The sequence below is a fragment of the Bacillus rossius genome, chromosome 1, assembly GCF_032445375.1.
Source record: "Bacillus rossius redtenbacheri isolate Brsri chromosome 1, Brsri_v3, whole genome shotgun sequence".
Lineage (NCBI taxonomy): Eukaryota > Metazoa > Arthropoda > Insecta > Phasmatodea > Bacillidae > Bacillus > Bacillus rossius.
In genome coordinates, this window is record NC_086330.1 from 243666661 (window position 1) to 244132144 (window position 465484).

Sequence of the window (465484 nt, forward strand, 5' to 3'; positions counted from 1 at the left end):
TTTGTCATTGAATGGATATGGTTTGCCATATACACAGTTCATCCACAAGTGATATTTTAAAGATATATTTACGTTGCTACTACATCTGTAAGCTGATTATCTTCTGCTTGATATCGTCCAGAAAAGTTCAAGTATCTTTTGACTTTTAAATGAATTTGTATTATAGTATTCTTTCAATGTTCCACGAAATGCATATTTTGCCAAATGGAAGCCATTATTATTTACCTGTAATGCACCAAGCACAGTCTTGAGTTTAGATTCATGACCAGGCTTCAAGACAATCGGCTGATGAACAACTGTTTGTGTGATTGTAAGCATTCGAGTCTCCAACCTAAATAGACGACTCGAAATGTCCGCAGGAAGTTCAACAGTAGACACACGGACATCAGCTTTACAGTTTTTCTCATGTCGTCTCAAATTATTATAACGGGTAAACTGAACATGACACTCATCGCAGTGAAATTTTACACGAGATGGATTATTATTACCTTTACTACTCACGTGTCTTCGTGCATCTGCGAAAATGCGAACACATATCACAGTAGCTGCAAAGATGTCTAGTCGATGAAGACAAACATTTCAGGCTCGAACCAGATGTTGATGTTACTGCTGTTGTATCAGTTACCGGTGTACTCTTAAGCGCATCAATTAATCTGTGTTTTAGCGAAACCTTTACTTTCTGTCAAACAGCAGTACCTTTGCACATTTTCAAGTGTCTTTCTAACTTATAATTTCTTGGTAAATGCTCGCAAATTTTTTTTGCAACTAAACATTTTGCAGCAAGTATTCTTAGGACACACTCTCGTCTTGTGTCGTCGAGCATTATTGTTGTTCCAGAAAATCTTGTCACAGTAACAACATCGAAACGATGAAACATCAACTATTAAAGTCTCCTTCAATGACAAAACGTCATTAATTGAGGTTTCCTCTGCAGTCAGCGATGCAGACATTAAAGTCTCTTCTAGTAGTGAAACTATGCCTGTTGAAGTCTCCTCTAGTGTTGACAGTGGCGATGACACACATTCCATTGGTATATGCTTCGCCGTCGTAGCTGTCATTTGGGTCCCCATAGACGATGGTACAAATTCCAAATTTGGCATTAAATATGGTAAAGATGCCACCAAGTTTTCAAGAATAGCCAGTTACTGAACTTATGTGCCAGTCGAGTCAAAACTAGATTAATCTTACAGCATCGTAGCATGTAACAAACTGAGAGTTACGTCGTCCAGTCCCACATATACTCACGGTCGCTGGATAAATATGTGAGTAAAAAAAGAACCATTTAAATTAAGAAACGGATCAAAACAACAGTCACTTTTCAATTGTGTGTTTGCATGCAATACTTCCATTGTATATAAATTTAAGTCACATGGCCTTGTAGACATGTGGCCTTGTAATTTTTAACCTTCTATGTATGTTTGAATATGAATGGTTAATGTTTAATTACAATGATGTTGGGATTTATTTGATAATCTTGTTTGGAAACGACCAACACCATCGACTGTAGAATCAAGGTATTGACGAGCGGAAATATTCCACAAACATCTCTGCTTTTTGTCTCATACTTCACGATCGACTTGCATCGTACAACTGCCGAGACAAGCTTGTGAAAATTCTCTCGTAAATATTGGTGCAAATTGTGAGATTAATTTAGGGACTGACGAGTATTCCTAGTGTCAAGATATACTGCAACCTGCATGGTTTCCAAAGACAAAACGGATTCGTCCTCAAGGAAATTTACGTCACTTATGAGGACGATGGCAGGACCCCAACCCACACCTTCCAATCCCCGTACCCTTGGAAATTACAGGACAAAAAAGTAAACTCTAAAATGAATGGCTATGCAAGTATTACCATGGCTTGGGGTGCGAAGGAAGGCAAAACTCCGTACCACCAAGTGAAAAAAAAAAACTATAGAAGATTTGCTACCGAAGAATCTGGGTGGCATCATTTATGTCACTCGAAATTGAATGGCTGAGCAAGTTATGCGAAGGACTTACCGAAATTGTAGACCTGCAGACCGACTACGTCTGTCCTTCCCTGCGCAATGTATGGCGAGCAGCCACACGACATGTTTGAACGAGTTATTGCCTGTACAAATCGAAGCTAATCGGAAATGGCACTCACAATAAAATTAGAGCATATATATATATCTTTATATATATATTTCTTGTGTGCGTGTGTATGTCACTGAACTCCTCCTAGACGGCTGGACCGATTTTGATGAAATTTTTTGTGTGAGTTCACGGGGATTCGAGGATGGTTTAGATTCACAATTTGGTCCACTGGAAAATTTTTATTTAATTAATTTTTTATTTATAAATTTTTGTTGATCTTTGAATGGTTTAGGTTTACAGTATATATATGTGTGTGCGTGTTGTGTATTTATTTATGTGTTGTTGTTAATCTTTGGATGGATTTTATGAATTGTTGTTATTACATTAAAATTAAAATAGAATTCGTTATTGAGATTATTATATTATTATTTATTGAAATAACATTTTAAAGTGTAATTAAAAATATAGGTGCAAATTTGTGAGGTGCAGTATTGAAGTGAGTATTTTACATGATTTTTCGTGATTTTAATTATGTATACACGTGAATTCAATACCAATCAACTTAACCTCCAAATTTAAATTGTCAGTTCTCATTTTATTCTACATATTAAAATGTAATAAAAAATATACATTGTGCAAAATATTTAAGGTGCAGTATCAAAGTGAGTATTTAACACGATTTTTCATTACTTTTAATTATGTATAGACGTGCATTCAATAACAATCAACTTAACCTACAATTTTAAATTGTTAGTTCTCTTTTTATTCTATGCAACTTATGACGTATTGAAATCTCTTTGAAAATAAAAATATAAGTTTGTAAAATAAATTATAACATAACATTTATAGTATCTTATAGTAATTATAGTAATTTCAGTTCGACCCGGCACATGACGCTGCGATTAGATTCAGGGAAATTTCCTGTATATTTTCGAATTTAAAACGTTTGAACAGAACAATGTCGGTAGGGTCCGCTTATATATATATATATATATATATATATATATATATATATATATATATATACATATATATAAATTACGTGTAATTTGTTTGTGTCTTCAGTTGTCGTCTAACATGCAAGAATATGTTTTAGTTTCATCATGCCCAACGTGGGGTTATTCAGTTTGGAGAAGCTGAGGACCACACCCTGATCTTGCCGGAGCACCCACTTCCAGGAGTGAAGACAAAACATCGTGGTGCCCACACCAACTTACCCGATGGCCTCAGGAACCTGCGCGGCACCACACTGCAGCATCATTGAGGGACCAAGCATCCGCTGTGCATGTTGCCATGCCCAGTTTCACTTACAATGCCTGGGGCTGGTAGAACAAATAATTGAACGAGAGGCATTTATCTACATCTGCCATCCCTGCCGACAGCAGCTGGTGGAGAAGAAGCCAACCAGATCAGAACCTCGGTGCTGCTTCGCCCCAGACTGCCCACAGACTGCCATAGTTCTCACTACCTGCCAGAGCTGCCATCGGGAGTATCACCTGTCCTGGCTTGGCTGGAAGGACACCCCACTGAAACTCGCTGAACTCTCTTTTAAGTGTGGGTTGTGTAGGCACCCACAGGAGCCACCCCGAACGACCGAAAGCAAAATATCCCCAAGACCCTTCCGAGGACAGGTCCATGTGGGCCCCATCCAGCAGCTGCGACACTGGGAACAGGCCCTGCGATCACAGGGTACTCCCCAGGCCGAATGGGTCAACCACATTGGTGGGCTACTACTGGGGGAGGCTGCTAGATGGTGGAAGAACTACGAGGGCTTATATGATACCTGCGAAGACTTCGCCTCTAGTTTTGCGAACTACTTCGGTAGTCCACAACGCTAAGTTGCGCTCACTGCCCAATTGTTCGGCCAGAAGCAAAAGGAGGGCGAAGAAATAGAAAGCTTCCTCGTCGGCAACAAGAAGCTGTTCGAGCACCTTCACACTGATTGGAATGCCAAGGAATACCTTTCTACAGTATTATAACTGGTAAGGCACACCTGCGACCATTCCTGAGACACCCACCTCCCCAAGATTGGTCCGAGCTATGCCTCCGAGCAACAGCAGTCCAGCGTGACTGCCAGGAGACCCGAAACACCTCCACAAGCAGATAAGTGCCCCTCCTATCCAGGAGAAGGAGAAGCCTTCCAGCCTCCAGGAGATCCCTAAATGCTGGTACTGTCCTGAGAGGCATTTTAATGCCCAGTCCGATGCCAGGAGCGGGGTATTCAGGACAAGAAGACATCTCCGGGAAATGCCTAAGGGGAAGGAAACTTACCTCCAGAACCTTCCCCAAGGAAGTGGAGGAACCTCAGGACCTGATTTCTACCACAGCAGCAGCAGAGGGCAGCAAGAAAGTGACGAGTATACAACACGACCACCCTCGGATTCTACCCCGCCTCTCCATACAGCTAAAGGGTCATCAGATGTACGCACTACTGGATTCCACAGTCACCATCAGCTACATAAAAGCCAGTTGGGTGCAACACACTCGAACTGCCATGACACCACAAGTACAGTATGCAAAACTGGTGCAACAAGACCTCCGTATTACACTCCAAGGCAGGACCTCCATAAAGTGCCATATCGGAGACCGAGAAGTAGTAATATCCTGCTGGGTAGCAGAGGACCTCCATGAAGACCTAATACTGGGACAAGATTGGCTGATTGAACAGAAGGCTGTTATGGATTTCGAAGCGCAGAGGATCTGTTTTGGGAAAACTCCACGCCAAACACTGTACTGGGTAACCCGGCAGGTAGCTGAAACCCCCACACCAGTACTGACCCTGGCAGATATACAACAAGGGTTTCCTGAAAACCTTAAAATACGGCTGCTGGACACTCTCCAACCATTTGAATCCGTTTTTATGCCCCATGGGAACCTGCCACGCACCAAAAGTGCATGCCATCAGATCATGCTGAAAGATGACCGCCCCATCTACTGCCGACCAGGGGCGGCATCACACCACAAACAAAAGTTGATTGCAGATCAGGTGGCAGAAATGCGAGCAGCAGATATCATAGAACCCAGCCGGTCTCCATATAACTCTCAAATTGTGATTGTGACCAAAAAGGATATGACACCACGCTTCTGCATTAACTTTCAACCATTGAATCATGCTACTGTCAGTGCAGCACCACCGGCAGTTAACATCCATGAAACCCTAAAAGACATTGGGACGGCACATGTATTCTCCACCCAGGACTTGAAATCTGGCTATTGGCAGATCCCCATGCATCCCGATTCCAAACATCTGACCAAATTCACCACACCGACAGGCGAGCGATATCAGTTTAAGGGTCATGCCCTTTGGCCTGAAGAATGCCCCTAGCACTTTTCAACAAATGATGGTGCAGGGTGTTCTGCCGGACCTCATTGGGAAGTGCTGCTTAGCCTAAATCGATGACATAATCATATTGTCCAACTCATGGCAAGAACACCTCACCCACATAGCACAAGTACTGGAGCGATGTCAACTGCATCATCTTACATGCCATTTAAACAAGTGCCACTTCGGGAAGAGACAGCTGGAGTATTTGGGCCACCTAGTGTCATCAGAAGGTAACGAAGCCAATCCAGAGAAGATACAGGCCATCATGGAAGCCGAAACCCCCAGATCTGTACGCCAAGTCCGAAAACTGCTGGGCCTCTGCAATTGGGTAAGGGAGTTTGTACCCCACTTCTCCAGTATCTGCCAACCAATCACCGACCTACTAAGCCCCCAAGTGTGCTTCCACTGGGGAGTGGAACAGAAGCAAGCCCTAGCATCTCTCCAGGAGCAATTATCACATATCACGAATCTCGGCCGACCCGATCCCACTCAACCTTTCACCCTACAAACTGATGCCAGCCAACAGGGGTTAGGTGCAGTACTATACCAGGAACCATCTCCAGGAAACCGCAAGGTTATATCATACGCCAGTGCCCAGCTATCACATGCGGAACAAAAGTACCACAGCAACCAGCTGGAGTGCTTGACCATCATGTGGGCCATCAAGCGATTTCGACCATACCTAGAAGACCAACACTTCACCCTGCGCACAGACAACAGGGCACTAACCTGGCTGGGCTCGATGAAGTATTGCAAGGCCAAACTCGCCTGCTGGGCACTAATGCTGCAGGAGTACAATTTTACCATCGAACATTGTCCCGGGAATGACAACAAGTTGGCAGTTGCCTTGTCCCGGGCCCCCTCAGGGCCACAGCTGGAAGAACATTTCAAAGATTGTGATAGGATGGTTGCGGGCACGGAACAACCCCCGACTTCAGAAAAGGAAGAGACGAGCCTTCAACAAACTGCAATTGCGGGGGAAAGTCTCTGTCAGACTATGACACAAGGCCAACAAGCAGACCCAGGAATCTGTAAGCTGGTACACCATCTGCAAGACCTATACAACATCCCACCGGCCGAGAGATCACCTGCCGATCATCAGTTCGTCAGAACCCATCACCTCCACCCAAGCGGCTTAGTAAGGTGGCCGGAGAACGGGGCCAATCCACAGCTACTCGTCCCCCAGGCCTTAAGGCGAAAAGTGTTAAGGGAATACCATGATGCAGATCTCGCGGGCCACCTAGGCATGGCCGAAACCCGGAGAGCTATACAATGGGATATACCTGGGAGGGGATTTAAAAAAATGTAGAAGAATATGTGGGGCAGTGCCACCTGTGCAACACCACCAAGGCCCACCGCCCAGCAGGGCCCAGCCGCCTACAACCACGCCAACCTAGATGGATCTGGGAAACAGTCGCAGCCGACCTTATGGGACCATACCCTAAAAGTGCTTGAGGGAACCGGTTCCTGATGGTAATTACTGACCTGTTCTCTCGATGGGTGGAAGCTTTTCCATTAAGAACTTCCAAGGCGCCAAAACTAATTACAACCCTGGAAAATAAAGTCTTCGCCCGCTGGGGGTACCCCAGATAAATCCTTATGGATAATGGAAAACAATTCTCTGGAAAACAGTGGGACGAAGCCTGTAAGCGATGGCAAGCCCAAAAATGGACCACTGTTCTGTACCACCCCCAAGGAAACCCCACAGAGCGAAGGAACCAGGAAATCAAGAAAGGACTGCGCCTAAGGCTCTGTGAGGACCACCGGCAATGGGACTCTCACCTCCCAGCCATATTGTTCTCGCTGCGGAACAGCTATAATGAACCACTGGGCTGTAGTCCCAGTCAGTTACTACTGGGACACAACATCCCACGACCCGGAGACTGGGAAATACCTGCGACCCAAATCCAACACCAGAAAGAAATCCCAGTAACCAATCCAGAACTCCAGGCAGAGGTCAGGCACCAACCAGGCCAAATACCACCAAAGAACCCAACCCACAACTCCTACGAAGGCTCTAACCTCCGAAATCGAAGTCGGGGACCACGTCAACTTGCAAACCCACCCGCTGTCATCCCGAGAGGATAACTTCTGTGCTAGCCTCGCACCTACTTGGCAGGGGCCATACCCAATAGTAGGAAAACAGGGCCAAGTTTACCACCTGAGGCTGAATGGCCAGAAAACTGTCAAGGTACACCAAAAAAAAAACTATGAAGGGCCTCCCAAGGGGGTTCCACCGGAAATGCAGAGCAGGATCTAGAACCAACCACCACCATCCCCCACCCGGAACCATCAACAGCAGGGCCTCAGGGCACCCAGCATACAACCAGTCTCACTCCAGGGAGGAAAACCAGCCCAGACCGTAGGCTACGACCCCGAGACCACCTGATGAGACCTGCACGTTATCGACTGTCCTAAGTGTAGTGCAGTGGCCAGTGTAGAGGAGTCAGGCCTGGGACTGAAGCCCAGTGTGCTGACTCCAGGCAAGTGCAATGATACCAAAAGTACTGGCTGAGGCCACAGAGGGAAGGGGGCGAATTGTCTTATCCCTTATTCTGACCTCGGCCAGTAAACCCGCCCCTTTTAGGAACAGACCCCCATCTGAAAGACATTATACATATCTCCTACCTGGCACCTCTATGGGATGTTATTGCAGCATGCGCCCATAGGTGGCGACAACCGATTTTTGAATAAACAGACTAAATAATTATTGTGCCTTTGCCGCAATGGAACTCTGGCACTAATTATTCATCATATGTATTATATAAGGGTTGTAAATATTTAGTTAATAATATGCAGTGTGCTGTGATATGATGTATAACAGTATATTATAAAGGTTTCTCACTGACCAATTTGTAAGGCTGGGAGACATAACCATCCAGCAATGTTTGACCAGACAGAGAGTTCTTACCCTTGAGCAATCTGGGTATTAAATAGTACAAGTGGTATCTGAACTCTACATTTTTTTTCCTTTAGTGTTCTTCCTGTCTCCCTCTTTCCCTCGTCGCTGGAGCGGCCTTTCGAGGATATCTCTAGCTTCCCTCCTCTCCCTGGAGCGGCCCCTTGGGGATTCTACTCTAGACTCCCTCCTCTCCAAGGAGCAGCCCCTCGGGGATTACGCTCAAGACTCCCTCCTCTCCCTGAAGCGGCCCCTCGGGGATTACGCTCTAGGCTCCTCCTTGCTCGCCTGCCCCTCCCCCTTTTTGCCATTCCCCCCCACTTCCTCATCCCCATCGACATTCCTCCCCTCCCCGACTGCCGGCCCCCCCGGAGCTTTTCATCGAGGGAGGTCTGCCCCAAGACCCTCGGCCGCAGCCCACCTCGGCCCGACTCGCCGCTCGACTACAGGAGCTCTTCGGCCGCACCTGAGCCCACCACATCTCGGGTGTTTTCACCCCCACCTGCAACACTCCCTCACCATCAGTCTCTGCCAGGGATATGTCAGTTTATTTAATTAAGCGGACTGGTTCGCCCCACGGAGAAACTTGATGCGGTGAGACCTCGTGGACATAGAGAAATGACACACACTCACTATTTATGTGTCTATGAGACATGATTTTTTTCTGCAATTTTAATTGTAATATACAAAAAGGGTATTGAAAATTGAAACAAATATGGCGACACTACAAACTGTCAGTATCTTTATTTTTTCTTACTCTCAACTTAGTTCCTTACAATAGCAAACCATAATGGCTTCTTATAATGATTATATTTTATGTCATAAAATTAAGATTTCTTTTCTTTCCTTGAGCCGATTTTGATGAAATGAAGTTTATATTTATTTCTCTACTACACTCAAGTTAACTTGAAAATCCCATTAAAATTCGTATAGTAGTTTTGTAGAACACTGCGTACAAACAGACAGTGCTTTCATGCCCCCTCTATGGTAGCGTTAAACGTTTAACGCAACCTTGTTGGAAGTCGTATTAGAAGTATAACTTCAAAAATCAATTCGATATATTGATTGTGACAAATGAAAAAAAATGCTGTACACTATTGTTACATCAAAAAAAAATTTTTAACTTGTGATACCTCAAAAGTTACAAAACATCAGGATAAGATTTATGTATGTATGATGTGCTTTAAGTATTTCGCTGATCGACCTCGAAAATAGGGCCTTACAGCTATACAGTGTATTGTACTGCACAAAATGAAATGCGGAAATAAATGTTCGACACAATTTTTCTCTTTGTTGTTTTTTTTTGTACTTTAGTAGAGTAAATATTAGGTTACGTAATAAATTTTTATTTGTAAAAATTGAGGTGTTTTATTTCTGGAACCTGTCACTTGAAAGTTATTTTTAATTAATTTATCTTATGTTGTATAAAGCATTGGTTGAACCAATAAATTACCAATTAATAAGTGATTTTTATGATTTTTGGAAATTTTTTCCGAATTTCTAGGTCAAATATTATATCTTTCCAAAATGGTAGTTAATATTTCATCATCGACTTACTGGAGGCGGATAATATATTAATTTAGAGCTGTAGCAAACCTTATGTATTCGTTACTGAGTAACGGGTGCGCCATCTAGTAACGAGTAAAGAAACGTTACACATGGCTGGATTTCGTTACTCGCATTTTTCGTATGTTTTACGCATGCGCGCGCATATTCGATGAATTTACATTACAAAGAACGATGTTTGTTTATTAAATAAAGTATAATTTGTAAATTCGTCGTCCAAGTTCTTTTACTGTTTATAAGTAAGTATTTTTACAAATTAGAAATATGTATGTTTTTGTTTTTTATTATCGCGTACTTTCACATTTTTTTGTTTTTATCTTAAAAGAGATAATATAATAAAACCGCTCTAATGATATTTTATTTTTTCTTGGTTAACAAAAAGTGTTAATTATCAAATATTGTTAATTGTTTATATTCTATTTATTATTATTTATGCGATGTCATACTGTACGTGTACGCAATACGACTCGATACGTTGCTGCAACATAACATAGCATGTTATGAGGTATCAGAAGTAACGAGTAACATAATGATACGATAGTAACGAGTACTAATTGTTATAGTATCGAATACATACGGGTACACTTTTTTTCGTTGCTTTTACACCTCTATATTAATTTAAGCCTCTTGTAGGACTTCCTACCATATTTATTGAAATTAATATTTCTTACATAAGATAATTTTTTGCATCAATCAATTATCGAACTGAGGCAAAAGAATCAATCATTATTTGAACAAAGTTTTTCTTATAAATTTAGGATTTGTTTTCGTAATTTCTAGCTTAATAACTACACAAATTCAACATGGCGGCCAAGACGACCAACAAGTTGGTGGGCACCCTGGCAATAATTTATCCCTGCACTCTAGCGAACACAAATGAAACTAATATGGTGGCATGCCCTCTAGCATATGATGCATGTATTTAAGAAATACTAGCTCTCCTGGTATCGATTACTGAGAATAATATGGTGGTATCATTCTCTAATAGATAATGTGTGTAAACTAGCCCTCCTGGTAGCAGGTATTGAAAATAATAAATATGTAAGCTTGGTCTCGAACAGGTGATGATATTTATTATTTCTTCAAATTAAATAAACCAACATAAGTGTGTTATTTTTATATACCTTTTTTAATTCTCAGTCTGGTAATTTTCTCATGTCAATGCGATTAAAGGCATATGTTTTCCAACCCAGATGTCAGAGCTGTGATGGTTCGAATCAAAGTGCGTCCAATGCATTTTGTATAAAAATTAAATTTAATATGTTGATAAGGACCACAACAATATTGTAGGTAACGGAACATCGACCTTGTGTGCAAGAGTCATAGCGATGCTGGCGCTCTCCATAAAACAAACACCATAAATAAAGATGATGGAACCCAAGATGGCCGCCTCCGGCAGAACATATAAAAACAAAATGGCTGCTGTGACAATCAAAGATGGTGGTTTCCAGTATACGAAAACAAGATGGAGAATAAGATTTCAGAATCGAAATAAGTGGCTGTGACATCAAATCCAATATGGCGGACATGTTATTAGAATTTAAGATGGCAGCCATAACAAAAATTACAACAGTATAAGATTCAAGTTGGTGTTCATATCGTAAAGTGCAGCGATTATATCATGTACTTCCAATATGGCATGCATAACGATAAGTGCAACATTAGTAAGTGGGGAGCTTGATGTTAAGATGACAGATTCATGTTGGCCGCCAGGGTCAAGGTCAAAGGTCAAATTCTTCCAAGATGGGAACTGTGATGTCACGATCCAAGATGGCTGACATCTGCTCTGCCTTCACTTTCCAACTCCATTAGCAGTAGCCCCCAAAATATACTACTCATATTTTCTCCTGGTTCCACGCAATTCTCTGTAATGGTAAGTAACTCTGATAATCATCGTTTGTATTTAAGACCGTCGTTTAGGGGAGTTGAGGTGTTTGGGATCGCACTTAGTTCGAAAGTTTTGTAATTGTTTTATGTGTGCGCAACTCCTGACAGAGAGCGATGTGGTTGCACTTCACTAAGGGTTGAATAGTTATTTGACCAGCACAGGTGGCCACAAAGTGTGGGTTGTATTGGTGTGTGTTGATTTCAAGGTATCATCCATGTGTCTAACCGCATGGCGGGAATGTCAGTATGTATGTGAGTTATGGAGGGGAGAAAAAGATAACCCTTATTTTCACGTGCAATTGGAACTGAGCGAAATTTATATACAACTGGACTTATTTAAAGTCCATTTCAATCTTGTAATAGGTGTACTTTTTTAATAATAAGTGTGCATCGTTTATTTATAAGCCTGAAACAATGAACAAAAAGACGTACCTATTTGCTATTGTTAGCATGAAAAACGAATTCGATCGTACGGAAAAGACGGAGTATTTATCATCACAAAACACAATCTACTAATATGTGTTAAATTATACTCAGCGAAAATTTATGCATTTTCATGTAAAATGTTAAGTGTAACGATACAAAAACTAAAATTTACCAATTTTTACTTTAAACTCTTTCATTATTATTTAGGAATCTTTTGACATTGCTACTCACAGAAACGTATTTAATATCCTTGAACTTTATCTTGGTAGTATTAGTTTATTTATATGCTATTTTTCACGTACACGCGAATTTTGGTGGTTGGTTTGACACTCTTGTTGCAAATTTTAAATGCAGTAAATTACACAGATTATTAAACCCATCTAATATGAGCTTATATAAATAAAATTTATTTTTCTTTAGGATAAAATTAAATTTCTAACAATTAAACAATAACCTACGCCTCGGTGATAGGTCTACCTATATTATTTCATATCACATAATTTTTATCTGTATATCAAATAGTATTACCCAAAAATGCACATACAATTGGTCCAAGCCAGTAGAGTATTTTAAATACACTCAAAAACATCCAAAAAAGTTCGGAAATGGGTAAGCTGTAACAATATTTCATCACAGTTGATAACTCAAGACGACAGCTCTGACTGGCTGAAATTTAAACCTTGTAGGAAGCTTTCCACATAAATTCGAAAACGACCGATTAAAAAACTTCAATGAAAACAGCCAGCGCTCTGCAAAATCTTATACAGATACATCCATACCTGCAGGCAAGGAAGATTTTACAAAACCTTCCAAGGAAACCTCCATGGTTGCACAGGAACTCTAGAGAGCCGGAGATCACTCACCTTGCGAGGCTTGCAGGGACCATCCAGCCAGGACCTGCAACAGTGCAACATCAGCAGGTGAAACCAGACTGCAGTCACTTCATAATCGTATCCAGTTGACATCATATTGCCCTGTTACAGGTTGTCTTGGATGATATGTTGTGCCCAGACACCACCTAGCAGGTGTTTCACCTGTGTGCTAGGCCTCAGAACATGAGACTCTCTTACTTTAGTCGTGACGCCATGTGATGAGCAGGCAGCAGGTGCAGGCGCAGACAATGTAGCCCAGGGTGTATTAGCCCCTCAGGGTGCTATTCTACTGATGAAGCCCAGAGGTGTCATAGGCAAGAGGTGTTTATTATTACTTAGAACATATTGGGTTTCCTGTCACAACCGTGTCTTATCCCTATCCGAACTGGGGCTCGTCGTTACATGTCACAGAGGCAACACACTTCTTCTGGCGAAATTCGTTGTTTCACTGGTGAGCGGGGTAAACGATAGCCAGAATAATGGGTTTCTGTACTATGCTACGTGATCAGAGACACTACAGATGTGTTTTGGTTGACATGAAATAACATGTAGCTATAGCTATGTACACACGTATACATTCGCGGAAATAATAACCCTACAAGTTATACAGAAAACACGAGCCAGGAGGCTGAGTTCATATCTAATAGCGTGTGGGCTGAGATGCTGCGGGCGGATTTTGGCCAATCCGGCATTTAAAATAATGTTTGTTTATTGGTTGCCCATGGACAACATCCCTCTCAAAGGTATAACTGCAAAATACCATGGTGGTCATCAATGGTAAAGTGAAGCCCAGGACATGACACATGCACGGGCAGTTCTTACGTAAATCTGAATCCAGATAAATATCATTAAGACAATATATAATGAAACAATAAGAGTACACGAAACTAGTCGGGCAACTAGCCACAGGCCGAAAGTGAGGTTTAACGAATTAATTATTGACGTGACATTTGATTGATAAAGAAAGGATGATGGGTCCCGCAACTCACATCTAGACTTGAAACTGGGGGTGGCATAACTGAACGAGCCACTATTGGGACGCGTTCGCTAGGGGCAGTCTTCCGCACAAACACATATCGAACTGGAGATTGTTTTAGGCTACGATGCGAAAGAAAATCATGCGCTGAATGGATTCTCTGTATTAAGGCATGAATATTTCACACTTTGACTTATGTGTAAAAAAACCTGAAAACACAGAACAGACTGGGCCGACCATAACATGGATGACAGTTGATAGTTGCTGCTTCGAGTCGCACAGAGCACGTTCTCGCACACTGTCGTCGCACATGCCCCACTGGGATGGTAACCATGTATAACGGACTGTGTAAGCAGTTGGTGACTGTCGTCAAAGTTAATGTAGATATTTTTACAAATACATAATGGAAAAACGTTAGAAAAACCTGGCCCTGCATATTGCAACTTTTTTTCTTCTTTCAGAAAACAGTTGAACTTTATAGTTAGTGTTCATATGTTGTGATTAGTGGGTATAATTCATGAACTCTCTGAATTATTATCAGAACTAAACTGTTGTCAGAAATAATTATAATATTTTAAATAATAAATATTTCTCTCTGGATATTTATTACTTGGTTGAGTATAGACTCTTTGGTTAAATTTAAATATGTCTCTGGGCGCCACCCTTATGTAGAGCCGTCAACCGACCTCTGTGAAAGATCCGGGGGGTACCTGACGGGCGCTACGGGCGTCGCGATGCTCTGGTTGTCCGGAGGGGCGCCAGGCTAGCGGACTGCTAGGCCGTTGATGTGGGGTCGTGGGTACTCTGCCCCCGCGTGCCCCGCCAGGTACACGGCTTGAATGTAACTTGAATGGTTCTACCTTGACTGTGAAGGCCGCTCGGCCGTGTGGAGGACGGGAGACTCCGGAAAATTAGTGTACACGAGTTGGTGAGAATTACCTTTAATCTAGTCCCGCTACAAAACACTCTCACCAACACTTGGCGACGTCTAGCCGTTACACTATTAACACAGAAAAAACATAACACTACGCGACACTAATGGTTACCGCGGCAGTCTCGCGGGACGCGGGTCGATGCTCGCTGGAGACGGCCAGCGCCGAAAGTTAACGGGTGCGGGGGGGGGGGGGGGGGTCGATGAGCGGGCTCCTGAGTTCGGCGAAACTCTTACGTGATTGATACGATCCGCAGCGCGGTATCACGATGAAGACGGTCGGGATAGGCCCGGTTCCGTAAAATACGCGCCGAGTCGACGTGGGCAGCGATGAATTAATTAGAGGTTTTAAATTTAAAGATTTAGTACATAGTAAAAATAATCAATGAAAGAAAACTTGGATGCTGCCCACGGACACACGTCTGTTCCCGGTGCGGAGTGGTTGGAGACTGCCGGACATGGCCGCCTCGCAAGGAAGAGAAACTTTCTCTTCTTTGTGAGTCGGCGTCAAAAAACTTATATTAATTTAATTTACTTTATTACCAGTTAAAACATGTTCCAGGTGCCCAATTAAAATGTAGCACCTGGTAATTGGGTGCTTCAGGCTTAAAAATAGTTTTTATGTATTTAATTATTTAAATTGTGACATCAAGTTGGCGACTGTAAATTTACTAACATGTTGTCCCACTGTGAATTGTTTTAGAGGGACTTCTCCTATTCCAACTTGATCATAGTCACGGGTATTTTAATTAAGGCCAGTGGCCGTGGTGACTGTTAATGAGGTTTGTTGTCTATTGGGGTCACGCCCGAGGCGTTCGCCTGACTCAATCCGGCTGGGCAAGGGGCGCACTCCGAAAACGGGATACGGTACTGGCGGTGCGGAGCACGGGCTTAAATGCCATGGTCGGTACGACGTCAGTAGTGTGGTACATAAGAGAAAAAAAGAAAGTTAAAATAATTTACACTCCTAATCCAGGGTTAGCATGAGATGGGCAACATGTAAATTAAGGTCATTAAGGAAAAACAAACATATACACTGTAAAATAATAGCAATGTAACATAGGATTAAAACAAATATTCTTTAATCAAATAAAATATATATGCTTATTGGTTGGACCAGTGGTATACCATCATGTTTTATTAGATAAATGGAGGTAGGTTGCACACATGATAAAACACAACAAACGTTCATACAATTCAAATTAATTATGTCTGTTGCTCTCAATCTAGAATCGTATATTAGTGTGAAATAAAATAATAATGTTTATTTATTATGTTCGTAATTTAAGTTAATTTTAATGTACCGCGGCTGAATTCAATGTGTAAATTGCGGTAGAGCATCGTGAGAGCTCCGTCTCATTTCACCTCTGGGTGTAGAACTAATTAAAGTGTAGATCAGGATACGTAATTGGCTTTAACAAATGTTTATCTCAATAAGTCTTTAACGTGTTCGGCGTAAAATTCAGTGTTTATATGTTCGTCGGCAATGTTACAATATGTGTATGCAGAAAACGGTTCCTTCAGGATAGCATCATGAGTCGGTATTTTACTCACGGTAATTCACTCCTAATTACACGTCATACAGGACTTGCCCTAATTAAACAATATGTAATTTATATTTAGACGACGATTTAAAACATCCTAGTAATAGGATGATCTACTTAGCTCGTAGATATTTCTGATTTTTTAGGGGATTGAAACCCGGGCCATCTAGCCAACGCCGTCATTATTCCAAGACTTTTTTTCGTTAATTCAGTAATGACGCTTATCTTAAGTAACATGGCCTCTCATTGGCCGAGACACACCGATTGTTGACTTAATTATCACATCAAAACAAAATACAGACACTTAACAATACAACTTAATATGCTAAAATGTCTTAAATTTAAAACTGGATTTTTCAACAATGAAAGTTTTGTTATGCAAATTATGTATAAAAAGTTCAATTTGCCGTTTAAGACAATTGCTCCCTAGAGGGGTCTTGCTAATTGAACTTCAAAGTCACTTGGGCTACGCCATAGAGCATGGTAGTCGTAGATATGTCCAAATACACAACAATAGAACAAAACATAAAAATGTCAACAAATAATAATAATAATTAAAAAATGTTATTTATAATAAAAACAAAACACTTTCTGTGTGTGGGACAGTTATGTAACAGCACATAATTGCCGCCCTTGATAAGTATAGTGTGTTGCAGTTTTTAAAACTTAAAACAAGACACGGTTTGCTTTTCAGTTGGAAACTCGCTGCTCGAGTTAAATAAAAAAGTTCGTTGCAAGGCAACGACTCGCGCGACACCACAAAAAACGACGAAAAGAAGGAGGGATAAAAAAACTTTGGCGCGAGAAAATACACCTGTCCCGCACCCCTCCTCCTGACTCGTGGACGATTCCCTCATTGCGCGACTCTCCGTTACATAGTTCAGACCTGCACTAGCCGTCGGTGCATTTTCGCGGGAAAACTTGCAATCTTGATGAAGTTCTCGTAGTCGTCAGCCCTGGAACTAAGTTGGATGTGTGGCACTCGGAGGACAATACTCAGTAAGTATTCGTCGCAATCACAAGGGAAATGTGAGGGAATGTACATGTCGCATAACAATGGGACTTTATCCAGGTCATCACTGTAGCAGTGGATCAGCCTCCATCCGTGGTGCTAACAGCATCCTGTGGAAGGCGGACCTGGGACCATATATCACCGGGTGGTGATTCTCCTGCCCTTTGACAGCCCTGCCGACCAAATCGGCGCGGGACGTCGGCTGACGTCACAGGCGCGCGGTGGCGACGGAACAGCAGACGGGATCACCGTCACCTGCTCCCGATGGGATAGTCGTCTCGGAGCGATGAATCCTGCCGCCCTGGTTCGGGACCAGTGCGTGACGCGGCGGAGCTCTGCGGCACCAGCACATCATTTGCAGCACACGTCATTGTTAGGTACACTTCCGAAGGAATTCGCGTCTCTGTTCACTCCTATTACCGAGTGTAATCACTGCACTCTCTTAACTAAAATCTCTCGTTCGTAAATCAAAGTTTATTAATTATAACATGTGTGATCGTGCACTTGCAAGCACGAGTGTCTGCAGGCCTATCAACTTCAGTTCTTAACGTAAATATACCACTAGCCAACCAAATATATTTAGAATATATATAAATATAGTATCAATAAAAACTATATTATTCAAATAACTCTCAGTTTGTAACTTATTAACAAGAATAGTAAATTAGCTTGTCGCGTACCCGCCTCCGTAGAATGCGTGGAGACGTGGCGGACGTCGCTCGGCCGTTTTCTAGTGTTGCCCGGCGCCAGCTCTCTCGCGTAGAGCAGCCTCCTGCGGGGAGGCAGGGGTGGACCGTCCGGCCCGTGTAGCTGCCGAGGGACGTCGCGCGCTGGAGAAATGTGCGGTGCAGGCTAGTTGTGTTAGTCCAAGTGTTTTGGCCCGCGGACACGCCAGATACAAAACAACACTCACGCTCACGGTAAAGACAACGATAAAAGAGATTATACACACTATAGAACAGAATCCAAAAGCGATAATAGCGGCGAGTTTATGGAGTGTCTCGCGGCCGCGTCTAGCCTCGAAGGTGGCTCGCACGGGACTGGAGACAAGGACGCCGGCGCACTGCTCTCGCGTCATTCCCAAAGCCGCGGCGTGCTGCGGACAGGGCTGTGATCCGGGCTTTAACCCAGAGGCACGGAGGTACGACGTCAGATGCCCCCCCCCCCCTGGATAAGCCCGGGTCAATGCCGTCCGTGCTTCCACCCGAGGCAGCAGGATCGGGACGCCCTCTCCCACGGCGGTCGTTGGATTTAGGGCCACCTTTCTCGCCCCGTACTCGCCGGGTTGTCGTACGCAAACGTGTCCAGCTCCGAGCCTGTGACATAGTCTGCCAAGTAACGTGGGGCTCGCCGACATCGCCGGTTGCATCTCGGGGTCGTCTCAGCCGGCTCCTCGACTGTGACTCTGAACTCTGCATCGGCGAGGGAGGCACTATGTCCCCATCCACCTCGGGTGGGGGAGAGTGGCTCATCTGCCTCCTCCTTGTCCGGCTCGGTCACCAGAGGTTGTTTGCCCGCCGCATCGGCGCCCGCCTCGGGCATCCCGGTGACGTCATCGATCTGTGTCCGCGTCGTGCGTCTCCGACGACGTCGCCTCGGACTTGTGGCCGAGCTTCCTGCTGTTTCCAGGGTCGCTGTTTCGGGGCTGGGGGTGGCATGGAACAGGCCCCGCATGCCTCGGGGTGTGATCGAGTCGTCGGAAGTAGGCGTTTCGTCCACTTCTACTAGGGTGACATCTTCAGAGACCAAATTTTCTCCTGGGACTGATGTTCTCCGTATGGTGTCTCGGTGCACTTTTCGCGCCCGCCGTCCATCAAGGCGGACTAGGTAGGTGCTCCTACTTAGCCGTTTAAGGATCGGGTGTGGTCCCGACCATCTGGGGCTCAACCCGGCACTGTATTTCTTCGGCGCGCTGGACAGAGGCTGCGTGCGCACGTATACCAGTTCTCCAGGTTGGAGTTCCGGTGGCATTCGGGTCGTCTGCGGTGTTATCTGGCGAGTATAGGCCCTCTGGTGTTCGAGCGCTGTTGTCATTTCTGCCTCTCGCCGTTGACGGCGCTCCTCTGGATCTTCTTCTTCATCGGCAACCCCATGGGCTGTCCATTCTCCTGGCAAGGGCAAATTGTGGCCTTGGACCATTTCCGCCGGTGTCATTCCTGTGGCTGCATTGGTTCTGCGATGGATACAAAACAGAGCCTCTGCAAGATGGTTGTTCCACTTAGTATGGTCGCTACCCAGCCTTATGCGCATCTGGACTTTCAACTCTTGGTTTCGCCTTTCCGTCGGGTTGGCTCGGGGGTGGTAGGCAGGTGTGGTCCGGCGTTCGACGTGCCACGAGTTGCACATCTCCCGCCACTGCCTCCCGACGAATTGGCTGGCATTGTCCGTCAGCAGGTCTCTCGGGTAGCCCCAACGTGGGAAGAATTCCGTTTGCAATATTGTCCCAATGGTGTTGGCCCGTACATTGCTGGTGGGGTAAGCTTCTACCCAACGGGTAAAGAGATCGGTCACTACCACCAGGAATCTCTTGCCCCGGGCTGTGCGGGGATATGGTCCCATGACATCCAGCGCGATGGACTGGAAAGGGGTAGTGGGAATGCGAGGCTGTTGTTGCTCCATCCCGTCGCTCCGCCGCGCTTTCCGCTCTTGACACCTCTCACAAGTCCTCACGTACTCCCGCACGTCCCGGGCCATGCCGGGCCAGTGGTAGTGCTGACCGACCGCCCGCCGTGTTTGGTCTGCCCCAGGGTGTCCGGCCAGGTCGTGATCATGCATAAAGCGCAACACCGCTTCACGTGCCTCCGGTGGGACATAGGTGCGCCACTCCTGATCGGGTCCCAGTCCTCGTATGTAGAGCACACCGTCCCTCGTAGTCCAGGTCTCACATGGTTCCGCTATTTGCTTCGCGCGTCTGCACTCAGCATCCTGAGAGGTGCGTTGGGCATCGTGCACCCGACGTTTCAGCTCGACCATGTCCGCAGGAAGCGGGTCGTCGTCTACACCTAGAGCAAGCAGGCGGCAGGTTGGGTCCCTTGGGTGGTGGTGATCCGTCTCACGGCCAGGTGGCAGTATCTCGTCCCAAGATACCTCGTCCTTCAGGCACGATCCCTCATCAGGGTCCCGTGACAGGGCATCCGGCAGCTCGTTTTCTACTCCTGGAACATGCTCCATAACGAAGTCGAACGACTGTAGAAACAGCGCCCACCTCACGAGTTTGCTTTTCCGCCCCTGGAGGGTCCGCAATCATGTGAGGCATTGGTTGTCCGTGCGCAATACAAATTGCCTACCCTCGAGGTGGGGACAGTATTTCTTCAGTGCCCATACCACAGCCAGGCACTTCTGTTCATTGCTGTGGTAATTCCGTTCCGCGCGGCCGAACTTGGCACTGGCGTAGTCGATTATGCACCTGTCCCCATTTTCGTCTCGTTGATATAGCACCGCGCCCACCCCCTCGGCGCTCGCATCCGTCTGCACGTACAGCATCCTCTCGGGGTTTATCCGTGACAGAGTGTGGCATCGGAGAAAAGCCGCCTTCAAGCTGTCCAGCGCCTGCTGTGCAGCCGGTGTCCCTTGGTAGCGCTGTCGTGGTGACAACAGATCTGTCAGAGGGGCAGTGAGCGTGGAGAACTGCGGGATATAGTTCCGCAGCCAGTTGGCGAGGCCCAAGAGCTTCTGCAACTGCTTGCGGGTTCTAGGGGGTTCAGCTTCTGCAATTTTCGCCAGGTGCATCGGGTGCGGACGATTACCCTCAGCATCCACCACATGTCCCAAAAACTCCACCTCTCTCCGTCCAATGTGACACTTCTGTGTGGCACAGGTCAAGTGGTGCATCTGGAGCCGCTCCAGGACCAGGGACAGGTGCTGCACATGGTCCTCCCAGGTCTTGGAGTACACAATCACGTCGTCGAGGTAGGCTGTCACGAACTGGCCAATGTACCCTTCCAGTACGCGGGCCATCATAGCTTGAAATGTGGCCGGCGCGCACTTGAGCCCGAAGGGCATGGCACAGAACTGAAATCGTCTACCATCGGGCACCGTGAACGCAGTCTTTTCTCTGTCACCTGGGTGTATTGGCACTTGCCAATACCCCGAACGTAAGTCAAGGGTCGTGAACACTCGTGCATTGCCCAGGCCTGCCAAGGCCTCGTCCACACTGATCTGCGGTGGTGGAGAACTAATTGTGACACTATTCAGGGGACGGAAGTCCACACAGAAGCGCATGGTCCCATCTTTCTTGGCAGCTAGGACGATGCGTGAGTTGTATGCGCTGTTGGAGGGTTCAATGACACCATCTCGCAACATTTCGTGCACTTGCTCACGTATCACCCGTTGCTCGCGGAAACCATATCCCCTGGGGGCCTCATACACTGGTTGGTCGTGCATAGTGGGGATTCGGTGTTCTGTCACCGTTGTGCGCCTGAGTGGGTCGGCAGTGGCGAAGATGCTCTGCCTTTCCCTTATGAGCCGCCTGAATGCATCCTGATACTCTGGGGGTACATCATTGTCCACATCTTCTAACTTCGTGGGCTCTCTCGGGGGAAGTGGTGCTCTACCTAGTGCATACACTGCCAGGCGCTCATGTTTGCCAACATTCACTAGCCCAGAGGCCGGCGCTATCACTGTGTCATGCTCTACCAACCAAGGCTGTCCCAGCACTAGGTCCTCCCTGAGTCCCTCTACTACAACTGCTGCCATCTGGGTAACCAGCTCCCTCACACTCACCGTTATGATGGCGTCCCCGATGGCTGTCCCGACTCCTGTGCTCGTGGCCAGACGCAGTGCACAGCATCTCGGTGTGACGTCCGCTGGCGGCACCAAGTGTTGGGCCACGAACACGTGGCTCGCACCTGTATCTACGAGAGCAGCCGTCGGTCTCCCGTTCAGAGCGACGGGTACCCGCATCAGCCGGTCGTCTGGGGTGGTGAGCTGTCCCAGTGTTATGCGTGTCTCGGCCGTGGCTTCGGGAAGGAGGTTAGGTGGTGTGGGGGGCAGAACTGTTGGTCCTACACCCCCTGCTGCCCGTTTCCCGCCAGTTGTTGTTGTTGTTGCTGTTGTTGTTGTTGTCTTGGGCATTCCTGGTGCCAATGGAACGTGTCCTGCAGGCATCCAAGGCGACACTGGGGTGGTCGGCCTCCATCCCGCCGATTCCCCGCGTTCCGCCACTCTGGTGCGGTGGTCTGTCGTCTGCCACTCGGTGGGCCTTCGATTGCCCGTGCTACCATCTGCCGTGGACGTTCGAGCTGCATGTCTCCCTCTGGGAGAGCGGGCGCTCTTTACTCGTGTCTGGGCTCTCGTCCGGGAGTGGTCATAGTTGTCCGTCGCACCAGAAGGCGCTGCAGGTTGCCCTCCGTGGCTACGGCCTGTCGCACATATTCTTCAACAGACCCGTTGCAATACGGCCTGAGGAAGGGTTGTAATTCTTCCCGCACTAACGCGGTCACGTCCGGCAACGCTTGCTCCGGCGCTTCCTCTGGGGCTATACGACGATATAGCTGCAACTTGCCCGCCAGGAATCTCTCCACAGATTCCGTGTCCCTCTGCGCCTCGCCGTAGAAACGGGCCTTGCAGCTCAAGACTGCCTGGCGGTCATCAAATCGCTGCAAGAGACGCGTGGCGAACTCCCGCCACTGCATATCGTATCGCCCCCATAGAGTCCACCACTCACGAGCTCGACCACGCAACTGTTCGCTTGTGCGCTGGGTCCACTCCTCTACCGGCACACTGCACTGTAACATGCACCTCTCACACCACCGCACAAACTCCTGTGGGTCTTCGTGCACGAGCCCGCTAAACTCTGGCAGCACTATACGCCCAGCCCCTGTGGCAACCCGCACAGCGTACGTGACTGGCGGCGCTGCCGAGTTCGTAGGTGTGTCCCAGTCAATTAGGTTCGGCGACGGTGGATTCTGGTTCGGTAACATCGACCCGACGCGGTTGCCCGAGCAGCCTCTACACTCGTCACATCCCCCTTTTTCCCGGTACACGGCACTCGCTGTGTTCGGGGCTACCCTATGCATCTGCTCTGATGATGTATCCCTGTCCCATAACAACACACCCTCAGCAGTTTCTGTCTTCACCTCACTGCGCCTCAGTGGCGCGCACGTACACGTGTTCCGACACTGCCACTCTCCTGTCACAAGGTCCATGCCTTTCGGTAGCTGACACGTCGCGCACGTAACTGTCAACCCGCACGGCAGCATTGTTTACAAACACGGGGCCCACGTGGCCGCTCCGTCTGCGCAGCCTGCCCGCGCAGGCTATCACCGCGCCCGCCCGAACACCGCCGGCGCGCCCCGAAGATCACCGATGGCAGAACGGCGAAAGGGTGAAAAAGGAGGGGGTACCACGGTGCGTTATCCCGTTGGAGGGGGGTGGTGGTGAATCGACGGGAAATATAATCTGGTTGCGGGACGGGAGACGGCGATGCGTTATCAGCTGAACCGTGAAACTGATAGGTGTTGGAAACGTGGGAAAGGAATGGTTGCGTCCTCGCGTTGATGAGATCAGAAGTACTGTCTAGGTGAATAAGTGAATCCATCCATTGTCCCAGGTGGATTTTCACGCTGTCTGATCACTCACTGTACACTCTTTTCCCGCACTGCACGCGCTCTCCTGTGGACTTGCAGTTCACCACACATACGGGCGCCAAATGTCGCGTACCCGCCTCCGTAGAATGCGTGGAGACGTGGCGGACGTCGCTCGGCCGTTTTCTAGTGTTGCCCGGCGCCAGCTCTCTCGCGTAGAGCAGCCTCCTGCGGGAAGGCAGGGGTGGACCGTCCGGCCCGTGTAGCTGCCGAGGGACGTCGCGCGCTGGAGAAATGTGCGGTGCAGGCTAGTTGTGTTAGTCCACGTGTTTCGGCCCGCGGACACGCCAGATACAAAACAACACTCACGCTCACGGTAAAGACAACGATAAAAGAGATTATACACACTATAGAACATAATCCAAAAGCGATAATAGCGGCGAGTTTATGGAGCGTCTCGCGGCCGCGTCTAGCCTCGAAGGTGGCTCGCACGGGACTGGAGACAAGGACGCCGGCGCACTGCTCTCACGCGCACGGAGCGGAAGTGACGTCATTCCCAAAGCCGCGGCGCGCTGCGGACAGGGCTGTGATCCGGGCTTTAACCCAGAGGCACGGAGGTACGACGTCAAGCTTAATCAACAATAAGCTCATAAAACATGAATAACATATTTCATAAAATGTTTAAATTCAAATTAGTACAACTTTGCATAAATTAACTAGTAGATAACACATTTCTCATATTGTTAGGATGTGATTTTCCAATGTTCATTTGCATGCAGCCTAAGCATAGTGCTGCCTATATGTTTCACATTTCATTTAACATATCAACTTCCTGCATCTCGTACATATACATTTCATTAACAATTCACAAAATTTTACAATTCACAATATTATCTCATAACATTTACATTACATCTATATACAGTGGAATAGGCTATTAAGATTGCCTAAATTTTAATAACATTTTAAATGCATTGTTTAAACAAAAATGTTTTTAGCTAAACAAAGTGCTTTTAGCTATGTGACAAGGCTGTGTGAAAATAATCACACTACATGTCTCTTTCCTTGTCTAGTTTTATCCGCCTCTTTTATTAAATCTTTTTCTCAGTCGTCTCGACGAGTGAGTAATTTGAACCTTTTTTACTATCCTGGCGGTATCCGATTTCACGCTGGCGATTATCGGAGCAGATCAGCTGTTCAGTGCTGTTTCATTTCATTCTCAACTTCAACGTGTTTTATCAGCCTGCAGCGGGCTTCGCTGGGTTGGAAATTCACGACCATCTCTGGTGAATATATTCCCTGCAGGAATAGAGCCTTGTAATGTGTCTGAGGCTCCTGGCCTCGATGCAGATAGCAACATGCTATCATATCAATTGTAAACAAAACAACATATGTTTTTCAGGATAGCTTGCAACAGCTCCTGCTGAGTAGTAAATTTCAGTTTACTCTTTTCTCAGGATGGAATTAATATATATATATATTAATAATTATATTTTCTTGAATTTTTCTCTTTTGCTGGGAGAATTGCATTAGCTTGAAGTTTGTTTATATTAGACCTGTGGACACTCACTGCAAGAGCGTGTCATCTCGCAACATAGGATTCTACACAGTGTTTTTCAGGTCAGCCTACATCAAGATTCTTCATCGAAACATACATAGTAAACAAACTTCGCATATCGTGTGCTTCGTAAAGCGAAATTTATAAATTTTCTGTATAGGGTCCTTTTCACAATAAAACTTCATACAGATGTCTTCTGCAAATTTCTTGTTATCATTTCATAGCAGATTAGCATACCCCTTTCTTTTTTCTTTAACAACAAATATAGGAATAAAACCTAATTAAATTCAACACCACTAATAGATTGGACTTGTATGCGAAATGGATGCATACTTTTCTAATCAGTATCCCCAAGAGATACCAACCTAAAACATCAGAAAAAGGATAACTCCTTCAAATTTCACTGGTTTTCTCATATTCAACCAAAATAATATATCTCTTTCATTTTAAATTGTGGTGATCTCTGCAAGAAAAAGTGTTACAGTGCAACGATATATCAACTGGAATAACCCATAACAAGGTAACCAAGAATAATTTTGCTTGTAGTTGCAAAGTGTTTTGTGCTTGTAGAACTGCTTTGCATACCAGTGTTTACACATGTGTACACAGCTAGGTGAAATAACATCACACATGTATCTTGTCGAACACAGTTACACTCATGTCTCCTTGCTAGGTAATTACATAGCTCTTCACAGTAAATAGGGCGAGTCTAGTGCTTCCCAACATGTGTTAGTGTTAGTGGGTCAGTACCCAAATCGAAGAATACATCAGCCGTAAAATACTCAAATACATAATAAATAATTTATACACATAATAGCTTCACTGGCTACTCAAATCCCAGTGCGGGTGGCATGTCACTTCACCTCGTCACAGGACACTGGCGGGAATTACACTTCCGCTCTTACACAAGGGTATACTCGACGGCTATATTACGCCTCTCCTGGCGTACCATAAACATAACAACATAACACATTATAAACACGGGGATTACATGGCTCTTGTGCCAGCCATCACATACAGACTGCTCTCAGCTGTTACTCCAGCATACTCGCTCACATGACAATGAGGTAAACATTAACTTGTGCATCAACCAACATTTAATTTGCAGTGGTAGGGTTCCTATATTCCCTCAGCTGTGTAATGTTGTAACGGCCTATTGACTGACCTGTTGATGGCTCGGATAAAGCATAGCTATTTTCATGAATGGTTCCAGTTATAACATATGGACCATCAAACAATAAAAACAATTTCTTGGTAACATTTTTCCAAGCTCTGCTCACTGGATTAGTTTTCTTGAGCACTAGGTCACCAATTTTGAAGGTTGATCATTTTGATGCGGGGTGCCTCCTCTTGCGGACTGCAGCTTCAGCTGTAAGCTTCTTGCTTATAAAATCCTCCACTTCTTCACCGGTGGGTAAATCTTTCTCGTCTTGGTCTTGACCTAGTCGGGGCAAGTAGATAGGGTTCATCGCCTCGGACCTATCCAGACTCATGGCTTCATGTGGGGTGACTCCTATTGAACTGTGTACCGTATGATTTATTACACATTCTACGTATGGTAGTTTATCCCTCCAGGATTGCTGTGACTTGTGACACAATATACGTAGTAGGCCTCCAATAGTTTTCATCAATCTCTCAACGGGATTGCTTTGAGGGTGGCGTACAGAAATGGTAGTGGGGATAACGCCTAGCTTGCGTACGTCCTGTTGCCACACTTCACTGGTAAACTGTGTACCCTTATCAGAGAGTACCATCTTTGGCATACCAATTTCATCAGTAAATAATTTTAATTTACCCATGACTGCTTTTGCAGTGGGATTTACAATAGCATACAGCCTTGTGAACTTTGTGAATATGTCTTGAATCACAAATATATATTTCACCCCTCCTTTAGACTGGGGTAGTGGGCCAAATAGATCCACTGACAGTAACTCTAGTGGTGCCTTGGGGAGAATAGGCTGTATCTCTCCATGCAGGTTTTCTTTAGGTGACTTTGACTTCTGGCAAAGATCACATGCTCTTGTGAGCTGGATGATGAATCGAGGCATATTGGGCCAATATACTTGCCTCCTTAAAGCTTCAGTCAGTTTCTTGCTTCCAGCATGTCCAAGTGCAACATGCACCTCCGAGGTGACTTGCTGTCTCATGCTGACTGGAATCACTGGCTTCCATGCATCTTCATACAGATACTTCTTCCTTGAGTGGGCAAATAATATTCCTTCAGGTGACTTACAAAAATGTTGGTGGATCTTGTGTTCCACCGGGTGACTTGTCAGCTGCTTGACAGTGTCTTGGCAGAATCTGTCCTCTTGCTGCTTGGCTTGCAGGTCCTGCAGTAGTTCTTGGAGCTTCGGGTTAGTTTGCAAAACATTGGCTGCCGCCAGTGCTACTAGGAATTCCCTCTAGTGGGCTGGACTAGTGTTGTCTTGAATGTCTTCAAGGCGGCTCAGATAATCAGCTGTTGTGTTAGATGACCCTTTTATATGCTGGATCTGTACATCGTACTCTTGCAGCAGTAGAAACCATCTTGTAAGTCGGCTTCCAAACAACTTCCCAGCCTTCAGACAAGTTAAGGCCTGGTGATCAGTTAGCAATTTAATGGTTTCACCTAGTAGTATGTCACGGTACTTTTGTAGGGCCCACACTATAGCTAACGCTTCACGTTCAGTCACAGTGTAGTTACTCTCAGCGGGACTTAATGTTCTGCTGGCCATTGCCACTGTTTTCTCCACTCCTTGGTGTTCATGTGCAAGTTTGCATCCTAATGCAGTATTAGATGCATCCGTATACAGCAAAAATTCTTTTCCTTGAACAGGATGGTATATCACGTGCTCTTCCAGGAATATGCTTTTCAAATTTTTGAAGGCTTGATCAGGCTCTTCAGTCCACCTTCATATATGATCCTTCTTAAGGAGCTGGAACAAAGGTACTGCACACTGGGCTACCTTATTAGAATAATTTCGGTAGAAACCAACTATGCCTAAGAAGGCTCTTAGTTGTCTCACATTCCTGGGTGTAGGGAAATCTTGAATAATCTAGAGTTTCTCTGGAGCTGTTTTAATTCCTTCGGGAGTAAGGATGTGCCCTAAGAATGGCAGTTCTTCTCTACAAAATTTTATTTGTGTATTTTCACTGTCATACCTGCCTCTTGTAATTTATGTAACACAGTAACAATGTTTTGCAGGTGTTCCTCAAATGTGACAGATGTTATCAAAATATCTTCTACATATGCTCTGGCAAATCCTTTGCACTCAGCCCCTAGAGTAGTGTCAAGGCACCTGGTGAAGTCCGCTACAGCACTGCAGAGTCCAAATGGCATAACAGTAAAAACGTACTGTTGATTGTGAAATAGGAAAGCTGTGTATTTACATGACTCAGGCTCAAGTGGAATCTGCCAGTAACCAGATGACAGATCCATGGTGGTTAAATATTTGACACCTTGGTACAGTCTCAGAATTTCAGTTGTCTGTACCGGGCTCTCCCTGTCCTTGATGGTAATCTTGTTTAGCTCTCTGGCGTCAAGACAGAGCCTCACTGTCCCATCCTTCTTTCCAACACAGACAATAGGGTTGGCATAAGGGCTAGCCTCCCTTCTCACAACATTCCAGTCTATCATGAGCTGTAAATATGCAGTGGCCTCTTGTACATATTTAGCTGGAACAGGGTAGGCCTTCTGATGAAAAGGTGCATTCTCCTGTGTCTTGATTTGAGCCTGATAGAATTTGTTTCTCCCCGGTTTATCCGAAAATACATGCTGGAAATTTCTCAGCACATTGAAAAGATGTTGCAGCTGTATGTGTGTGACAGTTTTAGAATCTTGGACTGACTATCTGATGTCCTCGATGGTAGCTTGCAGCTGTTCACTGGCTTGGTGGTTACACACTTGTTTACACATGGGGGTGTTAGCCAAAATACCTATGAAATTTTTTTCGGACATGCCATTTGTCCGTTAGTGACACTGGTGTAGGGCTGACACTAGGTTGTATGGTGCTCATTCTGAAATCTATTACTATGCCGAACTTTGACAGAAAATCAGTTCCAATGATTAGTGGTTTTGCCAATCCCTTTACCACTAGTGCTGTCAGCTCCTTGGGTTTTCCAAGTCAATAGACTGTTATGAGCACTTGCCTGTGTACAATAGGACTGGCTCTTGAAGTAACCCCAATAATTTTAATGGCAGGTACTGGAATCTTTGGTATCTTCATGCCAATGCGTTCCAGGAAACATACCAGCTCCTCACTTATACATGTCACCTCTGCTCCACTGTCAATCAGTGCAGCCACTTCTTGCCCATATATGTTTAGGTTGATTTGTGGGCATACTGTGTGGAATTGCGGTACTATGCCCTCATCGGTCTCTTTGTACAAAAAATCCCTTTCATTATCTCTCAACATTACGGTACACATAAACTTACGGTAGCTGATACAGCTATAAGTACATGTCACATTATTCACCCCTGAGTCTGGAGGTCGGGTTTCGGTGCGGGGCGATCCTACAGAAACCCTTTCTAGTTTAACGTGCCCGTTGACACTCGCGCATCCTGCGAGTCTGGCACCGTCCTGTTGTTATTGTACCATGTACTGGTACCTGCTGCTTCCTGTACTGCGGACTTGAACTCTGCCGCAACAGGGTTGTCTAGCTGATAGCGTGGATGTGCTCCATGCTGATTCGTTGCTCTTGGTTGTTGGCTCTGGCGAAACGTCCTGTTGGGCGACGCCGGTTGCTCAGACAGGTGGCTGAAGTGGGCTTTGCCTTCACCGCTGTCTGTCGTCTTGGGGCTTCGGTAGTATGGCAGGCGGGAATCTTCGCGTTGGTCGTGGTACTGCCTCTCCTTCATCCTGCGATGCTGGTTGAAGTGGTATTCCCTCTCGTCATCAGACGAGGCACGACGACTGAAATTGCGGGATTCCCTGGGTGGCCGTTGCTCCAGCGAATGGGACCGCCTCCTCTCTTCATAACGGGCACTCTTCCTGGCTCGCTCTGCCCCCTCTTCACCACTGTGGTATCCCCTGTTGCTGGGCCACCAGGTGCGTTTCCTGTTGTAGGGTGCCCCTCTGTATCGGTTGTGGTAGGACCCGCCGTTACCACGGGGTGCTTCACCCCTTGCCTGCCAGCTCATGTAGTTGACTGCTGCCTGGTGCTCCGGTTTCTGTTTTCCCTCACAGCCTTGCCAGTAAGGGTTGACCTGGTGCTGCTTCTGGTGAGGTGGTGCTCGGTCTGCCTCCTCAGTTTGTCTGGGTGCAACTCGATTCAGTTTTTTGAGTTTGTCATAGTTGAGCAGCCGGTCACGGAACTCGGTGACGTCATGGTAGTGTAGTCCAGACAACTGCTTCTAGTATTTCAGAGGCAGCTGGGTTAGCATGGCAGCCACAAACTCTTCATCTGTCATTGGTAGGTCTAAATACCTAGTCTTGTCGTACATGGCTGACAAGTGTGCCTCTAGAGATGTACCCTTCCTTGGGTCATTTTTCTCTGTGTGGAGTTGTGCCCTCAGATTACTCTGGATTCTGATGTTCCAGTATTGTAGTCTGAATAGTTCCCTGAACTGGTCGAAGCTGTGGGTGTTTGTGCTGGTCAGCTCCCACCAATAGAATGCTTGACTCTTTAATGCGTTGTTCAGGCATTTCAAAATTTCTCCATCGGTTAGGTTAAACATAGCCGCATATTCCTCGAACTTTCTGAGGAATCTCATTGGACTCTCATTGGCTCTGCCAGCGAAAGTAGGCATGGCCTCTGCCCACAGCTTTGCTGGATGGTGCATGAGAGCAACCGGGTCCAGATGGCGCTCTGTTGTTATTGCAGGTGCTCTAGGCTCAGATGGTGTCCTAGTCTCTGCAGACTGTCTGGGTAGTGACTCTACAGTGTGTGTGTCATAACTGCACCCAGGTGTGGGGTACAGCTGTCTACCCGTACCTGTAGGTGGCACTTCAGGTGCCTCTCGCTGTGTACTACCAGCTGTGTCAGGTGTACGACTCTGACTTACAGCTAGATTCTGCAGGCAATCCCGCAGGTTAGAGGTCGCCACCTCTATGTCATCCAGCCTGACCTCAAGTCGTCGAGTCTGCCCATGCAGCTCGTCCCTCATGCTTGCCCGACTGCGTTGACAGAACTCCCTCAGACCATGTTGTTCTAGGGTCACATTCTCGCGAATGGATAGCAGTTAAGTTTCCAACTCCCCTACTCGTTCAACTGTCTGAGTCACCTTCTCCACTACCTGATTAATCTCCCTTTGTTGTTGTACTAGTTTCTCCTCTATACTGTGTTCCAGACTTTGTAAACTGGAGCAGGTGGTATCTAACTTTGCCTCCATTTGCTCTGCCTGCCTGGAGAGCTGAGACATGATTCGGTCCTCAGATTAATCTGCCTGCCTGGTCAGCTGAGACCTAATCCTGCTCTCAGATTGCTCGGTGTGTTCTGCCTGCCTGGCCAGTTGTTCTATTATCCTAGCTTCGGTTCGCTCGGTGTATTCTGCTTGTCTGGACAGTTGTTGAAACATCTGTTGGAGCATCTGCATTAGGTCAGGACTTGATGTGGATGTTCCTGGTGTAGTGGTTGGCATGTCATGTTCTTGTGTTATCTCTCCTGTGGGAAGATGTGACACTGGCCGCCCTAACCCCTCACTATGCTGTGTGTGTGAGTGTGTCGGTACATTCATTTCCCTGGTTTCGGGTGAATTACAGTCCTCCATGGATGTGAAGGTGTCACTATCAGAGCTGTGTGTAGTGGGACACTCTTCACATACACTGTTGGCCCTACTTCTCAGATAGTAGGTCTGCTGAGCCATTGTGCAATACCTCTAACAAGACTACAATTACCAATTACAACCAATATCCTGTCCACTCTAACGTTCAATTCAAAGCTTGCATGTAAACAAACCTATCAGATTTGAAACAAGCAAATCGGGCCCCACTAGTTGGGTTGCCACTCTGAACTTTATAGTTAGTGTTCATACGTTGTGATTAGTGGATATAATTCATGAACTCTCTGAATTATTATCTGAACTAAACTGTTGTCAGTAATAATTATAATATTTTAAATAATAAATATTTCTCTCTGGATATTTATTACTTGGTTGAGTATAGACTCTTTGGTTAAATTTAAATATGTCTCTGGGCGCCACCCTTATGTAGTGTGGTACATAAGAGAAAAAAAGAAAGTTAAAATAATTTCACACTTCAAATCTAGGGTTAGCATGAGATGGGTAACATGTAAATTAAGGTCATTAAGGAAAAACAAACATATACACTGTAAAATAATAGCAATATAACATAGGATTAAAACAAATATTCTTTAATCAAATAAAATATATATGCTTATTGGTTGGACCAGTGGTATACCATCATGTTTTATTAGATAACTGGAGGTAGGTTGCACACATGATAAAACACAACAAAAGTTCATACAATTCAAATTAATTATGTCTGTTGCTCTCAATCTAGAATCGTATATTAGTGTGAAATAAAATAATAATGTTTATTTATTATGTTCGTAATTTAAGTTAATTTTAATGTACCGCGGCTGAATTCAATGTGTAAATTGCGGTAGAGCATCGTGAGAGCTCCGTCTCATTTCACCTCTGGGTGTAGAACTAATTAAAGTGTAGATCAGGATACGTAATTGGCTTTAACAAATGTTTATCTCAATAAGTCTTTAACGTGTCCGGCGTAAAATTCAATGTTTATATGTTCGTCGGCAATGTTACAATATGTGTATGCAGAAAACAGTTCCTTCAGGATAGCATCATGAGTCGGTATTTTACTCACGGTAATTCACTCCTAATTACACGTCATATAGGACGTGCCCTAATTAAACAATATGTAATTTATATTTAGACGACGATTTAAAACATCCTAGTAATAGGATGATCTACTTAGCTCGTAGATATTTCTGATTTTTTAGGGGATTGAAACCCGGGCCATCTAGCCAACGTCGTCGTTATTCCAAGACTTTTTTTCGTTAATTCAGTAATGACGCTTATCTTAAGTAACATGGCCTCTCATTGGCCGAGACACACCGATTGTTGACTTAATTATCACATCAAAACAAAATACAGACACTTAACAATACAACTTAATATGTTAAAATGTCTTAAATTTAAAACTGGATTTTTCAACAATGAAAGTTTTGTTATGCAAATTATGTATAAAAAGTTCAATTTGCCGTTTAAGTCAATTGCTCCCTAGAGGGGTCTTGCTAATTGAACTTCAAAGTCACTTGGGCTACGCCATAGAGCATGGTAGTCGTAGATATGTCCAAATACACAACAATAGAACAAAACATAAAAATGTCAACAAATAATAATAATTAGAAAATGTTATTTATAATAAAACAAAACACTTTCTATGTGTGGGACAGTCATGTAACAGCACACAGTCTTCAGTAAATTATCATTAGTTGTTTAATGTTTTCAGGAAATTTAAGTCAACTTCAAATGACTCAAGACATTTGACTACATTTAGGTATCATTCTCAAAGTTAGGAGTTAGTAATGGCAAAACAGTAATATGTTGGACTCGTCTTCTGTAGGACCTGGGTTCAAATCACTGTTTATCTATCTGGCTAACACTAGGATGGTTCCTGGCTATAGGCGATGGCTGATTACTTTTACAAATTTCCTGCCTTATATATTGATTGTTCATCACAATTAGCTTGCTTTAAATTAGACATGAAAAAAAATAAAAAATTCAGTTATTAATAATTAATTGTAGCACAACGAGATAATGTTTGAACATTTAAGACTTATTTCAATTTAAAGGAGCACTTGTGGTTGTACTGTTTTAGGAAATGTGGGCAAGCAGTCCTAAGACATGCATGTGTTGTCTCAGCATGTTTTGTGCTGCATCATGCACAGAGCCGTGGCACGGGAATACTCACGCTGGTCCCGGTGGCAGGGAAGGGTTGAATATATCCTGGCAGGAGACCTCGCAGAACAAGAGGCCTTCAGTGTCCCAGCAGCCCAGGTACATCGCTCGGTGGATAAGCTGTAGGAGGGAGTCCACGTCCGATTCCAGGCGCTTCACCAGGGCTTGAAGTGATGCAACCATGCGAGCCTGCCCATGGACACAAGTGCTGCTGAGCCCTTGATGTTACATGTGCCAGTCTTTCTTTTCTTCCTTTTCTGGACTATGTGGTGACAATACCAAGAATTACAGGATATGAAATAAAAATACTGATTGATAAGAAAAGATGGCGAGTTTTGGAAAACGTTCTGTGATATGGTACTATATTAGAAATGCAACCAGGACCAACTGGGTGGATTTGATCACTTAAACACCATGCCCCAATAATTTATTTGGTTATTATGGCATGTATGGACCATTATGTAATATAAATTAATCCTAAAGAGGTTGTCCATTTAATAAATCAATGCAGTTATAAAAATCGCTAATGAAAATAAGTATGTAGGTACTGTGCACACATCGGTAGTGTGACAAAGAGTTTGTATGATAATAAGATGGAAGGAGAAGATAACAGACATCATCAAATGAGGAAAGACTTGCATGAGAGGCATTAGAGGCACTCGGAAATAGAGCACGGCTCTACAAATTTTCTGTTGCTAAAAATTACAAAACTTTGTGATTGCCCTTAATTTTCCTTGTATTCCCTGATCATTTTCAACTTCCTTGACATGCTCTGTGGCTATCAGGTTTTATGCAATTTTTTCCACCAATATTTAATATTTAATAAGGATTTTTGATGGTAAACTAAACTGCAATGATGACCACCAGTGAAAATATATTTTACGTACCATAAAAAGGTTACTTTAAAGTGAATGCAGGAATGTAAGGTTAAAAAGTAGTAAAGTCTGGCACACCTAGTTAAATATATACAGTGTTACATTGCAAGGTTACTCAGGCTTGAGAGGTGACTCAACTCTGCACAACTTGTTAATTAACTCGCTTTATATAATAGAGGTTCGTTAATGCATCACTCACACTTAGTGGGACTGGTGAGGGTTATAGGTTCCATCCCAGCATTTCAAAACGACTCATATTTATTAACATCGTGTCGGTGTCCACTATAATCTTAAAAGTTCCCTTTCTTAACGTCTGTGTAATAAATGTGAGACATAAACCCTTTAAAAATGTCAAAAATGAACACAGAAGGGTTGTGGAAAGGCCTCACCTCCTTGCTCTGTGTGCGATGCCTTAGCAAGCACGAGGACAGAGAACCCCAAACGCAGACGTCCGGCAGAACCACGAGTATACATGCTCCAGTAGTTTATGAAATCCTGGCGCAACCTCAAAGTTATACATGCTTAAACTAATGCTTTTTGCAAACAATTGATTGGATCCACCTTGAACAATGTACATTAAAAATCATTAATTTAATTTAAAATAAAACTAATATTTAGATAAAGTATGTCACAAACAATTTAGGTTACAAATGAACTCAAAACCAAAACACACTGCTTTATTTAATATCAGTGCAATCACTTGTTAATCTAGGTAGCTTCACGACATAATGACATGTGTCCAAATGAGAAGGGAGGAAGACTGTATTGTGATATGCAAATCATACATGAATATAGACAGAACTGTGTGCTATGTGCACAATAAACATCAGCTTGTATTGTCATGTGCAGTATGATGAACTATGGGCGCACCAGATGAGCACAAAACACCCCTTGCTGAAGGTGTGACCTGATCCTAAGTTGCCCGCGAGAGCTCCGATCAGCCCCATGATTCGCCGCCAGCACAGCTGGTCTCTTACATGTGAGCTGTTATCCCGGGTGATAAGCACCCCTGGCTGACAGGTGGCCTGGTGCTAAGTTGCTCGCAAGAGCTCTTATCAGTCCCATGGTTAGCTGCCAGCATGGCTGTACTCTCACGTGCGAGCTGTGATCGCCGGCGAGCAGCACCTGCATCACGGCCTCCTCTTCCAACTCCTCCAAGGCGTTTGCGAGGAACTTGTTCTGCTCCTGCAGGCCTGCCACCCATTGGCCCATCAGCATAGCCTTTGCCTACACAACACAGGCCTCAACATCACCTCTATCAACCATCACATCTATTATGTTAAAGATGGCTTCCTAAGGACTTATCTTTTCTAATGAATTTTAAATACATCGTTTATTTATTTATTTAGATCTCTATTAATATATTATCCTAGTCAGAAAAATCTCTGATATTAAACCTAGAGATCACGGTTTGTGCCTCAGCCAAAGCACTTAGAACGAAAGGAGAATGTTTGTTGCGTGAGTCGCTAGGGGGCAGGATGAGTTTGGTCAAGACTCGAAGTAGTTTATAACTCCACCACTAGAAGTCAGAGGCGGTACATTCGAACATCAGTGTCCAGACCTTGAGAAAGGCCATCGCTGGCTGGGGTTAACCCTCTGGTCAATGCTTTGGGCTGTGATAAGTGTAAATGAGGGAAGGGGGGTGCTGGCTCATGAGAAATTTCTTACCCAGTGCACCTATACGTGCTCGACAGCCCTGGAACATTAGAATGGGGCATGACTGTAAGAGCTCACCTCAGGCGAGATCTGAGAAACAGGCTGCCCTGAGAAGCTGCAGCCACAAGCAGTCCAAGTCACAGAGGCTGGGTGAATTTCAATCGCCGGTCGTGCACTAAGGTGGGGGAAATACAAGGCCCGAAGCTAGCCTCGCAAAGATCGGCAAAGTCTCAGATACTGCGTTGGGAACGATTCGAGAAACTAGCCGGAAAATAATTAAGTGGGATGTAACAGTAGGCTAAACAAGTTTAAATTCAAAGCTATAAAATTTATTTTGAGATAATAATTTAAAATTCAAATATAAAAAATTGTACCAAAACTCACTATTGGCGGCACAGTGGTATGATCGAAGTATCGAATGCACAAAGGTATGATGATTTTAGAACTTTATAAAGTAGTCTGACTGTATCACTTACTCACTAGGCAACACAATCTCATCTTCCCAAACACAAGAAAAATGTTTCTGCAGACGAATATAAAGTATAAAAGGAAGTCTTGCAAAATTTTTTTCAGCCATTACATTGTCGGACTTGGCCAGTGACCTTCATCAAGCTATACAGTCTGTTCGTGAAAAATATCTACTTGCTAGAAGAACCAGACTTGCATGTGAGATGGAAAATGAAGAGATATTTAAACCAATCACTAGTCATCTCGATGAACCTAAAAATAAGGAAGAACCAACCAACACTATGAAGACAGAAGTTTATGATGAAATGCCAGCTGTAAAGAAAAGAAAATATGAACCAGATACAGAAGAAGAGGACTTTGTGATTACAGAGTCTATGCACAAGAAACAATTACAGAAAAGAGGACACCAAGTTAATGTAATGATCCGGCCATACCTGATATCTTTCACGAGTCTGAATAATGACACGACCTATGAAGTGTACAGAAATCATAATAAGTGGTTCATTGGTGCAAAATAGAGTTTTTATCTGGAAAGATTGTGCGCATAGAAGAGTTTAAAATGCACGGGACTCGGGTGTCTGTACGAATTGCTGTTTCGCAGGGAGCCTAAAGGATATTCTCAGGAATTTTCCAAGGGTAAAATAAAACAACTAGAGTTAACAAATGCACATTTTGGCGATAACGATCTGGAAAGTGGCATATATAAAAACAAAGATCATGAAAAAATCGACATTATCGCAAATCTCTTCAGTGAACTAGCAGTACATGGTGCAGGTTTAAAAAAGCTAGAAAGTGGTCGAAACTTTAACTGTGTGTTTTTGGATGACCCCAATGAATTAGTTGACCATCTTAGACTTCTACATGCTTCACTTAGTGCAGGAAACTATTCGCACATCAACGAAATAGTCTCCATACTCGAAGAACTGAGGGAAGCCAGCTACACGCAATGAGTCAAACCGGAAGTATGGTAGTGCGACTGCTACGTCCGAATTTCGAAATGCAATGACTTATGTTTGACGATAAACTGATCAAAACCTTGTCTGTACCTGCCCATATAAAGAGGCAGTCCTTGACTATAACTAGGAATCCATGCTCGTTTATCCAAAACTAGGATCACATATCCTGGATATTCATGTCGGTTTTTATGTGATCGTCATAAGCGTAAAGTAAATTATGTTCATCCATGCGAAAACGTACTATGAAGTTCGTGTTATCTCATAGAAGATATTTTGGAATACAACTGTACGTCTGACGCAGGTAAATGCAGTCTACTTTGGTGTGTCTGCCTATGGAAAAGTACTCTTGTATTATGCCTTGCTTCTCGCACATGACTTCGTCGAAAACCAAAACTCAATTGGTTTTTGCTTCGCTCTGAGACACAAAATCTTCATTAACATTCTATGGGAAATACTCCAGGCCATCAGCCGATCGTAGAGCCGTAACTAGATGCATATAATTTAGCTGTTGCAGAGTCTTGAAATAGAGGTACTCATTTTCAAAACTTAGACCATTTGGTTCTTCCAGAAAAATCAGTAGAACGCACATTTTCCCACTGTTGGACGGGGTCACCATTATGCATCGTTCGGTAGATGACAATAACGAGCCGTGCCAAGATTCAAGTGCGCAGGCTTCTTAATCTTGCATAATGTGCACGCGCAAACACACTTCTTGCATGACTACTTGCATTATACTGGTAAAATTGTATAAAACCACTTATATTTATACTTTCTGGTCAGTTGTGTGTAATGAATCTAACAGGTCGGTGCAGGACTTGTGATCTCAATGATAAACGATCTGCCTTTCGAGCTACACATTCCCGGCTACAGGTTCTGTGGTCCAGGAACAAAACTAGCCAAACGACTAGCTTCGGTGTGTGGGCATTGATTCTCTTGACAAAAAGTGCAAGCAGCACGTTATTGCCTATTCTCTCAGCAATGATCTAGAATCAAGGTATCAAGCTGACGAGATATTGCCACAGGATGCCGAAGATATAAGTAAATCGTCGAACGCGGGAATAGGAAAAAAAATCGCGGCGTGGGAAATATCTAAAATCATGAAAGCCACAAGATATTAGGAATGGGTGTTCGTCAAGCCAGCTCCAAAAAGTCAAAGGCAAAATAAGTTTTTGGAAATCTAAGACCTCAGCCAAAACTTAGATGGTACCTGGGCCGGTATACTACATTATTATACAATACAAATCCGAACAGTCGCCTAACCCAATAAACTGTGGTCACTTGTGTCTTCGCATTTTAAATAAAAATTTCCACTTAACAAAAAAAAAATTCTTGTAAAATAACTGTAAATAAATAAAAATAAATCAGTCGTGTCGATAACACTTACATTGACAGGTCACGAATCACAGCTACGGACAGTCCCATTTCAGCCCCCGGATTTGATGGTGATTAGTGTATAGGACTCGTAGATTTTCAAACGTATTATGCCAGATCGAATATCGATGAGAATATTGCAATATCTGCCTCCTGAAAAGTGATGGGACCACACAAGAAATACAGTTACTTGTTGGTTCTTACGAAATTGACGACATTGCAAATTACATCAGGGAAATGTTACCACAGAATGTAGAATCGCAACTGCGTGTAAATCCAAACACTCAAAATAGCATTTTAACAGCAGTGAAAATTTCGACTTTACGAAATCTGGGATCATAGTTACGATGCTCAGGTTCGAACCAAAGGGTGTATGATTCAGGAAAAGCCTACGAATTTACGCCTACAGTAAACATACTTCCTGTGAATGTCATAAGAATAAGCTCTAATTTGGTAAGTGGAACATATATCAACGGAAGAATAAACAACATGCTGCAAGAGTTTTCGCCAATTATCCTGCCAGGATATAAACTGGTCAAAGTACCGCAAAGTATAATTTATGTTCCAGTCATCGTGAAGTGTGCAACGAAGTCGTCGTGAAAATCGTTGACCAGCGACAATGCTTGGTGAATTTTTGAGACGAAAAAATTACATTATGTCTGCACTTGAAGAGATGGCATAAAATTTATGACATCAAACGGTTATAAAAGAAACCGCATTGTCGGGAATAAGATCAGTTCTCTACCAGACATCGGTGCAACAACACCTGACAACATAAAGTTTCTTTTTAGTATTGGACAAGTGCCGAATAAATATGGAAGTAGAAATCTTCAACATGGAAGATCAAATAATTTTTTATTGACAGAATTACGAAAATGGAACTGCACCAGTACCAGGCTTTCCTGCTCGGGCCGTACACACTACCTTCAGAAGTACTCATTGCTGTACAGCACCAATATATCTGTACTTTACCTTAGAAACTTTTCTGTGTATAAGAGGCGCGCTGACAAAAGCTGATCGCACACATTCGACAATGTCAACAATATCCTGCAGTGGTATTCTTCACATAATCGAGCGCATTACATATGTACTCAATGGCATCAGACGAGACGGGAGATGTAGGTATAACATCTGCTATGAAAAATTACCTTTCACTCAAACCAAACAAACTGCCTGATGCAAAAACAACCGGTTGGGCTCTCAAGGATGGATAAACTTCCTGTTTACATCGAAGAAAAATTCGAAGTTTGTGTTCGTCTATCTGTGCTTCTTGGATTCGCTGAAGACTAAAAGAAAATAATCATTAATTCGAAACAAGAGCTCGTTCTGCATATAGCTAACACGCACATTAATGCAATTGTTGCATGCTGAATAAAACCCACAGGATATCTCGCTACACTATAGTTTATCGAGTGGATGCTGCCTCACATCCAAGTGAGCATGGTTGAACGTATCAAGATGCTGAAGAAAGTAGAAAACAGCAAGACCATTGATGTACCATTTCGATTCTGAAGCCTGGAAATTTATCCTGGCTTGTCTCATAGTCAGCATATCAACTGGATAGTAAATGCCAACTTCGTTAAGGAAAACCCAAGATGCATTATTATCGTGCTTTCGATCTGAAGGCAGCTCAATGCAGGATTGTGCTGCTCTGTATTCGATAACTGTCAAATATGTAATGTAAAAATATATTTAAACAGCGAAAGCTACGCGTATGTGGATATGAAAATGGATTTTGAAAAAGAAAAAATTCTTCTAGCATATCAAATGTATGCCAAGTATCAGCAAGCATACTATGGTCGCAGACAGTCACCGATACTGAGTCCGGACAGTTTCAAGAACAAGGCTCCGTAAATGGTGTTTGACAGTTCCAAACAGGATGATCGAAAAAATTCAAACATCATCGACTGTAGGATCGAGATATTGACGAGTGGAAATATTCCACTAAACACCTATGCTTTGCGTCTGTTACTTCACGATCGGCTTGCATCGTACAATTGCCAAGACAAGCTTGTGAAAATTCTGTCAGAAATACTGTTTCGTTTAAGACATTAATTAGTTACGGTCGAACATTGCTAGCGATAAGATGTACTGCAACCAGCAAGGTTTCCAGAGCCAAAATGGATTCGTGCTCTAGGAGATTGGTGTTACCTACGAGTATGACGGTAGAACTCGAACACGCACCTTCCAGCCTCCCTGGAAATTATTGGACGAAAAACAAATGCTCTAGCGAATGGCTATGCGAATACTACCATGGCCGGGAGTGGGACAAAGATAAAATTCCATACCACCAAGAGAAAAACACACTAGACTATTTGCTACTGCAAAATCGGCATGGTATCATTTATGTCGTCGACCTAAGCATAAGAAATGGCTGAGCAAGTTGTGTGAAGCACCAGTTGAGATTGTAGACCTGCAGACCGATTACGGCTGTCCTTACCTTTGCAAGCTTAGTGCAATGTATGGTGTGCAACTACAGGTCAAGCTTGAACGAGTATGTGCCTGTGTAAACTCGCTGCAAATGCGGAAATGGCACTTGCAGTGTGAGTAGGAGCTTGCATATATAAAAGGCGTGCAGCCGTTCGTGCCTTCAGTTGACGTCCGACCTGAAAGAAGATGTTTCCATTTCACCCTGATAGCGTGTGCGCGAGCGTAAGGCCTATCTTCAACAGTGTCGAGTACAGCTACTGGGATGCCGGATATATGAGTACATATACAAAAACCTGTGATGGAGGTGCTCAGCACTGGTAGTTTTATTACATTCCTGTGTCCTAGGAACCGACTGAGCTGCTATTAGATTGCTGCGAACCTGGAAACTGTGCCGTCTATCACACAAGACCGCACACAATCCATACAGCTAGCATCGACGAGGTAGTCGCTTCGTCTGCACGTGCAACACCAAACACGGGCGTGTTGCAACAGGTTGGGTCCTGCGATGCATCTACGCAGATGCCCAAACGACTTGTGTTTCTTTGTAATTCAGTCAATGAACCTGTCCCAACTATCACTGAGGCAAAGCCAATTTGCAGCCGTGGTCACAGACGCCGTTAACCATGTCTCACTGAAGCAGTCGTTGCCAAAGATGTCCAGTCGGAAACCTTAGTTCCTGAGCCCGTGATCTGCGAACCAGTTGGAACCGGAGTTGACGAAACAATACTCGGAGTCGAGATAGTTCGTGCAACGTTAAAAACTTTACTTACGAAAAAGCTTAATACCTTAACCTAATATGCATTAGTGAAATTTTTCTAAATAAATGTGTAAAACATGAACTTGTGTGTTTTTATTTCTAGAATTTTAAGGTACCCAAATTTTAATCTAATAAATTATTTTTTTAAATAAAGTCAATATTTTGACTCATGTAGTATACAAGTAGGCCGTGGGTATATAAGTAAGGTCCAGACGACAGGACCCTCAATTCACCTCTGGCCGTGGTTCACTATGGATCGGCTTCCTTCAGTAAGATTCGTGAGATTCAGTTGCTGTTCCAATGCCGATCTTGATGAGGATCTATCATCGATATCAGGGACCCAGATGGCACAGGTGACGAATACAGCGACGCCGACGACAGCTGAGTGCTCAATGGCAGCGGTGCCATCAATTGAAGTTTCGCCAGCAACATTTCACACATCAACAAATGACGAACGTTCATCTCACCAGTTCAAATACTGTAGTACGTCACTCACTACCACTTCAAGTGCGCGCAGACATGGAAGGAGCAGATGTTCGAATAATGAACAAAAAACACTGTTTCAGTGCAACAAGAGGAATAAACAATCTGTATGCCATGATAACTTTAAAAGTCATCTTATAACCTGCAGTAGGTCTCTGACATTCTCTCGGAAGACATATAAGAGCGACAAATGCAATAAGGGTTTTTCACATTGTAGTAGTCTGGATAGTCACCAGAAGATATGCACAGGAAAACAAACATGTGTTAGTATGCTTCAATACCGTCAGGCATTATCATTTATTTCGTTGCCTGAGTTGATAGTCAACAAAAGTCAAAACTTGAACGATTAGTTTTGTTTTAAATTGAGTATTTTGGCAAGATTTGTCGAAGGAAGCCATCAAAATCGTGTTAATACGAGATATTACGATTTTTGGGAATAAGTACGACTTTGATGGTCTGTACTATCCACCACCATTAAATCAAATAAAACATTTTGAGAAAAATAACCCTGTTGTTTCATTTAATGTGTATGTGCTAATTGAGGATAATAAGGTGAGTCCGGTTCCAATAACTGAACAAGATAGAATGATCAAATCGATTTGTCGCTTGTAACAAATGAAAGCAATATTGCACACTACTGGAACATCAAAAACTTTTCGAGACTTGTGAGACCTCAAGTTACAAAACATCAGTGCGAAATTTATTTGTGTAAGTTGTGCTTTAAGTATTTCTCTAATCATTCTCGGAAATCGGGGCTAACAGCTAAACAGTGTCTTGAATGGCACATATTTAAATGTGGAAATAAATCTTGAACAGAATTTGTTTAGGTAATCTACTTTTAAATAAAATGTTTGTGTTTTTTGTATTAGTGTATAATTTATGAAATAAAATTTATGTTTGTAAAATAACTTGTGTTTTATTTCTCATACCTGTCACTTTTGTGGTCATTTTAATTAAAATACATTTCTTGCATTGACCAAGGATTGAAGCAAGGACAGGAATCCATCGATTCTATCAGTAAATTTATGAGTGATTTGTTTGATGATTTTGAAATGTTTCACGATTTTCAACATTAACTAATTAGAATTTTTAAGATGGCGGTCAATTGGTCATATGCTTACTGGAGGCTGGTAGATAAGTAATGTAAGCTTATTTTATAACTTTCCACAATATTTATTAAAATTGTTCTTTTTTTTTTTTACAAAAAAATTTTTTATTATTATTATTGAAATCAAGTATGAAACCAAGGACAGGAATCGATCGAATCAATCATTATATTAATGAGTTATTTTTTTTAATGAGTTTTGGATTTTTCTACAAAGTTCTAGTTAAGTAATTATTAATTTCTAAGATGGCATCTAAATTTCAATTAAACTAACATTGTGGTAGTGCACTCTTGCAGACGAAAACAAGATGGTGGCCTCCAGTAGACGAAGAAAACAAGATGGCGGACATGACATTATACTACCTGGCTATATATGTACCTTGGCATTAGTTGTGGGTCAGTCTGTCGGTGGCTTCCGTGGAGGAAGAATCCGTTGCCATTTTGTTATGTTTGCCCTCACCGGGTTCGAACCGAGGATGTAAGTGCGGTTTTTAAATAACACTTTATTAATTTTTGATTGATTAATTTTTTTAATTTTAACATTTTTCCCGATTTTCTAGCATAAAAATTACAGATTTTCATAATGGTGGCTATAATGATAATTACAGAAGTTGTATCAAATTTCAAGATGGCGGGTGTGACGTAAATTTGTTTTATTTTTTTTAATTTAATTTTAAAAAAATTAATATTTTTTTTACTCTCACCGGGAATCAATCCTAGGATCAATATCGATCATAAACAATTGAAGAAAATATTTTTTTTTAATTTTTCAAATTTATTTTCGGAATTTAAAGAATTTTAATGTTATGGTCAATGTCAAGGTTCTGGTATTAACGGCTTATGGTGGCTTGTCGTTGGGGAATTAAAACAATTTTTTTTTTTAGGAATTTGGGTACTTTCTAAGGCAAAAGTCTTTTGATGTTTTTCGAATTCCGATTTTTTCAATATTCAAGGAATAAAACTGGAAATTTTCCCTAAAATCGGGAATTTTCCCTCGAAATAGGGAAATTTCTAGAAATTTTGAGTCATTTTGAGGAATTTTGAGTCCATGATCGACGTGACGTCACAATCCAAGATGGCGGATTCCAACACCGACACCTCAAGTCTAAAACCTGTCCTATTATGCCCATTTATTTACTACTACTCATAAATCATTTAAAGAACATACCCTAATTTAGATTTGTGGAACTAAAATAATCTTAGTAAAAATGAAATCTCAAGTTATAAAACACCTTAAGAAAACTGGTATTTTAATAATCTATACTAATATTATAAAGCTGAAGAGTTTGTTTGTTTGTTTGAACGCGCTAATCTCAGGAACCACTGGTCCGATTTAAAAAATTCTTTCAGTGTTGGATAGTACATTTATAGAGGAAGGCTATAGGCTATATTATATTATCAATAACATTAGGGATCCTTACTAAAAGTCCAATTTAGAATCAAATGCGTTGGAGGGGGTTAGATACAACATGCAGTACACGTACGAAGTGTGTGTTGACAATGCCGCAGGCGCTAGAAGTTTATTTCCTATTGCCTATTAACATTGTTGCCACGCACGAGATGCCTTATCATTCTTAATTTTTCCATACAAGTAAAAAACACCCGTGTGATATTAACAACGAAGCAATCAGTACCCTCATAAGAGTTCAATTAGTATTTAAATACTTTTTATAACTTTAAATCGCAAACCTAAACTATTGTTTTTTTTCCCTCTCTCTGTGTTTAATTTGATTTTTTTTCTTTTACTAGAATTATTTTTAATTAATTTTCATTTTTCGGACCATCAATAATTTTCCTCTCCCGTTACAATTCTGACAAGGACTTGTGTGTGTGTGTGTGTGTGTGTGTGTGTGTATGTATATATATATATATATATATATATATATATAAAGCGAAATACCACTCACTGACTCACTCATCACGAGATCTCTAAAACTATACACCCGATTGACTTGAAATTTAGCATAGTTACTCATTTTGGGATGTAGACGCTCACTAAGAACGGATTCTGTGAAAATCCGATCCCAAGGGGAGTTTCGGGGGCGTAATATATCAAAATTTCCAGTTTTTGGTAGGAAATCACCATGGCAACGGCTGTTGCTTTGTTGATGCTTCATTCGTCTCTATGGCAACGACTATTTAATTGTTAGTGCAGTCCTCATCACCGTTGAAATTTTGCGGGTACTTTAAATATCAAAAATTGCCCTTTTTTTTCAAGTATATATATTTTACAGATTTGTAACTTCACAGTAATGTTCCTTATGTTACGCAGGATGACATTTTCCGAAATTAGATCTCATGGGTGGTTAAAACAAGGCAAAGTGGGTACTTTGTGTGCATGAGAACAGGATTTTGCATTGTTCATGCCTTCTGCATCTCCATGGCAACGGGCATCGCGCGGCAGTGGCGTACCCACAAGGAGGGGCATGTAGAATGAGCGGCGCAAGAGTGATCTGCCTGTAGACTGCCGTAGCGAAGTACGGGTACATCAGTTGTACCTTGCGTGCACGAGTCGGGAAACCATCGGTGCTATTCATTTTCTCTCCGGTACATTATACAGCATTGTAATACATTTTCACTGAATTTTTTTTATTTACCATTACCGTAAATGGGAGGTGTAGATTAATTTTTTTCCATTGGTATAACCGTGCGAAGCCGGGTCGGGCAGCTAGTTTAAAATATATAAGGAGAGTGGGGTAATGGTGAACACTTAAGGGAAATCTTAATTTGAATAGCTTCATATTACATATAATATTTCTTTCTTTGTTTGAATTGTTAAGTATTTAATGCCGAACACTTCTTTATACAGCAGAATACATTTTATAGAAATTCTGCACAAGTATAATACATTTTGTAAAGTTATGCAATGTTTGCCATTACCCCACACCGTGGGGTAATCGTGAACACATGTTCGCCATTACCCCATTCCAAAAGGTAATGATGGATACCCATTACTTGTTATGCCAGAGACATTTTTACTTTAGAAAAGTTATACATTTTATGAAACTGGTACTTTATATGATCTTACTAATGAAAAATTTAATGAAACAAATAGGCCATCATTTATAACATCCTAGTGTTTTGGTGAATATTGTGTTAAAGATCATATGGGCAAATGTAAGAAACATGCAAAAAAATTAACAGCAACTAATAATTAAAACAACTAATACAACCATTCGCATAAGAAATTCAAAAAGTTGCAGTTAAATTGACAGTTTTTTAGCACAATATTTAAATGTAAAATTTTATCTTTTCAAACAAACATCACAGCAGAAACCCTCTGATCTCTCACAGACTGCACAATCTTTATGTGCCCAATTTTCACATGAAACACACTTGAACCAAATCTCATTATTATGACCAAATTCCTCACATATACAGCAAATATCTGTACTATTTGCAATCAAGTCAACGTCATCTAAATAACCATCATCACAGAGCTGCGAATCATCCACATCTTCCTCAGACGATGATTCAAATTTAGATATGTGACCATTTTTCTCCATTTCTTCACAGGAACTGATGATTTCATCTTCTTAATTGCCTGGAATGTCTGCTACTGTGACGGCACAAACCACCTTTCCATTTCGGTTTTTTTCTCCGCAAAGTTCAGTGTTAGGAATTCTCTCTTCTTCACTTGGTTCAGCTCTATCATTCAGGACATGGGTGGTCACTTTTTCTACAACACTTGGTGCTGAAATGTCATTTGGTGAATTCTCTTCATTCTCCACTATTGGCATCAGTCGTGATGCTGCGAAGAAATCGTCATCAGAAAATATGCTTTCGTTTAAGGGAACAATTCCCGCCTTCTTGAAACCAGAAAAACTGCTTTTTCCACGTTTGCAACAGCAACATAAGCTGCGTTGAAAATTGATGCTACGTCAGTAGTAAGGATCTTCTCTGCAGAATGGTGTTTCAGAAACTGGTCACATTCCTTGTTGAATACAGTCTTCAAGGGTCCAAAGAACGAAATATCTAAGGGTTGAAGCCTGTGTGATAAATGTGGTGTAATTGACAGTAGTGTGATTCCCTTCTTTTTTCAGTACTCATATGTTGCTAAAGAAGTGTGGCTGGTGTGGCTGTCTAGAATGATAAGAACTGTATCATTCGCAGATGGTTTTGTAAAGCTACAAAAATGTTCAAGCCATGTACGAAAAAGCTCTTCCGTCATCCACCCTGATTTCGAACACTGATACGAGCCCCAGTTGGTCCACCCCAACTAAGTGCAGTATTCATTCTTTCCCTAGGGAATATAAACATGGGAGGAACATACGTTACTACAGCATTCATAGCACAGCAAACCATTATGTTTCCACCCCTTTCCCAACTAATTGCTGAGCCTACTTGCTTTTGCCCTTTTGGGCCAATTATTCTGCAGGGTTTCTGAACTGTAGATATCCCTGTTTCATCAACGTTGAATATACGCTGTGGGGGAAAATTTAATTTATCCGTGACTAAGGCCATATTCGAAAAAAAAATGCTCCACTTCAACTCTATTGAATACAAGTATTCGATTAATACTTGTGGGTTCTGGTTTCCTCAAACTCAGCTGTGGATTTCTCTTCAAAACACCATACATCCAGTCCTTGTCTGCCATACCACTAGCTTCATTAAAGTTGCAGTTAATACCCTTGTTCTTAGCAAATTTGAATGTCAAACGCCTTAGTTCATCAGCTGACATGCCGTAAATATTTTTTTGCCAAATTCAGTGCATGTCCGGCAATCTCCTTTTCTTCATCCAGTGTTAAAATGTTTCTCAACAAATGAACCTTTTCATATGTTTGAAAATTATAAAATATTCTGGACTTTGGTAAAATTTCTGTCTTGGTCCTGCCTGTATTATTAACAATTCCTGAAAATATTTTATTTGTGCTCTTTTGTTTCGTTCCATTTAAACACAGATATTATCCATGAGATATTCAGAGAGGCTCTGCCCGTGTCGTTCAGTAGTTTTCCCAGGTAAGGTTTCGATATTGACCATCCTTTATGCACATTTAAAAAGTTTAAGGTAGGTAACTTACTTAAATCTTAAGTATTTTCATTAATTTTGTGTACGTGAATATTACAATAAATTATTTCAGGAATATTCATAATAATTATACGGTATGGTATAACTATTGTTTATTATAAATTAAATTATCTTAAGTTATTTGCGGACATGCCTCATACCTATTTAAAACATATTCCAAGCAAGGTTAATACATAGGCCTACTGCTTGTAATTTTTAAATACATTTACCAGTGTTTTTTCACTGTAGGCCTATCATTGGTTCATTGTAATAAAAAAACATTATAAATAGATTTTCCATAAAATTGTTCGAATAAACAAAACAATAGCATATAACCTAATATACTTATGTTGGCATTTTAAATTAAAAACTTGAGAAGGAATTTTATTCAACACCGTGGGGTAATGGCGAACACTGGGGTAATGGTGAACACAAAAATATTATTGTTCACCATTACCCCAAAACGCGCCATTTTATTTGTGAAGCATTGCTAAAGTTACAAGTTCTTATTTTCAATAGAAACATGGCACAAACACTGGCTGATATACCTCAGTGTAATTAATATTCATATAAAGGTTGTAAATTTAAGATGTTCCGACTTTACTTCAAAATCCGCCTTTTACATTGCAACAAACACACAAAAGTCTTCTTCACTGCCAAACAACAACTCCACATTGAATGGTGGCGCAACGGAAATGTTTCTAAAGATAACCGACAGGTGGCAGCACTAATCGCATTTCCTTAGAGCTTGTAGATACCCTGGTTTTGGAGTTTGTAGATACCCTGGTTTTGGAGTGTTCACGATTACCCCATGTCCACCATTACCCCACTCTCCATTCTTTTTCTAAATTTCCAACTGGTTAATAGCATAGCGGTAGAGCACGCACATGTTGTTATCAAGGGACATGGTTCAAACCTCGTCACTTTAATTTTTTTTAATCTTCTCAAAACATTAATATATAATAATATTAAATAATATATTGACGTCCCTCAGCCTATGGTCCCTAATTCCCTGTGGTGAACTGTCATGATTTGCCCGCGTAGCTCTCGTCGGAGAGAAAGTTCAGGCCAACGTGGCCGGGACCGGAAAGAAAGGGACCAGGAGGGAACTTTGTGTATGTGGAAGGAACGGTAGATGGTAACAAGGATAATACGATGCTGACCGTTTTCACGAGCTCCTTTATTCCGTGAAGACTCCTGTCGCAGCCTGGCCAGCACGTCGTGAAACGAGCGTCCTCCTCTGCCGCGACCCGGACTCCCGGAAACAAACACTTGGAGACAAAATGAGAACCGGCGTAACAGCGAATGCGGTCCCGTAGCGAATCGTACCGGTTACGAAAAGTTCAGCGGTGCTTCGTAGCACGTACGCGACTCGTGACGTATGCGTAGACGACTCTATAACGATATATACAGGTTAAGAAAGTAGGAAGGTCCAGACGTGCACTGCGTGCGTCTCGAGCGGAATGAGTTGCGGAGTTACGAAGACGCGATCTTGTTAACGAGGCTTATCGCGAGGAATCCTGTCACAGCCTGGACGACCACGTCGGTAGACGAACGTTTCATCCACGCTGCGACCCGGACCCCGTACTACCTCTCGCGGAGCGGAACGAAGTAGTGCGACTCCCAGTAGGCAACTGACACACTCTCCGCGCTTCGACGCCCGCCCGCGCGGGCTGCGGAGGGGAGGAAGGGGAAACGGGCCGGCGGGGTAGACGCGACTCGCACGGCGGGCCAGGTTTGCCGATCTACATGACTAACATAGCATTGGCACTTTAAATATATACAAAATATCTAAATGCAAATTATTTAAGAACATTACAAAGTATTATAAAATGTATTTGACAACAGGAAATACACTGACACGATAATTACAGGATAGAAGGAATTATTTACAAAAGACCTGATGGTCTGCGGACGCTCCAGGGCGCACGCGGGTGCGTCCCTGCTCATGACACTTCACTTAGGTTGTACTAGTATTGCAAGGGAGGACGTTGATGAGGCATAACGGCCTGAAGGAGCCGAGGAGACACTTGGGTCGACGTCAATATAATATAATAGGTAACATTAAATGATAGTAATAAGGTTTGAATCAACTCAGTAAAATTAAGGTTTGTTTGTAGGAAGTATTTACAGGCTGATTTGTACCGTATATCAGTGGCGTAGCAAGGTTTGAAGCGCCCTGGAGCAGAAATGGCTCAAGGCGCCCCCCCCCCCCTAAAAGAGCAACGAACAACATCAGTCTAGGCTAGGGCAAGGAACATTCACTCCTATAGTCCCACTCATTTTTTTACAATATTGTAGTCACTATATGGTTTTTATATCGTTGATCGTTAGTAAATAGCATACAACGTATCATATAGTATCCGGCACGTATTCTAAGGCTTGGCACTTTCGTAACTGCACTTAATGCTTATTTATCTTTATTAACTTCTTTTAAAGAAAATATGAAAATGATTGAGATTGAATGTTCATGGACAGACTTGACATTCATTTAGGAAAATGTTTGTAAAATGATTAATACCACATTAGCTGCTCAGGACCAAGCTTCAGAATTCGTGCCGCCTACTATATTTGATTACGTGTTTGTTTAACTGTCGTAAATTTCAATAAATAATACTGTGTAACAAAAGGGAATCTGCTTTTATATGAAGGCATAATATTATAAATTAAGCTATTCTTCTTTTTAAATCGTAGTTTCATAAGTAAACAAGGAAGTTCACATTGCATTTAATTGCGAAATCAAAGTAAGATAATTAAAATTTCTCAAGTAATGATTTAAAAAGCAAAGCATTTTACATTGTAAAAGAGCTAATCCAAAAGTCAATCATAATATTTTTTACACTAGGAACAAAATAAAACATACTTTATATGAGGCTTGCTTAACTAGTCACAATTTTAAAGGGGTTTTAGTGAAGTTTCTTTCGTGACTTGGCACTTGTAAACTGTGTTATGGCGTCATCTAAGTCAATGGTTCTGGCTCCAGCATGTTCAATAGAGATTGTTCATAAGGAGCTTTACCGCTCTTGCGACATTGTGCTTCTTAGATAGTTATTGATGATTTTAAATTTTGAAAATGACCTCACGGCACGTGCAGTTATAACAGGTATTGTCAAAGAAATTAAGCACGCATTGACCATATCAGGAAAGCTGGAACTAACTTGTGCACGAACTATTATACTATCCGCTAAGTCCCTAACATTTTTCATTTCTTCTATGAGACTTAAATAAAAAGCACGTTATAAATCTAACCGCCTATGGACCTAGGTTGTAAGAGAGATCATCTGGGTAGTTTAGTACTAAAACTTTGCAAGATTCTAATATTTGTTCCTCATTTGTGTCCTTTAAAAACAAGGGCCTCAAGCACTTAAAAGTTCAACAAATTTTACTGACCGCGATAAAAAGCTCTGTAACCTGGGTACTTATAATGTCCAAGCTTCTGTTGAATACTTTCAACTTGAAAACGCTTCTCTTCATCTATAATTGGGTCATCATCCTGAACTTCATCAAACATTCTTTTCTTCCTTCTTATTCTTGAGGCGGGAAAGTGGGGTGGAACATTCAATTTTAAGCAAAGCTTAGTTGCATCATTTCATTACGGTTTGCCACCCTTTTCTGAGTTTAATGATTTTTGGTTTGAGATTTGATAGGATCTTGCTTGCATAATGTAGGTGACCCAATGGTGGCCCGGGTTCTCAAGGTGGCCCGCAGTTTGTTTTTCATTATGGCACTGCCACTAGCCACAGTATGAGAATATCTTGTTGGACGGAGTCGCGACCTAGGTAGAGAAACGAGGAACTAAGCCTCTCGGTTGAACGGCCGCCATGTTGTGAGCCATTTTTAGAGTTGCGCTGTTCACGCAGGCCCCACTTGTTATTTTCAAGGTGAGTTTGAAACTTAAATAAAACTAGTAAATATTGAGACATTTCATTGTTGTTATATAGTTTTGGAAATATATTTTAATGGGTGTTATGAATATGTAAGCATTTATAACATGTAGGTTTTATTTTTTCTCTACGAAACCAAAATACTGTTGAAAACATTGTCGTTGGATAGGTTCCTAAGGTGGCCATCGTGGGCCTCCTTGGGAACCTTGTTTGAAATTTGTTTATAATTAGAATAATATAAATATAGATAGCTGTATAGAGCAAATATGAATTAAATTTAATTTTTAACGTGGTACTTTATTCTTCATTCCTCTAAATCCATAAATATTTAGAGGTTAAAAGTTATATCATTGTAATAAACATTAATTTCAAACTTATAGCTTTTACCAGTTGACAAAATTGTTATTTTTTTATGTTAGAATCCCGTGCTTGTAGCCATTGTTGTAATATTTTGGGCCATCATGAAAAGAAAGATGGAAATATCATGGAGGATCTCACGAAGGCTATGGAGAGTGTCTGTAAGAAGCGCTACCATCACAAATGCCATCCCCAGGAGGACTCTGCGAAATCATTTGTTGTCAGGTAGTCGTCAGAAAATACAAGTAGGGAAACCTGTTCTTTCTATTGACTAGGAGTTAGCGCTGTGCAAGCGGATCCTCAGATTAGCTGATGTAGGAATGCCACTCACTACAAAAGTCTTGAAAAGAACTGTGTTCAATGGGACAATGAAGTTACACTTTTTTGGACACAAAGAGGGCATGGAAAAACTTACTGACACAGAAGAAGTTGATACTGCTGGTCGAGTTATCAATATATATCAATTCGTAAATGTTTTTTCCAGGGCCTGGGCTAAGTGTGTCACCCCATAGAATATCTGCAGTGGTTTTAGAGCAACTGGAATACATCACTTTGATCCCAGTGCCATCCCTGATGAGGAATTTGCACCAAGTGAACCCACTTTCCAACCACTCACAGACTCGTAGAAGACACAATTTCCATTCAACCACCAGAATATGATGCTTTCTTCACACATGAAAATAGTACCGAAGAAGAATTGGCTTTATCAGGGGACCCATCTTGCAGTTGGAGTACAACATACTTTAAGACAAAACAAAAGTCATGTCAAAACACCCAAGAATGCAAATGTGGAAGCTCTTTCTCAGATTGAGATTATTCTGAGCATGATTCAAGCTCTGAATATCTTGATGTTACCGACCATTCAGAGTCTGAACAATGTCAGTTATCACCTACGATAACAGAAACATTGAGAAAACCCAATATTTCAAGAAAAAAGGTATCCCCAAAATTAAAGAAAGACGCAAATCAATAAACTACAGAGGTCAAAAAGGTTATAGCTAGTCTTTTCCAAAATGCCACGACTGCATCCTAAAAGAACAGCAATCAAATTACGGACAAGGAGAATGTGGCTAAAAGAAAAACAATTTTGAAGAGAAATAAGAACAAATCAGAAAACAAAGAGATGCATAATAAGACCACTTATGAATAATGCATATTTCTGTGTTACACCTGTAGACAATTAATGTAATAACTGTTGTTATTGATAAATAATGTTTTTAGTGATGGTTAATACATTTTTATGCCTGTCGATCATATGTGATAAGATTAAATATCCATTTGTTAGGTATATTGTTGTCAAATCACTTTAGTTTTAGGATTAAATGTCTAAAACCAGTATGGGCTACCTTAGGTAACTCATGGTGGGCCACCTTTGGTACCCGTGTTACAAAGGTGGCCCATTTGCTGGTTCTTATATTTTGATTTTTTACTCGGTTGTGGTGAATGATACATGGCTGTAATTTTTGTATACTAGTAGTGTGTAAATGGGGCTCCTGAAACAGGCTTCAGGCTGTGGTGACTGTGGTGACACCCGCCATCTTGGATTGTGACGTCACGGCGGCCATTTTTGACCCAAAATTCCTCAAAATTCCTCAAAATTGACTCAAAATGACTCAAAAATTCCCGTTTAAAGAAAAAATTTCCCGTTTTCGAGGGAAAAATTCCCGTTTCGAGGGAAAATTTCCCGTTTTATTCCGTAAAAATTCCCAGCGGCTAGAAATGTCCTAGAAGAGGCTTAAGCATCCTTAACTCAAGCCTCAGTTAAGCCTCTATCAGGACTTGACCTTGACCTTTGTCCTTGACCTTGACCCCGGCGGCCATTTTGAATCCGCCATCTTGGATGACGTAATTTTGTTTTCTCGAACATTCCGACAATGTTTTTTCCGTCATATAGGATGATGACGTCACCGTTGCAATTTTCGTTACGTCCGCCATCTTGAAAATCCGCAATTTTTATGTTAGAAAATCGGGAAAATTTTTAAAAATCATTAAAAAAATTATTTAATCGAATAAATAATAAAAATCTTAAAAACCACTGTTGCAGTTATCGTTACGGTCGCCATCTTGGATTATATAAATGTTGCATATTTTGTTACACCCGCCATCTTGGTTGAGTACTATACCATCGTTACACTTTATGTTACGACCACCATATTGATCCTATTAATGTTGCAATTATCGTTATGGTCGCCATCTTAAAATTTAGACGCCATCTTGAAAATCCGTAATTTTAATGCTGGAGATTCGGGAAAAAATTTAAAAATCATTAAAAAAATTAATCAACCTAATTAAATAATAAAAAAATCCTTAAAACCACCGTTGCACTTTTCGTGACGACCGCCATCTTGAAATCACCCGCTGGAGATCATCATCTTGTTTTCGTCCGCTATAGTGTGCTGATACCATGTTAGTATAAGTATATAGTCACCACACCTTTGTCCTTGACCTTGACCTTGAACTTTGACCTTGACCTTGAACTTTGACCTTGACCTTGAAATTTAACCTTGACCTTGAACTTTGACCTTGAAATCTGACCTCGACCTTGAACTTTGACCTTGACCTTGAACTTTGACCTTGACCTTGAAATTTGACCTTGGCATTGAAATTTGACTTTGTCCTTGAAATTTGACTTTGTCCTTGTCGACCATCATGGATCCGACATTTTATGTTCAGTACATGCTACCAGGAGCTACCACCTGCCGGAGCACTCCATCTTGTGTGTGTACTTGTATTATGGAGTACATTTCCATCTGGTTAATTTTATTCTAACCCGCTACAGTGCAGTAATCATTTATTACCGAGGTGCCCCCGCCATCTTGAAATTCGACTGCCATCTTGAAATCATGTAATAATGTAGCTAGAAAAGCGGGAAAAAAAATCCAAATTACATTAAATAAATCACTCATTAACTTACATATTGATTCGATCCGCTCCAGTCCTTGGTTCGATCCCTGAATGATGCAAAACATTTAATTTTATATAAAAAAATAATAATTTCAATAAACCATGTTAAAAATTCTTAAAGAGACTTTAAATCCTCTACTACCATTATCCTATCAGAAATCAAGACCACCATATTGGAAATTCGTAATTGTAATGCTAGAGATTCGGGAAAAAGTTCAAAACACATTAAATAAACTTGTAATCTATATACTGATTGATTAGATCGACTAAGGTCCTTGGTTCGATCCCTGGCCGATACAAATCAACTTTAATTTGAAAAAGGACCAGAAAAGTGTAAGGTTCGAGAAATAAAACACCTCAAAGTCTTTTACAAACATAATATTTATTACACAATTTCTATCCTACTACAGAATCACTTGCCAAAGCCAGCAATCTTATAAACATTTAGCCCTGCATAGACGTGCAACGACTACTTCTTAGCTCCAAATGGCTCCAAATGCTCCAAACGGTTTATTCAAATGGCTCCAACAGCTCCAACAACCTCCAAATGCTTGACAGCTCCAAATGGCTCCAAATGCTTCAAAAGGCTCCAAATTCTCCAACAGCTCCAAAAAAAGGCTCCAAATGCTCCAATAGCCTCCAAATGCTTAACACAGCTCCAAATGGCTCCAAATGCTCCAAACGGCCTCCAAATGCTTGACAGTCTCCAAATGCTTGACAGCTCCAAATGGCTCCAAATGCTCCAAACCTCTCCAAATGTTCCAAATGTCTCCAAATGGCACAAATGCTCCAAACGGCTCCAAATGCTCCAAATCTCTCCAAAAGGCTCCAAATGCTTGACAGCTCCAAATGCTCCAAACGGCTCCAAATGCTCCAAATGTCTCCAAAAGGCTCCAAATGGCCTCCAAATGGCTCCAACAGCCTCCAAATGCTTAACACAGCTCCAAATGGCTCCCAATGCTCCAAACGACCTCCAAATGCTTGACAGCTCCAAATGCTCCAAATGGCTTCAATTGCTCCAAATGGCTCCAACAGCTCCAAAAGGCTCCAAATGCTTCAAAAGGCTCCAATTGTTCCAAGAGCTCCATCTTCAATTGGTTACAACTGATTCCAATTACTTTTCTTGTCGAACTTGGCATGATTACTAACATGTCTTTATTAGTATACATTTTGACTGGCAGTGGTAACGTATTTTGCACCTTTAATTTATAAGTTTTATTTAGAAATCAGATTTCGATAAATGGTAGATACCATTTGGAAAGAAAATATATTAATTTATCTTCAAGTTTATACACATACATTTAATTTAAGCCATTATTGTATGTAGCCAGCTTCCCTCAGTTCTTTGAGTATGAAGGATATTTCTTTAATGTTTGAATAGTTTCCTGCACAAAGCGATCCATGTAGTAGTCGTAGACTGTCAACCAATATGTTAGGATCTTCCCATGAGGTATAATCAATCTCTTCTGCTGCGTTCATCCTTGCATGTTTATAATAAATATTATTATCTCTGGTGTCTTTCGTTTTAACACCATCCTCAAGGTCACTTTCGTCATCGTGCCAGTGATTATCACAAGCTTGATCAGGATAATTTATTTTATTACGACGTTTCCATCGTTTTGGTCTCAAACCACCATCACAGTCTTCGATCTTGTCTGCTTTTGGTGCTTCAGCACAGTACTCAATCATGTCAACCTTAGATGTGTCAGCACAGTCTTCGTTCATGCCAGCTTCTGATGTGTCACCACAGTCTTCAATCATGTCAGCACCACAAACTTGATCAGGATAATTTATTTTATTACGTCGTTTCCATCGTTTTGGTATCAGACCGCCATCACAGTCTTCGATCTTGCCTGCTTTAGGTGCTTCAGTACAGTACTCAATCATGTCAGCCTCAGATGTGTCACCACAATCTTCAATCATGCCCGCTTCAGATGATTCATCAAAGTCTTCGACCTTGTAAGCTTCAGATGGTTCTCCATCTTTCGCATTTTCATGGAGACGACTATATATTGGAGTAAATATATTTTCATTTCTAATGTGGTTACAACTTCCTTCGTTTGTTTTAAATTTTAAATATTTATCTTGATCTAGATCAGTAATTTTAGCATTAGCTTTTTCGCCTTCGTTCCTCTTCCGCGATGTTGTAGCCCAGTCTTCGTTATCTTTATTCATCTTAATTGTACAGGTCTTGTAATGTCTATCCAAGTAATATCTTCTACCAAAGGATTTCTGACACTGACTGCAATGAAATGGTTTTTGACAAGGACCCAAATTACACTCGCTTCTCTCATGTCGTTTAGCATTCTTTCTCAAGGTAAACGCCTTGCTACAGTATCTACAGTGATGACGTTTCGATACAGCAACAAATTCCGAATCAGGATTCATATTAGTTACTGAGACTAATGCCAGATGCAAACTAAGAGTTTTAAATTAGATATATTACTTAAATAGATTTTTTTTATTATTTCATCAGCGAGAATTAATTTATCTCATTCAAAGGTACTTGTTGCAAGTAGTTCTGCTATTCAACAACAGATGTCGCTACATGTTACATGCCGGTAAATAATATTTAGTTCTTTTATGCGGGATGCGGGATGCTCACTAACGATCGCAATCGAACGATGGCTTCGCTAGACTCCAAGGAGAAGGAAGTTCGTCCATCCTGTTAGTGCTTCTTAGATTTCTCAGAGATAATTTGACTGAGTAATGATATATATATATTTTTTTTAAATTTCCACCTGATAAAAATATTACAAGTGATGATTAAGTAGCAGAAGTTCACTAATTATATGCAACCTTGAATAAAAAATGACATGCTTCAATAAGTAAAAAAATCCTTCATGCAGAGATAAATTTCTCATCAGTAACCAGAAGCACTCGGAGAAAACCATCAGATGTCTAGTCAGGAATAATCAGAAGCACCCAGAGAAAACCATCAAAATATTGTCAAGAATAATCAGGAGCACACGGAGAAATCCTCCATAATACTGTCAAGAATAAACTGGAGCACACGGAGAAAACCGCCATAATATTGACAAGAATAATCGGAAGCACACGGAGAAAACCACCACAAGTTTTCTTTGATATCATAAAATTTCAGGAAAAAATAATAATAATAAATAAAAATAAATTAATAAAAAATTTTAAAAAATAAAATTAAAAAAATACATAAACAGATTCTGCTAGCTTGTGAACTTCTCATTGTTGAACAAAGATATAGTTCTAGTACAAGCCAGAATTTTATGTATTTTTTTATATTATTTTTTAAAATTTTTTATTAATTTATTTTTATTTATTATTATTTTTTCCTGAAATTTTATGATATCAAAGAAAACTTGTGGTGGTTTTCTCCGTGTGCTTCCGATTATTCTTGTCAATATTATGGCGGTTTTCTCCGTGTGCTCCAGTTTATTCTTGACAGTATTATGGAGGATTTCTCCGTGTGCTCCTGATTATTCTTGACAATATTTTGATGGTTTTCTCTGGGTGCTTCTGATTATTCCTGACTAGACATCTGATGGTTTTCTCCGAGTGCTTCTGGTTACTGATGAGAAATTTATCTCTGCATGAAGGATTTTTTTACTTATTGAAGCATGTCATTTTTTATTCAAGGTTGCATATAATTAGTGAACTTCTGCTACTTAATCATCACTTGTAATATTTTTATCAGGTGGAAATTTAAAAAAATATATATATATCATTACTCAGTCAAATTATCTCTGAGAAATCTAAGAAGCACTAATAGGATTGACGAACTTCCTTCTCCTTGGAGTCTAGCGAAGCCATCGTTCGATTGCGATCGTTAGTGAGCATCCCGCATCCCGCATAAAAGAACTAAATATTATTTACCGGCAAGTAACATGTAGCGACATCTGTTGTTGAATAGCAGAACTACTTGCAACAAGTACCTTTGAATGAGATAAATTAATTCTCGCTGATGAAATAATAAAAAAAATCTATTTAAGTAATATATCTAATTTAAAACTCTTAGTTTGCATCTGGCATTAGTCTCAGTAACTAATATGAATCCTGATTCGGGATTTGTTGCTGTATCGAAACGTCATCACTGTAGATACTGTAGCAAGGCGTTTACCTTGAGAAAGAATGCTAAACGACATGAGAGAAGCGAGTGTAATTTGGGTCCTTGTCAAAAACCATTTCATTGCAGTCAGTGTCAGAAATCCTTTGGTAGAAGATATTACTTGGATAGACATTACAAGACCTGTACAATTAAGATGAATAAAGATAACGAAGACTGGGCTACAACATCGCGGAAGAGGAACGAAGGCGAAAAAGCTAATGCTAAAATTACTGATCTATATCAAGATAATAATTTAAAATTTAAAACAAACGAAGGAAGATGTAACCACATTAGAAATGAAAATATATTTACTTAAATATATAGTCGTCTCCATGAAAATGCGAAAGATGGAGAACCATCTGAAGCTTACAAGGTCGAAGACTTTGATGAATCATCTGAAGCGGGCATGATTGAAGATTGTGGTGACACATCTGAGGCTGACATGATTGAGTACTGTACTGAAGCACCTAAAGCAGGCAAGATCGAAGACTGTGATGGCGGTCTGATACCAAAACGATGGAAACGACGTAATAAAATAAATTATCCTGATCAAGTTTGTGGTGCTGACATGGTTGAAGACTGTGGTGACACATCAGAAGCTGGCATGAACGAAGACTGTGCTGACACATCTAAGGTTGACATGATTGAGTACTGTGCTGAAGCACCAAAAGCAGACAAGATCGAAGACTGTGATGGTGGTTTGAGACCAAAACGATGGAAACGTCGTAATAAAATAAATTATCCTGATCAAGCTTGTGATAATCACTGGCACGATGACGAAAGTGACCTTGAGGATGGTGTTAAAACGAAAGACACCAGAGATAATAATACTTATTATAAACAAGAAAGGATGAACGCAGCAGAAGAGATTAATTATACCTCATGGGAAGATCCTAACATATTGGTTGACAGTCTACGACTACTACATGGATCGCTTTGTGCAGGAAACTATTCGAACATTAAAGAAATATCCTTCATACTCAAAGAACTGAGGGAAGCTGGCTACATACAATAATGGCTTAAATTAAATGTATGTGTATAAACTTGAAGATAAATTAATATATTTTCTTTCCAAATGGTATCTACCATTTATCGAAATCTGATTTCTAAATAAAACTTATAAATTAAAGGTGCAAAATATGTTACCACTGCCAGTCAAAATGTATACTAATAAAGACATGTTAGTAATCATGCCAAGTTCGACAAGAAAAGTAATTGGAATCAGTTGTAACCAATTGAAGATGGAGCTCTTGGAACAATTGGAGCCTTTTGAAGCATTTGGAGCCTTTTGGAGCTGTTGGAGCCATTTGGAGCAATTGAAGCCATTTGGAGCACTTGGAGCTGTCAAGCATTTGGAGGTCGTTTGGAGCATTTGGAGCCATTTGGAGCTGTGTTAAGCATTTGGAGGCTGTTTGAGCCATTTGGAGGCCATTTTGAGCCTTTTGGAGACATTTGGAGCATTTGGAGCCGTTTGGAGCATTTGGAGCTGTCAAGCATTTGGAGCCTTTTGGAGACATTTGGAGCATTTGGAGCCGTTTGGAGCATTTGTGCCATTTGGAGACATTTGGAACATTTGGAGCCGTTTGGAGCATTTGGAGCCATTTGGAGCTGTCAAGCATTTGGAGACTGTCAAGCATTTGGAGGCCGTTTGGAGCATTTGCAGCATTTGGAGCCTTTTTTTGGAGCTGTTGGAGCATTTGGAGCCTTTTGAAGCATTTGGAGCCATTTGGAGCTGTCAAGCATTTGGAGGTTGTTGGAGCTGTTGGAGCCATTTGAATAAACCGTTTGGAGCATTTGGAGCCATTTGGAGCTAAGAAGTAGTCGTTGCACGTCTATGCAGGGCTAAATGTTTATAAGATTGCTGGCTTTAGCAAGTGATTCTGTAGTAGGATAGAAATTGTGTAATAAATATTATGTTTGTAAAAGACTTTGAGGTGTTTTATTTCTCGAACCTTACACTTTTCTGGTCCTTTTTCAAATTAAAGTTGATTTGTATCGGCCAGGGATCGAACCAAGGACCTTAGTCGATCTAATCAATCAGTATATAGATTACAAGTTTATTTAATGTGTTTTGAACTTTTTCCCGAATCTCTAGCATTACAATTACGAATTTCCAATATGGTGGTCTTGATTTCTGATAGGATAATGGTAGTAGAGGATTTAAAGTCTCTTTAAGAATTTTTAACATGGTTTATTGAAATTATTATTTTTTTTTTATAAAATTAAATGTTTTGCATCATTCAGGGATCGAACCAAGGACTGGAGCGGATCGAATCAATATGTAAGTTAATGAGTGATTTATTTAATGTAATTTGGATTTTTTTCCCGCTTTTCTAGCTACATTATTACATGATTTCAAGATGGCAGTCGAATTTCAAGATGGCGGGGGCACCTCGGTAATAAATGATTACTGCACTGTAGCGGGTTAGAATAAAATTAACCAGATGGAAATGTACTCCATAATACAAGTACACACACAAGATGGAGTGCTCCGGCAGGTGGTAGCTCCTGGTAGCATGTACTGAACATAAAATGTCGGATCCATGATGGTCGACAAGGACAAAGTCAAATTTCAAGGACAAAGTCAAATTTCAATGCCAAGGTCAAATTTCAAGGTCAAGGTCAAAGTTCAAGGTCAAGGTCAAAGTTCAAGGTCAAGGTCAGATTTCAAGGTCAAAGTTCAAGGTCAAGGTTAAATTTCAAGGTCAAGGTCAAAGTTCAAGGTCAAGGTCAAAGTTCAAGGTCAAGGTCAAGGACAAAGGTGTGGTGACTATATACTTATACTAACATGGTATCAGCACACTCTAGCGGACGAAAACAAGATGATGATCTCCAGCGGGTGATTTCAAGATGGCGGTCGTCACGAAAAGTGCAACGGTGGTTTTAAGGATTTTTTTATTATTTAATTAGGTTGATTAATTTTTTTAATGATTTTTAAATTTTTTCCCGAATCTCCAGCATTAAAATTACGGATTTTCAAGATGGCGTCTAAATTTTAAGATGGCGACCATAACGATAATTGCAACATTAATAGGATCAATATGGTGGTCGTAACATAAAGTGTAACGATGGTATAGTACTCAACCAAGATGGCGGGTGTAACGAAATATGCAACATTTATATAATCCAAGATGGCGACCGTAACGATAACTGCAACAGTGGTTTTTAAGATTTTTATTATTTATTCGATTAAATAATTTTTTTAATGATTTTTAAAAATTTTCCCGATTTTCTAACATAAAAATTGCGGATTTTCAAGATGGCGGACGTAACGAAAATTGCAACGGTGACGTCATCATCCTATATGACGGAAAAAACATTGTCGGAATGTTCGAGAAAACAAAATTACGTCATCCAAGATGGCGGATTCAAAATGGCCGCCGGGGTCAAGGTCAAGGACAAAGGTCAAGGTCAAGTCCTGATAGAGGCTTAACTGAGGCTTGAGTTAAGGATGCTTAAGCCTCTTCTAGGACATTTCTAGCCGCTGGGATTTTTACGGAATAAAACGGGAAATTTTTTCTTAAAACGGGAATTTTTGAGTCATTTTGAGTCAATTTTGAGGAATTTTGAGGAATTTTGAGTCAAAAATGGCCGCCGTGACGTCACAATCCAAGATGGCGGGTGTCACCACAGTCACCACAGCCTGAAGCCTGTTTCAGGAGCCCCATTTACACACTACTTATACTGTAAAGAATGAATCACAATCATACATAAAAATATTTAAAAGTTTTTAATCACTAAAGAAAAATTAATAAAAGTACTGAAAGCTTAGGTATGGCCACCATTGGGTCACCTACCTTATTATATATCTTCTTCAACACTTTGTAGTTTTTTGGAGATAATGTCAATTTATTCTAGTAAAACACTTTCTATCAAAATCAACATTACTGTAGGAAATTGTTCAAAATATTTTAAAAGTGACTTCGCTTGGTCCATTTCTTCTTAGCCTTTACCATCCAAGCTCAATAGAGTTAGTATTTTCATAATATCAAAATAACCACTACAAAGAGCGTCGATGGCTTGATTTCTCGAAGACCATCTACTTGAGCACACCTTTTTCAGATTTTTTTTCTAACATCGCTGATTTTCTCAAATATGTCCATCTTGATACGGCTTTGAAAAATACATAGAGATTCTGAACATTGCCGAAAAAGTTTCTGATCTCAAGAATACTTGTTACACAATCATTAAATACCAGCTTAAGTGCATGAGCACAACAGTGCACATATATTGCTGACAAATATTTTTTCTTTGATTCACGTTTGAAGGCCTGAATAAACATCGCTCATATTTGCGACTCCATCATATCCTTGACCTCGAACTTTATAAACTTCCGAGAATTCTTCAATTATACTTAGTACCTTTTTCTTCTTCAAATATTCTGATTTTTGGCTTTCTACCTCAGTAAATCCACAAAAAGCTTCTTCTACCTATTACCACCTTTACTGGCTTTTCTTCATCGTCAGTTTTCATTGTCACATAGCGAAACACTATGCTTAACTGGTCCATTTTTGCAATGTCTTGAGTTGTGTCAAAAAATAAAGTTACAAAGGGGCTTTCCTGAATTTCGTCCTTAGTTGGTTTTCTTATTTCGTTGGCAATGAGACTAATCAATTAATTTTGAATTTGAGGACTGAGGTAGTTGACACTTCGTTTGGGTTGTTTTATAAAGTCTGCTAGGACTTGGTCATATCTTGCCAACAAGTGAATTGTTTCAAGGAAATTTCAGCTGGATACAGTATCGTCAACTGACACCCTAAGCTCTCTCAGTGGAAAGTCATTAGTAGCTAAAGTTATAATTACGTATACAACGCGTTTTAGTACTTTCCTCCAATAATCAGTAGCTTTTTTAATATCTTCTAGATTTGCACAGTCAACAGTCAGACACATTTGCTAGCGAAAGTATATTTCACTTGAAATTGCGTGACCGTGTGATTGATTGTTCATGGTTTGTTATGTTTCGTCCTAAATGTTTCCAGGCGGACGTACCTTTGGTAAATCCTACTTAACTACAAGACATATCAAAAAGCCAACAAGGTTGACAGTAGAAAATATTTAGGAAGTTTGGATAGCTTACCAGCTACCGTAGGTTTTACTTATAATTGGTTTTTATTTTTCTGAAAATACTATTTCTCATCAAACCCCCTATTTTTATTTTTACCATCTTGGTCTTTCGGGAATGGACCTTTCGGCTGGTGAGGACCTAACTTTATTATTAACCTATTTTGTTTAAATGTGAGAGTTTCTTCAAAGTTTCCTCTATCACATTAAATAATCTCTTTGACATCCCTTTTTTCACCAATCTGTTCACACTCTACCTTTTCATTTGCAATTTCAACTGTGCCACTGGGCCCTTGAACAACCACAAGCTCGCACTCTGAGCTGGTGCTGGGAAAAGTGGGAACAGGTGAAGTAGCTGATGGTTCAGTCTGTGTTACTTCTTCATTATTTATAGAAATAAAACTGTTGTTTATTTAACACCTCACTTGTTTTCGAAAAATAACACCATAACTTTCTTGTTTTTTTTTTTTTTTTTTAGTATTTTAGTTCTGCACTTTCTTTCTCTTTCCTTTGTTTGTGGTATTCTACACCACTAGACTTCTTTGACATTGCAACATAGAAATATAACGAATTATTACCCACTATCACAATATATAGGTATCTTACCCATGTAACCACGGTTTAAAACTAAATTGCACGTACTGTAAACATTAAACCAAATAAAAGAACAGCAAAGCAGTCGCAAAGATCACAAAATTGCGCGACACAATTGACTCACTAACTACTCACTACACAAGACAGCACTAAGGTGTAGTTCGTTGAACGAGTGAAAACCCAACAGATGAGATGCGCAGTAGCAAAATTCTAGTGCGCATGCGCCGATACGCCGCCAGACGGCAGCGCGGCGACGTGACTGTCTACATCCAACTTTTGACAAACCTTTTGGTGGGGATCCAGCTACAAATATTATACTTTATCATGATTATTTTATTTAATAATATTTAGTTTATAAAAGAGAAACCTGATTGAAGAAGAGCAACTTTAATTTATATATATCCGATATTTGTAATAATTACAATTTTTTCTCCAAGAAATTCCGCCCCCCAGAGCCTTCCGCCCTGGAGCGACTGCTCCACTCTCTCCACTGTCGCTACGCCACTGCCGTTAATGTAAAATCAAATATACACACATATACTTAGTGATACCAAATGGGTTTTAAAATATTTCAGATTAAATTCGTTTTTAATATGTTATGGACTACAATTTATAGATTTAAAAATATTTAAATAATTTGGCCACGTTCGTAATCCTTACTAATATTATAAATGCGAAAGTAACTCTGTCTGTCTGTCTGTTTGTTACCTTTTCCCGGCTGAACGGCTGAACGGATCGTAATGAAATTTGGCAAGGAGATAGATTATATCCTGGGGATGGACATAGGCTATCTTTTGTCTAAAAAAATAAATAAATAAATTTTAAACGGGTTAAAAAAATATATCATAATTTTATGTAGCGTGTGTCATAGATATACAAACTGTTAGTGTCATTCCTCTATGTCTGCCGAGCAATAGCTTTCAAGCCATTACGTTACGTTTTGCTATTGTAAGGAACTAAGTAGAGAGTAGGAAAAAAATAAATATCTTGACAGTTTGTAGTGTCGCCATATTTGTTTCAGTTTTCAATACCGTTTTTGTATATTACAATTTAAATTATTTTTTTTACAGTACCTACTTATAACTTATTTGCAAGGAGTTTGGTTTAGTGTTTATAATTTATCTGCTGAGCGTCAAGAGTCTTAGGGCTACTGAGACTGAAGACCAGAAATATTTATCAATTATGTAATATATTGTTGAAATGAATTTTACTATTTCAAGTAGGTAGATTTTTTTTATTAATTATAATAGTAACGTGTAATTTCCATCTTCCTTTATTTCACATTAAACATTATGTTTGGTTGAGTGTGAGATAATTTTATTTATGTATGTTTTAATTTCATTTATTTTCTTATATATATATATTCTTACCTACCTACTTCTATTCAATTTCAGGTGGATGTTAACATTGTCATTCCAGTTGAATAAATTTTTTTGACAAATTAGTTGTTATTTATACGTTTTGTTTTATTTTGGACTATGTTTTTTTTTACTTAATTATAAGATTTGTGGTGTGTACAGGGAGTGATATCTCTATTAATTTCTATACTCCTTTGGATAAGCGGAATATGGCCACCACAGTTTTACATATCAACAAATCCTACAAATGTTTTAAACATTATGACAAATAAAAAAAAATTTCACAAACATCCTTAGTTTTATTTGGTGTGTATAGTTTGAAGTTTAATATTATGTATGTACGTAAATTCTTTAACATAGAGTTATTTATTAATTTATTTAGAAAATTATTCATAGGTACCTAGGTAATAAGTTTTCCTTTATATCTCTTTCGATTTGGAGTGTTTCCGAGCCATTCGTAGTCCTCAACATCACCCGCTCCTCCCCTCCCCCCCCCCCCCCCCCCCCCCAAGGTGGTTAAAGCCCCAAAATTTCGAAAGTTTAAAATTTTTAAAAAATCTTTCTCTTTCGATTTTAAGCGTTTTCGAGCTATTCAGGGTCCTAGAACCCCCCGCCCCCCTCTGGGAAAAAGCCCCAAAATTTCGATAATTTTAGGAATTTCAAATATCTATTCTTTCGAGATGGAGTGTTCCGAAACATTCGAGGTCCTGAACCTCCACCCCCCCTCACTTTTCTCAAAAGTGAAAGCCACAAAATTTCGAAAAATTGGAGAAAATTGTATTAAAATTAAGTCATTACGAACTAAAGTGTCCGGGGCATGGTGGAACTTTTACCCAAAGTCGACTTCGCACCCAATTTGGGGGGGGGGGGGGAGAGAGTGCAAAGCTCCAAAATTACGACAAATTTCAAAAAATTCTTAAATTTAAGAATACTTTTTTACTATTTGGAGTGTTTCCGAGCCATTCGGGGTCCTCAAACTACCCTCCCCCCACAAGGAGTCAAAGACCCAATAATAAAAAAATTTCCCAAACTTTCGAAAACCTATTCTCTTTCGGTTTGGAGTGTGTACGAGCCATTCGGGGTCTTAACATCACCCCCCCCCCCCCCTTCTCTGGGGTCAAAGCCCCAAAATTTAGAAAATTTCAAAAATCATTCTCTTTCGATTTTTAGTGTTTCCCTGCCATTCAGGGTCCTCAAAATAACCCCTCCCCCTCTGGGGACATGCCCCAAAATCTCGAAAATTTCAAGATTTTTAAATATCATTTCTTTCGAGATGGAGTGTTCCGAACCATTCGAGGTCCTGAACCTCCACCCCCCCCCCCCCCTCCCTTTTCGCAAAAGTGAAAGCCACAAAATTTCGAAAAATTGGAGGAAATTGTATTAAAATTAAGTCATTACTAACTAAAGTGTCCGGGGGATGGCGGAACGTTTACCCAAAGACGTGTTCTCCAACAAAATTGTGGTAAGGGGATTGGGGGAATGCAAAACCCCAAAATTTCGAAAAATTTCTTAAATTTAAGAATACTTTTTTTTACTATTTGGAGTGTTTCCGAGCCATTCGGGGTCCTCAAACTACCCTCCCCCCACAAGTAGTCAAAGACCCAATAATTAAAAAAATTCCCAAAATTTCCAAAAAACCTATTCTTTTTCGATTTGGAGTGTTTACGAGCCATTCGGGGTCCTCAACATCACCCCCCCCCCCCCCCCTCAGGGGTCAAAACCCCAAAATTTAAAAAATTTCAAATATCATTCTTTTGATTTTTATTGTCTCCCAGCCATTCAGGGTCCTTAAAATCACTCCTCCCCCTCTGGGGACAAAGCCCCAAAATTTCGACAATTTCAGGAATTTCAAATATCATTTCTTTCGAGATGGAGTGTTCCAAACCATTCGAGGTCCTGAACATCCACTTTTCGCAAAAGTGAAAGCCCCAAAATTTCGTAATATAAGTTTATATATAATTGGATTTTGGTATGTATGACGTCGATAAACTCTTACACCGTTTGACCGATCGCCATGAAAGTTGGCACATTGAAGTGTTTTTATCATCTATTTTTTTTGTAACTCGCCGCTAGATGGCGCTGTAGCGCATCAACTTCTAAACCTTTCAACCGATCGCCCTGGGTAAACAGAAAATCATAGGTCACAGATACACAAACAGTAATTATGTGTCATTTCTTAATGTCCAACACACTGGACATATCGCTATCCATTTTGCTGTAACTCGCGGACAATATTTCACCCGGTGTTCAGCCCAGGCAAAGCCGGGAACTGCAGCTAGTGCATTATAAAACCAAAAAATAGTTTATGTAAATGTGGCTGCGGGCACAGGCTTCAGGCTGTGGTGCTGGTGCCGTGGAGCCGGCCGATTGCTCTTACGTCACGACGGCCATCGTGGACTCAAAAATTCCTCAAAATTCCTCAAAAAGGACTCAAAATGAGTCGAAAATTCCCGTTTTGAGGAAAAATTTCTCGTTTTTTCCACAAAAATTCAAAAATTAGGATTTCGATAAACCTTAAAATACTTTTGCCTTAGAAAGAACACAAATTCCTAAAAGAGGCTTAAGGATCCATGTCTACAGCATCCGATAAGCCTCTGACATAATCTAGGATTATGACATCACCATTGAAATTTCCATTACGGCCGCCATCTTGAAAATCCGTAATTTTAATGCTATAAACTCGGGAAAAATTCCAAAATTCATTAAATAAATTTCTATTTAATATTATGATTGATTTTATCGATTCCCGTCCTTGGTTCGAAACCGGTAAGAGTAAAATATAAAAAAGTACAGATCCTTCCTCCACAGAAGCCACCTACGGACTGACCTACCACCACCAATACCAAGGTATATATCGTCAGCTGGTGTGACGTCATGTCCGCCACATTTTCTTCGTCCGCTGGAGGCCACCATATTTTTTTCATCTGATAGAGTGTGCTGGCGACATGTTAGTATAATATTCTGTTCACCATAGCTTTGACCTCAAATGTTGACATTATACTTTGACCTTGGTCTGAAATTCGGCCTTGTGGCGAATACAGCCCCACGTTGTGGTAGCCAATTCTTCTGTGAGCGTGTACGTGCCTTTCTGTGACTAGCTATTACAACTGCGTTTGACACAGCTAACAAGTCACAGTTACTTATTTTTTTATTTTTTATTTATTTATTTATATTTGTGACATGCCCACCGACAGCTGAAACACTTTTATTTGAGTAATTACAGATGATAATGCAGTGTAGTGTAGATTAAGGATAAAGTATATTATCTGGCTGGCAAAGTATGGTGGTTGGCTATATTCATGTATGGTTAGTACCAAAACTAATAACATTTAATAATTAAAGCAATATCAAATTATTAATATATACTATTGATATTAAAATTTCAACACATAGGTAGGTACAACACTTGAACTGAAAAATCATGATCTGAATAAGTTTGCATAGAAAGATTATGTTCAGATTACCCTAACATTGTACCAGCTTATAAATAGCCTACCAAATACAGATAGCCAAATATGAATGAATTCGGGTCCAGTTTTGATACTACACCCTCATTACTCAATTCTCAACGGTTAAAACTACCGTTACTAGCTCAATTTGTGGTAGAGCAGGTCACTCAAGACTTCTGGGTATATCGGTGGATGGTCGCAGGAACTTGTAGAAAGGGACGCTGCAATAGAGTTCTGAGTTCTAATCCACTACGACTGCCGTAGGCTACGACTCAGTGACTGGATCGGCGACACCAAAATAGTCCTGAAAACGTGGTACAAGGAAAGTTCTCACCACGAGATGACAGGAATCAGATGTAGAAATCGCGATGCTGGAAGCACTCGCGAAACGCCTCGTATGTCGTGGTAAGGCGTATACCCTGTATTCTGAGGTAGATGAACTCAGAATTCTCCTATCTGAATACTCTGTTTACACAGTAGTATCTATCGTAGCTGACACGATCTTCTTGTTTCCATTGCGGGCACCAGGTTTTTAGCGACACATCGCAAGGGAAACGTCTTCTCTCGACCATGGCGTCTTAGAATCCCCCCTATGCCTTCCTTTTCCACTTCAACTTCCCAGGATTGTTGTAGCAACCAGCGAGCTCGCAACTAGCAGGAAGAATACAAATAGTCGTAGTAAAATCCAATGTACTGTAATTAAACCTGTGTTTAACTCATGTAAAGCTTGCAGAAAAAGGAATAGGCGTCCAAAAAATAATAAATGAAGACAATAAATTAATAAACTGCTGCAATTTTCAAAGGCTAAACATACTGGCTTGCCTTTAGAAATCCCTATTAGTGTGATTGCTTGTACAACTTATAATACAAATGCATACTTAAATATAATAATTAATTTACAATAAATATGAGATAATGAAACCAACATGTAAACGAGTGACTGTTTACAGCCTTGACCTTGAACTTTGACCTTAACCTTGAAATTTTACCTTGACATTGAACAATGACATTTTCCTTGAACTTTGACCTTAAAACTTGAAAATTGACCTTGAAATTTATCATTGAACTGGAAGTTTGACCTTGAACTTGAAATTTGATCTTCAGCTGGAAATTTGACTTTGACCTTGACTACCATCATGGATCCGACAGTTTGTGTTCAGTACATGCTACCAGGAGCTACCACCTGCTAAAGGACATTGCCACCATCTTTTTTTTACGTCTGCTGGAGGACACCATCTTGTGTGTGTACTCGTCTTATCGAGTGCATTACCATAATGCTAGTTTTATTATAACCCACTAGAGTGCAGTAATCATTTATTATCATGATGTTCCCGACATCAGGAAATTTTTACGCCATCTTGGAATCGTGTAATAATTTAGCTAGAGAATCGGGAAAAAAAAAACCCAAAATTCATCAAAACATTAACTCATTAAAGTATTGATTGATACGATACTTGGTCCGATCCCTGGACGATATAATATTAATATAACTTCAAATTAGCATAATATTGAGAGGTACGAAAATAAAACAGCACAAGTTCTATTTTAAAATAAATTTTATTACATTGTAGCCACGACAGGGGGTCCCAACTGAAAACGGAGAAAACAGGGAGAGGTCTTTACATTAAGACCCACGGCAGTGGCGGGCTGGTGCTGAAAAAACGAATGATATACAACAAAATATATTTATTTGTAGATATGCATATATAAGTCAATTACAACCAAAGTAGCAACAATTTTACATTCCTCATGCATTCCCGCGGGAAATACAATAATGCATACAACAATGTTAAAACAATGAAGTGATAAAGTGGGCCAGGTGGCGAAGCATTAGAAGTAGAACAATAATATGTGCCGCTAGGCTGAAAGCAAAAGCAAGAAAGAAATTATGATTACGACGCGGCTTGACAAGAAGTGTCCAATGCCATCGTGGCGTGCCCATATACAACCGCAGAACATTTACATTTACGCAAGGCTACAGGCAGTTCTCGGCGTGAGCAAAAGAAACTAAAGCAAATAACGAAATTCAAGCAAATGACCTGAAGGGTCCAAGATAGCTTACAAACATTACAAATCATGGCAAAAATACAAGGGAGAAAGCGCGGCCACAATGTGCAGGCAAGAATAATAGAACATACTAAATACAGAAGCTAAGTTTCACAGCCGAGTACATACCGCAACGCGACGCCAGCCCACAGTGACAGCCTTCGAGTCAGACGACCGAGAGACTGCAACAAATGGGCTGGGTGCCGGGTTTATATAGGCCGGGAACAACACACATTAGAGCGCGCTGGTGGCACGGCGGGGAAGGGATGAAGAGAAGGGGTGGTAGGGGAGGTTGGAGAGGAAGGGTAAAGGAGGAGTGGGGAGGGGAAAGAAGGGGAAGGAATGCTGTGCAGTGCCCACACTGCTTAAACCCCTTCCCTAAAGTGTCCCTGCCCTGAGAGCCAGACGATCCACACGATGAAGAAAGTCCATAATGTTGAAATCGGAGACTGGTAACAGCATCAAACAGCAAGCTTCAAGGTAGCCGCGGCGACCAACGAGATGGCTTCGGACGTAGTCACATGCTACGCAGGTCTTCAGAACAGCGGTAGACGACATCCAGCGGCTGATACGGAGTACGGAGTAAAAAGTCCAGATATGAAGTTAGTGTTCAGCCCAGAACAAGGGCTTGAAGCAGGGCGGTCCCGCGAGTCGCAACCACCCAGGCATGGGAGGGGACTCCAGCAGGGAGCACCAAGTCGCAGTGCCTTAGCAGGCTGACGAAGGGGTCAGCTACGATGTCCAGGGCCCGTCAAGCAAGGGCTAGGGGCAGCCATGGACTCACAGTAGTGCTGGAAGCACTCAGCTGGAATCAACACAGTCGCACTCCAAGACCCAGAAGCGGCGAGACAGCATTGAGCCTCCACACGACGAGGAAGCCGCCAGGAAAGCTCATGGTAGCACGATGGGCACTAGCATGATGGGCTCTCATAGGCAGGTACCACCAGTAGGGAGGAGGAGACGAACGGAAGGTCCCACGGAGACGTCTCTCGGTGAGGTGAAGCTGAAGATCGCTGGCAGAAGTCGGGCACAGCAAGCAAGGGTACAGGGAAAAAGGATGGCGCGCCAAACTAAAAAAAAAGGAGCCGCAATACCACGCACAAATCAAAAAAAAAAAAAACACTAATTGCAAACACAAGTTTCAAACACAAGATCCTAGGAACACAAACACTTAACAACAGGCCAAAAGGCTAATCTCATAATAATACAATACTCCAATAAGACTTACAACAAACCCATAAAAAACTATTTAACGAAAGGTTTCACCTTGGTTACATGAGACTTTCGAAATTTAAACTTATGCCTACAGCACCTTAACAAAAGGGTATTGGCATCAAAAAACTTGTCGACACAATAAGGTCCCTCATTAGGAGGAAGTAACTTCACATTTAATTGATCAGCTAACTAAGGCAATTTAAATGCTCTGCAAAGGATTAAATTCCATATTTTATAACCATGAGGTACTCTAGCCTTATTATAATTGTCAGAAACGGCCTTGCGGGCCTTATGAATGTTACAGGAAACCATGTCGAGTACACGTTCCAATGCGTGGGCGTCCAGGTATGTGTCGAGGGACGGTAAACCCAACTGGTTCAGTAAAGGAATAGTAAGCCTTAGAACGGGATCGAGGGTGGAAAACCAGTAGCTAAATGAAGAGCATTAAGTTCGACATAAATATATTCCATATCTGAATCCCAAAGAGTCTGATCAGACCAGTAGAAGGAAATCAGGATGCTTTTGAGAACCTTCTTTTGCCGCTCTACCATGTTGCCCTGCGGAAAATAAGCTGAACTATAAATAGGTTTAACGGCCCATTCAAAAAGAAAATTCTTATAGATAGGAGACTGAAAATACGGGGAATTGTAAGAAACAATCATACATGGAGGACCAAACAACTTGAAAACCTGTTCCTTAAGCACCTTAACAATAGTGGCAGCCTTCATGTTTCTAAGAGGTAATAAAATAACAAATTTTGTAAAAATATCCAAAACAACAAGCAAACATACATAACCCTTCTTAGAACATGTCAGAGGACCAAAAATATCAACATTTAAGACATGCCAGGGCGCTCCAGGAGGATCAGCAGCATACAAACCCACCTTAGAATTATGTGGCAGCTTAGAAATCTGAAGTCGAGACAAGATCGAACAAAGCTCCGAACATCAGCATGAAGCTCGGGCCAAAACAGGTGTGCTGTAATTCTGCGAAAAATATTATTTATACCTAGATGACCACCTAGGAGAGATGCATGAAAATAGGTTAACACCATAGGCCTCAAGACAACTGGAACAACAGCCTTTCGGGCTCTGCCAGAAGTTCCTGTAAAATACAGCATACCTCTCTCCTTAACATAGGGAACAGTCTTCTTATCATGAAGATCTCTAAGTACCTGCTGGCAGAGAGGATCCTGAGTCTGACATTCCTTGATATTAAAGTAGGATTCAGGAAAAAAATTTAAAAGTAGTGATAAATTTAGTAGCATCAGATGAGTGGGGTTCCAAAGGCTCGAATTCATCGGTGCAATACATGCGAGAGAGAGAGTCAGCTATAACATTATCTTTACCTGGAATATGATGGATGACAAACTAAAATCGTGATAACTTCAAAATCCAACGACCCAGCTTACCTAGCTGATGAGGATGATTAAAGAGCCAACTAAGGTCTCGGTTATCGGTAAATAAATCAAACTCCCAAGCATCAAGATAACTTTCGAATTTTTCTAAGCCGAACAGGCAAGCCAAGGCCCCCTTCTCATAGACAATTAATCGCTGATCAGACTCCGATAGCGAGCGACTAGCATAGGCAATGGGCCTAATCTGGCCTTCCTCAAAGTGTCCTAGGATGGCTCCAAGCGCATTGTGCGAGGCATCAACCTGAGCGGCAAACCATTTACTAAAATCAGGTAGAATGAGCACTGGGGGTGAAGCCATACAAGACTTCAGCGCCCCACTCAAAAACTGAATCCTTCTTACGTAAGATATTTAAAGGAGCAGATAAGGAATCAAAATTATTAATGAACCTGGAATAATAACCTAACATACCCAAGAAGCGCTGAACTCCCTTTAAATTTACAGGCCTAGGAAACTGGATGATAGAGGCGATCTTGTCAGGATCCATAAGGAGGGAATCTTGTGAAATAACACAACCCAAGAATTTAACAGTTGTTTTTCCTAATGTAACATTCTTCGGGTTAACTGTGAGATTGGCCCCTCGTAAACGAGAAAGGACTTCAGTCAGGTGAGTAATGTGATCCTCAAAGGTGTTACTATAAACAATGATGTCATCGACATAATTAAACACATAATCATACTTAAGATCAGATAGAACATGATCCAGGATCCGGCTCATAGCCTGACTGCCAAAACTAACACCCATAGGCAAATGATTAAATTCAAAATGGCCAAAAGGAGTTGAAAATGCGGTATATTTGCGGCAACTAGGATCTAAAAGACACTGGTGAAAACTTTGATTCAAGTCAATAACCGAAAAATATCTAGCTTAACCTAGATGCTGAAGGGCAGACTCAACAGGGGGAAGAAGATAAACTTCGTCTTTAGCAATTTTATGGTTCAAAGGAATGTAATTATGTACCATACGCCAGCTCGCACCATCTTTTTTACGCACTAAAAAAGTAGGAGTGCAAAAATCAGATGTAGAAGGAGAAATTACATCAGCGGCTAAGAGCTTATCCACGATGTCACACATGGCCTGAAGTTTAGGGGGAGAGACCGTGAGTTATTTAGCATGGACAGGAACTTCATCCTTTAAATAGAATTTATAGGGCTAAATGTCACAATGTCCTAATTTAGAGGTGATAACATCAGAAAAGGCGTGAACTAGGTCGGCGATAGCCTGCCTGTGAGCAATGCTATCAGCATCGCGACACTCAAAGATAACAGAATTACTAGGCTGCGCTCGTAAGGGAACTTTTACAGAAGGGGCAAAGTCAAACCGGAGCTCACGCTGGCCCACATCCAGGACGCAGCGAGTCTTGCACAAAAAATCTAAACCCAAAATAAAATTAGGTGAAAGACTAGGAACAACAATAAACTTCCAATTCCAGAAAAAATGCTTAATCTTAAAGTGAATAACCAAGAACGTATTTGCGCGAAGGCACTCGCCATTCGCCACACAAATATTAATCAGGTTTTAAGAAATTACACGAAAAGAAAATTTAGGAAATGTTTCAATTAAGGTCTGGAGAAATGTCTCACTAATAGCCGAGCATGTAGCACTGGTATCAACAAGAGCCGAAAAGAAACGCTCGTGAATACACACGGGCAAAAAATTCAGAGAAACAGAGCTAGAGGCTTTCCTATAGAAGCGACAGAAACGACTTATTTTCCGTCCTGTCAATGGCCGTTTCCCGGACAATTACTCCGGTAATGACCCAATCCCTTACAAGAAAAACATCTACGAGCGTTAACATCAACGCGTGCCTGATCACAGTCCTCAGTCACATGTCCAAACACACAACAGTTTGCGCAACGAGCGCGAGTGTATGTTGGAACAGCCTGTACTTGCTGCGCAGAAGTGGCAACAGTGCCACCAGTCAAACGCCGACGCGGGTTGGGTATTGTCAAGAGGCGGGGCAGACGGCCGGCCACCGGGAGGAATTACACAAGCTGCGCCGCTGGCGGGGAAGCGCGCATGCGACCTGCTGTCAAATCCAAGTGGTGGCGAACGCCGCGCACGTGAGCTGTCATGAAGGCGAGGCGAAAAGGAGGAATGCTGACGACTATTATCTTCACATGTGCGTAAAACACGAACGTCAGCATCGTGAGCATCACTGCCACAAGAGTCTGAGGTAACCTGTAAGCTGTGAAATCCCCTGTCACGATACGTGACACGGACGTAGCCCTAGGGGGAGGCGAGAACTCAGCATCGTATTTAGACACCGCTAATAACAGTGCCTCTACCTCACTACCCCAAGCACTCAAATAATCAAAGGTGGTAGGTGGAGCTAACATAACACAGTGGGTGATCACATGGGGCGCAAAGTTGCCTAAAATAAGCTGTACTAATTCAGGCTCACCGATGTCAATTTCCAAAACATCGGCATAGGAAACAACTTCATCAATGTAATGTGTAACTGACTCATTAGGACACTGAAACCTGAAAATCAAATCGCGCTTACACGCGTTCATGACGCGCGGAGGACACACAGCACTAAGTACCGACATCTTAAAAGTATGAAATTCTACCTTCTGTACGATAGCTTTTGTTAACCTAGATACATACACGCCAGTAAACTTGCTAAGCAGAGGTTTCATAAAGGCACCAGCTGAAACCAAATTCAATTTAGCGAGGTGCTCAGCCTGTAAAAAAAATCTAGAATAGGCCTAGGCTTACTACCACTCAACACAGGAAGGGATTTGCGAACAGAGAAAAACAATTTTTGAGAAAAGGAATTATCGGGAGCCGGACTTACTTCCAGTGTGGGCTGCGCCGTCGGAACACCAGACGAGACATCACTGACCTCGCGTATAAATTGAACGATCCGGGCCTGCATGTCAGCGACAGTGTCGCTCGCTGCGGCAGGCAGCTGGTTCTCCTCGAGATACCGTATCAGCTCGTCGCGGTTAAGCCGGTAGATCCAACTGAATCCCAAGCCGCTCATGGTATGAAAGAAAACAAGCAAAACACACAGCAAAACCACTGCCAAAGCAGAGTAGCGCAGAAGTTGTAGCCGCGACAGGGGTCACAACTGAAAATGGAGAAAACAGGGAGGGGTCTTTACATTTAGACCCACGGCAATGGCGGGCTGGTGCTGAAAAAACGAATGTTATACAACAAAATACATTTATTTGTAGACATGCATATATAAGTCGATTACAACCAAAGTAGCAACAATTTTATGTTCCTCGTGCATTCCCTCTGTATATACAATCATGCATACAACAATGTTAAAACACTGTAGAGATAAAGTGAGCCAGGTGGCGAAGCATTAGAAGTAGAACAATAATATGTGCCACTAGGCTGAAAGCAAAAGCAAGAAAGAAATTATGATTACGACGCGGCTTGACAAGAAGTGTCCAATGCCATCGTGGCGTGCCCATATACAACCGCAGAACATTTACATTTACGCAAGGCTACAGGCAGTTCTCGGCGTGAGCAAAAGAAACTAAAGCAAATAACTAAATTCAAGCAAATGACCTGAAGGGTCCAAGATGGCTTACAAACATTACAAATCATGGCAAAAATACAAGGGTGAAAGCGCGGCCACATCGCGCAGGCCAGAATAATAGAACATACTAAATACAGAAGCTAAGTTTTACAGCCGAGTACTTACTGCAACGCGACGCCAGCCCACAGTGACAGCCTTTGAGTCAGACGACCGAGAAACTGCAACGAATGGGCTGGGTGCCGGGTTTATATAGGCCGGGAACAACACACGTTAGAGCGCGCTGGTGGCGTGGCAGAGAAGGTTTGGAAGAGGGGGTAGGAAGGGGAGGTTGTGAGGAAGGGTAAAGGAGGTGCGGGAAGGGTAAAGGAGGGGAAGGAATGCTGTGCAGTGCCCACACTGCTTCAACATATATTTTTTTATACTACAGAAACATTTGCGAAAGTTAGCAATTTCATTAATATTTAGTTCAGATTCGGTGTTAAATGACTAATTCTAAGCTCCAGACGGTTTATACTAGACAGAGACCACCCAGAACCTTTAATGAAGTAGTGTTCCTTTTCTTGACAGAGTTTATGGATACCATGTTTAACAGATTGCTTCACATAATTATAAATGTAAATTGTAACAGCCGATGTCTTGAAAGGACATCTTCTCTAGGTCCTCGAAAGGATACGATTTACCATATAAACAGTCCAGCCACAAGTCATAATTTTAAGTTCCATACATTGTTACTTCATCAGTAAGCTGATTTAATATGTTCTGCCTGATATCCTAAAGAAAAATAAAAATGTCTTTAGCTCCAAATGTTCAATCGGCTCCAAATGCTGAATCAGCCCCAAATGCTCATTCGGCTCCAAATGCTCAATCTGCTCCAAATGCTCCATCATCTTTAAATGCTGAATCAGCTCCAAAACTCAAACAGCTCCAAATTCGCCCATAGCTCCGACAGCCCCAAAGCTCCAACCACTCCAACAGCTCCATATGCGCCCAAAGCTACAACAGCTCCAAAGCTCCAACAGACCCAAATCTCAAACAGCTCGAAATGTTCCAAATCCTCCAACAGCTCCAAAGCTCCAACAGCTCCAAATCTCCAACAACTCCAAATGCTCCAAAGCCCCTAAAGCTATAAAGCTCCAAATTCTAAATCAGCTCCAAATGCTCCAACAGCTACAACAGCTCCAAAGCTTCAAAAGCTCCAAAGCTCCAAATGCTTCAAAGCTCCAATACTCCAAAGTTTCTTAGTCATTGGCTCAATCAGTCTATGACTCCAACGATGTTTTGCCTCCAAAGCTTCAATTGCTAAAAGAGCTCCTAAGTTCCAATAGTTCCAAGTGCTCCATCTGATCCATCTTCCTTTGAGCCAACTGATTTCAATTACTTTGTTTTATCGAACTTGATATGATTACTTGCATGACTTTATTAGTATACATTTTGGCTGTCAGTGGTGACGTTTTTTTCACCTTTAAGTTATAAGTTTTATTTAGAAATCAGATTTCGAGAAATTATAGAGTTCGTCTTGAAAAAAATATTAATTTTTCTTCACGTTTATACACTTGCATTTAATTTAAGCCATTATTGTATGTAGCCAGCTTCCTTCAGTTCTTTGAGTATGAAGGATATTTCTTTGATGCTCGAATAGTTTCCTGCACAAAGCAAACCATGTAGAAGTCTTAGCATATCAACCAATATTTTGGATCTTCACATGATGTATAATCAATCTCTTCTACTACGTTCATCTTCCTTGCATGTTTATAATAAATATTATTATCTCTGGTGTCTTCTGTTTTAACCCCAATTACAAGGTCACTTTCGTCATCAAGCCAGTGATTATGACAAGCTTGATCAGGATAATATAATTTGACATCGTCCCAACAATGGCCTCTAGGCCCGTGCTCCACACTGCTAGTACCCGATCCCATTTTCGGAGCGCACCCCCAGCCCAGCGGGAATGAGTCAAGCGAGCACCTCAGGCGCAAATCAACATAACCGGTGTCGCTTAAGTTTATTTTGCGTCACCCCGTCCTCCACACGGCCGAGCAGCCTCAGGGAAGTTCAGGTTAGATTTCAAGCCACGTACCTGGCGGGGCACGTGCGGGCAGAGTACCCATGACCCATCACCAACGGCCTAGAGTACCACTAGCCTGGCATCCCAGGATAACAGCAGCACCACGACACACGTAACGCCTGTCAGGTACTTCCCGAGCCTTCTACAGTGACCGGGTGATGGCAAATGGCGCCCTTGCATTGAGCATAATAATAGAGCCAGAAACCGAGAAAATCGGATCAAGATCAACCAAAGGGGATGGAGACGGCCATTTTGGACGCGCGCAGTGGAATTTGGCGCGCGGAGGAGCGGCGACTAAGGAATTACCTGGAAGAGCGCGTCACCGCCTGCGCCACCCCTCTGCCAACTTATTTTCTCTGCCACCCCCTCCTTTTATCCAGTGAGCACCCCTGTCTGCGCACCATCCCCACCTCCCCACAAACCACTGTTCCCCTCCCATTCATGCACATCTGGTGGCAAGCCAGCTCCCCCCTCTCCGCATACCCTCACCCAGGAGCGGGTTGTCAACAGAGCCAAATGCGCATGCGGAGGTAGTCAACGGAGCCACGTGCGCACGCTATGTAAACATTGACACCGAATCCCCACGCAACGCGATGGCGGACAGGCTCAAAACGAACACCTGTGGAGTCTGCTACTAGCCACGGGGCAGAGACCTGCTGATGGGAAAGGCTAATCCGCTGCAGACATGCAAATGTGCGCCGAACAGCAACTCACCGGGAATCAAGACCGAAGCGCTCCTGGGACCGTGGCACAACAGCACAGAAATGCATACACAGGCGATTACACCACCAGTGAACAACATCCCCTTGCTGGTCCCCACCACACCGGCGATCACGGACCCTCCGACCACCCACACCAGCGACTGGAGCTCGCGCACCGACCACGTTGTGCACGCGCCTGGGACGACCGAGGCCAAATGCGAGTAGCCCGCCCTGGAGTACCTGGCACGAGACCTGTCACCCAGCAGAGTGACTCTGCCGGAGTTCGCCGTAGCCCCGCATAGGGACCCGAGGAAATTCCTGAGGCTGTGTGAAGCGTGCCTAATCGAGTGCTAGTCCAAATGTACAGAGCGGGTCAGCGAACAGCTGCGAGGGACTTCCCAGAGCTGGTGGAGCATGTAGGGCAAATTCGCGATGCCCTGGAGCGAATTCGATACATTGTTCAACCTGCGATTCCACATTGTCGAGTGTTCCGCCCACTTCTATGGGACCCGGCAGAAGGACGCCGAAGCAGTCAAGGCGTTCATAGCCACGAAACTTCAACTGTTCCGCCGCGTCTCACCCGGCACCGACCTGTCCGGGGCGCTGCCCGTCAACACGGGCTTGGTGAGAGACGAGCTGCAGCCCTTCCTGCACTGCTGCCACACTGGTTGTGTAAAAGATTACTTGTAGGAAGTGCGTGATACAGAGCGAAACTTTCAGCGGGCCTGCAAGCGCGGCCCAGCCGTAAACACCCGAGGGAGTGACAGCCCACTGGAAGCCCGGCAGAATACAGCACCACGGGACACCCCACCATACCAACCAAGAGGACCACGAGCCATTGAGGCATCGACATCTTGGCGAGCGGAGCGACCGCTGCAGGATGCTGTGGCACGGGAACAAGTCTCTCTGTGTCGCTTGTGGTGCCCGCATGGCGAACGCCACTGGCACAGCGAGTGCCCACGGGGATTCTGGGCCACGCAACCAACCACACCGCTGCACCAGGAAGCGCATGCGAGACCACCTCCGCCGCAATACGCCAGCCTGCCGGCACTGGAAAACGGCTTCCAGGGGGACCAGGATTAGGGCGCCCTCCCCCAAACAGGCCCACAGCCACGCACTAGGAGAGGGAAACGCCCTCCCGACCTTGGGACAGCTGGGCCGCCTGCTGGACAACTTGTTCCTCATTCCCATGGAGGTCAATGGACGGCCAGCCGCCATGCTGATAAGACACCGGAGCAAGCTACGTATTCGTACTCCCCTTGTTCGTGCCTGCTGGCGCGTTGCGCCCAGGCGGCGGCGAGCTATGCCTGGCCACCACTACACATGCCAGGCAGATGCTGGGACACGCCGAGATCGTGGTGAGTACCCAGGAATTAAACAGTTGTGTATCCGCAAAAGTAGTGCTGTATTTGTGCGAGTAGGTGGTGCTGGGACTCTGCTGGCTAGCCCAGCAAGATGCGGTCTTGGAGTTGGGACCTCCCCGCTTCAACCTGGGATGGGCGGAGAGATATATGGTGTATGCCCTAGGACAGATGTCCCTCCAACAGGACACGATACTGACCCTAGTGGACATGCGGCACGACGTCTCCCGCGCATACCAGGCTGAGGTAAACAAGGTCCTCGTCGCCCAACCCGAAGTGTTTGCTGTAAATGGCCCCTTAAGGCGGACCACCATCGCCGAACACTGCATCCACACTCTGACCAATGACCCAGTGTTTGACCCACCTCACAGCTACGGGTACCGCGAGCAGCGGACCATCCGGGAGCAGGTGGACGAGATGCTGCACAGCAGGGTCATCGAGCCGTCACACAGCCTGTACAATACTTGCATTGAACTGGCCACCAAAAAAGATGGGACCAATCGGTTCTGCATAGACTTCCGTTCGTTAAACCCCGTGACCGTCAGCGCCCCGCCCCCCAGATTAGAGTCAAGGCAGCCGTAGTTGGCTTAGAAAGGGCCCAGATCTTCAGCACTCTGGACCTGAAGTCCGGCTACTGGCAGGTGCCCATACGACGTGGGGACCGGGCGAAGACGTCATTCACGGTGCCAGACGGGTGGTTGTTCCAGTTCAGAGCCATGATGTTCGGCCTGAAGTGCGCCCCTTCCACCATCCAGTGCATGATGACCCAAGTTCTAGAGGCCTACATCGGGCATTTCACCCTAGCATACCTAGACAACGTTATCGTTTACTCAGAGAGCTGGGAGAACCACTGCCGCCATCAGGCCTTGGTAATGGAGCGGTTAGCCAAAAACAACCTGACAGCCAACCCAGCCAAATGCCACCTCGGAGCCACCAAGTCGACTTCCTGGACCACGTGGTCAACTCGGAGGGGAACCAACCCCAACTAGGTCACCTCCAACAGATCGCGATGGCAGAAATCCCATGCACCCAGAAGCAGCTGCAGCACTTCATCGGGTTGCAAAACTGGCTCCGAAATTACATTCAAAACTTTTCCCAGGTCATCGCGCCCCTAACAGACCTGCTGTCACCCCAAGTCCGCTACCAATGGGGCATGGCCGCTCAGGCGGCATTTGAGGCCGTCAAAGACGCATTCACGCGGTGCAACTCTGTGACCCGCATTGACCCCGAAAACCCACTCGTCCTCCAGATGGACGCAAGTGCCCTGGGCACCAGAGCCGAGCTGTATCAGGTGGACGACAGTGGGGAGCAGCAGGTGGTAAACTACGCCAACACAATGTTCGGCTCGGCGGAGATGCAGTACCACAGTAACGAGCAGGAGTGCTTAGCGGAGGTGGGGGCCACGAGGAAATACCGTCCACACCTTAAGGGCAGGCATTTCACCCTCCGCACCGACCACCGCTGCCTCACTTGGCTCCACACCATGCAGTGGAGGAAGGGGAAGCTGATCCATTGGGTGCTGCTCCTGCAGTCATTTGATTTTGCAGTAGAGCACGTGCCAGGTGCGGAAATACAGCTCCCTGACCTTCTCTCGCGCAAGCCAGATGGCAGTCAGGAGGTACTGGGTTGTGATACAGCGCCCCATCCATGCCAGCACAACTGCCGACGGGCTCCCTACCTGTACCCGCCTCACGATCGACATGAAGGGGGCCGAACAACCGCCCAGCACCGAGGCCGACCTAGAGCGGCATGTTCTCGCGGCCCAGCGCCGATCGCCAGACGCCGACCGTCGCTGCGAGCTAGCGTGCGGAGTAGACCACTCCTCCTGGCATCTCCGGGACGACCGGGTCCTGAATAGGTCGCCGGAGGAGACAATGGGTGGAAGATGTACATCATGCCAGAGGCGTGCAAGGCAGGGCTGCGATTCTACCATGACCTCGCTCTACACCCGGGCTCGGACCAGACCCGTAGAGCCGTCTGCCAGTACTACCACTGGCCGGGGGTTAACCAGGAAGTCCGGGTCTACGTCGAGGAGTGCGAGACCTGCTAGTGCCGCAAGGCCCGTCGAGGCAATGGCACCCAGAAGCAGCAGCCTCGCCTACCATCTGCACCATTCCAGACACTCCCACTGGACATGTGGGGTGGTACCCCCGCTCGCCGCGGGGCAAGCGCTTCCTGGTGGTGGTGACTGACATGTTCACCCGCTGGACTGCAGCCTACCCCTGCGGCAATGCATGAGCAGCCACCATCATCGCTGTCCTGACGCGCGACTTCCTAACTCGGTTTGGCTACCTGGAGTTCGACCTGATGGACGGCAGCCAGTTCCTGGGGGCCCGGTGGAGAGGGTGGTGCCAAGAGGCACACATCATCCACCACACCACACCCTCCTACCACCTTAGGGCCAACCCGACCGAGCGCAGGAATGAAGACCTGAAGGTCCAAATGTGGCTGCGCCTGGGGGAGGACCACGCCCAAAGGGACTGCCACGTCGACGACGCACACTTCTGCATCCGAAGGCGCATGAATGCGGCCACTTGGATGACTCCCGCGGAAATGACCCAGGGGTGCAACCTGCCGCTACTCGGCGAGTTGGCAACCCACGGCATTCCGCACCTGGGAGAGCACCAGGAGGAGAGCGACCAACGGCGCTCCCACGAATACGATGCGACCCCAGCGCGACAACTGCACTACAGCCAGGAAATAAAACCACAGACTGCACGACCACTAGCACAACTGTGACCTGGCCATCCATGAGTACTCCCGGGCGTACCTCATGTCGGCAGTGCCGCACAACTACTGCGCCGAACTCGTCCCCCGTTAGGAGAGCCACTACACCGTGACACAGCATCTAGGGACAATGTCCTACATAGTGGACCTAGGTGTCTGCCACATACAGAAGATCCACCGAGACCACTTGCGAGTGGCGGCGATCCCCGTGGAACCACTCCCGACTGAACCCGACTAATGGAGCCCGGCCAACAGGCCAGACACTCCTCCCGACACGCGCCCTCCTGGAAGATTCGAGTGACCACAAGAGACAGCCGAGATCGCCACTCCGGAAGAGCAGTAACACCTCGCCGACGGAGGACTGGAAATGGACACACCACATGACCCCTGCGATGCCCCCTTTTCCGCAGAAGCCCCGACATGGGGGAGGCCCCCGAGAGTGAGCCCGCCCACCTGAGGCAAAAGGAGCCCCCGGGGACATACAACAAGCCACACCGGTGGAGAAGGGGCGGGCTCCGCCATGCCCGGTGCTCGGAAATGAAGGTCACAGGGGAAAATTCCGAGAACCCTGCCGGAGCGCCCCCTAACCCGGAGCGCATCATCTCCGACTCGAATGAGGACGAGGCGGAGCCACCCCCGAGCCCGACGAGAGGCAGTTGGGGACAAGCAGCCTCCCTTCCCGAGGCCACTTTCCGCATCACCGTCACGCACCCGCGCGAGGAAAGGACCGGCCGTCCGCGATGGATGAGGCGCAGACCAGCAAGGTTGTGCGAGTTCATCCTAGATACCACCCAGGGGCGGAGCTCACATAGCCCGATGCTGATACCCGAGCGAGAACGCCAGCCCTACGGGCGGCCACTTTCAATGAGCCCCGAGGGGAGAAGCCAGTGAGAGAGCCCCCGAAAAGAGCGTAAACTTGGCCCACCTAGCCGAGTACATTCTGGGCAGTCTCGTCGCACCACACCACACATTATGTGCCGTGGTGGCGCCTCACAGCTCCAGCTGCCCCTGCAGCAACCGAAGCGGTGTCCGCCAGCGCCAACACTTTTAGTGCCCCGGTGCCGCCTCTCGGCCCAGCTGCCCCCGCAGCGACCGAAGCGGCTTCTGCCCGCGTTCAGACTTTGCAGGCCATGGAATCGCGTCACAAAGGGTGCCGGCTGTTCTAAGGGGTCATCGAGCCGCAGGATCGGGAACACGCAGGGGAGACGGGCTTCCATGGGGGGGGGGGGGCGGCGGGGGGCATTTTACGTCGCCCCGACCATGGCCTCTAAGACCGTGCTCCGCACCACTAGTAACCGATCCCATTTTCGGAGCGCACCCCCAGCCCAGTGGGAATGAGTCAGGCGAGCACCTCGGGCGTGAACCCAATAGACTCAAAGAAATTTAAGGGCACTGAACCCCGGAAAAGACATTAGGACAAAATTATTAATTACCAGACATTAAACAAGTGTGTCGTAGCCACTCCGTGCGAGCATCGCACGCACGGAGCAGACAACAAACTTCATTAACATTCACCGTGGCCACTGGCCTTAATTAAAGTGCCCGTGACAATGATCAAGTTCGGATTAGGAGAAATCCCACTAATACAGTTCACAAGCAGACAATATGTTAATAAATTTACAGTCGCCAACTTGATGCCACAATTCAAATAATTAAATACTCTAAAACAATTGTTAAGCCTTAAGCACCCAATTACCAGGTGCTACCTTTTAATTGGGCACCTGTAACCTGTTTTAAGCTTATAATAGAGCAAATTAAGTTAATGTAAGTTTTTGGCACCGACTCTCAAAGGAGGCGAAAGTTTTCCTTCCTTGCGAGGTGGCCATGTTCGGCAGTCTCCAACCACTCCGTGCTGTGCCAAGACGTGTGTCTGTGAGCAGACCTCCACTTTGTTTCACCGATCGTTCATTCTGTAGTCACTTTAATATCCAAACCTTTTCTTTTACTTCATAGCTGCTCACGTCGACTCGGCGTGTATTTTGCGGACCCGGGCTTATCCCGTCCGTTTCCGTTAGTGGTTCCACACCACGTCGCGGACCACGCCACTTACGGCACTGGCCGACTCCAGCCAACACGCTTTCGGTAGATCACCGCGCATACGCCTGCCAGCTGCAACCACAAGTGAAGTAAGGTGTAATTTAAGGTCACACTCACTGAGTTACCCTAAGACAGTTAACTTTCGGTACTGGCCGTCTCCTGAACACTCATAACCGCACCCTGCGAGACTGCCGCGGCAAATTCATTGTGTTATATTTGTGTCATGTTTGTTCTGTAATCAGCGTGTGTTAATGTAACTGTACAACGGCTCAGATGCCGCATATGCACTTTTCGTGTTTATTTGTTCCCAGAATTCGAGGTTATTTTTCTGAAAAATTGGTGTTGTTTTTCTCTGAACGGGAGGTTATTTTGACTACCAAAAAGGATAACAGTAATACTAATTTGATATCTCAAGTGTCGTGAAAATTGTTTTAACACTTAATTCACACCAAATACTAGCTACTTAATATTAAAAAAGATGACATTAAAAAGGTATACTTGAAATTGAATGTCCAGTATTTGGAGAAGTATGAAGTCATTTCTCAATTCTTATTTAAATACTTACTGTACTCACTGAATTGTTCACTTCAAACCATTGGCAAACTGGGACCTTACTGATTCAAAATTATTACAACACTTAATCAACACAGCAAACACTATTTAAAATGAAGGTAACTTAAAATACATGAGTATAAATTAAAAACAACACAGTAAGTAGGCTACGCTCACTAAGTTATTCACAGCTGAAATCTTCAAAAGAAAATATGGCCATTGTTGCACGTTTGACTCTGTGAGTGTTGTTCTATCCGTCAACACTGTATTGTACGAAGACAAGAACTGTTCACAGTCAACATTGGCACAAGGGAACCAAATCGCTTCGAAACACTTGGTCGCAAAATCTGGCATCGTTAATTTCACAAATCCCAAAGCTGTGAGAATGTCTGGGCGATTACTTTCTGAAACCTGCTGGTTCAGTGCCGCTTGCAACTGACAGAAACCTGAAATTATTTCTTCAGTATCCAGTGATCCAAAAATATTTCTTATATTTTCAACCAGGCTTGGGTTTACTGTTGCTAGGGTGATATATTTTGGATCCAATACTTTAATGTGTTCAAACATTTTTTTTTTTTTTGGGATCCTGTGCCATTAAAGAAGTCAACTATGCTTGGGCTTGTGAAACTATTCTTTGTAGTGACAGTTTTGCTTCTGTTGCCTTAGTTGGGGCAAGAGACTCTAGTGCACTTTGGGTGCTATCAAAGTAAACATCATTTGAAACAGCTGTGTAGCATTCTTTGAGATGCTCCAGTTCACCATGTAGCAAATGTGAAGTTGGATATGATGAACCCTCCAACTTTAGCATCAAATCCACCAATTCCTTGGCATGCTCCTTTACGAAAATTGCTTGTATATGAACAGCTGCCAGATGCTGTTTGCTGATTGCACTGAAGTATTTTACACCAGCATTCTGAAGCGCTTTGATCTCGTCTTTTTGGCAGAAGGCAGCAATATCAAGCAAATAATCTGCAAGGTAAAACACAGATGTGAACAAATAGTTACACCTAGTAATTACAGGAATGGGGAACAAAGGTCGTTTCTCTCCTTACTTCTCTTCTAGGAAACTTGCGTACAGGTGTCGCCTCTTCCTAGTATTCAAAAAAATGTTCTTAACAACTGTAAGATTCAGCTCGGACAGTTCTTTGATCCACACCCCACCAACAAGATTGAGTTTATGTGGCCAGCACTGCACATACTGTAAATGATCGCCAGCAATGATTTCCAAAGCTTTGCTGCACTTGACCATGTACCTCGCAGAGTCTGTAACTAAGGATCTCACATTGTTATATTTGATGTCGTACTTATGCAAGGAATCAACAATTGCTCTATGCATGTAGTTGCATTAGCTGCAGCTAAAAAATGTAAACCACCCACAACAATTTGTGGCTTATCAAAATCGTCAACAAAAAAAAACGAAATAAAACAACAAACACACATCTTCCCATACGATCTGTCGTTTCATCACAAAACACAACCACTCATTTCTCTTTCAGGACTATCTTTAGGTCTTCTACTCGCTGGTGTGCCAAGTCTTCCACGCATTTTTCTCTCAAATTAAGTGCATTCGGCAAATCACCAGCTCCTTCTATGTACTTATCGAGCCATTTATAATGTTGGGATTATCAAGTTTTTGTAAAAATATATATTCTTTAATGAAAGCCTCTGTGGTGTCCTTGATGAAGTTAGTCTTGAAATCTGTCTTCTTTGCGATGTTACTGAAAGATGCTGATATCGAACACTGCTGTTTTACACTTTGCTCAGCAACACTTTCTGTTGCCCGTTTCTTATGTTTTTCACTGCCGATATGCTTCGCACACGAGTCTTTGCGGTCCCATGTCACAGACACATTACAAAAACGACAGAAAATGGTTTTTTCATCGCTTACATACAAACCGTGTTGTGAAAACTCTCCGGCCTGTTGTTTGGCAGTAACTACAGGTTTCGGCATTTCTGTCAACAAAAGTAACTACGGTAAATTAACGCATTTTCGTTAAAAATATTTATTACTTCGGATAAGTATGTAGGCCTACACCATGTAAGTATTAGAGCACAACTACCATGCCACGCAAGTTCAATTCAAACCGTTTACAAGTTTGTCCTATTCAACCACGTGCGGGCACGGCCGTAAACAGCTTTGTTTTGTTGTGACTTTGTGTGAGTGTGCGTGAGCGTGACTGCGCGCGCAGACTACCGGCTGCCAGCTGCACTGCTGCTGCTGATTGCATCATTGTGTGAGCTCAGCGAGTAACGTCGTGTTGTATAGCTACTGTGTATTTTTTTGATGTTTTGTGTACAAGTGTATCAAACTATACTCACGTCTTTGCTTACATCGTTCAAGTTATTCAAAACATTCAATTTCACCTCTATACATATTTACACCGTTTTTCTTACCATAAATACTAAAAACATCGTCACATGTTCGCGTGTGAGAGGAAGCAGCGCATCGTACTCTAGTTTAATTATGGCGGCCGTGTTGTGTTTACTAATTCTGCACCAGGTTAGGCCTACGTTACGGACTTCGTCAGAAGTTCGTATTTTTAGCATAGTTTAATAAAATAGTTATGAATATCGGGTTTATTTGTTTTCAAATGTTAATATTCGCGTAAAAAAAGTATCCTATAATGTGGATATCGGGTTTATTCGTTTTAAAATGTTAAAATTCGCGTAAAAATGATTTTATTGCAAATTCGTGATTATTCGCTTTAATTAAAATGTCAAAATTCGCGTAAAAAATCGTTTTATCGCAAATGCGAATTTTGCATACCCCTACACAAAGCGCATTCGCATAGTGTTTGTAGCGATTCTGCCACCGCGTAGAGTATGCATAGGGAGTACCTAGTACCCATGTGTACCACCGGAGATGTCCGTTAATTAAACGCAAATCAACATAACCGGTGTCGCTTATGATTATTTCGCGCCACCCCGTCCTCCACACGGCCGAGCGGCCTTATTGAAGTTCAGGTTAGATTTCATGCCGCGTACCTGGCGGGGCACGCGGGGGCAGAGTACCCACGGCCTTCTACAGAGGCCGGGAGACAGCAATTTTATTACGTCGTTTCCATCGTTTTGGTCTCAAGCCACCATCACAGTATTCGCTTTTGCATGCTTTAGGTGCTTCAGCACAGTACTCAATCATGTCAGCCTTAGATGTGTCAGCACAGTCATCGATCATGTCAGCTTCAGAATTGTCACCACAGTCTTCAATCATGTCAGCATCACAAGCTTGATCAGCATAATTTATTTTATTACGACGTTTCCATCAGTTTGGTCTCAGGCCGCCATCACAGTCTTCTATCTTGCCTGCTGTAGGTACTTCAGCACAGTACTCAATCATGTCAGCCTTAGATGTGTCAGCACAGTCATCGATCATGTCAGCCTCAGATGTGTAACCACAATCTTCAATCATGTCAGCTTCAGATGATTCATCACAGTCTTCAGCCTTGTCAGCTTCAGGTGGTTCTCCATCTTTCACATTTTCATGGAGATGACTAGATATTTGTGTAAATATCTTTTCATTTCTAATAAGGTTGCAACTTTCTTCGTTTGTTTTAAATTTTAAATTATTATCATGATCTAGATCAGTATTTTTAGCATTAGCTTTTTTACATTCTTCGTAATAATTATTGTCGTCTAATAATTCGCCTATGTTCCTCTTCCGCGATGTTGTAGCCCAGTATTCGTTATCTTTATTCATCTTAGTTGTACAGGTCTTGCAATGTCTTTCCAAGTAATATCTTCTACCAAAGGATTTCTGACACTGACTGCAACGAAATATTTAAAAAATTATATTTAATTGTTTTAATTTAAAACTCTTAGTTTGCATCTGCCATTGGTCCAATGTCTGTAGCTGTATCAAAACGACATCACTGTAGATACTGTAGCAAGGTGTTTACCGTGAGAAAGAATGCTAAACGACATGAGAGAAGCGAGTGTAATTTGGGTCCTTGTCAAAAACCATTTTACAGCCTTGAAGCTTTGGAGCCTGGAGATGGTGCAACTGCGGCAACGTCAGTATCTGGATCGGGTCTGAAAGGTTCGTCTTCATCACCCCGGTATCCTTGCCGCTACTGTGATATGACGTTCGCATTTGCTCATGATGCACGAAGACATGAGAGGAGCTAATGCAAGAAGAATCTATCTCGCATGAAGTTTCGATGTGATGATTGTCATGAATGGTTTTCTCGAATCGATAGTTTGCGCCGACATGCGAAAAACTGTAAAGGTGAAGTCCGTGCGCCTACTGCTGAACTACCTGCAGAAATTTCGACTCCTCGCTTTAGATTGAAGGCTCGTGAGCGTACAAGCAAAAAAACAGATGTGCAGCAACCGATTGCTATGACGTCTGAACATGAAAATAAACCTAAGACTGTGTTCGGAGCATTACAAGTGAACGATAATGGCTTCTACTTGGCGCAGACTGCGTTTCGTGGAACATTGAAGGACTACTATTATCTAAATACGTTCGGTGAGTCGAAGGACATTTGTACTTTTCTTGATGATATCAGACAGGACATAATCAATCAGCTTACTGATGACGTAACAACAAACGGTCCATTAAAATATAACATGTATTTGGACTGTCTATATGGAAAGCCATATCCTTTCGATGACAAAGTGAAAAAGTGTGCATTCAAAACATCGGCTGCAGTAATTTACAGTTCTAACGATGTGAAGCAAACTGTTAAACACGGTGTCCGGAAACTCTGTCAAGAAGAGGAGAACTATGTCAGTAAAGGTTCTGGTTGGACTCGGTCTAGTATAAACCTATTGGAGCTAAGAATTAGTCATTTCACCCGATGCGGAACTAAATGATTGTAAGATTGCTGGCTTTCGTAAGTGATCCTGTAGTAGAATAGCGATTATGTAATAAATATTATGTTTGTAAAAGAACTTGCGGTGTTTAATTCCTCGAACCTGTTACTATTATGTTAAATTGATGTTATATTTAATTTTTTTTGTATCGGCCAGGGATCGAACCAAGTAACTATTCAATAGGTAAATTATTGTTTGATTTTATATGAATTTAATACTTTTATAAATTTATGGTTCGATAAATACAAATTTTCATTATGGTGGCCTTGTTGTCTGATAGGATGATGGTGGTAGAGGATTTAAAGTATCTTACGAATGTTGAACGTGGTTTATTGAAATTATTATTTTTTCATAAAATTAAACATTATTGCATCGATCGGGTATCGAACCGAGGACAGGAATCGATCGAATAAATATGTAAATTAATGAGTGATTTATTTAATGAATTTTGGAACTTTTCCCGAATTTCTAGCTAAATAATTACGGATTTTCAAGATGGCGGCCAAATTTCAAGATGGCGGGTGTCACAGTAATAAATGATTACTGCACTCTGGCGGGTAATAATTAAACTAACATGGCGTCAGCGCACTCTCGCCGACGATACAATGATGATGGCTTCCAGCATCGAAGACAAGATGGCGGACATGACGTCATACTAGGTGACGTTATATATACTTTGAAAAAAAAAGTGGTGGGAGTCAGTCTGCCTGCAGCCACCACGAGGGAAGGATCGGTCGCCATTTTTTAATTTTTTTGCCCTCACCAGGTTCGAACCGAGGACTCCGAGTTCCGTGTCGTAAATGTTTGTTTTTTTATAAATAATTTATTAAAATTTTATTAATTTAATTTTTTATAAATTTTAATTTTTTTTTCATTAAACTCGGATTATAAATTTAAAGATGGCGGCCGTAACGGAAATTGCAACGGTGACGTCATCATCCAATATGGCGGATAACACATCGCCGGAATGTTCGAGAACACAATGACGTCATCCAAGATGGCGGATCCAATATGGCGGTCGGTTTCAAGGTCAAGTCCTGATAGCGGCTTAACAGTGGCTTGAGTTAAGGATGCTTAAGCCACTTTTAGGACTTTTCTAGCTGCTGGGATTTTTACGGACTGAAACGGGAAATTTTCTCTCGAAACGGGAATTTTTCCCTCGAAAACGGGAAATTTTTTCTTAAAATGGGAATTTTTGAGTCATTTTGTGTCTTTTTTGAGGAATTTTGAGGAATTTTTGCCACCCGTGACGTCACAAATCCAAGATGGCTGACCGGCTCTCGGCTCCAGCGCCTGACGCCTGGCGCCGGACGCCCATTTACACACTACTGTTACTGGTGCATACTTAAAGTTCACCTTCAATGTGCCTAAAGAAGTATAACCTCAAAATTGCAGACAATGATAACCTAAGTGTAACTTCAGTCTGGAGAGAAATGTCACATGTTCAGCGTTTTGGCATTTTCATGCAACGCGTTCGGTACTCCTGTTCGGCTAGCTCTGAGACATAAATAGAACCATCTTGTTAACCAGAATTGCAATTAGGTTTTAAAAAGGTAAGAAATTTTTGTCGTTTATCTCTAAAACGAATACTCTTCATATATTTATTATGGTAATAATTATGCTAAATAATCTACGTTCAATTTCGTGTCCGAGTTTTGTATTATACGTTTATTTTCAACATGAGACAAATGAATTTGCTCGTTACAGAGGTAAGTTATTTACTCATATTTTTATGTTTACATTTATCGTTTTACCTCACTTATTTTTAAAACCGACCCCGTTCCACCCAATTCACCTACAGAGTGATTCATCTTCCATTCGATTACTTTTTTCGCAGAAATATGACCAATCTGTGAAGTTTTGAAAGCTTACATAACAATGATTGTGAATGTAAAGGGTGCGAGGAAGATTAACGGTTAATAACAATTACATGACCTTAAGATAAGCACGTTACAATTCTGAAATATTTTTTTAAAATTCAATTTAACCCTTTTAATTGTTTTACCGACACGTGTACTAGTCGCCCGTTGACAACTCTACCACTCGCTGTCCTCGGTCAACTCAATAACCGCCCCACATTTTTCACCCTTCACCGCACAACCCCGTGATCTAGTAAAAATTCAAACAATAAATTCCACGAATCCACTAAATGTGCAAATGTTAGTACGTCCAGGGAACACCCGTCACACAAACTGTTCACAACCTCAGACGCACTACCTGAAACACCAGCCATGCTTAGGTACTGCAGAAAATACAACAGTAAGAATCCTAAAATCTTGTAAGAACGACCACCAATTTTCAGGTCACAGCTTAAGAATGCTTACACACTCGGCAAATGAAATGCGCCATGAATTCATTTTGACAAAATATTTGTTTCAACGATTTTGATCTCCATTCAAATATTTATCACTACGTGACTCAATATACCGGCAGCGCTTAAAATGCAAATATCACAAATCCAATCTAATAAAAAGCAATAAAATATGTAAAGCTACATGAAACGAATAATACCTCAATTAAATAGTCTTTAAGTGTAATAAAAACCCATGTTATTTATTTACATTATATATAAAGTACCACTAACACAAGAAGTACCAAAACAGATACCTACCTACAGTTAACATTGCCGTAATTACATACTGACGGTAATGCCTTACTTAATGCTTAAACGTTTTCCAAATAATGAAATTCTTAATTAAAATCTTAAATAAAGAGAAACTAATTTGGTTTCCTGTCTCAAAATAATTACCACAAAGATAGAACTACAAAAAAATTATTTTACCAGTATAAAACATAACATACATATGTAGTTAACATGGCTGTAATAATATATTGATGTGTAAACATAACTTCAATAGTTATAAACATTAACTCAGAATCCATTAGGAATTTTCAAACAATATTTTAGGGTAAATAGAGGAATGTCTTTAGTGTTTAAAAACATCATTTTCGGAATTTTATTATTTTTATGGAAAAACATTTAATCTAAAATTTACCCGTTAACCAATCTAATCGTATTTTTTTTTAATCCCTAACACTGAAGGAAGGTACGAATACTTGTGTTGTGAAAGTTTTTTCACTATGAAAAATGGACTTCATAAGATATATAACTAAATTATTTAAATCAATACATTTTCCACATAGGCAACTTACCTCTGTTGAGTCTTCTAACGTGTCAAGTTTTTGTAAGTTCTTTGCATATAATTCGTGTATTTCTTCCATTAAATTCCTTAGAGTTGTTGTTTCACAACTCTCTAATCCTCTTTGCAACATTTTATTGCGATCAATAATTTTAATTTCTTTAAAATATGTATCCTTTTCTAGTATTGATTTGATAAAATATTAAATATAATAATATACCTAACTAATTTAACATACAACTGGTTGATGTGAAGATATTTTTACTCCAAGGACTTTGTACTGTTGCTAATTCAAGGATTTGTAGTGGAGATGTGTACAACTAGACAAATATTATTTTTAGTTACATAGACAAAGTATAGGGTCGACTAGTTTTCATTTTGTTAACATTAAAAATAATGGACTTAAAACATTATATAGCATTAAAGTGGCTTTATAGTTACAGAGTTAGGACTATACATGAGCTGACCTGCTATGGAATCACTGAAGTTACTGATTTAGTTGGTTTTGTTAAGAATAACCATTGCAACGAGCTTAAAACGCCAGTGAAAGAAAAAATTGAACATGATATCTATCTAAATGATTTACGCTCGTGGATTTAAACGCCAAAAAGCTATGAACTTGCCGATCAAGAGAAATTTCAGGGTATCTTAAGATTTTCGTGACACAAGAGAGATTATAGATGCTATGTACTATTTTATACTAACTAGTAAGGTGATTCAAAAGTAAATCGACCTGAAGGGTATAGGTCTTAAACTGAATTGCATCCATGCTCCAATCGAACTTGGCTACTAACATGCCTGCCGGAGGCCCGACAGAACTTGTGCAGCGTGAAAAAAAGGGGCTCGCCAGTTTGAAAAACGGGGTTGCAGTATCGCTACACTTTCGTTTGTTTTTTTTTTTGTTTTTTTTTTTTGCTTGATAATGTCTCTATCATACCATCAGATATATTTGAAGAGGAAAGAAATTAAACCCGCCTTTTTTCTGGTTAATATTAAAATGATATTTTACGTTTAACTAGTGTAAATAAAACTTTTTTCCTTACATTTAATTCATTTAATGCGGGTGGGGTAGTGAATAGAGAAATATGACACGTATATTAATAAAATGAATGTCGCGAGCGTAGGTCATTTCCACCCTAATATTGAACACTTGCTAGCACAATTATTTAACGGAATTACGTCACAAACTATCGGAATTATTCCGCCACCTCTTTTGCTTACAGAATTACCATTCCGATAAAGATTTTAAAGTTTTTTTTTTTTTTTTTGAAAATTCAATTTGTTGAAAATGTAGGCTACTCTCCGAAATACTTTAAAATTGTGTGGATGGTTGGTTAGTTTAGAGTAGAACGTAAATGGGGATACTGGGACAGGGTCCAGGGTGAGGTGACAGAGGTGCCGACGGCCATCTTGGATTCTGACGTCACGGCGGCCATCTTGGATGACAGTGACCTTGACCTTGACCCCGGAGACCATATTGGATCCGCCATCTTGGTTCCACCACCTTTAAATAGAGAGCCCCACTCACTCATGATAAAATTTTCGTCATAGCTGCCATATTGATTTTTTTCTGTTCCACTGGAGGCCACCATCTTGGATACCATCGACTTTGTTTCTGCTGTTTGTTCCTAGAGAGCGCCAGCATCGCTCAAGAATTTTTTTCTGTTCCACTGGAGGCAGCCATCTTGGATATCATCGACTTTGTTTCTGCTGTTTGTTCCTAGAGAGCACCAGCGTCGCTCTGTCTCATCACATAAGGTCGATGTTCCATTACATACCATAGCTATTATGGTCCTTATCGACATATTAAATTTAATTTTTTATGCAAAATACATTGGAAGCACTGTGATGCGAACCATCGCAGCTCTGATCTCTAGGTTGGAAAACACATGCCTTTAACCGCACGGCCATCGCGACATTTACCAGACTGCGAATTAACGAAGTTTTATATAAAAATAACATGCATATTCGGACTTGTAATTTTTATTTTATTTCAAGTAATAATAGCACCACCTGTTCGAGACAGAACCACAATCTTGTATAAAGACATAACTGTTGCAATTATCGTTACAGTTGCCATAATGAAAATCTGTAATTTTTATGCTAGAAATTCTGCATAAATTCCAAACAATATTTTTAAAAATTGCCTACTTAAAATGTTTAGTTACTCAATTGTTTCGGTCCTCGGTTCGATTCCCGGCGAGAGTAAACCAGTAATTTATTAATATATTAAAAAAATTCTCAATAAAAAGTAATAAAAACATCTTACACCACACTCGACGTTTTGAATTATGTCAGCACTGTATGAATTATCGTTATGGCCACCATCTTGAAATCTTTATTTATTATCCGATTTTAATGAAAAAAGTTCAAAATTCATTAAATAAATTTGTAATAAATATACTGATAAATCGATCAATTTCTGTCCTTGGTTCGATCCCTGGACGATACAAACAACTTTAATTTTAAGTGACAGGTTTGAGAAAATACAAACACTGCAAGTTCTTTTAAAAAACCAAAAATTTATCAACTCTACACTACTAAAAGTACAAAAAAACACAGACAAATTACTAAAGTCTTGTGGATTTCTCGATTTCTGCATCTGCCACCCACGAATTAAAGCGAGGTGGAAAGCCCCACCACTTGACGTAGGATCGTCCATTTCTTCGTTATATAATCTTCTCCACCAAGTACGTATCGGGGTACAATGTAGGCTGAATCTCTTCGGCATAGAAGCCGCCACGGATAGGTTTGTGGTCCAAATCTTCGAGGTGGTAGGTCCTAGGCTCTGATTCACGTAAATGTGTCACACAGAAAAGTTCAGGACTCCAGTTCGCAGTGAAACCTTTCTCGAAGATACCTTTCCGCTTGGAGATTCGCACAATGTCACCGACGATAGCTTTAAGCTTTCGTGGATCTTTCTTCTCTGTGTTGGAAAACACTGTTCGAAGTAAGCGATTGTCCTTTACGTCCTTTGGCCTCATTTTCGTGGTAGAATGTACCGTGGAATTATACTCGCTTATTAGTTTTGGCAAGATGTCAAGCCACTTGTAATTTCCGTTAGCCGTGAACTGTCGCCACATCTTGGAACGCAAAGATCTGTTAAACCTTTCGACAACAGAGGCTTTGACGTTACTAAATTTAGAGTAGTGTTTGATGCCACACTTCTTCATAAATGCCTTGAAGGTTGCATTTTAGAATTCTTTTCCGAGGTCCGTTTGTAGGTGCGATGATTCACGACCATCCCGCAAAATATTGACCATGGCCTTGGCTACTTCAGTTGCAGTCTTTGATTTTAAAGGTCTAGCCCAACCGAACTTGCTATAAACATCGATGACTGTCAACATGTACCTGAAACCTTTATTCAGTCGGGAATACAGTATCATCTCCTCAAGGTCCGCCTGGAATAAATCATCAATTCCACAAACCATGACTTTGCGACGAAGGTATTTGCGTCTAGCAGGAGCATGAAGTTCAAGATCGATTCCGGTTCGACTCATTGTATGTAGCCGGCTTCCCTCAGATCTTCAAGTATGGAGACTATTTCGTTGATGTGCGAATAGTTTCCTATACTAAGCGAAGCATGTAGAATTCTAAGGCGATCTACTAATTCATTGGGGTCGTCCCAATATACATAGTCAAATATCTGACCAATTTCAAGCTTTTTTAAACCTTCACCATGTTTTGTTAGTTCACTGAAGAGATAGGCGAGAATGTCGATTTTTTCATGATCTTAGTCTTTATATACACCACTATCTGGATCGTTATCGCGAAAATGTGCATTGGTTAGCTTTAGCAGTTTTTTGTACTCTTGTAAGTCTTTGTGAGAATATCCTTTAGGCTCCTGCGAAACAGCAATTCGTACAGACCCGGAGTCCCGCGCATTTTGAACTCTTCTATGCCCACAATTTTCCTGGTAGAAAGTCTATTTCTTTAGCACCGAGGAACCACTTATTATGTTTTCTGTACATGCCATAGGTCGTGTCATTATTCCGACTCGTAAACGATATCAGGTATGGTCGGAACATTGCATTAACTTGGTGTCCCTTTTACTGTATTTTTTCTTGTGCATGGACTCTGTACTCGTTAAGTCCTCTTCTTCTCGATCTGGTTTATACTTTCTCTTCTTTACAGTTGGCATTTCATCTTCAACTTCTGTCTTCACATTCATGGCAGGTTCTTCCTTATTTTTAAGTTCGTCGAGGCGACTGGTGATTGGTTTAAATATATCTTCATTTGCCATCTCACGTGCAAGTCTGGTTCGTCTAGCAAGTAGATATTATTCACGAACAGACTGTATAGCTCGATGAAGGTCACTGGCCAGGTCCGACATTGTACTGGCTGAAAACATATTGAATGACCTCCTTTTATCCTTTTTTATTCGTTCGCAGAAACATCTTTCTTGGTTTTGGCTAAATCTGAATTTGTTGACAAGTGAGTTAGTGATGCTTTCAGACTACTTTGAAAAGTCCTCAAATCGTCACATCTTTGTGCATTCGATACTTCGATCATGTCGCGAATGCGATAATCCGAAGCTTCCATGCGCTGGTCAATGGCAACGAGATACTGTAGTAATTTGTTTTTCACACTTTCTACTTTTAGAGCCAGTAGCGAAATGTATTTGCGGATAACGTCGTCATGAGACTTGAGAGCAGAACATAAGTCTCGACTGCTACGACCGAATTTTGAAATGCAATGACTCATATTTAACGATAAACTGATCGAAACAATGTCTTTACCTGCCCTTATATAGAGGCCAGTCTTTGACTATAACTAGGAATCGGGGTTCGTCTTTCCAAAACAAGGAGCACATGTCTTTAAATTCCTGGAATGTCATGTCGGTGTTTACGTGAAGGTCATAAGCATGATGTAAATTAAGTTCGTCCATGCGAGAAAGCACTATGACATTCGCGTTGTCTTGTAGGAGATGTTTTGGAACATGACTGTAAGTCTGACACAGGTGAACACTGTCTACCTTGGCGTGTCTGCCCATGGAAAAGTCCTCTTTGCCTTGCTTCTCGCACATTACATCGTCGAAAACAAACACGGAGTTGGCTTTGTTTCACTTGGAGCTACCATATCCGCATTATCATTAAAATGTAGCTAGTAGCTGGTATTTTGGCTGTTGCAACGATTTGGAATAGAGGTACATGTTTTCGAACCTAAGACCGTTTGGTTCCTCTAATAAACTCAGTAGAACGCATGTTTACCCGCAGTTGGACGGACTCGCCATTATGCATCGTACGGCAGAAGACAACAGTAAGCAGTGACATGATTCATGCGCACTAAATACATCGTATTGCGTATTGCGCACGTACAAACACACTTCTTGCTTGACGACTTGCATTGTACAGACAAAAAATTGTATAAAATCAAACACATTTATACTTTCTGGTCAATTGTGCGCAATGACTCGAAGAGGTAAGAACAAAAATCACATCAGTGCAGGACTCGTGAACTCGCTGATAAACAATCTGCCATTCAAGCTACACATTCCCGGCTACAGATTCTGCGGCCCCCACACTAAACTAGCGAAAAGGTTAACTCGCGGTGATGTGGGCATTAATTCTCTCGATGAAAAGTGCATGTAGCACGATATTGCATATTCATTAAGCAAGGATCTGGAATCCAGGCACCGGGCCGACGAGATATTGGCACAGGAAGCCGAAGATAATAGTAAATCATCTAACGTGGGACTACGAGAGAAAAACGCGGCCTGAGGCGTTTCCAAAATAATGAAGGCAAAGACCAAATTAGGACTGGGTGCTCGTCGAGCCAGCTCCATCAAGTCAAAGACTAACGCAAGACCAAACACAAGACTGGTGCAGGCTTGCAAAAAGCCAAGCAAAAATTACAGACTCTCGACAAGAAGATTATAGGAGTATTTCTACTTCTGCTTTTGCCTGCATTGGGTGCTCTCGGCGGCCTCATCAGTGCAACGAGCGGTATAGTGCGGGCAGTCAACACTTCGAAGAATGAGCGCAAGCAGTTAAAAGAAGCACAATGACACAATGCCAGCATGGAAGCCATTGCCATGGGTAAAAAACACGGTGCAAGATTCTATTGCAACCTCACAAATCAGGTCGGGGCATGAGAAAAAAATCAATGAAAAAATCCTAAGTTCTTTGCCGAAAGAACGCTCGCTCACCAATATAGATTTGATCAGGTACGCTCGAAAACTTAAAATACCAAATTTCCGAGGCGTGTTTATGTGAGACACTTTTCCCAGCAAGCCAAAGACATGTGAGCATGCCATAATTAATTTAGATATGTCGACAGGTCGTGGCACGCACTGGGTGGCGTACATATTGTCGCGGTTCGAAATTTTGCAGGGTTGTTGAAATCAAATTTAGGGACTTTACTGACGGGACTCTGGGCTGGCTGCTCTGTTCACTCGTCAGCGCAAGTGGCGTGACCATGTAATTGGGGCACGGGGCCGGCGCGGCGCACTGCGGGCTTGCTGATTTTTGTTTGTTGCTCGGCCGCGTGTGGCGAGGCCACAGGCCGCAGTTACTGGGGCGCGCTGTCGTAACAAGCCGCTCGGTGTGGCCTGCAAGTCGGGGTAGAGGGGGGTAGCCTTCCCAGATGTCCTAGTGGGTTGTTTAGTAAATTTGGCTTCAATAACGAGCGTTTGTTATGCTAGGCGCGGCAGGGCGCGCGAATTTAAGCGCAAGTGAGTGGTAGCTCGGGGCTCACTCTGGCGGAAGCTATGGCCATCGCCAGAGGAAACGAGTCGCTTAGATCGTAATGTAATTTAAGTTAGTTCATAATGTAGTCGTCTTCAAGCACTCGGGCGCAGGCTATGGCCGTCATCATGAGTCGTTTAGTTCTAGTTTTGAAAATGTAATGTTCGTTCGGGTTTTCAAGGGCAGGAGAGGCCTCTACGTTAGTTTTTAAAGTAATCAATCAAGAGGTGCTTATTGGAAAATGTGAGTATTGCTTGATCGTTGTCTTAATTTTAATTATAAATTAAGATGTATTCATAAGGATTAGGGAAGAGTTTAAAGAAGTTCTCTCTTTCTCTCTTGTAAGGTCGTTCAATAGTTCAGGAAGTAATTAAGATATTGTTGTTGTAAATTTTAATCCTGCTTTGTAAATGTTCGTCAAGACTGATTTTACTTTATTTGACTTTAAGAATAAAATCATTTTAATTTAGTATTATGTTATTTTGCAAAATCTCCTGAGTTCAACTCTCTCCAGACATCCTGTACGGGATGACGAACCTATGATCCTAGGTACAGTAAAGTATTTTATGAAGTTAAGAGTAGTTGATGCCAAGCGAGTGACTTAAGAGTTACGATTCTCTATCCCCCCCCCCTAACTTTTGATGCTTACGGTTTACGACATATCTTACTTACGATTTACTATTTACTTTTATCTTTCTCTTTTTCCCCCCCGTAACATATGGTGGTGGCACCGGCTAGGTGCGCCGTTACAATATAGACTGGAAAAATAGCCTAGTATTGCGATAGTTTTAGACATTTATAGCCTCCGTCAGAACTTAGGTGGTACCTCGACCGAACCACTACATTGTTCTACATTTACGAAACCGAACAGTCACCTAATCAAACAAACTGCGGACACTTGTGTCTTCGCTTTTTAACTAAAAAATTGAGCTGACCAAAACAATTGCTACTTAAAGGTTGTACAGATATGAAAATTAATAAGTCATGTCGATAACACTTACCTTGACCGGTCACGCATCAGAGCTGCGGGCGATTCATTTCCCCCCTCTGCATTTAGACGGAGAATGGTGTATCACACTCGTAGATTTTCAAACATATAATGCCATACCGAATTTCGACGAGGAAAATTGCAAGATCTGCTTCAAGAAAAGCGATGGGACCGCTCATGAAATACAGTTACCCATTGGCTCTTACGAAATTGACGACATTGCAAATAACATCAGGGATATGTTACCACAGGATGTAGACTTTCAACAGAATGGAAATCCAAACACTCAAAAAAGCATTTTAACATGTAGCGAAAATGTCGACTTAATGAAACCTGGGACCATAGATATGATGCTCGGATTCGAATCAAAGTTGTATGATACAGGAAGAACATACTAATATATGTGTGCAGTAAGCATTTTGCCTGTGAATGTCATAAGAATAAACTTTAATTTAGCAAGTGGAACGTATCTCAACGGAAGACTAAGCAACATGCTGCACGAGTTTTTGCCCATGGTCCCGCCAGGATATAAACTGGTCGCGGTACCGCAAAGTATCATTTACACCCCAGTTGTCGTGAACTGCGCACAAGTAGTCGTCGTCAGAATCGTTGACCAGCGAGGACGATTGGTTAATTTTCAAGACAAAGAAATTACATTACATCAGTAGGTGCAGTAAGGAGGTTCTGTGACAATGTAAACATTGAAAGATGTAAACATTGCGCCAGAAGCACCTGGGGACCGCCATCTTGTTTTTGTCTGCTGGAGGCCACCAACTTAGTTCAACCTTTGGTTACCAGAGCATGCCACTGTAGCCGCCACTGGGGGCCGCCATCTTGTTTTCGTCTGCTGGAGGCCGCCATCTTAGTTCAACCTTTGGTTACCGGAGCGTGCCACTATCGCTTCGAAGGCAGGAGTTGTATACAAAAAAACCTTGGGCGGCGGGGATTCGATCCATGGGACGCAACAGTGTCGATGTTAGAAAGCAGAGACCTTACCAAGCAGACCACAAGACCATTTGAGGAGTAGATAATTAAAAAAGGAATATATGCTTACATTCTCAAAAAGGCACCATACTAGATATGTCTACCCCACCCCCAACACCAGTATGCTTAAATCAAATGCCGCCATGTTTAAATTTCCAAAATAAAGAGTATGCTTAAAACAAATGCTGCCAAGTATAATTTTTCTAAAAAGAAGAATATGCTTATAACAATTGCCGCCATGAATAAATTTCCAAAAGAATAAGTATGCTTAAAACAAATGCTGCCATGTTTAATTTTTCTAAAAAGAAAAAGTAAGCTTGAATCTAATGCCGCCATGTTTAAATTTTCCAAAAAGAATAAGTATGCTTAAAGCAAACACCGCCAACCCCGCACCACAAGTATGCCTAAAACAAATACTGCCATGTTTAAATTTCCAAAAAGAATAAGTATGCTTAAAACAATTGCCGCCATGTTTAAATTTCCAAAAAGAATGAGTATGCTTAAATCAAATACCGCCATGTTTAATTTTTCTAAAAAGAATAAGTATGCTTAAAGCAAACACCGCCAACAACCCACCACAAGTATGCCTGAAACAAATACAGCCATGTTTAATTTTCCAAAAGAATAAGTATGCTTAAAACCAATGCCGCCATACTGCTATGTCTAAATACAAATACCTGTGAGCACCACATACACACGTCGCCATCTTTAATGCCACAGAGAAGAGCGACATCTAGGTGTTGCCTTCTGGGACTCCACTCATGCAATGCGCAGTTATAATCCCCACATAATATTATATATAAGAAAAGCATAACAATTTCTGTAATATATAAAAAAAATTAAATAAGCGTTGTACAAACGCCATGTAGGGAAGAGAGGTGGAAGCCTGCCCATCACACTGCATGACATCAGTGAAAGTGTTTACCGAAGCGCGCGCAAGGCCGAACCATGGCCCGAGGGGAATGATGGAGAAAGCTGTTATTGTCACCAGCCCGCCCGGCTACCAACTCCAATGGTCAAGAGAGATCACAATCCTACCGTTGAATATCACCGGCGTTAATCCACATCTTTACCGACATAGAAAACCCCTTCCACGACACTAGGCAATGTCTGCCACACGTTTTGTGAATTTTATTCACTAAATAAGTGTCAGGGTACGCAGTTACTTGAATCTCAGGACCATAAAAGCCACCTTTAATTTCATTACCATCCAAATCACTCAAATGAAACATGTGGAAAACTATGCGTAAGTTTGACTACTCTGAAAACCACATGTGACCACCTCGGATTGAATCCCTTCTCAAACATAGTCTTGTGTTTTGATATATACGTACGTAGGAACCCACGCGAGCCTTTGACCACCTAGGATCTACTGTCTTAACATATCTGTAAACTGTTTGTAGCAAAGAGTTATCACTCACATCATTTGGAGCCATGCCTATAGTGCGGGGGAATCTATTATTGTAGACATAAAGTAATTTCGGTAAAAGTGTAAGCCACTGATAGTTTCCTTGTGCTGAGAACTCATGGTAAAGCATATCCTTTAATGTTCTATTAAATGTTCTACAACAGATGCCTTGAGTTCGCTGTAACTAGAGTAATGATTAATTGCATATTTTTGCATTAAGGCTTGAAAAGGTCTATTGTAAAATTCTGCTCCAGCGTCGCTTTGAATATTCTTAAAACATCCCGCCTCTTTTAAAATACTTTTCATGGCCACGGTTACTAATATTCCTGTCTTTCATTTAACTGGAACTGCATAACCACGTTTGCTATAAACATCTATAGTAGTAAGGATGTACTTGAAACCACTATTTACCCTGCTGTATGTAATCATCTCCACCAAATCAACCTGTAATAAATCACGAAGCCCATAGTTCAACACAGGTCTACGAGGAAAAATTCTACAAACACTGTGATGCAGTTCATTAGCAATCCCACGTTGTGCGACACTCATTTCGCAATATATCACGTTTTTTTCAACTCTTCAAGAATAGATATCACCTCGTTGCTCTGTCTGGTATGGCCAGAAGCTTGCGAGGCCATTAGTAATCTGAGGCGAGCAACATTCTGGTTCGGATTATTCCAATAAATAATTTGCTTTAGGTGTTGCAAATCCAATGTTTTCTGTAACAAACCACTTCCTCGCTGAGGTGAGTCAATATTCGGAAACAATCTTTTAATGATATCAAATTTTGCATGCATTTCGCTCTTATGACGTTTTATCGTAGGATCATTTCTTTTATAGTAAGCATTTGTAATATCTAATAAAAGCCAGTATTGTTTTAAGGTGGACTCTGAGTAGGTGTGCGGCACTTGGCGGAACAATAATTCGAATAAGCCAGGAGCAGGCTGTATCAATTCATCATTGACACGAATTAAATTATTATCGTGAAAAAATACTTCCGTATCCCTTAAGAACCATCGGTTTTTGAGTTTATGGAGACCATAGGTCCCATCACCCGAACGAAGGTTGTAGCTCTGTAATAAGACTGTACTTCACCCAATGAATAGCTCATAACATCGCGATGTATACTAGAGTCAAATCATAACCATCACTCATTACCGGATCTGGCTTCACCTTTGAAGACACTTGTTTCGGAACAATATGATGTTTCGGGATAGACTGAGCGAGCGACGAGACTTGTCCAAGCTTATCCAAATGCGAATTAACAGACTTGAACATTTCCTTATTAATCGCATCCCTCTCCATTCGCACTCGCTTAGCCAAAATATATTTAGCACGTATGTTCCTTATGACATGATCTAAAGCGTTTGCCTCGGCAGACATGACTGAAGATAACCATACAGCATAAAGCCTTTTTATTTACAGAACTACAAATGTCTAGTGCTAGGTATTTTTCGAAGTCGCAGGAGGCGGTCTCTGAGGTGTGGGTCACTTAGCAACAGTCCTCGCAGTTGATACAGAATTCAACACATCAACACCATTCTTCACAACACCAATAGTACGAGCCAATTGTGAAACCCGTTGCGATATGTTAGCGCTACTAGCGGTTAGTTACTATATCAGTTCCGTCAAGGTATTGTTTTTAACATTCTTTACCTTATCTATAATCGTATTCTCAAATAGGTCGAGTTTATTCTCCAACAAAGTAACATACATATCACCCAACTTTGTTGGCAGTACCGACAGACGAGAATTGATTTGATCCACAGACCGCTGTTCCTTCACCTCCATATTCCGTAAAAACTCGATAATACCAACCTGCACATCCCATACATTGATTTTTACGATGCATTGAGCTCCGTAAACAGACGCGACAGCTCCTCTGTCACCGTGCGAGTGATTACACCCGCGACCGATTCAATATAATGTTTACTCGCGCCATCCCCAGCATCCTTAGACATACCCTCACGCTTTATAAGTTTTCTGCCTAAATCGCAATTCCCATCAATATCACGTGATATACACGAGTCAAGCTGATGTTTCAGAGGACCACCTACAAACTTGGATATGCTGTAGGACATCCTTCAATGACTTGCTACAATAAAATGATCAAAACCACGATACCTGCCATTTAGTAAAGGATAATCCTTTACGATAACAAGAATACCATGTTCATTTTTTCAAAACCAGAAGCACATATCCTTAAACATAAGAAATCCCATATCACTGTTAACATGATCATCGTAGGCATGTCGTAAATTAAGCAAATCCATGCGGAAAAGCACGATAACATTCGCATTATCCCGAAGCAAATGTTTAGGTATTCTGCAATAAGTTTGACCTAGGTAAAAAGAATCAACATGTGCGTGTCTACCCATAGAAAAATACTGCTGTATGATTCCTTGTTTCTCACACATTATATCGTCAAAAAAACATTGAATTGGCCCTGGCCTCGCTAGGAGGTATCACATCAGCATTTTCCGTGTACTGGAAAAATCCCAAACCTTACACAGCTCTAAGAATCGTAGCCAACCGTTGATACTTTGGTTGTTGCAGCGATTTTGAATAAAGATACACATTCTCGAACCGAAGACTGTTCGGTTCCTCGAGTAAACTAAGTAGGACACACGTTTTTCCGCATTCTGACGGACCAACAATCAAACATCGTACCATCGAAGGTAATAAATACCCATGCCGCGACTCGTGAGCACTGGATTAATCAGCCTGTGTAATCCGCACAGGCAGCGACTAGCGCTGTGGCACTACTTCCATCACACAACTAAACCATAAACTATAAATACAGCATACTTATACCAACTCAAATCAGTATAGTGTAATGCATTGTAAACGAAGGAAGGTACAAATAGGTGGAGGAATAATAAACTCTGTTATTAAAAATCTGCTAGTAGAAGTACATCTGCCAGGATATAATTTCTGCGGTCCGGGAACGAAACTCGCCAATAGGTTAGCACGCGGTGATACATGTGTCAACTCCCTTGACGAGGCGTGTCGTCTCCACGATATTAGCTATTCTAAAAGTAATAACCTAAGTGACAGACACATAGCCGACGGTATATTAGCGAACCAAGCCGCACAAATAGCAAAGTATCCCGCAACGAAATTCGGTGAAAAGTTCGCAGCGTGGGGAGTCAATAAGATAATGAGAGTAAAACGTAACATTGGCGGCGTAGTCTCAACAAAGAAAAACCACGCGAAAAAAGGTAGACTATTACCTTTCATCTTCCCAGCGCTGGCAGCGCTAGGCAGTTTGATAGGTGGAGCGGGGGGTATAGCTAAGACCGTGAACACGGCTAAACACCAGGCTAGAATGTTAAGCCAGAACACACAGCACAATAGTAAATTGCGGGCGCTTGCAAAAAAGGTTCGGGTCTATACCTGCGTCCCTACCCAAAGTCAGGGGGAGGGTTCAAGCGGAGAAGAAGGAAGAGGGGCGGGAAAAGGAAATGAGGATACTGAGTAACCTGCCAAAGCGACCCGTTACCACCACAGATCTAAAGTCAGCAATTAGGAAATTAAAAATTCCACATTTTATAAATGTGTTTATGAAGGATAAACTACCCACTAAACCATACCACAATGAGGGCGGTATTATTAATTTAGATACGAGTAAGGGACCCGGAATGCATTGGGTAGCATACGCCAATACCGGTCGTATGGCTCAGTATTATGATAGTTTTGGAGACCTGCCTCCCCATTTAGAAATGCAGCGATACCTGAGTGGCTGCAAAATAACATATAATTACGATAGACAGCAAAAGTTAAACTCATTCAACTGCGGTCACTTATGCATAAAGTTTCTCATCTCGGTATATAAGAAACACCAACCATAGCAAAGTACACAGAGTTGAACCTCTATAGTGCTTCGAAACTATCCTGAACATGTCCATCACGCTAATACTAAGTGGAAACATATCGGAACTGTGTTCAACACACTTCCCTCCGATCGATGTAAGTGATGGGTTATGGCAGCGAGAGTTTATTATTCCTCCACCTCTTTGTACCTTCCTTCATTTACAACGCATTACAGTACACTGATTTGAGTTGGTATAAGTATGCTGTATTTATAGTTTACGGTTTAGTTGTGTGATGGAAGTAGTGCCACAGCGCTAGTCGCTGCCTGTGCGGATTACACAGGCTGATGAATCCAGTGCTCATGAGTCGCGGCATGGGTATTTATTACCTTCGATGGTACGATGTTTGATTGTTGGTCCATCAGAATGCGGAAAAACGTGTGTCCTACTTAGTTTACTCGAGGAACCGAACAGTCTTCGGTTCAATAATGTGTATCTTTATTCAAAATCGCTGCAACAACCAAAGTATCAATGGTTGGCTACGATTCTTAGAGCTGTAGAATGTTTGGGATTTTTCCAGTACACGGAAAATGCTGATGTGATACCTCCTAGCGAGGCCAGGGCCAATTCAATGTTTTTTTGACGTTCTAATGTGCGAGAAACAAGGAATCATACAGCAGTATTTTTCTATGGGTAGACACGCACATGTTGATATATAGAAACTTAACGCTAGTAGCGCTGACATATTGCAATGGGTTTCTCAATTGGTTCGTACTATTGGTGTTGTGAAGAATGGTGTTGATGTGTTTATTTCTGTATCGACTGCGAGAACTGTAACTAAGCGACCCACACCTCAGAGACCGCCTCCTGCGACTTCGAAAAATACCTAGCTCTAGACATTTGTAGTTCTGTATATAAAAAGGCTTTATGGTGTTAAGTTATCTTCAGTCATGTCTACCGAGGCAAACGCTTTATATCATGTCATTCGGAACATACGTGCCAAATACATTTTGGCTAAGCGAGCGCGAATGGAGAGGGATGCGATTAATAAGGAAATGTTCAAGTCTGTTAATTCGCATTTGGATAAGCTTGGACAATTCTCGTCGCTCGCTCAGTCTATCCCGAAACATCATATTGTTCCGAAACAAGTGTCTTCAGAGGTGAAGCCAGATCCGGTAATGAGTGATGATTATGATTCTGACTCTAGTATACGTCGCGATGTTATGAGCGATTCATTGGGTGAAGTACATTCTTACTTACAAAGCTACAACCTTCGTTCGGGTGATGGGACCTATGGTCTCCATAAACTCAACAACCGTTGGTTCTTAAGGGATACGGAAGTATTTTTTCACGATAATAATTTAATTCGTGTCAATGATGAATTGATACAGCCTGCTCCTGGCTTATTCGAATTATTGTTCCGCCAAGTGCCGCACACCTACTCAGAGTCCACCTTAAAACAATACTGGCATTTATTATATATTACAAATGCTTAGGTACTATAAAAGAAATGATCCTACGACAAAATGTTACAAAAGTGAAATGCATGCAAAGTTTTATATCATTAAAAGATTTTTCCAAATATTTTCTCACCTCAGTGAGGAAGTGGTTTGTTACAGAAAACATGGGATTTGCAACGCCTAAAGCAATTTGTTTATTGGAATAATCCGAACCAGATTATTGCTCGCCTCAGATTACTAATGGCCTCGCAAGCTTCTGGCCATACCGGACATTGCAACGAGGTGATATCTATTCTTGAAGAGTTGAAAAAAACGTGATATATTGCGAAATGAGTGTCGCACAACGTGGGATTGCTAATGAACTGCATCACAGTGTTTGTAGAATTTTTCCTCGTAGACCTGTGTTGAACTATGGGCTTCGTGATTTATTACAGGTTGATTTGGTGGAGATGATTACATACAGCAGGGTAAATAGTGGTTTCAAGTACATCCTTACTACTATAGATGTTTATAGCAAACGTGGTTATGCAGTTCCAGTTAAATGAAAGACATGAATATCAGTAACCGTGGCCATGAAAAGTATTTTAAAAGAGGCGGGATGTTTTAAGAATATTCAAAGCGACGCTGGAGCAGAATTTTACAATAGACCTTTTCAAGCCTTAATGCAAAAATATGCAATTAATCATTACTCTAGTTACAGCGAACTCAAGGCATCTGTTGTAGAACATTTAATAGAACATTAAAGGATATGCTTTACCGTGAGTTCTCAGCACAAGGAAACTATCAGTGGCTTACACTTTTACCGAAATTACTTTATGTCTACAATAATAGATTCCCCCGCACTATAGGCATGGCTCCAAATGATGTGAGGGATAACTCTTTGCTACAAACAGTTTACAGATATGTTAAGACAGTAGATCCTAGGTGGTCAAAGGCTCGCGTGGGTTCCTACGTACGTATATATCAAAACACAAGACTATGTTTGAGAAGGGATTCAATCCGAGGTGGTCACATGTGGTTTTCAGAGTAGTCAAACTTACGCATAGTTTTCCACATGTTTCATTTGAGTGATTTGGATGGTAATGAAATTAAAGGTGGCTTTTATGGTCCTGAGATTCAAATAACTGCGTACCCTGACACTTATTTAGTGAATAAAATTCACAAAACGTGTGGCAGACATTGCCTAGTGTCGTGGAAGGGGTTTTCTATGTCGGTAAAGACGTGGATTAATGCCGGTGATATTCAACGGTAGGATTGTGATCTCTCTTGACCATTGGAGTTGGTAGCCGGGCGGGCTGGTGACAATAACAGCTTTCTCCATTATTCCCCTCGGGCCATAGTTCGGCCTTGCGCGTGCTTCGGTAAACACTTTCACTGACGTCATGCAGTGTGATGGGCAGGCTTCTGCCTCTCTTCCCTACATGGCATTTGTACAACGCTTATTTAATTTTTTTTAAATATTACAGACATTGTTATGCTTTTTTTATATATAATATTATATGGGGATTATAACTGTGCATTGCATGCGTGGAGTCCTAGCAGGCAACACCTAGATGTCGCTTTTCTCTGTGGCATTAAAAATGGCGGCGTGAGTAAGTGGTGCTCACAGGTATTTGTATTTAAACATAGCAGTATGGTGGCATTTGTTTTAAGCATACAAATTCTTTTTGGAAATTTAAACATGGCAGTTTTTGTTTTAGGCATACTTGTGGTGGGTTGTTGGCGGTGTTTGCTTTAAGCATACTTATTCTTTTTGGAAAATTTAAACATGGTGGCATTAGATTTAAGCATACTTTTTCTTTTTAGAAAAATTAAACATAACGGCAATTGTTTTAAGCATACTTATTCTTTTTGGAAAATATAAACATCACATTATTTTAAGCATACTTATTCTTTTGGAAATTTAAAAATGGAGGCATTTGATTTAAGCATACTGGTGTTGGTGGTGGGGTGGACATAGCTAGTATGGTGCCTTTTTGAGAATGTAAGCATATATTCCTTATTTAATTATCTACTCCTCAAATGGTCTTGTGGTCTGGTTGGTAAGGTGTCTGCTTTCTAACCTCGACACTGTTGCGTCCCACGGATCGAATCCCTGCCGCCCAAAGTTTTTTGGTATACAACTCCTGCCTTCGATGCGATGGTGGCGCGCTCTGGTAACCAAAGGTTGAACTAAGATGGCGGCCTCCAGCAGACGAAAACAAGATGGCGGCCCCCAGTGGCGGCTACAGTGGCATGCTCTGGTAACCAAAGGTTGAACTAAGTTGGTGGCCTCCAGCAGACGAAAACAAGATGGCGGTCCCCAGGGGGTTCTGGCGCAATGTTTACATATTTCAATTTTTACATTGTCACAGAACCTCCTTACTGCCCCTACTGATGTAAAGTAATTTCTTCTTCTTGAAAATTCACCAATTTTCCTCGCTGGTCAACGATTCTGACGACGACTACTTGTGCGCAGTTCACGACAACTGGGGTGTAAATGATACTTTGTGGTACCTCGACCAGTTTATATCCTGGCGGGACCATGCGCAAAAACTCGTGCAGTCTGTTGCTTAGTCTTCCGTTAAGATACGTTCCACTTGCTAAATTAAAGTTTATTCTTATGACATTCACAGGCAAAATGCTTACTGCACACATAGATTAGTATGTTCTTCCTGTATCATACAACTTTGATTCGAATCCGAGCATCATATCTATGGTCCCAGGTTTCATTAAGTCGACATTTTCGCTACATGTTAAAATGCTTTTTTGAGTGTTTGGATTTCCATTCTGTTGAAAGTCTACATCCTGTGGTAACATATCCCTGATGTTATTTGCAATGTCGTCAATTTCGTAAGAGCCAATGGGTAACTGTATTTCATGAGCGGTCCCATCGCTTTTCTTGAAGCAGATCTTGCAATTTTCCTCTTCGAAATTCGGTATGGCATTATATGTTTGAAAATCTACGAGTGTGATACACCATTCTCCGTCTAAATGCAGAGGGGGGAAATGAATCGCCCGCAGCTCTGATGCGTGACCTGTCAAGGTAAGAGTTATCGACATGACTTATAAATTTTCATATCTGTACAACCTTTAAGTAGCAATTGTTTTGGTCAGCTCATTTTTTTTTAGTTAAAAAGCGATGACACAAGTGTCCGCAGTTTGTTTGATTAGGTGACTGTTCGGTTTCGTAAATGTAGAACAATGTAGTGGTTCGGTCGAGGTACCACCTAAGTTCCGACGGAGGCAGTAAATTTCTAAACCATCGTAATACTAGGCCATTTTTCCAGACTATATGTATGCCACCCAGTGCGTGCCACGACAGTAGGGAGAGCGTGCCGACTCTGGAACATAGGCGAGGGGGGAGCGGGGTAATCCGGGGATTATCCCATTTTTTATGGTTTTTTACGCATTTTTTATGGTTTTTTATGTGCAAATCCAGTTTTTTATGCGCTAATCCAGTGGCTAATCCGCTAATCCAGTGGCTAATCCGCAAATCCGCTAATCCGCAAATTCGCAAATCCACAAATCCGCAAATTCGCAAATCCGCTAATCCGGAGATCCGCAAATCCGCAAATCCGCAAATCGCAAATCCGCCATTTTGTATTTCTAGAAATTTCCACCAACTTCGAATCGTGACGTCATTATTCTGTGTCGTCTGCTGGAGGCCGCCATCTTGATTTCTTCTGGCCGCCAACTTGTTTCGTCTGCTGGAGGCCGCCATCTTGATTTTTCCTGGTCGCCATCTTGTTTCGTCTGCTGGAGGCCGCCATCTTGATTTTTCCTGGTCGCCATCTTGTTTCGGCTGCTGGAGGCCGCCATCTTGTGTGATGTCATATAGTTCTGTTGGTCGCCACCAGGTAGCAGCAGGTATTATTTTATTTTAACTAAAATATTTTCAGTGCCGAGGCTGGGATTCGATCCATGGGACGTGAAAACAATGATGTTGTCGAGGTTAGAAAGCAGAGACGCTAACCACAGGACAACGAGACCAGTTGGGATATAGTGGAATAAATAATCTATATATGCTACGTACTGATGTCAAGTTTATGATAAAAGGGGGAAGGTTTTTTTGCCTTCCTTAATGCATACCTAAGGCGCCACATTTGAAATTAAAATAATTATACAGCCGCCATCTTTAATTCCAGCACAGACTACCAGATGGCGCCAAAATCAAAAATTAGTTGCCAGAGGCGCCGCCATCTTGATTCTCAAGTTGGCTACCAGAGTGTGCCACCATCGCCATCTTTATTTCATATTTCAGCTGCCAGGGCGCAGCACCATTCGATAGGTCGAATGCTAATCGATATATTTACTTTTATTTCATATTTCAGCTGCCAGGGCGCAGCACCATTCGATAGGTCGAATGCTAATCGATATATTTACTTTTATTTCATATTTCAGCTGCCAGGGCGCAGCACCATTCGTTAGGTCGAATGCTAATCGATATATTTAGTAACAAGTGTTGCTACCAGAGGGCGCGATATTTAAATTTAAAAAATATTACAACCTTTAAACAATTCTCCGCCATCTTGGATTCAACAGCCCCACCATCTTGGAAGCACATGATACACCCAAGGACTCGTTCCAATACATGTACAGAGTGCACCGAAAAGATTGTTCCCTTACATGCACAGAGTGCACCATATTGAATGATCATGATATGTGTTCCTTTATATGCATCAGAAGCAGGCATAAGAAATTTTTTCTTATAGGCATACTTTAGTGTTAGCTTTCCTGTAATGCATTTAATAATAGTGTAAGCTCTTTATTATTATTTAGTGATAGTGAATTTATAACTATGATGTGTAGTCTCATTCTCTTCATCTCGACGTGGCGGAAGATTCTCTGGAGTGTAAGCTGAAAAAAAAAATAAATAAATAAAAACTTGTGTTTGAATTTATAGTGGTATGCTGCTTTCCACATCACCTTAGAGACTATGTCTCAGGAGGTACAGCATTAGATGCGTTAACTCCTTTTTTTTATACATGGCGAGTTTCCCCGAGAGGCCTATTTTCCATGTTTAACAAGGGCGCAAGCATTATGCTTCACCGTCACTCTCTCCGAAGCCGCTGTCCACTCCATCATCTGGCTCCACTTGCTCTTGAGCCTCCATTACAGCTTCAAAGCATGCTATAATACCGTTGTAAAGGTATGTTAGAAACTCGTATTCCTCTGGAAATGCAGCGAACAAATTGATCGCGGAGACCTCTAGATGGTGTACTATCGCATCTATATTCATGCCGATGCAAGCATGAAGCGCATATTCAATGCAATCGCGCATTTCCTCAAAAGCAGCCATGTTCATTATGGAATTGTCAGAGACAGAATGAAGACTATAGTTGACCTGGTCTTGACGGAAAGATGACATGCAACAAAGTTTAACCACATTAGCATTTAAAATCAGGATAGACTGAAATTTACTTTAAATTATTAAACAGACTAGCATTTAAAGAAAACTATCAGATTCACTATCTGAACCGTGTAAATAAGATGAGTGCAATCTCTACATGTTAAACATACCGATGGTTTTATCTCCACATGCGCAGTACAGTAGTGCATGAGTTCTATCCAACATTCTTAATGTTTTATGGCTGAAGGGGGAGGCAATGAATCGAAGTTGGTTGCCATCTACCCAGTTGGCCACTCCGAGCGGAGGAGGAGTTTGGAGTGCTGTTGTTTTCCTACAACTCGACTCGGAGCAGCAATGCTTATTGAGCGTACCAAGGTATGAGGATAGTACAAAAAAAACTGGAAAATTATAAAATAAAAAAAAAGTTAGAATCTCTTATTATGTGGGGAACTCAGGTTCAGGGATCTAGACGGTAATGTCCCCATGGAAGCGTGCTAATTCCATCATCGGAAATGCTCCGCTTGTCGTCACCTGATGACAACGCCACCTTAGTCACGCGTTCAGTACAAACAATGTGATTTCGTGAACGAAAATGATATTGAGTCCCCCAAACCCGTGAATTTGTTTGCAAGCAATCCAGATATTGCTCAAAAAGTAGCGAGCTGAGTACACTGGCCTTCACACCCTTGGCTTTAAGCGTAAAAGCACCATCGTCCATCTTGTATGCATAAAGTTTGGGGCGAAGACCAACATACTCAGTAATGATGCGTCCAGCGGCTTCATCCTTCATGACACCAGTCATGCCGTGGTTGACTGATGGAAACCTTTGAGCATTATCTGGAGCATAATTCGAAGTGTCGAATCGAGAAGCCAAATCGGGGAGAATCGAAGAATACACATCGCGACACTCGATGTGGTACAGAAGAGAATCGGTATCTGAGTAAAGCAGGTGCAGAGATGGAAAGGGAAACTTAACCTGCATATAGTTATAGTGTAAATCATAGAGATGCAATTTGGATAAATCTAAGATGGCCACACCAGTGTAAAGGGGTTTGTTGAAGGTTACCGAACCTTTGGCTAACTCAATGAGGACCAGATTCTCATCGATGATCCGCCTTGCCTTAAATGACGGACGACCTATCAACTCTGCCGCACCATATATGGTATCGTACCGCGAAACCACACGTATGTCACGCTCCCTACGCGGCGACTGCAAAGATTTGCCAAAAACGGAATTATTCATTAATTTATAGAAGGATTTCTCAAAGGGGTTCGCTGCCTGAGCACGGCAATTCAGATTATACCGTACGTACGACGCCATCCAGGATTTTTGTTCAAAGCGCAAAACACGATGAACATTGTCAAGAACGGCCCCATACGTAAGGTAGTGCTGCAGTGTTTTTGCATGTAAAACATAGTTCTTTCGCGGTTCAAGTGTCAATAAGAGCTTTGACATATTGCCGTTCACCGGTACACCATTCACGGGTGCAAGCGGCAGGTCTGATAGCCGGTCATGACATTCACGCGGAAAGGATAGATCCACCTCTATAAAACATGAGCAGTCACCATCGGTGTCCATGGTGCTAAAGTTCCAGTTTGCATATTCGAGTTCCTGCACCCACTGGAAGTTGCCCACCGGAAGCTTACCAAGCATCGTATGACCATAGAGAGAATTTACATCGAAATAACAGATGTAGGAAGACGGCAGGCTGGAGTCATAATCGCTCATGTAAACATTGTTAGCCTTCGCATAGCGCCGACTAACGTTGGTGATCCCACCCCGAACAGCATTCTCCAAGAAAAGATAGATATCTGGATCGGTGACTAATTCCAGACACACCTCAGACTTGCTCAACAAACCGTCCCACGCAAGTGATGGGGCCGTAATGTAGTGCGCCGGATCTAAGCCATAGGACTGGCAACAAACTGAACGGAAATTCTCGAACACGTCAGCCAACAAACACGTATCCACCTTCAAATACTGCAACGCGTAATCGTTCAAAGTCTTACAGCGGAAAACATTCCACGCAGATCTAGCATGAGCATAGTCCCCGTCACTCACGTCAGTCCCACTAAGAGCATTATGAAATGCTTCCCTAGGGGGTAGTGAGGTCGTCTGCAGTTCTGCCATACTAGTGACGAAATCGTATGGGAACACCCCTTTCCTATGAGCTAGATCAAACTGTGCGTCTTCTGGAAACTGGACACGAGTGAGGCTCAGCTGAGCAGGCGAGAGATTACCTGCCAGAGTATCCAGAGATGAAGTTAGGAAGTTAAGGAAGTCAATGAATCTTAAACGCACTGTTCGAGTACCTCCTCTCGCATCATTACCGGTAATCGGTATGTACTTTGTTATGCTCTTGTAACTTTCAAGAGACGTGCCTATAACCCTGACCTCCCCGGGGTTCTCCAAAATGGAGGAACCGTCAGGTTGTGCAATATGACGTGAGACTAATGGTCTCATCAAAAAGTGGGCGTCATAATTCTGAAGATTGTGGAAAATAGCCACCAGTTGGTTCTTCTGCAGTCTAAATGCAAGATTACACTTAGAATGCGCATAGCCACGAATCTCACCGGTCAGGTGGTCATGGTCCAACACTGACTTGTCACCTAGTGTCTTATTACATATATGGCAATGTGTCTGACTCGCCAACCGCGCAGCAACAGCAGGAGTCTGGGCTTTCATGGGAACGGTCTTAGCATAAATCGCGCATACCCACTTAGTCATATCAATCAAGGTAGAGACCATGTCGGCAACACAATTCTCCCCTTCAAAGTGCGCATATCTGGTAAGCGAAGCATCGTACGAACAAACTAATAAAATGCTACATGCATAAGTCACGTGCTCGTTCACCGTTGTGGTGCTGGAGGCATCGGTCTCCGGTAAACAGGTGGACATCGGTTTCAAGTAGGTCTCTGTATCGCAATAAGCGACAAAGCCCATACGTTCCTTCTTGGATACATTTGTGAACTCGAGCCATTTGGTCTCCTCAGTCGGGAATACTGACCGAACGGCCGTGTGTTGGCTGCACAAATCAGTGTGGGAGTTCAACTTGTCCGCAGTATGGAAATACTGAAGACAGCGGTCGCAAACCCACTTTGTATGTTGATCACGCGAGAGTTGAGAAGAAAGCAAGCGGGACAAATTCTTAATAGTCACGAAATGGAGATGAGCGGGAGCACCAGACGCACGAATAGCCAAAATATTCACATGGCGATCACATCGCATAGAGGTAATGCAAATCGGCTGGATACTTGCATCAGTGGGTTTGTTAAAATCCTCGTCAATAATCGTTCCCTGATCACTCACGCAAGAATAAATGTTCACGGAAATATTATTGAGACTCTCAAAGATCTTAACCTGATTCAGTGTCATGGGGAACGTCATACCGGTCGTATCAAAAACCTCGAGAGGATTAGGATACGATCCAGTACGAGTAACCATCCCAGCCGCCGGCGTCACACCTGCCATAACGGCATACAGAAAGCACATCTCACGGTCAGTCTCGATGTTTACACAAGCTTTGCGGTTAGACAAAAATGCAGGCAACTTTGTATGCGCGGCCCCCACCGTGAATGGTCGGTATGCAGAGACATGCATGTCGAGATGTTTTACATGACTCAACATCCATCCAGACCCGCGCAAAGCAAACTCACTTACATGCTCCATAAGCACAGAAACTAATGTGAAACTGAAAATTTCTGCTAGGTCCTCACTTAACAAAACAGGGATACTTTTGGAGGCGAAGTGTAAGCTTTCACTGATGGGCCCCTGCACAGGATCCTCCTTAATAAATACCGCGGCCAATGTAAGATAAATTTTGAATGGGCGGAGAACGCCACCCACTACGTCCAGAAAGGGTTCCCTGCACCTGGAGAGAAATCTATTAATGTTGGGGTCGGGCTGGGGAATATCATTCGCGATTCTGGAATCAACAAGTCGACCCTGGAATGCGGAATCTAAAGCGACGGGCTTCAGGCTAGGCGAAGAGGGAGGTGGCGTGTCTTCGATCTCTAGGTTGGATGAATCATCAGCCGACGATAAAATCACTGACTCAAATGATGATGAAGATGAAATCAATGAATCAATAGATGATTCATCGAGCTCAGACATCGAAGGCTCGCTTTCCTCAAATCTAGCACGCTTATTAGAGTATGGAGAAGACATTATTATAAAAGGAATTTAAAAAAAATAAAGAAGGATACGCTCAACAAGTTAGAACCTGAAAAATAAATAAAAGATGCTTGCTCTAATATACTGAAACCAACAGCTGTATCAGCACTTATTATTTTCCATAATATGTGTAAAAATTTGTATTGAAAAAATAAGTTTAAATATGAAATAATTGTATGTCATGAGAAAACTTCTTGTAATATTTATTTGTGAAGTATTTCAAGTTGTAAATAATGTAGAAATATAAAATGTTTAAGACATGTAAACAATGTGCAAGAAATTAATTATATGTCGGTATATTCTGAGAATGTAGAGAATTATTATTTACATGGAACATACTGTATTGAAAACAAATGTATATCAACTTCATATCACGCTTAATATTGTTTAAAGTTTGACAAAATTTATTTAACTGTTTGCAAGCAAAGAACGAGCTCTGAATGGTTGTTGTTTTTATAAATCGCGCATAGCGTTCAGTAACAGAATGAAAGATGTATTAAAGAAATATTAAATACACGCATCCCGTTGTAAAAATAATTATGAAAACAAGTTGATTCTCAATCATTAATAAATAAGCGAAAACAGGAATAATATTCAAAGTAATATAATCGCAACAAAAAAAATAGAGTTTAGTAATTTTTCCGTGATAATACACAATTTAAGTAATATAAATACATGGATTTAGTTATTGCTTAATTCGACCGTTTTAACGTGTTTATTTATTTAAAATAGTGGACATATTGTTAAATAAGAACTGTAAACACAGTGCGCGAACGTGTTTTAACGAAACGAATGTACTCCATCTCGTGTTGTCAGTCAGAACTGACAGAACACATACCTTATCTGGAGAAGAACGTCTCTCTGCGGAGGAGGTATCGAGGGCTGACGAGGGCTGGCTGCGATCAAATGAGGTTTCCGACCTCTGTGGCAGGTGTGTATAAATCTGCGTCGGGCGATGACCTGAATTCTCGCGGAATCGCCTACTCTGTGTGTCGGCTTTAGATGACAGTTATAAACTGAAAATTATTAATTTAAGAAAGTTGAGTAGATTATATTTGGTAAAATCATTTAATAATATGGTGATCATGGAAAACTAGTTAAACTATATGAATTTTGTTTTAGAAAGTAGATTTTCTACCATTCACTTTTTTCAGAATTAAAATTTAATTAATGTTTTTTTATTATAGCTTACTGAAAACATTTTTCTGCAATCGTTGTAATGCATTACAACGATTGCAGAAACTGTCAACCAAGTCTGTGACAGCATATAGACACCTCTTAGGTGCGACGACAGTTGTCTGGAAAAACAAATTCCTTTCTCTGAAAATAGAGAGCTTCATCCACGGGCTCTCGCACGTCAACCCGCTGGTCGGCCCAGGAAGGCAGGACGTTTCAATGCTAGCTTTTATTTTATATCAGAGGAATACTTAAATCATAACAATAAATCAGAGGTTACACATTAGTTTTATTGTAGTCAACATACATTTCGTGAACGTGCGGGCGCAGAGACTGATGGATAATTTGAATACATTTTTTTTAAAATTATACTAAACCAGAAAATTATATAATTGAAAAGAGCATTAATAAAAAATACAGTAACCTACACGTTCTTTACTTAAGTTGCAAACAGTTTCGGTAATAAGATATGCATTATGCTTTTAACAATTTATTTTAAAACTTTATGCAAAACTGAAATATTACAAGAAAATCACACATAATGTTTGCATACAAACCTGAACATTTACATACAAAGAATATTAAAGTGACGATAAAAAAGATTTGAATGCTAACTTGAACATTTCCTTACACACAAAGAATATTATATTTACGTATTCAGCTGAAACATTTACATACACAAAGTGACAAAAATTCAATTATACTTTGCTTAATAATTCTAGAAGTAATGAGCGCACTGCTACCCGGGCCATCTCGTCAGTTCTTTGTATGGAAGCACTAGACTCTGTTTGAACTCCGACATCTTGACTCACCGGTCCTAAATGACTGAGATCTCTGGTTCGACTCATGCGAGAGGCAGCAGGCTTTCGCTGTCGTCTGGTGGACTTCGGTGTCGCCTCGGTGATTGGCTCAGCTACAGGTATGATGGATGTTGGCGAATCAGGGCTGATTTGAATGCATTCAGGGATAACCTGAACCGATTGGGTAGCTGTCTGGTTGAATGCGTGTGCGTAGACGTCTTCACTCGTGGCAGGCAGCACTGTATCGTGTCGAAGCATGTTAACAATACATTGTCCATAACCCGAGCAGTTAATTAATTCAAATGGTATGTCTTGAGGTCCTGGGTCGAGTATTTGTTTCGAGTGAAACATGCCGTCACAGCTTTCCGATATGTGTTTTAAATTGTCTTGACTCCACTCGCTGTAATCAACACTGCCTAGACCAGGATTTACACTCACATATTTCTTGCTTGAATGAAAGTTAGACATCTTGCTTGGCACAGATCCTCACACCGACACAGTTTCAGCTCGACTGTCGACCCAGGAAGCGGCGATCCTATTTAAAAATATATTGCCCATCCGAATGAATAAATTTATTACGAAATTCCATAGAGTAGAGCATCTCGTAGAACAGTCCATTATCTATATCCCCATAGTTGCTTGCTTAGATGCGTCGACACCGAGAATTTGTTTTCTCGTAATAAACGACCTCTCGACAAGGAACACAAATGATTACTGCAAGGCGTGTCGTGAGGTGGGTTCCACATGCATGTAGCGGGATTATGGCGATAGTGTTTAATTCCGGTATACCATTCGGAGAAAGTACTTTCATAGTCTCTGTCACGGGATGTCTTGAGCTCATCAATAGTACAGGGAAACTTTGCCATTGGATGACTAAGATTTATTACACAGTCTTTATGCTGACAGTCGAAAACAGTCAAGAGAGTCACGGACTTGTATGGTCTATCAGCGTGCCACCTCAGTCGGAAATGAGTATTTTCGCGACAAAGTTCGAAATAAACGTATCGAAGACTACTCAATCCAATATCAAATTCATAGAACTCTACATGAAATTCAACACAGTTCAGACTTGCACGTTTGTAAAGATATCTATTTTCGGTATTGTCAAACAAAGTCGAAGGCTTCATTTCTTTAGATCGTGGATCAGGAGGATAATTAAAATATCTTGTCGCTTCATCCCATGTTAAGATGCTCGGTGCCCACAATTCATCTATTACGGCATCTTCTTGGCTTTGAGTTATATCATGGAATCGCGGTGATAACATGACTGACATAGGTATTGTCTTAGCTCTCAAACTTAAGCGAATGGGGTGAATCGATAAAGTTTACACTGAAGGAAACTACATGTCTCGTAGCAAACACTGTTTTCATAAGTTGTGTTGTGAACATAACCATCACACTGCTCCTCCCAATGCACAACTGTCTCTGGGTTCGTGCTGCGTCTCAAATCACACCTTACTGCAGAATAATCTGGTTCTGAGGTTATAGTTTCAGTAGCGGCTGCTGCCTTAAGTTCTTCTAAGGTAGTAGGAAATTTACTGTCGGGTCTCAAGTAGTGCACAACACAATCTACCTGATTGCAGGGCGTCTCAATAAAGTCCGGAGCCTCCAGATCGCAATCGGTGCTCCAGTGATGATTGAAGTTGCAGACTATGAGGTGGAACTCTCCATCTCCGGTAAGGTATGCCACACGACGAAAGCCGGGTGACACGTCTGCGTAGCGTGCCGATGGATCGAACGTCATTTTTCTTGAATATATAGTGAGTCTACGCCCGCACGACCGCGAACTGTATGCTGACTGTCGTACCCCGGGACGATGACCTCAATTTATAGCGCCTCCAGTCCAGACATGTTTACCGTTGCTTCGCTTGTTGTTGATTCCATTTCGAGCGCGTCATCCAACATTCCAGGATCGCTGTGTTCTAGCATCCAAGCCCTAAGCAATGCGACGTTACGGCGAGACGATACAGGTCTTATGCTGTCACGATTTTGAGCATACATTATGTCTAATTTTTTGAAAGCCGGGCAGCCATATTCCTCTTGTGCATCCACTATGTGCATGTGTTTGAGACAGTGTTTACCCAACCATCTTTTCTGTTCGCTTCCAGCAACTATTACAGTTCCACTCAAGTGAGTTGTCAAGATGGTGGAAAGACTGTTGTAGGGAAACAATCCGTGTTCCCATTTTAAACTATGAAAATTTTTAGTGAGCCACGCATTACTTCTCCGGTATTTACGACTAATGTCTCTCCACTCAAACGGCGGTTTGAATGTTCGCGTAATTATGTTCCCCTCAGAGTCAGCAATGCTAAGTTCCTTGGTAATAAAGCCATACTGAGAGAAAAATCCTTGCAGATTAACATACTTCATGGTGGCTGAGACACGACTGAGCCTCTACTATGCTTAACCCAGTATTTTAACAGCTTTGTCTCGTGGATTATAGGAGACAAGTCTGTCGTGCAATATTATTGCAAATGCTTGTGTTAAGATCGGTAGGTTGTCTGAGCTTGTGATCTCCAACTTGCAATCTATGATATTCGAAGGTATTTTCTCAGCTTGACGGCTTACATCAAACATGAATAACGTAGCCAGTTCCTTAAACTGATGAGGGTCAAGCAAAGGTGCATTCTGCTTTCCATAGTAAGACTCTTGAAAATTTGAATACATATCATATGCGATTAAGTAAAATCCATTGTCGAAGTTTATGTCCAAATCCGTGTATGGATAACTTTCTGAATTCAAGAATAGTTTTATATTCTTTATGTTGCAGTGGTCAAACCTCGATTTATCGGCAGCCATTACATTATGTTTAGCCGATTGAAAGCCGACTATTATGTATCGTGGTTTTTCCATCGAGAAGCTTGTCTTTACTGACCAGCTGACATTTTGTGCTTGTGGCATGCTGGGATATGTTTCAACAGACCAAGATCTAAATGCTATATCTATATTTCTGCCTTTCTCCACAAGCTTAAGCAGTCGCGTGCGTTCCGCTGGAGACACTTGGATGTGTGGTACGGCCCAATCGATAGAGTTTATGGTTAAATTAACTGCTTGAGGCTGGGCACTCGCATCTACGATCGAGTTAATGTACGTATTTTCTAAAACTATAATTAACTCTTGTTTGGAGTTTAGAAGTATACGGTGATAATCCTCAGCAAAGCCGAGGAGATGGCTTAGCGGAACACAGATTTCGAAAACACCATCGGCTGTTAGAGGCAAGCTATAGTTTTCCTCGAGACACCATCCCTCCATTTTGCTGATGGCGTATTCATCACGAGTTCGTGAAAGATAATTCTTCACTGTAGATACCACTCCTAGTGATCTGGTCTGATCTATAAGAACGCCGTTCAGTTCAAATCCTATCCGATTGATCATATGTAATACACCATTGTTTATAATCTTTGCATGGTCCGGTTTCCGTCCGTCTGCCTTTACGAGTTTTCCACGTATACGCAAAAAGGATTTTGAGATGTTTGTGTATGCATCATGATTTTGAATCACTATACGGATTTCAGAGTTGGGGGCATAGGGTCCATTTAAGTATGGTTTGTAAATATGCAGTTCAGTTTTTGAAATAGAATCCTCAAATTGTGGTGCTTGCTCGACTTCAAGAACGGTGTTCTCCATGAGGATAAACTCTAAATCCAAGTTTTTTAAGGAATCTCACGTTAACAGATGTTAGCCGCTTGATGTCTCGTCGTCTACTGGATAAGGACACACCTGAACCGCTCCATTTATGCTTAGAAAAATATTTCACTCCCATTGTTTTTTCAAATGCAGTCTTAGAGTTATTTCTTCCTTTCTTAGGTTAACTAAGCGTCCTTCCTGATCGACTATTTGAATGTCGAGCTCCGATATCGATTGAACGGTAACTGGGACATAAATGAGCGTGGTAGGTCGTTCATTTATCTTATATCCCGGAGGTACTATGGGGGAAAATTCATGAATAGTATTGTTTAATTTACCATTCAAGTATGTGTGTCCCACAGCATTGCTTGTAATTCGTATAACATTCATGGGGAGTATATTTACAGGATTTGTCGATTCATGCAGCTCACCTGCTTTGTATACTTGAGAAGAAAATCCAAGCATTTCACCTAATGTATTTTTTCCACTAAAATCCACATGTCTATTGTTGCTGAACATTATGCACTGTAAGGTGTTGGGGTTGCCTCGTAATAGAAATGTTGAATCTGCAGGTAGGTTCTGTTTTATGTAAGCTTCCATGTCACTTATTTCATATGCACCTGTTGGTAATTTCATTTCATGATGTTCATTGTTTGCGATGTATCGAAAAACTTGATTATTTTCATCAATGTTCGGTATCGAGTTATATGTTGTCAGATCGATCAATGCCATTGTCCACTCTCCATCCAATTGCAAGGGAGGGAAGTAGTAGGTTCTCATAATCGAGCTCTTCCCAGTTAAAATTAATGTTATTGACATTTTGTCTAGTTTACACTGCGTCTCGCGTTGTGTGTGGTCTCTCTATAAACACTCTGTCGCATATGTGGCTTATGATAACACTAATGCTTCTTATATATTGATACTAAAAATCTTAAGCATAAGTGACCGCAATTCCATGAATGCAACTTTTGTTGCCTGTCATAATTATAGGTTATGTTGCACTTGTTTAAATATCGTATCAGTTCCACTGGTGGAGGCAAGTCTCCGAAGCTATCGTAATATTCAACGTTAGGACCGGTCTTGACATAAGCAGTCCAATGCGTTCCCGGTCCTTTGGATGAGTCTAGATTCAAAATAGCACTTTCATTACGCAATGGTTTCTTAGGTAGCGAATCGCGCATGTATATTTGTCTAAAGTATGGTATTTTCAATTCTTTTATCGCCTTCATTAACTCGAGGTTTGTAAGAGCTCGCTTTGGTAAGTTTTTGATTATCGCTTCCTGCTCCCGCGATTTTTCTTTCTTCTTCTTCCTCTTCGCTTTCCCCCACCACCCGACTGTGGGTAGGGGCGTAGATAAAGTCCTGAACCGTTTTTTGCTGCACGTGCTATCGCTTGCATACGTGCCTGACTCCGGACATCGGAAACAGTTTTAGCAACACCCGCAGCTCCACCAATTAAGCTGCCTAATGCAGCGAGTGCTGGAAATATAAATGGTAATAGACCACCCTTCTTCCCCAAGGCTTTCCTGACAGATTTACGGTTTCTCTTCTTTGATGATGATGAAAATCTTAAACCTGCACCAAGCTTACGTTTCACTCTCATAATCTTGTTAACGGTCCACGCGGATACTCTCTGTCCAAATTTAGTTTCGGGAGACTTTCTAATCTTCTCGGCCGTGTCAGCTAATATTTTATCCGCTTTATGTCTTTCAGCCAAGTTATTACTATTCGCATACACAATATCGTGAAGACGACACGCCTCGTCTAGTGCATTCACACCACGATCACCTCTTGCTAGTCTCTCGGCTAGTCTCGTGCCAGGTCCACAGAAATTGTAGCCCGGAAGATGTGCCTCGAATGGTAGCTTATTTATAACAGAATTAACTAAGCCTGAACCTCTCTTCCGTCTCATACAAGACATATCAAGACACTGAGTGGTTTCACTATAAGGATGACTGTTTTATAGTGTTTAGGTTTAGTATTAAGAATGGAGGTTGTTCAACAACAGCTCGCTTTACCAATTTCACTAATTGATGATGATGTGTTTAGTAAAACTGAAGAACGTCATGGATCTCTGTTACCAAATACCATACGGTGTATAGTGTCAGGTCCTTCGAATTCTGGCAAAACTTGTCTTATTCTTTCACTTCTAGAACACCCCAATGGGATACGTTTTGAGAATGTGTATTTATATAGCAAGTCCCTAGAACAACCAAAATATCAACGTTTAGCCCATGTGCTGGAACATGTCGGGGGAGTGAAATTTTTTAAATTTCGAGAAAATGCTGATGTTTTAGACCCCAGTCAAGCCCTCCCCAACTCTGTGCTAATCTTCGATGATGTTGCTTGTGATAAACAAAGCATTGTTCAAAAGTATTATTCTATGGGGCGACACCACAAGATCGACTGTTTCTACTTGGTACAAACTTATACCCAAACCCGAAAGCAATTAGTGCGAGATAATTGTAATCTAATAATTTTGTTTAAAATGGACGATCTTAATCTAAAACATGTGTTTTCCGACCATGTCGGTACAGATATGAGCTTTGAGAGATTTAAAACTCTTTGCGGTCACTGTTGGAACAGTCCTAATGAGCATGGTTTCATTGTGATAGCTAAAGATTTTCCTCTACATAAAGGGCGTTACAGATGTGGTTTTGATCAGTTTATTGTGATAGGTTCATGAATCATGATGTCAAAGTTCGGTGGTGGTGGACTTAAACGATCGCACGACTCATGCATGACGTTTACTCGTGAAGGGGACTGCGACTTAAGCTGGAAACATTTGAAGAGAGTTGGTGATCCTAAACAAGATGGTGATGCTGCTAATAAGAAGTATGTTGACGCAGTAAGCGGGGCTTTTACACATGCTTTGCATTCGATGACTGATGGTATGACACGACAAGTTACAGATATCAACAGATCACTTACTGTAACAAGAGATGTGCAAGTGGGGATTATGGAGTTCTTGCGCAATATGGAGGCTAAAGAACAGCATTTAATTGCTCAATTAAATGAAAGTCTTTCAGCTGTGTCGACAAAGTTGGGTGATATGTGCACCTCGTTGGAGAGCAGGTTAGATTTATTCGCACAAACATTTATAGAGGAACTAAATGATGCACTAAATGCTAACATGGTTGAGATGGTATTGAAAATTAATGCTGGAATTGTACAACAGCTTTCACAAATGAATCGCACTGTTGGTGTTTTGACGATTACTCCTGATGAATATTCTCGCGGTGTGTTGTCTAAGAAACCTTCACCTCCAAAACCAGCACCTGCAAAAATAGCATCTTCAAAACCAGCACCTCCAAAACCAACACCTCCAAAACCAGCACCTCCAAAACCAGCACCTCCAAAACCATCAAGCTCTAGACATGCCTAGATCACTCACGTATTGATGCTAGTTGTATATAAAAGGGTGATATGCTATCGCTAACTCTGCAGTCATGTCTCTTGAGGCTAGTAAGTTGGAGCGCGTCATAGAAAATGTTCGTGCAAAGTATCTACTTGCCAAACGAGCTCGTTTGGAGAGGGATGCAATTAATGAAGAAATATTCAAGTCTGTTAATTCGCGTTTGGATAAACTTGGACCTACTACATCGCTCGCACAGTCTATCGATACTGTGAAGCAGGATTCTGCGGAAGAAGCTACTGTGAAACAATATTTAGAATCAAGCGACAGTGATGACTCGAACGCTATTCCTTTAAAACATCACGGTGTTCCATATGATGATTCTTTAGGTGGAGTGCAGTCTTATTTGCAGAGCTACAACCTTCGCTCTGGTGATAGAACCTATGGTGTATCTAAACGACATAACCGCTGGTTTTTAGGGGACACGGAAGTATTTTTTCACGATAACAATATGATTCGCGTTAAAGATGAACTAATACAACCTGCTCCTGGTTTATTTGAACTTTTATTTCGCAGAGAGCCGCATACGTACTCGGAATCGGCCCTTAAACAATATGGTAATCTACTAGAGCTTACAAATGCTTATTTTAAAAAGAATGATCCTGCAACAAATCTCTATAAAAGCACGTCACATGCGAAATTTGATATCATTAAGCAACTGTTTCCACATATTGGTTCGCAGCAACGAGGAAGTGGATTGTTACATAAAACATTGGATTTAGGTCGTAAACGAGAGTTCATTTATTGGAATGATCCGAATGAGATAGTAGATCGACTCAGGTTGTTAATGGCCTCGCAGGCTTCTGGCCACACCGGACACAATAACGAAATCCTTTCGATACTTGAAGAGTTACAAGAATCAGGATACATTGCAAAATGAGCGACGCACAGCGTGGGATTGCATACGAGCTTCACCGAGGCAAACGTATTATATTTCCTCGCAGAAAGGTTTTAACATATGGACTCCATGATTTACTACAGATTGATTTGGTAGAAATGATACCATACAGTAAAGTGAACAGTGGTTACAAGTACATCCTGACTGCCATAGATGTGTACAGCAAACGTGCTTATGCAGTTCCAGTTAAACAAAAGACAGGTGTGATGGTTACTGCTGCCATGAGAAGTATTTTGAAAGAAACAGGAAGTTTTAAAAGTATTCAAAGTGATGCGGGAACAGAATTTTATAACTCAACTTTCAGAGCTCTTATGAAAAGAAAAAATATTAATCATTATTCCACTCACAGTGAGATTAAAGCAAGTGTGGTAGAGCGGTTTAATAGATCTCTAAAATCGCTGCTTTTTCGCGAGTTTTCAGCTCAAGGAAATTATAAGTGGCTTAAAATTTTACCACAAGTTCTACGTGTCTACAATAACAGATTCCACCGCACCATTGGCATGGCTCCGAATCAAGTGAAGGATGACTCTTTGCTACAAAGTGTTTACAAATATGTAAAGACAATTGACCCTAGAAAACCTAAGGCTCCTGTGGGGGATCATGTACGCGTGTCACGAAACAAGAAAGTTTTTGAAAAGGGGTTTACACCGAATTGGTCTCACGAAGTGTTTAAAGTAACAGCTATGAGGTCCAGCTTTCCGCGTGTGTATAACTTGAGTGATATGGATGGAAATGAAATACAAGGTGTTTTTTATGCTTCAGAAATTCAAATTACAAAATACCCCGATACATACTTGGTAAATAAAATTCATCGAAAGCGTGGTGAAAGATTCCAGGTGTCTTGGAAGGGGTTTCCCGATACCGTGAGGACATGGGTAAAGAGAAAGGATATGGGAGTTTAAGATTACATATACACATTTTATTTTACCTTATTGCTTGTTCTCAATCGAAGCATATTCTATGGAATCGTTTGTGTGGGCTGTTGTTGAGATTCTATTCCTGCAATGTATTTATAATGTGTGGACTACTTCCTGAACACGACCCAGCACTCTGCAGCTTGGGATCAACAAGCTGTGACGTCAGCCCGCGCTGGGCGCCTCATTGGAATGTGTAGCGCGACATCGGGGTTGCATGTCATCTTTCCGTCAAGACCAGGTCAACTATAGTCTTCATTCTGTCTCTGACAATTCCATAATGAACATGGCTGCTTTTGAGGAAATGCGCGATTGCATTGAATATGCGCTTCATGCTTGCATCGGCATGAATATAGATGCGATAGTACACCATCTAGAGGTCTCCGCGATCAATTTGTTCGCTGCATTTCCAGAGGAATACGAGTTTCTAACATACCTTTACAACGGTATTATAGCATGCTTTGAAGCTGTAATGGAGGCTCAAGAGCAAGTGGAGCCAGATGATGGAGTGGACAGCGGCTTCGGAGAGAGTGACGGTGAAGCATAATGCTTGCGCCCTTGTTAAACATGGAAAATAGGCCTCTCGGGGAAACTCGCCATGTATAAAAAAAAGGAGTTAACGCATCTAATGCTGTACCTCCTGAGACATAGTCTCTAAGGTGATGTGGAAAGCAGCATACCACTATAAATTCCAACACAAGTTTTTATTTATTTATTTATTTTTTTTCAGCTTACACTCCAGAGAATCTTCCGCCACGTCGAGATGAAGAGAATGAGACTACACATCATAGTTATAAATTCACTATCACTAAATAATAATAATGAGCTTACACTATTATTAAATGCATTACAGGAAAGCTAACACTAAAGTATGCATATAAGAAAATATTTCTTATGCCTGCTTCTGATGCATATAAAGGAACACATATCATGATCATTCAATATGGTGCACTCTGTGCATGTAAGGGAACAATCTTTTCGGTGCACTCTGTGCATGTATTGGAACGAGTCCTTGGGTGTATCATGTGCTTCCAAGATGGTGGGGCTGTTGAATCCAATATGGCGGAGAATTGTTTAAAGGTTGTAATATTTTTTTAAATTTAAATATCGCGCCCTCTGGTAGCAACACTTGTAACTAAATATATCGATTAGCATTCGACCTATCGAATGGTGCTGCGCCCTGGCAGCTGAAATATGAAATATAAGTAAATATATCGATTAGCATTCGATCTATCGAATGGTGCTGTGCCCTGGCAGCTGAAATATGAAATAAAAGTAAATATATCTATTAGCATTCGACCTATCGAATGGTGCTGCGTCCTGGCAGCTGAAATATGAAATAAAAGTAAATATATCGATTAGCATTCGATCTATCGAATGGTGCTGTGCCCTGGCATCTGAAATATGAATTAAGATGGCGACGGTGGCACACTCTGGTAGCCAACTTGAGAATCAAGATGGCGGCGCCTCTGGCAACTCATTTTTGAATTTGCCGCGCGATACTAGCGACATCTACCAGCCAACTTGAGAACCAAGATGGCGGCGCCTCTGACAACTAATTTTTGAATTTGGCGCGCGATACTAGCGACATCTACCAGCCAACTTGAGAACCAAGATGGCGGCGCCTCTGGCAACTAATTTTTGAATTTGGCGCCATCTGGTAGTCTGTGCTGGAATTAAAGATGGCGGCTGTATAATAATTTAATTTCAAATGTGGCGCCTTAGGTATGCATTAAGGAAGGCAAAAACACCCTCCCCCATTTATCATAAACTTGCCGTCAGTACGTAGCATATATAGATTATTTATTCCACCATATTCCAATTGGTCTCGTGGTCTAGTGGTCAAGGCGTCCGCCTCGTAACCACGACATCCTGGACGTTTTCACGTCCCATGGATCGAATCCCAGCCTCGGCACTGAAAATATTTTAGTTAAAATAAAATAATACCTGCTGCTACCTGGTGGCGACCAACAGAACTATATGACGTCACACAAGATGGCGGCCTCCAGCAGCCGAAACAAGATGGCGACCAGGAAAAATCAAGATGGCGGCCTCCAGCAGACGAAACAAGATGGCGGCCAGAAGAAATCAAGATGGCGGCCTCCAGCAGACGAAACAAGATGGCGGCCAGAAGAAATCAAGATGGCGGCCTCCAGCAGACGACACAGAATCATGACGTCACGATTCGAAGTTGGTGGAAATTTCTAGAAATACAAAATGGCGGATTTGCGAATTTGCGATTTGCGGATCTGCGGATTTGCGATTTGCGGATCTGCGGATCTGCGGATTTGCGAATTTGCGGATTTGCGGATCTCCGGATTAGCGGATTTGCGGATTTGCGGATCTCCGGATTAGCCACTGGATTAGCGGATTAGCCACTGGATTAGCGCATAAAAAACTGGATTTGCACATAAAAAACCATAAAAAATGCGTAAAAAACCATAAAAAATGGGATAATCCCCGGATTACCCCGCTCCCCCCTCGCCTATGTTCCAGAGTCGGCACGCTCTCCCTACTCACGACCTGTCGACATATCTAAATTAATTATGGCATGCTCACATGTCTTTGGCTTGCTGGGCAAAGTGTCTCACATAAACACGCCTCGGAAATTTGGTATTTTAAGTTTTCGAGCGTACCTGATCAAATCTATATTGGTGAGCGGACGTTCTTTCGGCAAAGAACTTAGGATTTTTTCATTGATTTTTTTCTCATGCCCCGACCTGATTTGTGAGGTTGCAATAGAATCTTGCACCGTGTATTTTACCCATGGCAATGGCTTCCATGCTGGCATTGTGTCGTTGTGCTTCTTTTAACTGCTTGCGCTCATTCTTCGAAGTGTTGACTGCCCGCACTATACCGCTCGTTGCACTAATGAGGCCGCCGAGAGCACCCAATGCAGGCAAAAGCAGAAGTAGAAATACTCCTATAATCTTCTTGTCGAGAGTCTGTAATTTTTGCTTGGCTTTTTGCAAGCCTGCACCAGTCTTGTGTTTGGTCTTGCGTTAGTCTTTGACTTGATGGAGCTGGCTCGACGGGCACCCAGTCCTAATTTGGTCTTTGCCTTCATTATTTTGGAAACGCCTCAGGCCGCGTTTTTCTCTCGTAGTCCCACATTAGATGATTTACTAATATCTTCGGCTTCCTGTGCCAATATCTCGTCGGCCCGGTGCCTGGATTCCAGATCCTTGCTTAATGAATATGCAATATCGTGCTGCTTGCACTTTTCAACGAGAGAATTAATGCCCGCGTCACCGCGAGCTAACCTTTTCGCTAGTTTAGTGTGGGGGCCGCAGAATCTGTAGCCGGGAATGTGCAGCTCGAATTCAAATGTATTTTCTGCTTACAATTTTGCACCCTCTCTGGTTACGTTCCGCGAGATACAGGGTAACTTTGTGTCTTTGTGCTCGGGGCCAGCAGGCCTATAAAGTAGCAAGCCGCAATAGATGTTCCGTGCCGAGCGACATCTGAATTAACGCAGGTCATGCTTACGCAGTGCCATGTATGAGCGTAGTGTAGTTATAAACATTGATAGGAACCCGCGTGTCTGATTGAAAGCCACCCTGATCACTAGTCCTAATACACGTAATTTCACCCCTGCCGCCTGCTGATGCCACAAGGCGACGTCACACCCTGAGACAGACAATCGTGCTCTACCTGCGAACGGGCCCGCAGGCGCATAAACCCCGGCCCATTGGCACCCTAAGCAACCAAACAGGCATTCACCAAACAGCAGAAGGTGGTAGGGCAGCAATTTCGCAGACTCATGCCCGATGCAGTTCGTACTCTTGCCCTCAATGTCGTCCAAGAGTAAGCAGAGTGTACGATTACATTGAAAAACTTGTACTGACTTTGTAAGCAATTTTGAAACATATTTGTACATATTTTTGTGAAACTTACCGATTACAGTAAATGTATGCCTATTGTGTTTTCTATTTTGAATTAAATTTGTTAAGATATTTTCGTGTTTTATTTCTTTAACTGCGAACTCTTAGCCAACTTTCCCTTACTGTTTTTAGTCACATTGTAACGGACGAGTCTAATGGGGAAAAAATTGATAAAGAATGATGTTAATTTTCTGTGAGGAATACATGCTGTGCAGTCTTTAAAAGGAATTCTTTGATTACAGCCATTGTATATTGTGTTTTGATATGACTGGTGTTTCATGTATCCCAGTTTATCCCTGGATTCGGGAGGCTTGATTGTAATGTATGCTGGGCTTCAGAGAAACACTCAATAAATCAATAAGTAAAAATAAGGCCTTGGAAGCATCAGCCCCAAAAAAACACAAAACATTTATCACAGAGGTGCCCAGACGTCGTACAAAGGAATTTACTTATAACCTACTAGTAACTCTAGGAGGCTATACGGATCGAGGATGAATAATAATGAAATAAAAAATACTGGTTTGATTTAATAAACTGCCTTTTTACTAAAATTATTTACTTAGCTTTTTTTCATTCTTTAAGCACACATGTTTTAAAATACATTAATTACAAACAGAAGGGAGCCCCGGGGTGAAAATACATATAAAAAGAAAAAACAACCATATCTCTTAAACTTGACCCCGTTCTTACAAGAGCTCGCAGGCTCAAAAGAAACACAATTACATTTTTAATTTGCTTTTAAAATGAATTTAACCAACTACTATGTCCTGAAAACTGGCGGTCCTGGCACCGGATGTTTCTGGAGATTAAAGTCCAGAGGAAATCGATTTATGAAGTAACTTGTATGTCGACCGGTGTGGGGAGAAATCTTGTCACTCCACGAGCCCAATCACGGACTGCTAATTTTGGCGGTGAAGTTCCGTCCTAATTCTTGAAATTTTAATTTTGGGATCCATGACTCTTGCATGTAATCTTTGGATCTAATTATTGGATCTAATTCTTGGATCTAATTCTGGATCTAATTCTTGGACCCTGCCTGTAACCAAAGTCCCAAATTGCTTAGACTAGTTAACAGGCGACTAAAGCTGGGCAAGACTACGCCCAGGGAAAGACAAAAAAGAGGGGGGGGAGATATGACGATCACTTACCCAAAACAGCGGGGTGAAGTCACGTTGGTTGGCTCCAGGAGTAGTGTTGGCAACTCCCGGCGTGGAAATCCGCGGTAGCCATGACGAGAAAAAAAATTAAGAAACTAAAAAAAAACTAGTACGGGCAGCCAATTTTAAAAATAAAAATAAGGCACCTATGCCTTGACGTTCGAGACTACATGTTGTAGTGCCGAGTCTTGGAAATAATACAGTGGCAGACTCTCGCGAATCACGACACGTGGTCCGTACTGTACAGATGCTGCCCGCAGAATGTCCAAAAATGGCGTCGGCGCGCCTAATTAAAGAAAGTTATTGCGCCTATCCAAGGAGGGGGGGGTGGTGATGGCGCCTCCCGCTACCTCGCCCTGGCGAGTCGCGAGTAAAGACGAGTGGGGAAAGACCTCTCGAGTTGGAGCCGAGTCGATCCCTTACCGCTGGCTCGGAGGGGCAAGGGCCGTGCTGCCCTCTGGCAGAGAGAAGGGGAAGCTGCCCGCTAGTTCTGGCCGCTCTCGCTAGATGTCGCGGGCATGAAGTACTGTAGACCCGGGTGCGAGTCTTTTCGAACGTCGCGCCCCATACCGGCGACCAATCGCGCTCGGACGGGCAGTCCGGGTCATCGGGGGTCGTTGGCTCACAACACGTTTGGCTAGGGAGGGGCGGGGGTGCTGGAGAGAATCGCGGGCGTGGTGGGAAAGGGCCTCAACTGGAGACACTGACGTGCTTGGGCTTTGTTGAACCTGACCGAAGTTATTCGCGAAAGACGCTGATGTCAGGCTGTCTCTCGGAAGGGGTGGTGGGTGGCAGGTTGCCTTCCGCAAGCGTTTTGCTACACGACGGTGTTGGCTACCAACACCCGGGGCATTGCTACAAGCGGGAAAAATATGAAGCCGGCTGCTTGGCTAAGACTAGCCGGAGAAAACTGCGGTTGACGAGTCAGGAAAAAAAAGGGGGAAGAGTGCACTACACCGAAGAAGCATGGGTCCGGCCGTACACTGGGCCGAGGAAGTTTTAAAAACTGGGCATATAAGTTTAGATAAAAAATTAAATTTAGGTAATAATATAATTTTTATTATTATTAGAAATAATGGTGCCGAAATGGCGCATTATCGGCACATGATCTTGATGGCATGATTCTGTTGGCTTGATATTGTGGAACATGATGCTATTTTAATTTAGTATGTCGAAAGATCCTGCACATCAAAGAAACTGCTAAGTAAAGAATTATGATTGTAGGTTGAACAAATATCCTTTATATTTTCTACTTACAACTTTAGAATTAGCAGTACAGGATCAAAATAAACAACATTACTGACCCACAGGAACTCTGAGATTCTTGGTCAGATGAGACATACTGTATCACGATTTCATTCTGCAGGCTTGTCTGAGAAGGAAGATTTATCCCCATGTGCATATTTTATCAGCTTTCTGCAGTCAGCTTCATCTTAGCGCTAGTAAATATAAAGAAATAATAAAACAGTGTTGTAAGTATATCACATACACAAGTATATATGCTCCCAACGTTTTAGCAAGTAAAATAAGAAAACAAACAAGATAATAAAATATCTGCAACTAGTAAGTCATTGGTCATTTCATTAATTTTAATAATTTAATAATTATTTTGAATTTAAATTATATTATACATCCAGCATTGTTTAAATGAAAATAACTTTGGCAATTGTTTACAAAACAACAAAACCGAAAATGCAGCTAACACCTTTGCGAACGGAAAAATAAAAGGAACTATTAATATTCATGAAACTTATTTACGTAATAACATGAATAGAAGTATATAATAGTTCCTCCGGGGACAGGCGCTCGCAGGAGGAGCCAGAAAAGCCTACCGCCATCTTGGATTTGTGACGTCACGGCGGCCACCTTAGATGACCTTAGCCTTGAAATTTGACCTTGGACTTGTAATTTTACCTTGACCTTGAACTTCGACCATGAACTTTGACCTCGACCTTTAAAATATGAACTTGACCTTGAACTTTGTCCTTGACCCTGGAATTTACCATGACCTTGACATCCATCTACGATGACGTCATTTTTTTTCAGTATTCGCTACCAGGAGCTACCACCTGTTAGAGGACATTACCACCATCATGTTTTCATCTCCTGGAGAACACCATCATGTGTGTACTCGTCTTATAGAGTGCATTACCATCATCCTAGTATTATTTTAACATGCTAGAGTGCAGTAATCGTTTATTATTACTGTGACACCCATAATCTTATCATTTGGGTGACATCTTGGTAATTTATAATTATTTATCTAGAAATTCGGGAAAAATTACAAAATTCATTACATAAATTTATAATCAATGTACTGATTGATTCGATCGATTCCTGTCCTTGGTTCGATCCCTGGTAGATGCAAAACATTTAATTTTATTTAAAAAATAATAAATTCAATAAATCATGTTCAAAATCCTAAAAGAGGATTAAAATCAACTATTACCATAATTCTATAGCCATTACGACTGCCATACTAGATATTTGTATTTATTGACTTATATATTCGGGAAAAATTTCAAAATTCACCGAAAAAATTACTCATTAATACACATTTAAGATAATATTTTTTTTAATAAGTGCCTTTGCCATTCTTTATTTGGGTTATAAATTTTTTTTTACATAAAAAAATAATTTTTTATCATTAAAACTTTTTTTTAATAATTTGGATTTTATATTCCTTGCAGATCGATAACTATACATCCAATAGAAAAATTAATTAGACATTTATGTAGTAAATTTTATGTACTTTCATTTTGTATATAAATGTGTTTTCGCTAGAGGCCACGGTTTTCGATTTATTCAACAAAAACGCGAACAAATGACAGTTAAAAGCTCCCCCCCCCCCCCCCCTTCCCCGGCTCAAAAACACCGGTCAGGATTTTTAGTATGTTGTTCATGGGTCTCCCCCCTACCACTGTACATACATTTGCAACTACACGAATTATTTCCCCAATTTTGTCTTCGTTGACTGGGCTATATTGACAAGAATATCAGGAGCAAACATATTGACAAGAATAATCAGGAGTACACGGAGAAAACCATCACACTTTTCATTAATATCATAAAATAACAGAAAAAAATTATTAATAAATAAAATAAAAAAATTAATAAAAAAATCTAAAATTAAAAAAATTACAAAAAATTCATAAACAGATCCTGCTAGCTTGTGAACTTCTGAATGATGAGCCAACGTATTGACAAGAATAATCAGGAGCACACGTAGAGAAAACCATCACACTTTTCTTTGATATAAAAAAAACAGAAAAAAACATTTAATAAATTAACTAAAAATAAATTAATAAAAAAATTTAAAATTTATAATTACAAAAATAAAATACTGTACATATTATTCTGGCTATTACTAGAACTATATCTAGACTCAAAAAAATCCACAATTCAAAAATTAGGATTTCTAAAATCCTCAAAAGTCGTTTTGCCCTAGAAAGAACCCAAATTCCTAAAAACGGCTTAAGCATCCATGTCTAAAGCCTCCTATAAGCCATTTCTAGGAATAAGGATACCATGACCACCATCTTGGATGATGAAGTCACCGTTGCAATTCCGTTACGACCGCCATCTTTAAAAACTTTATTTATTATCCAATATTATGAAAAAAAATTTAAAATTTATAAAAAAATCCATTTAATAAAATTTTAATAAATTTTTTTATAAAAAAATGTACTTTTACGACACGGAGTTCGGAGTCCTCAGTTCGAACCCGACGAGTGCAAAAAAAAATGGCGACCGATCCTTCCCCCGTAGTGGGTGCAGGCAGACTAACCCTCACCACTTTGTTAATAGCATATATATCGTCAGGTAACATGACGTCATGTCCGCCATCTTGACTTCATAGCTGGAAGCCATCATCATTGTATTGTCGGCTAGAGTGCGCTGATGCCACGATAGTTTAATTCTTACCCGCTAGAGTGCAGTAATCATTTATTATTACTGTGACATTCGCCATATTGTCATATGGCCGCCATCTTGTAATCGTGTAATTATTTAGCTAAAAATTCGGGAAAAATTCCATAATTCATTAAATAAATCACTCATTAATTTACATATTGATTCGATTGATTCCTGTCCTCGGTTCGATACCCGATCAATGCAATAATATTTAATTTTAAGTAAAAATACCTAAAAAAATGACAGGTTCTAAAATAAAACACCACAAGTTCTTTTACAAAATAAATATTATTACTTAATTTCTATTTTACTACAGGATCACCTGCGAAGGTTAGCAATCTTACAAAAATTTAGGTCAACATAGGCGTGAAATGACTAATTCTTAGCTCCAATCGGTTTAAACTAGACAGAGTCCAACCAGAACCTTTACAGACATAGTCCTCCTCTTCTTGACAAAGTTTCTGGATACCGTTTTTAACAGTTTTGCTTGACATCGTTAGAACTGTAAATTACTGCAGCCGATGTCTTGAATGCACACTTCTTCACTTTATCATCGAACGGATACGGCTTTCCATACATACAGTCCAACCACAAGTTATATTTCAAAGGTCCTTTTGTTGCTACGTCATCATTAAACTGATTGATTATGTCCTGTCTGATATCATTAAGAAAATTACAAATGTCCTTCGACTCGCTTAACGTACTTGGATAATAGTAGTCTTTCAACGTTCCACGGAATGCAGACTGTGCCAAATAGAAGCCATTATCGTTTACTTGTAATGCACCGAACACAGTCTCAGGTTTATTTTCATGTTCAGACGTCATAGCAATCGGTTGCTGCACATCCGTTTTTTTGCTTGTACGCTCACGAGTTACCAATCTAAACCGAGGAGTCGAACTTTCTACAGGTAGTTCAGCAGTAGACGCACAGACTTCACCTTTACATTTTTTCGCACAATGTCGCAAACTGTCAATTTGAGTAAACCATTTAAGGCACTCATCACAGCGAAACTTCATGCGAGAAGGATTCTTCTTGCATTTATTCCTCTCATGTCTTCGTGCATCATGGGAAAATGCGAACGATGTATCACAGTAGCTTCAAGGATACCGTGGTGATGAAGTCGAGCCTTTCAGACCTGATCCAGATACTGGCGTTGCAAGAGTAGTACCATTTCCAGGCATACTCTTATGAACTTCAGTACATCTTTGTTGTATAGAAACCTTTACTTTCTGCCGCACAGCAGCACCTTTACATGTCTTCAAGTGCGTTTTCATATTATCTTTTCTGGAAAACCGCTTCTCACAACCAAACATGTTGCGAGGAGGATTCTTAGCACATTCTCTCTTCTCGTGTCGACGAGCATTGCTGCTGTTTGAGAAAATCTTGTCGCAGTAACGACATCGATGTTCGTTAATTGATGTCGATTCGCCATCTATTGAGGTCTCCATCGAGTGAGAAACAGCGTTCGGTGAGGTTTCCTGTACTGCTAGCACTACCGACATTAAATTCTCTTCTGCTGGTGGTATCTCGACTGTTGAAGTCTCCTCCAGTGTTGACGTTGACGTTGCTAACGGGATCTGTTCCACCATCGTCGTCGCTGACGTCATGGTTCCCGTAGTCGATGGTACAACCTCCATCGAGTTCGACGTTAAAGACGGTAAAAATGCCATCGAGGTCTCAAGAACAGCTAATTGACAGACTTATGCACCAGAAGAAACAAACTAGGCGATCCTTACACCACCGACGTCAGTAACAAACTGAGCGACCTGCTGTATAGGACTCGCTTATATACATGCAGCGTATGGAATAATACGCTAGTCAAATCAAGAACCATTTTCAATAATACTAGAATCAAATCTACAATTAAAAAAGAGGATCAAATGATCGAAAAAAAATTCGATGATTTATGGTACGTTCTCGTCTCATTAATTCGATATCTCCAATATACGCTAGGCTCCAAGAGCTACAATTCGCGTCATCAGATCCATCTACATTTTGCTCCTATGCTTCAATTTACCATTAGCTTCAAGTGCTCGAACAGCTCCATCAGCTCCAACACGTAATGTACGCAATGTACGCGCAATACATGCAATTTACGTGCAATAAATGTAATGATCACACAGTACACACAGGAAACGGAACGTACACACAGGAAACGGAATGATCACACATACAGTAGCGGAAACACACAGGCTTATTTGGAAATCAGAATACAAGAAATAAAAACATTAAATTTTTACTTTCAATATTTAATTACTTCTCAACGTTACACAAATACAAGTAAAAGAAGCCATTATTGTATGTAGCCAGCTTTCCTCAGTTCTTTGAGTATGAAGGATATTTCTTTGATGCACGAATAGTTTCCTTACAAAGCAAGCCATGTAGATGTCTTAGCCGGTCAACCAATATGTTTGGATCTTTCCATGATGTGTAATCAATCTCTTCTACCACCATCTTACTTGCTTGTTTATTATAAATACTTTTAATATCACAATCGTCCCAGTGATCGTAATAAGCATTATCAGATTTATTTATTATAACACGACGTTTCCATCGTTTCGGTCTCAGGACATCGCCACATTCTCCGATCTTTTCAGCTCTAGGTGCTTAATCACAGTCTATGCCTTTATCAACAGCCTCAGAGTCACTGTAACAATCACTGTAGAAGACATCCTCTTCACCCAGATTACCGTATGAATTCGCTATCGATGATATCGAAGTGTCTTCATCGTATTCATGCTTCTTTTTTAGGAGTCCATCATTTTTACAAAGAATGGAGGATGTACTGAATATAGACTTGAATGTATTCTCTCTTTTCACGGTGTTGATACTTCCATTAGTTTCAGTCTTCCCGAAGCCATTAGCATCCTTCAATTTATGTTCTTCCTGACGATCGGGTGAGGAAATACCATCACGCTCAGGACAAGGAAAATTATTGTCGTAATGCAGATCACTCTTCTTTAGTCTAGTGGATCCATCGGTGTCCTCTATGCCGTAAGTAGTCTTGACTTTACATGTTCTACCATGTCTTTTTAAGCTGTCAAATCATGTTAACAACCTGCTACAACAATTATAGCTTAACGTGTTGCGTAGTGGGTTTCTAGCACAATCATTCTTCTCATGACAAAATCCTTGCCACAGTATCTACAGCGGCTTCCTTCCGATTCAGCTGCAGTTAACAAACCATGATCCATGGTAGCTTCTGTGACTAATGCTAGATACAAACTGTCAGTTTTATCCAATTGGAACCATTTCTTAAATAGAATTTTTTAAATATTTCATCAGCGAGAGTTAAGTTATCTAATGCAAAGCAAATTGATGCAAGTAGTTCTGACTGTCATCAACAGATGCCGCCACGTGTTGCTTGCAGGTAAATAATATCTATTTTATTAATGTGGGATGCGGAATGCTCACTATAGATCGCAAAGGAAGGTTGGCTTCGCTAGACTCCAAGGAGAAGGAAGTTCGTCCTTCCTGTTAGTGCTTCTTAGATTTCTCAGAGATTATTATTATTCGACTGAGTAATGATTTTTTTTTTAATTTCCACCTGATAAAAATATTACAAGTGATGATTAAGTAGCAGAAGTTCACTAATTAAATGCAACCTTGAATAAAAATGACATGCCTCATTAAGTAAAAGAATCCTTCATGCAGAGATCAATTTCTCATCAGTAACCAGAAGCACTCGGAGAAAACCATCAGATGTCTAGTCAGGAATAATCAGAAGCACCCAGAGAAAACCCCCATAATATTGTCAAGAATAATCGGAAGCACACGGAGTAAACCATCAAAATATTACAATAATAATCAGGAGCACACGAAGAAAACCACCAAAATATTGTCAAGAATAATCGGAAGCACACGGAGAAAACCGCTACAAGTTTACTTTGATATCATAAAATTGCAAAAAAAATTAATAAACAATTAAAAATAAAACGAAAAAAATACAAACATTCTGCTAGCTTATTATTCTTGTCAGTATTATGGTGGGTTTCTTTAGAGCTGAAAAGATCGGAGAATGTGGCGATGTCCTGAGACCGAAACGATGGAAACGTCGTGTTATAATAAATAAATCTGATAATGCTTATTACGATCACTGGGACGATTGTGATATTAAAAGTATTTATAATAAACAAGCAAGTAAGATGGTGGTAGAAGAGATTGATTACACATCATGGAAAGATCCAAACATATTGGTTGACCGGCTAAGACATCTACATGGCTTGCTTTGTAAGGAAACTATTCGTGCATCAAAGAAATATCCTTCATACTCAAAGAACTGAGGAAAGCTGGCTACATACAATAATGGCTTCTTTTACTTGTATTTGTGTAACGTTGAGAAGTAATTAAATATTGAAAGTAAAAATTTAATGTTTTTATTTCTTGTATTCTGATTTCCAAATAAGCCTGTGTGTTTCCGCTACTGTATGTGTGATCATTCCGTTTCCTGTGTGTACGTTCCGTTTCCTGTGTGTACTGTGTGATCATTACATTTATTGCACGTAAATTGCATGTATTGCGCGTACATTGCGTACATTACGTGTTGGAGCTGATGGAGCTGTTCGAGCACTTGAAGCTAATGGTCAACTGAAGCATAGGAGCAAAATGTAGATGGATCTGATGACGCGATTTGTAGCTCTTGGAGCCTAGCGTATATTGGAGAGATCGAATTAATGAGACGAGAACGTACCATAAATCATCAAATTTTTTTTCAATCATTTGATCCTCTTTTTTAATTGTAGATTTGACTCTAGTATTATTGTAAATGGTTCTTGATTTGACTAGCGTATTATTCCATACGGTGCATGTATATAAGCGAGTCCTAGACAGCAGGTCACTCAGTTTGTTACTGACGTCGGTGGTGTAAGGATCGCCTAGTTTGTTTCTTCTGGTGCATTAGTCGTGTCAATTAGCTGTTCTTGAGACCTCGATGGCATCTTTACCGTCTTTAACGTCGAACTCGATGGAGGTTGTACCATCGACTACGGGAACCTTGACGACAGCTACGACGGAGAAGGTGCAGATCCAGTTGGCAACGTCGACGTCAACACTGGAGGAGACTTCAACAGTCGAGATACCACCAGCAGAAGAGACTTTAATGTCGGTAGTGCTGGCTGTACAGGAAACCTCGCCGAATGCTGTTTCGCCCTCGATGGAGACTTCAATGGATGGTGAATCGACAACAATTAACGAACATCGATGTCGTTACTGCGACAAGTTTTTCTCAAACAGCAGCAATGCTCGTCGACACGAGCTAAGAATCCTCCTCGCAACATGTTTGGTTGTGAGAAGCGGTTTTCCAGAAAAGATAATATGAAAACGCACTTGAAGAGATGTAAAGGCGCTGCTGTGCGGCAGAAATTAAAGGTTTCTATACAACAACGATGTATTGAAGTTCATAAGAGTATGCCTGGAAATGGTACTACTGTTGCAACGCCAGTATCTGGATCAGGTCTGAAAGGCTCGACTTCATCACCACGGTATCCTTGAAGCTACTGTGATACGTCGTTCGCATTTTCCCATGATGCACGAAGACATGAGAGGAATAAATGCAAGAAGAATCCTTCTCGCATGAAGTTTCGCTGTGATGAGTGCCTTAAATGGTTTACTCAAATTGACAGTTTGCGACATCGTGCGAAAAAATGTAAAGGTGAAGTCTGTGCGCCTACTGCTGAACTACCTGTAGAAAGTTCGACTCCTCGGTTTAGATTGGTGACTCGTGAGCGTACAAGCAAAAAAACGGATGTGCAGCAACCGATTGCTATGATGTCTGAACGTGAAAATAAACCTGAGACTGTGTTCGGTGCATTACAAGTAAACGATAATGGCTTCTACTTGGCACAGTCTGCATTTCGTGGAACGTTAAAAAACTACTATTATCCAAGTACGTTAAGCGAGTCGAAGGACATTTGTAATTTTCTTGATGATATCAGACAGGACATAATCAATCAGCTTAATGATGACGTAGCAACAAACGGACATTTGAAATATAACTTGTGGTTGGACTGTATATATGGAAAGCTGTATCCGTTCGATGATAAAGTGAAGAAGTGTGCATTCAAGACATCGGCTGCAGTAATTTTACAGTTCTAACGATGTCAAGCAAACTGTTAAAAACGGTATCCAGAATCTCTGTCAAGAAGAGGAGGACTATGTCTGTAAAAGTTCTGGTTGGACTCTATCTAGTATAAATCGATTGGAGCTAAGAATTAGTCATTAGACGCCTATGCGGACCTAAGTTTTTGTAAGATTGCTAACCTTCTCAGGTGATCCTGTAGTAAAATAGAAATTAAGTAATAATATTTATTTTGTAAAATAACTTGTGGTGTTTTATTTTCGAACCTGTCATTTTTTAGGTATTTTTACTTAAATAAAATATTATTGCATCGATCGGGTATCGAACCGAGGACAGGAATCAATCGAATCAATATGTAAATTAATGAGTGATTTATTTAATGAATTATGGAATTTTTCCTGAATTTCTAGCTAAATAATTACACGATTCCAAGTTGGCGGTCATATGACAAGATGGTGGATTTCACAGTAATAATAAATGATTACTGCACTCTAGCGGGTAAGAATTAAACTATCGTGGCATCAGCGCACTCTAGCCGACAATACAATGATGATGGCTTCCAGCGACGAAGACAAGATGGCGGACATGACGTCATGTTACCTGACGATATATATGCTATTAACAAAGTGGTGGGGGCCAGTCTGCCTGCACCCACCACGGGGGAAGGATCGGTCGCCATTTTTATTTTTTTTGCACTTGTCGGGTTAGAACTGAGGACTCCAAACTCCGTGTCGTAAAAGTAGATTTTTTTACAAAAAAAATATTAAAATTTTATTAAATGGATTTTTTATAAATTTTAAAATTTTTTTCATTAAAATCAGATAATAAATAAAGATTTTAAAGATGGCGGTCGTAACATAAATTGCAACGGTGACGTCATCATCCAAGATAGCGGTCATGGTATCCTTATTCCTTGAAATGGCTTATAGGAGGCTTTAGACATGGATGCTTAAGCCGTTTTTAGGAATTTGGTTTCTTTCTAGGGCAAAACTACTTTTGAGGATTTTAGAAATCTTAATTTTTGAATTGTGAAATTTTTTGAGATTTTTTGACGGAATTTTTTTCCACAGAAATGGAAATTTTGGCGAATTTTGAGGAATTTTGGGCAATTTTTGCCCAATTTTGGTAAATTTTGGCATATTTTGAAGGTCAAATGTCAAGTTCAAGGTAAAGGTCAAGGTCACGCTCATCCAAGATGGCCGCCGTGACGTCAGAAATGGACGTGACGTCAGAGATGTGGCTCGGCACTCGGCACCACCGTCTGGAGCCTGTGCCCGGAGGAAACATAACATACTACTTAAATAATATTTACCTATAATCAACATGCGGTGTCAACTTGTGACAATAATCGACACTACTTTAAACAGGTTATTTTGCATGAGATAAATTAACTCTCACCACTGAATGTTGCTATTGAAGTCAGTTAGAGTCATGTAGTCTTGTAGCCACATAGCCTCGTGTCCTGGAAGATTCGTAGACCTGTAGCCTCACAGTCTCGTAACCTTGTGTTCTAGAAGCTTCGTAGCTCTGTAGCCTCGCAGTCTCGTAAACTTGAAGACTCATGGTCACATAGTCTCGTAACCTCATGGCTCGTAGTCTCGTAGTCATGATGACTTGGACCTCGTAGACTTGTAGCTACGTAACCTAGTAGCCTCGTAGACTTGTAGCTACGTAAACAAGTAGTCTTGTAATCTTATAACATAATGCTGTGAAACGGCCCTAAACAACTGAAAAGGAGAAAGCAATTAGGGGTTTTTACTATAAAACCCACGGCAGTGGGGAACTGGTGCTGTAACAAATGATATAAATCCTTTACAAAAATATATTTATTTATTTATAGTAACATGCCAATAGAGCGAAAACATATATGAGTTGATTACAAGCCATTTAGCAAATTTTAATAAGTATGTGCTCCTCATGCATTCCCGCGGGATTAAATACAATTACCAATACAATAATTCATACAATTTTAAAACAATGTGGAGATAAAGCAGGGAAGGCGGCGAAGCGTTAGAAGTAGCACAAGTAATATGGGCCGATAGGCTGAAAACAACAGCAAGAAAGAAATTAAAATTACAATTCGGCTTGACAAGAAGTGTCCAATTCCATCGTGGCGTGCCCATATACAACCACAGAACATTTACACAAGGCCACAGGCAGTACTCGGCGTGAGCAAAATTAACTAAATTCAAAATTGACCTGAAGGGTCCAACAGTGATAGCAAATACGAATCATTACAATACATGGCATACATACAAAGGTGACAGCACGGCCACAACGCGCAGGCAAGAATAATACATCAAACTTGATTACAGACACTAAGTTTCACAGCCGAGTACATACCAGAATGCGACGCCAGGCCCCACAGTGACAGCCTTCGAGTCAGACGACCGAGAGACTGCGACGAATAAGCTGGGAGCATGGTATATATAGGCCGGGTACAACAACCGTCAGAGCGTTCTGGTGGTGCGGCGGGGAAGGGAGGAATAGGGGGGGGTAGGAAGGGTAGGTTGGAGAGGAAGGGGAAATGAAGAGAGAAGAGGGGAAAGAAGGTGAAGGAATGCTGTGCAGTGCCCACACTGCTTCAACCCCCCTCCCTAAAGTGTCCCTGCCCGGAGAGCCAGAAGATCCGCACGACAAAGAAAGTTCATGACGATGAAATCGGAGACTGAAGACAGCATCAAACAGCAAGCTTCAGGATCGCTGCGGCGATCAACAAGATGGCTTTGGGCATTGTCACACGCTACGCAGGTCGAAGGACGCTGAAGAACAGGTCTTCAGAACAGCGGTAGACAACAGCCAGCGGCTGATACGAAGTATGGAGTAAAAAGTCCAGATATGAAGTTAGTGTTCAGCCCAGAACAAGGGCTTGAAGCAGGGTGGTCCCGCGTGTCGCAACCACCCAGGCATGGGAGGGGACTCCAGCAGGGAGCACCAAGTCGCAGTGCCTTAACAGGCTGACAGAGGGGTCAGCTACGATGTCCAAGACCCATCAAGCAAGGGCTAGGGGCAGCCATGGACTCACGGCGGTGCGCGAAGCACTCAGCCAGAATCAACACGGTCGCTCTCCAAGACCCAGAAGCAGCGAAACAGCATCGAGCCTCCACACGACGAGGAAGCCACCAGGCAAGCTCATTGTAGCACGATGGGCAGTAGCATGATGGGCTCTCATAGGCAGGTACCACCAGTAGGGAGGAGGCGACGAACGGAAGGTCCCACGGAGACGTCTCTCGGTGAGGTGAATCTGAAGATCGCTAGCGGAAGTCGGGCACAGTAAGCAAGGGTAACAGGAAAAAAGAATGGCGCGCCAAACTAAAAATAATAAAAGGAGCCGTAACACTAAGCACAAATCCAACAAAAGACAAGCTGTAAACACAAATTTCAAACACAAGTTCCTAGGAACACGAACACTTAACAACAGGTCAAAAGATTAATCTCATATTAATACAATACTGCAAAAAGGCTTATAACAAACCCATAAAAAAACTATTTTACGAAAGGTTTCACCTGGGTTACGTGAGCCTTTCGGAATTTAAACTTATGCCTACAGCACCTTAACAAAAGGGTGTTGGCAACCAAAAACGTATCAACACAATAAGGTCCCTCATAAGGAGGATGTAACTTCACATTTAACTGATCGGTCAACTTAGGCAATTTAAATACTCTGCAAAGGAATAAATCCCCAACCTCATAACCATGAGGTGCTCTAGCCTTATTATAATTGTCTGAAACGGCCTTACAGGCCTTATGAATATTACAGGAATCCGTGTCGAGTACACGTTCCAATGCCTGAGCGTCCAGGCTGGTGTCGAGGGACAGCAAGCCCCACTGGTTCAGTAAAGGAACAGCAAGCCCATGGCCTAGGAACGGGATCTAGAGTGGAAAACCAGTAGCTTAATGAAGATCATTAAGTCCGACATTAATATACTCAATATCTGAATCCCAAAGAGTCTGATCCGACCAGTAGAAGGAAATCAGGATGCTTTTGAGAACCTTATTTTGCCGCTCTACCATGTTGCCCTGCGGAAAATAAGCTGAACTATAAATAGGTTTAACAGCCCATTCAAAAATAAAATTAATTTAGATAGTAGACTGAAAATACGGGGCATTGTCAGAAACAATCATACATGGAGGACCAAACAACTTGAAAACCTGTTCCTTAAGTGCCTTAACGATAGTAGCAGTCTTCATGTTTCTAAGAGGTAATAAAATAACAAATTTTGTGAAAATATCCAAAACAACAAGCAAACATACATTACCCTTATTATAATGTGTAAGAGGACCAAAAATATCTATATGTAAGACATGCCAGGGCACTACAGGAGGATCAGAAGCATACAAACCCACCTTAGAATTATGAGGCGGCTTAGAAATCTGGCAGTCGAGACAAGATCGAACAAACCTCCGAACATCAGCATGAAGCTCGGGCCAAAACAGGTGCGCTGAAATTCTGCGAAGAGTTTTATCTATTCCTAGATGACCACCTAGGAGAGATGCATGAAAATAGGTTAACACCATAGGCTTCAAGACAACTGGAACAACAGCCTTTCGGGCTCTGCCAGAAGTTCCTGTAAAATATAACATGCCACTCTCCTCAACATAGGGAACAAACTTCTTATCATGAAGATCTCCAAGTACCTGCTGGCAGAGGGGGTCCTGAGTCTGACATTCCTTGATATTAAAGTTGGATTCAGGAAAAAATTTAAAAGAAGTGATAAATTTAGTAGCATCAGATGAGCAGGGTTCCAAAGGCTCAAATTCATCGGTGCAAAATATGTGCGAGAGAGAGTCAGGAATAACATTATCTTTACCCGGAATATGATGGATGACAAACTGAAATCGTGATAACCTCAAAATCCAACGACCCAGCTTACCGAGCTGATGAGGATGATTAAAGAGCCAACTAAGGGCTCGGTTATCGGTGAATAAATCAAACTCCCGAGCATCGAGATAACTTTCGAATTTTTCTAGGCTGAACAGGCAAGCCAAAGCCTCCTTCTTATAGACACCTTTTCGCTGCTCAGACTCCGATAGTGAGCGACTAGCATAGGCAATGGGCCTAATCTGGCTTTCCACAAGGTGTCCTAGGACGGCTCCAAGCGCATTGTGCGAGGCATCAACCTGAATGGCAAACCGTATACTAAAATCGGGTAGAATGAGCACTGGGGGTGAAGCCATACAAGACTTCAGCGCCTGAAAAGATATCTCTTTTTCGGTGCCCCACTCAAAAACTGAATCCTTCTTGCGTAAGACATTTAAAGGAGCAGATAAAGAAGCAAAATTATTAATGAACCTAGAAAAGTAACCCAACATACCCAAAAAACGCTGGACTCCCTCGCCTAGGAAACTGGATGATGGGGGCAATCTTGTCAGGATCCATAAGGAGGGAATCTTGTGAAATAACATAACCCAAGAATTTAACAGATGTTTTTCCTTGTGTAACCTTCTTGGGGTTAATGGTGAGATTAGCCCTTCAAAAACGAAAAAGGACTTCAGTCAGATGAGTAATGTGATCCTCAAAGTTGTTACTATAAACAATGATGTCATCGACATAATTAAACACATAATCATACTTAAGATCAGATAGGACATGATCAAGGATTCGGTTCATAGCCTGACTGCCAAAACTAACACCCATAGGCACACAATTAAATTCAAAATGGCCAAAAGGAGTTGAAAATGCGGTATATTTGCGGCAACTAGCATCTAAAAGGAACTGGTGAAAACTTTGATTCAAGTCAATAACCGAAAATATCTGGCCTTGCCTTGATGTTGAAGGGCAGACTCAACAGAGGGGAGCGGATAAACATCGTCTTAAGCAATTTTATGGTTCAAAGGAATGTAATTATGTACCATATGCCAGCTCGCACCGTCTTTTTTAGGCACTAAAAAAGTAGGAGTGCAAAAATCAGATGTACAAGTAGAAATTACACCAGCGGCTAAGAGCTTATCCACAATGTCACGCATGGCCTGAAGCTTAGGGGGAGAAACCTTGAGACATTTAGCATAGACGGGAACTTCATCCTTTAAGTAGAAATTATAGAGCAAAATGTCACAGCATCCTAATTTAGAGGTGATGGATTCAGAAAAGGTATGAACTAGGTCGGCAATAGCCTGTCCTTGAGCAATGCTATCGGCATCGCAACACTCAAAAATAACAGAAATACTAGGCTGCGATTGTAAGGGAAATTTTTACAGAAGGAGCAAAGTCAAACCGGAGCTCACGCTGGCCCACTTCCAGGACGCAGCGAGTCTTGCTCAAAAAATCTAACCCCAAAATAAAATTAGGTGAAAGACCAAAAACAACAATAAATTTCCAATTCCAGGAAAAATGCTTAATCTTAAAATGAATAACAACAAACTTATTTGCGCGAAGTACTCGCCATTCGCCACACAAATATTAATCTGGTTTTCAGAAAATGCACAAAAAGAAAACTTAGGAAATTTTTCAATTAAGGTCTGGAGAAATGTCTCACTAATAGCCGAGCATGTAGCCCCGGTTTCAACAAGGGCCGAAAAGAAACGCTCGTGAATACACACGGGCAAAAAATTCAGAGAAACAGAGCTAGAGGCTTTCCTATAGAAGCGACAGAAACGACTTATTTTCCGTACTGTCAATGGCCGTTTCCCGGACAATTACTCCGGTAATGACCCAATCCCTTACAAGAAAAACATCTACGAGCGTTAACATCAACGCGTGCCTGATCACAGTCCTCAGTCACATGTCCAAACATGCAACAGTTTGCGCAACGAGCGCGAGTGTATGTTGGAACAGCCTGTAATTGCTGCGCGGAAGTGGGAACAGTGCCGCCGGTCAAACGCCGACGTGGCTGCGTAGTCTCAAGAGGCGGGGCGGACTGACAGCCACCGGGAGGAATTACACTAGCCGCGCCGCCCAAGCGCCCATGCGGCTGCGTAGTCTCAAGAGGCAGGGCAGACGGACGGCCACCAGAAGGAATTACACTAGCCGCCCCACCCGGAAGGGGGCGCGGACGCGAGCCGCTGTCAAACCTACGTGGTGGCGAACGCCACACACGTGAGCTGTCATGAAAGCCTGGTGAAAAGGAAGAATGCTGATGACTATTATCTTCATACGTGCGTAAAACGCGAGAGTCAGCATCGTGTGCGTCACTGCCACGAAAGTCTGAGGTAACCTGTAAGCTGTGAAATCCCCTGTCACGAACACGTGACACGGACGTAGACCTAGGGGGAGGCGAGAATTCAGCCTCATATTTAAACACCGCTAATAACCGCGCCTCTACCTCACTACTCCAAGCACGCAAGGCATCAAAGGTGGTAGGTGGAGCTAACGTACCACAGTGGGTGAGCACATGAGGCGCAAAGTTGCCTAAAATAAGCTGTACTAACTCAGACTCAGCGATGTCAATTTCCAAAACATCGGCATAGGAAACAACCTCATCAATGTAATGAGTGACTGACTCATTAGGACACTGAAACCTGAAAATCAAATCACGCTTACACGCGTCCATGACGCGCGGCGGACACACAGCACGAAGTACCGACATCTTAAAAGTATGAAAATCTACCTTCTGTACGATAGCCTCTATTAACCTAGACACATACAAGCCAGTACACTTACTAAGCAGAGCTTTAATAAAGGCGCTAGCTGACACCAGATTCAATTTAGTGAGGCCCTCAGCCCGTAAAAAAAAATCTAGAATAGGCCTGGGCTCACTACCACTCAACACAGGAAGGGATTTGAGAACAGAGAAAAATAATTTTTGAGAAAATGAATTATCAGGAGCCGCACTTACTTCCAGTGTGGCCTGCGCCGACGGAACACCAGACGAGACATCACTTACCTTGCGTATGATTTGAACAAGCAGGGCACGCATGTCAGCCACGGTGTCGCTCGCTGCCGCAGGCAGCTGGTTCTTCTCGAGATAACGAATCAGCTCGTCGCGGTGAAGCCGGTAGATCCAACTGACTCCAGAGCCGCTCATGGTCATGAAAGAAAACAAGCAAAACACACAGCAAAACCACTGCCGAAGCAGTGTAGCGCAGACGTTGAATCGGCCCTAAACAACTGAAAAGGAGTAAGCAATTAGGGGTTTTTACTATAAAACCCACGGCAGTGGGGAACTGGTGCTGTAACAAATGATATAAATCCTTTACAAAAATATATATATATTTAATTATAGTAACATGCCAATAGAGCGAAAACATATATGAGTTGATTACAAGCCATTTAGCAAATTTTAATAATTATCCACTCCTCATGCATTCCAGCGGGATTAAATACAATTGCCAATACAATCATTCATACAATTTTAAAGCAATGAGGAGATAAAGCAGGGAAGGTGGCGAAGCGTTAGAAGTAGCACAAGTAATATGGGCCGATAGGCTGAAAACAACAGCAAGAAAGAAATTACAATTACAATTCGGCTTGACAAGAAGTGTCCAATGCCATCGTGGCGTGCCCATATACAACCGCAGAACATTTACACAAGGCTACAGGCAGTACTCGGCGTGAGCAAAAGAAACTAAATTCAAAAATGACCTGAAGGGTTCAACAGTGATAGCAAATACGAATCATTACAATACATGGCATACATACAAAGGTGAAGGCGCGGCCACAACGCGCAGGCAAGAATAATACATCAAACTTGATTACAGACACTAAGTTTCACAGCCGAGTACATACCAGAAAGCGACGCCAGGCCCCACAGTGACAGCCTTCGAGTCAGACGACCGAGAGACTGCGACGAATAAGCTGGGAGCGGGGAATATATAGGCCGGGTACAACAACCGTCAGAGCGTGCTGGTTGCGCGGCGGGGAAGGGTGAAAGAGGGGGGTAGGAAGGGTAGGTTGGAGTGGAAGGGGAACGGAAGCGAGAGGAGGGTTAAGGAGGAGAAGGAATGCTGTGCAGTGCCCACACTGCATCAGCTGCTTGAGTAGTTGGAGCTTTGTAGACTCGTAGGCAGTTGGAGGAGTCTTGTAGACTCGTAGAATTGAAGCTTTGTAACCAAGTGGCCTTATAGCCATGTACCCTCGCAGTCATTTGGATCCGAGTAGACTTGTATCCATGTAGTTTTATAGCCATGCAGTTTCGTAGCCACACAGCCTTTTAGCCATGCAGTCTTGCAGCCATATATAACTCGTAACCAGCTAGATCCTTGTAGACTCGTAGCCTTGTAGCCTCATAATGGACTCGTAGCATTTTAGCCAAATATCATTGGAGCTAGTGACTGTTGGAGCCAATAACTTATGGAAATAAAAACTTATGGATTCATAGGCTGATGGAGACATTATATCTTAACTTAACATTGAGTATCGCATCCTACCGAGTTGAATGTACGTGAGAATGTGCCTCCTTTTCGTTAAATGAGCCTTCGTTTTGTAGAATGTGCTTCCTTTTGTTTGACGGTGCATCCAAAATGTGCTTCCTTTTTGTTGATTGTGCTTTCGAATGTGCTGCCTTTTAATTGTGCTTCCAAATGTGCTGCCTTTTTGTTGTTGGTGCTTCCAAAATGTGCTGCCTCTTTGTTGATGGTGCTTCCAAATTTTTATGCCTGTTTGATTATGCTTCCGAAATGTGCTGCCTTTTTTATTGTGCTTCCAAATTGTGCTGCCTTTTTGTTAATGGTGCTTCCAAAATGTGCTGTTTTTTTGTTGATGGTGCTTCCAAAATGTGCTTCCTTTTTAATTGAGCTTCGAAATTTGCTATCTTTTGGTTGATGGTGCTTCCTTTTTGTTAATGGTACTTCCAAAATGTGCTGCCTTTTTGATGGGATTCTTTGTCCTCTTGTAAGCGTTAAAACATGTAACGTTGGTTTAATTGAATATAATTAGCTGTCGATGAAGAAGGTCGTGAGGTTCGGAAATAACTGGTCTATACATCTAACATTGTTTATGTCCCAGTCTTGCAGTCTGAAGACGTTTGGTCTATATGTATGTATGGCTTTGTACATGAACAGATTAGAGGTTATTCTAAGTATCGAAAAACAATACTTTCATATTAGGCCTATCGGCAACGTATTTAATACTTTAAACATTGTTGTATATTGTCTTGAGTAGTTTTTCGTAGAGTGAATTAATGATAAACTCCATGAAAGGTAATGGAAACCAAAATATAAAATTTATTTAATATTTAGTTACACTTTTCACTGGTTAAGAAGCAAACTGAAGACAGGAATCCATCGATTCACGGGTAAACAAAGGAACATTCCCGGCGATTCTCAGGGAGCATATTCTCCATAACCAGACTCATTAAATCTTTGTCACTTAGACACTTTCTAAACACCTTGATCATACTAATTATACTCTGCACATATTCGATTGTCGTTTCCTCCTTCTTCTGAAATCTAAAAATGTATTCTCTCTCCAAATCCTCTCTTACCCTTCTAGAGCATAGATTTTTCCACAACATTACCTTAGTCTGGTCCCAACCTAATTTTCCCGCAATACACTCTACCACCACCACCCGGGCTGCACCTTCACATTTTCCCACTAAACAACTTAATAAATCCTCATCATTTAGAAAAACACGTAAATCACGTAACCTTTCAACATCTACCAAAAAACGAACTAAATCCCTTGGCTTTCCTTCCCTTAACCTAGGGATGCTATTTATATTTTCAAAAACCATTTTTTTGGCTACGTGTGATGCTAACTCCCGGCTAGTCCCTACAGTCTCACTGTTCGCCGAAGTTCCCGACGAGTCCCCTCCTCTAATGTGTACCACCATCCTTTTTCTTAGATTGTCAATATCTTCATCTTCACTAACACTTATTCCCGCCGCTCCAAAATTTACCAATAATTCAGATTTTTTTAACTTGTACACCCACATAACAGCCATTATAGACAATAACGCTACACCTGCTGCTCTCCAAACACTGCTCCTAGCAGAGTGGCGCACTTTGTAAAGTTTGGCCCTAAACCCCGGCCAAACCAAACAACTTCCGCAACCCGCGACACAGTAAAACTCCTATATTGCCCCGTACCGCGAGTGCAGGTAAACCCAGAAAAAATATTAAAACCCAAACTAATGGCAGGCTTAAAAAAATACTAATAAGATTACGAACAGTGAGAGGAGGCAGCAAGTTAAAAAAGACGCAAAATGTATATTGCAAAATTTAATAATAATATATATAAATATACCATAAAATCGTTTCATCACAAATCGGCACATCCATCATAAAATACATACCCTATTACTACTTATAAAAAAATTGCTATATAATAAAACTAAAAAAAATACTTTAACAATTGCCCCAAAAAATATAATTTGATCATATACTGCGGAGCTCCGTAAAATTAAAGGTAATTACCAAAAAAGGCATTAAAAATATATATAAGAACATATTAATACAATAACAAATATAGATACGCACTGGGCATAGCACAACTGTAAATACCAATTAACAGAATGAAATCTAGCAAAATATTGACCCACATTAGCATCCAAATCAATATATCAAAAATTTAGCTAATTACAAATTATGGGTTAACAAGCGCTTCTCAGTTAAGTCATTTTCGAACGGTCGACGCCTTTTTTCTACCAGGTCGGGCAAAGATTGGATGAACAGGCTGAACGTAAAATCCCAGTTTCAAAGTTATTGGTCCGGTAATTTAATTCCCAAAAATCCACAAATTATAGTTTCGCACCAGAGGTCAAAGGGGTCAATGGGGTGGTGGCACAGCTGGCACTTAATTGCTTTTTTGACGTCGTGATGTCCGGTCACCAATACACTCGTTTGCGCACGAGTGTTTTTAATGGCAAACCCTTGCCATAAGACGTTACCTTAGCTGCGGGTGATTGTACGGCTATGACGAATCCTTCGCCATTCCGTCTTGGAGTCTTGGCGCACATAATTCATCCTTGGAAAATCTTCGCGACATTCACACACGCCAATCACTCGCTTTTCATTGTACCAACGCGTTCCAAATTATATATATATGAACCCCGTTCATTTTCAAAAAGGAACACTCGTGTTCAGATGTTCGACCGGCAAGTCCCTTCGACGTGGAAGCATCACCATGGCCAACCCGCGTTTTTCTCACGTCCGCGCCCGCCCGGGCCTACCAGCCGACTCACGTTCGCCGTCTCCCCAGACGTCACACACTCAGCTGTTCTGCCTGCGCGCCACCTAGCGCCGCGATTACCAAAATATTCGGTAGTGTCCTAGAACGTTCCAGACCAATTTAATAACTTAAAATCTTAAAATTAAAAATAATAAGACTAAACAAGAATTACAATTCCTTTTTTAAAACAAAATATAACAAACTTAAATCAAAAATAACTCTTATTACCAGGGCATCCGAAAAGGTTTATAAAATAAGTTTAATATTCTGCCAACCTAAACATTATCAAAGGTAGAGGCTGTAGCACACATGCTACAAATCACCCCGCTCCAAAAAAAAAACCTTGTTGAAGAATTAAACAAATAAAAAAAATTTTCAACACCATTTTCGTATCAAGTGGTAATCGTCCTAGTACCCACCAGCCTAACATTAAAAGGTAACAAATAAAGAACAAATAACAGTGTAAACAGTCAACCGTTTACAGGTTGATTTCATTATCTCATGTTTATTGTAAATTAATTATTATATTTAAATATGTATTTGTATTACAAGTTGTACCAGCAATCACACTAATATGGATAGCTAAGGCCAGCCAGTATGTTTAGTCTTTGGAAATTGCAGCAGTTTAATAATTTATTGTCTTCATTTAATTATTCTTTGGACGCCTATTCCTTTTTCTGCAAGCTTTACATGAGTTAAACACAGGTTTAATTACAGTACATTGGATTTTACTACAACTGCTGAGTATTTCTTCCTGCTAGTTGCGAGCTCGCTGGTTGCTACAACAATTCCTGGGAAGTTGAGGTTGAAAAGGAAGGAATAGAGGAGGATTCTAAGACGCCATGTTCGAGAAAAGACATTTCCCTTGCGATGTGTTGCCAAAAACCTGGTGCCCGCAAAGGAAACAAGAAGATCGTGTCCGCTACGATAGTTAGATACTACATTGTAAACGGAGTATTCAGATAGGAGAATTCTGAGTTCATCTACCTCAGAATACAGGGTATACGCCTTAACACGACATACAAGGCGTTTTGCGAGTGCTTCCAGCATCGCGACTTCTACATCTGATTCCTGCCATCTCGTGGTGAGAACTTTCCTTGTACCACGTTTTTCAGGACCAGTTTGGTGTCGCCGATCCAGTCAATGAGTCGTAGCCTACGGCAGTCGTAGTGGATTAGAACTCTATTGCAGCGTCCCTTTCTACAAGTTCCTGCGACCATACACCGATCTACCCAGCAGTCCTGAATGGCCGAAGAACCTGCCCTACCACAAATTGAGCTAGTAGGTACCGGTAGTTGACAACCTTGATAATTCAGTAATGACGGTGTAGTATCGAAACTGGACCCAAATCCATTCATGTCTGGCTATCTGTATTTGGTAGGTTATTTAAAAGCTGGTACAACATTAAGGTAATCTGAACCTAATCTTCCTAGTCAAATTTATTCAGATCAATAATTTTCAGTTTAAGTGTTGTACATATCTATGTGTTGAAATTATATCAATTATAATATTACAATACAATTAATACCATTTGATATTGATTTAATTATTAAATGTTATCAGTTTTGGTATTAATCGTACAAGAGTACAGCCAACCACCATACTTTGCCAGCCATTTAACATACATTACCCTTAACATACACTACACCGTACTATCATCTGTAATTACTCAAATATAAGTAACTGTGACATGTTAACTGTGTCAAAAGCAGTTGTAATAGTCATAGACAGAGACACACGTTCGCGCCACAACAGAGCAAGTAAGAACAAGACTTATGATTAAAACGAGAGAAATTACACAAACCACATAACAAAGGAACAAAGTATTGACAAGATAGAACCAACAATTAACAAATGTACAAAGACGTTAACCGCTAAAACCAACAGTACTTTAAAATAAAATATAATAAAATACCATAACAAAAAAAACTGCATTCCCCCCCTAACATACCCTAGCTGGTTATCCTCCGGGTTGATCCTTGGCCTTATAACATAATTTAGCTATGTGCCCCTTCTTCCCACAAATGTGACAAATCAACGAACGCTTTAGCTCACTCGTGCATTCCCTCTGAAAATGCCCAGGTTGCCCACATTTAAAGCAAACCCCGGTGAATTTTGAAATTTTTCCCGAATATATAAGTCAATAAATACAAATATCCAATATGGCAGTCGTATTGGCTATAGAATTATGGCAGTAGTTGATTTAATCCTCTTTTAGGATTTTGAATATGATTTATTGAATTTATTATTTTTATATAAAATTAAATGTTTTGCATCTACCAGGGATCGAACCAAGGATAGGAATCGATCGAATCAATCAGTATATTGATTATAAATTTATTTAATGAATTTTGTAATTTTTCCCGACTTTCTAGCCAAATAATTATAAATTAACAAAATGGCACCAAAATGATAATATTATGGGTGTCTCAGTAATAATAAATGATTACTGCACTCTAGCATGTTAGAATTAAACTAGCATGATGGTAATGCACTCTATAAGACGAGTACACACATGATGGTGTCCTCCAGCAGATAAAAACATGATGGTGGTAATGTCCTCTAGCAGGTGGTAGCTCCCGGTAGCGAGTACTGAAAAAAAATGACGTCATCCAAGATTGATGTCAAGGTCATGGTTAAATTTTAAGGTCAAAAACAAAGTTCAAGGTCAAGTTCAATTTTCAAGGTCAAGGTCAAAGGTCAAGGTCAAGGTCATAGTTCAAATTCAAAGTTCAATGCCAACAGTTGAGGACAATGGTATAGTGAACAGAATGTTTTTCTAACATGGCACTAGTACACTATAGCAGACGAAATCAAGATGGTGGCCTCCAGCAGACGAAGACAAGGTGGCGGACATGACATCATATCAGTGGACGATATATATCTATACCTTGGTATTGGTGTTGTGAGGTCAGTCTAAGTAGCTTCCGTGGAGGAATGATCTGTTGTTTTTTTATAATTTGCTCTTGCCAGTTTCGAACCAAGAACGGGAATCCATCTAATCAATCAGTATTCTAATAAGTAATTTTTTTGATGAATTTTGAACATTTTACATTAATATCTGATAAAAGTAAAAATTTTCAAATTGGCGTCCATAACGATAATTGATACAGTGGTGACATAATTCAAAACTACAGATGTGGCATAATTCATTTTTATTACTTTTTATTTTTTTTAAATGCATTAATAAATTACTGGTTTCCTTTCGCCGTAAATCGTTTAAATTACTAAACATTTGAAGTAGGCAATTTTTTAAATATTTTTTTGAATTTATAGCATTGAAATTAGGGATTTTCAAGATGGCGGCCGTAACAAAACATGCAACATTAATAGGATCCAATATGGCGATCATAATGTAAAGTGGAACAATGACATCGTACTCAACCAAGATGGCGGGTGTAACGAAACATGCAACATTTATATAATCCAAGATGGCGACCATAATGATGAGTGCAACAGTGGTTTTTAAGTAATATTTTATTAAATTTTTATTATTCAATCCGATTGATTAATTTTTTTAATGATTTTTAAAAAAATCCGATTTTTTAACTTAAAAATTACGGATTTTCAAAATGGCGGACATGATTTCATACTAACGAATGATATATGCTATGAAAAAAAGGGGTGGGGGTCAGTCTGCCAGCAGCCACCATGAAGGAAGGATCAGTCGCCATTTTTTTTTGCCCTCGCCGGGTTCGAACCGAGGACTCCGAGTTCCATGTCGTAAATGTATGTTTTATAAAATTTTTATTAAAATTTTATTAATTGAGTTTTTTTATGATTTTTTTAAATTTTTTTCATTAAAATTGGATAATATATAAAAAATTTCAAGTTGGCAGCCGTAACATAAATTGCAACAGTGACGTCATACTCCTTGATGACGTCTGCGGCTTAGAGCGGCTAGCTCTTAGGACTTTTAATCCTCTTTTAGGAATATGTGATCTTTCTAAGGCAAAAGTATTTTGATGTTTTTCGAAATCCAAATTTTTGAAATTTGAGGAAGAAAACGTGAAAGTTTTCCTCGAATAGAGAAATTTTTAATTTTTCGAGTTTGAGTATTTTCGACGGAATTTTTTTCCCAAAAAACTTGAAACTTTGGAGAAATTTTGAGGATTTTTGGGTAAATTTTCGCTAATATTGGCTAATTTTGTCAAATTCAAGGTCAAGATCAAAGGTCAAGGTCATGGACATCCAAGATGGCCGCCGTGACGTAACAAATCTAAGATGCCGGTCGGCTCCTATGGCTCCTCCTGCGAGCACCTGTCCCTGGAGAAACTATTACATACTACTATGCATAAAAACACTTTTAAAAAGTTGATTTACGTCTTTGTTCATAATTATAATATAATTTTACCTTTTATGCATACAAATATTCCTATAGAAGATTTTTTTCACAATTTTGTTCTGAAGCCCCGGGCCTACAGCTCGACTACTGGGGGTCTACAAAAAAACCTTCCACGCTCCACTGTTACAGGAAAGCCAAAAAGAAAATATCCTAAATGTCGCCCTTCCCTGTTGTGTGGATTTAGGATCCAGTAACAAACAACAAACTAATAAGGTGGCATGGGAGACTATGGGGGCTCGACATCAAACAAAAACTCGTCTTTACTAAGAAAAAAAACCTTTACTAAATAAATACTTGCATAATTAATTTGTATAAATACTTCGCGTACCTTTTTCATTACGAATTATAACTCGGAGCATGAACAACCATATCACCTTCCTCATATCATAGGTAATACTATGCATGCAACTAGTAATATTGTAATACATTAAAAAAAATATTAAGAAATTACAGTCCACTAATAAGTCCAACTGGCCAACGTAAAATTACCGAAGCGCGCTACTTGATTGTAGTTCTGGTACCATTAGTTATCTCTTATTTGTTCCACAAAAAAATTATTCATAGTCTTTAATGCATGGTAACAAAAATACGTAAGTTTCTTCACCGTGACTAAGTGCACACGAGTATCGAAGTACTTGCTCCGATTCAACTCCCGATATGTCTTGGAACTGGAGAAAATCTCATGGTGGAGAATAATTCAGTTTTTTGCCTTACTTTGCGATGCGCCGTGATGTAACACCGCTACCTCGGCGCTCGCCCGGGCCCGGGAACTTGCCGACGCTGCTCGCGTCGCGTGATGCCTCTCGCCATACCCTCGGACTTGCAGTAGCCCGGAAGACGATCAGTGTTCGGCCGCAATCTACAGGCCTCGCCGCCACTTCCCGATGTGCCCACTTCGGCGTCCAAACCAACAATCCTCCGCAGTGGCGCTCGCCGCACACTCCTGGTGGCTCCTCACTCGGGAATCTTCGTCTCCACCGAAAAGCCACGAAGGGGTCAGTCACAATGGTACCAACTTCACAAACTGTCCGTACGTCCATACCGCACAAACACGGGAAAGTTCGGAAGAAAAAAATAAAAAAATTACCATTTACTAGAAATAAACAAATCAAAATTAATTAATCATAGCAAATAAATTCCGTTAACAAAAAAAATAGTAAACTGGTGACGCCATTACCAACCCAGTGGTAACAGTTCCAAGCTTTATTATCAAAAATAGGCCTAAATGATATGAAGTTCCTTATTTAGTGTTATTTTTATTCCTAGATCAGTTCATTAGGCTGCAGGAAGAAAATTGTATTATCATCCCCTGCACACTAACCATCCAATTAAACTCAGCTTTGATAAATCTCAATTCTAAGACTGCCATGGGCTTAAAAATCTCGTGTAATCATGTTTACTTCTTCCTCAAACTAACTCCAATTTCACTCTAGAGATGGGTCGTAAAATCACAACCTGTGATTTAGTCACAGATATCAAAACATTGACGTGTCCCGGCACCGGGGCTGGTGCTGGAGAGGCCAGGGGTGGGAGTGCACACTCCCTGGGCTGGATTACCTCAGTTGCTGCTGCCAAACAGCTCCTGGAGTCGGGCAGCGAGTCCGGCGGAGAGGGGCTGAGGCCGCGGGTCCTTGGGCCGGTGGTCCGCGAGGTTGGGCCTGGGTGGACGCCGAGCTGGATAGGGTGGGATGTCAACGAGGACCAGGGAGCGGTTGCAGGTGTTGTTGGGGGTCGGGGGATGAGGAAACAGGGGCTCGGTAGGCGGGAGGTGTGTGGGAGAGTAGGGGATGGGGGCGAAGTCAAAGGCGTGGAGGGGGCTGTATTCTGGGCTGGATGCCACAGCGTCCACAGGTCCAGAGAAGTATCCCTGTTGATGGGCTCCCTGATGCTCTTTGCCGCTCACCTTGTTCCCCTTAGGGTGTTTCTTACCAGCCCTTTTGCTGGGCATGAGGATGGGGTGGGGGGGAATAAGGGGGGGGGGTTAGTGGAAGCCTTAGAGCGAGCACCCAAAGGCCGCTCCAAGGGGGAGGGGGACAGTGGGACTACTAGAGCGAGCACCCGAGGGCCGCTTCAGAGGGAAGGAGTTCTAGAGCGAGCACCCGAGGCTGCTCCAGAGGGAGGAGGGAAGAGAATCTAGAGCGAGCACCCAAGGGCCGCTCCAGAGGGAGGAGGGAGGAAAATCTAGAGTGAGCACCCAAGGGCCGCTCCAGAGGAAGGAGTAAGAGGAGTGAGATCAAGGAGAATAATAACTTTTCCTCTATTTCCAATTTTCCAAGTTTTATTTGCAATTTACTTGGAGAGGAGATCTAGCTAAGTAAAATATGTACCTAGCTTATATAGATCTCCTTCATACACTGGTCACTGATACGAATGACATATTTTCCCCAATACAGAATACAGGTCATCCTGTGCCCTCCCCAGTAATCCACACACCAGGATACTATTTACTTCTAACATACATAGCACCAACATACATTTTATATTATACAGTCATTAATAAATCCATATGCACTGTTATAAGCGTCCATAAAATGCTTGCTGCCATCTATGATATGTTTGAGGCACCACTCATAGCCTATATCCCACGGCTGATGTAGAGAAGCCTGTTGGGATACGGCTTTCTTTGCGGGGCGGCCATGTTGGTTGCAGAAAGAGGAGGCCGAGGGCAATCGCAGGACACGACAATTCGCCCCCTCCCTCTGTTGCCTCGACCTGGATTGTTGCACCTGCCAGAGGTCAGTACCCTGGGCTTCAGTCCCAGGGCTGACCTCACTACACTGGCCACTGCACTATGCGGAGGGTAGTCGGTAGCGGGCTGGTCTGACCAGCTGGTCCCGTGGTCTGAGGGTTCTGGAGGCACAATCTTGTCCTGGTGAGGAGGGACTAGCAGGTTCCTGGGGTTGCGGGGTTTCGGGGGAGGTGTCGTTTCGTGGTGAGTTGGTAGGCACATCCTTTTGGGGTACACCGGACGATGAGTCTTGATCACCCTGCAGGGATTTATGGAGTTCTTGCTGGTAGACCTTGATGACTTTCCCCGGCTTCTGCTGCAGATAGAAAACCTGGCCTTGTTTTCCCACTACTGGGTATGGGCCTTGCCAGCATGGAGCAAGGCTGGCACAGAAGTTGTCATCCTTGGAGGACAAGTGGTGGGTCTTCCAATACGCGAGATCCCCTACTTGGAGAGCTGAGGCTGGCTTGTCTCCGGAAGTTGGGGCTTGGGTCCGAATGTGATATTGTGATTGGTGCTCTCTGGCCGCTTGTTGTCTCACTTCGGCTTGGGAGCAAGGACATCTTGATGAGACACCCTGATCTACGTTGGTTTGGGCCGCTGGTAAGTCCCAATCTCCGGGTCGTCGGAGGTCTTGTCCTATCAGTAATCGGCTGGGGCTGCAGCCAATTACAGTGTTGCATCTGGTCCGGAGTGTGAAGAGGATGTTAGGAATGTGTCGATCCCATTGACGATGGTCCTCCCTCAGTCGGAGGCGTATGCCCTTCTTTATTTCTTGGTTTCGCCTTTCGGTTGGGTTTCCCTGAGGATGGTATAATGCAGTCGTCCATATTTTGACCCGCCACCGTTGGCAGGCCTGGTCCACTGTTCCCTGGTAAACTGTTTCCCATTGTCACTGAGGATTTGCTTGGGGAATCCCCAGCGGGGGAAAACCTTGGTCTCCAGGACCTGTATCACCTTCGGTGCCTTAGCGGTCTTCATGGGAAAAGCTTCCACCCATCGAGAGCAGAGGTCAGTCACTACTAACAGGAATCGGTTCCCTCGGACGCTCTTCGGGTAGGGTCCCATAAGATCGACTGCCATGGTTTCCCACACTCGTTCAGATTGCCGGGGTTGTAGCTGCCTGTGTCCGGTTGGACGATGTGCTTTGGCAATGTGGCATTGGCGGCACCTTCCCACGTATTCCTCAACGTCCCATTTGATTCCTTCCCAGGTGTAGCCCTTGTGTATGGCTCATCGGGTTTCGGCCATGCCGGGGTGGCCGGCGAGGTCTGCGTCATGGTATTCCCTCAGCACCTTTTGTCGTAAATTCCAGGGAAAAATTAGCTGTGGCGGGTCTCCATTCTCGGGCCACCAGACTAAACTTCCCGAGTGGAGGCGATGAGTCTGGAGGAACCGCTGGTCCTCAGGGGTCTGTTCTGAAGGCAATCGACATTGCAGGTCCTGCAGGCGCTGTACCAAAGCGCATATCCTGGGATCAGACTGTTGATTCATTTGTACTTCTTGACAGAGACTTTCCCCGGGTACCTCGGTCTGTTGAAGGCTTACCTCTGAACTTCCTGGGGCTTGGAGCTCATTAGGGTCCAACAGCATTATATCACAATCCTGAAAACTGTCTTCCAGTAGTGGGCCGGTGGGGTTTCGGGATAGTGAGTCCGCGAGTTCATTTTCTTTCCCAGGGCAATGTTCGATTGTGAAGTTGTATTCCTGAAGCAGCAGTGCCCAGCGTGCGAGCTTGGCTTTACTATCCTTCATGGAGCCCAGCCAGGTGAGTGCCCTGTTATCCGTACGTAGCGTAAAGTGCCTGTCTTCAAGGTAGGGCCTGAATCGTTTGATTGCCCACATGATGGCCAGACACTCTAACTCGTTGCTGTGGTATTTCTGCTCAGTGGGGGAGAGCTTGGCACTGGCGTATGAGATGATTCGTCCATCCCCGGAAGAAGACACCTGGTACAACACGGCTCCCAACCCTCGTTGACTGGCGTCTGTTTGAAGTGTGAAGGGCTGCGTGGGGTCGGGCATACTCAGCTTGATGAGGTTAGAGAATCTTTCTCGAAGATCTGCCAGGGCCTGGGCCTGTTCGATGCCCCAGTGGAAGCGTACTCGTGGGCTGAGTAGCTGTGAGATGGGTCCACAGATACTGGAGAAGTGTGGAATGAACTCCCTCATCCAATTGCATAGACCCAGAAATTTTCGAACTTGCTTCACCGTTCGGGGTGTTTCTGCTTCCATGATGGCTTGGATTTTCTCTGGGTTGGCTTCATTCCCCTCGGCCGACACCAAATGCCCTAGGTATTCCAGCTGCTCCTTTACGAAATGACATTTATTCAGATGGCACGTCAGGTGATGTAGTTGACACCGCTCCAGTACCTGCGCCAAGTGTTGGAGATGTTCTTCCCAAGAGTTGGAGAACACTATTGTATCATCTAGATATGCAAAGCAGCACCGGCCGATGAGATCAGGCAGTACGTCTTGAGTCATCATTTGCTGAAAGGTACTAGGTGCATTCTTGAGCCCAAAGAACATAACCTTAAACTGGTATCGTTCTCCGGTGGGCGTGGTGAATACAGTAAGAGGTTTAGAGTCTGGGTGCATGGGGATTTGCCAATAGCCAGACTTGAGGTCCAAGGTTGAGAAGACACGCCCCGTTCCGATGTCCTTCAGTGTCTCATGAATATTCACGGCGGGTGGTGCAGCGCTGATGGTTGCATGGTTCAGAGGTTGAAAATTTATGCAGAAGCGGGGTGTCTTGTCTTTCTTCTCTACTATTACAATTTGGGAATTGTATGCTGACCGGCTGGGTTCTATTATGTCCGCTGCCCTCATTTCTGCTACTTGATCCATGATCAGTTTTCGCTTGAGATAAGATGGGGCGCGGGGTCGAATGTATATGGGTCGGTCATCCTTCAGGATCACCTGGTGGCATGCACTGGCGGTTCTCGGTAGGTTTCCATTGGGTTTAAACACTGCCCGAAAAGGCTGCAGGGTCTGTACGAGTTGCTGCTGCAGTGGTTCGGGGAATCCGTGTTGGAGGTCTTCCAGTGTCAACGCGGGGACCTCCTCTTCGGTACCCCGCTTGGTCACCCAGTAGAGGGACTGGCTAGGTGCTTTACCAAAGCATATTCTCTGGGCCTCGAAGTCCATGATGGCTTGTTGCTCGACCAGCCAATCTTGTCCCAGGATTAGATCCTCATGTAGATCCTCGGCTACTAGACAGCATATTGTCACCTCCCTGTCCCCGATTTGACATTGTAAGGTGCTCCGCCCTTGTAGTGTCAGTCGAGCGCCTTGTTGTGCACATTGGGCCTGTTGTATATGGGAGGTTATGGATGCACCAGTGTGTCTGACCACGCTGGCTTTTACATAGCTGTTTGTAGCAGCTGAGTCTAACAGGGCATAGATTTGTTCGTGTGCAAGCTGTACTGAGAGTCGGGGAAGAATCTGAGGTTGATCTTGCAGGATGCTGGTTATTTTCCCAGCTTCCTGGTTGCACCTGTGACTGCCCTGCGGCATATTGGGAAAGATTATGGGGGCTGCATTCCTTTCCCTTAAAGGTTTTCCTGGTTGGTCCTCGGGTTCAGGGGTGTGGGTCCTTGGCCTCGGACCGGGCAGTCTGCATTCAGGTGTCTCCCAGGGCAGAACCAGCACTTCGGACTTTACCTTTGAGCAACAGTCTTCTCCTTTTCCCGGGGCGGTGAGACATTGTTCTTGTTGGTGCTTGTGTTTCAAATCTCCTGGTAGTCTCGTTGTACTGCCACGGCTCTACGGCATAGTTCTGACTAGTCTTGTAGTATTGGGTGCCGTAGTAATGGCCGTAGATTGGGCCTCATGAGTTCTAGGACAGTCGGGAGAAACTCCTTGGCATCCCTGTTGGGGTGTAACCTCTTGAAGAGCCTCTTCTTCCACGTGATAAAGCTCTCTACATCTTCACTTTCCCTCTGTTTGTTACCAAACAATTGTGACGTGAGTTCCGCTATCCGGGTCTGACTGCCAAAATTGTCTATGAAGCTGGAGGCGAAGTCTTCCCAGTCCTCATATAATCCTTCGTGGTTCTTCCACCACCGGGCTGCTTCCTCCAGTAGTAAATCTCCGATATGGTCAACCCATTCCGTGTGGGGAATTCCTTGTGCTTGTAGTGCCTTTTCCCATTGCCTGATTTGTTGATGCGGATCCTCGTGGTCTTGCCCCCTAAAAGGTCTGAGGGTAACCTTCGTCTCCGTCCCCTTGGCACTTCAGGACTCTGAGGGTTTCTGCACTCTTCACACTTGAATGATAGTTCTGCCAGGTTTAGTGGGACTCCTTCCCAGCCTAGGCAGGAAAGATGGTACTCCCGAGAGCAACTCTGGCATGTGTTCAAGAGGATTGCGGTCTGTGGACACCACGGGGCGAAGCATCGCCGGGGTACTACTGGTGTGGGCTTCTGATATCGTAATTGCTCTTCACAGGAGCGGCAAATGTAGAAAAAGTCTTAGGAGTTGTTGTTGAGCTCTGCCTCCCTTACTACGGGTTTGTGGAGAACAGTCCGCAGCACACGCAGCTGATGTTGGCTCTTTCTTGGGTGTTGCCCTCGGATGGGGTGACCTGTGTTGATGCCATCATAGTAGTGGGTGGGCGCCACCAGGTTTTTGCTGCACTCCTGGAAGTGGATGTAGGTCCTGCAGTGGTGCGAAGCTCTAGCAGTGGTAGGTCGTCGTCCTCAGCCTATCCAGACTGATGCTGGCCCCACGTTGGGCGCCAAATTTATGTGACCCGGCACCGGGGCTGGTGCTGGAGAGGCAAGGGGTGGGAGTGCACACTCCCTGGGCTGGATTACCTCAGTTGCTGCTGCCAAACAGCTCCTGGGGCCCTATTCTTGACGCTGCCGGAATAATTCCGGTAGCGGAATGATCCGCAAGTTTCAACCCGCTAGACAGCTAAATGTCTATTCTTGAAACTGCTACTGCTGCTACCGGAATCAACATTGTCGGGTTTATGAAATGTCTTTATGGAAGTGTGGCAACGTTCACTATTGTGTTGACGTCACTGGTAGAAGGCCAATCACAACGAGGGAAGGACCATTTATTATTAAAAGTTAAATTTTTTCATTATACTCGTATCTTTTCTCTGGATGATGGACGTGGAGGTTATGTAATATGTATAATAAATACAAAACTAATAATTAAAAATTAATGGTATGGCTTATATGAAAAAAAATCGGGGAAATATATTGTGTTATGAAATGAACAACTTTATTTAATGTTAGAAAAAGTACTACAAACATACAAATATTTGCGAAAATATTTACAAATTCATGTGTTTTTTTAAATTAAAATTTACAATAATTCTTATCCCTTAAAAGTACTCGTTTTTTAGTTTATTGTTTCTGCTTACTTGATAGAATTTAAAATTCTTATCACTTAAAAGTAATCGTTTCTTAGTTTGTTTCTGCTTACTTTGCCGCAACTTTTATGTTAGTGTAAAATTTGAGGTAAAAATAAATTTTATGCGGTGTTTCTTGATTCAGCAAACAATTGTGAATGTGCGCATTAACTGCAAGTCAATACAAAATTATAAAAATTTTTAAACATCATCTGGCAATTATCTCATGGTGCGGGGGGAAATGGGTTAAAGTTCCGTATTGCGTATCCAAGTTAACATGTGATCCTGTTGGCATGATCCTGTACACCTGATCCTGTGGTACATGATGCTTATTTTTTTAGCAGTGGGCAGGCGCGTAGCGCCGACGCATTTCGCGCGACAGCGCGAAATGTGAAGTTATTTATCATATATGTAATTTATTTTTTACATCAGGTTTCGCGCTGTCGCGCGAAACAAGTCGGGGCTACACGCCTTCCCCCTGATAAAAAAGATAAGCATCATATAACACAGGATCAGGTGTACAGGATTATGCCATTATAATCAAAGGTATATCTGGATACACCTGGATAAGCAATACAGAACTTTTACTAAAGTTTGTTATTTTTTGGTGTAGGGGCTTCTTTAAAACAATCTTATGAATTTATCAACAAAATCTTTCAACTAGGCCTATATCTTCTTTCATCATTTATTTAATAATACTTGTGTGGGTTTTCATCGGTGTGTGTTGTTTTCAATCATATTATTTGCGGGGTAGGAATGTTGGCTCTGTTTGCAAGATAGGGAAGGGTAAATAGAATAACCTTTATTTTCACAATCACTTATCACTGTGGGAAATTAATATATAAATGGACTCATTTCGAGTACTTTTCAATTCCGGGATGGATGTACTTTTAACGAATACATGTGCATAATCTAACTACCACTATAGTTTTGTTCCATCAAAACATGACACACGATTGCAATATTTGGTGTCAAAAACGAATTAGGTAATATGGAAACTATGTTACCGGTATTGTATTTATCACAATATACGTCAAATAAACCACAAATTTATACACAGCAAAAATTTCAATGTTTTTAATACTAAGTAGGTACCATATTAAGTACTTAATGGAAGATGGTAAATATAACTTTCGTAACGTAATATTTAAATACCTGCCATTGAAAATCACACAAACAAATGTAATAATACTTAAAACATTAAATATTAGTTAAATTGTTACAAAAGTTTTCTCGCCACGCACACAGGAATTTTAAGGTTGAAAGCATCACATGGCATATTTTTATCTGAATAATCACATAACATAATGAGGCGAATAAGTTATTTCTGGTTTTAAATGAAGTAATCTAATATAAGTATATATAAACACACGCATTATTAAACGAGATATGTAGCTAACCTAAACTAACCAAACATACAAACGATTTAAATATTTTTCAGAACCATAACAGAGACTCCATTTTGGATAAATCATGCTTTCAAAGAATAAAAAACGCTCAAATCTCTACCGGAATTGTGATTCCGCCAGCTCACGAGGTGGCGGAATTAATCCGGTAGATTGTGACGTAATTCCGATACAAAATTCCGCTAGCGAGTGTTCAAGAATAGGGTTTAGCAAATTCCTGGTGGAATCAAGTAATTCCGCTAGCGGAATTCTTCCAGCAGCGTCAAGAATAGGGCCCCAGGTGTACAGGATCATGCCAACAGGATCACATGTTAACTTGGATACGCAATACGGAACTTTAACCCATTTCCCCCCGCACCATGAGATAATTGCCAGATGATGTTCAAAAAATTTTATAATTTTGTATTGACTTGCAGTTAATGCGCACATTCACAATTGTTTGCTGAATCAAGAAACACCGCATAAAATTTATTTTTACCTCAAATTTTACACTAACATAAAAAGTTGCGGCAAAGTAAGCAGAAACAAACTAAGAAACGATTACTTTTAAGTGATAAGAATTTTAAATTCTATCAAGTAAGCAGAAACAATAAACTAAAAAACGAGTACTTTTAAGGGATAAGAATTATTGTAAATTTTAATTTAAAAAAACACATGAATTTGTAAATATTTTCGCAAATATTTGTATGTTTGTAGTACTTTTTCTAACATTAAATAAAGTTGTTCATTTCATAACACAATATATTTCCCCGATTTTTTTTCATATAAGCCATACCATTAATTTTTAATTATTAGTTTTGTATTTATTATACATATTACATAACCTCCACGTCCATCATCCAGAGAAAAGATACGAGTATAATGAAAAAATTTAACTTTTAATAATAAATGGTCCTTCCCTCGTTGTGATTGGCCTTCTACCAGTGACGTCAACTCAATAGTGAACGTTGCCACACTTCCATAAAGACATTTCATAAACCCGACAATGTTGATTCCGGTAGCAGCAGTAGCAGTTTCAAGAATAGACATTTAGCTGTCTAGCGGGTTGAAACTTGCGGATCATTCCGCTACCGGAATTATTCCGGCAGCGTCAAGAATAGGGCCCCTGATCCTGTGGTACATGATGCTTATTTATTTAGCAGTGGGCAGGCGCGTAGCGCCGACGCATTTCGCGCGACAGCGCGAAATGTGAAGTTATTTATCATATATGTAATTTATTTTTTACATCAGGTTTCGCGCTGTCGCGCGAAACAAGTCGGGGCTACACGCCTTCCCCCTGATAAAAAAGATAAGCATCATATAACACAGGATCAGGTGTACAGGATTATGCCATTATAATCAAAGGTATATCTGGATACACCTGGATAAGCAATACAGAACTTTTACTAAAGTTTGTTATTTTTTGGTGTAGGGGCTTCTTTAAAACAATCTTATGAATTTATCAACAAAATCTTTCAACTAGGCCTATATCTTCTTTCATCATTTATTTAATAATACTTGTGTGGGTTTTCATCGGTGTGTGTTGTTTTCAATCATATTATTTGCGGGGTAGGAATGTTGGCTCTGTTTGCAAGATAGGGAAGGGTAAATAGAATAACCTTTATTTTCACAATCACTTATCACTGTGGGAAATTAATATATAAGTGGACTCATTTCGAGTACTTTTCAATTCCGGGATGGATGTACTTTTAACGAATACATGTGCATAATCTAACTACCACTATAGTTTTGTTCCATCAAAACATGACACACGATTGCAATATTTGGTGTCAAAAACGAATTAGGTAATATGGAAACTATGTTACCGGTATTGTATTTATCACAATATACGTCAAATAAACCACAAATTTATACACAGCAAAAATTTCAATGTTTTTAATACTAAGTAGGTACCATATTAAGTACTTAATGGAAGATGGTAAATATAACTTTCGTAACGTAATATTTAAATACCTGCAATTGAAAATCACACAAACAAATGTAATAATACTTAAAACATTAAATATTAGTTAAATTGTTACAAAAGTTTTCTCGCCACGCACACAGGAATTTTAAGGTTGAAAGCATCACATGGCATATTTTTATCTGAATAATCACATAACATAATGAGGCGAATAAGTTATTTCTGGTTTTAAATGAAGTAATCTAATATAAGTATATATAAACACACGCATTATTAAACGAGATATGTAGCTAACCTAAACTAACCAAACATACAAACGATTTAAATATTTTTCAGAACCATAACAGAGACTCCATTTTGGACAAATCATGCTTTCAAAGAATAAAAAACGCTCAAATCTCTACCGGAATTGTGATTCCGCCAGCTCACGAGGTGGCGGAATTAATCCGGTAGATTGTGACGTAATTCCGATACAAAATTCCGCTAGCGAGTGTTCAAGAATAGGGTTTAGCAAATTCCTGGTGGAATCAAGTAATTCCGCTAGCGGAATTCTTCCAGCAGCGTCAAGAATAGGGCCCCTGGAGTCGGGCAGCGAGTCTGGCGGAGAGGGGCTGGGGCCGCGGGTCCTTGGGCCGGTAGTCCGCGAGGTCGGGCCTGGGTGGACGCCGAGCTGGAGAGGGTGGGATGTCAACGAGGACCAGGGAGCGGTTGCAGGTGTTGTTGGGGGAGGGGGATGAGGAAAAAGGGGCTCGGTAGGCGGGAGGTGTGTGGGAGAGTAGGGGATGGGGGCGAAGTCAAAGGCGTGGAGGGGGCTGTATTCTGGGCTGGATGCCACAGCGTCCACAGGTCCAGAGAAGTATCCCTGTTGATGGGCTCCCTGATGCTCTTTGCCGCTCACCTTGTTCCCCTTAGGGTGTTTCTTACCAGCCCTTTTGCTGGGCATGAGGATGGGGTGGGGGTGAATAAGGGGGGGGGGGGTTAGTGGAAGCCTTAAAGCGAGCACCCAAAGGCCACTCCAAGGGGGAGGGGGACAGTGGGACTACTAGAACGAGCACCCGAGGGCCGCTCCAGAGGGAAGGAGTTCTAGAGCGAGCACCCAAGGGCCACTCCAAAGGGAGGAGGGAAGAGAATCTAGAGCGAGCACCCAAGGGCCACTCCAAAGGGAGGAGGGAAGAGAATCTAGAGCGAGCACCCAAGGGCCGCTCCAGAGGGAGGAGGGAGGGAAATCTAGAGCGAGCACCCAAGGGCCGCTCCAGAGTAGAGGTGGGTCGAAAAGTACCAACCTGATAGTTTGTCACTGATACGCGCCTGTATCAGGAACGGTAAACGAGTACACTTGAAAAGTATCAAGTACATTAGTATCAGTTCAGAATTCGCCTGGAACAACACCACGGCCAATGTGCGCAGAACCCGATCGCAGATGATGGTCACTTGGGCGGAGCTTGTGAAAGGGGATGGAGCAGGAACGACGAATAAGGGTTAAAGAAGGGAAATAATGTAGGGGAGGAAGCGAAGGGGAAGGCGTTGGAGAGGCGCAAAGCGAAATTGTTACGAGTCGTTTGGTTATTGTCCCACATCAAAGTACGCTCAGTGCGCAGTGCGTGCACAGTCTCGTTCAATAATAAAACTAATGAAATTTTAATATTAAAAAGTACATTAATACAAGATATAATATTTATATTTGTGCACCTAACAGCTATGAAAATGCAAATAAATTCTCAGTTGACACTAATAACAGATGTAATCAACATTAGGACTTTTTTCCCGAAAACAATTAGTAACTAGTGTTTACATACATTAAAAGATTACGATTTTAACAAAAATTAAAAATATAAAAAAACAGATACGTACATTAGTGAGCATACTATATCAATGTTTACGTTTCAAATGTTTCTTCAGATTAGTCGATGATGATTTATAACTCAGTTTTTGTTTACACAAATTACAATTAGCAAACTCATTATTTTCCGTAAAAAAATTCCACACAAATCCTGCACTTATCCATTCCTTATTTTACTATAAAGATACTTACTACAAAGCATGACAGCCCGCAACAATGTACATGGTAATACACGACCAGGACGAACTGCAGTGAATGTTGAACTGATTGATACTGGCTGTATCAGGCGGGCATGAGAGTAACAGAGGAAGAGAATTACCAGGCGTGATAAATAATGTATCAGAGATACCGATACCTTTTAGAAGAGTCTAGCGACAGCAATGCTACCTTCCTGCAACTGGCAACTGGCAACTGGCTCGTTCCGGGGCCGGCGGCACAATCATATGTCATCTGAAACTTCAGTTGGTCGAATATGGCCTCGTGGCTGAGCGCTCAGCGGCGCTATCATCTAATTGCAAGGTTGACGGTTCGAATCCCGGCAGGTGCGAATTTTTTTTTACTTGTTAAAATAAATACGACCACGTATAATTTCAAAAGTAATAAAAATATTTGAATAATGAATGCAAATAAAAGTAAATTTATTAATTAAATTGTAATTTTCAGGTAAGGCCATGATAACTAATGGTCAATTAGGTTAGGTTAGGTACATTATAAATACTTTAAAACTTTGTGGACGGTTGATTTGGTTAGGATAGCTACATTAAAGATACTGTGAAATCATGTAAACTGTTTCCTAGCGCTGGATAGCTACATATTAAAAAGTTATTTGCTAAGCAACCATAAAATGATTTTACAGTATTTTTAATGTAGCTATACTTACATAATATAACCAACCATCCACGAAACAGTCTATGTGGCATTTTTATACTGGAGAGAAAAAACGCACGCTTAAAAATAAAAAACATCCAGGGGGTAGGCGCTCCCGATCGGCTAACTTCGGAAAAGATCGGCATTTGCGGCCAGTTGCAGGAAGGTAGCATTGCTGCCGCTAGACTCTTGTTACCTTTTTACATGCTTTATATTAGCTTCACCTGTATGTTTGTCTGTCCGTCTGTAACTCTGTCTGTCCGTCTGTAACTCTTTCGACTAAGAGTGAGTGACTCATCACTGTAAAATGTCCCACCAATTTCATTACGTTCGTTAGCCGAGCGGTCTAAGGCGCGCGACTTCTGTGACTTCAGCTTTCGGATTCAGCGATCATGAGTTCTCCTCCCGGCCACGCCGAGAAAAAAAAAAGTCTTTTTTTTTTCCAGTAAATTCTAAGATTATATCCATACATCTAACTGTAAATGATTCGGAGAGACTTTACCATTTCTTTGTGACGTTGCAACTCCAAATAGTTATCTCAGATGGTAATAGGTAGTATCGGTAACTCATTTCCCTATGATAATTATACATAAATATAGTTTAAAAAACTAAAAAAAATGCTTTTAAAAAATATCAAACTAAAAAGTTAAAAATAAATATAGTTTAAAAAACTAAAAAAACATGCTTTTAAAGAATATCAAACTAAAAAGTTAAAAATAAATATAGTTTAAAAAACTAAAGAAACATGCTTTTAAATATTATCAAACTAAAAAGTAAAAAATAATTTTAAAATTTAATTTATGACAATAGTATATAAGCAATACTAGTATAAATGAGAAAAAAGCATGGGGCACTTAATATACAAAAAATATGGCACAAAGCTCCTCAAGCTTTTTTCTCATTTATACTAGTATTGCTTATATACTATTGTCATAAATTAAATTTTAAAATTATTTTTTACTTTTTAGTTTGATAATCTTTAAAAGCATGTTTCTTTAGTTTTTTAAACTATATTTATTTTTAACTTTTTAGTTTGATATTCTTTAAAAGCAGGTTTTTTTTAGTTTTTTGAACTATATTTATTAGCTGGTGATGACGGCACGGAGGATGTGTAACCTGTAACGAGAATGCTGATACCTCGTTTCTTCCTCGGACTGCTACATCTCTATCTGATACAAAAAAAATCAGAAACTTGTACCTAGATACATTACTGTATCAGTATCAGATTGGAACAGTTACCGAAATTTGCTGTAACAACTAGGGATGCAAACGATACATCGATGTTTTCAAAACATCGATGTATCGTTCATGAAACATCGATGTTAGCAACGATGTTTTCAAGAGCGATACATCGCCGATGCATCGACGAAAATGTCCAAAAACATCGACATCGTTCATCATTAAAATTACCCTAGTTTATTATAATATTTTGGCTATCATTTCAGGAATATTTATTGAATATATAAAAATACATTACGATATGACATTTAGTTTTTAAGATACAATTTTTTTAACTGTTTATACTTACTATAAAACCTACATTTATAAGTAGGTATCAAAAATGTTGTAATTATTGAACTATTTGGTTTATTTCAGTTTAAATTTGTTTCCAGTACTTTAAGATGTGTAAAATCTTTTGGAAAAAATATATACCGTTAAAAAAAATTGTTTACATAAGAATTTTCTTATAAATTTTGAAAAATATACTTTATGGACAATTTCATAGCTTGTTGTACATACAAGCTATTGATTGGTACTGATACGGTCTCGCTAGCTCTATCGAGAAAATTAATGTTACCTTTTAACCTGCACATACACTTCATGCTTTTTCCATTTTTTTTTTCAATTAAAAATAAATTGTGCAAAAAAATAGTTATTTTTTAAATGATTTTAGACTTCTTAAAATACTGGAAAAAAATGATAAGGATAGGTATCAACCAAAATGGTTTAGCATTTACAACATTTATTTAAACTTACAAATGTAAGTTTTATAAGTATCGAAAATTAAAAAAAAAGTTTCTTGAAAACTAAATGTTTTTGGATAGATAGATCTCTCATGATCTGTACTATTTACAATATATTCATGAAATGATAACTAATGACATAAAAAACAAAGGTAATTTTATTTTAAGTAATCCTGTGTCTTAAGACTGCAGTCTGCTCGGGCACACATACGGTGTGCAGAGCTTCAGGAAAAAACAACGTGATTTGAAAACTACTCAAGACATCCGAGTGGGGGTCTGCTTACGAAAAGCATTTAAGAGTTTGCTGTTAGATTAGTGATTGTTTTAATATAAATAGGTATTTATTGAAACTATTTTCTCAAAATTCATTTTAAGATATAAATGCTTTGTTTTTATTTATTTTTTTAAGAAAGACGGGCACATTTATATTTTATATTAATGTTGCTAGATAATTTTGACAGCTATTTTTACATAACTGTAACCCTGACCTTGACTGTAACCCTTATATTTTTTTGTGATGCTACTGTGTAATTTTTATCAGAGAATTTTCTTCCATTTTTTTAGTAAATGTAAATATTATATTTCTTTGTATGATTTTTTTGTCATTTTTACCATTTTGTTTTTTCGTTAGGGATTAAAAGTCAAGTGAAAATACTTAAGTATTTAAATTTTGCCATGTTATGCATATTGCTTCTTTCCTTAATGTTTACCTTTATTTCTGCTAATGTTGTGACGTTGTAGTCATTTAAATTTGTCCACAACTCTTTGAAGTTTACTGAGAGCTGGTCAAGTAGTTCATGCGGATTTTTAAGTTTTTGGTAGCAGACTTTGGTTTTAATACATACATGTTTTTGTTCTGCATGAGACACGACTCTAAATGGGTTGTGGATATTGTGGTCAGGAACCTGTAGTAGGTATGGTTTTTGGCTACATACTAGAATTTAAATCATTTTGGCATGTTTTTCCTGATATTTAAAAACATCGGTTGTCAGAACGATGTTTTTTAAACATTGATTGTTTTTCGTTTTGAACATCGATGTTCGTGATAACGTTGTTGCATCCCTAGTTACAACCAACCTCTGATTGATTCCGAAAATTGCTGTAACAACCCACCTCTTCTCCAGAGGAAGGAATGAGATCAAGGAGTATAATAACTTTTCCTCTATTTCCAATTATCCAAGTTTGATTTACCATTTACTTGAAGAGGATATCTAGCTAAGTAAAATATGTATCTAGCTTATATAGATCTCCTTCATACACTGGTCACTGATACGAATGACATATTTTCCCCAATACAGAATACAGGTCATCCTGTGCCCTCCCCAGTAATCCACACACCAGGATACTATTTACTTCTAACATACATAGCACCGACATACATTTTATATTATACAGTCATTAATAAATCCATATGCACTGTTATAAGCGTCCATAAAATGCTTGCTGCCATCTATGATATGTTTGAGGCACCACTCGTAGCCTATATCCCACGGCTAGTGTAGAGAAGCCTGTTGGGATACGGCTTTCTTTACGGGGCGGCCATGTTGGTTGCAGAAAGAGGAGGGCGAGTGCAATCGCAGGACACGACAACATCACAATCACTGTCTGTGAATTATTTCATGAAGTTGTGATCAGAGTAGCAATATTATCGGTCACAGCCTTGTGGCTTTCCAGCCGATGTGCGATTGTTCTCATAGGTACCACAATGGCAGAGCAGCTTTCAAAAAAATGTTAGGTACTAAACTAATTTCAACAATAGTAATTCAGGAAGCTTTAAATCCCTAGAAACTGTGATTGTTCTCAAACAACCAATAACTGCTCATCTTATTTTCTTTTACCGTCTGGTTTTTTTTCCATCGTGAATACATAAAAACATATTACAGAAGAATTAAACTCCAACAATTCTTAACTTGGGGATAGAGAGCAGCTCCTGTTTCTACCGCAATAAATACAAACTTTTGATCTCTAATTAGAAATATTTTGTATTTGTAATTTACGATTGTAATTATCTTATTTTGATATATTCCTTAGCATTATATAGCTATTATAACAGTTGTCGAAAATAAGGAAAAACGGGGCGATATTTCCGACATCTTATATTAACATTTTGTCAAAATAATTCTTTTTCTGGGCACAATAAGAATTTTATTTTTAGAGTTAACATTTCTGGTGACGTCGTCCGGCCGACGACCACCCCAGAGCCCGACCTGCACCCGCCAGTATACGCTCCCGCTAACGGAACGCACCCCTGGCCATGGCCCACCAAAGTCAGGCGAGCCAAACAGCGATTAAAGGCAAACCCGCGAAAACCTGAGTAGACAAGAGAAGAACCATACCCATTTCTCCTGGAACATTAAATTAGGATTTTAGCGACAATAAAGTCTCTTCCAGACACACCCATTTAGAGTCTAGCGTAATGAGGTCAAACCTGGCGCAAGAGAGGCCGAGCCTCCCTCGGACGCCATGCCAGTTCGGCAGTTCAGCACAGCTCACGGACCGGGGCGGACCTACGTCCCACGGAGGGGCAACAACCTTTGTCTTCATCGAAAGTAACGTCCGGTAAATATAGTCACTAATTAACAGAACCCCTTTTTTTTACTTAACCTCTCCGTGAGTACCCGGTCCCCCTTTTCGGTCCAGGACCTAATCCGACCGCATCAGTTTAAAGACACCCCGCACCACACTTGGCCAGCGGGGTTGATCTTCAGTATACGGCACGGGCCGCCTCCCGCAACTCGCAGAACTTTACTTAAGGTCACGCGCACGGCGCTGACCACAAACCCGCAACGGAGCTTGGACAAACTTAATTGCGGTGCGTGTTTCACCACAGTGGGCACAACACCCGCGCAGAAACATTCGTATACGGGATTGGCCGTCTCCAACCGCCCACCCCTTAACTCAGTGTATTTGTGTGTCCCGTATTTTGTATTACTAACTTACGTTACCCGAGTAACGAGTGCCACGTAACTTGTGCGCGCCCCCTTAATTCAGTGTATTTTTGTGTCCTGTATTTTGTATTACTAACTTACGTTACCCGAGTAACGAGTGCCACGTAACTTGTGCGCACCCCCTTAATTCAGTGTACTTTTGTGTCCCGCCTTTGTGTTACGAAATTACGTTACCCGTGTAACCAGTGAGACGTAACAGCGTCCGAGGCCCACGTAACGCAAAACACAAACAATACGGCGCCACGAAATAACGAGTAAACCCCCCCCCCTCCCCGGGGACCTCTGTAGAGTGTTGTATTGTGTACGACTCGCTCCTATGAATAAAAGGTACGACACCACCACCTCAACTCCACGTCTCTTATTTAAACATCATCTCATGCAACACCGCCGCCGGCCCTAGTGGGCCACGCAGGGGCACATACATCCACGACCCCAAACTCACGACTAGAGCCGAGCTAGTCTGGCGCCCACCTGGACAATACGTATCAAGAACCGCCTTTTCCCACTAGGAGCCACACCGGGACTCGAGCCCGAGACCCCGGACGACGGCATTTGGCGCCCGCTGCGTGGGGCAGAAAATAACGTGAACATTTTTTCCCCCCCTTCTGGACATTTTCGAGATAAATTCACCAACAGGCGACAGCGGAGACACGAAACGGCCATTTTGGACACAGGAAGGGTCGAAGGCCAGACAGACCGGCGCGACGAGACGAGCGGACAAAGGACACTCCAACCCCCCACCCCCGCACATCATCACGGCGAGGCGAGCATCGGAGCGACGTCACCACCCCCACCCCGCGCGGACCGTTTTCGCCTCCTCTTTGTGCGTATGTCCGGGCACCTGCCCCCACCTCGTCACCCCTCTTCACGCTCTCCGCTTCGGGCAACCATCCTGATACCCCCACTCGGCACGGACTCTTCGCGCTCCCTTTTGTGCGGCTATCCGGGCACCTGCCCGCCGCCGATCTCAAACCCGCGCGCTACAACACGTGCCCAGACTACAAACAGCCCGTCACAAATGGCGAACTTAAACGTACAACATACAGCTCAACATGCAGGCACCACCTACAGACCTCGTGTGCACGCGTTGCCTATTACCAAGGGAAATAGACCTATTGACGGGATCACTGCCGTGGTATAGGACATGCCAATGCGCGAACGCCCGGGACGACGTCACCGACCACACCTGGGGCAAGCCTTGGAGCGAGACGTTACTCGGCGAGCAGCACACCCAATTACCGTGGTCATGGGCACCGCTTAAGACGGAGGCACCAGCTAACGTCACACTAGGAGGCATACTACCGACTACGGGCCTCACGAGTGCCCGGACCAATCTGGCACCCAAATACATCCAACCACCAAGCGCAATCACCGGACCAAACACGGGGATGCATACACGCAACCCATGCTACACAGGGAAGTTAGCACTACCTGAGTTCAGCGGAATAGGGCACGAAGTACCTAGAGACTTCCTAACACACTGCGAGGTCAGACTGGCGCGGTCCGGAATACCGACCGACGAATGGTCGGGGCGAGCGAGCGAACAGCTGAAGGGGACCGCCCGCCAATGGTGGAGCATCTGGGGACGCTTCGGCATGCCCTGGGAGGAGTTTGCAACGTCATTCAACCGCCGATTTGACACGGACCACACACTGGTCCAATGCACTACGCAGTTCTATGGCGAACGCCTACGCGACGGCGAACCCGTTGAACAGTTTCTGGCCAAGAAAATGCAGCTGTTCAACCGAGTAGCACCCGGCGCCGCACCAACCGCCGCGCTCGCAACCATAACCACCCTCCTACACAATGAACTGCAACCGTTCATGCGGTGTTACCGCGCCGAGGAAGTCGAGGACTACGTCCGACAAGCCATAGACACGGAACGGAACATCCGGGGACTGCGGCACTACGACCCCACGAACACCGATCGGGGCCTGGTCAGACGCCTAATGGGTCCGAGAATAGCCAGTGTCCAGAACCGGGAAGCAGGGGGCTACCCACACGACTACCCGCGACGAGCCATCGAGGACGCACCACCACCCGGTAGGCCCGATGGGACATCGACGCAACAGGAACCCCCACTACCGCGATGCCAGTTGGGCTTCCCCGCAGGTACCCGCCACTGGCATGCCGACTGCCCTTCACGCCGGCAAACACCACCCGTCACCAACACGTCGGGAAACGCCCACCCGGGGGCGCAGCGGTGAAACCCGCGCCTCCGAGCAACCCGAGCCAACCCACACCCGCCGCGGAGGCAGCCACACCGCAGCTAAACCAGCTAGTCCGCCCACGCGACGGCCTACTCCGCATCCCAGTGGAAGTCAACGGATGACCCACGGAAGCCCTAGTAGACACGGGCGCGAGCCACGTGTTCGTGGCCCCCCACCTGGTACCTCCCGGCGCGCTGCAGCCCCAACAGGCCGAATTGCAGTTGGCAACCAGCACACAACCGGGAACGACAGTGGGGCAAGCCGAACTCGATGTACGCATTCGGGACGACGTCACCACAGTAACCGCCCTGGTGGTAGAGGACTTACACGAAGGGATAGTACTAGGCCAACCATGGTTAGCGAGACAAGATGCGGTAATCGAAATGAAACCCAGATGAGTTTACATTAGCACTCACGGTGTACGCCATAGGCACTACCCCCGAGAGTCAGGGGGAGAAGGTAACCTTAGACCAGTTCTGCCACAACGTCCCCCACGAACACCGAACAGCAGTTGAACGCGTGTTGGCAGAAAGACAGGACGTCTTCGCGGTAGCCGACCCACTGAAGCACACCACCATCACCGAACACCACATTCCAACCACCCACGACAACCCAGTACACGAGGCCCCGAGAGGCTACGGGTTCCGGGAGCAGAGGGCCATCCGGGAGCAGGAGGCGGACATGCTTCGCGACGGGGTAGTCGAACCGTCCAACAGTCATTACAATGCTTGCGTCGTGTTAGCCCCAAAGAAAGACGGTTCGCTACGCTTCTGCGTCGATTTTCGGCCGTTAAACGCGATCACGATTAGCTCACCCCCACCTCAAATCAGCGTCGACGCCGCCGTAGCCGGACTCGGCCGCGCGAAAGTCTTCAGTACGCTCGACCTAAAGGCTGGGTATTGGCAAGTGCCCATACGAGCGGAAGACAGGGGAAAAACCGCGTTCACGATACCAGTTGGGCGGAAGTTTCAATTTCGCGCCATGCCTTTTGGGCTAAAGTGCGCACCGGCCACGTTCCAGGGAATGATGACCCGAGTGTTGGAGGGGTACCTGGGCCGGTTCGCGATCGCGTACCTCGACGACGTGATCGTCTTCTCCGAGACATGGGAGGACCACGCCAGACACCTGGCGCTGGTCCTGGAACGCTTAGCCACACACCATCTAACGGCCGCACACCACAAGTGTCATATAGGGACCCAGGAGGTCGAATTCCTGGGCCACCTAGTAAGCGCGGCTGGCAACCGACCCCAACCCGTTCACTTGCGCACAATCACTGAAGCGGCACCACCGCGGACGAGGAAGCAACTCCAACGGTTCATCGGCCTAGTGAACTGGCTCAGGGGGTACATTCCCGACTTCTCCCGTACCATCGCACCGCTGACCGACCTCCTGTCACCACGGGCACTGTACCATTGGGGCGAACCCGCGGTACGCGCCTTTGAAGAAATAAAAGCCGCCTTCACTCGCTGTCACACCCTCACACGAGTAGACCCCGGACGCCGCCTCTACCTCCAGACCGACGCCAGCGCGCTCGGTGTGGGCGGGGTGCTTTTCCACACGGACCCGAACGGGGACCGCGAGGTCGTCGACTACGCTAGCGCAAAGCTCGGACCGGCCGAATGCCGGTATCACAGCAACAAGCAGGAGTGCCTAGCCGTAGTCTGGGCCATGAAAAAGTACCGGCCCCACCTGGAGGGGAAGTGCTTCACACTGAGGACAGACAACCGCTGCCTCACCTGGCTGCGTACAATGCAGGGGCGGAAAGGCAAACTCATACGATGGGCGCTATTCCTCCAATCGTTCGACTTCGACGTCGAGCACGTTCCCGGCACAGAGAACCAGCTCCCCGACTTACTGTCGCGGGAACCCGACGCCCGAACAGAGCTGACGGACGAGGACGACTGGGAGGAGATTCTACCCCCGGACACACCACACGGACACGCATCGCACGACTCGGCATGCGCGCGCATCACGGCCGACGCGGACGGGGACGAAGACCCACCCAACACCGTGGCCGACGGCTAGGACCGGGTACGTCGAGCACAGGAAACATCAATAGACGCGGCAAAACGCCGCCAGCAAGCGACCGCCGGACATGAGGCGTGGCGCGTGCGAGACGGCCTGATTCAGACTCACACGCCCGGATACCAGGAGGACTGGAGGACCTACATCCCGACGGAAGCCCGAGAAGCGGTCCTTCGGTTCTTCCACGACCACCACCTCGCTGGACACCCGGGGACCGATCAGACACGACGAGAAGTCACCCGACACTACCACTGGCCCCGCATCACGTACGACGTACGTATGTACGTGCGCGAATGCGAGATCTGTCAGGCGAGGATAGCGAGGCGGCGTGACGGCGAGGAGCAACAACGACCCAGGGAACCCACCACCGCCTTCCAAACGATAGCCTTGGACGTGATGGGCCCCTACTCCCGCACGCCGCGCTGTAAACGCTTCCTCCTCGTCGTAACGGACCTCTTCACGCGGTGGACACAGGCGTATCCATGTGGGAACGTGCTCACAACTACCATCATCAGCCTGCTGACCAGGGAATTCCTGTCACGTTGGGGATACCCCCAGTCGGTGTTGACGAACAATGCCAGTCAGTTCCTGGGGCGACATTGGAAGGGCTGGTGCGACGAACACCAGATCGAGCACCACACGACGCCCGCCTACCATCCGAGAGCGAACCCGACAGAGCGCCAGAACCAGGAACTGAAGGCACAGCTCCGGATCCAGCTGGGGGCGGACCACACACAGTGGGATCTACACGTGGCTGACGCCCTCTTCTGTGTACGGCGCCGCACCAACGCCGCAACCGGCCGCACACCGGCCGAGATGATACAGGGCCACAACATGCCCTTACCGGGAGAATGGGCCACACACGGCACTCCACACCCCGACGAGACGACAGAGGAATGCGACCAACGACGGGTGACTCTGCACGACGAGGCAAGACGCAGGCAGGAGAGATACGCCAACCAGATCACCCCAACCACAGATCATCCTCCACCCGCCGTGCAGGTCGGCGATCAGGTGTTCGCGCGACTACACCCGCTTTCAGCCGCACCCCGCAACTATTGCGCGGGACTGGCCCCGCGCTGAGGCGGGCCTTACACGGTACGGCGACGACTAGGCAGGACGACGTACTTAGTCCGCACGGAGGGACGGCGCCTGAAGAAAGTACACAGGGACGACATCCGACTCACCGCCCTACCTGGGGAGAGGAACCCAGACGGAGACGCAGGACCCCCCACTCCGGACGAAAACGGACGCCGTACGCCGGAGAGCGACGCCGTCCAGGAAGAAGACGACTTGCCAGAAGCGACCCCCGCTAGAAGCCGACCCGAACCACGCCCATACCGCACCCTGGTGTTCACGAACACCACGTCCAACAGGCCCAGAGACGAACCCGCGGACACGCCCGGGACATCACCCGCATAGACCGCATCAGACGACGAGGCGAGGCCACGACCACGGCGGTGGCGGCGCCCGCCCACGTACCTCGATGATTACGCCCTTACAATGACCACGGGGGACACCGGGGGCGACCCCGCCCACGACGTGCCAGACGAACCGGAAGAGGTCCACGAGGACGCACCGGAGACAGCAGTGGTACCCTGGGAGGGGAGCGGGGTGTACGAGAGCCCCCCACCGCAATACTACCCACGGGGCGATGAAGCAGAGATCGTGGAGATCGCCGAGCTGTCGCACAGCATAGGTCAATCCGACGCGGGCAACGACGACGGGCCAACGCCGATCGTCACGCAACCCGGAGAGACCGACCCGGAGATCGCCGCCTCAGCATCAGCCGCCATACCTGAACGGGAACGGAGTCCGTACCAGTCCACGAACTGTCAACCGCCGCCGAAGGAGGACCTCCGCGGACCGGAACGTCGACCGGGACAAGCGAACCCGCCAGCGAGCCCGCGGAATGATCCCGACGTGCCCACAGACCTCCAGTTCACCTAGCCGACTACGACCTGGGACCAGGGCGCAGAGCCTGTCAGCCGCAAGGCCACCTCGACGAGTCGACCCCCGGATGTTCGGCGTGGGACGACCCGGGACAGGTGCTCGGGCCCTACCAACTGCGGCCACCGCGAGCACCACCCGGGTGGAGCTGTTGCTGGAGCTAGGAGGCGCCAAGACGCCGCTCCCGGCACGCCTGCCACGACGGCAACCGGGGCGGCGCGCACGCTGGCCCAGTCAGCCACGATCACCGGGTCCAGTGCGCTGGCCCTACCAGCCGCTGACCCCACACCAGCACCACGATGCCGCACCCGGCACGCCTGCCACGACGGCAACCGGGGCGGCGCGCACGCTGGCCCAGTCAGCCACGATCACCAGGTCCAGTGCGCTGGCCCTACCAGCCGCTGACCCCACACCGGCACCACGCAGCCGCCCCCGGCACGCCTGTCACGACAGCAACCGGGGCGGCGCGCACGCTATCTCAGTCAGCCACGATCACCAAGTCCAGTGCGCTGGCCCTACCAGCCGCTGACCCCACACCGGCACCACGACGCCGCCCCCGGCATGCCTGCCATGACGGCAACCGGGGCGGCGCGCACGCTGGCCCAGTCAGCCACGATCACCAGATCCAGTGCGCTGGCCCTACCAGCCGCTGACCCCACACCTGCTTCACGACGCCGCCCCCGGCACGCCTGCCACGACGGCAACCGGGGCGGCGCGCACGCTGGCCCAGTCAGCCACGATCACCATGTCCAGTGTGCTGGCCCTACCAGCCGCTGACCACACACCGGCACCACGACGCCGTCCCCGGCACACCTGCAACGACGGCAACTGGGGCGGCGCGCACGCTGGCCCAGTCAGCCACGATCACCGGGTCCGGTACACGGAGCCGACCAGCTGCTGAGCCGCGAACCACACCGGGATGGAGCGGCCGGAGCTAGGGGTGGCCCCATGTTAGCGGGACCATAAGCGGCGCAAGGTCGGGCTTCGCGGGGGGGGGGGGCGTTTGACGTCGTCCGGCCGACGACCACCCCAGAGCCCGACCTGCACCCGCCAGTATACGCTCCTGCTAACGGAACACACCCCTGGCCATGGCCCACCCGAGTCAGGCGAGCCGAACAGCTATTAAAGGCAAACCAGCGAAAACCTGAGTAGACAAGAGAAGAACCGCACCCATTCCTCCTGGAACATTAAATTAGGATTTTAGCGACAATAAAGTCTCTTCCAGACACACCCATTTAGAGTCTAGCGTAATGAGGTCAAACCTGGCGCAAGAGAGGCCGAGCCTCCCTCGGACGCCATGCCAGTTCGGCAGTTCAGCACAGCTCACGGACCGGGGCGGACCTACGTCCCACGGAGGGGCAACAACCTTTGTCTTCATCGAAAGTAACGTCCGGTAAATATAGTCACTAATTAACAGAACCCCTTTTTTTTACTTAACCTCTCTGTGAGTACCCGGTCCCCCTTTTCGGTCCAGGACCTAATCCGACCGCATCAGTTTAAAGACACCCCGCACCACACTTGGCCAGCGGGGTTGATCTTCAGTATACGGCACGGGCCGCCTCCCGCAACTCGCAGAACTTTACTTAAGGTCACGCGCACGGCGCTGACCACAAACCCGCAAGGGAGCTTGCACAAACTTAATTGCGGTGCGTGTTTCACCACAGTGGGCACAACACCCGCGCAGAAACATTCGTATACGGGATTGGCCGTCTCCAACCGCCCACCCCTTAACTCAGTGTATTTGTGTGTCCCGTATTTTGTATTACTAACTTACGTTACCCAAGTAACGAGTGCCATGTAACTTGTCTGCGCCCCCTTAATTCAGTGTATTTTTGTGTCCCGTATTTTGTATTACCAACTTACGTTACCCGAGTAACGAGTGCCACGTAACTTGTGCGCGCCCCCTTAATTCAGTGTATTTTTGTGTCCCGTATTTTGTATTACTAACTTACGTTACCCGAGTAACGAGTGCCACGTAACTTGTGCGCACCCCCTTAATTCAGTGTACTTTTGTGTCCCGCCTTTGTGTTACGAAATTACGTTACACGCGTAACCAGTGAGACGTAACAGCGTCCGAGGCCCACGTAACGCGGAACACAAACAATACGGCTCCACGGAATAACGCATAAACCCACCCCCCCCCCCCCCCCCGGGGACCTCTGTAGAGTGTTGTATTGTGTACGACTCGCTCCTATGAATAAAAGGTACGACACCACCACCTCAACTCCACGTCTCTTATTTAAACATCATCTCACGCAACACCGCCGCCGGCCCTAAAGGGGGCCACGCAGGGGCACATACATCCACGATCCCCAAACTCACGACTAGAGCCGAGCTATTCTGGCTCCCACCCGGACAATACGTATCAAGAACCGCCTTTTCCCACTAGGAGCCACACCGGGACTCGAGCCCGAGACCCCGGACGACGGCACTGGTAAATATAATAAGGCTTTACAATATGATTTTTTAAAACACATGTAGCATATAACTTCAATATTCAACTAACATTTTTTTGTTTACTATTTTTTGTACCAAAACTTCATTTTAGCAGCATATTTTAATTACACTAGTTATTGTCTGTATGTGTACCTACATATTTTGAAAAGACTCACGATTTTAATGTTATATCATTAGCCTATTTGACATTTGCTAAATTATTACTTTCACCATTAGAGTAGACAATAAGTGTGTCGCCAACCACCGGTGCTCCCTTTGGTCCGCAAAGGTCGTTATGCCACAACAACACGGGCTCCGAAGTGCGTCGAACACGCCCGAGCGTGATCTTCACAAAGTGTAAGAAAGTGCACCGCAACGAACGCCGCGACGACGACAGCGCCCGGCCGGGTGTGGCAATGCGCCTAACTAAACACTTGATTATTTTGTTAATTAAAACAACCAAATTAATAACAATTTAAAAGAAGGGTTCATGTAAGGGAAATTATGTCTAATTGTCTCATAAGCATATGTTGTGTAATTTGTTTCTAAGTCCAAAACTGGTCGGGTCGGTTTTCCCGCGTTCCACGCGTTTGGGCGCGAGGCCGCCGGGCGGTCTCGCGCTCAGTGGCCATCAGGGGCTCTCAGGGGTCGGACGCTCCGCGAACGTCGGGCCAGCACTTCTAGTTTCTCTTCAACATTTCAGCAATAGTGTAAGTTTCTACAAATCTTTCAATCAGCTCGGCGCCGACCCCACTTCAGTCGCACGATACTTCGTGCGACTCCTAGCTTATTAATTTATTCTCTACAAGGATCTTTAACTTAATACGTAAGGCCATGTCCAGCTTAAGGACAGCGTAATATTGGCACGCAGTTTTCGGCTTCAGTAGCCAATTAATTGTTATCGTCGAGAATCTTGTGAAATACTGACTAACTTTCGTATTGTAACTTTCTTCATGTTTTAGTGCAATTTGTAACGTGTGTTTTAAGTGACTATCTTGGCATTCATTGAGACTTAACGTGTACGTCGCACGCTGACGTGGTTGCGTAACTTTTCGAGACTTTAGTTTTTCGTCGCAGGCTAGACTGCAAACCACCCTGATCACAGGGTCTCCGCTATTCGTTTACTTTTCTACATAATTTGTTGCAACCCCAATTCCGTGACTGTGTACTGAATCTTACTCAGGGACACGTAGCCACCGCTTCAACCCGTTGATTTCACTTTGCAATCTACCCTGGTCGCGCGTATTGTTCACCTGCATTCATACGTGTGTCTCAGCGGTTCGACAACGGACGCGGCCAGTATCAGGACCAATCAGTGTATCAACGTTGAATAAAGTGCAGTGTTTTGTAATCCGTTTATTAATCATTTACAAGGCGTCCTGGGTGGCCTGAACAGCCCAGGTGAATACGGATCCACGGCGCACCCCTGCCTTTAGCCACGAGGCCGAACCCCCATTAAAATCCCTGAGATCTTTTCAAGCATTCATATTTAATTTTAAAACATAAACAGGCAGCGGGAGTAGCGTCAAGTGATTATACTGTGATCATATGAAGGTAAAAATCGCAGATATTCAGGGGAGCAATCACAGTTTTAACAATGATCGAAAAATATCGGTTTGTATCATTTCTACACCACTCTAAGTCAGGAAAATTGTGTGTAACTGGACTCTGCAGGCGGAGCTGAATGTTTGTTTAAATTTTTCAATTTTTTGGCGTGATTTACAATGTTTGTGGCGCCCCTTACGGCTGGGCGATGAAACAAAGCAAGTTTTTTAGGTCACCTATACGAGTAATACATGTAAGAATATTTTATTTGCTTTAAAATTAGTAATTTTCCTTTCTAAGGGTTTTTAAAGAATTAAAACTTCACAGTCCCCCGGTGGGACAACAGACAGTGACAGTCCCAACGTCTTACCAGGAACAGTTTTATTTATCCGCGGAGGCTCAAACATAGTAAAACTTGTTCATTAAAAAATATTTTCAACTCAACTACGCAAATACCTGGCCAGCTACCCATTTTTAAGATCGTGAGCCTTAAAAACCAGTAGTAGAAAATTTTATGAAGGACCGAAACAATAGCAATAGCTAAAATAACACAAATGAAAAGGTTAAAGTATAATTTATTGGTGCTTTTATGTTTTGTAAGATTCGGCATACAAAAGAAAATACCGCCGAACAAGAGTATTAAAAAATTAATTTTTTTTTACATTCACAAAAAATTATCTGGCCAGAGTTTTCTGATTATTCAAATTACTAATACGACTACAAATTAAATCATGTATACATAACTTCAAAAATGTTTCAACTTAAAGTCAGTCTCGTTGGGACAGCCTACACACAATAAAAAATTTAACGTGAAATAAATAAAAATTGTAACATGCAAAAAAAAATCTACAGTTTGTTCTACGAAAATTTGCGGCATTGACTTTGTGTTTATTAAGGTACTGGTGGACAGTCATCATTAAATAACATGCACCACGCAATATTATTTATTTAAATCGCAGTCACTTAAGTTCTACCAGTTGGTTACTTACATGGCAAATCGCTGGCCGGCGCGCCGGTGATGCATGAGGGCGTAAAATTGCACCACGCAATTTTACTACTGCAGGTTCTGAGCACCCAGTTGCTTGGCTGCTACAAAGACGTTCCTTGTAGAAGTAGAAACACCTCGCTTGCTGTGTAACGAGAACTTGGTGCTCCAATTTATGAATAGTAGCCTGCTGACAAATACGGTGAAATTTTGCAGACCACTGTAATTACCGCGCTGTGCCTTTGCGGATATATAAATTACGTCATTAAATGTTTCTCAGCGAAACTTTTCAATCAGCATCATCCTTACGTTAAACACCCGGTTAAACGTACAGTAGACCAGGACTTAAACACACCATGTCGTTAATATTTTGTATGACATTTTTCTGCGCGAGCTCTGGCTCCACAACCGCCGGAGCCAATTTTTTTTTGTTTATGGTTAATGGCTTTCGCCCACAACCAGCACTAGATACACACGAGGTCAAAGACGCCAGAGCGAACTGCGGGAAAACGAGCATACACAGCCAGGTCGTCATACGAGTAGGCCCCTAATGGCACTCACAGAGGAAAGTCACGACTGAGGCAAGTAATAGGTGGAGCATGCGTTCTTGTGTTTATAAGTTTGTTGTATTTGAAACACACAGAGACAGGAAGTGTAAGGATACCTGACAGGAACTAAGAACTACCTATCTTGGTGGTCGAGACCCGCCGACCAATTGTAGAATGGGCCATGGATTGGGGTCATAGTATGTAGTACTGGCCACCAGGATAGGGGTCTCAAGAAAAAAGGCAACAGTTAAATATGAATATCATGTTCTAAGAAAAAGGTAGCGAGAACCGTACAGACCTCATGTGTGGACCGTAAGAGTACGGAGGGAATTGCAAACCGAGAGCACCCAATTGTGTGTAGAGATGAGACTGAAACGGGACATCAGGACATTTAAACAACAGATGGTTAACATCAACTAGGGTGGTATCAGCCGCAGGCATGCGGGGTCTGAAGGCCAAGTTTAAGCAAGTGCCCAGGGGAGGCATTGTGCGCAGACCTAAGGTGGAAGGATAAAACAGCAATAGTGCAGGTCAGATGATCAAGGAGAACATCACTACTCAAGGCACTATCCTGATACAGTTCTGTATATATTAGGTGTGGTATATTTTCCCGCTGAACATAAATCAAGGCCTGATACACCACATAATCCTCAGCACAATAAATGGTGGCAATAGGAGGCAGCTGATATAACCCAGAAGTCTTACGAGAACTATCATAAAAGGCTGCCCCAACAACATATTCCTTCTAAGACACATCCGTGTATATTGTGGTACAAGAGGGTTGGAGACTCACCGTCCTACAGAGATCTTGAATGGTGAGACTTGGGTGCTGCTCTTTATTACCCACAACCATTATATCCAACAGCTTAAATGTGATGTCATATGCACAACAAAAGCGATTGAAACCAACGGTGGGATGAATAAGACTAGCCTGGCGGTATAATGAGGTCGACAAAGGCAATTCTAACTTATCAATGGCCCGCACGTAGCTGGCAACATGAGAGGTCCGCGATCGTACCCACAGTTTTCCTAAAACCTATTTCCTGTGTAGGGAGAGCAGTGGCAGTCCCAACTCCATCTGCATATGCAGAATCGATGTCGAAGGGATCGCCCCTACGATAATGCGCATGCAACGATTGTGCAAACTTTCAAGCATGGTACTACCCGTAGGTGCCAGTTTATAGAGAATAGAACAACCATAATCTAACACCGACCGTATGGTGATGATATAAAACAATTTTAAGGATTTCACCTCTGCACACCATTTGTGATGTGTAAGAGCCTTTAACAGGTCAATACGTTTATGGCACTTATGTGAAAGATACCGAACCTGTGCACCCCCAGTCATCCTTCGATCCAAAACAACCCCCAAATATTTCATCTTATGGACGATGGGGAGGGTAGTCCCATTGGCATGAAAGGATGGAATATCAGGGATGTTATGTTTGCACGTAAAAAACACAACCTTACTCTTCTCCAGTGACACTTTGAGGCTATTGACAGAGGACCACGTATTAATCCTTTGTATAGTTGTCCGGAGGTACTCCAACGCTTCGGGGAAGGTCTCATGGTAGGAACAAACAACAATATCGTCCACATATGTGATATTATATGCTTTAGGGCCAATATGATACACAATATCTTGTGTATACAGGAGGTATAGTAAGGGGCTGAGGGTGCTCCCCTGCGTTAATCCAGAATAAACGAAACGTACATGGCTGTCATCCGCTACGGAAACAGGGTAATACTGACGAACAGCAAAGAGGCCATGTATACACCACACAACCTGCAGAGGAATTCCAAAACAGCATAATTTTCCATACAGCACAGACAAGTGAACATTATCAAATGCGGAGACTATGTCGAGAAAGAGTGTCGCACATATTGATTTCTGTTGAAAGGCGGTGCAGATTTTAGACAGTAAAGCAGGAATAGCATCCTGTGATCCAGTGCGCAGTCGGGATCCAAATGTTTCCGGTCGAATCAGACGATGCCTCTCCAACTACCAGTGCAGTCTATTCTTCAACAATTTTTCAAAAACCTTAGCGAAACATGATCGAAGCACAATAGGCTGGTAGAAGGAAGGCTCAAGCATGGGTTTATGTGGTTTTGCGGATAGGAACCACAATTTATTTCCTCCAAGAAATAGGGATGACACCAGTAAGCAGTATATCGTTATACATATTTAATAAGTAGGAGAGATAGTCATCAGGCTAATTGCGAATGAAACTGTATGGAATGAGATCAATGCCTGGCATCGTGTCAGGGACGGTGGATAAACAATTACGAAACTCATTCAAGTGAAATTGCGTGACTAAGAGAGTACAGTCATATTAAACAGTTACCGAGGGCCAGCTTGGGAAGTTCAAATGCATCGAGGGGGGGTACATAATCCAGAGCGATATGACACATAAATTGCGGTAATATGCTGCTAGGCATTGGCGACTCATGTGAATGTTCTTTGCTGTTACGAAAACATTTAAAATTGTCTCACAGACAGCGCATAGGAGTGGATCTAGAAAAGGAGGAACCAAAACTTTTCCATTCCTCCCTTTTAACCCACTTCCACATTCTTTTCGCAACTGCCTGAGCCTTCTGGAGAGCAATAAAATTAAGCAGCGTGGAGTCCCGTTTGTAGGCATGCAAGGCAGAAACCTGTGCCTGATTCGTTACCTGACAGTGATCGTCCCACCAGGGAGGTTTACGTTTATGGGGAAGAGGACATTGTGACAAGGGTATGGCCCGGCGGACCGCTTGTAAAACTGTGGCATAAATATATTTATAACTGTCCTCAATTGTCCCAAAATGAATGTCCACATCTGACCCAGTCTCACTAAGAATGCTCAAGTATTTGCCCAAATCAGCTTTGCGGACACAAAATTGTTGTAATGGTGGAGGGTGGGAAGAGGGGATATTATTGTGCCGGGGGAGGTTGTCAGTAAAATGGGAAAGTGATCACTGCCCCAAGTATCGTCCAAGATGGCCCAAGTTAACTCCCCAGCGATATCTGAGGATATAGAGTTAAATCTACTGCTGTAGACCGCTGGGAATAATTACCTAACTGAGTATGTCGTTTATCATTCAGGAGCACATATGGCGAGGAAGTAAGAAAATCCAGGAGGTTTTTCCCAGTGGCATCACAATACGCATTCCCCCAACAAGTGTAGTGGCAGTTAAAATCCCCACAAATAATCACCGGGGTCCCAAAATCGGCAAAACAAACATTCCAAGTATCAGCATGGAGAGTGGTATTGGGATGGACATACAAGGAAACCATGGTCCACACAGAATGTAAATAATGGATTGTGACAGCAACTGAATCAATATTAGTATCCGCCAGTGGATAATGTACATCAATTATCTCGACACTAAACTTTGTATGAACGTAAATAGCCGTACCTCGGTCCACACTATCAGATCTGTACAGTACATAGCCCGGAAGTCTAATCGTATAATGCGGGGGAAGTCGAGTTTCATAAAGCATGGTGATATCTGCAGAATGTTGTCTCAGGTACTGTTCAAGGGGGAAGTGATTAGCTACCAGAAATCTGGAATTCCATTGAATTATTGTTATATTGGCGGGTAGATGCATCGATTGAGCATAGTTACTTTAAAATCTGGAGAAGCACCTCCAGCAGTATTTCTTTGTTGACCAAAAATGAGCGATCAGACTTTGCAGTATTCACTAACTCTTCAATCATGTCAACAATATTGTTGATTTGAGACTGTTTGTTTGCGCTGTCGGACTCAGAGGAGACCCGTTCTGGTAATAAATCATTCGACGGTGCGGTATGATGAGTAAAAACAGGCCACGTAATGTCTGGCACATCAGGACGGAATTGTGCATAATACTCACGTAGACTACCATTGGTGTTATTGTCAAGTGGTATGACGGGAGGAATGGCTTTTGTAACACACCGTATATCCATCCGGACATATGTGCGAAGGAGCACGTGGGACTGGGTGGTGCAGGACCTGCGCATACGTCGTGCATGGGCGCGAGACCACCCCACCCATACTGGTGTGCATATGGGGTTGAGAAAGTGGTTGTATCGTTGGTGCTACACTTGGAGGGGTGTTCATCACCAAGGGGTCCTGACCAGCATGCATGGTGGTCACATTTATCTTGGCATCTGCATAGGTTAAGGTATGATATGCCATCACCCTCTTGTTTTCCCATTCCTGCTCCCAAACAGGACACAACTTCCTGTCCAAAGCAGAGTGGGTTCCATTACAATTTACACACCACGGATCGTGAGCGGTAGGACATGGTTGGTCATGGGCAATCGAACATTTGACACATATTCGGTAACTGGCCTTGCAGGATTTGGCAGTGTGCTGAAATCGGTAGCATGCATAACACATAATAACACTCTGCACTTTAGGTGTGACCTTACAGAGTTCCTTGCATATGACTATTTCTGTAGGCAGGGATTGCCCTTCGAAAGTGAGAGTTACAAGTTTGATGGGGACCCTCTCGTCCTGACCCTCCTGTTGTATGTGTTTGGTCATACGCTCGGCAGCGACCAGTTAATGAGTAGCACATTCAGAACCCTCCATTACATCGTCCATACTGACATTCAGGGGGGATGCCATAAATGATACCCTGCTTTTGGACTAGTCCGACCAGAATGCTGGTGTTGAGGTTAAGTTTACGCAGTACATCAGAATCAAGGAACTGGTTGGCAGACTCAGCAGTACTAAAATGGATTTTAAGTCGTTTAGGTCCTGCCTGTTGTATGTGGGTGATATGTCGGTTTGGGTGTAGCCTCTTACTGATCGCAATAGGATGGAGGTTCATTATATTCTAATCGGTCATCTCTGCTAACACCACATAAGAGTCACTACAGGATACAGGATAACGCATGCTCCCGCCCATGACATACAGTTTACCACTTTGACTCAGTTCACGACGATCGTCTGCTCCATTCAACTTGTTATTCAAGACATGCACTCCATCTTCCCGACAGATTGACTTATTCATTCGCGCATCCAAATCACGATAACCCGAATCGGTCTTCCTCTAATTGTCCATTCTCTGATCAATGTACATATCACTGTTCTGATTACTTTTACCACCTATAACTGCAATTGTAGTACTCTCCATGCGACCGCAGGTGCCCCGATAGACATCCTCACACGCATGCAGTCGTCACAGAACTCCTGCCGGAGCCAAGAGTGACTTATTTTCACCTGTATACAGCTTAGCCACCGGAGCGCGCCACTGTCACGTACCAAAGAAAATAATCCCAGTCTTTTACTTTCTCACATTTCTTTAGGCATGCCCAAGTATGTCTATATATATATATATATATATATATATATATATATATATATATATATATATGCTGCCCAAGGAATTCAATTTAAAAATTACTTAAAACTGGTACAATTAAAAAATAGCTTAAACTGAACAAAATTATACATTAAAATCACCCAGTATATAGAATGTTCTTGTTAGTACGGCGATCATGTTGGCAACCTGGTAGTCTCAAAGAACCATAATACCATTAAATTAAATAGTGGCAAATACATAAAATAAATTTTTATAAAACTTAACTCAAAAATAAAACAAACAGTTGTTTTATTTGCGAGATCAGTGGCCCTCGCCACAAAATTTTGTTTTTCAATTATTTCTTTCTTTACTTTGAACTTTTGGTGCTGGTTTTAGATAATAGGGAATTATTTTGATATTAAGAAATAATTTTCACTGTGTTATGTTTTAACTACTGTTACCAATAAGAAAGAAGTTCATGTCAGTGTTGCCAGGTCACGGGAATTTACCCGTTTTGCGGGAAATATTCAACACAAAATTTAAGCTAGAGGGAAAAGGGAATTTTCGCGATTTTTAGTGTGTTTGGAGGGAATTTTCGGTAGGAGAGTTTCATTTATATTTATTAATATTATACTTGTTATATGTGAATGGTGAATATCTATGATCATGGTGAATCGTGGATATATAGTGTATTAGTGTTTTAATTTACGGATTAAGTTTGTTTTAAAATGGCGAGTTCGGTTGCAACTACTACAGAAAAACGAAGAAATCTAAAAGGGAACAAATGTGTTCTTCAATGCTTGGTTAGAAAATCCAGAGTTCAAGTCTTGGTTGATTTCAGTACCTAACAATTCAAAGCAGTGTAAGTGTAAAGTTTGTAAATCAACTTTGGTGTGTGGCAAAAGCGAACTTCAAAAACATGCAAAAACTAACAAACACAAAAGTAACATGAGACCTATAAAATCAGTATCATCAATTGTTTCACTGGTACAGAAAAAAGAATCAACACTTGAAAACAAGGTAAAGGCTGCTTAAATTAAACTTGCTGCATTTTTTTTGCAGAACACAATGTAGCACCGAGTATAGCTGATCACTTAGTGCCATTGTGTACTGAAATTTTTGAAGATTTTAAAATAGCTCAACATGTAACAATGAAACGAACAAAATGTGCATCAATTGTTAAGAATGTACTTGCAACTGTGGAAAATGCAGAACCATAAACTATATAAAAAATGTTCCTTTTTCTGTAGGTACTTGTAGATGAAAGTACTGACATTTCAGTCGCCAAATTTATGTGCGTATTAGTGCATTATTTTGCCCTGTTCAAAACACTGTAAGAACTGAACTTCTTGAATAAATACCTCTTGATGCATCAAGCTGTTCTGCCGCTTCACTTTACGGAGCTTTTAAAAAATCTTTACAAGACAAAGAAATCCCAGTTGAGAACATTGTTGGTGTAGCATCTGATGGTGCCTCAGTAATTGTGGGAGCGAGAAACTCATTTATCTCACACTTATGTGACGATGCCCAAATTGTTGTTTTGGTTCCATGCATTTGCCACTCAGCAGCTTTGGTTGCAAGCAAAGCTTGCGAGAAGTTGTCTGGATCTGCAGAAGAGCTACTTCGGGCAATATACTACTACATCTCGGCAGTGCCAAAAGATGTAAACATTTGATTGATATCCAAGAATTCTTTCATGCTGAACGGATGAAAGTACTGAAGCCCTCAAACACTCGGTGGCTAGCGATGCATCAGTGTATATGTAGAGTTCTGGAAATATGGCCAGCACTCGAGCATTTCTTCTTGCTGGCAGTAGTTGAAGACAAACTCAAGAGTGCTGAATTCATTATTACCCACTTGTAGAATGGCATGACCAAGGATAATTTATTGTTCCTCAAGTATACATTAAACTTCTTCAATACTTTTAGTCCAGAAATATTATTGTACACAAACTTTCAGAAGAATCAGAAAATATTCTAAACCAAATTTGTCAAAATTTTATGAAGAAGGAGGCAGTTAAAGATGTTGTCAAAACTAACTGCAAAAATTCATCAAATTGTGTGCAATTAAATTCAGTTTATTTGGGTCCTGAATATGAAAATTTACTAAAAACTGACGTCGTCCCAAGTGCTCCTCCGGCTCGCTGAGGCCATTATTGCCCATTGCTGCTTCAGGCTTGCGTGTGCGCCGGCACCTGAGCGCGAAAGTGTAACAAACGTCCTTGGCCGAGAGGGGAACGCCCTGCAGAGGCACCACCATAACAGTGATGTGTCTTTTCATAAGGGTTTTGTTTATGTAATTATGTGAGTGTGTAAATATCTATTTGTGTTGTTGTGTACCTGTAGATGTGTTTCCTGGGTGACTGAGTCGCGTCTCCCCACCTGTGACCATGTGGGCTCCACGCACTCGCACACGAAGGGAAGAGGGAGGATTCATGTGCGCGCGGCAAGAGGGGAGGCCGCTGAGACGTTGCAGAGCATCGGTGGAGCAGTCGCCGGAGTGGGATGAGAGAGTGCGGTCGCAAAGTTGTGAGTGAGAGTCGAACGGACATTGTCAGTCGTGACACCGTTGTCACGTCCCTGTAATTCGCATCTTCGTCGGTCATGTAACCATCATTCGCATTGTCAGTCATATCACCGTCAGTCACGTCACCATCAGTCACATCACCATCAGTCATGTCACCATCAGTCACGTCACCATCATTCGTGTTATCAGTCACATCACCGTCAGTCACGTCACCATCGTTCGCATTGGCAGTCACGTCACAGTCTTTCGTGTCACCATTATTCGCGTCGTCAGTCACATCACAGTCTTTAGTGTCATCGTCATTCACATCACTGCCAGTAACGTCACCGTCATTCACACCACTGTCAGTCGCATCACTGTTGTGTCACCGGCAGTCAGGTTACTGGTAGTGTCGTGACACGCTCAAAGTGCGTGGAGCCGGGCCTCGCCCTGATGGACTGTCACAGATGGGAGCTGTGACGGCCCATGTACAGTGTGTGACGTGTGTAGTAAACACAACTTAACGTCATAAACTCTTTTATTTCACCAGAGTTATGGTAGTTCCCTTGCCACGTGGCACGTACCCTCTCTGCCGGAGCAGCTGGGCAGCGACTCCGAACCACAGGAACAGCCCTAACGTCGACAAAATGGCGCCTAACAAGTGTGGCTGACCATGAGCTATTACATAGAAATGGACACGAAAAGTGCGGATTTTCAAAACTTTCGGGAGCCGCGAGGATGCTGTAGGGAGTCGAGCGGGGACAATAGCGACACGGAAGCGGAAGCCGACAAGCCAAAATGGTGTGAGATTGAGCCGTCAAACGATAAGAGCGTGTCACACAGGTATGGGTTTCATTCGGCCGCGCGAGTGAGTTTGCTCTTCCCCCTTTTCCCCTTCAAGGGATCGCGCCAGATGAGCGCAGGCTAATTGCGCCCTTCGGGTCGAGCGACGACGAGTCCAGCCGAGCGACGACGAGTACAGCCCAGTCGGACCATTCAAGATCACCGCGCCGCCAGGTCAACTTCCTTGGGGCAAAGAGCGTGCGGAAACGGGACCTCCGGCCGTGGAGGGGGGAGGCGGGCCCCCCTACCTGTCTGATCCCCGCCACCTGACGTTCCGGTTCGCCGCTCGGGCCGGTCAGCCGTGGTCAGGACGTGGAATGTTACACACCTGTGCGCGTGAATATGGACGGGGTCTGCCAGATGTGTCATAAGCCACATGGGGCCGGCAGCTTGCGAGGGGAGGGCACTACACTATGGTGCTCATGTACCCATAAGGAAAAGACTGTAAAAAAGGAAATATATAAATAATGACACTGAGCGGGCCGTGATAAGGGAGCGTGTGACGTGCGCGATGGTAGGCTGTCCCGGCACGACCAGGCGAGACGGCGCCGTGCTATGTGTGCGGCACTGTCATACACCGGATTTGCACGACTGCACATGAATTCGGTAATTTCAGGGACGGACTATTCCTCTGCACAGCCTGTAACGACGGTGTGCGGCGCTATGGTGAGGCAACACTGGAACCTGTACTGCGAAATGTAAGCGTGGCGGTGTCACTACCTGTATTCACGGGGCGAGCACATGAAGATCCGCATGCATTTCTGCAAGCATGCTGGGACAGACTATCAATACACGTGAAGCCACAGGACGAGTTCACGGACAGAGTTAGTGAACAGCTCCGGGACAGTGCCCAAGCCTGGTGGGCGATGGCAGGCGAATACCGGATGTCTTGGACCGAATTCGTTACCCGGTTCGAATCCCGTTTAGATGACGCACGTCCCCGTGCCAGCTGTCAGTACCAGCTGTACTGTCAAACACAGCGGGCCGGGAAAAGCATGGAAGGCTTTATTTATCAAAAGCTACGCCTCCACCGATGTCTGACGACAAGCGGCTCAGTCGCTGAGATACTGCCAGTGATCGTGGTGTTACTGTCACCGGAATTACGACCTTTCATAAGAAACACCGCGGGGAGAAGTGTGGACGATTTCCTAGCCATGGCGAGGGAAACAGAGAGAGACATCCAGGCCATACAGAGTGCAACAGAGACCACGATGCAGTGAAGGCCCAACCCCACCCCAGTGGTGCTGTCACCAGAAGATTCTGGAGCAGTGGTGCGGTACACTGGCCCGCCAGCACCGCCGGAAAGATTCGTCTAGTCGCCGGGGTCGCGGGGACGCAACCTTGATCCACAGGGCCAGTCGCGGCTGACCTGGTGGCAGGCCGAACGAGGGGAGCGACGCGGAGGCCCAAATGGCCCAAAAAGAGCGGCCTCCACGCTGCAGGTACTGTCCAACAGAAATGTGCCACTGGCACCTAAAATGCCCCGTCAAGGCTGCCAGAGAAAGGGGAACCGGAGGTGACACAACACCATCGGGAAACGCCTAGGTGAGGGCGATGAGACAGCTGGGCCCCGCTCTCCGAAACTCCAACCAGCCCCGCCGCCCCACCTACCTAATGTCAGCGGGAGCCGGCCCGACGAGCCGTGCACCGAGTCTTCGGCGAGCTCTACTACTCGCCCCACGTCGTCGGCATCCCTGCCAGCAGCTGCGGGCACCAGTGATCTACCGCCCCGCCAACCTGACGTCAGCGGGGGCGGCCCGCGCCGGCCCGACAGGCCGTGCCCCGAGTCATCTGCCAGCTATGCTGCTCGCCCCACATCATCGGCGTCCCCGCCAGTAGCTGCGGGCGCCAGTGATCTACCGCCCCTCCCACCTGACGTCGGCGGGGCGGTCAGCGTCGGCCCGACGGGCCGTGCCCCGAGTCTCCGGCGAGCTCTGCCGCTCGCCCTACGTCGCTGGGGGCCTTGACAGTAGATGCGGGGCTAGAGGATACGCTGTCCCGGCTCGGGCACATAGGTCCTAAGGAAGGCAGTCTGCTGCGCATACCTGTCCGGGTGGACGGCCGGGAACTGGAAGCGCTGGTGGACACAGCCGCCAGCCATAGCTAATTTGCCGCCCAACTCATCGCCGGTGTTGACGTGACGGCTGAAGCAAGGACAGTCCTGGTGGCCACCAGGGGAGCTTGCGCGCCCACGTCTGGGCGCACTCAGGTAAAAATCCACATAAGGGACCATGTAACCCAAACGGACGCCATAGTGCTGCATGAGCTACGAGAGGAGCTGATCCTGGGAGACCCCTGGCTGGCACAGGTCGATGCTACAATCGAAAGTCCGTGCTGGGCGCTTGCACCTTGGTACTGTGCCGTTAAGTAGTAAATTAGACACGATATATTTAAAATTTAATTATGATTTTAAATTTTTGTGTGGAAATTTTATTTGCTCTACTATAGTGTAATTTCAATTTGTTAGTCCGGTGTACTCCTCTGAGTTAAACTTTGTCTCAGTGCTCTGGAGCCCCTTTCCCATCGGCGTATCGGATATTCTGCTGGCCTAATCCCTGACTAGCAGACAGCTTACCATTTCCCCCGCCTTCAGTCACGCCTCAAGCCTGTAATATCATTTTTCTTCGTGCCCCTAACTGCAAAGGCAAGCTTGTAGCTTGCAGGCGACCAGTTCGCAGAGACGAGCTGAGATTCGCCTTTTTCATCACGTCTTAGTGTTATATTCGCCCCTCTGCAGCCACGACGGGGCGTAGTTTCCCATCAGCGTTGCATTTTACCCCACCTCCCCCCCTTCTCAGTTCCAAGTAAGACCAATGACCGGTCGTAACCCCCTGGGCACCGGTGACCGTTCTCAAGGTCTTCTCGCAAAAGCGAGTGCGCCAAAACTGATCACAAGCACCACCTAGCGACCAAGTCGCGAACTTCTCCGCTAGCCTACCCTCCAGGCCGCCAGAGAGCAGCACCTGTTTTCCCTTGAGTTATATGGACGCCGTGCGCGAGTCGATTGTTTTCAACTCAGACCTCGCCAACAGAGTTCTCTACGGTCGCCCAGTGTGGCCAACTTCAAGACTCCTGCTAGAGTTTTTTTCTCCGCCCGCGTTCGGGCAAGTTCGGTATTTTTCGGCGGGCCAGACCCCCCCCCCTTCCACCTGTTAGAGTCGGTGGGCACTTTTAATTACGAGACGTGGTTTCCCGCGACACAGATCAACTCGCGTCCCGTCTGCAGACAGACCTCCATCGAGTATCAGCGAATCTGCAAGACTTCACCCGGCCGCTAACGACGATGTAGTCGCCTTGTATAAGGGATGCTATCCCTCAAGTCATTACTAATAGATTAGTCTGTCTGCATAGTTTAGTTATTTGCCTTCAAAATTTTTTGTTCTTTTAATCGCTATTATGAAGAAATCATACGCGTCCTGCCGCGCAATTCGCGAGCTCCAGATCCTGGCTGACTCCACGACGGCAGCGTGCTGGGCTACTCCCCTGTTTTGGTGAGTGATAATTCGCGACCCCCCATTTTTTTTCCCCTTTAAATTTTTTTTTCCGGGCATTTTCTGCTCTATAGACTGCCTGTATACCAGTTCTAATCAGGTTTGATTTGGACTGTTACAGACAGGGTTCGATGACGGGGAGAGATTGATTGCTCTCATCTCGTGGCCACCCCCCCCCCCCTCTTTTCTGTTCCGTGGGTCACTTCGAAGAAACGCTTCTACTACCCGACGTGATCGTTTGAAGACCCCGGGTGGTAATGTAAATTCAACATTTCCCCCTTACCTAGCTACGAACTATCCTAACCGGATGACCAACCTACCAGCGACCAGTGTTTTTCTCAAGAAAATGTAAAACAAATCGAACTAATTATCAATGTAATCATCGGATCCATCCAACTTTGGGTGTGAAACTCATAATGCAAATGTTTATATTTCAAACTAAGAATGTAAATTGGTTTAAGTAAGTGCAGGCCGGCCTATTTTCGTTTTCCTTTTGTTAATCTTTGAAAATTGTTAAAACCTTTAGTATGTATGTTAAAATAATGGAAATAAGATAATTCTTCAGGGCAAATAAAACAGGGAAACTATAGATCAAGTTAATCGAGTAGTTTTTATTTATTGATTATAACGACCCACCAACTTCCTCCTTGCTTGTTACAGGAAGTTCCTAAATTTTGTTTGTTCCCCAACTCGTGCCGCCTCTGGTAAATCCATTTATTTATTTAACTTATTTTTTTTTGTATCCAGCAAGTTTCCAAGGCTCCTTTTAATTAATTCAACATTATTCAATTTAGTGGCACAAGGGGTGTTACAACTTGGTAGCAGAGCGTGGTTACCTTGGTCTATAGGCATACCTGAATAATATAAGCATGCCTAAATTAAAATTTAAAGTACAAAAAAATTTTTTTTTTAAATTAATTTTTAATAATAGCAATTTTGTAATAATATTGTAAACTGATCGCTGGTACACCCCCTAGTTATAATGAGTTAAATTTTTTAAATTTATATTGAGTTTTAAATTCCCGTGTGGACTTAGGCTAGCGCGTAGCGCGCGAGAGGTCCTTCAGCCAGCCACAGCTGTTGTCCCTGCCGCGGCGCAGCCGCAGACACACACAAGGCCACAGACACCCCTCCCCCGTCCCTACATGCCGGTTATCTCTCACGGAGCACGTCCGTGGCTTCATGTTCAGTTCAGCGCCCTGTGCGCCCTGTGCGACCTTTGTAGGGGTGTCCAACTGTAATCTCACCTGGAACCTTACTTTCCCAGTAGCGCGAGACGAATGCCCGCGACGTATATTTTTTTTGTTTTTGTCCAATTAAGCCTGGACCATAGCAAATTTTTACGTGAGCAACTGTTCCGCTCACATCCTTTTCCCGACAGCCACATGGGAGCTGTCATGTTTGTTTTGCTCCTCCCCCCCCCCTCCTTCTTCGAGCGGCCTCTGCCGCCCGCTTATCTTCGAGGGGTGACCACAGCTGACATCTTTGTCATGACGCCAGGCTCTGTTTATCTCCGCCCGCCGTAGTTACTTTATGACTGAGAGTCAAATAAGTTTATAGTTTTCCACTGTTGTCCCGCAGTAGTCAGCTAAATGTGTTTAAATTTAAATATTAAGTTTACATATGAACAAATAACTATAAGTTAAGAGTACTTTTTTAGGCTACTAACGCCATTACTAATAAACACGCACATAATATTTAAATATAGATTTTAATTTACATATCAAGGGCTCCCCCCCATCTTAATAATGATTTCAAACTATACTGAAAGGCATTTGCTTTATAAGAATTTCACGTCTTACTTTATTAAAGTAATAATACTTGAAAACATAATATAGTGATAAAATAATAATAATATAATCAAGCATATTAAAATACGTATTTCCCTACGAGGTGACTAGTCTCATTGTAATGTTTATAGTAATCACAGAGAGTGGTGAAATCCTTTCAACCTCCAACGAGAGGTCCACTAAATTAATTTGGGTACGTTTAAGCATCCCGTCTCTAGGCTAGCACACTCTATGTAATTTAAGATACTTTAATTTTTAATTTTTCCAGATGTAAGTTCAGTCTTGAACAAGCTGCGTGCCGTAAATTGTTTTATTTTTTTTAACTTAGTAATACTTCTCTGACAGTCTTTTTTAATCTTCATGAATTTTGTTCGACGATTTTATCTATTTAATTTTTGATTAAGTTCAATTTTTTTTTAATAATCATAATTCGTAAATTAAGCAAGAATAATGTTTGTAGTTTGTTTTAAATTGATTTAGCGTTAAAACCTTTATGTGTTTATTTCTTTATTTTTCCTTGTACGTAAATGTGATGTACAGCGACGTACATAGATTCTGAACACAGAAGCTGTCACATCTAGCCATTTTTTTTGTTTCCTTTGCATTCTACCCCCAAAGCTGTATTTCTTTCACATCGCTATCGATGATATGGTTTATTTAAGTAAGAGCTACGTGACTTCCAGACGGCAAACAGGTTTCTTTTATGTGTTTTTTTTTTAAAAATAGGAGCTAGGTCAAGCTAGCCAACGAGCAGCGCAAAAGAAGGGTCCTACGAGCCAACGAGCCGAGACTCGGTCCTCTAGGTGAAAAATCCTATGATCATAGAGTGTTACTGGGTTAGATCCCCAGCACTCACCTTTGGACGGCCTATGTTCAAACCCCCTCTCAGGCAGTGTGAAACCTATCAGCAGTCATGGAAGATCTAACCGCTCCATGATAATTTATAACCCTTTTGATTGATAATTGTTGGTTTATTGCATTTTACCTTTCTTTAAATAATTTAAATTTGAGTGCGAAGAGTTGTTAATTTATTATTTTGTTTGCAGAAAACTTTTAAATAATAAATATTAGTTAGTTATATTGAACATCAGAGTTGTGTGCGCTAAAATTTCTAACTTTGTCGAATATTTAATTTTTTTAAATTCATTCATTCATACGGATTGTTGATCTTTTAGGGTTCCAACCCCGATAATTTAAAAACCCGCCAAGGGAATCTTACCCTTAGGCCCTGTGTCACTCTGGGACTGAGGATCTGTTTTACCTTCGGGGAAGCAGCAAATTTGACCGTCTTCTCCATGGCCTGATTGTGCAGGGCAAAGTCCCAATGCCTTCGGCCTTTTATGGAAAGACAATTGTACAGGGGTTCTATTCCCAAATATATTTTGTAAGTTACGGGTTACCATACCCATTTACAGGGGTTACAATCCCCATCAGTCACTGAGTGCTCAAGGACGCATTTCCCTTGTTTCGGCCTCAGTGCTTTTCGGCCCGCCTCACAGCGCCCAACTTTAGAGTTTTGTCACGTGACACCATTCCCAACATCTGAGATCAACTTTCCTCATTACATCATTCGTCGTTAAGTGTTAATTAATTATAATATACCTTCGATTTGATCAAGATGTTTTTTTTTATATGTAAGTAGTTTACTACAGTAGATCCTGGTACAGGGTAAGTTTCTGGAACCCAGGTTTTTGGTGGCTCAAGTGGGCCACCCTGACTCCGTCTTTCAGGGGGGAAGTATGTGCCGTTAAGTAGTAAATTCGACACGATATATTTTAAATTTTTATTATGATTTTAAATTTTTGTGTGGAAATTTTATTTGCTCTACTATAGTGTAATTTTAATTTGTTAGTCCGGTGTACTCCTCTGAGTTAAACTTTGTCTCAGTGCTCTGGAGCCCCTTTCCCATCGGCGTATCGGATATTCTGCTGGCCTAATCCCTGACTAGCAGACAGCTTACCATTTCCCCCGCCTTCAGTCACGCCTCAAGCCTGTAATATCATTTCTCTTCGTGCCCCTAACTGCAAAGGCAAGCTTGTAGCTTGCAGGCGACCAGTTCGCAGAGACGAGCTGAGATTCGCCTTTTTCATCACGTCTTAGTGTTATATTCGCCCCTCTGCAGCCACGACGGGGCGTAGTTTCCCATCAGCGTTGCATTTTACCCCACCTCCCCCCCTTCTCAGTTCCAAGTAAGACCAATGACCGGTCGTAACCCCCTGGGCACCGGTGACCGTTCTCAAGGTCTTCTCGCAAAGGCGAGTGCGCCAAAACTGATCACAAGCACCACCTAGCGACCAAGTCGCGCACTTCTCCGCTAGCCTACCCTCCAGGCCGCCAGAGAGCAGCACCTGTTTTCCCTTGAGTTATATGGACGCCGTGCGCGAGTCGATTGTTTTCAACTCAGACCTCGCCGACAGAGTTCTCTACGGTCGCCCAGTGTGGCCAACATCAAGACTCCTGCTAGAGTTTTTTTCTCCGCCCGCGTTCGGGCAAGTTCGGTATTTTTCGGCGGGCCAGACCCCCCCCCCCCTTCCACCTGTTAGAGTCGGTGGGCACTTTTAATTACGAGACGTGGTTTCCCGCGACACAGATCAACTCGCGTCCCGTCTGCAGACAGACCTCCATCGAGTATCAGCGAATCTGCAAGACTTCACCCGGCCGCTAACGACGATGTAGTCGCCTTGTATAAGGGATGCTATCCCTCAAGTCATTACTAATAGATTAGTCTGTCTGCATAGTTTAGTTATTTGCCTTCAAAATTTTTTGTTCTTTTAATCGCTATTATGAAGAAATCATACGCGTCCTGCCGCGCAATTCGCGAGCTCCAGATCCTGGCTGACTCCACGACGGCAGCGTGCTGGGCTACTCCCCTGTTTTGGTGAGTGATAATTCGCGACCCCCCATTTTTTTTCCCCTTTAAATTTTTTTCCGGGCATTTTCTGCCCTATAGACTGCCTGTATACCAGTTCTAATCAGTTTTGATTTGGACTGTTACAGACAGGGTTCGATGACGGGGAGAGATTGATTGCTCTCATCTCGTGGCCACCCCCCCCCCTTTCTGTTCCGTGGGTCACATTCGAAGAAACGCTTCTACTACCCGACATGATCGTTTGAAGACCCCGGGTGGTAATGTAAATTCAACATTTCCCCCTTACCTAGCTACGAACTATCTTAACCGGATGACCAACCCACCAGCGACCAGTGTTTTTCTCAAGAAAATGTAAAACAAATCGAACTAATTATCAATGTAATCATCGGATCCATCCAACTTTGGGTGTGAAACTCATAATGCAAATGTTTATATTTCAAACTAAGAATGTAAATTGGTTTAAGTAAGTGCAGGCCGGCCTATTTTCGTTTTCCTTTTGTTAATCTTTGAAAATTGTTAAAACCTTTAGTATGTATGTTAAAATAATGGAAATAAGATAATTCTTCAGGGCAAATAAAACAGGGAAACTATAGATCAAGTTAATCGAGTAGTTTTTATTTATTGATTATAACGACCCACCAACTTCCTCCTTGCTTGTTACAGGAAGTTCCTAAATTTTGTTTGTTCCCATCTCGTGCCACCTCTGGTAAATCCATTTATTTATTTAACTTTTTTTTTTGTATCCAGCAAGTTTCCAAGGCTCCTTTTAATTAATTCAACATTATTCAATTTAGAGGCACGAGGGGTGTTACAGTACCCGTGGCCACTGGACTGTCTACGGTATCCACTGGTCTATTTCATCCCCACCTAGCACAGTTGTAGGTTTGGATGAGCTGTACCATGGAGTTCCAGCCGAGCACCACATCGACATCGTCGAGTTGATAAGGGCTCATTCGTAAGTGTTTGCAGCTGTGGACCAGTTACGGAGGACTACAATCACAGAGCATTGCATACCCCTGGTGCCCTATACCCCTCCGTTCCAGAAAGTGTTCTGGTTCGGACCCCGTGAACAGGATGTTATACAGGCGCAAATCGAGGAGATGCTGGCGAGTGGGGTCATAGAACCTAGTAATTCACCTTATAATAGTCGTATCGTAATGGCCACCAAGAAAGATGGAACACTGACATTTTGCGTAAATTTAAGAGCAATAAATCACCTCACCATTCCGGCACCACCACTACTAATCAACATCATGGATGTCCTTGCTGGCTTGGGGAATGCCACCATATTTTAAAAGCTTGACCTCAAGTCGGGGTACTGGCAAGTGCCGGTATGCCCCGCCGACCTACCCAAAACAGCCTTTACCGCCCCAGATGGCAGGTGCTTCCAGTTCTGCGCGATGCCGTTCCGCCTGATGGATGCTCCTGCGACCTTCCAGACCATTATGGTCCGTATCCTGGATGGCTACATCAGCAAGTTTGCCCAAGACTACCTGGATGATGTGATCATCTGGTCATGTTCGTGGGAGGAAAACGCACACCATCTGGCCTTGGTGTTTGAGCGGCTCGTCAGGCACATTCTGACGTGCGCCCCGAGGAAGTACCACATTGGGGTGGAGGAGATCGAGTTTTGGGCCATATTGTGGACGCAAAGGGTTGCCAATTATTGAGGGCAAGCAGGCACCCAAGACACAGAAGCAGCTCCAGAAACTCATGGGGCTGTTGAATTGGTTGAGGTCATTTGTTCCCCACTTCGCCTCGATAACCGTGCCCATGACTGACCTGCTTTCACCAAAGCACAAATTCTGGTGGACCCAGGCCACCGACCAGGCCTTGGGCCAGGTAAAACAACAGCTCAGAAACTGCCACACCCTGTCGCGGCTGCTGCCGGACGAAACACTATTCGTGCAGACCGATGCCAGCCAGGAAGGCTTGGGGGTGGTGCTGTACCAGCTGGATGGCCTAGGCCAGAGACGTATCATCGAGTACGTGAGTGCCAAGTTTGGCCCAGCGGAAAGACATCAATGAGTAAGAGTGCCTCGCTGTGGTGTGGGCACTAAAAAGATACCGACACTACCTCGAGGGGCGCCCCTTCATTCTCCGCACGGACAGCCAGCCATGGCTGGATTCCGTGCAGGAGGGCAAGTCCAAGTTCACCCGGTGGGCCCTTCCCATCCAGAGCTTCCACTTCACAGTGGAACATGTTCCCGGCCGGGAAAATGAGGTCGCTGACGAGCTTTCCCGGCACCCGGACCCCAGAACCATAGTCTACGAGGACCAGGGGTGGGACAACCTCCTGCCCCCAGTTCCGATTACCAACTATTCGGACCCGGCCCCCGACGATGCCCTACTGTACACGCTGCCTGGGCCCAGCACACCGGAGCTGGCCACCTCATTCGCCACCATGACAGAGCTGGTGGCTCATGTGCATGACGCCCAGCAGGACAACCCACAAACGCGAGCCCGACTGGCCGAGTGTGGCGACCAATCATTTACCCATCAGCGTTGTCTCGATGGCATGCTTCAGACCCGTGGTGCTCGCAGAGGAAGCTGCTGGAGCATTCATGCCCCTCTGCTGCACGACCAGCCAACCTGCTGTTCTTCCATAGTCATGAGCTGGCGGGGCACCCTGGGGCTGAACAGACTCTGCGAGAAATCCGCAGGATGTTCCACTGGCCGGAGGTCACGGCAGATGTCAAGCGGTTCGTGCATGAGTGCCAACGCTGCCAACAGTGTAAGGCGCGTCGACCTGATGGCGTGGAGCAGGAGGTTCCCCGATGCCCTGACCACCCGTTCCACGAGGTGGCCCTTGATATTATGGGCCCCTACCCACGCACCTCCCGGGGAAAGTGGTTCATCATTGTAGTCACTGATGTGTTCACGCCATGGACCGGGGCGTTTGCTGTCGCAAATGTCAAGGCGGGAACAATCGTTGCCCTACTGGACCAAGAGGTGTTCCCACGGTATGGATATTCGCGAGTGCTGCTCACCGATAATGGAGTCCAGTTTGCGGGTCACGGCTGGCAAAGACATGTGGGCGGTGGGGGGTCCATCATCACACCACCCCTACCAATCATCCCAGATCAAATCCCACTAAACGCCGCAACCAAGACATTAAGACCCCGCTCCGTATCCGCCTTGATGAGGACCACACTAAGTGGGACATTCACCTCCTCACCCTCTTGTAGTGTCTCTGCTGGCGCACGAACAAGGTCACGGGCTATTCTCCAGCTGAGCTGCTCCAAGGTCACAACTTGGCATTGCCAGCCGAACTGGGCATCATTCACACAGAATAACCTTTCCTGGTAGAGGATCTACGGGCTGGGGCACGCAGGCATCTGGCTCAGTTTCTGGATCATCGAACGCCCCAGTCCTTAAATCCACCTCTGCAGATCATTCCAGGCCAGTTTGTGCATGTAAGACTCCAGCATCTGTCGGGCAGGGGCCGTGGGTTTTGCGCGGGCCTCGCGCCCAAGTCGTCCGAGTCCAGGTAGGTGGTGGCTCGCTTGGGGACGACCACTTACCTGGTGCGGCAGCCGAATGGCCGCACGGCCAAAATACACCATGATGCATTGCGGCAAGCCACGGTCCCGATGCCGCAGCAGCCGTCAACTGCAGGAGCAGCGGATGGTTTTACAGACCAGGACAGCCCCAGTGACCAACCAGAGACACCACGGGGAGGCCGTTGTGCCAATTCTGACCTGATACCCTTAGACACCGACCCTGGAAGAAACCACTGCAGTAGGGAAGGAAGGAGATCGGACTCACCTCATGTGCCGACGAACTTTGGCGACGAAATGGTCACGGGCAATACTAACCCAGCGGGTTGCGAGGTTTCTTTAAACCCCGAAGCTCCAGTATTTTCCCAAGAAGCTACGCCCACCCAACAAGCATATGGGTATGAGCCCAACGGTTTCACCATGGACCACCTGGATGAGCTTGCTGACAGGCTGGACTCCAGCGATGCCAAAAACTCTGTCATTAACACATCCCTGACCCCAATCCCTGATGGAGAGGACCCTGAGTTACCAGCCATTGACACCATCCATAAAATCGTATTCCCCGAGGAAGTAATGGAAGGGTTAAACGGGGATGGTTGCCACCACCACATAGGTTATCCACCTGAAGGGCCCTGTGGCCCCGAGGAAGGAGTCATCATTGAACTCCTTGATGAGGTGAAGGAAGGGGACAGATCCCCACCTATGTACCCAGACACCGCCTCGAATTCCCAGGTTCCGGAAATAGCCCGCCGTTCCACTCATCACCACAGGCCTCCCTCCTATCTGCTAGACTATTGGCCATGGGTACCCACCCAGCGGGTTACTCTTACTTCTGCCCATGGGACGCCAATATGAACGTCCGAGTGCCCGAGTGTTAATAGTGAAATGTGTGTGATCGTAGCATCAGGGAGCAAAATGGCCTCGGGGAGGAGGGGGGGCATTTGACGTCGTCCCTCCGGCTCGCTGAGGCCATTATTGCCCGTTGATGCTTCAGGCTTGCATGTGCGCCGGCGCCTGTGCGCGATAGTGTAACAAACGTCCTTTGTATAGAGGGGAACGCCCTGCAGAGTCACCACCATAGCAGTGATGTGTCTTTTCATAAGGGTTTTGTTTATGTAATTATGTGAGTGTGTAAATATCTATTTGTGTTGTTGTGTACCTGTAGATGTGTTTACTGGGCGACTGAGTCGCGTCTCCCCACCTGTGACCATGTGGGCTCCACGCACTCGCACACAAAGGGAAGAGGGGGGATTCATTTGCGCGCGGCAAGGGGGAGGTCGCTGAGACATCGCGGAGCGTGGCTGGAGCAGTCGCAAGAGTGGGATGAGAGAGTGCGGTCGCAAAGTTGTAAGTGAGAGTCGAACGGACACTGTCAGTCGTGTCACCGTTGTCACGTCCACGTCATTCGTATCTTCGTCGGTCATGTCACCATAATTCGTGTTGTCAGTCACGTCACCATCATTTGTGTTATCAGTCACATCACCGTCAGTCACGTCACCATCGTTCGCATTGGCAGTCACATCACAGTCTTTCGTGTCACCATCATTCGCGTCGGCAGTCACATCACAGTCTTTTGTGTCATCGTCATTCACATCACTGCCAGCCACATCACCATCATTCACACCACGGTCAGTCGCATCACTGTCGTGTCATCACCAGTCAGGTCACTGGTAGTGTCGTGTCGCGCTCAAAGTGCGTGGAGCCAGGCCTCGCCCTGATGGACTGTCACAGATGGGAGCCGTGACAGCACATGAACAGTATGTGACGTGTGCAGTAAACACAACTTAACGTCATAAACTCTTTTATTTCACCCGAGTTATGGTAGTTCCCTTGCCATGTGGCACATACCCTCTCTGCCAGAGCAGCTGGGCAGCGACTCCAAACCACGGGAACGGCCCTAACGTCGACAAAACATTTCCACCAAATTTAGTTGAAGATTTTAGGAAAGGTGCCTTGATTTCTACTCCGAAGCTTCTCAAGAAATGCAAAAGCGCCTACCTTTGGCTAAACCAATTTTTAAGGAATTGGCATTTATTGATCCCAATGTAGCTTTACATTATAGTGGGAGGGATCTTGTACCAAATATCGTAAATCTTGCAGAATTATACAAAACTTCAGTTGATTTGACTGCTTTAAAAGTAGAATGGCAACAACTACCTCATTCTTTTAGTGACAATGAAAAAACTGAATTGATAAAAATGCTGGTAGATACAATGTAGTACAAAATTGCTGAAACATTAGACTTCAATAATCGGAAAATATTTCTCAAACTTCACAACACAAAATAATTGTATGACAATGACGAGGAGTCTCCTCCAGGAACAACTCACATATAAATATTTCGGAAACAGGAAACATACTGTTAATTGTGACTTTCATGTTTTATTTCTTGTGATCCTCATGTTAATTAACTGAATATTTAATCTTCGTGTTTATTTCTTCAGCTTATTCGTGTAAATTAAGTGAATGTTTATTTTTTAATGTACGAAAAAGGTGAATTTATAACTTGTAAATAATATTAACAGTTATCAATACCAAATATTTGTGTTATACCAGTGTCCGGCGATACCGGTACATAATTTTAGCACTAAAACATAAACGCTCTGTGAGAGGAATTTTAGAGGGGATTTTCACACTCCTATGAGGGAAATAAGGGAATGTTTGTCATCAGATGCGGGAATTTGTAACATAACGACCTGGCATCACTGGTTCATGTTTGAAAAGTTTTTATGCTTTTGGCGGTGAGAGAGTTAAATTGTTTTTGGCAATATATGATTTTTAATTGTGATTTTAGTCACTCACTCTCAAAGTTATTAATTAATTTTTTGGATTACTTTGGTTTCAAAAATGTCTGAAAATCCATGGTAAGATGTTTCGCTTTAATAACCGTTGCCTGTTATTTTGTTTATGCATTTTTTTTTCTTGTATGTTATTTACTTTGTTTTCAAGCATTGCAGACCAAACGTTTAGTGCATATGTTTGAAATTTTAATAGTAATCGTTTAGAACATTGCTATGTGATATTGTAATTTAAATTTTCAGTGTTGAATAAGGCTGAGCTCACACGGAATGACACGGCTCAACACACCATACTTTCCGTTTCGTTTTTTCTTACCAAATTATTATATTGTGAAAATGGCCTATTATGTTGGTTAGCTACATAAAAAATACTTCAAAACAATGTGGACGTTTGGTTGAGTTAGTATAGCTACATAAAAAACACTGAATTCATTTGATTGGTTGGTTAGGTCAAAATAGTTAAATATATAATTGGTAATTCCTAAGCAACCATTAAAAATATTTGACAGTATTTTTGATGAATATCTTTCTGAATGGGTGGTGGTATGTGTTCTTTTCACTTAATTGACATAAGCTAACTGTAAAGCTGGAATCACAATGCCTCGACGGGTCCGACACGACAGGCCCGACAAACTGTCGTGCAGCATCTCAGCACGACAGATTTAAAAGCGTAGGGTCACAATACCAACGACAAAAATAACCCGACGATTTACAATTTGGCCTTCGCAAATCGTGCCAAGCTAAATATTTCAATTAAAATACATTATAGAATGCGCTAAAAACAAAGTGGGCTCTTTTATTTATAATTGACAGTTGAAGTGCAAAAAAACATTTAATCTGCGATACGAAGTAAGGTTAAGTTGATTGGTAAAACAAAGAGTAGTTTATTATAGTTACAAGGAAACAAGATAAAGATATGTCAGTGAGGGACAGAAAAATACTCCTGATGTTAGCTGTGCGAAGAATTAAAAAGAAACGAAATGTTAAAATATGGATTCTAAAATAACGTCTTTAACCATAAACACGATGATATCTGTTTATGTTTATACAAACAGACTAAGGCAAGCTACAAATTTTTCAAGTAAATTCCGTGATTGCTTGCAATACATGGTACAAACTGAAGGAGCCAGTCTTCAGGACAAAGTCAAAGTTTACTTGATCATTTTTTGGGCTAATACAGATGACTGTGATCAAAAAATTCTAGTTGAAAGTTTCTAAACACGAAAAAGGTTTATTATAGACATAGTAGTGCCTGGATCACAGCCATGAAATTCTTTATTTGCTCTCATCAAAATATTATTGAGTTATGCCCAACACACGTCCTCTTGGTACTTACAAACACTGACAAGGCTACACACAATTTTGTGCCTCTCAAAGGAAGGGGCAGGTGTATGGCCTCACTACCCAATCCCAAAAACATAGCAGTATATAAATTTCCTAACCCATATAAAATGGCTTTTCCTGTAAAAATTACAACAAGAAAAAAAAAATCTTTTCTAATTGGTTGTTGCAATAACGTGATAAAATTACAGTCTCTCCTGGGATAGGACATCTGCCGATTTTCCCATCACAAAAATACATGGAAAATATCAGCCAATCATGGCGCATGGCAACGGCAACAGCACTCTGACTAACTTCAGTCTTTTCGGTAAATATTTACTTGGGCGGTATTTCCGAAAAAAAATGTTAAAAATCCGAAAATACCTTTATTTTATGCTCTTCAACTTCCTCTTTTCATTAAAAGTGGCGGAGGTAAGAAATTCCAAATACTTTAGGAGATATCGAATTTTTAAATTTCATCATATGTAGTTGAGCGGTATTTCCGAAAATAAATGTTAAAAATCCCAAAATACCTTTATCATATGCTCTTCAACTTCCTCTTTTCATTAAAAGCGGCGGAGATAAGAAATTCCAAATACTTTAGGAGATATCGAATTTTTTAATTTTGCAATACAAGACCTGTGGAACCATTCGAGCGGCGCCATTTTTGTTATTTTGCCGTGTGTTCGTGAATACGTGAATCGTGAATGCGTAATTAATAAAATGGTTGATTAGGTCAGGTCAGTTACATTATTAATACTTTCAAACTAAGCCGACATTAAAAATTATTTTGTGAATTAATTTTAATGGCTGTTTAGTTTTAAAATATTTATAATGTAACTGACCTGACCAAACAAACCCGTACAAAGGGTGAACAGTAAACTAAAATGGTCGATTAGGTCAGGTCAGTTACATTATAAATACTTTCAAACTATGGTGATATTAAAAATAATGTGAATTAATTTTAAATTATTTATAATGTAACTGACCTTACCTAACAAACCCGTAACAAAGGATGTACAGTAACAACTCACGTAAATTTTTTTGTTACTTATTACTTGCGCAACAATATCAAAATAACAAATAAGACTTTAAAATTAGAAACGTTAAAAACTCACCTAAGTTGGAGGCGGTAATTAAACACCGTTTTAAACAATAATTGAACTAAATAATCACGTATTAGTTCATTTGAATTCTGGCCTATCACAAACAATCACGTGACATCATTATCCAATAAAAAAAAATAGATACTTGTACGTAAACAAGAAACAATGGTCCACGCACGCCACAGGAATGCGCTGGTTTTGTGCTGAAATTTAAAAATTCGATATCTCCTAAAGTATTTGGAATTTCTAATCTCCGCCGCTTTCAATGAAAAGAGGAATTTTAAGAGCATATAATAAAGGTATTTTCGGATTTTTAACATTTTTTTTCGCAAATACCGCTCAACTACATATGAAGAAATTAAAAAATTCGATATCTCCTAAAGTATTTGGAATTTCTAATCTCCACCGATTTTAATGAAAAGAGGAAGTTGAAGAGCATAAAATAAAGGTATTTTCGGATTTTTAACATTTTTTTTCGGAAATACCGCCCAAGTAAATATTTACCGTCTTTTCTCATGGTTACCGAAATCTGTCTCTCTCTAATTATTATACAACTGGCAAACTATTACATCAGCTCAAAGAATCATGGCAAAAAGAAAAAAAAATTACTGTAGAATGCATTTACGAACAAAGCAAAAACAACAAAAAAATACTTAAATACACAATCGGGTAAAAATAATACCTAGCAAGAGAATCATCAAAAACACCTAAAAAGCATGAAACAATTTAAATTATTATCATAAAACATATGGCAAACACATAGATACTTATTGAAAGAGATAAATAGATACTATTTAAATCAAGCCAGGAAACCCAACAATAGTACTGAATATAAGACAGCATAATCGTCAATCAAACAGTTTAACAAGTGGGGACGGCAGTAGCCTGGGTCGTTAAACTTTGTTAATTTCCTCTTGTGCTTGTACATTCGTCACTGGCTGCTCTTTTTGGTTTCCTTACATTCTTCCCCCAAGGAAGTACAAAATAAAAACTTTTTTTTTACAATAGCATAAAATTTACAATATACAATAAGCGCGGATGTGAGTGTCTTATAGTGCCTGGTTGTAATACTACTATAACAACCACGATTTAGTGAATTATTTTGGACATACGCCATTTATGTTTTGAACTGTTAGTCATGTAAAAACCTCCGAAAACCAAATAAATAAATAAAATATTAAAAACAGAAAAAATAATTTCCAAAGAAAAACAAGACAGTCAGATGTATTCGAACACTGTCTGAACCAGCAAGGAAAATTAAAATAAATATGGACAATACGACGAAAACATCACAGACCAAATATTTAACCTCAAAAAAACTAGACAGCACAAGAATTCCGTGAAACGAACTTAGTCAAAAAAAATGTATTAAACACAGACGAACATAGTAGACATACCTATATTGAGACAGATTGGATGCAAGCAGACAAAAAAACTGGACAACGCAGCAAACACACAAACACAACGATGAAAATAAAAAATTCTGTGAACAACGCAACGACAACAGCACTAACGAACACAGAAGTATTTAAATGACATCAGGCACAAACAGTCTGTTTGTGCCTGATGGCGGAAACAGATGTCAGTTCCCGAAACGTCGCAACTACCGTCATTGAAAAACTGCTGTGTTTGTTAGTGCAGTCGTCATTGTGTTGTCCATAGTATTAGTCTGAATGCTCGGTTCGCCCACGCTTTGTTATAATAAGTCCTATAGCATCGATCATACAATTCCGTATTCCTGTAGCTGTCTCGCCAGATGCGCAAAACTGGCATGAGTTTTCAAGAAATGATATAACCACAGAACATTTTTGAAAAGCAGCATAATTATAAATCGGCCCCTTTGCATTACAGTTGTTATATTGAGGAAAATACATTTTGTCGGAACTTTTATTTTTGCGGCAACCAATAAATAGTTCATGACTAAAGGAATGTAGCACTAATAAGTAGTTCAGTGACTGAGTAAATATTATCAATGTTACATATGATTAACAGCGTACCAAGCTGCTAAGTTGGTTGATATTGTACTATTAGCCCCGCCTCGAAGCTTAGCCGTGTCCCGATTAACCATTTTGTGTTATTATGATTGTGTTTTGATGCAGTGTTTACCATTTCCTTGCCTTGAACTTATACTTGCAACATTGCACTTATTCACTGTCACAATAAAATAATTCACCTCCCTTCAATAAGTTGACAAAATTAGATTTAAATACATATGCAGAACTCACAGTCTACTTGACCAATCACTTGCAGCACTGACTGCAAAGGATGCTTTCATAGTTCTGTGTGGCCGTTCATTAATATGATAACGGTAGTGTGCAAATTAAAACAGACCGAGATGTCTGACTGAATTTAAGTCTGCACAGTACTGTATTGTAAATTAAAACTTTTCTGAAACAAGCATTTGAAAGCATCATGGAGAATTATGTAAGGGAAGTTAGACAAAAGTTCTTAAAATGCTTGCTTACCAATGTTATTTCAGTTCAAAAAAGCTAGCTTTCCACTAGTTCTTACATTTTTTAATCTTCGTGACATGATAAAATTATATTATTACAATGCTGTTTATGTAATGTATTGAAGTGACTCAACTTAAAGATTAAAGCATTGTTAATGTTGTTAATCTTGCTACTCTTTCACCAGAAATTGTAATCTCCATCATCAGGGTAACAGCCATGGTACAAAGAGTGGGTAGGTATACCGTGTAGGTCAGTAGTGAGGGCATATAGTTGAATACGTAACAATCTAGAGCCACTACGCTGCCAGGAACATGGCATATTAGATTTTGTCCGTTATCACTCCTAGTTAATATTAATATGCCGCTCTGTGCGTTCTATAATGGACGTAAAGTTTTTATCATTTCTGAAAGACGTTGGGTTTGCGAAGACAATATATAAATGTGTGTAAGAGAAGAGACACTGTTAACGTGATCACAGGTTATCACATATTGTGATCGTTGGAACGTTATCAACAACACTCATAAAAATTAGAGTTGAATTTATTGTTTAATTAACTTGCGTAAGTGGTAGTATATATTTGGTTTATTTATGTTAGTTCTACCTTTGCATTACAATATAAACGGAATGTTTGTAATTATATATATATATATATACACACACACACACACAAACTCATGCCGTTACAAGCTTTTGGCTTCAAATGGTATATAGTCTATCCCATGAATGAGTGTAGGCCTACTTCTTTACATCTCGTAAAAGTAATTTTAAAAACTAAACGTAGTACCTATTTTATATTCGCAAATCTATGATATAACTTGCCACAGGGACGATTAAATGTGAAACGATGTAAACAGCAAAAGTACACAGTTTAGTTCACACAGGCATCTTTCTTGTATAATACCTGCTTGGGCTTGTAGGGAGCGTTTGTTGTGCGAGTGGTCACAGAGCATATTAGTGTCTAACATACAAGGACTTGTTTACTAGCTAGTGCAGGACAGTGACAGTTATATTTTTTCTTATATTTCTTATACAAGTCGAATGTAAACGAACAGTTTATGAATACACGCAAATGTTGTTATACGAAATAACTTTCGGAGAACAAAGTAATTTGAAAATAATAATGTCTAAGTGGATGAATAAATAAAAATTTTATGAGTAGGGTACACGAGTCTTATACCCTGAGGGCAGACTTGTAACTGGGTGCCCGTTGTCATCTGCATGCCCTGAAGGATGCAGAAACGACGGAATGAGAAGGGCGGGGGAAACGGGAGATCCCCGGCAACGTCCAAATGCAAAAAATCTCGGATCGCCTTTCGAAGAAATAGTGCCTGTTTTGCATCATGTCGCTAAAATAATACGTAGTCCTCTTTCCATTTTTGCCTTCATTATTTTCCCTTATGCCTAAACAATTAATATTGAGCGAATAAACTCCAACTGGTTCAAACACAACTTCCTAATATGCATTCAAAATATTGAAGGGTACACATTTTCGTACAAGAAAGTTTGAAGTGTGTACTGACCACTATTTGGTTGGATGCTAGGTTCACCATAGGCTCATTCACGCAATTTAACTACCACATCATTAATTCTACGTTTTGTTACAAATTATTTGTATTATTTGTGTTAATACATTATCATAATTTTACCACATATATTTACAATTGGGAGGTTTTTGCTAGCAGACTGACTATTGAAATAATGATGTTTTGTTTTCGATTTGCACTGCAACTAAAACACTAGAAAAAATCAAATGGAATTGACAACAAAAATGCATTCATTTACACACCAAATTTTGGTATGTTACTTTACTACTTTAATTGAGGATGATAAGCTGAGGTCGCAACGAGACCTTTGCATTTTTTTATCTTTCTTTATCATGTGCTTATTATAACACAGAAATTGAATTACAGTTTATGAAATTTTATGCCCAGAAAATTTGTTTAACGTATTTCGTTTTCAAGACTACAGACTATGTCAAACTATGTCAATATGTTACATTTGATAACTGGCACGATGGTGTACTCTGAAAAATTATGATTTTAAATGAAAACAATGGCTAAACCTAACATGGTAATTTTCCATTTAAAACAATACGACGAGAACACTAAAATATTGTCAGCATACTTGTTATGTTTCTTAACAAATACATCATTTTTAATTTATGTAATTTTGTGTTAAATCCATGCAAAACTAATGATAACAATACATTTGGTTCTACAATATGTGATCCAACAAGTTACATCTTTGCTTAACATGTTTCTTCACCAATTTCAGGCCAACCACACATAAGAAAAATTCAGTTTGGTGTTTACAAACAGATTCAGTTAAAATGTCTTCCTTGCGTATTTACTTTTACAATACAAACTTACAACTATGTACTGAAAATACTTTACTCCCCTTCTTTTTTAAAATGCACATTTGTTGATGTTTTAAGATTTCATGGAAAACGAAACAAACGTAAAATTTTAATAATTTATTTTGAGTAATATTATTATTTAAAATAGGATATAAACAATGCTCCCCCAAAACTGTTTACACATAATTTGCAGAGCTAGACGAATAAACAATTTTACCTTTAGAATGAATTTTTATATTTTATGTAGTACGCATTACTTTTAATCCTAATTCTATACGCAACTTTTCACGAAATTTCTTTCACAGCATATTTATTACTACTGACATGATTGTTATTAGGTAAATTTCAAGTAAATACTTCCTTTTGTAGCCGAACCCACGGTGCGAATTATGGGAAATTTTTATATAGTTTTTCGTTTCATGGTCCATAGACCTCAAATACAATTTGTGGACACGATAACTGCCGCAATTTTTTACCAATCACTTCTAAACTGATAAATAAATTCTGAAAGTGGAAAATCTCGATCAAGTTCGTTAATAGACAATATCTGTCCAAAGTGGTAGAATTGGGGAAGGTTTTTCGAAAACCCGAAAAATCACTATAACTCCAATAATATGAGAAATATCATATTCGTTTGAACGGCTTAAAATTTGTACAAGTAATGCAATGAATTTTGGTCTTAGCTATTTTTTTATATGACCAACCATAACTGCAGAGGGTTGATAAAACAAAGGTTTGAGGACAATAAAAAAATCATAGCTCCCAATGTAGGCACAACTTCGGATCTATGCAATATTTGTATTATTGTTATTATTTTTATCTAAAACGTTTGTCTAAAACATTTTTGGATTAGAGAAATGTTTTCTGAAAGGGGTCAAAAATAAGGGTGAATTATTAAAAATAATTCATAAAACGCCCTTTGTAGAAACACTACCAAATCCGTTCAAATTTTTTGTTAATCTTTTAATTTTGATATAAAAATTTAGTCTAAAACATTTTTTGATTAGATGAACTGTTTTTAAAGGGGTTATATAAATATGGGTTAGTTATAAAAAACCACTACTCCCTTAGAAGAAATACTCTCAAATCAGTTCAAATTTTTTGTAAAACTCATAATTTTTATCTAAACTTTTGACTAAAATTATTTTTTACGAGACGAGCCAATATTGCAAGGGGTTAAAAAAACAAGAGTTGGAGAAGGAAAAAAAATCATAGCAAGGGCACAACTTCGGATCCGTACGATTTTTTTATTAATTTAATAATTCTAATCTTAAACTTATGTGTAGAAAAATTTTTGATTACACAAAAATTGCTGCAAGGGACTGAAAAAAGAGTGGTATAATTAAAAAATTTACAGTTCCCTTCTTAGGCATACCATAAAATTTGTTCAAACTGTGCTTAAATATTATAATATTCATCCAAAACATTTTGTCTAAGAAATTCTTGATAATACAAACCATTGCTGCAAGGGATTTTGAAAACTTTGCTATGGAATATGAGAATAACTAAAAACTCATTATCATGTACTCTATGGAATTAATTTTTGTTTATATTCACATTTTTAGTGTTGCAAATATTTTCCTAAGTAAATTTTATGTTACAAACTATTACTGCATGGGGTGGGAATAAAAAAAATAGAAATCTAAAAATGTTATTAGTTTTTTAACAAAATTTTTTATAAAATTTTAGAAACTTTTCCTAAAACATTAAGCTGAAATAATTGTTGATAAAAAGAACAATTAAAACAGAAGTTGGTATTGTAAAAAAAAAATACCTTATCTTAATAAGAATCAATTTAATCAAATTTTATTTTTGTTACTTTTTTTAATATTACCTTAAACCTTTGTCCAAAGGATATTTTTGTACGACCACGTATTAGTGGCAAGGATGAAAAGTAGTGTTTGAAGGTTGAAAACAATTACATAACTTCTTAGTAGGTATAATATTAAATTCGTTTAGACATTAAATGCTGAATGCATTGAGTTGAGAAAAAAGCATTAAAAATAGTTTCGCTGTCTGGAATGCAAGAAAATGTTTTGTCGGACATTTTTAAATATTGGTAAAATATCTATAATAGGATGTTATGTACATTAAGTTTTTAAAATGATCCAGGAGTTTGTAAAAATCTTCAAATCACTTCCACTTTGAAATCTACGTACGCCTGTAGGCTTTGTTGAAATGGATATTTTATATCTATTTACAGATGCACACGAGATAGTAACATAGATGAATCATCCAGTGTCAACAAGTTACCAATTCCAAATTAATATGTTTCAAAAGGTAATATCAATACAAACTTTTAATATATTATCTTCGAAATATATCTTTTGACTTTTTTTTAAATAGATGTTTCCTAATGCATAATGATAAACACAATAAAAACAAATTTAATTGGAAAATATGTTATTCACTTTGAAAAAGTTAATGCATAAAGTGGCTTACTTACATTCTGCACTTAACGATTCAAATGTTGTTAGGTGTTTTACGTTACCTGGAAGACATATATTAATATTATACAAATTGAAACCAAATTACAAAATTTGCATCTTCGTTTTGGAGATGACGTGCCATATAACATGTATATTTTCTTTGAAATTCTATCCAAATTGGCTGCAACAAAATACCTAACTATAAAATGTGTTCAACAATATTTTTGTTTTAAATTACAGCATTTTGGAACAGATGTTGAAACTTATACAATTTTTATTTCTATAAATTTAGCAATATTATGCATGCAGAAAAAATTCTCTTTTCTTTATTTAAAATACTTCGAAATGAAAAATCAGATACATCAAGTCACGGTTAAGTTTTTTAAGGCCTCTTAGGTTTATTATATATATTTAAATGAAATTATTTACATTAAGAAGATTAACGGATATTATTGTTGGCAAAACAGTTCACAATTATACTGACAAATTTGGACGTTGTTTGACTAAATAGTTTTTTATTTATGGCGAGTTGAGTTTGGCAGATTTTTTGATGCACGTGAGCATGTACTGCACGCGCTAGCAACTGACGATCAGAAATAGCGGACGCGCATACACACTCCTTGCGCCTTACGCATCCCAGTTACGTCACAGGACGAGATCGTCCCCCCCCCTCCCCTCCTTCCTGTTTTGCTCTTCACAACGGCCCAACTCAACCCCAACCGCTCTAGCCAGACACAGTGGCAGCAGCTAATCCTGCTTGATTGACAGCAGCACCCAGCTACGACAGTGCGCTCTATGAGGATATTCTGGAACTGTTTGCAAGGCTAATTGATGACCTCCGTGGCTCCTCCTCGATTTTGTCATTTCCTCCTTCCATCTCCGGATTTGGATTTAGAGGAATAATTCAGAATATTAATATAGATTTGTTTAGCCAATCAATATTAGTAGTGTTAAAGTCACCAAGAATTAATGTTGCTGTAGATTTTAAGAGAAACTATTGTTAGATTTGTTAGATATATTTGTGGTGTTTAAAAGTTTTAAACCATTTTTAATTAGTCTGATCATTACCTATGAGTTTTCAAGATGGTACTATAGCTTGTGGTTCTTCGATTGTGTCACAAATAAGATAATTCGTTACCTGTTGTTACAAGGCTGGAGTGATGTTCTTTCAGGTTGCTGCTCTTTGTCGGAACAGACCTGGTCATGGAGCAAGGTGGTGCAGTGTAAGACACTAGACTCATATTTCAAAGGACCCGGGTTCGAGTCCCTGTGGTTTCCTGAACTCACTTCAGGCAATGATTGGATGGGGCATGGTGCATTCCTTCACGAACATCCCTGTTCTGTATTGTCATGTGTAATGTCTATTGACTTCATTGTCTGCAAGATGTTAAAGCCTTAGTTAACAGGATGCATTTGTTTTAGTGAGGCAGGATGGTAAGAGCGATGCTTGATGGTGCTTCTAGCGCAGTATCGATTTGAGCAGTAACCATATTTGGCAGAGAAGTGAAGAAAAGTGTTTTTGCAAGTCCCTTTAGTGCTTTCAAGATTTTGTACCAGCTGTTTCATGCCTAAAAATCATTGTGAAATCAAGCGTTTTTAGCCATTTTCACTATTGTAACAATACAGTTAAAAATCTAAATACAAAAGCAGACCTAATCATCCACTTTCAGCGTAATCTTAAATTATTTTCGTAAACAGATTGACATCGTCCGGGGCTACGCCCAGCTCGATATGCCATCACACCCCACCACTCCACTCCTTCCCTGGCGTTTGAATCTCCCGCCGACATGTGTGTGTGTGCGTGTGAGAGCGCCGCGAACCACAGGAAGAGGGCGCAGTAGAATCAGTGCTTCGTGCCCCTAAATTATTAGTAATTGGATGTTTGTAATTCACTTTTCTTTTTCACCCCTGTTATTTTTATAATATTTGTCATTTCAATAATTAACGTAAATTTTAAGTGTATTGATGAAATATCCTGCAGGTCGCCAGAGACGTAGACTTGCCGAGGCCATAATGCAAAACCGATCTTCATCTTTTATTTAGAACTGTATAATAAATTTCTAATGTAATTCTTATATTTTATAATTATATGTAAGAAATTAAAGAATAGCTTTTAGGGTTTTCTTGAGTAAGCCTCGGCGCAATACGGCCCGAATAACGGTACCCTCCGTTTGGCGCGCTGCGTCATTGTCTAGCCACCCCGACGGCCATTGCTCGCCCCAGTCGATCTCTAGCGCTCACCGAGGTAGGAAGCACGCCGCACTCCGGGGACTTCAACTTTGATATTCATCTGATCCGGTAATTCTGTCGACTCGTAAGTAATCTAAAACATTTTCGTATATCCCCGGGGCCTACCTTGGGAGCCGACTGTTTGATTAATAGCTGTTAACTCCGGTAACGGGACTTGAAACCTTCGCGAAAATTCTAGCACGGCCACGTGGTGGCCGGCCTCACCTAAGCCTATTGCGCCGTAAGGCTTTTGACTGTTAAACGACGAGACTAGGAGTGTGTAAGGAGTTATCGTGTCTATGTGTATGCAGGGCCAATAAAAACCCGGATCCGTACCTTGTGTTGTGATTGGCCACGTGTGTGTTACCCGAGTACCTAGGGGCGTGTGGGACGCCTTAAGAGCCCACGGTAGGGATTAAAGCGTGCCCGACGCTGAGAGCGGGCTATAGGTCTGGTTATTACATAGGCAGTATTAGGGGGAAACGAGTCACGTCTCCACACGGGCGACGTCACGCCCTGGGATCGGAGTCTTGCCAGGTCCACGTGCCCCTACACGTGGTGGCGCCCATTAAATTACCGCCTAACATCCGAACAACAACCCCCGGCCACGTCAAGATACCACTCTGATATCTTCAAGTTCATAAAATGTGTGGTTGTTTCTGACACCATGTATGGCCCCGGGTAGGCGCTCCCCTTAAAAAATAGTCTTGTTTGTAAGCTTGTTAGATATTCTAGAGTTTGGGTTTGCCAATAAATATATACTAGATTTAATAATTTGTTTTATTGATTCAGGTGGGAACACCAGGATGAAGTAAGTAGGTGTGTTGGTGACTGCTATGAAGAACTGCATCAAATTTGGACGGATTGTGGCTTCGACGAGGGAACATGTAAGCACAGGCGTGGTGTAGTTGTGAATCATGTTAAGGTAAGTTTGTGCACAGCTAAGAATATAGCTACTGATGATGACTCTTGGCTCCCATTGATAAAGCAAAGTAGTCCCTTTATAAATGTTTGTAAAAAAATATGATTTAAAACTTCTGCTGTATTTCATTATCATTAACAAGAAAATATTTCATATATTACATTTGATGCAAGTATATATGATTTTGTATGTTATTTTGGAAATCAGTTCTATGTATGTTTCAAGTAATAATTTGAATATTTAGTGTCATTTCCTAACTTTTCAAAACAGTTTTGTAACCAGTTATAACCAGAAAGAATAAACTAACTAAAATGTTTTGTTAGTATTGAATGCTATTGTTTTAGTGTTATTTGATTTCAGTTTGTAATATTATATTATTAAATTTTTGACAGTTGCTTTTAAAAGAGATGGTGAAAGAAGAAACTGGACTTAAAAACCTTCTGATATCAAAAGTGGAAGAAGCACTTAAGGAAATAACATCTCTGTCTAAGGTAAGTTTTAGTATGACATTCATCATGCTTAATTAACCAATGATTGTAAATTTAGTTTTTTTTGGGGTGATATCTTAAATGCATATGTAGCATGCAAACAATATACGTATTCAGTTTTGTGCACACCTGTTAAAGTGTGCAGAATAGTAAATGTTAATATGTTATGTCGATAGCATTGTATTCAATGAAGAAAGTAGTGAATTGGTGCATGTATTAAGCAAGTTCTTAGAGCCATTTGACAACAGGTCTGTGTGTCTAAATCAAGTTTGTAATTTATTTACATCTTATGGCTGTTTGTCATTTTACCATAATGTAATAAACAACAAAATTAATGCCTCTATTAATTTTTTGATCAACATTTCTTTCTTTAAAAAAATAATTTTAAAACATTTTTATAAGATAAGAAATTAAGGAATTATGGATTATTTTTTATAACTAAAACTATTAAAAGTATGTATTTTTTTTTGTTTTGTTTTAAAATCTAGTGGTTGGGTAAAGGTTAATGTTGCAGCTCCTGTAAAATGTAAATGGACGACTTGAGGTACCCACCCTCTGACATGACGGTGTCACGTGACACACAAGAAGAGGGGACGAACTGTGTGGCACAAAGTAGTTACCCTCGCTGCCTAATGCTGCATATTGTACAAGCATTCAAGCTTTCAATATTTTTTTTTCTTTTCAAGTGTATAAATAACTGAACAATATTGTTCCGCCCCCCTTTGTTAGAGTTCATGTTTTACGCTACAGATTACAGAGAAGTTGATTGTGGCAATTAAGATTTAAAAATCAATACAGATCCCAGTACTTTTACATTACATCGACTAAGAAACTAACATTCCCTCCCCTCTCTTTCTGAAAAACTTTTTTCCCACATTAAAAATCGTAACATTATTGTGAAGTACGGGAAACATGATTCTCTTTGGCTGATATAAAAATTTTTGGCTCCAAAATATCAACAACCTAAAACATAACCCAAAAAAAATTTGCTATGTTAAAATCAAGCATTGTGGCTATAACCAGCAGTTCTCTCTTAAGCTGCCTCTTTATTACCATCAAAAGTTAATAAACACTATATTGTTTGGAACATGATAGCACATTATTTATCGCCTCTATGAATCTGAAAATTTTTCTCCCACAAAAAGAAACCTCAGCAATTGTGCATATAGTTTTAAATTTTTAATTTTATGTATCAAAATATAAAATTAAATTTTTCAAAATTCCAAATTAGGATCAATTTTTTTCTATTCATCATGGCCTGCCGCACGCATGATGCCAAAGGAAGACCACTGCTGACACAGACACAAACTAAAATACCTCGAATGGGTTTCCATAGCATTACGTTCACGCACATTTGTAGCTACTATGAACATAAAAAAAATTATATATTTCTGAGTTTGTAATAAAATATTTGATCATCCTAGCCATGGTTTTGCAATTCTTTTTCTTGTGTATTTTGATAGAAATAATGTTACAAACTTATTTTTAACATATGTAATTATTAGAGGTCTTCGGGTAGTGGATTTTTAAGCCGGGTCGGGTCGGATAATTGCACAAAAAATTCGGGGTCGGGTCGGGTCGGGTATTGTCTTTCTGACATACCTGATGAAACTGGAAATTGTTATTGCAAAATGTTTTCACTGTATCTTAAATACACTTTAAAAAATTAATAAATATAAGTTAAAACATTACATCAAATTACAAAATAAGCATTGCTCAACATGAATTTTTTTTTGCAATTCAAATAAAAAACAACCCTATCAATTTTTTACTTAGCCTAATTTTTGATTTTGATGCAAAAAAAAACCCAGTTCTTCTACATGTTCTGCTAACAGCCGTTCCCGCCTGTGTGTCACAACATTGCTAGCACTTGAGAACACACGCTCACTGCATACTTCTGTGGCAGGTATTCCCAAATAATGATTTGCTGTTTTGGCGATGCTTGGAAAACGGCTTATTGTAGTTAAAATGTTAAAACATTAGTTTAGCATTTAAAAACGTGTTCAAATCAGCATTACAGTAAAACCTCGCTCGTACGGCCCCCCGGTTCGTACGTACACCTCGGTCGTACGTACAGATTTTCGAAAAAAAAAAATTGAATATGAAAAATTGTAAGAACGTTAAAGTTAGGTAATTAAAATACAGTCGCATCCTGCAGCGTTCAGAACAAATACGGGCTACTTTAGACATACGCATTACGCCACACTAAAAATATTAAAAATTTTAAAAAAAAAGGGGCGGAAAATCGATGTAAATTACCGTCAATAGCGCGCCGTGCGCGGAGAAAGGTCATTGTACTGATCAGCTGTTGCTACGGCGCGGCGTGGCCGCCGGCTGGCTCTCTCTGTTCTCTGAGCTGCGCATGCGCAGTACGCTCCGCCCAGACTCGTGACCTTCCATCAGCAGCCAGCCAATAGATGCGAGCTTAGCGGAAAAAAATATAAGCTCCACCTCCCGTGTACCAGTTATGTCCAGTTCTAATACCAGTTTATTGGAATACGCACCAGTTTTCTTGCTGCCGTGACGTGTTCAAGTTTACGTTCATCTTGATATCTTGATACCAATAATTAATTATTTATGATCCCCAGAAATAAATGGTTAGTATAAAAAATATGCGTCAACTGTACAATACTTCCGAAATTATAAAATACGTATAAAACAGTTACCAAGACTCCGCTCATTTTATCTTGTGAAGTTTATGTCTCGTACCAGTATTTTTCGGCTAAGTTGTGACATAAAAAATAAATATAGTTTAAAAAACTAAAGAAACATGCTTTTAAAGATTATCAAACTAAAAAGTAAAAAATAATTTTAAAATTTAATTTATGACAATAGTATATAAGCAATACTAGCATAAATGAGAAAAAAGCTTGAGGCGCTTTGTGCCATATTTTTTGTATATTAAGCGCCCCATGCTTTTTTCTCATTTATACTAGTATTGCTTATATACTATTGTCATAAATTAAATTTTAAAATTATTTTTTACTTTTTAGTTTGATAATCTTTAAAAACATGTTTCTTTAGTTTTTTAAACAATATTTATTTTTAACTTTTTAGTTTGATATTCTTTAAAAGCATGTTTTTTTAGTTTTTTAAACTATATTTATGTATAATTATCATAGGGAAATGAGTTACCGACACTACCTATTACCATCTGAGATAACTATTTGGAGTTGCAACGTCACAAAGAAATGGTAAAGTCTCTCCGAATCATTTACAGTTAGATGTATAGATATAATCATAGAATTTACCGGGAAAAAAAAATTTTTCGGCGTGGCCGGGAGTAGAACCCACAATCGCTGAATCCGAAAGCTGACGTCACAGAAGTCGCGCGCCATAGACCGCTCGGCTAACGAACGTATTGAAATTGGTGGGACATTTTACAGTGATGAGCCACTCACTCTTAGTCGAAAGAGTTACAGACGGACAGACAAACAAACATACAGGTGAAGCTAATATAAAGCATGTAAAAACAGTATCAGACAAGCAGCCACGTAATATTCCCGACATTCCTGTCACGTTTATACATTCGTGAGTTTACGTTTTTCCCTCGTGCATTTTAGATTGTCTGCTGCTATAATTACTAGGACTTTTACACAGCTAGACTTAAATTATTACATGTTTAGAAATAACTTTCCATGTTATAAAATATGTATATTTTGCGATTTAAAATGTTCATTGCCGACTATAAACGTTACGTTTTTCACGATGTTTTTAGGCCTACTAGCTAATTTTATCTAGACTTAAAAGTACCCACGGTATTTTTTTTTTATTTGAGCAAATATATTGTGTGTTCAGCATTATATATAGACACGGCAGGTCATTTCCCGTGGCAGCAGAACACTGCAACGGCAAGTTAACCAAGATTTTTTTTTTCTTTATTAGACGTCCGACCCGAAAATTTTCGGGTATAAAAAGTTACCGACCCGAGCCACGGGTAATTTAACTACCCGAAAAATACCCGGAAAGACGGGTACCCGCCGACCTCTAGTAATTATGGACAATATGTAATTTATTACAGAACTTATTAACCATTTTAATATTAGCTGTATAAACAGTCATAATGTTCAATAGGGCCCTTTTATTGGTTTTTCGCTTATATCTCAGAAGCGGTGAACTGTAGAGACAAATGATCCAAACAAAAATGATAGATAATAAAATTTCCTATAAAATGTTTTCTGTACATACTTGTTGAATTCCCAACGGTTTTCGAGATATACGTTATTTAAAACTGATAATTTTCGATAAAATCATTTTTATCTCACTCTTTTAGTCAAGCATTTGCTTCTAGTGCCTCCACCGATCATTTCTCAGAAAAAATATTAGAAATGAATTTGGAGAGCGTTTAATTACCTTTAATTTGATATACAATTTTGCCAATGAATCATTTTAACTGCTGTAATTTTCTATCTTGATAAATAACACTTCAACAATGGAAATATGGTAACTACAAATGAAACACAATTTTTTTATAATAATAGTTTTTAAATTATTATTATTAATAATAATACAAAGAAAATATTTACATGGACTGATAGTAATTCAAAAAAATAACATGACAGTCGCTGGTACTTCACGCCCGGGAAAGGGTTAACATTGTGGAAGTCCTACGAGAAACGAAGGCTGTGTGGAGGGGGGTGGAGTTTCCTACTCACGTCTCTTTTTTATCTTTAGTTCACTTCAAACGTTCGTCGAGCATTGTACAGAAAGTGTTTGTGTCTGTAATGTGGGTATGTTTTATGTGTGTTTTTTTAATATACGCAAATGTTGACAGTGTAGTGAGCACAATGGCTACTCAGTGTTTTGTGTGTGATGAAACGATGAACGGGGTTATAGTGTTTCCAAAGTGACAAAAAAGGATTATTATCACTCGTTAAAGCAAGTAGAGAAAGGGGAGATGGCAATAGCTCATTTTTAGAAAGTTTGGACACTCTTCTCATTCATACTAAATGTCGAAAAAATTACACAAGACCGCAATCAATCAAGGCTCATTTAAAGAGACAGTTACTTTCAGCATCATCAGAACCACCTGAGCCTGCGACTTTGAGGTCCAAACAATTCAAATTCTATTTCAAAACAAAATGTTTCTTTTGTGCTGAAAGTGCTGAGGGTGAGCAAAATAAGCCCAAGGAGAGACGTAGGAAGATATTTTCAGTTACTAATATCACAAAAGGATGCAACAAAACTGACATACAAGTAACGAGTATGGATGCTGCTCGAGCTAGACGTGATCAATGGGGAGATGAAGTGATGGGTCGTCTTTCCTCTGTGAATGATTTAGTTGCAGAAGAGGCTGTGTATGATGATGAATGTCGGTTGGACTTTGTGAGGCCATTATACCAGAAACCCTCAACATCCACTTATGAAGACTATGTTTCACATGCAATGGAACAGGTTAGTGACTTACTGGAGGGGAATAGTGACTGTCAATTCACTGTAAACGAAATTATGGGTGCTATTACTGGGAGGAAACCTGAGTGAAGAACTATCAAAACAGAACTGTTGAAGAGGTTTAAAGATCGCATAATCGTGACTGCAGGATCCAACAGATTTAAAGTACGAGTAATTTGTTTTAGATACACTGGGTACAGATTGCTTACCAACACTTGGTATGATAACAAGGAAAACAATGAGCAAGCAGAGCGACTCAGATTCGTCCGAAAAGCTGCTAAGATAATAAGGCAAGACATTCAGAGTGAAGTGTTCAATTATAACACTTACCCACCAAAATATAACTTCTTGAAGGATGCAGATTCTCTCCACCAATCCCTCCAAATGTTTCTTGAGGAGGTTATGTTAAAAAAAAACAAAGAAAACTGAGGAATCAAGGAAAACATGTGTTTCTATTGGACATGCCATTACATCAGTTGTCAGACCTCGTACTTTCTTGTCACCAATACTGACAGGAATTTCCCTTCTGCTACACAGGAAATATGCCTCAAAGAACTTAATTGATTCTTCTAGCAAGTCTAGGTTTCAGCTCATCATACTACGAAGCACAAAAATTAGAATTATCTTCGATTGCCCATGCTCAGCTAACCTACAAGCCAGCTGCATTCAACCAACTTGTTTTTGATAATGTGGATTTCAATGTTTGCACAATAGATGGGCTTAATACCTTCCATGCTATGGGTGAGATCAAATGTGTCACTCCATCGAACCATATTGAAAAAGGTTCAGAAATACCAAGATTGAACACGATGCCTTTGTCTGCTGAAACTGGGAAACTCGGAATTATTCCACTAGAAACATACACCGCGATGAAAGGAGGTCTACAAAATGTGACTGTGGCGCCCATTGATACACCAGAAGAGCCACCACATCCTGCACCACATAACATCCTATGGTTGGTTGCCAAAAAGCAAGGTATTGCAGTTCCAGAATGGAAGGGGTACATGCATTGTATTACAAGAGGAAAACCAAGTGAAAAGACTCGAGTGACTAATCTTCCTTTTATAAATGCTCGTCCATCGGAATATGACACAGTTTTTACAGCACTGCACTATGCACACAAGTTGTGTGACGAAACCGATCAAAAACATATATTCGTTACTTTTGATCAACCTCTATATTGGAAAGGCAGGGATATTGTGGCAGCTGCCACGGATACATCACTCTCTGAGCTGTCAAGTTGTGTTGTACGTCTCGGCGGATTTCATCTGCTATTGTCATTTTTAGGGTGTGTAGGATACCTCATGATGGGAGCTGGTTTGAAAGAAGCTTTATCCACTATATATGCTCCATTATCAGTGGAAAAAATACTGAATGGGCACGCATTTGCCAGAGCAGTGCGGGGTCATTTTCTCATTGAAAATACCTTGTCAAACATTATATTAGACCAAGTGGAACTCTCGGAGGAAGAGCAGACATGCATCAGCACCCTTACATCAGATTTTCTCTCCGAGCCTCCCTCACTGAATTTTTTGAACCAAGACAAATTACTCGAATCAGTGGCTATCAAATTTGGAGAAGCGATGGACAGTATCAGAAACAATGGACCCACTGCGATGCTATGGATCCAATACCTCAAAATGGTGAATTTGATAAAGGAGTTTATCCATGCAGAGAGGTCTGGATATTTCCTTGCACACCTGAACTGTTGTAAACGAATGATACCCTATTTTCATGCTTCTGGACACTTTCCATATGCCAAGTCTTGCCACTTATATGTACAGGATATGGAAAGCCTCTCTACCCGATTGACACAAGTTCGTGAACAAAGGCTACTTCACTATGAGAAGGAATGACCAGTTCTGGTCAGGCATGTGGTCAGATATGACCATCGAGTAAACCTTGATGCGATAATTCTCAAGCAGAGGTGGCATGACCCATGGTAGAGGTATGACAGATAGTGCTCTCAGTAAATGGGTAATTGGGATGACTGCAACTCAAGACATATGTGCTTCACTCAAAGAATTTTGTGGTGTTTTGTTTTCATCAAGTGAGCAGCACAAAGATTTTGGAGAGGCTCGCCATAGTCGAGATGCAAGTGACATTGGAAAGCTTACGCAATGGTTTGATAACACCCTCCTTTTCTAAGAACCGAGAAAATCATGTCAATAGCAACAGGAGTCGTGGGAAATGATACAATATTATGTCATGATGCAGTTACAATTGGCAAACGAGCAATGGCAAAAATTGAAAACTTGCCATTCACAAATATTAAACTGTCACGGAAAGATAGTGCACTTCCTCTTTCCTCAATGAATTCGACAATCCAGATTGACAATGAAAAAGTTGTCATGGATCCATTCTTGCTTTTTCAGCCAATTTACATTACCAAGAAATCAGACTAGGATTTTTGCAATATATATGCAATATGAACTGGCTCCCTATCCCTTGGCATTCTTCAATGAAAGTGGAATGAGGATGTGCAGAAAGTCAGCGCTATACACACTGTTTAAGCAAATTGATAATGATGTTGATTTAACTACCTTTGAATTAGTTGTTGATGGGGGATTCGTGGTCCACAAAGTTGTTTGGCAAAAAGATACAACTGTATCAACCATTTGTGATAGTTACATTAGATTTCTGAAGACCTATTATCGTGGGAGAGGTTGTACAGTGGTTTTTGATGGGTACACTGACACATCAGATAGAACGAAATCAGCGGAACAGAGTCGACGATATTGACTCAGGAGATGTGTGGACATCAGTGTCAGTTTGGAAAGTGAAATCAAGGTCAAACAAGAGGATTTTCTTTCCAATTTTCATAATAAGAGTCAGCTGATAAAACCTACTGATAGTGAAGCTGAAGAAAAATGGGATAAATACACTTCAATCTTCAGGTGATGCTGATGATGATATTGTAATGACAGCTATCAATAAATTGCAAAATTCCTCTGTAGCCATTATTGGAGATGACATCGACTTGGCTGTTCTCTTGGTAGCCAAATCTCCAACTGAACATGACATTCTCCTGGTAAAACCTGGAAGAGGTACAGCTACAGCAGGAGTTGAAAATTAAGGACATTACCCATCTGCTATTTTTACATGAATTCACAGGCTGTGATACAACATCTGCAGCGTATCGCAAAAGTAAAGTGGGTTTTGTCAAAATGTACCAGAAGTCCAAGAACATACAACGGGCAGCTGAGGTATTTTCCGGCTGTATTTCTTCCCCTGACTCCATTGAGACAGCTGGGATCATGAGTATTCTCTCATGGTATGGCGCTCCAGCTACAGAAAAATCCAACTAGTTTCGCTACAAATCATTCATCAAAATAGTTGCAAACATGAAGCCTGATCTCTCAACTCTCCCTCCAAGTGAAGGAGCTGTTAAGCAGCATGCATTTTGGACATACCACCAAGTACAGCTGTGGTTAGGGGAGGAACCTAATGGTAGGGCACCGAATTGGGGTTGGGAGAGGAGGAATGACCAACTAGTTCCGAAACTCTCAGAGTTGGATGCCGCCCCTGAAGAAATCTTGAAGATGATAGATATTTTGCCAATTCACCAAAGGATGTGACAGTGGCAGATGTAGTTGTAGATAAGCTTCGTTAAACTGCTCTGTGGCATGCCCAAATTGCATGGGCAATTGCAAAAACGGAGTCGCAATATTAATTCAGGAAGAAGGCGATGATGACAACAATACTTTACCAATATCTTTGGACAATGTCTCCACTGCTGACGAAGATGAATGAGACTCGACCCTTCCGCCTCAAAAACACAAGATTTTGCCTTGAATGCACTTTTGTTTTCATTTTTGAATGACTATATATTTGTAATAATATAGTAAAACCTATAATTATATTCTAAAAAAAGTTTTTGTTTCAATTGCTTATTTCCATTGTTGAAGTGTTGTTATTCATCAAGATAGAAAATTACAACAGTTAAAATGAAACAAATTAAAGGTAATTTAACGCTCTACAACTTCGTTACTGATAATTTTTCTAAGAAATGATCGGGGGAGGCACTAGAAGCAAATGTTTGACTAAAAGAGTGAGATAAAAATGATTTTATCAAAAATTATCAGTTTTAAATAACGTAAATCTCGAAAACTGTTGGGAATTCGACAAATATGTACAGAAAACATTTTATTAGGAAACTTTATTATCTTTAATTTTTTGTTGGATCATTTGTTTCTACAGTCCACCGCTTCTGAGATATAAGCGCAAAACCAAAAAAAGGGCCCTTTCCACCCTCCTCCCACCTTTAGCTCACTTCCCAGGGGCAGGGACTTTTTTAGTATGTTTACCTTCTAACTACTCCTAACAAAGTCCCCAAGTCAAAAATTCTTGCATATTCCATGCACTCTACACCCTTCTTTTGAGCGCTTATTGACTGGACTAAGTTGTCTAACAGCAAAGTATGCAATAAAATGTTGGAAATTTTATTAACTAAAATTGATTTATTCAAAAACCAAAATTATATCAATGTTGCCAACTACATGAAAGAAATAACTTTGCAAATAATTTTAAAATATTTTGTATTCAACTTATTAATTTTTTAACACTTCATCTATTTATAATAATTGTGCATATTTGTTGTATGGTTTGCTACTTCCGATTAAAGGGTCTGTATAAGTTAAATGCTCTTGTGATCAAGTTTCTTGTTTGTTGCTCTGGCTGCAAGCCGGAGCAGTATGAGATAAATGATTTTACACTCGTGACATTGTAAATAAAGCTAAATATTTGAGTCAAAACAAAATACAAGTGTTCTGGGTAACCTAGAAATTTGTACCGAGCTCAGCGTCCCTATGTTAAGTGTCAGCTACATGAAGATCAGCAGCTAGGATATCTCAGTACGACAACAAGACAGTTTACGAAATGTAAATGGATTATCAGGAAAGTCAACAACTTGTTCAGATACTTTGAGCCCGTCTTCAGAATTCATTTTAAATTTGCTACCATTAATACCTGAGGTGACTTATCTTCTGTGTACTCCCAAGTGAAGCAATCTCTAAATTAATTGCTCATTGAGGTATAATATTTTAACGTAAAATCCAAGAGTGAATTTGGTTACTTTCCTCATGCTATGTTTTACAAGATTTTGCAAAAGTTAATTAAATTAATCAAAATAGTGGGGTTTTGCTATTCTCGCATGCAATTAACTTAGCAAATATTGAAGATTTTTAAGTTAACATAAAATACTATAGGGTTTTCATGCAATAATGTTTTGATAATCGTGTGTGTAGTTTTAAGAAACCGTTATGTGATTTGTATTACATTTACTTCACGTAATGTATAATCTAATTCTAATGTTATGATTGCTGTTCATTTGTTTCATCTTTCTGTGATCTGGAGGGTCTGTAGTTAAAACTGAATACACGTGCCCTTTTGCTCTTTCCTAACTAATGTGGCTTAATTGACATGAAAGCATAGTTCACGTGGTTTGAATATATGAAATACCTTGACGTCAACCAGGGCTACGCCCTCCCAAAGCTCAATGTGCCTCACGCTGCTGCAGACCCCCTTCTCCTCCCACCGGCGCCCTCTATTTCAAACTTACTGCCAACAAGTGCACGTGTGTATGCATGTGTTCGGTCACCTGACGCGAACCCTTTTGGCGCACACCCTAAATTGAGTAGTGGAGACTTCATCTTTTTAAATAATGTACTTAATAATTAAATAACTGTAATACGTAATAATTAAGTCTAAATTAATGTGTAATTTTTAAAGGGTTTAATATGTTACGTTTAATTGTTCTGTTATATCAATCTACTAATGGTTAATTCACCACTTCCTGCGGCATTGACACCCATGGCCCGCTGCAGTCTTTTCCGTTAGCCATGCGGGGTAGGACGTATCTCATTTCCTTGTCGACTTCAACAATTGCTCTCAACTGATCCGTTAATATCCACTGTATTAATTATTTCAAACCATTTTTAATTAACCTTCGAGGTCCACCCCGGCGGCAGACTGTTTAACTTAACTAATTATTGCTCCCCAGAGCATTTTGTATTATTCAGCGAGCTTGCACTTTCGGGGCCAGTCCATGCATTGTCCTGGTCAGCATGTAAGGTGCACTACGTGCTTTTTTTTTTGTACGCATTGCCAGTGTATGTGTCGGCAGCAATAAAACTTCATATTCAGCTGACTCGTTGCAGGGTCATTCCATGTCAGTTCATCCAGGGCATGTAACCCATGTTTTTTTGATTTTAATAAAAATTGGTTCAATTGTTAGGTGACAAAAAGCCACTTAAAATCCAAAATTTTAGATTTTTATCCCAAATACTTCCTGAGAAATCGAAGGTTCCTTTGTGACCATTTTTGGCCTAAAACAGGTTGTAATGACAGCATAAATAGGTCAGTATCTGTGTTTCCTTGCTTTGTATTTCACTGTAATACCAATATTTCAGAATAAGAACACTTTTCCTTGTGTACAATTCTCTAGAGAATTCAAATTTTGCCACCAAATTGCTATATCTAGAATGGTTTGAAGGTTATAACAGAATTATGAACATAACTGATGTTTTATGTATCATCTGCATGCTTTATTACAAAATAGACTGTATCTCAAAAGGCAGACCTCACAAAAAAATGAGCTTGGTACTATTTGAAAGAGGAGGAAATTTTCTATAAGATACATTAAAAAAAATAGTGGCTTTCTGCTGGAGTGTTGAAAAACAAAATGAAAATGACTTGGTTATATAAATGGTGCCCCTAACAAAAGGCAGCCAGAATATGGAAGCAAAGAGGATTGAATATAAGGGTTGTGTATGTCCCTTATTTTCCGCATATTACACAAGGATTTTGTGCAAATTTCAAAGCCTCTAATTACCTTCCCTGTGTTATCTGCAGAGCCATGTCATGTGACTGTACATATGTCATTTCTGCATGGAGTCTGCCTGCTAGCTATAAGAGAGGGGTTCTTTGATACTTGCTCTGTTCCCCTTGGCATTGGTTTTTTTTTTTTCTGCTTCTTCAAAGGCAGTTGAGAGATAGGCCTAATATCTGGACTGTCACAGCAAATGTAGTAAGTGGCCCATGAACAGAGGGGCAGAGGGGAGGAAAGCAATAAAGATAACCGGGGTCAGAGATAAGGCGTGTGTCTGCCACCATGCAGACTAAACTGTGTAGGCCAGTCTTACTGCGCTGCCTGTGTATAATGTTAATGGAAAGTCTTAGTTCATTATAAGTTGGATGAGAACTACATGGCTACCAGTACTACTAAACTATAATTCTGTTCTGTTGGGAATGATATGCATGAAGAATGCCATAAAGAGTGTTACATTAAAACAAAGGGAATCAAAAGATTGGAATCACTTTCCAAAGATATTCAAACTCTTCTTGTGCTGAGAACAGGTATTTATAAACATATTCTTCACACCATATGTTTTCATCACGAATTGTTTTATATTAAGAAGTATGAAATGTTTCAGACATCATGTTGTGATCCTATGAAAGTGCATAGTGTTCCAGTTAAGCGTTCTTTGCGCACAATCTCTTTACAGTGCTACAGAAAAGCAGCAGACAAGGGACTTGATTTAATTCCTGGTAAAAAATTATGCTCCTCATGTAGGAATAGGTTGTATAATATTCAAGAAGTAGGTGCCCAGGTATCTTGAGAATCATCTGAAAGTGACGTTGCAGAGGGTTTAGAGATTCAAGTAGTGATGTGCGAGTCTCGGCATCATCGAGAACGAGTCGTGACAGAAATTTTCTCGATCTCGTCTCGAGATAATTTTTTTGGCTCGGAATTTTCGAGAATTTTGTAAACAAGAAATAGGTTAGGTAATATAATATATTGAGGCAGCATTTTGTGTTGCGTGTTGAAATAATTAACATATCTTCAACGTAACGTAGATCGAATAAAATAAAATATACTTGTTACGATAGTATACACGATAAATTATTAAAAAGTTAAAAACGAACAACTTCCGTTCACAAGTCACTACATGAAACGGTAAACGTAAACAATGAATTGTGCTGTGGTTATCACATTAAATTACAGACGAAAATGATTATTTTCCGTTAATAAAACCAATATTAAAGTTAAAAATAAATCATTTTCGGTATCAATATCAAGTATCAACGTAAAACGGTACGGTAAAAAATAAAAATATAAACATGACTGCAGAATTCTTCCGCGATTGCATTTTGTTTTATGGCCTTAGGTTATACACACGGCCAGCAGTATATAACAAGCAACATGATGTTTAAATTGCGGTCCGTATCAATAGTGACATATCGATAGTGGCGAATGTTCAGACTTTCATGATCAAGTACCGTCCATGGCTCAAGGAAACTGTATAGACTATGGAGTCAATAACGTATGTTTACATACGACAGTAGGCAAATAAACTTGAGTGTAAAGGTAAAGTTGTAATTGCAATTGCAATTGTGGATACTTGATAAAATTATTGAATAATTATGTATGTTTGTCAGATTATTGAGTTTTACTTTTTTGGATCATATTATCCTGTTAACAAAAGTACAGATTTCTCGATCTCGACTCGATTCTCGAGAATTTTTAAATTGCTTTCTCGATCTCGTCTCGAATTCAAAAAAGTCTTTCTCGCACATGCCTAGATTCAAGCATCAAAAGAAGAAACCCGTAGCTTACTTGACAAAAGTTTGGAATATTTGCAACAGTCACCAATAAAACTGCATGCTGTACCACAACATGCAAAAGAAAAATATGGGAAACATAAAGTACAAGAGGTATCATCAGCTGTAGCAGACAAAATATCTAAAGTATTAGGTGTACAGCTTCCAGCCACATCAACTAGTGAAAGTACAGAATTATAGAGGCGACGTCAGTGAAAGTAACGTGCGTAACTGGAGGAATTATTTGCGTTGTCTAAAAAACGCAAGTAGTACCAGGAAAGCATTCATAGGGCCAAAAAAAGGACGGTTCTCAGATATTGAAACCTGCGTTGTGATTTTTATCGAAGAAAAGAGACGGAATGCCTATTTCGCGAGAAGTAATAAGTTTAAAAGCCCTAGAAATTGCCCGGGAGTTTAATATTCCGCTGACTAGCTTCAAGGCTAGTACTGGCTGGTGCGTGAGAATGATGCGCCGTTGCGGTTTTTGTTTGCGGCGCAGAACATCTTTAGCACAAAAGCTGCCAAAAGATTTCCAAGAGAAATTGACTAGATTTCAGCGTTTTGTGATTGGTTTGCGTAAACAACACGAGTATTTGTACGGCCAAATCAGGTATGCAGACGAAACGGCAGTTTATTTTTACATGCCCCGCAACACTACCGTTGATACAAAAGGCGTCAAGACTGTTACCGTGCACACGACTGGTAATGAAAAGCTGCGAGTCACGGTGATGTTATCTGTTTTGGCAGACGGCAGGAAACTGCCACCATTCGTCATATTAAAAAGAAAAACACTTCCCAAAGAAGCATTTCTACCGGACATATTCATTCGTTGTCAAGAAAAAGGCTGGATGACGAGTGATTTGATGCAAGAATGGTTGCGACTTGTGTGGAATCTGCGCCCCGGTGCATTTCTGAAGAAAAGGGGCATGTTGGTTCTTGATGCGTTTCGGGGACATCTGACACCTGAGGTTAAAGCTGCGGTACGTAATTTTAACACAGACTTGGTTGTTATTCCAACTGGAATGACAAGCCAGCTACAAGTCCTCGATGTTGTGGTAAACAAGCCATTCAAGGAACACCTTCGCCAACAATATAGTGATTGGCTGATTGCAGGTGACCATGCTCTCACACCGACTGGGAAAATGAAGAAACCATCAATTCTGCAGCTAGCAAGATGGATTTCCACTGCATGGAAAAGGATAACTCCAGAGTCCATTGTCCGTGGTTTTAAGAAATGCTGCATTTCAAATGCCATGGATGGCACTGAAGATGATCTGTTGTGGCAAAATGAAGATCAAGGCGGCGGCGGCGGCGGCGGCAGCGACTGCGACAGCGACAGCGACAGCGACAGCGACAGCGAATGATTTTGCCTTATCAGCATCATAACAAATTCTGTTAATGTTAATTTTGTTAGTGTTGTGACAAACTCAAATTTATATTTGCCTGGGTAAGTTTATATATTTAATTTTTATTTCAAATTTAATTAAAAATTAATATAAATAAGTGCTGTGTTTTTTAAATATGATTTCCTGTCTATAACTTTGTATTTGAACTGTGGTTTCCTCTCCATGAATTAATTTTTCTAGACACTCAATCAGAAAGTTTGGGGTCGCATTATATTCAGAGTCGCAGTATATTCGGGTAAATACGGTATTACAGTTAAGGACGACAAACTTAAGAACTATGAGAAAAGCATGAAATGACTTCATGGAGAATTTCAAAGAAGATTCCAAGATTTCCAAGTTATCGAACAGGACCTGGACATTTTCAGCATGCCATTTAATGTGGATTGTGTATCAGCCAAACCAGAATTGCAGCTCGAACTTATTGAGTTGCAATGTAACACTGAATTGAACCACTATTTCTCAATGTTTCTAAAATTGAGTTCTGCCAGTCTGTCAAAATCAAGTTTCCCAAACATGAAATCTCACGCCCATGTTTGTATCTTCCTGCGCCTGTGAACAGGTATTTTCGACTATGAAGCTTGTGCCGGAAATTAGGTATTTCGGCACGTTTTATTTTTAAATTGTTATCATAATTTTAAATCATTTTTTGAAATTTTTTTTTTCTTTATAATTTATTTACAAAAGGATGATTTACACTTTGTTCGGCTGGTGTACTCTACATAGTTAAACTTTGTGCCAGTGGACCGAGGCACCTTTTCTCAAGGATCAATCTGAGCTTTCGCTAGTCTAATGTAGTCGTTAACAGCCTGGTTGTTTGTAATATTATTTCCCTGCATGACCAAAACTGCATACAGCAGCTCTGGACGAGTCGTTACCATTTCTCAGAGACGAGCTTACCATAGCCTTTCCCGTCACGCATACGTCTTAGGTTCACTCCTCGAAAGTCACGGCTAGGAGGCTCGTTCCCAGCCTGGTTGCATTTTCTGCCCCCCCCTTACTCCACCTACACCCCCCTTGATTCTAAGAATTTAGCCCAGGATCATTGTCCGGCGGTGAACCTCGCCAAGGCAGTGGCCTACTCCAAGGACATTCTCCCTTGCCCTACAGAGCCCTCCACGACACCTAGTGACAGAAAAAGTAACTTCGGCCCTGGTTGCCAGCGTGCAGAGCCCACGCTCGTGAACCTGGTGGCGATTCAGCTCACCGCCTCCGTTAGCTTTACGCTGCTAGAGTTTAGCTCCGCGGCGCCATATGCCCCTATGCTTTCAAATCGCGACCTGTAGAAGTCGATTGTTTGTTGCTTTCTGTGCCCGCCGGTAGAGAGAGCGGCAGTCGCTCTTCGGCGCAAACAACTGAAGTCGTGCTTACGACTACTCGGTCACCTCCGGATGTCTTCGGCCTAGAACCGAACCTTCCCCCTCTTTTCCCTAGGGCCGACCGCCCGTTTTAATTAGGAGCTTTGTCCGCCACCGCGGCACTCAGTACTCTGACTTCGGCTACTTACCGCGTCATCTCGGCGTACTCTGTGTTAAGAGGCTTTTCGCGGCAATGACGAAATCGTGTGAATAAGATATGTAGTCAGCTGTCTTAAGGGATGTGATCCCAGCTAAATTTCTGTAGTAGCCAGTCAGTAGGAACATTTAGTACAAGTCATGTCTTAGTTTATATTTTATTAATTTTTTTTTTATTTTCTAAATGACGATTTCTGTCGCGTCATCCGCGCAATTCTCGGTCCGCGCCGTTCTGATGTCGGCGCGAGACATCTCCTGAGCCCTGGAGCTACACCCTGTTTGGTGAGTTACTTCGATCTTTTTTTCCTCCCCGAATTCCCGTTTGTTGGCCTTTTCGCGCCGACTGTGTTTGACTGTCTGGAAGCAGGTCTAATTCGTTGGAATTTGGCTTGTGTTTCAGACAGGGTCCAACATTTGGGCGCCGAAATTGCACCCATCATGTTGTCCAGGACCCCCAGCTTCATTTCTCTCTAAGAAGAGCTTCCTCCCGGCCAGATGTTCAACTTGAAGCCCCGGGTGATATTTAACATATAACTTCCCCCTAGCGGCAACGAAACAAATTATTAAATGCATACCAGCGAACAGTGACTTAATAGCTTAATCCACGAGAATATGTAAAATAATCAGTGAAAGAATCTAATATGGTGGAATATTTAAAATTTTTGTTCTGTGTTGATGTTTAATTTATATAATATAAATTGTTTTAAATAATTTCAGGCTGGCCCTCCTTTTTGTTACTTGCTAATATCTTTTATTGTGAAATCAAAACAAAGCCAAAACAAAACCTATTCAAATAAACCAGGGAAACCTATAGACCAAGCTACTTATGTAGTGTTTATTTATTTATCATATACCTTAATCTATTTAAACGATCCACTAGCTCCCAAGTTGCTTGTGTGCAGGGAGTAGAAATTTGTCTTGTTCACCGCCTCGTGCCCCCTCTGGTTATACTTGTATTTTTTTTTTATAATTTTGTCCAGCTGTTTCCTAAGTTTTTTTTAGTTAAATTAAAATAATATATTTTAGGGCACGAAGGGTGTATCAAGCTTCACAAAAACAGGATTATAAACCGATTGACTGACCACCATTTAACTTCACTACTGTGAATCAGCTCATCCCAGTTTCTACCATATTATGAATAACTTTAGGAAGCTCAGTCACAGTCATCTGTCACATAAGCCTTCATACTCTTTCTAAAGAATAATCAGGTTTTGTAACTTTTTAAAAGTTTTTTAACATTGTAGCTTATAATATAAGTTGTGTGTTATGTAAAAATCAAAAATAAAGTTTATTACTCATAAAAGTGTGTTTAGTTCAATTTATTTTGGCCCGCCTAGATAATTTTTTATTTTATCTGGCCCTTCCATTAAAAAGTTTCCCATGTCTAGGCATGGGTAGGAGAGCCGATTGCACTAACCATTGGACGAAGAGGAATGTCCTTCTTATGTATCTTCGGAAGTCGAAGTTGTCGACCGAAACGTCAGTGATTTATTTGCCTTGGACGCGGCTATACGCTACTACAACGCCATCCATCAAATTATGTATTTCAATTATACTTTTTGAGTTGAGGGGTTGCTTAACTAAAGTCATTTAAATTTTGATTATGTTTTTATTACCAAATACTCCTGAAAATTAATGTCTTTTATACCTATATGTATGTGTAGTCAAATCAATAAACCCATACGTAACAAATACACAAACACGAAACGTAAACAAGTCTTTGTCTAAAAATAAAATAAATTAAAAATATTCATCAACTGCCTCATGAACTCTAAACACAATCATTGCAAAGAAATTTATTGGAATTAAAAAAAATCATATTACAGAAAGTTCCAATATCAAACATACTCCAAGAAAATGTTTATAATACTAACTCATAATATAAAAATTACTTTTCGAAAAAATCACTATAGCAAACTTAAAAATTCTCCTTATACTCAAAATGTATAGAAATAAAATATCAACTCAATATTCATTTCTAAATTTTTTTTTTTAAAAAACTAACTTTTATTATATAATACTTATGTAGTTAATGTAGTTAATTCATAATCCAGAATTAATGAAAATAATAATCCAAAAGAAAATTAATTATTTTGTAATTATTTTACAGTTGCCATTGATTGGGTGTGGCTAACCACTCAAACATCCTAACTCCTGAGCTGCCAAAAAGTAAGGGATGCTCAACTAAACCCCTTTTAGTCAGTAGTTGACTTCGGCTAACAGCTTGAAAAATAGAAAAATATATACCATACATACAATACATTCTTTTTTTTTTTCTGTTTCTTTTTTCTTCAAAATAATTGTTTGCTTAATGCAGCACAAAATGTACCTTGAAAAATGATACAATGCACAGTGTAACAATTTACTTAAAAAAATAGCTATGTAATTAAAAAAAATATAACATATTAAAAATCATTGAAATTTGATACTTATTGCATGGTCGCCGCCAAGAAGTTAAAAGGAGGTTGTTAAATTGTCACCCCTGATGTTGATGTCACCGAACTTGCCAACAGCACACTTTGTTTATCTTTGGAGCATCGTCTTGTCGCCCCTCTGCACATTTTTTTTTTGTATGTGGATGTGTGTCCATGCGACCTTGAATAAACAGCAGCCAGTCGTCTACTTTCCCCTCCCATACTGTCAGCTGTTGACGGGTGGATGGACCTTGAACCTCCGCATTCCAGTAAGACAAGGGAACACACTGTTTCTCTCACAGCCCATGTGTCTGGTTCAGTTAAATACCTGTTAATGATATAGATTTCTTGTGAAATGTGCATCACTTTTCTCGTCTGTTTCATGTAAACTCTGCAGTGTGGCTCTTCACTCAATTAGAAAAAAATAAGTCCCTTAAGCTTTTAAATAAGGTAGCATATGGGTGTTTGTACAAAAAATGGTTACCTCTATTTATATATATTTTGTTTATATTTTATGATTAATTTTAAAACAAAAGTCTTTTATTTGGTCACCCAATTTCAGTTATTCATTTTAAATACAAATTTGTAAAACTTCACAATATATTCTCAAAAAGTCAGTACTTTGGTGTGTCACAACCTCAAAAGCACGCAATCAAATAGCTGTGTATTAAAAATTACCGATAATATAATAAAACTTACTATTTCACTATAATCTGTGATGTATTTAATAATATATAAACACAACTTTCATAATATAATATTCTCATTGTTGTAAAAATAATAAGAAACTTTGTGTTCAGTTTTATTCGTCATTCCGTTGTGTGGTGTTCAAATTTGAATTTCCCACTAAATACCAGCGACTCAAATTCAAATCAGCATTAAATTTCAAGGTTGGTACTAAAGTTAGCTGCAGACCGCACCATTTTTCGGCCGCCATTACTGTGCCAGTGCTAGAGTTGTGTTTGTCATGTGAACACGTGCCGATCCAGACAAAATTTCAGTAATTTGGTGAGTCGCTATTTCCATGTAAATCTGTGTTATATTTTAGTTAACTTTGATTTGTTAAAATGTAGCTTCTTGATATGCGATAATATCAAAATAAACGTTAGTTCTAAAGATTATCTCAAATTCATGTTTGTTTTGTCAGTCCGTCGGCGTCAGTCCATTGTCTGTTATTGCGCCAAAGGGTACTGACGTTTTGAGCGTGTCTAAGCGTTTTTTTTACTTTGAGGGCTACTCGGCTGTGGATCCCGACAGTCTCTGATGGAACTGGGCGCCACCACGTGTAAGGGCACGTGGACCCCGGCTAAACCTCTCTCTCAGGGTGTGACGTGACCCGAGCGAGGCGAGTTACCAGCCCTATTTCTGTTGCTTGGAGTATTGACTGACCCTGCCTAGCCCGATCTTAAGGCGCTGGGTACGCCTCACACCTAGCTATAGTAAGGAAGTACCACGTGGTCAGTAAAGAATACTCACAGTACTAGATTTTATGCCTTTTATTCCTTCCGCCCGATCTCACATACATGATTACGTTACACTGTTAAAATGCCGAGGCACGGACCAGATTAGATGAAGTTAGCTCACTCTCGTGGCTACACACAAAGTCTCTACGTAGGAAGATTAGTGAAAGTCTCCAAGCGAGAAATACGATTAGTTAAACAGCCCGCCGGTTGAGAGACGCCCCGGGGATAAAATGAAAAGGTTTTTGGAGATTACTTTACATGCCAGAATTACTCGATCAAAGTTTAGCAAGAGATGAAGTCCCCGGGTTGCAGACGCGTGCGCTCCCGACCGGTGGTGATGACGGACTGACTCGAGCGCAGCGTCGCTCGCGCTAATATCGTGCGCCACGCCCGGGCAGGGTTACTCAGCGGCCTCGTGCCTCGACGGTGGAAGAACACAGCAGAAAGTTCTTATACACTAAGGTGGCTCTTTCGAGACCTTTCTAGCCTTGTCCAAGTCTGTGCCTGTTCGGGTTCGCCCGGGCAGCGTCCCTAACTCCGAACAACAGCGACACAAGTGACACTGATGACACACCCAGCACTGGGACTAGAGAATAAGAATTATAAAGGAGTGTATATAAAATAAATTCAGAAAAGGGGCGTCGCACTGACTCGAAATGCCTCCTTGCAGTCTGGCACGCAGTTTTAACACACACTTCTTCCACACACGCCCATGTCCGTCGGTGGTGGACAAAAAGGGGGGGGGGGAAGGAAAAGAGAGGAAGGGAACGACGTCTGGCCAGGCTCAAGGGGGCGGAGCCCCGGTTGACGTCAATTGCCCCCCTCCGAAACAGCCTGGCATGGCGACGCTTCCCTCCGCTTGCACCGGCTTTGGTCACCCTCATTCCGTGCGCCGTCACCCCCTCCCCTGACTGGCGGGGGGCGTGGCCGGAGATTGTACCGTGGTGCGGGTGTGGGCACTCCCGTCGCGGCGTCCGCCGACCCGCCCTCTTCTCTCTCGTCATCAGTCGGCTCTTCCACCCTCACGCTGAACGTGGAGTCCGCTAGAGAATAGTGGAGGGGCCATAGCGGTTCTTCCGGTGATCCGGGTCTACTCTCTGCCTCATCCGGTTCCCATATGAGTGGTTGCGGCCCAGCTTGGCCTCCTAACCCTCCGCCCATGTCATTGAGGAACCCCCTAAATGGAGAGACCTCGCCTTCCGAGTCCTCTAACATCTGTCGCGGCCGGGTCCCCGCCGCCACCACAACAGGTGCCTCCAGCCTTGCCTCTACTTCCGAGAAACCTCTAAACCCGCCCCCTTCAGTGTCCGTCGGGGTTGACGTAATCGGCCATGCGGCTTCTCCGCTCTCCGTCTCTCCTTTTTCCTCTACCCCCTCCGCCCCCTCTCGAAGCGCCGCCACTCCGCTCGCCGTCTCTTTCCCCTCCTCCGCCTCCTCTGGCCGCGCCACCCCTCCGCTCGCCATCTCTTCCCCCTCTTCCGCCTCCTCTGGCCGCGCCTCCCCTCCGTCCTTCGGCCCCTCCGTCCCTTCAGCCCCCTCTGCAGCCAATGGCCGCAACCGCTACCCCGCTCTCCGTCTTCCCCGTCTTATCAGTCTCTTCCGCCTCATGCGCTATTCTGATATCGTCCCTATGGTATTTGGCGGCCCGCTCTGAGGGCAGTTTGATGGTGACCATCGTAGGGCCCGCCCTTATGACAGGTACGGGGCCTATCCATTTGGGCGCTAGCCCGGCACAGTAGTTCCGGTGCCCGACGGAAAGCGGGTGCAGCCTTGCATACACCATTTGCCCTGGGTTCAGGTCGGGGGGTGGGTGTGGGGTTTCCGGCGTGCGTTGCGTCTGATATGCTGTCTGGTGCCGCCGCGCCGCGTCACGCGCCTCTGACAGCCGCTCCAGCCTGCGCTCGTGCGTTTCTACTTCCTTCCCCGCCTCCCGCTGCTGCCTCACGTGATATTCCCCGGGGAGGGGAAGGTTCCGCCCCTGCACCATGTTGGCGGGTGTCTCTCCCGTTGCCGCGTTCACACGCCGCCGGAGGCAGTAAAGTATCTGGGGAATGTGGGTATCCCATTGCGAGTGGTCGTCAGCAAGACGGAGGCGTAGCTGCGCCTTGATCTCTTGGTTTCTCTGTTCTGTCGGGTTTGCGCGGGGGTGGTATATGGGGGTGGTGTGTAAAATCACCCTCCACTTCTTCCCCAGCTGGGTCCACGTCCGACCAGTGAATTGTGTGGCATTGTCGGTTAGAATCACCCTAGGGTAGCCCCACCTAGGAAAAAATTCCGTCTCTAGGACTCGCGCGATGGTGCTGGCGCGGGCATTGGAGAGCGGGTACGCCTCTACCCAACGGGTAAAGCAGTCAGTGACGACTAGAAGGAAGCATTTTTTCCCTTGGCTGAGCGCGGGTAGGGCCCCATCAGGTCCAGTGCGACCGTGTGAAACGGCTCCGTCGGCTGCCTCGGTACTTGCTGGGCTGTCCCGTCTGACCGGCGCGTCTTACGGCGCTGACAATGCCGACATCTGCGCACGCTGTCTCTCACAAACTTCGCCACCCCGGGCCAGTGGAACAGTCCTCGGACGTCACGAAGTGTCTGGTCCGCCCCTGGGTGTCCGGCTAGCCGGTTGACATGCATCATATCAAAGATTTACCTCCGCGTGGGTCCCGGTGCGAACGTCCGCCATGGATCCTCTGTCCCTTTCGGGCGTGCCAGCAGCTGTCCGTCAACCACTCGGTATCCCTCGCAGTTAGCCTCTCCGCATCGTCGTACGAGCTCCTGCGTCTCCGCGTCCGTCAGCTGCACCGCCCGTACGTATGCGTCAAGGTCATCCAGTTCGGCGCCCGGTGGCAGTGTCGGCGTGGTGTCGGGGATAACCGCGCAAACGGCCGCATATGGCGTGGGTGTTTGAGCCTGGTTAGTCTGGCGGGCGCTAGTGGGCGGCAACAGCTCCTCCCAATCTGCGTCATCTCGGGCGATGGCAGTGCTGTCCGGGTCGCGTGACAGCTCGTCCGCTAGCTCATTCTGTCTCCCGGGCACATGCTCTACCTCAAAGTCTAGCGACTGCAGCAACATGGCCCACCGCGTCAGCTTGGATCGTCTGCCCTGCATCGTAGCCAACCACTTCAAACACTGGCTGTCCGTGCGCAACGTAAACTTCTGTCCTTCCAAGTGCGGCCGATAGCGTCTAAGGGCCCAGACTACCCCCAGACATTCCCTCTCGTTGACGCTGTATCGCCTCTCCACGTCACCGAACTTTGCGCTGGAGTATTCTATGACTCGTGGCGCCCCTTCTTCATCGAGTTGTAAAAGTATTGCCCCTATCCCTTCCTCACTTGCGTCCGTCTGCACGATCAAGGGCTTGGCCGGGTCGAGGCGCGCTAGTAAGTGACAGTTGGCAAACCTGCGTTTCAGCTCGTCGAAAGCCTTCTGGGTCTCGGTGGTCCACCTGAACGGCCGCTTGGGTGACAGTTGGTCCGTCAGGGGGGCGGCTACAATGGAAAACTCTGGGATGAAAGCTCGAAGCCAATTGGCTAGGCCGAGGAATTTTTGTAGCTGTTTGCGTGTGCGCGGGGGCTCTTTGTCTAGGATGACGCGCAGTTGTTCCTCTGTCGGTCTGTTACCCTCCACGTTGACAACTAACCCTAGAATGCCCAGCTCGGTAGTTCCTAGATGACATTTCTCTCTGTTGCAAGTTAGGCCGTGGGTAGCTAGTCGTTCTAATACTAGCGCTAAATGGTGTGCGTGTTCCTTCCACGTTTGTGACCATATGATTATATCATCTAAGTATGCCGCAGCGAACTTGCCGGAGTAGTTATCCAGGACTTTCGTCATCATTCCTTGGAAAGTAACGGGGGCGCGTCTTGTAGGCCGAATGGCATCGCACAGAATTGGAATCGGCGTCCGTCTGGTGAGGTGAAAGCTGTTTTAGGCCTGTCTTCCGGTTTTATAGGCACTTGCCAATAGCCCGATTTTATATCCAGAGATGAAAAGATTTTTGCGTTACCCAGCCCTGCTAGGGTGTCAGCTATGCTCAAGAGGGGTGGTGGTGCGTTTATAGTGATTTTGTTGATGGGTTTAAAGTTAACGCAAAAGCGTAACTTCCCGTCCTTCTTCTCCGCCAAAACTATTTGGAAGTTATAGGGACTCTCGCTGGGCTCGATTATCCCGTCTTGGAGCATTTCTTGGATCTGTTCAAGGATGGCCTGCTTACCTACGTGTCCGTAACTGCCAGGTGGGATGAACATGGGTTCATGAGGATAAGTCGGGATGGCATGTTCAGCTAGGGTGGTACGTGTTAACGGGTCCGCGGCCGCGAATACACTGCACTGCTGATCTAGGGTGTTTTGAATGCGGTCACGGACTTCCGGGGGGACCCCGTGGCGGAACTCGTCGAGACTGACCTTGGTTACTTTGGGTGGTATGGGCTGCCCCAGTCCGTAGACGCTCCGTCGTCCCCGGGTGCCGACGTGCACGCACCCGGCCCGGACGTCGATGTAGGCGTGCTGTTCGGAGAGCCATGGGAGCCCCAGGATGACATCCTCCCGCAGCTGCTCCACCACCACGGCTGTCGTTGACAGCTGGTCCCGCACGTACACCTCCAACGTCGTTACGCCCTGGGTGTGACAGGCGTCCCCTGTCGTGGCCAGGTGCAGGCGCCCTTCCCTGGGTTCGAACTTGGCGGGGTCAACCACCCGCGTTGTGACACAGTTATAGCTGGCGGCGGTGTCAACGAGCGCATGAACAGCGTGCCCGTTGACGACCACCGGGATTCGCAGCAGGTTGGCTTCCGCCGCGCCCACGTGGCCCAGGAGTGACCCTGTCGTTGTTGTTGTTGGTGGTGCGGGGGAGGAGAACTGCTTTAGCTCGCCGCCCCCTGTCACCCATTTCCCGCCTGCTGACGCGCTGCGAAGTCCGGCCGGTATTTGTTGCGCACCGGGCAGTCTTCGTGCCAATGAAACGTGCCTGCCGGGCACGTGTGGCACTGTGGTGGTGGGCCGGCGCAGATGGCGCGCGTCCGCCACGCTGGTGGAGGTTGGCTGCCCTGGCCGGCCCCGCCGCGTCTCGTGTTGCCGTCAGGGTCGGGCGTGACGTAGGGCACCAGCGCCCTAGCGTCTGCTGTGGTCGTGGTCTCGGCCTTAGCGGTAGCTGACGTAGTTATTTTGGTCGGTCTCGCGGCTTTCAAGTCCAGCTCCACGGCGCGGGCGTACTGGATGAACTCTTCCGCCGTCAATTGCGTCACCGCGCGTAAGTGGGGGCGGATCTCCGGGCGCATCAGCTCAACCACATGTTCCAACATCTCCGTGGGTTCGCTGTCAGGGAACAACCGCTTGTACAACCGCACCTTCTTCACGACGAAAGCTTCCGCCGTCTCCGTCTGGTGTTGTTCAAGACAGTAAAGTTCAGCGCGCGCCCTCATATCCGCCTTCACGTCTGCGAATCGCGCTTCGAAACGTCTCGTGAAGTCTGGCCACGGCATATCGTACTCATGCACGATCTGCCACCACGTCTTCGCGTCCCCTCTGAGTGCGTTCCCCACGCGGTCCGCCCACTCGTTTTCCGGCACTTCATACCGGTCCAGCCGCCCCCGGCACGTGGTTAAGAACTTCCGCGGGTCGTCACTGGTCCTGCCGGCGAACTCGGGGAGCTCCACGTGGCCTACTAGCGTGAGTCTAGCCCGTGGTTGGTCCGGGATGCGGTCCGTCGGTCCGCTGGTGTCTTGCGCCGTCTGTCTCACGTGTTAGCACCACTGACACGTGTACCACTCGTCTCGTAGTGATGTCACCTCGGGCTTAGTCAGACACTTGGTGTGTTTAAATGCTCGACAGTTCCTACACCATCCTCCCTCCCGCGCCTCCCCGTCACATTCCATACTCGTACATTTCCTGTATTCCAGTCCGTGATGTTTCGCCCGCACTGTTAGTCCCTGCACACGTGGCCCGTCATACTGTCCCAAGCATACACACGTGTCCGTCCACGAGACCCCTGCTGCCCCGCCCATCTGACGTGGTCGTGCGCAAACGGCACAGTACATGGCATTTAGTTGAAACAGTTCGCTTGCCTGGATAGGGTCCGGTCCGGGGTTCTGTCCGTGGTTGTCCGACATGGTGGTGTGTGGTGGTGAGACAGGTGGGCGTCTCTCTTCTCCTCGCTACGCGCGCGATGCGGTTGGCGGTACTCACACACACACTCACCGTCTGGGCAGCTGTTTTCGCCCGGGATGCGATCACGCGGCCGCTCGCTGGGAGTTCCGTGGGCTGTGCGCGCTCTTGACCTGGTCACGTGCCACGTAGCCGGCCGGTCCGTTATCTTCCAGGCTCCCGTGTTTCGGTGCACAACCGCGTAACTCACACGCTCTGGTCTCCACGGAAGAGGTAACTCGCCCCGCGCTCTTGGGCGCCAATTGAGGGCTACTCGGCTGTGGATCCCAACAGTCTCTGATGGAACTGGGCGCCACCACGTGTAAGGGCACGTGGACCCCGGCTAAACCTCTCTCTCAGGGTGTGATGTGACCCGAGCGAGGCGAGTTACCAGCCCTATTTCTGTTGCTTGGAGTATGGACTGACCCTGCCTAGCCCGATCTTAAGGCGCCGGGTACGCCTCACACCTAGCTATAGTAAGGAAGTACCACGTGGTCAGTAAAGAATACTCACAGTACTAGATTTTATGCCTTTTATTCCTTCCGCCCGATCTCACATACATGATTACGTTACACTGTTAAAATGCCGAGGCACGGACCAGATTAGATGAAGTTAGCTCACTCTCGTGGCTACACACAAAGTCTCTACGTAGGAAGATTAGTGAAAGTCTCCAAGCGAGAAATACGATTAGTTAAACAGCCCGCCGGTTGAGAGACGCCCCGGGGATAAAATGAAAAGGTTTTTGGAGATTACTTTACATGCCAGAATTACTCGATCAAAGTTTAGCAAGAGATGAAGTCCCCGGGTTGCAGACGCGTGCGCTCCCGACCGGTGGTGATGACGGACTGACTCGAGCGCAGCGTCGCTCGCGCTAATATCGTGCGCCACGCCCGGGCAGGGTTACTCAGCGGCCTCGTGCCTCGACGGTGGAAGAACACAGCAGAAAGTTCTTATACACTAAGGTGGCTCTTTCGAGACCTTTCTAGCCTTGTCCAAGTCTGTGCCTGTTCGGGTTCGCCCGGGCAGCGTCCCTAACTCCGAACAACAGCGACACAAGTGACACTGATGACACACCCAGCACTGGGACTAGAGAATAAGAATTATAAAGGAGTGTATATAAAATAAATTCAGAAAAGGGGCGTCGCACTGACTCGAAATGCCTCCTTGCAGTCTGGCACGCAGTTTTAACACACACTTCCACACACGCCCATGTCCGTCGGTGGTGGACAAAAAGGGCGGGGGGGGGGGGGAAGGAAAAGAGAGGAAGGGAACGACGTCTGGCCAGGCTCAAGGGGGCGGAGCCCCGGTTGACGTCAATTTATATCAGTTTAAAACATCATGACTCCTAAAAAATAAAGTCTAAGGATACAGAAGATATATTGAAAAAGAAAAGAGAAGCCGAAAAGGCTCGCTTAGCTAGAATTACAAGCGGCCCCATTAAATTAGCTGAATTCAAAGAGAGACAAAGGTTACAATACTTAAAAAAGAAAGAAAAGGGACAAAGAAAAAATATTAAAGACATGATGCCTCGGGAGCAACGATTAACTAGAAGAGAATGGAAAAAATATTCATCAAAGTACAGGCAAAAAAAAAAAACTTTTGAAAAATAATACTGATAATTTTGTTCGCCAGAATACTCCTTCAACTACTGAAGATGAAGCACAACCAATAATTGGTGAACTAATACGGCCCATTGTGAACGAAGATCGAAGAGCATATGAAGCAAAAAGGAGAAGTGAAAGACAGAGAAAGTTCAGAAATAAGCAATTAAAAGAGATGAAAGCAATGGTTTCAAAACTAAATGCTAAACTGAACAATCAGCGTCAAAAATATAGAAGTGTCAAAAGGCAGTTGAAGAAAGTTGTAAAATCTGTGGAAAAAATTCCGAAAACCAGAATTGAAGAAATGTGCAAAGATATAACTAAAAAGAAGGAATTAGTAAAGAAGGCACTTTTCGGAGAAGTTATCAAAATTCAATTAGAGGAAAACTACACTAAAATAAAGAGTCATGAAGATAAAGAAAGTTCAAACAAGCTATATCCGTAGATGTGGTAGACAAATACAAATTATGGCGAATACGAAACAAAGCAGTGACTTGCAGGATATAACCAACCAAAAAAAAAAAAAAAGTCTAATTTAAAGTGCAAAGTCTAGTTCAGCAATTTTTAGAAGATGGTTCTAACAGCCATCAAGCAGTAGGCAAGAAAGAATTTGTGACTCGTAAACAAATTAAAAACAGAAAAATATCTACAGGACACTATGAAAATCCTTTATGAGAAGTTCATGAAAACCATTCCATTTTAAATGGGTTATTCCCTATTTACCCGACTCTGACCATTTTGGGTGGCTCCCCCTAAACTATCAAACTATGATACTTGTGCTTGCACGGACCACGAAAAAATGGGCCTTCAACTTGCTGCTCTAAAAAAGGCATTTTTTCTGACAACAATAAATAATCATCAAAGTATGTTGAAAATGCTTTGTTTTGATCGGTATTCTAAAAAATGTCTTGAGAGAACATGTGATGAGTGTTCCTTAAAAACTTGGACTTATGCAGAACTTGGTAACTCAAAACCTATCTTAATGCAACAGTGGGTGAGTAAAAAAGAGTCCATATTTCATCTGAAAACAAAGAAAGAACGATTTGTAATGAAGTGTAAAAAAGAAACACAGGAAATCTTAACCTGCAAATCTCATAAAAATCTTGAAAATGACATGGCTAAATTTTTCTGGTATTCTTTTAACATAGTAAACCAGTATAATGTCATTAAGCAACTCAAAGAATCTTTGTCTAAAAACGAAGCCGTGCTGCATATGCATTTTTCAGAAAACGTTTGTACCAAATACAAGGAAATATAAAGCTTTCATTTTGGCGGTTCGCGGACCCAAATTTCATTACACACTGTGGTTGTTTACTTGAGAGACTACTTCACACTGCACTATGTCTTCTAATTTGTCTGATAATGTCGGAGCAATTTGGGCCCACCTAAAACCTGTGCTGACATCACTGCCATCAAACATTCAAAAGATTCACTTTCTCAGCGATGGTCTTGTAACGCAGTATAGGAACAAATCTATGTTTTATGTATTGGGCTGTAAACTGCAAGACATTTACCTTAATATTGTGCAGTATTCCTGGAACTTTCATGAAGCCGGACACGTGATGGTGTAGGGGCCACATGCAAGCGAACAGCTGATCAAGTGATTGCTTTAGGAGGTGATATAACTAACTTGATGGTGATTGAAGGTTGTGATATTGAGCAGATGGAATACCTTGATTAACGACAAGTCGTCTCAAATGATCGCCTTTAAAGGGACGCTCTTGGTGCATCAGGTGACCGGGTCTGGTTACATTCCCAAGTTGTTTCTGTGATGCTGACGCATGTGATCATTTCAAGGTAGGATCTATTCATTATCAGACAGAGATCGTGGCTGAACATAGTACACGTATAAATGTTTCTACCGTATTTACAGACTCTGAAAATGATGATATACCTCTATTCACTTACGTGAGGGACGTGGATTACCGTTCCAAATTGTATAGCGATCTATCAACACCAGCAGTTAGCTGTTATTCAAAACGAAGTCTTTATAGCAGTGGTGATTATGTATTGGTAAAATATATAACAAGGTATACGGAATATTGTAATGCAGCAATCTGCTCTTCTGTTGATGATGAATAAGGTGAATTGAGAGTGACTTTCCTTAAAATTTGTAAACAGAATGGCACTCTCTATTTCAATTGAATAAAAAATGTTCCGATGGATCAAGTAGTTAAAAAATTACCTGTACCAAATATCATTACCAATTTAAAGAGCAGATTGCTGTTTTTGAAAAGTGATTATTTTAGTGTTAAACTATTTAGAAGCGTTATTTTTATTTTTTGTAGAAAAAAAGATCTCATTTTTTATTACTTACCTATAAGGCATAGATTATTATTTGTAAGCAACATAACGATATTAGACATGTTAGAAGGCTGTTTTGAAGACTGAAATAGTATTACTTGGTAACTGTTATTAGGTATGTTAATTGGTACCTTTAAGGCAGAGAGAGTTATATTTTTGTTTCAATGGTTTGTTGATTACTTAGAAAACGTATATTGTTAAGTTAAACTACCTCAAAGTAGTTAAGTAAAATAAAGTTAATAAAAAGCTTCTTTAAAGGTGGAGAAAGTTGTTTCTCATAGTATTACATAAATAAATATTTTTTTAAATTGTTACTTAAGTGAATTAAGATTAAAAGTGAGACTCAAAATATGTGCCATTATTAGTTTCTAAAAGATTTCTTCTAAATCTTAATAAATTTCCTGCTTAGCTTATGAAGTTGTGTGTTTTATCAGTACTTTGTCACCCTCATCAGTCCCCGGGCAGTCAAATTTGTAAAAATCAAAATATCTCCGCATCTACTTTAAAAAGTGACTGTCCCTATCATGAGCAATATATTCATTAGATTAGCTATCTTATAATGCGAATTTGTAGGAATTTGATTAAAAAAACTATCATGAACAAAATATCCCGAAAAGTTACCCAACTTTTGTATATTCGCCCATATCACATGGATATGTTACGGGAGGGTGACAACTGTCACCCTGGGCTGATGCCGATGCCTTGGGTCAAATTTCAAGTTGAAAGTCCAAATGAATTAAATAAAGTTTAAAACTCAGCCAGCAGGCGTGAAGTTCTTTCATCACTCTTCACATAATAATTTTGTGAGCTGCCGACAACATGACCGCATGCTGCGACAATTGATTAACTAGTTGAACAACAAAGTCGTTGCCCTTACAAAGGTGAAAACAAAGGGAAGCGACCCCGTGGTTCAGCCGACTAATCACAAGACAGAACCAGACATATGACCATATAGGAAAAGTGCATTTCTAACCTTTGTTCCTTGAAATTTGAAAAGTAACATCACATCACAGCAGGGCTCGTTCTGATTGGCTGGTGAGACAGCACCCAGTGAAAGTTCTGGTCCATTGCTGCTTAGTCATGCGCCCATGTGCAGGGTTTTCGCACTAACTTGAGGTGTGAAAAATAACTTACTGACAAGTGCCACGCCCATGTCTCGTATAATTATGCTATGGTACAAGTTCCCTTGCATATTTTTTAAATGTGGTTTTCAAAAATGTTCAAATAATCATGAAGTGACTGTAGGTTATGTTAATGTTTGACTTGTGCAAATTATAAATGATAACCACAAATCAATGATAACCATAGATCAGAAACTTCATAATTTGTTAATCTTGTGCTTTTAAAATGTTAATAACACTAAACAGTTCTCTTGTGAAAATCTGTAGCCTATTTTTTGTTTCCCTCAATTTATAGTAATATATTAGGCCATTTACATTTGACATTACCGTATAAACCCACGTACCACCTGCCCCCGGGTAAGACCCGCACCCTTATTTTTAGAATGCCATGGTAGGAAAAAATGTTTTTATTGCAAATCTGCATGGGAAAAAAACAATTTAGTCGTGATTTCTTTTCCTTACAAACAGTAACAAATCGTAAAGAATTACCAAAAAAGTACTATGCTACTTATTACAGCCTCGGCATTTGTGTTAAAATAGTACAGAAGGCAAGGAACTGCAATGTGGCAACATCGCGCGAGTAGAACGTGGCATCGCCGCGCGCGATCGAGAACAACACACCGTGTGTGCGCGTGACCTTGCCCAGCTCCCAGCTGTTTACAGTTACAATCTTCCGCGTCCATTATCGTGCGCTGGGCAATGACCTCGTTCAAACAAATAAACGATAAAGCACGCGAGTCCTAGCCACGCATAATAAAAACAATTTTTATTACATGCATAATAAAAAACCTTGTGCCTAAATGTGGCATATTCTACAGCTTCCGCAGCTTTAACACATGCCTCTGAAATGCTATTAATTTCTCATCGTAGCTTGTCGGTAAACGCTGGCAGATTGTAGTACGCCGCCTCATGGACAAACCCTTTCTTACCATGAACCTGCGCATCCAGTTCCTACTTGTTTTAAAGCCTTCACCCATGCCAAGTTCACGAGCAATTTGCAGCGCCTTTAGCGAACACATTTCCGTGCTTACAGTGTACCCGAATTGCCGTCTGTTCTGTGTGTAGTCGTAGAGTTTTTCCTCTATCTCTGGAAACTTTGCTACCGCACCACGGAACGCACGTCTATCGCCACTGGCCAAAAGCAGTTTGTGTTTACTTTTCCTCCAATCCCTCACACATGATTCGTCAACATCATTTATTCGCCCAGCAGCACAGTTACCTATTTCTTCTGCTTCACTGATTATTTTTAATTTTTCCAAAACTGTGAAAGAACGCAACTTTTTAAGATTCATTACAATACTAGCAGCCAACACACGTGTAAAACCACTGGGTACTTTGCAAATGAGGATAGGACAGTACGTGGGAGCGTGCGTTTGTAACCAGCGAAGCTGCAGCGTGACAACGCTGTGAGGAATGTGACCTTGACTGTCTGCCGCTTCCTTCCCATCCTTTTCCCCTACCCCTCTTGCCGATCGCAGCAACCTCCAGTTGCGTTGGCGTTATTTCGTCACCGTGCAAAAATGACCCAAGACCCACGTAACACCCGCACCCTACTTTTTCGAACCTGATTTTTTTTAAAAAGGTGCAGGTGGTACGTGGGTTTATGCGGTATTTAGATTGTACACAAAGTTTGCAGTGCTTGAAGTAAATAGAAAATTTAGTGTTATTTTTCCTTGAAATTCTTCCTGTGAGGACTACAGAGTTCTGCATTGGTGGTTAATATGTAGTTTGTGTGGTCTGCAGGAGCTGCGCTGTGATATTCCTACCACTAGCTATGAAAATCTGCCATTGAACAGAATGGAGAAAGCATTGAGGAGCACCATAGAAGAACATAATCAGATAAAGCGGGCAATACTGAACAGACTAGCAGAGCTGAAAGAGACGGTAATATTGAACTGGATTTTTTGTGAAAGCAACTTATTTATTCTTTTTTTTGTATGTTTTTATCTGTTAAACAAATCTAGACTACATTTATTTGGCTTGCTGAAGAACATATTCAGTAATAAATTGCATAAATTACTAATACCACTAATTATCTTAGTTATTCTTGAAGGGTTGAATTTTGTTACTGTGACTAAAAGTTTTAATACAATAATTTTCTTTAACTATCATTCATTTTTTTTTATAAATGGTAAATCTGTAAAATACTTGTACCCTATACCGCACTAACAACTAGTTCCTTGTTAAATAATACTTGGTAAATGAAAAGGTATGTGAGCCATGAAATATTGATGATCATGTGTATCACTTGGATAAGCATGGCCAGCTAATCTACAGGCAGCAACCAAGGACATCACAAAAGTAGCTTCTTCAAGGAGAACGATACTCCCCAAGAATAAGAAAGGGGTGCACAGTTAAACCTTCCAAGACAATCATAGAAACCCTAGATGCAACAACATGCTTCATTTTCATGATCATTGCAAGTTTTATTAGGCCATTTGTCAGTAATTTGTTGTGAATTACACATAGCTTTTGCCATCATTTTTATAGAGTTTTCAATTGTGTGAGGAGTGATTTTTACATGATTATCAACTGGAGTATTGACATAGGGAGAAAAAAAATTACTGCTCACATAATTGTAAAGTCGTTATAAAAGTGACATCAAAAGAAATATTTATTTCATAGAACAAGTTTGTAACAACCCAGATTACAGCCTTCCTTATGCAATCCAGTAATAATCTTTTGTTATAAATTTTTTTTTTGTCAAATTTCAGGTTAGGTTTTCAAATGATGTAAAGTTTTTCCTTTTAAAAGTTATTGTAAATGTAATTCTCTGGGTTTATTGATTTATTTTTTAAAATTCATAAGTTTATTTTTGAAGTAATTTTTTCGCTGGCTTCTTTGTGTGGGAAGGCGTGCTGATGTGATTTTCCTTCGTTATTTCCACGACAGAGGTTTTGTTTCACACACTAGGCATGTGAGTCACGGTCACGGGAGTGCGAGAAAGATATAAAATTGCTGCATCGTGGGGACAGAAGTAAGCATTTCGTGGGAGCTTCTGTTGCTATGCGCCGTGATTGGCTGAAAATTACGTTAGCGAGCCCAGGACACTGCCCGCATGAAGGAAGGGAAGGCTGTAATGTTAGTCATTGTCTGTGCTTCGTGCCGAGAGGTCGTGGTCGGGCGATGGCTCGCATCATTTAACAATGTAATATTGAACTACAACTTTACGGCTACGGTCCAAGCAACGCCTAACAACCTTTTTTTTTTCTCTTCGGACATTTTAATAAATTAGAAATTTTTGACCGTAGTTGTAGGCAAAGCTCACAGCGAGGCGACAAAGTGTTTTGTCCAGCCGTCGCTGCACGGAACTGATCTGGGCAACATAATGTAGTCGTAGTAAGAATCTGCGTATTTTTTCTCCTTTCTGGAGGCACAGTTAAAATTTTTTTTGTGTACTCTGTTATACGGAATATGGTGTGATTTTATAATGAATAAAAGAAACAGGTAATCCATCGAACATTGAGCAGTAATTTCTTCGTGACCTGCTTTTAACCTGTATGTTCCACTCATCACTTAATTTGAGCTAGCCGGAGGTAGTGAGTGGTAACAAGTTCTAAACAGATTCTACTGCAGAGCTACTGCAAAAATACATAGTTGTAATAACATATCCTGCCTATCAAGTACAGCACCATGCAGCATATTTTTAGCATGAGCACAATAAAGGATAGCACACACGAACTGGGTTTTCCAGGGTGCTAAATTAACTGACAAAACTAAATTCAAGTTATTTTAATATGTTAAATGACCTTGCAGAATTAGGGAGTTGACACACAACAATATCTATCCTTGAACACGAACACGAAGATCACTTATTTTAAATGACACATTGCATAATCACTGGTCATAGGGATCATTTTCACTATTGATATCAGTCTTAGTCCATTTGGGTTTTCTTTCAATAAAAACAGTCTAAGGTGACCTATCAAATAAGACTTCAGCTGGACCATGATATAAAATTTGCTATGAAATAGCCAAGGTTCTAAAGTCATCTCTATTCAATGCAAAAGGAAATATGTACAATGAAATTATTATTGACTCTAATGACATGGGAATCTTATTCAACTTTACTGAGAACTCTTTTACTACAGGGACAACCTCCAGGTTTTTAGTTTAGCAGTGTAATATATACAAATCTGCTATATTCTCAAGAAATTTACAGAGGGAACAACTAATTTCGTATTTTGTGGCTTTACTAATTGTTAAAACAACACTTTCAAACACACCATAAGCATAGCCACATTCGAAAAACATTTCACAGTTCTTACAATACCTGGAATATCATAACCACATACTTTTGACTTCAGTTCTCGACGAAACTCCCAAACATAATATGGTTCTTGTTTCTATCGATGGCAGCTGCCTTCTTCCCTGATTGGAGTCGCTGGTCTCCAACTGAAGACTGGAGACTCGAATTTGGATTCTCTTTTCGTGGAGTCGCGATGACTGTCCAAGTAGAAGACTGTATAAAGTCTCTTGTCGTGCAGGATGACCATCACCCTAGTTCTGGCACTCCTGGCAGCTGTAGTGGGTCACAATATCCACCGGGTGACCACTTGAACCTCTTCTGTCTTAATGGTGTTCAGTGCTTTATGCTCGTCAATATCGCCGTTGTCTATAGAGTTTATTTGGCGATAACTACTCTTCTGTAATTTTTGTAATGAGTGTTATCTCCTCTATGTAAGTTCTCGTTACCATCGTAAAAAGGCCTCTTCACTTAGATTAGCCTCTGAAAACAACTCAAATCTTATTCACTTGGAAATATCTCATAAATTCCTACTCGGCGACATCAGTTTTTCTGGTACTCCTCCACTTATGTACATTCAAAACAAACATTGGCCTTATTGAACTTACTTTGGCCTGACATTAAATTCTAGACGCACTATCTCACATCCGTCCTTGACTCAGATTGGAATCTTACTAAAAAAAAACTTTCTGAACATTTGGATTATAGATTTATATTACATTCTTGGCTTGTCCTGGCCAATAAAAACTGTCCTTACAAAATCGTTCTGACCTTGGGATTTTGATAATGTGAGTTATTTTTAAAACAAACTACCATGTTACTTAACTGAACTAATAGCTACCGTATTTACTCGCGTAAAGGCCCCCCTTTTTCCCCCAAATTTTGACTCCAAAAAAGGGGAGGGGGCCTATACGCGAATTTGGAGGAAAAAATAGATTTTTCTTTTCAAGTTGTGCGTCTTTGTTCGAATGAGGTTGGCGGGGGAGGCAGCGACGCGGTAGGAGGGAGAGAGAGGCAACGACTCCACAGGGGGGAGAGGCAGCGCTATGGCGGGGGGGGGGGGGGAGAGGCAGAGGCAGCGATGAGGCAGGAGGGGAAAGGCAGAGGCATGGCTTAACCTCCCTCCTGCCAGCTAGCCAGCCAACCAGACAAAGGAGTGTTAGAATCCTTGACCCACTTCCCTTCCTCTTTCACTTCCCCTCTTCTTCTCCGACAACACTCCACATCAACACAGCGGCAGCGCGCGAGTCCAGCTTTCTTTATCTTTATGTCGTTTGAGATAGGACTAACTGCTTACGTCTGGCATGCCTCACGACGGTCCTACTGAGAACGGACAAACTATAATACCAGTCTCTGTATCACTGCCGCTTACAAAATCACCTCCCGCCGCTCACAATACGTGGCTTGTTGTTTGATGCATGCCAAGCTGCCCTGCCCTCAGATAAACCCAGAAAAACACTTTTTTAAATTTTTTCTCAAAAATGTTTACAAAACAAGGAGGGGGGCTTATACGCGGGCGGGGCCTTTACGCGAGTAAATACAGTACATCAAATTTAGGTTTATATAAGGAATACAATAAAATACTTCAATATATGAATAAAATTCACTAATATAAAAAAACAATATAGTTACAAAAACGCTTGCCCATTGACTGTTAACAAACTTGAGGATTCCAAGACATTGAAACAAAAAAAATGATACAAATATTGCTAAAATTAATGTACAGATGCAAAACTGTGAATTGCGAAGAGTAATTCAGAATAATACATTAAAATATATATATTAAAATATAAAGTCAACCATGGAAGACAGAAATTTTCGTAGGTGTGGAAATGACCTCTTATGAACGCTGATGTTTAACCAACTACTACGTAAAAATTGGGTTGGTCTTAGCAACAATAGGTCCTTCTTGACTCAGTTCTCACTGCTAACAAAGCTTGCACATTGAATGTTATGCGGTTATTCATGTCCAATATATACTAATAAAATAAAACTGTTCAATACAAAGTCTGTATTATGGATTAAATGAATAAAAAACTATTGAAAATGCCTATTTACATGATTGAAATTTCAAAAATATTTATAGTTTTTAAAATTTTTGTTTGTTTGTTTGCTTGCTTGCTTGTTTGTTCGAACATCAATCACAAACTACTTGACGGATTGTATTGAAATTTTTAAATTAGTTGTTTCATTGCCTAATTTAAAAATAAGGCTAAATATAATTACACATAATTCCACCCCTAAGGGGGAAAATGGAGTGAACATGGTTTTAAGATAATTATATTTCGAAAACTAATCAAGCTAAAGAAAATATATTCTGAACCAATACTTAACATATACTATAACTATCCAAATAAAAAATTTAAATATTGTGAGAAACAAACTTTAAGGTATGAAAAAGGGGAAGTATGTTTTAAAGATAAATCATAATATTTCCAAATATAATTAAGTGTAATAAAGTATATTGGGTAACAATAAAAAACATATGATTTCAAAGAACCTCAAATGTTATATTTTGCAAAATTCAACCCTTAAGGGGTGAAAAGGGGTAAATATGTTTTTAACAATTAATAATTACATTTCCAAATTTTGCAAAATGCAAACCCTAAGGAGTGAAAACAGGTAAGTATGATTTTTAAGATTAATAGTTATATTTCTGAAATAAATTATGCATAATAAATTATTTTGGGTACCAATAATAAACTAAAAAAATTACCACCCTCCATTTTACCAGTTTGCAAAATTCAAACCCTATGGTTGGTAAAAGTGGTAGGTCAGTTTTTAAAACAAACAAACACTAGAAATTCAATTAGAATAAGAAGTTAGAAACAAAAAAAAAGTGCATCTAGAGATACATATTGCCTATTTCTTGCATTTATTAAAATTCAGCTTTTAAGTGGGGTGAAAATTGGGATGTCTTCATTTATTAAAAAATAAGTTATCTCTAAAACTAATTACTAATGTAAATTAATGGTAAATATTATTAAATTCTTATTTAATTTATTCGCAGGCTGTAAGTTTTTGTTATGATTTATAAACATGTAAAATCTCCCAACTCTTTTTTACAATTTCCTGATGTTCTACTTTTTTCTTTTTAAAAGGTGAAATACTGCAAATACATTTCTAACATCTTCTCGTCAAATCAAACTTAATTTAAGATATTGGAAATGATAAATAAACATACCTTTAGTTATCTTCTCTTCAACGTTCTCCAAAATATGTATTATTTTTAACATAGGTTAATATTATATAAAAAATTTAAAAAAAAAGTTATGAAAGCTATTAAATCAGTATTGGCAAGACAGATTTAAATATAATATAAATTAAAGTTTATTATTATTTTGGATTGCAATCTGTGGTAAAAGGAAGTGGGTGAGTTCAGTTTTGGTTTGGTTAACAGATATTACCATATTTATTTAGTTCTGAATTTTTTCATTGGCATTCCATTCGTGTGGGAAAAGAGGAGAGGAGTAAAAGGTATGGGTATTTCTTTTAAGTAATATTAAGCAAACTAAGTATCAACTAATTTGTTGCATAATAAATTTAATATTATACTCTTTATTTCAAATAAAGATGCGATTGTATCAAACATCCTTAAAAAATGTGAGTTATTTGTTATAAGGTAAAATTATTTAATTCTATGCATAGCTTTAAGTGTTAGTGTAAACGATAGCACTATCGTAGTTAAAATGAAATAGGTGTGTGTTTAGTAATTTTTTAAATGGTCTAAATCATGAAATGGAATGTGTGATTTCATTGAGGTAAAATATATACTCTAACACTTTAAACTGTAGTTTTAATATCAGATACTTGATCTATACTAAAATTTAAAACATCTACACATACCCATATAAAAATATCATTCTTTAACAGTATTGTTATGAAATAACTATTTTTGCACCTGACAAAAATATTGTGTCTGTTTATTTAGTAAAAATGTTTGAACTTAAAATCACATATATTTCTTTAAATGTTAAGGTTTTAGAAATACTCTGAAATTGCGTGAGCGAAGCTGTGGGTTTAAAGCTAGTCTCTAATAATGCTTTAAGTTCCTAACACTGCTAATTTGCCTCAACCACATAATAGTTTTGACTAATACATAAATGAAATTGTATATCTTAATAGCTGTCAGTTGATTATCATGGTTGTGTGTAAGAATAGCATTGTATGTATGTCTAATACAATGTCTTGTATGTAAGCTGTTCCTGACTTATCAATTAGCGTAGAGGTTCGTGATTATTTTAGCATGCCTAATGGAAAGGTCTGTCTGTTCCAGGAGAAAATCATCTGCAAGTCATTGGCCATTGATCCTGTCCATTTTGCGGACAGAGTGCCCACACAGCAAGAACTAGATGATTTTGAGAAGTATTTGAATGATCAAAAACAAGAAAAGGTAAGCACTAGCTAGTAATGTATATCACCCCAAATTTTTTTTTTTCAGATTTAGTGATCAACTATAGTAGATGCAGAATACCCCCAAATGAACAAATTCAGTTTAATTAAATTTTTTGCATACATTATATTTTGTTTTTGGGTGTACAGGTTACATAAAGTTATTTCAGCAGAAAAAACTAGAGAAATTCTGGAAAATTTAAGGGATTGTCAGCAACAGGGAAAAGTCAGCAAACTTTTTAGGCAGATGGATCACTTAATTATTTTGGTACAAGGTCATGGCGACGTAGTTTTGTATTTGTATTTTATCATCTTTAATATTTTTTATGATAGTTTCTGCAGTTTAATAATTTTTTGTTTATAAAACCTTTTGACTATATATTTTTGATTATATTTGTTTGCTAAGTTATTATTAGTTTAAATACATTGTCAGTATTTTGTGCTTTCAATATTGTTAGGTAGATTTTGATAAAGACTACCTATTGTAGCCATTACCTTGGTGCAATTTCCAGAAAAAATTTTAATAGTTTTTCGTTTCATGATCCATAGACCCCAAAATGATAGTCAACTGAAAGGTGTGTATATACATACAGGGTGTATCAAAATTCATGTTACAACACTTGCTCTCTTGCAGCTCTTATTATTTGCAACCAATTTTGCCAATAAACATGTTGCCGGAAACGCGTAGTTAAGCCCCTGTAGCCCCAGAAAGAGTCAGCGTAGGCAACCCGTTGGGCTTTGTGCGAGACAGACGATGCTGTGGTGAATTACGTGTTTACGATGACAGCCAGCGCTCGAGAGGACTGTACGATGTCGAATGCTGACTCCCGCCCCTTTTTACTTCCGTTGGTGGCGCCCTCACCTCTTTTCTTCCGTTCGTGCCGTGCCATAGCACTGCGCAGCGTGACGTCGCAGTGTGTTTTGATATCACTGGTGGTCTGTCATTGACTGTTCTGTCGTACAAGAAAACTCGTGGTGTCATTTCTTTCGCTGTGGTTCTGATAAGGGCGACGTTTTAGTGGAGCTCAATGGAGTACTCGTTTAGTGAGTACACGGACATGCTGCTTGTTTACGGGGAAGCTAGACAAAATGGACGAGCCGCCCGTCGTCTGTAGGAAGAATGATATCCGGGTCGTAGGATTCCAGCTCACACCATGTTTGCAAGACTTACTCAGCGAATGCGTGATACTGGTACATGTGCCATCACAAGACCAAATGCTAGTGCTCCACGCAGGGTTCGTACTCCCAGTTTTGAAGAAGATGTACTTCAGAGATTTGAGGAGAGTCCGGATACAAGCACAAGGGCAGAAGGTTCCGATATGGACGCTGACAAAATGGCTGTTTGGCGAGTTCTTCATGAGCAACTCTTGTACCCGTACCACCTTCAAAAAGGGCAACACATGGGTCCGGCAGACTATCCTCTTCGCATGTCCTTTTCTCGTTGGTACATTCGAAGAGTATTCAGGAACCCCGAGTTAGCGGTTTTATTCAGCGATGAAGCCAAGTTCACTCAAGATGCTATTCTCAATTCGCACAACAGTCATGTTTGGAATGATGTCAATCCGCATGCAACGTGTGTTACAGCTTGCCAGGAACGTTTTTCAGTTAATGTGTGGGCCGGTATTGTTGACGGCTTACTCATCTGGCCTTTTTTTCTTCCGCCACGACTTACCGGTGCCGAATACCTCCACTTCCTTCAGAACGAACTACCAGGTCTTCTTGAAGAGGTTCCATTGCATGTCCGACGTGTGATGTGGTACCAACATGACGGGGCACCACCTCATTTTTCCCTGCAAGTGCGAGAGTATTTAAACCAAACATTTCCAAACCGTAGGATTGGACGAGCGGGCCCTGTCGCATGGCCGCCAAGGTCACCGGACCTAACCCTGTCAGATTTCTTTCTGTGGGGTTACATAAAAGGGCTTATCTACGTTACGCCAGTAGAAACGGTAGAAGAGCTTACACAGCGAATCATTGAAGCGTTCAAAATCATAAGGTCGACTCCACACATGCTCCAGCGTATCCGTGAAAACATGATTCGCCGTTGCCACCTCTGTGTCGCTCAAGGTGGGCTTGTTTTTGAGCCGTTGCTTTAGGCTGTCACGTTGTTAAAACGTATGCAACAATTTCAATGTTGTGTAACAAAGCCGAAGCTGTGATTGATTTCAGAGTGAAATTAAAATCTGTGCCACGATTAAAAAGGTTATTTCTCTACTCGAATGCCCGCACATTCACAACATAACACTCTACAACGGGTTGTCTACGCTGACTCTTTCTGGGGCTACAGGGGCTTAACTATGTGTTTCCGGCAACATGTTTACTGGCAAAAATGGTTGCAAATAATAAGAGCTTTCTACCCTCAAGTATTGTAACATGAATTTTGATACAACCTGTATATACCATCACATATTTGTTTTTATTTTTAATTTTATCTGTAATTTTCTGTTATTACAGAAAATGAGTTATGGTTTTCTCTGTGTGCTCCTGATTATTCTTGACAGTATTATGATGGTTTTCTCCATATGCTCAAGATTAACCAGCCAAAGAGAGATAGGAAAAGCGGGAAAGGGGGAGAGAGGGTGTGTGTGTGTGTGTCTCGATGCGCATGTGTGTGGGTGGGTGTATGTGTGTATGGGTTGTTGTGTGTGGATGTGTATGTGCATGCATGTGAGCGTGTGGCCACACAGCAGGGTTTCTGCTTCTCCCTCCCTCTCTCGATGTTGTGAGCTGACACCGTACACAATTATCACACCTATCTTGACAGGCTTTTGTGACGCAACTGTGTCCATTGTTTATGTGAAGTTTCCTATGCTTTATACTGCAACATTTCATCCAAGAAAAAAAATTTCTGTAAAGGGCTTACTTGTTTTTATTGGAGAAATTGACAAACATATTGACACGGAAATAGCCTGCTGTTTTTTCTCTTTTGAAGGAAGATGGGAAGGGAAACATGGGTATAAAAAATAGCAGTCTTTTCCTTTGTATTTTCTGATGGATAGTGCTAGGGGGAGGGGGGAGGAAAGACCATAAAGGAGGAAGAAGGGAAATACGAAGGATATCAGTGCCTTTTCTTATGTGGCAATACGCTGAGACATGGACCATAAACTTGATGTAAGCTTTTGGACATACGCCATTGCTAAGCACATGTATGTCTGTAGAAGAAAACTACAAAAAACCAAAAGACAAATGAAGCAAAAATTGCTGTTGTCAACAGGATATTGTAGCGTTGCAGAACCCTGCCCTCCAAGATAAATAATTTTCTTTTAAACTTCTTTTTTGTATATGTAAGCAGTAATTAGTCAATGTTTTTTGAGTGATGTATAAGTTATGAAACAGTATAATCAGACGTTATGGATACTAACATATGTTATTTTCACTTGCTATGTTTTTAACAAGGTATTTATTAGTTTATTAGACATTTTTAAACCTTACTATTTTTTATGTAATTATTCAGAAATGAGCCGCTGTACTAGATTTTTGCCTGTTTTAGGCCTACTTTTTCAGGTTATTTCTAAATGATTTTAATGGTGTAAAGTAATTTGTATTATAATTGCTGTTTATAATGTTCAATTAACGTGTGGAATGATTCTAGAACAAGGGACTGTGTCTGGTGTAATGGTTAGAAAGAGAGGCATGAGAGGCCTGTAAGTGTGAGTGAGAAAGAAACGGTGCTTCCCCGCCAACCAAGATAAAGACGGTAATTTCCCCATTGCGTAGGAACTGAGTGATAACTGATGTCTCACGGTGTGGGAGAGAGAACGAGAATGGGAGTCCCCGATTTTGATGTAAAATTGAAGAGAGACAGATCAGGAAGCCCAGAGTTCTGTATGTACAAGGTTTTTTCATGTATTGTAACTTGTTCTGTGATTGGCTTGTATCTGTAAGCGTGAATGAAGCGTGCGTGTGATTGGTCGGTGAGGTCATGTGACGTCTACTCCCTGCGTGGAGGAGACCGTGGCAGGATTTCACCAGTCGTCCGTCGATTGCTGCACCAGTAGGTCGCGTTCGGTGGCTTCTCGCCAAATTATGAAGTAATTTGCTAATAGATAATTTAACGTTGGTGGTCATTGCCAGGCCGAGTATTAAGTCTACCTAATTTGTTTTATTTTCTTTCGAACAGTACTAAATTAGAAATTGCGGCCACTTTCGTCGGCGTTCGACTCGTAGCGAAATTCTTTTTCGCCGGGTGCGGTCATGTTTATGGCCGCACTGATTTCGTGTACTTGCAGTAAAACATTACTGAAGGACGCTTTTTTTTTTTTTCGTTAATTCTCATCACGCGAACTGCAGGCATTTTTCGACGGGCAGATGTAAGTGGAATGAGTGAGCAACCTCTTTTGGAAGTGTTTGGAATTGTCTGTGCAACATTTTATTTGAAAAAAATAAAAACAACAAAATTACAATCGGCGTTGAACATCTGTTTATTTTTGTATATAACGAACCGTTATATTTGGCGCCAAACGTGGGGCTTGAATTTGGACACGACCCTGAGATTAAGACGGACATTTTCGGCAATAAATAGAATATATAAACATTCTTAAAACAGTTGGTGACTACGATAACCTCGAAGGACAACAAATTTACGACTAATATTGAACAGTTTAGAAGAATGGCGAAGTGTATTCAGAACTGTCGGCGCAGCTGAGCGGCGATTGCGGCAAGAGACGACGGGCTGTTTCAGCGAGTGAAGTGTTCCAGAGAGACGGCGGAAAGCAGTACATCGCAGGACAGAGCGACCCAAGGCACCATGGGATTCAGGCCTGTCTCAACGAGGGACTTCTGAACCTCATTGCCAGACATCGAGATCGTTACTTCGCGGGACATCGTGGGATGAATCGCCGAAATAGCAAGTCGAAAAATGGAACTAAATTAATTGTTTGTATTGTTTTTCTTTTGTGTTGAGCATTCAACTAAGATTTGTGTTAAAATTTTGTAATTTCTATATTTCATTATGACGATTTGTAGCCCAGTTGGGGTTATGGGGGGGTCAGATATGTTGCAGAAATTAATGGAAATGATGCAGGAAACGACACAAAAATTTGAACAATACTGTCGGGAAATTAAACAGGGACATCAGAAATTAATACAGGAAATGAAACAGGGGCAACAAGAAATGACACAGAAATTTGAACAATACTGTCAGGAAATGAAACAGGGACAACAGGATCTTAATCTAAAATTAGAACAGGGTCTAGCACAAAACACGTAAGAAATTAGGCAGGAAATTTCACAGATGAAGGATGAAATTCTGCAGGAGTTAGTTCATACAGAGGGTAAACTTGATGTACAAACTGAGGTAAACGAGGAGATTCACACTTGTAAACAAAGGGTTGACAGCTGTAAAGCACAAGTGGAAAGGGAACCAACTAATGTAGGAAAATGTGAAAGGGAAATAATAGTGTTAAAAGAAAATGTTGAAGGTATTGGGCATGATGTAAATGAAAAAATAAACATTGAAAACACATTTGAAAAATTTCATGATGAAGTAAACAGGGAATGTTCGGATAATGTAGCGAAAACATTTTGTAAAATAAGAGTTAATGGACATGTGAACAGGATTTTCTGTAAACAGATGAAAAAAGTAGAAATTGAAATGCAAACGTTCTCAGATACACTTAAGGATGCATTTGCTGAGGAAGTAATCAGTGAATTGAATTTTGCAGATTGCGGAGAAATGTTAAAAGGGTGATTTTTTCCAAGTGTAAGCAGTAATGTACCAAGATGTGTGTTGTGTATGCCGAATAGTGTACAAACTAAAAATTTGTTCACTTATCCCTGTGGAACATGAAGTGTAAAAAGCTGTGCAAAATGGTCAGAGGTTTTGGGTGTGGAAGCATGTGTACAGAACTATCGCCGAGATAGTAAACAGTTTTTTGTTCTGTTCAAAGGCAGAAGAAAGACATGGTAAATGTAAAGGAGTGATGCAAAATCTGGAAACGGTGTGTTTGGACTTGTATGGCCCACTGCCAAGATGTAGGGGTGTAGTCAAGACTAGTTTTGTTGTGTTTGATGTTTTTTAAATTTTTTGCAATTTTTACCATTTTTTTAATGTTTTTCAGAATTTTTATTTTTTAAATTATATACTTTTTGATAATGTTTTGTATTTCATAGACTTTTTGTATGTTTTGATGAATAGTTATAGTATAATATAGGAATGCACAAATAAGATTTATGACAGTAAAATATTACAAGATTCTTAAAGAGAAGGAAGATAAATTGTCAATGTTAATGTGAATATTTTCTGTTTTGAAACAATAATAGTAATAATGGTATGAATTCTTTTTGAGTAGACAGTTACTAAAAATTATGTGAAGAAATGCTTTACATTGTGAGAATTGCATTGCACTTGGGTAATGTTTTGTTTGTTTGTCATGGGAAGATGTTAACTGAAATTTATTATGAGTTATGTTTTCGGAAAATGATATAATTTTGAAATGGTTAAATATTTTAAATGAAAATGCTACACATATTGGTAATGCTAAATGTTTGTTTTGGATTGAATGACAGGGTGACAACATCCTATATTAAAGGTATAAAATGTAATGCTAAACGTTAATAACAGTCGTCGAGTTTTGAAGCTGCAGAAGCAGTTGTGTGTTCATGATGGCCAGAGTTTAGGTGAATTTTTTGTATTGCCCTAAATAAGCAGCAGATGTTTTTTTTGTGTAATGTGGTTTGTGAGGCAGCTGGGGGGGCCAGGAGGTTAATTTTAAATATGTTTCCGGCATGGAGTCCGATGTTTTTTTTTTGCAAGGATGCATCCCTTCTCCTTGGTCGCTCCCACCCCTCATCAAGGTTAATTTTATGTACTGCTGTTGCTGAAAGGTGAGGTATGATTTGAAACCTGAAGAAGGACATTAGTTCATGTAATTTGTTTTTGAAGAATAGAAGCATACGTCTGTATCTTAATGAAGTATTTGTCATGCCATGACTATAGAATTGTCAACTTGTTTTGTGGAAAGTTCAGTAAGGTATGTAAAACTTAAAATTTGATGTATAATGACAAGTGCTGTGTATATTTTTGTATAGCTTTGTGTATTTTTGTGTAATTTGGTAATAGGTTAGCCGAGCTGACTAGCAGCTAAAAGGGTTGTAATTGAGCGCCCCTTACCTTTCGGCTAGCTCGGGAGTTAGGAAGGAATGACAGAGAAGGGAGTTGGAAGAACTTTGTGTATTTTTTTGTGTGTAATTTGTTATTAGGTAGGTTAGCCGAGCTGACTAGCAGCTAAAAGGGTTGTAGTTGGGCGCCCCTTACCTTTCGGCTAGCTCAGGAGTTAGGAATGAAGGAGAAGAGAGTTGGAAGGAAAGGAACTGTGTGTATTTTTTATGTGTGATAATGATGTTTTTGTGTATTTTTTATTTTATGGTTAATGATACTAAGAAATATAAGTGAATGTCAACAAATGAAAATGCAAAGTTTTGATACAGAATTAAATTTGTGTGTATTTGGTGTAAATGTTATGAGGTGTAACATTTTAATAAGAAAATTTGAATATGATGAGTGATAAGGTAGTGTATTATAAAAAAGTTTGGAAGTTTCTCAAACCTAAGTGAATGTTTTTTAGAGTTGTCTTTGTTGTGGAAAGTTTACTAGGAGTCTGTGTGTTAGGAAGTTAAGGCATTTAGTAGAAGTTATAGTCCATGGGTTATCAATATTGAGCAGACTAGTTCTAATTTTGAAATAAGTGTTGTCCAGTGGTTGAAGTTATGATAGAGGTATTGTGAAGTAACTTAGAAATTTATAATTTTAGAATTTGATAAGTTGTTTTTTTGGATGGAATATAGGAAAATTTTGTGTCAACAGTTTTAAAGCGATAGTGTTGTCAAGTTTTTGTTAGTGCAGATATGAAGAGTGGAGATATTGGTGGATTTGTGGGTTAAAGTGGTTGTTCCAGGGGATTTGAGGAGTTTGTCATAAGCAGCAGAGAATTATGGTAACTGTGGTTTTTTATGGGTTTTAAAGGAGATACAGTAGAACCCGTTTATAGTGAACCCGCCTATAATGAATTCCCGTTTATTGTGAATTTCCGTCTCAGTCCCGGCAAAATGATGTGAGGTTATGTATTAATTTATTGGATATAGCGTACAACTTTTGTCAATGTTGATACGTTTTCCCGCGTACCACGAACAAATTTTGCCGACATTATGCACATTTATCTCTATATTTTCATATAATTACAAGTTTTTTTCTCAAAACGTCTATTTAGGATCACATTGAAGTTTTTCTCCGCAATAAGCTACTCGATTGTCCACCGTTTATATTATAAACAAGTCATATTCGAATGGCCTCGGTATGGTACGTGTAGCCAGAAATGGTGATCAGTCTGGTGAAAATAAAAAATAGTTTTCCCTGCATTGTTAAAGAATGGGCGAACGCGTGTACATTTAATATGTTATCAAAATTAAAAATAAATTACCGCCACACAAATACGTATATACATTATAGCAGCAAATTCAATATTTTTACGTCTCATTTTTATCGTTTACGTTTCGGACATTTTGATCGAGTAAGGTTCGTAAGACTACCACTAGATAGACCTCTGTGGACTAAATTTTTCCATAGAAAGTGAGAATATTTCGTTCCAACCATGGAGGTAAGAAGTTAGGGAGTAGGTGTGTGTAATCTCTGCTGTGTTAACAGTTGAAGTCAAAACAAAAAACGACCACGCCCCCTTGTGCTAGCAAAACATCACTGGTTGCAATGTATTTAAATGCAGAATACGTTATTTTGTTAATCCGATATTAGCTACCAACGACGCATATGTGTAAGTTTATCTTGTTAAGTGTATGAAATTAAATATAATGTTGTCTTACAAGACTGTAACATGTGATTTTTTAGTAGAAATAAGGCAATAAATCCCGATATATGTAATGACTAAATTGGTTATAAAATTAATTTATTGCTTACTTAACAGCATTGGTGTTATTTAGGCAATATGTTGTGGCAATAACATTATACCCTTCTTGTTTACATTATTTTTGCTTTAAGAAGGTTTTTTTTTTTTTCGTCATTTCATTTATCGGACTATTACAATGTTAAAGATATTAGCTTATTACCTACATGTTACTGTAAACGAAATGAACAAATTAATTGACATTTGAATTCTCGTCATATTTATTAGGCCAATGTGTATGGATGGATTAGCTGTCACGAACCCACTCGCCGTTATATTAACATGTAAATTCTACAACTTTTGCATTTTATATAATATATTTTTATTGCAATGGCCTGGCGATAGTAAACAAACCAGTAGTTTCATTAGAGCTTAATTAATCCTTTGCACGAATATTTCACTTAGGAGCCAGTACTGTAAAGTAACAGTGATAACAGAGGGCACACCTGCCTACCTGCAGCAATGTTGCCTGATTACTACATTGGCAACTTTTTTTTTTACCATAGCGATTCCAAGTATTATATATTTGTACTGTCTACGTTTTAATTATTTTTCATCCCACAATTTTAGCCTTGAATGTATGCCTTAAGCTTGTTTGAGATCAGTGAGGATTAGAAAATGCTAGGTATCTACCATACAGGATAGTGAAGATATATTCTAACTCGAACATTATATTTTTGTATTTTTTGTTCTCATAGGGGCCATGATTTACCCACAATTTCCCTAATATTCATATCCATTCAACTATAGATTTGCAAAAATTAGTTCATAGAAATTTTTTCTAGGAAACCTAATTAGTTTTGTCAATATTTTTTCTTGGTTTCCCCTTACTTGATGACACAGATAAATACTATGTAGCATTAACCAATCAATACTTACTAAGACTGCATATAAATTTGTAATATGTAAAACAGTTATTCTTGAATGGAATAACGATATCACTTGAAGCTCAAAATGAAGAATACATACATAGCTACTAGAAGTTTGACTGCAAAAATTCTCATTGACCCTTAAACAAAATTGTCTTCGTAAACATGTTTCGAACAGAATCACTAGTCAATTATATTCTTAGCAAAATAATTGAACCTTATACTAACATACTTATCAGAAACTGCTTTTGTCAAACAAACAATATGATTATTCAATGGGGACATGTCATGCATATGCTGATTCAAAGAGGAAAAAATGTATTTTCCAACAAAATACTTTAAAACACTGTTGCAGATACTTGATGTGTGAAAACCAATCAAGGTTTTATTTGAACCAGAATTAACTGCAGCCCTGAAAAACTGTTCACTTCTCTTACAAATACTTTGCACGTCCTTAGACGGGTATGTTAGTCTACCTCTATCTTTCTGTGCAATTAATGAATTTTAAGCATTTCCCTCCGGCAAGCATATGAGAGCTTCAACACAATGTTCACAAACCAACTGTTTGCTGAGAACTCGAACTACATAGCCAGCAATGTGCTCAATAATTCTTTCAGAACATTCACTCAAGTGACAAGGCTGAGGTAGATATGTATGATCTACGTGATTGCTTGCGCCGTTCTCATACTCTGTATCATTCAACAGCCGGAATTTCTCTGAAGTTGCATTTAGTAACGTGATCGCACTCGCAGAAGATGAAACGCCAAGTATGGAGAGATCTTCCAAAGGCAAACAATTGCCATTTGTAGCACCACGTATCTCAGATCGAATCTGTGCATTGATGCAGCCACTTCCAGTGTCCATGTGGACAAACCTAACATTCACAACAGACCATTTTAAGGCCGTGTTAATGCATGTTCAGTTTAAGTTTTACAAATTTGTGATATTGTGATAATGGTCGTTTAGGTTAGGTTAGCTAGGTACATTAAAATTATTTTAAAATATTGCATATGATGATTACATTAGTATAGCAACATAAATTGTATATTTTGTTTTTTGTGAAACTTTATATGTATATACATATATTGTTTTTTTCTATATGTACTTGACATGTATCATACTCCAGAAATGGGGTCAAAGGATATGAAAATAAATAAAAGATACTGTTAAGTGTTTTTAACATTTGCTTAGGAATTAACCATGTAGCATGGCAACCAGTTCACACCAGTCCTTTCCGTGGCCCAGATAGTTTCGAAGTTCACAGAAGTTCACCATTCACATTAGCAACTTCAATTGAACATACTGTAGGATAAAAATGTGCACGAAATATATTCTTTCATATAATTGACTAAGAAATTAGAGAATTTTTGAGCTACATTCAAAATACTTGAAATAGTGTGAATGGTTAAATAGGTTAATGTTAGCTACATTAAAAATACTGTGAAATAATTGAACGGTTGGTTAGGTCATGATAGCTACATCTTAAATTGGTAATTCCTGAAAAACAATAAAAATATTTTACAGCATTTTTAATGTAGCTATACTAACCTAACCAACAATCCAGTGTTTTAAAGTACTTTTAATGTAACTAACCTAGCCTAATCAAACACTATCAATATTAAACTATACTTTGAAATAAAAATTTTCGAAATTGATTTTTATTACTTTAATTACAGAAAAGTTACGCAGAGGGAACTTTAGAACAAAATGATACTGCATAAAACTAAAAATGAAATGTTTTACAGATTAAATCACTTCTCCTCATCCATTTCTTCACCATATTTTTTAAGTTAAGTCTTATAATCGTTGACGATAAAATTGGTACCTTATTGGGCTTTGGTACAAGCAAGCTGCTAACACATGTATTAAGAAATGTGTTGCAAATTTAAATTCGGGTGAAATTATGCTAAATAAACTACAAAACAAGACGTACTTCAGTAAAAACTATAATTTATTAACAAATAACAAGATATTACGTAAATTTATATAATTTGGACAACAAAAATCAATGGAAAATATTTATTTATTTTATTTGCACCCAATAGATTCAATTTTTGAACAGTATGTTCACAGAATATAGGGCTTGTCAGTTTTATATACATTATAATAAGTAAATAACACTTAAAACATATACAATATCATACTTATACATGAGTAGATTTACATATATATTGATATAAAAAAAAAACGTAGATAAAACTAACACAATTCAATATATGTACATGTTAAAAATTGATAAGTTAATCTTCTAAATTTTCTAATTTAGTTCTGTCCCCTTTATTATAAATTGTTATAACCTTGGCTTTCTTTAGAGTGTCAGGAAAAATTTCTTCTTTAAATGCTTGATTAATAATTAATTTTAATGGTTTATGTATATGTTTGTAACACCACAACAACATTTGTAAAGTTTAACTTAGACAACTTGTTCTTTATTTCATTAATCACATGGGAACTCTCGTTGCATGTAGCATCATTGCTTCCCCCTACTATAATTATTACAGTTATCTGAAAGATTGAAATTTCCACATTTATTCTCAGTCCTTTATTACTGTAGCACACTTCGACCCCGGCTTCACAAATCCTATAACTTAATGTTTTGGAAGAAGGTTAGTTACTAATTTCCCCTGCTAAACCACTTCATTTCATTTCATTTCATTTATTAGCGTCCTATATTTGACAGTACATATGTCCAGGTTTTGTCAGTAACATTATAAATAAAATACAACATCATAATACACTAACAAAACAATATAAAAAAAAATACATTATAACACAATAATATATGTTACAATAAAAAATGATAATAAAAAACAATGCAGCAATTTATGTAGATGCACTGAGGAATTCATTAACAGAGTATGGAGCTATTCGTAGTAGGTAATCTTTGAGATGTCGTTTAAATATGGTATGTGATTGGGATGCTGTATTTAACAGGGATATCGGTAGAACATTTATTAGTTTAAGGCCCATGTAAAAAGGGTTCAATTCATATTTTTTTGTTGAATGAAAAGGAATATGATTCTTATAAATGGATCTGGTAAAGTGATTATGTATTTCATTATTCTTTACATACTTAATATTTTGAATTACATAAATGACAACAGAATATATATAAATGGCTGGAAATGTTAAGAGTTTGTTATTCAGGAAAATAGGCCTACAAGAATCTGTCTTACTAAGATTATAAATAATTCTAATAACCCGTTTTTGAAGCTTAAATATCTTTAGCCAATTTAAGGAATTTCCCCAAAAAATAACACCATATCTCATTATTGAATATATGTTTGCATAATACATAGCCATTACTGCTTTATGTGAAGTTACAGTATTAATAGTTTTTATGGCAAAACAAAGAGAACTAAGTCTACGACACAGAAAAGATATATGATTAGTCCAATTTAGATTCTCATCAAGATTCAGTCCCAGTAATTTTGCTGTTTTTACAGTATTAAGAATATTATTGCCAATAGTCACTTCAATATTATTTAATCTATTTATTTGAGAGTTAAAATATATAATAGAAGATTTTTGAATATTTAGAATCAGTCTATTATCAGTAAGCCAAGTTTGCATTTGGTTGAGGGTTATGGAAATTCTTTTTTGTAGTTCCTGTAAAGTCTGGCCTGTTACTATAATGGAGGTATCATCTGCAAACATGATAGTCTGGCCATAATCTAGAAACAAAGGTAAATCATTAATAAAAAGCAAAAACAAAAGTGGACCGAGAATTGAACCTTGGGGAACACCAATACCAATTTTCAAAATTTTTGACCTAGAAGTAGTGGTAATATTATTATAAGTCACATTAATACTAGTAATTTGTGAACGATTTGATAAGTAAGATTTTATAATATTGTTTGCAACACCTCTTATACCATATTTACTTAATTTTTCTAATAAAATATCATGGCTTACACAATCAAATGCTTTGGTTAAATCTACAAGTATGCAAGCTGTCAAGACTTTATTATCTAAATGAGAATAAATACTATTGAGTAGAGTGAACAATGCTTGTTCCGTTGACTTGCCTTTAACAAAACCATACTGATTACTGGTAATTATATTATAACAATTTAAGAATGAAAGCAACCTTTTTAATATAATCTTTTCAAGAATTTTTGAAAAATTTGGCAATAAAGCAATTGGTCTATAATTATTAATGCAGGTAGTATCACCCTTTTTATGTAGTGGAATAATTTTCGCTATTTTGAGCCTATCAGGAAATATGCCATTTTCTAAACATTTATTAAATATATAGACAAGGGGCTTTTTAATGTGTTCTGCACATGATTTTATTACAGAAATAGGAACATCATCAAGACCAACAGAATTTTTATTTTTCATACCTCTTATTATTTGAGTAATTTCATTTTCATCTACTGGTGTTAGGTACATTGAATGCAAATGCAAATGAATATCAAGTATTCTAGGTGATATTCCTGTATTTATAATGGTTGAATTGTTTTTTATTAAAGAGGATGCAATTTCCGTAAAATATGCATTAAACTTATTAGCAATTAGGAAACTGTCAGTGATTGTATTATTATCATCATCAATTAAAGAAATGTTATGTTTATTATTGAAACATTTCATATCATTATTAATTATTTGCCACATTGTTTTACTTTTATTGGTGGAAGATAACAGTTTACATTCAATATAAAATTTTTTAGCATCTATAACAGATTTATTAAATTGTTTTTTAAATTTTTTATAATCATCTCGAATGTATGAATTTTTGTTGCGGAGAAGCTTCTCCTTATAATGATTTAAAATTTCAAATCCAGAGGCAAGATCACTATTAATCCAAGGAGAGGACTTATTGTTAATGCTTATTCATAAATAGGGAAAGTATTGATTAAAATAAAGTAAAAATGGCTATCGGAAAACAAAGTGACTTTACCTGCATTCTTTTTTGTTTTGATTTTTCCAAATTTTTTCCAACTAGGAAAACCATCAAGACTATCGTTGTAAACGTCATTTTCCAAAATACTGAACCTATTTTCCACGGGTATCGTAGTTGTTCCTCCTTGATTTCTTGAGAACTTTGTACATTTCTTGTGTACCACTTCTGCCCACGTAGATTTGCTGGTAGAACTAATGATGTTATGATTAGACTATCTCTTCTTGCAAAATTTTTATCACTTCTTGAAGGGATGCAATTTCTTGTAAAAGATGCTTTACATCGTTTGCACTTACTGATTTTTCTTTTAAAAGTTCAGCTGCACTGTTTTTAGCACGAAATACTTCTGTTCCTTCTTGAAGAACTTTTATACTTTTATGGATTTATGCAGGTAACACGATCTAATTATAAACTTACTTGTTAAATGTAATTCCAGTCTGCTTTTTCGCTAGCCTATTTGTAAAACCATAAGCACAACACGTCATTGTTTTATTTCATTAAAAACACCATTTCAAACTTGTATTCGCCGTTTGTTTTGGTCGCATGAGTGGGCGTGTCCCAAAAAGCAAAATGACTTCAGCATCCACGCCAAACAACCACTCCCTAACTTCTTACCTGCATGGTTCCAACTATAGCAACTGCGATACTAAATGATACGTAGTGATCTTTGATGTGCCAGACTCGTTATTTTTCGTTTATTTACTTTTGACGGTAAAAAGAATTTTGTTTTAATAAGCTGCAAATGTGCTTCAATAAGAAATACGTACATATAGAAGGGTGAAAAACGCGTTAAAAAACGTAAGGCATTATCTGTGCGAGATAAACTGGACATTATTGAAAAGGTAGACTTTAACCTCACTGTCCCGCACGTGTTAATAGCAAAGGAACTGGGAATTACAACATCCACATTAAGTACAATATTAAACAAGCTGAACAATCTTCTTTCTCAAGCTGCGAATACGTCACAGAGTACCTATTAAACGCCTGAAAAAAGGAAAATATGCAGATGTTGAAAAACCATTAATAGAAAGTTTGTACATGTATAGTGTATTAAAAATAATATCTGCATTTGCTCATAAAACTGTTGCTTTGAGTATTTTCATTCTTTATTTTCTTGTCTTAGGCCTATGTGTAGTTAAGATTTTGCTTTTGAGTATGTATTGCCAATATAAAAGTTTTCCCAGATATAAAGTTTCCCCTCTATAGTGAACATATAACCTACTCCCTTCAGATTCATTATAACAGGGTTCTACTGTAATTTGTTTTGAGGTTATTTGTCGTCATAGTTGAGGTTGAATTTTTGAAGAAGTTATTTGTCATCGTTGTTAAGGTGGTCATGGAGACGTAATTCCTGAAGTTTTTATATTTGTCGTCGTCGTTGAGGTAGTTATGGAGGTTATTGCAGCTGGTGTCGAGGGTTTCACGGTTGTAAAAGTAAGTTGTTCAGAGTTTTTTTTTTTTTGTTATTGAAGATTCTTCGTTGACCAGGGGGTTTCTGCTTGAAGCTTGTAGAGAAACCAGTTTCAAAGTAATTTGTATCAGGCACTGATGAGAGGGAGATAACCATTTGTGGAGAGTTGTTGACACTTTGTAGTAAGAGATATGTTATCGAATTTTTGCTTTTTAACAAAGAATTGATTTTATTGCAGTTTTTAAGTAACAGTTTTTTGAATTTCTATATAAACAAAGGTTGTAACGATTGGATAAATTTATTTCTCAGGATGTATTATATTTATTTTGTACAGATAAGTTTTTCACTTTTGTATAATCAGACGTTATGGATACTAACATATGTTATTTTAACTTGCTATGTTTTTATGTTTATGTTTATAAGACATTTTTAATCATTACTATTTTTTATGTAATCATTCAGAAATGAGCCGCTGTACTAGATTTTTGCCTGTTTTAGGCCTACTTTTTCAGGTTATTTCTAAATGATTTTAATGGTGTAAAGTAATTTGTATTATAATTGCTGTTTATAATGTTCAATTAACGTGTGGAATGATTCTAGAACAAGGGACTGTGTCTGGTGTAATGGTTAGAAAGAGAGGCATGAGAGGCCAGTAAGTGTGAGTGAGAAAGAAACTGTGCTTCCCCGCCAACCAAGATAAAGATGGTAATTTCCCCACTGCATAGGAACTGAGTGATAACTGATGTCTCACGGTGTGGGAGAGAGAACGAGAATGGGAGTCCCCGATTTTGATGTAAAATTGAAGAGAGACAGATCAGGAAGCCCAGAGTTCTGTATGTACAAGGTTTTTTCATGTATTGTAACTTGTTCTGTGATTGGCTTGTATCTGTAAGCGTGAATGAAGCGTGCGTGTGATTGGTCGGTGAGGTCATGTGACGTCTACTCCCTGCGTGGAGGAGACCGTGGCAGGATTTCACCAGTCGTCCGTCGATTGCTGCACCAGTAGGTCGCGTTCGGTGGCTTCTCGCCAAATTATGAAGTAATTTGCTAATAGATAATTTAACGTTGGTGGTCATTGCCAGGCCGAGTATTAAGTCAACCTAATTTGTTTTATTTTCTTTCGAACAGTACTAAATTAGAAATTGCTGCCACTTTCGTCGGCGTTCGACTCGTAGCGAAATTCTTTTTTGCTGGGTGCGGTCATGTTTAAGGCCGCACTGACTTCGTGTACTTGCAGTAAAACATTACTGAAGGATGCTATTTTTTTCGTTAATTCTCATCACGTTAACTGCAGGCATTTTTCGACGGGCAGATGTATGAGGAATGAGTGAGCAACCTCTTTTGGAAGTGTTTGGAATCGTCTGTGCAACATTCTATTTGAAAAAAATAAAAACAACAAAATTACAATCGGTGTTGAACATCTGTTTATTTTTGTATATAACGAACCGTTATAATATATACACCACATAATATTCCATAACAGGAATATGGTGAACAAACAAAGAAAAATGGACTAAGAGCACGAAAAAAAACCACAAAAGATGAATTGCACCACAAAAAAAAATTCAGCACAACAGTCGAGACGAGACAAAAACACAACAAAACAAAAAGACGAAACAAGCCAGCACAACAGTTGAAACGAGACAAAAACACAACAAAACGAAAGACGAAAAAAACTCTATAGTTTTCCAAAACAGAAACAAGCGACGTTTCTGGAACTGCTATCTGCTCCTGTCCTCAGGCAGAGAATCACATGGTACAAAAACACAGGTACGACTGAGTAGGGGCTGCCGCCGATCCATCATATTGCCATCCGGAGCAGTTAGTGTGTGCGATACCAGAAACCGAAGTTTCTATAACTCGCTTAGTGCATTGTAAATCAGGTGCACCCCACACTTTTGTAGAATCACTTGGATCAACGGGCGGGGCGCGTGTCTTGTTGGATAAGTTTGGCACACGGGCCTGTGTGTGCGCTGATATGTTGTGTAATGCTAGAAAAGTTACGTGTACCTAATTCGGCAGGGGAGAGAAGCTACCCACCAGCTAGATCGGCTAACTGGCGTGATGTAATGTCGTGTTGGTGTGCAATAGAGGCTTGTCGGTGTGCTGTAATTTCAAGTGACCTAGTTAAATTCGGGTGTGGCGTGTAGTGTAAAGCTGTGCAAGCCGCTCCTACGAACCCCTGGGAACACAGAAACATGCTAGGGTAGTTAGCCCATTATTGCATGTAACAACAGGTAGTTCAGGCCGTCACTCGCACAGGCATATCATTGTGTGGTCGTGTTGGTGATACGGTAAAAGAAATTACATAGATTAGTAAACCACTGGCCGCCTGAAGGACCGAACTATTGCGTTCCAATATAGTTCGGTCAAAGTTAGGCTAAACCAGTATTGCTGTAGCTAGCCCCCAGGCTGTCGTCTTCTAAACCTGAAAAATAGAAAGTGAAATTAATAAATGAAGGTCGTCCTATTCTATTATTGTTCGAGCAGAGAGATGCCCTCCTCCAGTTTTTTTTTTATTATTTTTTTTAATTTTTTATTATTTTTTTATTTTTTTATTTTTTATATTATTATTTTTTATTATTATTTTAAACTAGCTGACCCGGCGAACTTCGTACCGCCTTAGCGTAGCAATGATGCACTACTTTATTTTGTATAGCTGACCTATCTTAGGTATGAGTACCTATTCAATTTGAACTGGAATCTATAATATCCTCCATATAAAAATGAATCCATAATTCCTTGTACGTCTGGTTGGTGGCATTGTTAAAAACGAAAATCCAACTGAAAATAAAAAGCTCTCATACATTTTCTGTATAACCATGTATACCAAATTATAGTATTGTGTAGTCACCAAAAAGTTCTAAAAATCAATATGAAGCTGTGAACTTACCATGATTAACAAACACTTATTAGCAAACAAAAATCTTCTTAGTCTTTAAAACAATTATATGTCAAACGACATAAAGTTACATTAAAAAAGTTCAAAAATTAAAATTCAACTGTAAATTAAAGAAAACGGTTGTATTCTTCTTTATAAGCAAGTATATCACACAAAAACAAACATAGAAAATGTTTACATATTGTATTGATTTGTTTTTCTATTTTTAAACTGCAACACAGTAATAACGAATTATGGCATGACAATGGCCTAGGCAGAATGTACACAGCCAGAATAGCCTGCGCCAGTAGCTCTGTACCGAATGTACCGGTACAATATGTAGTAAAACGTTAATGTTGATAAATATTTCCTAAACGATACAGTTTCTTTACATCCTCTTTGAAGATATTTGCAGCAAACATTCTGTCAATTCTATGTCAAACGTCATAAGGTTACTTTAAAAATATTTATATTGTACAAAGTGTTGGGTTAGTTTGGAAATAATTTTATGTATGGTGGTTCAGTATTCTTAAATTTTCTAATTTTCCGTTAAATTTTTTCTTTCATAAGAACCTTCTCGTGACAATAACAAACACAACAAAAAAAGAATTAGTGAAATCGGTTCAGTCATTTACGCGTGATGGCGTGACCAAGGGAAATAGGAATTTATTATTCTTAAATTTTCTAATTTTCCGCACAATTTTCTTAATTTTTTCTTTCATAAGAACCTTCTCCTGACCATAGCAAACACAACAAAAAAAAATTAGTGAAATCGGTCCAGCCGTTCACGCGTGATGCCGTGACCAAGGAAAACGGGTTTCATTTTTATATATATAGATATAGACTTAAAGCTACTGTACATGCCCCCATAGCCCTGCCCTGGCAGGCATGCATGCCTCTCGGCCCGGATCCCCAGCGAGGGCTGGGGCAGCTCCCTCTACCAGTTCACCTGCATGATTCTGCCTTGACAAGGTGCTACGACGTGTATGTGGATTGTCGCGCGTGTTGTAGTGGTGTGACTAAAATGTTACGTACTCCAGGGAAGGGAAAATAAATATTTATTAGGTGATGATAGATTTACGGAACTAGCTTTGTTAATTCAAAATCCCATGCCTTCCGAAACGCGGCCGGCACTAGAGGTGAAGCCTGCCAGGCGGGTCTCGCCCTTCAGGCATAGGGAGTCAGCCCTAACAACACTGGCAGTGAACCCTACGTGGGTCAAAACCTACACCTGCATGCTTCGGACCATTTTGAATTAGCTAGGAGAGAGATTTGCAGAGAAGTTAAGAGAATTAATTGGCTATTATTAAGTGGTGAGGTAGGAGTGTATTTTATTATTATGATTCAAAATCCCATGCCTTTCCGAAATGCGGCCGGCACTGGAGGTGAAACCTACCAGGCGGGTCGCGCCCTTCAGGCATAGGGAGTCAGCCCTAAACAACACAGGCAGTGAACCCGAGGGGGTTGTACATACATCTGCGTGCCTCGGACCATTTTGAATCGAAGAGGTGCAGTTAGTTATGCTGAAGTTATTGTAACTTGTATTTATTTGTTGATTTTATTATTATATATATAAATTATAATTATTTCACAATTTAAAATCCCATGCCTTCCGAAACGCGGCCGTCACTGGAGGTGAGGCCTACCAGGCGGGTCGCGCCCTTCAGGCATAGGGAGTCAGTCCTAACAACACAGGCAGTGAACCCGAGGGGATTGTACATACACCTGCGTGCTTCGGACCATTTTGAATTGTATAGGCCGTGTAAACTTTAAACTTTAAACTGTAGGCTCCGCGCGGTGTGAACACGCCCGGAGCTGGAGTGCGACTGCCTTGGGGTCGGGCGGAAAAACAGTTTTGTTTGGAGGCCCTCAGCGCCCCGACAAATCAGAGAGCTTCTAGGCCTGTGATTGGCCGCGGCCCCGCAGGCCCCCGCGAGGTGTTCGGAGAGCTATTATATGTAATTTTAAAGTTATTGAAGACCTTTTAAAAACTGAATCCATGTCGCTTTCGTTTTTAATATTTATCGTTTTAATTTAAACGAGGTTTTTTATGTTTACATTGCTCGGACGGGTCGTAAATCGCTATTGAATTTATCAGTGCGTTTTCGTGCTGTGGTAAATCTAGATACATTTTATTATTATTCTTTGATATTATTTAGCGGATGTACGGAATTTTTAGTGCGTTGTGAATAGTTTCGTTACTCGTAAATCTATTGCAATCTAAAATGGCTCTTAGGAAATTATTCTGTTTAACTTGTAGCCGATTTATATGGTGATTTGCAGCATAGCCCCAGACCTCGCATCCATATAGCAACTGCGGGCGTACAATTTGAGTGTAAAGTTGGAGTTTTTTCCTGCGTGGTAAATTAGGTGCTTTTAACATTGGGTACAGGCTTCTTAAGGATCCTGTTGCAATGTTTGTTGCTCGAGCGATCTGTTTTCCCCATAGTAGTGTTCTGTCTAGCGTGAGTCCTAGATATTTTGCCTGTGTAACATTAGGAATGGGTTGATGAAAAATTTCTAGCTCCCTGTCTGGTCTGCCTCTACGTTTTGATATTACAAGCGTGGTTGATTTTGCTGCATTTATTTTAATTCGCCACCGAGTGTAGAATTGCTCAAGTGCTGTCAGCTGTCGTTGGACGCAAACCATGGCATATTTTAAGTTTCCGGATTGTTTAATTATGGCTGTATCGTCCGCATACATCTGTACTTAGGCGTTTTCGTGCGGTATGTCGGCTGTGTAAATATTATAGAAGAAAGGAGAGAGAGGGGAGCCCTGCGGCACCCCAGCTGTAAGTTCGCGAGTAGTCGATTTAGCCCCGTCCAGAGCAACATAAAAATTACGACGCCATAAATAGTGGGCCACCAGGTAAATATATGTGTCGGAGAAATTAAAGTTTATGAATTTTTGAATAAGGCCCGGAATCCAGACTTTTTTCGAAAGCTTTTTCTGCGTCGAGCATTGTCATCACAGTGTAAGCTTTAGATGTGTTATTAAATCCGTCGGTAGCAGCTTCTACGATTTTTATTAAGGGGTGGATTGTTGAATGACCTTTCCTGAAACCAAACTGAATGTCTGGAATCACGTTGTGTTCCTCTGCGTGTGCTTGAAGGCACGAGAGTAATACTTTTTCAAAAATTTTACTCATGCTGTTTAAAAGGCTTATGGGTTGCCTGTTTTCTGGAATGGCTGGGTTTTTCCCTGGTTTAGGTATTGTGATTATTTTTGCTAGTTTCCAGGAGTCGGGGTAAGTTTTATGTGTTAGTATAGCGTTGAATATCGCCAGTAAATATTCAAGTGCCTCTAGAGGGAGTTTTTTAAGTGTTTCATAGTTTATTGCGTCCGTGCCGCCTGATTTGTTGTTCGGACTGGCTTTAATTAGCTTTAAAAGTTCCCTTAATTTTATTGATTCAGGGACAGATTGCGCGCCTGTTTGTAGAAAGTTATTTACCGCCTGTGTTGTTAAAGTGAAATTTCTGTCATTTACATCTGTGTTCGGGGAGAATTGTTTTTCTAGAAGGTCTGCGACTGCGTTGGCCTTGTCTTCTGCGATGTATTTAGCCCCGGTGGCTGTTATAATAGCGGGAGTTGAAATAAATTTTTTGTTACCGCGGAGCCTGCAAGATAGTTTCCACATTTCCTGCGGTTTTGTGGCTACTTCGTTTATTAAGTTTCCGAATTGATTTATTTTTTCCTGTTTTAATTTGCGCTGTACTAGATTATTCAGTCTGTTGTATTCGTTTCTGGCTTCTGGTGTGCGGAGTCTTTGTGCTCTGTTTCTGGCTTGCCGCCTAAGAGAAATGTAATAATCCAGATCAGGGTAGTGTGTTCTGCCTTTTTGTTTCAAAGCGAGAGTGTTTTTTAATGGCATTTTTGACTGTGTCCGTGAAAAGTTTTACGTGTGGATTTATTTCCTCAGGTGAATTTATTTCGGGGGGCTGATTTAGGGTGTCTATAAGTTCTTCCTTAAACCCATCCCAATCTGTGATTTTTAGGTTATTATTAAAGAGTTGTATGTTGGATGTAGCATTAAAAGTTATTCGTGTTAGCACCGGTAAGTGATCGGAGTTTAGTTCATCTAATGTTTCTGTATTTAGCTGAGAGTTTGGTATGTTTGTTAGGGCTATGTCTAAAATTTCTGGAGTGCCACCACTTACTGGATAGCATGTCGGGGAGTCAGGCGCAAGAATGATGTAGTTTCCCGCTGCCGCGTGGCCTTGTAGAATGTTCCCGTTGGCGTTTGTTTGTGTGCAGCCCCAGTCAGTGTGTTTGCTGTTTAAGTCCCCTGCTATAAAAAATTGATCCTCGACTTCCATTAATTTATTGAGGTCCTGTGGTGTGAGTGGGTCTTGTGGCGTCTTGTATACCGCAGACATGCAAACATGTGAATTATTATTACGGACGTTTATGCCTCAATGTGTTGTAGTCCATTTATAGTTATCGGGTGGTGATGAATTCCGTGTTTAATTAGTATGGCTGTACCGCCGCCGCGGAGTGCGGGGCGGTCTGTTCTGTATATTGTGTAACCGCATATGTACGCTCGCATGTGTGGTTTTAGAAAAGTTTCAGAGATGAAAGCGACATCGATTCCGTATACAAAAAGAAACTGTTCCAGTTCATAGATTTTATTTTGGAGGCCATGTGCATTAAATATGAGAACCTGTAAATACTTCCCCGGGTTCTGTGCCATTTTAAGGTGTAGCGAGATTCAGGATTGCGGATAGTAAGATCATCTGTCGCTTCGATACGTCTGTTTCAGCTCGGATGGAGGCGTAGTGTGGAGAGAGTGTAGCGATGAGCTGTGAGAAATTGCAGAGTTTCAGAATCTCTGCCAGCTCAAACAGATCACCGACGGTGATTCCCTCCATCCTGTCCTGCGCTGGAGTGTGTGTGGTGCGAGGTTCCTTCACGGCTTGCGAGTATTTACCCTGCAGTCGTGTCAGCTCAGTGGTTGTTGTTTGTGGCTGCGTCTGTGGCTTGTTGACCACCTGGGCACGTGGCTGTGCGTGAGCTGGGGGGGGGGGGGGGGGGGAACTCCACCTGGCTGTGCGTGGCTGGCGCTTGTTGTTTTGTTTGTGCCTGCACGGTTTGTTTTTGCAACCTGCTCGCGACCATTTTCAAGAATACTGGACACTGCTTCCAGGCTGCAGTGTGTCCCCGCACCTTACAGTTAAAGCAGAATTTATCTGCGTCGTCGGACTTCTGGCAGTCCTTGCGAGCGTGGTTTTCGCAGCACCTGACGCATCGCGGTGGCTTGCTGCAGCGAGTGTGTGTGTGGTCGAATTTGCCACATCGTTTACACTGGGTGATGTCTTGTGGGCGGGCTTGGTACTTCTGAATGGTCACTGACGTGTAATGGAGTGTTCGCACGGCGAGTATGTTGTTGTTTGAGGCCGCGACGGTCGCGCAGAACGTCCCTGACCTGAAACGCTGTGGCTGCCCCGCCGCATCAGTCCGGGTGATTTCAAAGTTTCTTACATCGTGCACCACAAAACCTTTCTCGGTCAATTCCGCGGCGATGTCTGCCTCGACGACCTCTGGGTACAGTCCCTTAATCACGATTTTTGTGTTGCGCTCGTCGGGATGCGCAAACGTGTGGTGGAAGATGTCATGGGCTTTCGGAAATGCGAGTGCTTGTGTGTAGCCCTCCCTGTCCTCGAATGTGAGTCGCAGCTCTCTCCTGCGCGTGATTGTATTTTTGAACGTGATGCGATGCGCGTTCAGGAAAGTTGCGATCTCCTTGAGCCTCGCCACTTCCCTGACCATGATCGGTACACCCCTGTACCTGTTACCGGCCGCGGTGGTGGTTTGTGGTTGTGTCTGAGACGGTGGTTGTTTGTCGGCGGGCAGGTTTGCCAGTACGCCGTAGCTGTTTTGAAGTGGGATCGCGGAAGTCCCTGCTGTTGGCTGTTGAGCTAAGTCGCGCCTGACTGGTCGCGCATCCTCACTGTTCGCGAGAACAGTTTCCCGCCTCCTGCCGAGTGAGTGGCTACGGTCATGTGTGAGGTTTTATCGCGAGGCTTTTTTCCCCCCAACCAATTGAAAATCGTTGTCGTCTTCGGCACGTTCGCGTTTGGCGCTGGCCTGTGTTGTCTCCATTGCCTGGTCGCTCGGTGTTGTGTTCGCCATTTGTCCTTCCCTTGTAGCGGTTCGCGGGCTATCCGACCCGCCGGTCGCCTAAAACCTAAGAGCAGTGGTGGCTGACAAACTCTGATATGAACAGCGAAGCTAGGCCTTAGAGAGGCTGTCCTCTCTGCACCACTGCCTGGTGCGAAGTGTAGGGGCTGGAAAAATCAGGGTATTTATCAGAGAATGGACTACATCTTGCTCAGCCAATGGCAGACAATCTGTCTCCCCATTGGCTGTGCACCATGGAGTTAAAGAGGATTGGTTATGGTAGGTTGAGTCAGTTCTGCGGAAGCATCTGGGCTGAGCAGTCATGTTTTTAGCAGTTCTGTCGTGCTTCAAGAAGAGAGAAGAAAGGGGAAATCATAAGACGGAACGGTCGAGGCAGACGGCTGCCTTCCCTACCCCCCCTACACCCCGGGTTGAATTCCCGGGGCACCGCGGGATTCAACACACGGTATTGTGAACGTACAGTCACGCCACGTGGTGGCTAGAGTTATCATAGATAATACCCGAGAGTGCGTGCGGGTGTGAGTGTGAGAGCGAGGGTTATTGTAGTTTGTGTGTGTGTGTGTGAGTGTGTGCGTGTGTGAGAGAGGGAGTGTGAGGGCTGTTGTTGTAAGTGAGTGTACGTGTGAATGTGAGCATGGTTGCGTGCGCATTCACCACCCTTCCCCAACCCCCCCCCCCCCCCTCCCGCCAACCCCATACTCCTGGCCGTGGTGCCGGGAGTAGCGTGACCAGCAGCCAACACCACGGGGCGTAAGTCAAAATAAGACGCGTCATGTTCGCTACCGAGTACTAGCGCAAACAATGCCAACAAGGGGGAAAAGTCCCATGACACCACCACGCCATTCAGGGCATGTGAATCACCACGCAGCTCCGGGAGCTCAGACAGAGAGGACGTGGATGTGTGCAACGTCTCACAGGACTCAGTGACAAAGCAAATAGACGCAGCAGACCTGAGAGATCTCTCAGACCTGTTCGCAACGACCAGTGACAATAACAACACAATCATGGACGAAGAGACAGCACAGGATGCACTGCCCGGGGCACTAAGTAGTCAGGACAGTAGTCACTGTGTCACCCCAGCCCCCGGCCTCACCAACCAGAGGGTCGCAAGTGCGGGCCGCTCGCGCTCCCGCAAGCGCCCCCTCTCCTCCCCTGACTCCCCTGACCCACCGCCAGGCGGCTCCGGCAGTGCGTCCCTGGAGACCGAAGAGTCACTCAACACCGCAACTGACTAGTGAACAGGCCCCCGATCAAGCAACAGGCTTGGACAGTTTCAAGGAGCCGAAATGAAACGTCAGACAGCGGAACAAGAAGCGTAGGCCACCAGCGGCACGCAGCCCCTCAGGCGAAGCTACGAACACACCACAACACAGCCACCACACACACGTGACCACCAGACCAAAAGCACCGAATGGTACGACTTTGAAATATATGATGGAAACTGCTACCATCAAGCAAACAAACTATTCAAAGACCACTGCAAAGAACGGCATACTGTAGCGCTTACAAAGGGGAACAAACTCCGCATGCGAGTCGAGACGTGCGAGGACCACACCAAGATGAGCATGGCACTGCGCAAAATCAACATTCCAACAGTCTGGCACCCGGTAGTACGCAGCAAGCCAGTGCTTGTAGTAATACGTCACGTGCCACCGTGCGTCACTCCGCAAGTGCTGCTGGAGGCGCTGCAGAGTGACGACATACCGGCCGAACACTGCAAACAATTCTCCACGAGAAGGGATGACCAAAACACTGGAAAAAACGTGATAATCAATTTGCCACTGTTTAAGGCCAGATTATCGCCAGGTTACCACGTGGAGGAACTATTCACCAGGCACAGGGTGGGCCACTTGAGGTGCGCATTTCAGCCCTACAAGCCTTCATCACCAGACTTCCCACAATGTCACAGGTGTCAAATGTGGCAGCACACCAAAAATGGCTGCAATATGCAAGCAAAGTGTCTGAAATGTGCCAAACCACACTTGTCTACTAAGTGTACAAAATCTCGCACAGAGCCGGCTACCTGCACAAACTGTGGGGGCCCCCAACCGGCCAACTATAAACAGTGCCCTGTGTACCAGGCACAGGTGCAGAAATCACTACAGGCGTGCAAAACACCTCAAGCCAAGACGCAGAAAGCGGCAGGACGGCAGACAGTAGAAGCTACACATCAAGGTCACATGCGTGGGACAGCGAGAGCAGAGCCGGCGAGACACGCGGGAAACATTCCCCACAGCTTCGCGGAAGCAGCGGGCCAAAGTTGTCAACAGACGAACACGTGCTCGAGAGAGGCAGGTCCGTCGGCTGGGATATGGGGGGGGGGGGGGTGAGACTGGAGGCCGGGCCTGCCAGTTCCCCTCGCTCCCCTTGTCCAGCAGCCTCCGGCACACAGCGATGGCAGCCATCCCCTCCACCACCCCGTGCTATGAGGCTAGCTCTTCCCTTTCCCCTTGTGTAGGAACGCAGGGCGTCATCATGGAAACACTTTGCGCGGAGAGCGCTGGGTAGAGAGGGGGCACTTGTGGGAGCGCGAGCGGCCCGCGCTTGCGACCCTCTGGTTGGTCAGGCCGGGGCTGGGGTGACACAGTGATTACTGTCCTGACTACTTAGTGCCCCGGGCAGTGCATCCTGTGCTGTCTCGTCATCCATGATTGTGTTGTTATTGTCACTGGTCGTTGCGAACAGGCCTGAGAGATCTCTCAGGTCTGCTGCGTCTATTTGCTATTTGTGGCGTGACTGTACGTTCACAATACCGTGTGTTGAATCCCGCCATGCCCCAGGGATTTATCAGCCGTCTGCTTCGACCGTTCCGATCGTTCCGTCTTATGATTTCCCCTTTCTTCTCTCTTGAAGCACGACAGAACTGCTAAAAAAAAAAATGACTGCTCAGCCCAGATGCTTCCGCAGAACTGACTCAACCTACCATAACCAATCCTCTTTATCTCCATGGTGCACAGCCAATGGGGAGACAGTTTGTCTGCCATTGGCTAGGCAAGATGTAGTCCATTCTCTGATCAATACTTTTATTTTTCCAGTCTCTACTCAGTTGCATCTGTGTTTTCGTACCATGTGTGTCTCTGCCTGAGGACGGGAGCAGATAGCAGTTCCAGAAACGTTGCTTGTTTCTGTTTTGGATAACTATTGTGTTTGTTTCATCTTTTCGTTTTGTTGTGTTTTTGTCTCGTTTCAACTGTTGTGCTGAATTTTTTTTTGGGGTTCAAATCATCATTTTTGGTTGTTTTTTTCGTTCTCTTAGTCCATTTGTCTTTGTTTTTCTTTGTTTGTTCACCATATTCCTGTTATGGAATATTATGTGGTGTATATATCCTGTTGACAACAGAAATTTTGCTTAATTTGTGTTTTTTGTCTTTTGGTTTTTGTAGTTTTCTTCTACAGACATACATGTGCTTAGCAATGGCGTATGTCCAAAAGCTTACATCAAATCATGCACTCCCATTGCACAAATCTTTCAAAGCTAATAAGGACCATAAAGCCATCACTTGTATTCTTGACTGTTATCTGGCATAACTCATAATCAAAGGCAACCCTTCCGGTGAAAATGTTAGATTTTATTCCAGAATTAAGGGTGCGACCCATAGGAAGGGGCGATCCTTCTGCAGTTAAATACGGCGCTCAAACCCAATCTCTTAGTGCTTCATCAGGACAGGGATATTTCACTTACTGATCTACTTGTTTTAGTCTGTTTTTAATAAAATAGTCTGTATTTTTTTTTATCACTTACAGAAATTTTTTCATGTTTCTGCAGACTGACTGTGAAATTGTAACACTTCAAAGACACAGAACGATAGAGTTATCAAGTGTTGAGAATATGTGAATTATTCTAGGCTCAACTGGAAAGTATTTTCAAGAAAAGAAGACTTGATATAATCACTTTGGTTAAGGAACTAGAATGGAGTCCCTCTCTCCAGTTTGAAAAGAGCGTAGTTAATGATGATGGTTCATTTGTTTTTTCTGAAGCAAACATGAGAGAACTAGAGGTAAGTACATACGTAATTTAATTATTTACTACAACATTATTTTTTGATTATAAGATTCTATGTATTTATGTACAGAGTGGCAAGCTACAAAACAAGTTAGAGGAACAGATAGTGTGGTCCTTGTCATGGAACGGTTTGAGACGTGTCCACAGGATATGTCAGAAAGAGGATGGCCAGTAATTTACTCAGAATTGTAGTATGTATTTGCATGGTTATTATTATTTTTTTGTATCAACTATAGTGTGAAATGACATTTCTGAAACAATATTATAGACACGTAGAACTGTGCCTCCGTAGCTGAACCAGCTGAATGGACAATGTGGTCAAAGCAAACATTGTTGGCCTATAACATTTCAACTTTAAACAATGCATTTCATTGTGGTTAATACTTCAAATAACTATAAAAAAAATACTATGTACTTACAGATAACACAGTATATTTGTAGATAATGTGTGTGTTCAGATAAAGTTAATTAAGTGCTTTTGTAACTTAAATTGTAATTATTATTTTAACCTGAAATAATTTTTATTCCCAAGTTTGAAGTATTGCTCTGTCAATTTGATTAAATAATGATGGAGCCGTGTCGTACACTGGCTTTACTGAACAGGCCCTCCCCGCTCATTCTTGTCTATAACATATTTTCATTGACTCTAAAGTAAATTAATAATTAAAAGAATAATATGTTAAGAGGACCTGTTATTTATAATAAATGGGCATATTTAAGTGCTTTCTTTGTTTTTTCCATGGATTGAACTCAAGATTTTCATAACGATTGTTTTGTTTTGGGCACAAATGTTTGCCTGCCACCTTTGGTTGCAGTGCACCACCCGGTTCCAACCAAACACCACCAGGAGTATGATGCTCTCCGCTCCTCGAGGAATTCTGATAAGAGTGCCAGCTGTCATTTTTAACCAACTATCATATTCTTTAGATTTTTCCTTGACAACTACTTAATTATTTTGTTCCATGCTACCGATTTTTGCAATGAACTATAACTGCACCTTAATGGATTTGGTGCTGTTGTGTTTTTAGAATAGCTTTACTATTATTTTCATTTGTATTCAGAATCATGTACTAGTGTCTTGTGTGATAAACAAACAGGATAAAAACCAGATTTTCATGTATCTTTTTGCTCAACCATGTGATAGGCAACTTCAGAGACTGAGGCGGTGGGATGCCTGGAGAGCCCATGTTTGATCATATTTTTTCCCTATTAGTAAGAAGCGTGCTTTGCGTTGAGAGCGGGCCAGGTCTTGTGGTTGGTTGCACCCACACAGGCGACATCACACCCTGTTATTAAGAGTCACTGCTGGGCCGTGTCCTGCGTCCCCTGCAACGTGAGAGGGCCCTAGGCGAACAATGCCTTTAACCCCACCATAACAGACTTTATTGTAAAACTTAACTTTCAACAAAAATGAATGTGATTATGTCTTGTTTGTATAGAATCTGCATCAAAGATTGAGCAAAGATCTGCAGGAGAGACAAGCATTGGTTTTAGAGTTACGTACAAAATTGACAGAACTTTGGGACAGACTCTCGCAAGGTATAGAGTACAGAGAGAAGTTTCTGTCAAGTGTTCGTGGCTGTGGAACGAGCACAGTCGATAAGGTAAGTGGTCAAGTACACTAATAATATGAGTGATATCAATGGCATCTAAACTATTGTTAATATTCAATAAGTAATTTCAGTCAAACCTGATAAATACAAACTTAAAGGGACCGTAATTCAAGCACTTTGTAGTAACGAGGTTAGTAAGAACCAAACTTCAAAATTAGTTTTATCACCAATTTTATATTTTTTATAGCTAGAAACAGGTTTTTTATTTTATGGTACAATGTATTGTTATTTTTAGTTTTAAGTGCATAGTGCTGTTATTTTTTTAGCTTAAGTAGTGTTATTTCCCCCCAATTATTTTGCATATATAATGTTAAATTTAACTTAAATATTTACTCTTTCTTTTCAAAATATAGTATAGTCTCGATATCTGAACTAATTTGGTCAGACGTTCAGATGACTGTATTTTCCGATTAGCTGAATGATTGCCGTAGTACAACAGCAGGTAGTAAATTACATCTGTAATTTATTTAAGCGTTTAAATATCATATAACACAGCCTATATATAAATTTTACACGTAATCACTAAACATGTTGATAGTTGGGTCAAGACAGCAGAAATAATTTTTTAAAATAAAATATTAATTTTTAAATATTAATTTTACTCTGAACTTGTTTGGATTAGCCGGATTTTCGGATTAGTGGAACTGCACTGTACCAATATAACATGTAATTTGTACAGCACTACAACTTATTGCTACTAGCAGCTGTACAAAGTAATACAGTGTTCAACAAAATTATATCTAATTAAACTAGAATACAATAAAAATGGCAAAACTTAGGTAATGTTGTTTTGGAAATTTGATTTGGTAGAATGTAAATGTAATAGTGTAAGAAGAAATCAAATAACAAAGTTAATTTTAAATCATTTAGAATTTAATTTCATAATAAAAGTTATTTTTCTTGTTCTAGAAGCTTGGTGTACAAATAAAACCTCCAGCCATTATATTTCAGGGAACCAGCGAGAAATTAAGATATGTGGGGCCAAACATGTGCGGCTTTGCTTTAGGGTAGAACTAACCTCAAAAAAGTGGTAGGTGTAGAAATCAAAAATTCCTAACCTCTAATATTGACGGTCATAAACACCCTAGAATATATTTTAAAAAAAGCATTGCTTAGTAAATCAACGTAATTCCAGTGCTACCAAGTATTACGGAATTACTGATTTTTGACTATGTATTACATAAGCATAAAAATATAATTACCGTATTTACTCGCGTAAAGGCCCCCCCTTTTTTTTTCCAAATTTTCGACTCCAAAAAAGGGGAGGGGGCCTATACGCGAATTTGGAGGAAAAAATAGATTTTTCTTTTTTTCAGTTATGAAAAACTAACATTTAATAAAAGCAAACTGAAATACCGCCACAACTTATTTAAACACCAATTACATTTTGATTAAATGAAACAGCTGGCGGAACGACTGGCAAGTCGTGCATCTTTATTCTATTGAGGGAGGGTGGGGGAGGCAGCGACGCGGCAGGAGGGAGAGAGAGGCAGCGAGTCCGCAGGGGGGAGAGGCGTGGCTTAACCTCCCTCCTGCCAGCTAGCCAGCCAACCAGACAAAGGAGTGTTAGAAATACCACCCACTTCCCTTCCTCCTTCACTTCCCCTCTGCTTCCCCTCTTCTGCTCCGACAACACTGCACATCAACACAAGCGCGCGAGTCCAGCTTTCTTTATCTTTATGTCGTTTGAGATACGACTAACTGCCTACGTCTGGCATGCCTCACGACGGTCCTACTGAGAGCCGACAAACTATAATACCAGTCTCTGTATCACTGCCACTTACAAAATCACCCTCCGCCGCTCACAATACATGGCTTGCTGTTTGATGCATTCCAAGCTGCCCTGCCCTCAGATAAACCCAGAAAAACAAGTTTTTAAATTTTTTCTCAAAAATGTTTACAAAATAAGGAGGGGGGGGGGGCTGTATACGCGGGCGGGGCTTTTACGCGAGCAAATACGGTACATATTGGCTGCATATGTATGACAATAATTTTGATAAAAAAAAAAATTATTACTAATTCAGATTATGGTTTGTGCTGTAAAAATTAATTTACCTCATAAAGAGTGTTGATAATCATAAACATTCAAAGGCTGCAGTAGATAGTTAGTAGTTTTTTTTTTTTAATTAAATTGCTTTTAGGAATGTGTAATGTTTAAACAATGTAATGATTGTTTTAAGCTTAGGAGGTGTATCCTTTATTATGTTTGCTTTACTTGTGTTTTATTGCACCTTCAAAAGTAATTACCTGGAAAGTGGTAGAACTGTAATTCCTAACTTTTTTTTTTTTAATGATTTCTTGAATTGTATCTATACTCTTCATTCTGGGGTGTGACTTGTTTAAACAGCCGAGCCATGTTCACAGGCTTAACGAACATCAGCAGGTAGTACATCGTAATAATAGCACAGATTGTTTTCTTTAAATATGCTGGGAACAATATTTAGTTTAATTTAAATTATTTAATTTAAATAATTTATTACAGAAGAAGCATTTCTTGGTCGAATGCTTACCTGGAGGTCTATTCACTAATCTAAAAGGGGATCTTATGTCCAATTTAATGTCAGTAGCCATGCTACTGACCTTAAATATTTTCATAGCTATTCACGGTTCCGTATGGTAACCTTATCTTGCATCCTACTGTTCTTAACTTTATGACTGGTACTGTGACGTCTGTGTCATGTCACATTTGGTGGTGTACCGGCTCTGTGTTATTTACCGTTAGCCGTGTGGTGGCGCGAGACGTAAACACAGCTGTGGTGTGTTGGCCGGTGTGGATCTAGGAGCGCGGGCGCGTTTCCGGTTGTCAGGATCTAGAGCGGCTTGTGCGCGCTTCATGCTCTGATCGGCAATTTTCGATACGCTGTATCTGCGTATGTCTTTTGTTTTCCTTTTTGGTGGGTTGAGGTTGGCACCTGTGGCACCCTGGGCTGTTGACGTTCTTTGGGGAGTGTCTGTCTGCTACGAGCCATGGCCTGAGTGGGTTACAATTTTCATGCCGATGGAGTGGCTGCGTAATAAAATCCATGGCTGTAACTTTGTGTGGAAGTTTGGAAAACCTTTGTGGAGTATAACTAAAGTTACAGGAGGTTTTGCTCTGTCTGTTACCTAATTTTCGAGTGCAGCAGAGTTCTACGCAGTTATTACCAATGAGGATAAATATTTTCCTTTTTTAGTAAATTGGGAATGTTATCTTTCTGTCGTGTGAGCCTGGTCGCTAATGTCGTCGTCAAATGCTGCTGTGCGTGCTGCTGATCCTCCTTCTTCAACCCGGTTGAAGCTTAGTGCGAGGAAGTGTAAATGCTTGGTAAATATAAAGCTTTTGTTGTTAACTAGCGAAAGTTAGTGAATAGCCTGTGACATAACATACTCCTGGCTATGATAATAATATTTAACTAATTTACATTATATATTTTTGTTTATAATTATCTTACACTTATGTTTATTTTATTAGCATAAGCATTTCAAGTATTTTTATTGTGCTAAAATAAAGCTAAATGTCATATTTTTTATTATTATTTTTTCACTCTAATTTATTTAGTCAGTTAAAAGTTATGTCTATAATTTATGTTTTTACAATTATAAAATACACTCGGAGCATTAAGACACCCTGAAGGTTTTTTTTTTTTTATCTAAGTAATGCATCGCTGGAAAACCCATCACGTGGGTGCATGACTGTGCAGCACTAGCTCAGTAGGTTCGCTGGGTCCTTTTTTAGCCAGCCAATCAGGATGATCCATGATATGGTGTGATATGAATTTTCAGACTTTTAGAGGATAATTTTCAGCAATGCAATTTTCCTATATGGTCAGGTACTGAATACTTTCCTGTGATTGGTCAGTTGGCCTACTGGGTTGCCTCCCTTTGTTTCTAACTTTGTAAAGAAAGGTAATTGTATGGTGCACTTGATGGTTGTCACGTGCTGTTGCGTTTTCGGCACCTTATGAAGTTATGACAAGAAATGTTGAAGTGACAATAACGCCTGCTAGTCAGGGCCAGGCTGAGTTGCAACCTTTTTTGTTTTTGTGTATTTTTCGAAAAAATATTGATTAGAAATTCGACCCCAAGCGTTGGCATTGGCCTAGGGCAGGGGTCGGCAACCTTTTGAGTCGGAAGAGCCAAAAATTACAATTTACAAAGTTTCAAAGTTTTTAAAGAGCCACAAAAATTTTTCTTGTCAACAATAAATAGTACTTGCATAAATAAAGTTTTTTGATAAGAAAACTAATCTATTTATTCATAATAAATATTTATTCATATATAAGTAGTGTTTTTTTCACAACAAATTAGATAATATATGGTCTTATTAGATAAAAACTTATTATATATGTAAAAAATTAAAACAATCAAACACTTACTTAAAGCACTAACTTGTACTTCAAAAACAATTAATTGCGCAAACACATTCAATGGGAGCGTTGGCTTTGCATGGTTTTAGAAAGAGTGGATAAATTTGGCTCATATCTTGTGGTTTTAAGTTTCAAACACGACTCTAAACTTTCATTTGTTAGTTGTCTTCTTACTTTACATTTAATTATATTCATGCAAGAGAACGCTTGCTCGCACGAATATGTCGATCCGAAGATAGTCAGCAACTCAAATGCCAATTTCTTCACCTCACTGTAGCAATCAGGAAGACTATTCCATGCGTCAAATATAAGTGCCTCAACTCGCGGCATTTCTTTTAAAGCTGTCCACTTTTGTTGCGTTACGTACATACATTTCTGAACCTCCAACTCTTCCAACTTGCTTTTCAACTATGTAAATTTTCCACTCCACAAAGCTTTACTTTTTAAATCGAATAATTGCATTTCTAGAGATCCAGTATCAACTACAAATGGCTCAATGTGGATTTCGTTACCATTTGTGTTGAGAGGATTTACTATGAATGCTAGAGTGGTTTTTTTGGTTTTGAATTGTTGAAATCTGTCAGCAAATTCATCTTTAATTTTTTTTATAACTGTGCTGAAGTATTTCGTGTCAACAGTTGCACTGGTTTTATCACGATATTGCTTTAGAAATTTAAAATGAAGTAATTTACCGCTCTGAATATCTTCTGCAAAAATAATTAATTTTTCTTCGAAACTAACCAATTCTTCTACCAAAACATAGGCTGGGTTTCCCTTTCCTTGCAGTTTTAGATTCAGCTCATTTAATTTCGCTGTGATATCCACCATAAAGTGAAATTTTTGCAACCATTTGCCGTCCTCTAATTAGGGTGATTAATGCCTTTTTCATTGAGGAATGTATTTATTTCATTCAAGCACAAAGCAAAACGTTTCAACACCTTACCTTTGAAAAGCCATTGCACTTTATTGTGAAGAAGGAGGTCGGAATACTGAGTCTCCATTTCGTTTAAGAATTCTTTAAACTGACGATGGTAGAGTGCTTTTGACAAGATGCTGTTAACAATCGTGATTACCAAATTCATGACCTCAACTATTTCGGCCAGAAATATTTGGGCACAAAGTGCTTCTTGGTGTATTATGCAGTGAAACGTAAGAATTTCGTGGTTTATTTTACTCTGAAGAATCGTTGTTGTCCCTTTATTTTTCCCTGTCATACTTCTGGCTCCATCAGTTGCTATTGAAACGATTTTATTTAAATCGATCTTATTATCTTCGAGGCATTTTTGCACGGCATTCACTATATCTTCCCCTCTAGTTTGTCCCGAGAGTGGTAAAAATCCTAGAAGTTCTTCTTTTGGACCTTGGGAAAACATATACCTAACAAAAAGGCAACTTGTGCCGTGTCTTTTATGTCGCAAGACTCATCTATAGCAAGTGATAAGGAAGAAGCCAGTTGAATGTCTTCCACCTGCAAATATGTTACATTTGAAGAAATTTTTGCCTTTCTGTCTTGTACTGTTTTAGCGGATAGTGGCAAATCTTTGATTTTTTTCAAGATTTCTGGTTTGTTTTTGAAATCACGAAACAATTATTCAGATGCACGTATGAAGCAATCTTTGACATACAGTAAGTCCTCGGTTTACGTCGGGGTTACGTTCCTGAAAACCGCGACGTAAATAGAAACGACGCAAAATGAGCCATGTTTCATGCCACCGGCCGACCACGGCCCAAAGTCGGCCGGAAGCGCTGGCATACAGACGTGACAACGGGCAATTTTATCAGCAAATGACAACCGACAGCGTGGGAAACAAGTCCAACTAGTACTTCTCAGCTTTATAGAATGGTTATTTAACCAGCTGCTTTATTACCTTTATTGATTGAAATATAAAAACAGATATATAGTCGTTTGGAAGACATCTTATGAAGAAAAAATCATAAATTGCAGTGAGCTGATACTGTAGGCCTACTACAAACGGCACGTTTAAAACTCCGGCCAACTCAATGATATCATAGCGACTGAAGTGTAGAGCTGTAGCAAACCGTATGTATTCGTTACTGAACTGAGTAACGGGTGCGGCATCTAGTAACGAGTAACGAAACGTTACACACGAATGCATTTCGTTACTCGCATTTTTCGTATGTTTTACGCATGCGCGCGCTTATTCGTTACAAAGAACGATGTTTGTTTATTAAGGAAAGTATAATTTGGAAATTCGTCGTCCAAGTTTTTTACTGTTTATTAAAAGTATTGTGTGTGTAGACAAAGTTTGAGATTGGAACAGAAACAACGTAAGAAAGTATTTTTTACAAATTATAAATATGTATGTTTTTGTTTTTTATTATCGCGTATTTTCACGTTTTTTGTTCTTATCTTAAAAGAGATATTATAATAAAGCTGCTCTAATGAGATTTTATTGTTTCTTGGTTAACAAAAGCTGTTAATTATCAAATACTTTTAATTGTTTATATTCGATTTATTATTATTTACGCGACGTCATACTGTACGCGTACGAAATACGACTCGATTCGTTGCTGTTACATAACATAGCATGTTATGCGGTATCAGAAGTAATGAGTAACGATACGAAAGTAACGAGTACTAATTGTTATAGTAACGAATACATACGGGTACACTTTTTTTATTTACTTTTACACCTCTACTGAAGTGCCAAGTAGTTGGACGAAAAGGGGTAGGAGAAAATGCTGTGTCGTTGCGGGAAGTAGATAACACTTTTACGTGCGAGATACGTGGGTGGCCGAGCGGGCGGGCTGGTAGTATTGCATCACCGCGCGGAGAGCAGCGGAGAGCAGGAAGCGTCCCTCATGATGTATGATAAGATAAGGCGGTGAACGTGTAGCTTACGCTACATAGCATAAATTAACTACCGAAGGAAACAAAGAATTATAAACGAATTATATACGGTGTTTTGGTTAAAATAAAGATTTACGGTCATTGTAAACGACGTTATTGTGAATCGGCGACAACTTAAATTGAAACATGAGTACTCAAACATTAGCGACGTTAATCCGAAACGACGTAAATCGGTACGACGTAAATAGAGGACTTACTGTACTCACAATCTGTGAATAGTTTGCCTTTTTTTGCGATTTCTAGTGATGCAGCGAAGCTTGCCAGATTAACATTACTTGTAAATTGCGTCCAGTTACTTAACATGGAACTTGATTGCTGTTTTTGTTTTTGGAGCTCGTCGACAGCTTTATTTCATTCTTCACCGGCTGGATATTTACTAGCAAACTGAGTATGTTTTGTAGTGAAGTGTCTCTCTAAATTTAATTTCTTATTGTGTGCGAGTTTTTCGTGGCAAATGAGACAGGTCGGAAGGCCATCTGAGTTGCATATGAAAGCGAACGACTCCGTCCAATCCTGATTGAATTCTCGATGCCCTTCTTCAGTTCTTCTCTTTTTTTTTTTTTTTTTGTAGATGCCATGCTTGCGGTGAAGCTCTAATAAATAATTTTTAAAATTATTATTTGGGTATACAAAACAGCAGATGACAAGTTTTGCAATTATTTACTATTTTAATAAAAACACTTTCGCTGTAATATCAAAAAGTGTACTTTGTTTCTTTTTTGACACTTCTTATTGACTTCAAAAAAGGTGTTAGGTATCTTATTTAAAAAAAAATATGTATAACATGTATATTAAAAATATAATACTTATTATGTTACCTAGCTTTACTTCGGTTTTTTATTATTATTATTATTATTATTATTATATGTACATACATACCCCTGAGAAGATAATTCGCTTCTAACTCTTCTACTTGAAACAACAAGCTATACATCACAGCCAAAGCACTGGTGAAGACGCCAAACTGTCTTGCGTCGAAACGAATTAAATCCTACATAGAAACATCCGATGACGGCGTCATTCGAGAGCTTCCGACGGACCACAGAACAAGGAGGGAGATATAGAAGTGCGACTCATATGTTGGAAACTGATACCATGTTTGCGCGTCAAGTGGCGCTATCTGTTGGGTGGGCCCGTAAGTACTAGTAAAACCAAAAACCTCGGGCGGATGGATAGCTTTAAATTGATAATTTAACTGCTTGATGACATATTGTTTAGTAAAATATAACAAGCGTGGAAAAAAACAGGCTTACTACTGGTTTGTAATATAAAAAAAAGTATTTTCTGTATAAATAACCTGGTGATGCAGTATTTCTGGTACGGAACTAAAGAGCCACAGCTTCACATCCAAAGAGCCGCATGTGGCTCGCGAGCCGCAGGTTGCCGACCCCTGGCCTAGGGTGACCGTCATCATCCACCCGGGATAAATTCCACGGGATGGCGTACCTGGTTAAGTAGACTTAACCAAGGGACTTAATTTTTTTATATCAACCATCATGAAGCTATGAAGTTCAGCTGGAACTGTGTTGGTACATATTGTAATCTTGTTTTATCAGAAAGTAGTCAGATAAATAATAAAAAAATTTTTAGAAACAGAAAACTTTTCAGATTAACAAACTTTTAATCTGAGAATGGAACTGTGATTAGTTAGGTGTATAAGTTGTGATTTTTTTTAAAAAACAATAAATAAAATAAGTTTAAAACATATCTTTTATTTTTTCAAAATAAAAACTTAATCAAATAACTCACTTAGGTTAAAAGACATAACTTAAAAACAATCTTCAAGTCACTACATACAACAGTAAGATTTAAAGTGTCTTGTAATATTTGTGGGTTTTTTAGCTGGGCCAACCTGGAATGTCTGGTCATAAACAAAATATTGCATAGAGAACTCAAAATATCAAACTCAATTGTGTAGTTTTCAACATTCGGCTATTTGCATACACATACACTAAGTTTAGTATTGAAGCATATTACCTTTAGTGGTGTTGCCATGTTTTTAAACAGCATGTGTTGCAGATGGGTAAAAACCAAACAATAGTTAGAAAAATACTGTACACAATCATTTTTCATTGTTTTCTTGCAGTCTTAAGGCTCAAATTATTATTTAAGTTGATGTAAGTTTGTGGTTAAATGTAAATTTTTCAGTATTCTGAGTGTTTGGAGGTGAATTCTCAGTGTTTTATATAAAAAGTAAACATTTGTTTTTCCTTTCACTAAACATCAAAATTTGAATTAAATTTTGCATTATCGCAAATGTGATAAATTCATGTCTTTATTTACAACAAATGTTAGAACTTTTTTTTTCTTTAATTGCAGTGTAACTCTCCCGAAATCATAGAATGTGCTCAGATAACTTATCTAAAAAGGGACATACCATTATTTTAGATGAAATTGTATGCACTTTCTATTAGTGGTTTTATCTATCCTACACTGAAGTAAGAAAGATGAATCACTAATATTTTATTTCAAAATTCACATTGTTTCATTTCAACATCCTATAATGTTTGTAACAACCATTTTTTAATACGTACAATTTTTACCAGGTAATAAAGACAATTTTTATTACAGAATATAATAACCATACATGTTGTTTTATTGAATAATCATTGCATTCTCATAACTTTTGCACTGTTTTTTTAGGTTGTCAAATTTAGGGAAAATAATTTTCTGATAAAAGTTGCATTGTGTTTTCGATCTTGCTGTTAGATTCCAAGCGCTTTGTTTGGGTAGTGAACATGGCCTTGCCACAAAATCACAGTGCAACAGCAATCAGTTTTCAAGTTGCTGTCAAGCAGTGTAGTAGTTATGGTGGGAAAATACAATCATTACAATTACATTAAAACTCATTTAAGATGTAATGTGATTTCCGTTCAATACGGTCAAATGTTTCGGTCCTGCCATTTTCTCCATAAGGTGTACGTTAATTTTTCCCATGTAAGATGTTCCCCATAATTTCATTTCCCCTATGAAAAGATTTATTTTAAAGTTGAAATGCATTATTTGTTAAGGATATTACCACTTATTTAATTAACAGATATACAAAGTTGTTCAATGTGTAAATTATGTTTAAGAAACTTTTCAAACGTTATAATCTTCATCGAGATTATTTGTTTGTCGTCGCTGAGTAGCGCATATAAAAGTTTAGCCAGCTCTAGTTGGCATCATTCATTTTGGGTTGCATTGGTGCCCATATAGAGTGCGTGCACATAGTCATTTATCAGTATCAATAGCTTGCTGAGTAAACTACATTTGATAGCCCACGCTCTTTCGTGGTTAGTACGTCCTACGACAATAGTTAGGTATTTTTATTTCTGCACCTATCACTACGTTAGTTCCGGTTCACACTTGGTTCACAGTTCTTGTTTTCCTATTTTAAATTTAACAAAATATTTTTTTTTGTGCAGGCGAATTAATTTAAATTATTTGGCGTGCTTTTGTATACTCCGCTTTTTAATTAAATTACTTTGTATGCAACATGTTTTGTTTTAATGAAAAACTTAACCTGAACAAAAATGCTTTTCTCACATAATATTCGCACCCCTACTTTTCAATCTTTTTTAGCATAAAATGTGGTACAATTATGCGATAAAACACTGTATTGTACCAAACAAAATGGTTAGCGATAGAACTCTTAATTTCTTGGGACTGTGAATACACTTTAACACTGTTTTAATGAGAGTTTTGTTTTACCAGTCTTTTTACCAAAGAGATTTCACTATATAAAATTTGTTGGCATGGTTGTGTTTTTCAGTTAAAAAGTGAACTGACTCGGCTGGAGGAAATAAAACGTCAGAACATAAAGAAGTTTGTGGAGTACGCGAGGAGGGACTTGGAAGAGTGGTGGCAGAAGTGCCACTTGTCGGAGCAGCAGAAGCTCAGCTTCATCCCCTACCACTCGGACTGCTACACCGAGGACTTGCTGGAGCTGCACGAGCTGGAGGTGCAGAAGCTCAAGTATTTCCACCAGTCCAACATGTGAGTGACATCAATAAGTAGTATGTGGAAGCAAAAAAAATATGTTGTGTTTTAGTGCACAGTCATATAATAATATGCAAGGTTGTGTATGAAATAAATTAAGTTGCGAGAAAACTATTCCAGCTATTGGGATGGCAGAGGCTGGACTTTATTTCTTTCAGAAAATAGCATATTACATGAATTTTTTTTGGATTAGATTGTCAGGTAAATTTGAAATTTTGGCTGGGTAAAGTCTGGGAAATTTTATTATAGATTTGTATGGACCCCCTTTTACAATTTTAAAAACTTATCCATATATTTTGGCATGACAAGACGTGAATCATATCTTATCAATTATCAAGCTCTTATTTCTTGTTGCAACCTGACTGACATTTACAGACAGACTCCAGTTTGTAAGTGCCGGGTGACTACAACTGTCATAATAATTACCCTACTGCACAAATTTTGACTCCAGAATATGTCAGTTCATCAGGGTGGCCACCAGCCTTAAATACTCATAAAATTGCTTCATCTGGAAAAAACCTGGAATTACTTTTTGCCAGGAATTTCATATATCACTCTTCGCAGACAATATTTCTGCTAGTTTTTCAGGTTATGTCAAACCCAGACCTTTCATGATATTACAATTTCATTTCAATATAACAAAATGCCAGTAATAGTTTTTACTGTTTGCTAATTGGTGGTAGTTCTGCTTTAAAGTGGGGTAGTCAACTTTGATTAATTTTAATGACCATGGCCATATTGAACATTGGCAGCTGATCACCAAACAATTGAATATATTTATTGTTCTTGCACATTTGCATTGTCAAGATGGAGGTCGTGTTATTTTACAGAAGTTTTTAGGCTCAGACCAGGACCTGTTACTAGATAGGGCCTATGATGCACTTAATTTACACTATTGATTTATGTGTACCAACATCTCAATGTCATTCATTACCAGAGCTAATTATAAATATTTTTATAATATGACTAGCTAAACCCGGCCACTCTTTGCTGTGGCACAGTTTAATATTAATTCATTGTTTAATTTAATATTTTACTGTGCATGGCTGTGGAATGTAATAGAAGAAATAAAAATGTTTTTAGCTTAAATATTTTTATTGTAAAGCTAATGGAAGGACTACATTCCTTGTTTTCCCATTTTTTGCATAAACATATCGATCAGATGGTTTACCGACTCTGGAGCACCCGACATATAACTGTCCATGAGAGAAGCATTCATTTTCTAAATTCAAACCGCACACTTGCAAAGATTGTCCTTGTGCTTTATTGATGGTCATAGCGAACGCAAGGCGTATTGGAAATTGAAGTCGTTTGAACTCGAACGCCATATCTGTCGGAATAAGTGGCATTCGTGGAAGTAATACGTCTTCACCTTTATGAAGTCCAATCAAAATTGTTGCTTCAATAAGATTATCCATTAATTTTTTAACTACTAATCGTGTACCATTACATAATTTAGGCTGACAGATATTTCGAAGCAATATAATTGGCACACCAATTTTCAAATTCAAAATATGTGGTGGTAATCCTGGAACATCGAGTGAATTGAGAAATTCCGTTGGAAAGTTCACTGCTTCATTTTAGTGCACTACTGAATCAATAGATTTGTATGTCATTGTTTCACCTTCGATTCTGTTTATAATACTATTGTTCATATCGTGTACGTCAACATTTTTAGCCGCTAGAATGGCTCTTTCGCTCAACCATGCATGATTTTTGAATTTTGTTTCGATGTTTTGGAATACCTTGTCTACTAATTCCTCTTTTGAATCTACGATGTTGCATAAATCAGATGATAAGCTGATTTTTCCTGTTTCTGGATTTGTAGGTACAGTGCCGTTACCAACTTCAATTAATTGTCTTGAAAATATGACTGCTGTTGGATCGTTCTGAAGTTTAACTTGCATATTCGTGGTTAAATGCATTTTTTTTACTGTGCTCCAAAAATTTGAATATTTTTTAATTTAAACGTATTTTTATCAATAGAGTCGAAAGAATATACTTTCAAATTAAATAAAGTTTTTTATTCTTTCTTGAAATATATATATATATATATATATACATATTTGTGTAAATTATAGTCGTCAAGGCACAATGGTCGAGTAGCCTGATGTGCTTGAACTTCGACAATATGGTACAGCATCGTCGAGCGTGGTCACAACTAAGTTGGGTGACCATGATATTTAGTTATAGAAACTTTTTTTTCCGACTTTTCCGGTGGATTTTCCCAAACTTTTATTTCATATAAACACTCTTCTGTTAAGATGCAATGTTCTGTAAAAATTTCAATCCAAACCATCGTATACTTTCCGAGTTTTGCGGCCAAATACATACGGAAGCTAAATTTTTATATATATAGATTTGTGAATATACTGTAATTTTATCTTCATAATGTTATTATTTTGACTTGTATAACATTTTAGTGTTGAGGAAATTATTTCTAAAATGTTTTTAGGTTTTTCATAATGGTGCTAGATATAGGTTGGAGACCTTGATTTTTTTTATCACTCTCATGAAAAGACAGTTTTTTGCACATGCCTGTCTGATGCTTTAAAAATAATAATTAGAATGATAACTATTAAATAATATGTAGCGCTTTTAATGTAAAGGCATCGGGAGACCTCGCTAAAAGTTTATTTTTAAATACTAATATTTATGTTCATTTTTGTGCTCCTAAGTGTGTTTTAATTGAACAGTTGATTCATTGAAGGCAATTATTGAAACAACTAGGTTAACCTAACATGCTCTAAAACTATCAACAAACACAACCTTCTAATAAAATGTAATGAAATTTTTTGTCATGAATATCAAAAGACAGAAATACAAATTAGGCAATATTTATTGAAATATATATTTATTAACACATATAAACTTCTACTGAAAGTGACCTGTCCTCATATCATTCAGGACGAAACTAAATTTCTTTGTTTTTATGCTGTATGTTTGGTAGTGTCAGAATCACTAGTGGCTGATTTCAGAGAAAATAATACGGAATCATGTCTTCACATGGGAGTGAAATTTCTGTTTACTTATATATTCCTTCGTTTGGACATAGAGTGAATACGATTTTAATTACATACAAAGGGCACCCAACTTAATGATATATTCATTGCTTACAGGATGTTAATTTTACCTAAAAAAAAAATTGTTTTCCCAAATTAGTTTCAATCAAATTTTTTGTATAGCTTCCAACCAATTTTATGTTATAAATGATGCCATAATGCCCACAATCTTCTTTCCTGTTTTAGTTTGTACAGATGACATACTACAGTGAATAATAGTTGTAGTTTGTGAAAAATGTAATTTCGCCAAAATGCTATTCAGAAGAGTAATGCAGTAGACTCCCAATTATCCAGGTGCAGATTAACCATGCCATATTTCTATAAACCATGAACACAAAAATAATTTATGACTCTTTAATTCTGTGCACGCACAATGGCAACGCACTTGTGTAGCATTAAATACAATGCAATAAATTAGTAAGGCAACAAATTAATAAAGTGACAAAACATAAAACAATATTTTGCTCTTTCCTCAATAGCTATTCACTTCCTTCATTGTATATATATTTCCGATGATGCCGGAGTTTCAGCCAACATTTGTATTCTGCTATCCTGCATGTCAGCAGCAGCTCTGGAGTCTGTAGAGTAGTGATATGTAGAGTCCCGGAAAATTAGCATTTTAAAATGTATATTTTAGCATTTTAAAAATGAAATTTAGCATTTTGTAGCATTTTAAAAAGTGGAATATAGCACTTTGTAGCATTTTGAAAAAACACGATTTTATATATATTTAAAAAAAATTGAAAACATGTCACACATCAAAATATAAGAATACCTACTGATAAATGTTAGATAAACAGTATCCAGGTAAATAACATTTTAATAGGTTGACAAAGAATGAATCATTAAATATAGTTTTTACATAGTATGTTAAATAACTTTAGCATGTCCAACACATCAATGTAATTTTTTTTAAAAAAAAGGGCACATATTTGAATGCATTTGCACAATCATGAATTGAAACTGTGCCACGTGGCATCATTTTGATTAAATTTCATTAGGGATACACCACATTTCACTTGTGGAACACAATTTGCAAAGAAAACTCTGCACCGGAACTACCCATATAACCTTTCCCCATGAGCCACGTGAGGGGTATTGCTGTTGTTAACAGACTGTACCAGTTGACCTTGGTGACTTCCTCTTGCTCTCACACACAGGCTGGCTGGGCTCACACTATCTCTCCTCCTCTTTCTAATAATTACTTACTCACACAAACACACCTGCTGACTGGGCTGGCTCGGCTTGCTAGTTCCCTCTCTATCTCTTCACCATTCTTATCTCTTACCAACACACCTACACACACTTGGCTTGCTGGCTGGCTACCGTCACAGCAGTGCAGTGGAACCTTGCTACTACGAGAGCTGACAATGGCGAGAAAAATCCTCGTAACTACGAGTATTCGTAATAACTGAATATATAAGATTTAAGTCAAAGTTAAAATCCTGAACATTCCCAAAATGTCTTCATGTCGCACAATATCTCGAACACGGTACCTTGTAGTGAAAAAACGCATATATGATTCTATTAAAGTACACTTATTTCGTTATAAATGGGTTCTTTTGATGCTTTTTCATGTAATTTTTCTTCATTTTATTTATTTAATTACATTTGGGTACATATAACTCAAATTGTATTGTACTAAGTGGGTTTGTTTTGTTATATTAGGTTTCCGACTCAGAATACTATTAAGTGTTTTTAATTTACCTAACATAACCACTCTTTAAAATGGTTAATTACTGGTAAACTACTTGTATCACAATGCCCTCTTAGATAATAATTGGAAAATATGTCAAGAAGTAACAAAAAAAAAGGACTTGAAATTTTTAATATAATTTTTGCGGAAAAGTGGCTCTCCTTTGTAATTACTGCATCTAAATTTGGTAATTTACCTGTTTGCTACTATATATATATATTTTTTTTACATAATCTCATAATGTTTTTACTCTCGGTGAGTTTTGTACATGGATAGTAAACAACTAGAAATACATATAGAAATACAAATATTTTTGGGTTATATTTAGTACTATTATTTTATTAGTTATATGGATCCAATGAATTTTATCGTGTTGGATTAGGAATTTTACTTGTATCCAGCAATAAGAAAAATGAACATAATAAAGTATATTATTTTTTATTGTAAAGTTTTTGCAAAAAATTTTTTTTTGCAGTGGTTTTAGATCATATGAGAACCGATACGGATATTTAGATGCTTTTGTTATTTAACATTCATAATAAGGGTATTTAGTTGTTCGAGATCGTTAACATCTGACTTTAATATAAATCTGACCAATCATGATAATTTAATGAATTGCATAAGCCAAGAAAGTTGAAATTTATATAATTACGGAATACAGAGGGTAATTTATTGTAGCCATTGACAAAGTTTATAGAGAAATTGATATTTTATGGTGGGTGGTATATATCTTCTTTGACAACCACATCAACTGCAGGAGATATTATGCATGGAGATAAATTTTTAAAGCATAGATTGAGAAGATTTTTGTAAAATTAGGTGTTGTTGCATTGATTTAAGTCAAGATTAGACATAAAGTTAATCAGATACTTAGCGCATTAGATTACATACAGTGTAAATTTTATATAACGACACTTAATGGACTGAGCATTTTTCAGCACTATAGAGAGTGGTCGTTAAATGGAGAGAAATAAAAGATATCATTTTACTATTTTATAATAATATGTATTTACTAATATAGTTCACATTTTACATGACTATAAAACCATGATAGCATCGCTTAATCCAGATCTTTGTATTGAGGTTGCTTGCAGAATTTTTTCTTTGTTTTTCCATAGTGTAGACACGGTAGAGCGATTAAATCTAAAGCATCTTCCAACATCACTGATCTTTTCTCCCGCCTCTATTGAACATATTAATAAAACTTTTTTGTCAATACACAAAGATTTTCGTTTACTGGCCATGTTTACAGTTCGAAAGTCTTTAAGCAACTGTAATAATGATAACGTGTAACAACTTGACAAAAGTCTAGTGACCAAGGTAAACATGTGCAAGTTCATCATACAAAAACAAAAGAAAAAAATTTCTTAGAATCTCCGGTACCTCAGTCGAAGTAAACACGTGCTGGATAATACAACAACAAAACAGCAAACAAAATAATGTACACAGCTGCAGTTCTTATCACCTTTGGCAAGTTAGAAAGTACTGCTTAATGATTTATAATGCCGTATTGTTGTCGTTAAATAGAGTGAGCGTGATGCTATATAAAGTGTATTATTTTATAGAAAACAAGGTAAACCAACCAAAGTCGAGCAATTTTGACGTTTTAAGGAGTTTTTCATTAAATCGAGTGACAGTTATAAAGAGTTTACACTGTATTTATATTATGCACATGCAAGATATGAGAGGTGTTATTGTTAGACCAGTCAACACCAGGAACATTGAAATTGCCTAATAACACAATGTCATCTAGGCAGTTTAAATTTTTTTCTTCTAGAGATTCAAAATAGGTAGAGTATAGAGAAGGCGATGTGTCTGAGGATAAATAAATGTTGCAGAGAGTCATAAATTTAGTTGGAGATAATTAGATTTTTACCCAAACAGGTTCTATACCAAGATAATCATATTTATTTCAGTGTTGGACTGATAAAATTTTATTTTGTTAGTTGCTATCAAAAAACCACCACCTCTCTTTTTTATATGAAAAGAATGTATTTCTATCATTACTAAAAATTGCAAATTGGTTAGTGAAATAATAAGAATTAACACTATAATTGAGAATTTACAAGATTTCCATAGAATTCTTTCAACTTGGTTTGCAAACCTCTAACATTTTGATATGCAATAGAACATTCGTTTGAGATGTGATGCATTGGAGAACTAGTACTGTGCTCCTCCGGACATCACTGTAGACATTGAAGCATTTGCAAAGGAAGTCGGGTGGAGGGCAATCACTACTAGCTTTAGCCAGCTCGATACTGGAAAAGCATTGAAAATGACCATAATAGAGTTGTTTGTGATAGGATGAATAAAATAATTTCCTGCAAATTGTTCAGGGTGTAGCTTGCCCTAAAAGTGGCTTAGCAGTCATCCACATGGCCATAACACAATATTGTTTATCCTAATGAAATGAAATCTTCATGATCTGATCAGAAACGTGAAAAGGAAGCATATAAATTATACTTAGTCCGTAACTTAGCTACAGTAAGTCCTCTATTTACGTCGTACCGATTTACGTCGTTTCGGATTAACGTCGCTAATGTTTGAGTACTCATGTTTCAATTTAAGTTGTCGCCGATTCACAATAACGTCGTTTACAATGACCGTAAATCTTTATTTTAACCAAAACACCGTATATAATTCGTTTATAATTCTTTGTTTCCTTCGGTAGTTAATTTATGCTATGTAGCGTAAGCTACATGTTCACCGCCTTATCTTATCATACATCATGAGGGACGCTTCCTGCTCTCCGCTGCTCTCCGCACGGTGATGCAATACTACCAGCCCGCCCGCTCGGCCACCCACGTATCTCGCACGTAAAAGTGTTATCTACTTCCCGCAACGACACAGCATTTTCTCCTACCCCTTTTCGTCCAACTCCTTGGCACTTCAGTAGAGGTGTAAAAGTAAATAAAAAAAGTGTACCTGTATGTATTCGTTACTATAACAATTAGTACTCGTTACTTTCGTATCGTTACTCATTACTTCTGATACCGCATAACATGCTATGTTATGTAACAGCAACGAATCGAGTCGTATTTCGTACGCGTACAGTATGACGTCGTGTAAATAATAATAAATTGAATATAAACAATTAAAAGTATTTGATAATTAACAGGTTTTGTTAACCAAGAAACAATAAAATCTCATTAGAGCAGCTTTATTATAATATCTCTTTTAAGATAAGAACAAAAAACGTGAAAATACGCGATAATAAAAAACAAAAACATACATATTTATAATTTGTAAAAAATACTTTCTTACGTTGTTTCTGTTCCAATCTCAAACTTTGTCTACACACACAATACTTTTAATAAACAGTAAAAAACTTGGACGACGAATTTCCAAATTATACTTTCCTTAATAAACAAACATCGTTCTTTGTAACGAATAAGCGCGCGCATGCGTAAAACATACGAAAAATGCGAGTAACGAAATGCATTCGTGTGTAACGTTTCGTTACTTGTTACTAGATGCCGCACCCGTTACTCAGTAACGAATACATACGGTTTGCTACAGCTCTACACTTCAGTCGCTATGATATCATTGAGTTGGCCGGAGTTTTAAACGTGCCGTTGTTAACTTTATCGTGATTAAATGCGTTTGTAGTAGGCCTACAGTATCAGCTCACTGCAATTTATGATTTTTTCTTCATAAGATGTCTTCCAAACGACTATATATCTGTTTTTATATTTCAATCAATAAAGGTAATAAAGCAGCTGGTTAAATAACCATTCTATAAAGCTGAGAAGTACTAGTTGGACTTGTTTCCCACGCTGTGGGTTGTAATTTGCTGATAAAATTGCCCGTTGTCACGTCTGTATGCCAGCGCTTCCGGCCGACCTTGGGCCGTGGTCGGCCGGTGGCATGAAACATGGCTCATTTTGCGTCGTTTCTATTTACGTCGCGGTTTTCAGGAACGTAACCCCGACGTAAACCGAGGACTTACTGTACTTTAACATGGTTTAAATTTAGCTGATTGGTGATATATTTGACAATTTCATACTGAATGATCCAGACTTGTGACAAATAATACAATAGTTTTTTTTTTTCTTCAATGTGGGCTTCCCTACTGTTTTCAGTGAAGGAATGATCCTGATTCCCATTTGCATTGGTGTTTTTTTGCGCTCCTGGACACGTTTCTCATCAGAGTTTGTATTTGACCTAAACTTTTGTCTGTATTGTATGATGTTGAAACTATCTGGATCGTGGTCGGCGTTCTGGGCGTTGACACTGCTGTTGACAGCGCGCTTAGACGAAAGTGGGTCAGGGCTGCTGTTGCTCGTGACGGCAGGAGTTTTCACACTTTCACGTACAAAATTTTTGCCTTTCGAGCCACCAGATGAATTCATGACAATTTCACTATATGACCTTTACATTTTGCAAAATTAAATTTTGTTTAATGTCGTGAAGTTCTTGCTTAATTTCAGCAGTTTCAGATCGTTAATCCAAAGGTTTTGAGAATAAAGTTTTCATATTTAAGGTCGTCAACTTTGGCACAAAGAATCTCTATGGTTTTTAAAAGATCTTCTAATTATAGAGCTTCAGGCTGGAGATCTTAAATCAGAGGTTTTACACAAATGATGGGCTGGTAGCGGTTTTCTTGTGCGGTGATTTAAACATTAAGTGATTCAACAGATTTGTTTCTAAAGAAAAGTATTATTAGGCTGTAAGTCGAACCCCAGGAAATCAAACTGATTCAAAGGTGATACGTTAATGTTGACAGCTCACCATACAGTTGAAATGTTGGATGGGCCGATTCAGGCTAGGTGAGGACCGCTCACACCTCCATTGGTATGAATGCTCGAATGAGATAAAGTAGCTTAGTAATTTCCAAATGAAAATGTGAATCTTAAAAAAAATTTAAATGATTTTGGAAACCATTAAAATATTTTCTAATACTTTAATAAGTAGCCTATGTTTCAGAAATAATCCAATAAGGATACCTATGAAATTTAACCTGCCATGTGACAATGTAAATTAAATCATTTGTGGTTGGGTAAATAGTTTGGATATATTATTTGAAGAATAATTTTTTTTAAGTTTCGTTAGCTCTGAATCAATAATACATTTGTTAATTTTTTTTTTGTTGGAATATAAGTATACGTCCTTGTTATTATATATCTTTATATCGACATCTACAATTTTTGTAGTTTCACCATCAAGAAAATTCCTTGAAAAACTGATAAAGGTGTTTGTATTCCAAAATCCAAGTTCTTCCTATTCATGCAGTAATTATTATTGTGAGGCATTTATTATATAATTTTTCAATTTTTTTAAATATTTCATCATGCTTTTGTTTACAGTGATATATTTCAACTTGTGGAAGAACGACAAAATTTGTGGGACAGAATGCTTTATATTGAAAACTGCACTCATGATAAAAACCGCCTGTTTGGTAACAGAGGTGGAAAGTTATTACAAGAGGAGCGTGAACGCAAGAAAATCCAGAAGGTTTGTAGTTACAGTAGAACCCTGTTATGATATTCCTGCTTATAATGTTTTCGTGTTTATGTCATATTTATTGAAGTCCCGACAATTTCCCCGTAAGGACAATATATTTATTTCATGCATATAATTTTTCATGAATGGCACATTTCCTGCTTATAATGTTTGCTTTCTAACATTCAATATGTGGAAAAATAAGTTTTAAAAACTTAAACCTAAATATTCCAACACTTATCCCATTAATGAATTGTAACATGTTAAAAGGCTTTCTTTACACTTTGCGTATGTTTTTGTGTACAACCACTGTTTTGTTCCAATAAGATTGTATGCAAAGACAAAATGTAAGTGTGCCAGAACAATAGCGTTACACATTAATGCTGACTAATGCTGTGTATTCAATATATCGAAGTCACACAAGGTTCATAGTTCTGTGTCTGTGGGTACCCTTTTCTTGGGAGGGGGAGGGGGGAGAACAAATCATTCCATTCCTTGCCATTCTAGTGTGTTTTCAGATGTACTTACATAGTCCTACAATATTTTAGTTTCCAACTATTCCATGATGACAAAACAAAATGTAGTTTTGTATTGCTGATAAAAAGTAATTTTTTTCATTCGTAGGTAGGAATCCCAAAATTACTCATTTTCAAGTTGGTAAGGAATTGGAACTAGGCATTCCCACTCTAAATGTCTTCTTCACGAATTGTGAGAGAATTTTACAGAACTGTTACAGTGTGTCTTTAAATACAAATAAGATAGAAGTTGAAAGTACAATGAAGTTGAAAAGTTGTTAGCTTGGTTAAGAAAATTTGAGCATCGAGTGTACCCATAAGTGGTTTTAACATTAAATTAGTTTACGTAGCTAGATGAGTCCATTGGTAAATAAATTAGTTCAAACAATTACAAGTGCTAAATTGATATTTCCTGCTTATAATTTTTTATCCTTATGCCCCCTTGATAAACATAAAGAGTTCTACTGTACTCTGTTTGTATTATTTGACTTTACTACCTTAGCCTGTCAATCTCATATTCAAAAGGCTGGAAGTTGTATTTAACGTACTTTTTATGTGTTATTTTCGTGCAGATTGCCAAACAAAATATGCTGGGAAAATGTTATGATTCCATTCTATTTTACAAGCATGTTTATTGCTAATTATTTTAGTAATTTTTATCTTATAAAATAAGTGTTATTGACAAATAATTTGAAATTAAATTTCTTCTGAACCACTTCACTTTAATACTGTGGTGCTGTAGTGTCAACCATGTGGGCACAGCAGCCTCTTGTAACAGGTTACAAAATTGTGCCTGGCTAAGACAACTGTTCCTTGCATATGAAGAAAAACACTTTGATATTATCTCATCTAAAGTTGCAGGTGGTGAGGTGTAAAGTTATATTATTAAACTGTTTTAAAACTGTTACTTGTTGTATTTAAATATAAGCTTTTTAACTGAATTTTAAATTTTATTCTTCTCACAACAAAAAAAAATTACATGTCCTTCACAAGATAGGTCCAAAAGTAAACACTCACTCACTTTTGCAGATTGCTACTCCCAGTCCTGTGCCTTCACGAAATAATGTCTCTAGTCACTATGTCATCTAGGTAAGAAAAACAAGGGAACTAAACCTACCCCACATATCTGAGACTTAATGTCTAATTGAAATGTCTGAAACTTGCGGAAGAAAACCCTCACAATGTCATAAAAATATTTTTCGAGCCGTCGGACGGCACAACTTCTGGCACAGTACTCAAACGACTGGAGAGGCTATATGACCACTTGCAACCACACAAGGAACAAGCATTCACATGACCTCAACGACCAATCACATTGTACAAAGACACAGCAGTATACAAATACAGTACACTCCCTATTTAACGCGGTTGTCGGGGGACATAACTTTTACCCGCGTTGTTGCATAACCGCGATGTTTCAATGTGACCGAGGTCAAAAGGCATAAAACACCGCCTGTGTTCTAATAGGTCGGCAAGCACGCACAGTATAGACGGCACGCCTTTGTGCGGACTTTGCATCCGCAGTTTTCACTAAACGCGGGTGAAAAAATAAAAATAATAAATTTTAAAGATAAATATTAAATGTTGAATTGTTTTTATTTTTCCGCGTGCCGCGCACAGTTTGTCGCACGGCCTACGAGCGCGCCACACGCCGCCATACACGTGCGGCACACAAGCTGCTGCCAGTCTCGTGGTGTCAGCCACAGTATCTGCTTCGTCAGTGTCCGTAACAAAGTAAGTGCAGTGTGTGCGGTTACACACGATTCTGTGGTCGAAGTCTTCTAAAAAGAAAGGCCGTAGTGATACTTCAAACCGAATATGAATCGCAAAGTACCGAGTTTGATTGGCAAAATAAAAATTCTATATTTACTTACAGATAGCTTGTCTTTTGCAGAAGTAGGCCGCAGATACAGGAAAAAACGATTCTAGCATTCGTACAATGAAAAATAAAGAATCGTCTATCGTGTCAAGTGGTTAAACTTTATTATCCATGCTTACAGTAAATTATAAATGGTCACGTGTGGGAAGCAAAAATTGTGCCAATTTAATTTTAGCACAATCAGTGACGCCGTATTAAAAACCGTGTTAAACTATGTCTTTACTTATTTCACCAAACGCTGTGTCGAGTTGCTGAGTGTGTGTGGCTCGGATCGGCAAGTGTTATATTCCCCAGCCTCTGGTTAAAGGTCGGGAGACCGTTACACATAAACATTTCCGGGACTTGTTTACTACCTCACGGCAAAAGTGGTACAGTATGGTTCACGTAAGTATTGGACCACTGGGAATTCCTGGGCAAAGATTAAAAATACGCTAGCTGATTTACTTTACCATTTAATGTTAAAACATTATACCAAAGTAAAAAGATGAATGTGTATAATACAATGAATTACCCAATAATATTACGTCTGTAGGTTTAAGTTGTAACAAAACATTTATATACAGATGTCCAGTAAAGTACCAATTAAGATTCTGGAGTGGAATTTTAAACACCGGACTACCTGATTTTGCCTTGTACGCAGGGACGCTGTTCAGTCAAGTGACTCATGCTCTGCCTGTGTGCTGCGTGAACACATTCCCTCCCCCACTCTCCCTCGCCATGATTCTGCCCGCTCTAATATCTACCTCTCTCCTCCCAGCGCTTGCCAACAACCAAGCCTATCCAACATCAATCCCCAGCCGAGTCACGCTGGATAATGTCGCTGGACGGTGGGCTTTATCAGGTCCCCTGCTTCATTTGTGAGATAAAGCGACGTTAAGAAATAGTCTTTCAGAAAATATCACTGGGCTGGATTGGACCATAATTTGAAAACCCTACAAGATAGAGGAATAATGTACGGAGATATCTTGTTTAGAATTTCACTGCGGACATTTTCTACGCCTAGGCCTTTTTCTGCCTGATGCTTTGTTTGTTAGTTACAACGCAAAATTATCCTAATCGGCTATCAACCATTTATTCCATTATTATTCATTTCTGACTGGGGGACATGGTTTGACCCGCGATATACCCGATTCCGCGATCAATCGGGGCGCGATATACCGGGAGTTTACTGTACAGTAAGTCCTCTGTTTACGTCGGGGTTACGTTCCTGAAAACCGCGACGTAAATAGAAACGACGCAAAATGAGCCATGTTTCATGCCACCGGCCGGCCACAGCCCAAGGTCGGCCGGAAGCGCTGGCATACAGACGTGACAACGGGCAATTTTATCAGCAAATGACAACCGACAGCGTGGGAAACAAGTCCAACTAGTACTTCTCAGCTTTATAGAATGGTTATTTAACCAGCTGCTTTATTACCTTTATTGATTGAAATATAAAAACAGATATATAGTACATACTGTACGTAAGAGCAGGTAGCGTCCCTCATGATGTATGATAAGATAAGGCGGTGAACGTGTAGCTTACGCTACATAGCATAAATTAACTACCGAAGGAAACAAAGAATTATAAACGAATTATATACGGTGTTTTGGTTAAAATAAAGATTTACGGTCATTGTAAACGACGTTATTGTGAATCGGCGACAACTTAAATTGAAACATGAGTACTCAAACATTAGCGACGTAAATCGGTACGACGTAAATAGAGGACTTACTGTATCTCTAATCTTGCAATGAGGCTTTTCTGGTAAAAAATAATAAAACATGAAAAATCTCAGAGTTCTTTCTGATTGGCTGGGTAAAAATGTGATTATTTTACCATCTCCTATGGGAGCGAACATCTGCAGATTTTCGTATCTTAAGAATACATACAGAATACACCAGAACTTCTTGGCAGCTGAAAAAAAATTGTGAAAAAATTGGCACCGCCTTGTCTTGTACGTGTGTCTCTTTCTTCCTACACAATGTTCCAGAATCATCATTATAGCTTCTATAGAATTCCAAAATATAGGTTGAAAGTTATTAAAAGACTGAAAAAAACACTTAACACAAATATTACCTAGCAAACAAAGGGAAAACCAGTAAAAATATGCAGGGTGGACACGCGACTGAGAATTGGGAAATCATGAATTACCTGGGAATTTTTTTGGTACTGTGAAAACCATGAGAAACCCGTGAAGTCTTAAAAGCCATCGGGAATTGTTTAACCAGCAAGTTGAAAATAGCTTATTTTTAAACTGCTCGTGCCTGCAAACTGTGAAACATATGCCATTTTTGAGTGCTGTTTGAGTGCTGTTAACAGCTCAGTTGAAAAACTACACTCCATGCCTACAAACTGTGTCACTTATACCGTTTTTGAGCGTTTATTGGCGAACCTCCGCAGTAGACGTGAGGAATGAGACATGTTAAGATAACACTATCGGTTGCAGATGATTAGCTGCACGTAGTGTTAGGCGCCATCAACTAGTTTCTACTATCAAATAATCAATCATTATTTGTACCACATTATTAAATAACTATTTGATAGTTTTAGTCAAATAACTTTTATTTGCTGCAAGCTGCAACTGTGTTATTATTGATGACTGAATATGTCGGAAGGACTCTAAACTGTTCCAATTACTATTCACTCAGCAAATATGATTGTTAAACTATAATTACCAGCAAACAGACTGCACATGTTTTAATGCCAGTGGGGAAAACAAATAGGTGAAGAATCATTAAGAAATTCAAAACTAAAATAAAAATATAGAAAATTCAACACAATGTGCTATGAAGTGTGGCAGGACTATAATCAGCAAATCTGTGAGGGCATCGGTATGAAGTGAGTGACTTGTAAAACTACCTTTCAGAAGTAGGTTAACCTCAACTTGTGAAACTGGCAACCTCAGGTAAACATGAAATAAATAATTAATTTTTATATTAGTTGTAAGTTAAATTAAATTACAAATTTGGGTTTACTAGTTATTCTATTAAGTGGTTCCTACTTCAGTTCTATAAATTTTTTTCATTTTGACATCTGATTTAGGTCATCTGTAAAAGGTCATTCATAACCAATGTTTCAAATGAATTCTAAGTAGCTTACCTAGCGTAACAAACTGTCCACTATTTTAAAATATTTTAAATGCAGCAATCTATTCCAACTGTTTATTATATGATATATGATAAGAGCTAATCTAACCACTAAGAGTTGTAAACTAGGTACCTGTAAACAAATGGGATGATTGGAAATTGTGTCAGGGAGTAAAAATGCAACTTATAACATTTCTAGAAAAGAGGCTTTTTTTCGTAATTACCAATTAATTTCAATAGGGTGAGTTCTGCTGAGTAAAAAATATTATATTTTGGAACTAATTTTTCATTAAAAGTGATGTGAACAGATGACATTTAACTTTATTATCTCTTCCAATGCCTACACAGCCACACACACCAAACTAGAAGAAGAAAAACATCACAGATGTGGCTGTGTAGGCATTGGAAGAGATAATAAAGTTAAATGTCATCTGTTCACATTGCTTTTAATGAAAAATTATTTCCACTAGGTCATGGGCCCAGGAGTGAAAAGAAAAACGTCAGGGTGTCTGCTTGAGCCGAGAAAGTGTATTTCGTCCCGCGAAATGGTCATGTATATATTCTAAACAACACGCTGTGTTGTATCGTGTCACGTCAGAAGAATCACTTAACAAAGATGAGTGCTTCAGGTTCGGGAGTGCCTATTGTCGAAAAACTAATTGGAAGAGAAAATTACTCCACATGGAAATTCGCGTGAAGGCGTACCATGATGATTTATGGAATGTGATAGAAACGCCGAAAACTTCAGACACAGGCGACGTTTGGAAGAAGAGAGATCGGAAGGTCCACTCTTGCTTTATTCTCTTCGTGGACAAGACGAACTACTCGCATATCCGTGACACAAAAACCATCGTGGAAGCTTGGAAGGCATTAGAAAACGCATTCGTGGATACTGGCCTCACAAGACGAGTTGGTTTGCTGAGAAACCTAGTCACAACCAGTTTGGAAAAACTTAGGTCTATTGACAACTATTGTGACAAAATCATTACGACTGCCTTTAAGTTAAACAAGATAAACTTCAAGGTTAGTGAAGAGTGGATAGGAACACTACTTCTTGCAGGATTGCCAGACCACTATAAGCCCATGATAATGGCTTTAGAAAGTTCTGGGACTCCAGTAACCGGGGACTCAAAGTAAGGTTGCTCCAAGATGTTAAGAGTGAGGCTTGGAACACTACAGAAGAGTCAGCATTGTATGCAAAAAGATATTCACAGAGAAACTTCAAGTATTTCAAGTGCAACAAACCGAATCATCTGGCAAAAAATTGCACACAACAAATGGACAGTAGCAGCAACACAAGCAAGAAGTTCGTGCCAAAAAGGGTGAGCCGAAATATACCAGAGGAACCGAAGGAAAAAAACCTTCTTAGCTGCATATTCCAACAAAGTACACTCATAAGATTTATGGTACTTAGATTCGTGCGCCTCAGCACACATCACTAACAGTGAAGCTAAGCTACATAACCTCAAATCTGCCAGAGTTGGTGGCAAGTGCTTCTGGTGATGCCAGTTTAGAGTTCCATAATCAAGATGAAGTAGTCAGAGTTAAAGCGAAAGACGTGTTGCATGTAGCAAACTGTTGTCAACTTGCTCTCAGTAAGCAATTTCTTAAAAAAAGGGGCATAGTGTAATTTTTAACAAAAGTGGAGGTTATGTACATGAGGATTCAACAGTAGATCTTGTTGCCACTGCCTACTTGAAAAACAGGATATATTGCATGAACACTTGAGAGACAAAACAGTTTCTATGCGGAGAAGGCTAGAGAAAGTTTATTTTGACATCATAGGTTAGGCCACCTGAATCGAAAGGGCATGCGAAAACTTTTCGACTTATCAGAGGGCCTAGACAAAAACATAGTTCAAGACCCCTGTGAACTATGTATAGTGGTTAAACAGTCACACACACCATTTGGACGAAGCAAAGTGCCTTCTGACAAGGTATTGGATCTCATTCATTCAGATCTCTGCGCTCCATAGAGACAGTCAATTGGTGGGAGTAAGTATTTCTTGACCTTCATAGATGATTTTTCTTGAATGGTGTATGTTTATTTCCTGAGCGACAAATCATAAGTGACTAAGACATTCATGGAATTCAAGGCCATGATTGAGAAACAAACTGGTGAAAAAAATCAAGAAACTGACATCAGACAATGGGAAGGAATACGTGAATGATGAAATTCGAAGTGAAGGGAATATTCACCAACTCACTGTGGTTTACACCCCACAACAAAACAGGGTGGTAGAGAGAACTTATAGGACCGTGGTGGAAAATGCACGGACTATGCTTATCAATGCTGATCTACCAAAACCTTTCTGGGCAGAAGCGGTTTCCATGGCAACCTACTTGATAAACAGATCCCCTTCTGCTGCCTTAACTCAAAAGATGCCTTATGAAGCATGGTATGACAGGAAACCATCCCTTTCACATTTGAAAGAAAGAAGTGGGATCAAAATCTAAAAAGCTTTTGTTTGTCAGTTATTGTGACTCAACAAAAGGGTATCTGTGTTTCGATAGTGACAACAAGACCATCACAATCAGCAGAGATGTAATTTTTTTTTTGAAAATGTAGGCAAAATAGAAGAAAAAACACCACTTGAAAAAAATACAATTAAAAAACCTGAAAGTGAGGTCCTGCAGAGTGAAGATCAAATTTCCTGCACAGCTGAAAACGAAAGGATGACTGATAATTTGATAATAGTGATGAAGAACCATTCTTAGGTTTTGAGGATGACAGTCAACGAAGAACAGAAACCGAACAAGAAGCACAGAATTTGAGTGAAACACCTCGGTGATCATCACGGACACCAAAACCTAACACTTGGCCCGATCATATGACCTGCTACGCCAAAAATGCTGGTATTTCCGAAGACCCACTTGACATTGATGAAGCACTGAAAGGCGGGCATTCAGAAAAGTGGAAAAGTGCCACCAATAGTGAATTTTCATCACTTATCAAAAATGACACTTTTGAAGAGAAAACCCCACCAACGAATGTAAAAGTGTTAAAGACAAAGAGGTGCTCTGATATAACCTGGGAACTGTGAAAATGTGGAGACATTCAAAGCCAGACTTTTGGTGAAGGGTTGCAACCAGGTGCAAAGTGTTGATTATGAGGAGACGTACTCACCTGTCCTCAAAAACACCTCCCTCAGATATCTGATGTTCCTGGCTGTAAGAGAATACCTTGAAATTGACCACCTGGATGTGGCCACAGCCTATCTTTATGGAGATTTAGAAGAGTATATATATATATATATATATGTGTGTGTTTGTGTGTGAGTGAGAGAGAGAGAGAGAGAGAGAGAGAGAGACTGAGACTGTGTTTGGCACCCTCTACGAGGACTTTTCAGCGTGGATGTGAGGACCTTACACAGGTCCTCGGATTGAAATTCCTCGGATTCGCGTTCTACGATCAACCTGGTGTGTGAAAACGAGATTGGAAGGATTTTTGCCGGGTCCTCGGATAAAACGTGAAGGGTCAACCATGTAGTTCGCGTGTGTATCCACCACGTTGTGCTACTGTCGCCCATCTTTACACATGCTGTGTATCGTTTGGCGTTGCTCATCTTATACCAGTACCCTTACACAGCTATCCACACACTTTCAAAAACACACACTTAGGTAGTGAGCGCGGAATCCGAGGACGCAGTCACGACACACTTGTGCTTAGCAGCCAACTCTGAGGACGTGATATTTTTTTTACACACTATATCTCAAAAGCAGAATACGAGGACTTCGCTAGATGCAGGTTACATCGTATTTATGAAAAATGTTAATCATTTAAGCGGTGGTATTTTCTCTGCTTTATTAATGAAGCTTTTCATTAGGCTCCATATGTAATTATCCCGATTACTTAATTTAGATATTTTCTCATCTCACAAGCTCGTGCGTCTAAAAGCTGCTTCGTTAAAATTATGCTATTCAATTAATTCTAGATTAAAAGCTATTATTCGTTATCGGTGCCTCAAGCACCACCTACCCAAGTGTTTATTATAAATGATCAAATCTTTAAGGTACTGTGGAAAGAGTCAAGTTTGTGTGTAATTTTTTCTTATTTATACTATTATTAATTTATATTTAATAAAAAATTTCACACTATTCTTAATTAAAACTTATTAAAATTTATTTTCATTTTTTTGTTATAATTTATATTTATTAGTTTGGTTTTTTATACAAAGCATGTTTTTTTAGTTTTTTGAACTATTAATTATTTTCTACTATTTAGTTTAGTTTATTTATAAAAGCGTATTTTTTAGTTTTTTTTTTAACTATTATTTTTATTAGAACAAAATTAATAGGTAACTCAATCACCATTCATTACAACAGCAAACAAGGCTCTTTCCTCAAAAAATTGTAAATTTAAATTCCTGCTTATTTTGTTGAATTGAAAATTCTCTTTGGTATTCGGAAATTTGTTAATATTAGAGAAATCAGCTAAAGATAATGGTTCGAATTTAATTTAGCATAAATTCCTGCCTTATCGACTATAGATGAAAATTATATAAATTGACAAAAATCTTATTTTGCAAATTGAATAATGGAATAATCTTAATAAATTAGTGTATTGTCATCGGTCCTCGATAAATCTACAAAGTTTAAAAAAATCTGACCGTTTAAAGTGGGTCAAAATCGCACCCAAAGGAGTCGGTTACAAACATACAAACCTACAGGTGAAGCTAATATAAAGCGTGGTTGAGGTTTTCTCTGGGAATAACTGCCTGAATCCTAGAATTTCTTACCAATGGCGGCTCCAGGAAGACCTCTCGGACAGGGCTCTCACACACAGGAGGATGCAGTTAATAATCATGACATTGCCCTTGGGATATTCACAAAATATATGGTCTCAAATACTGAAATGTTGTATTTTCGTACAAATTTTGATTGAAAGAAGAGTTTAGCACATTTACGAAAGTATTTAAGTTAACATTAATTTTCCCTACAAAGAAATAAGAAGTAAAATTTGGGCTCGGAAGAGGCTATCGCCCCCTGCGCCCTTCCTCTAGAGCCGCGCTTGTTTATTACTTCCTGACCAGGCGGCCTCAGCGGTAGACACTTTTCATGCGAACACATGTGCTTATCGCGATATCCGATACCCCGACGCGCTGATAAGGCGACCGAGCAGCCGTCAGACGAACTTCCCCTCCGCTGCCTTCACAGCAGCCGCTAGCCCCACTCCTCGGCTCCAGTCGTCGGCTGAAGAATACACCGCGCGAGGGAGACACTTCCCGGCAGAATAAATGTGCGGAAATGCATTTTGTCGTAGAAGAATTCTGGGAGTTTTTCAGCGGTGACCTATGTATTTTTTTACACCATTACTATATCGTTGTGTGTGTGTACTTTTTTGTATGCATTACACACGATACATAAAACAACTGCGTAAAACCACACATTCGGAAATAGTTTTACCTATGTTACGAATTTTAAAAAGCATTATAAAAATTATAGATCAACCCATTCATCCTTTCCCTATACACAAAAAAAACATGACAGTTGAATTATTAATAAAATTATTTTTAAAGAATACTTGACAATAATAATAAAACAGATTTCAACACAAATTTCTTGAAAATGTCCAAAATAAAACAATTATCTACAAATCTATGTTCAGTTACGTTGGGCACATGTGTATTAATTTTCAAAAGTCTATTTATTATTTGCCTCCAGCTAGTCGGACACGAGACTTGGACTCCTAGGACTACTGGACCTGTGTGCGACAGTTTGATGAAATAGTTCGTTATATCTAATAAAATTATTGGAAGCACATCAATCGCTAATTACGTGCGTGATATTAATAGTGTTCACTGGGACGGAACTATTGACTCACGGCGCAAACGTCACTAAAAGTTGGTGCAGCCAGCCATACCTGAGTCCTGGTACAAGGGAATATCTCAACCTTATAATTCGCGGCACAGTCGTCACCACGCAGCTGCCTTCATTTGATGACGTCCGGAGTGATTAGTTCTCGCGTTTTAACTACAATTTTGTAGTTAAACACGACGTTGAACTGCTTCAAACATCCAAATTCCTCACGGGAATTATCGCCGAATCACGCCATATTCCCGGCGTCAGAAGCACTTTTTTTCTCTTTAATATTTTTAATTTAACATTGTCGGTATTAGCCAGCCAATCCAAACATAGACGCTAGGCGTCAATATTACAAGTGACCAATTATAATGTTATTGTTTCGAACCATGGCGGTACGTTGTTTACTTTTTGTGTCGTCATGGCAACGTCCGAGGCCACTGACGCTCGTGATCACCACGCCAAACAAAACACTGCCGAAAGTCCGGGAACGAAACATAAACAAAACAAATGAGCATCAAAAATATTTGAAGTGAACCTGTAAATACCGTAGTGTTACAGTTCACATCGCTTTTAATGAAAAATTAGTTCCAACATTATAGAAGCAGTTGAAGTCCTTTCTTTACTAGTGTTTACTTACAAAAAAAAAGGTTTTTTATTTATTTTATTTTTTTTCCCCAGAAAATAAAATCTTTGTGCTAGCCTAGCTGCCTAAGTTAGCAGTTTTGAAAACTGTGATTCTCTAACCGCAAACATGAACTTTTGTGACTAGAGTAAATGTTAGTAATTTATGGGTTTATATATAAATATATACACACACACACACACACACACACATACATACATACTTACATACTTACATACAATGTTCAACTAACAATTTTATTTTCAAAATTTTCTTGCGATAATACATGGATTTGTGAGATAGCATCCTCAAAAAGTATAATCATGAAAATGGAACTCAAAGCGAATTATTAACTTGTTTAGTTAATACTTATCACCAACAAACATAACTCACAGAGTGGCCGAAAATGATTTTAATGTTAAAGGTCGACTAATGATAGTTTCGTACTATCAATTTAGTCAGTAGTTTTTATTTGATGGTGCCCATCATTAGCGGCAAGGGGGGCTTTCTTTTATCTTTTACTGTTACATTTGAAGATTCTGTTCCTTTGAATTAAGTGACTGAAATATTATAAAAAATTATAATGTGAAATGTAAAAAATCTAAACTGTAAGAAATATTTTTATTCTTTAAAACTATTTTTTTATTTATTTATGTATTTATTCAATTTTTGTTTTGTAGATCTCATATGGAGGTAAGGACTCCGGGATATAGAACAAGTCAATTAATACAAATATATACATATATACAAACAAACTGTACAACCACAAAAACTAGATATTACACAGTACTTTTACATTTCAAAAGTAAGAAGAAGAAAAAACATGGGTACATAAAAAAGAACATGGGTACACAAGAAATTGTATAAACTGAAGTCTAAACCTCAGAGTGAAGAGTTTACAAAACTCAATATTTTTCTCGTTTTGTGATGTATTTAAATAAAATTTACCAGAGTTTAGTTTTCTTATCTGTTATTAGGTCAAATAATTCTATCAGAGTAGGAAGGATGTTCTAACAGAACATGTTTGATTGTTCTTTTGAATATAGGTAAATCGGTTATATTTGTGACATTTTGTGGCAATAACTTGTAAATTTTTATGCCTATATAATTTGTGCCCTTTTCATACTGTATGGTATTATGACCTGTTATCCTCAATTTATTGGAGTTTCTTGTGTTGTATAAATGAATATCTAGATTTTTTTGTAAATAGCGTTTCTCCTTATGTATGAATAATAGTATTCTTAGTATATACTCGTTTATGACTGTTAAGATTTTAAGTTTTCTGAATTTTTGTTTACAGTGAGCTGACATTTTGTCATGTGTCATTATACGAATAGCTCTTTTTTGTAATTTTAGAATTGTTTCAATTCCCACAGAGTTTCCCCAGATTTCTATATTATATGTCATTATAGAGTGGAAGTGAGCGTAATAGACTATTTTTAATGATTCAATACTATGTCTGCCAGTCTTCTTAGTACATAGCAGGATACACTTAGCATGCTAACGACAGAGTTAATATGGTCTTTATACTTTAGCTGTTCATCTAAGTTCACACCAAGGAATTTAACATTTGATGTCCTAGTTATTTTACTGTTAAACTTTAATTCAAACTTTTCTTCTACTGGATTATGTCTGTTCCTAAAATTTATACAATTTGTTTTAGAGGTATTTAGTACAAGTTTATTTGCTTCCAACCAGTGATTTAGATGACCAAGGATTAAATTTGCTTTAGACACGATGTTGTCTACATTTTTACCTTTCACTAGTATTGAGGTGTCATCAGCAAATAGCACTGTGCTGGCTTGTGAGATGTTTAAAGGGAGGTCATTAATATACATATACACTAAGAACAATAGAGGTCCTAGGTTACTACCTTGAGGGACTCCATGTTTAATGACTTTCCAGTCTGAGAACACTATTTTATTGTTTGATTTTATTTCCACTCTCTGTTTGCGGTTGTGCAAATATGAATACATTAGCTCCAAGTGCTTTGCCTCGGATACCATAATGATTAAGTTTTTCAAGCAATATTTCATGATTAACAAGATCAAAAGCTTTAGACAAATCACAAAAAATGTCTAGTGCTGTGTTGCCACTATCCAAGATTTCGAGAGCTTTACTAGTAAAATTATGTATAGCATTTATTGTCGATTTGTGTTTTTGGAAGTCGTATTGATTACTGTTCACTAACTTCAAAATCATATTTGATAAAAATGGAGCTTATTAAAAATGTAAAAGTTGGTATGCTCCAAAATATTCTTAACAATTAACTTTTTATGTTGCTTGTTTTACTACTAATGTCTTGTTGGAATATCTTATATGAGTATGTATAATGACAAGAAATATTCCTAAGAAATAAAAAACAGAAAGAAATTCTTATTTTATATATATATATATATATATATATATATATATATATATATATATATATATAAAACTTCTTTTTTTTTCCAGTGGGACTTGTTTTAATTAATGGAAGGCAAAACCTGAAATTTTTTAATTTGGACATTGGAAACCTGTAAATAAAATGATTTTACAACTCATGTAGAGTGGCCACCATGACAAGTAAAGAGGATTTTCCGAATTAAATGATCCAATATCCAAATATCTTACAAGCATATTCATGTCAATAATAAACCAATACAACACTAGGTCGCCATTACCTTGTACCTTATAATCAGCTGTTACACTCCATTACTGAGAAATATGAATCCCAAGGCTACTCTAAAAATACAGTCTTGACATAAGTATTTTTACACACGTTAGGTTTTATTTTATGGATATTAAATACAATAGACACCCAATTATCCGGGTGCGAGTTATCCAGTTTGCGGTTTCACCTTGGCATATTTCACTTTTTGTTTCTATGCGTTCACAATGGCAGTGGAACTTTTGTAGCATTAAATACAATGCAATGAATTAGCAATGCAACAAATTAATAATGTGACGAATCAACAAACAATTGTATTGCTTTTCCTTAATAGCTATATTTGCTTCCTTCATTGCATAATTATTTCTGATAAGGCCCAAGTGTTCAGCAAATGTTTGTATTCCGCCATCCTGCATGTCAACAGCAGCTCTGGAGAGAAAAGCCAGAAGCTTTCAGGGATAGTTTACTTTGCGCCACTAAGATGCGTAGTGGCAAATGCGCTAGTGACAAATCATGGCAGACACGCATTTAGTAAACAACAGTGTCTGGAACTAAGTTAACAGGTTAAATAATCTTTATAATAATATTAAACATTAAGTTTGTGCTTTTGAAAATATTATTAGAACAGAAATATATCTCCTATATCAATAACATTATTATTTTTTAACTCAGAAATGTTGTGAGTGCCTACATAGGGAAAAAAAAATGTGGGTACGCCCAAGCCCTATTAAGTAAACAATGCAGTACATGAATTTTAAATTTAATTTTATGTTTTTTAATCGCTAAATGTTATTTTAACATTTATTTTAATGTACTTCAAATGTATTTAAATATGCATTATGTTACAGTTCACTTATTGAAATAAAAGGATTTGCGTTCCTTTTAATTCGAGAGTTTTATTTGTCCGAAAGACGAAACAACTGAATCCAATCACTCAATATTTGGCTCACTCATTCAACATGTACATATATCTGCCTGTCGAAAAATGCTCGCAGCTCGGGCGATGAAAATTAAAGAAAACAAACGTAGGCTAAATCCTTCAGTAACATTTTACTGTAAGTATATGAAATCGGTGCTGCCTCAAGCCCGGCCGCACCCCACCGAACGCGCCCTCCTCGTCCAGTGATCGACAGACGATCGGTGAGATCATGACACTGTGTCCTTCACGCAGGGAGGGCAGTCACATGACCTCACCGACCAATCACACACCCGCTTCATTCACACTACACATTAAAAGCCAATAGGAATACAGATCATATACACTGAAAACCATTTTCATACACAGAGCCAGGGACTTTACATTTTCTCTCTCTCTCTCTCTCTCTCTCTCTCTCTCTCTCTCTCTCTCTCTCTCTCTCTCTCTCCCCCCCCTCCTCCCCCCCCCCACATCGTGAGACAGTAGCTATCACTCATTTCCCACGACCAGTGGGGAATCCCAGCTTTTATCTCTGTTGGCAGAGAATCACCGTTTCTATCTCACTTGCACTTGCAGGCCACTTATGACTCTTTCTTTCTACACATCACCTCAGACACAGTCCCGTGTTTTATAACTATCATGCAACATGTTAATGAAAATTACGAACAGCAATCATAATACAAATTACTTTACAAAATTAAACTTATTTAGCAAAACCTGAAAAAGTAGGCCGAAACAGGCAAAAATCTAGTACAGCGACTTATTTGTGAATAATTACATAAAAAATAGTAATGATTGAAAATGTCTGTTAAAATACAAGGTACATTCTTAAAACACATAGCAAGTGAAATATCAACCCTTCAATACAAAAAAAACGGTAAAAATATTCTTATTGAGACTTTTTTAAGAAATGTTTACATTCATGAAAATATTTAAAAGAAAAATATTTAGCTAGAAGGGCAGGGGTCTTGCAACGTTACAATTAGTACTGTAAATTAATTTTAACAGGAGTAGTGTCTTGATTAAAATACTCTCTAATGAAAAATATTGTACGTGAAAAGTGCTGTTTTGATTAGCACTCTGTTTTAATGGAACAAATTATAGCATCACTTAAAGGGACAGGTGTTACATTAATTGTCTAAATAGTAAAAAAAAAATTACAGTGTTTTAACCGTGTTTTTCGGTTATCTGTGGACCCCTTGCCAGTCTTTACCCCAGATAAACGTGAGACTACTGTACATAAGTTCAAAATGTGAAAATAATTATGAAGTCAGTAGTACACCTAGGGCTGCGAATAAATTAAAGTAAGAGTACTTAGCTTAATAGTGGTTGGTTTCTGGAAATGTGATACCCTGAAACATCTTCAATCTAGTACTCTATAGTTCTATAATAATCCAGGACTAAATGACCTGTGTGCGCTCAGGTTTTCATAGGGTGCATTCTGGAGGTCAGCCCTGGGCGTCAGGACACAGCACTGTACTGCCTACATTGTTAGTTCACATCATTAATGTGAGTGGTTGGGTGTTTTTTTTTTTTTTCCCACTAATTTTGTATTCCTGTTAAAACTCTTGACTGTGAAGAGTATGGCAAAATCGCAAATTCAGCAGACCACGGTCCCAGACATGCTGGATTAAAGACCTTTAAATGTATTGCAAGGGCCTATAAGTTTTGATTATAAAAAACAATGAGCAATTAAATTTTTTTGTTGCGTTGGCTTAACTAAGTACCGTTTGCCAGCCAGCGAGTGTGGCCTGCTGGTATGAGCGGTTTGTGGTGGCTATCCATACCCAGCACCACTGGCTAGGGTGACTGCCACTAGTCTGCTTGTGTGGTATTAAAGTAATGAGTCAGTAAAACTTGCTGCTTTTTTCATCTTCTCTATGTTGGAATCACACTTACTAAATAAATATTATTCTATCATTTTAAAACATGTGTACTCAGAGACATTTAGAGATTACATTAAGAACTTTACAACCATGGATACCACACTCAGAACTTTTCTAAAGTACCTATCGCATAACATTTTCAAGCCATTATTTTGAAGTAATGTTGGAAGTATTTTCAACAACCAACATTTTTAGATTCTGTAAGGTTTATGTATGGTCTTATGGTACTATCAAAATTGCAAACTACAACATAAATTGCTATGGAAGACCACAACATACAAACCTTTTCATACAGTTCCATGTTTCTTTCATGGAAACAAATCTTTGTTGTTAATTTTGTATGATCACGAGTTTGTCACAGTAGGAGATAACCAATGCTTGCCAAACAAGATTGTCCTTGTTGACATTTTTTATATTTTCGACAGACATTTTTTCATGTAAAGATGTTCAAAAGGTCTGTGCCACACTTATTCTAACTAATTTTGTTGTTAATTTTGTATGATCACGAGTTTGTCACAGTAGGAGATAACCAATGCTTGCCAAACAAGATTGTCCTTGTTGACATTTTTTATATTTTCGACATTTTTTCATGTAAAGATGTTCAAAAGGTCTGGGCCACACTTATTCTAACTAATTTTGGCCCCACTTTTCTTGCACATACACGTTGTGTAGAGCTTCAGAAGAAACCACTAGATTTAAAAACTGCTGAAGATATCAGAGTAGTGTCTATTCAGGAAAAACATTTAAGAATGCGCTAATGGCGGATGAGTAGTTTTGTTTCTGTATTTAGTTTTTAAACTGTATTTTTAGGAGAGTGAAAAGGGCAAAAAGTGTGTTTTTCAGAATAATTTGTTGACATGGAATGCCTGGTACAGATTCATAAATCATATTGTAAATCATTCATGTCTCTGCCATATAATTTTATGGTTACTGTTCAAATATCACAGTTATCCTATGGACAAGATAGACTACAGCATGCAAGTTCAGTCTTGCACTTAGAGGAGATACTGCATTAGAAGCACCAATAAGTGTCAAACTTATGATCCTGTTTACCTGATACAGATAGATCCCTGACTAGGCAGACCTCTTAACCCTTAACCCTCATAGTGTTTTCAATGAAATACCTGACATCTGCATCTGGGTGTGTGGATCCCAGACTCTTAATCATTTAGTTTTTCACAATAGTGACTTTAACATCAACCAAATAGCTTGTATTATAAAGTTCAGTTGTGTTTAGTTTGTTGTATGTTTGTATTTGTATGCTTGTGTATACAAACTACAAGTGTTAAAATAATTTTTGATGTAACGTCTTAGCTCGGTATACTGCATTTGGTGGGAGTAATTTCGTGAATGGAACAGAAGTCGCATGAAACGAAAATGTGTAACCACGGTATTGCCATTTGTCGTGAATGGTGCGAACCGAACTTCACAAAGCCAAAGGGAAACTTCATAGTTTTAACAGTTTAATGAATTTTAACTAGATGGGCCAGTATTTTAATAAAATTCTATGTTGAAAATCAGGTCCAAAGCTGGAGTTTAATGTTTTTTCGAGCCTTTTTCTTTTATTGGAGTGTTTCATTATGTAATTAATTATTTCTGTCTGCTAATCAAATGATTCAATAGTCTACATAGCTGCTTTGGCTCGTGTGATTTGTGTTAATAATTGTAATTTAAAATGCAATTGCATATATTTATCATGCTCTGCATTATTTTAAAGAATTTTATATTGAATTTTGTGCTGTCCAAGTTTTGTATTATAAATGTGTTTTCAACCTGTGAACACGTGAATTTGCTTGTTACCAAGGTTAGATGTTACACGTCTCTGACGAGTACTAAAAGACTCTCACTTTTTTTTTTTCTCTCTTACCTTAATCTAGACAGGACTGATTCTCTATTGCCATTTGGAGGTAATGTTGTATAACTTCAGAAGTTTAATAAGTTTAATAAGAATATGCTTGCATCAGTCACACATTTCTTGGGGGAATATTGTTATTATGTATGACAAATTCTACAAGCAAATGAAAGAAATGACAATGGGTTCTTATCTTACTTGTTTCATAAAGAGTTTTGAATAGGAAGCATTGGACATAAATACCCTGCCTAAAAACTGGCTTCGTTATACAGTAAGTCCTCGGTTTACGTCGGGGTTACGTTCCTGAAAACCGCGACGTAAATAGAAACGACGCAAAATGAGCCATGTTTCATGCCACCGGCCGGCCACGGCCCAAGGTCGGCCGGAAGCGCTGGCATACAGACGTGACAACGGGCAATTTTATCAGCAAATGACAACCGACAGCGTGGGAAACAAGTCCAACTAGTACTTCTCAGCTTTATAGAATGGTTATTTAACCAGCTGCTTTATTACCTTTATTGATTGAAATATAAAAACAGATATATAGTCGTTTGGAAGACATCTTATGAAGAAAAAATCATAAATTGCAGTGAGCTGATACTGTAGGCCTACTACAAACGCATTTAATCACGATAAAGTTAACAACGGCACGTTTAAAACTCCGGCCAACTAAATGATATCACAGCGACTGAAGTGTAAGTGTAGAGCTGTAGCAAACCGTATGTATTCGTTACTGAGTAACGGGTGCGGCATCTAGTAACGAGTAACGAAACGTTACACACGAATGCATTTCGTTACTCGCATTTTTCGTATGTTTTACGCATGCGCGCGCTTATTCGTTACAAAGAACGATGTTTGTTTATTAAGAAAAGTATAATTTGGAAATTCGTCGTCCAAGTTTTTTACTGTTTATTAAAGGTATTGTGTGTGTAGACAAAGTTTGAGATTGGAACAGAAACAACGTAAGAAAGTATTTTTTACAAATTATAAATATGTATGTTTTTGTTTTTTATTATCGCGTATTTTCACAGTTTTTGTTCTTATCTTAAAAGAGATATTATAATAAAGCTGCTCTAATGAGATCATATTGTTTCTTGGTTAACAAAAGCTGTTAATTATCAAATACTTTTAATTGTTTATATTCGATTTATTATTGTTTACGCGACGTCATACTGTACGCGTACGAAATACGACTCGATTCGTTGCTGTTACATAACATAGCATGTTATGCGGTATCAGAAGTAACGAGTAACGATACGAAAGTAACGAGTACTAATTGTTATAGTAACGAATACATACGGGTACACTTTTTTTAGTTACTTTTACACCTCTACTGAAGTGCCAAGGAGTTGGACGAAAAGGGGTAGGAGAAAATGCTGTGTCGTTGCGGGAAGTAGATAACACTTTTACGTGCGAGATACGTGGGTGGCCGAGCGGGCGGGCTGGTAGTATTGCATCACCGCGCGGAGAGCAGCAGAGAGCAGGAAGCGTCCCTCATGATGTATGATAAGGCGGTGAACGTGTAGCTTACGCTACATAGCATAAATTAACTACCGAAGGAAACAAAGAATTATAAACGAATTATATACGGTGTTTTGGTTAAAATAAAGATTTACTGTCATTGTAAACGACGTTATTGTGAATCGGCGACAACTTAAATTGAAACATGAGTACTCAAACATTAGTGACGTTAATCCGAAACGACGTAAATCGGTACGACGTAAATAGAGGACTTACTGTATTGACGACATTTTTCTTGTTTGGCAACATGGCCCTGAAAGTTTAATGAGTTTGCCAATTTCCTCAATTCATTCAGTCCAATGCAGTTTACATATAAAATGGAAACTGATAGTGGTTTTCATTTCCTAGTTATTCTTATCTTCAAAGGAAACTGCAAAATTACCACTAAAGTATACAGAAAACTGGCATAATTCACACTGTAACTAACCAAGCTTGAATAATTTTTTCTGGCAAGAAATCAGCTGCTCATGAACAAATTACTTAAATGATAAACTCGTAGCAAATGGTTACCCACGTGGCATCACAAGACAGCTTATGAAAACCAAAGATCCTACATTCAACAAAAAAAAAAAACAAGTAGAACATTCGTGGACATTTCCTATGTTCATGGCCTCTTGGAAAAAAATAAGAAAACAAATACGGACTGACAGCTTTCGGGTAAAATATTGCGATCAAAAGCATGATCACCAAAATCAAACCAGCCACAAAAAATTTCAAACCCAGATATGTGTTTATCAGATCCCCTGTAAATTGATGCATGTGCATTGGAGAAACTGGCAGAGTCCTTTCAGTGCTCATTAAGGAGCACAGAAACCACCTTCGCCACCATATCATCAGCTTATTGGTAGGGGACAGAAAAATAACCATCTTGCTACAAATATTTTTTTTAAATAGTTTTGCTTATTTTCAAAATAAACATATCTTTCCCTATTTTAGGCATTATGTTTCTTTTTTTAAATTTAAAATGTTGCTTTAATTTTTTTTATAAAATTCCACAAAACTGTCACACTATTCTATTAATAATAGTGTTTTAAAAATGGAGTTAAATAAAATCACTGTTACACTATCCCCCTATATAAATAGTGTTTTCAAAATTCAGTAAAAAAAAATTTGTTGTTTCAGAATTAGACATGTCTTTTACACTTTCTATGTCCTGGCTCACCTTCCAATAAACAATGCAACACTTATCATATATATTTACTTTGCAGATTGTCTGACATAAACCAGGGTTAGCTGGTTTAAACCGCTGTAACAACCCAGATTACAGCCTTTCTCATGCAATCCAGTAATAATAATTTGTTATGAATTTTGTCATATTTCAGGTTAGGATATCAAATTATGTAAAGTTTTTCCTTTTCGAAGTTGTTATAAAAATATTTCATCGGGTTTATTGTTTTTATTTTTAAAATTTATAAATTTATTTTTCCAGTTTTTTTTTCTGGCTTCTTTGTGTGGGAAGGCGTGCTGACGTGATTCTCCTTCGTTTTTTCCACGACCGAGGCTTTGTTTCACACGCTAGGCGTGTGAGTCACGGTCACTGGAGTGGGAGAGAAAGAGAGAGAGAAAATTGCTGTCTCGTGGGAACAGAAGTAAGAATTTCGTGGAAGGTTCTGTTGCCATGCGCCGTGATTGGCTGAAAATTATGTCAGCGAGTCCAGGACACTGCACACACAAAGGGAAGGAAGGCTGTAAAGTTAGTCATTGTTTGAGCACCGTGCCGAACATTCATTGTCCGAGCACCAGACCGGACGGACGGTCATTGTTTGGGTACCGGGCCGAGCAGGCCGTGGTCGGGCGATGGCTCAGTGTTTTATATATATTTTTAGGTACATTTAATTTTTATGTATTCGGTTGTTCCGAATATAGTGTGAATTTTGCATGAATTAAAAAAACCTCGAACATTGAGTATAAATTTTTTCATGACCTGCTTCTAACATATATGTTCCACCTAATTTTGAGCTAGCCGGAGGTGGTGAGTGGTGAAACCGCAATGGTTTAAACTAAGTGGTTTTAATAAAAATCACATGTTTTTTTTTTTTTAAATAGTGTCCTTTTAAGTAGAATATCTTTATTTTTTTGAATGAAAGGTTTGAGTCTACTCTAATAGCAACAAAAGTTAGCTCATTAATGTTTCTTGTTATTTACAAGAACAAAATATATATTAATAATGATATTATTTAAATGATCTGAATAAGTGGTAAATTATATCCAGCTAAATACTTCTGTAAAATTAAATTAATTAGTATTTTGTTTCAAAGTGTAAAAAATGAGGAAATAAATGGATTTATTATTTTAAAAAAATTCCTATTATGTGGGAAACACCCATTCTATGGAGAATCCTCCTCCTGTGAGAAAATATCCTTTCAGTGATTAAGTCCCAGTCAGATGTGCAGATTATATGATATGATATGATGATATTAAGAAATTTTGAATTTATAGTGTGTAACAATTTGTCTTATCAGTAATACATTTTTCAGGATTTGCCAAAGATTGAGAAGAACTTGCTAGAATACTTGAAAATATACGAAAAGAAACACAAGGCCCCCTTCATGTTAGATGGTCAGGTACTCTCTGAAGTGATCAAAAACCAGTGGAAAGAACGTGAAGAGAACAAAGAACACGAAAAGCAGGCTAGGGTGAGTATGTGAAACATAGTTTAACTGATTTCTTGTATGCTTTCTGCTCATGTAATTTTATGAAATTGGTTATTGGTGCTGCAACAGAATAGAAAATGCACTTTGAGTATTCCGAATTGTGAGAAGATTAATTCAGAATCAGTGTGTTCACCCACCTGACAGGACATTGAGGGAATTTCTAGGAATTCATCTTCTGAATGTGCTATCCTCTATGATGGTTTGTAATCATCATGGATGTCTAGGCTAGAACCCAGCCATGATGATTGTGTTGGGGATATCAGCTAGGATCATTAATGCAGTGGTTTCCTGTTGCATTCTGCATCCTGTGCTGTTGACCATCAAGTAGTTTCTCCCCTCAAGGACAGAAGGGTGCGCTATACCTGCACATGCTCGTCTGAGCTCCAAGAGACGGCTGGCACTCGGCAGAGGGAGACTCCTTGTCCCGGAGTCCCTCGGCCGGCTGGCTGCAGTGTCACAGGCACTGGGCACTCGGTGCCGGGTGCCACATCCCTACGCCTGAAGGCAGGCAGGCGGGCAAATATCACTGGAATGGTAATGGAAGGTAGTTGTGGTCAAGAAATAAATTGTGTAAAATTGGTTGAGATTCTTAATGAAATGTATCATTTATTTTTAAAATATAAATAACATTGTTTGATAAATTACAGAATAGTTGTAGAAAATCAAAATGTGAGTAGTAAAACTTTATTTGTATGTAATCTAATTTGTATCTTGTTTGTTGGTGAGAAATAATATTTTTAGTGACAACACTGTATTTTACAAGTGCAAAGTTAGTATTAGTTCTAGAAAAACAGATCACTAAAAAGAAGTAATGTACTGACCTTTAGATTCTAAAAAGATTTACTGTGTTTTCTCGCATAATCGTCGCACATTTTATTTTAAAACCAAGTAGAGTGTAGCATTGCAGTGTACATGCCTTTTATATTAATAATATTGTTACTAAGAATGGGTTAGGTTGCCAGTATATTATATTCTAAATTTATAATAATTTAATAATCATGTTTCTTCTGTCATCCTTTCAACTTTCAACGTACCTTAAGATATACACATAACCCATTGAAATACAATTTTGTATCTGAGGTATCACGGAATATTATTTAAAGTAAGGAAAGAAGAATGGGTTCTGATAATGCATGATTTATTATTATATTATTATTATATGTAATGAGTTTTTCTATTATTTATTTAAATTTGAATATTGTATTATAATTATATATTATGTTTTTATTAGAATGCAGATGTTGCATAATGATTCTAGAACAAGGGACTGTATCTGGGGTGATATGTAGAAAGATCCCCTGTCTCTATGTATGAAAATGGTTTTCAGTGTATATGTTCTGTGTTCCTATTGGCTTGTGATTTGTAGTGTGAATGAAGCGGGTGTGTGATTGGTCGGTGAGGTCATGCGACTGCCCTCCCTGCATGAAGGACACAGTGCCATGATCTCACCAGTCGTCTGTCGATCGCTGCACGAGAAGGGTGCGTTCGGTGGCTTCTCACTAAATATGTAGAAATGAAGTACTTAACCGACATCATTTTTCATTAAGTAACATTGCCCGAGCTGCGAGCAATTTTCGACAGGCGGATGTACGAGTGGAATGCGTGAGCAAAACATTGAAAGTGATTGGATGCGGTTGTTTCGTCTTTCGGTCAATAAAACACTCGAATGAAAAAGAAAGAAAATCTTTTTATTTCATTAAACAAACGGTAACAAGGGGTGCGACAATTATGCCGGAAAAAAAAATTTTCTTAGGTAAAGTTATTCATGAAAACAAAATCCATTCATGGAAAGTACGTTTATTTAAAAAGTTAAGTTGAAAAGAGCACGCCAAATAATTTAAATTAATAATTCATGCAACAAAAACCTTTTTTCAACTTTAAATAGAAAACAAAATCTGTGACGCGAACGCAAGCCACTTGAATCTGTGACGTGAACTAACGCGTAACTGTCGTAGTACACGCATGCCACGAAAGAGTGCGGGCTGCAAATGTAGTTAACTCGGCACCTGACAGAGAGCGCGTGTTGCATGCAATCAGCGAGATATCGATATTCGACTACATGCACGCGCTCTATACGAACAGCAATATAACCAAACACGAATGATGCCAACTAGCGCTGCCTACATGTTTATAAACAGTACACCACAACGATGCAGACGAACAGATAAAGGTTATAAATTTTAAAAACGTCTTTAAAATAAAAGATAATTTACACGTCAGACAACTTCGTATTTCCGTTAATTAAATAAGTAAGTTCTAATGTCCGAATAAATATTAGATTTCTACATTAAAATACATCTTTTATACGGACAAGATACCTACACAAAGCACTCTGCATCTAATAGCGGGACCAAAAACATCATGCGACGTTTACACTATAATTTTTTTTATCCCAATTTTGACGGCCTAAAATATGGGTGCAACGATTATGCAAGTGGGACGATTATGCGATAAAAGAGGGTACTCCGGATTGGTCTCCTTTTTGTAACACCTAATGACATCTAAAAGCTACTTCATACTGCCACCAATTAAAAACTCGGATCATCCAGCCAGTATGTGCTTTTAAACCAAAGAATTATTGGAGTAGCATAGAAAATGTAGAGACAAATATAAATTATTGTACTTCATGTAGCTTATATTAAAGACATCTGTTACGAAATATTGGAGTGTGCATGAAGAACCATTATTTTTTATTGAATTTGAATGTGTTTACTACCTAGTATTCAAATTAAAGGGAGTTTTTGATGCCATTAAAAAATTAATGCATTATTTTGTGTCTATATTTATTAGTAAGCTGTATGTGCTTTTATTTTTTGAGGAAATGAACTACAGATTGTCCAACCAGGTTTTGGTATGAGTTTAAAATTTATTGATTATTTATGGGTTTAAAATTTATTGGTTATTTAAAATGTATGTACAGTAGAGTCCTGCTAATCCTGGCGCCACTCGTCCAGACGTTCGGTTAATCAGGATAGGGTTAATAATAAAATAAGTTTTAATTTTTGGCATCCTCTGTTGATTACTGTAATCCGCGACAGTTGCGAGTTACTTGCTGTAACTACTTTTTAAGAACTCTATAAGAAATTTGAGACTTTAAAACATTTGTAGTTTAAGTTTTGAAGATATTTTAATTATTTAGTTATTGTATTTTGATTTAGTTTGTAAATAATTAAGTTTTGTGGAGAGGTATATATTTTATAAGTTTTTTTTAAAATATATAATACGAGTTTGAGCTTTTCAGAAAATGTAAATTTTAAGGGGCCTCCCTAGTAAAAATGTTTAGCGCGTGGGGCCACTGGCCACGTGCTACAGCCAGTGGTTGGGCGGGGCGATATACCTGAGACTGTCGCCTGCGCCGCGGGGGAGGGGGTAGAGGGCGTTTCAGCGAGGGGGGCGGAATAATGGGAGGGTTGTCATTGTGTGGAGTCCATTTACTACTTATACCTGCGTTATCTGCGAACAAGATCGTGGCAAGAAAGGTGACTGTTTTTCCCTTTCGCTACATTCAACCAAAAGATAATGTTCTCGTATTGCCTTGCTTGCTTCCTGACAGTGTTTATTAACTTGAAACATTAAATTAGTGTTGCGATCCAGTCCATATTCATGAAATGCAAACAATCGTCAATTCTGTTTAAAACATATATTTTTATTTTTTAATTACGTTCTACATAATTAAGAGATTTACATACATTAAAAAAAATTTTGTCACCAAAAATTGATGCATTAGCTTGTGTTATCAGAAAAAAAAATTGTAAAAATTATTAAAATTAAAAAAAATTCCAACATTATACTTTAGAACTGACGTTTGTGTGATGAATGGTTTTGCACTAAGATTATGCTTTCATTCATAAAAGTATTCCGCACCGCGACGAGAAATCACGTCCTACTAATAGATTGAGTAATAAAACTGGGAATAAAATGATGAAAATAATATTAAATATTTATACTCTTAGACACAAATCAACTTTTGAAATCGCAATAACGACAAACAAATTTTTAACTTACTTCCTGAAGAAAAATTCTGTAGAGAAAAAAATGTCAGGAACAAACAAGTGTTCCCACCAACGACACATCGTCGACTTTGTATTCTAGGGTTCACGTCGTATTTAGTTACACTAAATATTACAGAATATTATTATTTTTTGGCACTTATTACATGTTTAGCATTTTATTTTTTTATATATTTTTTTAATGACTTTAACGTTGCATAATATGATGAATAAATATACACGAATTAACTGGAATCCCGTTCCGAGTTACATACAGACTGTTTACGAGCAGTGTAAATTTCTTAGCTGTTGCAACAGCGGCCTACAGGTGGATTCAGACTGCAGGCTTAGTCAGTCATGCTGAATCCACCAGAGTTCAGATTTTATCGAAGACAAGTGCGGGTGGTATGTAAGAACTCAATGTGCACTGACTGTTGTGCTCAAGGTGTCAGTGAAATGTATAACTGGAATCACGGGCGAAAATCTGTAGGATTCTCATGAGGCCCGCGCGATAACGTGAAGATTTTGCAAATGCAAGCGGGCCCCCTCCGATGGGCTTTTTTTATTTCAGGGAGGTTCGGGCCACCCTGAGATTCTCCCCTCCTCCCGGAATCTACGCATGCAGCTGGAATTAATTTTTAGCCAAGTACGTCATTTGGTGTTGTATTTAGGCTGTCAAAGAAGATACGAAATATGGCTGCTTTGATAATTGACGATAACTCCTTTTTATTGTGAAATAGTACCCATCTACAACGAAATCCCTAAATATATCACCACTACTGTTGGGGATTTTCTATACAAACAATCAAAATAATTTTGGTTTCGTCACTGTCACTAGCTGTTATTATATTATACGAAAACATGTATGTTTTGTGTATTAATTTACGATATTCATCTCTGTCAAAAAAATCTTTTTCGATAATAAAGTGTAAGCAAGGTAGAATATAAGGCTAATTTTAAAATAAAAATTGAATAAAGTATTTTTTTCTTGCAGTAGTTCAAATTTTTGAATTAATTTAGTTGTTTGTTAAAAAAACCCTTCTAAAATCAAATAAACTACCTACTTCCTAAATAGATAAATAGCGCTTTTTAGAGTTCACACGCTTTTATAAATATTTAAACGCCAACATTTCAAATGTAGGTTTCACATAATGATAAAATCGTATCTATTTTCATGGTTACGCCTAATGGAAATAATACACAACAGTTCGTCATATATGTTTTTTATGCTTTTAATAACTACTCTACACATGAGCAAATTTCAATATACATAAAAAAAAAGTAAGGAACTCTGCATTACATTTTAAATCTGTGTACGACACTAACATAAATCGAAGCATAAAATAACATTTTTATTTTTTAATTAATAAAGTATTTCATCAACGTGAGCTATGCTTTCATCTCAATGAAGCCACGCTACATAGAGGAAGTGCACATGTATTCAGTCATAACAACAGACCCTCCGGATCACAGAGTAAACGAATGAATGGAATTCATAACATTACCAGGGTTTTAAGACATATTTTCGCTTCTACTCAATCGCAACATCTCACTTAGCATGTATAATGATGGTTTCAGTAAACATAACATAAAACATATTCGCCCCATGTACAGTAGAGGAAACTAAAATGTTTGGAACACTGTAAACTAATTGTATTGTCATTTCTGTAGTCGCTCGAAGCGGCAAACTATGTATTATTGTTCAATAAAACGAAATATTAAAACAAACAAACAATAACATTACGATCAGACAATTCGTTACGTGAAGTGAATGTAATAAAATACACAAGACAGTTTCTTAAAAATACATACACCATTACCAAAACACAATCCCATAAAAATCATATAATATTCCATGTCGACTTAAAATTATTATATATTATTCACCATGACAATTTCTTGCGGGTAGCCAGCAGCAAAGGGACACAATTTTTATTCATTTAATTAACTTTGACCAAACTTGTAAAACCTGGCATGAGCAAAGTAAGCTAATTCACAATTTTATTTTGCGTCACAATATTAAACATCAACTAGTAATGAATTAAGAGTTTGCTTTGCTTGGTAGAACATCGAATATAGTCATCTCCAGGTATTAAACTGAATTTTGAAAGCGGGACTCAAGTTTCTGAACAAGTTGTTGACTTTCCTGATGATCCATCGACATTTCGTAAACGGTCTCATCGTCGGGATGTCGAGCTGGGGACCTTTTTCCTCACCATAGACCCGTGGTCTGTTCTACCATTCGCACAGCTATCCCAACCTATACAAATAGCCGAGTGCTACTCCCGTTGCTTCTATCATGGAGCTCGCCGGCAGTCGTACTTCCCTATCCAGCCTGCGTAATACACGCGTCCTACCTGCTAGCCGCCAAGAACGCGTCCATTTGTGAAAAAGCCACACCTGCTAACAAATACTAACTCATTAATTATAATATGCAAAACATAAAAACATTACATATGCGATAAAACAAAATTTGCTGCTGTCATAAGCCGAAGAAAAAGAATCAAGTTGAAATACCTATAACATAGACCGATAAATCTAAAATAGAGTTATCGATAGTAATGTTTTAATAAACAGAATAATGTATGTTATATTACACTAAATACGTGTTCTTACTGACAACCGAATTTAAAAATAATATAAATTACTTTTATTTTCAACCATAACCGCATAGACGAAACAAAACTTTTGATAAAAAATTTTGTAAAACTATACGACAGGACTAAAAGTACATTGTACGTAATAAGTATTTGCTTATAGGAATTAATGCTGCAGAATATACGAATAGATTCAAATGCATAGAATTTAATATATTGTCGAATTTATTTGGCAATATGCATGTACAAAAGATTGAATTTGAAATGAATTATCTGTTTTTAACTACAAATATAGTTTTATCATATCTCACTTTCATTCAAACTTCAGAGTGTCATTTTCAACAACAAAATAGCCACAACTTCACTTAAAAATATTTGAACTTGATACTTATATTGTATAACTTTTGATGAAATTAAATGTTAAGAGTTTCATTTAAATTCGAAAGGAAACATAAATATAACGTTCAAAATAAATAACAAACGTTTTGTCTAGTTAGGAGTTCCGCGTCATGCAAATAAAGGAAATTTAAACTTTTCAGTATACGGCTGCAATAATTATAGAGGAAAATGCTATTTAGTCATTACTTTTAATTCCCGTTTGAAGAAGAATAAATCGAAAAGTGCTATACCGAAAGTATAAAGTTGAAGTTCAATATTGCTTGTCAAGTAAGTTCAAGATCAAAATAAAAAAGAAGAAAATTTGTTTTCTTGAATCTACTTTTTTCAGAAAAGTATACATACATACCATATTTTTTAAAACTAAAATAAAAATTTTTAGTCCTTGAGTATAAATTTACTGAAATATTTTTTTAGTTAATTAATTTTTTCATGCGAAGAAATATTTAATTGTTAAAATCACGAGAACATAATTTATTACGTTTATGTATTCTAAAAGCTTATGTTAAAGATCAACTATATGCTATTCAATTTGCCCAAGAATTTTACTGCAATAGGAGAGCATTGAAAAAACACAATTTAACTAATAGGTATTATCACAATAAGTTATGTTCATAAACTATATAAATAGGAAACAAATATTTATCATTTAATGATATGCAACTTTTTCCTTTGAGGTAAAAATTGAGGTATATTTAATGTAATAAGTAAATCCTCTCATAAAATTTACTGAAACTAATATTCTTCATTGTCCGTCATATTATGATTCCAAACAGTTTAAATCAACTGAAACATGAAATAAAATAGTAAGGTTAACCATGAGGTGTGGAAGAAATTAGAGATTGCTTTGTAAAAAGTGTTAAAAATTTCTCATGAAATATTGTGATTATTATGTTCGTACATAATGTAAAAAAAATTCAATACATGAAATTCAACACATAGTTACTTTGTATTGCAAGTTATTAAACATGCCTATATTTTAAAAACACATGTGCGTATCTAAGTCGAATTGTTATGTAATGCATGATGAACAATAACATTACCAACACAACTTCCCTTCCAAATAACTTTCACCCAAAGATAAGGCCGCGGACAAATTATACACCCTGGTCGCACGAGGAGCTGAAATAAGTCTTATAAGAAAGCCGGCCGGAGTTATTCTTTTCAAGCCAAAGCTGAAAGTAATGGATGTTGTTTGTCTAAAGCAGGCAGTGAAATGACATACAAGTTTACAGAATAGCCATATAAGATCTTTGACGCTTCTTATCCCGTCAGTGGACTGTACGCGAAGAACCAACTGCATCATGGCCCGCCGCCAGTTATATACTTACGTATGAATACACTTGTAAACGATGGTTTGTATACTTATGTATGTTGCCGACATAGATAGGTATTCTTTTGCAGCTCGATGTGGATTCATTCGAACACGTTTGCGCTAAACACAACATATTTTTACATAAGAGTGACATCGCGCACTGAAAAAAGTTGCAGGTCTGTAACGCAACAGTGATACAAATATTGGAGCACGACATTCACTTTGGGTAATGCTAAGCTACTTGATAGGTACACTTTACCTGCTTTAAAAGTGATAACTAAAAATAAAAGTGTACATGGAAGCAGACTCAGCCATATGTTTATTGCTGTTGTATTTGTCATAAACCTACTAAGTTCAATACGGCCTGTAAGTAGAACCCATGTTTTTTTACGACTTGTGTACAAACTGTGGTTGTAAAGCGAAATTATATTCTTATTTAACTAACGTCTATCATAACAAATTTGGAATAAGGCTACCTTTATTTTTTTTTCTAGATTGATATATTGTTTTTTATATATATATATATATATATATATATATATATATATATATATATACACACACACACACAGTAGAAACCCGATTATCCGCGACTCGATCATCCGATTCGCGGATTAACCGTGATTTATGTCCATCAAGTCCAATTTTTTAGTTACATATAACCAATGATTCAAAATGTATGTAAATGTTAAAATACTTTGCAAAATGTATGTTGGTCAAAGTACTTTGACTAAGTTATGTTTATATACACAGAAAGTTTAAAAAAAATACTAGTACATACGTACGTATGTACATAATATTTTTGTGTTCCATGTTACATGAATAGATTATACACTGGTGCGCGATGCCACATTCGCATGACCGGACTGTACACTCCCGCGCGCAGCACGGCGCCGTGCCACAGAGATTACCCGGCGCATGGAGACAGTCCATTCCATTAGTGTACGTTGTTGAAGCGTGAAGGTGGTGATAATTTTATGTATTGTAACAGTGATCTGCATTCCGACGGATTATACCGTTGTGTTGTGCGGAAGTGTTGAGCGCAACATTTCATCATGTCATCAAATGAACAGAAAAGAAAGTGAGTGGTACTGTCCATCGACAGCAAAACAAAAATTATAGAAAGATTTCAGAGTGGAGAAACAATTGCAAACTTGCGACTGAGTTTAATATCGGTAACACAACAGTGCGCGACATCATAAAAAATCGCGAACAAATCCTTCAGTTTGCTTCACAGGCTGACACTTCAAGTGGATTAAATAAACGCAAGACGATGAAAGAATCCACATTTAGCAGCTTGGACACTTGTTTGTGTGAATGGTTTCAACAGAAAAGGTCGGAGGGTGTACCATTAAGTGGCGTAATTTTATCACAGCAGACGTAAATTTTTTTAAAAAAACTAGGCTTGACAGAAGAACCATTTTCCTGTTATATTACTTCTCCGTTATTTTATGAGCACCGACTGTACGGAAGTGTGTGTGTTGCAACTAGTGCTTGGCACGCAAGATAAATTCAGCCTATCACTTGCTGACGCGGCGCAGTGATACGACGGTGTTTGTTTATTCAAAACTCAGCTAAGAGTGAAAGGAGAATAGATATAACGACCCCTCACGGTTCCCGAGATTAGGGTTGTTATAAGATTTCCGACCCATCTGCAACACTAAGTCATAATAGGCCGTTTTTGCACTAATTCCACGTTCAGCAAGCTAAAAATAAAAAATCTAACATTTAAAATTCATATAAATAAAGGGTGATAAAAACACCGTGAATTATACGAGACAGAGACACCGTTTCAAAACCATCAAATCAAGTCTCAATGCACTGGTATGAAAAATCTTATCTCGAAAAGAATTTTGAAGGCAGTCGTTCTGTAAAACAATAACCAGCCCGATGGTGTTACTGACAACAGAGCAATGAACTAAGTGTGGCAGCGTCGCTTACGGGCGATGAAAAGAATGCGTGACCTTGGCAGCTATCAGCTGTCTTGGGCCCTCGGACTGGCGGGCGGCTAGCCACACACCTCGGTGCAACAACGACTCGCGTGCCCACGTCTCCGCACACGAAAGACTTAAAAACCACTTCTGCCCAGCACTAAGCAGTCCGCTTCTATGTCAACAACGCACACGCACACAAAGCATGTGTATATATGTAATCTCCGAATGTCCACAGATGGCTGTCTGTGGGCTAATGACCTTTGAGGCAAGCATGACTCGGCTAACCGCGATTTTCGATTATCCGACTCACTCGTCCCCTTCATTAACACGGATAGTCGGGGTTCTACTGTATATATATATATAAGTATTACTACAACGAAAATATCTGGAAATAAAAATCAAGGAAAAAAGCATGAAAGATTACAGATTTTTTTTTTCAACAACAAATAATTTATGGTTTAACTGCTTTGTGTACTATATAAAAACATAACAAGCTTTCAAAATTTTACAATTTTTTTGATTATCCGTTATAGTTATGTTTTGTTTTAACTCATAAATATTTAAGTTGATTGCCAACGTCACGAGTGTACAATAATTTATTTCACACCACTCCGGGTTGCAGGTACAGTAACAGGCGTGAAATTTGATCAGAAACGCGTTCTATTTATTCAGGCCCTTTAATTGGGCGTGACGGACCATGTGACAAATATGTAACAATAATTATAAGTAGGTGAAGTATTAAACAAAAAGAACTTGAATGCAAAATAATGCATCCAACAAAAATAATTTGCAAGGTTCTTTCGTGGATGTTGTAATGTATGGGCAATATTTACTTAATTTTGGTTTTTGGATAAATTAATTGTGGTTAGTAAAATTTTAATAATTTTGTATAATTGCTGTAAAAAATTTATTTTCTGCCCTTATTAATTAATCGAGCTGTAGAAATAAGTTAATCTGAAAATTTACGTAATCTTCATTAAACATTGCCACTATTTATACTTTTTAACTTCAAAATGGTTTTTGAATTTTGTAATTAATAACGTACCATCCATAACTACATATGTGAGCGATCGGTCACTGACCTCATCTTCAATCCTCCTCGTGACTCCTGCGCCAGGAGGAACATATATATACTTCTGACTAGCTTATTTAATATAGAACTTCCCTAGTTTTTATTTTTTATTTATCATTCCATGAACATTTTTAAAACAGAGAAGACCATCAGATATCTATCTAACCAAAAAGCATAGAAAAATGACATTTAGTTTACAAAATATTATTTTTCTTTTAGTTTAAGATACATTTTATATAAACCTACATTTTTAAGTATGAAAACTTATGTAAATAGTTAACCATTTGGTTAATACCAGTATAAATTTTTCTTGAGCGTTGTAAGATGTGTAAAATAATTTTGGAAATCTAAAATAATTAAAAAAAATACTGGGTAGTATAATAATTGTTTTTGAATATTTATTAAAAATAGAAGGAAAACACTGAAGTGTATTTTCATGTTAAAAGTTAAATATAAATTTTGTCGAATTAGCTAGCGAGACTGTAAAGTCACCAATAAATAGTTTGTACGACAACTTTCAATGTGTTGATTGATCAGTTTCAATACTTTATTTCGTAATACATGATCTAGTATTGTAAGCTTTAGGATATTAGTAGTTTAAAAAAAAGCAATGTTTTAGAGATACACGAATATACACACAGAGTAAGTCGAGCACATGGTACTGTTGCGAGGCACACTAAAAGCAATTCTGAGAATTTCTTTCGGTCACGGGATTATCTTACCTTTGCGGTTGTGGGTTTTCTCCCTCTCACGCACGCACACACAGGTAGCCTGCCTCCCCTCCGGGCACTGGTTCCCTCATCACGCTTCCTGAGCTGTGGGCAGCGAGCTGGCTTCGCCGAGCGGCAGCACGAGACGGTGTAAAACTTTCAGAATTTGTATAAATTGCGGAAAAGAAATCTCAAAATTTAAAGCGATGACTATATGTTTTAAATACATGAATTTCTTCAGAAAAAAATTATCTTTTAGGCTAAACTTGTACTTTTTTTCTGTCATTATCCTAAGCAGTATAAAATGGCCCCAAAGTTGGACAAGTTGGTGATTTTTTATTTCATATTTTGATAGAAAAAAAAAATGTAAACGTATACAGACAATTCGTGTAGTATCTTCTCGTGGGTGAAAAAATTTCAGATTCGTAGTGTCGATCAATAAAGTCCCATCATTATTTAAAAAACATAGTGTTCCGCTAACTTCTGAAGCTACTAGGGAGGCCCCTTAAGTGCAAATTACTGCCCAAATAAATTACCGAGGTGTTTAAAAATAATTTTTTCAAGATTATTATTTTAGATTGCTTTTGATTCTTTTGCAGGATTATAATATACATTATAAAATTTTACATAGGTTGTTAAAAAGAAATGAGACCCTGATCTTTTAAAAAAAAATTTCAGAATGTGTGTGGTTTGTGACGCGGAGGGTGAGACGGTAGTAGGGAGTAGGGGAGTGGTGAATGAGGCAAGAAAGGAGAGGGAAGAGTTGGCCGACATTCGGCAGCTGGGACTGACCACGAGCAGAGGGCTCGCTGTACTTCGGCTTGGCATAAAAACTGTGTTTCGTACAGAATGCTGAAGTGTTGTATAATGTAGAAAGGATTTTTAAGATGAAGGCACTGAGGCATCACGCGACAAGAAAATACGCCCGGCAGTGCTGAGTGTGTGTCGTGTAACACCATCTGGACAGCCCACATGAGCTACAAGTTTCGCTCAGTACTACAATATACTGAGTTGTTTTGGCAAAAGGCTGAAGGTTTGCCACATTTCCTACGAAAATCGTTGTTACAAGTTGTGCCGCAAATTTGAAATATTTGGCACTAATGTATATTTAACCTAAATTCTCTAACATAAACTTTGTTAGCCCATTGTTCATCCTTATAAAATCTTTCCTACTATAGTGTTTTCCTAACGCCTTAACCGATACCCCAGTAGGATTTCGCCTAGGCTAGTATTAGCCGTCATTTTTCTTCCCGCCTCGGGTCACGAATACGACCAGCAACAGTGTCCCGACTTAGTGACCGGGAGCGCGTTTCTCACATCCTCCCAGAGCATCCCACTTCCCAGAGCTCAGCTGATGTTGGCAGCTCCAGTCATGCCCCATTCTAATGTTCCAGAGCTGTCTCGCACGTATCGGTGCCCGGCCTAAGACTTTTCTCACGAGCCAGCAAACCCCCTTCTTCCATATTTTCCAGGAACCACGCCCAGATCAACGATCAACAACCGGGGCCATTAACCTCCTTAGGCCATGAGGACATCGCTGGCCGGCAAACGGCCTAATTGCGCCATCTATGGGCGACGAGGCGAACTAACTTACCTTAGTTCTGCGCTGGAACGAGACCTCTGGTGGCTGCTACTTCTCCTCTCTTTAGTTCCCTTTTAGCCCGACAGAGCGCGCATCAGTTGGTCCCATAAGGGCAAGGCTTACACTAGTTTCCCCTCGCGGGACTTCTGCATACTAACTCCGAGTCGGTTCTGCCGTTTCCCCTACAGAGCGCACTTTTTTCAGAACGTGATTAACCTCCGATGCCCCTTAAGTTAGGCTATCAGCCACCTTCATTATTTTTTGAGCCCTCCGCGTGCTATTTCCATCCAATCGGAGACCTTTTCCTCCACTCCCTAAGCCTCCGGGCCTCTGGCCCAAGTTTTAACTACATGCAGCCCTGTAGATTGAGAGATTCGCCCTCTTGTTGTCACTGCAGTCGCATCTCGCCGGAGCTAATTGATCGCGACTTAATTCGCAAGCTATCTCGCCGCGACTAAATTAAGGGACGTGATCCCTAAAGTTTGGAAGTGCCTATTGTTGGTTCTCTATTTAACTTTTGACCTAACTTCTCGATTCTTGTTTTGACTTTTTTCCTACTCTTGACTAATGGACCTCCATTTTCGTTTGGTTATAGTGGGGTCGAAGAGATGGTGGTAGAGCTCAAGGTTTTCTCTGGCGCAAGCCCATCCCAGAAGTCAACTAAATTTACGCCTTTCCCTCGGGAAGAGATTCTACGAATCTCTCCCGCTTCTAGTCACCGCCAGTGAGCATTCAACAATTGATTAATATTGTGAAATCAAAATAAAAATATATATATATATATATAATCCCGCACTGGTTGGGCTAAAGAATGTTTCAGCTTCTTAATTAAATTTATTCAGGTTATTTTTTTGTGAAAACATGATTGTTAAATTTGTAAAATTTATAATCTATTTGTAATTGATAACTTCTATTAGCCGGGGCCCCCACCATTAATTCTGATTATTGTAATTTTGGAATTTCCAAGATTATCGAAAGAAAATAATGAAAATCATAACTAATCATAAAAAGGATAAGCTTTAAGCAAACTTCTTAATGTTTCACCCATGTATACCTCTGAATGTACTGTTGTATGTTTCACCCACTTAAAGCAGCTTCCAGTGCTTTGCTTTTATAACAAAATTTATACAAAGATTTATATAACCACACAAGGTCAGTAACAAAGTAATATTTCCCGGTGAGCACTGTGAAGCTAAAGAACCATTTTGGCCCAGTTAATCTTATCCTGTGGCACCTAGTTATTCTTTTATTTAAAAACTGTGTTTTTAAAACATGCTTTTATATTACTTGGATTTAAAACTTTACCTAATACGGAGATAGTTACCCGTGCGGTTCTAAAAAAATGAACTCCCCTTAAACCCGTCTGACGAACTGAGTTTGGTCAGGTCTATGAAATGGTTCAGGAAAGACCTGGATCTATGGTAGTACAAGGTTTATTTAGTGGTTGTTATTTGGCGGGTAAAAAAGGCCTCTTTTGGGATTATTATTTATTTATTTACTTGTTTAAAATTAGGGCATATTTTTTGTAAAGTAGGCAAATCTGATAGTAATTTTTTTAGTATGGTTATGTTCTATTTACTACAAAGTTGTTTTGCCATGCTTAAGCCTAAAATATATGGCTTAATCACAAGTTTGTCATGGTACCGGAGGGTGTGAATCGTCAACGGTCGTGAATTTGGGCGCCACTGCATGATAAGGGTACACGGACCCAGCAGAAACTCGTCTCAGGGCGTGACGTCGCCCGTGTGGGGAATGAGATTCGGTCCCTCCTAGCCTCCAATTATCGTACAGACCTGGCCCGCTCTCAGTGTCGGGCACGCTTACACATGACGAAGATGTTTGCACATTCCAGTGGGCTCTTAAAGGTGACCCACACTCCTGATACCTAATAGAGCTGGCACGTGGTCAGTAAATAACACGGTGAACTCACTACAGTTTTTTATCATACTTCAACATTAGGTTACACAGTACCCACGGCACAATCTGAGATAGGCGAGAGCCGGACCACACAGTGGTCGCACAAGATGATGTCGCTTAGCTGTCTGGCAAAGTCTGCTAAGAGTTAAAAAATACTGAATTGAACAGTCTGCTGGCTGATGCGAGCCCTGAGGAAAATATAAAATTGATTGAGATTGAATTACGTTAACATATCTAAGTTCAGTTCGGTGATGCAAATGGATGAAGTGTCCGGGGTGCATATGCGTCTCAACTTGACTGCTGCTAGTTGCAGACTGGGCCCCGGAAGGGTGTACTCCCACCGGTGAAATGGCATCTTTCGCTGAACTACAGAACTATTACACTAGTTTAGTTATGTGCCGCAGGTAAGAAAGGAAAGCACTCTTAAAACATGAACATAAAAAATACATGCCCTCTTGTTACTTAGCTACATGTGAACATACAGTTATTACTAAAGTAACATATAAACAGGATCCAGGTTAGTTTAGTTCCGGTCCACTATGGCGCCGTTGTACCCAAGCACTAAGCTTAAAATGCAGTCTTCCGATAGTTCGTGGCGCGTTGTTTTAAAACACACAACTATGTACTTCGGTAATTCCATACCAGGAAGGAACAAGTGAAGGTCAAGGAAGGGAGTTTAGTCCAACCAGGCTTATGAATTGAAGCCCCGGTCGACAACAAGTTTGAGATTAAAAAATGTATTTAGAGAAAATTTATAGAATTATTCCAACTTGTCTCCTACAGTTTAATGCTGTGCTAAAATTTGTTGTGCGAACTTCTGGGTGGGTCAAGAACTCTTTGTAATTTTCAAAAAAAAAAAATAAAAAATAAACATGTGTGTATCCTTCCCTGCTTTGCTTCTAGCCGGTCGTTCACATTGTGGCCAAGCCATAGAAAGTTAGGTAACTTTCATTTTATTTTGTTTCCTTCACTATAGTTGTAAGTTAATACTCTATACCATATTAGTAATTGTTAGTCTATTACGGCGGTGTTTTGTTGTTTTTACATACCGTTCAGTGCAAGTGTTGGTGTGTGGAAACGACAACTAAATGGAAGAAAGTGACTGACAATGGATAAAAAATTTCAATATTTGTTTTGTATTGATGCAAAGAAATCATTAACTGTAATTCAACAGAACCACGTAAAAAAAAACTTAACCTTAGACAAGACTTTGTGTTGCCAACAACATGAAAACGATATTCCACTACTGGGTGTGGTGTTACAAGCACCGTACTCAAATTGAATGATAAATTAGAAGAAGACCTTTCTTTTACTGTCGTTGTAGGGAGGTTGACTAGAACTAAGAATCAACACGTCCGTAAACTCGGTTTAAGTGGTGAAATTTTATCAGGTGACAATGTTGCCAAATAGGAAAATTTCAAAGTTAAACTTTAAAAGTCTGTTGTAGGTGAAAACTTACAACAGCCTTGTCAAGTGTTTATTGCTGATGAAACTGGGTTAAATTACAAAATGCTTCCAAAAAAAACATTAGCTTCCAATTTAGATTCTATAGCCAAAGCCAAGGTCATAAGGAGAAATAACAGATAACTTTGCTTCCTTGCAGTAAATCTTCTGGAGATTACATCTACTTTCAGTGATTGGGATATCAGCCAATCCCAGGGTCCTTAAAAATATTAATCAGAATGTACTCCCAGCTTAGTACAACTGTGTGGATGAATGAACAAATATTTAAAGATTGGTTTTTCAAAAAAATTTGTGCCTTAAACAAAGTTCCTGAAAGAAAGAAAGTCCAGAATAAACTGTGGTGTTCATAGACAATGCACCATGTCACCCTACTAGAGAACAATTGTGAATTGGGGACATTTTTGTAAATTTAGGCCACCAAATGGACCAAGTAATTGAAGCAACAAAATGGCAACGTAGAAGAAAGTTGATCTTGTCTCTTTTAAGGCTAAGATCCTGAGTTTCTCGCGAGCGGGCAAAGACACGCGTAGTTATCTTTGTCCTCAACAGAACGCACTAGCAGTACGGCTGAACGATGTAGCGAGGCGCGGAATAAGGAGGAGGGGGGGTGGGAAACAGGACGCTGTTCTCAGAATTCTTATTGCCCAGCGGGATGTCATGTTTACGACCGGTCAGGGAGAAGGGGGTGGGGGAAGAGTGTACTCTGCCTCGGCGAGCATTTAGATTTCCAATCCCTTTGCCACTCTGTCCCTTTCCCCCACACCCACCCAAGACTACTCGATCCTCAACAAAGCGCAAGGGAATAAATATTACTATTTTTGGTGCATTTCAGTTAGAAACCCGTACGTAACCGAGTGCAACCCAAGGTAATTATAATAAATATTAATTTGGTGCGTTACACATATACGATATACAAATTGTATGTTTTACTGCGGCCAAAACTGTCAGATTTGGTCTATTTTGCAAGAACGCTCGTTCACAGCTAACCACTACATTCAAATAAGTTGGCCAGTAATGTAGTTTTCCTGCCCCTTTAAAAAAAAAATAATAATTTTTAACTGAGTACTACAAAGGTTTTGCGCTTCTACAAAATTTCTTTCTTTACACATTTTGTCACAGGTGTGTGTGTATGTGTATTACACAAACAGTTGAACGTTGACCATCTAATAGCATGACTTTATGTTGCAAAGCAGTATTATTTGCTACATTGATATCTGATTAGAACTGTATTTTTCTGTGCAACTATATATATATAGGCGAACTTTTTATACTATCAGATATATTTTTTTAGCTGAATATCTGTCTTCAAAATATTGCAGGTTATTGCATTAATTTTAGTGTTTTCAATGTATTATGTTTTTATGTATGTATACATGAGGCTAGAGCTAGAAAAAAGTTTTTGTTTGCTTTTTTAGCTGACCTGTGGCTTTTGATTACACTTCCTTTTTTATATGTGATGTTTAAAAACGATGTTATTAGTAAATGTCCTGGCATTCGTACTTCTTGTAAAAAACATAATCATATTTTCGAAAATTAAACTATCATTTAGTAATTTTTAATTGCAATATAAATACTTGTGTATGCCAGTCGCGTCTGGCGAAATGAGGAGCTTCTTCACGCTATCCCTACTGGTGACGTCGCATCACTGGTAGTTCGTCTTTTATGTATGAACTGGATGTCAAAGAGGCTCGAAATAAACATCAGTTGTAACTAATAATAATAATTTAATTATGAAAGGGCCACATACTCGAAGAATCGCCTTCTCTACGCAATCAAACGTGTTTTAAAATATCTAAGGAGTAGGCTATACGTCATAGGTTGTATAAGAATATTTTGGAGGGAGCTAACCAAGGATATTTTATCGTGCATACAGATAAAGTGATATATTAAGAGTAGTATTATCCCCCCCCCCCCCGGCCCAACACCACCACCAAACTGATGGATTTATTGGCACATTCGTACATAAAAAAAAACACTGCTCCAGAATCTGCACCTGAATCGTCTTAGTGGGAAAAAGGTGTACATAAATTACGATCATTGAGGTTATAAGGAAGGTAATCAACCAGAGTGATTAGGAGCAAGGAATACTAATGCAATAAATATACCATTGATATAATTTAATGATAATTTTTACTCACGTTTTATATTGCTGAATAGCAAATTTTCATTTTAAAATATTGTAACAATGAAAAATTGCGAACCAATAAACATTTTTTTTTAGTATATCATTTGATTATGTCTTAAGACAAATGGAAACTAGATATTATGAGTACGAAATATTTGTAAGTAATAAAAATTTACATAATAAAATACTTACATTCATACAAAATACAAATATTTTTCTTAGATATACAAGTATAACATCATTTCATTTTCGGCCAACGAACATATAGTTTTGCTTTGGGCCCTGATAATAATACATAATTACATTTTCATTTTTCACCAAAAAAACATGAGGCACAAATGTCAAAAAATCTTAAAACACAATAAAAATATACCCAGTATACATTATATTTTAATACAAACACCAATACAATACTAATTTTAACTGAACATTTTTGGATATATGCATAATTTTATTAAAATTAATCAGAAAGTAATGCAGTTACATGTTTGCAACCTTACGTACTTCACTTGCCTTTAACGAATCCAGATAGGTTCAATGTTTAGCCAGCCGAAAAGGATGTTTAGATTTTATTTTTAAAAGCATGTGAAATTAGTCCTTTTTTTTTTTAATACTTCATCGCTGTCACGTGAATTTACGGCAACTTACATTATTATTGTACTTTTGTTTTGTAGTAACGATCTGTAGGCTAAATATGTACATGTGTTTGTTGAAACTTCGTTTTAAACATCCATATACATAAATTAATTTTGTCAATTTATTTATTGATACCAGTAAAATACAAAATAAATTATATTTATTTTATGTCCTCTTAAATTATTTAAATGATATATAAAATGTGACCAAAAATATTTCAAATGAAGACGTATTTACAACTTCAAGTACGCGAGAATTACACAGATTCATTTACTTGTGTATTACATAGCATACATACTTCACGTCCATTTCTGACAGTCTTGCAAAGTCACTTCCAAAGTATCTACAAGTATATTCTTCAGGCGAATTCGGACACGGCATTATAATCTTACATTATATCTAGAAGACGTGTTCTTACATTTGCTTGGAGTTTTAAATTATTTTTTTGTAATAATAAAGTCAATTTTAAAGTTTAACTCCATTGCAGAAACACTTACGCAATATATTTGGTGGTTCTCTGTAAGTGTATTTTGTGTTTTATTCTATTTAGATAATGAAGTTAATCTGAATTTATTGCCTTTTTTTCTGATATGTTTATACATTAGATGTATATGAATATAAACATTCATGTAACAGGATGAATCTAAAATGGTCTGAACAGTTATCTATAATGATTGAGTAGGTTTGTTTATTAAAAGCCTTTCTTTTTTACTGTTTAAGTTGGATTTCTTTATAACTCAAAAAAATTATCACGTAACTAAAAAAAATGAATAAAAGAGCAAACTTCTGTTCGTATGTAGATGTTAATTTTGCTACCGTTTAAATCATGAAAATAATGTAATACAATTTGTTCTCTAGATAATTAGATTTAGAAGTAAGGCTACATATTTCAGTCCTTACCATGGTACGACTTCCGGAAAAGTTTTACATATATTTTTTTTTTTACAGAAGGTACCGGAGCTTGCAGGTTGCGCAGAAAGGAATTGTATTGTTTGTGAGAGTTCTCTGTTCGCAGTAACACCTATAATATATGTTTGATGTTCTGATTACAACTCATCGTTAAAACTAAATTTTACAGACTGATTATTATCCTTTTATTTAAAATATAAGTTATTTACAGTGTTTAAAATATGTTTTCTTGTGTTTAACAATATTTCGTTTTGTTTGTATGATGTTTGAGTCACCCGCAAAGATAATGAGATAGTTATTTTATACTGCTTCTTTCGCAGTTTTTTTAATTTTAGTCTTGACAATGGGGAAGCAATTATACAGGCTGTGCTAAATAGATAGATTATGCTTTATGTCATTAAGATCAAACTCTTCTATTTTTGTGCATTTTATAGTATTCCTAGTTTAGTTAATTTATCCAACAATATATTTATACAATCAAGGCCTTAGATGCTTTATAAAAAAAAACTCAAGTGATTCCTAATCAGTTGCTGTGTATAGATTTATTTTGTAGATAATAAGCAGTATGGGTTTTAGTGCTTAGAGTTGATGTAAAACCATGTATTAAATTTGAAAGTATTTTGTACTTTTCATACTTAAAATTATCATACAATGTTCAAATATTTTTCGATATAATTAAGGACACCTGTATTTCGTGAATACATCTCGTGTCAGGCTATTTCACACATAACTGTAGCTTTTTGTTTAGAGGTTTGCGGGCGTGCAGCAGTACGGTAACTACGTCCTCATTGGCCCCGTCAAGTGCGGGAAAACAGCCTTCACCGACCACAGCCAATAATTACAAGAAAAATCTACAATGTTTTGTAAAATACCTTGACACGAAATGTATTAGCAAAATACAGGTGTCCCTATATATAATATGTAATTGCTCTCGGAGGATAATTTTCTTTACTGGTATTATCACCTTTCTTATGCAGGAGAATAGTTTTTGTAGTCTTGTGATTCCCATTCTGAAATAATTTCAATAATGGAATATGTGTTTATCATAATAAATGGAGAAGTGTATATAATATTAGCAAATGGATCATTGAAAATATGAAAAGAAATTATCAAAAATTACAAATCACTCTACTGCACATAAATCACAGATTTTAAAAAGCAAAAATTACTATAACATTCAAAATATTACAGAGCGTGCAATGTAGAAAACACGGACGCATTTTGTTGTCTAAATGCAATAAATAAAATACAAGTCTGCGGCTTTGAAAACCAAAGAAATAAAATGTTTCATAAATATTCAACACTTGTAAGGGTACAACTATTACACTGATAGGACATAGTTTTTCTAGTACATCATACAAATTCCTAACCAGGCACACCCAAATATATAATTTGTGTTACACTTCAATAAATTTGGCCATGATTTAAACCTAATAAATAAACAATGCAAACAAGCGAAACTCTACAGAGTATCGTCGAATAAAATCTGGGCCAAATGTAGATCAATATTTTAGTGCTCAATACAATTCGAAGGAAATGGAAGATTTTTTGTAGTATTATAAATGATCATACAAGGATTGCTGATTTTGTTTTGTATTAATTTTGAGCGTAAAACTACCCCTAAAATATTGAATAAATTTTTCAGTTAAGCTGCACATAAACTGAACTGGTTTGCTAGCTGTCTTGCTATCTTAAACATGACTGTGAGTCTGATTGGCCATGTTGGTGATATGCATGATTTTCAAGGCTGTCTCCCGATATTATATGATATGTGTTTTATTTTTATACAAAATGAAGCACGAATATGTTATATATTTCTTGTATGAGATACTAGTTGCAAAGACGTTGCAGTTTGATTTTATGGGTAGTGAATCAGTGGTATAAAATAACTTCATTAATTTTTTCCCGATAACATATTTTTGACATTAGTATAATATAATCACTCGCCAAGCAGAGAACCTTATTTTTTGTAGTCATGAAAAAAATTGTTTGTATTCAATATCAGCTAATAACTTACTATTGCTTATGTCATCAAATACATTTACAGTACTGTTCAATTTGTACAAGAATGAGAAGTAAACAATAATTATAATTTTTTATCAGATATAAAGCATCACTGTATCAAATTAAAAAAAAAGTTCTCGTCAGCCACACAATTTCTGTCTCTCAAAATATTCCCGCCTGAACTCCTGCGATATTCGAGGCATCTAGTGAGTAAACTCGGAACTAATCTGAGCTCTAGCGGCAAACTGTTGAACTCGTTCCTTTCATCAGCGGCAAGTGACAGTTAAATCACAATATTTTGTACTCAGATTATTTAAATTCTGTATGTTGTATTAAAAAAATTAAACGGGAGAATTGTTCATTGTACCTTCTTTAAATTGTGTGCAAAGTAACAGCCGTGTACCGTTTAAATATATACTTAATATTTAGTTTTGAAAATTTCAAAATTAAATTAAATTAAATAAGAAAGAATTTTTTGAGAAAATTTTCATCATCAAATTACAAAATTCAAAGTTTTATTTACAATTCTACCGTTTATTTATTTTTTATCTACTACAATATTCTTGGGAGAAATAATTTTCTTGGAGGCTTAAAAGGCTTTCTTAGCCTTAAAATAACAAGAAGCAAACTCATCAGCTGGCCACAGAAGAATAGGAATAAATCAAGCCGTCAACTCTTTAGAAAAGCAGGAAATAACTGTGACCTATCAACCCACAAGAAACAAGGCGGAAATTAACCAACTGCAAACGATGACGTTGACTTAGAATTTTTTAACAGTTGGAGGATTGTGCTATTGTGAAAGAAAATTACATTTCTGAGTAGATGAACACCAGTGATATTGATCATAGAGTACTAAGTGAAGATGAAATAGCGGAAGTGTGCTTTTCAAACACGGCAACAGAGAATTGCAGTTTGGAAAATGATGACACTGAGGAATCAGTTGGCCTAACTCATGGTGAAGCAACTACAATGCTGGATAAGTGGATGACATACTTCGACGAGAAACAAAGTGATACATGATCTGCTGAGCTGCTCACCTAACCCTGATGAGATCTCATGTCATCAGTCTTCTTTAAAGCAAAGATCATTTTTTTACTTTTTCCAGTGAGAGTAAAGACATTATTCTTGTTTCCAGTATAGTACTATAGTTTTATTTTATTGTCCTGTTGATAATTTAACTTTTTTTAAAATTCTTTTGCACTATTGTACTGTGATATTTATTCTGCAATCAATACATTTTTTTTTATTTTAATTAATAAGATGTTCTGTTTTGTTAATCCTACATCAGTTCATAGGTTAAAAAACTTAGGTCTCAAAAAACAGTAGTGATAACCAAATTTTTTAATTAATAGTTGCTCAACCATTTTAAAAATACGTATTTTTTTTTTAACAATTACATAGTTTAATTATTTTCCTTGCAAGTTGTAACATGTTTAGGCATTGTGAGCTTCAACCAGCGCCAACCAGTTTATTAATGTCTGTTCTCAATGAGTTAATGTATTTTATTTCTAGTCTTTTCCTGCTAGGTAGTTTTCTTTGTTGTTTGCAGTTGTGTAAAGGTCATTTCATGTCAAATCACCAAAGTTTTAATTTGAATTCAACCTGAACCTCTTAAATGTCAGTGATTTTTTTTATTTAATGTTTTCCTGCATTAAGCTAATTTTTTTAAATTTAGATTTTTTTAATAAGTGGGTTCATTTTAAAATTAATACACACAAAACCAAAATTTGGCTTGCTTCTGACCTAAAATTATAATAATAATTGTAATTTGGGAACGGTTGATGTTAGAAGGCTCAAATTGGTCCCATTTGTAAGCTTTTTTAATGGGCTTTAGTATGTCATATAACTTGATAGGGGTTGCTTCAGTAAAAAAAATATATATATATGACGTTAAATTGCAAATATGGTTTTCCAAGAAGAGACAATTTAAAAATTTTAAAACAATTCCCCAAAAATTGGTTGTACCGTACTTATTTTACATATTAAAAGTAATTATGGGATCATTATGGATCCCTTAGGTATGAGGCTTCAATCTTTGTCATGAGTTAAATTATTTTATATTAACCAATCTTAAGTATCAATATTATGTTTTTAATGTGGTTGTACAAAGTAATTCATAAGAATTTTTATAGGCACTATTTATTAGGCTACTTAAATAATTTAATGGACAGCATTTACATAATTGGTAGTAGGCTAACCTGAGATCCGGTGTAGTCTCTGTTATGGCTTACTCTCACTAAAAGACATGACTGTTTATGGCAGAGATTTTGGGAATTAAAGAAAGAGGGGGGTGGGGGGGGGGGGGGGGGAATAATATCTGCATCATCTAAACATGTTTGGGTCATTCCATGTCAGTTCATCCAGGGCATGTAACCCATGGTTTTTGATTTTAATAAAAATTGGTTCAATTGTTAGGTGACAAAAGGCCACTTAAAATCCAAAATTTTAGATTTTTATCTCAAATACTTCCTGAGAAATCAAAGGTTCCTTTGTGACCATTTTTGGCCTAAAACAGGTTGTAATGACAGCATAAATTGGTCAGTATCTGTGTTTCCTTGCTTTGTATTTCACTGTAATACCAATATTTCAGAATAAGAACACTTTTCCTTATGTAAAATTCTCTAGAGAATTCAAATTTGGCCATCAAATTGCTATATCTAGAATGGTTTGTAAGTTATAACTGAATTATTAACATGACTGATGTTTCATGTATCATCTGCATCCTTTATTACAAAAAAATAGACTGTATCTCAAAAGGCAGACCTCACAAAAAAATGAGCCTGGTACTATGTGAAAGAGGAGGAAATTTTCTATAAGATACATTAAAAAAAATAGTGGCTTTCTGCTGGAGTGTTGAAAAACAAAATGAAAATGACTTGGTTATGTAAATGGGGTCCCTAACAAATGTCCCATATTTTCCGCATATTACACAAGGATTTTGTGCAAATTTCAAAGCCTCTAATTACCTTCCCTGTGTTATCTGCAGAGCCATGTCATGTGACTGTACATATGTCATTTCTGCATGGAGTCTGCCTGCTAGCTATAAGAGAGGGGTTCTTTGATACTTGCTCTGTTCCCCTTGGCATTGGTTTTTTTTTTCTGCTTCCTCAGAGGCAGTTGAGAGATAGGCCTAATATCTGGACTGTCACAGCAAATGCAGTGTAGTGGCCCATGAACAGAGGGGCAGAGGGGAGGAAAGCAATTAAGATAACCGGGGGGGGGGGGGGGGGTCAGAGATAAGGCGTGTGTCTGCCACCATGCAGACTACACTGTGTAGGCCAGTCTTACTGCGCTGCCTGTGTATAATGTTAGTGGAAAGTCTTAGTTCATTATAAGTTGGATGAGAACTACATGGCTACCAGTACTACTAAACTAGAATTCTGTTCTGTTGGGAATGATATGCATGAAGAATGCCATAAAGAGTGTTACATTAAAACAAAGGGAATCAAAAGATTGGAATCACTTTCCAAAGATATTCAAACTCTTCTTGTGCTGAGAACAGGTATTTCTAAACATAATCTTCACACCATATGTTTTCATCACGAATTGTTTTATATTAAGAAGTATGAAATGTTTCAGACATCATGTTGTGATCCTATGAAAGTGCATAGTGTTCCAGTTAAGCGTTCTTTGCGCACAATCTCTTTACAGTGCTACAGAAAAGCAGCAGACAAGGGACTTGATTTAATTCCTGGTAAAAAATTATGCTCCTCATGTAGGAATAGGTTGTATAATATTCAAGAAGTAGGTGCACAGGTATCTTCAGAATCATCTGAAAGTGACGTTGCAGAGGGTTTAGAGATTCAAGCATCAAAATAAGAAACCCGTAGCTTACTTGACAAACATTTGGAATATTTGCAACAGTCACCAATAAAACTGTATGCTGTACCACAACATGCAAAAGAAAAATATGGGTAACGTAAAGTATAAGAGGTATCATCAGCTGTAGCAGACAAAATATCTAAAGTATTAGATGTACAGCTTCCAGCCACATCAACTAGTAAAAGTACAAAATTACAGAGGCATGAAGTGGAACAAAAGGCTGCCGATTTGGACCGTTAACTTTAATAAAGCATAAGCTGCCCACAATGAATAGACAAAGAAAATTACAAATTCTTACCCTTATCTCTCAATCATGGTCCAGACAGAAGGCAGCACAAGAATTTGGTGTTTCTGAGTACATGGTAAGACAAGCAAGACAACTTACACTGAAAAAAGGAATCTGCACATTAGTTTATCCCACAGGTGGGAAGAAGTTACCTGAAGAAACTGCAGGTCATTCAATATTTCTATCAAGATGATGAGTTTTTCAGGGAAATGCCAGGAATGAAAGATAAAGTTAGTATATCCAAAAATGTTTACAAACAGAAAAGACCTTTTCTATGCAACTTGCATGAGCTGTATTGTTCTTTTAAGGCAAAATATCCATCTCAAGGTAGGGTTTTCAAAGTTTTGTACGTTGCGTCCTAAATGGTGCGTTTTAACTGGAAGTTCTGGAACCCATTCCATCTGTGTGTGCACTATACACCAAAATGTTGAATTACTTCTTCACTGTCATGGTGTAGGTGAAAAGTATAGTTCACTTATTTTGTATCTTGTATGTGACATTTTAAATCCTGCCTGTATGCTAAGACAATGTGAGCAATGTCCTTCTCCAGATACTCTAAAGCAGCATCTATATCATACTTTAGACTGTGATCCAGATGATGTGATTGAATATCAACAGTGGGTCAGTACAGACCGAACACAATTACAAACCCTTACCTCAAGTGTAAAAGACTTAATGGAAATTTTAGTAATAAAAAATGGACCTCCTCATAACCCATTCCTATACCACAAAGAAACATTCGGACTACCTCTAGCAGCTGAAAGAGAAAATAAGTGAAAGGGAAGTTATAGCTTTATTAGATTTCAGTGAAAATTTTTCCTTCGTTATCCAAAATGAAGCACAAGGATATGATTGGACCAATAGTCAATGTACAGTTCATCCAGTAGTCATTTACTACAAAAATTCAGACAATGCTAATTTGAAAAAAAGCATTGTTTTTTGTCAAATGATTTGGATCATGATGTTTCCATGGTGTATAAAACACAGTCAGAAATAGTCACATTTGTTAAAAGACACCTGCCTCATGTAAAACACATACATTATTTCAGTGATGGTTGTGCTGCTCAGTACAAGACTGCAAGAATATTCTCAATTTGTGCCACCACACACAAGATTTTCAGCTCACAGCTTCTTGGTCATTCTTTGCCACAAGCCATGGCAAATCATCTTGCGATGGAATTGGGGGAACTGTTAAGCGACTGACATCAAAAGCTAGTCTTCAACGACCATTCCAAGACCAAATTACATCAGTGTCTAAGATGTTTACCTACTGCAATGAACACACAACAGGTGTTATCTTTCATTACATTGACAAGAATGATGTGGATGACGTTCGTTCGACTCTACAACAACGGTATACTATGGCAAAGACAATCCCAGGCACAAGAGGGTTTCACAATGCTTCACCAATATCCCAGTACAAAATAGGAATGAAGAAAACAAGTCAGGATAATGCATATTCTTTAGTTTTCAATTTCGCTACAGCAACTATCAAAGACCCTGGTGGTACCATATCAAAACTGTATACTGGTTGCTATATGTCTTGTGCAGGGACTGGAAGTAACGCGCTACTAGTAACGACGTTATTTGTAACAGTTCCTTTTTATGGTAACGATCGTGGTAACGCAATATATTAAGTTTTCAGTAACTGTAACTGTAACTGAATTACATTTTTCTGCCTTAAAGTAACGATAATTGTCGTTACTTATTGCGTTACATTTTTAAAATGTGTTTATTATCGAACGAACAACGATTTGTTGATTTTTTCAATCCAAGAACGAAAATCCAGACGAGCATATTATTTGCGATGGTATTGCTTGCACTTGTAAAACTGCTGTTGGCTAGCCTGCGCTCGTATTTTGATTGTCATTTATTTAATTTTTGCGGCATGCGGGTTTACTGCTGTGCTGTTTAATTAATTAACCTACCTGTGCACATGCGCGAAAGCAATTACAGAATCTAATGAAGTGAGAAGCCGAGAAAGCAGTCCAGAATTTTCGTTGCCATGGCCTTCATATTCTAATTTTTTCGAAGTTCGGTAGAGTGATCAAAATAACCTTATTGTGAAGTGCTTGTTGTGTGGTGCTGCGAACAATTTTGTAGTGTGAACTAATTACTCAATGTAATTTAAAACATATTTAAAAAATTTCAGTTTAAATAAACATATATCTTTACTAAACACAATATGTTTTATTAGCTTTTAATTATAACAATATTACGTATCACATTTTTAGTTTTTCACAAAGTAACTGTTAAAGTAACTTACAGTTACTTTTATCAGAACTGTAACTGTAACTGGTTTATTTTCAGTAGTGTAACTTGTAGTTGTAACAGGGTTACATTTCCAATGGAGTAATTGTAACTGTAACTAAGTTACTTTTTAAAAGTAACTTTCCGGTCCCTGGTCTTGTGTGTATGACAAAAAATGGTTTGTTGGTGTTGTAAACAACATTGATAGGTCAGAAGAAGATGGTCAGTAACCTTCATGCACCCTGCCGGTCCAAGTGCTTCCTTTTACTGGCCTTCACCTCGAGACGATGTGTGCTGGGTTCCTTTTGCACACATACTCAGAATCTTGCAGGCACCATCAACAAGCAGCTCTTCATACAAGACTTCATCTACTTGACAAACATAAGCAAATTGTGTTTTATTTCTTGTTCCTCCCACAAGGTCAACACGAACAAACGTTGATTTAGAAATACCATAACTGATGGCTCTAAGTAAGTTATTTCCTCAACTTCTCCAGCCTCCATTTCGTGAATGAAGTCGTAGATTGCAGTTTTCATCCGAAAGTTCATCAGGAAGCACTTCATGTTGGCTCACATTCTTTATGGGTTTTTCCACTCATTTATTTTTCTTCTTATTTCCTCTGATACTTTGCAAGCAGTTTTTTTTTTTTTTTTTTTTCCTGCATCTCAGAGGCATTGCAAAACATCATCATTAGTGGGGACCTCCCCGTAGGTGTGTTGTTTCAAGCGAGTGGTGGCTAACTTTCACAGGGCTTGATGAAGTAACTGTATTTGTGGTGTTGCTTTGGGAGAAAATATCCGCTATGTTGGTTAGCACTTTGTTCAGGGTCATGTGTCCAAATGTGCCTTCACTAGCATCAATGTCTAATGGATTTTTAGTCACCTGAACCACTCTTTTACGTTTGTTATAAAAAACAAGATTTAGCTAGGTAGTTTCTTCGACCACAAATGTAACAAACGTCTAGTGCTATTACTTTTTGTTACATTTTTATTAATGGGTTTCCATTCTACTTAAACCTCGTCACACTCTGTGTTGCGATTTTGAAGACAATTTTACATTTTAGCAACTATTTCTTTCAATTCCGCCATGGTACTTAGGTGGGCGGCTAAGAAATACTTTTAAGCTACAGTCCTCAGATTATCAATGCTAATTTATATTAACTGTGTGTCAGGATACAGGTTACTCAACCCGTCTACGTAACACATGATATTGCTCACAAAGCCCAAGCATGTTTCAGCTGCGCACTCTTTACCTCAAAGAAATTTCCTGTGCAAGTATTCCTTAACACGCCCATTACAGCTTAACTGTAAGAAACATTCTTTGACAGCTTGCCAATCGCTCTTATATGTTTTAGCTTCGCTTAGTATGTATTACAATTCAATAGGAACTCTTAACATTAACAGCGCAAACAAAGCTGTATCGCTCATTAAATTCTGATTCCATATATATAATGACCATTTCCCAGAAATTCAATTACGTTTACTGCTTGGTTGTCCAGTAAATTGGGTAATTTATCTACAACAGGATTTCCTTACCAAAAACTTTTTGAAGTCATTATCTAGAAATCCCGCATTACTGCTTTCACTTGTTCCCTAAGAAGGTATTTTTAATCTGTAGGACTCTCGTGCTATTCCACTCAGCACGTCTTGCGCGTCACCTTGTTTGGGTTAAAACCATCTATGTTCAAGTCGGTTAGTAAATGCAGCAGCGTTTCTTTCCTCAGCGTCTGAATCCGTGCCGTCCCTGTAAAAGGAATTGTGCGGTAGTACAACAGAAAATACTCAAAAATATTTACAATTATCAGATGACCTTTCAATTACTTATTCATGTTGAGCTTGGAGAGCATGACTAACTTCTACGTGTAGCACAGTAGCTTGTGAACAGAGTGGCACATTTCTTGCCCAGTGCTGTACCCTGGGAGGTGCAACACTAGATGGTAGTTTTTAATAACAAGCGAGAGAAGTGCTTTGCGTACATGTAGTTTTATTTTCAACTAAATTTCAAACATAAACATTGAACATGTTCTCTAGTTCGTACACTTGAACTTGAAGTACAGTTGTACTCTTTAACAATTAACTTTCTGTGAACACAAAATAACAAGTAATTACACAGCTGCAAATACAAGATAAACACAAATTATTAAAAAGGCCTTTGCTTTAAATCTTACTTGTACAAGATTTCTTTTGAAAACATAAATAAGGCCGTACAATATTATATTAAAGTTCATCTGAACTTTAATTAAACCTGGACTTTACTAAATAAATCTGCTGACATAAATCTATACTTAGCAATCAAGTTAGTGACAGCCTGATCAATATTTAAAAATTTTACAAAATTTACTTAATTGTATTCCATATACAAATTTTAGTTCTTCAATTAGTTTTTTGCAACCTGAGAAAATTGTTTTTAATTCAATTGTCTATAAAATTGTGATTTTCGAAATTTGTAACTATAAGCACGTTACGAAGAGGTCCAGTGCCAGGCTACTTATTTAAAATTAAGCTGAAATAAATGCAAGTAGTTAAACACCAAGGATGCTTAAAGAACTGTGGACATAAAGCCAGAGAAAAACTATTGATTTGTTTGTGACTTTTAATGTGATCATAATTTTAGAGCATTCGAGTCACTGAAACAATAACTGTGTTCAAACAACAACGACAACAACATTCATTAATGCTCTTGGCTTTTCATTACCAGATTGACAATGACAGCGCACACATACAGTGACATGATTTTTAAAGTGAAGTGTCTTCTGTAAAAAGGTGTAGTTAGTTGCCAAACATCATACAAAGAGCACAATTATATACAGCAAATATTAATTGCTCTGTGGCTTTGCGTTTCTATTTTTGATAGCCCTTCAGAACCTCATGACATTCACCTGCAATCATACTTTTTTTTTAAGTTCAGGTCATACAAAAAGTTAATTTTAATACATAAGTTATTATTACAAAAGCCTCTCAAACACATAAAGTGCACAATAAAAGGAAACAACTAGGCTCAATACAAGTTCAAGGTCATAATGAGTATGTACGGCAGTGTACATCGTTACCGGACAACTTTCGTAACACTACCAAACGTTGCTAAATATCACACATAAATTTGACATCTAATGCCTGTGACAAGCATGTTCAAGCTAAAGCAAATGTCAAACTCTCTTATCAATGTCCTCCCGAAGTTAACATTGCAATATTAAACAAGCTAAACACAATATTACCTATCTCGTGACACAAAGTGCTCACTATAAAAACTAAGCCATCATCAAGCAGGCCTATATTGTACCGTACACCCCGGTCTGTTACATTAACTAGCATAATTCAAAGCCCTAATAAATAAGCAATTATATTAAATACTTGACTGTTTCCATAAAAACATATTACACAACTAAATCGGTGACAGGAAACAATTCATAATTTTGATTGCGGTGACTGCATTCAACCACAACTTTCAGGCTTAACTTCCAGAGTTCTAACCGACTGAGCCCAACGTAATTAAATCCACAGACAAACAGATGCATAAGACCATTATAGTTCCTTTTAATTAATTTCTAAGGCATGGCAACTTAACCGAACAACCACGGTCACTCTAAGTGCAGTCCATGCACCTGATAGAAGAGTGCTGAATTTAAACGGCTTATCTGTAACACTAATTAGCTAGTGATGATATACTATTGAATTCCATAAGTCTTTAACAGCACCAGGTTCATCCGACATGTCTACCAATGCCTGAGAGGAGCAGTGAAATAATTGCACTCAAAATAATGAAATTTCCTTAGAGTTAAAATAAAGGATGAAGTTTAGGATCACTTAAATGCCCCGATTCATAGCCCATAATTCTAGAGCTGCTGCCTTACATGTCGGCTCTCGACAAGTCTTCGCCTGAGAATTGGAGTGTTCTATGTCCATTGAAGTAGGAACTGAGATATAAGCATTTGAAAGTTCAAAGAACTATGAATAGCATGACATAGAGCAAAATAATATTGGTCTTAAATTAAGAACAAACATTTTTATGTGCGTAGACGTGTGTGGATATAGTACAAGTGAATACTAATATTAATTTCGTGTCCATAGCATAAAAAACCTAAAAAGTGGACATAGAACACTCCAATACTCAGGCGGCGAAGTAGTGACGGTCGTCATGCTGCCAAGTCCAGTGCGGGACTCCGAAGTCCCTCGGCGAGGGAAGACACTCGTGTGGCTTCAGCACCGCCTCGAAAACCAACTTTACGCGCGAGTACAGTCGCACACCATCTCCACTCATACAGCACCTCACAATGTCCAGAATTCAAAACACCCAGAACGTGCCATGGTTATGGTTCACATACTAAATTAAAGTACAAAGCATAATTCAGGGATGCAATTGAGGTGAACTTACTGTAAATAAAATGCAAATAACATGAAAAGTAAATTATATAATTACAAAACAAATATTTAGGTAATTTGATGCGAGGCTACATGCCTCAATTTGAAATGCAAGGGATAAAGGGGGGACATAAAAATTTGGGAGGAAATGAATTAAATTCAACACTGACTACTAGCGATGGGTTGAAGCCCAATTTTCTCGAAATCGAATCCCAGAGAGTAATATGAATATACCCCTCGAATTGTAATCTAGGTGTTGAGGAAGGCTCAAAAATATAATAATGTACAATAAATTTAAAATATTTACTATGGTGTTGAAACATTATACCCTTTAAATGTTTGTTTGACAAACTACGAAGTTTCCAGTATCGATACACAGTGGTAAGACATTGGACTTGCATTCTGGAGAACCTGAATTAGAATCCTAGTTTGGCCATTTCAAATTTTTTTTTTTTTATTGTGGATTTTGAATGCTAGCCAAAAAGTCTGAGGACCTAAACTGTCTGAAAATGAATAAACACAAACTATTGTCACATTACTGAACAATTTATCCACACAATATATACTAAGAAATACATACATATAAGTACATACATATAGCCTACATGTAAGAAAGAAGCTTTTAAGTAGTTACAAATAATTTTGCTAATAAATATTTGTATTATGCAAAAGGTGTATTTACTGTTATGAATTTAAAAGGAAAGTATAATATGTTTCCATGTATATGAATTTCAGTTTTATGTCCGATAAATGACCAAAACATTTTTCTATCAAATTAAAAACAGTTATGAAGTTGTTAAAATGTGTGGTAGCCCTGTAAGCTATGTCATTTATTTTGCTAGTTAAATAGAGTAAAGGCGAATTTCTGATTTAAAAAAAGATGGAATTTTAATTCCTGTTGAGGTAAATATTTGAACACAAACTTTCACTACGCAAAATTTGTTAATAATAACGCATCTAATATTCTTCACTACTTTAAGGATAAGGTGTTTGTGATAGTTTGAACATTTTTAAAAGCTATATAATTGAATTTGGGTTTCAATATTTTCCAATTTTTGGGGTGTCAGACTTTGTTAGAGAATTTCTTGTAACAGATCCATATTCTAATCTTGAATGGATTAGAGAATAGTACAGAGTTAAAATAGCATCGTGTTGATGCATTAGAGGTAATATATTTAAATAGAGTTATCATTTTTGTTAGTGTAGAAATTAAACTATCTATTTGATGACAAGTATACTTTAGCATCTATAAAAAGACCTAAATATTTAACAAAGTCAGTTCTACTAATTGCATCATTAATTTGGTTACTTAATCCATACATCAACTAATTCTTGAGCTATAAAGTCGTATTTGCTATATTGACTAGCCTTTGACTGTTATGCAAAGTAGCAGGAATCTACCTGACCTCTAGAAATTAAATTACCATAAATTAGATTTAGAAAGTTTATAAAAAAATTTCAGTTGTTTTCAAAGTTCTGGCAGGTTCAGTGGCTTTCCTTCAATAGTCCATTGTCAGTTACTTCTCCAGTATCCCTGGTTGGTGTTGTGTTTTTTTGTCTCTATGACCTTGCTGTCAACATGATGGAAGCTAAATATATTTATATGTATGTGTTAAAAAAGTTTTATCCAGTTTTGTGTTTACATAAATTTATTCTATCATTTAATGTAGTTTGGGATTGTTACAAACATGAAGTAAATTGAAACTGCAATTCACTGTAATGCATTAACATCCAGCTGAATTATAGCAGTGATATTGCTGGATGACACAACTAAAATTTCATTATTTTAGAGATGCATTGTGAGAGCTTAGACCCTTATTTATCAAATTAAAGCTACATTTGTTTTATATTGAAATGGTTAAGTAAGTACTTCTTTATTTTTTTGTATAATTGTATTATTGATACAGATGACTACATTCTATTTTGCAGAACACTTCAGTAGATTGAAATATGTTTTGTTAAGTGCTGGAAAACTGTGTAAAAGTAATTTATCAGTTTTCACTTGTGCAGAAGAAACTGCGCGACCAAGAAAGTGCTGTGGAGTCGAGGTTCGGTGCGAGGAGTGCCAGTAAAGACAGCACTGGCAAGCGCAAGAGGGGCGCCACTCCAACTCCAACCACGCCCTGCTCTCACAAGCAGCCAAAGCTAATGTCCGGCAACCCAACTCCTTTGACATCCAGCTCTCGCAAGGGGAAGACGTGGCGGCCTAAAGAAGATCCAGAACGAATCAGAAAGGTTAGTTGAGTGATTTTACTAACACTGTTCTCTACGTACTAAAACTTTCAAATGCTAAATGCTAATGGATGTGGAGCGCAGCTGCCAGGGTGGCCACTCACCGAGAAAACCGGAAAAACCGGTATTTATCAGGGAAATCACGTTGATCGGGAATTATCAGGGAAATGTCAGGGAATTATTTTAATAACCGGGAATTTTTTGTATCATGTATATTTCCGTGCGTGTTTTGGCAGTGGCCCTTTGAACGTCCGTAATTTAATTTCTTAAGTTGCGCCGAATGGTGCCGAGTAGCATCAAGCCAACGCCGTGCCGAAATGTGCCAATTAGCGCTACGCTGCCCAGACCGTGCCGAGCAGTGCTACTAGCTGTAGTTGCCGTCGCTCGTCGCCATATTCAGGATGTTTTCCAGTTTTTACCATTATATCGCAGCCAGTTTTCGTGTCTCAAAAACGAACGTGAGAATGTCGTTTGCCAGAAGATGTTCTGTGTTCGTCACTGCCATTTTCAAGTGAAAAATGCAGTTAGTGCTTTGTTTTGATTCGAGAATCGAGTGTCTGCTTGGTGCCACGCTGCCTCGGTGCCTATAGGCATTTGATGACAAAGCTAGGACTATTTGCGTAACTGTAATGAGTGTTTTTCCCTGGTGTTTAATTTTGCGGGTCCAATAATCACTGTTAACTTGTATTAAAATGAGCTCATATTCAAAGTGTTCATTTTCGCGAGAATGGCTGCTCGATGGTCAATTTAAGGAATGGCTTCAAGAAGATCGTGGAAACCCGTTTTCGGCACAGTGCAGTGTCTGTAAAAGTTTCTTTTCTTTGAGCAATATGGGAAAAACAGCAGTTAGAAGCCACATGAAGGGGAAAAAACATCAAGCGGCAGTAGCAGCACTTTCAAATGGTACTTCACTGAAGGTTTTTTTCAGTCAGAACAAATCGTTACAAACAAGTGAAGTTTCTGACATAAGCACGCCTTCGACATCTACAGTTGAAGAAACTGTAAGTAATCCTGCACAAGTTCACATTATGCATGAAACAACCAAAGAGTTACGTGGCTTGAATCAATTTCTTTTAAATGACGACACCACTCAGCCGAAATTATTTGGTGTGCCTAAACACTTATGTCGCACAACTTTTTGAGCAGTGCCGAAAAAAAAAGTGTCATTATTTAAGATAATGTTCCCAGACTCACACACAGCAAGTAAAATACAGTTACATAGGACGAAAATTTCGTACCTATTAATATTTGGTTTGGCACCATACTTTCATCATAACATATGTTCTAGTGTCTCACATATAGTAGTTGGATTTGACGAGTCTCTAAATAAAGTCGCTCAGAAGGGTCAAATGGGCGTGATTATTAGGATTTGGGACGAGCAAAATAGCTGTGTGATCACGAGATACTTTTCTTCTGCGTTTCTAGGGCATAGTACATCAGGAGATCTATTGAAGGCTCTTACCACAGGATTAGTTGGATGAATAAGATAATTTAATATTCAATGGATGGGCCTAATGTGAATGTTAAGCTCTTAAGGGATTTAAAAGAGACACTAGTGAGGGGTCCTGGAGAAGCTTCGATTTTGGACATAGGAAGTTGTGGGCTGCATACTCTACAATCTACATGGTGCCTTAAAAACTGCAATAAAAACCACAGGATGGAAAAGTTTGAAATTTTTGAGGACATTATATTTTTTGTTTAAAAATGTTCCGGCACGAAGAAGGTATTATACTTCACTGACAGTTTGCACTTTGTTTCCATTGAAGTTCTGCCCGGTGCGCTTGGTAGAAAATACAAAAGTGGCTGAAAGGGCAGAAGCAATATTTCCTAGTTTTGGAAAATATGTTGATGAGATTTCCAAAATTAAATCTCCTCAGTGCAGTAGCTTTACAGTTGTGTCTGAAGCATTGAAGGACAAATTATTGCTAGCGAAATTTTTTCCATTCACTTGCTGCAACCATAGAGCCATTTATGATTGACTTTCAATCAGACGCACCCATGGCTCCTTTACTATATGAATCACTAAATTCATTGGTTCTCGGAATCATGTCGAAATTTGTGAAGAAAGATGTGCTCGAGTCTTCTACCAAAGCCACTTCGGTTGATCTGTTGGATAAGAATGTGTTCTTGAGTGCTAAACATACTGACATAGGGCTAAACATACTGACATAGGTTATGGTACAAGAAATGCCCTACAAGAGACTAAGAATATTTTACAACTAGAAATGTTACACTTCAAAAATGAATGTAAGAACAGTTATCAAAAGTTGTGTGAAAAAATGTTTGAGCGCTCGCCACTGAAATTCCCCATTACTGAAGGTATTTCGTGTTTGGATCCCGCTGTTACAGCACGGCCAGCTGTGGAAAGAAGGTGTCTTAAACAGACACTAAACATACTTGTTGACAAAAACCTGATATCTGGTCTCAAGGCAGACAAAATTGATTGTCAGTTCAGGTGACTGTGTGAATAAGATGATGTTCAGGCTGCATCAAAAAATTTTTTTATGAAAAATGATAGACTTACAGCTTCTGGATGAAACAGTTACCTTTGGTGCAGGATTCTACGGAACTTTTGTCTTTTGTAAAACTTATATTAATTTTATCTCATGGAAACGCTAACGTAGAACGAGGTTTCTCCATCAACTGTGAGTGTTTAATAGAGAATCTTAAAGAGGAGTCCCTAGTAGCTACACTGCAAGTGTATGATGGAATTGTTGCATCTGGTGGCTTAGACAGTTTCGTGACCAATATTTCCAAGGACATAATACACACTGCTCGTAATTCACATGCACGGTATAAGGAAGCTATGGTTTGTAATGTTACAGAACCCTGCCCTTCTAATTAAATAATTTTCTTTTAAACTTCTTTTTGTATAGGTAAATATAAATGAGTCAATGTTTTTAGAGTGGTGTGTATATTATGAGACAGTATAATCAGACGTTATGGCTTTTAATATATGTTATTTTCACTTGCTATGTGTTTTAAGAATGTACCTTGTATTTTAACAGACATTTACTATCAGTACTATTTTTTATGTAATTTTTCACAAATGAGCCGCTGTTCTAGATTTTTACCTTATTAGGCCTACTTTTTCAGGTTTTTCTCAATAAGTTTAATTTTGTAAAGTAATTTGTATTATAATTATTGTTCTTAATTTTTATTTAACGTGTTGTAATATAATTATAAATCACGGGACTGTGTCTGGGCTGGTGTAATGGTTAGAAAGAGAGGCATGAGAGGCCTGTAAGTGGGAGTGAGAAAGGAACAGTGCTTCCCCGCCAACCGAGATAAAGACGGTAATTCCCCCCCTGCATGGGAACCGGGTGATAACTGCTCTCTCACGGTGTGGGAGAGAGAATGAGAATGGAAGTCCCCGATTTCGATGTGAAATTGAAAAGAGACTGATCAGGGGAAGCCCATATTTCTGTGTGTACAAGATTTTTTCATGTGTTGTAACTTGTTCTGTGATTGGCTAATATCTGTAGAGTGAATGAAGCGTGCGTGTGATTGGTCGGTGAGGTCAGGTGACTTCTCTTCCCTGCGTGGAGAAGAGAGTGGCAGGACTTCACCAGTCGTCTGTCGATCGCTGCCACAGTAGGTCGCGTTCGGTGGCTTCTCACCAAATTATAATGTAATGTACTAATAGATAATTTCACGTTGGTGGTCGGAGCCAGGCCGAATATTAAATTAACCTAATTTGTTTTATTTTTTTTCGGACAATGAATTAGAAATTGCGGCCACCTTCGTCGGCAGTTGGCTCGGGGCGGAATTCGTTTTCGCTGGGTGCGGTCCTCTTCGAGGTCGCACCATCTTCGTGTACTTGCAGTAAAACTTTACTGAAGGACGATATTTTTTCCCGTAAATTCTCATCACGCGAACTACGAGCATTTGTTCGACGGGCATATGTATGTGGAATGAATGAGCAGCCTCTTTTTGAAGTGTTTGGAATCGTCTGTGCAACATTCTATTTAAAAATAATAAAAAACATCAAAATTTGTAATCGGCGTTGAACTGTTTTATTTTGTATATAACGAACCGTTATATTTGGCGCCCGGCCGCGCGGCTTGAATTTGGACACGACCCTGAGATTGAGACGGACATTTTCGGCAATAAATATAAAATGTGAACATTTTTAAAACAATTCGTGACTACGATAACCTGAAAGAACAAAAATTTACGACTAATATTAAACAGTTTAGAAGAAAACGGTGAAGTATATCCAGAACTTTCGGCGCAGCTGAGCGACGAATGCGGCGAGAGTTGATTGGCTGCTGCAGCGAGGGAAGAGTTCCAGAGACGGCGGAAAGCGGTACATCGAGGGACAGAGCGACCCAAGGCACCATGGATCTTCAGGCCTGTCTCAACGAGGGACTTCAGGTCCTCATTGCCAGACATCGAGATCGTCACTTCACGGGACATCGCGGGATGAATCGCCGAAAATAGCAAGTCGAAAAATGGAACTAAATTAATTGTTTGCATTTTTTGTTTTTTGTTTTGAGCATTCAAATAATATTTGTGTTAAAATTTTGTAATTTCTTTATTTCATTATGATGATTTGTAGCCCAGTTGAGGTTATGGGGGGGTCAGACCAAATCTTGCAGTTACTTTTGTCAATGAACCAGAAAATGAAACAGGGACAACAGGAAATGACACAGAAAATTGTTCAGGGACAGAATGAAATCAACAACAAAATAGATCAGGCAATTCACAAAATTGAGGTAAATTCACAAGAGATTGCTAAGTTAAGGAGTGAAATAGGCACACAGTTGCAACAGGAATTCGGCAGGGTGGAGAACAAATTTGATGTCTTTAAAATTAATGAACAGGTAGCCACAAATACAAACAAAGTAGATGGGTGTGCAAATAATGTGGCAGAAATGCAAGTGGAAAGGGAACAAACTGGTTTAGAAACATGTGAAAGGGAAATAATAGTGTCAAAAGAAAATATTGAATTCTTTGGACATGATGTAAATGAAAAAATAAACATTGAAAACACATTTGAAAAATTTCATGATGAAGTAAACAGGGAATGTTCGGATAATGTAGAGAAAACATTTTGTAAAATAAGAGTTAATGGACATGTGAACAGGATTTTGTGTAAACAGATGAAAAAAGTAGAAATTGAAATGCAAACGTTCTCAGATACACTTAAGGATGAGTTTGCTGAGGAATTGATCAGTGAATTGAGTTTTGCAGATTGCGGAGAAATGTTAAAAGGGAGATATTTTCAAAATGTAAGCAGTCATGTACGAAGATGTGGGTTGTGTATGCCGAATAGTGTACAAACTAAAACTTTCGCACTGATCGATGTGAAAAAAACTGTGCAACTTGTTCAGAGGTTTTTTGTGTGGAAACATGCGTACAGAATTGTAGCCGAGATAGTAAACAGTTTTTTGTTCTGTGCAAAGACAGAAGAAATGAGTGGTAAATGGACAGGGGTGATGCAACCTCTGGAAACAGTGTGTGTAGACTTGTTTGGCCCACTGCCAAGATGGAAGGGTAGAGTCAAAACTAGTTGTGTTGTGTTTGATGTTTTTTAAATTTTTTGCAGTTTTTGCCATTTTTTTTTTTGTTCTTTGACTTATGTACTTTTTAAATAATGTTTTGTATTTTGTAGAGTTTTTGTATTTTTTGATGAATAATGATAGGATAATATAGAAATGCACAAATAAGATTATGACAGCAATTTTTTACAAGATTCTTAAAGAGAAGGAAGATAAATACATCAAAGTGGATGTGAATATTTTCTGTTGTTTTGAAATAATAATAATGGTATAAATTCTTTTTTAGTAGACAGTAACTAAATAATATGTGAAGAAATGCTTTACATTGTAAGAATTTCATTGCACTTGGTTAATGTTTGTTTAATGTTGTGTCATGAGATGATGTTAACTGAAATTTATTATGAGTTATTTTTTTTTGAAAATGATATAGTTTTGAAATGGTTAAAAACTTTAAATGAAAATACCACATATTGGTAATACTAAATGTTTGTTTTGAATTAAATAACAGGGTGACAACATCCTATATTAAAGGTGTGAAATGTAATACTAAACGTTAATGAATAACAGTCGTCGAGTTTTGAAGCTGCAGAAGCAGTTGTGTGTTCATGATGGCCAGAGTTTAGGTGAATTTTTGTATTGCCCTAAATAAGCAGCAGATGTTTTTTTGTGTAATGTGGTTTGTGAGGCAGCTGGGGGGCCAGGAGGTTAATTTTAAATATGTTTCCGGCATGGAGTCCGATGTTTTTTTTTTGCAAGGGTGCGTCCTTTCTCCTTGGTCGCTCCCACCCCTCATCTATGTTAATTATATGTGCTGTTGTTGCTGAAAGGGAAGATATGGCTTGAAACCTAAGGAAGGGCATTAGTTCATGTAATTTGTTTTTGAAGAATAGAAGCATACGTCTGTATCTTAATGAAGTATTTGTCATGTCATGACTATAGAATTGTCAACTTGTTGTTTTATGGAAATTTAAGTAAAGTATGTAAAGCATAAAACTTGATGTGTAATGACAAGTGCAGTGTATATTTGTGTATAACCTTGGTGTATTTTTTGTGTATTGTTATGTGTAAAAGGTTAGCCGAGCTGACTAGCAGCTAAAAGGGTTATAGTTGGGCGTCCCTTACCTTTCGGCTAGCTCAGGAGTTAGGAAGGAATGATAGAAGAGGTTGGAAAAACTGTATGTAATTTGTGGGTATGTTATGTGTAAAAGGTTAGCCGAGCTGACTAGCAGCTAAAAGGGTTGTAGTTGGGCGCCCCTTACCTTTCGGCTAGCTCAGGAGCTAGGAATGAGGATAGAAGAGGTTGGAAGAACTTCGAGTATTTTTGTGTATTTTTTTTGTATAATAGGTTAGCCGAGCTGACTAGCAGCTAAAAGGGTTGTAGTTGGGCGCCCCTTACCTTTCGGCTAGCTCAGGAGTTAGGAATGATGGAGAAGGAGGTTGGAATAAGAGTAAATTTGTGTATTTTTATGTGTGATAATAATGTTTTTGTGTAATTTTTATATTATGGTCAATGATACATACTAAGAAATGTAAGCGAATAATGTCAAAAGGAAATGCAGTGTGTTGATAAAGAATTAAGTTTGTGTGTATTTTGGTGTAAATATTATGAGGTTGTGTAACATGTTAATAAGAAAATTTGAATATGATGAGTAATGATGTAGTTTGTTATAAAAAAATTTTGAAGTTTCAAATAACTAATTTAATGTTTTCTGGAGTTGTATTTGTGGTGGAAAGTTTACTATGTGAATTACTGTGTCTTAGGAAGTGATGCATCTGTTCAGAATAGTTCATGGGTTATCAAGGTTGAGCAATCTAGTTCTAATTTTGAAATAAGTGTTATCCAGAGGTTGAAGTTAATGATAGTGTTATTGTGAAGAATCTTAAAATTTTAGAAGTTGTTTTTTTTGGGATGAAATATAGGAAAATTTTGTGTCAACAGTTTTGAAGTGATAGTGTTGTCAAGTTTTTGTTAGTGCAGATATGAAGAGTGGAGATATTGGTTGATTTGTGGGTTAAAGTGGTTATTTCAGGGGATTTGAGGAGGTTGTCATGAGCAGCAGAGAATAACGGTAACTGGTTTTTTAAGGGATTTAAAGGAAATAATGTGTTTTGAGGTTTTTTATTGTCGTCGTCGAGGTTTCTGCCGAGGTGTAAGTGTTTGAGAAGTTGACGTTTTTGTTTTTATCGTCGTCGTTGTTAAGGTGGTCATGGAGACGTAATTCCTGGAGCTTAAGATTTTCGTCGTCGTTGAGGTAGTTATGGAGTTTATTGCAGCTGGTGTTGAGGTTCCACGGTTGTAAAAGTAAGTTGTTCAGAGTTTTTTGTTGTTATTGAGGATTCTTCGTTGACCAGGGGGTGTCTGCTTGAAGCTTGTAGAGAAACCAGTTTCAAAGTTATTTGTATTTTGCACTGATGAGAGGGAGATAACCGTTTGTGAAGAGTTGTTGACAGTTTGTAGTAAGAGATATGTTTTCAAATTTTTGGCTTTTTAACAAAGGAATTGATGTTATTGCAATTTTTAAGTAACATCATTTGGTAATTTCTATATAAACAAGGGTAGTAACTACTGGATGCATTTATTTCTCAGGATGTTTTGTATTTATTTTGTACAGATTAGTTTTTCACTTTTGTAACTTTTCAATTAAATGAAGTGTTAATTTAATTGAAAAGTTGGGGGGGTAATGTAATGTTGCAGAACCCTGCCCTCCTAATTAAATAATTTTCTTTTAAACTTCTTTTTGTATAGGTAAATATAAATGAGTCAATGTTTTTAGAGTGGTGTGTATATTATGAGACAGTATAATCAGACGTTATGGCTTTTAATATATGTTATTTTCACTTGCTATGTGTTTTAAGAATGTACCTTGTATTTTAACAGACATTTACTATCAGTACTTTTTTTTATGTAATTTTTCACAAATGAGCCGCTGTTCTAGATTTTTACCTTATTAGGCCTACTTTTTCAGGTTTTTCTCAATAAGTTTAATTTTGTAAAGTAATTTGTATTATAATTATTGTTCTTAATTTTTATTTAACGTGTTGTAATATAATTATAAATCACGGGACTGTGTCTGGGCTGGTGTGATGGTTAGAAAGAGAGGCATGAGAGGCCTGTAAGTGGGAGTGAGAAAGGAACAGTGCTTCCCCGCCAACCGAGATAAAGACGGTAATTCCCCCCCTGCATGGGAACCGGGTGATAACTGCTCTCTCACGGTGTGGGAGAGAGAACGAGAATGGAAGTCCCCGATTTCGATGTGAAATTGAAAAGAGACTGATCAGGGGAAGCCCATATTTCTGTGTGTACATGATTTTTTCATGTGTTGTAACTTGTTCTGTGATTGGCTAATATCTGTAGAGTGAATGAAGCGTGCGTGTGATTGGTCGGTGAGGTCAGGTGACTTCTCCTCCCTGCGTGGAGAAGAGAGTGGCAGGACTTCACCAGTCGTCTGTCGATCGCTGCCACAGTAGGTCGCGTTCGGTGGCTTCTCACCAAATTATAATGTAATGTACTAATAGATAATTTCACGTTGGTGGTCGGAGCCAGGCCGAATATTAAATTAACCTAATTTGTTTTATTTTTTTTCGGACAATGAATTAGAAATTGCGGCCACCTTCGTCGGCAGTTGGCTCGGGGCGGAATTCGTTTTCGCTGGGTGCGGTCCTCTTCGAGGTCGCACCATCTTCGTGTACTTGCAGTAAAACTTTACTGAAGGACAATATTTTTTCCGGTAAATTCTCATCACGCGAACTACGAGCATTTGTTCGACGGGCATATGTATGTGGAATGAATGAGCAGCCTCTTTTTGAAGTGTTTGGAATCGTCTGTGCAACATTCTATTTAAAAATAATAAAAAACATCAAAATTTGTAATCGGCGTTGAACTGTTTTATTTTGTATATAACGAACCGTTATAGGTTCAACAAAGAAGGATTATGAATCAAAGAACGAAAGCGAAATGGCAAAGAAGAGGGCAGCAATATCTGCAAAAGAGCTTGCTATCAAGAAACAAAGAATAATTTATGAAGCAAGAAAAGAAGTTGAATTAGTAGATGAGGAACTGAAAACACTTACCAGCTGAAAGAGCTTCATTATCATAAATGAAAACTGTAGTGTGTATTTGAAATTGCTGCAATTTGTAGCAAGATATGCTAGTGTGTATTTAATTAATTTTTATTTGTTATTTGTGAAGAGACATAAAACAAAACACAGACTGCAGGTCATTGAAAGGGACGCTATAACAGAGCTGCCAACCATTACAGATTTTCCATAATTATTATGGATTTTAACCCGGAATTACGGTACATCGCTGGTTTATTACGGAAACGAGGCTTTGTGCTGCACGGTAACGGAGAAAATTCCTTTTCTGCTGTGCGTGTTTCGTGAACGCAGTTTGAATACATTGCTTGGTTGCTCAAATAACGGAACTAGTAAGTGTGCGCATGTACAATGTACTGTCGAAATAAGTAAATTAATTCTTGTGTTTTCAAATAATAATGGGATGGTATTACGTCCGTTGTACGATACAACTAGTACATATTCTCGGACTTATCGTTTGAAGGCTACTTACATCACGATAATTTTTGTACAGTACTTTGGCTAACCTATGTTGTGTTAATTTATTTCTTGAAAGCCATTTTTTTCATCATAGTGTTTTTGTCGTGTCTACAGACGTGAATTTTTTTATGTTTTTCGATAGTGTTGTGTTCTTCAGTGCCGGTTGTATAAATGAAGCGTGTGACAGAATAATATGTATCTGGGGGGAAAAAAACACACAAGTCTTGTAACCATGGTGCTGTGCTCAGAATAAAACCATAATTATTAATAATAAATGTCCGGTGGAAGCGTCAGGCTAATTATCTAAAAGGACTTGCCAGAGGGGCACAGCCCACTTACAAACACAATTTAAAATTAACCTCCCTGACAGTAGGAAAGGTTACATGGATTGTGGTTTCAAGTAGCAGCAAATGAAAACAATCATATGGTTTGGTTTCATTAGAGGCTTTTACTGTTGATTAGTAGTTTAGTATCTTATCATTGGCAGTTTCTTACATTTGAAAATATCTTACGGCATTACCGCCATTACAAACAAAACTGGTAACAATGTTAGATTCTTATTTTTGATACATTACATTTAGTACACTAACGAATAAAATAAAAAAAAAGGGGGGGATCACCATTTCATGCTATACTAAGTTCAATTGTTTAGGAACATTGAGCTCGCAGGCTCATAAAACAAATATATGTGTTTAAAATACAATATTGTATAATAATAAGGAAAATGTCCTAAAACTGGCGGAGTTATAAAGCTGTTCTTCACTTCTTTTTGAGGGGTGCCGAAAGATGGAGGGAGACTCCGTTATAGAGGCTCACGAGTTACATTTTGAGGTGCAAAAATCTGGCGCCGGAACTGGGCCACCATCTAAACTGGTCTGGGGTCCTTGAAGCACTCTGGAATTCTTGAGTACTCTGGGATTCTGGAACCCTGCCTATAACCAATAATTTACATGGATTAGCTTGGTTAGCAGGCAGTTTATGCCGGGCGAAGTTAAGCCCAAAAAAAGGCAACCTAACAGGTTTGTGTGGGACGAAGTGCAGCTTACCTTAGCTGGCAGGGTGAAGTAGATAGTGGCTGTCCCTGGGGGTGATCCGGGGACGCGCGGCGTGGGAGCTCGCGGTAGCCATAGAAGAAATAATTATGACGAAAACCAAAAAAAAAACTAAAGTTAACTTAACTATTTGGGCAGCTACGAAGAAAAACTAAAAAAAAATCTAGGCGACATGGCCTGGCTCAGAAAGCAACTACATTATTGCCGAAAGCGGATCACGATAGCTGCTGGTCGTTACTGCGACCTGTTGCGAAGATGCGCGCTGGACGAGAGCTGCCCTAAAAAATCCCTGAAATGGCGCCGGGACGCTAACTTAAAATTAAGCCCTGTCGTCTGTTCCTCTGGAGGAGGGGATCGGGAAACCCGAAGTGCTCCGAAGGGCTCCGTAAGAAAAAAAAGGCTCCTGCGCCCTATCGACTGAGTGTGAGGTCGACTGTTTCTCCTGGTGGGGATAGGATGGTCAGTAGTGCGCTCTCGCTCTCAGCTGGTTCGTCCTTTCGCCGATAGATGGTGTGGGCATGCGGATCGGAGTCTCGTAGAGACCATTGCGGCACTTGGTGGCCGCGGCTGGCCGATGACCACTGTGGACCAGGACGGGGTGGGGGGTATGTCCGGTGAATGACCTGCCCTGGGAGAGTTCGCCGTCCAGACGTTGGGACGTGCGGCGGAGCTTGAAAAAAGGACACTAAAACGTGTTAGAGACCGCAAACTTCAGCACACCTCCGAGAAGGGGTGGAGGCAACCATGGGAAGCTTAGGGCGGCTACTTTCGTCACGTGTAGCGCTAAACTCGTGACGAAACGTGACGGCCAGTGGATACTGTTGCTGATGATAGCCCTGTAGTCGGCTAGACCCAGCAAATTTGGTGGGAAACGGCGGTGAGAGCACTATACTGCTCAACAAGCTAACCTGCCGGTACACTCGACCGAACAAGTTTGGATGGGGCGAAAACAGCGGGCGAAAGAGTAAAATTAAAGTTATAAAAAAAATTTAAAATTTTGTAAAACTAAGAAAATAAAAAAAATTTGTGCCTAAAGTAGCACTGATTCGGCACAGTCTTCAGAACTTTCGACTTAAATATTCAAAAGAATGGCCATGCTTGTCGTTTTCAAATGTTTGGAACGCCACTGTTTTGTAATGTATGCACGTGTGACTTTTCGATTGCACATGGTGGAAGGGATGACTGTAGATGGCATATTGAATCAAAGAAACATGCAGAACATTTTAAAGCCGTGACGAGCAATAAATCTATATCTTCGTTTTTTCGCTACATATGAAGAAACGAAAGTAACGAACGCATTTATTGTTTACAAGTCCTTGTGTTTGTCTTGTTTGTTTACATGACATTCTTTATCCAACCAGGATAAAAGAAGCAAATAAAAAGACAGTTGTTTTAAAGTTTAACTTTCAATACTTTGAATTGAAGATTCAGAATATCCAGTAAAATTATTAATATATCTTACATATTCAGATGATTGTATTGTTCAAATAGATTTTTTTTATTCATTAATTTGCATTGTATTCATATTTTTCTTTTGCATATTATTGTTCTTGTTTTATCTTGTGAGTGTGTTATAATGCCCCAGGAAAAATTTATTGTGCATGATTTACATGTACTTTTTTCATATACCTAATTGCCATTACGGATGGGTGTGATTTGAGGTTGACAGCTCTGCTATAATGTAAAGTGACATATTTAAAATGTATTATGTTATTTAACGAACTTACGTATGTATATAATGAAGAAAATACAGCAGGGTGCTAAAATTTGAGTAATCTCTTTCTATAATATTATATTATTTCATCAAAAGTATGTTTTTTTTTTTTTGTAATTCTTAATATCAGGTAAATTTTGAATTTTTAATCGGGGAAATCGGGTAAAAATCAGGGAATAGTTTTGGTGGCTGTGAGTGGCCACCATGAGCTCCAGAACATTGTGAGACAGTATCAGTATGCATCATGTGTGGCATTTGCTCTGTACTGAAACAGCGTGATCTGGCTGTAGGAGCTATTGGAACTATGTTCTTGCTCCATCCTCATTGAAATATTTAGCTCAGAAACATCGCAACCTTAAAACCAGAGCAATTAGGACGTCAAAAATAGCTTAGAAATAATTCATCATATCAGGAATTCATAGTGGAAGACTTAACGAAGAAAACTTAACTGCGACAAGTTTAAAGTCTCCAGAGATGCTTCCTCTCCATTCCAGCAAAGCTGGAAAAACACTTCTTATTCGTACATACCATCTGTTCGCTTCAAGTGTCATAAGTAGAAGACTTAAACTGATGCACTTAGGACCACAGTATGTCGTTAAGCTATGGGTTCGCCAAAATGTGTCAACATCAGTAAACTAATGTTTTTATATATATAGGTAAAGCAGCTAGTGTTTTGTCATGAATAATTGTGAAGTGTGTGCTTTGGGAAGTATAAAGTTAAAACAGGATCCTTTTTGAAATATTATTTTGGACCACAAAGTATTGACAATGATTATAGACAACCAGAGTTGAAAAATAAAAATTACTGGTAACGTGATTCCCAACACTGTTGTTTACTAAATGCATGTTTGCCATGTTTTGCCACTAGCGCATCCTATTAGATGCCAGGTAAACTAGCCCTGAAAGCTTCTGGCTTTTCTCTCCAGAGCTGTTGTTGACATACAAGATGGTGTAATATAAACGTTGGCTGTCTCTTCGTTGTGCCAAGCTGTGGCCCTATTATTTTCATTGTTAGAAAATGTGTAACAAAGTTCAGTTTTCACGCATGGGTAGTTGGGAGATATTCAGTTAGAAGGTTTTATGATACAACAGTGACAAAATGCCTATTTTGACCATGTTGAAGAGATTAGAATAAATATACCAAATGACTAATGTCTTAAAAGTAGACACTGGTAGTTTGATGATTTTTCTTTTTTTTTTATACTGGTAATGATTTATATTATGTTCAGTAGATTATTTTATAAAGATGTGTACTATTACCAACATCCTGTCCTGTAGTATAGAACGTTGCCTGAAGGTAGTTCAGCTGAGGTAATTTATGATGCCCACAAAGAATTGTAAAGCTCAAACTTCTTATTCACATTAAAATTATGTCATACTTAAGAGAACCAAACAGTACAGTAAATAGAATTCAGTCTGGATAGGGTAAGGGCATATAAATAAGGATGGTGTCATACAAATTCTACCAAGTCTCACATTTGGTTTTACCATTTTGAAACACATTTACTAGTCTCTTGTGTTAAACAGAAAGAAAATTTTCTGTATGTTTTCATTCATGGGGAAAAAAAAAAACATTAACGAGCAAACATTCGGAAGGTCTTGATACAACATTGTATGAGTTTCATATTTTAATTCACTCTGTTCTTGTGTAATCAGTTACTTGGTTATCAGTTTTAGTTGGCACATTGGTAATTTGTTTGGATATTGCAGAGAGTTTTTTAATGGTTCTTTAGACAGTTTACCTACTATCAAAATATTGTAGGGATGCATTTTCAGGATCTCTGTGCGAAACAGTTGGAGTTTTCACTGATGCCATTTTTTCTGGTCCAGTTGGCTTGGGGGTCATTCACAATGCAGAACTAGTCGTCTGAATTTTGAAGCCCAAGTGTAAATATTTTATTTGGAATGGCATTTTGGCGACAGAAAGTTAAGTGGAGACAAAAGGAATGCCACTTTCTATAACAACCTGCCATTTTGAATACATTGCTCAATAACAAATGTGAGGTTTTCATCCCGACAAAGCCACGGCGGAGACTGAAAACAGAACATACAAAGCTGTTCCATGACACTCTCACCACCCCTATACCCTTCCTCACTCGTTGTGGTCCTTTATCTCACCCAACTTTGTACAAGTCATTAATGCAAGTTCTAACAAACAATTGAGATATTTAAAGTTCAGTTATAATAAAAAAGGGTAAAAACCACATGTTGTGATTCCACACTTCTTCATACCCTTCAGTAAAGTTAACGTCCACTTTATGTACAGCTACGTGAACTCACTTTCATGTAATTAATGCACGTATTAACACTTTTCCATCCCACTAATATTTAGTATTTAATGTTCCTGACAGTTCTGCATTGCTGTAAGCATTTTAATATGATTTTTTTTTTTACTGGAAATAATTGGATGAGAATTGTGAATGTGTCTTCCTGCTTATTTGTTATTAAGTAGTTTTGTTATTTTTTGAAGAAGAAAATTAGTATATATTATTTATGGGACTGAAAAAAAAATGTTTTTGTGTTTAATATAGTTTTGGCATGTTTACTACATTGCATCAAGGGTTTACTGTAACTCTCTAGCTAGCGTATGTTGTCATAGATGTGTGAGGTGTTGTAATGCACATGCCTAGCATGATTCAGCGTGGCCTAATTCAAGCGATGTGTGCAGGCCGTGAGGAAGTCCCTGCGGCTGAGCGGCCACTTCCCGAGGCCTGGCTCAAGCCAAGGGTCCCCTCAGCCGAGCATGAGCTGCCTTGTCCCCACCAGAGATCAGAGCATGGCCTCCACTGCTCTCTCATACACACATTTCAAGGTCAGTGAGCTGGTGCAGACTTGAGAGGGTGTTGGTTGCACGGTTCTTCATAGTGGACTCAGAACTCTTGAGTCATGCCACGTGTCGGGATCAAACTCACGACCCTTCCCACATGAGTGCAGGGTGGCTACAGGGCGTGAGTCACATAAGTGTCCCTAATTAAGGGCGCGGTTGAAGTCGAAAAAATCATCACTGTTCCGAAACATTATTTTGCGGTCGTGATGTCATTAGGGGTCTCAAAGCGATGTCCCCCACTACTCCGCGCGCTTGTATTTAGGCTAGGGCCGGTCCCAACGCGGTTCAGTCGCGAGAGAGTCGTCGAGCGGGGAGGTTGTGTCGCTGCTCTGTTTGGCCTTGAAACTGAAGCACGCGAGATCTGGGAAACCTCCCTTCTCCCCTCATCCATGAGAGCCTAACGCCTCCGCGCAGCGTTGCCAGACTGCTCCCTCCCCTCCCAGGGGCGCGCGGCTGTCTGACGTGTTGGTCTGACCCGGGCGCTCAGCCGGCCGGCTGAACGCGATCCGTATGGTGTGGCGAGGATGCAGCAGTGTTTGGTTAGGGGAGTGGACAGGACAAACAATATATCAAAAGCATTATATGAAAGACACATTATCTTACACTACGATTATATTCTCACTATCCTTTTATGTTGATTTGCAAGTGACGGTAGACATTATTTCATAGCCAGATATTCGTTGCGACGTCCATTATTTCCCTGCCGCTGTCACTGCTAGTAATTCTGTTGGTAAATAACCTTTAAAAATAAACTTCACGAAGGTTGTTAAGTTACAATTACTTTAATTATCCTACAAAAATTTTACATATATTTGGCGGCACATTATATTTAGTGTCACGTCATGAAACAGTATAAAAATGAGTAGAAACTAAACAGCAAATTAAACAGCCTCATAAACATACCTTCTGATACAGTTAGCGGCTACATAAATATTCTATTAGACATGTTTTAACTTGAAATGCCTCTTGAGTCTTATGCAAGTACACATTCAATAGGTAGTATGCCACATATGAGAATTTCGCAAGAACAGTATGTCAAGATCGAATATACAGTATGTATATAAAATATATATATACATACACACATATATATACATACACACTTATATATATATATAATATTTACACTATCATACATGATCCATGAAATGATCACTGTGAAAAGAAGGGTGATTTTGATGGGATAAAATTACTGTATAAAACATACTTAGTATTAATTATAGAAGAATATAAATTGAAACTGTTACCATTGTTAAAAAGTCTCCTTTTATGCCAACCCAATTCAAACATATCAAAGTTGCAATTTTTGCAAAGTAACATTTTGGTGGTGTGACAAAACTCTTCGCAGTACATGACATATCACTAATTAATTATACAAAAACTTGAGTGTGACTACATACTAAAATATAAAACACTAGTAATACAGCAGTTATAATTAAAATTATTAGTAAAAAGAATGTAAGTTACATGCATTTTATTACAATGTTAAGCAGTACAAAAATAATTATAGAAATACAGTACATAGAGTTTGTTTAATAACTAAAATATTTAGATTTTTCTGGCTGTTATTAGCGTTTTTTTTAATTTACATTTTATTTAAGTACAACGTTTTTCCCACATTGTCATCTTCATTGGCAGTACGCAAATAATACCTATATTTTATATTTAAACCACGTTAATAGTATTCACAGGAATAGAGAAATTACAATGGATAAGCAAGATATAGCATTATTCTATCATTTATTTTATTACATATCAAGAAATAAATTTTGAGAAATAACACATCTAGTTTTAGTTTCCTGATTATCCCAATCCCACACTGTTTAATGTAATTGTTGGTCACATTAACTTTCAATGCAATACCGCAATATTTAAACATTCAATCCATTTAAAATCCAGAGTGCCTTGTTGTGTAAATATTGTGCAGGAATTCAATACGTAATATGAGCTAAAATCGACATGAGAATGGAGGTGGCAATAATACAAGGCAGTAATTAATGTCCAGGAATAGACGCAATTCATAGGCCCGATGAAATTAGTAGTAGTTACCAAGTTACCCTATATTAATTTACAAATTTTGGAACAATAAATGCTAATAATTAGAAACATATGAATTAATCTACAAAAACAAACCACATCAAAATACTCACATTTGCAACAAAAAAAATTGTTTTCTCTAAAAGTACCATAGCACGCATGCGGAACAGACATTGGAAAAATGTATACACAGCACTTCAAATTATTGTAATACGCAAATCATGTTTTGCAGGGGACCAACATTTGTAAGATGCAATGTCTTAGTAGGCATGGGCCAGCCAGTAACATGGAGACAGATGGTGTTACAATCTCACATGGAAGCATACAGAAGTCGGATATTCTCCTGAATAAGATCATCAGGGCCGGATTTAGAGGTCTGGAGGCCTCGGGGCAACAGAGGAGCGGAGGCCCCCTGGCCCCAAATTATTTTCCAAATAAAATGAAACATTTTTTTCAGTCGATTTTTCCAATAAATAATTAATTTGGAAATCAAGTAGATTTTCTTAGTATTAAAAAAAACATACATAAATACTAGTGTTTACTTGTCGGAATTTGAAAAAAAAAATTTTTTCCGAAGTCTCTATTGTGGGGGCCTTCCGTTTGTGGGGGCCCTCCGTTTGTGGGGGCCTTCCGTTTGTGGAGGCCCCGGGGCTTTCGCCCCGGTTGCCCTCCCCTAAATCCAGGATCATGCTACATAGTAGTTGTCACTGGCCATGTTTGCGGACCCACATTATGGTTCCAAACGTTCTCGTTGAACGAACAGTCTAGATGCCTTGCGTGTTCACTGGACTTGGCTCGGAGGGTCACAGTCCTCGGCTACTATGACCTTACTCTGTGTATTGCAGCTATAAATTATTGAGGGATACGTATGTCCGAAGTGGTACATCCGCGCATGTATTCTGCATAAAACGCGAATGGGACACATGTTAGGCTACTGCGATACTGTGCGACAACCTTTGTTGTACAAATACTAGCGCCATTCGCTCATGCAGTATTTTTTTGTGTGTTTTAAGAAATGAGTTTATTTTAACTGCTTGAAATAAAGGCTAATAAATAAATTACAAAAAAACAAACGTTTCAGTGTTGCAGAAACAAATAACAATTAAGGTTAATTACTTTGGTGGCTTTTTCTATTGTAGGCAGATAGTGCATTTCACTTCATAGGCAGTAATTTTTAACTTTGAATTCCGAAAATATGAAAGGTAACATTAATTATCGGTATAAAAAGTAAAACGAAAAAGTTCTGCATGAAAAATGTGTTAAACACTGTATTATTTAAAATGGTCAAATGTCCATTATCTTGACAGTAATGAGTCAGTGTCAAAGGGATCACGGTAATTTATTACGACTGAAATAACAAGTATTTCACAAATATCAGCAGAGATCAAAAAAATTTATGCACAGTCTGCTACTAATCAAGTGTGTAATATCGTAAATGCTACAGGAAATATGACAGAAATCCATTTATAAAAGTGGGGATTTCATGTTAAAAAAAGAGGTTTACATCCCCGACGCTGAACGTCACGTTATGTTTCATCCGAAAATCGGATGCTTAGCAAGTGGTAGTTTAAGACTAATTTTAGAAACTGAAGCCAGTAGTATATTAGTGTGATTACTTTCCTTTTAAGTCATGGAAAACATTTTATTACTAATTTTTATATTTTAAGCACAACATTTCCTGTAGAATTGCCTCAACGAAAATCGTGAATAATTTAAAACAGTAGTTTCTACTATAATAGCTGTGAAGGTGATACGGGTTTGATTCCGGGTCGGGTAAACAATTTTTTTTTTCAATTGTCCTAACAAATTTGTTGGTCGGCTGGTTTTCGCAAGGACCACAATTTTTTTCTCCCTTTCGTTCAAGTATTCCATGTTTGCCCCATTCATCACACATCGTAAATATAGCTGCTGGTCCCTTCCGACTTCCAATCAATTAATTACTGTGTGTGTGTGTGTGTGTGTGTGTGTGTGTGTGTGTGTATATATATATATATATATATATATACACACACACACACACACACACACACACTCTCTCTCTCTCTCTCTCTCTCTCTCTCTCTCTCAATTATAAAAAGATTGACTGTTGCTGTTATCGTGAGGGGAGAAATTGAAATGCCATGTACGTGCTACATGTGGTGAAGCACGGAAGTGTTTCATAAAATTCAAACCAAACAATATAGAATTATGTATATATCATACTTATGTATAACAAAGGGTGAGATATCACGCGAGGCAGACATAAGATAGTGCGCACCGCCAAAGTGTAGGATGTCGCAGGAGAAAATGACTTTGGCGAGGGGAAGGAACAGGCGGGCCGAAACGACGCAGAAACACGCACAACTGCAGCTCGTCGCGGCCGTAACAATATAATATTGCACTCAAAATTTTTTAAACAGTCAGTAACTTATCGCAGTTTCTTCGTATTTTGCAACTTTTAGGTGCTCAAATAAGCAAAAAATAAGTAAAATAAGCTTTTGTAGTCAAAGGATACATCAGTTTGCAAAATGTTTACATAAATTTGTGTATGGTAGGACAGTACATATTTTTTTTTTCAAAGTGTTCAGTTAGGAATTATTTTAATACTTTGCACCAGTTAAAACTAACTCCCTGTTATGGCCTTGACCCCTCTCCCTTCGATAAATGATATTACCATACTATTACTTATTGAAAGCGTGATCCGCCACGAAGGCAGGTATCGACCCGAGAGGCGTCGGGAAGAGAACCACTGCCCTCCAAGGTTCTCTACGTGACATGTTTCTGCGATGGTTTCGCTATTGCCTTCCGCAGTATGGCGTGAAGAATAAATACCACAACAGCTCTGCCCGAGCCGGGATCCGAGCCCGGGTCCTCGTGCACCGCAGGCCGGCGCCTAGCCCACACTGGCCGCTGCCATTCAAGTGTTCACATTTATACAGTTCTGCAACTATTATTAGTATGGTAAAGTTAGAATTTTGGATTAAATAAAATTTACAAAAAAGAAACAAAGGTCTCAATTATATCCTTCACTTTTTTTTTTTTTATTTATTTATTTATTTTAGGAAATGTGTTGATCGCGAAAACAATAAACACTTTGAATATTTCGAGCAACTGCAATCAACTTATGTGAAAAACATAAAACAAATACTATTTTACCTAATTCTATGTTAGCGTAACAATAAGCATAACTAACAAAACTGTTTATTACAGTGATGCAAGCGGCGATTGCTCAACATCTTGATTGTTTTCGTCATTTGATTTTTCAATTTTCTTATTCCGAAAGTACAATTCTCTTGCGACAGCTTTCTTTGATTTCTTTAACCGGTGATAAGAGCTTTTCTCTTTGCCCATTCTCGTGAAAATGAACTAATTTTTACATTATTAATTAAATCAGAGACTAAATTTGCAAAGCTTGTTTAGTCTCCCTCACAAGGTAACTCTATTCAAAATACGTTATTTAAATATATATGTTATAATAATAACTGCAGAATTAAAATTGTGCTAAATATCACATTTACTGCAAAGCAATACGGCAACAGATCTCAAAAAACCCGTTCCTCTCTCTCTGCGAAGACACAAAATTGGACTTGGCAACACTGAGCGCGGCCCAAGCGGTTTGCTAGTCGTGGCGCATTCTTTCGGCGCGTTTCGAAGTACACCGGAACGCTGCCGCGCGCTGGGCACAAGTATTTCACATGCCATTCAAAATCTATACGGGCTACGTAAACCGCAAGTACCAATTCAAAATCTACGGAATTTCCTCTTTCAACGATGTTAAGTATAATGTGTTTAAAATGTGTTTTTCGATCAAAAAATGTAGTTTTTAAATTTTGATTAGATGCTACTACAGAGAAATAAATTATTTTAAAACTTTAATATAATATTTCATTCAAAGTTTAGGAGCTAATTCCGTACGAAAAAGTGATTATTCTTATAATATAATTTTTTTTATAGTTTCATTTGTTATTTTAAGAGTTTTCTTTGAAATTCTCATGTATTACAGCACATATGTTGCATTATAAATTATGGCAATTTTTTCACATTGAAAAAATATTAACCATTGGAACTCCTATTATACTTTTTAAAATAACCTTTATTAATCTATATACAGTAAACTCCCGGTATATCGCGCCTCGATTGATCGCGGAATCGGGTATATCGCGGGTCAAACCATGTCCCCCAGTCAGAAATGAATAATAATGGAATAAATGGTTGACAGCAGATTAGGATAATTTTGCGTTGTAACTAACAAACTAAGCAACGGGCAGAAAAAAGCCTAGGCGTAGAAAATGTCCGCAGTGAAATTCTAAACAAGATATCTCCGTACATTATTCCTCTATCTTGTAGGGTTTTCAAATTATGGTCCAATCCAGCCCAGTGATATTTTCTGAAACACTAGTTCTTAACGTCGCTTTATCTCACAAATGAAGCATCGGAACGGGGACCTGATAAAGCCCACCGTCCAGCGACATTATCCAGCGAGACTCGGCTGGGGATTGATGTTGGATAGGCTTGGTTGTCGGCAAGCGCTGGGTAGGGAGAGACGAGCCGAGAATATGGAGAGGGGTAGAGATTAGAGCGGGCAGAAACTTGAAGAGGGGGAGTGGGGAAGGGAATGTGTTCACGCAGCACACAGGCAGAGCATGAGTCACTTGACTGAGCAGCGTTCCTGCGTACAAGGAAAAATCAGGTAGTCCGGTGTTTAAAATTCCACTACAGAATCTTAATTGGTACTTTACTGGACATCTGTATATAAATGTTTTGTTACAACTTAAACCTACAGACGTAATATTATTGGGTAATTCATTGTATTATACACGTTCATCTTTTTACTTTGGTATAATGTTTTAACATTAAATAGTAAAGTAAATCAGCTAGCGTATTTTTAATCTTTGCCCAGGAATTCCCAGTGGTCCAATACTTACGTGAACCATACTGTACCACTTTTGCCGTGAGGTAGTAAACAAGTCCCGGAAATGTTTATGTGTAACGGTCTCCCGACCTTTAACCAGAGGCTGGGGAATATAACACTTGCCGATCCGAGCCACACACACTCAGCAACTCGACACAGCGTTTGGTGAAATAAGTAAAGACATAGTTTAACACGGTTTTTAATACGGCGTCACTGATTGCGCTAAAATTAAATTGGCACAATTTTTGTTTCCCACACGTGACCATTTATAATTTACTGTAAGCATGGATAATAAAGTTTAACCACTTGACACGATAGACGATTCTTTATTTTTCATTGTACGAATGCTAGAATCGTTTTTTCCTGTATCTGCGGCCTACTTCTGCAAAAGACAAGCTATCTGTAAGTAAATATAGAATTTTTATTTTGTCAATCAAACTCGGTACTTTGCGATTCATATTCGGTTTGAAGTATCACTACGGCCTTTCTTTTTAGAAGACTTCGACCACAGAATCGTGTGTAACCGCACACACTGCACTTACTTGTTACGGACACTGACGAAGCAGATACTGTGGCTGACACCACGAGACTGGCAGCAGCTTGTGCCGCACATGTGTTTGGCGGCGTTTGGCGCGCTCGTAGGCCGTGCGACAAACTGTGCGCGGCACACGGAAAAATAAAAACAATTCAACATTTAATATTTATCTTTAAAATTTATTATTTTTATTTTTTCATCCGCGTTTAGTGAAAACTGCGGATGTAAAGTCCGCACAACGGCGGGCCGTCTATACTGTGCGTGCTTGCCGACCTATTAGAACACAGGCGGTGTTTTATGCCTTTTGACCTCGGTCAGATCGAAACATCGCGGTTATGCAACAACGCGGGTAAAAGTTATGTCCCCCGACAACCGCGTTAAATAGGGAGTGTACTGTACATAAATACCTTTTCCAGTAATCATATTTTAATGCCAGAAATTACAACTATAAATGGTGCCAAATTGAAAATTCTGTTCAACCGCGCCCTTAAGCAGTAATGCTGCTGGAAGTCACGAAAAGTCTCTAAATAAGCAGTAATGATCTTGGAAGTCATGAATACGTCCCTAGATAAGCAGTAATGGTGCTGGAAGTCATGAAAACGTCCCTAAATACCGTGTTTTATCACATAATCATTGCACATTTTATACTAAAATAATGTTGGAAAAGTAAGGGTGCGATTTTTATGCAAAAAAAAACGATTTTTTTTTTAAAGAAATTCGTAAAAAAAACCTATGCATGGAAAGTACTTTTATTTAAAAATTAGAGTATACAAATGCATGCTCAACAATTTAAATTAATAAGTCATGCAACAAAAACATTTTGTTCAACTTTAAATAGAAAAACCCCTAAAATTTGACGCTAACGTGAGTCGGAACGCATAACTATCGTCGTAGTACACACCATGAGAAAGTGCGGGGTATCAAATGTAGTTAACTCGGTACTAGACAGAGCATACACGTTGCATGCAATAGGTGAGCTATCTGTATCGATATTCGACTACGTGCACATGCTCTATACGGGAATCAACATAACCAAACATGAATGATGCCAACTAATGCTGGCTATATTTTTATAAGTAGTACACAGCAGTGACAAAGACGAAAAGATAAAGGTTATAACATTTGAAAACATCTTTAAAAGAAAATTTGCACATCAGACAACTTTGTATTTCTGTTAATTAAATAATGAAGTGGTAATATCCGAATAAATATTAGATTTCAACTTTAAAATACTGTTTTTTGTAAGGAAAAACTGCCTACACAAAGCGCTCTGAATCTGAGATGTTTGTGCGAGAAATTTTTTCTCCAAAATTTGATGTCCTAAAATAACGGTGCGACGATTTATGCGATAAAACACGGTAAGCAGTAATGATTCTGAAAGTCACGAAACTTAGGTTTCCAGCTATCTTTCGTTAACTTAGGTTTCATTTTTTAAACCTTGCTTCAGTTTTAGGAAAATGTGAACATTATCTCTGAAAATGTTTTAGCTTTCTAACTTAAAAATCATAACATTCCTGTAAATTGTAGCAAATTTTGTGTTACACGTGCTCATTTTATATTTTGGTTGTATATGTTGATTTAAAAATAACCCTTGATAAAAAACACTACGTGTTTACAAGGTTCTGAAAAAGTCCATAAATGTTCTCACTGGATGTTTGTAGAAACCCTGGAGCATGACTTGTTAGCGATCACAGCCTGTAAGGACCCCATTTGTAGGTGTTAATGGATGATGCTATCACTAAATTTAGAATGGCTATGAAAATATTTGAAAATTAATAATTAATCTATTTGTAGTTAAAATCTATAGCTTATTTCTGTAAATACATTCTAATGATTTCATCAAAGAATTCTTTCTATAAGCAAAGTTTATAAGGAGGTCTTTTTTTTACACATATTCACTAGGGTGATGCTTAAAAGACAAAAAAAAATTTTTATTTTTGCTGTAGTTCACCCCACCATTTTGTTCTACCTGATGAGAGAAACAAAATATATATTTTTTAATTTTTTTGGACAATTTTTAGGGGTTGCTACCAAGCTTTGAAGTTATAAAAAATATTGCAAAATTAAAATTTTCCAAAAAAAAATTTTTGTAGGAAATTAATATTTTTTTATTACAACCCAGTTGTTTGTGGTTGTTCAGTATAAAAATGTTATTAAAACCTAATTTAAATGCTAAAATTATCTCTATTTGGTTTTTAATTACATAATAAAATAACTGGTAAATGGTAAAAAAAAACACAATTTGGCAAATAATTCTTTTTATTTTCATTTCCTTACAAATATATATCAAACATGGTCTTGTAATACTGTGATAAAGTGTCTGAAATTATATATATATATATATATATATATATATATATATATATATACTTTTAGATTCTTAACGAACCGTATAAATTTTTGTTTTAATGTAAATGCAATAAAAATACGTACAGACACAGAGTCTTTTAAAAACTATTCAAATCAAACCTAACCAACTGCTATAGTCCACTAGGCAGACAACAATGTGGATTTTTTGTAGTCTGGATACTTCTGCCTGAATGATTTTACAAGTAATAAAATGAACTGTTTCTGGTCTTCATTAAGAGTAAGAATTTTATTATATTCTTGTATAAGGGACACTACTCTCTCTGCAGTATCATTTACTACCTTGAATGACTTCACTATTTCTTTCATATTGACATATTCTTCGTCTTTATTCCAATCTTCAACTTTTTTTTCAATTAAACTTTAAATCGATTCCAGCGATGGAAAAGAATCGTTTTGTATTACTGCTGACAAAATCCTCCAGCCCTTTCTTATTAATGGTATCCAGGTCAACAGTGATGCGCTTTGGAGATAATTCAGCTCCTTCTTTATTCAGTGCTTCCACCATTTTTTCTTTGTTGCATTTGCAACATTATCATCAAAAAAGAGCAATCAGTTCTTCAGAAATGTACCATAAATGGCCACAAATTTTGTTCAATGCCTTTTTTTCTAAAACACTGTTGACTTCCTCATATTTCTTCAGCTCTTTAAGGAGCTCTAAATCGTTCCTTGGTGCCGAACATGCTGATGGAACTTGGAACCAAAACTTTATGTAAATAATGACTGAGAACATACAGATCTCAAGCAATACTTTTTCTTCGAGCTTCGTAAAATTAAATTGTTCTCTAAATAAGAATATTTTCAGAGAATAAATTGATTTGGCCATCCATCGAGCACGGTGAAGACCTGCAGGCTTCTTAAATGATACACCTTTTTCTGGAACTCCTCCTAGAAATATTATGCTTAGCTGCAACAGTTCCTTGTAGTCATCTCTTGGCTGATATTCACTTAGTTGTTTTTGAGAAAAGGCAATTATTTCATCTTTAAGATTCTTTATCTTGCCCATAGATTCTACATCATTTTCAATTGTTAGATATTCTTCTTTATTGAGCGATGACCAACATTTCTGGAATCTATTGAATAACAAATTATCTGGCCCTGAAGAAGGTTCTAATTCGTTTTGTACGATGAATTCGAGCATTATTTCCATAATATGGTGCCTACATGGTAGCCAAAGCATTTCCTTATCCATTTTCGGTTCAAGTAAAATACAAGCCCCTTTGCGTGATCCAGTATTAGATGCAGTTGTATCAAAACACATACTCTTCACTTTATCAATTATACCCCAGGAAATGAGAGAGTCATAAACTGCTGATGCTATTTTTTCACCCTCTCCAGATTCAAGTTTTGGTATGCAAAGGAGCTGATCCACTCCTTTCCCTGAAACTAAAACTGGAACACGATCGACTACTTCCTGTCCTGTAATATCTTCTAACATTTTCCCATCCCAGTGCACAGTTAAAGGTACAACAGCTGAAAACTCCTGTTTTATATATTCTGCTATGCTCTGTCTGCATTCAACTCGCTGGCGGCGTATAGAAGAAAAAATTAGATTACATTTTGCAGGATCACATCCCAGCCGATTTAATGTGGATGTAAGGACAAGAGCTGCTTTGCGATCACTTATTTTTTCAACATCCAAGCTTGTAGTCAATTCTCTGTTAAGCAGCTTTTTTCTTCCTCTTTTCTTTAGTCCTATGTTTTGTATTTCCCCAGATTTAGATGTTGAAGGCCCCTCAAAGTCACTGTCGTAACCATGTGAGGATTCATCAACGGAAAAAATGATAGGAATTTCTGATTTACACGTGATTGCCTTAATACTGTCACTTTCTTTTGCCTTAAGCACCTCCATTCGAGCCTTTTTACGCTCTTGCTCTTCTTCCTTCTTGGATAGTTTTTTGTCAATGCCACCTGTTTTCCCTGGACGTCCTTTTTCACGCTGCAACACTAAAAAGTCTCTATCTTCTTGAATTTGAATCATTTCCAGTGCCTTTGCATGCACTACATAAAATAAGTAATCTAAATTGTAATTCCATGTTTCTTCTTTTATTCTTAATATTGCTGATCTTTTAGATTTGTTCTCTTTATTTTTCTTCAGATTCTGCCACTCTTTGAATAACTTTTCTACTTTATCAACAACATGTATTTGCTGTCTGGTAGGTATCCTAGCCTTATTCCAAACGGCTAGCAAATCTTTAGAGGTTGAATAAGCAGCTTCACGAATATTTTGCTTTACTTGTTCTTTATAATAAAAAAAATACGGACAGTACTTCCCGTTTAGATGGAAGTTTGGTATGAATGAACATTTCAGTCATCTGTCCGACCAACCATAGTTCTGTCTTTTTCCTTGTAGAAATTGCAGAGTTTTTACTATGTTCCATGGTAAATACAAGTAGTTATAAAATTAGAAACCATAAATTATATGACTTTTCAGTTTAAATTCATAAATTTGCAGCCTACGTAGATAAAAACTTTTCAAGTAAATAATATTTTTTAGTTTGTTGTGTAATTATTTGGTTTACTATTTAAACAATGAATACAAAAACACTTACTATGAATTCACAAACCAAAATAACTTTCAATAACTAACTTTAACCACACTCACAATCATAATTACTTTTAAAAACACTCTGGATAAGCAACATGAACAACTGCACAGATCAGACAGGCACACTGTCCAGACAGGTACTGACAGGGAACTCACACATGACCTCGGCTGTGGGTTGGTTGGAGGGGTGTAAAGGGGGGAGGGGTGAGTTTGCTTGGAGGGGAGTCTCAGCACGACAATGTTCCCTTTAACATGTAAAGTGGTGGTTGGTTGCTTAAGTATTTTAAAATTACTTATTTCCTTATATTAAAAATTCATGTGCTGCAATATTGGTAATTTTATAAATTTTAAATGCTGGTAGCGACCCCTAAATTCGCTTTAAATACAGCCAAAAAAAAATTCTAGGCCATTTTACATGTGGGAGAATAAAATGAGAGGGTGAACCATTAAATTTTTTAAACTTCATTTTTAAGCATCACCCTAATATTCACTGTTTGATATGACAAACAACTATTTTTCTTAAAAACCTGCACATTGTGAAAAATTATATAGATGTTTGAAAATCTTCGAAGTTGCCCATTAGTTCTAAAGCCATCAACAAAACGTTGTTCACTAACAAGCAAACTGAAGTTGCTGTCTATATTATTCCCTTTCTAACATCATCAGTGTAGAGTTAACTGCATTTTTTACAAATACATTGCATGAAATAAAAGTTAGGTCACGCTTCAGGGGGCCACCCAACCGTGAAATCGGGAAAGCTTGAATTATCCACAAATTTTTTTAAAGCCTGGGTAACGTGAGAAACTTAATAATTTTTAACAACCATCAGGAATTATTTGTTTGTCGGGCAATTTAAAAACTCCTTAGTTGAAAAACTACTTATCATGCGTAAGAACTGCATCACTAATGCCATTTTTTAGCGCTCACAGCTTAGTTGAAAAACTACATGCCTTGCCTATAAACTATGTTATTTGTATCATTTTTGAGTACTGTTTATGTATAGATTAACCTCTACAGCGGATATGAGTATGCGACGTGTTGAGATATAAGATAATAAACACTATGGGTTGCCGGTGATTAGCCATAGGGGGAGAACTCTATACTCAAATTCTTTTCTTTCCTCTCTTCTCTAGTGTTTTTTTTTTACGTAAGATTTATACCACCGATAATAATAAACCAAATACATGATCAAAAACTATTACTTCGATTTGTGACGTCAAAGACTGGAGGCTTTACTGCAGAATTAAACCTAACAAATTATTTTTATGTGGACGAAAATAGACTAGCGGATGGTGCCATAAGACAAGGGTATGATGCAGTGATAAATGAAGGAGTTTAAGCAGTTAAAATAAAAAATTCCTTGCTGCAAGCAGCACAAATTGCCCATGCTTATGTGGATGCATGGAGAAAAAAAAATTGGCCAATTGCAATAAAATGCAGCAAAAGAGAATAAATGCTGTGCTAGAGAAATGAGGAGTTAGAGACAGCAATAGTTAAACTGCTCAGTGAAGCTAAGAAAGAGGTAGAATTTATATATATGAGCATATAAAAGATATCTGAATGTATTAGTTGTTTTTTGAACTTGTAATTTATATCAAAACATTTTCTTTATCTATATATATTGTGTGTACATAAGTCATATATAACTGAAGATTTTATTTCTTCAAAGTGAATCACTGAAATATTTTAAAAATTTCTCATGTGAATTGTAAAATTAAGAAAACTGAGATATATTATGATACTTTAAAAGTAACTTTTAAAATCATTTTACAAAAAAATTGAGCTTATTGTATATAAAAGTAGCTATATCCCAAAATATAATTAACAATTTTAACTATTCAATTTTTATAAATGTCACTAGCTTTTATCCGCGGCTTTGCTCGCGTTGATGTCCTTAAATAAGTATCAAAGAAAATTGCAAAGAAAATAAAATAATATGGTAATTGGTTTTTTTTTATTGAGTGACTGGGATCATCAGTATTTAAAAATTGTAACTTTCAACGGAAAACATGCTTTATTGAAATACTAGCTGACCCGGCGAACTTGGTACCTCCTAACAGTCAACGAATGTCTTGTTAACTTTTAGCTAAACTTAATTTAGGATTTTATTAACGTATTAAATGAATACTAAAAATTCAATAAAAGTACAAAAATCAAGTATTTCAATGACGTATCAACAAGACATTTGCTTTATTGAAGCTATGTATTTTGCTGCATGGGTTACACTCGGGTTGATTCTCTTTAGTGAAGCTCCTTGTGATGTACGACATTTTTTGTTTTGTTATCAGGCGCAAGAACAAATAAAGCGGATGGTTTGCAGACACGTGAAGATGACACATATAATTGACCATGAGAAAAATCTAATTGGACCAATGCGTATTAAATGATGCGAACTATAATCAATTGTGCAATCAAATAGAAATGCTGCTCGATTCAAATCAACACTGAAGCATTTATTCTTGTGCGTCGAAGATTATCTAGTTGTTGATCTGTGCTATAATCTCGACGAATTCTCATTGCCAACCGAACCGTTTCACGGGCTGCCTCTCTTTGCTCGTGTTGGAGAAGCACGAAGTCGGGCCATACTAACACAACGCTCTTCTCTTGCGATTTCTCGTTGGTCTTCAGTGGATTGAGTCGCAATGTTCCGAAGCCTAAATGCATTACGGCTTTGTTGGGATAGATTAGATTTTCTTTTTCACGGCATTGTTAATAATAATACTCGCACAATAAGATTTATTAATAACTCTCGCACAAAAAAAAACTAATTATCCTGTAACCTTTATATGCTTTTTTCAAAACAAATCATAGACAACATGAAACAAGAAAAAAAATTACACTTTCTCGATTTACAGCTTATATACTGACAGTCAGCAGCACTGGAATGTTCCGAGAGTCTCTCATACATTCTGTACTGTTAAACTTGTTTATTTTTTTTTCCTGTGGTAGTACTGTAGTGTTAATGTGATTGGGTGATTCATTTTAATTAATTGTAATGATAAAAGTAAACAATAAATCACAAAATGGGTAAAAACAATTGTCCCAAACATGGCGACGACAAACGGTTTGGAGCTTCAGTTTTTCTTACTCTCTCTACTTTATTCGTTAGAATAGCTTCACGGCTATTGCTTGGCAGACATAGATAAATAACACTCACAGTTCTTACGTCTGTAACTTTGTATGTCTATGGCCAACCTGCGTGACATGAGCTGTCATTTGCGGAATATGGCAGAGTTCCTAACCTTATTTATTTTTTTAAAAAAATCTGTTAATTTTATTAATATTTTAATAGTTATTCTGCTGTTTGGGGCTGAGATGAATCCAACAAATGAGAGATCATTAAAATCGGTTGAGCCGTTCTTGAGTTATAAATGGTGTGACTAACCCGACTTAGTTTTATATCTATAAATGTTTCACTATTACAAAAAATAAATTATTGTAAATACTAACATTTTAAAAAGTTCAAAGTATTAACGTATAATAAATTAATTTTTCTTTAAAAGAGCTTAAATCAGAGTATTATTCTAGGATGCTCATGTATACTATGTTATATGTTTTTCTGTCCGGTGCAAATATGTGTCAATTTCGAGCATTGGACACACGCGAACAGGCTACATATAGTTGGCCATGGGGAAAGCATGGCCTTTCCAAATGCACCCCTGCTACCTGCAATATTTGCCCTTGCGCTTTGTTGATGGTAACAGCAAAATTAAGCCTGACGGGAAACTGAACTCTTTTGAATTGGAACGGTAGATCAGTAAGGATAGTTGGAATTTGAGGTGAGATAACATTTTCCCCTTTACCGACACATGTTAAAATAGTGGCACCAAGTATATTCTGCCCCAATTTGTGATCCGAAGCCTCGTTCCGTTACATAGTCGAGGAATATCTAGATTTTGCATAAGCATTGCATAACTTATACATTTTGTTTCATTTGAAGTTTATATGAGGGTATACGTGAAAGTTAAAGTGAATTTAAAAACTCCACAGGATATGAAGTGCTTTGTTCTGTAACCATGATTGTATCTATTGACAAATACTCCTTCATTTCCCCTTGCCACCTCTTTTAAAATATAAGTGTTTATTTTATTAACGATATCATTTTTTGGCGCCAATATTGCTCTTGTGCACAACCACTGATCACTATTCAAATTTTGTTGCAAGTCCGGGAAAACGTAAGTTATAAGATTCACATCATTTTCTACTAAATTACAAAATTCTCTTGAAAGTAAAATATGTATAACCTTCAGTATCAACATCCAAACAACCATCACCGAAGAAAATAAACAGACACCTAACCTCAATTATTAAAAAAGTTAAGTATTGCTTGATGGTGACAGAAAAATAAAATTGAATAGTGAATTGACCGCCGGTATTATACATAGTATTAGATTGGTGAATTATTTAATTTACTTATTGAAATGCCAGATGGTGTTAAATTTCATTCAAATTACTCCAACTCTCAGTTGGATTATTATACATACTAATATCAATTTTTTGCTCTTCGGAAAAAATATTTTTTTTTATATATATAAAAAGTGTCCTTTGTTCTTTACTTTACCCTTGAAAATATGCGCACAAAATTTCATAATGATCGGTTGAGTAGTTTCGTCGTGAAAGCGTAACAAACAAACAAAATAAATAACATTCACATTTATAATATTATATTAGTAAGGATAAAATAAATTAAGTTTCTTGTTTTACTTCAAATTTCTTCTTGGAATATCTTATATGAATATGCATAGTGACAAGAGGTTAAAAACAAGATAGAATTTCTTATGGTTGTTTTGAGTGCAATACATACATGACATCAGTTAATAAACTTTCTTGTTAAATTTATTAAATTCTCCAGCTTTTTTCATTGGGACTGATTTTTAAATAGTGGAGTGTGTTTATTATAGAGAGAAACCTTTCAAAATATGGCAAGTTTAACTTGTGTACTTTTGAATAACTGGTGTTGTTCTGAATTCTTCATAATTTATTATATGTAGTGTTGTACAATTAAAAAACAAGTTTACCCAAAATTATTTTCAGGTTAACTGAAAATATTTTTTTAAAAAAGTTCATAGAGTTTTATATTAGTTCTTACACAATAAAATGTCCCAATTAATATAAGTACTGTTCCATAAGATATTTATAATGACAGTATAGCCTAATTAAGAGTATTTTGCATGCAGTGATGCTACTCTCGCATGATACTTCTCTTAACCCTTAATCGGTCACGCTATGGTCAAAATGACCGGGTATGATCAATTTTCACTGCTACGAGACTGTACACGCTGTCTTATCATCCATCCGTTCTTCTGAGTAGCTGCATCATAGGGTTCTAGAATTACAAATCTGGCATTGTCTGCCAGTTGCGTTCTCTCTTTCATTCAAAGTGAATGCATGAAATGTTTCAGCTGGTCATTATGACCGTGTGCGACCTTTAAAGTTTCATTTTATTTGTGTATCCCGGAAAATAACACCGTGCGCAACCTTCAATGGAACATTTTTATGCTGCCATAGATTGCAGTTCTCAGCACTTTTAGTGAATTTTTCATAATGTTTAGTAATTGGAGTGATGACACTGTAAGTAATAGAGAACAAGAAAGAATTAGACAACTTTTATCACATGTTTTCAACAAAAGTGACGAAGACGATGTCGGTGGAAATGCCTCTGAAGATGAAGACTGTCTAACCTATAGTTAGGGACCCTGAAAAATGGTAAATAAAAACTACCAATAGCGGTGCAAAAAAACTAGTGAAAGCGGTGTAAAAAACCTGGTTAGAGCGGTGTAAAAAAAACAGTAGAAGCGGTGTAAAAAGTCAAAAATTTTAATAAAGCGGTAAATAAAATTTGTTTCACTTAACATGTAGTACATTTATGTAGGGGTGGGGGGAGGGGGGGGGGAGAGAATACAGGAAAAGTGAAAATAACTTAACTGTTAAATTTTAACTTTCATTATGAGATAATATTGAAAACATCTTGCTATTTTAAACACTTGAACATTTACACATTTAAAATTGTAATATTAATATAAACCCTTGTTGGGAAGTTGCAAAATTTGCACATCAATATTTTTTTCTTTGCATCAAATACATAAAATTCGTCAGTTGCAAATTGATACAATTTTCGGCATGATTTAAATGCTTTTAACACGTTTAGATATTGCGAATTGCAATTGTATAACTGTTGTTTAAATTACATGCTTCATTCGAGGGCAAAGTACTAGATAAATTACTGTTTCAGATAAATGCATGATATATAAATTCAAGAATAACACTTAAATCCACTTTCCAATCTAAAAAAATATATAAAAAGTGTGTATTCAACAATAAGCAGCATAACAACAAACAAGCCCGGAGTTTCTGAGCCAAAGATAAATGTTTCTCCGAACGTCTCAGAGAAGACGAGATAAAGTGTGTAAGTTTTGTTCACAATACATCAAGGACGTCATTTTGTATGGAAGGACGCCATGTTGGTAAAATTATTTTTTTTTTTGTAAATTACCGTAATTCGGTATTGAATTCAGATATATTGTGAATGTTTTAGAAAATTAAGACTTTTTTCCGTATAAATGGGGTTTGAAAGAAAAAAGTAAAGATTCACAGCGAAAAATTAAAAAATTCAACATGGCGTCGCAATGATAAAGTGTTTATGTACTTTCTTTTCTATGGCCTGTTATGGCCGTTAGGAAACCCGTTGGCCAACGAAAGAAAACAAAACAGTTATGTTATTGTTAGGTTAATAAACGTAATAAACCGTTTCTTGAACCCGAGGGCGTTAAAATATGAAGTTACTTATATTATCAAATTATAAAGTGAAAAAATGATTTGCCTAGGCGTCGTTCTGTAAAATATTTTCGTGTAGTGTGGAGTTTTATCTTTGACTTGTAAACATATTCTTGCGCAAATCTTAAAAATAGTGATTTTAAATGGACTATTTCGTGCGAAATTTCGTGAAATAGAGGAATTTAGCCCTATTTCGCGCAAAACGAGAAAAATGGCAAATTTCGTGAAATTTCGCGGAATTTCGCGACGCATAAACGGTTTGTAACACAATAAAAATAACATAAATTGTTGGTATGTTGACCCTATATGCTTGTATAAAAATTTCGTGAATAAACCATTCGCGAAATAAAAGGGTCCCTACCTATAGTGATCACAATACAGACACCAAAACTTCAGGCAGTGAAAGTGATAATGAACAAGAAATCCAACAGGATACCATTTACCTAAGTAAAGACAATACTACAAAGTGGAATATACATTAACCAAGACAAAAAGTTCGGGTGAGGAAACAAAATATTATTACACATTTGCCAGGTGTGAAAGGATTAGCACGGAATACACAAACTGTTCTTGAGTGCTGGAGTCTGTTTTTTCCAGATTCTGTAATTGACGAAATAGTGAAAACTTACTAACACTTGCATAGCAAAGTTTCGCCAAAACTATGAACGTGAAAGAGATGCATTGGATACAAACATAAATGAAATGAAGGCTCTTTTCGGGCTGCTTTATTTGGCAGGTGTACTAAGAGCAGCTCACTTAAATTTGTCTGACTTATGGGCAAGTGATGGTACAGGTGTAGATAAGTTTGGCGCAACATTATCTATAAAGAGAGTGTATTTTTTATTGCGTGCTATGCGTTTTGACGATCTGAATGACAGGGCAGAACGAAAATTACGAGACAAATTGGCTCCTGTTAGAAAGCTATTTGATGAATTTGTAAGTCGATGTGCGCAACACTACACAATTGGCGAGTACGCTACAGTGGATGAAATGTTGGAATTATTCCGAGGTCGTTGTAGTTTCCGGCAATATATAAAAAACAAGCCTGCAAAGTATGGGATTAAAATTTTTGCCCTTACAGATTCTAGAGTGCACTACACTCTCAACATGGAGATTTATGCAGGTACTCAGCCGGAGGGTCCATTCAAGGTATAAAACAGTGCGCACAAGGTTGTGGAAAGGATGGTAGCCCCAATTTTCGGAAGTGGGCGGAATATTACTACAGACAATTGGTTCCCTTCCGTTCCACTTGCTCTTGATCTTATCAAGAATCACAAGTTGTCTTTGGTTGGTACCATTCGTTAAAATAAAAGGGAGATACCACCTATATTCTTGAAAACTAAATTGCGATTGGCTCCTAGCCACATGTTTGCTTTTGGGAAAGACTGCACTTTACTTTCTCATATGCCGAAGAAGAACAAAGTTGTGCTTCTTCTGTCTACAATGCACCATTCCAACACAATTGACGAAGAAACTGGTAACGCATGCAAGCCTGAGATTCTCACCTTCTCCAATGCCACGAAAGGAGGCGTGGACACTTGACGAGCTGAAAGCCACCTACTCTGTTGCAAGGAGAAGTTGCCGTTGGCCGCTAACTATTTTTTTCACTCTGTTGAACATTGCTGGCATCAACAGCTTCATCATATTCCAAGCCAACACCCAAAACAACATGAGCCGCCGAGAATATTAAAAAAAACTGTCAAATGAGCTCTGTGTTGACCACTTGAAAGTACGTGCTGCAATAAAAAGTCTTCCTCGACAGCTACAGATGAAGGTAAGGCAACTGGCAGGAATCCCTGAACCAACTGTGGCTGCTGCAAAAAATGCTTCCGGACGATGTGCTTTCTGTTCATGGAAGAAGAATCGAAAAACCAGCACATGTTGTGTGGAATGCAACAGCTAAATCTGTAGAGAACACACTGTTACAACCTGCGCCAGCTGCTCAACAAAAGAGGTTCAGAGTGATGAGGACATGGACTTGTAGGCAGGCAAGTGTTATGTTACACTGTATATTTTGCTTATGTTTTTGTAATTAATTATATGTGGAAAAAAATTAGAATTTATGTGTCAGATAAAATTTAAAATAACGTGACAATAATATTATATTATCAGCCAATTGTGTGTTATGCACGGTGCATGGAGGTTAATAGATTTTTAAAGAAAACTAACATTTTGAATTTGATGTTATCCAGTGTGAGATGAAAAACAACATGTTGTCACTATTTTAATGTATTTACAATCATGTCATATATTTTTACATTACAATTATATAAGAAATAATCACAATTATTACATTAAAAGAATGTTAAAACTATTGTTTCTTGTATTAAAAGTCTCAGAACAAGCTAAGTAAAATGTTATAATTTTTTCAGAATTTTTTTTAATACCTGGTCATAATGACCGTTTGCGACTACACATGTTAATAAAAAAACATAGCGCGCCCTATTAAGGGTTAAACATAACAGCTGAAAATAATGCATTATATTTGCCCTTTTATCTTATATATAAAATTCTCGTGTCACAGTTTTCGTTGCCATACTCCTCCGAAACGGCTTGACCGATTTTGATGAAATTTTTTGTGATTATCCGGTATCTATGAGAATCGGCCAACATCTATTTTTCATCCCCCTAAATGTTAGGGGTAGTCCACCCCTAAATTTTTTTTTTTATTTCCAGTTTTTGGTAGGAAATCACCATGGCAACGGCTGTTGCTTTGTTGATGCTTCATTCGTCTCTATGGCAACGGCTATTTCATTGTTAGTGCAGTCCTCATCACCGTTGAAATTTTGCAAGTACTTTAAATATCAAAAATTGCCCTTTTTTTTCAAGTATATATATTTTACAGACTTGAAACTTCACAGTAATGTTCCTTATGTTACGCAGGTGGTTAAAACCAGGCAACAGTGGGTACTTTGTCTGCATGAGAACAGTATTTTGCATTGTTCATGCCTTCTGCGTCTCCATGGCAACAGGCATCGCGCGGCAGTGGCGTACCCACAACGAGGGGCATGTATTATGAGCGGCGCAAGAGTGATCTGCCTGTAGACTGCCGTAGCGAAGTACGGGTACATCAGTTTTATGTTGCGTGCACGAGTCGGGAAACCATCAGTACATTATACAGCATTGTAATAAATTTTCACGGAATTTTTTATTATTTACCATTACTGTAAATGGGAGATGTGGCATAATTCTTTTTCCATTAGTATAGCCGTGCGAAGCCGGGTCGGGCAGCTAGTTTATATATATATATATATATATATATACACACACACACACACACACACAATAAAGTCATCTGTGTTATTATCTGCATTACCAAACAGCAGCAATGATCATAGTGATCAGACCATGCCTGATTCATGTAATCAGTTAAATCGTTGATAACTGACTGATTTTGTATGTTTAAATATTTTAAATTTGTTTGTATCCTTTTTTATGTATCTTTTGTTTGTGGAAGTAGAGAATTTGTTTCAAAAAGTGCTATTCTGTTGAGAGTATTTTCTTCATGTAGGTCCCTGGAGGGTTTGGTAGAAGCACATAATTACTGCCAGCCACTCATGAACATTTGAAAGAATAGAAGTCTGTCATAGATACATTTTTGTCCAGCACATACGCAGTTACGGTGTGTGAATTTTATGATTTATAGTGATTGGGAACTCCTTAAAATTTAAGGGGAGGGATGTTTATGCAACTGCTGGTCAGCAAGTTCTGATCTTCCCTTGTCTTCCTGCTTGGGTGCAGTGAGTAAAAACACCTCCCAGCAGTCTGTTATGGTTTTCCATTATAGAGCTTCTTTACACCATTATAATTTTGTATTTTAGAAAGTATCTGGAAAGTTCATAAATTTTAAGTTTAGTGTTTAAACACAAATTTACGATGACTGGTTAACTAAATAAATGATTTTAAAAGAGTTAATGAAGTTTTATATTTAAGGTCTCAAAATAAACATGCAATAAGTTGTCCCAATTAATGTAGGCACTGTTCCATAAAATATTTATAAAGACAGTACAGTACGTTGCATGCAGTGATGCTACTTTCTCAACCGTTATGTAAACATAACTAGAGAAACTGAATCAGTAGCAACTAAAGCTAATAAACTACACAAATCATAAAACCTTAAACTCCTAACATTTTTGATTGAGAAAGCACAGAAACCTTCCCACTTACACATCTCTGTTAGACAGCTAACAAACATTATGAATGAATAAGCAATTACATAAATATATATTTATTTTAATTACTTGACTGGTTATTTTCTTGATATTGCCTAGTAAGTCAAAATACTCGATTGTAAGTTATGTCCATGAGCAACGACCTCAACTACTGTATCCACATGATAATTAGAACATTTATAACATTTTATTTTTAATGCTTTTAAATCTAAAACTGTTACTGATTTAATCCTTAGGAAGTAGAGGTAAATCAGTACAGTGGAACACCTAATTCACTAGTCTTTAAGACTTTTAAATGGACTTTTAGAAATGTTTCTTTCATTTAGTCCAGTTTGATTTGTAAAACTCTAAATATGAAATCATATGTGTTTTTCAAAATAAGTATTACCGTATTTACTCGAATATAAGGCCCCCGCGAATCTAAGCGGGCCCCCTTCCCCTCCCTCAATTTCAAAATGTTAAAATTTGAAAAAAGTTTGCCTGCGATTGTAAGGCCCCTATCTGAAGTGCAAACCTATACATATGTAGGTACGTATAAACCCACGTACCATCCGCACCTTTTTTTTTTTTTTTTTTTTTTTTTTTTTTTTTTTTTTTTTTTTTTTTTTTTTTAATTCGGGTTAGAAAAAGTAGGGTGCGGGTGTTACATGGGTCTTGGGCCATTTTTACACGGAGACGAAATAACGCCGGCGCGTCTAGGTTGCTGTGAATGACAAAGGAGGGTGAGGGAGAAGGATGGGAAGGAAGCGCGGAGACAGTCAGTTAGAAATAAATTGAAAAGGCTGTTCAAAATTGCTACATAATAGCTTACAATATATCCAATTTTAAATTAATAAAAAAAGACATGCGCATTAAGGTATTTCACATTTACTCAACAATAAAATAAATAAAATAATGTAGCTAAAGGCAGACACTGCTCACTCAAGCTGTAAGAATTCCAGTCCTTGCATTTCTACATGTTTCCCCCTATCAGCTGTATAAGTTAATTTCCGTTGCTATGCGTCAGGTGCCGGAAATGTTGGAAGGAGGGAAAAGTGAGTATAGTTCATTTGCGGTTAAATAAAAATTTTTACGGCCCTGCTAAATTTTTCCATTCAAGACATTTCAAAGATTCTGTGATTTCCCAGCATAAATACTGCTGTGTGACTAATAAACAAAGTGTATCATAGTGACTTATACAGAATTTACTGACGGTAAATGGTTGTCGCGTGAGCCTTAATATTAATTTTTACTGGGAATGGACTATACAGTCTGGCTTTTGTCACACGCAGTGTGAAAGCTTGGGAGGAGGGCAGGTGGGTGTTGACGTGTGAGGTCACATGAAGGGGGAAATGTTGGAATGTGAGTTGGAGTGGGAGGGAGGGAGAGGGACAGGATGGTCTGTTTTTCTGGGAGGGTTGAGCCTTGAAGAATGTCACCAGGGGAGGGAGAGGTAAGCCATATGACGTCATGCCGCCGACTCAACGAGCTTAACGCTTAACCACAAATGATGATGACACAACTATTGAACCCAAAAAAATTCAGCACAACCGTTGAAACGAAACAAAAACACGACAAAACGAAAAGATGAAACAAACACAAAATTTTTCCAAAGCGGAATAGAACGATAAAAAACCCCCACAAATGATGACAGCACAAAAATATTGAACCCAAAATAATTCAGCACAACAGTTGAAACGAGACAAAAACACGACAAAACGAAAAGACGAAACGAACACAATAGTTTTACCAAAACAGAAACAAGTAACATTTCGGGAACTGCTATCTGCTCCCGTCCTCAGGCAGAGACGCACATGGTACGGAAACACAGGTGCGACTGAGTAGGAGCTGGGAAAATGAGGGTATTTATCAGAGAAAGGGCTACATCTTGCTCAGCCAATGGCATGCGAGCTGTCTCCCCATTGACTGTGCACCATTGAGTTAAAGCGGATTGGTTATGGTAGGTTGAGTATTGGCTATTGTTTTGTGCTGCAGGGATGTTTCTCTCTTTATCAAAGGGATCCACATATTTTTTAATTCAATGGTCTGCTGGCTGAAAATATTTTTATTGCTAATAATGAAGGCTGATTCTTTGATTTTCCTTTTTATTTTATCGGATTCCTGTATGAGTGGTGTGGAGTCTTCCCAGAGAATTTTGTGGCTATTTTCCCATGTATGTTCAGCAAGTCTGGATTTTAGGGTTTCACCCTTCTTGCAGTTGTTTTTTTGTTCTTTGATTCGGGTAGATAGAGCTCTGCCAGTTTCACCTATGTACATGTGGCCACATTCACAGGGGATCTGATGCACACAGTTGTGAGTTAGTAATTTTTCTGTGGCTGGTTTTACCTTGGTAACAATACTTTTAATAGTAGATTTAGAACAGAATGCTGTTTGAAGTCCATATTTGTTTCCCAGGCATCTTATTTTTTCTGAAAGCCCTTGAACATACGGAATGACAAGGGTTCCTGCAGGTTTCTCAGTTTCTGTGGATTTGAGTGTTTTGTTTGATTTTATATGCTGTTTGATGGTGTTGACAGGGTAACCATTGGCTATGAGTTCTTTTTTTTATATGATTGTGTTCAACCGCAATAGATTTCTCATCAGAACAAATAATCTCAGCTCGGTTGGTTAGTGTGTGAATTATGCCAGTTTTTGTTGTTTTGGGATGGTTGGATGCAAAATTAAGGTATTGGCCTGTGTGCGTAGGTTTCCTGTTTACTTTAGTTTCCAGGCTGTTGTTTTTTCTGCTGACTAGTACATCCAGGAAAGGAATGCTACCTTTGGTTTCTTTTTCATATGTGAATTTTATTGATGGCCTCAGAGAGTTAAGGTGGTTCACAAATTCCTCCAAAGTTTCAGGTCCATGTTGCCAGACAGTGAAAGTGTCATCCACATAACGGAGCCAGATTTTAGAAGGGCTATTACTTTTGCTAAGTGCTTCTTGCTCAAAGTTTTCCATAAATATATTGGCCATAAATGGTGAAAGAGAAGAGCCCATTGCCATGCCATCGGTCTGTTTGTAGAAAATATCCTTGAACTGGAAATATGTTGTGGTGACACAGAGGGTAATCATTTCCATGATGGATGGGATTGGTATTATTGGATGCTGATCCAACCCTAAAGGACATATCCTGTATAAAACTCATAAAAACTATATATTACAGCTGAATATTTGTGTAACACATTTAATATTCAAAGCTTTTATTTCATTTTGCTAGTTTTATGCATGTTCAATAACCTCATTATTGTTCATATTGTTTTTGTGTGAGTGATAGAGTGATTGTATGCTTCTTTCCTTTTTTTTTTATATATATATATTTCTCCATTTAGTGCAATTTTTTTTCTTGCCCAGTCAAATTAAAGGAAAAATTACCAAAAACTGTAACAAAAATTAATGTTAATCTATAATTTTCCCTGGCTGGTTTCCCCTCACTTTGGTGAACACATCAAAATGTTTTTTGGTGATGCCCTTAAATATTTTAAGTTCTTTTATTTTATTCTTTCTCGTGCTGTGATGCAACAGATAGTCCTGCTGAACTCTGGTTGCTCTTAGCTGAAAGAGGATACTTTAAGACACACTTAAATTAAGCCAAAAATTGATGCTCACAAGTTTTAATGTATTTTTTCATGCACTTTTATAAAGTTTGTTTACTTTTTATGAGGCAATGATGGTTCTTCACCCCTTAGATTATAAACGGTACACTCTCATTACTTTTCAGCAACATTGTTGTTGCCGTCAGCCCGCAAAGTGCCAAATGCATCTGTGTGTGATTTGTAAAATCTTAAATTAATATGTGCTGTGAAAATGCATATTGATTTATAAAATCGGAATACAGATAATATATATGTGAAAAAGCATACCTACCAGAATTGTGTGTTATGTAATATGTAACAGTTCTCAGAAGTTAAGTACCTTTATCAAAATCTTATATTAAGTTTACATGAAGCAACTAGAAGAGAAGTAATAGCCTTAAATATTAATTTTGTGCCAGATAATTATTGCAGTTAAATTATGTGCATATAATCCTATTGTTTATAAAGGTTATTGAGTGAAATATTTACTGTATTGTCCAAGTATGAGTAACAAAGTAAGATACATAATATGAATTAAATATTTTTATGAACATACACCATTGGTGGTTAACACTGTATGTCACAGACAGACTACAAGAACGGACAAGGATGGATACATAACACGAAGAACCAGCCAGAAGCAGCTGATGTAAGCTGAGGCAATGTATTCATTGTTGTGTCCATTCAGGAGGTTTTTCTGTGATTTGATACGAACCAGCAAAGGTGTACGCACATATATTATTTTAAACAGTGGCCAGATCGGGCCCCAGACTGTTGTGGACCTGCTCGTGGCAAGATTGGGCCCCAGACTGTTGTGGACCTGCCCGTGGCCAGATCGAGCCCCAGACTGTTGTGGACCTGCGCGTGACCAGATCGGGCCCCAGACTGTTGTGAAGCTGCTCATGACCAGATCAGGCCCCAGACTGTTGTGAATCACCCCGTTGCGTAGTTTTGAATTACCACGTGCCTACACACATTGATTGTGTATTACTTTTTTATAAACTTTTTTGAAGTGACTAGGTAGTTTTCTTTTTCATTTGAGCTCTCCTAAATAATTTTGCTCATCTCTGCTATAGGTGATAATGCTATCTTTCAGAACCATCAATCTCGCACAAAAAGTAGATAACATTTAGGAATAGGTATAAAACAGACATAAAACCATGGAGCATCAGTTTCAGCATTTTTTAGTACATCAGTAGCTAGTGAAATTGATTTTAGTGTTTTAGTGAAAAAAATGGATTCGTATAGTTTATTCTTAAAAAAAAATAGGGAGTATCAAATTTTTCATATAAAGTACACATCCTAGTGTGTCCTAGTGTCTCCTCTTTCATTTGAGACAAATCCAAGTGCAGCAAGACAATCTGCAAGATGAGAAATAGTATAATAGTAGTGCTAATTGCAGTCCTTGCAAAACTTAAAGGCCAAAAAATTCAAGTGCACATTAAAAAAAGTCACATATTATTTGATATGATATTTACCAATGCTAAGTTCAACTTTATGTTATTTTTTAATGATGAAAACCTATAGTTCCTGGATTATATTGACAATAGCTAATTATTGCTTGTGTTTTTTCTTGTATGTAGTGTGAAAGCCATTTTGTGATAAATGTTTGTAGCATGTATTAGGATATGTTTAGTTAAAACCACTGATTGTTTCTGAATTGCATCCTTCTTCGCAGGGTCAGCTAGAACTACTCAATACGGAATCAGAGTGTCGCAGTTCTGTGAAACCAGGGGCTAAAAGTGAGACTCCGTTGAAGCCGTCACGGCGAGCGCTGACCCCGAGGAATTTTGAAACCCCGAGGGTGGCGGCAGCCAGACTCCAGACTCCCGCCATGAAGACTCCTCAGGGCAGAGCGCCTGCACCCCCGCGGCTCACGACGCCTCGCGTCAAGATGCCATTCCTTATCTGAGTGTCACCCGACTGCCCAAATGTAAATAATGTACAGCTTTTTTACACGATTTTGTTATTTATCTTCTTCTGTTCAGCAAATGTATCTTCTAGTGTTTGCACTTGTAATATTATTTGTATGTTTGTTCATATATTGTAGATAGGAATAACTAATGTTAATCTTAATTCTCGCCACTGTATTTTGTATTTGGCTTCATTAGTGTTATGCGGTATTACAAAGATATTACAAAATCATCCTGCATATATCATAAATTTGCTTAAAAAAAGAATATTTAATTATTCCTGAAGTCAGGCAAGTTTAAAGTACATACAAAGTAAATCCTTAAATTGTTCAAAATCACCAAGGTGGAAAATTTGCCTCACCAAGAAATTAATTACTGAAATCATTGTTTTTTTGAGTAAATGAACATATTGAAATACTAAAATTAATTCATTTTATCTGTGCATCAACAATGTACTTAATAGTTGAGTTAAATTTTCAATGATTTTAATATATTTGCATGTAAATTCATTACGGAAACGTGTCTTAACGTATGATCTTAAAAACTATATTCAGGATGTCACATAAAATGCTGTACAGCCGCTCCTCGAAGTAACGCTGTTTGATTTGCGTGGTTATGAAGTAACAGTAAGTTACGGAATTATTTGAAGTAAAAACTAATTTCAGCTACATGAATTTTTATTTCATTGCATACAAAATGGAAACTGCATTTGTGTAAAATTAAACACAATGCAATGAATAATACTACTACAAATGAAAATCAGTACCCATTCCTTAATAGCTATTTGCTTCCTTCATGGCCCATTTACGAACCCAATTAAAATGGTATGATTTATATTATGCAGAAATATCTCCAATGCCTAAGTGTTCAGCCATTGTTTGTATTACATTAATCCCTGCAAGTCAACAGCAGCTATGGTGAGAAAAGCAAGAAACTTTCAGGGCTAGTTTACCTCGCACCTACCAGAATGTGCTATTGGCAAAACATGTGATTAGTGATTCATTGCAGACATGCATTTAATAAACAGTATAGTCTGGAGTTACAATAACTGGTTAAATTTTCTTTCTTTTTAATATGAAACATTAAGTTTATGCTACTTTAATCTTATGTGAATGGAAAATTATATCTATATTACCCTGTTTTATCGCATAATTGTCACATGCACATAATCATCTCACCAATATTTGAGGGCTTCAAAATTTGGATAAAAAAAACCTCTCGCGTAAATGTCGCATGATTTGGTCCCACTATTAGATTCCAAATCCTTTGTGTAGGTATTTTTTTCCTATAAAATAATGTCTTTTAAAGTAGAAATATAATATGTATTTTGATATCACTACTTACTTATTTAATTAACAGAAATACAAAGTTGTCCGATATGTAAATTTTCTTTTAAATACGTTTTATCTCGTCGAGTGCCGAGTTAACTACATTTGATAGCCCGCACTCTTTCGTGGTAAGTGTGTACTACGACGATATTTACGTCACAGATTCAAGTGGCTCGTTTTCCGGTCACCAATTTTGTTTTTCTATTTAAAGTTGAAGAAAGGTTTTTGTTGCATGACTTATTAATTTTAATTATTGGGTGTGCTCTTGTATACTCCACTTTTTTAAATAAACGTACTTTCTCTCTCTCTCTCTCTCTCTCTCTCTCTCTCTCTATCTCTCTCTCTCTCCATCTCTCTCTCTCTCCCTCTCTATCTCTCTCTCTCCCCCCCCCTCTTTTTTTTCATTCAATGATTTTCATATATATTTATTCAATATTAACAGGGGAAAAGAATAATATGACAAAATATTTTTCAGGAAAAATGCATATTAAAACAAGGATTTGTTATATTCATGCAAATAATTTATGAAATATAAAAAACCAGTAACATTTATAATTAAATTTACATTACATGGACATAATCAAGGTTTCTTAATACAACTATAATCTTTTATTGTGAACATAAATAAAATGTTATCTGTTTTATGAAGTTCCTGTAACGTTCCCGGAAATATTTAGGCGTTCCTGGAATAACGAGTATGTTTGTGAATTACAAAAATAATATAGGCTAAAACAAGGGTAAATTTAAATTATGAACGACAGTTTTAGAAATCACTGTTATTTATATTGTCATAAGGTTTGTTCTTAGCATGAAATTAATTTACTTGGTTTTAATCAGTTTTATAATGCATTCTTTTAAGTAAAGCTAAGATCAACTCTTTATGATCATAAATTATATCTTAATTACTTTATTGCTAAAGTAAATAGAATCTCAAATAAAGAAACAAAAGCAAATTAACTTTGTAACAACTTATTTAGAGAACCAAAAAGTCTAAAAAATTTCAAAAACATCAATATCAGTATTAAAAAATTATATTCTTGATTCTGTTCTTTTTTCAGTATTAGTGTTGGAATAATACTAATTTTTTGGTCAAAGTTTATATAAGAGACAACATTTAATTCCATTTTGAATTTTTTGGTACTGTTACACACATATCTCAAAAAAGTTACTAAAACTTAATCGGCATAAATCTTGCAGGCAGTAACATATCTGTAATAAACATTTCTTTTTTGAGTAGGGTCTCTAATTAATACAATGTCCCGGGGGATATCAAATTTGAATGTATGTTTTCTTGACCATACAATGTATTTGCAACAACACCAATCAATTTTTTTTAATTTTGCTGGCAAACAGATGTCATTAAATCTTTATCTGATGAAGATGAGTTGTAAATAGTTTTATAAATGCTGTTTCTCTGCTTTAATTTCACCAGGTCTTCCAAATTATCTGTAACCATGGTCTCTTCCAAGACGAGATTCTATTGCTGACTTAAAAACATCTATAGGTTCCACTGAGCTTACATTTAAAAGACTAGACAGTTGTATCCAAAGTGTTATACTCGTACGTTTGCTTCATTGCAATGTATAATTGCCATAGTACCATATTTACCCACGTATGTATTGCATATTTTATGTCGATTTTTAGTTTTAAAAAAGTGTTATGCGTCTCTTGCGCAAATTTATAACTTTGGGTAAAAAAAAATTATATTTGTGGTGTCTTGAGTGTGTGTGTAAATAACTCTCCTGTGTTGGTTTTTAATAAGTATATTACTAGTAAGTATAAATTGTTTAGTTAAAATATCTGAGGAGTGCTGCTGGGCTGATATTCGGCTAGAAGGGAATCTAAATATAAACCAGCAAGTTTGTGGGTGTGTAGTCTGTAAGTTCATGAAGCCATGTAGTGGTGGTGACGGTACTCCCTCCCTCCCACTTGTAAATATCCATTAATAGGCACAATTTCCTAGTGTCTATTTTGACAAATTTTTAAGATGTAACTGTGACCCAACATAATTGTTTTTTGCATGAGATTCCTTAGCTTTCAAATGCAACATTTTATAACAAAACTGCATCCATCCTTGGTGCTTTGGAAGCGGCCTTTCAAAAGCTTTTTACATTATTCAGCTCCTCCAGGAATAATTTCATGCTGACTGTAACTCTAGTTTTTATAAAAGAAACTGACAATAGAGGTTGGGTTTGCTTGCTTTTTTTTTTTTTGTTTTTTTTTCTTCTTCTTCTTCTTCTTCTTCTTCTTCTTCTTCTGGAAGAGGACTGGTTTTAAAAAATACAATAGCCAGGAAGGGATACATGGCTGTTTTCTGTTATTAGGGGGTGTCGTAAAGCAGTAGGGGAGAGGGGAATTATAGGGGCGTCACTTCCTTCTACACAGTAATAAAGCAGCACAGAAAGCAGACAAAAAGAGAATCTAGGGTACCAGTGCCGTATTTCTTATGCACCAATAAGCTTGAAATGCGAAACAAAGACTACTGTACACCGATTTATGGTGCGATTCATATTTCAGGGCCACCCTTACTGCAAAAATCTTGTATTTATATGACCCAAATTATAGCTGCCACTCAAACACAGGGGCAACTCTTCTGCGGGTAAATATCATAGATATAAAGGTTTGTTTTCTAAAATTGTAGTTATCAGTTTCACATAAGCCGATACTGCATGAGCTTGGTGATCTAAATTTTCACTAACTGTAGCAAAAGATCCTGGTACTAAAGCATTGTATGTTTTGTGTATAATATATGCCTGTATGGATAGATAAATGATTTAGCACAATGTGTGGACTGTATTTCATTATAGTTTTCTAAAAAGTCTATTTGTAGCATTATATCATTTTCATTTAAGTTTCCTTTCACCTCTTATTTCAATTTGTTGCAACTATAAATACCATAGAGATGTTTTTCCACGACTGGAATTTCTGGAATATCTTCAGATAAAGCAGCATTGAATTCTTTGACTACTCAAAATACTAAAATAGGAACCTTTAAAAATGTTATTATGAGTATTATTATTATTATTTGCAGTTTTGCAGTTTTATCTTCATGAATGAATTTCCATTAAAAATATATCAGGGAATCTATATTATCTCCTCAGTTAAACTCCTGATTTTTGCATTCAATCGTGAAGTCATGAGAAGTTACATCGCAAGTGTAATCCTCAATAAACCTTTATGTGCATTTTTCGGTTTATTGCATTTCAATTCAGAATTTTTATGCTTGACACACATGCAACTTTTTTGGTCCTTTAATTTTGAAGCTATGACCCAAAATGGCTTTGCTCTGAGTAATCTTTTGTAAGGTAAGTTAACCCCAGTTTCTTTTATGAATTTTGGTGTCAGGTATTTAACTGTAAATAAAAGAATGTGTTTTTGTTTCTTAATACCATTTTTTTTTAATCAGTCTCTCAGCTGAGCACATTTGACTGATATGTAATTTGAAAAAATTTATGACTTTTTGAGGAACCTCTGGCTTCTAAACAACCTTGCGAGATTTGGCATCAGACTTTAGAATCTATTTATTTATCATTTCTTTCCTTTGGTAAAAATCTTCTTAGCCATTTGGAGCAATTTGTATTTCCTTAAAGTATTTCCACTGATACATTTTTTGGAAGACTTCTCTATATGGGATTTTTTGGCAAAGAATCTGCTTTTTCTTGCAATTGTGTATTCAGTACTTGGTTAAATAAAAGTTTTGCTGTTACGAGTTTTAGGTACAGGTTTCTTTCTTGCGTCTCGTCTTTGTAATTTTTTCTTTTAGGACTCATTTTTTTGTTTCATTTTACCTTTTTTTTCTTTTCTTTTCTTTTCTTTTGCGCTAGCTTTGTGACCTGTTGTGCTTCCTACTTGTCTCCTCACTGAATGGTTTGCTTGACTCAACATCTGATTGTGGTGGTGTATTACTTGTTAATAACTTTTTGTCTCTATATATATTTACGATGCTTTTTTTTTTTCGAATCTTTTATCTGCTTTCACTTCTCTTGCTTGGTCATATGTTAGCAATTTTCTTCACTTTATTTTCAGTTTTATTCTTTTTATAATATTCCCTATCCTTAGCCCTTTTAATTTCTCTCTGTTTGTCAGTCATCCTTTTTTTTTTCTAGCATTAATCTTTTCTCTTTGGCACAAATAAACCGGCATTATCGTTTTTAAGTTTGTTTCTTGTCTCTTTAATTTTTCCTGCTCCGAAAGTCTCCGTATTGCTATGAAAAAATCCAACAATAATGTTAACTTATTGGAAATTATAGACACACACACACACTTAAAGTAAGTTAATGAAAAATGGCCAGAGAATCCATTTTGAAAACAAAATCATCAGTTTGAGAACATGTCATCATGTCTAGGAACATTCACGAAATTATGATTTTAAATAAACGTGTACGTCATTTGAAGCACCATCTTGGACGCAGTGTGACACGGTTAATGAAAAAGTTTGATGTTCCTTTGTTTTTATTGTTTTCTTAAAGTATTTCGTTATAATTTATAACTAGATGACTCAGTGAACTTCGTACCACCTAAAATTAATTTGATTGTAACTTTTAATGAGCAATTATCAATCCTTAACTTTCCAACTAATTCATTGAGATTGAGAATATTAGCTGCATCATGTACGAATTGGGTTTTGTTTGGTTATTAAATGAAACTTATTTGTAATTTAAATGAATTCAATGTATTTTATTTACATGAAAGATAAATGCAGTTAACATTCAGTGCAAAGCTTTCTGGTAAACTACATTTTTCGTTTTGTTTTTCGGCACATAAATAAACAAAGATAATGGCTTTCCGACACACGAACACGCGACATTTAGTTGTCCATGCGCCGAAACACGGAAACTCAAAATAAATTCCGCAAACTTCCAACGACTGGCTTTGTGATTTGTTCATGGTCAACGCAAAGGCCAGACGCACAGGGAATTGCAGCCATTTAAAATTGAATGGCAAGTCCGTTGGAATCATTGGGATGCACGGAATCGAAATATCCTCTCCTTAGTACTTTTCCTTGATAATCGTCGCCTCAAAGGCGTTCTTCATAAGCTTTTTCACAGCCAGTCTAGTTCCATTGCATTGTAGATGTTGATTGATGTTACGCAACATGATGACTGAGCCAACTTTCAATTCCAAATTGTGAGGTGGTAATCCAGGCAATTCCAGTGAATTTAAAAATTCTGTGGGAAAGATGACTACCTCATCCTGGTTGATAACTGTGTTAACCGATTTGAAAGAAAATGACTCTCAGAATGAAATTTTTAATGGGCGCATTGAGATCATCGACATCTTTATTTTTTGCCGCCAATATGGCTCGTTCGCTCAGCCAATTATAGTTTTTCAAGTTCTGCGCTACATTTGGAAAAACATGCAGAATGAGTTCCTCCTTCGATTCGGTCAACTGACAGAAATCAGTGTGCAATGTGATGAATCTGGCCCAGATGTCAACTGTGATTTTCCCATCACCAATGTCCAACAATTGCTTTAAAAACACAAATGCATTTCAATCTTGTTGCAGAAACACTCGCATGTCGGTTGTCAATTGGAATGTCTACATGCCGCCACAAATTTTATGATTTTAAGCTTGCATTTAGTTCGTCAGCTACAGTTGATAGTGGAATAACTGGAAGAGTCTGACGAAAAAAACCTGGCAACAGAATCATGGCTCCACCAAAAATGTTTTCATTGTCATGAAGATCTTTCAACGTTCTGTCCAGCGTTATGTCTAAGCGTGCAAAATCAATCTACCTTAATAAAATGGCTGATTAAAAAAAAATGTTCGCAAAATGTTATTAAATTTAATTCAACCAAGTCTAATCTCAAAATCCACTACCTTTCTTTAACGAAAAAACGATTTTAAATGTAATAGATTTCACACAACCGCACAAAATGAAAAACACATAGAGGAAAACAGTAATGCATGGCGCAGCTGTCAAACGAAAGGTCCCCCATGTACGCCATCCATGGAATGTTATCGGAGGTGGCAATTCCCATACAAAATTACCAATTTTGATTTTTTCATTACTTCAGATGTTTCTTTGGGTTTTTCCTAAACCACCCCAGTATTGAGGCAAAAAAAATAATTATTATTCAAACCGGTTGAGCCATTTTCGAGTTTTTGCGAGACTAAAGCACTCCCATTGATTTTATAGAGACTAACTAATACCCGGTATGTGTAACTCTTTTTTTTCTTTCAAATTTTTGAAAGTAGGTATACATAAACTGTGTGTGTGTGTGTTTCCCGCTCTATCTCTATACCTCTCTGTAACTCTATATCTCTATCTAACTCTTATCTGTGTAGCTCTCTCTATACCTAACTCTACTCTATATATCCCTCTCCCTTCCTCACCGCTTCTCCCGCCCTCTATTCCACCCTCTCCCACCATTATTATTCGGACTATAGCAAAGAGGAAATACTATAAAATACAAGTAACTATCCATACGACTCGCGTGCCACCTTAAATTCTGCTTTAAGGGTTGGTGTTATCAAAATCTCACCTAACAGTGAGTTTCCTCGTGTTTCAAAGGTCAAGTGTGCAAAAATTCATCGAGATGATCAGTGGTTTAGGAACGTATAGAGGACAAACATAGAAACATTCAAAAGTAATTTGAAGTGGCAATTCCCATACAATATTACCAAATTCTATTTTTTATTTTTTTTTATTTTTCAGGTGTTCCTTTGGGTTTTCCGTAAATTTTTTCCCCCCTAACTGTCCCTTTAATGAGGTGAACAAAACAAAACAAAAAATCATTCAAATCGGTCTAGCCGTTTTCTAGTTTAAGCGAGACTAATGCACAGCAATTGATTTTTATTTATTTATTTATTTATTTATATATATATACACATATATATACATATATAATAAACACATTCCTGAATTTATGAACGATTAATGTACACTCTATGAATAATAAATTGAAAGGTACTTACCAATTAATTATAATTTAATCAGCGAGAAACACACACACAGCCGGTTATGTTATTGTTTTCTCCCACTACTGGAGTCGGTCACCTTGTGGGTGTGTTCACTTTAAATTATTTTCGGTCAATTACAGCTGTGTTCTCGAAAAAGATGCAAGCATTTCCGTACAAAATATTTTAGCGAATTTCTATTTTAAATTAGAATATTTTTTATATAATACTTGCAAAAGCTATTATTTTAGACGTATTCTGGATACTAGTAATAGAAACAGTTAAATATATTAATATTAATTTAGATGACCACATGAAGATAGTTTTTAAAATCATACATTAGGATGTGTTCTCGTAATGACTTTCCATGTAAATATATTAAAATCATTGAAAATATTATTTAATTTTGAAGTATATTGTATGATATACAGATAAATTGAATTAATTTCTTGGCTAAGCAAATTTACCACCTTGGTAAATTTGAGCCATTTAAGGATTTACTTTGTTTGTACTTTAAACTTGTGACCGTTAGCTTTCTAGACTTCATCTAGTGGTTCATATGTAAATGCTGCATATCTAATACCCAAAAACAAACATGTGGTAGCCATTGGCTTACAAATGGAAATGTTTCATTGATCATTTCTAAGTTAATTTAGGACTAATTTTTAACAGTTTTGAATCTTAAATGTGGAAATGTTGTTGATTGTTTGTTTTACTATCTAGTTTTACTAACTGTTAAGGTCCACTTCTCAAAACTAATTGTTCTTTTAAAAAAATTTGTACAGTCATTTCATGTTCAGTTGACATGAATATATTATTGACTGGCTGCATTTTTTTTAAATTAATGAAGCAGTAATATTTTTTATTCATTAGGGTAGTTATTGTCAAAAATATATCTGAGAAATGGACACAAGTACTATGTATTATAAAAGTGAACAAAGAAATGGTAGCAATATGGCGAAATGTTTATCAGGTAATACAATTTTAACATTAGTTAGGCTGGCTTGTTTTATTTTTAAATGATGGCAGATACGAGCAAAGATATCTTGGAAAAAGAGTATGGCAAGACACAATGCTCTACATTCATTGGGTGATTTGTTTTTGTATTCTATGAAAAATGTGACCAATAATTAGAATTTTTTTAACCCATGAGGATGTATTTACTTGTTAAAATTGATTATATTTTCAAGTACAGTTATAAGTATGTACTAATTAATGAAAAAATGAGTGTAAAATCACGGTAGTGGACTGCCTTTTCTTGTGTCAACTATTGGGACTGTGTAATAAACACTAGTATGTGCATCATCATGTGATGAAGCTTGCTTCAGTGTACCTCTAGAAACTTTTTTAACCTTGGTTTTTTGAAAGTTGGGTGTGCTGTAAGCCTTTGCTAGAGACTGGAAATATTATGAATTTTTTTCCCTAAAAACGTAGTAATCTACTATCAAAAAATTATTGTTTTCATCCTGCTTAAAAAAATTGTTAATACCTGTCTAGATTAAAAATTCTAATACTTATTTTACTAAATAAAAATAGCAATTTAATATACTAGCAAAAATTATAGTAATTCACACTGGATAAATTAGTTTGGAATTATATTTTAAATTATCTCAGATGCATCAAGAGACGTGGCAGTATAACGAAGCATGGTCACGTAAACTAGGGAGAGAACAATGACCAATCCTACATGGGTCAAGGTAACATTTGAAGGAACGCCTATTACGTGCAGTATTGCTGTGGTTTATTTACCACTAGCGTTAAAGCAAAATGCAATATAATACAACCTCTTTGGTTTTCATATTATTAGCCATCCACACAAGAGAAAATCTACAGCAAAAATGGTAGACATGTTGTGTTTGTGTATTAAACTGAAGTGCTGAGAAGTCTTAAATGAATATGTTAAAAATATTTCATTAAACATGCACATGTGTCCCAGAAAAACTGCAAAATACAAATATAGAATGAATCAGGTCATTGAAATCTACAAGACTGGTTTTTCTTCTACTTCTTCTAAATGTGAAACAATATCTACCTGTCAAATTTGTAGCAGTTGTGTAGCATTTTAAATTATAAAGTATATTTGATCAATGAAAAACATTTTTAACAAATATAGTGGAGGGAGGAGGAAAGGCCTTCCTTTCAAAATTTAGCTGGGGAAAAAAATAAAATTCAAGAGTACCTAAATAAAAAAAATAGCATCGATAGCAACTAATTAATCCTGCCCCTAGTCACTGCATGCATCTCTATCTTAGCAAAATGTATAGATGCACCACTAGCATTTGTGCACACATTGGTTCTGATGTCAGAAATGAGCTATATAAACATTCACTTTTTTAGTGTAAATTATCTTTTATTTAACAGTTAGCATTGTATTTACTCCATTTGTGAAGAAAAAAAACACCATTTTAATAAGATATTTATTTCAGCTATAAATAATTTTTTATCCCTAATGGAAGAAATTTGTTTGTAGAATTCTTAGCTTTACTTATTGAAAGTCCTTTCAAAGTGTACATATTGTATTCATTAACATTGCTGTGATATAGTGACTATGATTTTAGTGCTTTGTATCAAAAAATACATACTATACTGTCCAAAAAAATTGCACAATTTGAAAAAAGTAATAGTTTGTAACTACGGTAGAACTTGGTTAGTCAGCCCACATTAACTTGGATCTCCAGGTAACCAGTTCCAATTTAGAGTAACCAAAAAAAAATTAAAAATGCCTTTCATAATAATCAGAGAGAGAGCTAGAACATTAATCAGGCCTGTGAGAATATTTAAATTTACAAATATCAAAATGAATAGTTTATTATTCATATTCAATTTGATTTTGAATACTAACACTTTGAAATAATGAATATTGTGGGGTGTAAAAAATTACCCCGTGCGGGGGCAAACAGCCCACGTCCATCTCTACCTGCACTGCCAGTTACAAGCATTGTTTTTCAACACCGCTAACCTTGACTTCGCCAAGGCTACTTGCGTAAACGCGGTAGAGACGCAAAACTAAATTACAAGTTTGATGGGATGTGCAGTAGGTTATTGCAGCGTTCGAACCAATTACATTATATGCAAACATTTAAATTTATTCCCGATAAATTAGAATACATGAACTACAGACAAATGGAATAAAATATATAAAAAACGACATAAAATTTACAAATGCTATACGTGACGCCTGGCCGTAGCGATCACGTTACCTGCGGCACAAAAACCTTGCCATCACATAAGTCTAAGTCTGTCCTCCATCGCCGCGCGAGGGAGGGGGGGAAGGGAGAGTCCACACGAAATCTTGGCTACCGTCCCAAAAACAACCTCTTCTTTCACCATTAATAAATTAAAGTTTTACTTACATTGGTGATCGCCGTGCCGTAGAAATTTACCAAACTGTAGCGCCTTGGGTACCCGGGCTGTAGACTGGGCGTAGACGACCATGTTGCGCAGTCAAATGGCGCCGGTCAACGCACTTCGGGACGTGGTGGATTAACACTCGCGACTTGCGAAAAAGTTTAAAATCGTTGATGCGAAATACGTTGCTGTACATTACAGGTTATCCAAAATATAATGCAGCTGATGCGGGCCGCGGCGACGATAACTCCGCGTAGCAGTGTCCATGGTTAACCGTTCATACCGAAGTGTGGGTGGTGTCCCAACTCCCTTGCACGGAGTTACCCTGGGATCCCATATTCACAACTGACCCGCCGTCGGTCAACGCCCGCAAGCTTCCCTCGACTAGACTGCCCACAGTCCAAACTGTCCGCTCGCCGCATAGGTCACACTCCCGTGACGTCATCCACCTCCCACCGCTAATTTCCCCCTCTCTCATGCATGGACAAGTCCATTCAGCAGGGGTCAATGGCCGCACGGTAAACCAAACTACTTGATTAAATATTAACTAAAACTAGTAAAGACTTATATAAAAATAAATATAAAAACATTACTTAAAAAATTACGTTAAAATTATAATTAAACATAATAAACACTAAACATAATCACATGAGACACCTGAAGTGTCTCAATATTCAGTCATTTACGAATACGGCTGTGCAAAGTCTCAAAAGCATGGAAAAATTTTGGGATCATGGATGATTTTCTCTTCTGGTGGGAGCAAAATTTCCACAGGATGTAAGTAATATTTTAGTGTTATTTATGTGGAGTTTTTTGCTACATCTAGCCACATAAATTTTGAGAATACTAATATAGTAAAGCTGGATTTAAGACATTGATTATGAACCATTACTAACACTCATGTTATCAGCTAAAGTATTTTACAGAAAGAGAGATTAGCAGGTCATTAAAAATAGATTAAAACTGACAGCATACTGTTTAGGATAAATACGTGTCCGTAAAAATCAAAAACTGCCCGGTGTTAAAGTTGACAGTTTTCAGATCAGAGGGTAGAAACACGGCATGCCAGCTCTGTGATTAGTTTCGTTCAGAATGGGGTGATGAAGAGAAACTTGTCTAAATCTCGTGGAAAACATCTGGTCGTATATTCACAGCAAAGACTCCTAATGCGTAACAACCTACGTTTTTTTTTTTCTGGTGGATAATACACAGTGAACAACAATGACCAAAATACAGGCGCGCGCACGCGCGCGCACACACACACACACACACACACACACACACACACACACACTCTCTCTCTTCACCCCCTTCCCAGCGCAGTCACAGCTCAATCAATTATCTTCACCCGCTAGTGGTCCAAAAAAAGATATCATACTAAGAGGGAGGAAAAAATCTTCACCTCTTTTACCAAGCACATGTACACTGGACAGAAAAAGAGAGGAACATTTTAAACAGCTTCTGTATTCCTACACTTTATTTTAAAAAAACCAAAAAATATAATTCATAAATGTTAATATATGTTAGTATAAATAATGATTTATTTTCACTTAGTGAAAAATACAAACTAACAAGTTTATTTTTTTTATTTTTTTTTAGGCCTTTTAACTATAGATTAAAACTTTTCACTGCACATTCTTTTTAAATTCACCCTCTTGTTGTTTTTTCTCACATATTGCAATTGCTTTACGTATTTTATTCGCACTGTTTATTGGGGGGGGGGGGGGGGGGGGATAGAGAGGTTCAAATCCTAAGTTGATTACCATGAAAAATAATTATATTTTCTTTCAAAATTTGAAATTTTCAACATTTTACCTATAGTAATTGTACGTAACTTAACCTAACCAACCTTTACTATAGTATTTATCTAATTTCCCAGAAGCCACTACACTACATATTTACTTTTTCTTTCAATGTGTGGAAAAAAAATTGTTAGTGGGATTCTAATTCTGAATATTTGAATTTTGTATTTGAGAATAATTTGATATTCGTATTCATATTTGATTCAAACTAAAGAAAAACTGATATTCGCACTGGCTTAACATACAAGTAAACATATTTTTAGAATATAGTAACTGATTTAGTGTGAGAATAATAGTTTAAATGTTTAAGGTCTTAATTTATGCACTCAATCATAAGTGTACTGTACAGCGAGCACATGTTTGTCGTGACTATTATTACGTGAAATCATTCATTTAAACTTTATAGATAGTCAATATGCTCAAGTATGTGTATATGCAGTATGTATCTGGTTAGTACTATGGGTTTTTATTATATGGTATTGGCTCTGTCCCAATTGTTGAGACTTTATGAGGTTGTAATGTCGAATGATTTTCCAAACATTAACATCTTTACTTTCTGTGCACCTGTGTGTAAGGGAAACCAAATTGTTGCATATATTTTTTTTTTCTTGTGAAGAATGGATTTTGTAGGCCTGTGTAAATCTTCAAAGTTTTAAATACAAATATTTTATTATTTGTATTTGATGAGACTTTTAATGCTAGCATTTTGAGATAATGAATATTCAATTGTTACAGGAAATCTTACTTTTTGGTGAATAATGATAAAACTGAAGGGAAAAAAACTGCAAAATTTAAGTCAATTAGCCACTAAACACAGAAATGTGAACAAAAACAAACACAAAAGCAGCAAAATTCCCCTCTGTTAATTTATTTTGTCTTTAAATATATAATTCAGTTAATAAATTGGTAGTTTAGGCTTTTATTTAAAAACCTAAAATATTATGTACAAATTAAAATAATTTATTTTGTTTATGTAAGGTTTTTTTTTTTTTTCAAAGTAAAGTAAATAAAAGCAGTCTATAGCTGATACCATACAGTCATGGCTGAAGGCCTAAAGATCAACATTAAAGGAAATGTGATAATGATTTTTGATTTTTAGTATTTTATATTGATGTTTTGATTCACATATTATTTAAATAATGAGATAGTGACATAAACTGTATAATTTCAATTTTCTTTAATATATTGGCACCAGAAATAAACTTAAACTACTATAAAAAATTATTTAAACCATAATTTAACTTTCATTGGGCTGTACTATGGTTCTTTATCAGACTGGTTTACAGGAATATTAATTTCTGGTTGGGACAATTTAGTGATGTAAATTGTTTTGTTATTTTGTTTAATAAAGTGTTCATGAGAGACAAAATGCTAATTACTTTGTAAACATATGTATCTCAAAATTGTTATATGATTACTCTTATAGAATTCAAAAATTATGATTGACTTTACATGAATTCCGTGGAATTGTCAAAGTTAACGCATACATGAACTGGGTTTGCCAAGGTGCTAAAATAACTGTCAAAATTAAATGCAAGTTATTTTAATATGTTAAATGACCTTGCAGAATAAGCGAGTTGACACACAATAATATCAATCCAAGAACAGATTGAACTTTAACTACACTTATTTTAAATGACACATTGCAAAATACCTGGTCAAAGTACAAATCATAATTTTCACAATTGATATCATTAGTCAATTTGGGTTTAGTTTCAATAAGAGCAATCTAAGGTGACCTATCAACTAAGACTTAACTGAATTGGACCATGTTATAAAGTTTGCTATGAAATAGCCAAGGTTCTAAAGTCATCTGTATTTAATGCAAAAGGAAATATGTACAATGAAATTAATATTGACTCTAATGGTATTGGAATCTATTCAACTTTACTGAGAACTCTCTTACTACAGGGACAACCTCTGGATTTTTAGTTTTGCAGTGTAATATATACAGAACTGCTAAATTCTCAAGAAATATGCAAAGGGAACAATTAATTTTGTATTGTGTGGACTTTACCAATATTCAGAACGACACTTTCAAATCAACAATAAGCATAGACGCATTCGAAAAACATTTCACAGTTTTTACAATACCTGGAATATTATAACCACATACTTTTGGCTTCAGTTCTCGACAAAACTCCCAAACATAATATGGTTCTCGTTATCCGGTCGATGGTGACTGCCTTCTTCCCCGATCAGTCGCTGGTCTTGAACTGAAGACTGGAGACTCGAATTTGGATTCTCTTTTTGTGGAGTCGCGATGACTGTCCAAGTAGAAGACTGTATAAAGTCTCTTGTGCAGGATGACCATCACCCTAGTTCTGGCACTCCTGGCAGCTGTAGTGGGTCACAATATCCACCCGGTGACCACTTGAACCTCTTCTGTCTTGATGGTGTTCAGTCCTTTATGCTCGTCAATATCGCCGTTGTCTATAGAGTTTATTTGGTGATAACTACTCTTCTGTAATTTTCAAGTCGTGATGAATGTCGTCTCTTCTATGTAAGTCCTTGACACCATCGTAAAAAGGCCTCTTCACTTAGCTTAGCCTCCAAAGACAACTCAAATCTTGGTTATTTCACTTGGAAATAGCTCACAAACTCTTACTCAGCGACATCACTGTTTCTGGTACTCCCCACTGATGTACATTCAAAACAAACATTGGCCATTTTTAACTTATTTTGGCCTGACATTAACTTCTATACATGCAATATCACATCCATCCTTGACTCAGATTGGAATCTTACTTTAAAAAAAGTTCTGAACATTTGGATTAGGGATTTATATTACATTCTTGACTTATCCTGACCAATCAAAACTGTCCTTCCAAAATCGTACTGACCTTGGGATTTTGCTAATGTGAGTTATTTTTTAAACAAACACCCATGTTACTTAACTGAACTAATAGCTACATCTAATTTAGGGTTTATAAGGAATTCTTATTATAAAATACTTCAATATACGACTAAAATTCACTAATTTAAAAATTCCAAAGACATTGAAACTAAAATTAATGAAATAAATATTTATAAAATTAATGCACACATGCAAAACTCAGAATTGCAAAGAGTAATTTAAAATAAAACATTAAAATATTAAGTTAACAATTTTGTTAGATTGTATAATTTAAAGAAGAATACTCCTTATACCACCCAATCAAATAAATATTTTTAGTAGTTCCAATATTATATTTAAGTAATTTGATATATTAATCAATAATTCAAAAATAAAAATTACTACAAAACTTGTCAAAAGATAAAACAAAAAAATATTGGGACATAGCAAATTTTAAAAATGTTTGACTGTACTTTTTTTTATATATGTAGTTTGCTCATTAACAAAGGAACTTTGCAGAAAAATGTTTAATGTTTTAATTGCTGGTTTTTATCAATATATGTAGCATTGTTGTGTGTAATATATTTTAAGTGTTTCAGCATGAATTGTTGATGCAGATGACCGATGTTATTGTGCTTTATATGCACTATTATTTCATGTGTTTTAATTTTTAATGACAATGACAAAATCCACTATTTTTAAAGTTAAGATTTTAAGTTATTTCACTACAGTCCGCGAAAAAGTAGCATTAAAACTCGTGGGCATTTGAAAACAAAGATTATTTTTAGGAATCTGCTAAGAACATTTTTTCAATTCAAATTGAAGACTGAGTTAAAGATATTTCAAATATTTTGCTACATATAGGAAAATCCATTGAAACAACTTTGAGTGCCTGAGTAAAATGTTTTATCAATACATGTTGCATATCACACACTGAATAAGAACAATGAAGGAAAGGTTAACAAGTTACCAATCTGCCTCTGCTTGTAAATAGGAAGCTAAAATTGTAAAAGCAAACTTACTCGCGTAATAGCAAGACCAGGGCGACCGCCGGCAGGATGATCAGGGAACCTTGAACTAGCGGGGAATTTTTTCATGCCGGGAAAACTGTGAGAAACAGGTGAATTTTTGAAAGCTATCGGGAATTATTTGTTTGTCTAGAAAGTTGAAATCAGCTTTGTTGAAAAACTGCTTATCTTGCGTACAAACTGTCACTTACGCCATTTTTTATTGTTGTAGACATTAAAAATTAAGTTCCCCCCCCCCCCCCCCCCTCCCTCCTCCTGGAGGTGAAGTTGAAGAAAATTAGTCTTCATTTCAACTTTGATTTCCAAAACTTTGTGCACTCTAATTATTTTTAATATTTAAACTTCAACCTCTCACATATCCATAGTGAGAAAAATAAATATCTACGTCCATGTACTACAACCTGAAGGCTTCCATGAGCTTCATAGGAAAGTGTCAGCAGGTGAAGTAATTTCACGAGAACCTTCAACCACGTATAACACAATCCTTAAAAAATAATATAATACTATGAGCTGAGTAAACAGTGTTCAAAAGTGTGATCCAATTAATAATAGCCAAGGATAGTCAAAATGCAAATTTTAAATCAGCAAGTATTTAAATGAACACATTTTGTTTTAATCGTGGGCAAAAGCCTCATGTTAGATCCTCATACAATTACACAAACCTTTTACATTGAAATTAATGCAGATAAATCACCAAAGGGATACAGAGACAATTATATAAAATTAAGTAAGTATCCCATAGAACAAGAGCACTAGTACAATTGTTACAGCGTGTGACCATTAATGTGAAAGCAAAATACGTGAACGTATTTTCAATACGACAAATACAATATTGACATAGCGATATAAACTGGATAGTAAAGAATAATCTCTCGTTAAATTAACGTCAAGTGCAAAAGAGAGACAACCCTCAATCATCGCAGCGACCGAGAATTACGTTAATACAGACAAATGCCTCACTAGACATTACAAGACCCGTAAATGTTAACGCGGGCGTCCGCGGCCTAACCTACACTAGGCAAAATGCAACTAGATTCAAATGCATAAGATATCAAAAGAAAACCAACAATATGTAACAATTTAACACTACGTGATTACATACATTACGCAAAAGCGAACTGACAATTTGCACACAAATTGCCCTAAACACAAGTAACGACATGACGGGATGAAACGTCAGACAAAACACGAGTAGCAATGCAAACTATTAACAAAAAAACGTAAAGAGAAATAATGCCAAAAGTAATTTCAAAGGTGACGGCCGAATAAACAATTTAGAATACCTTAGAGTTTAGCTGTTACAAGTTACATGAATGTAAGGGTCACCACCTTACAAGCACTTACATGAAGTCTCCCCGCTGTCACACTCACTACATTTAACTAACTGACCTACATACTGAATTCAGTAAATACCAGCACCGACTGGCTATAACAACTTATCTACATGATTTGCGAACCAACAAGAGCCATCATGGCAATACACACAGTTTTAAGTAAAACAGAAGTCGTAACGCGCATGTGCGGACACCTCAGGAGGGGAAGTCAAGAACAGCACTAGATGCAGGGAGGGGGAAAAGGAGGAAGGGAAGGAGCGCCATTGCCCACTGCGCGGCGCGAAGTTCAAACCCAAAACACAGACACTCCTTTGTGATGGTTATTAAAGTGTATTGGTTGCAACAATATGCAAATACGTGGAATTTCAGTTATTCCTATTCTTACTATTCGAATGTGATATTTGTGTTCAAGAATCATTTGCTATTCACATTTGACTGGAAATAAAAAATACTGATAGGATTTTTGTGTTAGTAATTAATATTTAAATTAATTAGTTTCATACTTTCATTTACCAATTACTTGTAAAAAAATGTGATCCAGAAACCATGTTCCAAGTTAGGATACACAAGTACCCACCTAAAGGAATTTTACCTTTAACATTAATAAGTATAAATCAAGGAAATGACAAGCCTACTAAACTTTTTACAGTTCAAGTAGAGGTAAATATTCAACAACAACAAAATTCTGAAAATATCTTAAATTTCTTCTGATGCCATTGACTCAGTCTTTAATGTGATAGATGAATTAATTGTTGAGAAGTGTGTTCTTTCAAATTGGTGTTTGACAGTATTGTTCAGTATTATGTTCTCATATGTTTACCAAAATTTCTTTTATTTTGAAGCTAATAATTGATAATGTTTGTCAGTTACTTGCAATACCTGGTTGCCCAAGTGATTTTTGCTTACAGTTTGTGCAAAAAAAAAATGGCCACATTAAAATTATGGTTGTAGTTTTAGTAAAATTAACTATTTTAATTTTGACCCCAAAAATGTGATTTGTATCTCTTTTGTTATAAATAACCAATACTTTTTCAGCTCCTCTGTTATGTGTGCAGAGTCATCAGTATCATTATTATTTAGCATGAAGTGTTGGTTCCTGTAAAAGTTCACCTAGATTATTATGAGCTGCAAACTAATCTGCTTTTTACCTTCCACCATTTATGTGTATGGCTCAGCAAGAATTAGTTTTCACACTATGATATATAGCTTTTTAATGGTATTATGGTAGGTATTATAAGCAATTAAGTTACTTTACTTTTTCACTTTAAAGTATATTTTTACAGACCCCCTACAAGATGTTTTCCACTTAGTAACAGTTCAGTGTAAATTACTTTTTTGATTAAAAACCAAAACTGTAGTTTTTTTATCAAGAGCCCAGTTTATTGTATCAAGCAAATGCCATTTTCTCCTCCCATCTCAAATAATTGCTAGTACTTCCACACTTTCTCTGCTGCATCCGTCTTATTGTGGCTTCTATTACTGCACTGTTGTGACTGCTAGCATCTCTTTTCTTATTTCAAGTCTCTGAAACTGTTTTTGTTTTCATTTTCTTTAGACATCCAGTTAATGTTCTTTTAAGGACAAATAGTTTTTTTTTTATCTTAATGACTTCCTCACTGGAAAAAATAATTCTAGTGTTCATTAGAGTATAAGGTTTCTACCATAAAATAGTTCCAAAATAAACAGTAATGGTGCCGACAGTTATTAAAACTTAATTCCTAGCAGTCTTTTGTTAGCTTGCATTTTGTTTTTTGATCCCTTTTAATGTTGTTGAAAATAATTAAATCAACGAGAATATGTGAACTCAGAAGGTTGTAGTATTGTTTTTTTTTGTATATGGTATTTTTTTTTGGTAGTGTTTACTGTTGTCAAGGCTGTATCTGTGAGTAATCTAAAATGAATTTACATATTGTCTTTTGTGGTAAATCTGGTTGAGAATAAAAAGGAAGTGGGCTAAAAGTGTTTATTTACAACAGGTTATGGGCCCAGAACACAAATTAAAAAAAAATTGTTTTAGTTTGTGCACGCAAGATAAACGGTAGTGTTGTTGCAAACAAGATGGAAGCTAACGTGATCAAGCTAAGCTCTGAAAGTAATTGGAAAACTTGGAAATTCCAGATTGCTGTTACATTGCGTGCAAAAGGTGTTTATGACGTAGTAACTGGGACATGCGTAAAACCTGAGCCAGGAAGTGAAAATTATGAACAAACATTGCAAGGATGGCAAAAGAAGGACTTTCTAGCTCAAGATATAATCGTTACACGATTGAATGAAGGACCTATGGCGCATGTCTTGACATGTGAAAATGCAGAAGAAATTTGGAAGAAGTTGTTAACTGTGTTTGAAAAAAATTCCGAACTTTCTGTACACCTGCTGCAACAGAAATTCTTTAATTAACAGTGTGTACCGGGTGAAAGTATGTCTGAATTTCTGTCCAGAATCGAAGAGACTGTTAGTAGTTTAAAACAACTTTGCGAAAAACTGTCTGATAATATGGTAGTAACCAAAATTCTTATTGCCTTGCCATCAACATATGCTCACTTCGTCAGTGCCTGGGATTCTGTTTCAGTTGAGGGGCGAACTCTGGGAAATTTGACTGCTAGACTGCTAATGGAAGAGGAGAGAACCTACTCATCGAGAGAAGATGACTCTACAGCTTTTGCTGCTGCGAGAAAAGGCGATCGAAGTGTCTTGAATGCGGAAAAATGGGCACCTTAGAGCCCAATGTTTCAGATTGAGTACAGTGAAAAATCCAATTCGCTGCCATTTTTGTAATAAAATTGGGCACATTAAAAGAAATTGTTATCATTTCAAAAGGGAGATGCAAAAATCTGAAGACCATAATGCTAACAGAAACGAAGAAGCATTCACTGTGTTTACATCAGCTCTGACCTGTGACACATGTGATGACAATACTTGGTTTTTAGACACTGGAGCTTCAGAACATCTGTGCTGTAGAAGGGAACTGCTCACATCATATAGGGTCTTGAAGAAAGACAGGCTTGTAAAATTTGGAGACGGAAGAGTTTTGAAAGCTGAAGGTATTGGTAATGTCAAGTTGTTGTCAGATACCTGTGAGAGTACCTCAAAAATCATATTGCAGAATGTGTTGTTCGTTCCAGATATGAAGATAAACCTGTTTTCAGTAGGATCTGCACTGGACAAGGGTTATACTATGATTTCGAACAATCACATGTCAAAAATCTTAAACAGTCAAGGCAAAATATCGGCGCTGGCGGAACGTGCAGGAAACCTTTATAAAATGAGATTTAAACCACATCAATCTACTTTTGCCTTCGTAGGTGAGAAGCAAACCCTAAATTGCTGGCACGAAAAAATGGCTCATCAAAATAAACAACAGGTAAAAGAGGTGTTAAAGTCGTATGGCCAAGAGATTACAGATGAACTTGATGTGGTATGTGAACCTTGCATTTTAGGTAAACAGACAAGAAGCTCCTTCAAAGACAGCAACACAACAACTTCAAAAACCGGGGAAATAATACACGCAGATGTGTGTGGTCCCATGGAAACTCAGTCCATAGGTGGATCTAAATATTTCTTGCTTCTAAAGGATGATTATTCACATTTCCGGTTTGTCTACTTCTTAAAAAGTAAGAGTGAAGTTGGAGAAAAATTTGAAGACGTTTGCAGCCTGGTTTAGAAATCAGAAGGGTGAGATGTTTAAAATCCTTCGTACAGATTGCGGAACAGAGTTTGTTAACAATGACGTGAAACAGCTGTTATCCAATTTAGGAATTGTTCATGAGAGAAGCGTGCCATACTGTCCAGAACAGTCCGGAAGGATAGAACGGGAGATGCGCACAATAGTTGAGTCAGCCAGGACTATGATGATAGCTAAGGAATTGGGAAAACATCTGTGGGCAGAAGCAGTAAACTCCGCTGTCTATGTGATAAATAGAACCGGTACTAGTACAGTTGCAGGCAAAACACCCTATCAATTGTGGTAGGGTAAGAACTATGACATAACATTGTTGAAAGTTTTTGGATCAGAAGCATACATCCATGTGGCTGATCAGACCCGTAAGAAGTGGGATGCAAAATCCAAGAAAGGCATATTTGTTGGCTATAGCGAAACATCAAAAGGATTCCGTATTTTCCTACCAAAAGAAAATAGGGTGACAGTGAGCTGCAACGTAAAATTCTCAAATGTGAGAGATTGCAGGGAGCCATTACAAACAAGCTCTGGACCTTTGAAAAATGGTGAAAGAGAACACTTGTTAGGATTTCCTAATCATCATGAAGAAAAGCCACATGGTGAAATAACCATACCAGGTGCGCTGACACAGAAAGATATAGAGGATAATGAAAAGGAATATTTTCTTGGTTTTCCTAACCTTCAGGAAGAAGAATTCCCTGATACAGACATACCAAGAAAGCCAACACCGGAAAAACCTAGAACTGAAAACATTAATTGGGAGAAGCGTGAAAGTGTTGAAGAAAGGGGTTCATTGGAGGCCAGGTGTTTAAGAGATAGGAACAAGTTGCGTAAACCGAAGAGATTTGATTATGATTTCAATTTGTTGTGCATGAGCGAACCTGATGATCCCAACACATATGAAGAAGCCATAAACAGTGTAGAGTCAGAAAATTGGAAAACTGCAATGAAAACAGAGTTGGAAAATTTAAAGGAAAACAATACATGGATTGAAGTGAAAAGGCCGACAGATGTAAATCTTATAGAGACAAAATGGGTATTTAAATCAAAAAGGGATGATAGAAGCGACCCACCAACAGTGTTCAAGGCCAGACTTGTTGCTAGAGGGTTTCAGCAACAGGAATATTTTGATTCATCTGATGTATATGCACCTGCGGCAAGACTTTCGACAATGCAGGTGCTTGTAGCTATGGCAAATCATAAGGGCATGCCCATTCATCAAATGGATGTAGCAGGAGCTTTCCTTTACGGAGACATAGAAGAAACTGTCTATTTATCAGTGCCCAAAGGTGTAACAGTGGAAGAAGGTAATGTACTACAATTAAACAAATCCTTGTATGGCTTAAAGAAGTCACCTAAATACTGGAATTCAAAGTTCAACAAAGTTATGGAGAAGGAAGGATTCACCAGGTCCACAAGTGACTTCTGTCTGTACTACAAGAAAGATGAATCAAGTGGCCTGTATATTCTCCTGTATGTGGATGACGTGTTATTAGTGGGTACAGATGAAAAGGGGATAGAAGCAATTAAAAACACATTATGCACATATTTTAAAATGAAGGATTTGGGGACGGTTTCAACATACCTAGGAATCAAGATTGAACATAACCTGTCGACTGGAAGAACCACGCTGAATCAGACCTCATACCTTACAAGTGTCTTACGTAAGTTTGGAATGACAGAATGTAAGCCCGTGGGAACACCTATAGATCCAAACCAAAAGGTCAGTCTTCATAATACTGAGAGAAGTGAGAGAAACGTTGAACTTAGGTGCAGGCAGCTCATTGGTTGTATGCAGTGTCAGGTACAAGACCAGATATTTGTTGGGCGGTAAGTTTTTTAAGCCGCTACCAAGAACAAGCAAATGAAGAACTGATGACAGCCCTGACGAGAATGCTCCGCTATATTAAGGGGACAATTAATTTGAGTCTGACATACAGGAAAGGACAAAGTAAATTGCAAGGCTACGTCGATGCAGACTGGGCAGGGGATCTTGAAGATCGGAAGTCAACATCAGGATATGTGTTCCAGTTGGGAAAATCCACAGTGGTGTGGTCGTCTAAGAACCAGACTTCTGTGGCTCTATCAACGACAGAAGCTGAGTATGTAGCTCTGAGTGCCGCAGTAGCAGAAGCATGCTGGTTGAAGAAGCTGACCCTGTAGCTAAATTTATCTCAGCAGTGTGGGGAACCAACAGCTATTTTTGAAGATACCAATCAGCTATCAGAGCTGCATCAAACATTGAAAACAAGCGACTGAAACACTTGGATGTTCGCCATCACTTTGTTAAAGAGAAAGTGAATGATGGGACAGTAGTGTTGTGTTATGTGTCAAGTGAAGATCAAATAGCTGACATTTTCACAAAGGCTCTTAGTAAGCCTACTTTTGAGAGGCTCAGAAAACAAATGGGACTAGAGTAGTCATATGTGTAACGTTTGATGAGTTACTTGGTTGATTTAATTGAGGGAGGGTGTTGAAAATAATTAAATCAACGAGAATATGTGAACTCAGAAGGTTGTAGTATTGTTTTTTTTTTTGTATATGGTATTTTTTTTTTTGGTAGTGTTTACTGTTGTCAAGGCTGTATCTGTGAGTAATCTAACCCTTTCCTGCCTGGTGGTACTTGTGAGTCCCACAATGTTTGAAGCCCCATAGAAATAGTGTGTGCATGTTTGAAACCACATGCTGACTGCCGGGACCTCTGGGTCCCTGTATAGCTCCGCTCTGCCAGTTGTCGAAGAAGTTCGATTGACAGCCAAGAGGTTGCAGCACTAAAACGGCAGCACTGCACCAGTCTGGAACGCCCTTTTTTTGTTTGTTGAGCTGGACATATGATAAATGCCTGTCAGGACTTAAAAGTCCCATCATTAAAAAAAATATTAAATATAAATAAAAAAATTTGAAAAAAATTATGGCCTCCTTTTATGCCTACTTAAATATAAAAATGAAATAAAAATTACAAAATTCAATTTTTTTACATTTCTAGGCAGGAAAGGGCTAAACTAAAATGAATTTACATATTGTCTTTTGTGGTAAATCTGGTTGAGAATAAAAAGGAAGTGGGCTAAAAGTGATTATTTACAACAATGTAAATAATAGGAGACTTAACACTATCTTCGGGATTGTGCAAGGAATTCTAAACCAGTTTCAAAACAAGACAAAGAGTATAAATGTACATGTCATGCCATGAGTAACTGAGCAGTGGAATAACCAAGTGTCATTGGAATGTTGCATAACTCCAGGAGCACAATATTCAAATCTTTTACCTCTTTTAACGTCTTCTTGCAAGTTTTCTGAGACAGTCTGCACATGCCATTCAGACATGCTTTTAGACTGGAGATAGTGAGAACTGTAGTTTTGGTGAAAAAAATTCCACTCGCTAGCAAACTGGTCAAATTGCAAGGAATTTAGATTACTACCACTATCGGACATAACTGCCGCTGAAATTCCTAACCTAGAAAAAAATGACTTCAAGTGCCCAATGACACATGCACTTGTTTCATTTTTCAGTTTATGGGAGCTCTACGTATTTACATTTAGAGTAGTAATCCACAAGTGTGTAGAGTGCCATGAATTTTTAATAAAATTTTCTTACAGCTTCTTTTTATATCACAGGGTTATGTTTAAATACATACTAAACTAAAAATAAGTAAATGTAATAAAAAATACACATACTATTTGTGGAAAAGTACAGCTTTCAATGTTAGAAATTTGTTTACCCAGTATTTGTGACAATTTTGGTTAGCTAGATTCACTGTGGCTCAAGTTTCTCTTTTTTTTTAACTATTTTCCCATTTGTCTTCTCATTTCTGCTTCTCGATCCTCCGGCATCCAGCACTTTACTAGCGTACATTTAGGTCTACCACTATCCAAGTGTCATGGCAAAACTCTGTCTTCCTTGCTTTCTTTCCATCAATTATGATGTGTTGTGTACTTTTTCTGTCAATATCCTCAGGTTCATAACTCCAGTTCAGTCTGTTTCCACATCAAACATGTCTTGCTCGTGGGACGGGGTTGTGGGTTTGACCTGAAGCCCTGGCCAACTCAAATTTATGAGCACGCCATACTCTTGGAGGTCCACTGTTAGACATGACTTGTAAAACACTTTGTTGTTCACCTTTTGTTATTCCTATCAATGCTTATATTGTACTGGCTAGCTCCGTAGCTAGAGCCTGTGAACAACTGTTCTCGAGGGCTTCAAACCACTACGGCCATCCAAACTATCCTTGCTGCGGCTGTCTTAAGCAACACGGATAGGTAGCACTTCTGGGAGGAAACTCTACATGATCACAATTTAACTCTTCTCACCTTACAAACTTGTACCAACTTCTGTTGTTTTGGACTCTTAGCACATTTCTTGGGACTTGAAAATATGTATCACAGTGGTTTGCATTAACAGGGTTTGTATCAATTGTAATTGGCCATGGGTTGTTGTAATTAAAAATTAGTAATGAAATGTGCTGAGTGACAAATGTTATATGCTGTGTTAGGATTTTTTAAATTTGTCTAAATGTCTTATCATAATTTTGAAATGATTAATGTAACAACCAACTTTCAGAGATATTTTTTATGAGCAAATATTTCTAAAAAGGATTAATGTAAAAATTTTTAGAAATTTTATTATGTAAGATACATTTTTAATAAAGAACTAAAACAAATCTGTTTACTTTGTTATTCTGTGGTAATCCAGTCAGTAGACACCCAAGATATTGCTGAGATAATGCTCCTTTATTAGCAGGTATCTGGAAGGTGACATCTCTACATCCAACATCAGTTTTGTTGCACATGTATCATACACACTTTTTCATATGGACAAATAGCAATGTTAAAATGTGGTGAATTTGCAATGATAAACTTAAATTTAACAAAAAAAAAATTGGTTGTCTGTAAAGTCGGTTTACGGACGATAGTTTAACGTTGACGTCGTCCAGGGCTGATACCGATGTGCCACCACCTCCCTCCCCTCCTGTTCATCCTCCTGGCTGACGTGTTTTTAAATTGCACGTCGCCGCAAGAGGGCGCTGTAGAATAAGTGCTCCGCTCCCGAGAAATAATAATACTGTGCAAGTCTTTTGTTTTGTTCCCCAAGTGCCATAAGTTTTTATATGCAAATTGATTGTAATTTTTACGTATTTCGTTCACTAACTACGTCCGCGGCACGACGGTAAACAGGGTAACTGTTCAGGGCGCTTGGCGCCAAACACCTCCCCCCCCCCCCCCCTCCTGCCGCTACCTCGGTGACCATTCGCGCAGTCGCTTCCCGTCGCTACCTGAAGACAGACGCCCCGTTCCGGCTCTCCGAGAACTTCGCCTTTGTGTGCCTATCGAGGTGGTTGGACCACAGCTGTGTCTGTCGTGCCGCGAGGCGTTTTCATAGAACGATTGTGTTTGCGTCCTTCGAGTGTTGTCTGTCGGCGTGTGGGGCGCCCTGAGATCCCAATGCGTGGTTTTTTATAAATAGCGTGCTCGACGCTGAGAGCAGGCGCGGTCAGTGATTAGGGTAATTGCTGAAGGGGGAAACGAGTCATGCTGCCACATGGGCTACGTCACGCCTGAGACAGAGTCTTCTCGCCGGGTCCGCGTCCCCTAGACACGGTGACGCCCACTAAACGTACGATTTAATTACTTCCAAATCCCCCGACCATGTCAATTGGCTCCCAAGTGCGTGGCGCGTGACAAAAAGCTGTCTTAAACCATCAAGACCGGATGCGCGGGAGTTGTGCGATTGTTAACCGTAGTGTACGTTGCCGAGCAGCCATTGTCCATGTAGCGCGCCTAACGGTACTCCGTCACGACCGAACATGTGACCACTAGCGCGCTTCCAGGAATCCAGGTGCAGCAGAGGCATTCCGCATTCCGGGCGCGGTAATTTTATTTCAGTGCCTATGTGAGTTGGACTAATGCGAGCATGGCAGACGATAGACGACCGGCAGCTGGGGTGGGCTTAATTAAACTAGAGCTCATGTTTAATATAAACAGTATGTATTGCGTCGGGGGCGTCACGAGGGCCTGTGGACGGACACGTGTGTGTGTCTGGAAACTGCGAACCACGCTTGGACGGTTTTGTGGGGCGAATGAATTCAGTCGGAGTAGAACATTTGAAGTTTACTGTAGCAACTTGTTCTGGAGAGGCGGGCAAGGACGCTTGGTGCCGAAAATGCTGGGCCTTCAAACACGTGCGTTGTATGGACCAGACTGAGCAGGCTTCTTCACGCGACAGTTGGTATGACTGCACCGAATGTCGGGAGGTAAAGTTTGCAACACGTGGGGCGGTGTTCGCCACATGGGCGCGAGTCTATGTCGAGCCAATAAATGTGTGCGCGCGACCTACGCCTGTGGGTCACATCGAGCTGCCCGAATTTTCTGGACGGACGTGTGACGACCCGGGGAAGTTCGTGCGAGTGTGTCATGAGAGACTGGATCGGTACGGCGTGCCGGATGTGGAGTGGAAAGAGCGCGTGGGAGGCGCGCTAAGAGCGGAGGCGAAGACATGGTGGAGCATCGTCAGTGAATTCGATATGCCCTGGTCGGAGTTCACACGGCGATTCGAGGCACAGTTCGCGGATGTGAAAGTGGAGATGAAGGTCAGGACAGAGTTGTACTGTCTGGGACAAACTGAATCGGCGGAGGCGTTTATTGTCAAGAAACTCCAGCTACATAGGCGGCTGTTCCCATCGAGCGGCCTTGAGGTATTGTTGGAGGGCATCGTCGAGCTGATGCGTCCGGAGTTACGCCCGCATCTACGACATGCAACCCGCCAGACGGTCGATGAGTTCACGCAAAATGCGCGTGCCGTTGAGTATGACCTGAAGTCGGTACGGTCATCCAAATCGACAGTACGGGCAGAGACTGTGACAGCCACTGACGCAACAGCTGTGGTGCTGTACTTCCCACCCGCCAAAAACAGTCGGCAGGGACGCCCGCCACCGGCGTGGCGCAGACGTGAGATCGGTGTGGGGCCGCCACCGCGATGCCACACGTGCCCGAGTGGCACCTTCCACTGGCATGAGGACTGCCCAGTGCGCAACCGATATCGACCAGCAGCCCAACGGAACGACCCATCGGGAAATGGGCAGCCTGGGGCGACGCGCTAACACGACCTGCCACCCCCGCGCAACTGGATATCACAACAACAACAACAGCTGGACCAAGCCTGGGGTACGTGAGCGTGGAGGAGTGCGTGCTACTTCGCAACCCAGTCGTGGTCAACGGGCGGGCAGTCAGTGCCCTCATTGACACCGCCGCCAGCTACAACTGTGTTTCATCGCGGTTCGCCGAAGGGACGCTCTTCGAGGCCTGGCTGTGCCAACTCCAGCTGGCCACCACTGGGAACGCCTGCCACATTAGGGGCGTCGTAACGCTGCATGTGGGCGTGCGCGACCAACGTTCGAGCATCACGGCATTGATGGTCGACGACCTCCGAGACGTTATCCTGGGACATCTGTGGCTGTACGACCAAGGTGCCATGATCGAGGTACGAGGTGGGTGCGTACATGTCTGCAACCAGGGCCGCCATACAGTGTATGGCCTCGGACGCTCACCTCCACCAACCAAACACCAGGTCAGTCTCGCTACTTTCAAGCATGTGGTGCCCCGTGAGCACCTGGCAGCTATCCAGAGTGTAATTGTACCCCACAGTGACGTGTTCGCGTCTGCCGATCCGCCGAGACGTACAACGGTCGCAGAGCACTCTATTCCTACTCACCCCCACACCCCTATGTTCATCCCTCCTGGCAGCTACAGGCACACGGGGAAACAGACCATCCTGAATCAAGTGAGGTAAATGTTGCGAGATGGCATTATCGAGCCCAGCGAGAGCCCATACAACTTCCAGGTCGTGCTAGCGGAAAAAAAGATGGCACTTTACGTTTCTGCGTTAATTTCAAACCAATTAACAAGGTAACAGTAAATGCACCTCCTCCACTGATGAACATCGCAGATACAATCGCGGGGTTGTGTAATGCAAAGATTTTTTCCTCAGATCTAATTTTTAAGTATAAAAATGGACATAAAATGTAAGTCGAAAGTGCTGTCAGTCAGTGATATAATTCTTAAGAATTTTTATTTTTGCATACGGTAATCAATAATGTTGTGACGTTGACGTCGTCCCAAGTGCTCCTACGGCTCGCTGAGGCCATTATTGCCCGTTGCTGCTTCAGGCTTGCGTGTGCGCCAGCGCCTGTGCGCGAAAATGTAACAAACGGCCTTGGCCGAGAGGGGAACGCCCTGCAGAGGCGCCACCATAACAGTGATGTGTCTTTTCATAAGGGTTTTGTTTATGTAATTATGTGAGTGTGTAAATATCTGTGTTGTTTTGCACCTTAGATGTGTATCTCAGGCGACTGAGTCTCGTCTTCCCGCCTGTGACCATGTGGGCTCCACGCACTCACACACGAAGGGAAGGGGGGGATTCATGTGCGAGCGGCAAGGCGGGAGGTCGCTGAGACGTCGCGGAGTGTGGGTCGAGTTAGTCGCCTGAGTGGGATGAGAGAGTGCGGTCACGGAGTTGTGAGTGAAAGCAGAACGGACACTGTCAGTCGCGTCACAGTTATCACGTCACCATCATTCGCGTCGTCATTTATGTCACAGTCATTCGTGTCTTTGTCAGTCACGTCACCGTCGTTCACGTCGGCAGTCACATCACAGTCTTTCGTGTCATCGTCATTCACGTCACTGCCAGTCACGTCATCATCATTCACACCACTGACAGTCGCGTCACTGTCGTGTCACCAGTCAGGTCACTGCTAGTGTCGTGACGCGCTCAAAGTGTGTGGAGCCGGGCCTAGCCCTGATGGACGGTCACAGATGGGGGCCGTGATAGCCCATGTACAGTGTGTTACGTGTGCAGTAAACACAACTTAACGTCATAAACTCTTTTATTTCACCCGAGTTAGGGTAGTTCCCTTGCCACGTGGCACGTACCCTCTCTGCCGGAGCAGCTGGGCAGCGACTCCGAACCATGGGAATGGCCCTAACGTCGACAGTTGATTTCATTTGTATTCTCAAGAATTTTTTTTAAAGGCTACCGTAGATACAGTTGGCTTCCGTGTTTTGCATTATTGAGAAAAAGGTTATTTTCTTTATTATATGAAAACATTTGATAAACTAAACATTTTTAAATGTAAAGAAGTGGAAATAATGCAAATATTTTATGCTGTGAGGTAAAAAAATTTTTATGGATTACTTAAATGCTTTATATGTTTCGTATGGGGCGACTGAATTGTTTCGACCCGGCGTAGTGACTATTCCGGATTTCCTAAGTAGAAGAACGGATTTTCATCGAACGGAATAGTGACTATTCCGTCTACGAAATAAATTCTGAAAGGTGGCCCGGATTTGTACCGACACGGAATAGTATATATTCCGCACAATCGTAGGAATGACGGAATTGTGTCGAAACGGCGTAGTGACTATTCTGTTTGTTATTAGCATCTACAAATAGCACACGGAAAAGTGTCGAAATATTTTAGGTGAAATTCCAGTGACTAACCTGTACGCCAGAACCATACCGATCCGGAATTCTGTCGAATCTGATATTTTAAAACTAGTTCATATAAAATGACGGTAGATTGCAGGCTTATCCTGTTTGAGCAATGCTGCCACCTGGCACTGAAGCTAAAAGCTATGAGTTTGACTTGAAGTTGAAATACTATCCACGGAGTTTCGCAAGGGTCGCAGAGATCATCAAAATCAACGTTTTCATAAAAGGATTATAAATGCCATTAACAGAATCTTAGTATCAGGTTTATTTCCACGTAATTTAAATACAAAAAAAGTCACATACCTATAGATGAAAGTATGCTTACATCAAAGAAATTGGGCTTAAATATTGACTGTACTTTATTTAAATCATGGTTCTGTACATGTTGTATACAAAAATCTAAAATAGTCCCTGTACCCGTACTTATATTTTAAAACAAATATATATTTTTTTTTAGTTAAATTCATATTTTTTTAATTTTGAAATGCACTTTCATTGGTTGACATTTGTAACGTTTCCGTTCATTGTGGAAGCAGCAGATGCGACAATGAAATGTCAGGGAGATCCTTCTCCGTTTACGTTTTCGATGTCTCCGTTTCCGTGCCATTGTAGAACGGGCCTGAGAGTGCATTTCAAGATTAATAAATAATAATAAAAAAATATTATTTTTTAAAATCTAATTACGGGCAGAATTTGCAAATATATAAAATTAACGACAAATTAATAAAGACACTAAAAATGTTAGTTTTTCAAACAAATGTTAACGTATTTAGAACATAAACAAACATGACTACCACCAAATCCAAACACTCTGCGTCTATTGGTCGCACGGAGCAACGTAAACGGAAGAGCTCAGCATTGCCGAGCTAATCCGTGCGGGTCCGTCTCCATCTGCGTGCCATTGTGGAAACTCTGTTCCGTGAGATCCGTCTCCGTTTACGTGATCCGTCTCCGTTTCCGTGCCATTGTAGAACGGGCCTTAAAAAGAACCGTATCATTATGTTTTTTACAACTGACTTTCTGAATTATGAACATGACTTTGGTAGCCTTATTTTGGATGTCAGGTGCCACAGGAATGAAATTTATTAGGAAATGAGAATTGCAATCGTTAGAGTTAATACATTTTTCGCAGTTGGAGCTTTGTTTGCATTAACATTATTTCTTAAATCACGCCTTATTTGAGCCGTGAGCCGGCTGGTGTAAGCAATTTAGCCTTGCGTACATCTTGGATACAACTGTTTCTTAGAACATGCTAGGATTCAAAAACTGTATTTGACTCTTCATCGTCGCGTTTAATAGCTCCCTTATATTTTCTGAAAGCAAGTATCCCCTCGAGCCATCAATAACAAGATGCCGGTGTCATCTGTGCAGACGGAGGACGCACCACACGCCGGGTTTATAAGAATAACTAGACCACTTTGTTAAGCAAATCAGTTTGAAAAAATTTTTATATTTCTGTAGCTAGAAACTTAGGTGCGCGAATGGAAAAGCATGGTAAATAAATTGTGGCGTGATAGACCCGGTGCAGGGAGATATCCATGGCACACAACTTTGTTAGAATTAGAGGTGATGATTAGGTCAAGCCACTAACTACCCAGATAGTAAAATAGACTTGAATCGAGCTTGAATCAAGCTTGCCGTGAGTCATGACAAGCCTACAAGCTTGAATCAAGCTTGCCATGGCAAGTGTGTTAGCTTGAATCAAGCTTGATTCAAGCTAACTAGTCCTGCCATGATAAGCTTGCAGCAAGCTTGCCATAATGTGATTGAATCAAGCTTGCAGCAGGCTTGCCGCGACAAGCTTGCAGCTGGTTGCCATGACAAGCTTGCAGCAGGCTTGCCTTGACAAAATTGCAGCTGGCTTATCGTGACAAGCTTGCAGCAAGCTTGCCGCAAGCTTGCCGCGACAAGCTTGTAGCTGGTTTGCCATTACATTTTTGGTGCTGGTTTGCCATGACAAGCTTGCAGCTGGTTTGCCGTGACAAGCTTGCATTAGGTTTGCCATGACAAGCTTGCAGCTGGTTTGCCGTGACAAGCTTGCATTAGGTTTGCCATGACAAGCTTGCAGCTGGCTTGCCGCGACAAGCTTGCAGCTGGTTTGCCATGACATGTTTGCTGTTGGTTTGCCATGAAAAGCTTGCAGCAGGCTTGCCTTGACAAGCTTGCAGCTGGTTTGCCATGACAAGCTTGCAGCAGGCTTATTGCCTTGACAAGCTCGCAGCTGGTTTGCCATGACCAGCTTGCAGCAAACTTACCATGCCAAGCTGTCAGTGGCTTGCCACTAGATGTCATGAGATGCTTGCTATGCAGCAAGCTAGTAGTGAAGTGCTTGCAACAAGCTTATAACAAGTGTGCTTTCATATGCTTGTAGTAAGTCTGATTGAAATTATTATACTATCAAATTGGTTTTGCTGCAAATTTGCAGAAAATTTCAAGACTGCCATTAGTTGTCTGAAGAGTAAAATAAATTTTGTACAATCAGTGCAACACTGCTGCTGATACAGGCGGAAGAACATGTAATGCTTATATTGTTCTGTCAATAATCATTATTGTACATCATTCTACAAAAAGCCAGCTTCAAGTAGGTAGAGTTGACTATGCTTAATAAAATAACATACCGAAAGTTTACCGCTGTATACCTTGTGCGTATCACCGAAAATTTGCATTTAAGTCCTTGATGACAGCGACTTACATCAGTCCATTAAAATGCTACCCATTTGTACAGTTTTTAATTTAGACTGTCCATAAAATTACCAAAATAATCTTGAGACTCTAATGCAGCAATTAATGTTGTAAAAAGCATATATTATTAATATTAAAGATATGATATTAAGCGATTAATTCATGACTTTTTTATCTTTGCCACCCAGATAAAAATACGATATACACCAATTTGAAGAGCCCAATGCGAAAAATGTCCAAATAAATGTTTATGGTTATACCTTTAGCTTTAAGACAGTATATTTATAAAGAGTCTAACGTAATTAGTTAGCTTATTAAAGCGGCCCGAGCGTTGCAGTGTACTGCGGCCGTACTGATCTCTCACGGCCACCGCCGTTTCAGCGCGGCATTGCGACACACTGCGTACTGCGACACTCATTCAACTTGGTCTTACTTAGGGTTTACTTTAAACATAGCTAATTCATATGATAGGGTGTATTTATGTTACATGTATTGAGATTATGCATTTTTTTCTTATATGAATTTTTTTGATACAATAAAATTAACAATAAACGATTTCTGCTTGGAACTTGTAAATGAAAAACTCTAGAGGACCTCTGGTTTTATATCTGCATGGATTTATTCTGTTACAACAATTTTATTATTAAAAATTATTTTTGTAGCAACTATTTTTTTATTTCTGATATATCGTTTTATTTTCGATCAGAACAATGCAAAATTTTAATGTAGTCTGTATTCGAAAATATTAAAAATTATATATTTACTTCTTTAAAATCAGTTTGCTACATAAAAATTTAATAAAACGATACATCGTAAATGTACTCTGAGTTTTTTTTTCATTTTATAACATAATTCCTATAATAATAGGTATTACTCTTTTTTTTTTTTTTTCAGAAAATAAATAAAACACGAGTTGTGTTGTAAAATGTATAGGTAGCATTACATATTTAGTTTTTTTTATAAGTTAATGTATATGAGTGCTGCGCCTAGCTGACGTCGTTGGATTGCTAGGGGCAAAGAGCGGTGGTGGATGTTTTTGCAAGAGTTTGACCTTATTTTATGACCCTAGCTGTGAGAGGGTGTTCGTCCCAGAAATCCTAACGGTTAAGGAAACTAGTCATTCTCTGTCACGTACGGGTGTGCTACTCGCGCAATATAGTCAAATATCGTCAAATATCACAACTTTCCGGGACGCTCGGTCATTTCTCGGTTAGCTCTGGTTTCACCACAGTAAACGGAACAAAATCTTGTCTGTAGTGATTTCATATTCCTATTACCGTAGAAGTATGGCGTTTGAAGAAAAACCAAGTTTTCTGTATACTGAGAGCCTACTTAAAAAAAAGTATTTATGGAGTTATTAAATTATTTACGAAACACAATTTTGTGGATCGTTTGGGAAATTATCATTTAGGACTTAAATGCTCGTTATTGGTGTGATCACAGGGGTTACATCGGTAAACTTTTTACATGTTACTAAGAAACGGTCATTCTACAACTGTACAAAGTTTCTTCTTTGGGATAATTTCCCATGTATTAAAAACCTTTGTTTCTTAACAGCGAAATTCGTCCCGACCTGAGCCATCTTCGGCAACCTCGCAGTAGTACACACTACGCGGCTCGGATCGCTTCGGCGGTCAGACAAATTGTACCAGACTCTCAACAAATAAACTAATGTAAAGCTTAAGAACTTTGCAACTACTTTTATTTAATGTTTTCACATCGGGCTTTTCATGCGTATTTCCATTTGTGCCATTTTTTTTTTTGCATAACACCTCTCTCCTAATATTATTGAATTCATAGCATATTTAGTCAAACGTAGTGAAAGGTTTTTAAATTTAATCATAGAGATTAATGTTTTGAGTTAGTTTTGGTTTGCTTTTATGAAGGTCTACTATAGTAATTACGTTTAAGGAGTGCTATATTGTTAAATTGCCAATAAAGTATTATTTAGTACTTAATTACATGTTTTCGGTGTTACGCGCAAGGTTTGCGGATGTAAACATTTCACATGTTGCTAGAAAACGTGTATGTTACTACTGTTTCAAATTTCAGTTTGGAGCAAATTTTACAAAGATTAAAACTCTTCTATTTCGTGGGAGTGGAAGTGGCCCCAGCGCTTGCGGATGTGGCTCTGTCGCAGTGCGTAGACGACATTGATACGCTCGGAAGGCTCTAGTGATCCAATAAATTAAGCTAGACCTTTAAAAGATATGTCGCTGTTAAGCTTAAGAATTATAAAACAACTTTTGTTCAAGAAATATTTTCGTAAAACCCTTTATTTTTAAGTGAATAATATTTTTATTTCCTTGACTGATGTAAAAAAACTTATTTCATTAATGAAACAATTTTTTTCTTACCTTTTATATTAACACTTAGAACTTTATTCATTATAAATGTGTGTAGTAGTGTTTTAAGATTATTTTCATAAAGCTATCGAGAGTCTACGGTAAAGAGTGCGTAAATGGAAAGCATTTTAATGAACTGCTGTCAGTCGCTGTCATCTAGGGCTTAACTGCAAATTTTCGGTGATACGCACAAGGTCTACAGCGGCAAACTTTCGGTATATTATTAAGCATAGTCGACTCTACCACTGTGCTATCATATTATTTATCTTGTTTGGTATCCTTCCGCCCAGCGGTCAAATTAACGTTGTCAAGGGCCTAAAACTCGTGCCCAAGCGTCTATTACGGGAAATGTGAACATATTACAACTTTTAAAAATTATCTACACACCAATTCTTACGCAAACTTCACTGTACGCAGTCACATACACCTTTACCTGTAACTATTTTTAAATGGAGTTTAAATATAATATAATTAATGTCCATATGGTTTATATATAATACTAGCTGCAGTACCCAACGTTTGCCAGGCTGAACCCAGGGTGATATATTGTCCGCGAGTAAGGCCGGGCTTCAACCAAATTCACTCCGGCCGCGGGATAGGCATTTACATGCAAAACAAATTATTGCGCGATTTCCACAATTTTTGTGATAATAGCGTCAAACAAAAACATTGTTGTAGATTTTGAAGACCTTTAACAGTGCTATGGCTTCAAAAGTTTAATTTTTTATTTCAAGATGGTGATATCATGTGATATAATATTCAAAGTATCATAGTTTTCAGGCTATTAATTAAATCACTTAAACAGCTGTACTGCACCCTTGATTGAGTTGAATTCTTTAAAAAAAAAAAGTCAGCGGGACTGATACTCTATCTCTAAAAACAAAGACACAGCATGCAGGGGCGCAACAACTAAATTTCCAAAGGGTGGGCAATATACCTTTTTATAAAGAATCATCTATCCCCCCTAATGAAGCAGAGGGAGGGGGGGGGGGGGGGGGGGTCCGGAGGTCCTCCCCCGGGAAAAATTTTTATTTGAAGGTGGAAAATGGTGCTATTTAAGCAGTTTTATTATCTAAAAATTGATTACACAGCACTTTCTTTGCCCCCATTTGCCCCCACTTCAAGATTTCAGAAGGGGGGGGGGGGCAAAATACCCTTCCCCCCCCCTGTTGTTGCGCCCCTGACAGCATGGTTATTTGTAATGGAAACATTGAGGCCGAGAGGCCCAGCCAACACCCTCTGGACACAAGGCCTGCTTTCAAGCGCGTGACATCAAGAGTGGTCCCTCACTCCGCTCTACGGCGCGCCTGTTTCACAGCGTTTTAGCTGCTTTTCGCTGTTATTTTATTACTTTTATATTCTTATAATTCTGTCTCACTGTATGGACATCACATATAACATTAATTAAAAGTAATTGTGGATTAAAATTTAACTAGTTAAGTCATGCGATTTAAATCCGGAGTACAAAATCAGTAATTTCTCGAAGAGGAAATCGACACACATAATCTTAGCTTGTCTAATATAGTATTAGACACATTTCATTAAAGCGTATTCGTCAATCATTTAAAATTTAATTGTATAATGTTATTAAAACTGATATTTTTAAGAATGAAAATGCGTGGCTAAGATAACCATTA

General features: G+C 39.7%; 2 protein-coding genes across 2 annotated transcripts in view; one reads left to right on the forward strand and one right to left on the reverse strand.

Moving 5' to 3' along the window:
• The window catches only part of LOC134546320 (uncharacterized), a 124965-nt gene extending 46062 nt beyond the window's left edge, over window positions 1-78903 (reverse strand). The window contains exons 1-4 of the mRNA XM_063389066.1: window positions 78715-78903; window positions 36438-36539; window positions 34451-34626; window positions 13024-13057 (exon numbers count right to left, since the gene is read on the reverse strand). Coding sequence (XP_063245136.1) covers window positions 13024-13057; window positions 34451-34626; window positions 36438-36539; window positions 78715-78903 — 501 coding nt within the window. The remainder of the gene's footprint in view (window positions 1-13023; window positions 13058-34450; window positions 34627-36437; window positions 36540-78714) is intronic.
• A 138679-nt stretch (window positions 78904-217582) lies between these two features.
• LOC134527431 (protein regulator of cytokinesis 1-like) lies at window positions 217583-453997 on the forward strand. The gene is made up of 13 exons (XM_063360107.1): window positions 217583-217753; window positions 230373-230505; window positions 230895-230993; window positions 264674-264814; window positions 271453-271569; window positions 300511-300663; window positions 302108-302272; window positions 313254-313477; window positions 323545-323692; window positions 346872-347030; window positions 382425-382649; window positions 398139-398282; window positions 426852-453997. Exons 1-13 carry the CDS (start codon window positions 217737-217739, stop codon window positions 427083-427085), a joined length of 1959 nt encoding a protein of 652 aa, XP_063216177.1. The 5' UTR covers window positions 217583-217736; the 3' UTR covers window positions 427086-453997.
• The last annotated feature ends 11487 nt before the right edge of the window (window positions 453998-465484 follow it).

What these genes read in the sequence shown, in the direction of transcription:
- LOC134527431 (XM_063360107.1), top strand. An exon ending in CAAACATGAGAGAACTAGAG is followed by an intron (nt 300,664 to 302,107) that starts GTAAGTACATAC and finishes TTGTTTGTATAG; the next exon opens with AATCTGCATCAAAGATTGAG. An exon ending in TATTTCCACCAGTCCAACAT is followed by an intron (nt 313,478 to 323,544) that starts GTGAGTGACATC and finishes TTTTGTTTACAG; the next exon opens with TGATATATTTCAACTTGTGG.